At 41.1% G+C, this 487,587-nt stretch overlaps 4 protein-coding genes and 1 pseudogene across 8 annotated transcripts; 3 read left to right on the forward strand and 2 right to left on the reverse strand.

Annotated features, from left to right (window-relative positions):
- Positions 1-1,758: 1,758 nt before the first annotated feature.
- On the reverse strand, positions 1,759-11,952 carry LOC116576722 (translation initiation factor IF-2-like). Its single transcript, XM_032319198.1, has 4 exons — positions 11,857-11,952; positions 10,609-10,938; positions 9,680-10,557; positions 1,759-1,823 (listed from the first exon to the last, which is right to left on the reverse strand). Exons 1-3 carry the CDS (start codon positions 11,950-11,952, stop codon positions 9,841-9,843), a joined length of 1,143 nt encoding a protein of 380 aa, XP_032175089.1. The 3' UTR covers positions 1,759-1,823; positions 9,680-9,840.
- A 116,095-nt stretch (positions 11,953-128,047) lies between these two features.
- On the forward strand, positions 128,048-367,952 carry XPR1 (xenotropic and polytropic retrovirus receptor 1). Of its 2 annotated transcripts, XM_032319240.1 has the most exons (15): positions 128,048-128,321; positions 158,033-158,084; positions 278,474-278,575; positions 290,326-290,549; positions 293,086-293,235; positions 293,491-293,574; positions 298,502-298,583; positions 314,685-314,875; positions 315,089-315,268; positions 320,881-321,052; positions 322,172-322,366; positions 352,852-353,018; positions 357,129-357,268; positions 362,274-362,495; positions 365,514-367,952. In XM_032319240.1, exons 1-15 carry the CDS (start codon positions 128,253-128,255, stop codon positions 365,572-365,574), a joined length of 2,091 nt encoding a protein of 696 aa, XP_032175131.1. In that variant the 5' UTR covers positions 128,048-128,252; the 3' UTR covers positions 365,575-367,952. The 2 variants fall into 2 exon arrangements, with proteins under 2 accessions (XP_032175131.1, XP_032175132.1); XM_032319241.1 differs by lacking the exons at positions 128,048-128,321; positions 158,033-158,084 and adding an exon at positions 235,407-236,547 and having other exon boundaries at positions 365,514-365,628.
- LOC116576745 lies at positions 225,680-229,675 on the forward strand (annotated as a pseudogene).
- Positions 367,953-380,235: 12,283 nt separating the features above from the next.
- Positions 380,236-428,311, forward strand: KIAA1614 (KIAA1614 ortholog). 4 transcript variants are annotated; one of them, XM_032317192.1, is made up of 10 exons: positions 380,236-380,315; positions 393,818-394,761; positions 395,501-395,564; positions 405,333-405,476; positions 411,893-413,433; positions 415,184-415,340; positions 416,762-417,020; positions 422,106-422,233; positions 422,875-423,059; positions 427,099-428,311. In XM_032317192.1, the coding sequence occupies exons 1-10, from the start codon at positions 380,251-380,253 to the stop codon at positions 427,290-427,292; spliced, it is 3,681 nt and encodes a 1,226-aa protein (XP_032173083.1). In that variant the 5' UTR covers positions 380,236-380,250; the 3' UTR covers positions 427,293-428,311. The 4 variants fall into 4 exon arrangements, with proteins under 4 accessions (XP_032173083.1, XP_032173087.1, XP_032173084.1 ...); XM_032317196.1 differs by lacking the exon at positions 380,236-380,315 and adding an exon at positions 389,901-390,045; XM_032317193.1 differs by lacking the exon at positions 380,236-380,315 and adding an exon at positions 392,127-392,194.
- A 10,832-nt stretch (positions 428,312-439,143) lies between these two features.
- STX6 (syntaxin 6) lies at positions 439,144-486,336 on the reverse strand. The gene is made up of 8 exons (XM_032317197.1): positions 486,033-486,336; positions 465,829-465,998; positions 462,998-463,092; positions 454,819-454,881; positions 450,873-450,998; positions 449,524-449,630; positions 445,085-445,179; positions 439,144-440,763 (listed from the first exon to the last, which is right to left on the reverse strand). Exons 1-8 carry the CDS (start codon positions 486,065-486,067, stop codon positions 440,687-440,689), a joined length of 768 nt encoding a protein of 255 aa, XP_032173088.1. The 5' UTR covers positions 486,068-486,336; the 3' UTR covers positions 439,144-440,686.
- Positions 486,337-487,587: the final 1,251 nt, after the last annotated feature.

The raw sequence follows: 487,587 nt of genomic DNA on the forward strand, positions 1-487,587 counted from the left end.
GGTTAAAGGTTTTGGCAAAAGCAATATACAAGTGAGGAAAAAAAAAAAAAGCAATATACAAGTGAGAAGTCCTTCACAATGTATCCCATTGGCAGCACAGGACATCACTTTGTCCCACCCATCACCAAAGATAAGATTAAGGACTTGGTAGAAGCAGTTTCTTCTGTCATCTTCCCTGTAATTAAAAAGTCAACTGAGGGTCAGATTGTGTATATGCTCCTCAGTAGTTTTTCATCTAATGGTTGTAGCATCCCCTGATGATTCCTGAATCATTCCTGAATTATTATATATTATATATTATATATATATTATATATTCCTGAATTATTATAGTGGTTGTAAAATCAAAACTTCAAAATTGCTAAGAAACAATGTTAAAACAGGCAAGCATAGTGGAAAAAGTAATGCTGAAGTTATGAAATTTCAGAAATTAAAACAAAACAAAACACAATAAAAGTTGCATCAGGTGTTCTCCACAACAGTAATAAAGTGTCAGAGACCTATTGGTTATCATCAGCAGAGAGCTCTGCCAGAACGGAACTCAAAGCACTGCTTCCTTCACCGAGAAGGTCCTACACACAAAAAAAGTCGGCTGAACTAAACATGGGCTTAATGACGTAACTGATTTACACTCAAGTTCAAGCTGTGCATCTCTTTTGCAGCTGGGTGGCAAACAGTTTGTAGACAGGCAACTTGTCAGGGGACTGCACCTTGAGTAGCACTGTTTTAGAATGTAAAGTTAGAATCCATTTTTGGCGCTCTTCTCTTCAACCATATTTCATTTTTTTTTAAACCCCACCCTTTATACTTTTAATTCAGGGTTGATGCTTGCAAAGTTCTTCCTCCTATAACTAAGGGTCTCTGTTATATGCATTTTCTTTTTTTCACTTAGGGTAAGAGTAAATAAGACCTCATATGATGACGAACCTCTGAATTCGGAGTAAAAAAACTGGGAAGGGGATAATCTTTTTATGGATTCAGGAAAGAAGCAGGACTCAGAATCTCCCCCCTCCCACCTTTCTTCCCAAGCAGTTATTATAAGCACTTCACTGTGGTGTGGGTGGGGCAAGGTACCGAAGAGCACAAGAAATAAGAAGATAAAATTGGGGCAGGGGAGAAGAATAATACTGGGTGGCTCAGTGGGTTAAGCCTCTGCCTTTGGCTCAGGTCATGATCTCAGGGTCCTGGGATCAAGCCCTGCATCAGGATCTCAGCTCGGCGGGGAGCCTGCTTCCCCCTCTCTCTCTGCCTGCCTCTCTGCCTACTTGTGATCTCTCTCTGTCAAGTAAATAAATAAAATCTTAAAATATATATACACCCACACATACGTACATATATGTATACACACAGAGACACAAAGAATAGTAACGGGATTGATCCTGTTCTTCTCTCTTCCCATCCTCCTATCCTTTCAAAGATTCCTCCGCAGGGCAGAAGTGGTGATCCATTAGGGGCTGAATGACAGGACAGGAAGATCTCAAGCAATAGCTCCTACCATCACTCTCTAAGAAGCTAGTCATATGGAAGGAGTGTATATCTGTCATGAACTATGTGTATACCAACATCATGGCATGAGAATCCTTTAGTAGACTTAGCTGAAAGCGGATTCTTTTAATCTCTCTCCCAACTGCACATTGTTAGCACAGTCTTCAGCAGAGAGATTAATATAAAAATAATTCTTTAATCTGCTCACTACTTTCTAATTCCTAAACACCTAAACCATTTCCCACAACCTCATTAGATTCCAAGAATTTCTTACCATTTTTGCTTTCCTTCAAAATCAAAGAAGCTTGGTTTAGGAGTATTGCAATTTCCAACTTTGACCTAATTGAAGGGAGGGGAAAAAATACATCAAGAACTTATTTTTCAAAGAACTGCCAGAGAAACTTTTTTTTTTTCAAATTTATTATGTATACTCAGTAACTACAGGTTAGAAAATATTTGCATCTATACAGAATAACAAAATTTAACATTCTTTGCAAAAGCAAACAAAAGAACAAACTTTAAATACAAGCTGCTTTGACTTACTGTATAAAATCACTGTTTCTAATTCTGTGATACATAAAAAACTATGAGTGAAAACACTTGCACTCCTAAACTAGCAGGCAAATTATATATAAAAGGCAAATTATAAATATAAATTATGTAATCCTTATTACCAATTATCATATAAAAGAATTTTCAAACATGCAACAAACAAGCTTTAAAGTAGTTTATCAGAATTCATAATATTGTTTATTTAGCCTCATTCTAATTACACTATCAGCATTTTACCTCTCCCAAATTCCAGGAAAATGCATACTCTTAGTAAAGTATCCTATTATGAAACTAATTGACATAAGTATTGATGCTGACAGCCTTGCAAAAAACTTTCAAGGGTTTTTCAACAATATAAATTCTATCTACTCCACAATAATCTTTTCTTGTTTGTCAATACTTATTTGTAACCCTCAAATAACATTTGTAGTGAAGCTATATATTTTCATTGTGAGTAAACATAAATGAAATTCACATAAGTGCAGAATTCACTATACAGCTTCCGATTCCCAATGCCAAAAATAATCTCTTTCTGATAAACTCTCACAGCATTTACTCCTATACCTCTGACAGCACTTTCCACTTTTACCGGGTGTTACAAGGTTTTTTGTAAAGTCTCTTCTTTCTATCAGAACACAGCCTCTAGGAAATCATTCTTAACTCACTCACTGCACCTTATATAGTGCCTATCCTACAGTAGAAATGTTTTTTGAATGTGGAATGAATATGTTAGGCATATGTTCAACCAAATACTTACTTTTCCTAATACCACAATCCAAGCCCCATCTACTTCTCAGAGACCCTCTCACCATCTACTCATTTCATACACTTGAATTTTGCTAAAATCAAACTGATGATCTACTTGCTAACTAGACTGATCTACACACTGCTTTAAGGATTTTCACCCTGAGTTTCACTTCTGTTACCCTCCTCGCCTGAAATGCCCTTTCCTCTTCCTTCAGCTTTTCACACCTTTCAGTCTCACTCAAGGTTCAGACTGTAAAAATCCTTTCAGTCTACAATGATCTCATCCATCTCTGAATTCGTTACAAGTATCATCTCCATCAATTGCTTAGCAATTAATCACATGGCCCTCTGATGAATATTAAAATGTTCACTTATACAGGAGCAGCCCTATTATAAGGGGACCAAGGGAAGAAACAGTGAGAGAGCAGAAATTGCATTTCTTGATCACCATAAACCAAAAGCTTCATATATGCTATGGCAAATGAGCCACACAACAATCCTGTTAGGTCTGCCATTCCAAACTTATTTTACAAATGAGTACAGAGAACCTGAGGAGGGTTGCCTGAGCTCACACATTAGCATATCCCGAAGTAAGAGTCAGGATGTGAATTTAGGACTGTCTGACTCCAAAGCCCAATATTCCTTTTCCATAGCACTGTTTTACATGCCACATTGAATCTAGGCTTCAGTTCTGGCATCTCCAAAACCACTTCAATTACTAGACTGCTAGAAACATGAGAGAAAGGGTGCCTGGGTGGCTGTCAGTTAAGCATCTGCCTTTGGCTCAGGTCATGATCTCAGGGTCCTGGGACTGAGCACCATGTTGGGTTCCCGGCTCATCAGGGAATCTGTTTCTCCCTCTGCCTCTCCCTGCCCCCTTGTGCTCTTGCTCTTTCTCTCTCAAATAAATAAAATCTTTAAAAAAAAGGAAAGGGGCGCCTGGGTGGCTCAGTGGGTTAAAGCATCTGCCCTCAGCTCAGGTCATGATCCCAGGGTTCTGGGATCGAGCTCTGAGTTGAGCTCTCTGCTCTGCGGGGAGCCTGCTTCCTCCCTTCTCTCTCTCTGCCTGCCTCTCTGCCTACTTGTGATCTTTCTCTCTCTGTCAAATAAATAAAATCTTTAAAAAAAATAAAATTAAAAAAATTAAAAAATAATAAAAAGAAAGATGAAACCATGATACATCATAAAAACAGCAGTCATTACTATTTTTGTTTTTTAACCAGACACCAGCCAGTGGCAGAAACAAATACCAATACCTATTCTCCATTTCTCCTACAGTAATGGAAGTCTCAGCGAGACACACGGTCCTCCAGCTAAACTTTATATGTGACTATGCAACTTCCGCCCAGGTTCAGGGGACTGGATATGTGTGAAGGTGGTATAAACATCTTCCTTAAAAAGAAAAGGGGAGCACGTGGGTGGCTTAGTTATGTGTCTGCCTTCAACTCAGGTCATGATCCCAGAGTCCCAGGATCAAACCCCACGTGGGGCTCCCTGCTCAGTGGGGAGTCTACTTCTCCCTCTGCCATTCACCCTGCTTGTGCTCTCTCTTGCTCTCATATTAATAAATAAAATCTTTTTTTTAAAAGGGGGAAGGATTGGGGGACTTGTATTTCCCTTTCCCTGAGCCCTGACTAGCACATGCATGCAGTGATGGTCAGCCATCCCTGGGCACGCAAAGAGGATCCAAAGGGAACAGTTCTCAAACTTTCTGGTCTCATGATCCCTTTACATTCTTAAAAAATGAGGACCCCCAAGGAGCTTTGTTTATGTGGATTATATCTATCAATATGTACCATATTAAAAATTAAAAGACATTTTAAAATATGTATTAACTCATTTAAAAATAATAAACTCGGGCAACCCTCTCAGTCCCCTCCCTCTTCTGGAGCTTTGTACTATCGCTCAATAAAGTTCACTACCGCTCAATAAAAAGTAAAATAAAAACAATAACTCATCAAGTTAATATAAGTAACAATTTTATAAAAATAAATGTATATTCTAAAGCACAAAAAACTTAGTGAGAAAAGTGACATTGTTGTACACTCTCCAGATCTCTTTAATGTCTGCCTTAACAGAAGGCAGTTATATTCTCATATCTACTTCTGTATTCAATCTATTGCAATATGTTGCTTTGGTTGAAGTATATGAAGAAAATGCTCACACAGACGTGCTATTACAAAAGAAAGAGGTATTTTAGTAGCCTTTTCAGATAACTGTGGATAGTCTTCTCTGATACCACAAGTAGCAGTTTAACACTGGATGCAATATGGACTCTGATGTCATATGAGTTTTTCCTACTGCTACACTAAAATCCATTGGTCTGACTTGCAATGTGAATGGCTCTTTTACTCAGACATAATCTGTAACATTCCACACAACATTTGGAAAATAGGGGTCACTGAGTTATGCATTCCTCCCAAATGCTGACACAAGAGCTGAAGTTTACAATCATTAAAATCACCACCAATCTCATCAAAAAAGTTCTTAAATATTAGGCAGCTGTCAGGTTCATGTGACAGACACAGATTTTCCAAACCTCTCATTTTCACTTGAAGGCTCAAATGTGACCACTGGAAACAAGTACTGTCAGCTGTTTCCTTAAAGGAAAGATCTCTTATATAGGCTCACTTCATTCACTTTGAGGAGACCATCTGCCAAATACTCAAATTTGAATAAGCATAGTTAATCTGTGAGTTGTTTTATTAAGGAAAAATGATGTTTCATGAAAAATGTGGATAGCTCAGTTTGCAACTCAAAAATTACACAAGTGCTTGTCCTCAGTAGAGCCAACATAAGTCAGTGTGGATAACGGCCTGGTGTGCACTCCCCATTTCATCACACACAATATTAAAAAGACGTGTACTCAAGAGTTAATATTTAGTAGAAATCAGTAATTTTTACCACTTTATAAAAGATATTTTTAAGTTAAATTGTTTTTTTTTTTTTACTCTGAGTATATGGTGGTGAAATATATGACGACTAGTAGTTTGCTTGCCGCTGTCTGGATTCAGGCTGATGCATCAGCAGTTTTATCAAAGAGAAAAAAGGCAAATACTGTCCCAGTATTATTATGTCTAGTATTATTATTTGATCTTATAGATCTCCTAAGGAAGTCTCAGGGATTCTTAGGGATCTCTAGACCACAGTTTGAGAACTGCTGCCTTTGGGGAATGGCCGAACTACAGGACAGAAAAAGACTGAGCCCCGGGATGATCTCATGAAGCAGAATCACTGGACCGGCCTTAGGTCACCTACCTCCAGACCATTATATGTGATGAAAATAAAAGCTCAGCAGCTGACCCTGTATTCTAACTGACACAGAAGCTTCTGCATTCCCAAATTCAAACAATAGTTCTGGATCAGCAAAGACTGGATAAATACAACTACAGGACTTTAGGACATGATGAGTAATAGTTTCCATATCATAAGCTATAAAGCAGAGTTCTAAAATGTGCCACTTTAACAAAACACTTAAACCCTGTTCTGATATATATATGATATAGCCAACGCCCTTCAAACAGAATGTTTTAGCAAAGGGGGCTAATGGCAAATGCCAGTGAATCATGTGTGGCCAGGTTAAAGTAGGAGAACATATTGAGTATCCTTGCTGTGCTGGTGCTGAAGGCTCCTGTAAAATGAAGCTAACAGGGGTTTGAAATGTTCACTGTCCTAGAGTTTTCACAGGTGTCAAATAGTTATCTTTTGCTGGGAAAGTGTAGGTTAATGCAGAGGACCAAAAAACTGTTCACGGGTGTAATGTTTTTGAAACCTCACTAAAAGATAATTTTGGAGCCATAGGCTTATCGGAGACTGAAAGAGCTATGATGTTAGGTAAATTTAGGGCTCTGCCTAAGAAAAGAAAGTCCACAGCTCACCTTATTTTTATTATCTTCCTGGGGACAACTTTATTTCATTCAGCCTCCAAAATACAGTGCTACTCTGAATACAAAATGTGATTGTTTCATGAGAAATTCTGGTCTACCATGCATCAATTATATTGGAATTTCAACCATATCATCCTATCAAAGATGCTATTTTTTAAAATTTTATTTATGTATTTGACAGAGAGAGAGAGAGAGAGAGCAAGAGAGAGCGCAAGTACAAGCAGGGGGAGCGGCAGAAGGAGAAGGAGAAGTAGGATCCCCACTAAGCAGGAAGCCTAATGCAGGACTCGATCCCAGGACCCTGGGATCATGACTCAAGCTGAAGGCAGATGTTTAATGGACTGAGCCACCCAGGTGCCCCAAAGACGCTATTTTTAACACTATCTCAGAATTCTTCTTCTTCTTTTTTTTTTTTTAAAAAGATTTTATTTATTTGTCAGAGAGAGAGAGGGAGCGAGAGCGAGCACAGGCAGACAGAGTGGCAGGCAGAGACAGAGGGAGAAGCAGGCTCCCTGCCGAGCAAGGAGCCCGATGTGGGACTCGAACCCAGGACGCTGGGCTCATGACCTGAGCTGAAGGCAGCTGCTTAACCAACTGAGCCACCCAGGCGTCCCTCAGAATTCTTCTAAAAATAAAATATTGAGGGGCACATGGGTGGCTCAATGGGTTAAGCCTCTGCCTTCGGCTTCGGTCATGATCTCAGGGTCCTGGGATCGAGCCCCATATCAGGCCCTGTGCTCGGCAGGGAGCCTGTTTCCCCCTCTCTCTGCCTGCCTCTCTGACTGCTTGTGATCTCTGCCAAATGAATAAATAAAATCTTTTTTAAAAAAATAAATAAATAAAATATTGAGGAGGGCCTGGATGGCTCAATCAGTTAAGTATCCAACTCAGTTTCAGCTCAGGTCATGATGGGGGTCAGCGAGACCATGAGATGGAGCCCCGCCTCAGGCTCCACACCGGGCATAGAGCCTGATTAGGATTCTCTCTCACTCAAAAAAAAAAGAAAAAAAAAAAAAAAAAAGAAAAAATTAGAAGAGATTGATAAAAATTGTGTCACAATATCTTATCTAAGTAAGCATAATCTTATTCTGTAACAACAAAGAATTTTATTTCCAGATACAGACTATTTCTAAATACCTTAACGAGTTCTTGAAAGGATGAGGGACATACCCCTTCCAGAATATCTGGATGAAGTGAGGCTTCATGAGACAGAATGGTTACCAGTTGACAGTGACTAGAGTTCACTGATAACTCAGAAATCAGATATTAATAATGATGACACTATTATCAGTAAGTAAAATTATGTCCTCGAAAGAAAAATAATGTTCTCGAGGGAATTTGGGAGACAAACGGTCTAGCGCTGCCCAGAGAATTATTACTCAGACATGTTAAAGGTCCTAGCACAATGTTCAATAAACTCTTGTTAAATAACTGAAAGTTTCATTTTAATGTTATGGGGACAGGATAAATAACCAAAGAGAAAAAAAGATATCCAGAACTTCTGCAAGAAAGAAAATTCCAAGGCCAATTTAGGGGCAGTGTTCATTCAACACTGTAATTTGTACCCTATATATCTATAGCTACGTCTCTCAAGTCACTTTAACCAGTATTCATAACTGAAATTCATCAGTCTTCAAAAGAAGGTTCATCTCTATTCAGTATATTCAGTTGAAGAATACAGAGGGACCCTACAACTTTTTTTTTTTTTTTTAAAGAATTCAGGAGGAGGGGTGCCTGGGTGGCTCAGTGGGTCAAGCATCTGCCTTCAGCTCAGGTAGTGATCCCAGGATCCTGGGATCGAGCCCCGCATCAGGCTCTCTGCTCGGAGGGGAGCCTCTTCCCCCACCCCACCCCCCCGCCTCTCTGCCTACCTGTGATCTCTCTCTGTCAAATAAATAAAATCTTAAAAAAAAAAAGAATACAGGAGGAAACAGATACCAAGAAGCAAAAGAAAGGTTAAAATTTTTTGGTAAAATAAAATGGGCTATTCCCCAGAACATCTTTGTTTCCAGTGTTCCAAAGAGCTGGAGTTTTCCTAAAATGTTATTTAACCCTTGTTAGCAATTTTTCACGTGTTTAAATCTAGACTCCTCAAGAAACTTTCCAAGACTCTCGAAGGCAAATACCGTGATGCTTTTTCTTCTTTCCACTCGCGGCAGGCGTAACACCCAAGTGTTTTGCACAGAAAAGATGTTAGACAATACTGGTATATTAAAATAAAGCAATTATTTCTCCTTCTGGTACCTTCGACTCTTTGAATGATAAATTAAACATGTCTTAAATGACATTACGATTATGAAATTCAGAGCTTTAGAATCAGGAGCTAAAATCTAGTTCCAGTTCTGACTTGATTTGTCTGTATGACCCTAGGAAGTTACCTGCTCTCTTTGGGTTTCCCTTTTCTTTCCAGCCAAGGAAGGGGATTATTTCTGGTGTTTACTAGCTCTAAACAGCATCTTTATAATAGCATCTAACAGTCAGAAGCCCATCCAATCAAAACATAAGTCTAACATATTTAGGATTTTAAAAATACAATGACAAAATTATAATACCTTATTTTGCATTGCATCACCTTTTTATTACGATCATATAATTCTCCCAGATCTCACAATTTTCTTTAACATTACTTCCATATGACCATATTACTTCCATAATTACCTCCATATGACCCTTCAGCAAGACTGAATGAAAAATCCTATTTTATCATCCTCATTTTGTAAAGGTTCTGAAGCTGGTAAAACCGTAAGTGCAAGGTCACTGTGCAAGTCAAAGAAGACATGGAAAGCTGTCATTCGGTGTCCAGCCAAATGTCACTTCCAGAGAGACAACAGGCCCTTTGCATATTCAGGATTTCTAATTCTTAGCAGAGATTACAACACACACACACACACACCACAGGCAAACTTCACTGCATCTAGCCATCACCAAGCACGGTAACTATTCCATTCTGGAGGACACAGAAGGTCTCCTGCCGCTCTCACCGCATCCACCCCTTCCCCAGGATTTTACCTGCTTGTCCTGGCATACAGGTACAGAGCTGCTCCCTGCTGGCCACACTGCACCAGGCCTTGGAGGTGCGCCGCAGCCTTCTAAAGAGCTCTGTCAGACTCCCGGACAGCCTCGTCTCGGACTCTGGAGGGATTCCACATCACCGGAGTCGTCCCCCGAGCTCAGCTCTCCGCCGCTGTCGCCCGTGGTAGCCCCCGCAGGCAGGAATGGCGAGGCCATGCGTCCTCGCTCGGCCCGTCCCTCTTGTGTCCGCTCAGTGCTCCTCGGAGCGAGGGTACCGCCGGCTCCCGGGCCTGGCCCACCAGTCTCGATCGGGAGCCCGACCTCGAGTCGGACCCAAGCTCACTTACTCCGCGCGGCCTCGCGTAACTGTGCCTCCCTCCCACCTCTCTCCGGGGCGCGCAGGGCACCCGCGGCGGCTCGCCCCCGGCCGAGCCGGTCTCCTCCGCCTGCCTCTGGCTAACAGAGCGCTCGGGCCCGACCCAGGTTCCTCCACCCGCGAGGCGGTGGGTCGGGGGTCGGTCCTCGGGGATGCGCAGCCGAGAGATCCGGAAGGGAGAGCGGCTGGCGGCGCTGGGGGCCGGGGCGGGACGGGGAGGGGGCGGTGTGCGCGCGGGGCGGGGCGGAGGCGGCGTGCTCGCGGGGCGGGGCAGGGCGGGGCGGGGCGAGGCGGCGTACGCGCCTGAGCACAGGTCCGAGCACGCGCACGAGGCGAGGCCGGGCGGAAGCTGCGCGGTGGGCGGGCGAGCGTGGGCGGCCGTACGTGGGGCGCCCTCCTCTAGGAGAACTCGCGGGGTAGCTTTACGGAGATGTCGCACGGAGAAACTGTACTCAGTCGTTGGGATGTCCACGAATCGTTTCGCTGGAATTACCAATCCCTAAGTCTGGAACTTGTTCTCGGAATAGGTCTTCGGGGCGGGAAAGGAGGCCGTGGGTTTGGTAGTGTAGCGATAGGAGCGGAGTCGCGGGAAACACCGAGCTGAGGACGAAGGTTCCGCCTGCGCCCCCTCCGCGGATGCTGTGTCCGCGGCGCCCCCAGACTGGCCCCGGATCCCTGCTTGAGAGCTTGGCTTTAACTTGAGAAATGGGTGAACGTTTGGGAGGTGGGGCCTGCACCGCCCGAGCCCTGTGATTGGTCGAGCCGCTTCAGTCCGGGTCTGGCTTTGGGCGCCTGTGGAGCCCCCACGTCCGGGCTGTGCTGGGCGGCCCCCGGGGCCCCCGGCCGTTAGCACGACTCTCCTCTGACAGGGCCGCTGCCACTGTGTGTTGAAGACACAAGTGAGGCCGAAAAGTCTGACACAGTTCTGCCCGAACGGAACTTACACAAAACTACCCGAGAGCTGCGGCGCGATTGTAACCATTAACTTTCACTTAGCGATGATTATGTCCCGCGTGGTGTAGACAAAATACACGGTGTTCATTTAGTACTCAAAGCAGAGTAACGAGCACCATCAGATGGGTGCAAAGAAAGTGTTCTCAGAAGCGGTTCCTGACCCTGTGGGGTTAGACCTGTCTACGGGTGGACAGGGGAGAGAAGAAAGGCGAGAAGGGTCAAAGTTTGGGTCAGGATTCAAGAAACCTTCCTTGAGATTCTAGGATGTCATGGGTCATGGGATGGAGCCCCGAGTTGGTCTCTCGGCTTAGCAGGCTCATCAGGGAGCCTGCGTCCCCCTTCCCCACCATGACCCTGCTTGTGCTTTCTCGCACTATCTCCCTTTCTCTCTCAAATTTTTTTTTAAAAATTATACTTTTCTGTATGTACATTATACTTGGATGAAAGGATTAAAAACAACACACGAAAAAGAAAAACAAGAAGAGCCCCCCGACATTGGGGAGCTGGCCTGGCACTCACAGCTAAGCCATATTATTGTCCCGTTAGAAATAATCTCAGGAAATCCCAACCTCGGACAAGGTCGTTGTAAAACCATGATAAAACAAGACAAGGCAAATCACTTCATGAATTTGTCTAAACACAGACAAAAACAAGATCACTCTGGCCTACAAAATACTAAACACCCTTTCTCTTGGCCAAAATGAATGGTTACTACTTCTTTACAAATTACAGCTTTATTCTCCTATTAGTCTTCTCTCCCTATAGATAAGATTTATTGAGATGCCCAGTCATGGAATTGCTCTGGCTTTCTGACTGCAACCAATTGAAAACAGATCCCTGCTACCTTAGACTCTCCCTCAAGCACCAAGCACCAACCACCAACCGAAGCCCAAATCCTGTAACAGGCCTCTCTGAACGCCTTCTTACTGAGGAAGCCCATAGCTCCATGTGGTATGTATTTTTCCTTGCTGCAACAAGAATTAAATACAACTGAGTTGACTACAGCTGACTTCTTGGAGGTCTCTAGCTGAAGGGGTTATACTTGAGAAGGGTTTGATTTCTCAAGATTCTTCAAAATTCCAAAACTACCAGGATATGGCAACTTTGAGAGAATAAATCTTTACAATGGGTGTTTCCGTTCAAGCATTTCTTGGGTACTGGTAGGGAACTGAATATGTTTTTTCTGAATCTCAAGAAAAAAAAATCAGCCAAGATATCAGGAAGAGAGGAGAAAATATTAGAATGAAAGTATAACATCAGTATTAAGATTAACAACGAATATGGAGAGGTTACTGATTCAAAGGGATACACTGACAAGTCAAAAGCAAGACTGGGAATGCAACACCTAGACTTCAAAGTGAGGCAGGGAAGGAGCAGTCAGGAGAAAATTGTTAAGAACTAATCAGTCTTGCTGGTGGTGGTTGCCTCGGTGTACATGTGCTCGTGGCCCCACCTGCTGCTAACCATGAATCATTCTTGCAAATAATAAATTGTAGGGGCACCTGGTGGCTCAGTGGGTTAAAAGCCTTTGCCTTCGGCTTGGTCATGAACCGACATCACATGTGGGCTCTCTGCTCCGCAGGGAGCCTGCTTCCTCCTCTCATCTCTGCCTGCCTCTCTGCCTACTTCTGATCTCTGTCTGTCAAATAAATAAAATATTTTTAAAAAAATAATAATAGTAATAAGATTATATGCATAGTACACTTTACACAATTCTACAAGTGATGTTCTGAGAAATAAGTTTTGGAGGCAGAGTAAGTCCTTGAACTGGCAATTTCTTTAAGTGATTCTAAGTAATGCTGCTGACTTTGCTAAGAGATCTGAAGGTTATGAGAATACTACCCCAACAGTATTTGCTGGTATTTTCAGTGTTTTATATTCACTGCAGGTTACAGTTCTTTGTAAGGATTTTAAGAAAAAATTGCAAAGAGAAGATTGTAATATACTGCAACACGACATCCTGAACAGACCTAAAATCTGAATTAATGAAAGTCATACCTGTTTCGACGACAAAGCTAAAGTTAGGACATGCAAAGAAAATATTTTGTTAAAAAAGTAACTGGATTGGGGTGCCTGAGTGGCTCAGTGGGTTAAAGCCTCTGCCTTCAGCTCGGGTCGTGATCCCAGGGTCCTGGGATCGAGCCCCAAGTCGGGCTCTCTGCTCAGCGGGGAGCCTGCTTCCCTTCCTCTCTCTGTCTGCCTCTCCGTCTACTTGTAATCTCTGTCTGTCAAATAAATAAATAAAATCTTTAAAAAAAAAAAAAGTAACTGGATTTAGCACAAATCAAGTTTCGTGAAATATTGGCCTTTTTTTTTACATTACCATCAAAATATTCATTAATTCATCAAAGATATGAAGTTCTGATATGTTCCAGACACAGGGATAAACCCTATGGATAAACAAGAATATCATTCCTCTACCTCTACTCCAGCCTTGTGGACCCCTTGCGGCTCTTCTTCCAACCCAGCAGCCTCCCACAAAGTACCTTTGTGCTTACTAGTCCTTCTTTCTGGAACACTCTATCCCCAGATTTCTATACGGTTTGCCCTTACCTCCTTTAGGTCTTTGCTCAATCACTGCATTAGCTGAACTTTCCTTGGCAGCCTTATTAAAAATTGCAATTTCATCCTCCCAACACTCTCTACCCCACTTCTTTTTTTTTTTTTTTTTTAAGATTTTATTTATTTATTTGACAGACAGAGATCACAAGCAGGCAGGGAGGCAGGCAGAGAGAGAGGAAGAAGCAGGCTCCCCACCAGGCAGAGAGCCTGATGTGGGGCTCGATCCCTTCCCACCAGGCAGAGATCCTGATGTAGGACCCTGGGACCATGATCTGAGCCAAAGGCAGAGGCTTTAACTCACTGAGCCACCCAGGCACCCCTCTACCCCACTTCTTTGGCACTTATTGCTAACTGGCAATATATTTTACTCATTTGTTATATCATTTCTATATAAGTCCCAGGAAAGCAGGGATTTTTGTGTGTGAATACTGCTGTATTCCCCAGAACTGGCTTGTAGTGAAATCTTTATTGAATAGATAAGTTAGTGAATGCATAAAAGACCCAGTCATTGTTCTTTAAGGCCTTAGGGAGTAAATGAATAAAGGCAATAATACATTACTGTGGATGAGTGATATGGAAAGGTCATGCTAGACAGAAGAAGTAGCATGAGTAAAGGCACAGGGGTATAAAAATAGCAAGCAATATTGCTTGTTTTCACTTGATAATAAGTAAGGTTCAGTAAACAAACAGCAGAGGGTAATTAGCTGTTTTTTCTCACCAACACAAGCTAAAAGTTGGAACATATGTTAACCCACTCCTGAATGGAATACCTTGCTTAACAAAGACTGCATTATTTTGCAAATATTTAAAAGAAGAGAGCTCTTATAGCTCAGCGGCTTATTTGTATGTCACTAATCAAATTGGTAGTATTTACCTAGGACATAATCTTCTAGGCAACCTATGGTCTTTAATCCAACTCCTTAAGCCCATTAGTGGGATCCTGACACATAAGCAGATAAGCATGTAGAGAGAGATATTAGACTATATTATCTAATTTGCATAATCTTGACGTTCATTTGCCCACCTTCAAATACAATAACTAGCAGAATTATACTGAACACACACACCAAAAGAAGGACAGAGAAATCAGAACCCTGACTTTGGAGTCTTTATGAAATCTATATAACGAATGAAATTTAATGGAAAAAAAGTCCCACATCCTCAAGTTCTTGAGAAGTTAGATATTTCCAACTAAAAATTAAGAAAGATGTGATTAATTTTGAGACACCTCCCACCACCCACCACTTTGTAGAGGCTGTTTGGATGGACTTAACTTTATCTAAGTAACAGATTTCTGGGGAAGTGTTTGTGGGTTTAGAAATTGATTTAATGGTAGAATCTTGTGTAATGCTGCTTATCATTATACGGATTCAAATACAAGGGCAAATCACATGCCATAAAGCAAAATAGGATTAAATAATTAAAGCCTAGTATACTCTTAGTTATTAGTCCTGAAGAGATTCCACTGTGCTTGATAAAATGAACCAAAGACCAGTATAAAAAATCAGCAGACTCAAGTAAGCAGGCAGTAATGGCTCACTTCTGCCCCACAGGTGAAACATTTTGGTTGTTGTTTTTGTTAATTTATTAGCAAATACATTAATGGTGCTGCAGATTATATATTATTAAATACGAAGAAGTTTTAAAATGTCATATTGTTATTTTGACTTGCTGAAAATTAATCAACAATGAACTATTAAATGCTGACTTATTAACATTTTAGGTCATGTAATACAATAAAAATTCCACGGGCCAGGGAGTCTGCTATCATTCTTACAATCAAATAATTTAAATTTTAGTTGGAGAAATAGGATTAGGACTCATGAGAAAAATTAGAAAATTAAATAACACAGGAAAATTAAGTACTAAATCTTGTGGTGCGCAATAACAATGGGATTTTTTTAGCTAGATATCCTTTCCATAAAAGTCTTCAGTTGAGCTCTGTTATTTTCCAGAAGGAGCCTTTTAAACACTGAATGACTTGTGTGAAACCTTGTATATTCAGGTGGGTGTCCAAGTGGCTCCATCACACAGGTCTCCCAATACGGATGTATGTATCACCTGTTTATTTTTATTAAGGTTTAGCTGACACACAGTGCTGTAGTCTGGGGCTTTTCTATCTACTAAAACACACAGCGCTCAGTATTCTTTTTTTTTTTTTTTTTTTTAAGATTTTATTTGTTTATTTGACAGAGAGAGACAGAGAGGTCACAAGTAGGCAGAGAGGCAGGTAGAGAGAGAGGGAGAAGCAGGCTCCCTGCCAAGGAGAGAGCCCGACATGGGGCTTGATCCCAGGACCCTGGGATCATGACCTGGGCTGAAGGCAGAGGCTTAACCCACTGAGCCACCCAGGCGCCACATAGCACTCAGTATTCTTTAAATGAAAAGGGAGCTATTAGTCAATTGGCAGAAACTAATTTGTACTATTTGAGTGAGATCGTTTTTTGGAAAGGATCCCTGAACTTGAAATTAAAAAACTGAAAATTTTCTTATTCATCTCCATAATCTTTTCCTGGGCACAGTTACCGGGTTGAAGAATAAAGGGTCCAGAAAGTAAAAACATAACTAACACATTGTGCCTTCATAGAATGTAACTTCTTTATATGAAAAATGAGGACTGGGGGACCTGGGGGCACAGTGGGTTAAACCTCTGACTCTTGATTTGGGCCTTAGCTCCTGTTCAGGGTCATGGGATGGAACCCAAGACGGTTTCCAAGCTCACTGCAAAGTCTGCTTAAGTTTCTCTCTCCTCGGGGCGCCTGGGTGGCTCAGTGGGTTAAGCCTCTGCCTTCAGCTCGGGTCATGATCTCAGGGTCCTGGGATCGAGCCCCGCGTCGGACTCTCTGCTCGGCGGGGAGCCTGCTTCCCCTTCTCTCTCTGCCTGCCTCTCTACTTGTGATCTCTCTCTCTCTTTAAAATAAATAAAATCTTTAAAAAAAAAAAAGTTTCTCTCTCCTCTCCCTCTGCTCCTCACCCGCCCCCATCATGATCTCTCTCTAAAATAAATAAATATATCAGAAAGAAAGAGAGGGAGGGAGGGAGGGGCAAGGAAGGAAAGAAGAAAGGAAAGAAGGAAATGGATGGATGGATGGATGGATGTGGCCTGTGGGTTTGAACTACTTAGACCAGTCCTTAGGTGGTGTAAGATTCCAGGTGGCAGTCATCTTGCAGGGCACCGGTGGAGTGGAGATGTAATATACACATTGACCACATGATGGCAATACAGAGCCAGGTTTCTTTACAGCCAGTGTGACAAATTTGCTGATTACCTTTGTCTTTTGGGTCTTCCTGTTTAGGAAAGACATGCATCTTGCACAAGGAATGAAACAACTGTTTATATAATTATATCTTTATTTTAAACAGAAGCTAAATCCTAATTTTGTTTCTTCTTTGAACTTAGAACTCAAGAACTGAGAGTGAAGAGGAAAACAGGCTTTGTTAAGATGTGCTTGGTTAGAAAAAATGTTCTAACAAGTACACTTCCTATTCTGAATGTCACAATAAGAAATAGAGGTTATAGAGTGTAGAGCAAGATAAATTTAGCTCTGAATCTATGTCATTACCCCGTCTTGATTGTTGTTGGTTGTTGTTATTGCTTTTGTTGAATTTTCTTTTCTTGAAGAAAAAATTTTTTGCACCTCACCCTGTTCTTCCAAATATTTGGAGGAAATTTAAGGTTAAAATTGACATTCTAGGGGCACGTGGGTGGCTCAGACAGTTCAGCATCAGACTCTTGATTTCAGCTCAGGTCATGAGCTCAGGATCCTGAGCTCGAACCCCTTGTTGGAGTCTGGCCTTGGAGCGGGCTTAAGAGTCTCACTCTCCCTCTCTCTCTGGCCGCTCCCTCCTGCTCTCTCTCTCTCTCTCTCTCTCTCTCTCAAAATTTAAAAAATAAAAAAGAGAGGCCAAACTCCTTTTAAAAATTGACATTCTATGGGGTGCCTGGGTGGCTCAGTGGGTTAAAGCCTCTGCCTTTGGCTCAGGTCATGATCTCAGGGTCCTGGATTGAGCCCTGAATCAGGCTCTCTGCTCAAGCGGGGAGCCTGCTTCCTCCTCTCTCTGCCTGCCGCTCTGCCTGCTTGTGATCTCTGTCAAATAAATAAGCTCTGTCTGCTTGTAATCTCTGTCAAATAAATAAATAAAACCTTTAAAAATTGACATTCTAAAAATCTTGGGGTGACTGGGTGGCTCAGTGGGTTAAAGCCTCTGCCTTCAGCTCAGGTCATGATACCAGGATCCTGGGATCGAGCCCCACATCAGGCTCTCTGCCCCGCAGGGAGTCTGCTTCTCTCTCTCTTTGCCTGCCTCTCTGCCTACTTGTGATCGATCTCTCTGTCAAATAAATAAATAAAATCTTTTTTAAAAAATTGACATTCTAAAATACACAATAAAAGATAAATATTTAGTATATGTTTATTACAGTTTAAAAGACTCAGGAAGTGAAAATGTACCAAAATCAGAATTTTCATACGCTACATTTTCTTTACATTTACATTTATCAATAGATCCCACTGTTGCTGATCTTAGTGTTCACAGCTGAGCATCACTCTGAAAGAAACTGTAACTTTGATGAATTCTATGCCATTTATGCTTGAAAGAGTTGGTAAGACGTTAGTAATCAAAAACCAAGAATGAGTTTCATCATCAAGAAAATCTGGTCAGGCAGACACAATCACATTAAACAGTTTTGTTTATATTACCTTAAAATAGAGAATAACATTCAAGTAGGTTCTCTTTTTTTCTTTTCTTTTACAATTTATTTATTTATTTGTGAGTGGTGGGAAGTCGGTGGGAAGGGACTAAGGAAGAGGGGGAATCTCAAGCAGACTCTGCTCTCTACCTTGACATTGATCCCACTACCCTGAGGTCATGGGTCTGAGCCAAAATTGAGTCAGATGCTTAACTGACAGAGCCGTCAGATGCTCCAAGATTGTAAGTTTTTAATTTCCAGCTCTTGAAATGTCAGATGACCGTGTATACCTTTAGGCCATTATTCTGACAATAGAATTAAACCTCTCTTCCTGATCCCCAAAATGAGTCAAGCAAATAACAATCTTTATTTATTTACTTTTAAGATTTTATGTATTTATTTGACAGAGATCACAAGTAGGCAGAGAGGCAGTCAGGGAAAGAGGAGGAAGCAGACTCCCTGCTGAGCAGAGAGCCCGATGCAGGACTCCTTCCCAGGACCCTGAGACCATGACCTAAGCCCAAGGCAGAGGCTTTAACCCATTGAGCCACCCAGGCGCCCCGCAATCTTTATTTATTAAAGTGCATCCGTGTTGCTCAGAAATAGCAGCACTGTAAACCTTACTAACAAGATTCCATCATACACTTGTGTATGTACAGACATGTCACTGGCGCTTATAATTGGTCTGAATATTGATGTTCCTGCTTCTGATTTTTTTTTCATGATGGCAAAAGTTTTTTAAATCAATTGTTTATTGATTGTTTAAATCAATTGTTTATTATTATTAATAATAATAATCATCATTATTATTAACATTTTGAAATGTACAGAAAATTGAAAGAATAGTAAATAATCACCGAACTTTCTATCCCCTGGATTCAACAATTATTAAAAGTTTTCCAAATTTGCTTTATCTATTTATGATCTATGATTTTTTGATGAACCATTTGAGAATAAGTCACAGACATTGTGGTACTTCAAAACCTAAGTACTATAGTATGAATCTTGTAAAAATAAGAAAATTCCAGTATAAAACCATAATGCCACTATCATAGTTAAGAAAATGAAGAAATATCAATAATCATGTAGTCCTTTGTATTCAAAATTTCCTATTTTTTTCCAAAAAGGCTTTAAACACACATATGCTCAAATTACTTAAAACTAAAACACCTGGGGCACCTGGGTGTCTCAGTCAGTTAAGCATTGGCCTTTAGCCCAGCTCATGATGCCAGGGTCCTGGGATTGAGTCCTACATCCGGCTCCTTGCTCAGCAGGGAGTCTGCTTCTCCCTCTCCCTCTGCCTCCCCCCACCACCCATGCTCTCTCTCTCAAATAAATAAATAAAATCTTTTTTAAAAAAGCTAAAATACATGGATATATATGTATTATACGTATATTAGCATATGAAATCCAGAGCTCAGGTCCGAAAGGTTCGGTCAAAAAAAATCAGAGCACTTTATAGTGAAGGTGAACAATCAGCAAGAATTTATGGACAACTGATCACATGCTAATTACCATTTCTGATTCTCTGAGTGTATGGGTATATAGAAGCATCAAAGGCGTTGAGCCTTTATTTGTGCTGAGTATAAGCAAAAGCATAACATATCAGCAGAAGTTTCCTGCAATTTTCTTTTTAATTGACAGGCTTTGTAAATGATTCAAAGAACCTCAATTTCATATAAAATATCAAGAAGGTAAAAATAAAGTCTATTTGTGATATTTTATCCTAAATATGTAATTTGTTCTTTTCTAACTTCTAAACCGTAAAATAGCTTTCATGTAATAGTTATCTTGCATAGACCATAATTTTTTTGCAAGGGCATATTATCAGTCATAAGTAAAGATAATATTCGAATTATTTTGGTTACATTAAGTTGTCATGCTCTTTTGCCTTTAATAATAAGGTCTGTTTCATTTTGTGTTTCTGTGCATGGTACAGGGTGAGTTGTTTATGGATAGACATAAGACAGAGAAAGAAGGGATGAGAGAGAGAGAAGTCTTGAGTTGCACACAACCCCAAACATGGACTGGAGGACAAGAAAGGTGCACACAAAAGAGAGGTGAACCATTATATAATCGAGCACTAAATAATATACTGAGGAATTCAGAAAAGAGAAAGGTCAGCAAAGACATCAGAAGCTGCCAGAGCTTCCTAAAGATGGGAGTTGAGCCTTAAGGGATGGTCAGATTTGAATAGGAAACAGCAAGCAAGAAGGGCTTTACTGGTGAGTGAAACCATGTGAGGAAAGCCATATGGCACACTTGGAAGACAGTGGTTTGGGTAAAGGAAATTGATTGAGAAGCAGGGAGGGAGAAAGAAAGTTAGGGGTGTGGTGCCTGGGTGGCTCGTGGGTTAAAGCTCTACCTTCAGCTCAGGTCATGATCCCAGGGTCCTGGGATCGAGCCCTGCATCTGCACCTTCGGGCTCTCTGCTCAGCAGGGAGCCTGCTTCCCCTCTTTCTCTCTCTGCCTGCCTCTCTGCCTGCTTGTGATCTCTGTCTGTCGAATAAATAAATAAAAATCTTTAAAAAAAAAAAAAAGAAGAAAAGAAAAAGAAAGTGAGGGGTAAAACAAACCTCATAGTTCCCTAGGGTAAAGGGTCTCTTCTTTGATTTGTACCCTGCTTTGTTCCAGAACTAATTTTAGGTAGATATGACAATCACTGTAGAAATGTAAGACTGGAATTCTGAATCAAAAATGGGTGGTTAGATTGGCTTAATGAAGGGAGTTGAGAGTAGAGAGAAATGGATGAAGTTGACATTAAGTCAATGGCTATAACCCGTTTATTGACGTGGCATTCTGCTGACCATGGTTTTCCCTCCTTTTCCTCTCTTTTCCTTTTGTTCATCATAATATTCTTGGGACTTCACGGCTGACTATTGACTAGGATAAAATCATATTAACCTAAAATATATTGAAGTATTTCATAGTTATCCAAAGCATCTATTACAACTGAGTAATTAAAATAAATGTATTTTAGTAGCTTCCTACGAAAGCCTTTACAATCTATCTGGAGCCCAATCTTGGCCTTCCTGACAGATCTACCCTGGCAGATGCACCCCCAAAAGAATTCCCCTTAGGGGGCACCATTCATCCATCAGAGAACTCTGCCCCATTAACACTAAAGGTGTTAGCTAGTCTGTTAGTAGGACTGGACATGGAGAACTTACTGCTGATATCAATTAGAACAGGATAGGTTATATGGCAGTACCAAAACCCCCTAAACTTCAATGACTTTATCCCATAAATCTGTGATTCTACCCACACTCTGTTTCTCTGCTCAGCAGAGTCATCAGAGACCCATTCTGACAGGACCCATTTTGACACCTTCTTCCACAATTTCTAAAGCAGCAATAAAGGAGAAAGTTACAAAATTGTGCCCTGGTTCTGAAAGATTTCACTCAGGAGTGACAAATCACTTCTAACCCATTTCATCAGCCAAAGTTACGTGGTCATAACCTAACTTCAAAGGGGGCAGAGGTACAATCCTACTATGTTCTTGGAAAGAGATGAATGCTAGACTATTCATGAACGTCCCAATGACTTTCACCACCTTACTCTTTTTTTTTTTCCTTTCTTCTTCCCTACCTTTTGTGACAACATATTATTTAATGAAAAACTCCCCGCTAGTGTAGGGTCACTCACTGAATAAGAGATTTGCTACCTCATGCACATTATACCTTTGAAAATACATTCTATGTAGTATTTTACAGTATTAGAATACAATTTCTGCAAATACTGCCCAATTCAGAGACCATCTGTAAGTTTATGGAAACTATTAGCTGTAGTGAACATAATTGCACTGAATCACATGTCTGCAGTATCTTCCTTTTTTCCATGGAAACCGGGAGACATTTTGCAATTTATCAACAAGTGTGTTGCCAGATTAGTACTGAAGGCTTGCTTCCAACTCATTGTGTTTGTCAAGGCATGGTCCAATTATCCCTAATGCATAGAAGAAATAGCTGTATATTTTCCACCATGCCTCTCAGACTTCAATAGTTGGCTAAGTATTGGTCAATGTGTTACACCATCACCATCCAGGAGGGTCAGTGGAAAGTTCTCTGTTTTCAGTGACAAGCATGCCTTAGCATTTTGGAAGAATTAGTTATCTGATACCTTAAAGTATGTTAAGGGCATTGGCCTTGGCGTAGAAAGAGCTTTGCACATGCTTGTTACCTATCTTAACTATGTTTACTTGTTTTCTATTTTTTAATTGATTTCCTATTTCGTTTTGCACTTTGCCGCCTGCCCATTTTTAATTTCTCTCCCTTGGAATTCCCTTGAAACATGATTACATGCTGATGGAAAAGTGTCATAGGGGAAGACTAGTAAGATCCCACTTTGAGTTGTTTTTCCAGATGAGCAAAAGTTAGGTTTGTCTTGGTGGCCACTGAATTCCCATTGCCTGGGATGGCTCCTGGCACATAATGTCCCCAAAATACTATTGGATTAATAAACAAGGTAATGACCAATAGATAGAGAAGACATTATTGGCTTACCTACATGGTAGTTCTCTATGATTCTTTTGACCAATGGCAAAAACTGTAAGGTGCTGGACTGGAATGAGAGATGGAGAAAACTTCTCTTATTAAATGAAACTAACAAGCCCTAGTTTTGCTCTCCAATGATTTTAGTGGCTAGGTTGTCTTCATCTCCCATCACTCCCTAATCAAGTCAACTTCTCAGCCAAACTGAACCACCGACTTTTTTCTAAATGGTCCTGCTCCTTGTTGAATTTTTGTCCCCTGCCCCAAAAGATATGTTGGGGTCCTAGCCCCCAGTATCTCAGAATGTAACCCAATTTAGAATTAGGGTCATGGCAGATATCATTGGTTAAGATGGGGTCATACTGGAGTAGGGCCGACCCTTACTCCAATATGACTGGTGTCCTTGTAAGATAGTCACATGGACACAGAGACACACAAATAGAATGTGGTGTGACAACGAAGGAAGGCAGAGAACTGGAGAGATGGGAGGGCTCCCCCAGGAATGCTGAATACGGCCTGCAAGCCAGCGCAAGCTGCAAGAGGCAAGGAAGATCCTCCCTTACAGTTTCAGAAAGAGAGCAGGGCCCTACTAAGTAGAGCCTGGACTTATAACCTCCAGGGCTGAGGCCATAAATTTCTGTTGTTTTCAGTCCCCCGGTCTGTGGCACTTTGTTACAGCAGTCCTAGGACACAAAGGTGCTCCTCGTGCCCAAATGTTTTATCTCTTCCATCTCATCTTCACCACGTGGTCCATCTCAAGACCTTCCTCAATACCTCTTCTTGGGTAAAATCTCGAAATTATCTCCAAAATATGAGATGGGCCGGCTCCTCTCACCTCCTGGAACAGCTGTGCCTATTGTGGAGTTGACAGTGAGGAACGACCAGAAGATTCTAAAGAGATAGTTCTGAGAGTATCAAGGTGAGGAGAAGTACAATGAGTGAAACAAAAGAGTACATTCAGGGGAAAGGATACTGGTGGTGGAGACCTGGGAGGAAAATGGCGGGGGCGGGGGAGGGGCAGGAATACAGAAAGCTTGTACACACAACATTTTGAAAGGCAGCGTGAAGGCCCCAGGAAAGGTGTCACTGTCTAGGTGCACAGACACCACTCCAGGTTCCCTGGCAAAGAGGCTTCCTCCTCACTAATGATACTTTGCTGACGAAACTGCTTGCAATTGAAATAAATACTGTGCAGAACCATATGTGGCCCAGGAGCTCCCCTCGACTCAGACAAGATCGGAGAAGCAGTTTGGGAAGGGTTGCGCCACAAAGAATGAGACCGTGAGGTAAGGACTTTGAGTTATAGATAAAGGGCAAACCCATTTTGAATGCATTTTGATAAAAAACAAAAAAGAAGGAAGGGAGGAAGGAAGGAAGACGCGGGATGGGAGGGAAGGGGGGGTCCTTCTGGATATGCTTGTTATTTCCCTCATGGCCTTTTGGTCAAGTCAATTAGATAATAAATTATGAATAATCATCTCTACTGGCATTAAAAAACACTCACAGTGAGAAATGAGGGACGCTCTGGTGACCCACGTCCATTTGCTTGGGGTCAGCACAACTGCCACAGCCTGTTGCGTAAATCCCTCTCCCTGTTCCTGTTGTCACCTCCTGGGCTTGGCTGCAGGAGGGAGTCACTGTCACAGAGAGTCTACTGTGGTGCTTATCACTGGCATTTCAGTCATCTTTGTTGAAAAAACAACAAAGTAACAATCATTTTCAGTGAAAATGAATTAAAGAGACAAAACAGATAGACACACTGGGACCGACGGGGAGGGGAGAGAAGAGGCTACTTTAGGGAGGGAAGAAGCTAGAAGCAAGGTATGGGGTGAGCCCACCAGCTGTGGGGTGGGAGTTGGGGGCAGGCCAGGGGACAGGTGCACTTCCCCATCAGGCAGAACCAGCCAATTAGGCCTCCAAAATATTCGGGCAGGAGAAGCCTATGACAGTTCAAAAAAGCCTTTTTAATAGTCCTCTAATTTGTCAGAGTTTATACTTATTTTATGGTTTATAATTCTAACATAGTTTATAAATTTTTCCACGGCTTAGAGTTTTCAAGGCTTTCGTGAAGCTGTAGGTTTTTGAGGTAGAGCAATGCTGCGCGGCCCCAGTCTGGGGCCGAGGAAGCTGGTAGAAAGGGTGTGTGGCCGCTGATAGGAAAGCTAAGAATAACAAATGAGTAGCAGAGGGAGCAAAAGGGGGGCTGGATGGTCTGGAGAAATTCTGGAAACTTACCGCAGAGGCTTGCAAAGGGCCGTCCACCACTTGTGTGGGTGAATAGGGTTTATTTAAAGAGATAGGAAATGATGGATGGCGGTGGTTCGGCTCTTGCCCCCAACAGGGCTGCTTACGTCAGGATGACGTCATGGGCAACGTGGGGAGGCTCCAGGGTAGTGGGAGAAGGAGTAAGAGCCTAAGAATAGCAGGAACCTGGCTCCTGCCTGAATGGAAGAGTGAGCGCCACTGGCTGTCCAAGGCGAAGGACACGTGTGCGTGCGTGCGTGCGTGCGTGCGTGTGTGTGTAAGGGCACTCACTGCCCCAGAGGCAGGTGGTGGTGACAGCTGTGGCCGCCCAGGGCTGGTGCATTGTCTGTGGGGCCCCCCACAATTATTTCACAATTATTCACCGGTGGGTGCGGGAGCAGCCCATCAGGTAGCTCGTCACTGCAGCCAGGGGCCCCAGAAATCCATCCCCATTTGGAGCCGAATCATTTCTCTGCTATGACTGATATGCCTCCTGTCTCTCCCTGAGGCCGGTGACCTGGGGAAACCTTCCTGTCACACAGAGCAGAAGAATGAGTGCCTGGAGTCACAAAGGACACTTAGAGATGCTGGCTTTGTAAACTCGGTGCCTACAGATTAATTAGAAGGTGCGAGAGTGACTCCAGGTGAGTCAGCTTGACCCGACTTAATCAGCACGTGATAAACAGCTGCTGGGCAGAGGGCCCAAGGAAGCCTTCCTATCAACTCTCGGCTCTAGTTCGGTTACCTCAATAGCCAGAGGTATTTCCCGATTCCTTCTAGTGACAGTTATGGGCATGTTAGCATAACCTGGATGTGACTAAGCCCACTTCCCTTCGGAGCAGGCCGGCCGCTCTTGCGTTTGACACTCGGTGCGGCCTGATCGCGCTCCTTCCAGCACCCACCGCCTCTGGCTCTGAAACCCGCTTCTTGCTCCGCCCTCGACGCTCTCCACCTTTCCCGCCGGAGGTACCCACAGCACAGACTTGACCTGTCTCCTTTCTGTTGCTAAACACCACTAACACAAAGCAGTTGCACATAACAGAGTTTCCCGAAGATGTTGTGGCTAATGAGGACAGACAGAGCTATTAGAGTCCGGAGCAGGAAATCATTTCAAAGTCCACATTAGACATCAGTGTTCCTAGAACCGCCTCAGCCATTCCCTCCACGAGGGATTTCTCTCCCTATCCCTCCTTGGCACGCTCAGCGTGCCCCAAAGCTGGAGTTGCTTAAAAAGAGATCAAGAGGGGCACCTGGTGGCTCATTTGGTTGAGCATCTGCCTTCGGCTCAGGTCATGATCTCGGGGTCCTGGGATTGCCCGGGTGTCTCCCTGCTCAGCGGGGAGTCTGCTTCTCCCTCTCCCTTTTCCCCTTCCCTTGCTTGTGTGCGTGTGCTCTCGCTCTGTCTCGTTCATTCTCTCTTGAATAAATAAATATTTTTTTAAAAAAGAGATCAAGAAATAACCCACCCTTCTGTTCCATCCTTTATATAGATGGAACTACCATTTATTAAATGCCAGGGACTTCACTGACAGCTTATATTATCTCATTTAATCCTCTCAACAACGCTGTGGTAGACATACTTACTTTACAGATGAAGAAACTGAAACTCAGAACCGATAACTTGGCCAGGGGCACAACCTGGCCGAGATCTGAACACAGCCCCGTCTCCCCCAAGCCCACACTCTTCACTGTTGCACCTGCGGCCTCCTGGCATAACCTGACTGTTCACATATCCTTGTGTCAGCAGAATTCAGGTTATTACTCACCCCTTAACTCAGTTAAGCTTTCTGTAGAGTCAGTTAAAAATGTCCCTAACATTTGTTTCATGCAATGAAATCCTTTCCCCCAAGAGCTCTCTCTCAAACACAACCCTCCCTCCGCTGAGAGGAATTTCATACCCACTCTGATCTCCACGCCACTGAGCTGTTCCTCCTCCCTGGCTCGCCCAGATAACTTTCTGCTGTCTCGGCTCCCCTCCTCCCAATGTCTCTGCTTTGTCAGCTCTTCTCCAGAAAAGCCTCATTTAACACCAGGAACAAGGATCCATTTGCCCCACTTCCTTCTTGCAACATGTGAATCCAGCCCCACGGAAAGGGCAACAAGAGGATCTTTAACTCTTACACAGAATCTCTCAGCTTTTTTCCCCTGGTGGCCGTGGGAGAGAAGGAGGCACTTTCCCTAACCTGAAGCTCTATTTTCTTCCTCTTATCTCCTGGGCCTTCTTGGAGCTGAGCTTGGCGCTCCATTAAGCCAGGACCCTCAGCTACCCCTGAATCTTCATAATTCCCAATGATGTCCTTGCCACAGGTTGGGATAACAGCCACAGAGAAGAGAGAGAGAGAGAGAGACAGACATAGCACACCTCCAGGGGAGTTCTCCTGTAAACACTGTGCACCCCGCCCCTGACCTTGCTCTGCAAGACTGTAACAACATGAGCCCACAGTCCAGAAGAGACCTTAAACCAGGGAATGGGGAGAAACAACAGCTCTGCCGCCCAAACTCATATACAGTCCTTCCCCAAGCACTCATGGGATTCATGAACCAACCAAAAGACGACGTTGAGGACCTATTTGGTATGAGGCGTGCTCGCAGGGAAATGTGTCTCCAAGAAAAGAAAGGAAGCATACCCCTCGCTGATGGAATTTACAGCCTATTTCCAGAGCTAGGAACTTAAAGAGAATCATCCCCATCAGAGAAGATGTGCTGCGTCTGTGTCGTGCAGACAGCGAGAGCTGCAGGAGCTCCGAGGAGGCAGAGAGCACGACCTACCCGGGCATGGCAGACAGGAGGCGAGGCCGGAGATGAGGCCTACGGGCACGTAGCCCTCCCTTGGCACGCCGGGAGGGGCAAGGGCATTGCGAGAAGGACATGAGCAAAGGTGCGGGGGCTGGGATACGCATGATGTGTTCAAGGGACAGTGAGTCATCCCCTCAGCTTTCTTTACAGCTGCCACATAATAGTGGGCACATAACAGGTTATTATTTCGTTTTCTTTTCTTTAAGAAAAGAACTGCAAAAAGAAAGTGAGACCCAAATTCTCAAGATAGAAAACATGCCCGTGATGCCAGTGCCGGGCGACCCTGAGGAGGTGAGAATTCCTGAGCCCCAAAGGAACCAGAACCCTGACAAAATTCTCACCCCTGTTTGCTGGAAACTCCATTTATTTAAGGCTGCGGTGCAGGAGTCTTTTCTTTGGAAATCCTGAAAATAACCTGGTCGGACTTACTAAGCACAGTGTCAGCAGTTAGGCTGGCTGTCAGAATTGATCACCAACTTTCCTGCTGTTTTAAAACCCTCTAAAGCTATTTGGAGCCAGGAAATGTCTCTGATGAAACTAATCCTGGTAACATTACCTACACGAATGTCTTTGTGATGTTACATCAGTAGTGGATGTGGGGGCGGGGGTGGTGGTGTTTTAAGGTGCATTTCCTGAGGATTAGAATGCTCTTTCGGATGAGTGTTGGAATTTCCGGGTGTGTATGAAGCGTGGTGGGCCAGTCCCCCACCAAGACATAAGCAGGAAGATGTTTTGCTTTTCTGGTATTTTCTGTTGAAGATGTTTTTGTTTTTCCAGTGTTTTCTACTGGAGAATATCAGCTGCTTCTAACTTGAAACTTATGGGAAGTTCTCCTTTATGTATCATCCTTTACAAAAATAGTGTGTAACCCACCTGCCTTTCCGAAACGGTTACTATACATTTCCAGTGTATTTAAAAGGGAAATTAATTGTCACTTCATGATTTGAGCAAAACAAATATTACCAGAGGCCCGAAGGAACAACCACTTGAGACATTGTGTTCTCTTAGTCATAGGCACATACTAGGAAAAATTCAACTAAGCCTCACCCGGGGGTATTAAAATAGCCCTTTTCCCAGCTCAGAATCACATTTCAAAGGGTGCCTAGGTGCAAAGCTAAGCCAAGTATAACCTAGCCAAGATAGTGCCAAGAGTAATGCGTTGTTTTGCATTTTGTTTTAAACAACAGAAGGCCACAGCACAGAGCTGGGAACGCCCGGAGAACGAGCAGGGAGCCTCCCTGAGCCCCAGGGAGCTGGGTGACCTTGAACAAGTCACCTAACCTGTCTGGGTATCTGCATTCAGAAAATAAGGGAGACTGCCCACTGTGCCATAACATGTATTGACCAAAATGAGAAGATATGAGCAAAAGCATTTTGTAAATGGCAGGGTTTTCCTCCAACACTGAAAGGAATCAGAGAGGTGGCTATTTGGGGAAAATGAGATATGTGCAAAGCTTCTTTTCAAAAATGATTTAGTATCTTCCATCTCAGGTGGTTTAAATGTAGCAATTACAGATTCATTAATTAATACCCTAAGAAAATACTGTTATACTATCACTCTGTCTTCTAAATGAACCATTTCTTTTTTTTTTTTTTTTCACTGTCATTTGTAATTTTCTTCTATTACCTGGAGGATAATGGAGTACGATTTCTCTAAGTGTCTTCGGTCCAGAGACAAAAGGCTTTTTCCGCTATTCTCAAGTACACCAGGTGAACCGTGATTTATTTGACAATATAATACATTTTTTTCAAATAAAGTAAGGAAATGGAGGGTGTTCCAGCAAGTCACATGGAGGGAGGTGTTGAGGGGAAAGTGTAAAAGAGGGAAGAGAAGAGAATATTGAAGGGACGTATCCGGATATCTCCAGCATTGAAATTCGTTAAACAAGACGACTCCTGAGTGAAGGGAGCAAGTCCCCATCTGCCTGTCAAGGTGTCTGGGCCTCAGCCGGCCCCTCCTGGCTTCCCCACTGCTCTGTTCCTTTCTGAAAGCTGATCAGCAAGTATGTGGCAGAGCACTTTGCTAAGAGCGCCGTGATCTGTTGTTTAAGGAAAGAGAGAACCCGTGCAGCCAAAGTCACACACCAATTCCCCAAAGCCTGATTTTGCTGCCTGAAGCCTGATCACTGTCCCCACCTGGATCTTATTCCCAAAGAGCTTAACTGCTCCCTCCCTTTTATTTGAGGCAAAATGATTAGGGGACGTGATCCTCATACACTGGCAAAGATCCCACCCTTACTAACGGTGCATCTTTCCTCAGAGATTTTCTACTATTACTTAATGTGGTGTCTGTCCAGTCGGGGCGGGGAAGGGCAGTGATCGGCTTGAAGCCGGTGGCCCGGGCATGGAAGGATTCCCCTCGGGCAGAACAAAGGACATAGAAGGTGATTGAATCCACTGCAGAACAAAGGACATAGAAGGTGATTGAATCCACTGCGAGGGAGCAGCGGGCTGAACAGCAGAGAGGCTGTCCACGGCCAGACAGGGGGTGGAGGCTGTTTTTAAAGGAGGAAGGTGAGGGGTGCCTGGTCAGTCAGTTGGGCATCTTGCTTTCAGCTCAGGTCACGATCCCTGGGTCCTGGTCCTGAGATCAAGCCCTGCATCGGGCTCCCTGCTCAATGGGGAGCCTGCTTCTCTCTCTCCCTCTACCCCGCAACTCGTCTCTTGCTGTCTCTTGCTCTCTCTCTCTCTCTTTCAAATAAAAAATAAACTCTTAAAAAAAATAGAGAGGGGAAGTAAGGAAGTATGGTAATATATGGAATTTCCTTTTTTCGGTATCTGGGCCTGGTCATAAGTATTGGTTAGTTAGGGCCTATGGGTATTTTGGGATGGGTCACCTCATGGGCGTGTCGTTGTCTAAAAGAGGCCTCTACACTGAACAGTTGCCTTGAACTGCCTGCAGGAAACGTAGTTTCAAGGAGGCCTCCCCACCGCCTCTGGGAGCCCTCAGTGCCTCCTCACAGAGGGGTGGGGACCCATTCTCTGCTGTCCTAATGGGCCTGGGTACTGTAATCCCAGGAATTCCCTCCCCACCCTGTTTTGTGAAGGAAATGCTATGTGGCAAGGGAGACCCAGGAAGGCAGTGTTTTACCCAAGCGCCACCTTCTCTACCCATCATCCTCCCTCATCTCTGGCCACTGGGGTCTCCTGTGCACCACACGTCCCCAGTCCTGGCTCTTCGTCACCACTAGTGACCACGGAAATAGCTGAGATGGATTCTTTCTATCAAGATGGGGGGGTGCCTGAGTGGCTCAGCGGGTTAAGCCTCTGCCTTTGGCTCAGGTCATGATCTTAGGGTCCTGGGATCGAGCCCCTGCAATGGACTCAAAGTACTGTCTATAAACCAGCAACATGGGTATCAGCTGGGGGTTTAGCAAAAATGCAGAATCTCAGGTCCTACCCCAGACCTACTGAATCTGCATTTTAACAAGGTCCCCAGGTGATTTGTCTGCACATTAACATCTAAAAAGGAGATCTTTCCACCAATCTCTGGGTCAAGTGGAAACTTCTCAGCTTGAGGTCACTTGAGACCTAGGTTCCCCAAACTATTCCTTCCCTCTTGAGGCCTCCTGCCATAAAGTACTATCTGTGGGCTTGTGGGGGTGGGGAGGCTTTTCAAATGGGCTCCCTAGGGGTTGTGTGGCCAACTTGAGAGTTGTTCCCTGGAGCCGAGAGCATAAAGAAATTCTCTGAGGGTGCCTGGGTGGCTCAGTGGGTTAAGCCTCTGCCTTCTGCTCTGGTCATGATCTCCGGGCTCTTTGCTCATCAGGAAGCCTGCTTCCCCCTCTCTGCCTGCCTCTCTGCCTACTTGTGATCTCTCTTTCTCTCTGTGTCAAATAAATAAATGAAATCTTAAAAAAAAAAAAAAAGTAGAGAAGGAAGTTCTTATGTGACTGGGATTTTGTCTAACAGTGAGATGTGAGTGAGATTATGACCCATTCCTGCATCTCGCTAATGTCAGCGGTCCCGGCATGTGACGAGCCAGCCTCCCTTAAAGCTCGAAGGGGAGGAAGGAGCTCATTGATGGTGCTTATTGAAAGTTCAAAGGTTGCTTCCTATAAATGTAACCTGAGCACGCTGACTGCCTCTTCCAAAATTAGTTTCTTAAACAAGTTAATTAATTCCTCTGCTCCCCAGGTCATCTGACCAAGACCACAATGGAAGGAACATGGGAAAATCTTACTGAGAAGAAAGCTTTTATGGTCAGATAAAATAAAAATATTAGTTCACTGATGTATTTAAGGTTTTAAACCTTTACACAGGCAATGTCTTTGACATTCCAGTTCCAATTCCTTGACTAGGCATTGTAATATCATGTCTCAAATAGCAAAGATGAAAAAATTTCTACTGTAGTTACTATTTACCGAGTGCTTACTCTGTGTCCGGCAGTGTGTTAAGAAACTTACATGTATGGTTGCATTTAGTCCTCGCAACTACCTTCTGAGATAGAAATTATTATTATTCCGGGGCGCCTGGGTGGCTCAGTGGGTTAAAGCCTCTGCCTTCAGCTCAGGTCATGATCTCAAGGTCCTGGGTTAGAGCCCCGCATCGGACTCTCTGCTCGGAGGGGAGCCTGCTTCTCTCTCTCTCTCTCTCTCTCTCTCTGCCTGCCTCTCTTCCTGTTTGTGATCTCTGTCCAATAAATAAATAAAATCTTTTAAAAAATTATTATTATTTCCAGTTTACAGATGAAGAAACTAAGACTGATTGAAAGAATAAGAGGCTACCTGGCTAGTTGGTGGAGGGACCAACATTTGAATCCTGCCAAGGTGGCTTCAAAACCTATACTCTTTATACCTACAAATACATTCTTACTTTCTACTTTGCAAGAGCTGGGAAGGCCCATCCTGGAATTCATTATTTGGTAAAATTGGGTTTGCTGGGTAGAGAATGCATATAGGTCTTGTTAAATAGAAGATTGTGGAATCTGATATGAATTACTTGGGATGTTGCTCTCAGGACTATTGCCCAAGCTCAGCAGCGAGTGCCAGAGCTGGAGGTTCAGACCAAGAGCTTGCCCCAGAGATTTCACACTTCCGCCAGTCACTGCAGGATGCCTCTCAGGGTGTCTGTCTTAGTCCTCATTCCTTGAGAGCATCAGGAGGGAAGAGGAGATGTTTTCTACTGTGATTCAGTCTGGTCCCCTGGTATCTCCATCACCAGCTGGCAAATATCCTTCTCAAGCTGAAGGCTTGCCCAGGGCCCCCCATGAATCTCACACCACTTCTAAGTGTTGAGAATGCTTATGTACCCACTTTTCCGCTCCCCCAAGTTCCAATCTTCTTCCCATCATTTATGTCACTTTACTGTTACAAATCCAGTCCACGTCCAAGAAGCTCAGAAACTGTACTATCTGGTGAGGCAGGGAAATTTGTTCTTGAGGATAAGGGTCAAGGTAAGAAAATAAAGATGTATAAAATCAGAAGCTAACACACACACACACACACACACACACACACACACACACACACACACACACATATATCCAAAGGAGGAAGTCCTAATGGTTTTCTGAATGCACAAATAATAGCTTGTGAGAAGCTTTTAAAGAGCTTTCCTGCTAACTCAAAAGGCCCAAGGTTGAGTTCTTTTTTTTTTCTTTTTTTTTTGAGGGTTCTTAATGGAATCTAAACACTTCATTGTGTTCACCAGAGCAGCGAATTGAATGTAATGTGGCCGCAGACCCTAAAAAGGAGGACTATGACTTGGAGTTTGCATGAAATACATTCTTTTTTTTCTTTTCTTCTTCTTCTTCTTCTTTTAATTTATGGTATTTATATGCTCCTATGAGAGATGAGGCTGACTTCTAGGACTGTTTTCCTTTTTCACCAGCGGTCCCACTGGAAGGGTCCGCCCCTCCCAACCGCCTCCCCTCACGCCCAAGTAGCCACGTGGGGGCGCTCTAACGCCTCCTTCCCTTCCCATGGCCATTGTCCGCCCCCCACTCCCACCCCCACAGCCTTCTCTCCACAGGGTTGACCCTATTTCTGGGGCCTCTTCTAACATAACGGTCATCACCAACCTCACTAGTTTCTTAAAAAGAAACAAAGGACCATATTCTTAATATATTGAAAAATAGCACATTATGTGGTTTTTCAAGGAGCATTTAGGAGGACTAGACTTCAAAAGAATCTCCTCAGATAATCAGGGGAGATATTATCTGTTCCTTTAGAACAGGCACGTTGGCTTTGCGGAGCTGGACTCTGTGTTAAACCTTGAGTGGTTCTGAAGCCTCAGGTTCTGCTTGGCCAGGGCTCCTTCCTGCAATCCTTCTGACCTGAGATCCAGCCTTATTTTGAAGGAAGATCATCTTTTCATGAAGACATCAAAACAATAAACAGCAATAAGAATAATACAATAGAAAACGAAAATCATAGAATCACATTTCCAGTATTTACTTGTAAGATGATTTCAATCTCAAGAAGGAAAAAAACAAATCTCAATCCCTTTTCAAAGTTGAATATGAATCCATTTAAACACGGAATAGACAGCTTGCCCAGATCCTTTCCCCACCCTTCCAGGCACACGAGTCAATTTAATTAATGGGCAAACAGCCCGATGGTGGATTTTTCTGAGAGTAGCGTGAACGATCCATCCTTGAACGGAGCTTGTTGGCACACCACTCTGGCCGCGTGACAGAAACAGAACAGAGTCGTATGGTTTCCTGGAAAGTAATTGCTTGGCAGGGCTCTAGCCTGGGCGGGTCCACATAGAAAAGTGCTCAGGTGGCCCTCTCTGGTGCCAGGGCCATGGTGGATGGCAGAGGGTGGGCGTTGACTGTGTGTGTGATGGTGCGAGGTCCAGAGGGGGTGGGGGAGGGGAGACAGAGCAAGGCAATAGAGAGAAACCCAAAGAACCAGGCTGTAAGTCATCCTTGCCTCTCTGTTCCTGTAATCCGTTCATTTAGCCATCCCACGTATACTCAGTATCTACCACTTGCTCAGCACTGAGTGAAGAGTTCTGCGGAAGGAGCATAAGAGCCCAACTTAGGTGCGCCTGGGTGGTTCAGGTCATGATCCCAGAGTCCTGGGATCGAGCCCCACATCGGGCTCCCTGCTCAGCCGGAAGCCTGCTTCTCCCTCTCCCACTTTCCCTAATTGTGTTTCCTCTCTGGCTGTGTCTCTCTCTGTCAAATAAATAAATAAAATCTTTAAAAAAAAAAAAAAAGATTCTGAGATTCAACAAACTTAAAAAAAAAAAGACCAATTTTAAAGAATATTAAAAAAAAAAAAAAAAAGTCCATGCCTTTGATAAACTCTCTGTTCAGATGCGGAAATAGCTTTTGAAGAAGTTATGTAATGAATATATTGAGTTCCTACTCTGTGCAGTAGGGGTATCTGACAGGCTTCAAGGCTCCAAATTGAAATATTGATACATTCCTATGTAAAGAACCAGCTTTTAGAGCCCATTTTATTGACATGGTCCATGTTATACAGAAGTGAGGAACAAGACTGCTTTTAGAATTACCCCAAGATTGTGACCATGTTAAAATTTGAATCAGCTAGAAAACATTTCAGAGAATTTGCTGGAAGCCTTTCCGGGACTTTTTTTTTTTTTTAATTTATTTATTTTCAGAAAAACAGTATTCATTATTTTTTCACCACACCCAGTGCTCCATGCAATCCGTGCCCTCTATAATACCCACCACCTGGTACCCCAACCTCCCACCACCCCCTTTCCGGGACTTTTTTAAAGGAGCTGGCAGAAGGGGCACACTCGCATCTCAGACTTTAGGCCAATAAGGCATCCGCCCTGTTCCCAGAACCAGCACTTGCTCGGAGAGGCCCTCCTCCACCTGCATTTCCATGTCTTTACAAATAAGAGCCTCAAACACAGTCGGCCTGGTGTGACCTGCTTCACAGAAACGATCTCAGCACTGTAGTTGTGGATTCCCTGGCCCTGTCCACCGTCAGCGAATGGTAGGAGAAACCCTTCGTGCACATTTTAAAAGGTCTTAGGATCTCCCTTCTATATAAAAATGTCTTTCGGAGACCGAGGGCTTATGCCAGTGATCTCACACTCCACACACACCAACAGTAGGACACCAGGAGCTGGGCAGGCCTTCAGGCCGTGTTTAACCTGTTCACCCCGTTCTTCTTGGTCCTCTGAGCTAGGAACTTGGGGTGCCGCACCAGCGCATGCTTCCCTGTTTTTTAGCCATCGTTTCTCGCTAAAGGAGGAAAAGGCAAGTGTCTCCAGAATGCCTTGCTAGCTTCAAGGCAACACCAGCATTGCTGGCACCCACTGGCCTTACGGCTTGTCACCAAAGCCTCCACAAAAGGTGTCTGCCAAAGAAAGGTCTGCACAGAGCAAAACACACCTTGCTTTCACCCTGTCCCTAGCTTTGATTTGGGGCAAGACTTGGTTTTCATATTTGCAAACCAAAAGAGGAAGACCCATGATTTCGAAGGTCCTTTCCAGCTTAAATTTCCATGTAAAAGTCAAAAGGGGAGGAAATACTAGGCAGGAGTCATTAAGATTCTCTGCCCTGTAGCTGAACCAAGAGAATCTGTATTAATATTTACTTAAAAATGCTTTTTGTAGAATTTATTTTAATTTTTATCTAGGAGTTTATAAAATTTATTTAAAATCAACAGTTTAATTGACAATTAGTTCAGGGCAGCATAACTGTTAGGGGTTGGTATACACACAAGAGCCCTGAACTCTGAGTGGAAAGACCTGAGTTCCAAGCCAGCAAAGAGGTACCGTGGTTTACCCAAGGGGAAAAAAATTGGGATTTGGGAGCTCAAATTCTAGCTCCATCACTTGCTAGCTGTGAAACTTTGTGCAAGTTACCTAAACTCTCAGAGTCTGTTACTTGATTAGTAAATGGGAATAAACAATATATCACCAGTAAATGTAGTTTAAGATATACGGACATAAAGTTTAAGGTTTTTTTAAAGTAATCTTTACACCCAATGTGGAACTCAAACTCACAACCCCAACTGAGCCAGCCAGGCGCCCCCATAAAGCTTAAGATTTATTAAGCTCTTGGCATAGGGTAGAAACTCAGTAAATATTAGTATATGTAAATGGCTGTTCTAAGATCTCTTAGGGAAGGAAAACTAACATATTTTGTGTTCCAGCTTTGTGCCAGAAACTTCCATGACTTCATCCTGTAATCCTGATGATGTGGTTCCTGTTGTCTGAATTTTAGCCTAAATTCACATTCCCCAGGTGTAATAGACATTCTATCTTTTTTTACCCAATCCGAAAAATAATTAGGAAGATTAAAATAATTCAATGTGAAAGAGATTTGCAAATTGTTGATATTTATATAAATGGGAATATCCTAGCTATTGATTTATTAGACACTCTATATAATAATGTTCAACCCCCCAACCTGCGTTTATTCAGATCCAATCATTTGGTCATTGATTCAGAACATGGTCTCTGTTCCCAGTGGCTTTATAACCAAGGACACCAAAAGAACACCCCAGGAACTAATGAGAATAGTCAGAAACAGCTGAGTTGCCACTGCAGGTGAAAGTAGTTAAAAGAAAATGATGTGACTTAAAAGATAATAAATTTAAGGTGAAGAGATTGAGAAAAGAAGGGACATTTTACATAAAGGAAATAGCATGAAAATAAGAAGCCTATGAAGAAATTAGGATCCTTGTCATTTATAGGAATATTAAGTATTAAATCATTAATGGAGCGAATACTTATGGAGCACCTATTATGTGCCAGGCACTATTCTAAGTGTTGGGGGGTACAGCAGCGAACAAATTAAAAGGTAACTCCCTTGAGGAGCTGATATTCTAGTGGGTAAGACAGAATAAGTAAAATAAGTGAATATATTATATAGAATGTTAACTGATGAGCATGACAGAAAAACCAGAGCAGAGCAGGGTGGGGGACCAAGAGTGACAGGGGTGAGGTTGTGGGCGGCAGTAGAAAATAGAGTGATCAGACTAGGGATCACAGAGAAGATAACACTTGAGCGCAGGCTTGAAGAAGGTGCAGTAAGTCAAGGACTTTCGCAGGGAAAGCTTCGGGCAGAAGGAACAGTTAATGGTTCTCAGAGCATGGTCCCCACCCAGGTCACAAATGTTAATATTATCTGGAAACTTACTAAAAACACACATTCGCAGGCAACATCAGTAACTGTGGTGCGGCCCAGCAATCCACCCTCCAGGGACCCTGAGATTCCCTAAAATTTGAGAGTCATTGAGCTGTATCATCAAGGTCTCGTGGGCTTATGCTAACTTCTGCCAGTCTTGTGCAAGAGAGAGTGAGAGAAACAGGAGGTGACATCTGGAGACAGAACAGCACGGTGAGGTGGGAGTCAGAACAGGAGAGATCCTGGGGTGCCTGGGTGGCTCAGTCGGTTAAGCAGCTACCTTTGGCTCAGATCATGATCTCAGAGTTTTGGGATCGAGGCTCCCTGCTCAATGGGGAGTCTCCTTCTCCCTCTCCTTCAGGCTCTCCCCACTTCTCCTGCTCTTTCTCTCTCTCAAATAAATGAATAAATGAAATCTAAAAAGAAAGAAAGAAAGAAAGAAAGAAAGAAAGAAAGAAAGAAAACAAGAGAGAGCCTGTGAAGTCATGTTAGCCATTGTAAGGACTTGGGTTTTTACTCTGAGTGAAATCTGAAGACATTTCAGGACTGTGACTATCCATGACACGACGTGTTTTGAAAATATCATTCTGGCTGCTGTTAAGAATAGATTGTATAGAGGGTGCCTGGGTCGTTAAGTGGCTGTCTTCTGTTCCGAACATGATCCCAGGATCCTGGGATTGAGTCCTGTGTCACGCTCCCTACTACTTCTTCCTTTCCCTCTGGCTGCTGCTTCCTCTACTTGGGCTCTCTCTCTCTGTGTCAAATAAGTAAATAAAGTCTTTAAAAAAAAAAAAAAAGATTGTAGGGGCCCCTGGGTGTCTCAGCTGTTAAATGTCTACTTCAGCTCAGGTAATGATCCTGGGTCCTGGAATCGAGCCCTTGCACTGGGCTCCCCATTCAGTGGGAGGCCTGCTTCTCCCTCTACCACTCCCCCTGCTTGTGTTCCCTCTCTCTGTTTCTCTCTCTCTCCCTCAAAAAAATAAATAAAACCTTAAAAAAATAGATGGTAGATGGGCAAATGTAGAAAATTGTTTTTCAGGAATGCAGGCAAAAAATAATAAATGGTGGCTTGGATTAAGAAGGTAGTAGTAAAGATGGAGAGAAGAAGGGGAGTCAGAACACATTTTGAAGGCAGAGTCAAGGGATCTCCTGACAGAGTAGCTGTAGGAATGAAAGACAAAGAAAGATATTGAAGATGGTTTTGGCCTGAGCCACTGGAAAGTTGAGTTGCCATCAGTGAGATGGGGAAGGTGCAGGTCAAGCAGGTGTGTGATGAGAGGAAGGGAGGCGGGGTGGAAGAGGAAATTCAGTTGGGGACATGTCTGCACTGTCCATTCAACCTCCACATGGAGATGTTGAGTGAGTAGTTGGCTGTGTGAGCCTGTATTGAATTGAATCAACTAGTCGTCATGCTGAGTTGAGAACAAATGTCACCAATACCATCAAGAACTGATTCTGCTCCTTTCGGATCCAGAGTGATGTCAGCATTCTTAGACTTTTTACTACTTATTTCTTTATAGTCCACATATCCAAAAGAGATATTTTTTCCCTCCACCAGCTAAAAGCTTTCCAGACTCAGTTCCAGAGACTTCCTCCACAGGAAGTTCCTGGGTTTAGAGAAATGGAGGCAGGCAGTGGGTTGCTTAGCTCTCTGGACTTTTGGTGAAAATCAATGGAATATCCTCATGCTAGATTTTGACTTTTTATCTGAAGTCCTACCTATGTGGTAATTTAGAGAGGTTCTCCCCCGACAAGGAAAAAAAAAATATATGGTAGCATTAGCTCAGGGTACATGACAAGAAGCTCCAATCATAGACTAGGAGAAAGTGTATGTTATAAAGGAGCCAAACATCTCACTATAATTAACTGTTTTATCAGCTGCTTTGAAAACATATCATTGAGAATTTCCAGAAGAAAAAGAGTTGGGTTTCCCAGCTGAGACTGTTTGGAACCTGGTCGCTGGGGTTTCCATAAACTAAACTATCATTAAACATTTTCACCACTGAAGGGGGTCATTAGGTGTGCAAGCCCGTTTGATTTAAATTCCTATTTATTTTGGTTGTGGATCTCTATATAGATTTGTGTCCCTAAGGCCGAAAATAAGATATTGACATTCATGGGTCTTAAACATAAATATTTTCTCAAAGGTTCACGTGGATAGAGTGACTAGGGCTACAATACACAGTGGGAATTACACCCAAATATTTTGCCAAAATGATTCCTTGTTTTATTTCTCTGTTCATAAAAATGACCAGGAAATGCCCAAGAGAAGCAACTTTACCCACCTGCTACAGAGCAATGTTCAACTCTGTGTGGACGCTTCCGGCAAGAGGTGGTAAGCTGGGAGAGGGCCAGGACTGTCTGCCCATGAGGCCGTCTGTCCTACGGGGAAAACACGAGATTCAGAGAGTGGTGCCTTGAATGGCAGACGTAGCCTGCTGTCGCGTTAGGTCCTTTGGTCTTCCACTGAGGACCAGATGGAAGAGAATTCTACTCAGAAGAATTATCCTAGGCTGATGGGTGCCACCCTGGTGTTAGGCCTTAATATCTGCCCCTTCATTCTCAAACAGACCCTGGGATTCTCATTTAAGCAGGGACCTGAGCTTGGATGGCCTCGTCTCTATTTTGGTTTCATGGACCAGATTCTAGCGTGCAGCTACATCTTTCTCTAGCACCAAACTTGGCCTCCCCTTGACTTCATCTTCGTGGTGCCCCTTGTGACTCCCTGACCCTGACTCACCTCAAGCACAGAGGTTTCTCTCTATTGAGACCCTCCCATGGTGCTTCTCTCTGGAGTTCTTAGGAGCAGCTCTGGCTACACCGTAGCCTCGTTTTTTCAAGGTCAGACTCTGGAGCTCCTTAAGTGCAGAAAGCAGTGTTTAACAACACAGGGCCCCCCAGGTTTTGCAATATGGCTTGTGGTCCCATTTCAGGAATAAGAACCAAAATTGTTATAGTCAATGAATACTAATCCCACTCACTCACAGGAGCATTGAGAAAGCCTCCCCAGGCTAAGTAATTCCAGCCAGCCTTCTGCCACCATGACTGGTGATGAGTCACTGAGCCTGCCGCCAGGGATGTGACATTTGGTGACCATGAGCCGTGACTTAAGACAGGGGATGGGGAAGGGAGAGAGGAAGAAATAGACCCACCCAGGACAAGGGATGATAGGGTCACTAGTAGTCTACTCGCTTCCTGAGACCCCCTAAGATGTCGGTGGCCACAGACATGTTCCCTTTGCGTGATTTTATATTTGGAGACGGAGAAGAATGTTCTGCCCATCTTCAGATCATTCTGCTCCCACCTCTGCTCCCTCACGTGACACATTCACAAGCTCCGTGATGCGCCGAGAAAACCTCCCCCCACCACACAGGGCAGAGCTCTCTCTCTCTGTGTCATCAGCACCTCAAAATCTCCCAACGCAGTTATCTTTTAGAAATGAGATCATTACACGCAAAGCGCTTCAACAGTGGCTGGCACTGAGGAGGCACTGACTATGTGCTCGCTCTAATTATTATTTTTGTCTCTGGTCTTCAGATACAGCCAGTGCCGTTTGCCTCTTTTTTTTTTTTCTTTTTTTAAAAGATTTTATTTATTTATTTGACAGACAGAGATCACAACTAGGCAGAAAGGCAGGCAGAGAGAGAGAGAGGAGGAAGCAGGCTCCATGCTGAGCAGAGAGTCCGATGCGGGGCTCGATCCCAGGACTCTGGGATCTACCTAAGTGGAAGGCGGAGGCTTTAACCCATTGAGTCACGCAGGCGCCCCACCGTTGGCCTCTTCTGACGCCGGTACCTAAACACCCCCGTCCCCTCAGCCCCCACCACACATCAGGCACAACCAGGTCTCATCTCCCTGAAAACAAAACAAAAAAAACCCAAACAACAATAACAACAAAAAACCCAACTCTAAGCATTATAATTAGACAGGCCAACGTGTGCTATTTTGGCAGCTTTTTAAAAAGAAGCTCAAAACAAAACTACTCAGGGACGTGGAAATTAATCTTAAATCCTGAAATGATAAGTAAATGTCATATGGAGACCTCATTTGGGTCCTGATTCAAATAAACCGGCTGCAAAATGACACTTTAGAGACAATAAGGGAAGCTTAATTATAGACTGGGTATGCTCGATACCAAAGTAGTGTTGTTAATTTTGGTAGGTGTGATAATGGCATTGTGGTTATGATTTTTTTTTTTAAGTCAATATTTTGAGAGATCCAGAGGTGAAATGATACGATGTCTGGTATTTGCTTTAAAGTACTTTGACAAACAGCGGCGCCTGGCTGGCTCAGTCAGTGGAGTGTGTGACTCTTGATCTTGGGGTCCTGAGTTTGAGCCCCATGTTTGGGTGTAGAGATTAATTAAAAATAACTAATTTAATGAAAAAGTACTTTGGCAAATAGCCACTGATCACACAGCTTATCATAATGGCTACAATGAGGGATGGTTGAAACCTGTACCAGAAGGGAAAGTCCTGGGGTCGGGGGTGGTCAGAGATTTGTGTGAGCTTGATTCTGGGCCCTGGGAGCCTTGGGAGAGAGCAGCACAGCAAGCTGAGACGTGCGCCATGGCGAGGACTGGGGACAGAAGAAAGAGTTCCACCAGGATGACTGCTGGGCCACCACCGCTGTGCAGTGGCTTCTAGGCCTGTTTGTCTTCAGCCCCTCCCTGGAAAAAGCCAACCTATTTCCAACACAGCTAGATGAGAGTGGTGCCTGGCTATTTTTTCTACTAGACGCAGAAAACTTGTGAGGAGCAAGAAAAAAAAAAATTACCACTTTCCCCAGCACCCACATGCCCCCAAATGTCAAAAATCTCTTCACAATCTTGCAGCAACAGACGCGCTATGATTCTGGGAGGCTGGGGAAGGACTATCTCTGTTTCCCTTTTCCTCAAATTCTATTTCAAAGGGGCAAGGTCTTTCATATTTGGAGTCAAGTCTGTAGCATTCACGTTCTTTGGATCCGACTGCAGCTCATTTACCGTCCTGCAAAAGGACCCTGGTCGCATCCTTCCCTCCCTTGCTGGTGAGAGCCAGCAGACCGCGGCAGCCCCGGGCACTGGCAGAATGAAGACAAACTTCCACTGCCTGCTTTACCATGTTGCTGGGCACCGTTTGCCTAAATCTCCCGGACAAACGGAACTGGACGGAGAGTGTGCGGCTGGGCCCGCTCTCAGAAAAACACCTCGAGGGAGGCTAAAGGAGACCGTGCAAGGGGATCCTGGTTTCCGTTCATGACGCAAGCATCTGTGATGTCCCTTCCCTCCCAGGCTCTGTTCAGAAAAGAGGTCAGATGCTGAGCACATCCCTAGCCACCAAGAACACTCCTTGCATCCCACCCTGGCCTGATCCCTTTTCTTTTCAAGTCTCAGTTCTTGACTTTCTGAAATGGAAAGACAGGGAGAGGGAGAGAGGATGCCATACTTCCGTATGTGCCTCTTCCCACCCTGAGGTTTGATAAGAATTAAAGACGTAGGCCTGCACCTGGCCCCCCAGAGACAGCTTTGTGCATGAGGGAATGTTGCCATTTTGTTCAGATATCTTTTCCATTCATTGTCTGATCAGAGGAATTTTGTGTCCTTTCTATTTTATTTCTATTATTTTCTGACACTGGACTATATTTTTAAAAGAGAGCTAGGCTGTATCCCCACCAGCAGTTTAAGAATGTTTCAAGTGGGTCGCAGTAAAATCATGTTAAACCTGGAGCTAGGGGAGGTGGGTCACCTCTTTGTCAGTCTTCCACTCCCTGCCAAAAGTAGGAATTTTGGAAAAACACTGGTCCTGTGTAGGTCATGAGAGAGGACTGGGGCGGGGGGGGGGGGGGGGAATAGAACTGCACCCAGAAATGGCCATTCTCCTTTTATCTTTATAACATACTTCTTCATTTTGGGGGGACTTATGCCTCCTTACCCTGTGAAGTCCTACTGAGGCTGTCCATCATGGCGCCCCCTCCCTCTTCCAGCTTCACAGGAGAATATGCCTACCCAAGTCGACCAGTCCAGGCACATCGTCATTCTAACTAACCATTGTCATTAACTCAGAAGTAGGCAAATAACCCAAGTGGGTCAAAGAGGGCTGCCAGCAGTGCAACAGAGCTGGTCTACTCTGCATGGAAGTCCTTCTAGTTTGGATCGATGGTACAGTGGATCCCTGGCTGTGGGGTCAGCTCACACTCTGGGTGCCCAGCCAGAGCAGCTACAAGAGGAGGGCCTTCCTGCCCGGGGTCGCAAGCTGACTAAAGCGTAGTCAAGGCACCAAGGCAATAGAAGCTCCTGTAGTGTGTGAAAGACATAGGCGATACTTTTGGAGCTGCTGAGGTAAAAGATAAACCAATTCACCTAGAGACACGGTGTCCCAAAAAGGGAAACTCACCGAAACAAAAGGAAGATTTGGGGCTGATGTTCTGGGCTCTGTGCCAAGACCTAAAGATCCTCAAAGTAAGGTAGCATCTTGATGGGCTTTGGCAGGTCACAAAAAGAACCAATTAATCCGGTCCCCCAATGTCATGGACGCCCGCACACAACTACAGCTAGCTACCTAGGCGGGAACCATGCAAGAAAGCCGAGGATGCTTCAGGGTGACCTGAGTTCACCTCTGGGCAGAGGATAAGCTGTCATCACCTTTTAAAGTACCTACCTCCAGTTCCACAGTGTTCATCGCTGCCATTTACCCCCGCATGCTTCAGAGAAGAAGAGTTTCTCCAGGAACCACCTGGCCCAGCGGTAGCTGGCACCAAAAATACTCTACACTCTTCTCGAGGGCAGACCAAGAAATAGGAATTCCAGATGAGTTAAGAATCAAGCGTCTTTTTTTTTTTTTTAAAGATTTTATTTATTTATTTGACAGAGATCACAAGTAGGCAGAGAGGCAGGCAGAGAGAGAGAGAGAGAGAGAGAGAGAGGGAAGCAGGCTCCCTGCAGAGCAGAGAGCCCGATGCGGGGCTCGATCCCAGGACCCTGAGATCATGACCCGAGCCGAAAGCAGTGGCCCAACCCACTGAGCCACCCAGGCGCCCCAAGAATCAAGCATCTTTTAAATGCAGTGATGGGAAGGGAGTGATGTGAGGGAAGAGTGCCATTTTATTTTCACTGGAAGACATGGTCTACTGAGCGGACGTGAGGCCACTTTGACATTTTACCAGTTATATGTGGAGTCTTGTGTCAAGCTTACTTGGCACAGCGTCTCTACTTTATTTTTGAAAGTACTCTTTAGAAGCTGGCACCTAAGGCAGCCGTCTGTCTGGCCTGACCCTCAATCCGGTTCTGAATCTTTGTGAGTCCTTCTCGGCACCTTCTGTGCTTCCCTGACCTTCTTTTTTTTTTTTTTTTTTTTTTAAATGTTTTATTTATTTGGCAGAGATCAGAAGTAGGCAGAGAGGCAGGCAGAGAGAGAGAGGGGGAAGCAGGCTCCCCACTGAGCAGAGAACCTGACGCGGGGCTCGATCCCAGGACCCTGGGATCATGACCTGAGCCAAAGGCAGAGGCTTTAACCCACTGAGCCACCCAGGCGCCCCTTTCCTGACCTTCTTTAAATAGGTCGTGCCAGCTCCCAGCGAGGGGCAGCAGGACATATTAGTAACACAGCTCAGCTCTTCTGCGGTTGTGACTCTTTGTTATAATTTGTTCGAGGCCTGCTTCCCCTCTGACCTGTCTCCTGAGGCCTCACTCCAGTAGGCCCCCCCGGTGGTTATACTGTGTCACTTAGAACTTTCTAGATTTTTAATCTTGTAATGCTAATGGACGCTTTATCTAATTTATGACATCCTACTAATAAAAATGTTGGCATGCATGGCCCTTACCCTCTTGGCCAGTGATGAAATAGTGTGTGATTCTAGCCGGGACTGATTTCGACTCAAGTATTCCTTAGCTAAGGTGAACTGTTCCTTTATATGTATCCCAGTGGCCCCCTGAATTGTACAAGTTTAGATATTCTCCTGTCAAAGAAAATATCCCGGGTAGAAAGTGTGACCTTTGTGTGTAGGGGGACAGAAAATGGTGTCCAAGTCAGATTACTTAGTTGTTTTTTTTTTTTTTTAAGATTTTATTTTTATTTATTTGAGAGGCAGAGAGAGAGAGAGAGAGCACGAGCATGGGGAGGGCAAAGGAAGAGGGAGAAGTAGACTCCCCTCCAAGCAGGGATCCTGACTGCGGAGCTCAATCCTAGGACCCTGGGATCATGACCTGAGTCGAAGGCAGAGGCTTAAACAAACAGAGCCACCCAGGTGCCCCCAGATTGTTTAATTTAAACATAAAATTATATTCTCTTGACTGAGTTTTGCTTTAAGCCATCTTTTGCACACACAACACCAGAAGCATTCCAGAGGTCAGCGGTAGTCATTTGAATTCCCTAAGCAGAGCAGCACAGAGCGATCAGCTAGTAAATACTATTTTAAGGGACTCTAATGTGAGAAGGAAGCAGAAACTCTGGGTTCAGGCTTTGCTTTCTGAAACACAGCAAGTACAACAGATTAGGATGAAAAAGAAATAGAACCGTATTCATTTACAATATGCGGATTGAAATGGCCAGTAATTTGCACCATGCACAGGCAGCACCATTCAATGGGACAGAGTCACCAACTGTCTTGGTTTGCTCACTGCTGTCCCAGTTTTAGCACTGAAAGTCCCATATCCCAGGAAACCTCTCCATCCCAGGCAGACTGCAACCTCTGGTCACCCTAAAGTGGACCCAGTCACAGACCACAGGTCATGGCCAAAATGCCGATGCACATATTTGTCTCAGTATCTTTGTGTCTTAGTCAAAGAAGAGTTAAAATCCTCAACCTCCCACTCAGCATTGTTAAAAGAAATTGCCTCAATTCATCGCTAGGCAATTTGCAAATGTGAGATGCTATGAAATTATAAATAATAGCTTGGGAGTGATTTTCATCCCGCTAGTAGACCTTACCTGGCAGACGCCAAGGTCTTTACTGAGTAACTATGAGAGCTTTTCCTATAGAGAAAAATCTAGCCCATTGTGAGTAATTTTACATTTCTTTCATTCCTGCTCGTGCTAGGCCACCTCTCAGGACAATGCAGAGCAACCTTGGCTCCGATTTTGTTTAACCCAGCTGGATGCAGCCAAATTATGGGCTGCTGGTTGGGTGGAGCATATTTTTGTGGGCTGCGGGAGACCTGTAATTTTTTTTTTTTTTTTAATGCAAAACCATTTATAGCTTTGGGTGATGTAAAACCCGCGGGGTGCCTGCAACAGTGTCATGTAACCAGAGGGCTTCCTCGCAGGATCCATCCCGGGGCCCAGCGGAGCCAGGGCCTCACCCAAGTCTCTGCCCACCCACTCTCCACATCTCCAGCACCCGCCCACCCTCAGGCAGGGCAGCGGGCTGCAGGAGCCTTTTACTTCTTTCTCGGCTTGTGGTGCAGAGGTTTCAATTACCAGTCAGATGTTCTTTTTATTGAGAGAGCTATTGTTTGATGCTGCACATTCATCCATCCATAAGTACCTCAAATCGCCTGACTTGCTGGCTTCACAACCATGGCAACGGTGTAGTTTTGGTGCAAGAGTCCCAGAGGAGAAAGCAAACCTCCTTTTTAGGTGAAGCTCTGCCCGAGTCTGGCTGAGATGTCCCAGGCCAGGGGCCCAACCTCTGGGACTTCCCGTTTCTCGGCTGTTCCATGAGACGGTTGGATTCAATTAACGTGGAGCCCTGCTGGCCTCTGAAGCTCCGTGATTGACTGCACGAGTGCTAAGTGGGGGTGGGATATAGGAAGGAGGGAAAAGGCAAAGTGCAGGCAGTACCGTGGAAGCCAGTGCCCTGGAGAGAAAAGGTGGCCAGGGCGAGAGCCTCATGCGAGGGGCAGACCAACCACCGTCAGAACATAAATAGTTGGGGGCACCTGGTGGCTCAGTCGCTTAAGTGTCTGCTTTTGGCTCATGTCATGATCCTAGGGTCCGGGTCCCCAGTCCGGTAAGGGGCTCCTTGCTCAGCAGGGAGCCGCTTCTGCCTCTGCCTGACCCTTCCCCAGCTTGTGTGCGTGCGCTCTCTCTCTGACAAATAAATACATAAAATCTTTAAAACAACAACCACAACAAAAACCAACCCACATATTATGCTTAGCGAAATAAGTCAATCGGTGAAGACAGCTATCATATGATCTCCCTGATATGAGGAAGTGGAGATGCTACGTGGGGGCTTGGGGGAGGGGGTAAGAAAAGAATAAGTGAAACAAGATGGGATTGGGAGGGAGACAAACCATAAAAGACTCTTTTTTTTTTTTTAAAGATTTTTATTTATTTGACAGACAGAGATCACAAGTAGGCAGAGAGGCAGGCAGAGAGAGAGAGAAGGAAGCAGGCTCCCTGCAGAGCAGAGAGTCCGATGTGGGGCTCGATCCCAGGACCCTGGGATCATGACCTGAGCCAAAGGCAGAGGCTTTAACCCACTGAGTCACCCAGTCGCCCCCCATAAGAGACTCTTAATCTCACAAAACAAACTGAGGGTTGCCAGGGGAGGGGGGAGGGAGAGGGTGGTGGATTATGGACACTGGGGAGGGTATGTGCTATGGTGAGTGCCGTGAAGTGTGTAAACCTGGCAATTCACAGACCTGTACCCCTAGGGCTAATAATATATGTTTATAAAAAAAATTATTAAAAAAACAAAACAAAAACAAAAACAACCCACAAATAGCTGCCATTCTGTCCAAAGGAGTTTGCTGGGCTATGATGGGATTTCACTTCTCTCCCATCATCACCCTCACTTTCAGTCAAAGTGATGCTAAACAGGGCGGGGGGTGGGGTGTGATAGGGAGCAGAGACTACCATGACATCATGAATGCAACGGAAAAAGGTAATTTTAAAAATCTGGTTCTAAAAAACAGCTCAGAAATCCAACAAACTGAACTCCATTTACAAAGAGCTCATTTTCTCAGCGCAAGGAAACAACGCACTTGCGCAAGTCTCAATGGGAAACCCTGAATGAGCGGACTGCCCTACACATGCAAGTTCATGGAGGTTAGGACGCGGGGCCGGGCTGTGAGGGGAGGAGAAACGGAAGCAGAAATCATCCCTGTCGCTTAGACGGGCCTCCACTTTGGGCTTGACAGCCCTGGGTCTATTGTTCTTCACTTTAGGGCTCCAAGAATACTACTTTACTGGGATCTGGTAGCCTCCGTGATGATCAAGGATCTGTTACTAGAAGTGGGCTCCAGAGGTGTTATCATTTTCCACCAGAACTCTTTAGTTCCTGATGTTATTTTATTGGTGGGCCTCAATTCTTGCTACTGCATTTACCTAAAGTCCTAAATGCTTGAGGACTTGAATTTGGGTACCCAAATTCTTGCTACTTCTTGGGAATAGCCCATAAAGGAAAATCAGAATATGTTATCTATCCTAGAGTCTTTCATTTCTGGGGTTCCCAGAATCCCAAGGGATAGGCATAATAGTAACAAAAATCTCAGAGCTACTTTTGTCATGTTGTTTTATTTTTTGAAGATTTATTTTTTATTATTTTTATTATTTTTTTTAAGATTTTATTTATTTATTTGACAGAGAGAGATCACAAGTAGGCAGAGAGGCAGGCAGAGAGAGAGAGAGGAGGAAGCAGGCTCCCTGCTGAGCAGAGAGCCCGATGTGGGACTGGATCCCAGGACCCTGAGATCATGACCTGAGCCGAAGGCAGCTGCTTAACCCACTGAGCCACCCAGGCGCCCAAAGATTTATTTTTTATTTTGGAGAAAGAGAGAGAGTGAGGAGAGAGGCAGAAGGAGAGAGAGAATCTCAAGCAGATTCTGTGCTGAGCACAGAGCTGGATGTGGGTCTCCATCTCACAATCCCAAGGTCATGACCTGAGCCCAAATCAAGAGGCCGGCACTTAACTGACCGAGCCACCCAGGTGCTCCTCTCCCCCTTTTTAAAGATTAGTTTTGTCATGTTAGAAGTTGTAGTGATTATGCATTTGCCTGACTCTGTTGCCTTCCTGAACCTTTGAATGTAGCTACCTTTATACTCACTGTACTTAAGTAGGCCCATTGAATGATGCCAGGAACTCACTCAGGTCCAATTTCCACTTACTGTTTCAGCCCACAATGGCCACCTTTATAACCTTGACCCTCTAATCCCTCCACATATGGACCCTTGACAATTGGCACTTGATCCCTATAATTTTTTTAACTTTTATTATAGAAAATTTAATATCGATAGATAGAGACAGAGAGACAGACAGGAAGAGACAAAGACAGAGAGGGGAATGGTATACTAAAACCCCATGTAGTCATCACTAAGTTTCATATTATCAACTCATTTGATGCCCAGAAGAGATCATTTTAAGCACCCAGCTCCTTTGAACAACAAAATTGCTTTTGATAATATTTATGAAATGAAACAAATAATAATAATACCAGAATAGAATTGCAGGCAGTGAATTTTCTTTTACTGAACCTCAGATACATAATCAAGGCAGTAGAAAGGATAAAATAAAAATAAAATAATAATACAGTACTAAGAAAAGGCATAATATTTGCTCCATAGTCTTTACATCTACCTAGCAGTCTGAGCTTCTATCCTTTGGATACAGTCTGATATAATAATATTTTATGTACATAACTGTCCAGTAACTAATAAGTAAATATTAACAAAATGGAAATGTTTATAAAAGGCTTCACTTAGGCAACTATTAAACCATAACACAAATGTAATATTGTATTTTCTCAATTCATTCTTCAGTTTCAAAATAATTAACAATCAAGGAAGGAAAATAAATTACAGTTTTAAAAATATTATTTGAATTCGGTAAGATGAAAAAAATCAATAAAATGGTTCACGCATGAACTAAAATTTCTACTTGCCAACAATAATATTACACATTGCAGTTCAGACTCTCTTTCACTATTTTCAATTTTCAGCATAAATAAACACTCCCAAAGTTCACACAGAATAATTGAATTGGGAGTAACTCGAGTTCTTTTTCTTTGACTTGCACAATGGCTACACTAATTTAGTTCATTTCAAATCTACTTTTTAAAGGCAGGAACATGGGGCGCCTGGGTGGCTCAGTGGGTTAAAGCCTCTGCCTTCGGCTTGGGTCATGATCCCAGGGTCCTGATCCCTGGGTCCTGGGATCGAGCCCTGCATCGGGCTTTCTGCTCAGTGGAGAACCTGCTTCCTCCTCTCTCTCTGCCTGCTTCTCTGCCTACTTGTCATCCCTGTCAAATAAATAAATAAATAAATAAAATCTTTTTAAAAAAATAAAATAAAGGCAGGAACTTGTAGTTCCACAGGGTTAAAAATGTGAACTTCAGCAGGAATGAGCTCCTGGTGCCCAACCAGTACAGATTTTATTAATGTTTTAAATTCTCTACAGACAATGCACCTCTTTCTTGTCTGCCCCTGAGGTGAGCTGCTTCCACCACCTTTCCATATATTTTAACACAGTCTGGACACTATGTTCTATAGTCACTCACGTCTATCAAGCAGTAGCTTGGGGATCGTGCTCTTCTCATTATTCTGGCCCCACCCAGGCCTTAGACTTACCACTCCTCTGTGCCTAGCATCCCTGACTTAGTTCCCATTAACTCTAGATTGGATCAGAAAATTGCATTTTTACGATTCTGCAAGGTATGTGATTTTTTGGCCTTTCAGAAAAGACTTCTATTTGGGGCACCAGGTGGCTCAAGTGGTTAAGTGTCTGCCTTCAGCTCAGGTCATGATCCCAGGGTTCTGGGATCGAGCCCTACATCGAGCTTTCTGCTCAGCATGGGAGTCTGCTTCTCCCTCTCCCCCTGTTCCTGCTCCTCTCTCTCTCTCTCTCAAGTAAATAAATAAAATCAAGAAAAAAAAAGAAAAAGAGCTTCTCTTTAATAAAGCTTTATTTCCCTTCCCTGTCTTTTTTTCAGATGGGGTAGGTAAAATAGAAAAAAAAAATTTTTTTAGTTTTAAGATATAGTTGGCATATAACACTGTGTAAGTTTATGATATACAATTCAGTAACTTGACATACAGGTATTGTAAATGATTAGCACAATAAGTTTTAGCTAACATCCATTACCTTATATAGTTAAAAAAATTTTTTTTTCCTTGTGATGAGAACTTTTAAGATCTACTCACTCAGTAAGTTTTAAATATACTGTATAGCATATCAGTGATACTCATCGTGGTGTACCTTACATCCCCAGTTCTTAATTCCCTTATAACTGGAAGTTTGTACCTTTTGACCACCTTCATCCAATTCCCTTACCCCCTACTCTGGTAACCACAAATCTGATCCTATGAGTTTTGTTTTTGTGGGTTTTTTTGTTTGTTTGTTTTTTGTTTTTTAGATTCCACACATAAGTGAAATCATACAGTATTCACCGTTCTCTGCCTGAATTTTGTCACTTAACAAATGCCTCAGTTTTCATCTGTGTTTTCAAAAGTGGTAGGGTTTACTTATTTCTTATGGTTGGCTAGTATTAGTATTAGTATTCAGTGTTTTATGGCTGAGTAGTATTCAATGGTATAGATAAAGAAGCTTGCTTCTTTTAAGACATTACTGAAAGCTTCAAGAAAGCCACCATAGCCTGGGATGCGTGGGTGGCTCAGTGGCCTCTGCCTTCTGCTCAGGTCATGATCCCAGGGTCCTGAGCTTGAGCACACATCAAGCCCCACATTGAGCCCCACATCAGACTCTCAGCTCAGCAGGGAGTCTGCTTCCCCCTCTCTATCTCTCTGCCTGCCTCTCTGCCTACTTGTGATCTCTCTCTGTGTCAAATAAATAAATCGATTAAAATCATAAAAAAAAAGAAGAAAGCCACCATATCCACAATCCCACTTGATATCTTTTTATAAAGTGCTCTAACCTTCTCATCTTTGTAGGCATATTGTCTGAGTCCCATAAGACAATGGGAAATAATTTAACCAAGTGCGTGATGACCTTTTTTTTTTTTTTTTAAAGATTTTATTTATTTATTTGACAGAGAGAGATCACAAGTAGATGGAGAGGCAGGCAGAGAGAGAGAGAGAGAGAGAGAGGGAAGCAGGCTCCCTGGTGAGCAGAGAGCCCGACGCGGAACTCGATTCCGGGACCCCAGGATCATGACCTGAGCCGAAGGCAACGGCTTAACCCACTGAGCCACCCAGGCGCCCCGCGTGATGACCTTCTGAAAGGGTTGCCACCTTCCCCTGGAAAAAAGGGGAAACTAGCAAATTCAATTCAGCCATTCCACATTTTAAGAGATGCAATTTTAAATTCTCTGAAAGTATTTATGAACTGGAAAAGACACCAAATGGAAAGAGATTAAATCAGAGGAGTTTGGGTCACCACTGAGACATGGAGAAGACTGTGTTGTGGACAAAGACAGATATAAAGGCAAATAGACCATAACATGTGGCTCGCTCAGGAAGTCTAGTAATCTGGCCCTTCTTCAAGCCAATACTATATAGGTATTTGTTCAATATTTCTTTAGTCGGATAGAAATATTGCACCATTTAGCCAATGTATTCTATTGATTTTTTTTTCTTTTACTGCTTACTTATTAATTGGTGCCCTGAGCATCTACTCAGCTGGCACACTTCTTAATCCAGATTTTGATCAGAATAAAAGAATAAGTAATTAGACGCTCAGGGTGGGAGAGTATGATAAAACCTGGTAGACTATGAGCTATTGCTTTATTTTCTGTTTCCATTGTTTTGCATTGCCTTTTGTCACTGTTTAACTATTATGCTCTCATTTTTTTTTTGACCATACCCTTTAAGTACTAAAATAACCAGTTATATGACCACTGTTAAGTCTACTGGAAAATTCTGCAACCTAATGTTAGTTTTTAAAAAAATTCCTTCAGGGAGGGGGCTTTAGATGTAGCCAGTAGTAATTTAGTGTTTGGTATACCCAGAATTAATTTGATATGCTCTATCAGCCAGTTCCTGTATCTAGTACAGCATTCATTTGCTATACTGACTTATACAGGGAAAAGGGAAAAACCTGTACTTTCATGAAATTACTGGATGCTGGCTCTGTAGTGGGTTGAATAATGACTCCCGAAATTCACATTCACCTGGAACATCAGAATGTGATCTTATTTGGAAAAAGTGTCTTTGCAGATATAATTATAGAGATCATACTAGACTTGAATGGGCTCTAAATCCAATTAAAATGATCTTACAAGAGAGGGAGACATGGGAAAGGAGGTCATGTGAAGATGGAGGCAGAGATAGGAGTTATGAGCCACAAGCCAAAGGATGTGCAGAGCCAGTGGAAGCCACCAAAAGCTGGAAGAGGCGAAGAAAGATTCTCCCCTAGAGCCTTCAGAGGGAAAGTAGCCTTGCCAACACCTTAATTCCTGACTTCTGGTCTCCAGAACTCTGACAGAATATGTTTCTGTGGGTTAAAACCTCCACATTTGGGTGTGCCTGGGCGGCTCAGTGGGTTAATGCCTCTGCCTTCTGCTCAGGTCGTGATCCCAGGGTCCTGGGATCGAGCCCCGCATCAGGCTCTGTGCTCAGCGGGGAGCCTGCTTCCTCCTCTCTCTCTGCCTACTTGTGATCTCTGTCTGTCAAATAAATAAATAAAAATCTTAAAAAAAAAAAAAAACCTCCACATTTGTAATTTATTATGGCACCTATAGGAAACCAATACAGCCTTCTAACTGGATGCCAATCCCTGAGAACCCCCAAACTCACTGTAGTCCACCAGTCCACCAGGGGTATAGAGAGGACAGGAAATATGACGGTTTTGCCCCAAGTCCACTCCATCGTGAGCCCAACAGTTCTGTGGACCCATTACACGGCTATTTGCCAAGTGCCCGAGTGTGCAGTTGGAATAGGCATACTAGGCAACAGACACAACCACTCCATTGCCTTCAGGACTCGTAGAGGGAAGACCCTTACAGCAGGAATAGGTAAGTAGAGCACCCTGGGGCTTCCTGTCCTAATGAGAAAGTAAATGAAAACCAATATTGCATCCTCAGGGGAACTGTCAACTCTAGTGACACTAGCACAGACTTGAAAGATCCCAAGGCAGTGATTCCTTTCACGCTGTCATTTAACACACCTTTTTGGAAAGTGAGGAAGGTGGGTAAACTTGGGACAATGATTGTAGATTATCATTAAGCAGTCAGGAACTTTCTGAAGTCATTTTTCCAATTTGGTATATATATTGGAGCAAATCAGCTCAGAGCCCAACTCTAATCTATAGCCATCAATCCCTTGAAAGCTTTTCTCTCTGTATCAATATATAAGACCCACCAGCAGCCGTTCACTTTCAGCTGGCAAGGGTTTGCCTCAGGGCTACATCAACTTTCCTGTTCTCTGCAATAATCTAGGCTAAAGAGATCTGAGGTCATCTTAGCAAGTCACGTGAATTGCGATGCTCCGTTAATTGATGGCATGCTAATTGGACCCGAGGAGCAGAAAGCGGCAAGCACCAAGGATACGTGACTTGCACACACGCATGCCACAGAGCAGGAGAGAAATCGCATGGAAATGCAGGGGCTTTTTTTGGTTTTAGAAGCAATAGGCACCAATTCTGATGCATGACTACAGCCCATCTACCGAATAACCCAAAGGCTGCCGGTTGTGAATAACACCCAGAGTAAGAGAAATTTCTACAACAATTTTGGGCTGTATCACCCAACAGATCCAGCTGTATTCAAAGGATCAGTGGCAAAGGGGGATGCTTTTTTCTGGCAAGTTCTAGTAGGAGAATCACAATGCAGATCCCTAGGGTTTGGGGACAAAGTTACGCTCTCTCCTTGAGATAATAAACTTTTTTTTTTTTTTTTTTTTTTTAAACAAGGCTACAGGGCCTTGACAGAGACATTTGGGACATCAAATGACAATACAAATCGAGGTGCTCATGATGAACCAGGTGATATCTGGTCCGGCAACTTACAAGTCAAGAGTATACTCACCAGCAAATGATCATCAAGTAAAAATACTACGTAAGACCTAAGACTCAGGGACGCCTGGGTGGCTCAGTTGGTTAAGCAGCTGCCTTCGGCTCAGGTCATGATCCCAGCGTCCTGGGATCGAGTCCCGCATCGGGCTCCTTGCTCCGCGGGGAGCCTGCTTCTCCCTCTGACTCTGCCTTCCACTCTGTCTGCCTATGCTCGCTCTCACTCGCTCTCTCTCTGACAAATTAAAAAAAAAAAAAAAAAAAAAAAAGACCTAAGACTCAGCCATGGGTTGAACCCATGGCCATATGAGAGATCCCATTCAAGAAGATTCTAAAGACACAAGTAAGTTGCCTAAGCAGCGCCTTAGACTCCCACAGCACCTAGTCCAGTCCCGCCTCTTTCTCAGTATATACCTGTGATGTCAGCTAGAGTTCCTTATGATCAGCCGACTGAGGGGGGACAAGTCGGGTCAGGTTTACAAGTGGTTCCACGTGGTATTAACCAGAGGCGAGCTACAGCATAATAACCTAAGTCAGATGCATGTTAAGACAGTAGTGAAGGGAAATCCTTCCAATGGGCAAAATGAAAGAAATACATTGGATTATGCACTCTGTCAGGAGTGAAAATAGGCACTGATTAATGGATAGTGGATGGATGGTCAGGGAATTAGAAAGGACAAGAAGGGAAAATTGGTGACAAGAGGACTGGAAGTGGTATAAAGATGGATGTCTTACAGTGGGCACATAGTAAAGATGTGTGTTTTGCTTGTATATGCTCACTGGATAGAAAGCTATCAAAAACTCAAGATGACAAGTTGACCTAGTCTGTGGATCTCAGCCAGACACTCCAGTGCTTAATGAATTCATATCCAAAGTAGTCATGGCAACCGGGATAGAAGCAACTCATGGGATCAACAATATAGACTTCCTCCCACTGAGGTTGATGTGGCTACTGCCACTGTTGAGAGCCTAACCTGCCAATAGTGGAAACCTACACAGAGTTCCTGGTTGGGATGTAGGGTATCCACCAGCCACCTGGACCTTCCAGCCACTGGGCCCATCTGGTAGCAGATTCATTACATTGGACCTTTTCCCTTATGGAGGAAGCAGGAAAAGAAGAGTTAAAGTCAATGAAATTAAAGTAAAAGACAAATTGCTGCATCTTGCATCCCCTGCCAAAAAAAAGGAAGCAGGACTTTTGATTCTGCCCCTTGGGATTCTGGAGGCAATATATTTCACACCTAGAAATGTTACTCCAGCTAATATACTAGGTGACACCAAAGGCTTCCAGTTTCTTAATCGATCCCAGAACAGGAAAGAGCTCTGCAGCAAATCTAAGCCATTTAGCAATCAGCCACGTGATTCATCAGATCTTATGTCATGGGTGGCACTGGTGGGTTTTCCCCAGTGCAGTAAGGGGTTGATGGCAAGGTCCAGAAAAAAATCACAATGCAGATCTCTAAGACACAGGAGTAGATTCATGCTACATCAGAGAATTATGTGTCCTTTGCGAAACAGCTCTCGGTGTGTAGCCCACATTCCTAGTAGGAATGGGACACTTGATGCTGAGGCATGTGGCATGAAGTGACCATGATTTTGGAGCTGCTAATGAACTGGATTTTGTCACATTCGCCAAGTCATAAAGTCAGGTTGACCCAGCAAAATTTATCATAAATTGACCATGGACTATCCAGAACAAAGCCCATGCAGGACTTGAAGGCATAAGGCAGCTGTGTGCCTGAATAGCCTAGATCCCATATCACCCCCCAGATAGTTGCTCTGGGTTGAACCCATGGCCATATGAGAGATCCCACATGACAAGCTGGAAGACCTGTCCTAGCTTGGTTTATGAATGGATTAGTTTGGTCTGTGGATATTTGAAAGACAGCGGAAAGGGAAAATCTTCACAATGAGTGGTGCAGTGAGCAGTATACCTGGCCATCCAGTTCATATGGAAGGAGGAGCACCCAGGGTGAAAATATATTCGGATTCCTAGGCAGTGGTGTCTGGTCAAGAGCCTAGAAGGAAAAGAACTGAACGATCAGAGACAAAGGGGTCTGCAATAAAGGCATAAAGGCACAGAGATGGATGCAGGTATGTGCACAAAGTGTGTGGATTTTTGAACCACACATTAATGTCCACACTGAGAGTGAGGGCCTCCTTGATGTGCACCCATGGGCACCTCTCTTGGTTCACTGTAGTCTCCACCCTGCTCACAGATCACGATGCTCTATCGTTGAAGCCTGTGCAGATTCAAGTAAAAGGGACCGGTGGGAAAGTAGCAGAATGTACTATGTTTTAAGACTGCCACAGAGACCCTGAGCTTAACATGGATACTTAGATGGTCAATGTCAGTATTTTGCCTGGAAGTGGCCTATGAAGAGGCTTCCATTCTATTCCACAATGAATAAATGGACTCTGAAAGTATGTTAGTTTCCAAAAGAAATTTTTGTGATGCCCAGACCCAAGTCATTATAAGGTTTCTCCCACTTACCATGAAGGGTTATAGAATGCATACTTCTCTGCAGTTCCATGGGTTATTATTCAGATTTAAATTTCATAAGTGAAATGAACATAACTGCCCATAAAACTGTTTCAGGGGCACCTGGGTGGCTCAATTAAGTGTCCAACATTTGATTTTGACTCAGGTCATGATCTCAGGGTTGTGAGATCGAGCCCTGTGTTGGGTGCAGAGCATGCTTAAGATTCTTTCCCTCTGCCCCTCCCTCCATCCCTCTCTTACAAAGAAAGAAAGAAAGGAAAGTGTTTCAATGCATCCATTTTGAGAATGTCTTAGATGATATTGTTGGTAAGATCAAGGTTAGATCATCTGGAGCTTGACACTTACGATAAAAAGTTCTCAAAATGTGTTTCTTTTTCTTTCTTTCTTTCTTTCTTTCTTTTTTTTTTAAGGTTCTGTTTCTTTAAGTAATTTCTACACCCAACATGGGACTTGAACTCACAACCCCAAGAGCAAGAACTTGCATGCTCTTCTGACTGAGCTAACCATGCACCCCTCAAAATTGCTTCTTGCTTTAATAAAATTTGGCATTTGTGATAAAAAGGTGATTTTGTTAGACTTCCCTCTACTTTTTCCTTTCACATGTAGATGAGAACTCACAAGAACATATCCTGGTTGCTCCTGTAACTATAAGGAATCATGTGTCTGGCCTCACCTACAAAGATAAGACAGGGTATAAAAAGGTGTGGCAGTTGCTCGGTTGCCCTGGAAGGATTCCGTCAAAGCAATCCATGAATGTGTCAAGCCAAACAAAAAAGATGTAATGAGTGGCTGAGACCATGGCCATTCCATGAAAGTTAAATGTAATAAGAATAATTAACATTTATTGAATTCTTGGGGCATCTGGGTGGCTCAGTCATTAAGCGTCTGCCTTCAGCTCGGGTCATGGTCCCAGTGTCCCGGGGTCGAGCCCGCATCAGGATCTCTGCTTGGGAGGAAGCCTGCTTCTCCCCCTTCTCTGCTGTATTCCCTCTCTCTTTCTGTCAAATAAATAAATAAAATCCTTAAAAAAATGTTATTGAATTCTTACTATGTGCCAGGCACTTTTCTAAGCACTTTCCATGCTTTGTCTCCTTTGAACTTCATAGTAACCATATCAGAAAGTTCATTATAATTTTACAGATGAGAAATGCAAGGCTAGGGTCGAGCAAGTTGCCAAGAATTAGTAAGTAGAAGACTTGGAATCCCAATGCTGTTTTGTCTTTCCAAGAGATGAGCTGAAGGAGCAAAACAGTAATATAAGGGCAGCCAGGATAGACGTAAAACAGACTAAAAGAATGGGATGGGGTAGAGGGATGAAGCAGGTGACTCAGGAAATGGAGTTCTCAAGACTAGACAGGTAAGAGCCATAGGAGTCTTACCAAGTCAGGAGCAGTTCCTGGCAAACACTGTGCAGAACAGGAGCTAAGGTAGGATCTAAAGTCACAGGTCACAGAACCCGTCCGTATTAGACAAGTCCAGAGTGCACTGGAACTGTATGGCTCATGTGAGAAGACGTTCCTCCTAGGGTGTCTTAATAACAAAAGACACACTAAAAGTTACATTTAGAGAAACCTGGCATTTGGGGCTACATCTTAGAGTTCCCTAAAAAGTATAGAAATGTTTCTTCTTGGTCCAACATCTACTGAGCTGTTTTATTTTACAGTTCTACATGGTCGGTATACATCAGAAATGACTTTTTATAACCTATGCCTTTGCTGGCTAAGTTAGCACAGAGAACATTTGTGTGGCTAAGTGCTCAGCATTTACTTACTTTACAAGAATTGCGAGGGAGGCCTGGATGGTGCCGTCGGTTAGGTGTCCAGCTCTTGGTTTTGGCTCAGGTCATCTTAGGGTCGTGAGATGGAGCCCCGAGCCAGGCTCCACGCTGGATATGGAATCTGCTTAGTTTTCTCCCTCCCTCTCTTTTCCCCCCTCCTCCCTGCATTCTCTCTCTCTCTTTCTCTGTCTCAAATAAATAAATAAATAAATATTTAAATAAAAATGTTGTAAGTTGTCCCTCCAACAAGTTAGATAATATGCAGCCTTACACAGAAGTCAAACTCTTCTTAAAAAGTGTATAAATTAAAGTTTTGGGTAAATTAAATTATGTCTTAAATATCGGCTTAATCCAACTGATTGATTCTTTAGGAATATCAAAGAACACGATGCTTCAATTCGTTTAAGGCTTCATATTACAAGTCATCTTAGGGTGGGGAAACATCTGTATTGGCCTTTCTATTTTCGGTTCCACCATGGGGTTTGAGTCCCATGTTCCAGCCCCAGTGAATTAAAGATATGGGGGAAAAGCACAGAAAGATTATCAGGAAGCTGGGTTATCTCATCTATTTACTCTGCCCTCCCCTGGCCCCTTTCAGTGGTTGCTCTTGGCTGAGCAGTCTCCTCTTTCCCATCTGCCTTTTTTTTACCCGCCTCCCCGCCCCCCACATATGCTCTTGGCGTAAAGGCATTTGGCTGGCGGTTATTTGGAAAGGCCAACCCTAAACCACAGTGGTGACCGGGTGCTTATTGGCGGCCAAGCTACGTGCATGGAAAGAAGTAGGGCCAAGCAGGGCAATCTCCATGACCACAGAGGATGAGGTGGGCACAGGGAACCGGGCATTGGCTGTCAGGACAACCTGGCTTGGCTAACAGGCGGCGTTGTGGAGGCGGATGGAGTGCACAGCAGGGATTTGGGGAACATGAGATCCACGGATTGGAGACAGGCGGATCGCTCTCAGCAACTGGGTCGTCTGGCAGCCCGGAGCAGCTGCCTTGCATGGGCCATAGGAAAGAGCTGGGGACTCAGCCTGGACTGGGGTCTGTCTGGGAGGACCTTCCCTGTCATTGTCCGTCCTGATCTGTGAGAAACTGTAGGTGCCCTGACAGCTCAGTGGGAGGTAATAACACATCACTTTGGTTCAGCAGGTCAAAGATCAGCAACAAGGTAGACTCATGACAATTAAAATGATCTTTTAAGTCAGGGTTCTTTTTTCCCCTTTGGCCATCTGAGCCTGCCCAGATGTCTGCAGGGAGAGCAGCCATCCATGTTAGCCACCGCGGCAAGGCTGTCTGAGCTGTCTACAGTTCAGTGGGTGTGGAGGTTGGCTTGCAACGACTCATCAGAATCCTTCTTTCTTTCCAGGAGGCTTCTTCTCTAAGGAGGTTAATGCATGCAGCTGGAAAGCAACCCGGCGTTCTTGGCAGTATTTGGGGAGAGGTAGAGGAAGTGGAGAAAGATATAGCTGGTTGCTATTCCAGGTGGGAAGAAATGACTGTGTGTGTGGCCACCCTAGGCTGGTGAGGTCTGTGACATAGAGTGGGAGTCTGTGCTGTGAATGCTGTCACCCAGACAGGTAGGGAATAGGTTATTGAGGGACTCAGGTGTAATCTCCCGAGGAGTCCCATGAGACCAAAGATGGAAGATGTGTCTCTTACGCACCCCCCCCCCCACTTTGTTTTGAGCGAGAGAAGAGAGAGAAGCAGGGAAGGGGAAGAGGGACCTGGAGAAAGAGAATCCTAAGCAGGCTCCACTTTCTTCACGGGGCTCCACGCAGGGCTCGATCTCAAGACCCTGAGGTCAGGACTCAAGCTGAAATCGAGTCAGATGCTTAACCGACTGAGCCACCCAGACACCCCCATATCTTCCAGCGTTTAGAGTGCTGTAACTCAGGGGTCTGTAAAGCCCTAAGTCAAGCAGGTGGGCAGGTGGAGGGAGGGGCAGGTCTGATAAATCCAAGAGGGGAGTTTGGTGATCAAAGCCAGGAGGCAGAGCTGAGGTTAACCGCCGGTCCTAGGGGTGAAGCCGAGGCGTTCCGGGCTCCCGTGCTGGTCAGTAATGGATGGGGGTGCGCACACAGAGAGGCAGGCTGACAAGTGTCTGAGTCAGGGCCATGGCCCAGGGCTGGTTGTGCGGAGCTGCCTGAAGCGTGATGTCAGGTCAGGCCACTATAGTTAGAGGGACACAGACGGAGGCACAGAACAGAACAAACAGCAGTCAGTTCAGTGCTGTTTTCATCCAGTTAAAGACCAATTTCCTAGTTCCACAGGTGGACTTGAGAACGTGTTCTTTCTCCTCCAGACAAGTGGTTTCTAAAGACAGATAAAGACACCAATTACAGGTAAATACAAAAGCAGTTTTACGGCTATCGAGGCCTACACGTACTCAGCACATGCACAGTAAGTCCCAGTCCTTTCAATTTTACTGTTAAAGGCTAGTCATGTTCTTGACGTCAAACATAACATTAGGGTTTAAAGTGGAATTGTTCGAGGCGCCTGGGTGGCTCAGCCTGTTAAGTGGCTGCCTTCAGCTCAGGTCATGATCCTGGTGTCACGGAATCAAACCCCATGTCAGGCTCCCTGCTCAGCAGGAGTCTGCATCTCCCTCTGACCCTCCAACATTTCTCTCACTCTTTCTCAAATAAATGAATAAAAATCTTCAAAAAAAAATAAATAAAGTGGAATTGCCAGGTAAAAATACAAGTTGCCCTGTTAAATTTAAATTTCTGATAAGCACGGTTTTTAAAAATTATAAATATACTTCCAAACGTTGTATGATGCATACTTATCCTAAAACCATTCATTGTTTATTTGAAATTAAATTGGGTGTTCTGTATTTTTATTTGCTACTGCAACCCCAGTCTAAAGTTAAACCACTATATTACATGCTAATTCCACAGTACTGCTTACATTCAAAGTCAACCCCTGGTTGCCAAAAGAAGAAAGTAGAGGGTATCATCCCAGTTAGTCAATGACCTGAACTAATGCAATCAGCTTCCTTCCATTTCCCCGGACCAGGAATAGGCTGGGACGAGGTCGAGTTCCCTGGGGTGAGCTGGGCCAGCAGGTAGGGTGTTCAGCTGGGGGACAAGAAGCTGAAGGGATAAGCACGTTCTCCCTGCTTTCTGTTCAGTGTTGCTTGATCTAGTCTCATGTACATTAGAATCACCTTGAGAGCTTTAGAAACCCATTAATGTTTGGGTCCCACTTCTGACCATGTCCCCATCTCTAGGTGTGGGGTCCGGCTTCCATGGACTTCAAAAGCTCCCCAGGTGATTTTAATATTCTAACGAGGACCATTGTCCTATGACCTCACTCTGAATCCTGTGGCCCCCAGTTTTCACCAAAACTGGATTACCCTCCTTTGAATGCTGTCTTGGTAGTATGGGTCATTTTGGAGGCCAGAAGACGTGACTAGAACCCGTGTTCCATGTCAGAGTGGTGGCACAGGTGGGATTGAGCAGAAGGGTTTCTTGTCCCTGCAGGACACTGTCTCGGGCTGACTTCTGGGTCTGTTCAGGCCTCTTGCCTGCTCCTGCCTCTCTTCAGCTTTGGCGCCCACTGTCTCATTCTCTGCTCACGACACATCAGTTCCCAGGTTGCAGCTGGTCTCCCCTTCTCCGGCCTAGCCAATGGCTGGCCTCTTTGGCTTGGACTAAGACCCCCCTCTGGAGGCCCCCGGCAGGCCATGATGAGAGCAGTGGAGGGAGGGGCAGGTCTGATAAACCCAAGAGGGGAGTTTGGGGATCGAAGCCAGGAGGCAGAGCTGAGAGAGAGAGTTCAGGATTCCGCCCCTCCCTGATTCTGCCTCCTGGGGTGGGGCGCGGTAGAAACCCTCTAACTTCAGACATAGAGAAAATCTGGACTGCGCATTCCAGAACAGGGACTGGTGGACCCTGCGAGGGTGAGGTGTCAAAGCGCCAATTTCCTTCTGACAAGCTGGCCAGGTAAGCAGTGGTTTGCTTTCCAAACAATAGCAGGAAGGGCCTGGCAGTGCATTCTGCCGGGGCATCACTGAAAATCGACTCTCCTGTTCACTTTGGAATTTGACCCAATGAAGTCAAATGAGCTTTGGGCAGTGACTGGCCCAGAGTCCTGAGCAGGATATAGCAGGAGCTCTGGATTATTTATTGAGTACCTGCTGTATGCCAAATACTCCGCTATATGCCAAATGTATACTGGTGAATAAAATCAATATGGTCCCCGAAGCCTATGACTCTCACCGTCTAGTTACAAATACTTAAAGTCTGAAGAACACGGAGGAAAACTAGGATGGAAATAGTGGAGCAGAAAGACGGTGACACAGTCACAGTGCTCTTTCAATGTGGCCCCTCCCACAGGGGAAAACTGGCCGGCCCTGACCTTTTTGGGGGTGCGAGGCCACGCACTCAAATTCCTTAATCAAACAATAGGCAAATACGAATGGAGCCGTTTCTTAGATCCAACTGTTTACACAGCAACTGCAAATTTGTGCAGCAAAAATCCCCAACATTCACAACTGTCTCCTCAACAGATGCTCAAAAACCTTCGTGTCTCACCGCCAGCGTTTCAGTCAAGAGGAGGGAGCAGGTCTGAATGGCTGCCGCTCCTTGAACTTGACGTGCTCCGTCTACCTCTGTGCCCAGAGGCTGCTGCTTCTCTCCCCAGCTCCCTTCTGAGAAACAATAATGATTTTAGAGGCATAATAAGGAGGGTTGGCAATGAATTATTAAAGAATGGGCATCGCATCAAAGATGTGTTTTCTTTGACCTCCTTACTTCTGGCTTTTTTTTTACCAGGCAGGGTTTTCTGGTACCGAGGTGCAGATATCTGTAACACGGAAGCCAATTATGTTCTCATTTTATGATATTTTCCATACTTATTTAAAAATCCTTGCATTGTTTTTTGAAGATTTTGTTTATTTATTTGACAGACAGAGATCACAAGTAAACAGAGAGGCAGGCAGAGAGAGAGGAGGAAGCAGGCTCCCCACTGAGCAGAAAGCCCGATGTGAGGCTTGATCCCAGGACCCTGGGATCATGACCTGAGCCGAAGGCAGAGGCTTTAACCCACCGAGCCACCCAGGCACCCCCTTGCATTTTATTTTTATTTTATTTTTAAATTTTATTTGTTTATTTGATGGAGAGAGAGAGAGCACAAGCAGAGGGAGCAGCAGCAGGCAGAGGGAGAGGGAGAAGCAGGCTTCTCGCCTAGCAGTGAGCTCTATGCAGGGCTCGATCCCAATACCCTGGGATCATGACCTGAGCCAAAGGCAGATGCTTAGCGACTGAGCCACCCAGATGCCCCCAAACCCTTCCATTTTAAAACCCCTTTTGATAAACTTTAAAACATCACATGCCCTCCTTTCATTATCTGAAATTCGACATAAATCTCAAGGGGAACAAAAGCACTAGAACAAAGCACTGCTTTGTTTCCAAACCAAGCCCCCTCCAGATTCGGGTGGGCAGCACGTGGGAGTCTTAACTCCCTCCTCCTCCCTACCGTGCCGAAGACTCATTGTTCTAAATGGTAATATAACATTTGCCGTCTTCATTTGAGGGGAACGTCCCATTACCATGTTCTGTTGTACACTTTCTCTGTGACACAAAATAGGAGATGTCACTGATAAAATAATGAGACAGGCTTTAAACAAGTAAATGGGAATGTATACACCCCAATGAACATTGTGCTTTTGAAATAGCCACTTTGGAGGTCAATGTGTTTCTAGAGCTAATGCCATTGTTCCGAAGAACTGTAGGGTGCTCATTTGGGTGTAGCATGGGGCAGAAAGCAGGAGCTTTGGAGGCAGGTGACTTGGCAGCAAATCAAGTTCTGCCACTTTTGAACCATGACCTTGATCTAGTTGCTTAACCTCTCTCTAAGTCTCAGTCTCCTCCCTGGTAGGATGAGAAAAAGAGTGCAAAAAATGTATGTAGCCCAGTAAGTAGTTATTAATATCATAATTATCACTAATGACATGTTCTTTTGAATTGCATTAAAAGATCCTTCGCGGTGATTTTCTGGAAAATTCCTAGTCTTTAAAGTCAAATTAGAAGAATAAAAGAGTAATAAATGGCTGGAAATTCTAGTTTTGGTGGGAAAAACATTTTTGCTATTATAGTCAGGAGTCTAAAATTTTATGTTGCTCATTAAGTGGCTCGGAAGTCAACTCCCAGAGATGTTTCCAAAATGTTTGGCAAGACCATATATTCTCCTTAGAATTGTGCGCAGTCCCTCTGGGTGGTTGTTTTGAAGCAGATACAACTCTTTTGAAAGTCTGACTAAGTTACACGGTGTTAAAGAAATTCTCTTTGCTTTATAGTCACACCACATATCTAGACCCTGTAAAAAAGCCTTAATTATTGCAAATCTGCATTGTCATTTCCTGTATGTCCTGACATACGTCTTCCTTTTTTTTTGAACTGGGGTATGTAGTAACCAGAGCCCGCCCCGCCCCCCGCTTTTAAAATGTTCTCCCTTTAATTTCTGAAGCTTTGTAACTGCAAAGGAAAATTAGACCCAAGCAGGACTGTCACTCCACAGTTTCAGGAGGCTTTCAGGTTTCCATTTTCCTTGTCTCACCCCAGATGCCTGGCATACGGGATAGCAGAAAAAACAAAATCTGTTGCATTTTTGGAATGTTATTAATGCATAAGCAGCCCAGGGATTGAGACAACTAAAATAGTCACACACGCTTGCACACACATGCACACGTACGCATGCACTTTCTTTCTTTCTTTTTCTCTAAACCCAGAGAGCAAAGAGCAAAATTGTGCCTGAAGAAATTTGGAAGAATCATCCAAATGCATTCTGATTGCCACCCACTACCACCCAATTTCTATTTCCTGATAGGAAAGCCTCTCTAGGTGTTAGACAATGATATTACACAATAGAACTGTAAATCCGATGTTTGTGTGGAATTGAAATGGCCCTGCTGAACACCACCCTTCCTCCCATTAACAACATCAGAAAGGGAGTTAGTGAGGGGCAAAATCATCTGTTAGTGTCTCTGAGTGGATTTTAAAATGGTTTTCCCCAGGGTCTTCTAGGGTTTTTGAAACATGAAGGTGTTCATCCAACTGAAAAAAAAAAAAAATTATGTCTGTAAGCAATTTAAGATTCAGCATGTCTGGCAATTCGCATTTTCTTTTAAAGGATGAGAAAATGCAGAACAAAATGTGAATATGTATGCTGTGTCGGGGAACTTCTGAACCCCTCACTGTCAGCTGGAAGCTTGTGGGATGGAGCTCTAGAGGGTGTTAGATTGTAAAAATCATTCTCTCGTTTCTGGAACTTGAGGACATCTCTCTGAGCGTAACAAATGCAAGGTCACAAATAAAGGTGCTTTGACCCCAGTGGGAGATTTATCTTTGACACAGACAATCCCACTTCTCTTGCCTCTTCTCATTAGAGGGTCCTAGCTCCCCATCCCTTTCTCTAGGGCTGACGGGATTCATCCTCCAGAGTCCGTGAGGTCAGCAGCAACAGGGCTGTGGCCGTGTCGCTGGCATGGTCAGGAGACTGGTTACAGGGGAACTGGGCCAATAAGTCAGCACATTGAAGATAGCGGGAGCCTGGTCTCTTCACCATTGGACAGCTGAGGGTCTGGTGACAAATACAGAAAGGAAGAAGGCTAGAGTAAACTCTGTTGTGCTGGATTGAAACTGCAGGTATCTGTGTGAACTCCTTGTTTTTCATTTAAATAAATAATTAGATTTATGTGTATTTATGTGTGTGTATATGCAGAGAAATACCTTTCTAGGCATACACATATACAGGCATACATCCCCACTTATCATTCTATTCGAGTCTATTCTTTTTTTTTTCTTTTTCTTTCTTTCTTTTTTTTTTTTTTTTTTTGTCTGTGTGATTTCCCAGCTCCCTCTGCACAGTGTCTGGAAATAAAACATCCAAGTAGTTGGGTGGCTCAGTTGGTTAAGCATCTGCCTTCTTCTCATATCATGATCCTAGGGCTCTGGGATCCAGCCCCGCACCGGGCTCCCTGCTCAGTGGGGAGCCTGTTTCTCCCTCTCCTTGTGCCGCTCTCCCTGCTTATGGTCTCTCTCTCTCTGTGTCAAATAAATAAATAAAATCCTTAAAAACAAATTCAAGTAGACATGAGCATACCCAGCACCCACGTCTTGGCTTCTAAATATCTCTAGAAAATACCAGATCTGTTCAAAGGAACCAGCACATCTTCAAGAAATGACAGATTCTAGGGCACGGTAGCCTAAAAAAATTGTCCACCAAGTACTACCCATTCGTATCCTAATTCCTGGAGCCTGTAAATGTTATCTTATTTGGAAAAAGGATCTTTGCCGGTGCAATTGTGTTTCTCCTCAAAATGAAGAGATTATCCTGGACGGGCCCAAAATGCCAATACAAGTGTCCTTGTGAGAGAGAGGCAGAAAGAACTTACAGGCAGAAGAGGAGGAGACAATGTCATCAAAGAGGTAGAGACTGGAGTGACTGGCCAGCCACTGAAAGTTATGGAGGAGACAAGGGATGGGTTCTTTCAGAAAGCCTCTGAGGGAGCATGGGCCTGCTGATGCTTAGATCTTAACCCAGTGATACTGATTTCAGACTTCCAGCTTCCAAACTTGTGAGAGAACAAATTCCTATTGTTTTAAGCCCTAATTTTTTTTTTAAGGATTTTTATTTATTTACTTGACAGAGAGAGAAGGGGAGGGAGAGAGAAGAAGAGAGAGGGAGAAAGAAAGTGAAAGGGAGAAAGGGGGAATGACAGGTAGGGGAGATGGAGGATCCCCATTCAGCAAGGAGCCCAGTGAGGGGCTCAATCCTAGGACGCTGGGATCATGACCTGAGCCAAAGGCAGTGGCTTAACTGACTGAGCCACCCAAGGGTCCTTAAGCCCTAATTTGTGATAGATAATTTGTGTAACAAATATGTGTATAACAGCAGCCGCAGGAACTAATATGGGGGCTAAGACGGTAAATGTAGGAGATGAACGAGACACCATTTTGTGCTGGAAAGTGAGGTAACGCTCAGGAACGGTGAGGACCTATCAACCAGGACCCGGTTGGAAGGGTCTCGCATTGACCAAATCGAGGATGACTATGAATCAAAATAAATCAAAATTAAGAATAAAAATAAATATCAAGACAAACATATCCATCCATTATAAACCGCATAGGAGTCTGTGAGTCTAAAATTATGTACATAAATAAGAGAAAGAAAACTGTACCTCACAGTGCAACGCCAATTAATAAATATAGAAAGAATGATGGAATTAGAAAATCATCGTTTGGCAACCATCATAATAAAAATTGATGTAGGCACCAGTGGATACTAAAAGAAGTGGATGAAAAAAGCTAAAAAAATAAAACTAGTGAATGAAAATTTGATGAGAAAGAGAATATTTACATCATCTCATAGGATCTTCCAATGAAATATTTATTAATCCCTTGCTAGTAAGTACAAAATGCTTATTTTTTTTTGAGAAAACGTTTTAAAATTGAAGCATAATTAATGCACTATTATATTAGTTTCGGGTGTACAATATAGTGATTTAACAATTCTGTGCATTAGTCTCTGTTCATCTTGGTAAGTGTATTCTTAATCCCCCTCACCTCTCTCATCAACCCCCAGCAACCACCGGTTTGTTCTCTGTATTTAAGAGTCTGTTATAGGGGGTGCCCGGGTAGCTCAGTCGTCAAGCATCTGCCTTAGCATGGCTTAGGTCATGATCCCCAGACCTGCATCGAGTCCTGCATCGGGCTCTCTGGTCAGCGGGAGGCCTGCTTCTCCAGCTCCCCCAGTTTGTGTTCCCTCTCTCGCTGTCTCTCTGTCTTTCTGCCATAATAAATAAACGAAATCTTTAAAAAAAAAAAAAAAAGAGTCTGTTTTAGTGCAAAATACTTATTAATTAACTTTACCATGGAGAAATTTGGCAATAACCAGCTTAACAAACTGACCAAATTTAACTGCGCCAGTAGTGGGGTAAGCAGACACCACGTACACCAAAGAGAACAAAGCACTACTGTGCGGTAGCTCTGCCAAGGGAGCATGACCTCACGTTAATCAGGAGAAAATATCAGACAAAATCAAATTGGCAACAGGCTAAAAAATAACCGGCTGTACTCTGCAAATGTCAACGACATGCAGGACAAGGGAAGGCTGAGGAATTAGTCCAAATTAAAGGAGACCAGAGAGATCTGACAAAGAAATGCAACACATAATCCTCCATTGGATTTGAGACCCATAAATGGTATCATTGGGACAGATGGTAAAATTTGATAGATATTTGAGGATTAGATGGTAGCAATGTATCAGTATTTGCACTGTGGTTATGTCCGAGCATGCCCTTGCTTTTAGGAAATGCATAACAAGGTATTAAGGGATGTTGGGGCATAAGGTCTGCAACTTCTTCTGAAATCGTTCAGAAAAAATAGAGCCTATAAACAGGCAGAGAGAATGAAAGACACATGTGGGAAATGTTAGCAACGGAAGAATCTGGGTGAAGGGCAAGTGGGAATTCTTTGTGGTATTCTTACAACATTTTTTTCTAAGTTTGAAATGATTTCTAGAGAAAAGAAAGGTCATTATTCTTTCAAGGTACGTTATCACTCGATTCAGAGTCGCTACGGAATGCTTACCGCATTTTCCAGAAAAGTGAAAAGGCCTTGGCTGGAAAGCAGAAGACCTGGTTCTGCCACTGTCTGTGTCACCTGCGCGGGTTAACAACCTCTCTGCCCCTCCGTGTCCCTGGCGTTATCATTCTCTGCCTGTCTCTGCCTGAGGCATTGCTTTCACCACGTGGCTTGTGTCAGGTTTAAAGGGGACCACCGCGGACACAGTTAGCAATCACGGCCATGGAATGGGGAACAGCTGCTAATGGATACCTCGTCCATTTCTTTCTGTGGCAGACAAACATCCTAAAATTAAATGGTGGTGATGGCTGACTAACCCTGTGAAAATAGTACAAAACCATCCAACTGTACACTTTAAATGGCTGAATTGTGTGGGATGTAAATTATATCTCAATAAAGCTGTTACAATCAGGCCGCTGCTTTTCTCGCGCCACGTGGCTGGAGCAGGACACCTGTGACAGAAGGGTGCCGGGTGAATAGAGAAGGCACGTGCTCGTCCTGGAGGCAGGGGGAGGGAAAAGAATAAACAGTGAAAGAAAGCGTGTAAGGGATGCCTCAAGCTCTTGCCTTCCAGGCTTTATGGTTGTCTCCTGTTCCTCACTCCATACACAATTCCCCCTGGTGACTGGGTCCGTATCTGTGGCTTCAACTCTCTCCCACGGATTGGTGACCCCTTGTGGGATTTAGGATTAGATTTTTCAGCAACTGAGGGAAAACGAAAATACTGCTAGTTTCAACACTTGAACGGAAGAGAAGTTCTGGTTTTTTTCCTTCTCGCATAAAAGTATGAGTAAATAGTCCAGAGCTGTTATGAAGCTCCATGATTCGGGGATCCAGGCTCCAGGGCTCCATTTGCACAGGCTGTGCACTGTGCAACTCCAGAAAAGTATTATTCGCACATACAGTGTGAATGATCTCTTACAGAGTAGTGTGAGGTGATGGGTCCACCCAGAATCCTCCTCTCTTGTTCTCTTTTAAGGGGTCACAACCTTATTGTCCAGGGTGGCAACATTCATCTTCTGGGCAGGAAAAATGAAGAAGGGACAAGTGCAAAAGAAGGGGCACAGGGTATATATGGGTGGACTCTACGGTTTTCAGAACTTCTCACATGACATTTCACTTACATTTCTTCGTCAAGATCTTAGTCTTATGACCATACCAAGTTGCGAAAGAAGCTGTGAAATGTAGCTTTTATTTTAGGTGTCCACCTACTCAGCCAAAAGGGAGGAGGGGAGGGAATTCTAGGACCAAAGAATAAGACGCAATAAATATCGGAGAACAACTAGTAGTCTTGGTCATTCTTTCCAATCCATACTTAAAATCCCGATCCATATACTCAAGTGTCTCCTGAATGTCTCTACTGAGATGAATCACAAACAATGTAAGATTTGACATATCCTACACGAAAGGCATCATGTTTACCCACTCAGCTCCATTTACAGTCTGCATCTTCTCCTGTGTTCTCCATCCCAATGAAAGGCAATGTCATTTACCTAGTTGGATGGGAATCATCTTAGAATGTTTCATTTCCTTTACTGCCTACCCTCTACTCCCACCCTACAAGCTCTACCCCCTAAATGGCTCTAAGATCTCCCTCCTCTCCCTCCTCATTCTATTACTTTCGCTTAGACGCTCATTTTTCTCTGGTCTGGATTACTATAGGGATCTCAGATGGAACCCACTGCCTTCAGGCTGTGTCTCTACGAGTCTTCCCTCACATTATACCCAGAGTGCTCTTTCTAAAAACAAACCTAGTTTTTGATTCACTTCTCCATAAAATTTTGCTACGGTTGACCGTATTTTCGGTGGCAAAGTTCACTCTCCTTAAGCATGACACCCACGGCTCTTTGTGATCCGGACTCGGCCCGCCTCTCTTACCCCATCTGCTGCCTCCCCCCACCCCACCCCCTTTGCCCTAGTTGTACTGAACTATCTGTAGTTCTCTAAACTTTCAGGAGTTTCATGGCACTCGGCTCTTGCAAACGCTACCCACTCAGTGTGGAATGACCTTCTCATTTTTGTCTGTGTACCTCCTACTTCTTGAAAACTCAGCTGTAGCACTGCCGCCCCAGGAGGTGTTCCTACATTCCCTGATCTGATTTAGACATTCTTCTTGCTCCCACAGTGCACCATCCGTCATGATCTCAACACTTGTTTATTTGTTTATCTTGCCCACAAGACTAAAAGCTCTTCAAGGGAAGAGATCTTTTTTGCCTGTGTGTTCCTAGTGCCTGGCACACAAATATTTGTTGAGTGAATAAATATGCCAGACTCAATCTTCCACATGTTTATGTGTAGTATTTGATTCCCATAGACCCTCACGAGCTATATCCATTTTATAAATAGGGAAACTGAGGCTTAGGAGAACTGTATGACATGTCAAAGGCCACCGTGTTAGTTAGAAGTGCAGATGGAAATAAAATCCAACATTGTGCCTCCCTGTTCACTGCTGATCAGACAAACAGCATTTGTGGCTGTTATGAAGTAAAACATGCACCCACTCTGGGGTTGGTTAACCTCTATCCTGAGCCCACCATCAGAAACGTGTACTTCTCTCTCCTTGCACTCCCAGGTCCCTACACACGATTCTAGGATACTTACAAAACACAGGCTAGGTGCTTTGTTTCTTTTGTCTTCTCCTGGGGAAATGCCTTTCTAAAGCTTTGATCTCTAGCAATGGAGTCTGTGTTTCTTCACTCATCCCCTCCTTCGATGAATATTTATTAAACGCCAACTCTGTGTTGATGCTAGACGAACATGCAGAAACAAAGACGTTTCAGTTATTATCAGAATCTTTCCATCTCTTTGTTGGGAGGCTCCGAGATTCAGCCTTATCTAAGGATACAGTTACAAATGAAGAACAAGCAGCAGGGCAGCACTCCATGTTCAAGGTTACTCGTTATTATTGTTCCTCCTTAACCAAGGCTTGTAAGATCCTTGTATTGGAAACAGGTTTCAGGCACAATAAACAATGTGCTCCCTTATCTCGGAAGCATTAAGGCGGTTCAGCGAGTTGTTTACCAGGCAGGTACTCCTTATTCAGCGGTTTCAGACAATAATGATACCTTAAAATTCCCTAATGCTTGACCCTTCCGAAAGGTAATAAGAAATCGAAACTGTGTGCCACTTAAATGAATTCATTTAGTGCGGAGAACAAAGCCATTTTTACATACTCCTGCAAGGTCCATTTGACTAGAAGCCAGAACATTTCACACAAGCAGGAAAAATCCATCTCCTGAAATTGATTTAGGTTTTGTCTGATGAGGGCAGGGTTAAAGAAAAAGAAAGGCGCGTGCTTCTAATTGCAGTTGGAACCGGTCCCAATCCCAAGAGCAGTTCTTTAAAGTTGTTCGTTTGGATTCACCTTAAATTATCTTAATGGAGCAGTAAACTTTCCTAGGAACAAAGGAACGCGAGGAAAGCTGGGAGTTTTTATTTATTAACAACTAATATTGAGCACCCGTCACCTGAGGACCTGCAGAAACATGAAGATTACTCACACGGAAGTTCTGCCTTCAAGGAGAGTGCACTATGGCAGGCGAGTTACGAGAATGCACAAACACGTACGCAAGCACGCACACATGCACACGCGCACGCACACGCGCACTTACGCGTGCACGCACACACGCATGCGCAAACTGGATTAGCCTCACTATTCAAACTTTTTTTTTTTTGGAACTTTTGCTACCCAAATTCAGAAACTTAATAGATTCAGATACGCTTTTAAATAAACTCACCCCATCCAAACTTTTACTACTCACTTACCCAAACTCAAGAGCCTCAGGTCATCGGTATCTGAAATCAGCATCCAGACCGTCCGTCTCCAGACTCAGAAGCCTGATGGAGGTGGCTGGCAGAAGACTTATCACTGTGTAAACAAGATAAGGACTCCAGGAATGGCCCTGGATGCCATGAAGCTTGGACGAGTGTGAGATACCTTCCAAGGGGCACAATTTCATGGAGAACATATTTTAACCCAGCCTTGTGGGATGGGTAGGACTGTTTCTTTCCAACTTCAGTGCCATCTGGCAATCTTATATTTGTCCTTATATGGCCCCCAGTGCCCCTAGCAGTCCTTCCAAAGCTTTTACCACTCTTCTCAAGTCCCCTACTCCTCTCCCTCACTCATCCCTTCTCAGCAAAGGGCCTCACTTCTTAGTTCATACAGTAAGAAAGAGAAAGAGAGAATGAGTAAGCTCTCTCCTCTTTTCCTATGTGGTTACTATCACCATCATAAGGACCTACCCTCAGGAGCCCGTCTCCACTTAATCACCTCTCAAAGGCCCCATCTCTAAATACTATCACATTGGAGTTCAGGGCTTGGTGCGGGAGGCGTTCAAATAGTCAAACCATGACAGTAGTCCAGCTTTGTATTTCCTGCCATTGTTTGCCTCTGCTTAGCCTTTTTTTCAGGTGGGCTCAAAAGAGGGACTGACAGATATGTCTTTATTTTCCTGACCACATTTCCCTCTCCCCAGTAAAAACCACACACCTTTTCTACATTCATCCACACCTTCATTTCCATCTGTCGCAAAGGAAGGAATCCCCTGGCGGAATGACTGCTTCATTTGTCTTATGAATTCTATCCACTCCCAAGTATGTGAGTCTATGATAACCATCATCCGTGGTGTTTTTCTGTCTGCCCTGCATTCCTTCCTTCTCTAACTCCCCTTCTCTTTCCATGTGCCTTAGACTGTCAATAAGGGGACTCTGGCTTTCCCTAGCACAAGGTGGGCTCGTGACCCCAATAAGGCTTTTGGAGTCTGTTTCAAGGTTTGATAGGGGCCCTGGAGGAGAGTTAGTTGCATTCTTTATCCTGGGATTGCCCATTATAAGACCGGCTTAAGCCTGGCCATGCTGAAGAACAAGGCTGAGGACAGGCAAAAGTGGCCAAGAAATACAGAACTTGCTTACTGTTATGGACTGAATGTTTGTGTCACCACCCCCACCCCCAAATTCATACGTTGAAAGCCTAACCCCTATGTGATGATAGTAATTGGAGGTGGGACATGAGGGAGGTCATTAAGTTGAGATGAGCTCTTGAAGGCAAAGGTCTTCGTGATGGGATTAATGTCTTGTAAGAAGAGACCAGAGAGCCTGCTCTCTGTCCCTGCGGTGTAAGGGACCATCTGCAAGCCAGGAAGAGAGTTCTCACCAGAGCGTGACCAGGCTGGTATCTCGATTTCAAACTTCTCAGCCTCCAGAACAGTGAGAACTAAGTGTCTGTTGTTTAAACCACCCAGATTATGGTATTTTGTTATAGCAGCCTAAGCTAAGATAAGTACTGGCAATATTGTTTTAAAAATTTTTGGATTTTTTTCAGTTATGTGAGCCAAATCTTTTCCTTTTGCTTAAGGTTGTTTGAATTGGGTTGCTGTTTTTTTGCCATTAAGAATTCGGATTAGTCTTCTTACTCCATCCATCAGCTTGCTCCCCTCTCCAGTAACTTTGGTCTCTCCTCTCAAAGCTAACTCTTTCCCTCAACCTATATACATGCTCCAAATGTTTAGAAAAACTCTTTTTTGATTCCATAGCCATTGCCTGCTGTCCCTGCTTCCCTTCATATCCACGGGTCAGTGTTGGTGGGTGCCCGAGTTTTCACTTGTTGGTGGCAAAGCAAACAAAAACAGTAGTGACAGTAAGAATAATTCAGTGAGGGTTTGTGTTGTTAGGTTTACGGAGGTATGATTTTAAAGATTTATTCGTTTTAGAGAGAGCAAGAGAGAGAACGCAGAATACAAGCAGGGGAAGGGGCAGAGGCAGAGGGAGAAGCAGACTCCCCTCCGAGCAGGGAGCTTAACTTGGGGCTCAATCCCAGGACTCTGGGATCATGACCTGAGCCAAAGTCAAGAGTCACCACTTAGCAAACTGAGCCACCTATGAGCCTCTTGAGGTAAAACTTAATACAGCAAAATTCACCCTTTTCACATACACTGTTCTACGAATATTGAGTAATATAAATAGTTGTGAAGCTACCACGATTGTCAAAACACAGTATTTATTTATCAACCCCAGAACTTCCCCCTAGTACTTGGCAAACACTGATCTAACTTCTATCTCTGTGATTTTCTTTTCCAGAATATTATATAAATGGAATCACACATATGTAGATTTTTGTGTCTGTCTTCTTTCACTTAGTGAATTATTTTGTAGATTATTTTGAGATTTATACTGTATTTTGAGGGGTAATTATTTTTGAGTATTCATTCATGTTATTGTGTGTTTAATTATTTTGAGTACAATTATTTTGAGATTCATTCGTGTTATTGTGTGTTTCATCAGATCATCCTTTTTTTTTTTTTTAAAGATTTTATTTATTTATTTGACAGAGAGAGATCACAAGTAGGCAGAGAGGCAGGCAGAGAGAGAGGAGGAAGCAGGCTCCCTGCTGAGCAGAGAGCCCGATGCGGGACTCGGTCCCAGGACTCTGAGATCATGACCTGAGCTGAAGGCAGCGGCTTAACCCACTGAGCCACCCAGGCGCCCCAGATCATCCTTTTAATAGCTGAATAGTATGCCATTAAATGGTGGCACTATAATTTGTTTACCCATTTCTCAGTTGATAGGTACAGAGATTGTTTTCCATTTTTCATAATTAGAAATAAGCTGCTATAAACATCTGTATACAGGTCTTTGTGGGAACATGTGTTTTTATTTTTCTTGGGTAGGTATCTAGGAATAGGATTGCTGGGTCATATGGTAAATGTATGTTTAACTTGATGAAAAACTGCCACACTGTTTTCCAAAAAGGCTACACCATTTTGCATTCTTACCAACAAGGGATGAGAGTTCAAGTTACTCAACGTTCTTGTCTGTACCTAGTATTATTAGGGTTTGTTTCTTCGTTTGTTTGTTTGTTTGCTCCTGCCATTCTAATGGGGGTATAGTGATATTTCACTGTGGTTTTACTTTACATTTTCCTGATAATGATGCTGAGTATCTTTTCATGGGCTTATTTGCCATCTCTCTCTCTCTCTTTTTTAATGAAGGGAGATTTTGCTCATATTAAAAATTGAGTTGTTTGTGCTCTATTGCTTTGGGAGAGTTTCTGGAAATAAGTCCTTTACAGATATGTTTTTGGCAAATATTTTCTCCTAATCTGTTCGTGTCTTTTAGTGGCATGTAAAGAGTGGAGTTTTCAAATTTTGGTGAAGTCTAATCCTCTGATTTTTTTTCTTTTATGGTTCATGCTTTTTGTGTCCTAAGAAATCTTTGTCTGACTAGGGGTTTTGTTTCTTAATTAAACTGAACTTAACTTAATTCAAAACATTTTTAATTCTGAGGTTGTGCTTCTTTCTTTGTTGGAATTAAATTATCTTTTTTTTTTTAAAGATTTTATTTATTTATTTGACAGAGAGAGATCACAAGTAGGCAGAGAGGCAGGCAGAGAGAGAGAGAGGAGGAAGCAGGCTCCCTGCCGAGCAGAGAGCCCGATCCGGGACGCGAGATCATGGCCTGAGCCGAAGGCAGCGGCTTAACCCACTGAGCCACCCAGGTGCCCCCAATTATCTTTTTAAAAAGAATAAAATGATAGTGATGAGAATAAATAGAAGAGTGTGTGTGTGTGTGTGTGTGTGTGTGTGTGTGTGTGTTCATGTCTTTGCCCAGAAAAATAGAGTTGATTGATGATTCTTTGTTGGTGTCCAGGTCAGGTTCCCCAGGGAAAAGTCAGAAATGTGCATGTGTAGACTGTCTCCTTGACCAAACTCTAGTCAGTCTCCTAAGGCTTCTTCTGGACTAGGCTTTAACGTTGGCCTTCAGTGTCTGTCCTTGTCAAGACTGCATCCCCCAGTTTTAGCAAAAATCCTAAGCCAGTTTACAGAGGATTCCCCATCCTGGATAGCTGATCTCCCTCTACACCCAGGGAAATCCTTCATTCCCTAGCATAACCCAGGAGTACTGACCCCCGTGGGCTGCCACCAGCAAGAATCTTGCCAAGATGTTTTCGTCAGAATCCTCCCTTGCCCCTGATGTTTCCTCTTGGTGATTTTCCATCCACTGACCCCCAGCCCGGCTCCTTAGCTATAAATCCCCACTGCTTGTCCTTGTTGAATTTGGAATCAAGCCCAGCTCTATACTGAAACCTCTTTTCTTCTATGGCAATAGTTCTTGAATGAAATGTTTTTACTGCTTTACCTAGTGTCCAGTTCTGATTTTTCTTTGGCAGGTGGAGGAGTTTTATTGGGCCGTGCTGCCGGGAACAATCCCTCTAAGAGGGGGTATGAAACAGGATTGGCAGGGAGAGATGTTGAATTACGATGCAGTTGTGACAGAGGCTTCCTACTGATCCTGTGGTGGGGGTGGGGGTCCGGAGCAGCCAAGGCCTTTACAGAATCGCCCTGAATAGAGGGAAGGGTCTGCACCTTGTGTTTCTCAACCCTTTCATCCTATCCGATGAGAAAAGGGTACAGGAGGGTATAGGAGCGAGAAAGATGAAGTGTTGAAACTGTACTAAGTCCTGGTGAGCCTGAATCAACCCTTCTACAAGGAGAAATAAAACAAAACTAATTAGACACTTGTGAAACCCTTTCCTTGGTTCTGTGACCTCTGCAACCCAGCAGCCACGTATCCCAGCAACAGTCCCCGGGCTTTATCCTAGGTTTGCATCATCCCCTCCCCCCATCCCCTGGGAGGCAAAGGCATCTTTGTTACCTGTTCCCTTGTCTCTGGCCCTCCTGAAAAAAGAGCAGCTGTTTTTTTCTGATTCCAAATGGTTGCTCTCTGCAGCTGGCAGATCTGCAGAGGTGAAAGATCTCCGTGCCCAGTAGTGAATCCTAGCGGGTGTGGACAATCCTAGGGAGAGAGGACAAGGCTTTATATGGGAAGTTTAATAAAGGATACGTCTTGAGAGCATGTGAGAATTGATATTTTGCTGGTTTTCCTTTGCATGCTTGGACATCTCCCCTGCATCATGATATTCTCTGCCCCCCTCCTCCGATTGCTGCCAATCTAAGCCAAAAAGGTGGAGAAAACTCAAAGTCGCCTGCCATCCACTATAACACAAACAAACCTGAGGATCCGGTGGAGGGAGAAGGGATCTTCCTTCCCCAGGGTGGTCTTCCTGGCCCCTTTTAGCCTCCCAGCAAAAAGTGCTCCTGGGAGTTGGAACTGTCAGGAGAGATGACATCGATGTGCTATCATATTTTTCATCTGACCCTCTTGAAATAAGAGAAAACGAGCCTAGGCTCCTTCGGCTAGCTTGTGGCAAAGCCAGAATTATAGTCAGATGTCCTGTCTCTCAAGTCAAACGAGCCAGAAACCCTGAGCTATCCATGATTCTCCTGTCTTCCCCACCTCCTACGTCCACTTAGTCATTAAGTTATTCTGACTTAAAAATAGCTCTCAGACGTCTCCCCCTCTCCCCAGTTTTCGGTCCTTCTTCTTTGGCTGAGGTTCCACCTACTCTCCTGGGCAGTTGCAGGAGATTCACAACTGATCTGTCTGCCGTGCTTTCTTCCATTAACAGCGCATTCTGCACACGGGAGCTGGTGTCACGGTTTTCAAGCACAAATTTGGCAACTCTTTGCTCTGTATACGCCTTCCCACTGCTCCCATTCCTTTTCATGATCAAGGTCTAAACTCCTTAACCGTACATATAAATGTCATTTTTGGCATCGACAACATCATGACAAATTGGACTGGAAGCCAGATTAACAGTGGCGTTAGCCATAGGATATTCCTAAAATAGGCAGTCTTACAATTGGTTTGATGACTCTGTGATGTTGGAGACCCCAAAACTTTCTGTCCTTTCTCTTCCATCCTCACTGGATGGCTTTCATCCTCAGGGTCACTAGATGGCTGTCACAACTCTAGACATCACACCCTCATATGACAACATCTAAATTGCAAAGGGAAGAAGGGAGGAGAGAGGGAACTCCTGGCATACAGTTCTTTTTTTTTTCTTTGATCAAAGTTGAAACGCTTTCCTCAATGTCATCCCTCCACGAGACTCCTATGTTTCTAGCCAGACCGAGTGCAGTACCCAGCCCTAGACCAAGCATCTTCATCAAAGATAAAGGAGATTGTCTAGATTTGGCTTCAGCCAGTCGTGATCTATGGACACGTGACCCTGGACACTTTACCACCTGAACGAAATCAAAGTTCTGTTCGTAAGAAGGAGAAATGGCTCATGCAATAGCAACCTACAGTGTGTACTGCAGTCTACAAGGCCACTGAGCTAGCCTCTACCTACCCCTGTACATTTCCTCCTTTCCAGTGACCTTTTATTCCGTATGGAACCACTCACTCTTCCCAGAATGGTCCTCTTCCCCCTGCCTGAAGTAACCTTTTTCCCTTGATAATCTTATGAATACTCATTCTTGGAAAACGCAACTGAAGTTTCACTGGCTTTGTAAAAACCTTTCCTGATGCTCCAAAGCAGAATCGGTCACCGTTGGCCTTTCCTGGTCCAGAGGATGCCTCATACATTGTAGTTGCTCAATAAATATTTGTCGAGAATCTTTGCATCTTGCAAGTGTGCTGCTATTTTGAGCTGTCAGATTATCACACTGCTTACATCTCAATTAATATCGGTACTTTCATCATAGAGCCACGTGATGGTTAATTTTAGGTACCACTTGATGAGGACACAGGATGCCCAAATAGTTGGTTAAGCGCTATTTCTGGATGTTTCTGGATGAGATTAATATTTGCATTAGCAGGCTGAGCAAATCAGATCGCCCTCCTCAGTGTCGGTGGGCTTGATCCAATCTGTTGAGTACTTAACCGGAAAAAACTGCAGAGGAGGGACGCCTGGGTGGCTCACTCAATTAAGCTGCTGCCTTGGGCTCAGGTCCTGATCCCAGCCTCCTGGGATCAAGTCCCGAATTGGGCTCTTTGCTCAGCAGGGAGCCTGCTTCCCTCTCCGCCCTGCCTGCCACTCTGCCTGCTTGTGCATTCTTTCTCTCTCTCTCTCAATCCCTGACAAATAAATAAATAAATAAAATCTTAAAAAAAAAAAAAAAGAAAAGAAAAAACTGCAGAGGAAAGAAGAATCCACCCTTAGCCTGACTGATCTGGAGCATTGACCCTCTCCTGCACTTGGACCGAGACTTACATCATCAACTTCCCGGGTTCTCAGGCCTTCAGGTTTGAAATAGAACTACACACCAGTTTTCCTGAGTCTCCAGTTTATAGACAGCAGATGGTGGGACTTCTCAACCTCCAGAATCATGGGAGCCAATTCCTTGTTTGTTGATCTATCTGTCTATCTGTCTATCTATTCTGTGTCTCTGGAGAACTCTGTCTAATAGAAGACAGCTTATAAATTCTGTAGTATAGAAAAATGTTTCTAAATGGTGGGATCAAGTTGCTGATAGGGGAATGTGATTTTGAGGGAGCTAGATTACCCTAACTAGAAGCTTAGTCTTCTATTATTCATAATATGAGACGATTATCATTCATCGTATGCTATTTAATGGTGTTTATGATAAAGAATTCTCTTTCAGTCCTGTGTATCTTGCATACTTCCTTTTGCATGTCATGCCGAGATAGGGACACAGAAGTGCTCATTTGTATTGGGGCTAATACTAGCTGCGGAAGGGTTGTGCAGAAAAATTACTGAAATACACCAATGAGATAAAGGGTGAAATGATGAATGAAAATGAAGTAGAAAGTGATAAAATGTTAGAGTGTAATTTAGCCCAGAGTGTGGGGAACAAATTCACGAGAATGTCAGGTGGTATAGGTACTCAACCTTAAATGCCACGAATGTACAAGAGCCTTAATTCCCTTTGTAATTCTCTCTCCATTCTTGTAAGGGGTGTATCCACCTTCTTGGGAGCTCTGTGCTCTGACCCACGGGACGGTGGCTTAAGGACCATCCCAGCAAAGCAGGGACAAATCTCTGGCATTCTGTTGCTGTCAGGTGTCAGCTAGCGAATAAAGAGAAGCCAGGAATGTCCTTGCAGTCACGGAATGAGATTTTGAGGAGGAAACCACTCATACCAACAGAATGAGACTTTGGGGAGGGTATACATGCTTAAAAGAAGGAAAATCAAGGGCTCTGAGTTAAAGACTAGAAGCAAAGAGGAAAACAAGGAGATGGAAAGAAGGGTAAAACCCAAAGGGAAGGAAGGAAGGTGGGGTTGAAGCCTTGAAGTCTAAAGAGGACATCTGAAGTTGGTTGGACTATGGCTTCTAGGAATTTCTGCCTAATTTCTTTGAACTATGACTCTGGTCCTTACCCAGGGGCATGTCTGTCCTTGTTCTGACAGAACTTTAAACTGTTGACCTGGGACTCAGCCCAGGTGGCTTCTCCCTTCTCTGTATCTAGTTCTCTCCTTCGCGGGCAAGAATCAGGGATCCCCTGCCTAGTGCACCTGTGACGGGAGCAGAGTTCTGATTCTCTGGTCACTGTGGTTGTTCCTCAGCCCCTGCCCGACACTCAGGCTACTTCCACTGTCTTTTAGTCACCACTGTCTTAGTCCTTGGTCCCCTTGGATCATCTGTAGCTGAGGGCAGGATTGGGGTGGGGGACAGAGGAGTGGATGGATGGGAGCAGCTGTGTGTACTGACGAGGAGGACGGGGTTACTTGCAGTGCTTGCTGTTTAACAAGGGTGTGTCTGGCCATTTCAGCCAAATATCCTTCTTTACATTCAGAGAAAGTACATGCCTGCTAAGATTGGACCTTCTTGGGGGTGGCTACCGAGGACAGCTTGGGCACTTGCCTTGGAGGAAGATGGCTGGATGCTCAGTCCCACAGTCTCCTTTGGGTGCGGCCATGTTCCTCTTGCTCCCCCCCGCCCCCGCCCCTCACCCCCGGCCGGGCATCCAGTGGCCTCCACTGTCTCCACGGGCCGCAGTCATAAAATCCTCCCTCGCTACAGAACGAATGAACTCATTCACACAGTCGCTATGGCTAAATAACAAATTTCTCCCTAAAGGTCTTAAAACAAAGGGATTAATGACCCTTTTTGACATCTAGAGCTCTCAGTATCAAGGAAAAACAGATGTTTCAGAGGATAGGAAAGCCTTCTTGATACCTCTATTCTACTTCATGGGATTTAACCTCTCATTAAGTCTGGCTCTTGACCATGTCCGGCAAAATGTGCTTGATATTCAAAGGAAGTATGAAGTCTCCTCTTCTCTGAGCCAAACTTCATATGAAGCACAATCAAGCTAAGCTTTACTGAACCCTTGCCATGACCAGGTATTTTGCTAAGCACTTTATAATATGCGTTTCCCCTTCTATCTGAAAGTTTACTTTATGCCACTTCACTTTGGCAAAGACCCACATCAGTACCTCTTCTTGATAAAAGAGAGAAATTCAGGGCACCTGGGTGGCTCAGTCGGCCTTCGGCTCAGGTCATGATCTCAGGGTCCTGGGATAGAGACCCGCATCAGGCTCCCCGCTCAGCAGAAAGTCTGCTTCTCCCTCTTCCTTTGCCCTCTCCCTGCTTGTGTTCTCTCTCTCTCAAATAAGTAAATAAAGTCTTCCTCAAAGAGAATTTTTGCTTTTACGAAGTGGTAATTGCTTCTTTGCTTCAGGTCATTTCAGCTTACGAAAGTTTTCCTAGGAATGCTCTACTTTCAGCCTGTACATTATTTTCTTCTCAAATTTAGGTCGTATCATGTCAGATCCTCTTGATTTACCTGAACGAATCAGGTATAAGTACAAAGGGCATTTACAGACTCAGGAGACAGGCATAGGGCTGACTTCAGACAGAACTGGATTCTAACGATGTTATCTGAACCTTGTCTCCCTCTATCTCCTGGACTGGCTCCACCTTTCTTTGCCTTTTACCTTTGTTCTCAGGTTGTACGTGGGGGCAGGTGACTGGAGCTTCCCCAGCCAGATGGTCTTCTGGTGTTTATTCTCAGTGGGAAATCGAGAGCTTCCTCCGAGTGCTCAGAGGCACTCTAATTAGATGAGGTCACGTGCTCATCCCTGAACTGGTCTCATGGCCAGGGGCCTCACAGAGTCTCCTGGATTGTGTTCTGCATTCCTGGAGCGAGGTGGTGGAGCCCCCAGCCAGGCCAGAGGGATGCAGAGTAGGAAAGGAGGACCCCCAAATAGATATTGGGGGAATAGGATACTCAGTAGGCACCAAGAAATCTTCAAAAACCCTTGTGAGTGTTAGAATTCCAGTTTAATAGATGAAGAAACTGAGGCTTGGGGGCTTTAAGTCACTGGCCCAAGGTCACTGCTAAGTAATTGGTAGGGCAGAGACTTGAATCCTGTTGTATTTAACAAGCCATACTTGCTGTTCCATTTATTCAGAGGAAACGTTTGCTCTCTGAATAAATAAAAACAAGACTGTATAACTAGAGTAAAAAGATTAATGTCAAATTTTCCAAGATTAAAATTATCACTAACCTGCCCTGCAAATGTGTCCTAGAGGACGGCCTAGAAGTTCTCTAAGGAGGCACAACTCTCTTTCCAATATGGCACTGGCCACCTTCTGCTGCCAAGGGAAAGTCAGGGAGTATGGCTATTTATTAAATAGACTTGTTTCTGACACCATCATCAGAACTATTTGAACCAAAAACTGCAGGCTTTAAGAAAATCAACATGTTAAGGGAATTCCTGATATAATTTTTATTTTCCTAGACACTTCAGATGGGCCCAACTACATCCTGGAAGGATTTTGAAATAGTCACCCAGGAGGCACGGTCATTATTGATTTTGTTCTGAACTCTTAACCACAAGTGGCCACAATGTCAGTTATTATTGGCCTTATCATATTGACACAGGGCCATGAACTAACCAAGATAGAGAAAACCGTGTGTACGCTCCAGGACGGAACACTCAATTGAGAGTTAGCAGGAGTCCTGGTTCCGGCACCAATTAACTCTATAATCTCCGACAAATCACCTAAACTTGCTGGTGGTCAGTTTCTTCATCTGTAAGATCTCTAAAATGTTGAGAACACTTTCTTTGTAGGTTTTTATGAAATGCTGATGATATAATGTATTTAAAAATTCTGGAATATCTGCAAACCTGTAAGCATTTCGTAAACGTGCAGTATTATAATCTTTCCAGTCCAAGGATCTGAAAACTCTGTGGCTTCTTAGTCCTATTAACAACCGAGAGAACCAAGAGGGGGAAGAGCCCCACTCAAGTTAGAAATAAAGCCTGCAACTTCAGCAGATGATTCTGGACTAAGTAATGGACTGCTTAATAACAAGTTATTTGCTTGCTGCAAAACAAAACAAAACAAAACAAAGCAAAATCAAAAACACAAATATGTTTCATTAGCTTGAAATGCAAAAGGACTTGGCCCAAACCTCAGCAAGATCCAACTTTCTTAGCACATGTGACCTCTAGAGCTTTTACTCTCCTTCAGAAGTTTCCACGTGAACCTCAGCACCCCAGGCGTGACACCCCACATATCATCAAATCCCCTTAGCAGGGAACAAGGCTCAGGAGAAAGACCCACAGGTCAGAAACATCAAGAGTAATTTCACCAAGACTAAATTAGAACAAAGCCACAAGCTACACCAAGGACAAGGCCTTCCAGATGTCAAGGTCTAGTGGAGGTAAAAGTAGTCACTTTTTGGCCAGTGGATGGCCAGACCTGCAGGGGGGCAGAGGAGAAACTCCATCAACACGAGGAAGTCATCTTCTTCCAAGAACCTTCCCTGGTATTCCCTGCCTCGCTTCAGCAAGGCGTCGAGAACTTAACTCCAGTGGTCATCTTCAGGAAGACTCTGCTTCTTAGCCTTTCCTGACTTTGCTCACTGAACATGGACTGAATACCACCCATTGTTGGTATGCGCTGGAAGGTTTGTTCATAGGACTGGAAACAGAGTGCCTGCCGGTTACCTGGTCACAAGCCCTGGCCATACCAACTGGACAGCCCAATCTCTGGCCGAAAGAAACTTTTCAACTGAGGCTTTTTTAGGTTGCAGGGGTGGTACTGGAGCTGACGGCGGGGATGAGAGCCAATGCTTCAGATAAGAGCCAGGGTGAGGGATATTCTAGGCCAAAAGAGCAACATGAGCTGAGGAGAGACACAGGACACCATGATGCATTTAGAATCTTTATGTCTAGGGGCGCCTGGCTGGCTCAGCTGGGAGAGCATGTGGCTCTCGATCTCAGGGTTGTGAGTTCAAGCCCCATGCTGGGCAAAGAGCCTACTTAAAAGAGATTTTAATCAATTTAAAATAAATAAGTAATAGACAAATAAAATCTTCATGTCTCTGTGGCTAGACTACAGGCTGTATGTGGCTGACAGGAGGCCAGGAGAGGAGGCTAGCGAGACAGGCAGGGGCCAGATCATGAAAAGCCTTATAAGCCATGTTTAAAAATTAACCTTTACCATGAGGACCATGCAAAGATGTTGAAGGTTTTTAAGCACAGAAATGAAATGATTCGGTGTGCATTAAAATAACAGCAAGCCATATGTGTGCCAAGTAAAATTTGGAAAAAAAAAACCTGTAATAGATTTATTGACTGTACTGGACACAGTACACACTAGCTCTAGGAAGAAACAACTTTTTATTCTTCTCCTGCTGCTCTAGAAAAGTCATTCTAGAAGGAAATCCTTAGTTTTTCTGATCCTGTTCCATCACAAGAGCGCTCTCGGCAGAGTGCTGTAAAAATCGGGTCTAGTCCAGTGCTAAACCTGCAGTCCCATGTCCATATGGAAACATCTCTCAGCCCTCTAGACGGGTGTCCATCAGTCCTGGAAGCGGAAGTGCAGGAGGAATACACGCAAGGGAGACTTCTCTTCCTTTTCTAGCCACCAAGCTGCTCTTTCCTGAGGTCTTTGAGGAAGGATTAGGGGCTAACAGTTCCCACTTGTGTGAGGGACACAGCTGTGACCCAGCATGACATTTGTACCTTGGAGGTCCTTCCAGTAGGGACTGCTGGCTATAGTGCCCTTCAGCCATGTCTCTCCACACTTCAGGTGGTTCTCGTGGGTGGCATCCCTCACGCCGTTCACAGGTGGCCCCCAAATGAGTTCCCCCTCCATTCCATGGCCCACCTGTCAGCAGACGTGCAGCGTCTTGTCAATGACTCTTTTTCTTCATTCTGTTATAGGGCAGACCCCATCAGCCAGATTTTCACCTTTAGGCTTCTTGTGGTGAAAGTCAGTCACCAGTGCCCATATCCCTCAAATTCCCGAAGATGCAAGTCAAGGTCTCCAAATAATTCTTGTGAAGCCCTCTCACTTTGTTTCAGGAGAGAGCAAATTTCCCATGGCAGAATGGAGATGGGGTAGATCGTGGACCACAGCACTCTGACCACCCTCTACAAAGAAACCCTTGCTCTGGCCTCTTAAACCTCCTAAAGAATGTTGTGGCCTGTCTTCCATAGCCTGAAGGTGGGTAGTGGGCTGATACTAGCAGAGTCATTTCACAATATCTTTGCATGCTCTACATAGTGAGGGGGCATAGCACTTCCTTTTAGAATATCCCAGTGTAGGACCCACCCTAGTATTCTTAGCTTTGCAGGCTTAAGGTAATAGAGGAAACAACTTACTGTACAAAGTAAAATTTGCCTGTAATCCCACTAGCTTTTTCCTCCTTTGGAAGGGTAAAGAAGTCTCCTTCCTGCCTCTTGTCTTTACAATTTGGTGTGTATCTTTTTTTTTTTTTTAAGATTTTTAAAATTTATTTGAGAGAGAGAGAGAGCACATGTGTGTGCGAGCAAGCATGGGCAAGGGAAGTAGTGGGGGGAGAAGGAGAGAGAGAATCTGAAGCAGACTCGGCACTTGGCACAGAGCCCATTGTGGGGCTCAGTCTCACAACCCTGAGATCATGACCTGAGCTGAAATCAAGAGTCAGACACTTAATCCACTGAGCTACCCAGGCGGCTCTGGTGTGTATCTTTTTAAATTGTCTTTTATGTTTATGCGAATACAGAAGATTGATGGATAGAGAGAGAGAGATGATTTTAAAAACATAGCTACAAATTTTTGACATTGCTCTCACCTTAAGGTGGAATTTATGTTCCCTTCCCTTGAGTTGAGGGGTAGTTGTGACTGCTTGGACCAATGGAATACAGTAGAAAAGCAGCTGTGTGACTTCTGAGGCTAGGCCATGAAGGGCCATGAGGCCTCCACCTCGATCCCCGGAGACAGAAGCACTTGAAAGACTGAGCCACCGTGGAAGGAATCTGATACCCCAAGGCTGTGATATGGAGGAGGCCCACATGGGTTCTCTGGTCAGGAGGCGCAGCTGAACCTGTCGTTCATCATTACAGCCCAGAGCCAGACAAGCAAGGAAAGAAGCATCTTAGAGTCACGCCCTCCACCTCCAGCTGCTGCAGTCTTAGCCACACAAGTCAGTCCAGCTCTAGGTATCGCCGGGCAGAGAAAAACCAATCCTGCCCTGGTCTGTCTGAATTCCTGCCCCGCAGAATCTACGAGCATAATAAAATGGTGGCTGTTCTGGAACATTGTGTTTGGGGATGACTGGTGACACAGTGATAGGAAACAGGAACAGACAGAGATAGTCATGTTACCTGGGATAGTCATGTTATCGTGCTAAGGATGGAGTAGAAAGGAGCAAGATTAGCGGCAAGACAAGGTATCATAAGGCTTGTGCAGTGGTCCACATGAGAAATAAGGGCTAAATTAAGAAGTGGTAGGAGGAAGGAGAGGCAGGGCCCAGTTGAGAAATAGTCAGGCTCAACCCTTCTGCCCCACTGGCCAGTGTCAAAAGTATAAAGCATACAAGACAGGAGAAGAAGGTGTAGGGCACACTCGTATGTACGACGAATGCGTGTCTCCTTCGGCAGATCTCAGCTTTTTCCTGTGTGTGCAGAGTCGGCTTTCTTACCCCAGGCTGTGATTACATGGTTGAGTTCCACAAACGGGAGGCCCTGAATGTTAGACTGTAGATTACATTAATCAATCCATTTTGTTTTATCTTACATGCTTACTTAAAAGCCTCTTCTACTTAGAAAGGAAATATATGCAAAGTAATGTACAAATCAGCAGAGCCTGCCATCCTTTTCAGCCGAGCTCTCAGACCCGGTCAGTGAACAAAGAGGCCCCCGGCTGAGCAGGGTCAGTCCACAGCAATCAGTCTCCGTGGGATCACCCTCCCCGCCATCAGGGAGGTGGCTGGGAAGGACGCCGCATCCAGAACAACAGAAAGATAAAGAAAAAATGTTCAGAGCCACCTCGCTAACATGTTTCACGATACCCCAGGCCCAGACTGTTGGACAATATGTGCAGTAAGGTGTAGTTTACATTCTAAAAAAGATATGCATCCATGAATATGTGCAGAAACAAAACACCAGAAGCATACGAGCCGAAAATGGTAAGGTTGTTATATCTGGGCATGGACATACTCGTTTTTTAAAAAAGATTTTTATTTTATTCGTTTCGAGAGAGAAGGGGGAGGGAGAAGAGGGACAGGGAGACTCTTAAGCAGGTTTCCTGCTGAGCACAGAGGGCGACACGAGTCTCCACCCCACGACCCTGAGATCGTGACCGGAGCCAAAAGTTGAACGCTTTATCGACTGAGCCACCCTGATGCTCAGGAATTAGTTGTTTTCATTGGTTTGTTTGTTGGGTCTTTTCTGCTTTCTTATGTGTTTCAAGTTTCCTGCATCCATATTTCTTCTGAAAATTGAAATTAAAAATGTTATGTTAGAAATCACGGCGCTGTCACAATTTGCCCATACTTACCAGCACTAGTATTTCCTGCAGGTTCCACCATAGATCAACCTACTGTTCTTCATCTTACTAGACGAGGGGATCACGAATACAGTAAGGAACTCTTATCCGCACATTTAGGGACCCTCTTCGTCTCTCTTCCAGAATTCTTGTCCTAACCTTCCCTAACCCTCACCCCATTTCCCAGGGGCTTGGATCAGTCTCTGGGTCCTCTCTAATCCTCTTCAACATGCCAAGGTCCTTGGTCTTTAGTAACTGATGTCTATGCTTCCAAATAACTTCCCTCTCTCTAGCACCTGCTGTATTCTCCCACTCCCCACCCTCCACCAAGTACCTGCTTCCCAGGTAGATCTCCGTGAGATGTTAGTAACAGTCAATACATATTCAACGAATTCACATTTCCATAACTAATGGCTTCAGAGTCACTGGGAGTTAAAAGAGGTTGTCCAGTGAGTGTCCCTACATCTCTAATTGGTGATACTAAAGCTTCAGTTAAATGCAGATTTTCACGCTTCCATTAAACCTGTGTGCAAGCAGGTCACAACCTCTTTTAGCCAAGCAGGAAGGTTTCCTGCAGCCAGGCGCCATCGCCATTCCCATCAGAGAGCAGGAACTAATTCAGTCATGCTGATGGATGCCGAGATGGTGCCCAGACTCATCTACGGTTGGAACGACAGGGCTAGAGGGCAAGAAACTAATTTCCTCATGGTCTGAAGTGCTCCAGGTCACCCCTGGTTACAGGGAAAATGACACAAGTCATGCATCTCCGGAGTCAGCTCATCCGGAGTGCTGTGCACAGTGAAGCCCCCAATATCGGTTGGTGTAAGCAGAATGCATGCTGTCTCACCCCATTAGTTCCAAGGTTTGAACTCTGATATCCCAGAAAGAAGGTTAGGGAAACTGCAAAATGCGGAGGTTTCAAAAAGCACTTCAAACCAATACCCACTGGAGGAAGAAATGCAGACAAGCTTCTGAACTCTAGCCAGTGGGCTGATTCAAAACAAAGCTCTCCGTGCCCAAGAGAATTCCTTCCCTGTGGCAGCTTTTCAGTGGTTTGAAGGGGTTTCTACAGCTTCTTTCTGTGGAGGAGAGGTGGGAATCTTGTTTTGTTTTGTTTTTGTGTTTAGGTTTCATTTATTAAACAAATACCTGTTACTACCTACTATGTGCCGAGTATTGTGCTCTGCACTGATGATTCCATTATGAATATGGCTCAGTCCGTGGTCTGAAAGAGAGCAGGAACTAATCAGTCATGCTGATGGATGCCAAGGTGGTGCCCAGACTCATCTACGGTTGGAATGACAGGGAGAGAGGGCAAGAAACTAATTTCCTCTAGTTGAGGAGTGGCAGTGGGGATTGGTGCAAATGATGAAACAAATGGAAATAAAATAAATGAAGCCTTCTAGGAGGGTATAGGAGAACAGAGACCAGGAAATGCTTAGTCCTGCCACAAGAGAGACCTAGGTGGGAATGGGGGTTGGAGGGTGGGAGGGAGGCTGAGAGGCAGGGAGGAGCCTGGAGAAAAGTCTTCACTCCAAGGATAACTGGTCAACCAGGTGGATGAGTGCGGTCCCAGAGAGACAGAGAGCTAAAAGACATGAGAGAACCTGTTCACGTTCGAAAGACAGTTCCAACCAGAGATTTTTTTTAGCAGTGTATTTTTCCTTTGTTTCTTGTTTAACTCTAAAATTAAAACTAAGTGGAAACATTCTGTAACCCTTGCAAATTGAAAGGGTACAATCTGATCTGTTCGTGTCACACAGTTAAACTCCTTCAATTCTTCCTTTCTCTGCTGTGAGCTTTTTGGATTCATACTCATCCTAGAAGATAGATCAGAGAAATAAAAATAGAAAGAAAAAAAAGAAAGAAAGAAAAAGTGAACGTCCATCCTTTTAAGTAGTTGGTTTATGTTTTATAATCTATTCCCGAAGACATTCAAGAGGAAGCAACAAATGCTTCTGTTTAACTGATCCAGTTAAAATGATTGAGAAAAAGTTGGAAACAAAAAGCAACATTTCGACTTGATTTCCTCAATTACCTGATAATTGGGAGATAACTACAGAATATGCCACATCCACTCCAAAGTATATTTACAGGAAAAATACCAGAGGTCTGGCTCCCTATTCTTTCTCTCTAAATAAAGTGTGCCCAGATACTCTAGATAAACCTAAAATATATGTATTTATATGGCAAACTGACTAAATATGTTTTCTTTTTAAACTAGTTTTTTAAATTATAAGCACTACATGCTTATGGGTTAAAAGTACAGAAAGGAAGAACAGTCTCTCGTCAGAAGTAATTCTGGCAATAGCTTTGGGTGTATGTGTATTACAGAGACAGGATTATGTTATAGATAATGGCATCTCCAGAATTTCTCTGTTAGAGAGGCTTAGGACGGGGCCATCTGTTTGGATGCAGAGGCTAGGAGAGAAGCTGTGTTTGCAGAGTCAGGAGTTAACACTTGGGTTGATGTTGATTTGCCGTGGTTTGTGAGGTCGCTGCTGGAGGAGGTTATGGGAGGCCCTAAAGTCTCCTCTGAGCCAGCCACGGCAAACTGCACAGGTACATATTCCCACAACTTGCTTTTTTTCTTGAAAAATATTTCTTGGGGGTGCCCAGGTGGCTCAGTCGGTTGGGCGTCCAGCTCTTGATTTCAGCTCAGGTCATGATCTCAGAGCCATAAGATTGAGCCCCGTGTTGGGCCCTGTGCTGGGTGTGGAGCCTGCTTGACATTCTTTTTTGGGGGGGATCTTATTTATTTATTTGTCAGAGAGAGAGCACAAGCAGGGAGAGCAGCAGGCAGAGCAGGCAGAAGAAGCAGGCTCCCTGCTGAGCAGGGAGTCTGATGCGGGACTTGATTCCAGGACCCTGGGATCATGACCTGAACGGAAGGCAGATGCTTAACCCACTGAGCCCCACAGTCATCTCTCCTGCTTGACATTCTTTCTCTCTCTCCTTCTGCCCCTCTCCCTGCTCCCATGCTCTTTCTCCCTCTAAAAAATAAATAAATAAAAATATGCCTTGAACATTTCACCACATCATCAACACATACAGAACCACCTTCTCTTATAACAGCTAATAGGACTGCATTCTCTCTAACTAGACTATTGATAAACATTTAGACTTTTTATTTTTATTTATTTATTTATTTTTACATTTAGACTTTTAAACCTCTCAATAAGCATTCTCTTATGCTTGTGTGTATATATGTGTGTATATATTTGTGTATATGTATATTAAAATCTGCTCATAGGGTGAGAATTTCTATAGAATAGATTCATAGAAAGGAACTTCCTAGGATGAAAGATATGTACACTTAAAATTTTGACAGAAAACTATCATCATCTAATATACAGTTAATATATAGTTCAGTAAACAGTTGTTATATGGCCCTACTACCATTGTGATGGCAGAATACATATATGATTAATAGAGTGACCATATAATCTGGTGTCCAAGACAGAACACTTTTGAAAGAGGAGGTAGATGCTATTAATTATTATACTAGGACCACTAGAATTAACCAGAACAATCATGGGGAAGCTAAGATATTTGGTCACCTTAATAATTATTAACATAAACATTAGTAATGAGAATCACAGTGCTGACAATTTAAGAAACCTCTAAAAATGACTTTAAAAACTTCAATTACCCTTTTCTCCTTCCTAAACCTATATTCTCACTCACACAGCATTACACTGAGTGACTATACAAAAATTCCAGCAACCTACTTATCGGATCTTGTCTTAATGACAGCAAACTAAAAATTTAGGGAAAATGAGGAAGAATTTACTTCTAGATAAGTGACTCTGTCAAACTTTTCATTTAAAAAAGGGAATCATTGTTGGATATCAGCATATCTTGTGGAAAAAAGAAATAATATGGAAAGAAGAAGATGATGTTTTGAAAAATAATAATAACACATTATGACAAATTTGCTTCCTGTGAATCTAGCCTCAGCATCGCCTGATAAGCCCCGAAGGTATGGAAAAGCAGGGAGAAGAACAATATTTTGGGTTTTCTAAGGCCTATGACGTGGGTCTCAGCAGGCTACATCTCAGGTAATCTCTGAACTAATGTTGATTTTTATGGCTCAGCCTGAGAATATATATTCTCTTTGATGTCCTGTAAAATGCCAGTGGGGCCTGGCCTACTTTTTTGGTTCTTTATGGACAGTCCATGCCCTGGGGTACCAGACACGGGGCCATTGCCTGTATAACTTCTCCTTTCCAAGACAGCTGGGAGAAAAACTTATCTTGCTCCCAGGCAGGATCAATCTATGGTGAAAATCTATGTAAGTTCAAGAGAGGACTTGTTCCAGATGGAGGAGGAGAGCCCGTCACATGCCTTGTATGTGTGTGTTCCCGGCTCCAGCCCCGCCCTTGGTTTTTCATTAAGGATTACATTCCTTTTGCTGCCTGTTATCCAGGCTCAGGAAGAAAGCCCTTGATGGGTTAACGAATGGCCCAGCACACTGAATCATCTGTCTTGTGTTTCTCACCAAATGAGAGGCTTTAACAGATCTGTGCTGAGGTGTTGAGAAGTCTGTTTCTAGCTAATGGCAAGCTGTCGAAAATACCTCAGAGCCTTACAATCCGCCACCTGAAGCCAACTCGACCAGAGGGGATTTTCCCAAACATTCCTCATTTCACCTTTTGTCCATTGGTTGCTAATTCAAAAGTGGAGGTAATGGCCCAATTTTTTTTTTTTTAAAGCCGAGGTATTAACAATAACATAATGCTTAGTACAAGCAACACTGAGCCTACTTTGATTTTTTTTTTTTTTTCAATATACAGCACTATTCCCACCTTCTCACATGGACTTTGTTTGGATTAAGGCCTGCATTGGCAAAACATTCGAAATCCATTTTGTTTCTGTGAAACTGATGTTTGCCTTTGTCAAAAGCTATCTGAAAGCTGAGATCAATCTATAGATACTGACAAAGATAGCTGAGATGTTTGTTTGTCAAAAACAAACAAAAATTGCCAAACAGTATGTACACCAGATCTCATTTATGTAAAAATATGTATAAATATAATATGTGTTAGTATACGGATAGAGGAAATTTCAAAGACCAAAATGTGTACCACCTTATTAATAGCTGTTACATCTAGGGGTGGGATTGCCAGAGCTTTTTACTTCCTAAGACATCTGGATGATTTGCTTTTTATACAATAAGCATCTGTTACTTTTCCAACCCGAAAGAGGAAGGAGATGCCAAAATAAAGTTACTAGGAAGGATTAAACTGATTTCTTAGTCTTACAATCAAATGGGCCGAGCAAACCAAAAGCAAGCATAAAGAGCTTCACAGCGAACGAACCAATGGTCTGTGACAGAGAAGGCAGCAGTATTCTATATTAATAAATATTACAGATACATTTCTCAGGGCAGGGGACAAGGACAGGTGTGAAAAAGACAGAATTTCCTACAGGTATTACTCATGAAAAATAAACTAGTTTTAAAAATAAAGTCGTTTTTTAATCCGCTTAGAGAACTTTTTCAAACTCACAGAATTATTTTAGAAAAGTATCATTTTGGTTACATAATCTTAACTCTCAGTTTAGGAAAATGTTCAGCTAGAATATGTCAGATGTTAGGTAGAAGTGCCTGATGGCAAATTATTGATACATCGTTCAATTATATCAGCTCAACCCTACTATTTTGAGTCATCCGGCGGGGGGTGGGGTGTGCGGTGTAGGGGAAATTACATAGGTTTTAGAGATTCAACCTGGATTCAACTCTCCCCTCACTGACTACACTTGCAAATTGATCTTGAATAAGTTACTTAACCTCACAGAGCCTCAGCTTTCTAAATTAAGTGCATTTTGCAACAATACTGCATAAGGTGTTATAAAGCTTAAAAAATACCTGTAAAATGCATTTTATAACCTGTTAAATCCTCTAGTGTACAGTAGGTACTGAATAGTGACTGAATGAATGACAGCTTATTATTCTAGAGTTTGCTACGTGTCCATACTGAAATGAAAGGGAGACAAACCGGTAGAGGAAGAGATGGGGAAAGGGAGGGGGAGAGGGAGAGAGAGAGAGAGAGAGAGAGAGAGAGAGAGAGAGAGAGAGGAGAAAGAAAGAGCTTCAATTTTAGTTTCTTCAAGTGTGGAATTTTTAAAGAATGAAAGTGACCGCTAAGATTTAGAAAAAGAAAAATGCAGGAATAGTTGAACAAAGGCTCTAGACTTAGAATAATACAGCAAAATTCTGAAAATGCCACTCACACATTACATACAGCACCTGTTGTCCTTTGATGCTATCTCAAATGTCACTGTCTTTGGGAAGCCTTTCCTGATTTCCCAGGCAAAGGTAAGAACACCCTCCCAATGAAGGCCGGGCGCGAAAAGATTCACTGTGCCAATGAGGTGCCCTTTCAGAGGAGTTAAAGCCAATAGAATCAAAAGAACTTGCCAGTTGGAGAGAAGAGGCCCCTTACATGTGTGACTTCCCTTCGCAGTAGTGCCCAAAGTGACAGCTCAATCACCTGAGTCTACTCTTGAGTCTACAGTTGGGCAAGAGGTAAAGTCAAACATATGCTCAAGGATGTTTTAACTTACTATCCACCACAGGTAGTTTGGGAGTATGGAAGCACCTCAGAAAGACGTTTAAAATCCTTATTCTTTTAGAAAGAACTTGATCTGACGGCTTGTGGTTAGCTGGCCCGCCATTACTCTCTCATTCCGCAGCCCTCGCCTCGGCCACATGACACTCCTGCCCAGCGATGGAGACACGAGTAACATTTCAGGGACTTCAGAGCCAAACATTTCAGAGGTGACTCCGATGGCTGGGACAGAGAAAGGAGCCAGAGTTCTAAATTTGGCGTTAACAGCCAAACTGTTGACTTAAAATCCACTAGAGGAGGGGAAAATGCCTGATGATGGTGAGTGTGGTTAGAAGCGCTTAAAGCAAAGCTGGTAGATAGCCATGCTTTGCAGTAGGCAGTGGAGGAAGGGGAGAGGAACTCAGGAAGAAGTATGCAGGGACAGGACCAATGCCAAGGTCATTGGTCATCTTTTGCAAAGAGGTTTTGTGGGAATGTGCAGACGAATTCAGACAACAGTGGATTTTAAAATGAAGCTGGACTAGGGAGGTAGAGCGAGGATTACTGACGATCCTTGTAAGGAGAATGGCACAGAAGGAGAAGTGTCCACACAGGCTTGGCATCCTTAATTGCTCCCTCCCCACCCATGGGCAAGGTTATAGGCATCCTGTCAATGGAGACTAGATTCTGGATATCTACACTTCGAGAAATCTCCCTACTCTGGTTCCCATCCAGTTTCCCGAAACTTTTGGCTCTATCTTCCTATCTCCAGCTATAGATCCTTTAACTCCCATTCAGTTCCCCCTCTCTGCCCCCTATGTTTTGGATTAATACCACTTACGACTGTCTCTTTGTTTCTCACTCTGTGTCACCTGCAGTGCTGCCCTCAGCCCCTTTGTGCTCCCCATCCTAGGGCTCTGCTTCAGCAGCTTCTCAGCTGGGCACCCAGACCCCGATTCCTGGCCTTCCTCAGCCTCCCACCTTGCCCAGTTTGGAACAGAACTGGTTCAGAAGGAGGGAGATAGGCACACGGGATGGAGGAGGATAGAATCAAGGAAGGAAGTGACAGTTGGCTTCACTCTGAGAGGGACTGGATAAAGGGAAGGAATCGGTAGAGAAGGTGATGGGGGCAAGTTTCCTGAGTCAGTGGGAAAGTGTTAAGGGCACAGGTGGAGGCCTTGACAAGAGGAGGGGACACCTCAGCCTCTGAGATAAGATAGAAGGAGATAACAATGAAGATGGGCACAGTGGAATTTGTAGGCGGTGAGGATTATGCTGGGAGTGAGGGCTGCAGAGGTTGGGCAGGAGTTTTGAGCTTCTAAAAGTTTGAATGGTCAGTCACGGGAAAGGGAGAGTGAACTAACCAAGAAACAGCATTTTGAGTAACCCTGTGAGACTAGTAGAAGCTGGAGACCCAGGACTTGTAAGTCATTTTCTCCCGAAGTGCTTTAGCCCATGAAGACCATCTCTTGTGAGCCAGGCTGACCATAAATCCTGGTGATTAAGGCCAGCACACAAGTCTTGATTTAGCTCAAGGGTCAGATGCATTGTCCTTAGGACCCTGGAGGAATCAGAATAGAAGAAACTTAATGTCCCTTCAACTCATCTCTTGGCTCTATGAAAGGAAGTGAATGCCCTCTGGGCCACAAACACTGATTCGCCAGGAGAGTAGTAGACCACATGGAGAAATTACCATTTTCCATGATCAAAGCCAATGTCTCACTTGCTGCACCCTGGCCCTGCCCTGATTGAGCCCTGATGTCAACCCAGCCTGTTTGCCAGATTTTCTGCTGCAATTGGAAATTCTCATGACCCTCACTGCCCATTTTCTAGTAGAAGATGAGCAAGTGGCTTTCCTGGTCTCTTTGCCACATCGGACAGGAGAGTATCCTGGGAGAAAACCATGAAAGATTCTGAGGGAGGTCAAGCTTCGTGTATGAAGTTGGATCCAGATGGGCCATTTGCAAACTCCAACAGTGTCGCCATCTTGCCAACTACTTTGCCAGGGCTCTGGATCCTGGCCCATGACCTGCCTGGGATGTTAGTTCCAACAGCCTGGCTGGACCCTCCATGATGAACTGTCTGAGAATGTTCAGGGCTTAAAAACACAGCTGCTGTTGTTCTCTGGAATGAACCACTCTGCACAAGGGTGCCCAAGGAACCCAAACTCTACCATCGGGATATGATATGTTCCCTTAGCTGGCAAGGAAGACATCCAGGACTGAAGGGATTTCCCCTCCTTTCCTTGCCAGTCCATCTACCTTCCTGAGAATGTTCTGGCGCCCCTGTGGTTATGGGGATCCAAAGCTTCCTTGTTGCCCAGGCCCTTATAATCACAGTCCTAGGATTCCAAACGCAAAGGATAAACAAATAAGTGCCAGGCCCCACACATTCCAAAACAAAATGCTGGACCACCTTTGTAGAGACTGCCAGTCTAGCCATCACCTGTTTCTACACTATAAAGGAGTAAAGGGAAAGTAGCTGGTGAAGGATTGACTCAGAGACTGTGCACCCCACTTCATCCACAGGGAATGGGGGGTAGAGGTTTCCTTCTTACTTCAGGCCAAAGGCAAAGGCTTCAGGGAAAACTTAGTGAGTTTGACGTACCCTCAGGGTTAGCTCCCTAATTTGTGGGGCCCAGGGCAAAATGCAAATGTGGAGCCCCTTGTTTAAAAAGGAGGAAATGGAACTATAAGTACTACTTTTTTTTTTTTTTTTTTTTAAGTGGGGCTCTACTATTGCTCTAAGAAACAACTCCTCTTGAAGGCTGTAAGATCTGCTTTAGGCAAAACTCAAGGCCTGGGTCTTTTAGGAATTAAGAGGTGAAAAACCATATGCTTTTCATGAATTGCTTACTGTGTGCCCTGTCTTCTTGTTTTACCCTCATGACAATCCTGTCATTTTTTACAGGTCACCCAAGTGACCCATGGTCACCCAGACAGTCGGGGGCAGGGATAGGATGCAGACCCAGGGTTTACTAGCTCCAAAGTCCACGTTCTTTCTATTGTACTTTAATGTCTCCCATGGAAGGTGGGAAAGGGTAGACTGCTGGGGTTTTCTGAACATCTACTCTTGCTTTCACGGTGCTTGGTGGAATTGGTCCAGCTCTTTGAGGATGAGCTTTCGCTTCTGGGGGACTTTCTTCCAGCCCCCACCCAACATGCGCATAATCTCCACTATTCCCTGCAGCTCTCTGGCCACACACAGAGTTGCTGAGCTGCTGGTGGAGAAGGGAACAAAAATGTCTCCCATCCTCTTATACATTCATTTGTTCATTCACAACGGTAACTGACCCTTCTTCCTTTGACCTGTGAGTTCCCCGCACAATTGCACCACTTCGTCCTCCTTTCAGCCTTCTCTTTGTCTAGGGCCGGAAAATTTAATGAAAAGACAACTGAGAGGTTATGTCCGTGATGAAAGGAAAAGAAATTATTTCAGAGTAGCATGCTTTCTGAAATGAGATTTCAATGTATTAAACAAACAAACCCAAAATGACCTGTCTGGCCAATTATCTTGTTCATCCAAGAATTATTTTATTACTTGATTCAGCCGTTGGCCCATGTAACTAACTGCTATCAAATAAAACAAAAAGGGTCATAATTAACCAGAAGCCGGGCAATGAGGCTGATGATCTTTTCCCTTGAGGTTGCCGTCTTGGGTTATATGTAAATTCATGGCTGTATTTGATGCCTTGTCTAAAACATGGTCCAAAAGGCCAGAGCTGCAAGTAACCTTGACAAAGCAAGAAGGGAGAAGGGCCCAGTGTGGAATCCAAAGATCCCAGAGCTGGAAGTGTCATGGTGGCCACTGAGTCCAGGCCCTGTGTCTGACGTGTGAGGAGACCGAGGTTCAGAGATGCTGGATGAACTTTCTGAAGACGCCCACATAATTAAGGCAGGGTTGGGCCAGGAACCTTTGGCGCCTGACTGTAAGTTCAGGGCTTTCCCTGTACACACTGTTATTTTTCCCCTGGTTTTTTTCTGGAGGTTATTTTTGTTTACTTGTTTTTGGAGGCCCCTGAGTGGCTCAGTCAGTTGGATGTCCGACTCTTGGTTTCCACTCCGGTCATGATCTCAGGAGCGTGGAATCGAGCCCCCTGTCGGGCTCCACGCTCAGTGTGGAGTCTGGTTGTCCCTCTCCTTCTCCTTTACCCCTCCCTTAATTGTGCTCTCTCTGTCTCAAATAAATACATAAAATCTTAAAAAAAAAAAAAGTTATGCCAGCAGAAATGAGAATACCTATTTCTCCATACTTCTGCCAATTCTAGAAATTCTTAAGCTTTTTGAGTTTTCAGTTTTAATTTCGTGTTTCTCATATGTAAGAATGGCATATTGTTGCTCTCATGTACATTTCCCTAATTACAAGTGAGGCTAAGTATCCTTTAATATGTTTATTGGCTACTTACATTTCCCCTACTGTAAAATGCCTGTTTATATCTGAGGCACACTTTTCTATTGATTTGTAAACTCTCTTTGTATACGGTTACTGTCCTTTTGTTATATATTTTGAAAGTATTTTCTCTTAGTTTGGTTCTTGTATTTTAATTTCATTAATGATGTCTTTTGTCATAATAAAGTTCTTAATTTTTATAAAGCCTAATGTATCAATACTATCCTCTGAAAACTCTGTAGACAATTGAAAGATCAACCCGGAAATGACAGATGACTTGCACTTACAACACATGAGCAACTGGTCACATCGCCCCATGGAAGGGACCAGGAGTATAAGCCCATGCCCTGAAGGTGAAAAACTGGAAATATTCAGTGAGCGGCTTGAATAACGACCACAATGGTCTAAATCAGAAAGAGACCAACAGAAGCAAGGAAAGAACAATAGAGTGGTAAAGAAAGGGTTAACATGTCTCCAGGTATTAGCCGAGAAAACTGTTATCAAGTGATAGAAAATGAATTCCAGTCAAGTTAAGAAGATGAGACTTCATATGAAGTAAACCTGGCATATGATTCTAAGATGGACACATTTTCTCAAGAAGCTGAGAAGGTAAAGCCTTTAGCATTCAAAGAGTAAGCATGGGAATACTGTGTTAGCTTATTAGCCATCGACTTAATCCTGATGCGAGGGGCTTGTATAGATCATCCAAATATCAAGTCACCAAGCCAGAGGGTATTTTTTTTACTGCATCTGGGGGCGTGGCAGAGCTGTCTGTTCTTGAATAAATACCTGCCCAGCCCCCATCCTCTGTGAGCTCTCTTAGTATGTGTGTGTGCACTTCCGTGAGCGGAAAATCAATACCTTCTTGGACAGATGGAAATTGAGCTATGTCAAGGCATACATGCATTGTCTGATAGCATCTTTCTGCCAGGAATCTAATATATTGATCAAATTTCCCTAGCAGAGCATCCGTGTAATATACAACGGAAACGAGAGGCTAATGGTAGGAATGTTGGCTCTACGTTTTGGGGAAATGTCTCCTTTCACCGAAAAATCAAAGCTTGAGACCTTCATGCAGGGCACTGCCTCTCCTGATGAGTGCCCTAAGCTGGCAATTTCTGGCAGGATCACAAACAACGGGCTCTCCTATCTGCTCCCGTGTTTCACCTGCTTCTTACTGAGGGTGAGAAATGATTTTCACAGTTGGAACACTCCTGTCAAACACAGGGTTCTGCCTCCTCCTCTCCTTCGCCTCGACCCTCTCCTCCCCCTTCTTTGAGCCCAAGCAGCATTCCCCTTTTTTCTCCGGTAACAGCAGCAAATGTGTGGGTGGCCATTTGGCTGAGGCTCTATAGAGCTGCAGAAGTTGTACCTTTGTATTGTGCACATGCTGTTTTGATTGTTGTTAATAACGTTTGTTATTAGTGTTGCTGTTCTTGTGAAAAGGTCAGGGTGATGACAGGGAGGAGATGGACGGGCTCTCTGCCTGACTCTTCCAGACGTGCTCATTCCCAGCTCCGGATAATGACACACTAGCACAAGGGTTACTGGCTGACCCTCTGTTCATTGTTGATGAGCCTGCCTTCAGCTGTGAAAGAGGAAGGGACACACAGAAGCAGAGAGGAGGATGTGTCTGTATTTTTAAATAAACTGCCTTGTGATGCAGAAGGCCTATGAAACATTTCAGATATTGAACCTTAGATACATGGAAAATTACACACATGGTTTTATATTTTTCCATTTAATGACTCTAGTAATCCAAAGGGAAATTATTCCAGTTAAATGACTCATCTAAAGCACGTTTTTCAACAGTATCTTGGGCAAGGAAGAATCTATTCAGAGATAACAATTTATTATTTAACATTTCGACAGGTCCACAGAAGTACAAGTCAATTGAGTCCAAATAAAGAAACGCGCTATTTTTAACAACTTCTACATGTTCTTGGCAGAACCTAGGCTGCACTTTGTAAGAGGAAAGAACGGGTTTGTGATCTCTTTCCTTCAGGTTTTCAATTAAAATGTGATAAAAAACAATATTAAAAGAAAAGCAAAGAGATTGCCTCAAAAATTTTTATCAAGATACGATGAAACGATTAGCAAGGACAAAAGAAAGAAAGAAGAATGCAGAAACAAAGTGTGCCCGGGAACTAGAAATAGATGCTCCTGAAATAGAGAAATTGTACTATTTCTATTATTTCATTCCTATTAGTGAATAGATTGTTAGAGGAGATTTTGTACATTATTTCCCTATATAAGAGGTAACTTATTCTTCATAGATGAAAAAATATCGTCCTATTGGAACTCTATCATTCAAATGTGCAACAAGTCTAATACGGGATTTTTATATTTTCACAATGTTTTCAAACATTTCATATATGTTACTTTATATAAGAAGCATGCATTGTTGGGACTCCTGGCTGGCTCAGTCAGTCCACTGGCTATTGATCTTGGGGTTGTGAATTTGGGCACCATGCTGGGTGTAGAGATTGTTTAAAAATAAAATCTTGGGGACATCTGGGTGGCTCAGTCTGTTAAGTGTCTGCCTTCCAGCTCAGGTCATGATCCCAGAATCCTGGGATCAGATCGAGAGTCAGGCTTCCTGTTCAGCTGGGAGTCTGCTTCTCCCACTCTCTCTGCCCCTCACAGGCCCCTCTCCCTTTCATGCCCTCTCTCTCTCTCTCTCAAATAAATAAGTAAAATATTTTTAAAAAAAAAAAAAAAAGAAGAAGAAGGGGCGCCTAGGTGGCTCAGTGGGTTAAGCCCCTGCCTTCGGCTCAGATCATGATCCCAGGGTCCTGGGATCAAGTCCCGAATCGGGCTCTCTGCTCAGCAGGGGGCCTGCATCCCTCTCTCTCTCTCTGTCTGCCTCTCTGCCTACTTGTGATCTCTCTCTCTCTGTCAAATAAATAAATAAAATCTTTAAAAAAAAAAAAAAGAAGTATCCATTGTTGTCAGATACGTAGGGCAGGCATTATTATCCCTGTTTTATTGATGAGGCAATGATGACCAAGGTCATACAGCAAAATAATGATAAAGTTGGAACACATTTCTTCAACATCAAATCTGTTACAACATATTGCCTTCTTAGACCAAAAACTTGCCATATTTTTGGACATGTACACCTTTCTTTTCTTTCTTTTTCCTAGGACTGAGTTTGAGCCCGTAAGTCCTTGAACAGCTTTGTCTAATTTGTAACATTTTAATCTTTCTTCTGAGGGAATGACAAACTAGGATTTTATTCCCTTTGCTGTGAAAATGGAAATTATGTTGTACTCTGAGGGCCCAAAGAGGGAAAATTGGCCCAATTTACCACCTTCTATTACCTTCCCTTGGAGTGACTTATACTGACTGTGTTAATTGCATTAACAATGGAGAAATTAACATAGGTATGTCATGATAATTGGATATAGACATTCGTAAATCCAAAATAAGAGTTTGAGTAATCATAGCATTATGTAACCATCTGATTTCTATCTCTTACTTTTCTGTGCAGGTTAGCTCTTTACTGTCATGTGTTTAGTGTTTAAGTCTGGTTTTACCAACATGTTAATAAATTGAATGTAGGATTTCTCATTTCCTTTGTAACCCTACAGGTAAAATCTGTCATCTTGAAAACACTTTTGAAGGCTTCATCACTTAAAAACATTTCATGCTCCAAGGGCACCTGGGTGGCTCAGCTGGTTGAGTGACCAGCTTTCGATTTTGGCTCAGGTTACGATCTCGGGGTCATGGGATTGAGCCCCACATCTGGCTCCGTGCTCAGTGTGGATTCTGCTTGTTCCTCTCCCTCTACGACTGCCCCCGCTTGCTCTCCCCGCCACCCCTCAAATAAATAAATAAATATTTAAAAAATATATTTCATGCCCCATTTTTGCTGAATACTACATATTTATTTCCTGCTTCCCATGCTGAATTTATGATGTCCTACAAATAATCATGCTAATTGATTCCTTCATCAATTCATTTATATATCCAATTATATATATAATTGATTTATATTATATATAAAAGCTAATATGTATTGTACTCCCACATTTACCACATTATGTTGTAATTATCTGTTTCTCCTAGAGTTGAACTGTCTGAGGGCAAACTCTGTGTTCGTAATCTTCTCATTTCGGGAGGCAGCTGGTACATAGTAGGAGTACAGTAGGTATTTGGATGAATGATACCAATGAAAATGCCACCTACTCGGCAGATAATATGACCAAACGCTATCTTGAGGTGAAGACAACACTGATTTCTCTTGCTTTACTTAAATCACTTTTCTTACAAATGAGAGGCTTGAAATATTTGAAAGAATAAGACTGTCTTTCGAGAGGAATTTAAAATTGCATTACCATGCAATTTAGATCAAATAAACAACCTATTTGGGGGGTGGTTGGATACTGAATGCCCCTGAAACTATTAAATATTTTATCAATATGCATCTTTTTTTCAGTAGGTTGATATATGCATGCTATAATCACAAGAAACCTTAGGTGGGCATCAAAATACACTATATTTTATCGGCATTGATGGTATAGCAGTGAGCATAGCTGCCTTCCAAAATACACTGTATTTTAAATCCTGGTAGAACAAATAAGAAATAATAAAAAAAATATTTATTTCGTTGTTCCTTTGAAATTTTGCCTCTGGTTAAACCGAGCAGCCTTTCCAGAATCCCTGGAACTGTAATAACACGCCACTAAATGCTTTTGCTTGTTCAATTTTTCATTTGCAAAGGTAATCCACACTTTAAAACCTGGAAACCTCTGAAATATGCATCAGGCAGGAGGCTGGTGTAGAGATTGCCTTGAGGTCAAGGCTTTCAGTTTTTGGTTGCTGAGTCGGAGGTTTTTGCCGAAGGCCACGAAATATCCCTTCATTAACTGGTTCTTGGCGGCAAATATAATTAAGAGAGAGCCACACACCAGAATGTTGTAAAAGGATAGACATCTCCTGTGGTATGAAAACAGAGCCAAAGACGCTGATCTTGGGAGTGTCCTAAGAGTCCTGTACAATCACTACCCTGTAGTTGGTGGGGATGTGATTGAACAAAATGGTCTGGAATAAAGCGGCTTTGTAACGCTGGTGGTTTCTGACAGATGGGGCCATTTTTGTGGGGCTGGCATGCGCAGAGCACACAGGCCTGACTCCACATGTTGGCGATCCCTCTGGTTTACCAAAGCCCTTCCCCGAGGACTCTCATGTCAGGCCAGTTCGATGCGTGTTTGTACAGGTGGTGGATCAGCTGTTTTCCCTGGAAGTCATCCCCCTCTCCTTCCTTTCCCCATTGAGGGTCACTCAGGGGTGACAAGAAGTTCACTGCTCCTTGAAGGCTAAGCCTGCTGTTGCCGTGGCTGCCAAGACACAGCCTCCAGGAGACAGCGATTTGAACCTGGCTCGATGACTGCTGTCTCCAGACTCACTGGCACCACTCAGTTTGGGGAAGAAAAAAAAAAATACACCTGGTAACATTCAAGTCCAGAACTGTAATGAAGTTAGGGTGACCAGATGTATCCTTTTAAAGGGATTAACCCAGTGTTCCAGGAAGCCTTTTGAGGATAATAAATTATTTATTTTGTCCAAAGGAGATCGGAATAGGAAGTCTTCAATTGTGCTCCTTGAGATCAGAATTTTCGTCAGACCTTGACTCCCAGCAGCGGGGAGGTGGCTATCTGTGTTACACAGAACACGGCCACAGTGGATCATTGTTTTCACCTGGGTCATCAGTGCACGCTGCTGATCGTGTGTGCCAAGGGCTCCTGAGCGCACCAATTCCACTCTGCTGAAGTCAGCTGTGAGAAAGCTGGATGATGTGGTTAAGTGGAGAACCCGAAACTATTTTGGGCTGGGAAGGAGGGATTTTGACAGGCTAATCTCTGCCTTTGCAAGATTATATACTGTGGATGACCCCTTTCATCATGCATTTTTCTTCTCCCTGCTTTACTAAACAGACTTGAACCATCTGCCAAAACCTCTCTTCACACCTTTGACACTCCTCAAACCAGACACTTTGCAATTTCCTGGACACAATATCAAATACTTGTCAAGTCCGTGCTATGTGTCAGGTACTGTGTTATGTCTTCTACCTACACAAAAGCCCTTCAAGGTGGGTAGTAATTGTCTATTCTTTTATCCAATCAAGAGAAACCCAGTGAGCATCTACTATATGGCAGGCATATGCTAAGCAATAAAAATATGGCTGTGAGGGGCGCCTGGGTGGCTCAGTGGGTTGAGTCTGCCTTTGGCTCAGGTCATGATCTCAGGGTCCTGGGATCGAGCCCCGCGCCGGGCTCTCTGCTCGGCGGGAAGCCTGCTTCCTCCTCTCTCTCTCTCTGCCTGCCTCTCTGCCTACTTGTGATCTCTCTGTGTCAAATGAATAAATAAAATCTTAAAAAAAAAAAATATGGCTGTGAATGAAGCAGCCTTCCTAGCACTAAAAGCCTAGCAAAGGAGACGGATGTCAAGTAATGGCTGTCAGACAAGGATAGAAGACATGGGGACATGGAGCGAGGAGGTCTGATGTTGAGGTGAGGATGCTTACCCTGAGGCAGCAGCTGAGGAAAGAGTCTGAGGGAACGAGAACAAGTCAGAGAATGGCGAGTAGAACAGTGGTGTGGACAGCACAGCAGATATTTTTGGTCCAAATCCTGGCTTACCACTGACTTTACCTGTGACTTTGGGCAAGTCACTCACCTTCTGTCCCTCTATTTGCTCATTTCCGAACGGGGATAGTAAAAATACTAAGTTGGTGGGTTTTCTGTCTTGACAAATGAGTTACTATGAACATAGTAACCATAGTTACCAGAACATAGTAAGCGCTATAAAAGTGTTAGTTATTTTAATAAGGAAGTGAAGGTATTCTGAGTTACTCTGTAGCCCAGAGCATAGAATGTAAGAAATACAGAGAAAGAAAAGAGGTGAGGTTAGAAAAACCGATTGTTAGGATTAAGGGGGTTGGCGGGGGCAGGGGTAGGTCCTGCAAGCATGTGAAGGACTTTCCTGATCTGGAGAACAGTAGGAAGTCACCGCAGGGATTTAAGCCCGGATATGACACAATCGGCTGCTCTGAGCCAGCTGGGGGCTGTGGAGATGAACCAAAGTGACTAGATTGGCGAGATATCTAGGAGGTAGAATTAAAAACGCTGGATTGAAAGTATGAATCAGAAAGAGGGAAGAATGAAGAGCGACTACTTGGAGTAGAAAGAAGCCAGGTTATCCCTTATGTTTAAACAGCAGGGGGAGGTTCAGGGTATCTGGGGACGAACACGGGCTGGTACGTGTGGTGGAGATAGTTGAGGAGAAATGGACGGTGGTGGAGGTTTGAGGAAGTATGACTTGATTTTTTTTTTTTTTTTTTTATTTGTCATAGAAAGAGAAGCGAGAGCAAGCACAGGCAGACAGAGTGGAAGGCAGAGTCAGAGGGAGAAGCAGGCTCCCTGCGGAGCAAGGAGCCCGATGTGGGACTCGATCCCAGGACGCTGGGATCATGACCTGAGCCGAAGGCAGCTGCTTAACCAACTGAGCCACCCAGGCGTCCCAGACTTGAAATACAGTTTGTGGAGAATGGGAGAGAGAATTCACTAGGGAAGCCAAGGCAGGGTAGGGGACCCAGGTGAGTTTGTGATGTTTGATGTCTATTTTTTTTTTTTTAAGATTTTATTCATGTATTTGACAAAGAGAGAGAGAGAGAAAGTGAGAGCAGGAACACAAGCAAGGGGAATGGGAGAGGGAGAAGCAGGGAGCCTGACGTGGGGCTTGATCTCAAGATCTTTGGATCATGACCTGAGCCAAAGGCAGATGCTTAACGACTAGGCCACCCAGGGGACCCGATATTTGATTTCTAGTGGGACCTGACTGCTTTGGTGTAAGGTTTTCTCAGCAGCTCTGGGATGTGGAGACGTGAGCAGCTGAGAGCTCCAGGATAAGGGTAGTCAGACAATGGTAATTACGATCCAATCCAACATTTGTGAAGGTTTGCCAGATGCCTGGTGCTGTGGTAAGAGCTTTTCATATATTATCTCATTCGATTCGATGCAGGCAGGTCTTAAAGTTGCAGGAAAGATACCAGAGAGCACATGAACTGACTAAATTCCAGCCAGCAAATAAAAGCTTAGCTGTTTGGCACGTTAGTCATATGATTGTTACATAGAAATTGTGTTTCTCTGGCCTCACAAATTTATGGGAAAAATTAGGGTCCAAACAACAGTAATGAAACAATGTCTCTTTGGCCTTGTCCTATTTACTTTGAAAAACCCCTTCCTCAAGTTCTATTTAGTTTCCTCAGGCCGCTGTAACAAAATAATCACAAACGGAGTGGCATCAGACAACAGAAATTTGTTGTCTTACATTCCTAGAGGCTAGAGTGCCCTGAAGCCTGTAGGAGAGAATCCTTCTTTGTCTTTTCCTGGTTTCTTGTGGTGGGGGAGCTGCCAGGCCTTGGTCTTTCTTGGCCTGCAGTCTCTACTTCGGTCATCACTTGGCCTTCTACTGGTGTGTCTCTGTCTTCACATAGCATTTTCCCTTTCTCCTAAGTACACCAGGCATTGGATTTAGCCCACCCTAAGGACCATATCTTAATTTGTTTGCATCTGCAATGATCTATTTCCTATATGGTCATATTCTGAGGTACAAGGGTTAGTAATCCAACATATTTTTCTGGTAGATACAATTCAACCCATAACGAATTCCTTCCAATAGTCCTGGAAGTGCCTTGGAGTATCCCTAAGTGGGCATGATCTAGTACTCTTCTTTTCCTACACACTTTCCTCTTCTCCTGTTTTAGTTTGATAACCATGGTACTTCTCACAGCGCATCAGGATCAACATACTGCTGCGAATGCTCCCAAACTTCAAAGAAGAACCAGAGGGACAAGGGTCACTGAAGGGGCCATCATCTCCATGATGCCACTGCCACCTGGGGTCCCCTTCTTTGCCTTCTCTGTATCCATCAAGGCCTCACATGTCCCACAGGTGACCTGACCCTGTGTGTATACACCCCCCACACGCATGGGTTGTAGACTATCCTACCTTATGCTTTGTTTTTGTCCACTCCTCTGTAGGTCCTGCTCCCTAAGCACAGCTGGGCTGAGATAATCAGTGACCGATGTCGTTCGGGACTTATTCATCTCTGTCACTGACACTGACCTTGAACCAGAATCCTTGAACCAAACTTATGAGCCTTGCTTCTCTTTTCCCCTGGTCTGATGGCTGTTATGGTCCTCCTTAGAACAAACTAAACCTCTGTTATACTCGAACATGCTTCGAAATAGCATGCTAGAAATAGCAACAGGAATCCTAGGATGAATGCCACATAGCTCTCAAGCCATGATTAGGACTTTCTATGATGTATGTTTAATTTTATACAAACAATTCATCTGCAGTGTATGCTTATCATCAAGAAGGGGTAGGTTGAGGGGGGCGCCTGGGTGGTTCAGTCTATTAAGCATCAGACTCTTAGTTTTGGCTCAAGGAGTGACTTCAGGGTTGTGAGATCAGCCCCATGTCAGGCTCTAACTGGGTCTGCTTGAGATTCTCTCTCCTTCTCCTTCTGCCTCTCATGTTTGTGCTCTGTCTCTTTCTCAAATAAATAAATAAACATTTTTTTAATCATCTTTTGCCATATTAGAAAGGGCATTTTTCCATGTACTTCTTCCCATTTTGTTTCTGTTCTCCTCCCCTTTCTGAGCCTACTGACCCCAGTGAGGTGTTTAAGTCCACAGCCCCTTCGAACCAGCCATAGTCCCTTACTGCAGATAGCACAGTCACACCCGGTAACATTCAGCTAGAGTATACCTTGATTTCTTGTAAGAGGCTCTATCATTAAAGTAATTATAAATGTTTGTACCTCATCCCCCCACTAGGATAGTTTTCACTTTCCCCATAGTAGGGAAAAGGTTGACTGTAATCATACCTGGGTGTCTTTGATGTGTCTGACTCCAGGTGTGATACCTTTCTTCCAATCAAAATATCAATCTAAAGTTAGTTAATCAAGCAACAAGTATTGGTTGAGAGTTTCTTACATGCCCTGCATTAGTGGAAAACAGACACAAGAAAATTACCTTTTTGGTCATTGTTATTTTATCCTCTTTAAATTGTCTATTCAAGGCATAGTACTGAGACCTACTATGTGTCAGGCACTGTGCCAGGCATTAGAGGATACAGCAGAAGCAGAGCAGACACACTCTCTCTCTTCTTAGACTACACCATCTATTGGGGGACCTGGACCTTAACAGTCTCACAGACAAATGCATATTCACAAATGCAAGATCTGTGAAAGAAATGTAAGGGTGCTATGTACGAGAGGGAGAGCCTATGTTAGATGGAGCATGGAGGATCCGTGATATGTAAGCTGACTTTCAAAGGGCCGGTGAGAAAGGAGGAGTAGAATAGCTCATACATGAGAACAAGGCATGGAAAGGCTCTGAAAGTGGTGCCGCCAAGAGACTGAAAAAAGACTAGTGGAGCTGGCGCACGGGAGGTTAGGAGGAAGATGAGACCAGACGAAGGAGAGGAAGGGCAGGACAGATGCTGTACGGCCATGTTAAGGATTCCAAATTCGACCATATGTGCCGTGGGAGGCACTGAAAGATTTCAAGCAAGAGAAAGGTTTGATGGGACTTAGGTTTCAAAAGATTGCTGCTCTTGTGTGGATACTGGAGTAGAACCAGAGAGGGGAAACCAGCTCGGAAGCTATTATTACAGTTCAGGTGAGAGAATATGGTGACTGGTGCTTTGGAGACAGGAAGAAATGAACAGATTCAAGAGATAATTTGGAGTTAGAGTCCACCAGTTTCTTTCTAAGGGAGTATGGAAAGAAAGCATCAACCGATATCGATCACTGAATTATTTCAGCTCCAAGCCAAATAATCTGGACGTTAATCCCCTGCTTAGCACTGGGGTCACTACTGAAAGCCTGTCCCAGTGCATTTCTGGGGATATAAGATTGAGCAAGACCCAATCCTCCAATTCAAGTGCAGAGAGAAAAACTGACTTTCGTTTTTGAGCATGCTTTGCCTGGGGCTTTGTGGTCCATCTCAGGATTTCAGGAAATGAACAAATAAACTTTTTTTTTTTTTTTAAGGCTGTCATCAGAAACCAGCTTTCAGAGATATACAGAGAGCAGGAGCAGGAAATGATGAATGATTTTCTTAATTAAGTAGACAATCTCCTGCCTACCAAGTCTCCTCCCCCATTCTTTGCTTTTTCTGTGACATTCACCAGCGAGAGCCCGTGGGAATTATCTTTGAAATACACCTGCCCAATACACCCAATCTGCATTCCTCACACCCTACCAGTCACACGGGCATACTCCATTTTCTACCGGCACACCCTTCTCCTTATCTCCCCAGATCTAATTGGTTCCTCTCCTAGCCCTCTTCCCCTCCTTCTGCCCAGATGCTGGCTCTCAGAAGACAGCTGGGAGGACGTGAGGTGGCACGTACTGTAACCTGGTGGGACGGACATGCTGGGCTTCCCTAACTGGTTTTTCTTAGTATCAGTCTGTCACGCAAAAAGAGGAACTCCTTCCCTCAGTCAAGACAAAACATCTCTTTGTTGTAACGGCCAAGTCAGAGGATTCCGGTAGCTCGTGGAGGTGTCTGATGAAGAGGGGCATTTTGCTTTAGAGACCCGTTGCCTGACGTCAGGAACACTAACGAAGCACAGAAGAGCGATATGTTTCTGCTCCAAACTCTCCCTTTCTCCAACCTCTCAAGGGTTAACTTAAAATGACAAAAGTGGGGCGCCTGACTGACGCAGTCGGTTGAGTGTCTACCTTCAGCTTGGATTGTGATCCCAGAGTCCTGGGATTGAGCCTTGCATCAGGCTGCCTGCCGGGTCAGGAGTCTGCTTGTCCCTCTCCCTCTGCCCTGCTTATGCTCTCTCTCTCAAAAAAAAAAAAAAAAAAAAAAAAAAAAGGAAGAAAAATAATATGCTCAATATGTTGATATGTTGATGATAGTAAGTTTCTCTTAGGTGATGAGATGGGGGAGGGTGTCTATTTTTCTACCTCCTTACACTTTTCTGTGCTTTCTAAATTCCCTACAATTAATGTCTATTAATTCTATCATTAAGAAAAAAACCCTAAAATTAAAATTGAACTTCCTTAAGGTTGGGAATGTTTTGGTTGGATGTACTTGCAACTGAACAGAATATCAAAAAGCTCTTACACACCCCAGTAGGACTTTAGCCACACTTGATAACAGGACCCCCATTCCCCAAATGCTTCAGATTTCTCAATTTTCTGGATAGACTGTATTACCCCTTGCTTGTGAGTGTGTCACTCTGGCTTAAGTTTCCAGCCGTCCCAGGTGTTGGAGAAAGAGCTTAGATTCTAACAACATTTTTTTTTTTAAGATTTTATTTATTTATTTGACAGAGAAAGAGAGAGCACAAGCAGGGGGAGAAGCAGGCTAGAGAGGGAGAAGTAGGTTGGAGAGAGAGAAGTGGGGTCCTGCCACGCAGGGAGCCAGACGCGGGGCTCGATCCCAGGACCCTGAGATCATGACCCGAACCAAAGACAGACACTCAACGGACTGAGCCACCCAGGTGCCTCTAACAACATGTTTTACTAACAAGAATGGATCCGCATGGATCTAAAAACAGTCATGCTTTTTACTCCTGGGGACGCTAAAAATCATATATTAAAGAACCTATTTATATTACTATGTGGAATCTACTCTGTTAAGTGCTGTTAAGAGTGAGTAGGATAGGGATGGTTCCTCTCCCTAAGGAGCTAGCTGCAATCTGGGAAAGGTTATTTCTCCAACTTTAAAGATGTTAAGTGTTTGCAGAAAACAGCGATTGTCCTTCTTTGATCAAGACATCTGTGAGACTTAAAAAAGACAAAGCCATGTCAAAGTGAGCTACGTAATGGCCTACAGCAATTTTTATAGCCTGAATAATAAGCAAAAACTCTTTTAAGTAATGAAAACGGATCATCTGAACCACTCCTCGGTAACCATTTTGATTCAGGAACAAAATAAACATATTTATTTTTTTTTATTCTTTGTAGTGCTGTCTTTGTTTTGCTTTTTGGTCAGGGCTTAAGTACAGATAACAGAAAGCCACTGTAGCAATTTTAAGCAGGAAGGACTGACTACAGGGAACGAGGTGCTCATACCACATTGAAAGGACCGGAGGAGTAGGCTGCTGTCTGCGGCAGCAAGAGGAAATCCTGGCTCCATGGGGATGTTCATCTCCCTTCAGGTTCGGTCACGAGGCCACCTTCATTGCCTGTAACCCAGGGTCTGACTTATGAAGTGCACCACCTCCATAAAATGAAATACTAGAGAGAAAGGAAAGGGTAAGCAAAGGAAATTTGTTTCTATTTGCATAACAAAGCAAGGAAGAAAAGAAGGTAGCTAGGACAGACCTTATTTCTGCATTTGGTTCCAAAGGCCCATAATTGGTGTTTTTAACTTTCTTCCACTCCCATTTCCTGGTTTTGTTTTGTTTTGTTTTGTTTTTACCTTCAGCCAGCACATCAGCTAATCACACTACTTTAACTGATGGGGTAATTTGAATTTTCATTGGAAGGGGTGGGAACTTTTGGTGATCCTGCCTGTACTGGCCTGGGTCATCTTCAGTTAACTTTTCACTGCTGGGCAGGGGAGCACAGGGAGTGCCCTGGAGGTTCCCCTTGGTTTTAGGTCTACTCTTCCCCATCCATTTCATTTGTAGTGGAAATTCCGTTTTGCCTTGAAAATCAGAACAGATCATTCCAATAACACAAAAACCCCCTTTTACTTGTTGATTTAACATCACAGAAAGCCCAGATTGCCCAATGGCTTCTCAGCTTCCTCTTTAATGGAACCATTGTTGAGTCTTCCGATGGAAGTGATCTTTCCATGGATTTTAAGCCTTCTAATCCAGCAGAGAGCCCAGCATTACAAGTAGCAGATATAAAAACTTCATGATAGCATTTTTTTTTAAGTCGGTCTGCTTTTTTTTTTTTTTTAAGCTTTTATTTATTTACTTGACAGAGAGAGAGAGAGATCACAAGTAGGCAGAGAGGCAGGCAGAGAGAGAGGGGGAAGCAGGCTCCCTGCTGCGCGGGCCTCAATCCCAGGACCCTGGGATCATGACCTGAGTTAAAGGCAGAGGCTTAACCTACTGAGCCACCCAGGGGCCCCATGGTAGCATTCTTATATATAGGGAGAGGTGATACTACCATTCTACTCTCTGGCTTCTAGACTCATGTCATCTGACAGGGAGATGAAACATCATGTCTTGGCTATTGGTTAAAGCATTGGTCCATTCTACAGCCAGCCCTCCAACTACTCAGAGTGGTGTCCCTTAGCTGATACATAACTGAGTCTTCTGTAGTGAAAAGTCCCCCAATAATGGGTCTGTGATTAAAGGAGCGAGACTGATACAAAGCGAAGGTCAAGCAAAGCTTTATTTTGCGCCAAGCATCGAGAATTAAACGGACTGTTCAGGGCCGCCTCTTACAGAGAGGGCGACCCCTTCCTGCCTTACAGACTAACTTTTATAGAGCAAAGGCCACGTGATTGGGCCGGGCCACACATAGGTGGCCAATGAGATTGTAACACACAGAGAAAGCTGCACAGTCATGCTAGGTCACACACGGGTGGCCAATTGAATTACAATTCACCCCACAGTAGCTATTTGAACTAGCCTATCACCTTGGTCAGAATTGGCAACCAAAAGGTGGGGCCCACACTCCTTTTTGCTTTTATGTGCGCTCTACTGATTGGATGTCTCCACCTGCCCTGCCCTGCCCTTGTATGTGGGGTTTGTTACCTGGGACTGGTTTCCCGGACTTGCTTTTAAGTAAGTTCCCCTGGTGGGGGGAGGGGATGCAGGGTCAATTTAAGTTTTACTGCATAAACAACAAAATGGCTGTTGAACTGAGGTGGGGCTGCTCGGGCTCAATAGGCCCTTACAGTAGGTTGTAATGCCATCCTGTAAAGGCATACACTTATAGATGATGGGATACATGGTGAGACCAGTGAAATCCATAGACATCTTCCCTTTCTTTCAGTTCTTTGGTAGGAACAATATTAAATGGGGCACTGTAATGGCAAATAAAGATGTTCACAGATGGCACTGCTGGCAAAAAGTAGTTGGCAAAAAAGGCAAATTCCTATCTAGAATAATTACCCATTCCAGTGAGGATGAGTTACTTCCTCCCTTCTCAGCTCCTATGATGGAAAGAGATCAATGTACATGACTTCCCACCAGGTATCTGACTAGTCTACCCCCACTCCAAATATGGTCTTATATTATTAGGGACTCAGCATTGGTCTCTGCTGGCAGGTTAAAAAATCAGCAGTTGGCAGATCATGCTTGTGGGGAGGGGGGAAGGCAATTGTTTTGAGCCCTTGTAGATCTTGTATCTCTGCTACTGCAACCATTGGATCCATGAGCCTATCGACCAAGCCCCAAGGTGGTAGGGAAGAGAGGCTGACTGACATTCATAGAAATCATTATGCATGTCTGATTATCGGGTACCCCTTGACAACAACTGTAGGCACATTTATAATCTCTATGATGCATTCAGATTTCTTGGCTCTAAGAAAAAGCCGTCTCTTGTTAACTTAAAGAGAAATAGATTTGATTGTATGTCTTTGGGTTGCTTGCAGTATTAATGTGAAAGCTGGTGAACTAATCTAAGAAAAAGACAGAAATCAAGAAAAGTTTACAGCCAAAAACAGAGCAGAGGTCATGCCAGAGAACGATCAGGTTATACACTGCCTTTGGCAGTCCGACTTTGGACGCTCTCTGCCATTTTCACTGCTGGATTCTTAAAAGTGCTTCCGCCTCAGAATATGCTCTCCTATTGCCGCATCTTTGAGGACTTCCACATGAGACAAAATTCCTGGCAGGAGCATCATACTGGTCAATTCTGGGCCCTCATGCTTCCTGCCAAGGAGCTGGCATAGGGATTATCTGTCCATTTTAGGCCTACTAGGAGCTGAGGTCTCACTTCCCATCAAGATCTAAGTGATGAGGGTACCTTGTCATCTAGAAAGATAGCTCCCCAAACCCGGCAAACAACTACCAGAGCCTCCAGGCGTTTTTTCTCCTCTGTATAACAGAAATATCCTCTTCTTCCTCCTCTTCTTCTTCTTCTTTCTTTCTTTCTTTCTTTCTTTTTTTTTTTTTTAAGGATTCCATTTATTTATTTGACAGAGAGACAGATTGAACAAGCAGGAGGGAGGGAGAAGCAGGCTTGCCACTGAGCTGGGAGCCTGACGTGGGACTTGATCCCAGGACCCTGGGATCATGACCTGGGATCATGACCCTGGGATCACTTAGCCCACTGAGACACCTAGGCACCCTAGAAACATCCCTTTTCTTTTTTCTTTTTTTTTTTTTTAAAGATTTCACTCATTTATTTGAGAGAGAGACAGTGAGAGAGAACATGAGCGAGGAGAAGGTCAGAGGGAGAAGCAGACTCCCCATGGAGCTGGGAGCCTGATGTGGGACTCGATCCCGGGACTCCAGGATCATGACCTGAGCCGAAGGCAGCCGTCCAACCAACTGAGCCACCCAGGCGCCCCTCCCTTTTCTTTTTTAAATTGTTATCCTTTGTTATGATATTTTAACATAATATACTTTTTTAATCCTTTTCTACTGCTATGAAGATTAAATTAAATAATGTATGTGGGGGCGCCTGGGTGGCTCAGTGGGTTAAAACCTCTGCCTTCGGCTCAGGTCATGATCCCAGGGTCCTGGGATCGAGCCCAGCATCGGGCTCTCTGCTTAGCGGGGAGCCTGCTTCCTCTCTCTCTGCCTACCTGTGATCTCTATCTGTCAAATAAATAAATAAAATCTATAAAAATAAATAAATAAATAAATAAATAAATACTGTATGTGAAATACAGTAAATCTTGGTTGTTATAATTTGGTTTCCATTAGTATCTCAGTGTCTTTTTCTCAATTGTCCTGAGGCAATTTCTGCAATTCCTCACCTTGGATCAATTCACCTATTCTTTCCTTCAACTCCTGCTCCTAGACTGCTGTGTACTGCTGGGAAAATGGATAAAACCTTACCAGTTGATTCTATCACAAGTAAATAGTTTCCAAACGCAAGGAAGCCTCAGTGCTAGTTGCATCCTTCTTGCAATACCTCTTGCGTACCAACTTTGCTCCCATTTTCCCAAGCAAATGGATGAACTTGTCTCCTTTACAGAAGGAAAAGGGACCTCCTTTCTATCTGCAAACTTTTGTTTGCCTGTCCCAATCATGACTAACACCCCCAACCCCAAGTCTCAAATGATATTAAGTCTCTCCTCCCTGTAAGGGCTAATTGTCAGTAAGCATTCTTCTTTCTTCTCTGGGTCCTTGCTTGAGCTTCTGTTCCCTGGATTTTCTGAATCACTTTACCAACTGGTTTCTTCCCGAAGGCTTGCAGTATCAAATGCTGCAGAGACAGCTTTTCGCACTCATTGGAATCACTGGTTTTGGGATCATCTAAATAGAACACTTAATTGTTCTTATACATAATCGTTTTGCTGATAAATGTACTTTGTTCTAATTGAAAGCAACACCGAAAAATACAAGGAATAAAAATCCCTTGAAATCTCTAGCCCAGAGATAACCATTCTGAATGTCCTTCTTGGTCCTGTCTCACTATCCAAACATAGGTGTATTTTATGTCTAGTTTTATACAGAGAAAATTTATGTCCCCTTCCTTTCCTGTATAATCAATTTTTCTTTCTATACTGAATCATTTACACCAGAATATATACATATGGCTATTTCTCCAATCTTAAAAGAAAAACCTTCTATTATCACGTTCCAATGTAACTATTACCTCTTTACTCCTTCCTCTTTACGGATATATTTCCTGAAAAAATGATCATTTCTTACTATATTGGCTTCCTCCCATTCTAATCTCTTCCTTTTGGTCTTCTTTGTGGATTCTTCCTCATCTTCCAAACCTTTAAGCACTGGAGTAGCCCTCGGATTTGTCTTCACACCTCTTCTTTTTTCTATCTACACTCACTTCCAGAGAGTCCATGGAATCTCATGGCTTTAAATATCATCTTCATTCTATTGACTCACAAATTTATATCTCCATCCAGTTCCTCTCTGATGACCTCCAAACTCTAAATTGCCTATTGAACATTTCCACCTGCATATTTGGCAGGCATCTTCAACATAATACACCCAAATTGAACTTTTGAGTTTCACCTGCACCTCAAACTTGCTCCTTCTGAACATTCCCCAATCTCATTCTTCTAATTAATTGGGCAAAAGACCTCAGAGTCATCCTTGATGCCTCTCTTTTGCTCACATCCCACATCTAATTCCCCAGTGAAGCCTATTGACTCTGTCTTCACATAGAAGACTATTTCCAATTTTTCCAGTCCAAACCACCATCATTTCTCTCTTGGATTATTCCAATACTGTCTTTACTAGTGTTCTTATCTTGTGGGATAGCTTATGTTCCTCCAAAAAAAAAAAAAATGGATATGTTAAAATTGTAGCCCCCATTACATGTGAATGTGATTTTATTTGGAAAACAGGTCTTTGCAGATGTGATCAAGTTATGATGAGGTCATTACACTCGATTAGAGTGAACTGTAATCCAATAGGACTGTTGTCCTTATAAGAGAAAACAGAAACAAAGCAGGGGGAACAGCCCTGCAAAGATTCAGTGATATATAGAATGAACATCATTTAATGATGGAGGCAGAGATTAGGGTCATGTAGCTGCAAGTCAAGGAATGCCAAGGATTGCCAACCACAATAGAAGTCAAGAGAAAGGCATGGAACAGGTCTTCTGCTGGAGACTTTGAAAGAATATAAACCTGCTGAAACTTTGATTTTGAACTTCTAGTCTCCAAAACTGTGAGAGAATACATTTCTGTTGTGTAAGCCACCCAGTTTGTGGTTATTTGTTATGACAGTGCTGGGAAACTAATTCACCTTGCTTTTTCTTTATCCCCTCTGAAGACTACTTGCCACACTGGGGGTGGAGGGGAAATATATATATGATTTATATGACTGATGATGTCACTCAAAAACCTTCATTTCCTCAAAAAGTTAAATACAGAATTGCCATATGACCTAGCAATTCCACTGCTACATACGTGCCCCAAAGAATTTAAGGCTGAGAATCAGATACTTGTACACCAATGCTCGTTGCAGCATTATTCATAATAGTCAAACAGTGGAAACAACCCAAATGTCCATCAACAGATGAATGGATAAACAAAATGCAGTATATTTTGTTTATCACTAACAAATGGCATTAATGATTATTGTTCACCGCTAACAAATGGTATATTTGTTTCTAACAAATGGTAACAATGGAATATTATTCAGATTTAGAAAGGAAATGCTGACACATACTACGACATGGATAAACTTGAAAAGATTATGCTAAGTGAAATAAACCAAACATAGAAGAACAAATATTATATGATTCCACATATATGAGGAATCTAGAATAAACAAATTCATGAAGACAGGAAGTAGAACAGAGGTTATCAGGGCTGGGGGGGAGGGAAGAATGGGAAGTTATTTTTTAATGGAATAATATTTAATTTTATTTAATGGAATAATATTAATTATTTAATAGAATTTCTTTTTTTCTCTTTAGATTTATTTATTTATTTATTTATTTATTTGACAGACAGAGATCACAAGTAGGCAGAGAGGCAGGCAGAGAGAGAGGGGGAAGCAGGCTCCCCACTGAGCAGAGAGCCTGATGCTGGGCTCGATCCCAGGAACCCGGGATCATGACCCAAGCCGAAGGGAGAGGCTTTAAACCACTGAGCCACCCAAGTGCCCCAGGTATAGAATTTCTATTTAAGATTATAAAAAGTTCTGGTCATAGTGGTGATGGTTGTATAACACTGTGAATGTACTTAATGCCACTGAATTGTACCCTTTAAATATAGCTAATATAAAAATTTTATGTTCTCTATATTTTATTACAATTGTTAGAAATGTAGAGGGGAAAAGTGGTTATTACTGCATGTGAAGGAAAAAGATAACTCCAAAAAAACTGAAAAATACAAAATCTCCAAAGTTTCATTTCACTCAGAGTCCAAGTCTTTACCTTTTCCTAAAAAGCCCTCAGCAATCGATTTGGCTTCCAGTTACCTGTCTGATCTGATCTTGCTCCCTGAAACATTCCTTCACCATACCAGCATCCTTCCTGTTTCTCCAATACACCAAGCATATTCTAGTCTCAGGGCCTTTGAACCTGCTGAACGCTCCGCATTACTCCCTGACCTGACTTCCAACTTCAACTCATATCCACATAGTTTTCTCCTTCCCATCCTTCAGATATCTGACTAAAAATTATCTTATTAGGTGCCTCCTTAGCGCAGTAGGCAGTGTGTCAGTCTCATAAAAATTATATTATTAGTAAGATGATTACTATTGGGAACTGGAATACTTCCTGACTACCCTATGGAAAACCATACAACAATCTTTCTAGCCCTTAATCTATTTTATTTTTCTCCATATATTTGTCCTCATCTAACCTATTGCATACTGGTTGATTTGTTTGTTTATTGTCTTCCCATTTGACAGCAAATTCCCAGGACTTTGTTTTATTCACTGCTCTATTTGGAACAGTGCCTAGAACAATGCCTAGTAAGTAGTAACTGCTCAATAAATATTTGTTGAATGAATTTTTATTTTTTAAGATTTCATTAATTTATTTGACAGAGAGAGAGACCATGAGCAGGGAGAGGAGCTAAAGGAGAGAGACAAGCAGGCTCCCTGCTGAGCAGGGACTCAAATGTGGGGCTCCATCCTGGGACTGTGATCATGACCTGAGCCAAAGTCAGATGCTTAACCGACTAAGCCACCCAGGAGCCCCTGAATGAAAACTTTATTATTTATTTATTTTTGAGTGAATACTTTATTTTTAAAATTTTAAAATTTTTAAAAATATTTTATTAATTTACTGGACAGAGAGAGACACAGTGAGAGAGGGAACACAAGCAGGGGGAGTGGGAGAAGCAGGCTTCCTGAGGAGTAGGGAGCCTAATGTGGCGCTTGATCCCAGGACCCTGGGATTGTGACCTGAGCCAAAGTCAGATGCTTAACCCACTGAGCCACCCAGGAGCCTATGAATGAATACTTTAAACGCTCTTTTATTACTTGTAAAATACCTTCCTTGCTCCTTAAAAAAATACTCCAGGCATATATAATCAAAAATTGTGTCTAAATAAAGGTATTTCTAGAAATTACTGAATCGAATCATTTGAAACTTCATTTGTAAATTCTTTTTTTTTTTTTAAGATTTTTATTTATTTATTTGACAGAGAGAGCGAAAGAGCACAAGCAGGCAGACCAGCAGGCAGTGGGAGAGGGAGAAGCAGGCTCCCCACTGAGCAGGGAGCCTGATGGGGGGCTCCATCCCCGGACCCTGGGATCATACCCTGAGCCAAAGGTAGTCACCCAACCAACTAAGCCCTGTAATTCTTTATATTACAACTATGCCCTGTAAATTCTTTATATTAGTTCTTTTGTTTGGGGGGATTTTGTTTTTTTAGCTTCTTAAGAGGGACATTTAGTGCCTCGGTGCTGTTGTTCTAAATATTTTTTGGTTGTGGGAACCTTTGGGAAACCGTACGGACCCTTTCTCCGGAAACATATACAAATAACATGTAAAATTTTCCATGTGATTTTATGGGGGTCATGAACCATCTCAAGTCCATCTATTGAACCCCTAGTTGGTCTAGGAGTCTACCATATTTTAAATCTGCAGTGGGCCGCATGTAATTCAGAGTCCGGGTTGTATGGAGAACACGGCCTTTGCTCCTGTGAAACCCTGACTCGCTCAGCTTCAATGGGAGGTGTAGTTCAAGATTTGATCCCTCCTCAGGTCTTTACCCTTCAGCTTGATCACCAGTCTCATTTGCTCAAGCAACAGTTTGACTTTATGTTTATCACACATAATTCTAAGTTTTAGAACAGTTACTTTGTGGTAAGTATACCTGTTCCCAAACTTAGAATTAGATGTGATAAATATAAAGTGTCCAGACTCAGCACTTATGAATTTCAAGATAAATTGCTGAGCACGCTATTAAGTTCTCACTCTTTGTTATTCTACAACAGGTATACGGAAGAAATGCAACTTCAGATATATGAAAATAAGACGCCGTTCACTGCTCAGACTTCTGCAGCCCTTCATGTCTTCAAAGCCACTTTCTCTGAGCTTACCAGTGACTCTTTAATTGCTAAGACCAATAGCCTAGAGGTCATTCTACTCAACGTCTCTGTAACATCTGACATCGTGGGTCACTGCTTCCGTTATGAAACTTTCATCTTTTTAATGGCTTCTTTTACACGGCTGTCTCCTAAATGTGTTGCTGCTCCCTCTGGCTATACCCAGCCTCCTTCCTTGTCTCATCTTTTTTTTTTTTTTTTTTTTTTTTAAGATTTTATTTATTTGTTTGAGAGAGAAAGAGAGAGAACATGAGCAGTGGGGAAAGGCAGAGGGAGAGAGAGAAGCAGGTTTTTTGCTAAGCAGGAAGCCCGATGTGGTGCTCTATCCCAGGACCCCAAGACTATGAATTGAGCCAAAGGCAGATGCTTAACCGACTGAGCCACCCAGTTGCTCCCTTGTCTCATCTTCTTTATCATACTCACACCAGGATGCTCCTTCAGACCCCTTACCATTTTAGTGTATGCTCCCTCCCTAGGCTGATTCATCAGGACTTCCTCATCACTTAAATATGAATGGCTCCCTAGTGTTCAGTTCTTCTGTCTCTTTCCAGAGCCCTAGATTGTATTGCCAGTTGGAGTACTGCACATCTCATGGATTCCTAATGATTTAACACTCCTAGACAGGCCTCAAACCTGCCTTCCACTTATATTCCTTATCTCAGTTCACGGCAATATTATCTACTTAGTAACTAGAGTTAGACCGACATGTTACACCTCCTTTTGTCCATCGCTATGACTGGCATCAATAGTGAGCATAAGGTAGTGGGCAAGAACTAGGACTCTGGAGCTGGACTGCCAGGGTTCAAACCCAGCTCTATGCTTTATTAGTAGATTTTGAGCAAGATTCTTTTTTTTTTTTTTTTTTTAGATTATATTTATTTATTTGACAGACAGAGACCACAAGTAGGCAGAGAGGCAGTCAGAGATAGGAGGAAGCAGGCTCCCTGCTGAGCAGAGAGCCCGAAGTGGGGCTCAATCCCAGGACCCTGGGATCATGACCTGAGCCGAAGGCAGAGGCTTTAACCCACTGAGCCACCCAGGTGCCCCAAGATTCTTTGTTTAATAAAAAATTTTTTAAAAAAAGATTTTATTTATTTATATGACAGAGAAAGAGAGAGCACAAGCAGAGGGAGCTGCAGGCAAAGGCTGAGGGAGAAGCTTGCTTCCTGAGCAGGGAGCCCATCTTAGGGCTGTATCCCAGCACCTTAGGGATCATGACCTGATCTGAAGGCAGATGCTTATCTGACTGAGCCACCCAGGTGCCCTTGAGCAAGATTCTTAAGTACTCTGTCTTAGTTTACTCATCTGTAAAATGAGAATAATGACGGTAGCTATCTCCTGGGGTCCTTGCAAGGATTAAATACGTTTGTATTTACAAAGCACTTAGAACAGCATCTGGCACAGAGTGAGTGCTGTACAGGTGTTTGCTAATAAACTGGTCCTCCTTCTAGTCCCTATTCCAAACTGCTTACAGATATTTTCAAGGGGCTGCTAATTATTGAGTGGTCAACTGGTCATTGTGCTAAGTGCTTTATAAGCAGAATCTCAAATAATCCTCATAACAACCCGCTGGGGAGGTGTTATTATCATCCCCTTTTGAGGGATGAGGAAACTGAGGCATTAAAAACTAGTGTACTTTGGGGTGCCTGAGTGGCTGTGTCGGTTAAGTGTCCGACTCTTGGTTTTGACTCAGGTCATGATCTCAGGGTTGTGAGATGGAGCCTCATGTCAGGCTCCACGTTCAGTGCAGAGTCTGCCTGGGATTCTTGCCCTCTTCCTCTCCCTTCCCCTCTGCTCCTTCCCCTGCTCATGCTCTTTCTTTAAATAAACAAATAAAATATTTTTAAAAAGAGCTAATCTACTTTGCCCAAGTCACACAGAGTCAAAATGCCAGACCTGGGATTTTGATTCAGGTCTATTCCCTGAGCCAGTGTTCAAAACCAGGAATCTTTGCTATACTGTTTTCCCAAAACTGAGCTAGTCACTTAACTGCTTAACCGTTTTCAAAGACCCTATACCGTCCATGCTGTCATGATGTATTTCTTCATAGTCCTGTTCCAGTTTAACTCCATGTCCTGTAACTTTCCTCCATGCAGATGCCCCTTTCCTTCCTCTCCACCCCCCTCCCTTCTTACCTTCCTTCTTTCTTTTCTTTGTTTTCCAACATTTATTGAATCCTTGGATGCCAGGCACCATGCTAAGTTGGAGAAAACAAGAGAAATGAATACTTTATCTTCAGAGAGTTCATAGCGTGACAGAAATTACCCTTGACATACAGTGAGGGGATTGTACCAGGATGATGTGGGAGCCAGACCGAGGAAAGGAGGGAAAGGACTAGGAAGAGTTTCTCTGCCAAGGGGACATCTAGCTGTTTAAAAGGACATTCCAGTCAGACAACTTCTTGCCGTCTTTAACACACCCAACTTTTCCTTGCTTTTTGCCTTTGAGATCTTGGAGATGTCTTTCTCTCTGTCAGATTGTTGTTTAAGACTGTATTTCAAAGTCGCTTTGTCTGGAATATCATCTTTTCCTTCCCAGTCAGTTGGATATTTGTTTCCTTGTACATACACAAATTCAGCATAGATCCCACTGTAGTCTAGCTATTGGTCTATCTGCCTCTCTCTCTGACTAGACTGTGATGTCCTCGGGGGGAGAAAAAAAAAGAGTCTTATTTTTTTTTAAAGATTTTATTTATTAATTTGACAGAGAGAAATCACAAGCAGATGGGGAGGCAGCCAGAGAGAGAGAGATAGGGAAGCAGGCTCCCTATCTGAGAGAGAGCTCAATGCGGGACTCGATCCCAGGACCCTGAGATCAGGACCCGAGCAGAAGGCAGCGGCTTAACCCACTGAGCCACCCAGACGCCCCCAAAGTCTTATTTTTGAACTGTACTTCATTCCCAAGGTGGCATGACCAGCATATCATAATACTCAGTATAATTTTGTTAAATGAAGAGTTATTTGTTTATTTACAAAAGAAGGTGTAAGGCAAGGGGCCCTTCTGATATAAAGCTATTCAAACTATTACTTATAGCCTCTAGAATAGTGCTCTGCAGAAAGTAGTTGTTCAATAAATACTAAGTATTTGATAGTTTTGTCAGTGAAATATCTGAATATCTGAAGTTATGTTAGGAATAAGGAAACATTAAATCTACTTCTTCAGATAAATTAAGATTTTCATGTCTAATTGAGCGTCAGAGCTCTGGATCAGGCATGAGAAAAATTAAGAATTGTTGGTTATAGAGCTAGGATTGGGGATTTCCTTTCTTCCCTGGGTCAGGGCCTGTATCCAGTTTTGTGAGCAGCTAAGACAGCAAAGTATGGCTGTTGGGAGCAGGATGTGAGGTCACCAGGGGTTGCTGCCAAGAATGTAGCATCCTGGTCCATACTCCACTAAAGGCCCAGCAATCTCTTTTGCATCTGCTCCTGGTTCCATCATCCTAGGTGCACCATTCAGTCATTTCCCTCTCTGTGGTTGTGTCTCCTTACTGGGAGCATAGTCTTCTCTTTCACCCATTTATTTCTCCTAGGAACATTTACTTTCACTAGAGGGGGGATTGTTATGGTGGGGAGAGGAGAATGGTGTTGAGATGAGAGGAGACCTCATTGCTATTCTAATCCTTGTTCTCGTTCTTACGACGATTCCCCTTTCAACAGTGGTTGAAACTTATGTATAAGAAAGACTCATAGCCTCTGCCTATTTTCCATCATGCCTCATCCCTCTCCAGAGGAAATGATTGCAGAACCCCTACTAGCATGAATTAAGAGGAAAGGAAAGGGGAAAAATACAGGGAGGGAAAAAAAAAGTCAACAGCAAAGACTGATACCTCAGAATACTGTCCTGGTCACAGTGGTCCCCTGGTCTCTTTGGGTGTCACCAAAACTGTGAGAATTAAAGGACAAAGTCCATGGAAGGGGTTTAGAATTGCATTTGGAATGTACACAATAAGTGTTTAATAAGTGTTAGTTGTTATTATCCAGTGCTCCTTTACTCAGAATAGAACCTGGATTTCTGTTCCATATCAGGTCATCTAGGACAATCACTCCCACACTCAAAAGAAGCTCTAACTGTATGAGTTATCTATTTCCTATGCTTCCCTAGGACAGTTCAGCCTGGACACCAGATGCATTTCTGGTCTCCCTGGGGGTCGGGGTTGTCACGGTACCCTTAGGGGATTTTCTTTCCTTCCAATATTAGTTTTCGTCTCAACTTCACCCCAAACCCCAGGAAGCTCAGTCACAGGTCCAGTTGGTAACTTTCCCCCAGTATGCCCCCTCCCAGTACTGGTTTGGCTGCAGGTTATGTTACTGAGCTTTCTGGTAGCTCTGGGACTAGACAATTACATCGAAATTCAAAAACAGCAAACAATTTTTGGCACTGTAATCTTTAATTAAATCCAACAAGCATTTATTGAGCGCCTAAAGCGTGTACAATACAGTTCCTTTAAATACGTTTGATTCTTAACTATTTAATCTGTTTTACTCACTCACTTTGGATTAATGTTGATCCATCCTTAAGAGTTGTATGAAGAACAAATACTAAAATGAAAAACTGTTTGCACAACTCTTTGCAAATACAAACGTCTTGTGTGGCTTATTCTTGCTACAGTATTAACATTAATTGCAATAACAACACGGCCGCTTTCCAAGCAGGCGGTAGAGTACAGCCGTAAGGCCAACGGGAGTCAGACGGAAGAGGTCAGGGGAGGTGCCTCCCGCACGTTCGGCCCAGAAGGGGCGGAGCCTCGAGGAAAGTACCCAAACCCAGCCCCTTACCCTGCCCCTTTCGTCGGTGCGGCGTAGGCGGTTACCATGGGGATGACGTCTAGAGGGCGGGGAGGGGCGGGGCTATGGAGAGGAGGAGGAAGATGGCGGGAGGGCGGCTCTGAGGAGACCTCGGCGGCGGCGGAGGAGGAGAGAAGCGCAGCGCCGTGCCGCGCCGGGGCCCATGTGGGGAGGAGTCGGAGTCGCTGTTGCCGCCGCCGCCGCCGCCGCCTGTAACTGCTGGACCCGAGTGGGAGTGAGGGGGAAACGGCAGGATGAAGTTCGCCGAGCACCTCTCCGCGCACATCACTCCCGAGTGGAGGAAGCAATACATCCAGTATGAGGTACCGGCGGCCGCCGGGGTGTGGGAGGACTCGGAGGGGCCACCATCTCGCCGTCCCGACCTCCGCTGCCTCCTTCCGCTCCCGCTGCTTCCCCCGCGCCTGGGCGGACTTTGACCCGGTGCGGCGGGGAGCCACTGCGGCATCCCCGCCGCGGCCGGCCCCCTCTGGGCCCCGCTGACCTTCCCCTCCCCCGCAGCCCCGCTGCCACCGGGGTAACGGATATGCAGGCGGCGGGCCGAGAGGGAGGGCACCGCTCGGCCCGGGCTGGGGAATAGTGGTGGGAGGGCGAGCCGCAGGTTGGGGAGTCGGGGCGGGAGGGCAGCCCGGGGTCGCGGCGGTTCCGCGCTGATCCCCTCCTCCCCGCTCACTCTGTCTGACCTCTCGTCCCCACCCTGGGCGAGCGCCCCCTCGCCAAGGTTAGGTTTTGTTTCTCTCTGCTCACCTCTTACCGAGGAATCCTTCTCTTCCGAGATAAGCCCCTTTGGTGATTTTCTTCATTCCACAGAGCCCTTCCGCTTTTCCCCACTTGCCCACTGTTGACAAAGGCTTTGTAACAGGGTTGAAACTAGATTTAAATGTATATCATATATGTAGTGGTTACTGTATGCAAACGTATTGTAATCGTCTATTCTGTTTTGATAAGACGGTGACTGGTCTTTTTACCGATTGCCTGAAGTATACAAAGTAATCACATCTCTGATTTTGACTCTCCTGTTTTGGAACGGAGTGAAGGGAAAGGGGAAGAAGGGAAGAGAAGAAAATAATTAAAATTTTCAGGTTTTCTCTTCTAAGATTTTTGTTAGCTAGGGAGAAAACTACTGTATTGTAAACAATGTACTTTTAAAACATACCTGTGTATTACAGATACCATGCCCGCCCCCCATTTCTGTGATAACAGCTCCTTGAGAGTATTCCGTAGGTACTGATAAGAAACCATACATTAATATATTAATATAGGGAAAAGTAAAGATAATGAGCCCATTCATATATTCAGAAGGCAAGGTACCTGAAGAGCTTTAAGCACTGCAATAGGTTTTTCTCAGTAGCTGGCAATTCAGCGCCTGGATAGAGAAAGAAAGACTTATCTGTAACCTCCAGGAATTCACATCTATGAATGTGCAGGAACAAAGAGTATAAAATCAATATGAACACAAATATGTTAGCTACATTTTATGAATTAAAATATTTTAGTTCTCTACTTAATTTCTGTTCAAGTTCATTGATAGTATGTTTAGGCAATAGCACAAAGTTTATTTTTCATATAGCAGATGTAATAATTGAAGAAGACAGGGAAACCTAGAAGATTGTAAAATAAATTCCCCTTGTAAAATACAGTGTTTGATTATTGCCAGAAATGAAACACCCAGAATTATTAATGCTTTCTTGTCACTTAATTTTCTTATAGTGTTTTGTGGCTACATTTTGTAAGAATGAAATAAGGCACTAGCTTTTCAGCCTGTGGAGTTCTTGATTTATTGTTTCTAATAACATTTGGTCAGTTTTAAAACCTTGGCTAGGGTCCAGATGATGGTTTTTATTGAAAGGAGGGTATTGGTCTTTCATCTTGTAGTAGTAATTTTCAGCACCACTGCCAGTTCTTCATAGAGGCAGAGAACACAGCATGCCGAAGCAGCATCTTACACTTGTTAGGTAGTATGGAATGCTTAATTTGGACAAAAGTAATAGTGGCTGGTTGTATGCTGTGATTCGTTTTAAGTATTACAGTACTTAACTGTCTCCTAGAATTGTATTAATTTGGAATATCTGGGACTGGAAAGGGAGCCATAAGACTTAGTTTGAAAATTCAATTACCTCTTGATTTGTAATGTCAGCTTTGTGGCTGGAGTAACCACAGTAATTCTGAGACTTCCCATTCACATACTCCGTTTAGACACTAACACTAATTGGTTAGGTTGGTTACAGAGGGAGTGTGACTGCATTATCTTTCCTGGGGCAATTATAAATTATTTTAAAAAATTCATTTATTATGGATAATTGAAATTTTGTTCTGCAAGAGTCCCTATTACATGACTCCTGTCCCAGATAAACTCATTGTTTTGTAGGTAAAATTAAATAAAGGGGACTTTGTGAATTGGAGCCTTGAAAGACATTTTTTTTCTTTTTTTTTTTTTTAAATAGGGTTGAGGTCTGTGTTGTATATTGTTTCTCAAGAGCTGATGCTATTTCTTTAAAAATACTTAAAGAGGCATAGATAGGAGTTTTCAGAGTCCAGGCATTTTGGCAACTTAAAAACTTTGGGGGAAAAAATGATATCCTAAAAGAGAGTAGCTGTTGCCAGAGAAAAGAACTTTCTTATAAAGCAGTAACATGCAGTTTCTCATATATGAAGATTGTGCCCCGAAACACTGTTAGTAGAACAGACACCTGAGTTTGTTTTTCGAGCACTGGTGGTGAAATTTTGGGGTATTACCCCTGATGTGTAGCTAGGGTGCTTTCTAGTGCTGTGAACCACAATGAACTGTTCAGCTTCTTTGGTTTTTATGTCATTTCACTACATTAAATTTTATTTGAAATAGGCAGAGCATTAGAAACTGAAAATTTTGTTTTAATGTCTATAATTATTTGTATTATGTGTATACATGGTCAACAGTAAAGGCAGTTCTTATATATGTTAGCCATGAGACCCTAGGGACAATCTTTTTGCCTTTTCAGAGCTCTTTCCTTTTCCATAAGATAAGAATATAGGGCTGGAGCTTTTCAAGTTCCATTATGGTTCATAGGTTTTTGGTTTAATTTTTAATGCTTTTTGGTTTTTGGAATGTTAAAAGTTATCAATATTAGTGACTCATCAATACCCTAATAATTACTAGAGTTTCTGATTTAAATAAATTGTAGCGTTCATAACTCAATCTTCAGAGGGAGAATAATAAAGCATAAAAGAGAACAACAAGAAGAAACCATATAAAGAAAATCTATTTGATCCATTTGTGAATAGTTTTTACAGAGAATAAACACAAATGAGCAGAGACCATCCCTTTTCCAGTCATCTATTTGAGTGTAAATCTTGGCGTAGAAAATAGAACATCAATAAATCTTTATGAGAACACTTTAAAAAAAATTAAGAATCAGTGATTGCAATTTTAGAGCTCTGTAATTGATTAATCAAAATTAACAGACCAGTTTCAGCCACATAGACTACTAGTATGATGGTGTTAATATTTTACAGCATATTCGCAAAAGAAGCAAATATATTTGGTGCCTTAGGCTGCTGACTTGTGTTTTCATCCCTAGGGTCCTGTGCTGCTTTGGTTTCTCAGGAAATAGGAAGGGTTTTTTTCAGCATATACTGTAGTTTTGTAAGATACCAAAATAATGAGGTATCTAAATTTCAGGATTTTAAAGGGAATTTAAACACTATTTACTTCTTGTTTTTTCAGACAGGGAAACTCAAGTCCAGGGAGGTTAAGTTGTTTGTTGGGGATCATTTATAGATAGCTCATCTCTTGAGCATAGAAGTGTAAGCATTGGGAGTCAGGCTACCCTAGCTGTGTGACCCTGATGAAATTACTTCCTCTTTCTGGGTTTTAGGTTCTTCATTTGTAAAGTGAGAGAACTGGATTTGATGGTTTCTAAACTCACAGGATTATATATATTTCCTAAGGACCCATCTAGCTTTAAATGTCTGTGTTTTATGATTTAATTATGTTTGTTATATGAAGAAGACAAAACTTAAATTTAGGACTGTCATTTACAAATTTTTAAATTTCAATTCAATTTAATTAACATGTGGTAGTATTAATTTTAGAGGTAGAATTCAGTTATTCACCAGTTGCATACAACACCCAGTGCTCATTACTTTTAAGTGCCCTCGTTAATGCCCATCACCTAGTTACCCCATCCCCTACCCACCTGCCCTCCAGCAACCCTCCATTTGTTCCCTATTGTTAAGAGTCCCTTATGGTTTGCCTCCCTCTCTGTTATCTAGGACTATTATTAATAGTATTTTTGTATATTAAAGTTCTTTTAGAAAAATTTTGAAGAGATTTTAGTCTGTGAATGGAAAGCTGACCCAGTGAAACTTTTATTTAATTTAAATAAGAAGTGATAATCCTGGATTGATTTTTGTTGTTGTTGTAGGATTTGGAAAAGAGAGATTCTGTGTAAACTGTACATCCTTTATTTTTCAAGTGTAAGGACATATTGCCATGACATTATTGTGATTTTCATTTATAGAACTATCCCATGAGAACACTTGTGTTGCAGGCTTCAATTTCCCATAGGTATTATGTTGATTCATTAAGGTTAACTTGTCTTGCTGGAACTTGTTTGAAATTTCCAGTTTGGCCACCCGATGGGGCACAAACCACTTTTACTTTCAGGCACTTCTGCAAGTATAAGTACCGTATGGCATATTTAAGGTAACACTTGTAAATAAGATGCCTGGCACTTACCAATGTTTCTTAAATGAATAAATGAATGTTATATAAAAGAGGAACCTATTACTATTCTTTATTATATTTGTATAATGAAGTATGTTAGGGTGAGTATCCTGGAAAGATTATACTTGTCCATCTATCCCTGAAGGTTGGTTTTGGATCAGCTTTTGGGTGAAGGCCCAGATCATAAGAACATAAGAATCTTATTTGACCTGTGGTGACCATGGAAAATTAGTCCTGGCTTCAAATCCAGTCATAATCTGGAAAGCATTTGAGAGACTGATTGAGTTGTGCTCGTAGGTGTTTTAAGTATATCTCTATCATAGTTCCCAAAGGAGAGTACCCCAAACTCTCGTGGAGTAAGAGAAGATAATACTAGAACTGTTTTTTATATGCATTTTTATGAATAAGACAAGAAAGAAATAAAATTTTACCTATATTTAATAAATGGACCAATTTGATGACCTCGTTAGGTATTCTGAGAAAACGAAAAGGATTGCTAATAGTTTTCTTACTTGTTTGTTCACTTTCAGCAAATATCAATTCATCTAGTTTATAGGTATGTAGAATTTATGGATATGTTTTGATTAAACTTAACTCTTACAAAATGAATGTGACTTAGACTTAAAAAGACTTGTGTAAAGAAGCCTCAACAATAATACCACTAAAGCAAGCATGTGTGAACAAAAAAAAAAATGGCAGAGCTGACAATTCTACTTCTAGTTCTACTTTTCGGTCAGCCAAATTACAGATAAAAACAATGATACTTTAATAGATTGGATAAGAAGTTTGCCAAAAAAATTTCAAAATAATTAAGATAATTCTTTGAAATAAGATTTTACATCCACTGTCATCGACAATGAACTTCACACTAAGCGTATATTTAGTATTTCAAGTGTCCTGCCTTTGTCAGGTCTGTTTTTCATTTTATAACCATTATAATTAAACTTCCCAGTCAACTAATTCCTGAAGTTTGAACTAGACCTTTGAAATACTGAATCACAAAATGTTAAACTCAGGTTTTAAAAATAAAGCTTTTAAAAATGAAGCTTTTCAGTAGTTTTCTGAAAGTATTGCTATTGAAAATTTCTTAGATTAAAAATATTTTTGTACTATTTATAAGTGAAAGATAAAAATTGTTTATTTTATCATTGTCTCAGCTTTTAGAAACTATTTAAAAATTCTGTTTTAGAGGTGCCTGGGTGGCTCAGTTGGTTCAGTGTCCAGCTCTGATTTTCGGTTCAGGTCATGATCTCAGGGTCCTGGAACTGAGCCCTGTGTTGGGCTCCGCCCTGAGAGTGGAGTCTGAGATTCTCTCTCTCCCTCTGCTCTGCACTCTGTCTTTGCTCTTGTACTCTCTCTCAAAATAAATTTAAAATCTTAAAAAAAAAACAAAAAACAGTTGTGGAGGATATAATTCATCAATAAATATACACATACCAGAAGTACATAGTAAGCTTTTGTTTTTGTATTTGATTAGGGAAATCATATAAAAAAAGATTTAGAAGACTTTGCTCAAGTTGTGCAGCTTAACTCAAGCTGGTTTGTGGGGTTGCCTGGTATTGAGCTGGCCTTTGGGATTGAGAGTGTCAGAGTTCACTAGGATTGTCATTTGCTTTTTCCCATATTCCTGTTACCTAGTAAATGCTGAAAGAAGCCAAGCTGACAAATCTCATGAATAAATGCCCTAAATTATTTATTCACTGCGACAAATATTTGTAGGGGTTCTATTATTTGCTGTGGGCTGATCGATTGTTGCTAAAATTCTAGCTCTTTTATTATCTTAAAAATAGAAAAAACAATAATATTTTTTGTTTTGTTTTTGGTTTTATGTTTCAGTCAATGCAGTGTTTTCAGAATTAAAAATGGTGTGGAAAGGGATGATTGCAGATTGAGGACTTTGGAACACTTATAAATTTGGGTCCCTTTGTAAATAATGTGGAAGACTTTTTCCTTAGCTTTTTAAACTTTTTATGTTATACACCTTCAAATCTAATTTGTTTTTATTTTTATATGTATTTATTTATTTAAAAAATGTTTTTGAAGATTTTATTTATTTATTTGACAGAAAGAGATCACAAGTAGTCAGAGAGGCAGGCAGAGAGAGAGGGGAAAACAGGCTCCCTGCTGAGCACAGAGTCTGATTGGGGACTCAATCCCAGGACCTGGGATCATCACCAGAGCCGAAGACAGAGGCTTTAACCCACTGAGCCACCCAGGCACCCCTAATTTGTTTTTATTTTTTTTTAATTATTTATTTTTGGAGAAGGGGGGAGGAGCATAGGGAGAAAAATCTCAAGCTGACTCCCTGCTGAGCACCGAGTTCAACACTGGGCTGGCCTGATCTTATAACTCTGAGATCATGACCTGAGCAGAAATCAAGTCCTACGCTTAGGGGACTGAGCTACCCAGATGCCCCTAAATCTAATTTGTTTTTAGGAGCAGATTTAGTTACCTCTTTCTTCCTATCACTATACAGGTGTGGTATAGCTATAGGGATTGATTAGAAAATTCTCAAAGAGTTGTTTATTTATTAGAGGTCAGAGGAAAGTATAATTAACCTGCTATAAGCATAACTTAACACCTGTAACATTTTCTGTAAGAAGAGGACAATATGTTGATTGAGGGGACATAGTCTTATTTGTTGAGGATGACCTACAATATTTAGAAAGATTGTAACTAGGAATGAAGAGATATAAGGCCTTAGATCTAGTTCTGTTACTGACTATTCATAAAGAATTAGTGAACTAGTGATTTTTTTGAAGATTGAAGGGCTGAAATGTAATCATTCAGGAAAGTGGGAAGTTTTTAGATAATTGTGTGACTTATTTAGGGTAAATTGGTAAAGTTGTAATTTAGAGTAATCCATGTGCTTTCGAGGCTTTTTTGTATCTTAGAGCAATGGTTCTTAAACTTTTTGGTTTGGGGACCACTTGAAGCTCTTGACAATTATTGAGTATTCCAGTGTCTACTGATATATGCTGTATTGGAAATTAAAACTGAGAAATGCTTGAAGCAGAGGAGTATATAAGCCTATCTACTGGAGACATGCTCTCACACTTCAGGCAGCCTCTGGAAAACACCATTTACTTGTCAAAGAATGAGGCTGAAAAACCAAATGAAGTTTTGTATTATTATTTAAAAAAAGAGTTTGGATCTTTTGGGATTCCTGAAAGGGTTTCTGGTTTTTGTTTTTTGTTTTTAAGTTTATTGAAGTAATCTCTACATCTAATGTGGGGCTTGATCTCACGACCCCAAGATCAAGAATTGCATGTTCTTAAAATTTTCCCAGTCTGGGGAGTGGAACCAGCGTTCCTGTCCTGGTTGTAGAAAGAACACCCCCCAAGATCAACGAACTAGAAAGACCTTGAGGCATTCGATTTTGATACTGACGAGTCATAATTTTAGACAAAAGCTTTTGAGAGCAGCTAGGGCTAAGAGATTCCTTATGTACAGAGAAGGTCCATCAGAATAACATCAGACCTTTCCACAGAAACCTGGCAAGCCAGAAAGGGCTGGCAAGACATATTCAGGGCACTAAATGAGAAGAACATGCAGCCAAGAATACTTTTTCCAGCAAGGTTGACATTCAAAATGGATGGAGAGATAAAGAGCTTCCAAGACCAGCAAGGTTTAAAAGAGTATGTGACCACCAAGCTGCCACTACAAGAAATATTAAGGGGGGAGTTCTATAAAAAATTAAGAAATATTAAGGGGGGTTCTATAAAAGGAGAAAGAACTTAAGAGTGACATAGAACAGAAATTTATAGAGACCATCTATAGAAACAAGGACTTCACAGGCAACATGATGTCAATAAAAATGTATCTTTCAATAATCACTTCCAGCATGAATGGCCTAAAAGTTCCCATTAAACAGCACAGGGTTGCAGATTGAATAAAGCGACAGGACCCATCCATATGTTGTCTACAAGAGACCCATTTGGAACCTAAGGATATATCCAGACTGGAAGTGAAGGGATGGAGAAGCATCTTTCTTGCCAGTGGGCTTCAAAAGAAAGCTGGGGTAGTGATTCTCATATCAGATAAATTAGATTTTAAACTAAAGACTATAATCAGAGATAAAGAAGGACACTACATCATTCTTAAAGGGTCTGTTCACCAAGAAGATCTAACAGTTGTAAATATTTATGCCCCTAATATGGGAGCAGCCAACTACATAAGACAACTGTTAATCAACATAAAGAGTCATATTGATATGAATACATTCATAGTAGGGGATCTTAAGACGCCATTCCCAGTAATAGATCATTCAAGCAGAAAATCAATAAAGAAATAAGAGCATTGAATGACACATTGGACCAGATGGACCTCATAGATATATACAGAACATTCCACCCTAAAACAACAGAATACTCATTCTTCTCGAGCACACATGGAACTTTCTCCAGAATAGACCACATACTGGGTCAGAAATCAGGGCTGAACTGATACCAAGAAACTGAGATTATTTCCTGCATATTCTCGGACCACAACGCTTTGAAACTGGAACTCAACCACAAGAACGTTTGGAAGGAATTCAAACATTTGGAAGCTAAAGACCACCCTGCTTAAGAATGTTTGGATCAACCAGGAAATCAAAGAAGAATTTAAACAATTCATGGAAACCAAAGAGAATGAAGACACTTTAGTCTAAAACCTTTGGGATTCGGCAAAGGTGGTCCTAAGGGAGAAATACATAGCCATCCCAGCTTCCCTCAAAAAAACTGAAAAATCCAGAATACATTAGCTCTTTTTACACCTTAAAGAACTGAAGAATCAACAACAAATTAAGCCAGCCTGAAACACAACAAGGGAAATAACCAAGATCAGAGCAGAGATCAATGAGATAGAAACTAGAGATGCAGTAGAACACATCAATGAAACTAGAAGCTGGTTTTTTGATGGAGTCAAAAAGATCAATAAACCATTGGCCAAACTTATCCAAAAGAAAAGAGAGAGGACCCAAATTAATACAATTAGGAATGAAAAGGGAGAGAGATCATGACTAACACCAAGGAAATAGAAACAATCAGAAATTATTACCAGCAGTTATATGCCAATAAGTTAAGCAACCTAGATGAAATGGATGCATTCCTGGAAACCTATAAACTTCCAAAACGGAATCAGGAAGAAATTGACAACCTGAATAGACCAATATCTAGTAATGAGAATGAAGCAGTGATCAAAAACCTCCCCAAAGTAAGAGCCCAGGACCTGACGGATTCCCTGGAGAATTCTACAAAACATACAAAGAAGAAATAATACCTATTTTCCTGATGCTGTTTCAAAGAGTAGAAACAGAAGGAAAACTTCCAGACTCTTTTTTTGAAGCCAGCATTACCGTTATCCCCAAACCAGGCAAAGACCCCACCAAAAAGGAGAATTTCAGACCAATATCCCTGATGAACATGGATGACAAGATTCTCAACAAGATCCTAGCTAATAGGATCCAACAGTATATTAAAAAGATTATTCACCATGACCAGGTGGGATGATTTATCCATGGGACGCAAGGGTGGTTCAACATTCACAAATCAATGTGATCGAACAGATCAGTAAGAGAAGAGAGAAAAACCACGTGGTCCTTTCAATTGATGCAGAAAAAGCATTCGATAAGGTACAGCATCTGTTCTTGATTAAAAGGATTCAAAGTATAAGGATAGAAGGAACATTCCTCAACTTCATAAAATCTATGAAAAACCATGACGAATATTGTCCTCAGTGGGGAAAAGCTGACAGCCTTCCCTTTGAGATCGGAAACAACAAAGATGTCCACTCTTGCCACTGTTGTTCAACATAGTACTAGAAGTCCTAGCAACAGCAATCAGATAACAAAAAGAAATAAAAGGTATTCAAATTGGCAATGAAAAAGTTAAACTCTCTCTCTTCGCAGATAACATGATACTTTATATGGGAAACCCAAAAGACTCCACCCCCAAACTACTAGAACTCATTCAGCAATTCAGTAATGTGGCAGGATACAAAATCTGCACAGAAATCAGTTGCCTTCTTATACACTAACAATGGAAATATAGAAAGGGAAATCAAGAGAGTTGATTCCATTTGCTACAGCACCAAGAGCCAGAAGTTACCTGGGAATAAACCTAACCAAAGAGGTAAAGGATCTATACTTGAAGAACTACAGAACACTCATGAAAAAATTGAAGAAGACACAAAAAGATGGAAGAACATTCCATGCTCATGGATCAAAAGAATAAACATTGTTAAAATGTCTATACTGCCTACAGCAATGTCTACTTTCAATGCCATCCCGATCAAAATTCCACCAGCATTTTTCAACTGGAACAAACAATCCTAAAATTTGTATGGAGCCAGAAGAGACCCCGAATTGCTAAGGAAATGGTGAAAAAGAAAAGCAAAACTGGGGTATCATGTTGCCTGATTTCAAGCTTTGCTACAAAGCTGTGATCACAAAGACAACATGGTACTGGTATGAAAACAGACACATAGACCAGTGGAACAGAGTAGAGAGCCCAGATATGGACCCTTAACTCTATGGCCAGATAATCTTCGACAACGCAGGAAAAAATATGCATTGGAAAAAATACAGTCTCTTCAATAAGTGGTGCTGGAAAAATTGGACAGCTATGTATAGAAGAATGAAACTCGACCATTTTCTTACCCCATACACAAAGATAAACTCAAAATGGATAAAAGACCTCAACGTGAGGCAGGAATTTATCACAATCCTAGAGGAGAACATAGGCAGTAACCTCTTTGACATCAGCCACAGCAGCTTCTTCCAAGATATGTCTCCAAAAGCAAAGGAAACAAAAGCGAAAATGAACTTTTGGGACTTCATCAAGATCAAAAGCTTCTGCACAGCAAAGGAAACATCAAAACAAAGAGGCAACCCATGGAATGGGAGAAGATGTTCACAAATGACACTACAGACAAAGGGCTAATATCCAAGATCTGTAAGAATTTCTCAAACTCAACACACACAAAATAGATAATCATGTCAAAAAAGAGGCAGAAGACATGAACAGACACTTCTCTGAAGAAGACATACACTGTATTTTTTTTTTAATTGGGTGAAATTCACATGTGTATTAAGTATGACCAAGTAGCTTGAATGAGTTGAGTTTTTAGTTATTTTCAGTTTTCTGATGAAAATTTAATTTCTAATACTAGAATTGGTTTTAGAGTTGAGAAAGACCTTTCAACTCCTCTGTTTTATAGATCAATAAATTGAGGGTAGAGAAGCCAAGATGATGTAGTCAGTCTTAAAACTACCTGATAGTAGAGCCAGAAATAAGAATACTGGCTTCCTGCTCACTGCTGTACCTTGCTGAGGCTTGTCACTGCTGTATAAATGTATGTATGTTGTTTTTGCTTTTAAATTTTAAGAATGTATTTTCTAAGAGTATGAATTTAAATGTTCTAATGATTATTCAGATACTCTGCATTAATACATTTATCTGAATCTAATTCATTAGATCACATTATCAACCTAAAATCATTCTTGTGTGTGTCAGTTAAAAGACTGAATAAATTAAGGGACCCAAACCTTAAAAATACTACTGTTTACTCACAGAAAATTAGCCATTGCCCTGTCTAGGTAGAAACTTGCCTTGGTTGAGAAGACAGGACTGAGGAATTATGGTAAAGCTTGAGGGGTTAGGTGAGAATGAACAAGGCTTAGGAAAGTTGAAAAATCATTTGGCCATTTCTCTGTAATATATCTGTGTTTCAGGGTTAACTCAGGTTATATCTGTATATTAGGGACAACCCTCCCTCTCCACTAAGACCTCTTTTGACATGTTGCCAAACCAAATCAGGACGTATATGACTAGAGAAGATCAGAATGTGTGTTAAATCAATTCACGAAGTATTTGTGAATGACTGCCTCTTTTTTTTTTTTTTTTTAAATGATGAAGGGATGACGATAATACTACCAGCTAATGTTTATTGATTGTTTATGTGCCAGGCATTTTACATATAATCCTTATCCTCTAAGGCAGGTTTTGCTATCCTTGTTTTAAGAAGACACTGAATCAGATAAAAAAAAAGAAAAGAAAAAGACACTGAATCTTAGATTGAGTAAGTTGCCCAAGGTCACATAGCTAGTGAGTGGTAAAAGCCAGAATTCAAACATAGGTGTGTTTTATTTCAGAGCCTGGATTTTTAATATGGTATTACACTCAGGATTATGTAAGAGTCTAGAGATCTGAAGATAAGTGCCTGTCCTGGAGGAGCTCAGAGCTTGGGTGGTTTCCTCATCATAGTGTACTGTGATTGTGTTACAGAAGAATGCCAGTTGATTTTGCTCTGGAAATCAGAAGTATTTATCTTGGAAATTTTCACAGAGGTGGCATTTGAACTGGGTACCAGAGATTGAGTAGGGTTTGATCAGATGGTGAAGAGGATAAAGGGTCAATCTGGGCAGATAGTGTAACATTGAACAAAGGATAAATAGTTGAAAGCATATTAATGAACTCTAGTTCATTAATATTAAGCATATTAGTGAACTCCGGTTTAGTAGATAGGTTGGAGAACTGAAGGGGTGAGGTTGGAAGGGGGAACTAGGAGGGATGAAGAGGTGAGAGGTGAAGGGATGAGTACCTTGCTGAATTTATACACTTCTGGGTGTGACCCATCAAGGATTTTAAAGAAGAAGTTAGTGGGGAGGGATCATTACAAAGTGAGATGTTTAATTTAGATCTTGGAGGATGCATTGGAGACAACAAGATCAAAGACAGGAGAACAAGACATATGTATAGACAAAAGTATTGAGAGCTTGAATCAGTAGCTTATTTAATCAATTTTAGTATGTATTTTTCCTATATTTTAACATTGAAATCAGAATATATCTTATAATTAATGCTGTGTCATAGATTAATTGGCAGACATGTTTTTCATTTTTAGAAACACAAAAAATAATGGTGTATGTTATTAGTGACGTCTTAGATTTGATTAAATTTGATGGTAATAGTATGTTTTACTTAATGCTTGCTGTGTGTGTGTCAGGTAGAGTGTGTATGTCAGCATCCAATATCTGGCAATGTCTGCCATATTTAGCAACTTTTTTCTTTTTTTTTTTTTTAAAGTAACAGAAGTTACTGAAACACCATGAGATCTACCTAGGATGTCATGAAGGGTTGAGTAAGTGATTCTTAAGAGCATGGTTGAAGAATGAATGGAGAAAGTAAGAAAAGTTCATCTTTGTCTCCACAGAGTGTGGCTGGAGCTCTAGAAATAAATTACTTTGGTATCAATTTAGAGTTTTCTTACATTGTTTAGTCAGCGCATGCAGATTTAGCCCTTTTATGTAATAAACTCAAATGCAGCCAGTGATAATGAAATTGAGATGTTGTCTTTCCAGTGTTTTTCAAATGTTTTTATAATAGCAGGTAACAAAGGTGTTGATGAGCAAGTGAGGCACCACTTCTTATCAGAGTTCATCATCTTAACAATAAACTTTTTTGAGTCAAATATTCTTGTTTGAAAAATGAGTATTGAAATATAAATATCTCAGATTATACTGCCATTAGATATTTGCTAGAGAGGGCTACAAAATGTTTCCTCTAGAATTTGTTTGCTTAGTATGATGGACTTTGAAAAGTTCAGTTCTTGATAGATGGAAAAAGTAGACATTACATTGATTTAGAGACCAATGAAATTGAAATTATAATAACCCTCTGAGCCTGGGCATTTCATTTAGCCTTTCTCTGTTAAAATTTTCTCATCCTTAAACTGGGTATAATAATAATGTCTACTTTAGAGGATAGTGTGAAATGAAGTGAATTGATAATTAGAAAGCACGTAAGATAGTCCGTATGTATAGGAAGTAATAATACTGCGTGTAGTAAGTGTTGTATATATTAACCATTATTATGTATCTATCCCTAGTGATTTGAAGCCAAGCTGAGCAAGGTTCATTTATTTATTGTTGAGACAACTTGGGGAAGGGAGTCAGTGAAACTCTAACTAGGAAGAAAACAGCTTAGACACTATTCATGGACAAGTGGAAGCTGAAAGAATTTTACCTTTTTTAAAAGTCTGGTATTTCACAGAACATTAAGTTTATGTTACTACTTGATGGCTATTGATGAAATAAAAATACTAATTTATACATTTTTGAAAGTTTCTTTCATTTTTGAGGTAGATGAAAAACTGGGAAGAAAATTGGCAACTTTTTCCTTTTTTCTTCCACAGTTTTCTTGTGAAGTCTTATTAGAATTGATTGATAAGCATACAGTATTAGAGAAAAAAATGTTTTAGGAAAAGAAATCATCAAATGCCATATTTTAAAATTCCCTCTTGACCTTTCTTTCATTTTAAAGACAATATAACATGGTGCATTTTATGTAGGAAACACTTAATAAACCACTATATATTTACAACTTTAATTATAATGATTTAAAATTTTCAACAATGTATCAATAATTATTAATAATTTAATGTGTATTTTGTGAATCTGCCCTGTTAAACAGAATATTCTATTAAAGTTAACATCGGGATGCTGGATGGCTCGGTTGTTGGGCCTGGCTTTGGCTCAGGTCATGATCCCAGGGTCCTGGGATCGAGCCCCGCATATTGGGCTCCCAGCTCAGCAGGAAGTCTGCTTCTCCATCTACCCACTCCTCCTGCTTGTGTTCCCTCTCTCTCTGTCTGTCAAATAAATGAATAAAATCTTTTTTAAAAAAAGATTCATTCACAAGTAGGCAGAGAGAGAGGGGGAAGCAGGCTCCCCGCTGAGCAGAGAGCCCGGATTCGGATTCGGGGCTCAATCCCAGGACCCTGAGGTCACGACCTGAGCTGAAGGCAGAGGCTTTAACCCACTGAGCCACCCAGGTGCTCCTAAATATTTTTAAAATAAAGTTAACATCTTCTTTCCAAATGTTGTAATATGCAACCATACGGAATATTGTAGTAATTGGATCATTTTATTACCACTAATATTTGAAATTAAATAAAAATATCATTGGTAAAAGATAAAGTAATAGTATTAAATCTTTTCTTTTTTTTTTAAGAGAGGAAGGGGACAAGGGTAGAGGGAGAGAGAAAATCCCAAGCAAGCTCCACAGCTCAGTGCAGGGCTCGATCTCACAACCCTGAGATCATGACCCGAATTGAAATCAAGAGTTGGACATTTACCTGACTGAGCCATCCAAGTGCCCCTATTAAACATTTTTTAATGCATCACTTTCTAGTGTTCAGTGTTTGTGCATTTTTTAGGGAGTGAAGGAGGGAAGAATTCACTACAAAGGTTTAAACCTGGGGAAACTGGTCGAGAATAGCTACTTTTAAGGATGTTAACTCATGAAATTAGATCTTAAATATGCTGATTTCGTGTGCAAAATGTTTATATGGAGAGAAGGAGCTAGAATTTGAAAAATTGTATCAACAGATTATCATAATTGAGATAGTAGTTAAAGAATTCACTAAGGGAAAGTATGTAAGGCAGAAAAGTAGAGATCCAAATAGAGGATGTTTTGGGAAATATATTGTCACAAGAGTCAAGAGTTGTAAAGATAAATGGATTATTAGCAGTGAAAAGCTGTGTAGACAGGTCAGTGAGAACGAGAATTAAGGATAAGCCTTGGATATGACAAAAGGAGCTTATTGGTGGATTCTGAACATAAATTTGTCTTTTGCAGACCGACTTCCAGGTCTTAAGAGGTTAAAGTCATTGATACAACACATGTGTAATTTTCATTTGAGAAATGTGGCTACTAATAGGGTGAGGAAAATAGGAACATGTAGGATAAAGCTTTAAAAGTTTCTTTGAGGGTATATGAGATATATATATGAAGACAGTAGAGAAAATATCTTTAATTTTATCTAAGTTTTTGGCTTTAATTGCATTTCCCTTATTTATTGGCTGTGAGATATTCACAACGTTATTTCTCTGAAACTCAGTTTTCCTGTGTGTAAAAGGAGGTACTATTTACCTTTCAAGCTTATTGTCAGAATTAGATTTAATAATATAAGAAAGTGTCAGCAAGGGCCTGACCTATGGAAGATACTCCTCAGTAAAGTATAGCTGTTAATTTCTGTCATTATTAAAGATAAGCCAGGGGAGTAACTTTTATTCATTTATTCAACTGACATTTTATTTTAGGGTGTTAGTGCTTAATCCAATAAGACTCTTTCAATGTCATGAAATTTCTTGGAAAGCAAATGATGGTAGCTAGACTTTTAGAATCCATTCTTTGAGAAACTACCTTCTGACAAATGGAATTACTGTATTTCATAGATCCTAAGATGCACATTCTCCTCTTCCAACACCTTTGAGATTGGGATTCATCTCACAGATAGTTTAATTGGTGATATTTTTCTTTCTTAATGATTCATAAAATAATGGTGTGCCTTGACAGTTGATGATGTCTTCGATTTAATGAAATATGGTAGTATTTTTTAAAGTACAAATATCTTCATGTATTTTGACAAGTAGTATTTTTGTGGGAACAGTGGGAACTACAGAGAATAGTTTGTTAAGGTTAATAGTTTATTAAGGTTTTGCTGTGTTGAAATTGGAGCTGTGAAGTGATCTGACACCCATCAATTAGAAATGGGGCAGATGACTGGCTCAGTTGGAAGAGCATGTAACTCTTGATGTCAGGGTTGTGAGGTCAAGCCCCAAGTTGTATGTAGAGATTTCTTTAAAAAAACAAAAAAGAAAGAAGAAACTATTTGTATATTCATACAGGAAACAGCATTGCAGAGCTTTTGGATTCCTTTTTGTTTTTGTTCAGATAAACTGGCAAACTGTTACTAAGAGCAAAAGTGAGAACTTTATGTTGTGATAACTATTATTTTTGGGTTAAATCCAATGTGTTTTACCAACCTGTATAAAACTTAACATGTTAAAGAGAGCTGGAAGCCAAAAGCATTAAGAGCTTTTCTTGTGACTGGTAAATGAAAATGGTTGGAGTTTTGTGTACAAATAAAAGATAATGAAAATTGGGAAAAATAAGAAAGGATTTTGCATTTTGATATTTCATGAAACTGGAACTGCTATAAAAGAATTTGATAAGGGCGCCTGGGTGGCTCAGTGGGTTAAGCCGCTGCCTTCGGCTCAGGTCATGATCTCGGAGTCCTGGAATCGAGTCCCGCATCGGGCTCTCTGCTCAGCAGGGAGCCTGCTTCCCTCTCTCTCTCTCTCTGCCTGCCTCTCTGTCTACTTGTGATCTCTCTCTGTCAAATAAATAAATAAAATCTTAAAAAAAAGAATTTGATAAAAATAATAATAGCTAACACTTGAAAAAATAAACCAGTGTGCTGATTTTGGACACTTAGGTTTTGTGTTACCAAGTCTGTGAAGTTTACTAATATATTTTTAAAAAAGATTTTATTTATTTATTTGAGAGAGAGAAAGAATGAGAAGAGAGCATGAAACGGGGAAAGTCAGAGGGAGAAGCAGACCTCCTGCTGAGCAGGGAGCCAGATGCAGGACTTGATGCTGGGACTTCAGGGTCATGACCTGAACTGAAGGCAGTCACTCAACCAACTGAGCCATCCAGGCACATTTTCAATTTGTACTGTGCTAAACGCTATGGCCTATAAAAATTAAAGTGAGATTGCTCTCTGCCCTCAGAATTTACACCTGTTATCACAATAAATATAAGAATGAGCCATATAGATTTAATTAGTTAGGAGAGAGTATTTGTTATCAGCTTTATTTTATCATCAGAACAGTACTCTTAGACAAGGAGGATGCTGATTTATTCTGTCAGACCTGCTCCAGCCTAGAAGTGCGGCTGCATGACTTCCCAAGGGCATTCAATGTAAGTGAAATTACAGTGTTGGTGGCTTTGACATATGGGAATGCAATTTTGCTTATAATTGCTAAATAAATCATTTCAAATTGTCATAATTTTCCTTTATATAATTTTGTATACTTATAGGAATAAGAATCTTAGCTCCTTTGATCAAGATGAGTAGATATTGGTTATTATCTAATAACATGTACATTTTGTGACATAAAGGTATTTTTCAAATCTACCTCATATATTAATTATCTATTGCTATATAACAAGTTACCCCCAAACTTAGTAGCTTAAAACAATAATAAACATTTATCTCAGGCTGTTGCTGTGTGTTAAGAATTTGGAAGCAGTTTCACTGGGTGTTCTGGCTCAGAGTATTTTTGTGTGTGGTTGCAGTTAAGATATTACCTGGGACTGCAGTCATCTCAAGGCTTGACTAGGACTGGAGGATCTAATTCTAAGATAGCTCACTCAGATGGTATGCAAATTTGTGTTGTATTTTGTTTTGTTTTTCAGGAGGTCTCAGTTCTTTACCACTCAGAACTCTCTATAGCGCTGCTTCTGTTTTTTTTAGTGGCTGGCTTCTCCCAGAATAGGTGATCCAAGAGAGAGCAAAATGAAAACTACAGTGTCTTTTATGACCTAGCCTTGGAAGCAGCACTCTGTTTTTATGCAATAATCTATTGTTTATAGAGGTCAGCTCTGTTTGGTTTGGGAGGGGTTGCACAAGAGCGTTATCATCAGGAAGCAGGAATCTTTGGGAGTCATCTTAGACTTAGGGGCTATTTGGTCCACCTGGTATAAAAATCTAATGGTTAAGAAAAGTTTTAGAAATAAAGGGAAGAATATCAGAAATAGAGGTAAATCTTAGAAAATAGGGTTTCATTTGAAATAGTGGGTTATGTGTCTTTTTCTCAAGCATGGCTTATAGAATTTGCAGTGCTTGGGCAAGATACTTTAGTCACCTGAGTCTCAAATCTTCAGTGGTAAAATGAGAAATGCCTTTGCATTAAAGAGTTAAAGCTCTGTTTTTTTAGAGTTAATGCGTTAAAAAATTAAAGCAGTGTATTCAGAATACTCAAAATGATACCGGACGGTAGGTATTTAGTAAATGTAATAACTATAATTGCTTTTATTGTTGATCAGTAATTGTGGCCATTTCCTGAGCTCTCATGTATACCCAACCCAATCTAATCTAAGCCTGATCACTCTTCTGAAACCATTTATTGATAGTTATAGGTGAGCTCCTAATCCTCAGATCTAATAATATCCTCTTAGTCTCTTTCTTTTTGATCTCTAAGCAGTGTTTTATTTTTCTTTCCTTTAACTTATGGTCATATTTTTTTAAATCTTACATATGGATAGTTTAAGTTACAGGCTCTAAAGTAGAGAGTCAGAGTGTAGGCATTCTAATGTTAGCTGCTTTTCTTTATAATTCAGTTGTAGCATTCCAATTAGATAGAGAGATAGCATTCCATTTGGATAGAATAGACATCTATATTCACCATCCAGCTCAAGAGACAGAAGAATTATTAGTATAATGAACCCTTTCTCAATTGTTGTTTACTTAACTCAGATGTTTTCAGTTTTCTTTTTAAATTATTTTTCCAGTTTTATTGAGATATAATTGACACATAACACTATATAAATGTAAGGTATACAACATATTGATTTAATTAATTTATTATAAAGTGATTACTACTACCATAGTCTCAGGTAACACCTCCATCCCATCACATAATGACCATTTCTTTTTTGTGGTGAGAACATTTAAGATCTGCTCTCTTCACAACTTTCAAATATATAATACCGGTTTATTGGGTATAATCACCATGCTGTACATTAGATTCTCAGAACTTCTTAATCTTATAACTGGGAGGTTTTTTTTTTTTTTTAAAGATTTTATTTGTTTATTTGACAGACAGAGATCACAAGTAGGCAGAGAGGCAGGCAGAGAGAGAGAGAGAGGGAAGCAGGCTCCCTGCTGAGCAGAGAGCCCGATGCGGGACTCGATCCCAGGACCCTGAGATCATGACCTGAGCCAAAGGCAGCGGCTTAACCCACTGAGCCACCCAGGTGCCCATAACTGGCAGTTTTTATCCTTTAATGACTATTCCTCCCCCCCCCCCCAACAACAGTACCCCAACACATAGGCATTGTAACCACCACTGTATTCTGAGCTTGGCTTTTTTAGATTTCTCTGAGCTTGGCTTTTTTAGATTCCACATGTAAGTGCTATCATACAGTATTTTTCTCTGACTTATTTCACTTAGATTAATGCCCTCAGCAGTTGTCCAAATTGTTGCAAATGACAGAATTTCCTTCTTTCTCATGGCTGAATGATATTCCATTATATATGATATACCACATCTTCTTTATCCCTTTATCTTTTAACACTTAGGTTGTTTCCGTGTCTTGGATATTCTGAATAAATGCTGCACTGAACATGAAGGTGCAGGTACCTCTTCTCTAAGCAGCTTTTGATAGTTATTAAAGCTCTTCTTTCTTTTTTCAGTGTTAACATTAGTTTCAGGTATATAACATGGTAAGAATTAGATGTAATAATATAAAAACGTGCCATAGCTCTACACACTATGCTCTGCTTACCACATGTGCATCTATGATCTGTTACCATACAGACACTTTTACAATACCATTGATTAATATCTCTTCTTTCCTGAAATGCTCCTTTAATTTTTGTGGCCCTGTGTATATATATCTGATTTTCTCCTCGGTGTCTTCTCTGATGGTTTGTATTCCAAAAGTTTATGTGTTGGGACCACTTCTCACTTTCTGAGAAATTGCTTTTACCTAGAGCTTAGGCAGTTTCAAATCATCTTTATGTAAGATTTCCAACTCTTAACCACTAGCTCTGACGTATCTTTTAAACTGTAGATCTCTATTTTCATCTGTCTACTATCTCAGTTATCCTATAGATACCCAAAATGGTTTGTCATCCAAATGCCTATCTTCTTTTTTTTTTTCCTCAAGTTTTTTCTTTTGTGTTTTTTCAGGTCAGTTAGTAGTATCAGGAACCATCCTTCTTTTTACCTGGGCTCAAAATCTGGGAGATCTTTAGATCCCTTAGTTCATGTTTCATTGTTTGTCTAGTCTTTCTTCTTTGCTTCTTGGTTTTTGCTTCTTGGTATCCCTCTCTTTCCCATATTTCACCTGCTTTTTTCTTCCATTGCTACTGCCTTAGACTTTCAATATGCTGTGTTTATTTTTTTTAAAGTATTTAGCATATTGTGTTCTACTTTACCTAGTGACTTCTTGTTTGAGTCATCATTTCTTCAGAGCCTGGCATAGTGTACAGAGCAGAAATCCAGTGATGTTCATTGAATGAATAAAGCTTGGTAACTTCCTTAATGATGATATTAATACTCTAGAAATATTTATGGTGTGCCTCTTTTATACAGTTATAAGCAAGGTGGCTAAAACCCTGACTTTACATTCATATGGGGAACAAGTGACACAGATAACTAAAACATAAGGTAGAAATATTAAGTGCTATAAATGGTTTCATATAGAGTACTGTAGGATTTTAGAGGAGGGAGTGATAATTTCTACCTGGAGAAACCAGGACAAAGCATAAAAGAGGTTAGGTTTGATCTAGACCTTGAAGAATAGTTAAGATTTGGAAATTAGATTTTAAAGGTGTGGCTAGGGTGGGGGATTCTAGTAGAGGCAATAGTTATAAACAAAGGCAAAAGATGAAAGAAATATTGAGGTCCCCCAAATGAGTGATTATAATAATAAATAATTCATTCTGGCTTTGAAAGTCAGATGAAAGTGAAAGTGATTTTCTTCAGTTTGGAAGATAAGCCTAAAAGATAGTTTGGACCATTCTGCGTACCTTAGAGACCAGCAGAGGATTATGAGCTTTATTTTGTGGCTGTTGGGAAATCTTTGTAAATTTTTAAGCTGGAGAATCAGATTGATGCTTTGCGAAGATTGATAGGGCAGCAGTTTGTAAGATATTTTAGAGAGATGAAAACTTATAGATTGGTAAACCAGTGAAGAGTTCACTGAAATAGTGTAGGTAAAAAGATAGGAGAGAATGAATGTAAATGAGGTTGTGATAGTGGCATTGATTGAATCAGATCACTAAACTGATGGGTAGAAAGGAGAATGTAAGAATGTTAACTCTGGGGGCGCCTGGGTGGCTCAGTGGGTTAAAGCCTCTGCCTTCAGCTCAGGTCATGATCCCAGGGTCCTGGGATCAAGCCCCACATGGGGCTCTCTGCTCTGCAGGGAGCCTGCTTCCTCCTCTCTCTCTCTCTCTCTGCCTACTTGTGATCTCTGTCAAATAAATAAAATCTTTAAAAAAAAAAAAAAGAATGTTAACTCTGCTAGGACAGGGATTTTTATTTTCCTCATGACACCTCATTCCAGGTGTCTAGAGCAGTGCCTGGCACATAGTAGATACCCAGTGAATATTTGTTGAGTGAGTGATAACTGAGATGGTAAATCTGTGCGATTTGGCTACTGGCAATGGCATTAAAAGAAGTGTAAAATGTGAGGACAGCAGGCTTTGGGAAGAAATGAATTTTGGACATTCTGATTTTGTGTTAGGAGACATGTGGCTGACAATATAGTTTTGGGAGATATCCACATGGAAATAATAAAAGCCACGTCAGTGAATGTGAGAATATATTAGTGCAGTAATTTATAAATGTGAATATAACATGACATGTTCCAAATTAGATCTTCCTATTTTATATGTTTTATACATTTAATAATTTCAATTATAATTTATGTTGTAACAATTTTTGCATATTAAATTGCCTTTTGCTGATGGGGTGCTTTTGAATTCTATGAAAATTGGCCCATGCATAATCAAAATAGGGTTTTGTATTAAGTTTGTACAAGGGTACATTAATTTTGAACTTTAATATATTAAATTATAAGAAGTTGTGTAAGAGTTTTTATTGACTTTATAGCTTATTTCTGTCATCAAAAACAGAGCTAGGTTGGTTTATTTCTATATGGGGCTAGAAATGAGCATTAATTAGATGGTGACTCTTTGTATAGGACACATGAGAATGCTAGCTGCCCTCTTGAGGTTTATAATTTGATTTGCAGAACTGCCCTGAACACTTCAGTATCATGAAAACAAGCCTGATTTCTAAATAATGAGACAAAAACCAGGTCACAGGTAATGACCTGTACATTATTCACAGAATACTCAGTATTTCTGGTGAAAAAATTAAAAAGGTAATGCATAAAGAGGAAGTAGAAACTGAAAAAGAAATAATTGAAAAAGAAATAAGTTTCTGGCGTACTGTAGATAAGCTCATGATGTACATATTTTGGAAAATATTTCAAAATTCTGTTATTCACAAGTTCCATTTAGAAAAGTTTTCAGATTAAAAAAAGCTGGTGATGTAAACTTTATCTAATTATTAAACACTTTTAATAGAGATTATGATTTTTTTCAAAGATTTTGTTTATTCATTTGACAGAGACAGACACAGGGAGAGAGGGAGCACAGTGGGGGGAGTGGGAGAGGGAGAAGCAGGCTTCTTGTGGAGCAAAGAGCCTGATGTGGGGCTGTATTCCAGGACTCTGGCATCATGACCTGAGCCAAATGCAGACACTTAATGACTGAGCCACCTAGGCACCCCAAGATTATGATTGTTTTGAAGGTTTATGATAAATATTCCTTTCCCTTCCTCTTTAAATGCCTGTTTGTTTCATTGCTTATTAATCAATAATTAGATTCCAGTGTGCTGACTTTGAATATTGAAGTCAATGAGGACAACATGGGTTAGATATTTTATTGATGGAGGTATTAATATTTATAGTATGATATATATGAGGCTAATGGCGATTTGATAGGAGGTATGAGTTTTTTTCTCCATTTTTTCAAAATTTTATTTAAATTCTAGTTAATATACAGTGCAGTGTTGGTTTTAGGAGTGGAATTCAGTGACTTACAGACAATACCCAGTTCTCATCATATCAAGTGCCTTCCTTATACCCATCACTCATCTAGCCCATCTGCCACCCTTTCTATCCATCACTTCTCAGTTTGTTCTTTATCTTTAAGAGTCTCTTGTGGTTTGTTTCTCACTTTTTTTTTTTCTTTTTTTCCCCCCTCTCCCATATGTTCATCTATTTTGTTTCTCAGATTCCACATATGAGTGAAATCCTATGGTATTTGTCTTTCTCTGACTTTTTTCGCTTAGCATAATACACTCTAGCCCTATCCATGTTGTTGTAAATGGCAAGATTTCATTCTTTTTGAGGGGTGAGTAATATTCCATTGTGTATATATACCACCCGGAAGCAGGAATTTTTTTTAGCTTCTGATTTGAGTTTGTGAAAAGGCCTGTGAAATGGCTTGTGCTTTGCAAGGGGGATTAATGATGATGTACTATGTGTTATTAAAAATTAACAACATAAGAAATTTGAAATGGCAGTATTATTGAACATACATGTTAGGTTTGAGCTATACCCTATATCATACAACAGATATATATTTGTGTGTGTGTGTGTGTGTGTGTGTGTGTATGTGTGTATGTGTGTGTATAGTAGAAAGTTTAATATAATTAGGAGACCTTGTTAAAAAAGCATATGCAAACTGGGATTTGCATTATTTTCTTAGGAGTCTGTCGATTTCCCATGAGAATTAAAAATAGAGTATGTTCATGACAGGGATTTTCTGAAAATGTCATAGCATATTCTAGATCATCTAGATGACTGTCTTATAAACTAGTAAATGCCAGGAGATTGCAGTAACCATGTTTATACTTGTTTGGTCATGTTGGCTCTAAGTAGTATTGTACTACCTTATGAAGAGTTAATTGGAACTGAGGTATATCTAATGCATAAATGATTTATTTATGTCCAAATAGTAGATCGCCAAATGATGCCACAACCCAGTGTATGATCTAAGTTTTGTGGTATTTCACATTAATTAGCTAACATTCTTTGAGTATCTTTAATGTTCTAAATACTCTTCATGTATAACCACGAGTTATCATTATTATAAGGATTTGTGTTTTAAGAGGTTTTAATTCTTGAAATAGACCTGTGAGATATGTGTGATCACTTCTGTTGTACAGATGAGGACATTGTTATACAGAGAAGTTAATTTTCCCAAGCTTACATAGCTATTATAGTAGGGTTGGTCTTTATACACATTGTCCAATTCCATAACTCCTACCCACTGTACTATGCTACCTCATAGTAGGGAGAGGTAGTAAGAGGATTATATCACATCTAATAGTCATACAGGCATTCCAAATTTAGAAGAGCAGATACAATGACAGCATTGTATTCGTGTTGGCAGTTGAGATTTTGTTTCAGCAAACCTTTCTATCCTGCATGTTAATGTTGGTTGAATAGTATTGGTTTTGTGCTTGTGTTCGGATTTAATTTGGAAGATTTTACTGTTATATGAGTTGTTATAAGCACTAAAGGAGTTTTGTCTTAGTACATATATTTCAATAACATGACAGAAACAATTTAACACTCAGATTACAGTAGAGATGTTGAGATAAAAGATTGCTTTGAATCCTTTGAAAATCCAAGAAATTTATTGTTGGGTGTGTGGGAGGCTCTGTCAGTTGAGTGTCTGGCTCTTGATACCAACTCAGATCGTGATCTCAGGGTTGTGACACTGAGCCCAGCTTCGGTGTCTGCCCTTTAAGGGGAACCTGCTTAGGATCTGCTCATCCACCCCCGCCACACCATGCTCTCTCTCAAAGTAAATAAATAGATCTTTTAAAAAAATCTAATCTATGTAATGCACATGAATGTATATTGATTTTTATTATACAAATTCAGAGGTGTTTTTATTTTGTTTATTTTAGGCAGGGAGAGGGAGAGAGAATCCTCAGCAGGCTCCATGCCCAGTGCAGAGCCCAACACCGGGCTGGATCACAACGCTGAGACTGTGACCTGACCCAAAATCAGTGTCAAATGCATAACAGACTAAGGCCACCCAGGTGCCTGCAAATTCAGAGTTTTATATAAAGTAATGGATATCCTTAAAGGAAAATAGCATAAATTGAGGAACCTCTTTGAATGTGTTTTTTTATGTATTTGGATTTACTATTCCTAACCCAGGCAAGTGCTTTCATATTATAAATACATAGATACTAATGTAGACATTACTTTGTAGGGTTTTTTCCCCTTCTTAGTTCCTAATTGGGGGCTATTCTCATGTCACAAGAAAAGAATGGTATCTATCCTGTTTATGGAGTTTTGTAGACAATATAGTAAAAAACTTAGAGGTTTCTATTCAGAGGAAAACCGAAGTAGTATGAAGCAGAAAGAATTGTCCCAGATTTTACTGAGAGTTGTGTTGATTGAAATGAAATTATGATTCAGTTTTACAATAAAAATGAAGGCTATCATTTTTCTTTTTATAGAATTTTAATCATCTTTTAAAAACTTAATTTAGTAAGCTTCCCTTTTGCAAATTTAATTCATTTTCGTAATATGTCAGTAAGTTACTGCTTAGTATCCTTTTGCAGTGTGCTTTGTTCATTTTTAAAATAATTTTCTTTGAGGAAGAAAGGCTTTTGAATTCAAGAACTATTTATTGAGCTTCTATTATGTAGAAGTCATCCTGCTTGTCATTAATGGTTTATTTCGTTCTTGATAGCATTATTTAATTTTGGTACACATGCCTGTTATACTCCAGAAGTAGAACTTTATTCAGATATTTGAGTCTTCGATATTACCTGTTCCCATAATAGATTTATTTTTGTAAACATTCTCTGCCTGGGTTTATGTGTTTCTTCTTATATTTTTCTATCTAGAGATTTACTTTCCTCTAAGTAATCTATTCATTTACTCTCTTGAAATATTTTATGGAAGACTCTAACATAACCACCACTCTATACTTGTGTAGGATTTTTAATATGAAATTCTAGTCCAAACTGACAACTTTCAGATGTTTGATAAAATCTTCTGGACTAGCTTCTTTTTTTAGACCAGAGGTTAGTGGTCCTTGAGACATCTGAAATTGTAAAGAAAATAGTGAATGTATATACTTTGATCTTCAAAGAAGTTCCATACCTTTGTCATATATACTTAGGGCTTTTGTACATAAATAAGTTTAAGAATTAGTGGTCAGTAAACACTAGGCTGAGCTTCAAAGGTAATCTTAGAAAAGTTGTGATCCAATAATGAAGGTTCTGTAAAAAAAAAAAAAAAAAAAAGATTTCTGTTTGTGTGTTTTTAGATACCTCTTCTGACCAGTTCTTCTTCTTCTTCTTCTTCTTTTTTTTTTTTTAAAGATTTTATTTATTTATTTGACAGACAGAGACCACAAGTAGGCAGAGGTAGGCAGAGAGAGAGAGAGAGAGAGGGAAGCAGGTTCCCCGCCGAGCAGAGAGCCCGATGTGGGACTCGATCCCAGGACCCTGAGATCATGACCTGAGCTGAAGGCAGAGGCTTTAACCCACTGAGCCCCCCAGGCGCCCCCAGTTCTTTTTTCTGATGCTGATAACCATTTCTCTGACACCAATTGGGTGTCTAGTAATTCACTTTAATTCTGATACAAACTATCCAGAGTTAGCACAGACCCCATGGATAAGGGCTTAGTCCCCCAAGACTGCCCTCACTTGAGATGCCAGCTATAAATGGGGTACCCAGGATACCCATACTTCTGCCTGGGTGACTACAAATCTTTGGCCACTGGTGATTGAATTCAGTCCCCAGCCATTCCCTCTTTCTCAGAGATCTGGGGGTGGGGCTGAAAGTTTTAACCCTCTAATCACATTAATCAGGTGGTCAGTTTTTCTGGGGACCAACCACCACCCTGAAGCTATTTCGCACCCCCACCCCCCACTACCCACCATGAACTGTCTCAGTGTATAAAAGAGAGTAGATTCTAAAGGTTTCAGAAATTTGTGCCAGGAACCTGAAACAAAGAGCAAATATTTTTTTATTATACCACAATTGCATTACTGTAGTGTCTCAAATTTTATATAAATAGTGAATCTTACTGAATGTTAAGGTTTTAAGCATGTGCACTCTTAAAATATTTAATTATACATAGTTTTCCTATGAAGATGTTTTTTAAAAAAAGGGTTAAAATGAACAAAAATGTATTGATTAAAAATTTTAATTTTGTTTCATTGGGAAACTTTTTTACATATGTTGTCAAGCTTGGTTAGTCAGAGAACTAACAGATTGGTCACTGGTCTAAAGCAAATGATAAATTCACTTGGGAAGAATATAATTTACTAGATTTGAATATAGACGGGTTACCCAGAATGTTTATTTCCTTTTTTTGGGTGGGGGGTTAAGCTTGAAAGACTCTAGGGCAGTGGTTCTGGGTGTGGGGGTGCTGTGTTGATTTTGACCCTCATGGGACATTTGGCAGTATATGGAGATATTTTTGGTTGTTACAGTTTTGGTGGAGGTGTTGCTACTGGTATCTAGATGAGCCTAGTGAGTCTCTTGATGCCAGGGATGATACTAAAAATCCTATTATGCACAGAGCAGCCCCTCAGCCTCCCCCCAGACAAAGAATTATCTGACTCCAAATGTCAGTTGGTGAGGGAGGTTGGAGGCCACTTTGGGAATCACCAAGTGTTAGGTGGTATTTGAAGTTTCGAAGCTTTGGGACTGGATATAGCCACCTGTTTAGGACCAGCTCTTCAGCATTGGAGCCTTATCCACTCAGTTGATTCTACTATATTGATAGGTGTGGGGAAATGATTTTCATTACTGCTCCCAAACCACTTACTGGGAGACCAAACTGCAGCCATCCAAATTACCTAAATATTATTGGTAGTTAATTCACTGGTTTGGAAGAAAAACAATCTATAAATATATTTATAGTCCTGCACTCTTATGGAGGACATTCCACACCTTCATTGAAGACTGTATCCAAGATAAAAAGAATTCCGGAGATTGTCTACGTAGCATGTGCGTGTACTTGACACTACTGAATTGTTAATGTGAAAATGGTTAAGATGGTAAATTTTATGTTACTACAAAAAGAAAAAAGTTGTATCCATTGTTTCATGTTTTCTTTTTTTTTTTTTTTTAAAGATTTTATTTATTTATTTGACAGAGAGAAATCACAAGTAGTCGGAGAGGCAGGCAGAGAGAGAGAGAGAGGGAAGCAGGCTCCCTGCTGAGCAGAGAGCCCGATGCGGGACTCGATCCCAGGACCCTGAGATCATGACCTGAGCCGAAGGCAGCGGCTTAACCCACTGAGCCACCCAGGCGCCCTGTTTCATGTTTTCTTAAGCACTGTTCCATATATACCTTTTGGACCATTGTTCTCAGTTTCTCTCGCTATTTTTTTTTTTAGTCAAGAGAGTTTATGATCTCTCAGGAGAGTTTTCATTCTGTTCCCAATGCCCTTTAATTTTTAAAGTGTACATATTAGTCATTTTCTTAAAGATTGGACAATACTGGGTTGATATGAAAGTATAGTATTTGGGTTTCAGCTTACTAAAGTTAATTGAAGTATATTACTAAATTCTCAATTTAGTAGTCTGGATTGTGTAGTTTGGATATTAAAAAAGAAGTAATTGTTTAGCATCAAATGCTGTTAGTTTAAAGATTACTCATTATTTCATGCACTTTTTTTTTCTTTTAATAGGCTTTCAAGGATATGCTGTATTCAGCTCAGGATCAGGCACCTTCTGTGGAAGGTAAGATGTACTAATCCCTAATTTAGTCACATAAAATCCCTTTTTAAGGGAAGATATTTTAAACTGCGTAGTAGAAAACTAATAAATCCTGCCCTGTTATACAGATCTTTTATGCTTTTGAAAATATATGTTATGATTACTTCATATTTCAGTCAGCTTTTTGTTTGTTAAGCTCACATTTACCTAAAATAGATCCCTTACAATGTCCTTGAATCACCTTAGCATTGTGAATCACAGATACTGGTTTAGAGTCAAAGTTCTTATCTGTATCATCTCCCTTCCCCCCAGTATATTTTTATATCTGTCTCTCTATCCATCCATCGGTTCATCCATCCATCCTTTAGTAAATCCTTAGTCCATAATTAGTCTGGGCAATTTAGTTTTTCCTTTCTATTTATGCCATGTTTTTTTAGATTGGGATTAGTAAACAAAACAATGAAGCGTATTTACTGTGTATATGTGTGTAGGTGATATAAACATGTATCTAAATGCATGTGCACACTTCGGCAGTCAAAAAATTGCTGATCTAAGGGCAGTAGTTGTCTCTCCAGTTACCTTTATTGAGCTTTTCTGTTATCTCAGCTTCTGCTCACTAGCTCATTCCTTATGGGTTTAACCTTTGGTAGGTTTGGACAGCTATAATTTAAAGTTGTAAGAGTTCTTATGTCATTAAATAATGGAGCTAATTCAACAGTTATTTCTTGAGAGAGTATTTCCTCCGATGCTGGGTAATCTTTTAAAATTTCATATCACCTTTTTCTCAGGAAGGATGAATGTGAAAAAGTATATACCAAGAATAATCTAGATCGTGTGTATAGATTAATATATTTATAAGACACCAAACTGGAATTCTGTGAAGTCATTCTAGTGACAGGCTTTTGGAGGCTTATTTTTATGGCATGTAACAGATGCTTAAGTTGTTTAATATAAAAGTATAGGTCTATAATTAAAAATCTCATTTCTTTGCCGAATCACTGAATTCTACTCCCGAAGCAAAAAAAAAAAAAACAAAACAAAAAAACCACAACTCATTTTTTAAAATTACATAGAATTCTACATCTTTCATCTGCATTCAAAATGTGCTTCCTTTAACATCTTGAAATCCTTACCAGGGTATTAGCACTTGGGTATTAGTTTTATAATATGTCATTGAATTTTGGATTATAATAATATTTAATTTATTATTAAAATATATTTAATTTTCTAATGTTTAACAGAAAGTACTTATTTATCAAAATGTTCTTTATGTCTTAAAGAGTACCTCTCAAAATATTTTAAAAATAATTTTCTTAAAATTTCATTTTAAGAGAAATAAAATTACATGGAAGTTTAACTGGTTCCCTCATCCTGTGTAATTTTTTATTATTGGTTCTTTTAATTTTATTATCAAGGTTGGGCTACTTATCTTTAGTTTTTCTTGTACGTTTTATCACCCAGTTTGTAACCAACTTACTTTGACATGTTCTGGTGATCCTCATTCATCCCTTCATGCCGGCTCATGTTGCTAGTGATTTTCATACACTTTTAACTGTTATTAGAGAGAAACTGAATTCTGTGATAATATGTTAAAATGCTTATAATTAAGAACTTTTTTTATCTCATTGCTCAGAGATGTTAACTTTGGGCCCTGTTGTAAAGAGAGTATTGTGGCTGATCATACAGATGTATATGCTGCTTTCATAAGGGAAATATTCTGCGCTTGTTTGTTCTTTCTAATCTCAGATTGGAGCCATGTAACTATATCTTCTTAAATGAATTCTTCTCTTTTGAGGTACTTAAGAATCGAAGGTATTGGAAAGTGGTTTACAGAAACACTATTCTGTGTAGTATTGAGGTTAGAAGATGTTATTGACTATAATTTTGTCTCATTTGATTGTGATACTATATTAATTTACTTTCTTTCTGTGGTGTTAAATTTGAATGATAATTTTTTTTTTTTAAAGATTTTATTTACTTATTTGACACAGTGAGAGAGAGATCCCAAGTAGGCAGAGAGGCAGGCAGAGAGAGAGGGGGAAGCAGGCTCCCTGCTGAGCAGAGAGAGCCCGATGTGGGGCTCGATCCCAGGACCCTGGAATCATGACCTGAGCCGAAGGCAGAGGCTTTAACCCACTGAGCCACCCAGGTGCCCCAACTTTAACATTTTTTAAAGGCAAAATGTTTGCTAGGCCTTGATTTTGTTTTAAAATAATGCTTTTTTCTCTTTTTCTTCACCTTTTTTTTTTTTTCCCCTACACCTTAAGTTTTTAGTAGACTTAAAACTTTTGGTGCCAGTGAGCAAGTTTTTTCTGTCTTACAACTGAAGTATATCCTAAGTTGATAGTTCTCAATTGTGCTGTATGTTTAATTCAGTTTACCTGTGTTTGTTTTGTTTGTTTTATACAAATACTGATACTTTGTTCCCATCTCGAACCAATTAAAGTAGGATCTGGGAGTGAAGCTCAGGCATTGATAGTTCTACACTCTCCTAGGTGATTCTAATAAATAGCCAAAGTCTAGAACCCCTGCCATAAATCTTAAATAATTTTAGATCAATATGATTAATGCTAACTTCTTTTAGATAGTAATTAGCCAGTAGGTTTACAAGATTCTTAAGTTCATTGATAATTAGATTAATCTATTAGAATACAGGAGCATTTGTTTTTTATAGCATCCAGAGGACGTTTATATTTTTCAAAATGTTTATTGTATTGAATCAAATCTAAGTAATTAAGAGCTGTACTGAATAATTACATGTGTTGAATGGTTATAAGGTACATCATTATTCAAGTTAAAAAACATTTTTGCTGGGGTGCCTTGGTGGCTCAGTCAGTTAAGCATCTGCTTTCGGCTCATGTCGTGATTGCAGGGTCCTGGGGTTTAGCCCCACATCAGGCCCCCCGCTCAAGTGGGGAGTCTGTTCCTCTTGATGCCCTCCCCCTGCTCACTCTTTCTGTCTCTCAAATAAATAAAATCTTATAAAAACAGAAAAATTTTGCTAACTTATTACTTTAGATGAGTTATAGTAAAATAAATAGCTTTCTCGTTCAAGGTGACTTGAAATGGGTTCTGTAAGAGTGAAGTGGTTTATTTGATAAAAGGAATAGTATATGAAACTTTGTTGATAAGAAGTTGACCACAGACACAATTTTTTATACCAGTGAGTCATTTTCTCGCAACTGTGTAGGACATTTCAAGATAGTGCCTTTACCCTTTGTTAATAAAGTGGGCTTTTTCCTCACTTAAAAAAACCCCACCAAACAAAATAATTTCAGTGCATTAAGAAATTAAGACATTTTCACCTGAAGTTGCTTTTTTTACTCAAATAAATAAGCATTCAGATTTATGGTATTTTGCTGCATTCATCTTTCAGAGTAAATTTCACGTGTCATTCATTTATATATTGATTCATGAAAAATAAAGGGTCTCTTTTTATTTAAAGTAGATGTCTTATAATTGTAATTAAGAAGTGCTCATATTCCAAAACAATATACATAAGAAAGCTTAAGGACTTATTCTTAGGCATTCTTTATCAATTTATTTTTAATCTCTTTTGATATATATCATTACTTACTCTTCTGGATAATCTGTTTTTTTGTTAACTATTTACATTTGGAAATATTCTGTGACTTAGAAGATGACTTAAATTCCATGTTAAAGCTCATAGGATTTATTGATTTTTTAAATAATGGCATTAATAATTAAACATTTTAGTATTTAAATTGGCATTTTTTTTTTCCTGCAGAAAGACTTGTAGAGCAGCATACCATGACAGTAGAATGAGAATATTAAAGTGACTAGAATTGTGGATCTTTTTTAAAATTTTTATTTTTTTTAATACACATGTTTTTAATAAATAAATGAAAAAAAAAAATATATATATATAATTTTTTTATCCCCAGGGGTACAGGTCTGTGAATCGCCAGGTTTACACACTTCACAGCACTCACCATAGCACATACCCTTTCCAATGTCCATAACCCCACCCCCCTCTCCCCACCCTCCTCCCCTCAGCAACCCTCAGTTTGTTTTGTGAGACTGAGAGTCACTTATGGTTTGTCTCCCTCCCAATCCCATCTTGTTTCATTTATTCTTCTCGTACCCCCTTAACCCCCCATGTTGCATCTCCACTTCCTTATATCAGGGAGATCATATGATAGTTGTCTTTCTCCGATTGACTTATTTCACTAAGCATGATACCCTCTAATTCCATGTGGATCTTTTTTTAATGTCAAGATCAGGTATACACTTAGAATCTGTGGAGTCAGTCTTTTGTAGAATAGTGTTTCAAGGAATTTTTGGAAAGTGACATGAAAAACTGTTAAACTCTATTGTGTTTTTACAATTCCTGCTGCTAGTGAGGTACTGGGTATTTGGGACAGGTTAATTGAAGCTGCTAGCTAATGGTTCTCAGCAGAAAATCAGTGACACCTTAACAGGATTATTTTGAGACAAAACAGTTTAGTATAGATGTGAAAAGAGACCACTTAATTGCAATACCCATTTGACGTAGTCAAATTTTCAATAATAGAGAACTAGTGGTAAATATAAAATGATGAATTAATTTTTTTTTTTTTTTACCTTTTCTTTCATGCTTTTTGTCTTTCCCCATTTGGTATCTCAGCCACTTTATGAAATTAATCTACTTGGGTAAATAGTCACAACTTTTTTGGGGGGGAATTTCCCCCTTTCCCACGGTACTTTTGATTTACATAGTTTATATAGATATAAATTTATATACTAATATTATTTATATACTATATTAATCAATTTTTGTTTTTCTCTGATTTAATTTCAAGTAAAGCTTCAGGCTTTGACATTCTCTTTTTAAAATATACTTTCTTTTGTTTAGAAGCATTACTGTTTTCTGCTCTTTACTTGTGACAGCAAAATAGCATCTGACAGTCAACCTAGGTCACAGAATTAAGAGATCATTGACATTTCTAACTGAAAGGGACTTCATAAGATCATTTTGCCTCACCCTCATTTTAGATTTGTGTGATCTGAGACCACATTAATGTTGCATGGCTCAATAAGGACAATCAGGATCATTAATGTTGTATGTACCTAAAAAAGAGAGAATTCCAGAGGAAAAAACCAATATTGAAACATAAAAGTGACTTTTTTATATTGACTTTGCATTTTTATCCAAATGATATATTTGAATGCAATTTTTAATTGGGTGTGTGTGTGTGTGCACGCGTGCGTGTGTGTGTGTGTGTGTGTGCGCGTAAAAAAGATTATTTATTTATTTATTTAGTCGTCAGAGACCGAGAGAAAGGCAGAGGGAGAAGCAGGCTCCCCACTGAGCAGGAATCCTAATGCGGGACATGATCCCAGGACCCCAGAATCATGACTTGAACTGAAGGCAGATACTTAACCATCTGAGCCACCCAGGTGCCCCGTAATTGAATATTTTTTTTTGAGTCTCTGTATTTTTAAAAGATTTATGAAGTGTTAATAGTGAATAATACTGAACTGTATGACTTGCTGGGGAAAAGCTGATTTTATCTTTTAAGAACTCTCTCTCTGCTCATTTTTGTTGTTGTTGTTATTCCGCGTGGTTCCCAGAAGTATTGGGGGCAGTTTATAGAATTAAAATTATTGGGTGATACGAGTTACAGGGGTTAGAATAAGGGAGAAATTAAGATATAATAATACTATAAAGCTCCAGTAAATTTAGTATGTAGACTTAGATATTTTAAAGATCTTAGAACAGAAAAAGAACATCAGGTAAAAATTAAGGAAATCTAAGTATATTATAGACGTGAGTTTATAATAATGTTTCAGTTTTGGTTCATTAATTGGGACAAATTACCAAGACGTTAATGATAGTGGAAACTTGTGGGGGGTATATGCGAACTCTGGACTATCTTTGTAACTTTTTTGTAAATCTTAAACTATTCTGAAAGAAAACATTTATTTAAAAAATATAGATGCCTTAAGGTTTTATACAATTGCTAGAAGCTAATTGTAAATTCAGCTCTGAATTTTCTGGGGTTAAGGAGATAGATGAGAGAATGATTAACATCACATAAGGTAGATTTATATCAGTTTCTCAGAAAGAGTTCAACTGGGGCACCTGGGTGGCTTAGTCCTTAAACATCTCACTTCAGCTCAGGTCATGATCCTTCAGGCTCCCTGTGTAGCAGGAAGCCCGCTTTTCCCTCTCCCACTCCCCCTGCTAGTGTTTCTCACCCCTCACCCCCCGCTGCTATTGTCTGTCAAATAAATAAATAAAATCTTAAAAAAAGAAAAAATAAAATCTTAAAAAAATAAATAAAATCTTAAAAAAAGAAAGAAAGAAAAAGTTCTTCTGTTAATGACCATGAGATTTAAGAGAAATTCTTCCTTTGGACCTTCATGAAGAGTATTAGGTGTGGTGATTAGTATCCCCAACAGCAGTTTTACAAAAAGCATGACAGTGGAGTTTCATAAGGCTCCTTTTTACAGTCCAAGGGTATAATGTAGAAATTTATTACTCTGACCAAAGGACCCCAAATAATCTGGTCCTGGGGTCATGACCTTACCTTTTACCATTTTCTCCCTTGGTTACTAGGCTCTAGTCATTTTGCTTTTCTTTCTAAACCTAAATTAGGTCTAGTTTACTCTTAGAACAAGGCTTTTTAGCTCTCTACCTGAGGAGAATCATTTAATTCTTGTGGCTATGTCCTTCAAAGGGCATTGTGAATATCCAATCTTATATAGCCACTCAGTCACTATAAATTTTATCATGCCATTTTATTTATTTCTTGGCATATTATTTGTCACTTTCTGGTATCTTATGTATTTATTTTTCTCATTGATTTATTGGTTTTCTTTTCTTTTTTTTTTTAAATATATTTGCTTTTTATTTTTTAAAGATTTTATTTATTTATTTTACAGACAGAGATCACAAGTAGGCAGAGAGGCAGGCAGAGAGAGAGGAGGAAGCAGGCTCCCCACTGAGCAGAGAGCCCGATGTGGGGCTCGATCCCAGGACCCTGGGATCATGACCTGAACTGAAGGCAGAGGCTTTAACCCACTGAGCCACCCAGGCGCCCCAGATTTATTAGTTTTCTTGAGACCAATATAAGTCCCTTTAGACCAGAGATTTTTGTCTTTTTTTGTTTGATACCTTGTATCTGAAATACCTTACGTATTTATTGAGCACATCAATGAGTAGGAATAAAATGAATCCTTTCCCTCAATCTTCTTTGAAGCCAAAGTACTATTTGTGGTGGAAAAAAAAGGAGTAGATTGGCCTAGCTTGCTTCTTGTTTTTATTTTTGTTTTTTGATTTTTAACTTAATCTTGAGATGCAGAATTTTGCCTTCTGGTTAGATGGCTAAGCATATTATTCGTTGTTGTTTTATAATGCTAATGCTGTAATTTCATAAGGTATAGTCTGAGATGACACATGTAGCATTTCTTTAAAACCAGTAGAAAAGCAGATGAGATCTTCATTTAAAGATTTTGTGTTTTTGTGGCATTGTGTTATCTTGATGCCAAGCGTTGAATTTCATTTGACTGCTGAGAAATCATTATTTTATAAGCTGTTGAGTGACTATTTTTGGTAAGACAACCGGCTTATTTTTGTGGGGTTTTTTTTGTGTGTGTGTTTGATATGCTTTCTTTTGAAAATAATGAAATAAGCATAAATCTGAAAAATCATGTATGAATTATTAGAATTTTTTAATATATTTCAGCAGAATATTTATTCAGTGGAATATATTTTTTAGATTATTTGTTAAAATGGAAAGATTTACTGATGCTTTGTTTTCCTTTCACACTCTGCCTCTCCTTATATTCTTTTTGATGGGGAGTTTATATAGCTAATATTAGCCTAGTACAGCTCTCTGACTCAGTTGGCTTAATATAACTGTCTGATTTTCTGAAGCGGAATGAATAGATACAGTTAAGGACATAAGTCAGTGACCACAACTACACCAGTCTCTGCTATTCTGCCATGTCTTTTGTTTTCCTGTGCCCTCCCCAGTCTTGTAAACAGGTTTTGTTGGATCATTTTTGCTTAGGTTTCCTCTGCTTATTCAGCTTGGTTAGCAGATGTGTTACAGTCTCCCTAAGCTCCTTAGAATTCAGCTCTTAGTGGCATTGATGATGAAAGTATGCTTGTAAATTATTCATTACGATTATATGCTTGAATGGACAGAGTCCACTTCAGGCATCTTCTTCTACCTCACCTCTGTCCCCAGGTCTTTGTTGTTTTAACAGATGTGAGCTTGCTTTTTAGTTTTAGAGAATGGAAGACTGAATTGCATTTCTAAAATTCATGAAGTAGTTTTTGCATGTGTGTGATTACTGTCAAATCTATGCATTCATAATATATTACTTTTCTCATATTTATAATCTTGTATCTCCCCTTCCTCCCAGTTTTCCATTTTGTGTATCATTATCATCCTTAAAAATTATTTATATGACTCTTCTGAACTGGAAATAAAACTATTTTATATTTATAATAGGGAGAGCTCTGTCTAATTTGCTATATTTTCAGATTGTCTTTTCCACTTGTCTGTTAGTACTGTTTAGTCATTTATTATTGATTTTCAAAAATATTTCTGCTTGTAATGGGTTAATATTACATGAGAAGACTATATACCAGCGACTAGTAGAGAGTTTAACTGAAAAAATGAAATACTGATTCATTTGTAGTCGTTGCAACCTTGTTTTTAGAGCCATTGAGAAATACAGATGGCTAAGAGTGAAAGTTGAGACAAGAGCCAAGCCAACAAGATAATTATCATCTCTATATCAATGATATACTTTTTAATCCTCTCATTAACTTCTTTAAGAAAGGATAAGATCTGATTGATATTCAAACCATGTAATAAAGTTTTCGTTCTTTTTTTCTTCCTTCTTTCCTTCCTTCCTTTCTTGTTTCCTTCCTTCCTTCCTCCCTCCCTCCCTCCCTCCCTCCCCTCCTTCCTTTTTCTTTCCTCTTTTGGATTTAAAAAAAATCGAAGTACAGTTGACACACACTACATTAGTTTCAGGTGTATACTGAAGTTATTTCTGAAGAGTATTATTTCATATTTAAGTGCAGTAGAATTACATATTCATGTATATTGCAGAAATGGCCACTTCTAGATAGTATTATTACCTGCAAAAATAATCTGTGTGTTCCATAAAGGTGCTACTAACCTCAGGCTAGTTCACTAATACGAAAGACGTGCTTCTGAATAGTAAATAGTACTGCTCTTCAAGTTGACGAAATGCCTTCTTTTTTACTAAAAGAGAATTAAATATAATTGGATGGTCATTGCTAAAACACAAGATAATGATGTAAGTATGGCGTAAAATGATGTGACAAAAATGATTATCAAGTCTGAGTAGCATATAGGTAACAAGCTAGAAGAAAGGAAGAAACACTTGGGACACAGGTTTATAATCCTTTCTTTGCATACCACAAAAGTAAAGTGTTTTCAGTGTTTCAATTTTTCCTTCCCTTCTAAAAATCAATAACATATAAAAATACTGTATCACACAGTGCCTTTTTTTAAAAATTGTAAGTTTGAGGGACAGAGGTCATGAAGTAGAGGGAATAATTATAAAACATTAAATCATGAAACAAAAAAGCTTTGGGAATTATTGGTATATACTCTGTGTGGTAGAGGAAAAGATAATATATCAAATGAATGAACTTGATGATTTCAGATAGAGTTTCCTTAATTAGCTATTGGACATCTGGAACAATTGTTAAAGCTTCAAGATGGCAGACTTTAAAGTAAGATAAGTTATTCTTTATGCTCTTTGTTTTCTTTGGGCAGGACCACTATAGCTGTTTAATGAAAGAATGCCACTGAAGAAGGTGGAAAGAAACATAAAAAGTTATGATCAGTGAGTAGCTTCCAGCAGTAGATGTACATCATTGAATAAAAGAAACAAAAATTCCTGCCTTCAAAATGGAAAAGATGCTCAAAAAATTAGAGCCACAATAGCTTCTAATTATTGAGCCAATATGAGGAAGGAATATTTGAAAGAGTAGTTAATTCCTTGTATTAGTTTTCTGTGGCTGTTTTAACAATTTACCACAAACTTAGTGCCTTAAAATGAGAAAAATTTATTCTCTCACAGTTTTGGAGGCCAGAGTCTGAAATCCAGCTGCACTTGTGGAGTGTTGGAAGAGAACTTGCTGCTTCCAGCCTTTAGTGGTTGCCTGTTTGCTTGGCTTGTGACCACTTTTTCTCCAATCTCTGCTTCTTCATTTTGCCTTCTACTTTGTTTATTCTCCTCTGTGTATCTAAGGACATTTGTCATTGGATTTAAGGCTACCTAGATAATTCAGGATGATTTCTTCTCAGGGTCATTAATTACATCTTAAAAACCCTTTCCCTAAATAAGATAACATCACAAGTTCCAGGGATTTGACATGGATGTCTTTTGGCTGGGGTGGTGATGGTAGTGTTTTTTTGTCCTACCACATCTCTAAATCTAAATTGAAAGAAAGTACATTGTAATGCTCTTACTTCAAATTGTAAAACACATCATCTACAGGTCCACATGAAGCATTTGGTTTTACATTCTAATCTAACCACTTTGAAAGGAACCGTCAAATGATGTCAAAGAAAAATTCAGTTATGACACCCAAAAAGTAAACAGCTGCTCAATAGACAGTCAGGCTTGAGTGTATAAAATAAAGGACAGTTTGGGGACCTGGGTGGCTCAGTTGATTAATGGTCTGACTCTTGATTTCAGCTCAGGTCATGATCTCAGGGTTACGGGATGGAGCTCCGTGTTGTGCTCCTCACTGGTCAAGGAATTTGCTTGAGATTCTCTCCCTTTCCCTCTACCTCTCTCTCTGCCCCTTTCCCCACTCACATGTACTTGCATGCTCTCTTTCTCAAATAAATAAATAAAATCTTTAATAAAATTAAAAAATAAAGGACAGTTTATTAGCATGTAACCAGAGTTAACCTGTAAAGTATCTAAACCATCCCTCCTAAGAATTTCTTTTATATTTCTAGTATCTACTCTCCTTCCTGGGGGAAACAAAAGCAAACCTCTTCCTAGAATACAAGTTAAGTGTCCCCTCTTCCCTCCAAAATTTCTACTATGGGAATTTTCAGAGATATACAAATATAGAGAATGTATCCAGGATCCCATTTACCCATCACGCAGCTTCAGTCATTATCAGTACAATGCCTATTCTTCTTTCATTCCATCCCCCAATTAGTTTGAAGCAAATTCAAACTATATTATAGTTTGAATTTATATTACAGATTGAAATTATATATCTGCAACTACTTTTAAAGGATAATCTCTGGCCCCATTACCAAAGTAGAGTTGATACACATAAAAATACTTTTTTAAAAAAGATTTTATTTATTTATTTGACAGAGAGAGATCACAAGTAGGCAGAGAGGCAGGCTGAGAGGAGGAAGCAGGCTCCCTGCCGGGCAGAGAGCTTGATTCCGGGCTTGATCCCAGGACCCTGGGATTATGACGTGAGTTAAAGGCAGAGGCTTTAACCCACTGAGCCACCCAAGTGCCCCTACACATAAAAATATTAATACTAATTTCTTAATATTAAATATCTGACAGGATTCACATTTTCCTAAGTGTTTTCTACTCTTAAAAAAAAAAGATTTGTTTGAATAGGGACCCAAATAAGATCCATCTTTTGATAAATTGCAGATTGATTAATAAGTCTAATTCTCCATTGACTTATAATGGCACCATCCAATACAGTAGTAGTATATAGCTATTTAAATTAATTAAAATTAAAATGGAATATTCTGATCCTTAATCATCAAGTGCACAGTAGCCACATGAGGTTAAAGGCAACCTTATTGGATAGCACAGAATATTTCTCTCTTTGAAAAAAGGTGTCTTGGGGCACCTGGGTGGCTCAGTGGGTTAAAGCCTCTGCCTTCAGCTCAGGTCATGATCTCTGGGTCCTGGGATCGAGCCCCGCATCTGGCTCTCTGCTCCACGGGGAGCCGGCTTCCTCCTCCTTCTCTCTCTCTGCCTGCCTCTCTGTCTACTTGTGATCTCTGTCTGTCAAATAAATAAATAAAATCTTAAAAAAAATTATTGAAAAAAGGTGTCTTGGTCAGAGTTGATCTATAGTTTCCCCTCCAACTCTTCTGTTTATTTTGCATTTTCTGTTTTTCTTTTTTAAAATACTATTGTTATTTGGTAGAACAAACTGACTAGTTTGGTTTTCTTTGTCTCCAAGAGTCTGGATTTTACTGATTACATTCATGTGGTATACCTTAATATGATTTCTATTCTTGGTATCTCCTGTAAATTTATAGTTAAATCTAGAGGCTTGATCTAATTCAAATTAAATGTTATGCATATGTTTTTTTTTTCTAAGAACATTTTATACATGTGGATGTATACTTCTATTAAGAGGGATATGTAATATCAGATTGTTTCTGTTTTTGTAATGTTACTAGCTATTGATGATCAGTGCCTAGCCCTAGATCCATGACTTTACTGAGATCACAAAATGGTAATATTCCAGCATTCCTGTGTTTATTAGCCAGAATTTTATAAAAGAAACTTCCTTTCATAAACTGGTTATTTTTAGCTATGGTTTTAGAAAAGGTAGAGTAGTTGCCTACTTTTTACCCTTTATTTTCTACTTTTCAAAATAATATTGATTCTCTAACATTTTCTGAAGATGAGTGGTGAAATTTTTTTTAAGTGTATTAATGAATTAATATGTTTAAACATACTTAGAATGTTTTGGTCCAGTATAGTTTTATCCTTATTATTGATGAAATTTTTAATTTTGGACCAGTAGGAGCCTCTTCAGGTGATTTCCTCACTTGTTTTGATATGACTGTCATAACCTTTGATAGCTTCTTTTCTATCTGATATGATAGATTTTTTCCACACTCATGTATTTCCACGGGTGGCATCTGGGATTAGCTATTTTGCAAAGGAGGCTAATTTCTTTTAGTGATAACCAATGAATCTTAATATCTTTAGAAGCCATACTGGGCACTTCTTTCAAAGTATCAGTAATACTGAATTATTCATTGTTTTAGATTTTCCTTTCTAGCAGAAAGAAATACCTATACATATATACTTACACCTGCCTCCGTGAGTCTACACACATACACACACACTTAACGTAAAATAAAATTATATATACATACATGTGTGTTTGTTCGCATGCGTATTTAAAAGAGATAAAATACCTGTTCTTTTTATTTTTTAATAATTTTTTAAAAAAGATTTTATTTATTTATCAGAGAGAGAGGGAGAGAGAGTGAGCACAGGCAGACAGAATGGCAGGCAGAGGCAGAGGGAGAAGCAGGCTCCCCGCTGAGCAAGGAGCCCGATGTGGGACTCGATCCCAGGACACTGGGATCATGACCTGAGCCGAAGGCAGCTGCTTAACCAACTGAGCCACCCAGGCATCCCAAAATACCTGTTCTTTAAAGCTTAGATTCTTAGTATACTTTCGACTTGAAAGTATCTACTCTAACTGAAAAAGTGAAATGCGATGAATTTTAAGATTGAGTAACATTTTTAGCATAACTACATGTACGGCTTTTTGGGATTAGAGTGTTGGGGGTAGGGAATCTACCTGTCCTGATTAAATTTTCATTTTCTTTATTGAAGGTTGAGCGGTGAAACATAGTTTATCACCTGTGAGATGGAGTGCCAATTTGTGGTTCTTGATGAGAATTTGATCAGTTATGTGCTTGTTACAAGAGGTGCAATCAGTGAGGTTAGAAAGGGAAATTGAATTTATATTGGTGTGTTATCACATGCGATTAATTTTGCATATATACCTGAGGCACATGAATCTTAAAGTTTGAAATATCTACACTTTGAATCAGGCATTGCAAATCTAGTGTGATTAAATATATTTAAGAGTTCTATTGTTCGACAGTTGCTGTGCAGTTCCAAAGTATGTTCTGATTAGGCTGTTCACAAAGGAATCTTTTAGTACTATAATGAGAAGGTAAAATAACTAAATTTATGTATTTCTTTTAGAAAGAATGGAACAGAATAAGGTGATTTATGTTGTAAGATGTATTATTTTTATACTCTTATTTTCCCTGACTGGGATGCCCCTCATCTTAGTAGAAGGATGGATTGCTGTTATCTTTTTAAAAGACTACAACCATGGGGTGCCTGAGTGGCTCAGTCAATTGGGTGTCTGCCTTTGGCCCAGGTCATGATCCCAGGGTCCTCAGATCGAGCCCTGTATTAGGCTCCCTGCTTGGTGGCGAGTCTGCTTCTCCCTCTAGCTCTATGCCTCCCCCTGTTTGTGTTCTCTCCCTTTCTCCTGTCAAGTAAATAAGTAATATCTTTAAAAAGACTATAACAACTAGTCTTTCTATTTAAGGAAAAACATGATATAGTCCACCAATGACACAGTAAATAAATTAGGGTATTTACAGCAGATATTCTCAGGAGCAGTTTATCCACAATAGCCATTAAAGAATTTCCATAAATAAAGTAGTAAGAAAATGATAAATGGAAGAGGTGAGATTTGCATTGGGTCTTAAAGTGTAGAAGAGGGCCTTCCAGGAAGAGAGAAACAACAGGGCAAAACCAAAGAGGTGCAGGACATTCAAGGGAGATTTAGTAGAGCACTGTAAGTAGAGGGTTATTACAGGTGAATAGTGAGCTGTAAGGAAGAGGCCAAATTTCCAAGGGGCTTAAATTTTTTTTAAAGTTGGACTTTATTTGGTTGACCAGTATACTGCAACATTTGGGCTGTTAGTCTAATGCAGGTCAGCATTAAGAGATCATCGTGAGTTCTTTGTTCTACTTCAGCAGTATCCAGAAAGAGTCTTGGTGCTGTTTTGAATGGATTTCACAATTAGAAGTCCAGAGGAATGCTGACTTTATTTAGTTATGGTATCATCCAATCTCCAGTTCCACAATTTTTGTGTTTTTTTATAGTTGTATCCTTTTTCGTGTTGGGAGTCCCCTAGCTGTCTGCCATTAACAATTAGGGCCATATGCTTGCTTCTTCAAGAGTATTGGAAAAAGCAGATTCATAATTTTTAGCTTGCTATATGACCCAAAATATGCACAGAAATCTTTTTTGTGTGTGTGAGATTAATATAACTTAAAATTAATGATCTTATTTTTTAAAGATTTTATTTATTTATTTGAGAGAAAGAGAAGCACAAGCCAGGGAGAGGGAGAAGCAGAGTCCCCTCTTAGCAGGGAGCCTGCTACGGAGCTCAGTCTCAGAACCCTGGGATCATGACCTGAGCCAAAGGCAGATGCTTAACTGAGCCACACCCCAAAATTAATGATTTAAAGTGTACTGAGATTCCTGGCATTTTTAGTGCATTCAGTTTTGTGCGACCGTTATTTTTATCAAGACACTGGGCAGTCTTTTTTTTCCTCTCCCTTCCAAAGTTTTGTTTTGTTTTGTTTTTCCAGTAATCTCTACTCCAGGTATGGGGCTTGAACTCAAAACCCTGAGACTGAAAGTCTCATACTCTTCCAACTCAGCCAGCCAGGTGTTCCCAGACACAGAGCATTCTTAAATGGAATTTACTTAAACAGAAAACAAGGCTTATTTTAAAGTAATTTTGGGCATGATTTTGCTTGCTGATTTCTCAGTTTGTGTCACTTGTAGAATTTATTTTTTTTTTGAAGCTTCCTTGCATTCATATTTAAGCTTATAATTTTGGGGAATTAAAAAAAAACAGCTGGTAGAATGAATTTTTTGTTTTGTTTTGGTAATAGTTGAAAAAATAAGCAACAAGGTGAAAACCTGATTTTTTTTTTGATTCACTTTTGAATAGAGTGGAGTAGTTTATTGTTTTTCAAATTAGAACTCTCCATCGGGCATTTGGATTTGGATTCTAACTTTTTAGTATGTCTGCACAGCACTATTTGAAGAGGGCTGTGGATTATAGGAGGACCTCATTCTCTTCTACTTTTATTATAGGTTGTGTGTTATGGACCTAGAAGAGTGAAGGTTATGCTTTCTGATTTTAGTTTTCTTTTTCTTGTTTTTACCCCATCTCTCCAAAAAAATCTACACAATGTTTATTTGTAGTAACCCAGTAGAAGCAAAGTGTTGATTGTTGTAAACATAAATTCTGGGCATTTGTGCAAAATATTTTTGAAGGATTTTAGCTTTTATTTCTTAGTAAGAAGAGATTTTAGGGGGTTCTGATGTTGCTTGTAGATATCTTCAATCTATATACTAATTTTTTCTCATAATCTCTTTGTTCTCTATGGAGGTGTTGACGTTGGTGCTGAAGTAATAACATAAAGATGGCATTGGTATTTCCAATTAGCATTTATTATTCAGGTCCTTAAGAACCCCTAGTGAGAAATTAGAAAAAAACAATTAGGTCAAATTAATTAAAAAAGCTAAGAAGACTATTTAAGGTCACTATATTCAATCAGCATGATACTGTTTTTAGATTAATAAGTAAAAATGCAGTGTAACAGAACATATATTACAAATATAAATTTGTGAATTATCAGATGGATTTAATCACTAGCCAGTAATTTCTGCCTATTGTTCTTGTGTACTTTCATATCATCTATGATTTACAAGACTGATTCTAAAAAAGTACCCTTAATTTCTTGCTGTTTTTTCATTTAATAAACATTTTGTCATCTGCTGTAGTAGCATATGCATTTGAGGTAATGAAAAAGTTTGGCAGTAGTGGTAGTGGTTGTACCACATTGTGAGTGTGTTTAATATCACTACATTTAAAAATGGTTAAAATGGTGGGGGCCTGGGTGGCTCAGTGGGTTAAAGCCTCTGCCTTTGGCTCAGGTCATGATCTCAGGGTCCTAGGATCGAGCCCCACATCGGGCTCTCTGCTCAGCAGGGAGCCTGCTTTCCCCTCTTTCTCTCTCTGCCTGCCTCTCTGCCTACTTGTGATATCTGTCTGTCAAATAAATAAGTAAAATATTAAAAAATTTTACTACAATAAAAAGAGAAGAAATATCTTATGAGTAATTGTGTATTTCTGGAATGATTTCTTTGTAGCTATGGAATTTTTTTTAGATTTTATTACAGGATTTATTACTAGCGTAACTGGCTTCTACTTTTAGCCCTAAGTATTCAGAAGAACAGGAAAATGGAATCTGGTTATGAATTTTCTTAAGTGTTTTTGTAAATGTATTCTTCATGTGGTTAAAAATTATAAACTTTCATAAAGATATTTAATTTTCTATGTTGTAAAATGAAGCATTTTGTTTTTATAAAAAAATTTCCCCCCAAATGAAATGAAGTCTGCTTCTCATTTTTAAAAAGATAATCCTTGAATACCTTAATCTAACAAGCTTATAAGTGACAAGAAGAAAAGCCATTTTCTTTTTCCTGGTTAATATATATTTTTATCATCTTAATTGAGGTATGACTGATTTAAGATACTATACATACTTAAAATATGGAATTTGATATTATGGCATTTGTATACATTGATGAAAGCATTGGTATAATTAAGACCGGGAATATCGCCATCACTGCCAAAACTTCCTCAGACTTTTTTGTAATTCCTCTTTTCCACCCCATCTTATTTTACCCCTTCTTAGTTAACCACTGATCTTTCTTTCACTGTTGAATCAGTTGGTACTTCCTAATGTTTTATACAGTGTCTACTCTTATTTATTGGGCTTCTTTCAATCAGCTGATTTTTTTTGAGATCCAAAGTGGTCATTCTATTTTACATTCCCACTTACCCAGTTTTTCCATATTCTTTCCATTGCTTGGTATTTTCAGTCTATTTAATGTTTAATCATTTTAGTAGCAATATAGTGGTATCTCATTGTAGTTTTAATTTGCATTTCTCTAATTACTGATGATAATTGAGCATTTTCTTTGTGCTTATTTATCATTTATATATTCTTCAGTGAAACGTCTTTTCAAATCTTAAGCCCATTTAAAAAATTAGTTTCTTTATTTTTTCTTATTCCTGAGTTTTGGGAGGTTTTTTATATTCTGGATACCAGATCTTTATTAGATGTAGACTTTGCAAAGGTTTTCTCCCACTTTGTAGCTTTTAAAAGCTCTTTTCAAGAATGAAAGTTTAAAAAAATTTTTTTTAAAGATTTTATTTATTTAACAGACAGAGATCACAAGTAGATGGAGAGACAGGCAGAGAGAGAGGAGGAAGCAGACTCCCTGCTGAGAAGAGAGCCCGATGCGAGGCTCGATCCCAGGACCCTGGGATCACAACCTGAGCCGAAGGCAGAGGCTTAACCCACTGAGCCACCCAGGTGCCCCAAGAATGGAAGTTTTAAAATTTCAGTATGCTTTCATTTATCAGTTTGTTCCTTTATGATCATGCTTTTGGTCAACTCTAAGAATTCTTTGTTTAATTCATGGTGCTATGGAATGAATATTTGTATTCCCCCCAGAATCATAGGTTGAATGGAATCAGCACCCTTATAAGAGAAAACATGAGACTGCTTGCTTCCTTTCTTTGTACTCTGCTGTGTGAAATGTGTGAAGAAACATAAGAGGGCACCTAACTACAAGCCAGAAAGAGGGTCTCATCAAAACCTGAACACAGTGGTACACTGATGTTGGACTTCCCAGGTCCCAGAACTATGACAAATAAGTTTCTGTAGTGTAAACCACCTAGACTGTGGTAATTTGTTGTAGCTGTGTGAACTAAGACACAGGGTCACAAAAAATTTCTTTCACGTTTTCATCTAAAGCATTATAGATTTAGGTTTTGCATTCAGGTCTATAGTCCATTTTGAGTTAATTTTTTGTGTTCAATGTGATGTGTGGATGAAAATTCCCTTTTTAACAACAGATATCGTTTCAACAGCATTTGTTGAAAAGACTGTCCTTTTCTTCACTGCATTGTCTCTGCATATTTGTAAAAAGTCAGTTGTCTGTATATGTCTGGGTCTATTTCTTGAATACTGTAGCTTTAGTAAGTTTGATATTAGGTAGTGTTAGTTCTTTAGCTTTGTTCTTCTTTGGCTTTTTGTTTGGCTCTTGTAGGTCTTTTGCATTTCTATATGAATTTTAGAATAAGAGTCTACTGAGATTTTGATTAGGATTGTGTTGAATCTTTAGATTATTTTGGTGTCAATTGACATCTATATGATATCAACTCTCTTTAATTTTCCAACCTATAAATAAGATCCCTTCACTTAGGTATTCTTTTATTTCTTTTGACAACCTTTTGTAGTTTTAAGTGTACAAGTTTCTCACATCTTGGTCAGATTTATTCCTAAGCACTTAACATTTTTTGATGCTATTATAGTGTTGTCTTTTCATTTCAATTTCCAGTTATTCACTGTTAGTGTATAGGAGTAGAGTTGATTTTTGTATATAGATCTTTGCTCTGCAACTTTGTTAAACTCACTCATTAGTTCTGGCAGCTTTACATACCATCATGTCATCACTTTTTTTTTTTTTTTTAAGATTCATGAGAGAGAGAGTGACAGCACAGTGGGCAAGGGGCAGAGGGAAAGGGAGCATCTCAAGCAGACTGCACTGGGTGTGGAACCCAGTGCAGGGTTTGATCTCACGACACTGAGACTACCACCCAACCCAAAGCCAATAGTCGGATGCTCAACTGACTGCACCACCCAAGCACCCCCATTATGTTATCTTCTAAATAATACAGTTTTACCTTTACCTTTCCAATCTAGTTGTCTTTTATTTTTCTTGCCTGATCACACTGGACAGAATTTCTAATAGAATGTTGGATAGAAGCATAAAAGTGGACATTCCTTCTGTTCTTAATTTCTTAAGAGTTTTTTTTTTTCCCTATGAGTTTTTTTCCTTTTTCTTTTTTTTTAATTTTTTTAAATTTTTTATAAACATATAATAAATTTTTATCCCCAGGGGTACAGGTCTGTGAATCGCCAGGTTTACACATTTCACAGCACTCACCATAGCACATACCCTCCCCAATGTACATAACCCCCCCCCCCTTCTCCCAACCCCCCCTCCCTCCCCATGAGTTTTTATCAGGAGTAAGCAGTGTTGGACTTTGCTGAGTGCTTCCTCCCCTTCTGTTGAGATGATCATATTGTTTTACTCTTTTTACTTTGTTAATATGGTGAATTACATTGATTTTTAAATGAAAAACCAACTGTATTTCTAAGATAAACACCATTTCTTAGTTTGGGCTGATCTGCCAATATACTATAAACTGAGTGGCTTATAAGCGATAGATATTTATTTCTCACAGTTCTGGAGACGGAAGGTTAACGTCAGGGAACTGGTGTATTTGGTGTCTGTTGATGGCTCACCTCTGCTAATAGCCATCTTGTCACTATAATCTTACATGGTGGGAAGAATGAGGGGATGTCTGTAGGGTCTCTTTTGTAATCTCATTCAGGAGGGGTCAACTCTCAGAACCTAAGCAACCTCCCAAAGGTGCCATCTTTTAATACCATTGCATTGGGCATAAATATTCATATCAATTTTGGGAGGATACCCACACTCAGTATATAGCAGTCTACTTTGTCATTGCATACCTTTTAAAAATATCGCTGAATTAGATTTGCTAAAGTTTCATTAATATTCTTAACATCTGTATTTGTCTACAGGTGTCTTTTCTGGTAATGTCTTTGTCTTGTTTTGGCATCACAGTAGTGTTGGCCTCATAAAATGAGTTTGGGAGAAATTCTTACCTCTTTTTTCTGGAAGAGTTTGTATTGCATTGGTATTGTTCTTCCTTAAGAATCTGATAGACTTCATCAATGAAAGCTTTTTCTGTGGGAAGGTTTAAATAGGAGTATTTAGATTATCCATTTCTTCTTTAGTAAACTTTGGTAGCTGATGTCTTTCAAGTGGTTAGTACCCTTAATCTAAATTGTTGAATTTATTGACCTAAAGTTGCTCATACTATTCCTGTATTATTCTTTTACTAGCTGTAGCTATGTTACCACATTCATTACTGATACTCACAGTTCTGTCTTCATTTTGTTTCCTGATCAGTCTTGCCTAGAAGTTTATCTATTTTATTGTTCTCAAAGAACCAGCTTTTGGTTTCATTGATTTTTCTCTCCTTTTACTTTCTATTTTCTATTTCATTGATTTCCTCTTTGACTTTTATTATTTCCTCTTTTTCTGCTTACTTGGAGTTAATTGCTCTTTTTCTAGCTTTTGGGGTATAAGCTTTATTTTCAGTGTTACCCTTTTCTGTTGATCATCCATTTTTTTTTTTTAAAGATTTTATTCGTTTATTTGACAGAGAGAGAGAGAGTGAGAGAGTACAAGCAGGGGGAGTGGGAAAGGAAGAGGGAGAAGCAGGCTCCCCACCAAGCAGGGAGCTCAATGTGTGGCTCTATCCCAGGACCCTGGGATTCTGACCTGAGTTAAGGCAGATGCTTAATTTGCTGAGCCACCCAGGTGCCCTGGTCATCCATTTTAATTGGCATCTTAATCCGTGTCTTTGTTGAGAATGCTGTTGGTATCAGCAATCAGAATCAACTACTTCATAAGTTGGAAAGAATATTCTGGGGTATCAATTCAAATCAAAAGGCTAAGATTGTGACCTAAACATATCAAGATGCAGGCTAATTAAAAAGAATCTAAAATATTATACTCAGTACCAGAAAATCAGTTTGGGAAGTATGGGATAAGGGAGAGCAACTTTAGTGCAGTATTGGTTAAGATTTGTTAGTAGGATTCACAGTGCCTGGATCCCAGGTATGTAATGTCCAGGATCCCAGGATGTAATGTCGCCTCAGAAAATCCAATTTGATCCAAGTCTTTATTAATGTAGATACAGTGTTTAGAAAAAGGATCATAGGGGCACCTGGGTGGCTCAGTGGTTTGGGCTGCTGCCTTCGGCTCGGGTCATGATCTCAGGGTCCTGGGATCGAGCCCCGCATTGGGCTCCCTGCTCCGCAGGAAGCCTGCTTCCCTCTCTCTCTCTCTCTCTCTCTGCCTGCCTCTCTGCCTACTTGTGATCTCTGTCTGTCAAATAAATAAATAAAATCTTAAAAAAATAAAAGGATCATAATAATTCCACTCTTCCTTACTGAATAGACCATTTCTAAAATCTCCTATTGAATTCTGAGCACCACATTAAGGGGTTTAGACATGCTAGAACTCTTAGCCAGAGTAAACAGATTTGTAGTGGATAAACCATGCATAGTAAATCTTGGAATTAGAGGATGTTAGAATGTTTATGGATTTTAGAGATTACCTTGTTTTTCAATTTAGGAAACAAAAGCCAGAAGCTATTGACTGTTTATTCAGTGTTAGCCATATAATCAGTGGCAAGTGTTGAAGAATGGATTTTCAGTTTCTGAAGATCATTTCAGCATTCTTTCCACTGAACCATCTTGTCTTCAAACACTGGTTCAAAAAAGGTACGTGAGAGGTCTTGAAATCATCTGTGTGAGAAAAAAGTCAGTAACCAACAAGAAAGTGTTAAAGTGAGATTGTTTTTATCTTAATAAAAGATTGAGCTATCCATGTGGTTCCCAGTTCCTGGAGGTAGTCAGTGAGACAGTGGATTGAATAATCTCTTTGGAATGTTGTAGATAGATTCATGTATCAGATAAACTTTGGGCTCTATCAGCTCTAGAATCCTTTCTGAGTCTGTTTCTTCTTTTGGTGGCTGCCACAGTCTCTCCTTTACGAGTATTCATGCTGCTCAAATTTCCGAAATACTAAGTATTACTGCTACCAGCTTAGAATTCCCAGGGGTGACTTGTAAAAGGCACTCTTCTTGATTCCAAGGCAGAAATATCTCTTCCTGTCTACATTATGACCATTTTCTTCTCCATCTCCCCATCCCCCCCCCCCCCCCCCGGATGTCAGGCAGGATCTTTGGGAAGATTCCTTACTTCTAGTTTTATAAGAAGAAATGGGTTTTTCTTTACTTTTGTTTAGAAGATGACTTCTTTCTTCTAGAACAATTCTTCTACCCCAGTCCTGTTTCCAAAGTTGAAGCCAGAATTTCATTGTTTTTAATACATATTTGTGTGCTAAAATGAATACTTTCTAATGGTAACATGTCTAGTGGCATGTCTGAAAAATATTAACTTAGACTCATAGATAGAAGTAATAAGAGATTTCAGAGATTATCTGGTCCATGTTTCATAAAGGGTGTTCTCTGGTTTGTTGAACAATTTATGAACAAGTGTTCTATGGCCAAATAAGTTCGGGAAAAATTTATAAAAAGAATAGGCTTTTCTACTATTGTTTATTAGTGTTAGTATTATTATTATTTTTAATTCTGGCACATTTCAGGGCCTTTCCTACTTAATATTTATTATATGTTGTGAATATAAAAGAAAAGGAGATTCATTATTTAATGTTTCCCAAATATATTTGACTATGGAACCCTTTTTTCTTCTTAGGAACAAAAGTTCTGTGAATCACTTTGGGAAAATCTGACCTTGTCCACTTCCCTTAATTTAGAAGATGAGGTAACTGAGACCTAGGGAGGTGAGCCACATTCCAAGGGTCACTAGTTACTGATTGAGTAGAAATCACAGTTCTTATCAGTTTTGGCTCTCTTACAACAATAAAAAGTTAATATCCTTTCTACTTATATTTTATATTCATTTACTCTTTTTCCTTACCTCTTACCCACTCTTTTTCTCTTCCCAACTTTTTTGCTCTCTTGTCAGTCCTGTCGTTTCTTCACAAGGTTAAGATATTTGAAATTATGGTTTTATATGAGTTCTCAAATTATTTTTTCCTCTTAGAATTAAGAGTTTGTTTTTGTTGGTTGAAACCTAAATATATTATGTTTTTCAAAAGCAGACTCCATTGTGCAATTTTTAAAAAATGTCCTGTGAATTGTAGAAGTCTTCAAATGGGTGAGAATAATTATTATTTTCTTTAGCTTCTAACAATAGAAATTGTGACTCTAAGGTTGCTTTCATTCTGACATCTAATGTAGGGCTAACTATGGAAGTTTTGGTTTGTTGCTAAGGTCAGTAGGAATATGAAGAATTAGGGAACATAGATTGTTTTAGGTAGTTAAAGTTTGGAGTGGAGAGTTGACCTTATTGACGTGAATGTAGCCCTGCTTAAAGTTAGTGACCTTGGGAGGCTATTTTTTCTCCTTGCCATTTCCAATAGAAAGATGAAGTGAAATGTACTTTGCTTTGCTAAGATACTAATACTGACGTATGTAGAAATATTGTCAGTATGAATTATTGAAATAATTTTTATTTTTTGGGGTATTCTTAATTTCACTTGTTCTGTTTTAACTTTATGGTGAAATATAAGGTTATCTCCTTGAGACAGTTCCAACCTTTTAAGTGTGTAACGTGGAATATGTTCAAATGCTTATTGTAGTTACTTTTTAATGTAATTAAGTCTTTGACAAGTAAATAAAATTTGGGGTGTATTGGATGTTGCTCTGTAATAGTTGTTTGTTGGTATCTTTGTCTTATAAGCACTGTATGACTTGGTTTGTGTCAGAAACACCATGAGTTAGGTGTTTCAGTGAAGAGTATCAAACTCAGGATATTTTTTGAATAGTGAGCCTGTGTTTGGAATAAAATGAGTTAACATTAATTTAGATTCTGAGGCAGTGCTTTTTTTTTTTTAATATTTCATCAATTTGTTAGACAGAGATCACAGGTGGCAGAGAGGTAAGTGGGGGAGGGGGAGCAGGCTCCCTGGATGTGGAACTCCATCGCAGGTCCCTGAGATCATGACCTGAGCTGAAGGCAGAGGCTTAACCCAGTGAGCCACCAGGCGCCCCTCTGAGGCAGTATTGTTAGTGCTATTAATGGGTTAACTATTAAAGAGTAAAACACTTGCGGTGCCTGGGTGGCTCAGTTGAGCATCCAGTTGTTTTTGCTCCAGTTGTGTGATCTCAGGGTTGTGGGATCAAGCCATAAGTAGGGCTCCACACACAGGGTGGAATCTGCTTGTCCCTTGCCCTCTGCTCCTCCTCCCCATTTGTCCATGCTATCTTTAAAATAAATAAGTAAGTAAGTAAAACCTTCAAAAAAAAAAAAGTAAAACACTTTGTTCCATTGATCTGAATGAAAGTTCTCTATTGATAATGTTTATTAAGTGAATCTGCAGCTTTTTGCAGAACTTAGTTTGTTACTTTACTCATGAATGTCAGTTGTGCTTTTATTTTTTATTTTTTATTTTTTTTAAAGATTTTATTTATTTATTTGACAGACAGATATCACAAGCAGGTAGAGAGGCAGGCAGAGAGAGAGAGAGGAGGAGGCAGGCTCCCTGCTGAGCAGAGAGCCCGAAGTGGGACTTGATCCCACATGACCTGAGCCAAAGGCAGACACTTAATGACTGAGCCACCCAGGCACCCCTATCATTTGTCAGTTGATGGACACTTGGGTTGCTTCCATATCTTGGCTTTTGTAAATAATGCTTCAGTAAATATAGGTGCATATATCTTTTTGAATTGTTGTTGTTTTCTTTGGATAAATACCCAGTAATGGAATTACTGAATTATACGGTATTTCTATTTTCAGGTTTTTTTGAGGAAACTCCATTTTGTTTTCCACATTCACTGCATCACTTTACATTCCCCCCAACAGTGCACAAGGGTTCCCTTTTCTCCATATCCTCATCAACACTTTCTATTTCTTCTGTCTGATACTAGCCATTTTGACTCATGTGAGGTGATGTCTCATTGTGGTTTTGATTTGTTTTTCCCTGATGATGAATGATTCTGAGCATCTTTTCATTTGTCTGTTGGCATCTGTATGTCTTCTTTGGAAAAATGTCTAATCAGTTCTTCTGCCCATTTTTAATTGGATCATTAGTGCTTTTTTTTATTGTCTTATAGAAGTTATTTATATATTTTTCTTATTAACCCCTTATTGGATGTATCATTTACAAATATATTCTCCCATTCAGTATTCAGTAGATTACCTTTTCGTTTTGTTGATGGTTTTCTTTGCTATATAGAAGTTTTTTATTTTGGTGTAGTCCTAGTGGTTTATTTTTTATTTTGTTTCCCTTGCTTGAGGAGACATACCGTAAATTTGTTGCTAAGGTTGATGTCCAAGAGATTACTGCTTGTTTTGTTATCCATTTTAGGTTTTTTGTGTGTATGGTGGCAGAAAGTGGTCCAGTTTTAATCTTTTGTATGTAGCCCAGCACCATTTATTGAAGAGGCTGTCTTTTCCCTGTTGTGTGTTCTTGCCCCCTTTGTGTTAGATTAATTGATCCTGTAAGTGTGGATTTATTTCTGGGCTCTCTGTCTTGTTCTTTTGATCTCAGTGTCTTTTTGTGTCACTACCATACTGTTTTAATTACTGTATCTTTGTAGTGTATGTTGAAATCTGGGATTGTGATACCTCCAGCTTTGTTCTTTTCAAGATCGCTTTGGGTATTTGGGACCTTTTGTGGTTCCATGCAAATTTTGGGATTATTTGTTCTGTTTCTGTGAAAAATGCTGTTGGTATTTGGAGAGGGATTTCACTGAATTTGTAGATTGCTTTGAGTAGTATGGACATTTTACCAATATTAGTTCTTCCAATCCATGATCATGGAAATCTTCCCATTTGTTTTTGTTGTCTTCATTTTTTTCAGCAATGTTTATGGTTTTTCAAAATACAGGTCTTTCACCTTTTTGGTTAAGTTTATTCCTAAGAATTTTTTGTGTGTGTGCAATTATAAATGGGATTGTTTTCTTATTTCTCTTTCTGCTACTTTATGTTAGTGTATAGTAACAAATTTCTGTATATTAATTTTGTATATTGCAACTTGACTGAATTCACTTGTTAGCTGTAGAGGTTTTTTTGTGTGGATTCTTTAGGGTTTTCTATATATTATACCACATTATCTGCAAATAGTGATAGTTTTACTTCTTCCTTACCAATTTGGGTGCGTTTTATTTCTTTTTCTTGTCTTACTGCTTTTGCTAGGACTTCCAATAAAAGTGGCAAGAACGGATATCCTTATCTTGTTCCTAATAATTAGGAAAAAAGCTTCCCATTGATTAGGATGTTAGCTGTGGGTTTTTCACCAAAGTTCTTTATTATATTGAGGTATGTTCCTTCTCAAACCACTCTATTGAGAGTTTTGGATAGTAAATTTTGTCACATGCTTTTCTGCATCTGTTGTGATGATCAGTTGGTTTTTATCTTTCATTTTGTTAATGTGATGTATCATGCTGATTGATTTGTAGAAATCATCTTTGCATTCTTGGACTAAATCCTGGTTGATTGTGATGAATGATCCTTTTTAATATATTATTGAATTCAGTTTATTAATATTTTGTTGAGGGTCTTTGCATCTGTATTCATTAGGGATTTCTTTTCTTTTTTTTCTTTTGTAGTGTCTTTGTCTAATTGTGATATCAGGGTCATGCTGATCTTGTGTAATGAATTGGAGCTTTCCTTCCTCTTCTATTTCTTGAAATAGTTTATAAGAGAATAGGTATTAATTCCTTTTTAAATGTTTGGTAAATTTGTCTGTGAAGCTATCTGGTTCTGGATTTTCGTTTGTTGGAAGTTTTTTGATTACTGATTCAATTTCAGTATCTAGTAATTGGTCTGTACAGATTTTCTATTCCTGATTTAGTTTTAGAGGATTGTATGTTTCTAGGAATTTATCCATTTTTTCCAGGTTGTCCAATATAATTTTTTTTTACTTGAAGTTTTAATCATCCATGAATTTCCTTTAATAACATGACAAAACCTGGAGAACTGCAAATCATTACCTGAATTTTTGAATTAGATTATTTCAGAGAAAAATCCCGAGTAATATACTCACATGTATTTCCTTAAATATGGAGAGGAAGATGTGAGTGGTTAACCAGTGGTAGACTGACATTCTAGTGGAAGATACAGGGAGATTTGGGCAGATGTGAGTACATATAATTTATAAACATAACCAACATTATGGAAAACGGTAGAATAATAGTATGGAGAAAATTTGTAGACTGATAGATGAGAGAGTAGGAAAAGTAAAATAGCTGTATAATAATTGTGTCTAAAAAAATAGGAATCAAGAGAATGAGCCAGTTTTGGGAAATGCCAAATAATAAATTTGACTTTGTGGAACATGTATATAACTGATTACGTGAACTTTTCATCGTTCTTATTTTGTTGATTAAAGTTTAAAATAGGGTGCCTGGCTGGCACAGTTGGTGGAGCATGAGATTCTTGGTCTCAGAGTTGTGAGTTTAAACCCTTCTTTGGGTGTAGAGCTTACTTTAAAAACAAAAATTAAAATAGTTTAACATTTAAAAGTCTAATTTTTATTAATACGTTTTTCTCCCCAAAAAGATTGTTAGCTTATTGAGTCTGGTAGAAGTTCACCTTAAACCTCGTTATGTCTCCCTTTTTGGTTTAGGGATTTAATAAATATCAACTGATTAATTTTGTTGATGAGCAAAACCTTTGATGGGTTTAGAAGACTTTTCATTCAGAGGCTCATAATTTACTTTTGGTCTCCCAGAGTTTTTGTTAAGAGCAGAATCAGACTCAGTTTAGTCTCAAAAACTCAGAATATCTTTAAAAAGAGATGTAAGACAATAAGGAGCAAGAGAAGAAATGTATAACGAGACTTACCTGTCATTAGGTAACAAGCATGCTCCACAAGGAAGAGAAGGATGCAGTTTGCATAGAGCAGTACAATTCTAATTTATTGTTAGAGTTAGTACTATTGCTATTACTCCCATTTTTAGATATGTTGCATATTTTCTGAATATCACACTGAAGCAGTAATTTTTTTCAATAAAGTCTTAGAAGTGAGTATGGAGACACTGGTAGAATGGGTAGTTGTAGGTGTTTGTTGATAACTCAGTCACATTGAGAAAGTTGCCTCTTCTATTTCTGTTTTACTGAGATTTTTTATCAGCAATGACTGTTGGTGTTTGTCAAACGCTTTTTCTGCATATATTGAGATAATTGTGTATTTTTTCTTCATTATTTTGTTAAAGTTGTAAATTACATTGATTCAATTTTGAATGTTAAACCCAACCTTATATTCCTGAGATAAATCCTAGTTGGTCATGACATTATTATTATTACTATTGTTATTTTATATATACCTAAATTAGGTCTGCTAAAATTTAGGGAAGGGTTCTTGCGTCTTTGTTCATGAGGCATATCAGTAGTAGTTTTCCTTTTTTGTAATATCTTTGGTTTTGGAATGTAATGTTGGTCTCATAGAATGAGTTGAAACTAGTTTTCCCCTTTTTTGTGTTGTAGAAGAATTTGTAGGATTATTTTTTCTTGAATGTTTGATAAAATTTATCAGCAAAACTATCCAGCTCTATGGTTTTCTTTATGAGAAGATTTTTCTTTTTTTTAAAATTACAATTTCAATTTCTTGAATAGGTATCATAGATATACTTCTTGAGTGAGCTTTGGTAGTTTTCTTCTTTCAAGGAATTTGACCATTACCTCTAAATTGTCAGATTTTTTATAAAAGACATTCATGATATTCCCTTAATATCTTTTTGGTGTTTCCATTATCTGTAATATAACTTCTCTTTCATTTTGATATTGAAATTTGTTTATTTTTTTTCTGATTGGTATAAATAAAGGTTAATCAGCTTTATTGATCTCTTCAAAGCACCACATTTTGGTTTTATTATTTTTCCTTATTGTTTGCCTTGATTTGTATTTTATTGATTTCTACTTTTCAAAAAATTATTATTTCCTTCTTTTTCCCTTTGAGTTAACTTACTGCTTTTTTCCTTAGTTTCTTAAAATGTATGCTTTTGTCTCTGTTAAAAACGCTGTTGCTTTATTTGGCTTCCAGCTGCAGTCCTTTGCACCGGCAAAGTCCAGGTTTTTGGCTTCATGACAGAGCATCAAAGAAGCCAGTGTGCAAGCCTTGGCAAGCTACAGAAATTCGGCTCACCTCTCTGAGGTTCTTCCCTCTATGGAACCGAGTCACTTACCTCATGTTTCTGTTCTTTCAGCCCTATTTGCTACTTTAAAACAGATTTACTTACATATGTTATTCAGTATTCTAGTTGTATGACTAGATATGGGTGGTATGGACTGGGTACTAGTTAATAAGTGTATTAGTTTTGTGTGTTCAGCAATTTGCTCATCTAGGCGTGCGTATTCGTTCACAAAAGCAAGTTATGCTGCATTCACCTAATTTACTTTTGAAGTTGGTTTTCCTAATTGAGTAGGAGAATGTCATAGGCAAAAATTTCAGGAACACAGTTTTTTAACTTGTCATGCCGTGTTTGTGGACAGGATGAAAAAATGTGAGATGGATGATAATATAGTTAGGGGGATTTGTGGCTGATTAGACAACTTCTAACAAAGTATAGACAGATTGTGCTCGCTGAAAGGGAAGGTTTTATTTTAATTTTTTAGTAATTATTTTCATGAAAACAAGTCATGGTTTAAAATTGTTTTATGAAGCAGTTAAAAATTTGTTTTTCTTGACAGAAGACACATAAAAAGATCTTGATGCATTGAAACAATGGTTTTTTACCTGGGTGTGTCCCTCAGAACCACCTAGAAATGGTTAAAAATATACAAAATTGGATTCCAGTTTATATACACACTGCATCAGAATCTTCAAGGTAGGATGTTCTGGGGAACATATTTTCAAAATAGGATTCTAAAGATTGTGATGGAAATTTCTACCTAAGAATGATGAGTTATAATTAGTGGTATGCTGGAGCATCTCTTCCCAACCCTTTGTTTGGTGTTGGTAGTTTGAAATGACCATGATGGGAGTATTTACATTACAGATATTAGTAAAACCTGTAAGAATAGCACACTGGTATTAAATGTAAATAGGGATAAATGTGAACTTTAAAAAACCTATTGAGTGGGAGAATGGTGGCATGATTGCAGTTAATATAAAAAATATTTAGGAATTTACCTATTTCTTGGTATGAGTCATTAGTAAGATATAGTTTTCAGAAAAGTTAATGTTCTATATTAACTTGTAAGAGCAAGAAAGGTCTTCATACTACTATGTGAAGCACTAATCAGATGATCTTTTTCTGGAGTCATGTAAATGGTTATAGATACTCTGTTTTTAAAAGCATATTGAATCTTCAAACCTCTGATACTGAAGAAGACTAAGAATTATTTTATATGACTGTATAAGGTAAAATTTTAATTGGTGGGTATGGAACAGCAAATTTTGCTTGTTAGAACTTTCAAATAATTAAAATAGCCCTAAAGTCTCTTGAACAAAATTCACACAAATGAATTTGAAGATCTAATTGGTTTTATTAAAGAATGTATGAATTGGATAGTACTCTCTCTAGCAAGTAGAGAGGCTGTCTAAGGAATTGTATAAAATGGAAGGTTTTTATAGATGGAGGGTGGGAGCAAGAAAGTTATTAGCAAAAGAAAAGATTTTTCCAGGAGCCTCTGTTTGGTAGGGTAAAAAGGGTAATCATGCAGATTACCTCATCTTTCTTTGGGGGATGGAGAGGATTTAGGTGACAAGACTCATTGGCCCTGATGGAAAGAATAATTTTCTGACTAACCTTTTGAGGCCCCATTTCTAGTGTGGCTGGAACTACAATTAGATTGAGTATTAAGCCCTGGTTTGGGAACTTGGTCTAAGTGACACCGCTTTGGACCTGTGGTTTTCTTTTTTTTAACAGGTTGTACTGATTGAGATATAGTGAGTTTTGGAATTGGTTGTCAGGTGGCTAATACACACAGGGATATTGGAGGGATTTTTTTTTTTTTAAAGATTTATTTATTTGAGAGAGAGCGCTAGCACACGGGAGAGAGAAAATCCCAAGCAGACTCCCCGCTGAGCGCACAGCCAGCTATGCCTTGAGATCATGCATGACCTAAGCCAAAATCAAGAGACTTGACTTAACTGACTGAACCACCCAGGTGACCCTATACGGAATTTTTGCATTTGGTAGGTAGCTGGACTAGATCAGTGATTTTTAACCATGGTTGCGTTAGAATCATCTGAGGAACTTTCAAAACAAAAACAAAACCACCTCAGTGTACAGACTGCATCTAAACTGACTAAATCAGAATTTTGGAACATGGGCATCTGTATATTTTAAAGCCCTTTAGCTTATTATATTGTATAGCTGATAAGGAGAATCACTGGATACAATAAAGTATAATGTATTTTCCAGCTTAATTTTACAAATATAATCCTGATCATTGGATGGTAACAATTTGTTTTCCTGGAACAGATTTCGAATCATCTCCATTTGTAAAATACTTAGAAAACCTGGGATATATAGGTCCCAAGGAAATGCATAGGCCTTAATTTATTGAATCTAAGAACAGAGGTTGTAATTCTGGGAACCTGGATTAAAACATTTGTATGATAATTTTAATGATTAGTAAAATAATTGAAATTCAGTATGGTTAAAGTCAAAATGCATTTTAAAATTATGAAACAATATAAAGTTATGAGTAGGGGCGCCTGGGTGGCTTAGTGGGTTAATCCTCTGCCTTCGGCTCAGGTCATGATCTCAGGGTCCTGGCATCGAGCCCCACACTGGGCTCTCTGCTCGGTGAGGGGCCTGCTTCCTCCTCTCTGCCTGTGTCTCTGCCTACTTGTGATCCCTGTCTGTCAAATAAATAAATAAAATCTTTAAAAAAGAAAAAAAAAGTTATGAGTATATTTAGAATTTTATTTCTTATGTTTAAAATGTGATGATGATATTGAGAAAGTATTAATTGTTGATGCTGGGCACTGGGCATGTTGGGGCTTATTCTATCTACTTACTGCTTTATTAATTTTGCAATTTCAATAAATAGCTAAAAAAAAAGAAAACAGCTAAAGCTAGTCTATTAACACACTGAAAAACAATGTATTGCTGGTGTGTCCTGAAAACATAATGAATTAGGATGGAAAATTTTTCTCTTTTAAAGTTGGTTCTTTCTTTTATGTAGCTATAGTCTTTCTAGGAAAAACAAATTATTGGTAAATTATATTGAATGCTTGGAGCAGATAGCCTTGGATGCTCACAAAGCTCAATGAAATTCTGTCAATGAAGATATTAGTATCTGAAGTAAGAGAGTGTAGATTGTATTTACTGATAATATGCAGAATGAGACAGTTTCCCCTACGGCCAGAAAAACCCCTGGTGTTCAGAGCTAAGCATCATTAATAATGGTTGTGCTAATTTCTACTTCTTTTTCATACACTGTTTAACTGTAGGGATCATGCCTTTAAGTAATGGACTGATGGTAATGTAAGAAATGTTGGGGTTCAGAGCCGAGTTGACAGCCAAGAAGGAATTCTTGAGATGTCTTCTGTGCAAAAAGGTGGTCTTTTAAAGCACGGGGTCATGACCTGTGGGCAGAAAGAGCTGCACTGGGGTCATGAGAGTGGCTGATTATATATTTTCAAGCTGGGAGGGGATTGGGGATAGTTTCCAGGTTTCCAGGACCTTGAGGGGGCTTGCTGTTGTTAGGAAAAGGTCATTTATTACTGTCTAGTAAAACCCTAGTCATGAGACCCTTCAGATGTATCAGTGGGCCTTGTGCTTGGGGGATGATTGCTAACATGTATCTTGAGGGTTAGAGATAAAGGAATTTCCCAAAGGAATTTTTATATGTTAAAGTAAACTCAGCAGGATCCTGGGGGATTGGGATAATGTTGAGCTAAGATTGCCTTTTGCCCTTAGCAAAGTATTAACACTGAGGCAGCTGAGCTCCCAGAGGAAGGTCACTTTGTTTTAAGGACTTGTCAACAGACCGTAAGTAGTAAGGAAATTTAATTTTTTTCTTTTGCCTTTTTTTTCCCACCTCAGTACAGTCCGTTTTATACTGGGTAGAGGTGGTGTGAGAGGAAGCTTCTTTTTCCTTCCCTTCTGTTCTCCCTGAGTTCCTTTCTTTCTTCTTGCCTGCTTTCCTTTCTCTTATTCTCAGGAGTGCCCCATTGCCATCTGTCTTAATCTTCTTTCACTTGTCTCTTCCCTTTCCTGATAGCTATGTCTGTCCTTGCCTGTGTTTTTTTCCCTGACAGTTTCTCCTTCAGTCTCTGTCGCACAGTTTCCCCTTTTCTCTCTTCCTGTCTTTCTAATGGTATCTCACCCTTGTCAGCCTTTCTCCTGTGTCTCCTGCATTTGTTCATCTGCTTCTTTTTGTCTCTCTCTCTCCCCACTCTCCCTGTTCCTGACTGCCAGGCAGCCTGTTTCACCCCCTCTCTGCCTTCTGGTTTCTCTCTCTCTATCTGCTTATCTCCTTCTTCATTTTGTCTCTCCCTCTTGGTCTTTCTGTCTCTCTTGGTATGTCTATTTCTCCCTAACTATCTGTCTCTCGTCTCTTCCTGTCTTTGTCTTTTTCTTGTTTTCTAGGCTATGTTCTGTTAAAGCTCTTTGTTGCTCACTCTTGCTTTCCCATACCTTCTGTCTGTCCCCCACTCCCCTTTCTCTCCTCTGCTTATTATCTGTTATGTGTTCAGTCTCTGTTACTAATGTTTCACTCATTCTTTCACAGAACAGTCATTGATGCTATCTGAAGTACCCACACTGTCTGTGTACAGAGATGCTCTGGTGTACTCTAGGAATACCAACAGAATTTACATTTTTGAAAGAAATGTAATTGCTCAAACTACTAGTTCTAGGTAGTTCACAGTTTCGCTACATTCCTTTTGATGTTATGTATTTGTGAAGATGGATTTTCATTAGTTTTAAGGTAGCATGTATGTACTATTACATGAAAATCACTGAAATCACACATTGACCATGGTGGTGTCCAATGTGATTTCAGTGTTTGAGAAGTTACATGGTGCCCAACATGACCTAAATACTTAAGTTATTTAGATCTAAGTATTTAGTAAATGAAAATATTAGGTATTTTTTTTACCCTGGAGTCACCATGAAAAATCTACTAGGACAGATTGTGGTGTGATTCAGGTAGAGATTCTGAAACTATGTTCCCAAAGTGGATACAAATTGAGGGATATTGTGTGACCCATGGTTATGTTAGAGGTGAGAAGTATTCATTGTGTGAATGGAGGTCTTGGTCCTTGGATTTCTGACAAGATTCTCATGGGGATCTGTACTTAAACAGACAGGTATAAGGAAAGTAGCAGGCACAAAGAAGTTTATTTAAGTGAAAATACACTCTCAAGGAATAGAGTTCCTCAGGGTAAAACTGGCCCATACGTTGTTTTTGAATTAGATATTACTGGGTCTCTCCAGATTGGGAGGAACTGTGATATACAGTGAGATGGTGTCTAATGGAGGCTCCTTCCAGTCATTTGGGAAGCTCGTCCCACAGGCTGGGAGGGGGAATTTTTTTTTTTTTTTTTAACCAAAACTGTCTTGGCAGCCTTTGGGGGTGGGGGTGCATGTAATGCAAATGCATTATAATGAGTCTAGGGGTTACCCTAGGGCAGAGGTGGGAGAGGAGAGCTGCTTGTTCTTTACCTGTAGTTTGTGATCTGTGAGGCCCAAGGTTATGGAAGCTATATCAGGATGTTGAGCTCTAGGGCTTATAATACAGCTTTTTAAAAAAATCCTCATCCTTGCCTCTAGTTTAAGTGTCTATTAATCTTGCTCAAGGATTTGGGACTCTACCTCAGAGTGTTCCTTCCCTGATCATGTCTAGCTTCTACCTAAGAGTTATAATGGTGAACTTGGTAAAAGCATAACTTCCTTTTGCAGAGAGCACTTCAAGTTAGAGGTGTGTATAATTTCTGAATATAGTTCCAGGGTAAGGAAAATTCACTTCTCCTGTATGTCTCTCCTTTATTACTCACATCAAACACTTCATTTCTGACTCTCTGGCAACCAAATATGTAAAGTTTCTTTCCTCACCAAGCAGTTGTCTGTGACACCACTGGTGTCCCATAATTCCATTTTTAAAAGATTTTATTTATTTGACCGAGGAGAGACACAGTGAGAAAGGGAACACAAGCAGGGGGAGAGGGAGAAGCAGGCTTCCCGCTGAGCAGGGAGCCTGTTGTGGAGCTCCATCCCAGGACCCTGGGATCATGACCTGAGCTGAAGGCAGATGACTGAGCCACTCAACAGCAACCCCGTACCCCATAATTCCATTCAATTCTGACACTCTTTATTTGGAGTTAGTATTAGATCCCACAAGTTAGTGGCTCAGGTTCCCACCTCAGATGCCAGTCACAAGTCCCAGGTTGTCATCTGTACTTCTGACTGACTGGCTATAAATCAGGGTTCTCATGGCCTGTTTCTTGGGGTTCAGTAATTTGCTATAATGGCTGATGGAATTCAGGGAAATGCTTACCTAATGTTTAATGATTTATTATTAAAGAAATGATAACGGATACAGATGACAATCCAAATGGAAGATATACACAGGACAAAGTATGTGGGAAGGGCTGTAGAGCTTCCATGCTCTCACTGGGCACATTATTCTCTCAGCTACCCAGAAGCTCTCTGAACCTTGTACCTTGGGATTTTTATGGAAGCTTCATCACATAGACGTGATTGATCATTAACTCAGTTTCTGGTCCTTTGCCTCTTCCTGAACTGTAGGGGATGGGGCTGAAAGTTATGAGTTTCAAATCATGGGTTGGTCTTTTTGGTGACCAGCCACCAATCTAAGAAGCCCACTAAACATTTCCTTATTAGCACAAAAGATGCTTCTATCACCCAGGAGACTCTGTGGGATTTAGTAACTGTGTCAAGAACAAGGTCAAAGACTGAACAATAGAACAAAAGATCCTCCTAGTGCTCTTATTACTTAGGAGATTACTGGGTTTTAGGAAAACCTTAAAAGAGCTTTGTGCCAGGAACTAGGGACGGACACTGAAACATGTACTTTTTCCTATTATTTCACAGTTCCTGAAATGTATCATCTTAAAATTTTCCTATTGACTTAGAGAACTTTAATAAGTCTATGACTCTAATCACACTTGGTTTAGTGTACATGTTTGGTGTTGTATGTGTGATTTATTACATTCTATGTTCACAGATTTGCAGCCACTTTTCCCTAGTAAATGTCCTGATATATAAACCATCAGGTTTCTCCTTGGATCATCTCTAATCAGACCCAAATTTAGGGATTCCCAGTGCCTGTGTGGATGTGGAATAAGTATGTCTTAACATCTTCTATCTTCTTGATTATATTATTAGACTGTCTTTCTTCCGGTGATTCTGCCAATTTATGTACTTTCCCTTTATGGCTGTCAGCCTGAGAATATCTGTGTTGTATTTATAGCTGCTTTTTAAGCTTTATACCTGAAGTATTTCTATGAGGATAAAAGATTTCTAGGGGAATTCTACTCTGTCACTCTTTTTAGTTTTTGCAATATCATTTATTTGACTTTAATATTATATTAAATTACATTATATATTATATATTATGTGTCATAATTAACAAATTATATATTTTCCAGTTATATAATTTATGGTTTATAATGGTGGATGTTTAACACTTGCATTTTCCTAGAAACTGATAAATGTTAAATTTTTTAATACTGAAGATTACAAAATGTGTTCTTGAATTATTAAATATAAATTATTGCTTTTATCACTTCAGTAGAACTTTAGAACTTTTAACTTCATCTTTTGTTCTCTACTTTTTATATATGGTTGTTGCATATTTTAGTACTGCATATTACATATATTTTAAATTCTGCAGAGCATTACAGGTTTTGTTTTTTACAGTTAAAGGTCATTTATCCCATATTTATTTACTCTGTATTTGCCCTTTCTAGTATTCTCATTCTTTTCTGCTTTTCCATTTTTCCACTTGAGATCATTTTCCTTTTCTAAAGAACTGCCTTTAGTATTTCTTTTACTGCATATCTATTGGCAGAAAATTTTGCCAGGCTTTGTTTGTCAAAAAAACTTCCTTTCACCATCCTTTTTCAAGGATGTTTTCAATGGGATTATAATCCCAGGTAGACAGTTTTTCTTTCAGCACATTAAAGATTCCATTCCGTTGCTTTCTGGCTTTAGTATTTTCTGATGGAAAGGCAGCTGCCTGTCTTACTGTTGCTTTTTGAATGTAATATACCTCTTTTTCTTTATTTCCCCCTCTCTTCTTGATTTCCAGTAGTTTTACTGCAGTGAGCCTAGATGTGGTTTTCTATGTGTTTATTCAGCTTGGAATTTGCTGAGCTTATTAAATTTGTGGATTTTTTTTTTTTTAAAGTTTGGGAAGCTTCCTCAGCCATTATCTCTTCAAGTATTGTTTTATCCCATTCTTTCCATCTTCTCCTTCAGAGACTCTTGACTAAATGTACGCTAGCCCATGTGCATCTTCGCATATCTCTAATACTCTTCTGTATTTCCCATTCTCTCTTCTTAACATGCTTTGATGTTATAAATTGAACTGTCTTTCAGTATACCTATTTTAGATTCCATCATTTCTAGTCTGCTATTAATTCCATCTACTGAATTCTTAATTTCGTATATTGTATTTTTCAGTTGTATAATATCTATTTCATTTGTTTCAATGTATTTTGTTTTTCTGATGATTTTATCTTTTCATCTGTTATGTCCATTTCTCCCAATATTTTCTTGAAATATTAATCATAGATATTTTAAAGGCCTTGACTTCTTAAAAAATTTTTATTTTTTTAGAGAGAAAGAGAGCATGAGCAGGTTGGGGAGAGGCAGACTGAGAGGGAGGGAGAGAATCTTAAGCAGGTTCCACACTCAGTTTGATCTCAGGACTCTGAAATCCTGACCTGAGCCTAAAACAAGAGTCAGATGCTTCACCAACTGAGCCACCCAGACACCCCGAAAGTCTTTGACTTTTAAATCCAATATCTGAATGATTTATGAGTCTCCTCTATTGTCTGGCTTTTCTGCTCTTGGTTATCATGTTTTCTGGCCTATTTTCATTATTTGTAGAATACCATATGTAAAAGAAGCTTAGAGTTTTCAGATGAATAACATTTTTTTTAAAGATTTTATTTATTTTATTTGATAGGCAGAGAGGCAGGCAGAGAGAGAGGGGAGGAAGCAGGCTCCCTGCTGAGCAAAGAGCCCGATGCGGGGCTCGATCCCAGGACCCTGGGATCATGACCTGAGCTGAAGGCAGAGGCTTTAACCCACTGAACCACCCAGGCGCCCCATGAATAACATTCTTGACTAGAGATGATTCCCTTTTCTGTTAGGCTGATATGTCAGTGGCTGAGTACTTCTTTCCACTCAGAGATTGAGCTGGGTTTAGGCTTTTGTACAGTTTTAGTAGTTTCATTAAAATTCTGGCTGCCCTTGTTCCTAAGTCCTGTCTTTCAGGTGCTTTGGGTAAGAGCCTGGCAGATCTGTCTCCTCAGTCCTGAAATGTAACAGGAATTCAGCTCTGCTTTTCAGTGGTTCTCAGCCTACTCACCACTCTCTAGCCTCCAGCACCAGGTACCTTCAAAACCTGGTAAATCTCTTGAGGAGCAAGCATGTTGATTAGTTGTATACTTGAGGCAAGGCCTCTTTCTGCCAGGTTTTTGTGTATGCTCAAATTTGTGACCCCATACAAGCACTAAAAATGCTAGTGGGTTCCCTCTCCACTCCCCTACCCCCCCCTCAGCCCCCACCACCACCATCAGAGATTCCCTATCTAGGTTAAGCCCAGTCCTTAGCTCATGTTCTATATCAGAAATTGACTCACTGGGGGGCGCCTGGGTGGCTCAGTGGGTTAAAGCCTCTGCCTTCCGCTCAGATCACGATCTCAGGGTCCTGGGATCAAGCCCGCATTGGGCTCTCTGCTCAGCAGGGAGCCTGCTTCCTCCTCTCTCTCTGCCTGCCTCTCTGCCTACTTGTGACCTCTGTCTGTCAAATAAATAAATAAAATCTTTAAAAAATAAAAATAAAAAAAGAAATTGACTCACTCTGGAAACAAAGAAGCAACTGGTGATAAGTAGTTCTACCCTGAATAGTTCTCTAAGTCTTCATGGCTCCCATAGCAATCTGATACTTCTACAAGTAAGATTTAAAAAATGGTCCAGGCTTTTCTAGTTGTTGCAGTATGTTTGCTTTAATCTACTTCATTCTTCTTGAAAGTAGAAGTCTGTAAGCATTTTTTTTTTAATTAAAAGGATGCACTTATAAGAGCCATTTAATAAAATACAAACTTATTTCCCCATATATAATATGATTTAGCTAAACCACTTCTCCTTACAAGGGATATTTTTGAGCTTTACTTTGAAAATATCAGTCACTTTTATTCCTCCAGATGCAGAATACATTTTGAAGGAAATTTCCTTTGTTTACTGATAGCATAGGTAACCTAGGTAGAAAAAGCAGCAGAAGTAACAGAAGACATTTTACAAAAGAGCTGTTGGACATATAGGATGAGAGAAGACAAGTAAAAGGGAGTTTGAAGATTGTGGTCACTGTAAAGTAAATAATTTTGAAGATTTTTGAAGTCAAAATACTCTGGAGGATCAGAAGTTCCCAGCAAGGCACAGTTGTCTTTCAGATGTTTATATTCTAATTGGGAGATTTAAGATTATAAAAGTTATTTTAGGTATTCTAGATCTAGTCTCCAAATCTCTTATCATTTTCCTCATTTTCTGTATCATATTTTTTGCTCTGTGCTTAGAGATATTTCTTCTGTTTCTTCCAGGCTATAAATTTGGATTTGAGGGGTGAATATCTGCTGAATCATTAATCAAGGAATTGTGTTATTTAGAAATTGAAAAAATTCCTTGTTCCATGTTCAAATTTACTTTAGTTGTCTGATTACATTATTCCATGTTTCATCTCTCTCCTTCAGTATTTTATTTCATTGACTCTTCTGATTACTTTGTGTTCTCTTATTCTGTACTCTGATTATTCTACTTGATATTTGCTCTATTGAGTCCCCTTGTCTTTGTAATGCCTTTTGAATTTAGGTCTGGTGGTTGGACCATATGGATTTGTGGGCATCTTGTGGATGGTTGAAAGCCAAAGAGTTCCTACCCCCATGGATCTGAAGTGGTAAAGATAGGCAAATTGTTGTCAGTTTCCTTATGGGGCAAGTAGGGGAATCCTTCTGTTTGCTATTTGCTCTGTTCTCTCCATAAGGAGACTCAGCCCACCCATTCTTTTCTCAGGATCCCGTAGTGTTCTGTATTGACAGCCTCCCAGAGTGACCTAGTTTTTTTTCCTCTTCCTAAGCCCACGTGCTCTTCTACAATTGCTTGTCCAGTGAGTATCACTTCAAGAAAAACAACTGACAGTATTTGATTCTTAAATTTTTATTTTTTATAAACATAAATTTTTATCCACAGGGGTACAGGTCTGGGAATCGCCAGGTTTACACACTTCACAGCACTCACCAAAGCACATACCCTCCCCAATGTCCATAACCCCACCCCCCTTCTCTCAAACCCCCTCCTCCCAACAACCCTCAGTTTGTATTGTGAGATTTAGAGTCACTTATGGTTTGTCTCCCTCCCAATCCCATCTTGTTTCATTGATTCTTCTCCTACCCACTTAAGCCCCCATGTTGCATCACCACTTCCTCATATCAGGGAGATCATATGATAGTTGTCTTTCTCTGCTTGACTTATTTTGCTAAGCATGATACGCTCTAGTTCCATCCATGTTGTCGCAAATGGCAAGATTTCATTTCTTTTGATGGCTGCATAGTATTCCATTGTTTATATTACCACATCTTCTTTATCCATTCATCTGTTGATGGACATCTAGGTTCTTTCCATAGTTTGGCTATTGTGGACATTGCTGCTATAAACATTCGGGTGCACGTGCCCCTTTGGATCACTACGTTTGTATCTTTAGGGTAAATACCTAATAGTGCAATTGCTGTGTCATAGGGCAGTTCTATTTTCAACATTTTGAGGAACCTCCATGCTGTTTTCCAGAGTGGCTGCATCAGCTTGCATTCCCACCAACAGTGTAGGAGGGTTCCCCTTTCTCCGCATCCTCGCCAGCATCTGTCATTTCCTGACTTGTTGATTTTAGCCATTCTGACTGGTGTGAGGTGATATCTCATTGTGGTTTTGATTTGTATTTCCCTGATGCCAAGTGATATGGAGCACTTTTTCATGTGTCTGTTGGCCATCTGGATGTCTTCTTTGCAGAAATGTCTGTTCATGTCCTCTGCCCATTTCTTGATTGGATTATTTGTTCTTTGGGTGTTGAGTTTGCTAAGTTCTTTATAGATTTTGGACACTAGTCCTTTATCTGATATGTCGTTTGCAAATACAACTGACAGTATTTGTTCCCAGTAAGAAACTTGTGATTTTAAATGAAAATTAGAGTTTTGAAAACCTTCATCTGCCACTGTAAGCTTGACAGCTTCCTATACTTAACATTTCTTTTGAGACTAGTAGTAGTATTAAGTAGTGCTGTTTTATAATGATATGTATCAACTTTTGGAATATCTGTATAAGCAGTGAACTAATATTTTCCAAATGCCCAGTGCCTGATTTTACAAGGTAATGAATGGATGCAAGATCCATTCAAAGTATAGGATAGACCAAGGGGCTTTAATGTTAAGAAAAGATATGCATTGCAACTAACCTTTGAGAAGCTACCACTTGTTGAGTTTTGGTGTAGTGTCAAAAAAGAATATCTACAATTATCTGTAAAGGATACTAAGATGCATTCCCTTTTCTAGTTTTGTATGTGTATGGCTTTATTTTCTTTAATCACAACATACTGAAACAGACTTCATGCAGAAGCAGATAGGAACATCCAGTGGTCTCCTGTTAAGCCAGGCTTTGAAGAGATGTGAAAAAATGAAGAAGGGTGCTAATCCCCTCACTACATTTCTTCTGTTTTGGAAAGTGTAATTATTTCTTTTAAAACATGTTACTTATATAAACACATTAATGGGATTTATTATTTTTTCCTTTTTTTAATTGAGATATAATTGACATGTTATAATTGACATGTAACTTTTTATTAGTTTTAGGGATACAGTATAATGATTTGATATTTGTATATGCTGTGGAATGATTACCATATTAAATTTAATTAAAGCTATCACCATTTTAAAGTGAATTAGTAACTAAATAATGTAAGTGTCTGTGTTAACTTTTATATGGTTTATATCCATAGATAAAATCCATATAAAAAGCACTTTGGATCATCAATAATTTGGGGTCTCAGACCAGATTGTTTAACAGTCACTGGCTTGGGCGATGTAATGTAGGATCCTAATTGAATTTTCTAATTCTACCATATTATGCTTCCAAAATCTAATCTTGTTACTTTCTTGCTCAAAACTTTTTATTGTCTATCAGATAACACTTAATACTTGTTTACTTGGCTTGCAGATGAGTTTATCTCAGATTAACTTTCTAGCATACTTCTCAGTATTTTCTAAAGTTAAACTTGATTAGTTGCTGTTTCTTGAAAACTCAGTATTTTTTTAGTGAGTTGACTTTTGCTTATGTTACATCTTCTTAGAAGAAATGCAACTGTCTTCTGATATATAACAATAGGAATTTTGCCAAGTTTATAGATTCATTTAATGTCACCTTTCCCTAAAACCTTCTGTAATGCTCTTAGAAGAATATTTTCCTAATACTCCTAGCTGTTTCTTTTCCCATTATGGCACTGACCAAATTTTAATTTGTATTGTAGTTATCTGTCTACATGTTTTTAAAGGAAGAATAGGTTTGTACCTCTTCTTCCCAATGCATTCTGCTTATATACATTATGTGCCCAACAAACATTTATTTTATGAAGTATAAAAGGGTCTTTCTCAAAATTTGAGAAATAATTTCAACATTTATTTTATGAAGTATAAAAGGGTCTTTCTCAAAATTTGAGAAATAATTTCAAGGCTTGTATGTTGTTTATTCTTTTTTTCTTGTTTTTAGCCTCTTAAATCGTGAGTTTAACATTACATGTCTAGGTAAGTGGTTTTCCTGTCACATAGTCTAATTTATGTTTTAGAGTAGTGTCTCCTAAAATGTAATACATTTGTAATAAAAATGTATCCAACAGATAGGATTATTTTAAGTTGTACAGTTACTAAACATTTTCTCTTTTAATCTTTCTATTATTTTGATGTGTAGTAGAAAAAATTAATATTAGCACATCATGATTTCACCAAGAGCTGTATTTTTTTTTAAATATGTTCCAGAAGTTATTAGTAGTTTTAATCTGGTTTATCCTCTTTTGACATAATGAGGCTAAAATTATGGCACAGAAATAAGCGTTTTATGATTATCATATTTCCTTAGCTAACAACATCAGACACTTTGAAAGGCTAAATGCATTGACGAAATAACGCAAGCAAGAAGCAACTATTATCCTTTGTTTTCAGATGCTTATTTATCATTATTATCCCTTTTTATAGAGCAGAGAAACTGAAAGGATATTATGTGTAAGAAGGAAAAAAAACATGGTGTATTTCTCATGGAGTTTTACTCTTTTTCATATCGAGCATTTTGGTCTTTTGACTCACTGCAACTTTTACTAAGAATCGAATAGGACAGACTTTCTTCCCCAGGTCAGTGACTGTAATGCTTTCCTCATGGTGCCTAGTATATTCAGTGACATCAGGGATTGTTTCTTTGGTTTCTTTAGTTTTTTTTTTGTAATGTAATTTAGTCATCACTTTTTCCTCTTTTAGTTACACTCAGTGTTAATAAATGGACTAAGGAGAACAGCTTAACCATGTATCAGAAATGAATGTATTAACAGAAATGAACATATTAATCTGAGGATGTAGTTCGTCAGTGGATGGTAATACTTAATAAGTTTCCTGAATACATTCTGAATTTTCTCAACAATAGTAATGTAATGATTTTCACTAAAAATTTTAACTGTATTAAGTAACTATTAATGTGATAGATTGTGCGGAGAAAAGGTTTGGGGAGATGATGGCCATTTTGAGAGATGCTCTACATATTTAATAGAGTTTTATGGTTTCCTAGTGGGATGATCTTAATTTCTTTACCTTCAGAAAGGCATGTTTTTGTCTGGAACATTTTATCTTGGTAATATCAGTTATAAAACCAGGAAGCCAGTAAAACTGAGGACAGTCCCCCCAAAAAGAGTCAGAAAACTATGGGAAACATTTTTTTTTTTCAGTCATTTAAAGGCTAGGTGTGCTTAATGAGTAGAAAGTAACACTGGTCAAAATAATTTGATCTTAAAGTGAGATCCTCTGTTAGGAAATCTTACTGGTATCCTTGCTGATATTTATAAATCTTAAATACTATTTTAATTTGTAACTAACTCCATGTGGTTGGTACACTTAAAATTATTTTCCCTTTGAGGGCAGTTTTTTTTTCTTTAACTAAGAAATTAAATGATTTTGATTGTTTGAATCAGAATACACAATCAGAGTTGTTCCTACTTCATTTTTTGGTTGTGTGTGTGTGTGTGTGTGCGCACGTGCGTGCGCCCAACATAGGTTTCAAGATAGTGGTACTGGGATGACTGTTAGTGACTATTAAAATATTCTTACTGTTACTTTAATTTTGGATCAGGACAGTATAGTGGAACATGATGACACAGGTATTATGGCTTAAAAATTAACAGTTGTTCCCTACTAAAGGAATCAACCTTTTCTGGTCACAGTATTAGTTGTTTTTCTCACTTTTTATTTGAAAATTTACTTTGCTTAGGTCTTAGAAATAAAGAACCCTTATGTGGGGATTCAGATAATAGTGTAGTTCTGCTTCCAATTTGAATAAAATATTATAAGTGCTGTAATAATAAATACTATGTAAGAAATAATTTTCAAATACATTTTAAGTGTCAAGCTGTATCTCCTTCTTCGTTTTGCTGTACAGTGTGTTATAATAGTGAATATGGTAATGTTGATTTATGAGTGAAAAGGCTATTACTACTTTAAGACTGTACTTCAGGCAACGTACAGTTAAGTTAAATCTCTGGGAAATTGTGGGGGGAAAAAGGATTTCTTTCATTTATTGAACTTTATTGACCATATTGTTATCAGTAGTCCCAGTTTTTTAACAGATCAATCCAAGTTTCTGTGGCTTAACTTAATGAAGGTTTAACTCTCATTCACACAAGACACAGTGTGGATATGCCTGATCAGGTCATTCTCCTAGATATGTTCCTTCCAAAAAGTGATTTAAGGATTCTGCCTTCTTCTGTCATGTAGTTCTGTCATTCAACCTGTGACCTTGAAGGTCATCACAGAAATGGAAAGAGGGTAGGATATTGTGTGGGAGATTTTAATTGCCCCAGTTTAGAAGTGGAATATATCACTCCCATCTGCATTCTGCTGGCCAGAACTCTGTTATGTGGCCCCACCTAATTGCAGAGGAACTGGAAAGTATTGTTTATTTGTGTGCCAAGCAGAAGAGGAGTTACAATTATATTGGTAAGCACTAACATTCTTTTCCACACTGATATTTAGTAAACTTGTTTATTTGTCAAGTTGTGGTATTTAGTAAGCATTTATTACATGCTGTCTTATATGGAACAATTTTCTTTAAATGAAGGAATTTAAAAAAAATCAAAGAACATCACAGATCTCCGAACATTAAAATACACAGTGAATGACTAATAAAAGCAGTTTTTAAAGGTACAAAACAGTATAGTTAAAATGTAATATATGTTAGCAGATAAAAAATTATTGGCAGGAATTGAATGCAATCAAGGAACAGTGAGTTAATACCTGGTTCAACCTGATTTTAAGTGTGATATTAATTGAGAGAGGAGCGCATGGAGCTTTTCACTTGAGAAGAAAGAACTCTAATGGAAAGTTAGCAGATAGACTTAAAAGGGATCATGTAAGAGAATTTGAAAGATAAGATTGGAGAGGTTTTTTAGGGTTCTCTCTGCTGGATCAAGATGTTTGATTTGATATTTAATAAATATTGATGTGTTTAAGCATATTTCTAACATTTTATTTCTTAGAGATAAGTAGAGCTAAAGTGGTTTATGAAAAGACAAATGTTTCTGGCAGAAAACAACAGAGCAGAGAGTGCTAGGAGATAAGAGAGGAGCTGCCTTTTGTTTTTTTAAAAATATGATAATGCTTATTAAATTATCTTTCAGGAAATAGTAAAAGGCAAAGTTAGTTATCTAAACCAAACCTAAGTACCGTGTCTTAGAGAATAAATTTCATTAATGAGGAATGGCAAATATAATTATATAGTGACATAGGATAGAATTTCGGAAGACTTTCAAGTTCCACTGTCTTAAACAGTAGGTGATGTGACAGCCTCTTTCAGAACCTTTTTTGTGTGTGTGGATACAGCATAAAAGACTGGAGCAAATAGATTATGATAATTATCTATCATCCAGTAAGAGAAATTTGAAAACTGTTAGCATAAAGTAACATTTATAAATTGGTGGGTTAGAGAAAGTTTTTGGTGGGGGGTGGGGGCGCCTGTGTGGCTCAGTCAGTTGAGCATCAGACTCTTGGTTTCTGCTCAGGTCATGATTTCAGGGTCTAAGACCTGAGCCCTATGGGGCTCTGTGCTGAACAGGCAGTCTGCTGGAGATTCTTTTTCCCTCTGTCCCTCCCCTTGCTCATACCTGTGTGCGTGCGCTCTCTCTCTCTCTCTCTCTTTTTCTCCCTCAAAATAAATAAATAAATTTTAGCTATCTAAGTTTTTGGACCTCGCCTCAGACATACTAAATCAAGGGATGGGCTTGGTCAGCTGTGTTTTAACAAACTCTTCAAGGGATTCTAAAGTTTAAAAAACCACAGATTTAGAATGTTATTATTTTTCCTTTCTGTACCAGCCAGTAAAATTAAGGAGTTATGTCCTTAATAGGGTGCCTTAATCAGTTATACTATCCATATCAGTATGTTTAAAAGGTAGAATTTATCAGAGAGTAAAATCAGAGCATGTGGAGGTTAGATGTCATTAGAATTTACAAGGAAATTCCTCCATTCTTTGCTGACACTAGAGAAAATCCAGGTTAAAAGATTTCAGAGTTTAGGTAAATTTGTGTTCCCATTTTTCCTTTTTGGTATCATTTGTTGACATTTATCCAACAAGTCTTAGAGTGTTGAGTTTGACAGACTGACAGTAGACTTAGGTAGTTGTTAGTAATTGGTTTCCAGTGCCCCTTGATACAGTATGAAAATAGGTCTTTGAGAGAGGTAAGGAAAGAAGTTGTGCCTGTCTTGGGTTTGAGCAGGGATTGGAAGTGTCATTTTGCCACTGGGTCATAGTTTGAAAGTCATTGTCCCAATGTAGGTAAAATGTCTTTCTAAGACACATTGTTAGAGGTTAGATTTTTGTTATACATAATGAGCATTTAAACAGAAATGTGTAAAGGAGAGAGTTAGACCTTAAATTAAAATGTTACTTTAAATTAATTTGTATATTCAGTTATACATTTTAATTTTGTGTAGCATTCTCATTAAGAAAGGACTAAAGGAAACTGAAGAAATTAGTTGACAGATTGGCCTGTGGTATAAAATGATCTGATGTATAATGTAACCTAGTTGAACAAAAATGTAGTTTTACTTTGTTTTTAGTTGATAAGTTAATTTATGGTTATTAACCTGTGATTTGACTATTCTTTCGAAAAAATCCTGCCTAAGAAAGTTAAATGCTTGACTATCAGAACAGTGGTCCCAAAATAGAGTTCAGACTGTTTTTCAACCTGACACAGTTGTCTCTCTTGCTTTGCTTTCCTCCTGAAATGATGTTTCCATTTTGGGGATGCGAAGAGCCATGATTATTTATAGACTAGTGTGTTTTGGACAGGTGGTGTGTTTACACAGGTCAGTGGAATTATCAAATGTCCCCTAAGACCTCTAATGTGAACACATTTCATTTTATCATCACTCTTCATATTTTAAAAAACAAACTAATTATGTTAGGTAGATGGAGAACATTCTCTTTAATTTTATATTTTAGTGCAGCAGGTATCCTCTAATATTAAGTTTTCCACAGTTTTGGAATGATAGAGTTACTGTTAAAACATATAGCTTTATCACTGAAAAATTTTAAAGACTTTTTTTGGTATCTTCTTAAAGAGCTTACGAGTTATAAACATCTCTCCCCTTTTTTAGTTTCTGTTTTACATTTAACAGGAGATTTTAGGGAGTCAGATCCTATAAGTACCTAAAGCATTCGTAAATTGTTGAGGCTTTTAATATTTATAATTCCAGAATGGTAATAAAGTCATAAAGTAACTGTTGGTAATACTACATAACAAAAACTTTACAACTTAAAAAAACTAGTTTTCTTAAGCATGTACACATATTTTTCAGCTCTAAAATCATTGCTTTATTAGTTATGTAAGTAACCTGAGAGTGAATACTCCAATTATTATACTGTCATTCTGCCACAAGGACACTGAATTCTTTAAGTCAACCTGTATGTGTTAGTTGCCTTCTCTAGTAAGAAGACAGATAGCTGTCTTCTCTGTCTTATCTACTAGGAATAGTAGTTAGCTTGCCTTGAGACATTCAGCTGTTTCATCTTTTAAAACAATTTTTTTATTTTTTACTAACATATAATGTATTATTAGCCCCAGGGGTACAGGTCTGTGAATTGCCAGGTTTACACACTTAACAGCACTCACCATAGTGGCTATTTCATCTTAAATCATATAAGGAATTGCTTTTACTTATATGTAGTAGGCAGGAACTACTTTCATTTTATTCCTTTTTTTAAATTTATTTTTTATTTATTTTCAGCATAACAGTATTCATTATTTTTGCAGCACACCCAGTGCTCCATGCAATCCGTGCCCTCTATAATACCCACCACCTGGTACCCCGACCTCCCACCCCCCGCCCCTTCAAAACCCTCAGATTGTTTTTCAGAGTCCATAGTCTCTCATGGTTCACCTCCCCTTCCAATTTCCCCCAACTCCCTTCTCCTCTCTACCTCCCCATTTTATTCCTTTTTAAGACCTCCTGCTTCTTCAGAACCTACTCCTCTCTGTTTAGAGACTGGATGATATAATATAGTCCTATTCAGAAAGATGTTAATAGTAAAATGGTCTCCTTCTTCTACTTACCTGTCTTCAGCTCCTTCTGGAATCTTCTCTTTGTTCTATGTCCATTAAGCCCCAGTTATCCAAAGCCATCTTCAGTTTTCTATATTCTTCATTTACCGAATTAACAGCTCTTTGTAGGATCATCCTGATGCTTTATCTACTAGGAGTGGTAATTAGCTTGCCTTGAGACATTTGGCTATTTCATGATCTTATATCACATGGTTTAAAACCCTTTTTCTATCTGGATATTTTGTGTAACCATTTGTATTGATCAGTCTTTACTGTTCTGACAGTTCCTATTTTACCCTTCCTTCTACAAAGATAGAAAGAAGAATGTGTTCTCCTCCTGAATACATATAGCAGTAAAAAACCAGAATCATGTGTCAAATCCTAGAGGTGAGAGGTGGTCCCCAAAATAAACAAATAAATAAGTAAACCATAGTCCTTACAAGGAGGAAGATTCTTAATCATCTAATGCAGTGAGATAAACATTACAAGGAAAAAGAGAAGCAAGAGCTGTGAGAGTAAGAAGGTGACATTTGGCCTTGAGAAGATTTAGTAAGAGATCAATGAATATCGTAGAGGGTTAACATTTTAGCAGGGTCTTGAAGCAGGGCTAACTTATCCATTAGGAACAGTCACAGATTCACTTTAAGAAACTTAAATAAATACGGTTTCTCTTACACATCCTGTTGCTAGTTGAAGTGCCATGATGACTAGAGAAACACTACTTAGCTAAAATAAACACCATTTGAATAAAGATGCCATTGATTAGTGAATGTAATGATCATTACGCTGAAAGGCAATATGTGCTTTAATATTTCTTCAGTTGTCAATTTAATGTCAGGTTTTCAGGAAAAAATGATATGTATACTTCACTGGTAATAGAAATGTTATTAAAACATGGTGGTGTAAGAAATACATTTTACATTCTAGAAGCACTATAATTTTTTGGTTCTACAAACCCATTGCCTTACAACTCACATCTTAGCATAGAAGAAATCTCCATGGTGAAATAAGGATTGACCATTTCAGACCTTGATTTTATTCAGCATTATAAGCTACAACCTGTGTAAGTTACTTATTTCTATTTTATAGATGAGAGAAACAGTCAAAGAAAGATTTGGAGTATCTTTTTCTGGTCTGACATTTAATAAGGAAGAAGTGGGGTCAGGATTTTAAGCTGGGTAATCTTGATTCCAGAGATTTTACTCCTTAATCAGTATACTTCCAAGTTGCTAAATTCAATTTTGGAGTAGTTGAAAATAAGGTGTCTTTGGGACAGCTAATAGATGTTCTGCATGGTATATAAGTCTAGATTTCAGTAAGTGGTGACATGGGCCAGAGATAAAGATTTTGATATCTTCCATAACAGGTGGTAGACTTTAGTTGGAAGAACCAACCCTGGAGATTAGTATCTTGGAAACCATGATGAGAGATAGGGTGTCAAGAAATGTGAATGGTCAGTATTGTGAAATGCAGCAGAGGGATCTCAGAAGATACGGATGGAAAAGGGTCTGTTTGTCTTAGCAACAATAAGGATGTCATTGATGACTTGCAAAAAGAAGTATTTAATCAGTACTGCCTCTGTAATATAGAGGAGAAGTTGAAGCACAAAGAGATTAATCTTAGAATGTGACCTTTATTGGAAATTTTTAACTTTTATTTATTTATTTGGTCTTAGCAGATGTAATTAGTAAAGGATTGTGAGATCCTTGTCTGTAATGAGTCAGTGAGGAATGAGAGAGATGCAATTTAGTTCTCTTTACTAGTTATAAGGGAGATTTGACCTTTAATATTTTTTTAATGTGACTTCATTGAATAATGCCTGTCGAATTGCAAAAACCCCCTTGAATTCAGAAATACATATTGTCAGACAGAATGTGTCTGTTCTGTGTTTGATAGTCCAAGTCTATTTGAAAACTGATCAAATATTGTCTTTAAGTGATTTTAAACAGATCTGGGTATTACATTATGGCTCTCTCTAAACATGTAACTTGTTTAGACTTAAGAAAAATTGATTTCCAATTAACACCAGATTTCATAAGAAGGAAAATATTAGCTAAATAATTAATTCTGTGAGATGATATGTATTCCAAACAAAAACAGGCAACATCTGTTCATTCAGTTGGGAGGACAAGATTGAGCTTGGTCCTCTAAATTTTTAAATATTGTTCAGGATTTTTATTTCAAACATCTTTTAGGTACATTTATACTAATACTATGTCTCACTAGAATGTGAAGTCTTTGATTTATATAGCCATTAAATATTTTTATTGATTGATCAAAGGGTGAGAGTACATCATCTGACATTCTCTTAACTCGAACTCCCTCCTAATGATTTCCTTCATCTACAGTATAATGAATTACATTAATTTATATTAAATCTTCGCTCTTAATAACTGAGGCTCTAGTTTTCAAAATTGACTTATAAATAAGATAGTAAGAAATAAATTATGTTCAGAATAACTCTAGTGTGTGTTCCATTGTATTCTAATTATGTGAAATTTTGTAATTCGTACCATATTAAGGTGTTTCAGAGGATTTTGAAGGTCTTCTAGTTTCAGCTCCCCATCTGTTGCATGAATCCCTTTTACATTATTACTGAGCTGATTCTTCTTTTCACACCATCAGGGATAGAGAGATCATGACTTCTCAAGGTATACAGCCTCTGGTCAGTCTTATGTGACTGTCATATACTAGACAGGCAGTGAACAAAATAGACACTTGCCCTGTCCTCATGGAGTCTGTAACCCAGGGGTGATTTCAAGTAATTAAAATAATGTAAGCATTCTGAAGAGAAATATATAGTGCTATAGAATAATATGACAAGGAAATTTAACATGATCTGGGAGGGTCAAAGAATGTTGTGTCAAGGTATTAATGTTTTAACTAACATTTGGACGATGAATGGTTTAAGAAATATGTTGGGGAAGTTTTTCAAGTTTGGAACAGAGCATATGCCAGAATCTAGAGTTAAGCTTAGTACGTTTAAGAAACCTGAAAGAGGGCATTCTTCTCATCTCCATAGGAAATCTAGCATGTCTCTTACATATTGAGAACTAAAGGAACCTTAAAAGGATTTGCAGATTTGGAAGGTCAGCATTAGCAATATTGAAGTAGTTCCCTTAAGTGACTTTGTAAGAATTGGACATCAACAAAATAGGGAGAAGATGTGAAGAATATAAGAATACCTCTCACAAATAACTGGGTGGGGGTCGGGGAGTGGAGACAAAAGATGAAATGAGATATTATGCAAGTAAGGGCAACAGGTTGTAAACATTGGAGTTAGTACTAGTATACCTAGAGGCTGGTAAGATAAGAAAATTCAGGTTATATATTACCTGAAATGGCATTTTTTAAAACAAATGATTTGGCAAAAATTATTTTCTTCCTTTTTGTTTCATGTCTCTCCTTGCTGGGAAATGGCCTTTTGCAGTAGTGATAATATAAATTGATATGGTTGTTTGATTGCTTGACATTTTTTTAAAGTTTTGGTTTTTTTTTAAATTTATTTGTCAGAAAGAGAGTACATATAAGCAAGGAGAGTGGCAGGCAAAGGGAAGAACAAGGAGCCCGATGCAGGACTCTGTCTCCGGACGCTGGGATCATGACCTGAGCCAGAGGCAGTCACTTAACCAACTAAGCCACTAAGGTGTCTCTACTGACATTTTAAATTTTATTTTTTAAGTTAACATAGAGTAAGGTTTACTTTTTTGGGATGTACAGTTTTATGAATTTTAACATATGTGGTGGTGTAGTCACCACCACAGTCAGGGTACAGAATAGTTTTTTCACCCCAAAATCCTTGAGCTATCCCTGTGTAGTAACACTCTTCTCCTACACATAACCTTCATTTCCCATCACTATAGTTTTGCCTTTTTGAGAATGTCATATAAGTAGGATAATATGTATGTAACTTTTAGATACTGGCTTTTTCATACAGAGAAAGTCCTTTGAGATTCATGCAAATTGTTACTTGTATCAATAATCCATTCCTTTTATTACAGGTTTTTGTGTGAATATAAGTTTTTTATTTCTCTAGATACTCAGGAATGGGATTGCTGGGTCATTTGGTAAGTCTGTGTTTAACTTTATAAGAAACTGCCAAAGTGTTTTCCTGAGTGGCTGTTTCATTTTGCATTCCCATTGGCAACATAAGAATTCCAGTTGTTCTGTATCCTTGTCAACACTTGATACAGTATTTTTTATTTTAGCCATTCTAATATGTGTGTAAATGGTATTTCATTGTAGTTCTTTTTTTAGAGTCTTTCTTATAATTAATTAATTTATTTATTTAATTTGACAGACAGAGAGATCACAAGTAGGCAGAGAGGCAGGCAGAGAGAGAGAGAGAGGAGGAAGCAGGCTCCCCGCAGAGCAGAGAGCCCGATGTGGGGCTCGATCCCAGCACCCTGGGATCATGACCTGAGCCAAAGGCAGAGGCTTTAACCCACTGAGCCACCCAGGTGCCCCGAGTCTTTCTTATAATTTAAATAACATAAAATTACTCATTTAAAGTATACAATTTAGATGTTTTTAGTATATTCAGAATAGTGCAAGCATCACCACAGTCTTAAGTTTAGAACATTTTCATTACTGTGGTTGTCTTTTGCATTTCTCTAGTGGCTAATGGTGTTGAGTGTCTTTTCACTTGCCATCTCTGTTTCCTAGTCTTTTGTCCATTTTTTATTTGTATCGTCCATATTCTTCCTGTTGAGTGTTGAAAGTTCCTTATGTATTCTGGATATAAGTCCTTTGTTGATTATGTGTACTGCAAATATTTTCTCCCAGTCTATAGCTTGTCTATTCATTCTTTTATTTTTTATTTTATTTTAAAAAAAGATTTTATTTATTTATTTGTGTGTGAGAGAGAGGGAGCTTAAGTAGGGGTAGGAGCAGAGGGAGAAAAAGAAGAAGACTCTCTTCTGAGCAGGGAAGCTGATGCGGGGCTCAGTTCCAGGACTCTGGAATGATTACTGGAGCTGAAGGCAGACACTTAACTGACTGAACCACCCAGATGCCCCATCTTTTCATTTTTTAACAGTGTCCTTTGTACAGCAAAAGTTTTTAATTTTGATGAAGTCCCATTTTTATCATTTTGGTGTCATCCCTGTGATCTCTTTGCCTAACCTCTGGTCACAAAGATTTTCTCCTTTATTTTCTTCTAAAAGTTTTACAGTTTTACATTTAGTCTTGTCATCTCATTTGAGTAATTTTTATGGAAGGTATGAGGTTTAGGACAGTTCATTTTCTTACATATGGTTGTTTACTTGTTCTAATATGATTTGCTGGGAAGACTCTTCTTTCTCTTTTGAATTGTGTTTGCACCTTTGTCGAAAATTAATTTGCCAAATTTTGTGGGGTCTATTTCTGGACTATGTTCTTTTTCATTGTTCTCTGTTTCTGTCCATCCTTATGCCAGTGTTGTAATATGAACATTTTCTTGGTTATGTCTTAAATTTAGATACTGTGATTTCTCTATCTTGTTATTCTTCAGAAATTTAATGATTTTCCTAGTTCTTTTGCCTTTCAATATGAATTTTAGACTCAGTTTATCTATATATACAAAAAATCCTCCTGGCGTAGTGATTGGAAGTATGTTAAATCTGTGAATCAGTTTAGGAAGAGTTGACTTCTTTACTGTTTAGTCTTTAGTCCGTGACCTGTGGTAAGTCTCCTTTTGTTAGAGTATTATAAATGGTGCTGTTTGTTTGTTTGTTTGTTTTTTTAAGATTTATTTATTTATTTTACAGAGAGAGAGAGAGAGAGTGAGTGCATGAGAGGGAGAAGGGGAGAAAGAGAATCTCAAGCAGAATCCTGGTTAAGCGTGGAGCCTGACATGGGGCTCAGTCTTATGACCCTGAGATCATGGTACTAGCTGAAAACAAGAGTCCAGCACTCAACCTGCTAAGCCACCCACATGCCCCTGGTGTTGGTTTTTAAATTTAATTTGCCAGTTCATAGCTGATATATAAAAATATGATTGATTTTTTTTTTTTTTTAATGTGTTGACCTTGTGTCCTGTCACTAAAACCTCAGTTGAGTTTTAGGGGTTCTTCATAGATTGCTTGGGATTGTCTTTGTAAACAGTTATATTTTCTGAGAATAGAGGGAGTTTTATGGCTTCCTTTCCAATCTGTATGCCTTTTCTTTCTTTTTCTTAAATTATTGCACTGACCAACACTTCCAGTACAATGTTATATAGGTGTGTTGAGAGTAGCTATCTTTTTGTCTTATTCCCATCTTAGTCTTCACTGTTAAGTATATTGTTAGCTGATATTTTGCCCCCAGAAATGCCTTTTTATCAATTGTGGAAATTTCCTTCTCTTTAGTTTGCTAAATGATTTTACGTTGAAGTACATAGAGTTTTATCAGATGCTTTTTCTGCATCAAATGATATGATCACATGGTTTACTTTTATACTGTTAATAGGGTGGATGGCATGGCTTGATTTTCAAAGATTGAGCTATTTTTGCATTCCTGGGATCTACCACACTTAGTCGTGGTGTATTATTGTTTCTGTATATTGCTGGATTAAATTATCTAATAGTTTGTTGAGGATTTTAAAAATTTATATTCCAGAATGATATTAGTCTATAGTTACCTTCACCTGTGCCGTGTTCGTCTAGTTTTGGTATCAGGTTAACATCATTATCCTAAAATGAATTGGGAAGTATTCTCTTCTTTTGTTTTGGAAGAGATCTGATAGTTTGGTATTCTTCATTAAACATTTTGTAGAATCCACCATTGAGACCATCTGGGTTTAGGGGTTTTGTTTTTGGAAGAGAATTGTTTCTGTGATTATCCAATTTCTTTAGCAGTTATAGACTCCTTAGGTTATCTATTTCATCTGGTGTGAATTTTGGCATTTTGTGGTTTTGCAGGAATTGGTCCAGTTCATCTAAGATGTGGAATTTATGTGCATAGACTTGTTTGTACTATTTATTATTACCTTTTTAATGCCTGGGTTCTGTAGTTATATCCCCTATTTCATATTAAATGTTGGTAATTTGTATCTTCTTTTTTTATCTGTTTTGCTTGGCTTTTTTTAAAGCCAATTTTTAAAAGATTTTATTTATTTATTTGACAGACAGAGATCACAAGCAGGCAGAGAAAGAGAGAGAGAGGAAGGGAAGCAGGCTCCCTGCTGAGCAGAGAGCCCAATGCAGGGCTCGATCTCAGGACTCTGAGACCAGGACCTGAGCTGAAGGCAGAGTAAAACCAATTTTTAAATAAAATAGCTTATTTTATTTATTTGACAGACAGAGATCACAAGTAGGTAGAGAGGCAGGCGGGGCAGGGAGCAAAGCAGAGAGCCCAATGTGGGGTCAATCCCAGGACCCTGAGATCATGACCTGAGCCGAAGACAGAGGCTTGACCCTCTGAGCCACCCAGGTGCCCCTTAAGTCAATTTTTTTAATTTATAAAGAGCTAGCTTTTGATTTCACTGAGCGATTTTCTGTTATTTTCTTTTTTCCTTTATTTTGATTGCATTGAATTTATTTTATTCCTTTTTTTTTTTAGTTTCTTAATGTGGAAGTTTAGCTTATTGATTTGAGACCTTTCTTCTTTTCCCATATAAACATTTTATACCATAAGTTTCCCTCTAGATACTCCTTTGCTGTATTTCTCCAATTTTGATATGTTGTATTTTCATTTTTCTTCAGTTCCTTGATTCCTTTACACCTGTGGGTTATCTAGAAGTGAGCTTAATTTCCATGTGTTTGGAGATTTTGTTGCTATCTTTTTATTGTTAATTTCGAATTCTTTTATGGTTTAGAGGGATGTACTTTATATAATTACAGTTTTTCTAAATTTGGTAATGCTTATTTTATGACAAAGGATAGGGTCTATCTTGGTGAATGTTCCATATGTACATTTTGAAAAGAATAAAATGATGTTTTTTGGTGGAGTGTTTATAAATGCCAGATCCGGTTGGTTGATGCTTTTGTTCAGGTCCTGTATGTTCTTGTTAATTTTCTATCTGCTCATTTTACAGATTACTGAAGGAGATGAGTTGAAGCCATCAGCAATAATTGTGGATTTGTCTATTTCTCCTTTTAGTTTTGTAAATTTTGGCTTCATGTTTTGAAACTCTTATTATTAGGTACATACACATTTAGCAATTTGTGAATTCATGATGAATTGGCTTGTTTCATTATGTGATGAATTTCATACGTGGTAATTTTCATGGGTCTGAAGTCTACTTTGATGTTAATATAGCCACTTAATCTTCCTTTTAATTAGTGTTTGCATGGTATGTATTTTTTCTATCCTTTTACTTTAAAACTATTTATATCATTATGTGTAAGGTGAGTTTCTTATAGACACAGAATACAGTTGGATAATTTTTTGAAACTCACTGTAACAATTTTTTTTTTTAAGATTTTATTTATTTGACACAGAGAGAGAAATCACAAGTAGGCAGAGAGGCAGGCAGAGAGAGAGAGGGGAGGAAGCAGGCTCCCTGCGGAGCAGAGAGCCCCATGCGGGGCTCGATCCCAGGATCCTGGGATCATGACCTGAGCCGAAGACAGAGGCTTAACCCACCGAGCCACCCAGGCATCCCAACCATCTGTCTTTTAATTGGTGTTTTAGATAGGTCATTTATATTTAATGTGATCATTGTTACATTTGGAATTAGATCTATCTCTTTATTATTTGATTTTTATTTATTTTTAATTTTTTTTAAAAGATTTTATTTACTTGACAGACAGAGATCACAAGTAGGCAGAGAAGCAGAGAGAGAGGAGGAAGCAGGCTCGCCACTGAGCAGAGAGCCTAATGCGGGGCTTGATTCCTGGACCCTGGGATCATGACCCGAGCCGAAGGCAGAGGCTTTAACCCACTGAGCCACCCACGCGCCCTATTATTTGATTTTTAAATTTTTCTCCATGTTTTTCATCCCTTTTTCTCTTTTGAGGAGGGAAGTTGTTTGAATATATTTAGAATTCTGTTTTTTTTATTTTTTATTTTTTTATAAACATGTATTTTTATCCCCAGGGGTACAGGTCTGTGAATCGCCAGGTTTACACACTTCACAGCACTCACCATAGCACATACCCTCCCCAATGTCCATAACCCCACCCCCCTCTCCCCACCCTCCTCCCCCCAGCAACCCTCAGTTTGTTTTTTCTAGCTTCAGAGCATTGTGGTCTGAAAATATGCAGGGAATGATGCCAATCTTTTGATACCGGTTGAGTCCTGATTTAGGACCGAGGATGTGATCTATTCTGGAGAATGTTCCATGTGCACTAGAGAAGAATGTGTATTCTGTTGCTTTGGGATGAAATGTTCTGAATATATCTGTGATATCCATCTGGTCCAGTGTGTCGTTTAAGGCCTTTATTTCCTTGCTGATCTTTTGCTTGGATGATCTGTCCATTTCAGTGAGGGGAGTGTTAAAGTCCCCTACTATTACTGTATTATTGTTGATGTGTTTCTTTGATTTTGTTATTAATTGGTTTATATAGTTGGCTGCTCCCACGTTGGGGGCATAGATATTTAAAATTGTTAGATCTTCTTGTTGGACAGACCCTTTGAGTATGATATAGTGTCCTTCCTCATCTCTTATTATAGTCTTTGGCTTAAAATCTAATTGATCTGATATAAGGATTGCCACTCCTGCTTTCTTCTGATGTCCATTAGCATGGTAAATTCTTTTCCACCCCCTCACTTTAAATCTGGAGGTGTCTTCGGGCTTAAAATGAGTTTCTTGTAGGCAACATATAGTGGGTTTTGGGTTTTTATCCATTCTGATACCCTGTGTCTTTTGATTGGGGCATTTAGCCCATTAACATTCAGGGTAACTATTGAGAGATATGAATTTAGTGCCATTGTATTGCCTGTAAGGTGACTGTTACTGTATATTGTCTCTGTTCCTTACTGATCTACCACTTGTAGGCTCTCTCTTTGCTTAGAGGACCCCTTTCAATATTTCCTGTAGAGCTGGTTTGGTGTTTGCAAATTCTTTCAGTTTTTGTTTGTCCTGGAAGCTTTTAATCTCTCCTTCTATTTTCAATGATAGCCTAGCTGGATATAGTATTCTTGGCTGCATGTTTTTCTCGTTTAGTGCTCTGAAAATATCATGCCAGCTCTTTCTGGCCTGCCAGGTCTCTGTGGATAAGTCTGCTGCCAATCTAATATTCTTACCATTGTATGTTACAGACCTCTTTTCCCGGGCTGCTTTCAGGATTTTCTCTTTGTCACTAAGACTTGTAAATTTTACTATAAGGTGATGGGGTGTGGGCCTATTCTTATTGATTTTGAGGGGCGTTCTCTGAACCTCCTGAATTTTGATGCTCGTTCCCTTTGCCATATTGGGAAATTCTCCCCAATAATTCTCTCCAATATACCTTCTGCTCCCCTCTCTCTTTCTTCTTCTGGAATCCCAATTATTCTAATGTTGTTTCGTCTTATGGTGTCACTTATCTCTCGAATTCTCCACTCGTGGTCCAGTAGCTGTTTGTCCCTCTTTTGCTCAGCTTCTTTATTCTCTGTCATTTGGTCTTCTATATCACTAATTTTTTCTTCTGCCTCATTTATCCTAGCAGTGAGAGCCTACATTTTTGATTGCACCTCATTAATTGCTTTTTTTAATTTCAACTTGGTTAGATTTTAGTTCTTTTATTTCTCCAGAAAGGGCTTTTATATCTCCCGAGAGGGTTTCTCTAATATCTTCCATGCCTTTTTCGAGCCCGGCTAGAACCTTGAGAATTGTCATTCTGAACTCTAGATCTGACATATTACCAATGTCTGTATTGATTAGGTCTCTAGCCTTCGGTACTGCCTCTTGTTCTTTTTTTTGTGGTGAATTTTTCCGCCTTGTCATTTTGTCCAGATAAGAGTATATGAAAGAGCAAGTAAAATACTAAAAGTGTAGCAACAACCCCAAGAAAATATGGTTTAACCAAATCAGAAGAGATCCCAAATCGTGAGGGGGGAGAAAGGGGATAAAAAGAGGTTCAAAAAGAAAGAAAGAAAAAAAAAAGAAAAGAATTTAAAAAAGGAAAACAAATAAAGAAAAATATAAAAAGGAAAAAATAGATATATTAGATAAACTAGTTAAAAAACGTTAAAAAAGAAAAAGGTAAAAGTTTAAAAAATTTTTAGCAGAAGAAGAGAAAAAAATGAAAAAGAAAAAAATTAAATTAACTGCAAGACTAAAAAAAATCACAGGGAAAAATAAAAAAGAAAAGAAAAGAAAAGAAAAAAAAATCACAGGGAGAAAGCCATGAGTTCCGTGCTTTGCTTTCTCCTCCTCTGGAATTCTGCTGCTCTCCTTGGTATTGAAACCACACCCCTTGGTAGGTGAACTTGGTCTTGGCTGGATTTCTTGTTGATCTTCTGGGGGAAGGACCTGGTGTAGTGATTCTCAAGTGTCTTTGCCCCAGGCGGAATTGCCCCGCCCTTACCAGGGGCCAGGCTGAGTAATCCGCTCCGGTTTGCTTTCAGGAGCTTTTGTTCCCTGAGCGCTTTCCGTAGAGTTCCGGAGGACGGGAATACAAATGGCGGCCTCCTGGTCTCCGGCCTGGAGGAGCCGAGAGCCCAGGGCCCCACTCCTCAGTGTGCCCTCAGAGAACAGCGCCCAGTTACTCCCGTCTGCCTGACCTCCGGCTGCGCGCTCCGAGCTCACCGAGCCTGCAACTGGTTCAAGGTAACCCCGAGCTGCGAGCTTACTGTCGGCTCTGTCTCTGTAGCCGGCTTTCCCGTTCCAATACCGGCAAGCTCTGCGACACTCAGACACCCCCAATCCTTCTGTGACCCTGCGGGACCTGAGGCCACGCTGACCCCGCGTGGGCTTCGCCCCGGTTTAGCCTCTGGTGCGATGTCCAGCGGAACAGACTTTTAAAAGTCCTAATTTTGTGCTCCATTGCTCCGCCGCTTGCCGGGAGCCGGCCCCTCCTCCCGGGGTCTATCTTCCCGTCGCTTTGGATTCACCTCTCCGCCGGTCCTACCTTTCAGAAAGTGGTTGTTTTTCTGTTTCCAGAATTGCTGTTCTTCTTCTCTTCGATCTGCCGATGGATTTGCAGGTGTTTGCAATCTTTAGATAAGCTATCTAGCTGATATCTGGCTAGCTGAAGTAGTCTCAGCCTGCTACTTCTCCGCCATCTTGACTCCTCCCCTAGAATTCTGTCTTAATTACCTTTATTTTTTTAACCATTTCTATTTCTGTAGTTTTGGTGTTTAAAAATGGTTGCTCTAGGGATTACAATATATATATTTTACCTTTCACAGTTTACTTTAAGTCAGGATTTTACAATTTTATTTGGAGTGTAGAAACCTTAACACCAAATAGGTCTCTTTTTCTTTTCCCCTTTATGCTGTAGTTGTTGTATGTATTATATCAGCATACATTAAAAACCCTGTTAGAAAAGGTTACAATTTTTTTTCGACTGTCAAACATTTTAAAGAACTTAGCAGGAGAATACTTCATTACATGTACCTAAATATTGATCCCTTCTGTTGCTTTTTCTTCATTGCTGAGGTTCTTGGTTTTTATTGGCATTATTTCTCTTACATCTGAAAAAATTTTATTAATTTTTAAAAGATTATTTATTTATTTATTTGACAGAGAGAGAGAGAGACAGACAGAGAGGGAGGGAACACAAGCAGGGGGAATGGGAGAGGGAGAGGAAGGCCTCCTGTCAAGCAGGGAGCCAGATGTGGGCCTTGATCCAAATACGCTGGGATCATGACCTGAGCAAAAGGCAGATGCTTAATGACTGAGCCACCCAGGTGCCCAGCAATTTTTTTTTTTTTTTTAAAGTTGTATACTGGCAACAAATTCTCTTGGATTTTCTTCCATTTCTCTTTGTTTCACCTTCATTCCTGAAGAATATATTCACTGGGCTTTGTATTCTGTGTCAACAGTTCTTTTATTGGTGTTCTTGAAAAATATGATTTCATCACCACAATTGGCCTCCTTGATTTCTGATAAGAAATCCAGTTATTCAAATTGTTGTTCTATAATAACTAATGAGTTGTTTTTCTCTGGTTACTTTCAAGAATTTGGTTTAAAAAAAAAAAAGAATTTGGTTTTAGTTTTAGTTTTTTGCAATTTGATTATGGTATGTTTGGGCATGTATTGCTTTAGATCTCATTTGAGGTTAAAAGAAAATACTTTGTTCAGAGCATTTCTGACATTAAATGGGTTGGTTTTCCACACCGAGCAATTCTCTAATTCTCTGCGGTTACCAACTGGTTTTCTACAATTTAATGCACTTCTGATGCTACCTAGAGTTAGCACAAAACCCATAGGTTAAGGTCTTACAAGACAGTAGCAAATACAGATGCCAATAGCAAGTAGTGGGTGCCCAGATTACCTGTTCTTCTGTCTGACTTGGCTACAAATTAGGGTCCCACAACCTCCTCCTCAGGTTCAGTAATATGCTATAACAGCTCACAAAACTTGGGAAAATACTGTATTTTCCTAAGTTGTTCATTGTTCCAGATGAACAGTTGTTCCAGATGAACAATGAACAGCCAGATGAAGAGGTACAAAGAGCAAGGTCTGGAAGCATCCCAAGCACAGGAGCTTCTGTTACCATGGAGTTGGAGTGCACTGCCTTCCTGGCATATGGATGTGGTCACCAACCTGAAGCTCTTGGAACCCCTTAATTTGGGATTTTTATGGAGGTTCCTTTATGAAGGCATGGTTGATTAAACCATTGGCACTCCTCAGCCTCTCCCCTCCATGGAGGTCAAAGGTAGAAAGCTCTTTCATCCTTCTTCCTATTTTATTTTACTCTGTGGTTCAGATTGGAGAATTTCTTTTGATTTATCTTTAGGTATATTGACTTTTCCTCTGTCATCTCTATTTTTTTGTTGGACCCCTTCAGCGAATTTTTATTTCCATTGCTGTTTTTCACTTCTAAACTTTTTTTTTTTTTTTAAGATTTTATTTATTTATTTGACAGAGAGAAATTACAAGTACACTGAGAGGCAGGCAGAGAGAGAGAGAAGAAAGCAGGCTCCCTGCTGAGCAGAGAGCCTGATGCGGGGCTCGATCCCAGGACCCTGAGATCATGACCTGAGCCGAAGGCAGCGGCTTAACCCACTGAGCCACCCAGGCGCCCCTCACTTCTAAACTTTTGATTTGGTTCTTCTTTTTATCTTTTATTTGTTTGTTTGCTGGAGCTTTCTGTCTTTCCTTTCCTCTCAAGAAAATATTCTTATTCGATGAAGCATTTTTTTCATAGTTTTTGCAACGTAATTCCAACATCTGCATTATCGTGGAAGTTGGTGTCTGCTGTCTTTTCTACACGTGTTGAGATTTTCCTGGGTATTTATATGCCAGGGAATTTTGGGTTGTGTCTTGGACATTTTGAATATTATGTTATGAGATCTAAGGTCTTGCTTATATCCTGTGTAGGGTGTTTTTTTTTTTTTCTGTTTGTTTTTTGTTTTGTTTTTGAAGATTTGCTTTAAAAAAGACTGATTGGTTCAGTTTGACACAAGTATGAACTTCATCTTCTGTGGTTTGTGATTTTTTACATTAGTGCCTTTTTCAAAGCCTTTGTTTTGCTTCTCAGATATGTCCTGTGTGTATTGTCAACCAGTGGCAGCCTGGGATCTGTACACTTCTCAAAATTTGTGGTAAGATGTTTAGGCTCATTTTTCACATATGCAGCTTGCAGGTGATCTCAGGAGTTCATAAATAACTTTATGGGCTTACTTTCCCAAGGTCTTTTCTCTGTGCATTGTCCTTGGTACTTTCTAGTTCTTTGGAGTTCCACTTTTTGGTCCTCTCGTCAGATAATTAAGGCTTTTTTTATCCCATATTGCTAAGCAATTCCTCTGATTTTGCCAGTGTCTTAGGCCAAGCACTGCAGGGCAGAAAGAGAAATGGGTCCGTCCCTCTTCTAGTATTTTAGTTTCTGCAGGTCCCTATTGTCACCATTGTTACTGCCTCCACTATCAAGGAATTTCTTGGGTTGTGGGGTGCAAAAAAATGGATAAAAGAAAAGAAAAGCAGGGATTCCCTCTACTGAATGTTAAGAGATCACTTTTCTTTTCCTCAAGTCAGATTTACAAGATATCTGGCACTCTGTCTACTTGGGTGCCCACTTTGTGTTTCAGGACTGCATTGAGGCCAGGCCAATGGATATCAAAAAGGAAAAATAATCGCTATCCCTGTGACTGCTTTGCTTGTACTTCATATTCTCATCTTTGTCCCCAAACTATTTGCTCTTACTTACTTTTCAGAGCCCTCAAATAACTGTTGCATGCATTATATTTAGGTTTTATAGATGAATTCAGTGGGAGAGAAAGATGGCGTGTGCTTACTACATCTTACTCAAAACCGAAACCTTGATTGCTTGTTTTCTTTTTTTTTTTTTTAATAGGTCATTTAAAAAAACTCCTCTTCCTCTCTAAACAAACAAACAAACAAACAAAAAACCAGATTCTTTAATACATTTCCTTGGGTAATCTTCATAAACCTATGAATAGGGAGTTTTTTGGGGTGTTTAGTAGGGAACATGAATATAGGAATCACTTAAAAATTTGCTGCTTTGTTAAATAAAATGCCTATCTAACTGATTTAAAATTACATTTATGTAGCATGATCAAAATCACCTTCATGATTTTTACAGTTCACTTTTCAAATTGAAATCTACTACTTGTGTTGTTTTTATTATAAGTTTTCTTTTGTTCTTAATTATGAGTAATCATTATATTGTTATTTAATATTTGCAACAGCTGTGTCTTTACTCACAACCTCTTTAGTGGATCTAATCAAAGACTCTAATTTCATTGCCTGAATCCAAAACTTAGAAATTGGTATACTTTTTTTTCTTTTTAAGTTTCCTGGTCATCATAACAATTCAGCCTCAGTGGCTTATTGTAGCTGCCTATAAACAACTTTTATCTTAGTTTTTATCTTCCCTGGCTATCAGGATAGGCACTGTTTTCAGAAGATGTTAAAAGTACGGGATAAAAATGTACTTATTTTTCAAAGCTCTTATTCATTCACTTGGGAATGAATTGTTTAATTGTACTTTTTAGCCCATAGAGATTCACGGATCAATCTGTAATTTGTAATTTGTCTTGTTAGGTTTTAGTGTTCTTAACCTTAGGGATCATTTGTTGTTTCTTTAGTATTTACTGTCATTCAATACACAGTGAATAAATTATCTGAAATTTGGATAGTGAAGTCTTTTTTTATTAATAAGCTAAAAGGGAAGGGTTTGTCACTGGTTACATATGAGGCATTGCAGAAATGTTATTCTGACTTTAATTGAAATCTGCAAGGCAGGGACGCCTGGGTGGCTCAGTTGGTTGGACGACTGCCTTCGGCTCAGGTCATGATCCCGGAGTCCCGGGATCGAGTCCCGCATCGGGCTCCCAGCTCCATGGGGAGTCTGCTTCTCTCTCTGACCTTCTCCTCGCTCATGTTCTCTCTCACTGTCTCTCTCTCAAATAAATAAATAAAATCTAAAAAAAAAAAAAAAAAAAGAAATCTGCAAGGCAGAAACAATGAGATAATATAGATAAATATAAGGAGTAAACACATATACACAGAAAAATAGAGATTTTTTTTAGTCATAAGAGATAAGAAGGCTGGCCATTCCCTCAGTTTTGATGGCTTTCCACTTCCCAGAAAGCATACCTCAGATTTCTGTGGGTAGGTCCCTAGTTTTCCAACCCAAACTCTATGTCCATGTAGCTGACTCTCCCTTATTTAAAGTGATTAGAGTGTCTGTTCTTTGAAATCAGAAGGATAACAAAAATAGGTATACAGGGGCACCTGGGTGGCTCAGTCGGTTAAGCGTCTGCCTTCAGCTCAAGTCACGATCTCAGGGTCCTGGGATTGAGCCCTGCATGGGGCTGCCTGCTCAGCACAAGTCTTCTCCTCCCTCTCTATCTGCCCCTCCCCCTTTGCTCCTGCACTCTCATTTTCCTTTTTAAAAAAGGGAAAAAAGCTGGTATACTCAAGTATTTGCAAAGAAAAACATCCTTATGTGACTTTTAATATTAAATTTTCATATAAATTATATCTTTGATAACCTGGTATGATCCAGCACAGATTTAGAGTTTGTTATACCTCAGCTTGAATCACAGTGTTACCATTTACCAACTGTGTGATCCTAAATAAATCACTGCTGAGTTTTAGTTCCCTTCTGTGTGGTGAAATATCATACAACAATGTGCTATTGCGTATCTCTTCCCAGCTCTGTGTTCAGTGTGTTTTCAACAGTAGCTTGAAATGTGTTATGATTTATTCATACCACAGAAATTGGTAAATAGCACTAACCAGAGCTTGATTTATTGTTTTGTTGGATGTCTAGATTTAAGAAAGTGATGGAAAAAATAGCAGTAAAGCAGATTAAACTTAAAAGTTTGTTGTGTCTTGGGGGACCTGGATCTCACAATTGGTTAAGCCTCTGACTCTTGGTTTTAGCTCAGGTTGTGATCTCAGGGTCACGGGATTGAGCCCCACCTCAGGCTTCCTGTTTAGGGTGGAGTCTGCTTGGGATTCTCTATCCCTCTCCCCCATCCCTCCTTACATGCACACACATGTGTCTCATTCTCTTTCCCTCTCTCTCTCTCACTCTCTCAAAATATTTTTTAAAAAAAGTTTTTTGTGTCCATTGCCTCCTCAAAAATTGAGGAGATACTCTAAACTATAGGCTTACTTCATTTTATTGCATTTTACTTTATTGAGCTTCACAGATACTGCATTGTTTACAGATTGAAGGTTTGTGGCAATCCTGCATTAAGCAAGTTTACTGGCACTATTTTTTGCAACAGCATTCACTCACTTTATATCTTTGTGTCATATTTTGATTCTTGAGATATTTGAAACATTTTCATTATTATTATTTGAATTGCTTCAATTTCATGATAAAACTTTATTGGATGAGGAGTTACTTCCTATGGATGAGCAAAGATAACAGTATCTTGAGATGGAATCTACTCCTGGTGAAGATGCTGTGAAGATTGTTGAAATGACAACAAAAGATTTTGAATATTATATAAACATAGTTGATAAAACAGTGGCAGGGTTTGGGAGCATCGACTCCAATTTTTAAAGACGTTCTCCTGCCGGTAAAATCCTATCATATGGTGTCATGTACTACAGAGAAATCATTTGTGAAAGGAAGAGTCAGTCAGTATGGCAAACTGCCATACTGCCGTTCTTATTTTAAGAATTGCCTGAGCTGTTGAGCAGCGGGAGTTGGGTGGCCAGTTGGTGGGGTTGGGGCAGTCTCCCACTGCTTCCTGGCTGCAGCCATGACTGACAAGACCCCCAGGAAGGCCAGCCACTCAGTGCTTGTTAGGCATAGCCATGGCCTCACCACATCCGTGTCCCTCACAGTGGCCACCATCACCTCCAAACCTGGGCATAGCAGTGGCTCCAAGAAACTAGTGATCAAGAATTCTGAGACAGGTCTAAATTGCCTCATAAGTAATGTTCAGGACACGTGGCAGAAGCTTCTTGAGGCAGAAAAAGCCATACAAGTGGTATCTCCATCAGATAGAACTTGGAAAAACTACTAAGCTGTTGAAAATCTGTTCTCACAAAGTTTCCTCAACACTACAAACAGCTGTGCCAGGTCTGTGAAGATCATGTCCAAGCAAAGATCATTGGGTTTAGAGAAGACTCACCAGACAGTGTTTTAGTTTTAAAGAAGATTAGCACATGCTGGCAAGATCATTGCAGACAAATGATCATGATCATAAGTATTGTCCTGTTTTTTGCTTTGTACTTGCTTTGTACTTTGCTATGTACTTCAGAATTCCATGCTTCCTTCTGTTTGGGACATAGGATTGGAACTTTTTAGAAAACATATGGTTAGTAATAAAATGGCTCAGAGTAAAGTATTGGTGGAATTCTGCTATTAACAAGAAAGAAGCAGCAAAGCAGTGGCTAGAAGTTTATGAAAAGTCTGCTGAGTATGCTTCCTGACCTTCAGGTATATAAACATTCATTTGACCTGAAATTTTTGGAAGAAATGAATTATTTATATGCTGCAGAATATCCTAACCATGTAAGTTAGCGTTTAGAGGAAGAAGGAGATTGAGTAATCACATATTTAGACTGTAGCACACAGAAACCACTGATTGCTTACATTGAGAAACAGCTTTTCAGAGAACATTGAACAGCAGTTCTGTAGAAAGGGCTTGACCACCTCCTTGATGAGACCAGGGTGCCAACCTCACTCAGATATACCAGCCATTCAGCTGTTTGTAGCATGGGCAGCAGTTTCTGCTGTGCATTGGAGTGACTACATCAAGACTTTGGGGACAACAATTGTTACCAGTCCTGAAAAAGAACTATGGTACAGGACCTGCTAGATTTTAAGGATCATGTGGACCGTGTGATAGAAGTGTGCTTTTCGAGGAACGAGAAGTTCGTCGCCTTGATGAAGGAATCCTTTGAAACATGTATCAACAAAAAGCCAAATAAACCCTCTGAACTGATAGCAAAGCACATTGATTCAAAATCAGGAGCAAGTAATAAGCAACAGATGAAAAGCTGGAGAGGATTCTTGACAAGGTAATGATAATATTCAGGTTCATTCACAGTAAAGATTTCTTTGAAGCCTTTTATAAAAAAGATTTAGCAAAATGATTCCTCAGTGGAAAAAGTGCCTCAGTAGATGGTGAAGAATCTGTCGAGTTTAGTCGTCAAAACTAGAGCATGAATGTGGTGCTGCTTTCACTAGCAAGCTGGAAGGCATGTTCAAGGACATGGAACTCTCCAGGGACATCATGATTCATTTCAAGCAGTATATGCAGAATCAGAGTGACCCATGCTCTATAGATCTAACAGTGAATAGAATTATGATGGCATACTGACCAGCATACACACCTATGGAAGTGCATTTAACTCTAGAAATGGTTAAATTTTAGAAAGCATTTAAGACATTTTATCTCAAATTAGAAATTAGTTCAGAAAGCACAGTGGTAGAAGTCTTCAGTGGCAAACTACATTGGGGAATGCTGTTTTAAAAGCAAATTTAAGGAAGGAAAGAAGTTCCAGGTGTCCATCTTCTGGATACTGGTGCTTCTCATGTTCAGTGAAGGGGGTAGGTTTAGCTTTGAAGAAATCAAAAGGGCCATGAGAATAGAGGACAGTGAGCCGCGAAGAACATTACAGTCCCTGGTGTGTGGCAAAGCACGAGTTCTGGTTAAAGTCTCCGAAGGAAGGAAATGGAAGATGGGGACACATTCATGTTCAGTAGGGAATTCAAATACAAGTTGCTTTGAATAGCCAGATTGGGATGAAGGAAACCATTGAAGAATAAGTCAGTATCATTGATAGGGTTTCAGGAAAGACAGTATCAGATTGACTGTACTGTTGTCAGAATAATGTAGATGAGAAAGACTCTTCATCATAATCTTCTAGTTTCTGAATTGTATAATCAGTGAAATTTCCAGTAAAGCCTAGAGATTTAAAAAAGAATTGAATTTCTTATAGACAGACTATATGGAGAGCGATGATCACCACTACATGGCCTGATTTGGCCAGCTGCTTTCTGTCATAGAGACACTAGAATGTATCTTCAGAGCAGTGAAGCATTTCTGTCCTATTTCCAAGACTTCTGAGATTGACCCAGCAGAAAGACTTTTGGATTAGAAAGAAAAGATGGTTGGTTCTTGGATTACCCTTCACAAGCTTAAGGGTTTGCAAACGGGCATGTGTGTCTTTCCCTCCAGTTCTCCCTCTTAACTGTTTTGCTGCTTAAATTGCTTTTGTTGCTTTGTGCAGAATGACTTTGAGATTGGACAAGAAGATACTGGTTAAAAGAGGTTCCTTTTTAAGATATTTCTCTTGTGGAAAGCTGCAAGTTTGGTTTGGTGTCTGTGTGTGCTCATGAAGCATAGTTAAAAAGACCCTCTGTGCTGCGTTCACAGGCTACAGAGATGACTGGTATACTCCTGAAGGAGTACTCTGCTCTCTTAGTTTTTGGACACTTAGTTTAGAAACAAGAGTCCTTTGTTGGCAGACATTGGGAAGAAACAATGTCAAAAGCTGGCTAATCAATTTTGCAACATAAATATTGGCATCTGTTTGTTTCTTTTATGTTCCATACATTTTAAACTATGATGACTGACGTTTTGGAGCAAGGTTTCTCCGTGAGACCTCTGGTGTGTTGAGACAACACTGGGTCAGGTCTTCTTGCTGTGGTTAACCCATGAGCATCTTTGTTCTACTTTCGTTGAGCTGTTTTGTGCGTTTTCCGTTTAGGAGTTTGGGAGATAGTGTGTTTGTGTTTACACGTTTCTGAGACTGAGTCTAGCAGGCCCCCTGTTTTTTGCACTGGGGTAACTGCTGTTTGATTCTTTTCATTGCGTTGTTTGTACGATTGCTTTAGTAAAGTTTGTTTTAAGAGTTATGCTGTTCTTCTTTGTGCTATAACCACTGTAAAAAGTGTTATAGGAGACTTAAAGTCTTGATACTGTGAAGTAAAAGTTATTTTGTTAAAAGATTAAAAAGATTTTGTTGGCACTGGTTTCATGTTTTGTGTATATATAGGTGCCATAACTGTAACAAAAATACTTTTCTAGTAGCATTTAAGAGTAATTACACAAAAGTATATTCCATTTTGATTCAAAGGTACCAAAGGAATTTTGATCATGGTATAAATGTTTAAAGCAATATTTTCTGGAATATACCAAGTTTATATAATTGGGTTTTGTGCTAAATTATTAAAAAGTTTCTCCCTTTTAGAAACTTGCATGTTTAAAATATGACACGTTATGGGTTTCCTTGTGAAAATCCTCATAATTTAAGTAGTCATTATTTCTGTATTTGTAAATTTTCATTTGTGAGTTCTATAGTATGTGGTCTATAAAAGACCAAACAGATTTTTATTTTTTAAGTTCTATGTTCATTGTCTCTAGAGATTGTTAATATTGTAATTTAATGTAAAATTACTCTGAACAAAATTAGTTTAATTGGCCTTAAAAAAAAAAATAAAAGAATTGCCTGAGCCACCCTAACCTTCAGCAACTACCATCCTGATCAGTCAGCAGCCATCAACACTGAGGTAAGATCTTCCACCAGCAAAAAGATACAACTTGCTGAAAGCTTATTTTTTAGATATAAAGTATTTTAATTAAGGTATGTACATTGATTTTTTTTAAGGCATAACGCTATCGCACATTTAAATAGACTACAGTATAGTATAAACATAATTTTTATATGCACTGGGGAACTAAAACATTTATTTGACTTGCTCTTTTGCAATATTAATTTTATTGGCAGTAGTCTGGAACCAAACCCTCCAAGGTGTACACGTATCATCTAATTCAGCAAAGAGGTTGCTTATATCATTGAGAAATGAGTGAGGTTATGACATATATCATTGTTTCACTTTCCCTTTATTATTTAATGTAAATGAACATATCGAATAACATTAAGATTGGCATTATATTCATTTATCGGTTGCAATCCTAAGTTGGCTTCTCAGGAGTTTGGCAAAATCAGTAGAGCATTCTGTGAGAATTAGTTGGCTCTAAGAAATTCACAATAAAGAGTATTGTATATTTTATTATAATTTCAAAATTGTGTCCTACAGCCTTCAAAATTTATAACAAACACACATTTCATACACACACCCCTGAGGGCTGATTGTTAAACATTTATCAGCACACCACTGTGTCTTGCACAGAACAAGCATTCATTAAATGTTGCTTTCTCTTATCCTTTACTCCCCTTTGGCCTTTTCAAATAGAATCAAAATATCTGCCATACTTTGTGTAATCAGGGTTGGTGAAAATAAAAATAGCACAATAGCACTGACTTTAACTTCATGGCTATTATATTCCTTAGTATTATCACTTTCACCAGTATTAAAACATATCTTACTTAGAAAGACAAATGAAAATTTGAGGGAGTATGGTTTTCTTTCGAATTCTGTTGCTGGGAGCTTTAGGTAAAAAAGCCAATACCCAATTATATTTCAAAGAGGGACATTAGAAGCATAAGGAATATAGTATGTATTGAATATTGAAAAGCAACTATGAATCGTAGCACTTGTCAACATTTTCTTAAAAATGTTACCTATGAGTAATTAAAATTTTTGCTTTTATTTTAAAACTTTTTGTTCTTTTTCTCCCTTCTGTCCCTCTTCCACTTCAGTAAGGAAATGATTTTATTTAAAAAAAAAAAAAATTTAACACTGGTTACAGTCACAGACTGATTTTCTTTCACTCCAAAGGTGAATTATGGATTCTTTGACAACCTTTTATTTTCTGTCATTATGATGATTTTTGTTCCCATTTTTAGTCTGGAATAACACATTTTTTAAAGCTCCTGTTTGACAGGTTCTTGGTTTTTTGTTCTTTATTTCCTTACATATTTAGAGTATATTGTAGAGGTCATATAGTTACTCTTCTCACTTCCCCTACCTTTGTCTATTTTAAATAAAAGAAAACCAGCTGTATTTCTGTAGTGCATAGCTGATTGCTTTCAAACCTCCCAAAGGAGACAAACTAATTGCTAAACATAGAGAAGATGAAATGTTGAGATACCATTCTGTGTGGATTTAATAGTTACTAATCACAGAAGAGTAAGCCTTTACACGTTTTAATCCTATTACTTCCAGAAGAATAACATAGAGTAATAGTGTTTCCTCCTCACGTATGTTTGCAAATATATACGGGAAGCATTGAATTATGTTGGCATCTTTGTAGAAAACTAAGTGACCATATGTATGTGGGTCTCTTTCTGAGTGCTCTTGTTCTATTCCACAGGGCTTATGTTCTGCCAGTATAGCACTTGTCTTTATTACTATAGCTTCATAGTAAGTCTTGAAATCAATCAGTATATATCTTTCAGCTTTTTTCCTTCATTTTCAAAATTGTTTGGCTATTCTAGGCTTATTGCATTTTTAAATAAATTTTAAAATTTTGTCAAGTCTTGTAAAGAAAAAAAACCTGCTGGGATTTTCATTGTGATTGCATTGAATCTGTAAATCATTTTGGTGAGAACTGACATATTAACAGTGTTGAACTTGTAATCCATGAACATGATGTATTTCTGCACTTATTTAAGTCTTGTTTACTTTGTCTTTGCAACGGTTTTAGTTTTCCCAGTAGTTTTAGTCCTCTACACTTTTTTTCCTCCACACTTTTATATACAGATCTTGCATATATTTTGCCCAGTCTATCCCTAAGTATTTCATATTTATTTTTAAAGATTTTGTTTATTTATTTGACAGAGATCACAAGTAGGCAGAGAGAGAGGAGGAAGCAGGCCCCCTGTTGAGCAGAGAGCCTGATGTGGGGCTTGATCCCAGGACCCTAGGATCATGACCTGAGCCGAAGGCAGAGGCTTTAACCCACCGAGTCACCCAGGCGCCACAGTATTTCATATTTTTGATGTTATCATAGATGATACTATTTTTAAATTTTATTTTCTAATCATTTGTTGATAGAATATAGAAACACAGTGGAATTTCCTGGTTAAGTTCACTGTGTTTATAGATTTCTAAAGATATGATACATATACATTATGTTGTTTGTGAATAAAAACAGTATTAGATTTTTTCATTTCTGATCCATGTTCCTCTTTTTATTTTTTTTATAATTGTTAACCTGCAAGCTACAAGGCATTTCTTATTCATTTATGTATTTTTGTCTAATCATTAGTAACTTTTAAATTTGAGATCATAATTACCAATTTCTTAGTAAATAGAGGAACTCTTTGGTATAGCTTTTTAAATAAGGCCAGTCATTCAAAACATGCCTTTCATATCAGTACTTAGTAAATAAAACTTGGAATGAAGATATTAGAAAATGTAAGTTTCTGATTTTTTACAGAAAACTGAAGCTATTTCTTCGAAGCTTCTTTCAAGCTACATCTTTTATCTGCTACTATTTAAAAATTTAAGACATATTTAATATTAGTAGATTTATTTTCTGAGCCAAGTAAGATTTACTTATAGAACAGCCAAATCCGCTGATAGCATTTTAAAATTTTGAGTGTTCTTACATAATATAGTTGTCAGGATGCATTACAGTTTTATACATTTCCTGGAAATTAAAGGTCGGTCACTTTCAGAGGTAGAATAGTTTAAGTGAACTAATAGTTCACTTTGCAGTGTCAGACCCTCTTTCCTGTAAAATTGAAAGAGCAGATAGCAATAATCATTGAAATAAATCTCATCAGTATGTCTACAATTTTAAATGTGTAAGGGATGTTGAGCTCATCTTTCGTATAGACTGTTGAAATTTGTTTCCATCAAGGAGGAAGGAGAAAGGAAGAGTTATGTCTAAAGGGAATAAATGTCGTCCATAAGTCTGGGGATATGAGCTTGGACTCTTATAAATATAGAAAGCAATGTAATGATAGTATCATCTATGACACTTAGTAATGGAAAAAGAGGAAGGAGGTAGTATGAGAGAAAATAAGATTGAGGCTTCAAGTGAAAGTTGAATGTTTATTGTATTAATAATTATCATTTACTTGCAGACTTGAATGCTAACCTTGGCTGGCAGAAGTGGCAATGGGATAGGAAAGGAATTTAGGTTATAAATAAGAACTGAAGAAATATGACAAAATAAAGGATAGTAGTTAGCTTAGATGACTAAATTTTTTAAAGTATTATTCTCTCTCTTTTAAATTATATGGCTAAATTTCTTGGTTCTTTTGGTGTCATTTCATCATAGAAGTTAAAATGATATGGATATGGAAGTTTACCAAAAAACATTAGACAATAATGGTGTGTCCCTATTCTTTATGTTTTCTGAGAGCTTTAGCAATAGAAACTTTTTACCAAAAGGCATATGAAACTTACTGGATTTTCAACTTCAATATGGAATACTATTGAAATACTATTCCATGCTATGGAAATATGATAAGAATACTATTCCTATCATATTTCTTTGGAAATTTTTAGGAATTTCCTCATTGCTCTACCATACACCTTGGTTAAATAACTTGATTGTTGTGAAGAAGTTTGATTGACTATAATTTTAATTGAGGATTAACAGATCCTAGAGTCCAAACTCTTTCATAGACTGTGCCTCTGGAAGGTCTTGATTGTGTAGTAAAATTGAGCAATCTGTTATATTTTTTTAAAAAATACAGCAATTTCCAAATCATAGATCTTCTGGCTTGTCACTAATTCTGATCACAAACATTATCAATGTACTTTTAAAGAATACTCAAAAAAAAAATGAAGGTAAGGTTACTGATAATGATTTTAGATAGACAGTGAATGGTAGAACTAAAAAATATTCTCCAATTTGATATTAAAACATTAAGCCTTAGAAACTGATACAAGTACCATGTAGTAAAGAAGTATCAGGTAAAAGTTCCTTTTAATGATGTAAAAAAACAAAAGCCCAAGATAGTTGTGTAGAAAAAGCATTGTGTTAGCAGTGGAATCTGAATTTGAATTCTGACTCTGCCACTTAGTTGGCTTTTGGCAAATCACTTGGAGCCTGACTTTGCTCTGTAAAAATGGTAATTGGTATTCTGACATTTCAAGATTCATGTGTGCAAGCCCTAGCACAGGACTCTAGCATAATGTAGATACTCAACAAATAATAATTGCATCTCTTTAAAAAACAAAATAAAACAATTAGTACTTGATAAAGTAATCATGTTTAAAAAGGCAGTACTGAAAATATTAAAACTGTCACTTCAGTTGCATTGCTAATAAATAATCTAAGAGGAAGAGCAATTTTCCTCTTTTTGGTAGTAATATCATTTGTATTGTTATCAATATGACTTATGTCTATATTTTTCTAAAAAGATCTTATTTATTTATGTATTTGAGAAAGAGCATGAGCCAGGGTGAGGGGCAGAGGGAGAAGGGGAGCCTGATGTGGGTCTTAATCCCAGGAGTCTGGGATCATGACCTGAGCTAAAGGCAGACTGCATAACCGACCAAACCACCTAGGCACCCTTGACATATAGCTATATAATCAACCTACTGTATTTTGGCTGAGAGAAGGAAATGTCTTCCACTTCTAGTGTAGTCCTAGCACAGTGCTAACCATGCATTCCTATATATGGTTATCAAATGGGTGAGTATGTATTTTAAGTTGCACTTTTATTTCTTCAACTGTCACACAACTGTTGTTCTTATAGTTCTTCTACAATATTGTTTCCTACCACTAAAACCCATCTGTCCTCAGACATGTCAAGCTTTTGTTAGAGTGTTTGTATCTTCTATTCCTTTGTCCTCACATTTTTGCCAGGCTAGCTTCTTCCTTCTGGTTATTTAAGTCTCAATTCAAATGCCTCCTCTTAACAGAGATGTTCTCTGACTACCCATTCTCAAGTCATTCTCTGTGCACTTGTTACAGTATCAGATTACCTGGTTTCATTTTCTTCATAGCCATTAAAGCAATCTGATAGTGCCGTAGTTTATTTAATTACTTGCTGATCGTTCCTTTAGAATATGAGTTCCATAAGAGGAGGGCCAAGGGCCCTGGGCCCTAGTGTGTCTTATACTGTATAAATGGCCCCTTGTGGAAAAGTTAACATCATTTATTTTGATTAATAGTGTCTTTGCCTGTGTCTAAACGGTTTATTTCTGCTAATTGACCCATATATGAGAGCTTATTTCTGTTCTCTCTAGTTTTCTGTTTGGAATTTTCCACAGTCTAATGTTTTAGAAAAGGAAAATATAATAATAGAACTCATTATTACAAAAAAGTGCTTAATGGTATGGAACCCAAATTTACCCTGTTTTCTTCTTTTTATATTTTAAAGTAACTTTGTAACAGTGGGCTCTTCTCCCTCAAAATTTTTCATGCCCCCTTTTTTGTTTTCTCTTCCTCTCCCCTCTCCCCATTACTCCCTTACACCCAATAATTTACTTCAAAAGCCAAGTGCACAATATTAGAACCTGAATGGAATGAGGAGGGCACCTACGTGGTAGGGAGTAGGTCACTGCAACCATGAAATACTGGTAACACACCGAGGATTGATCAAATAAGTAAATACGTTGAAGGTGATAGTAGCTAGGTTTCTTTTAGGGAAGGAAATCACAGATATGGAGAACGGTAAAACTAGAATGAACCCTATGGTGTTGGGCTGGCATTGGAGATAATACGACGAGCTCATGATTTTCAGCATACATAGGTAGACGTGGTATGTGGGTATGTATACGTATGTCATTAACTCTGTGTCCTAAGAGGGATTGGCAATCAGGACTGCAATAACAGTAAACACACTGAGCATTCAGGTGTTAGTTTCTAAATATAATTAGTCCCACTCTAACACATGTTTTGAAAACATGAGTCTGCTGCAATACAATTACTGGATTAGGGGAAAGGTAGAACACAGCATGAATTTTGTGTTTAATTATATGTGGTTTCACCCTTAAGAAATACAAGGTGAACTCAGGTGAACCAAACTCTGTAGAAAGACATAAAATGCACACATGTGCACACCTTAACATTTAGCATTTACCTTATTTTACTGCTTATGTTATGTGCCATACCCATCCACATTTGGTATAAACTTCCCCTAATTTGATATAGCTAGCCTTCTTCATAGCACAGTGATTCACAAACTTCAGCCCTTCACACAGCCATTTCCATAAGCAACCTTTAGATCTCTTTGAGGGTAAAGTGCCATGTTTACTGTGGCATTTGTGTATTTCCTAGCTATTTACCATATGTAAAAGTGTGTTGCTTTTTCTGTTAGGTTCTTTTTTTAAAATGCCCTGATGAATGTTTCGAGTTTGTGCTTCTAACCCCTTTAACCATAAGCCCTATGGTTTTTACTAAGTGACTTTATATAGTTGCAGTGATTTTAAGGAACATGTATGTCACCCTATAGAATTGACTGAACCTTTCTTCACTAAGCAAACCAGAATTCTTTGGAGAAGTGCCTGTTGCAGGACCAGGAAAGGTAGCATACAAGATGAGCCTGGAATACATTTTTGTGCCACAAAGTAAGGAAGTGCTTGAAGATGGTGGGGACACATTAAAAGGGATAGAGAAGCCTTGAGAGGTTTTGGCTTCTACTGGCCAAATCTAGGATATTTTAAGCATCAAAGTAAATAATGATGGTAACAAATGGAGATCTGTAAGTCTATACCCACATAAATTTAAAAATGAATACATTTAATTCTGAGGAGGAGTAGAATATTTGCATGGCTTTGTACTATGTCTCCACAAAATACTTACTAATTACCAAAGGGGAAATGAAAATAAACGAGTAAATTTAAAACTTGGTTGGGAATAGAATATGGTCTTAAAATACCTGCTTCACAAAATGCTTATTAATTACAAAGAGGGAAAAGAATTCATAATGGAGAAGCTGCCACTTTACGGTACTACCTTAATCAAATAATGAGTTAAAATTATCATTAAGTGGACAAGTGAGAAATCGTGCCATTTGGTCAAATGCAGTAAGAACACAGCATCACTTCTGTGAAATTCCTGCCAAACATGCATAACTTGAATTTAATCATGAGCAATTTTCAGACAAACCCAACTTGAGGGACAGTTTATAAAATAATTGCCTGTTATCTTCTAAAGTATAAAGGTCATAAAGTTTAGGAAAGAACTAAAGATTCAGGAAAGGAAAAATAGAAGACTCTAAGAAGACATGACCGCTAAATGTGACAGGTAATTCTGGACTGAATCTTTTTAGTATAAAGCATACGATTGTAACTTTTGGAGAAACTTGAATGGGGTCTGAAGATTAAATGGTATATGTATCAGTATTTATTTTCTGGGTTTTTTTTTTTGTTGTTGTTGTTGTTGTTGCATTGTAATTATGGAGGAAATGGCATTGTTTATAGAAATATAGTCTAAATTATTTGAGGGTGATAACAGTTTGCAATTTGTAGATGTTTTAGGAAAATGAAAGACTTATTTTTACTTACCTGGTTTTTCTCTAATGTGTCATTTTTCCATATTGACAGTCAATTCTCTGACTCCAGGTGGGTGTCCAGTAATTTAGTTATATTCTGGTATTACGTACCTAGAATTAGCCATCAGATCACATAAGCTTGAGGGTCAGTCCTATGGGACCTTAGCTGCTAGCTGCAAGTAGAGTCCCCAGGCACCCATACTACTGCCTGACCAATTGAAATTCTGGGGATTCCCATAACCCACTTCCTCTCCACGTTCAGTAATTCAATAGAATGAGTTGCAGAATTCAGGAAAGTGCTCTACTTAATATGCTGGTTTATTATGAAGGATATACTCTGAAACAGCGAAATAAAAGAAATGCATAGAGCAAGATATTGAGGGGTGGGGTGGTTGATGCCGAGCTTCCATGCCCTCTCTAGGCTCACACATTAATATATTCACCAACCCAGAAACTGTCTAAACCCAATTGCCTAGGGGTTTTTATGGAGGCTTCATTATATAGGTTTAATTGATTAAAATACTGGCCGTAAAAAATAATAATAAAATAAAATAAGGTAAAATAAAATACTGACCGTGGGTGATTGAACTTAGACTCTAGCCCCTTTCTCCTCACTGAAGATTGGGAGTGGGAAAGGGGGGAGTTCTAACCCTGAAATCACTGACTTGATTATTCTGGTGACCAACCCTCATCTTGAAGTTATCTAGGGGGCCTGCCTACCTTTCATCACCTCATTAGCATAAACTCAGCTAAGACCTGATGGGGCTTATTTTTGAATAACTAAAGACACTTGGCTTACACAGGAAATAACAACAGTTTTTTGAACTCCTGCTAGGAACCAGGGAAGACTACATGTTTATTTTTAATTATACCATACTACTAGCACCTGTCTGTCACTTGAGATTGTTTCAAAAGAGAAAGTTTTATTTATTTATTTATTTATGATTTGATTTACTTATTTGAGAGGGAGAGAGAGAGAATGAAGAGGTGCAGAGGGAGAGAGAAAGAGAGAAGCACACTCCCTGCTGAGCAGGAAGCCCCACTGGGGCTAGATCCTAGGACCTGGAGATCACTGAGCCACCCAGGTGCCCTGAGAAAGTTTTTTTTTAAATAAAGGTATTCTGTCTCCCAAAATTTAAAAATGAAGCAAAATTTTGCCTAGCAAAATCTAGGCAAAAAAGGGAATTCCCATGTTCCTGTTCACAAATGAGCTTACTATTAAAATTGGAAACTAAGATATAAACATCTGGATAAATAACATTGATTTAAAAAAAGAATTTGAGTGTAATACTCAAAAGAATTGTGCTAAGGGAGTAAATGAATAGCTGCTGAATTATTATCTGTAATTATATAGCCTGTATTGCTAAGCTTTTTAGGAGATTGAGTACCCAATCAGTAAAAAGATTTCTTGTGTACAGGTAGTTTTAAGAAACCATTTATTTATTCCTGCTAATATAAATACTATCTTCATTACAAAGTATACAAAAACAAGAATTTTAAGATAAAGATGAAAGGCGGACCGAGAAAGAGGGAGAAAGAATCCTAAAGAGGCTCCATGTCCAGCATGGAGCTTGACATGGGGCTCAGTCTCACAATCCTGAGATTATGACCTGAGCTGAAATCAAGAGTCAGTCTTAATCGACCAAGCCACCCAGGTGCCCCTTCAGTATATTTTTAAATATTTTATGTTAATTATTCTAAATGAGTTATTTTTTTAAAAAAAGATTTTATTTATTTATTTGACAGAGACAGAGATCACAAGCAGGCAGAGACGCAGGCAGAGAGAGGGGGGGAAGCAGGCTCCCTGCTGAGCAGAGAGCCCGATGATGCAGGGCTTGATCCCAGGACTTGACCCCAGGACGCTGGGATCATGACCTGAGCTGAAGGCAGAGGCTTTAACCCACTGAGCCACGCAGGGCCCCCCCTTTTTAAGTATGTTAATTATTAACACTATCGTGAAATGATAAAAATAATGCAATTTATTAACAAGTTTGATGTCCTTCATTCAAGGAAAAATCCATGGATTAGAGGGGTACAGTGGCTCACAAGCGGTGGGGCACTCTTCTTGAGGGATTTTGGAAAAGAGCAGACTTTGTAGAGCCTTAAAAGGGGCAACTCCAAAACAGTGTATGATTGGCTAGAAGGTTGAGGATTTCCTGATAAAGCTACCAGGTCTTCTTTTCTAGGGTAAGATAAGCTACCTAAAACTGAGTTGGAGGATGGTTTTTGGCTTATGTTAGATTTCACTGATAGGTGTTTCCCGTAAGTGCGGGCTGACTTAGGTTTAGATTGGTGATGTGGGCAGGACTACTGGATCGGCCTCCCTTTTGGGTCCCAGCGTATTAAATAACTTTATCAGTACAAAACCATTTTTTAAAAATCAGAACAATGTGATGGAATAGGCTTAATTTTTTCAATTGATATTTAATTCACAGACCATACAGTTCACCTATTTAAAGTATATAGTTCAGTGCTTTTTAGAATCTTCATGGAGTTATATAGCCAGCACCACAGTCAATTTTGGAACATTTTCATTACCACCCCCCACTCCCCCTGCCATTTCTGTACCCATTAGCGGTTACTTTTTTCTCCTCTTTATGTCCTGCGGTTGTAGACAACCACTAATCTGCTTTCCATCTCTATGGATTTACCTATTCTGGATGTTTAAAACTATAAATGCAGTCATATAATATGTGGTCTTTTGTGACTAGCTTCTTTCACTTAACAAAATGTTTTCATAGTTCATTCATGTTGTAACAGATATCAGTTTTCATTCCTTTTAATTGCCAGATGATATTCTATTATATGAATATCCATATTTTATTTAGCTGTGTATCAGCTGATGGACATTTGGGTCACTACCACCTTTTGGCCATTATAAATAATGCTGATAGAAATATTTATGTACAAGTTTTTATGTACCCTTATGTTTACTGTTCTCTTGGGTATATAGCTAGATGTGAATTCCGGGTCACATGGTAACCGTATTTAACCAACTGTACTAATTTACTTTCCCATCAGCCATGCATGAGGGTTCTACTTTCTCTATCCTTACCACTTATTATTTTTAGATTATAGCCATCATAGCAGTATGAAATAGTATGCCATTGTGGTTTTAATTTGCATCTTATATCTTCTGAACCTCTTTTCATGTACTTACTAGTCATTTATATCTTTTTTAAAGGAAGATTTATTTATTTGAGAGAGAGAGAGAATGTGAGCCAGCAGGGGTGGGGGGCTGCTGGGAGGGACAGAGGAAGAGGGAGAGAAAGAATCTCAAGCAGATTCCCTGCTGAGAGGGAAGCCTGATGAAGCCTGATGCTGGGCTCAGTCTCAGCACTCTAAGATCATGACTACAGCTGAAATCAAGAGTAAGGATGCTTAACTGACTGAGCCACCCAGGCACCCCACCATTTATATCTTTTGGGAGGTAATGTCTATGAGATCCTTTGCCAGTTTTAAATTTGGTTGCCTTTTTATTATTATTTTTAAAGATTTAATTTTATTTTTGCGAGAGAGAGAGAGAAAGAGAACAGGAGCTGATGGGGAGGGGCAAAGGAGAAAGAAGCAGGCTCCCCACTGGGCAGGGAGCCCTATGTGGGACTCAGTTATGACCTGAGCTGAAGGCAGATGCCACGCAGGCACCCCTGGTTGTCTTTTTATTATTGAGATTTAGAGTTCTTTATGTATTCTGGATACAGATCCCTTGTTAGTTATAGAATTTGCTTATATTTTCTCCTTTTTTGTGGTTGTCTTTTCTTTTTCTTTCTTTCTTTCTTTTTTGATGTCCTTTGAATCACAAAAGTTTTAATTTTAATGACGTCTAATTTATCTATTTTTTCCTTTCATTGCTTGTGCTTTCAGTGTCATATTTAGGAGGACTCTCCCCAATCCATGGTCACAAAGATTTTTCTGTTTCTTTCTAAGAGCAGTGTACTATTATCTATGACACTTAGTAGAGTGGAATGGAACACTGGCAAAAAAAAGAAGGTCCTTAGTCCATTTTGAGTTAAATTTTGTATACGATATAATATAGGACTCCCACACCATTCTTTTGCATGTGGATAATCAGTTGCCCCTTCACCATTTGTTTAAAAGACTTCTTTTTCCTCATTGAATTGTCTTGGCACCTTTATTGAAAATCAATTAGCCATTAATGTAAGGCTGTCAGTTATATTCCATCGCATCTGTATGTGTATTGTTCTTCAGTATTCTATATCTTTAATTATTGTAGTTTTATAATAAGTTTAAAAATCAGGAGTGTAAGTTCTTCAACTTTACTCTTCTTTTTCAGGATTGTTTTAGATATTCTATGTTCCTTGTATTTCTGTAAGAATTTTAGGATCAGCTTGTCTATTTTGGTAAGGAAACTGGCTGGGATTTTGATAAGGATTATTTTGAATCTGCAGATCAATTTGGGAAGTATTTCCATACAATATTAAGTCTTTGATCCGTGAACATGGGATGTCTTCCCATTTATTTAAACATTTTAATTTCTTTCAAGCAATGTTTTATAGTTTATAGAGTATAAGTTTTACACTTCTTTTGTTAAATTTATTCCTAAGTATTTTATTCTTTTGGATGCTTTTGTTAGTGGAATTGACTTATTAATTTCATTTGAAATATTTTTACTTTTTAATATCAATTTTGAAAGTTCTTTTCCTAAGTTGAGCTTGTTTTGATGTTTTGTTTTTCTGGTCATCATATTTGGAAAGATACCTCACAAAGAAAAGTAGGTCCAGATGCAAGTAGTTGTAAGTCTGTAAAATTGTTCACCAATTTTTTAGTGTGCAGACAGGAGCGTGTATGTGTGTGTTTTTCAGGAATAACAATAAAAAAAAATCAAATCTCATTTCCAAATGTTGTTTTTCAAAAAGCTGTCTTCATTATTACAGACCACTTTTGAAAAGCACATGCTTTCTTACTGATTGTTGAAACGTTACCCTTACTTTAGAAGGACAGATTGAATTTTTTTTTGTTTTTAGATTTGGGTATGTGTTATACTACTGACAGTCACTTGTTACAGAAAAGGTCAGCAAATATGGAACTTCTTTCTAGTTTTAAGCTCAACAGCTTTTTAATTAAAAGTACTGTGACATGAGATAACCCACCCTCTTTTGTGTTCAACAGATGATTTTTTTTTAAGGTTTATTTATTTTAGAGAGAACGAGAGAAAGAGGGCATGAGCAGGGGGGAGAGGATGAAGGAGAGAAAGAAAGTAGGCTCCAAGCCCGAAGCACAGGGCCTGATACAGGGTTCGATCCCATAACCCTGAGATCATGACCTGAGCTGAATCAAGAGACACTTAACCGACTGAGCCACCCAGGTGCCTCTACAAATGATTTTTATTGTTAGCCTATCTTATTACAAACTACTATAAGGATTTCATTACATTTTCTCATACTACATTTTAAAGGTATTGCTTTATTAAAATAATTAATGACTTCAATGAGTTTGTGCAGCCCTTGAGTTCTTCTTTCTTAAATAAATTTATTGCAATAACTTGTTGTGAATGATACAATGGAATATTTTTACAAATTCTGTTCTTCCTCTTTTGCTCACCTTAATCTTGTAATTCTTTTTATTTTAATTATAAAGAAGTTGATTCACCTCTTTATAAATGTTTTTTCATTAAACATTGCTTTTATTAAAGAGGTTATTTGCTATTAAGAGTATATGTTCTGCAATACATTTTTCCTTAGTGTATCACCAAAAAATTGTTCTTGTACTTCACCATTAAAATAAAATATGGCAATTTCATAAGCTGAGACATAATAGAAAATCTGAAAATAGAAAATTTTTTATTCAACCACATAGGCAACATTGTATAATTTATTCTTTCTTTTTCTTCAAGCCATCAGGCAGTTTTTAATGTATTTTTCAGTAGTGTATAATGAAAAGCAAATGTGTTTCTGTTTCCATATATTTTCTGTGCAGTGCTTTAGCATTTTTCTTTCCATGGCAGGAGGAATCCATTTCCTCAGTGGTATGTGGCTCTTTGTAACTGTGAAAAAGTTGCAGAAGTGGTTTCTAAACATTTTTTTATTGTGCTATCTAAAATTTTATCAAATACTTTTAATATCTTGTGACTTTAAGTCATTGCTGACAAATTCATGAAGTTTTATCTCCATGTTTATATACTTAGTTGTTAAATGCCTGTATATCTTGATAGAGCACATGAGTGTTGGGAGGAAGATAAGGGGTATAGGAGAGAGAGAGAGAGGCAAATGGATTCTGTGCTAAGCCCAGAGCCTGACTTGGGGTTGAGACCCACGACCCTGAGATGATAACCTGAGCCAAAATCAAGACTAGGACGCTCTACCAGCTGAGCCATCTAAGAACCCCTAGCTTCATACTTGCATTAGCTAGAAAGCACACACTACAGTAAATACCTAGGACAAAGTTTATTGTTGATAACAATGGATATAAACCCATATTTCAGATAGCCTTACTGCTATTTTTGAATTTCATTAGTCAAATTTGTCAGGTCTGAATTAGATCATTTCTAATTTTGCTTCGAAGTGTGACTAATTTTGATATATTGAGAATGGAAGTGTTGGCTCCCCTCTTTTTATGTTGTTTGCTCATGCTTATGTTATTAAGGTATTCTATCCATGGCTTTGCTTTATTTATTTATTTATTTATGCAGTACTTTTTAAATATTTCAGTTCGGGTTTTCAGTAGACAATTTATATAGGCTGTATGATCATTTTAAAAAAAGATTTTATTTATGTATTTGAGAAAGAGAGAATGAGAGATGGCAGAAGCAGAGGGCGGGGCAGAGGGAGAAGCAGGCTTCCGCTTAGGCAGGGACGGGACTCGATCCCAGGACCTTGGGACCATGACCTGAGCCAAAGGCAGATGCTTGACTGTCTGAGCCACCCAGGTGCCCTATATAGGTTGTATAAAAATGCAAAAAACACTGTACACAGTGAGAGTAAGTTTTCCTTTCAGTCCTTTTCCCTAACTACATGGTTCTCCCCATAGCATCCCTACTATAAATTTCTTACAATTTCTCTTTTATTTTACATCTTATTTTTTCCTTTTTAATATATTTTGGAGATTATTCTGTAGTATACAAACAAATACCTTGTTAAAAATGTTACATGATATTGCACTGTAAGAGTTTCTTGTTTGGGTGCCTGGGTGGTTCAGTGGGTTAAGCCTCTGCCTTCAGCTCAGGTCATGGTCTCAGGGTCCTGGGATCGAGGCCCACATCAGGCTCTCTGCTCAGCAGGGAGCCTACTTCCCCATGTTTCTCTGTCTGTCTTTCTCCCTACCTGTGATTTCCCTCTCTGTCAAATAAGTAAATAAATAGATCTTAAAAAAAAAAAAAAAAAGTTTCCTGTTTATGTAATGTTATTCTTATGGGCTTTTAGGTTCTTTTCAGTCTTTTGATATTACAAACAATGCTGTAATGACTATTTTACATATGTTGTTTTATATTTGTATATCTGTAGGATAATTGCTAGAAATGAAAATTGCTAATAAATTGCCATCTATACAAGTTGTGTTTTTAAAGACTGATTTATTTGAGAGTGAGTGTGGGAGGTGAGGAGGGACAGAGGAAGAGAGAGAGAATAAGCATCTCCCCAATGAGTGTGGAGCTGCACACAGAGTTTGATCCTAGGACCCTGAGATTATGACCTGAGCTGAATCCGAGTTGGATGCTCAACTGACTGAGCCACGCAGGTGCCCCCATAGAAGTCATTTTTCATGATCTTATCAGGGATGTATGGGTGCTGTTTTCCTTCACACCTTCATTAACACATTATATTATCGGATTTATTTTTACTTAATAGATACATACAAAAAACCTGGGTCACTCTGTTTTAATTTGCTTTCTCTTACCTTGAGTGAAACTGAACTTTAATAGCTGTGCACATTTTTTTTTTTAAATTCTGAATTGCCTTTCTATAACTACTACCCAGTTTTTTTCTCTTGGGTTGTTGCTTTTTAAAAAATTATCAGAGACACTCTTCATCTATTAAGGGAGTTAGGCCTTTGTTACATGATTTGCATATACTTTTTACCTATTTTGTGGTTGAGGTTTTGACTTGTGATGATTCTTTTGTCATTCAGAAAATGATTCTATTTTTAAGCAAATGAATTTATAAAACTTTTCTCTTATGATTTGAGACAGTTAAAAATTCTTTTGTATTTCCTTCTAGTGCTTTTGTAGTTTCACTATTTATGGTTACTCTTTGATTTATTTAGAATTTTTTCGTTGTAAGGTATGAGAGAGATCCAACTTATTTTTTCTTTCCCATATGGTAACTTACCTTATTTGATTGAAATGCTAGCAGTAATGTTTTTAATTTGCTTATGCATTTTGTGAGAGTAATTTGACATTTTTTTAAAAAAAGATTTTATTTATTTATTTATTTGTCAGAGAGAGAGAGAGAGAGCGAGAGCGCGAGTGAGCGCACAAGCAGGAAGAGTGGCAGGCAGAGGTGGAGAGAGAAGCAGGCTCCCTGACGAGCAAGGAGCCCGATGCAGGACTTGATCACAGGGCCCTAGGATCATGACCTGATCCGAAGGCAGGGGCTTAACCCACTGAGCCACCCAAGCATCCCTGACATTTTATAATATGGTCCACAGACCCACTTACTAAGGCACCTGTTAACCTTAGTGTTGACTTGAATGAATGAGCCAGGGTTTTGTGTGTTTTTTGTTTGTTTGTTTGTTTTTGCTTCTGTTTTGTCTTATCCTCTGTGTTGTAGAATTCCCATTTTTCTCATAGGATATCTCAAATATTAAAGGTAAACATGGCCATGAAACAGACTATGGACCAAGTAAGGGTATTAACTTTTTATCTTTATTATACATATTAGTAAAGCTGACTTTTTGTTTGAATAAAATGTACAAATGGATAATCTAATATGTTCTTGCCCATCCCATGTGATTCAGTTTCAGTCACCCCACTCTGGAGACCACTTATCTCCACTATGACTATTATAAGTTCCAAAGAGGGATATTTAGTATAAATGTACTTTTTAAAAAAATAAATATACCTTTTGAATGACTCTTTATATTAAGTGGTATAATGGCAATCAAGTAGCATAAGCATGACATTGGTTGTGTTTCTATTCTAGATTTTTAGCGTATGCATCTCTAAAATGAGTTTCATATCTGGGAATAGCTCAGGTGTTTTGAACTCTAAAATTATTTCAGTTTGTAGAGAAAGCTTTGTAGAGAAAGCTTTCAAGATGGCTATATTTTAACTAGTGAAAGGATGTGCAGAAAGTTATATGCATATAACTGGATGCCAGACATACTCAGGATAATTGAGAAGTAGATCCACCGCATTGGTACAGTCCTTTGTCTTTCTATTGCTGTATTGCTTCTGTTTAGGAATAATGGAAAGAATTAGACCTTGTACAAGCACTTAGTTGGTAAGTGGCAGAGCTAGGATTTAAACCTAGGCAGTCTGGCCTCCAGAACCATTTTTTTCCCCCAATAAGTAGCATAGTCCATCAAATTCTAAATGATCTTTACATTTCCATTAGCTCCAGCTAGTTTAATCTCCCTACATACACTGCGCTGATTTCAGTACTCAGTTCCAGGACCTTATGTAAACTATTTCCCTTATTTGTTTACATCGCTTCTGTTCTCTCTGACTTCTAGATTTTTCCTTACCTTCAAAAATCCAGATCAAGTTCCATCTGATACTACTTTCAAATATATGCCCCCTTTTCTGAACTTCTAATGTATTAATAGTATGTGGGTTTTACCATTACATCAATCTTGTTTTCTTTATGGCATTAACTTATAGTTTTCAAGGAGATGATAAAACCTTGAAATCTAAAAAAAGTAGAAAAAAAGGGAAAAAAACACAGAAAACAGAAGACCGCTGAGATAGAGTTTAACTCACTGTGGTTATATAACATTACCATTAAAAGAATTAAGAGTAGAACTTAAAATTTTCTGTTTGCTGGTCCACAGTCCTTTTCATCATGCCATTCTGCTTCCCAATATTTAGTAGGTTACAACTTAATACTTGTTACCTCAATAGCTAGGAAGATTGCATTTGTTGGTGCTATAGCCATATCCTAATGCTATGAGTTCAATAAGGCAAAAATGACTTTCCAAAAACCATTATATAGGTACATAACAGATGTTTTCTATGCAACTTGGTGATAATGGAAAGGAATGAAATTAAAATTAGGAAGAATGAGGATAGATTTGATAAATCTTATTACTTTTCTGATGTACACATCATAGTGTGATATCATAAGGAGAGGAATGATGAATCTGGTGCATAATGCAACATGCCGTAGGCATTTATTGGGTATTTTAATTACCAAATATAATTCTATATAAGAGATAAACTTTAATGTTTCGGCCTCAGGTTTGAGATGTAAACCTAAAAGAATAGGATATAATTTCAGAAAATTTTTAAAGAAATTGTCATTACTATTAAGTATTTCTAGCAGTTTTTTAAAAAACATTTTAGTGAAACTGTAATTTTAAAATAAATTATAGTAAATAAGGCTTACAGTGGCTTAAAACTAAAAGAGGGAAGAGGTGATTTCAGGGGGAAAAATCATCAATAAGTTTTCACTTTATATCCTACATTAACATGTTTATATCTTTTGCCCTTTATTTCTTATTTTGGGGTGAAAAAAATGAAGCAGTATGCAATGAATTACAAATTTATTGTTTTATAACTCCCTTTAACAGAAGTTTTATTCATAACCCTGTTTAATATGTTTTATCTGTTATCAAATAAATTTGCCCCCAGAAATGGTGACAAAAGAGTCATGATGCTGTGTATAGTTTCTGACGCTGAAGCTACAAATGCTCAACTCAAAAGGGGAAAAAAGCAAATTTTAAAGAACTTTCTCTTGTTCCTTTTCTCTTAAGTCCTTCCGTTCTTGATTTGACCAAATTCTTGTTAGAACCTACAAATCAGGTGCTCCTAGATAACTCTGTTACTTAAGTGTCCAACTCTTGATTTCTGGTCAGGTCATGATGCCAAGGTTGTAAGATCCAGCCGTGCATCAGGCTGTGGGCTCAGAGGGGAGTCTGCTTGAGATTCTCGCTCTCTCCCTTTACCTTTCCCCCTGCTCACATTCTCCTTCTCTGTCTCAAATAAATAAATATTTAAAATATATATATATATATAAATCAGTTTTTGGATTTAAGAGGAAGAAGGAAGTCTTAGTAAGTTCCAAACACAATTTCTCTTTTTTCAAAAAGAAAGAAGTTTTTGTATCTTTGTAATAACCTTTGAAATACAGCATTAAAAAAAAAATTGAATTGCTGACAGTTTTAAAGCAGTATAAGTAGAAGAGCTTTAATAATAAGAAAAAGCTCCCACCTCCCACTCCTATTCAAATTCAGTAGGAAATTGAATTTAGATATCATAGGGATGACTGGTCTAGAAAATAACTGAAATCTTATTCATTAAAAGGTAAAGGAAATTAATTGTAGTTTTCAAGGCACAATGAACTGTTAAAAGATGGATATATTTAGTCATTTTGATAGTGTAAGAATTGTAAAAATATGTAAAATCGTAATTTTCAGTGCATTTCTCTTTGTTGCAGATTCCTATAGAATATTAACTAGGTAAAAGTTGCCTGTGGCTTCTCATTGTATATATTATTTTTTAAAAAGTATTTGTTGGTCTTTTAATGTAATAATTTCCAAATAGTTGTAGGAGATAGGGAGTTAGAAAAACTGGCATGGGTCTGGCATAGTTAATATTTCTCCACTTCTTTCCAGATTATAAGCATTTGGGTCATGATAAAACTTTACTTGGCGGCACATGGGTGGCTCAGTCTTTAAGTGTCTGCCTTCAGCTCAGGTCATGATCCAGGGCTCCTGGGATGGAGCCACACATTCAGCTTCCTGCTCAGTGGGAAGTCTGCCACTCCCTCTCTCACTCCCCCTGCTTGTGTTTCCTCTTTCACTGTGTCTCTCTCTGTCAAGTAAATAAAATCTTTAAAAAAAAACACACACACAAAAAAAACCCTTTGAGTTAATTCCTTAGTTTTTAATGGTACTTTTAAATTCATCAACTCATTGAGAACACTGAGAAACAGGGTATTGTAGCAGGTAAGTTTGGCCCCAAGACCTGGACTGTAATCCTACTTATGCCACTAATTTGTGTCCTTGTGTCCATGGACAACTTTCCTAACTTCTTTAGGCTTATTTCTCCATTTTAAAACTGGGAATAAAAATATTACCTGCCCTCTGGTTGTAAATGTTAAGAGAGGTAATCCACACAATTTATTATAGAACATAGTAAGTATTCAATAATTGCTAGCTACAATTCTATTCTCTTTTAAACATTTTTTAAAGTTTCCATTTTAAAACTGGAAGTATTCCCATATTCTTGGACTTTCTTTTAAGAGTTAGTGTTATGGGAGCACCTGGGTGGCTCAGTTGGTTGAGCATCTGCTTTCTGCTCAGGTCCTGATCCCGGGGTCCTCAGATGGAGCCCTGCATCTGTCTCCCTGCTTAGCGGGGGAATCTGCTATCACCCCCTTCTTCCCGCTCGTGCTCTCTCTCACTATCTCTTGCCTCTCTCAAACAAATAACTTTTTTTTTTTTTTAAAGAGTTAGATTTATGAGGGACACCTGGTTGGCTCAGTTAAGTAAGCATCTTCTTTTGGCTTGGGTCCTGATAGGCCCACCTATGGCTCCCTGCTGAGCAGGGAGCCTGCTGCTCTCTCTCCCTCTGCCCATGCCCCTTGTGTTCTCTCTCTCACTCTGCTCTCTGTCTCAAATAAATAAAATTTTAAAAGTCTTTAAAAAATACTTATGAACAAAAAATGCAAGGGCAAAATTGTTCTAGCATGGTTTAAAGTAGCAAAATTAAAAAAAAAATAATGTAAATTCCAAATGGAAACAAACTCCAGAACATTCCCTTGAGAGAGCACTATCAAGCTATTAAAATCATGATGTTAAAAGGGTATATAATAACATAGGGAAGTACTCTTTTTTTTTTTTAAGATTTTATTTATTTATTTGACAGAGAGAAAGATCACAAGTAGGCAGAGAGGCAGGCGGGGAGAGAGCCTGAGCAGAGAGCCTGATGCAGGGCTCGATCCCAGGACCCTGAGATCATGACCTGAGCCAAAGGCAGAGATTTAACCCACTGAGCCACCCAGGCGCCCCCATAGGGAAGTACTCTTAACATAACGTTACATAAAAATATGTAAACTAAACACATTGATAGTAATCCCAATTCTGTACAGTCCACCATACATATAAGTTCATGGAGGTAATATGACAAAACAGCGACTGAGATAGTCATGAATGGTAGGAGTAATTGATGAGTATTTATAACAAAGGCTAATGACTCTTAACCACGATAAACTTAAAAAAATTTTTTTATTTAAAGTTAGTGAGTAGAGGTTTGGTCTAAAACTAAGTTTTGCTATGGTGTTTATTTAGTTTGAGTGCTGTGTAAACATTGGATACTGTGTATTATTATGTCCTATTCATAGCTTTCTAGGAGGATTCGCTTCATTCATAGAAAATTCATAGGTCTGCTTCTGGACTTTTTGTGCCGGAAATAAATGGTTCATATTGATGCTTCTGTATGAAACTCTCAAGTCCCATAATTCTGTTAAACCTTCTTTTGGGGAATGTACCTGAATTAAGATTAAAGATGATTAAGATTGCAATTATGAAAAAAATTTTTTTAAAAAGATTGCAATTATGCAATTCTTTATGACTCTGAGAAGGATGGAACATGCAGAGGGTTTTGTACAATGAAATTATAATCATTATGTGTTTTACTCTGCAGGATATATGCGTACTACCGTTTAACAAAGTTAAATAGAAAATACAAAATGTGAATCTGAGGAGCACAGAGACTTTGGTATAAGAGTTAAAGGTTTCTTATTCCACTGGATGTATTCCAGCCTATTTAGATATTTCAGGTTTCTTTCCTTAGTAACTAGAGCCATTTCTCAATGTCTTTAAGGCCCTAAGCTGTTGTTTATAATGTTTCTCACAATCTTGCCCAAATAAAAGGACTTCACTTCTATGTGAATAAAAATTGTACCACTAAAAATTTCACTAAGTTCAGAAAAAAGCATTGCTTTTCATTGGCTAACATTCAGTAAGTTCAGTCAGCTGCAGTCTGCTCGCACTAATTTGTTCCAGGCATCTTGGAACAGGAAAAACTTGCTGTTGTGTCCCCTTCTCTTCAGAAATTTTAGCATTCTGAAGCAGTAGGTCTTAATTTTCTGTAAGGGAAGGAAATCACTTTAAGTATTTTAAGAAAAATACAGATATCTCCTAAGATTTTATATCTAGTTTCAGAAGGAATTCCTTACAATTGATCTGTGAACTTCTTGTTATGAATGCCAGTTTAAGAGCGTCTTTGATTTTCTTTTCTACTTTTATGTTTTGGGAACTCCTTAAATAGTGTTTGTCCTTTTCTAAAGGAGAATTCCCACCCTGTTGCTTCCTAGGTATATTATTTATGTTTTAATACTTACTTTCCTTAATTTGATGTTTTTTAATGTTAAAACTAAGGTCTGATTTTCTTGTGAAGGAGTCATGAGGTACTAATACATGTCCAGAGTTAAACACAGAAGATGTGGAGTTTGCAACCTGTAACACAGAGCCTATCCTCCTGTTTAATAAAGGAGCACATCATTATTTTGAAGTTGACAAAGTAAAGGGAGGATTAAATACCTTACTATCACATTAAGTGAAATCTTTATTGGAATAATTATGATCTCTCCCAGTATTTATTAAGAAATATGTTGCCTACATCAGCCCCCTGGGAGAAATATAGGAACCAAGGGTTGTACAAAGTTTAGTGACCCTGACATAAGACACGAAAGAGAGCTGAGGTGGCTCAGATGGCTAATCATCTGCATTTGGCTCAGGTCATGATCTCAGAGTCCTGGGATCAAGCCCTGTCTCAGGCTCCACACTCAGCAGAGTCTGTTTCTCCCTCTCCCTCTGCCACTACCCCTCCCCTGCCACCCTCACTCATGCTTTCCCTCTCTCTCAAATGAGTTAATAAAATCTTAAAAGAGACCTGTGGGGTACCTGGGTGTCTCAGTGGGTTAAAGCCTCTGCCTTCGGCTCAGGTCATGATCTCGGGGTCCTGAGATCAAGCCCCGCTTCGGGCTCTCTGCTCAGCAGGGAGCCTGCTTCCCTTCCTCTCTTCTGCCTGCCTCTCTGCCTACTTGTGATCTCTGTCAAATAAATAAATCTTAAAAAAAAGAGAGAGCTGAAAGATACTTAGATGAATCAAGTTCGTAATAGTTAAGTCACCTGAAGAGAATTGCACTTATTACTAAGGAGTGTATACATTTGTTTTAAGATTTAAATTGTATAATAAAGTTGCCTATATGTGGAATTTAAGCTCATACTGTCTTGACTCCCCTAAATATGTGCTATGCTTCACCTGGTGGTAGATATCCTAATTATAGGCAGAAATTATTCACCTCCAAGGATCTGTGATGTGTTCTAAGTGCAGAAATGATCATCAAGTTGAGTTCTTTCATTGCAAGCAATTGAAGTTGATAAATCAATGAAATGGGGATTTATTTTACTTTTTAAAGAGATTTTATTTATTTATTATTTGAGAGAAAGAGAGCTCAGAAGCTTCGGGGCAGGGGTAAGCAGAGGGAGAGGACAAGTGCACCCTGCACAGAGTGCGGAGTCTGATGCAGGGCTCAATCCCACAACCCTGAGATCATGACCTGAGCCGAAACCAAGAGTTGGAGGCGTAAGCAACTGAGCCACCCAGGCGTCCCTAAAATAAGGATTTATTAAAGGATATTATGATAGCTCATAGAATTGAAATAACAATAAAATCAGATCGACTGCAAAGAAAAAACCTGGTAAACTTCGGTGCTCCCTGCAGTAGGGCCTGTGCGCTTAAACTTTTAGAAAAGGTCTATCAAATTATCTGTGACAAAGGACATCTGTAGCTGTTTTTTAAATTCAGTATTCCTTCCTTTTTTTTTTTTTTAAGATTTTATTTATTTATTTGGCAGAGAAAGAGCAGGAGCATACAAGTAGGGGGAGCAGCAGAGGGCGGGGGAGAAGCAGACTCCCCGCTGAGCAGGGAGGCTGATGTGGGACTGGATCCCAGGACTCTGGGATCATGACCTGAGCCGAAGGCAGTTGCTTAACTGACTGAGCCACCCAGGCACCCCTCCATAGTATTTCTTTTAAATAATTATCTTGGTTTTGTGAACTTACTACTATGTTTACATGTAAATACTGTTTAATTTTCATAGTTTATTACTTAATTAGCCAGCATATGTTTGCACATGTTCTTGGTGTTTGGTTCAGTGCTCAATTCTTTCTTGGATTTGTGTTTTTTAGGTTTTTGGCTTCTTAAAGTGCTTCTTTTTTCTAAGCTATGCATTTAGAGAGATGGTTTTTCAGTTTTATCCAGCATTTTTAGGTGTTCTGTTCCATGAAGTTTTCTCAGCATATCTAATCTGCTTTATTTCCAGAAATGGATGTTTTAGTCTCTTCATCATCAACTCAAAATAATCTTGGTAAAAGTGCATCAGATCAAATAATCCTCTGGTTACTATCTTTTACAAATCTTACATTGTCCCTTTATCTACCCCCTGCCTCTCTTTAGCTTCATTTTAGATTACTTTCATTTTGTGTGGGTCCAGCAGTCCTAGCTACTTTTCTCAAAGAAGCCATGTTCTCAACACTCACATACTTCTTCCTGCCCCAGTTCTTTCTGTCCTCAGTTCTTTCTTGATATCTTGGTTGTGTCATTTCATCAGGAAGACTTGCTTGACCACCTTTACACTGGCTTAGTTCTATTGTCATGCTCCCTTAGCATCCTTTGCTTTCTTTTTTATTACCTACATTGCTTCTTAACAATTACTTTTTCATAATCTGTTTTCTCTCAAAGGGCAGTGACTCTTAGCATTCTTGATCACTGCATTCCTAGTCAATAAACAGCACAGTGCCCGGCACATAGTAAACATTTAAAAAACGTTTGCTTTGACTATGTAACACTGATATTTAAGATTTGTTATTAGAATTCCCATAAATTAAGTAGCATGGGGAATGATGTTACAATTAACTCATTCTCTTGTCTGTGTTTGAATTATTTCTTATTTTTTAATTTGTTTGCCTTTCAAACCCTAAATAATTTAATCTTTTTATTTTGAAATCATTTTAAATTTAAAAGTTGCAAGAATGGGGTGCCTGGGTGACTCATTCAGTTATGTGTCTGACTTCATCTGAGGTTATGGTCCTGAGCTCAAGCCCTATGTTAGGGTCCATGCTGAGTGGGGAGTCTGGTTGTCCCTCTCACTCTCCTGCCCCTCCTGCACCCCTTCTGCTGCTCCTGAGTGCTCTCTTCCCCCCTCAAATAAATAAATAAGATCTTAAAAAAAAAAGTTGAAGAATAGTACAGTGTATGTATACTCTTCACCCAGTTTTCCCCAGTGTTGACAGCTTGCTTAACCATGGTACAGTTATCAGAACCAGGAACTTAACGTGTTGGTACAATACTATTCCCTAAACCATAGACCCAATTAGAATTTTACCAGATTTTCTACTTGTGTCTTTTTCTGTACAGGGATCCAGTATAGGATCCCACAGTGCATTGAGTTATTATTTATTCTTCTTCAGTCTGTGACAGCTCCTTAGTTATGACTTTGATACTTTGATGAATACTAAACTTCGATGAGTTATTTTGTATAATATCTCTACACTTATTTTTGTCTGATGTTTTTTCATTAGTAGATTCATGTTATGCCTTTTGTCAAGAATACCAAAGAAATGATGTGCCCTTCAGAATACATTGTTTCAGGGGGTATATAATGTATATAATTTTGATATGTCTTTTTTTTTGTTATGTTTACCTTGATTACTTGTTTAAATAAGGGTGTCTGCTTAGATTCTGTAACAGTGAATTACTATTTTCCCTTTTGTATTGATAAATATCTTACTGCTCCTCAAGCTTTTGCCAACTGATTTAAGCATCCATAGGTTTATCTTACCTGCATCAGTTTAATACTGTGGTAGTTTGCCTCATGGTGATTTTGCTTTTCTCTCATTCCTTCTACTTTTATTAATTAGAGTTCTTCTGTAAGGGAGAGCTGTTCTTTTCCCCACACTTATTTACTCAATTATTTATATCAATATAGACCTATGGATGGGTTTTTGTTCCTGTGGATTATAATACAGTACTATCATTTTATTTTCTTGCTTTGAACTTTTGGAGCTTCTTCAGGCTGGCTCTTGTGTCCTTTTTTGAGAATTTATTTTCTGGTATCATAAGATATTCCAGGCTCACTTTGTATTTTCCCTGCACCAGCCCCGGAATCAGTCTTTTTTCTGAAGAGCCCTGACTCCTTTTATCGAAGCATGGTATTTGGAAAACAGGATCTAAGGACTAGCTGTGCTTATTGTTAGAATATCATTTTTCCTACATTCTGACAGTAGAAAGAGCCAGGAGAGAGAGAGAGAGAGAGAGAGAGAGAGAGAGAGTGTGTGTGTGTATACCCTTGCATATACACATATCTGTTTCTGTTTATTTGCATACATTTAACAACTGTGAATTCACACTGGTATCTGATTCCACTCCCAACACATAAAGTTCTTTTTCTTTGTTTTTAGCTCCCCAAGTCCTAGTTCCCTAGTACTCCTTCTTCTGTTCTGTGCCTGAATTCACCTGATACTCCTTTTCCCAAGAGATATAGACTACGTATAGTCAATCATTTAATGTGTTAGGTATGCTCAGAGCTGTTATGGTGAGTAATGTTTCTGAAAAGAGTTATTTAAGAGGGTAAATGTCAGAGAACAAGGGAGATAATGTGAATATGAATGTTGGGGTTCGGGGAAGAGATGATTTTGGCGTACTTAGGAAGGAAATGTTCAGGCAGAAGGCCAGCTGGTCTTAAGGTTCAGAGGTGAGAAAAGTACGATTGATTCAGGGAAGTGAATATAGTTCAGGATGGCTATACAGGTTGAGACATAGAGTTTGTAGTTTCATACCATTGTGGTTGGAAAAGATGCTTGATATGATTTCAGCCTTCTTAAACTTACCCAGACTTGTTTATTGATCTAACATATGATCTATCCTGGAGAATGTTCCCTGTATGCCTGAGAAGAATGTATGTTCTGCTCTTGGTAGACTGAATGTTCTGTAAATGCCTTTTAGGTTCATCTGGTCTAATTTACAGTTTAAGCCCAGTGTTTGCTTACTGTTATTGTGTCTAGATTATCTGTGCAGTGTTGAAACTGGTTACTAAAAAAAAAAAAAAAAGAAACTGGTTACTGAAGTCCCCCACTGTTACTCTGTTTCTGCTTCTCCTTAGAGGTGAGAATCAACCCCCCCTCTACTCTGGGAGAAGCTGGGAGTTGGGAGTTCCCTTCTGATTGTCTGGCACTTTGCTAAGGGGCTTATGGCAAGAACATATCCCAGTCTTTCCTGATCATTTCAGTAGGGATGATGTGGACATTTTCTCATTCGCCTGCTCTGTCAAAGACACTGAGCTAGTTTCTGGATTTTTTTTTTGCAGAGGGAAATTATTCTGTAAGTAGCTGTACATTCAGCGTACCTGTGGGAAGAGGTGAATTCAGGAGCCTCCTAAGTCACTGTCTTGGACTAAACCTTCAATGCATGTTTTGTTTTAAGAGAGATGCAGCTAGAAAGAAGGCTTTAGTTGCTTGGGATAAGAAATTAGATAAGGTTTTGTTTTGTTTTGTTTTTGATTCAGTTGACTGTGTTCTTTTTTCTTCAAGAAAATAGGAACTTTACCACTTGTCCAAATCTTCTATTTAAATATTTAAATAAAATCACTGTTTTTAAAATTGCATTTTAGTAGCCAATTGTTCATTTCCTTATGTTCATTGTTTTATATACTTTTCCTTTGCTCTTTCTCAGTACGATTCTGGGATGCATTTTGTTAATTTTTTGTTAATCATTTTAAGAGTCTTTTTGTTGGTGGTGACTTTTCTGCCCTAATTTGAAGAATACTGAATAGTCTCAGAATATAGAGTAAGAAGGAAGCATATAAAACCCTGGCTTTGAGGGAATTTGAGTTAAGAATTTAATTTTTTTTTAAGTTGGTATGTTTCTATGAAATCAATAAAATTAGGAATACTGGGGAAATTTTTCAACAAAGATGTAGTTTATGGATCTTAAGGAATTAGCAAAGAGTAAAAACACCTTAATTTTTCAATACTTATTTTGTTAGAAAACTGTGGTTCCTCTCTTTTTATATCCCATATTGGAATATTGGAATATTGGAATATTGATGCTATATTCATCCTAAATGTATTCTATCTTTAGCTAGGTGCCTTGCACTTTAGAAAGAAACGAGGTAGTTGCATAACTGTAGTTCTTTGAAAGCTGTATTTCTGGAATAAGTAACCCGAGCGGTTTTACTTCTTACGGTTCATTCTTGTACTCATGTTTGCAAAAAAACAATAAAAAAACCCTGAAAATGCAGTTAAGCTACTATTCTTAATCTTGGGTAGTCAGATATTTTCTTTATGCTTGCTTATAATAACTCCAGTCTTTTTTTCTTTTTAAAGATGTTATTTATTTATTTGAGAGAGAGAGAGAGAGAGACAGCATGAGCAGGGGGAAGGGGAAAAACAGACTTCCCTGCCTAGCAGAGAGCCAGGCTCGATCCCAGGACTCCTGGGTCCTGACCTTAGCTGAAGGCAGTCCCTTAACCTACTAAGCCACCCAGGTGCCCCTAATAACTCCAGTATTAATAGTATATATGACCTGTTGCTTTGCAGAAATGAAAAAGAACTGTGGTAAGTAATAATTCAGCTAAAGGTGGATTTAGATAAATTTAAGTAAGTGGCTTTAAATAATGGCATTCACTTTCCAATTATATGAAGTGATTAATTAGGCTATCAGAATTAGCAAATGGAAATCCTTCAGTAAAGACTAGATAATTCTCTTGAAATATCATCTGTATACAAATTAGTATTTTGTCATATTGATTAAGTAAAGAACAGTGCTGGAAAAAAGTCCTTTATTTATTGTCCATTAAGGAAATCCATTTCCAGTTCTTCAATTTATAGTAAATCCTGAAATTGATTTGCTTTAGTAATTGCCAGCAGTCATGCAGGTCGTTTCAAATAGACTTTCCCCGATTTTACAAAAGAAAGCTTGGTCTTTTGCCAAATCTGATTTTTGTTACAGTGCTTTACCTGCATAACCCGCAAAGGGATAGTCTGAAATACTCAAATTGTTGGCGTGGACACTGAGAAAGTAAGTTTAATTAACAGGATAACAAATCCTTTTGAAGTCAAATTGTTTTCATTATTATTTTCAATGAATTGAAGGAAGAGTTGTGAGCTTATATATATTAAAACTAATTTTAAACAACAGATCCATATGCAGTTTTGGGAAACACATAGAAGGAATTCAGAAAATTGATTTTACTACAACAGACTTTCATTCTGATCTATTTATTTATGTGAAAAGAAATTCTCAGCACTTACATCTATAGGATAAAAATAGTGATATCAGTGCTTCTTCATTGTCTTCATTGTCATAATATTCTACCAAATGTGATGCCCATCTTTCCAGCAATAATATAACATTTATCAGTGGGTATATGAGCTAACTGGGAGAAAAAAAAATCCATCTATTTAAATTTAAAAATTAAATTTATGGGGCGCTTGGGTGGCTTAGTTGTTAAGTGTCTACCTTCAGCTCTAGTCATGATCCTAGGTGAGATCAGCCCTCATCCAGGTCCCTGCTCAGCAGGAAGGCTGTTTCTCCTTCTCCCACTCCCTCTGCTTATATTCTCTCTCTCCCTGTCTCTCTCTCTGTCAAATAAATAACTAAAATCTTTTAAAAATAAATAAAATAAAATATTTAAAAAATAAAAAATTAAAATTAAATTTATTTTCAAGTTCGAAATGGCATTTTACTTTTATGTTTAATATTTATCAAACTATTACATATTTATGATGTGTTAATATATTGTATTTCAGTAACTGAAATGATAATCCAATGTAGAAGAAATTTTAAATATTTACAACTTTATGGTAAGGAGAGTTTTTGTATTTAAATTTTAACATATTCATTAAATGGCTAGGAAGTATGATAGGAAAACCCATTATTGATGTTCAAACCTAAAAATATATTAGAATAAATTCTGTAATATAAGTAGAGTGGAAATACAAATTCAGGAAAACAAAGTAGAAGAAAAAACCCAAAATGATATAAAATTTCCAACCATTAGAAAACTGTTAGTTTGTATGTTCACTAATGAATGATAGTGGCTGTCATATTGCTATGGCATTTAATAGCCACATTTAGAACAATGTTATTTTATTTGAAAAAATAATTACAAAGTAACAGAAATTACATTTATTATTTTTTTAATTAACATACAATATATTACTGGTTTCTGAGGTACAGGTCTGTGATTCATTAGTTGTATATAATACCCAGTACTTCTTATATCATGTGCCCTCCTTAATGCTCATTACCCAGTTACCTCATCCTTGACCTCCTCCCCTCTAGCAGACTTCACTTTGTTTCCCATGATTAAGAGTCTCCTGTGCTTTGTCTCCCTCTCAGGCTTCATCTTGTTTTATTTTTTCCTCCTTCCCCGATGATCCTGTGTTTTTTTTTTCTTAAATTCCACATATGAGTGAGATCATATGATAATTATCTTTCTATGATTGACTTATTTCACTTAGCATAATACCCTCTAGTTCCATCCACATTGTTGCAAATGTTACCATTTCATATTTTTTTTCCAGTGGCTGAGTAGTTTCCCATTGTATATATACCACATCTTCTTTATCAATTCAGCTGTCGATGGACATCTAGTCTCTTTCCATAGTTTGGCTGTGGTGGACATTACTGCTCTAGACATTGGGATGCAGGTGCTTCCTTAGATCACAACATTAGTATCTGTTCAGGGTAGATACCTCATAGTGTATTTGCTGGGTCATAGCTCCATTTTCAACTTTTAACTTTTTGGAGAACCTCCATATTGTTTTCCAGAGTGGCTACACCAGCTTGCATTCCCACCAGGAGTACAAGAGGTTTCCCTTTCTCCACATTCTTACCAGCATCGGTCCTTCCTGACTTGATAATTTTAGCCATTCTGACCAGTGTGAGATGTATCTCATTGTGTTTTTGATTTGTATTTCCCTGATGCTGAGCAATACTGAACATTTTTTCATGTGTCCTTTGGCCGTTTGTGTGTCTTCTTTGGAGACACATATCTGCTCACCCATTTCTTGATCGGATTATTTGTTCCTTGGATATTGAGTTTGGTGAGCTCTTTATAGATTTTGGATACTAGCCCTTTATCTGATACATGTCTCATCCTGTCAGTTGTCTTTTGGTTTTGTCGCCTATTTCCTTTGCTGTGCAAAAGCTTTTTTTTTTTTTTTAAAGATTTTATTTATTTATTTGACAGAGAGAGATCACAAGTAGATGGAGAGGCAGGCAGAGAGAGAGAGAGAGAGAGAGAGAGAGAGAGGGAACCAGGCTCCCTGCCGAGCAGAGAGCCCAATGTGGGACTCGATCCCAGGACCCTGAGATCATGACCTGAGCCGAATGCAGCGGCTTAACCCACTGAGCCACCTAGGCGCCCCTGTGCAAAAGCTTTTTATCTTGATGAAGTCCCATGAGTTCATTCTTGCCTTTGGAGATGTGTCTAGCAAGAAGTTGCTGAAACCGAGGTTGAAGTGGTTGCTGCCTGTGTTCTCCTCCAGGATTTTGATGGATTCCAGACTTGCATGTAGGTCTTTCATCCATTTTGGGTCTGCCTTTGTGTATAGTGTAAACAAATGGTCCACTTTCATTCTTCTGTATGTGGCTGTCCAATTTTCCCAACACCGTTTATAGAAGAGACTGTTCTTTTCTTTCCTGCGTTGTTGAGGATTAGTTGAATGTAGAGTTGAAGGTCTATTTCTGGGTTCTCTATTCTGTTCCATTGATCTGTGTCTGTTTTTGTGCAAGTCCCATACTATGTTGACAATTAGAGTTTTTTTTAATTAAAGATTTTATTTATTTATTTGACAGAGAGAGATCACAAGTAGGCAGAGAGGCAGGCGGGGGGTGGGGGAGAAGCAGGCTCCCGGATGAGCAGAGAGTCCAATGCGGGGCTCAATCCCAGGACCCCAGAATCATGACCTGAGCCAAAGGCAGAAGGCAAACCCTCTGAGCCACCCAGGTGCCTCGATAATTAGAACTTTGAAATAGAGTTTGAAGTCTGGAATTGTAATGCCACCAGTTTTGGTTTTCTTTTTCAACATTCCTTTGGGTATTCAGGGTCTTTTCCAGTCCCGTACAAATTTTAGAATTATTTGTTCCAACTCTGTGAAAAAAAGTTGGTGGTATTTTGATAGGGATTGCATCAAATATGTGTAGCTTGCTCTAGGTAGCCTAGAAATTTTTTTTTTTTTCAAAATTTTATTTGTTTGACAGACAGATTACAAGTAGGCACAGAGGCAGGCAGAGAGAAAGAGGAGGAAGCAGGCTCCCTGCTGAGCTGGGAGCCCAATGCGGGGCTCGATCCCAGGACCCTGGGACCATGACCTGAGCTGAAGTTAGAGGCTTTAACCCACTGAGCCACCCAGGTGCCCCTAGCCTAGAAATTTTTAAGAATATTTGTTCTTCCAGTCCATGAGCATGGAATATTTTTCCATTTCTTTGTGTCTTCCTCAATTTCTTCTGTGAGTGTTCTGTAGTTTTCTGAGGACAGATCCTTTGCATCTTTGGGGCATAACAGGAATAATAAATAAACAGGGTTATTATAAATAAATAAATAATAAACAGGGTTTATTCCTAGGTATCTTTTGGTTTTGGGTGCAAGTGTAAATGGGATTGACTCCTTAATTTCTTTTTCTTCTATCGCATTGTTAGTATACAGATATGCAGTTAACTGTGCATTGATTTTTAAACCCTGCCACTATGCTGAATTCGTGTATGAATTCTAGCAATTTTTGGGTGGAGTCTTCTGGGTTTTCCACATAGAGTATCATGTCATGTGTGAAGAGTGAGCGTTTGACTTCTTGCCAATTTGGATGCCTTTTATTTCTTTTTTGTTGTCTGATTGCTGAGGCTAGGACTTCCAGTGCTATGTTGAACAGCAGTGGTGATAGTTGACACCCCTACCATGTTCCTGACCTTAGGGGAAAAGCTCTCAGTTTATACCCATGGAGAATGATATTCGCTGTGGGCTGTCAATGGCTTTTATGGAACTGAAGTATGTTCCCTCTGTCCCTCCACTGTGAAAAGTGTTCATCGAGAAAGGATGCTGTACTTTGTCAAATGCTTTTCCCATGTGTATTGATAGAATCAGATGGTTCTTATCCTTTTCTTTCATTAGCGTCGTGTATCACATTGATTGATTTGCGAAGGTTGAACTACCCTTGCTGCCCAGGAATAAATCCCACTTGTTTGTGTTGAATAATCCTTTTAAAGTACTGTTGGTTTCATGGTGGTAATTTTTGCATCCATGTTCATCAAGAATATTGATCTGTAGTTCTCCTGGTTGGCGGGATCCTTGTCTAGTTTTAGGATCAAGATAATGCGGACTTCATAGGGTTTGGAAGTTTTCCTTTCATTTCTATTTTTTGAAAGAGCTTCAGAGAAATAGGTATTAATTCTTTAAATGTTCGGTAGAATTCCCCTAGGAAGCCATCCAGCCCTGGGCTCTTGTTTGTGGGGAGATTTTTGATTACTGCTTCAATTTCCTTCCTGGCTATGGGTCTGTCCTGGTTTCCTCTTTCTTCCTGGTTCAATTTTGGCAGTTTATACGTCTCTAGGAATACATCCATTTCTTCCAGATTGCATAATCTGTTGGCATATTATATAGTTGCTCATAATATGTTCTTATCATTGTTTATATTTCTTTGTTGTTGGTTGTGATTTTTTGTCTTTCACTTGTGATGTTTCTTATTTGGGTCCTTTCCCTTTTCCTTCTTGATAATCTGGCCAGGGTTTATCGATCTTATTGATACTTTCAGAGAACCAGCTCCTGGTGTTCATCTGTTCGCCTGTTCTTTTGGTTTCTATTTCATTGATTTCTGCTCTAATCTTTATTAATTCTCTTCTCCTGCTTGGCTTAGACTTTATTTGCCGTTCTTTCTCCAGCTCCTTTAGGTGTAAGGTTAGATTGTGTATTTGAGACCTTTCCTGTTTCTTGGGAAAGGCTTGTGTTGCTATATACTTCCCTCTTAGGACCGCCTTTGCTGCATCCCAGAGGTTTTGATAAGTTGTGTTTTCATTTTCATTTGTTTCCATGAAATTTTGAAAATTCTTCTTTAAGTTCCTGGTTGACCCATTCATTCTTTAGTAGGATGCTTTTTAGCCTCCTTGTATTTGAGTTCTTTCCAAATTTCCTGTTGTGACTGAGTTCAAGTTTAAAAACACCAGTCTTTTGGTACCAGTTGAGGCCTGATTTGTGTGTGCTAGTATGTGCTCTATTCTGGAGAAGTGTTCCTGTTATGCCCCAGTAATGGGTCCATGATTAAAGGAGCGAGACTGATACAAAGTGAAGGTCAAGCAACGCTTTATTTCGCGCCAAGCATCAAGAATCTAACCAAACGTTCGGGGCCGCACCTCTTCCAAGAGAGGGCAACACTTCTCTGTTTCACAGGCTAGCTTTTAAGGGCAAAGGCCATGCGGTCGGGCCTGGCCACGCACAGGTGACCAATGAGATTGTAACACACGCAGGAAACTCCACAGTGATGCTAGGTGACCAGTTGAGTTACAATTTACCCTGTAGATATTTCAACCAGCCTATTACACTTTGATTGGGATAGGCGCCAAAAAGAGCTCCCAAAGAGCGGGGCCCATACTCCTTGGTAACCAGGGAGACAGTATGCAGGCCCCCCACTGATCGGATGTCTCCACCTGGTCTGTCCCACCTTTTTATCTGGGCTTTGTTACCTGTATATCCCCTGGGAGAAGGGGAGCAGGGACAGTTTCTAAATAGGTCCTTACAGTTCCATGTTCACTCGAGAAGAATGTGTATTCTGTTGCTTTAGGATGCAGTGTTCTAAATATATCTGTGAAGTCCATCTGGTCCAGTGTGCCATTTGAAGCCCATATTTCCTTGTTGATCTTTGGCTAACGTGATCTGTCTGTTGCAGTGAGGGGAGTGTTAATGTCCCCCCCATAACTATATTAATTATCAATGTGTTTCTTTAATTTTGTTATTAACTGGCTTATATAATTGGCTGCTCCCAAGTTAGGGACATAAATATTTACAATTGCTAGATCTTCTTGTTGGATAGACCCTTTAATTATAATACACTGTCCTTCCTCATCTCTTATTAATCTTTGGTTTAAAATCTAATTTGTCCAATATAAGGAATGTTACCCCAGCTTTCTTTTGATGTCCATTAGCGTGATTCATGGTTTTCTATCCCTTCCCTTTCAATCTGCAGTTGTCTTTGGGTCTAAAATGAGTCTCTTGCAGACAGCATATCAATGAGTCTTGCTTTTTTATTCAATCTGATACCCTGTGTCTTTTGATTGGGGCATTGGCCCATTTACATTCAGAGTAACTACTGAAAGATTTGAATTTAGTGCCATTGTCTTACCTGTCAAGTGACTGTTACTGTCTTTTGTCTCTGTTCCTTTCTGGTCTGTTACTTGTGGGCTCTCCCTTTGCCTAAAGAACCCCTTTTATATTTCTTGCAGGGTTGTTTGATGATCATAAAATCTTTTATAATAGATGAATGAGAGAACCAAATACTACAATGGCAGTAATAATAATATGGAAATATACAATAAACAAATAGAAGAGACCCAAAACCAATAAGGAAAAATTTAACGGAAGGAAAAAGAGAATATAAAAGTACAAATGAACAGAACAGAGCAATACACTGGATTATGTGTGTATTTTGGTCTGGTTTTGTTTTTTGAAAACTAGATCCCAGTATTGTAAGGGACAAAAAACACATATGAACAGAAATAAAATTAAATACAATAAAAGGATAGAATGTAACTGTAAAAATGTAAATTACACAAAAGGAGGAAACAAAAGAAAAAAACCCCAACATCAAAAGAAAGCAGAGTTATAAGCAGACTGTGAACACAATAGAGCAGTACACCCTCTCCCAGGTATATTTTAGTCATTTTGTTAAAAGAAACTACGTCTGAAAATTTTAAAGAAAGAAAAAGTTACATATGCAAAAATAAAATTAAATACGTTGAAAGGGTAGAATGTAACTGTAAGGATAAAAATTAAAAAAAAAAAAAAAACTTTAGAAGACCAAACATCAATACAAACAAAAAAAAAGGTAAAAAAAAAAAAAAAAAAAAGGAACAAAAAGAGAATTTTATCAAACTGGTGAATAGAACAGGGCTGTACACTAGATTTCGGGTGTATTTTGGTCTGTTGGAAGAAACTGCATCCCAAGACTGTTAAGAAAAATATATATATATACAGAAAGAAGATTAAATATGACTGTAGACAGTGTGTCAAACTGAAAATTCAAAAAGATTTTTTAAATAGTTTATAAGAATTGATGAAAGAAGAAAAAAATTTAAATTAAAGGAAAGACTAAAAAATCATGGGGAAAAAGCTATGAATTTTATGTGCTCTATTCCTCTATCAGTGGAGTTTTGCAGTTGTCACTGTTGGGTAAACTTGGTCTTGGCTGGATGTTCTTGCTGATCTTCTGGGGGAGGGACCTGTTACCATTGATTCTCAATTGTATTTGCCTGAGGCAGAATTGTACAGCCCTTGCCAAGGGGCCAGGGTATGGAATCTGCTCCCATTTGGTCTATGTGTCCTTTGTTCCCTGAAGGCTTTCCGCACAGCTTTAGAGGATGAGAATGAAAATGGCGCCCTCTCAGTCCTTGGAGGAAAATTGAAAGCTTAGGGCCCTACTCCTCAGTGAGCCCTCAGAGAAAAGCAGTCAGTCATTCCTGTCTCCCTGGTCTCTGGCTGCCGTTGATGGTCATCCGGCCGGTGACTGGGTGTTTCTGTCTCAGGCACATAACCCCGTTTGGAATCTCCAAACCCTGTAATCTCCTGTGGCACACTCTTGTGCCGCTCCTCCCAGCAGGGGGCAGGGGTGGGTGTCTCATTTTTGCCACTTTCTGGGCCCCTGCTCCAAGAGCCGTGGCTTGACTGTGCCATGGTTCGTTGTTTATGGCAACCCCGATTTGAGAGCCCACTCTTGGGCTCACTGTTTGCAGCTGGCTTCCCAACTGTGTTACCTGGGAGGTCTCTGCACTCAGGTACCCCACATCTCCTGTGACCTGGAGGATCCTGAGAGCACAATGTCCCAGCTAGTGTTCCACCCCTGCTTAGCCACCTGAGTGATGGCCTTCACTGAAGTAGAGTTCTAAATGTTATGATTTTGCACTCCAGTGCTGTATCATTTGCTTATACTGGCTTATTGAGGCTCCCTACCTCCATTGTTTATTTTCCCATATAGTGCCTTGGAATCACTTCTCTGCACCTTCTATCTTAAAGAGAGAAAGTGGTCGCTTATCTATTTGTAGAGTTGTAACTATTCTTTTCCTTGATCTCTGGTTGAGTTCACAGGTGTTCAGAATGACTTGATAGCTATCTAGCTGAATTCCTGGGATCAGACGAAATTAATGTCTCCTATTCCTCTAGCGTCTTGGACTCCCAGAAAATACAGTTAAACTACTTAAATGTATACAGAATCTTTTGTCATAACAAATATATGCAAAATCGTTTTCCAGAATTTTTTTAGAGGTTACAAGAGCAAAAAACATTTGAAAACACTGGTATGTACTTGCTTTACTACTGAATTATGCTCAGGATAGAATTATTTATCATTACTTCATTTATTGGTGTTTTTTGCCTAGCGGATATTAGGTAAATATTCATTGGGGTCATAGTCTTGTTATCAGAGTTAGTGCCACTGAGTTTAGTTTCATCTCAGTTATGTGTCACTGTGTAAACTAAAAGAATTTTTTGTTGTTTTACCACAAGTATTTTAAAAGCACATTTAGTGAAACCTCAAGACAGATCAGAAAATTCTGTTTAGGACCACTTTAACCTAGTTGGATTTTGTAGAAATTAGCAGCTTTAATTATGGAATAGGAAATTTGGAGCTGCCAGAGCTTTAGAGTGATGTGCTGTCATTTGTCAAAGTGATGTCATTTGGCCAGTGATGCACTGTCATTTGTCAAAGAGAAAACCAGAGCCAGAGGGGCACTTACTCAAGCTAATACAGGTAATTGACAATAGAACCATAACCTGGTGATTTTACCTCTAGACTGTTTCTTGAATTTCCCTGCTTATCTCTAGTGTCTTCACTCTAGTTAAGGCTGTCATGATCTCTCATTTGACATCTACTATAGTACATATGAGTGGTCTCCCCACATCCCTTCATTTACAAAGCATATCTGATCACAGTTTTCCTCCTCTTAAAATTCTTCAACATATAAACTTGGTTATAGGAAGAAGACTAGTCCTTTATCCTGGAAAGCTGTAACTGATCAGACCCCTGATTGTCTGTTTGGCTTTAACCACCATCTTTGTCCGCCTTCCCTCCTGGATTCCAGTCACACAGACCTCTTCAGTTTCTCAAATGTACATGCATGCCCGTTTCTGTAGCATCTATATGCCATTCTTGCAAATGTGCTTAGAGCTCTTTCAGTCTATCCAGATGCCTACTTATCCTCCAGATTTCATCTTAGATGACACTTAAGAAGATCCCACACCTCCCTTCCTCTGAGTGTGTGCAGACTAAATAAGTGCTGTTGCTATTTTTTCTCATCTGTACATTTTCTAAAAGATCTATATTACATTTGTATATTTATGTGATTATTTGATTAAAGTCTGTTTTCTCAGGTAGAGTGTAATCTCTGAGGGTGGAGTTTACATGGATTTTGTTTATCATTGTATCCCTAGTGTTTGCCCCATTGCGTGATATATAGAAGGCACTTAATTCTTGTTGAATGAATGACTCTTAGTTCTATTTCTACTACACCAATGATTTTAGAGTAACATTTTTATTTTTGGAATCTTCTTAGCCATATGCTTTATATAATTCACCCATCTGTTGATGAAGTAGCATTTGAGAAAAAATAGAATTTCAAGTTATTTATTCCTAATTTGTAAATCACACTTTTAAAAAAAAACACCTTTTTTTCTTAAAAATGTGAAATCAGTAGTGCTAAATATTCTTCCTATGTTTGATAGAACCCGGTCACATGTTAATTTTTATTCATCAACTCTTTCATTTATGAGTAGTTTTTGAGAAGCTAAGAAGTCATAGAATATATTGGATATGGAATATAAAAATGCAAAGAGTTGGTGGCGATATTAAAATTAGTGCCTTTCAAACAGTGTTCCACAAAATAATGTTCTTGGAAATTTTACTAGATACTCTCCGCTCCCTTTTCCATCTTTCCCCTGTCATTCCCCCTCTACCCCAAGGAAATACTGGGAACATAATATACCTATCTCTTTTTCATTGAATAATAACAGTGTATTTTAGCAAAATAAAGCTTCTTTTGCCTTTAAGCAGAGTTTTTCAGTTTTGGCACTGTTGACATTTTGGACTGTTAGATCATTCTCTATTGAGAGGCAGGAAGAGAGAGGATGATGTTTCCAGCCTTGTAGGATGTGTAGCAGCATCCCTGTCCTCTATCCATTAAATGCCAGTAACACCTTTCCTGTTATGACAACAAAAAATGTCTCCAGACACTGCCAATAACCCTGGGAGGCAAGATCATTCCCAGTTGAGAACTACTACCTTTTTTTAAAAAATTATTATTTATTTATTAGAGAGAGAGCAAGAGAGAGCAGACACATACAAGTTGGGGTGGAGGGGCAGAGAAACAGGTAGACTCCCCACTGAGTGTGGAGACTGCATTGGAGGCTCCAGGACCGTGAGATCATGACCTGAGCTGAAGTCAGACACTTAACCCACTGAGTCATCCAGGCACCCTGAGGACTGGTACCTTAAAGAGACCTGTATTTATACTCCTATTTCCGAAACTTATTTAAACTCCTTGGAATTCTTCTCCTCATTCTTCTCTTCCTCTACATACCTAATGTCCTGGGAAATGTTATTTTAAATGATCATTTAGTGAAAGTAAACTAATTCTACTTTTTATTTTTCAGCTTTTTAGACTCCTGCCTAAAACCCTTCAATATTTTTCATTGCACTTAGAATAAAATTCAGACTCTCTAACATGGTCTTTGTCTACCTCCCTAATCTTAGCTCCAGTTACTCACTACCTGTTCTTAGTTCATTGTAACCTGCCTTTCGGTCCTCAAGCACCCAGTTCCTTTCCCAATATGTTATTCCCATTCTGTGTGTGTGTGTGTGTGTGTGTGTGTGTGTGCGTGCATGCACACACACACACACACACCTTAAAACAATAGAAATTTATCCTCTTAGAGTTTTGGAGGATAGAAGTCTGGAAGCAAGATGTCAGCAGGGCCATGCTCCTTCTGAAAAGTCTAGAGTAGCTGGCCATCAATCCTGTGCATTCATTCCTTGGCTAGCAGCTGTAATATTCCAATCTCTGCTTCTGTCTTCATAGGACATTATCCCTATGCAGCTGTGTATCTCTTCTCTTTTTTTTTGAAAAATTTTTTAATTTAAATTCAGTTAGCCAAGGTATAGTACATCATTGCTTTTTGATATATTGCTCAATGACTCATTAGTTGCATATAACACCCACTGCTCATCATACCTTGTACCCTCTTTAGTGTCCATCACCCACTTACCCCATTCCCCTACTACCTCCCTTTCCACAACCCTTGATTTGTTTCCTGGAGTCAGAGTATCATATGGTTTGTCTCCCTCTCTGATTTCTTCTTAACATATAATGTATTATTTGTTTCAGGGGTACAGGTCTGTGATTCATCGGTCTTACACAATTCACAGCACTCACCATAGCACAACCCTCCCCAGTGCCCATCACCCAGCCACCCTCTCCTTCCCACTGCCCTCCCCTCTAGCAATTCTCAGTTTGTTTCCTGAGAGTAGAGTCTTATATGGTTTGTCTCCCTCTCTGGTTTCATCGTTTCATTTTTCCCTCCCTTCCCCTATGATTCTCTGTCTTGTTTCTCAACTTCCTCATATCAGTGAGATCATATGATAATTGTCTTTTTCTGATTGACTTACTTTGCTTAACATAATACCCTCTAGTTCCATCCGCGTTGTTGCAAATGACAAGATTTTGGGGGTTTTTGATGCTGTTATTCCCATTCTTGAGAATAATCATTTTGCCCTTCCTCTTTCTCATCCTTTAGGTTTCAGATTAAATGTCATCTCCTATGAAGAAGTCTTTTCTGACCATTTCTTACCCTACCAAAAGGATAGCTGTCCATCCCAGTACCTGCCTTCCATCTCATACCCTGTTACCCTCCCAATACTTTTCAATTTTTAATTCATTGTTTATTTGTGTGGGTTTCTTTCTGCCTCATCACTTAGAATGCAAACTCTATAAGGGACAGGAGCCACACCTGTCTTGTTTATCATTATGTATATATCCCCATCATTTAGCACAGAGTCTAGCATCTAATAGGCACAATAATTATTTGTTGAATAAATAAATGAATATGTTTTAATTTATCAGTATGTTTCTGTTATAGGATTAAACTTGGAGCTAAAATTTATTTTACTGAGATATAATTCACATACTATAAAATTTACCCTTTAAAGGTAATTTAAGAGTTTCTCATACATTCACCAATTTCTACAACTATCCCCCCTACCTGATTCCACAACATTTTCATCACTCCTCATTCCCTGCTCCCCCAGCTCCTGCTAACTACTAATCGACTTTCTACCTCTTATGAATTTGTCTGTTTTGGACATTTCATATAAATGGAATGTGTAGTTTTTAGTGCCTGGCTTCTTTCCCTTTATGTAATGTTTTCAACATTTATCCATGCTATAGCATGTAGTGGTACTTCATTCTTACGGCTGAACAATAATCCATTATATGGACAGGCCATATTTTGTTTATCCATTCATCTGTTGATAGCCACTTGGATTTTTTACTTTTTAGCTGTTAAGAATTATGCTGCTATAGACATTTGTGTATAAGTTTTTGTATAAATATGTTTTCATTTCTCTTGGGTATATACCTGGAAGTGGAATTGGTAAATCACATGGTAACTATATTTAATTTTTTGAGGAACTGCCAAACTGTTTTTCCAACATGCTTGTACCATTTTTACATTCCCACTAGCAATGTCTGAGAATTCCAGTTTCTCCTCATTCATGGCAACACTTGTTATTGTCTGTCTCTTTTTTAATCATAGCCATCCTAGTGGGTCTGAAGTGGAATTGTGGTTTTGATTTGGATTTCCCTAATGATTAGTGATGTTGAAATGTTTAAATTTGCCATTGGCCATGTGTGTGTGTGTATGTGTGTGTGTGTTTAGAAATGTTTATTCAGATCCTTTGCCTGTTTTTTAATTGGGCTATGTCTTTTTATTTGTCCTTTATATATTCTGGATACTAGACCTTATCTGATATATGGTTTGTAAATGTTTAACCCATTCTGTGGTTTTTCTTCTTCATAGCACTCATTTAAACATAAATTTTTAAATTTTGATGATGTCCAATTTATCAAAACTTATTCTTTCATCCCTTCTGCTTTTTGCGTCATATCTAAGACACCATTGCCTCATCTAAGATTATGAAGATTTATGCCTGTTTTCTTTTGAGAGTTTTACAGTTTTAGCTTTTACATTTAGGTATTTGATCCATTTAGGTAAATTTCATTTATGGTGTGGGGTTGGGTACAACTTAATTCCTTTGTGCATGAATATCCAATTGTTGAAGTTTCATTTTAAAAAAAAATTTATTAATACATCATAATTTTTCACAAAAATTAACACTGTTTCAACATTTGCCATTAAAAAAATAATGTCTGAGGGTGCCTGGGTGGCTCAGTGTGTTAAAGCCTCTTCCTTCAGCTTGGGTCACGATCCCAGGGTTCTGGGATCGAGCCCCACATCAGGCTCTCTGCTCGGTAGGGAGCTTGCTTCCTACCCTGCCTGCCTCTCTGCCTACTTGTGATATCTCTCTCTCTCTCTCTGTCAAATAAATAAATAAATAAATAAAAATAAAATCTTTATAAAATAAATAAATAAATAAAATCTTTAAAAATAAAATAATGTCTGAAGCACATCCTGTCTACCATACATTATGTTGTGCATAGGATTTTTAAAGATTTTTAAAATCCCTGTCTTCAGTGTCTTACAGATCTGGAAATTAAGAACATCAAAAGTTGTAATAAAAAGTTGAATAGAACATATAAGTAAGGTATTTGAAGAAATTAATAATGGTTTTAAGGACTTGGTTTTTGAGAGAATACATATGAAAGATGACACTTCTGCTATAAAAATAAAAATATTCCCAGGGCAGCTGGGTGGCTCAGTTGGTTGAGCATCCAGCTCTTGGTTTCTGTTCAAGTCATGATCTCAGGGTGGTGATCGAGACCCGCATTGGGCTTTGCATTCAGCAGGGAGTCTGCTTTAGTTTCTCTTTCCTTCTCCCACTTCCCTTGCTCATGTGTGTGTGTACACTCTCTCTCTCTCTCTTTCAGTCAAATAAATAAATCTTTTTTTTTTAAAGATTTTATTTATTTATTTGACAGAGATCACAAGTAGGCAGAGAAGCAGGCAGAGAGAGAGAGGAGGAAGCAGGCTCCCTGCTAAGCAGAGAGCCCGATGCTGGGCTCGATCCCAGGACCCTGGGATCATGACCTGAGCCAAAGGCAGAGGCTTTAACCCACTGAGCCACTCACGCGCCCCTAAATAAATCTTTTTAAAAATATAAAAATAGAAATATTTCTGGCAATTGCTGTAAAAAAGCATTTGGTGGTGGTTTCTGTGCAGTAGGAATGTTAACTCACTAATGGTGGGGAGGGATGAAAAAGAAATTTTCTGTCATCTATAAATTTGAGGTAAAATTTTGACCATAATAGAGGTGACAAAGAAATCTCTTCCCTCTCTCTCTCTCTCTCTCTCTCTCTCTCTTTCTCCCTGTCTCTGTTTCATAAACTGACTGAATTAGTATTTATTTAGCTCACAGCAAAGGGTTCTCTACGGAAATGTTCTCTGAGTCATTCTTCACCAATTCTGGTGAATTTTTTTTCACCCCTTTGTCTGCCTTTTTTTTTTTTCTGCTGATGCTAACCTTATAATTGTTGATACATCTTGCTAAGATTTGCAGTTATATATGCTACCTTTTTAAAAAGTAGCCTTAGTCTTTGAGACTTATTATTGAATTCAGAACATGTTAAATTCATTGTATTAGGGAATGTGGGCTCCCATTACAGAATACCATAGATGTTTGTCTTAATTAAGTAGGACTTTTTGTTTTCACAGTTCTGGAGGACTGAAATGCAAGGTCAGGTGCAGGCTTTTCTGGTAACCCATTCTGTGGTTTTTCTTCTTCATAGCATAAGGCCCCTCTTTTCAGGCTTGCAGAGGCCCTTCTGGCCTCTGGTTTGATAAGCTCGTTAAAGATTTTGGATACTAGCCCTTTATCTGATATGTCGTTTGCAAATATCTTCTCCCATTCTGTCAGTTGTCTTTTGGTTTTGTTAACTGTATCTTTTGCTGTGCAGAAGCTTTTGATCTTGATGAAGTCCCAATAGTTCATTTTTGCCCTTGCTTCCCTTTCCTTTGGCGACATTCCTAGAAGAAGTTGCTGGGGCTGAGGTCGAAGAGGTTGCTGCCTGTGTTCTCCTCAAGGATTTTGAGGGATTCCTTTCTCACATTGCGGTCCTTCATCCATTTTGAGTCTGTTTTTATGTGTGGTGTAAGGAAATGGTCCAGTTTCATTTTTCTGCATGCGACTAACCAATTTTCCCAATGCTATTTGTTGAAGAGGCTGTCTTTTTCTCATCGGACATGCTTTGCTGAAGATTAGTTGACCATAGAGTTGAGGGTCTATTTCTGGGCTTTCTATTCTGTTCCATTGATCTGTGTGTCTGTTTTGTGCCAGTACCATACAGTCTTGATGACAGATTTGTAATACAGCTTGAAGTCTGGAATTGTGATGCCACCAACTTTGGCTTTCTTTTTCAATATTCCTCTGGCTATTCGAGGTCTTTTCTGGTTCATATAAATTTTAGGATAATTTGTTCCATTTCTTTGAAAAAAATGGATGGTATTTTGATAGGGATTGCATTAAATGTGTGGATTGCTTTAGGGAGCATAGACATTTTCACGATATTTGTTCTTCCTATCCATGAGCATGGATTGACTTACTTTTCTTTTTGTCTTACTTACATTTCTTTGTGTCTTCCTCAATTTCTTTCATGAGTACTTTGTAGTTTTCTGAGTATAGATTCTTTTCCTCTTTGGTTAGGTTTATAACTAGATATCTTATGGTTTGGGGTGCAATTATAAATGGGATTGACTCCTTAATTTCTCTTTCTTCTGTCTTATTGTTGGTGTAAAGAAATGCAACTGATTTCTGTGCATTGATTTTATATCCTGACACTTTACTGAATTCCTGTACAAGTACTAGCAGATTTGGAGTGGAGTCTTTTCGGTTTTCCACATGTAGTATCATTATCATCTGCAAAGAGTGATAGTTTGACTTCTTCTTTGCTGATTTGGATGCCTTTAATTTCTTTTGGTTGTCCAATTGCACTAACATTTTGATGCTTACTCTCTGATTGCCTTCCTAAATGGCTTTATACATTTATAATTCTCACCAGCAAGGAGTGAAAGTTCATTTACCTTTACCATTGCTGAAATAATATTTTAAAATTTATTTCAATCTGATGGTTTAAAAGTCATATTTCATTATTTTGAAATCACATATAACTGATATCTAGAATGTTAAGGATCCTTTCTTTGTTGGCCATTTGTATTTTTCTATGAATTGCTCTAATTGACCCATTTTTCTTGTGGAGTATCTCTCTAATACTAATTTGTAAGGAAGTTTTGAAGTCTATTTTGCATTTATTTTAAATGTTGCAGATATGTTTTCCCTGTCTGTTGCTTGTCTTTTAAGTTTGTTTATGGTATCTTGTGGAATGGAGATTTTTCATATTGTGAGAATGTCAGTCATTCCCTTTATGGCCTGTTTTGTGCAGTGTTAGGAAAACTTTCCCCATCAGAGTTGTTTAATTTTTTTCTAGTATTTTATAACATTGTTTCTTTAATTCCATTTGAAGTTTATTTAAATGAATGGGTCAACCCTGTTTTTAATATGGTCCATTATTTTCTCATTGATTTGAAGCATGGTTTATCTTATTCTTAAATCTCTATGAACCGTTTCTCCTGAAGTAGACTGTTCCTGTGAAACCTTGTGTAAGCCAAAATGATGTGAAGACGCAGTTACCATTAATTTATATAGAAACATTTTTTAGTGCTCCCAGAACCAAAAAATATCCTTTCTTAGGCTCTTCTTAGGACATACTTTGCTAACAGATGCACAAAATAAATGAAATAAAGCGCAGATGCTCACAGACATAGTTCAAAGTTGTGATGGCTTGTTCGTGAGATGCTGAGTGCAGTTCCCAGGGAAGGAGCTTGGTGGTGCCACTCTTACTACCCAGGCTGCTTGCTGCCTTTGTAATGGCTTGCTACAAAACAAATGCTGAAAACTTTTTTTTTTTTTAAACAAAAATCCTCTACAGATTTCTTTTCAGTTAGCAAAAACCAGTACTCATATTATGCCTTCTGTAAAAACAAAGTAGTGTAACTTGAACTTTCAAAAATGGGGGGTACTTGTATATGCAGATCTATTTTCATATACACTTCTTTCCTCTTTTCTCTGTTTTTGCCATTACTTTTTAGTGTTGCTTTAATCTTATTCTACTCTCTTCTGATTTGTGGCTATTAAGTTATATGTGAACCAGAAATCTACATAAAGGACTACTGGTATTTTAGGTAAAACATGAGTAGAATTGTTCATGCTTTAAAAATACACAAAATTGGGGCACCTGGGTAGCTTAGTCGTTAAGCATCTGCCTTTCGCTCAGGTCATGATCCCAGGGTCCTGGGATTGAGCACCATGTCGGGCTCCCCCCTGAGTGGGGAGCCTGCTTCTCCTCCTTCCACTCTGCCTATTTGTGTTCCCTTTCTCGCTATGTCTCTCCAAAAAAATAAGTAAATAAAATATTAAAAAAATACATACAATTTATTATATGTTTTCATTTCTGAGGGGCTTATTTAGATTTTTGTTGTTGTTGTTTCTAGCCCTTAGTAATATTTCACTTTATTTTGAAGATTTTGTTTATTTATTTGAGGTAGAGAGAGCATATGAGCAAAAGTGGGGTGGGGGGGGTCAGAGGGAAAGAGAGATCATGACCTGAGCCAAAGGTAGATGCTTAACCAACTGGGCCACCCAGACATCCCTCTTAGTAATATTTTAAATAGTTGATGTTGTTTAATATGTGACCTCTATATAAATATTAATATGTTAAAATTACTTTTTAAAATAGCAGCTATGTTTAGATTGCTTTAGTGAAAAACTTTGTTCCTTTAAGAGAGAAACAAAGTAAATATGACCAAGCCTATATTTTGCTTTTGGGTTTTCTTTCCTAACAATACAATAAAGAATAAAATAAAAATGAAAAAAAAAAGGGTTATAAAGTAGAATGAGATATCACTCTGACATTAAATCAGCTGCAGCTAAATGCTATCAAGAGCAGCATCTGTTACTATGGATCATCTCTAATTCAGGGTCACCTTAAAAGGAAGCTTTGACTTGCTTTATGATTTCTAAAAATAATTCATAGTCGCCTTGGGTAGCTATAGCCTTTACTGTACCTAAATTACAGAGCTTACATGAGGAACTTAAAGTGGCCACCCTTTCTGTACTGCAAAATCAGTAGAATCCTGCATTGTGTGTTAAGTTCTAAAGCATAAGTAATAGAGAAGTAGATGTATAAATAAGTCAAGGATTTGTGTAGTGATAATTTTTCTTTACATTTGTGTTATTCAAATTAGATGAATAGTTTTGACATGCTTTTTAGAACTTCATTTTAAGTTTTTTCTTTAAAGTATCTCTGGTACAAAGAATTAGTATGTACATGTGTGTTGCATATTACTCAGGGAAATTCTGTTTCTCTTATTTCTCAATAGATGAATTGTTTAAGGGTTTTTGGGATAGCACTAAGATTTGAAACAGCTGGGGAACATAAAAGGACCTATACTTTTTCTACACATTTGAAGCTTATATTGCCCCCAGAGATCTAGAAATAGGATAGTTCTAAATTATGATTGGCATCTGGATTCTAGGCAGATCTCACTTGGAAGAGAAGCATACCTTTTTAGGCTTGGGGGTTCCTAAAGCCACATCTATCTGTACTTAGGGTATTCAGTAAATTGACAGCTATGTAACAGTACTCACAAAGTGGATCCAGCCTGCAGAGGCATGTATTGATTGGACTACACTGTGTTTTAAAATATCTAGATTTGTGGCTTGTCCTGCAAATGGGAAGATGTGACAACTTTAACCCATCACCACAGGGCAGCAACTAACTAGATGGACATGTGCTCTCACTTGACAGAATCTATACCACTCCTTAACCTGAAGGTGTCAGTTGCCATTTATCACCGTACTTGTACAATCTCCCATTTGCTCAACTCACTTGTGTTCCTACTCTGCAACTATAGGCTTAAAATACATAATTTATAATCATTAGTCTACATTTTTTTTCTGTATCTGGTGCAGCTAAGTGAAAATGAGTAACAGTTTAATATAGTAGAAACAACTCATTTTTTTCCAAGAACATATATATTTATGTCTTCATTTTCTGTTCCTTTTTTTATTCCCTGAAATATTTACTCTTACGAAATTCTACTCATTTCAACACCCAACACCTTGAATCTTTTGGTCACATCTGTCCAGAGTAGTGTCTTCTTCTCCTGAAGTTTTAGAATATTTATTTTTTTTCACCACTATAACTTTATTATAGTAGAAACGTAGAGAGTCTCACTCAGTTAAAAAATGACTGTGTTCCTATGAAGAGCCCTTTCATTAGTCTTTGCTTAATGTAGTTCACAGTTCATTGTTGTCATTTGGAAGAATAAGGAAGTAGTACCTTTCAACTTTATTTCCCTAGTTTTCTTAATTCGCCTTTGGACATCATATTTCAATACTGTTTTCCTTGCTTTCAGTTACAGATGAGGACACGGTAAAGAGGTATTTTGCCAAGTTTGAAGAAAAATTTTTCCAAACCTGTGAAAAGGAACTTGCCAAAATCAACACATTTTATTCAGGTGAGTAGTTTTTTGGTACAACATGCAGGGAACAATTTCTGCTGCTGAGGAAAGAAAAATTCTCCCATATCAGTATTTAACCTTCTGATTGTAATTTTTAAATTGGGGCTTGTTTTTCCTCCTATATTGTACTTAGGGATATTTTCTTTAGCTGGGGTAGGAACGCATCTAGTACCTCAATAATTTAAACCTAATACAGTCATTGCCTAGTTTCTTTTGCAGTTGCAAGGATTTGGGAACCTCATTGTGAACTAGTACTTTGATAGAGCTTCACTGAAGACCAGTCTGAAGCTTCAGAAGAGTCAGAAATTTGATTTTATTATTTCAGAGCTAAATTAGACAGTTCCTGCTTATTAATTACATTACTTGGCCTATCCATTGTATGGAATATTCCTTTCTGTCTCTCTAGAGCATTGTCTCCAGAGTGACATCTACAAGATGCTATTGGAGTTAAGAAGGAACTACTAGAACTTCCATTTATTTATATCTGGCCCTTTAAAATTCTGTTTTATATATATATATATATATATATATATATATATATATATATGTATATATTTATTTAATATCCTACTCCTTTAGTATCTTTTTTTTCATCCCACAAAGCTCAGGTTTCTTGACTCCTTCATCTATTCCAATTGTCAAGGCCCCCCCCCCACCAGAATTATTTCCCTCTTCATCAGTTATCTTAACCACTTTGTCCCTTGTGCTTTTTAATCTCCTCACCCTCATTACCTTGTAATGCTTCTGCCCAGTGAAACTCCCAACTGCAGACCAGCCTTTTACCTTCTTTATGCCTACCCACATGCTGCTTAGGATAGCCAGGTGAAAAAAAATCACAGCAGAACAAATTTAAACCAGTATTAAATTCACTGTTAGATTCTTAACTATGTCGTTAAAGCTTCCCATGGGTCCTAATATATTTCCATGCTCCAAAGTGGGTTCGTTTTATTTTATTTGCTTTTTTAGTAGGCTTCATACCCAGCATGGGGCCCAACACAGGGCTCAAACTCATGAACCCACAACCCTGAGATCAAGACTGGAGCTGAGATCAAGAGTCAGATGCTCAACGAACTGAGCTACCCAGGTTCCCCTCCAAAGTGTTTTTCTAAACCCAACACCATTCTCTTGAATTCTCTCACCACCACCACCACCAATTTCTCCGTTACGCTCATTATACCTCCTTCTTTACAAAAAAATAGAAGGGACTTCAGGGGCGCTTGGGTGGTGCAGTGGTTAAGCATGGAACTCTTGGTGTTGGCTCAGGTCCTGATCTCAGGGTCATGGGATCAAGCCCTGCATCAGACTCTGAACTCAGCACAGAGTCTGCTTGAGTTTCTTTCTCCCTCTCCCCCTGCACACACACACTCTCTCTCTAAAATAAATAAATAAGTCTTCAAAAAAAAATTTTTTTTTAAACTAAAGAACTTCAGCTCCTATTGGTGTATAATATGTATGCATATCTATGCCACTCCTCCCCTAAGTACTTGTTGTCAGGTTTACCCTTAACTTTTTTCCCTCCAGTCTTTTTAGAAAAGATACCCTTCTTAGTCTCTGGCAAATCTCTACAACTGCTGACCAAATTTTAGCTCCTCGAGACCTTGCTCCAGTAATTATTTCTTCTAAGAATTAGTAAATAAATGCATCACTGACCTCTCTCTTTACTGTTTAGTCTCCTTAGCAAGTCACTTCCTTCTAGCAAAAAAGAACAAGAAAGGAAACAAATACCTTAATTCTGTGTCCTTCTCATCTTTTGCTTATGACTGGACTTCCTAGGCAAAGAGAGCAATTTATGCAGAGGCATAGAGCCGTGAAAGGACACGGTATATATGCATGTCCTTTACACTACTTTGTAAGCACCTAGAATGCAGAGACAAAATAGAAATATTATTTGAAACTGCAATGCATAGATTTTTAGCAAGAGAAAAATGTACAGAGAAATTGCAGTGTGCAAGAACAAAGATAATTTCTGGTTAGGAGGTAGGAGGAGGAGAGGAACCAGCAGTGTAGATGGAGAAGGAGAGGGCAGCCATGAAGAATGAGAAGAGGAAGCTAAAAGAGGAAGGCATGTGCAGGGGAAAGAGTGTTTAGACTGAGAAAGGCCTATAGTATATGACCTAAGGCTGTAAATGCAAAATGTAAAAGGTCAAGTTAATTAGCATTTTTCTTTTGCTATGGTTTTTTAGGGAAGGATCTCTGAGCCCAACTCTGGATAATTTAGATCAGAAAGAGTACCTAATGCTTCTTGGTATACAAAGCAGAAGAAATATTTATTCTTAACAATAGATACATATTTTTAATATGTTGAGTTATAACAAAAACTGTATACGAATTGTAACCCATTGCATCTGATCAGATATGTGTGTTTTATGTATGTTTGTATGCATCTATATGTGTGTGTATATGCAATATATTTAAACAATTAACATTTTTTCATGGAATTATTATTCCTTACCATGTGCAATATATTCTGTTTTCTATATTTATTTCTGTTTGACTTATAAAATGCTGATTTATGATCCACATAATTGCTTTTATTACCCCATATTGGGTTACAACCCCAGTCTCAAAAATGGTATCTTAGATTTTATCGCTTTTCAAAAATAATCTTAGGGTTTCTACTATCAAAAATTGGCTATGATTATAAATGACTTTTTCCTGTTAGTATTGGCAGGGCCAGTTGGGCTTGTCTCTTGATGTCACCACAGAGTAAGTACAAATTGATAATCTTCAGACTAACTTTTTGCCACATCAGGAAGTGATAGGTAATATGAAGACATGATTGACAGAAACAGAATTTGGCACTTGTCCTAGACAGTATCATTTTCCCCCTTATTTAGCCACCTTCTCCATGGGAGATTGTCTTATAGACTGCAATTCTCATACACTAGGGCACAGAAAAACCATAAATAATACAGGGGTGAGTTCAGCTTATAAACGTACCTCTGCCCACTTGTGGAGATATCTCACAAATTATTCAATGGTCAGCTAAAAATGGTCACTTTAAAATGAGATATAGTCTTGATTGAAACTTCTAAATACCCCAAACAAAATGCTATACAAGCTAAACAAAACAGAATGAATACTACTAAAATATAGATACTAATTTTCATATCAGTTCTTTTACCTACCAGTTATATTTTGGAGTTTTGAACCTTACTGTTTTTTTTAGAAGAAGTTTACCATTTAACTTTTCTAGACCTCCATGTCCTTGCTTGTAAAATGGACAAATTGATTCCCAGCCCTCTTGGGTTCCACCTGTAAGGAGTCAGAACCTATTGTCAGTATTTCACAAAACCTGATATAAGTAATTTTATTGGTTTTTGTTTTATTACATATTTTTGGTTAATAAGATAAGCATTTATATTAATGAAATAATTTCTTTACATTAAAAAAATTGTTTATTTTAGAGAGGGGGGACAGAGAGTGCATGTGTCAGGAGAGAGGGAGAGAATCCGCAAGCAGAAACAACCCCCCCCAACACCCAATGAGCACAGAGCCTGGCACAGGGCTTGATCCCAGGACCCATGAATCACCAGCTGAGCTGAAACAAAGAGTCCGGATGCTTAACTGACTGAGCCACACAAGTGCCGCAGTAGATTTAATATTTGAAGACCATGGAAGGAAAGGGAAGTGTTTTAAAGGAAGGCTCTCTTTTGATGATAGCATTACTAATCACTGAAGTCTCCTAGGTCTCTTCTAAAATGGCATCAATCCTGAAAGCTATAGTGCTAGAAATCTTTTTTGTGGTCATCAGTAATGTTTTTTTCCATTGGTGATATTAATCACTGTGTTACAACATCCTTCTCTTTGCTAGAACCAGTTTGCTTTCTCTCTCCATTCAAAATACTTTGCTTCTAAGCAGTGTTTGTATGTGCCTACGTAAAAACAAAATCTTAGAATATATCTGTTGCTTTTAATATTTCACAATTTAAACAGACAAGGCCTTTTTTTCTTTTTTCTTTCTTTCTTTCTTTCCCCCCACCCCCATTGGAATGTTTTAAATAGCTAGGGGCTTTTTCCTTCATTTCTAAACAATCTCGGGTTTTGTTTTTTGTTTTTTGTTTTTTTTTTAACCTGTCCTAATTTTTGGCTTCAGTTATTGTGACTTCACAGCAGTGTTATGATCTTTTCCTTTCTTTACCAAAATAGAGAGAGAGAAGAAAAGAAGGAAAGAAAATTGCAGTAGTGTTATTTATAAGTATATGAATTATGGCAATAGAAACAAATTTCTTGGCTATAAAATATTTTCAGGCTTTATATATATTGAAGACCAATCGGATAATAGTTACTCAGAACTATTCCTGTTATAGTTATTCCTATAATCCTGTTATGTGTTTTTCTTTATTCTAACTAAATTTCAGGGATTGTATATTATACCACTGAGTGTGTGTAATAAAACATAAGCATCTTTTTCAATGAAATACTAAATATCATTGTACAAGTGATTATATGAATCTAGTACTCACATAGCTAAATTATGACTTAATGACTGGTTTAGCTCTTTGTTTGTATGTGCATAAAGACATGGATTAAGTATATATTAATTAGGGTGATCATAGGTCTGTAGTATTGTTTAAAATTCCCATTGTCTTATTATTTTTTCCTACGTCATGATTCTCTTGAGTTTATTACAACAGAATCCATTACTTAAAAGCTGTTGAAGAATGGGGTTTGGGAGGTTGGTTAGGAGAGCACTAAGGGACATGAATTAAAGCAACCAGACTGGGTTGCTTTCTTGTTAACATATCTGATGAAAATTAAAATTACAATTATTTATCTACTATCCACAAGGGAGGATTTTTTAAAGGAAGGTTCCTTTTTTGGTGGTAACGTTACTAATCCCCAAAGTCTCCTAGTTTTTATCTTTTTTATTTTTTTTATTTTTAGTAGTCTTTTTTTTTTTTTTTTAATAAACATATATTTTTATCCCCAGGGGTACAGGTCTGTGAATCCTAGTTCTTTTTAAGACTGATAAGATTTTTTTTTCTTTCTAAGACTGATAAGATGGGGTATGTCCCTGGTCATGGTATAACATAGTTGTGGGATGGCATCTTCATTTAAAAAAAAAGCTATCATCTAAATTAATATTTTTTTAAACTATAAGTTATGACCCAATACATGGGTTAGGAAATTAAAATACCTGGGGTCATTGGGGCACCTGGGTGGCTCACCTCTGCCTTCGGCTCAGGTCATGATCTCAGGGTCCTGGGATCGAGCCCCCATTGGGCTCACTGCTCAGAAGGGGAGCCTGCTTACCCCTCCCCCTCTGCCTGCCTCTCTGCCTACTTTTGATCTCTCTCTCTCTCTCTGTCAAATAAATAAAAATTAAAAAAAAATATCTGGGGTCATCATGAGCATTTAAAAATAATATGAATAGAATATAGTAGAATAGAAAATACCAGACTATATCTAAAATGTTTATTTACCAATTGTATCTATAATTTATGTACAATAAATTGTTTATGTACAACGTGATACTTGGTATTTTAGAATTTTGCCAAGTACTATGGAAACTGACATGAAGAAGCATTGATTTTACTTGGAGGAAAAGAAAGGGATTGTGGAAAAGCCACCAGAAGAAGTAAAATTTAAATTGGATCTTTGAAAATGTGGGGCATTTCCACATGCTCTTGGAGGAGCATTTTGGGGATAACAGTGGTAGAGGACTTGGAGTACAGTATTCCAAGGAAACACCTATCCATATGCATCGTGACATCAAATTACATGACATATTGGGGGTGAGGAGGATTATAGTCTGCTGAGCTGGACTTAGGGAGTAAGGATTCAGTTATTATTATAGAAAAAAATTGAAGAATATTATGTTTTATTCATATGTGGAGATTTTAGACTTCAGTATTAGAGGTATAACAATTTCAGGTAATAAGAATTCCAGATAAAAGCAGAACAAAAAAATTCATGTAATATAACAAAATTAACTATCCTGAGTCACTTAGGGTTGGTCAGTTTTCTTACAAACTTACTTTGTATTTCAAATAACACTGAGGTCCATAATTTGAATTAGCAAGCTTGTGACATTGCAAGATAAGTATACAAAAAATAAATGTATTCTGAAACACTGACTTTATCAAGAATTATTCTTCAGTCCCATAACAATGTAATAGCTTTGTTATTCTGAAGATAGCTTATAGTTCTGAAATAACTTTTCTAAAAGTAAAAAATATATGTATAAATGAAATATATATATGAAAACTAAGAAAAGTTTTGTTAACCCTATAGCTGTTTGAGGGACATAGGTGCTTTGAAAATTTTTGAGTAGTTACTGGAAATTTTTATCAAATATTTTATTTTCTGAGAACTTATGGCATTAAACATATAATATTAAAGTAATAATTTGTTCTCATTCAGACCCACTTGATTTATTGGCATGAATAGAAATTGAAATTTATTGTCAAAATAGGTTTTCATCAGCATTTATAAAATTACCTAGAAATGTTCATTTGTATTTTTTATAAGTATATTTGTAGACTTTAGTTCATAGGCCAAAGTACATTCTTATGTATACACATTTACCTTTTTCCAGGTTCCGTGCTGTCCCCATATGTTTGAGATTTTTGGATATCTGACTCTAGAAAACTGAGCTGTCGTTGAAACATAGTTTGGACCCTTGGTGTCAAAAGCAGTGTTTCTCAGTGTTTCTTTTTAAACTTGTTGATAAGTATTAAATGCTTTTGCTAAGTATAAAAATCTCACACCATAAGTTTTGGAATATTGAATTTTTTTTTCCCCCAAATTACATGCTTTTACTCCCCTCCTACCAACCAGGGATTTTTCCTCACATGCTCTTCTAGATAGCCTTGTCCTTAAGGAAGAAGATAGTTCCAAAAAAAATAACTGACTACCCCTGGTAATGATTTCTCCTCTATTTCTGTATGGGAACTTGGATTACTGGAGAAGTTTTTCCTACATATTCATTAAGTCAGTCAGTCATTCAGGAAACATGGGTTGAGCCTACCGTATACAAGTTCTTGTAACTACAAAAATGGTGATGATAATCCACACAAAAGTTTATAGGTGAATGTTAATAGCATAATTTATATAGTGCAAAAATTAGAAACAATTCAGATGTCTGTCAGCTCATGAATATTTAAACAAAATGTGTATCCACCCAACAAAGTATAATTCAGCAATAAAAGGACCAACTACCGATACGTGATACATAGTGGATGAACCTCAAAATCATGCTAAGAAGGCAGGCGGATGCAAAAGACCGCATACTGTATGACTCCTTTATAAGAGTGTTCAGAAAAGGCAAATGTGTAGAAACAAGAGAGCAGATCATTGGTTCCCTGGGGCTGCGAGGTGGGAGTGAGGATTGACAGCCAGTGGCCCTGACAGAAGTGTATGGGATGTTGGAAATGTTCTAAAATTGGAGGATGCTGATGAGTGTACAACTCTACAAATTTACTAAAAATTAACAAACTATGCTTACCATGGGTGAACGCTATGCTAAGTATACCTGAAAAAGCTATTAAAAATTTTTTCACCATTAAAAAATGAAGATTTTTTTGCCCTCAGAGAGAAGTATTGGTTCAGAGAGCTCTCAACAGTCAATGAAACAAACATATAGACAAAGAATTACATTCAGTGTGCTTTGTATGTGTGTTTGTGACCTCATGAGTGTCCAATGAAGGGAGTTTCAAGGTGTGGCTGAGTTTTTAGGCTAGAAAGACTTTACATAGAAAACGATATTTGAGATTAGCTTTGTAAAAGGAGTTTGCCCGATGGGGAGGTATTTGTTTCCTGACTTACTGCTGTCATGTAGGAAGTAGTGGTTCTTTCTTTCCGTTTTTTGGACTTCTTTCATTTTTAATATCCATAAAAATAGTTACAAAATATACGTATTGACAACTGGCTAAGGAAGGTAAACAAATAGCAAATTCATATATTAGATCAATAAAAGTTGATCATTCATATTATTTTCTAGCTTTTGTGTCTTGCTAATTACCTAAGGTTTCTAATTAGCAAAGTAATTTCTAGTTGACCTTGGATAAATTATCACATTCTTTCATTAAATACATGTTTGTATTTGTGTATATTATTTTTTCAAATGGCTTTTAAGTAGTCAGACATAAATAGTCAAGTTGTTAACAGAGCAGAAGTGTTAAATATATCTTTTGGTCTAGGAGCATCATGAAAAAATTACACAATCACTAAGTGCACCGTGAACTAAGAAAGAACCAAAAAGTTCTACATTGTTTTTGATCAGAAGGACAGTAAAATGAACAATTTTGCAATAGAATTGCTTAACTTCTATAAAAAGAACATCCAAGGGGGGCCTGGGTGGCTCAGTGGGTTAAAGCCTCTGCCTTTGTCTCAGGTCATGATCCCAGGGTCCTGGGATCGAGCCCCACATCGGGCTTCCTGCTCAGCGGTGAGCCTGCTTCCCCCTGTCACTCTCTGCCTGCCTCTTTGCCTACTTGTGATCTCTCTCTGTCAAATAAATAAATAAAATCTTTAAAAAAAAAAAAAAAACTTCCAAGATTCATTTTGCCTTTTCAGTGTTAGATTTGAAAATAGGTGAATTGTTCTCTTTCTTATAATATGGAAGACTAGGAAGAAATTCTGAATACCTCTCACTATAAAACAGTAAAATGCTACCTAAAATATGCAGAATTATTAGATACAAAATAAAATACATGGTTAAGATAGCTAAAGACCTGAAAAAAGTATCAAAACTATGCACAAAAAAGAAACTATCAAAATTGACTTTTTGAAATAACCAATTAGGGGGACATCTGGGTGACGTAGTGGGTTAAATGTCTGCTCAGGTCATGGTCTCAGGGTCCTGGGATCAGCTGGCGCCATGCTCCCTGCTCAGAGGAGGGAGTCCACTTCTCCCTCTTCCCCCACTTGTGCTCTCTCACTTGGTCTCTCAAATAAATAAAATCTTAAAAATAGCCAACTAGAACTTTTCAAATGAAAATATAATCACTGAAATTAATATCTTAACTACTTAAACCTGAGAATTAGGTAGAGATTAAGAGAAAGTTTATACACTTGAACATAGAGCTGGAGTAGTTACCCAGAATGCAACAAAAAGAGAAAGAGAGGAAATATAAGCTATGAAAAGAGCAACAAGTTTAAGTGGCCATAGTTGGTGTCTGTGATTTGCTTTTTCCACTAGCTGTTTCCTATTTCCTTTGCCCTCAGCTGGAAGCCCAACTGGCTGGGGTTCTTTACTAGATGGGATGACCCAAACTTTAATTACTGAAGAGTCTGAATCCTTAATAATTCTTTTCTTTGATTTTTAGAGTTTTCCATTAACTTTCATTACTTGTCATGGAAAAACTAGGTTGTGTTCCAGAGAGTGTCCTGGGTTATGGACACAGTCCTCCTTACTCCTGCTGTGTATCAAAAACTCACTTTCCCCTTGGTAATTAAGATCAATAACTAACCAGTAAGTAACTTTTTTGCCTAGTAGTTCAGTGGTATGATGAGTACAAAATGGCATGACTGCCAGATGGCAGTCTCATGTTCCAGTGCAGTAGAATCATTGTTGTATTCCTCTGAAAGAAGCATTTTCCACTAAGAACTAAACAATAGGCAGAGTTCAAGTTGCAAATTGGAAAGCAAGAATTAAGTGAGTGTTTTTTGGTTATAGTAGGGAGAGGAGCCACTCCCACTTTGATCCCTTGAATAGACTCTGTATTTGGCTATGTTTGTAAAAGCACCAATAAATATAATGGTCTTAATTCTGCATCCTATAAAACAGAACCCAGTTCTTACGAAGTGTTGTCTCCCAACACACTTTGTTAAGTCTCTCTTTAGGCCAGCAATTTCTGGATAGGTGGTAAGATCTTATTATTCCATGGATATCCTTATTGCTTTACAACCTTTCCTGGGAAATGAGTTTCCTGATCAGAAACAAAGCTGTGTAGAATACCATGAAAATGAATAAGGCTTCCAGTCGATAGTGGTGCTAGCCAGGAACATTATGAGCAGGGAATGTACAACCATATCAAGAATACATTTATTCCAAAGAGGACAGATGTCTGCCCCCTGCATAAAAGAAGACATCTCATGGATTCACCCTGCCACTAGGTGGCTGACCAGCGTTAGTAGGGAACGGTGCCATTTCTGGGGCTCAGAGACCATGCAGGTGTCTGTTGCCAGATGAGAAGCTGCATTATTAGTTACATAGCTGCAAAGCAGGTGCTACAGACTCTGTTATTTGTTCCAGTGGTGATACCGCATCTAGAAAAATAGCTGCCATCAGAGTGACCACTATGCTATAAATTCACTACTATTAAATTTACTGTAAATCTACTATTAAATTTAAATTTACTATAATCCACAGTCATTTTTCAAGATCCATCTAATTTCTGCACAGACTAATCAGATAAATTAAATGGGGATGTGATAGATATCAACATCCCTGAATCTTTCAAGTCTCTGGTGATGGCACTAACCTCTGGAGTTCCCCTAGGGATGTGCTTTTGCTTCTTGGTTATTATCTTGATAGGGAGAAGTTCTAGAAACTTCCATTAGTCCTTCTTAAAATAATAGCTCATACATCTGGGTCACAGTCAATGTGGAGATTTCTACAAGTGATCTGGTGTCTCTACTCCAATTATACATTCTGGAACAGAGAAAGCAATCATAATGTGAGTCTGGGGACCAACTAGGCTAATATTTCATCTGTCACCTGAACACTATAGACCTCCATTTGACTGCTGAACCAAGTGGCATTTGGAGTCTTCAGAAGTTTGAATCAGTTCAGAAGTACACAGAAGGGATAATTCTGGTGGATTCCAAGAACCCTTCCTCCATAGTGTGTTCTCTGCCTTCTCCCAGTTACTCAAACATCTACCTAGGTGTTGTTATGAAGGGATTTTTGCAGCTGTAAGGTCCCAAATCAGTTGACTTTAAGAATGAGAGATTATCCCAGGTGAGCCTGATCTACTCACATGAGCCCTGAACTATTCCGGAGGAGAGATTCAAATCATGAATATTAACAAGGTTGTACAACCATCACCATTATATAATTCTAGAACATTTCCATCACCTCCAGAAGACTCCATACCCCTTAGCAGTCACTCCCCATTCTTAGTGCCTCCTAGACCCTGGCAACCACTAATCTTTCTGTCTCTGGATTTCCCTGTTCTGGACATTTCATATAAATGGAATAATAATAAGACAATATGCAGCATTTTGTGTCCGGCTTCTTTCACTTACCATGATTTCTTTAAGATTCATTCATGTTATAGTATGTACCAGTACTTCATTCTTTTTTATGAATTTAGGTTGTATCTTTTTTATGAATTTAGATTGTATTCCACTATTGTGATTACAAATTCATGAATATGTACAAGTTTTTCCGTGAACATATATACCTAAGAGTCAAATTGCTGGATCTTACTGTAACTAACTCTGTGGTTAACTTTTTGAGAATTGACAAACTGTTTTCCAAATTATAATGTGGTTGTACCATTTTGCATTCTCACTTTTGTGGCTTTTTAGATTCTCTGTCTTCATCTGTAAAAACAAAGGGTAAACTTGAGGTTTTGCAGGGAGGGAAATGTGGGAGAGAAAGGTAGAATGAAATGGTATACTAAAACATTTTTTTCCTATCCAGTACTAAATATTGTATGTAACATGTAACATTTTTTTTCCTAGAAATTTTAGGGAAACAGACCAGAATAAACAGTAAGTAATCAAAAGTCAGTGAGAACTTTACCAGTTTTTTTTTATCTTGATGATTTGAAATTGTTTTTTTGTTTTTATAGAAAAGCTTGCAGAGGCTCAGCGCAGGTTTGCTACACTTCAGAATGAGCTTCAGTCATCACTGGATGCACAGAAAGAGAGCACTGGCGTTACTACACTGCGACAGCGCAGGAAGCCAGTCTTCCATTTGTCCCATGAGGAACGTGTCCAACATAGGAATATTAAAGACCTTAAACTGGCCTTCAGCGAGTTCTACCTCAGTCTTATCCTGCTGCAGAACTATCAGGTACTTAGAGTCTTATCCTGGAGAATGGAACCTTCAAATAATTGAGAAGTTTGGAATTAACCTTGAACGATACTAATGGGCCAATCTAAAAAGGAAAATCTCTAGCATGTCGTTATTTTTTAGGTTCTTAATATGATGTCAGATGTTCTTACTGGCTAAAAACTACATATCAAAGGTAGCAAAATAGTGTTACTAAGACTTCTGTTGTTGAAGATCAGTTTTCTAAAACCTTTTTTACAGTATGCACGAGTAACCCTTGATTCATGGTTTACTTCCTATTTTTAGAGGCATCTCTAGCAGTACGTAGAAATAAGAAATTAAGTATGTCCATCCAGCCACTGCTGTCTATGTAAGAGGTTTACATTCCTCCAAGCCTATAACAAAATTTCCACAAAGACAATTAGTTAATTTTCCTGAAACTAACACTAATAATATAAAAGATACTAACTTTACAGCTTTGCCACTGAGAATCCTTCCATTGTATAATCCACATACTATAATATAACTTTATTAAAATCTGTATGGAATTACTGGGTCTCTCTATTTTATACATGAGACTAATATAACACTGTATATTAACTACATTAGAATGAAAATAAAATTTTTTAAGAAAGTAAAAAAAAATGTCTTCTGAAAGAAATGAGGTCACAACAAGCATGTATATTAAATTATGGAAACAGAAGGCATTTCTAATTCATTTCTAATTCTTTACATATTTGTTTACATATTTAAATCTACGATGAATTTATTGAAAAACAGGTTATTTGTTCAGTAATAAACTTTTAAATAGGCAGAAGCATCTGATCTCTAAAGAGACCTTATATACTATTCTTTTTCCATTTTATTATTGTGATTAGTACTGCTAATCAGTGGTTATATAAAACATATAAAAAATAAAAGGTTATACAATGAAAGTATTCTAAGGGTAAATATTGGAGTTTTAAAATAAGTCATTATAATCTCATATCTGCAGTAATCTAAGTTGTTAATGCATGTACTTATTTCCCTTTCTTTCCCTGTCATAATTCTACCTTCTTTGGTAATTTAATATATTATCATTCAAAGAAGAATCCTGTTGGAAAATAATTTTAGAAGAATAGTAAAGTATACAATGAGAAATTCCTTTCCTTTGAAATTTATCTGTAGCTTTACAATTTATATTTAAAAAGAAGTAAAAATACATTTCTTCTTTCTTATAATGCTATAAAACATTAACATTTCATATTTCATTGATTATGCTTGTGTGTTTCAGAGAAATACCCTTGTTAAATTTTTTTTATTAACTTTCCCAGAAGCGTTTGCTTGGGGTCACTATAACAAGCTCCTTGGGAAAACAAAAATAATTGTTAATTATAAAGGTTCTTTTCTATTCTCTATTCTTTAAGGCTGGCTGTTTTGTAAGAATATGTATTGAGAGTGAAGAGAATGGAAAATTAATTGAAAGTAGTCTCTAAATCACAGTGTATGCACCCCTAGGAGAATTTAATATGATTTCTTAAATTATGATAAACAAATTAGCAAGCAAGCAAAGTCTAATTTGGAGTAAATGCTTAATTTGTTTACTGATAGGGATATGTGATCAATAAATTTGGGAGGTCTCTGGTTTAAAGAACTATACAAATCTACAGTTTCTTGCTTTTTTGCATGTATCAAAGAATAACAGTTTGAGAATGTAGAAAAGTATAGTATTTTGATATCGTAGAAATGGAGGAAGAGTGCAAGCTCCTATCCATTATCAGCCAAACCTTGTATGTATGATAAGTGTTACTCTTTTTGCACTCCCATCTCCAAACTGAGAATGGATGGAAGCAAAATGAAATTAAAAGAAACAGATGATCTTCCATTTTCTATGCTGGTTCATACATGCTTACATAATGGGGGGAAATACATAGCAATACCAGTCCTTCAAAAAACAAAGAACTATAAATATATTTAGTGTATGATAAATCCAAAATATTTTTCTGATTGTATCCTTTTGATCATGAAGCAAAATAATATTAATTAACCTTTTTGAGAATAATTGAAAGACTTTTCCATAAGAAAATGGAAATAAAAATGTTTTGATTTTAAGACTTCCATTAATTTACTTGAAGTAGAAATCATAGGGTTCATAATTTAGGGTTTCTTTTATTACTGATGGCATACTACCTTGAAATAAATAGATAGGATAAGAAGAATCTTTTTTTTTTTTTTTTTTTTTTTTTGAGAGAGAGAGAGAATGTGGTAGGGAAGGGCAGTAGGAGAAGGAGAGAGTCTCAAGCAGACTCCTCACTGGGCCTGGAGCCTGATGTGGGGCTCGGTCTCACTACCCTGAGATCAATACCTGAGCTGAAACCAAGAATCAGTTGCTTAACCAACCGACCCAAGGAAGAAGAGTCTTATCCTTTTGGTAGTAAATGCTTATATGAAAGCATTTACCATTTGCCATTTCCCTTAGTACTCAGTCATCAGTCAGCTCATCAATGCATAGTGCTTATTATTTTTCTTCATTTATGATGGTGGAAATTATAGTGGTTTTTCTCATTTCTTTCTGTAGAATCTGAATTTTACAGGGTTTCGAAAAATCCTCAAAAAGCATGACAAAATCCTGGAAACTTCTCGTGGAGCAGATTGGCGAGTGGCTCATGTTGAAGTGGCCCCATTTTACACGTGCAAGAAAATCAACCAGCTCATCTCTGAAACTGAGGTATAGTAATCTCACTTATGTACTACCTATTTTCAATAGCATTAATGTCTTATTTTTAATGAAATAATTCTTCATCTGTAGTCTCCTTTTGTAATTTGTTGCTAGCTTTGAATACTATGTTCTTTACTCATGAGTTTTGTCTTTTGCTTTGTCAGTGTACATTCACCAAGAAGTTATCAGAATACCATGTATATAAATGGTTCAGAATTATTTATGTATTACTCAAGATTAGTATAATTGAATGTGTCTTTCTAGGCTGTAGTGACTAATGAACTTGAAGATGGTGACCGACAAAAAGCTATGAAGCGTTTACGTGTCCCTCCTTTGGGAGCTGCTCAGGTTAGTATTTCTTTCAGTTGTTTGGTTTTGCCTATTTAATCAACACAATCTGTTTAGTTGATAAAACATACTAGTTTCATTACTTTCAAAAATATGTCAGGGGCACCTGGGTGGTTTGTTTAGTTAAGCGTCCAGCTCATGATTTTGACTTAGGTCATGATCTCAGGGTTGTGAGATTGAGCCCCATATCCCGCTTTGTTCTGGGTGTGGAGTGTGCTTAAGATTCTCTCTCTCCCTCTCCCTTTGCCTTCCAACCCTGCTCTCTCTCCTTAAAAAAAATAAAAAGAAAAGAAACAGCCAAATTTTAAAAGTAGTTATTACTATTGTTATTTTGTTTTTAAAAAATTCCATGCCAGGTCTTACTTCATGATGAATTGTAGTGTCTTCCCACCTTTCTCATCTTACGCTATATTCCTTCTCTTGTGACATGCTAACTTCTTGGCCTCCCCAAATTATAAAGATGAGATACTTAATTCATGTTATAGTCACCAAATGATTGTGATTAGGTATTTAATGATATGGGGTGGGAAGATTCAAGTATGCTGGGCTACTTACAAAACTTCATCCAAAATGCCACAGTTACATCAAAAAACAAACAAACAAAAAACTATTTAGTGACATCCACACAGTAATTATACTAGAAACATTAAGGTGACATATTTTGTTTCATAAAATAAGTCTCAGTAAACTTAAAAGGATTTAAATCATAGAATAAGTTCTCTGAGCACAGTGGAATGGAAATCAATAACAAAAAGAGCTTCCTTATTCTAATAAAAGGCATTTATGAAAAAACCTATAACTAATATCAGACTTAATAGCGAAACTCTGAATACCTTCTCCCTAACTAGGGACGAAAGAAGGATATTCCTTCTAACCACTTTTATTCAACATTGTACCACAGATTCTAGCCAGTGCATTAGGGTAGGAAAAAGAAATAAAAGGTATTCAGGTTAGAAACAAAGAACTAAAACTCTGGTGGAGGTTTTGCTGATGACATGCTAACTTATATAGAAAATCCAGTGAATTATTAGAATAGCTGCTAGAACTAATAAGTGAGTTTAACATGGTTGCAGACTATAACGCCATAAATAAAGTAAACTGCATTTCTATGTGCCATTCAGAACAATTAAAAAAAAAAAGAAGGGTGTCTAGGTGGCTCAGGTCATGATTCTGGAGTCCCAGGATTGAGTCCCACATCAGGCTCCCTGCTCAGCAGGTAGTCTGCTTCTCCCTCTGCGCTTTACCCTGCTTGTGCTCTGTATTGCTCTCTCTCCCTCTCTCAAATAAATTAAAAAAAAATTTTTTTTAATATTTTTAATTTCTTTTTTTTTTAGGGATTTTATTTATTTACTTTGACAGAGAGAGAGCACAAGCCGGGGGAGCAGCAGAGGAAGGGAGAGAAGCAGGCTTCCTGCTGACCAGGGAGCCTGGTGCAGGACTCAGTCCCAGGACCCTGGGATCATGACCTGAGCCAAAGGCAAACACCTAATCAACTGAGCCACTCAGGCACCCCAGAATAAAACATTTTTAAATGCTATTTATAATTGAAATATGTAGGGATAGATCTGACAAAATATGTATAAGATTTTTACATTGAAAACTATAAAATATTGCTGAGAGAAATTAAAAGAGACAGATGCATGAGAGATATATCATATTCATGAATTAGAAAACCCAGTACTTCAAAATTATCATTTCTTCCTAAATTGATCCATAGATAGAATACAGTCCAGCTCAAAATCTCAACAGGCTTTATATTTATTATACATGTTTATAACTTGTTAGCAAATTAAAAAATTTTGTATAGAGTTAAAAAGGACCAAGAAAAAACAAAAAAACTTCACAACAACATAGTTGAAAGATTGACACTACCTTGTATCAAACTTACTAAAACTACCGTAATCAAGACAGTGTGGTATTAATGTCAAGAAAAGTAATAGGTGAGTGAAGCAGAATAAAAAGTCCAAAAGTAGACCAATAAATATATGGTCAATTAATTTAATGTAAAGACAGTTCAGGGAAAAGGGTAGTCTTTCCAACAAATGGTGCTGGAGCAATTGACTTCCATGTGCGAAGAAAAGAAAACAACTTCCACACATCTTTCACATCATACAGAAAGTTAATTTTAGGTATACCATAGACTTAAGTGAAAACCTAAAAGTACACATTTTTGAAGAAAATACAGGAAAAAGTCCATCATGATGACTGGTTTATGCAAAGATTTCTAAGAAATAAAACCAGAAACTCCTCATCAAAATTTAGAACTTCTGCTCTTCAGAAGACAATAGTAAGAGGGTGAAAAGAAAAGCAACAGACTAGGAAAGAAATAGAACAGATAAAATATATAAATACAAGAACTTCAGTACTCAAAAATAAGAAAACAACCAGCTTAAAAGTGGGCAAGAGATCTAAACAATCAAAGAGGTATGTGTAGCAAGTAAACATGTGAATAGATGTTCAGTATCTTTAGTCATAGGGAAATGCAAATTAAAACCACAGTGAGATAACGTATACCTATTAGAATGACTAAAAACATAGACACTAAATGTTGGAGGAGCAAAACTCTGATATCTCATATGCTGCTAGTGGAAAGTAAAATCATACAACCATATTGTAAAACAGTTTAGCAGTTTCTTATAAATTAAACTTTCACCTACCATATTACAGGTATTAACCCAAGACAAATGCAAGCGTGTTTTCATATAAAGATGTGTACACAGGGGGCACCTGTCTGGCTCAGGCAGTAGAGCATTCAGTTCTTGTTCTCAGGGTCATGAGTTTGAGCCCCATACTGGACATAGAGCTTTCTTTAAAATAAATAAATTGATAAATAAAGTCCTTTAAAAAAATGTTTCATGAAATGTTTTAAAGCAGCTTTATTCATAATAGCCTAAACCAGGAAACAGATCATATCTATCAGTAGGTGAATGGGAAAACAGTAATGGTATATGCATACAATGGCATAATACTCGGCAATAAAAAGGAATAAGTATTGATACATGGGGGGCACCTGGGTGGCTCAGTGGATTAAGCCTCTGCCTTCAGATCAGGTCATGATCTCAGGTTCCTGGGATCAAGCCCTGCCTCAGGCTCTCTGCTCAGCAGGGAGCCTGCTTTCGCTCCCTCTCTGCCTGCCTCTGCCTACTTGTGATCTCTGTCTGTCAAATAAATAAATAAAATCTTTAAAAAACAATAACAAAAACATGGATGTATGGAACAATATGGGTACATCTTAAAATAATTACACTGAGGGAAAGAAACCAGACCAAAAGAGTATATGATGCTGTTTACCTAAAACTCTGGAAAATGCAAACTGTGTAATGAGAGTAGATCCATGGTTTTCTGGGAGGTGGAATAGGGTGTGGTGAGCAGTAAAGTGTTACAGAAGGGCGTAAGGACTCTCTTGTGGGGGGCAATAGATAAGTTCATTCTCTTGATTATGGTAATAATTTCCTAAGTGTTTAACATATATCAAAACATCAAATTGTATGCTCTAAATATGTGCAGTTTAGTGTGAGTTATATTTAGTAAAACTATTAAAAAGTAAGAAAGTCTTGAAAAATTAAAGTATTTGTAAATGCAAAAAGAACTGGTGAAGCTGAGAAAACATGGAAATGGTTATCCTTGGTGAGGAGGAAAGGTTTATGGATCTGGAATGGATAGGAACTTCAAAGATAATAGAAATGTTCTGTTTCTGATGATGGGTGATAGGTGTAGGAACACTTTATTATTCAGTTCCTAATAGTTCAAATACATTATATGTATTCTTTTATATGTGATAAATTGCACAATTTTTTAAACTAGAAAAAATTTTTTTGAAAATACAAATAACTTTCTTCCATCTGGATGCATTCAATCTTTTAACAATTCAGATACCTGTTACTGGATAATTTGTAGGTCACAGAGATTCTCAAGGCTTTTTTTCATTTAAAGGTTTTAGGAAAACATTTAAACTATCTTAAATGTAGCATTTAAGATATTACACCTTTAACAACAATAGAAGTTCTTTATAATATTCATAGCAAATATTTAATCCCACAATATTTTCTCTCTCCTGTTTCTCATACCTTTATGTTTAAAATATCAGAACACTTTCTTTTATATTAGAAAACAGTTTACTTCCTTTTATCATTTTCTAAATAAAAACCTACCAGTGCCTTCTTAGCGCAGTAGGCAGCGCGTCAGTCTCATAAATAAAAACCTACCATAAAGTAGAGAAAAATACTTTTTGAACCTACATGCTCTGGATATTCTGATATTCCAGTTCTCTGGAGAATGTCTATTGTATCTCAAAAATTCACTTTAGGGACACCTGGGTGGCTCAGTGGATTAAGTGTCTGCCTTTAGTTTAGGTCATAATCCCAGGGCCCGGGGACTGAGCCCCATGTTGGGCTTTCTGCTCAGCGGGGAGCCTACTTCTACCTCTCTCTGCCTGCTGCCCCACTTGCTTGTGCTCTCTCTCAAATAAAAAAATGAAATCTTTTAAAAAAAATTCACTTTGTTACCCCAGTGTTAATAGTGTAAGTAATATAGAAAACAAGTGTTCTTAATTTTGCCATTGTCTCAATACCAAATATGTGAATTCCGAGTAATAGTGACCTACAAAATTTAAAGAGATATATCTTGTGAAAATGAAATTGCACTTAGATTTCTCCTACAAGAAAAACTCAGTATATATATAATTCAGTGTTTAAGATTAAATTCTTGGTTACTTAGTAACTCAGATTTTTGTAAAGGAATTCAAATAACTATATTACAAGAGAATTAAGGATGTTTCTCTGGTTCTGATTTATAAAAAATTCAGTTCTTAAAATATTTTTGTTTTCATGGTAGAGCTTTGGGACTCATACTACTAATTTATTACAGCATATACTAAATGTATGCAGTGTTTTGCCCTTTGATTAGCATGCTGTTTTTCTGTCTACAGCCCGCACCAGCATGGACTACTTTTAGAGTTGGCCTATTTTGTGGAATATTCATTGTACTGAATATTACCCTTGTGCTTGCCGGTAAGTTGTTTAAATTTTGAATTAAATTATCCTTAGGAATATGCCTATGTTATATTCTATTTCTCTGTCAAAACTACCACCAAACTAACAGAGCTGCTACCGAAAGAGAAATTTGCCAGGGCTAAGTTTTGGTTGTTACATATGATTTGAAAGGATGGGGTGGTATTTGGTCATTTGTTCATTTTTTTTAAATTTTGGGTATAGTTATCCTTTAAAACATTGCTAGATTATGACTTTTATTCTCCATCGTTTTCTTATTTTTATGTATAATTTCTTCATACTTGTTCAAAGTTCAGTTATCAGGAACCTCAGCTTCCTTGATCACAGTTGAGAGTAATTAAGGATGCAAAATTGACGTACTAAAGTTCATTCACTTTGCTTATTGGAGTCTCTCTCACGTCATTTCCAGATTGTATTTGCAATTCCTTTGTGTAATTTCCTATTCTAAAGAAGTTAAGAATTAGAAAGAAATTGGAGGAATTGCTGAAGCAAGGGAATTCCCAGCATCAAGAAATGATATAACAGCAAGAGAGACATTATCTTACTAAACTTCCCAACAGAATTTGACATACTCCTCAGCAGCATTTGACATTGTGGATCATTCCTTCTTAAAACCCTTTCTTTACTTGGTTTTCCTGGGAAACTGTATTCTGCTGGTAGTTCTTTCCAATCTCCTTTGCTAACTATTCTTTTCTTTGTGACATCTAAATGTTGGACAGTATGGCTGGGCTGAATCCTCAAATCTCTTTCTCTGTCAACTTTCATTTCCTACCTAGGCAATCTTATTCAAGCCTGTGTCTATAAACATTATCTGTATGCTAATGACTCTCAAGTATGTCTGCTCTCTCCTCTGAATGATAATCTAATTGACTATTTGGATTTGTAGTAGGCATTTCAAACTTAGGAGGACAAATTTTTTTTTTTAGCCCCAAATACTCTTTCTTTTCCATAAATCATCACTTTTTGTCAGGGTATCGGGCCACAAACCTGTAGCCTCTCTTTTCTCTCATACCTTATCTCCAGTTGGTCAGCAGATCCTTGCTTTCTCTTTAAAATGTGGTTTGTTTGTTTTTGGCTCTGCATTCAGCATGAGGTCTGCTTGAGATTCCCTCTCCCTCTGCCCTTCCCCCTGCTCATGTGCACTCTCTCTGTAAAACAAAATAAAATCTTTTTTAAAAATTAAAATGTTTTTTTTTTTTAAGTATAGCTGACACACAATGTTACATTGATTTCAAGTGTACAACATAGTGATTCAACAACTCTGCATTATGGTATGTTCGTGACAAGTGTAGGTACCATCTGTCACCATACAACACTATTATAATGCGATTGTCTATATTCCCTTTCTGGTATCTTTCATCCCCTGACTTATCCCTTCCATAACTAGAAGCCTTTATCTTCCACTCTCCTTCGCCCATTTTGAATCTGACCACCTCAACCAGTGCCATCCTTGTCTAAGCAACTGTTTTTTGCTTGGTATACTGCAGTAGCCTTCTGAACTTGTCTCACTAGGCCACTTTTGCCTCCTTTTAGCCACCAACGTCTTTTTTTTTTTTTTAAATGTAAGTTAGATCGTATCACTGCCCTCCTCAATATCTCTTTATGGCTTCTCTTACAATCAAGTTGAAACTTCTTACTATGGCCTAGAAGACCCTATAGGGTCTTGCCGTATGGGTCTTTCTAACTTTATATCCTGTCATACTCTCCATACTCAGTTTCACTCTGTTTCCAAGTACATTTGTGGTGGTACTATTCCTTGAACTCACCAAGCTCATCCCATAAATGATCCCTTGCAATTGCCTAAATGTTTCTAACACGGTGCTACACATATAGTAGATGTTTAAGAAAAAACTTATTGAACTTGCTTTTCCTGATTAACATTCTTCTTAAGATTGTCAATTATAAATTATGAAATTATAACCCAAGTTGTAATGACTCCTAGCAAGCGTATGAACTTAACCTGTTGACAGTGTATTTTCATTTGTGTTTTTAGACTTCTCCCTCCTACCAATTACTAAAAATTATATCTAATAAAATCATGAGTAAGCTCATGATTTAATATTGGCATAATTTATGATCATATTTTAATTTAGTTCTATTTCTTTAAATGAATGCAGTCTATTTATATAGACTACATAGAAATATTGCAATAAAAACCCAGCCCTTGATTTTTGAGCCACTGTTAGGAAAGAAACACTGACTTGTCTTAAAAAACCCTTGCCTGGGTTTCAGTCTCAGATCCACTGTTTGTTAATTGTTTTGGCTTTAAGGATATCATTTAACTTCTCTGAAATAACTTCCTTATTAGGTGAGCTTACTACCCTAAATTTACAAGGTTGTTTTAGAATTCATTCATTCAACAGGTAAATTTTACGTATTTCATGATTATGCTTGATATTATGAGTCTTAAATAAGAGAATCCCTTTCCTTATGAAGTTTATTATGTCAGAGAGATTAAAACAGTAATAATACACTACAAGACAGAAAATCTTAAATGTTCTAAGCAGGTCAAAGGAACAAAGTGATTACTTTAAATGAAAGCATCAGTGAAGACTTTATGGAGGAAATGGCATTTTTGCTGGACACTGATGGAGGGAAAGGCATTCTAAGAGGAAACAGATAAGCAGAGATTTAGTTGGTAGGGGACCAGGGTAGGGCATAGGAGGAGGGAGTGGGTTACAAAGGGGAGAAAGGATAAATCACCTAGTGTGAAGGAGAGTATTAGATAATAAGAGTGGAAGATACTTAAGATCACTTCATGGAGATCAACTAAGAAGTATAAGTAATACATAGGTCGCCTGGGTGTCTCAGTCGGTTAAGGATCTGACTCTTGATTTTGGCACAAGTTGTGATCTCAGGGTCTTGGGATTGAATCCCATGTCACCTGTTGGGCTCTGTGCTCAGCAGGGAGTCCACTAGAAATTCTCTCTGCATGTCCCTCTCCCTGCACTCCTCCCTCCAGTCACATGCACACATGTGCACACACTGTCTCCCTGTTTCTCAAATAAACAAATCTTACAAAAAAAAAAAAAAAGTAGTACAAAACATGTTTATAGTTGTAAAGTACCAGATCAGTATAAATTATAAGGTGTATGTGATGGGAGTTGTTCTTTCTAAGAAAAACCTCAATCATTTGTGTGAGAAGTTTTTTTTTTTTTTTTATTTTCAAGATGAGTATGGTTATAATTATCATCATTATCAAATAATAAGAAAAAAATAAACTTCATTCTTTTTATGTGAGTGCATTGAAAAGTTTTTTTTTAATTCAGGGACAAATTAAGGTTTTGTTTTCTTTTGTAAATACAGGCTTTTGTGAGACACTCTAATTTTTTGTTTTTAACTTATGTGGTTTATGCATTTAGGGTGGTGCATTATGTTCTCTCACCTCAGAACACTTCTTTGTTTGATCTTTATGTTGGGCCAAAAGGAGGAGGCAGAGCAAATATAAAGCCAGCTGTCTATCCTTACTTATCTCCCAGGGTACTAAAAGATAACAGTGTTGAGAGATGAGAGAGAAACACAGCAGTAGTAATGCATGTACAAGCACGATTCTTTTTTTCATTCACATCAAAAAATAATGTGCATAATCACTGTAGTTTCTCAAGGGGATATGACCTGATATTTAATAATTTGTCTGAAATTCACATACTTCAGATAGTTTGATGAAGATGAAAAGTTACCTTAGATTTTTTAAAACTTGTTCTCTTATAAATTTCTAGTAATCTTTATTTAATTTGATACAATAACAGTATACCATATTTCATTTTTTGGTTTCATAAAGATATGAGTTTGGCTATTTAAAACACATAAAACTGTGAAATAACAAGCACTCATACCCTAATAGTAAGAGTAGTGATTGTTTCGATCTCTTTGGAGGATAATTTCACAGTATATGTAAAATTTTAAATGCAGTCACTTTGGTCTAGCAGTTTTATTCCTAGAAATTTATCTTACAAACGTATGTGGGTATAAGGACATAAGGACATACATGAGATGTATGTATTCACTACCATTTCATTTATAGTTGCAAAATCCTAGAAACCACTGAAATGTCCATCAGTTAGGAATTGTTTATAAAACTAAATGATATTACCTCTGTACAATGAAATGTCATGAAGGTATTAAAGTGAATGAATGAAAATGGGTATAGCACTTTGGAGAACTGTTTGGCAGTCTCTACCAAAACTGAACATACACTATACTGGGTTGTTTCTATCCCCCAGTTAATGTGTATTGTGCTGCTGTGAACACGCATATTCATGGATTTGTTTGGGTACCTGGTTTCAGTTCTTTTGGATATATGTCTAGGAGTGGAGTCATTCAGTTATGTGCTAATCTATGTTTAATCTTCTGAGGTGCCACCAAATTGTCTTCCATAGAGGCTACACCATTTTTCCTTTTCACCAGCAATTTATGAGGGTTCCATGTTCTTTACATGCTTACCAACTTAATCATTTTCCTTTTTATTTAGTTAGTTAGTTAGTTATAGCCATCCTAGAGGGTGTGAAGTGATATCTTGTTAATGTTTTGATTTGTATTTCCCTGATGACTAATGGTATTGAGCATTGTTTCATATGCTCAGTGCTCAGACTTGTTGGCTATTTGTTTATTTTCTTTGGAAAAATGTCTAAGTCCTTTGCTCATTTTTTAATTGAGTTGTCTTCTTCTTAAGTTACAAGATTTCTTTATATGTCCTGGGTAATAGACCCTTACCAAGACACAAGATTTGCAAATATTTTCTCCCATTGTATAGACTGTTTTTCACTTTCTTCATTATATCCTTTGATGCACAAAAGTTTTTAATTTTGATAAAGCCTAATTTATCTATACTTTTCTTTCTTTGAACTAATTTTTGTACATGATGAGAGATAGGGGTTCAACTTCATTCTTTTGCTTATGGATATCTAGTTGTCCCAGCACCATTTGCTGAAGAAAATATTCTTTTCCACTGAATGGTCTTGGCACTCTTGTTGAAAACTAATTTATTCATGAACTCCCAGTTCCATTCCATTTGTCTGAATGTTTGTTTTTATGCAAGTACCACACTGTTTTATAGTAAATTTTGAAACCACAAAAGATGAGTCCTCTAACTTTGATCTTTTTCAACAATGTTTTGGCTATCCATGGCCTCTAGTAATTTCATATGACGTTAAGGATCAAGTTTTCCATTTCTGCAAAAAAAGACCATTGTAATTTTGATAGGGATTATAATAAATCTGCAGAACACTTGAGCATTGCCATCTTAACAGTATCAAGTCTTGTAAATCCATGAACATGGAATTCCTTACGGCAATGTTTTGTAGTTTTTTAACGTACACATCTTACACCTTAAGTAAATTAATTCCTACATGTTTTATTCTTTTGGGTGCTATTGTAATTGGAATTGTTTTCTTAATTCCGTTTCAGAGTATTTGTTGCTGATATATACAAAAACAACTAACCTAAATAGTAAGACTTGGTTCCAGGTCAGATCCTGATCTTGGGGTCATGGGATCAAGCCCTGCATTGGGCTCCACTCTCAGCACAGAGTCTGCTTCAGATTGTTTGTCCCTCTGTCTCTCCCCACACCTCTCTCTAAAATAAATAATTAAAGCATTTTTAAAAGAAAGATACCCTAATATAGCACCTAATAATACCATTCTTCATTTCCTTTCCTTACTTTTTTTTTTCTTTTAAAACCCTTATCACTATCTGACATTTTACAGAATAGTTTCTGGAAGACAGATATTTTTTCTGTCGTTTATTACTGAAATTCCAGCTCTTTGAATGCTTTTAGGTATAAATATTTGTCAAATTAATGAAAAAAAAAAATGAGGCTTCCTCAAGCAAAAGGAAAAAGAAACTGATGTATACTGAATACTTGTCATTGTTTTAGGCATGTAATATATGTTTATCACATTTGATCTTTTTTTAAAGTATAATTTCATCTTTATTGATATTTTTAAAATTTATATTCAATTAATTAATGTTGTATTATTAGTTTCAGAGGTAAAGTTCAGTGATTCATCAGTCTTACATAACACCTGGTGCTCATTACATCATGAGCTTTCCTAATGCTCATTACCCAGTTACCCTATCTACCCCCCCACCTCCCTCCCTCCAACAACCCTTGGTTTTTTCCTATAGTAAAGACCCTCTTATGGTTTATCTCCCTCTCTGGCTTTATCTTGTTTTATTTTTCCCTCCCTTCCTGATAATCCCCTATTTTGTTTCTTAAGTTCCACATATGAGTGAGATCATATGATAATTATCTTTCTCTGATTGACTTATTTCGCTTAGCATAATACCCTCTAGTTGCTTTCACATCATTGCAAATGGCCATATTTCCAATGGCTGAGTAGTTTTCAATTGTATATATACCACATCTTTATCCATTCAGCTGTCAATGGACATCTAGTCTCTTTCCATAGTTTGGCTATGGTGGACACTGCTGCTCTAGACATTGGGAAGCAAGTGCTCCCTCAGATCACTACATTGGAATCTTTAGGGTAGATACCTCGTAGTGCAGTTGCTGGGTCATAGCTATATTTTCAACTTTTTGGAGAACCTCTATACTGTTTTCCAGAGTCGCTGCATGAGCTTGCATACCCACCAACAGTGCAAGAGGGTTCCCTTTTTCCACATTCTTACCGGCATCTGTCATTTCCTGACTTGATAATTTTAGCCATTCTGACTGGTGTGAGATGGTATCTCACTGTGTTTTTTATTTGTATTTCCCTGATGCTGAGCAATACTGAACATTTTTTCATGTGTCTGTTGGCCGTTTTTGTGTCTTCTTTGGAGACACATGTCTGCTCATGTCTTCTGCCCATTTCTTGATCGAATTATTTGTTCCTTGGATATTGAGTTTGGTGAGTTCTTTATAGATTTTGTATACTAGCCCTTTATCTGATACATGTCTCATCCTATCAGTTGTCTTTTGGTTTTGTCGACTATTTCCTTTGCTGTGCAAAAGCTTTTTATCTTGATGAAGTCCCAGGAGTTCATTCTTGCCTTTAGAGATGTGTCTAGCAAGAAGTTGCTGAGACCAAGGTTGAAGTGGTTGCTGCCTGTGTTCTCCTCCAGGATTTTGATGGACTCCGGACTCGCATTTAGGTCTTTCATCCGTTTTGAGTCTGCCTTTGTGCATAGTGTAAGCAAATGGTCCACTTTCATTCTTCTGTGTGTGACTGTCCAATTTTCCCAACACCGTTTGTTGAAGAGACTGTCCTTTTTCCATTGGATTTTCTTTCCTGCTTTGTTCAGGATTAGTTGAGTGTACAGTTCAAAGTCTATTTCTGGGTTTTCTATTCTGTTCCATTGATCTGTGTCTGTTTTTGTACCAGTACCATACTATCTTGATAATCAGAGCTTTGAAGTAGAGTTTGAAGTCTGGAATTGTGATGCCACCAATTTTGGTTTTCTTTTTCTACGTTCCTTTGGGTATTTGGGGTCTTTTCTGGTCCCATGTAAGTTTTAGGATTATTTGTTGAACTCTGTGAAAAAAAGTTGGTGGTACTTTGATAGGGATTGCATTGAAAACGAGTGGTTTGCTCTAGGTAGCCTAGACATTTTAAGAATGTTTGTTCTTCCAGTCCATGAGCATGGAACGTTTTTTCCATTTCTTTGTGTCTTCCTCAATTTCTTCTATGAGTGTTCTGTAGTTTTCTGAGGACAGATCCTTTGCATCTTTGGTTGGGTTTATTCCTAGGTATTTTTTGGTTTTGGGTGCAAGTGTAAATGGGATCGACTCCTTAATTTCTCTTTCTTCTATCGCATTGTTAGTGTACAGAAATGTGGTTAACTGTGCATTGATTTTATATCCTGCCACTTTGCTGAATTCGTGTATGAATTCTAGCAATTTTTGGGTAGAGTCTTCTGGGTTTTCCACATAGAGTATCGTGTCATGTGTGAAGAGTGAGCGTTTGACTTCTTGCCAATTTGGATGCCTTTTATTTCTTTTTTGTTGTCTGATTGCTGAGGCTAGGACTTCCAGTGCTATGTTGAACAGCAGTGGTGATAGTGGACATCCCTGCCATGTTTCTGACCTTAGGGGGAAAGCTCTCAGTTTATCCTCATGGAGAATGATATTTGCTGTGGGCTTTCTGTCAATGGCTTTTGAAGTATGTTCCCTCTGTCCCTCCACTGTGAAAAGTTTTCATCAAGAAAGAATACTGTATTTTGTCAAATGCTTTTCCCATGTGTATTGATAGAATCATATGGTTCTTGTCCTTTTCTTTCATTAGCGTCATGTATTGCATTGATTGATTTGCGAATGTTGAACTACCCTTGCTGCCCAGGAATAAATCCCACTTGTTTGTGTTGAATAATCCTTTTAAAATACTGTTGGCTTCATGATGATAATTCTTGCATCCATGTTCATCAGGGATATTGATCTGTAGTTCTCCTGGTTGGCGGGATCCTTGTCTGGTTTTAGGATCAAGGTAATGCTGTCCTCATAGAAAGGGTTTGGAATTTTTTTCTTCCATTTCTATTTTTTGAAACAGCTTCAGAGAAACAGGTATTAATTCTTCTTTAAAGATTTTTTCTTTATTTATCTGACAGAGATCACAAGTAGGCAGAGAGGCAGGCAGAGAGAGAGGAGGAAGCAGGCTACCTGCAGAGCAGAAAGCCCGATGTGGGGCTCGATCCCAGGACCCTGGGATCATGACCTGAGCTGAAGGCAGAGGCCTAATCCACTGAGCCACCCACGTGCCCCGATTAATTCTTCTTTAAATGTTCAGTAGAATTCCCCTGGGAAGCCATCCAGCCCTGGGCTCTTGTTTGTGGGGAGATTTTTGATTACTGCTTCAATTTCCTTCCTGGTTATGGGTCTGTTCTGGTTTCCTCTTTCTTCCTGGTTCAATTTTGGCAGTTTATACGTCTCTAGGAATACATCCATTTCTTCCAGATTGTGTAATCTGTTGGCATATATATAGTTGCTCATAATATGTCCTTATCATTGTTTATATTTCTTTGTTGTTGGTTGTGATTTCTCATCTTTCTCTTGTGATGTTAGTTATTTGGGTCCTTTCCTTTTTCCTTCTTGATAATCTGGCCAGGGTTTATCGATCTTATTGGTTCTTTCAGAGAACCAGCTCCTGGTGTTCATCTGTTCGCCTGTTCTTTTGGTTTCTATTTCATTGATTTCTGCTCTAATCTTTATTAATTCTCTTCTCCTGCTTGGCTTAGGCTTTATTTGCCTTTCTTTCTCTAGCTACTTTAGGTGTAAGGTTAGATTGTGTATTTGAGACCTTTCCTGTTTCTTGGGAAAGGCTTGTGTCACTATATTCTTCCCGGTTAGGACCACCTTTGCTGCATCCCAAAGGTTTTGAAAAGTTGTGTTTTCATTTTCATTTGTTTCCATGAAATTTTGAAAATTCTTCTTTAAGTTCCTGGTTGACCCATTCATTATTTAGTAGGATGCTTTTTAGCCCCCTTGTATTTGAATTCTTTCCAAATTTCCTGCTGTGACTGAGTTCAAGTTTCAAAACATAGTGGTCTGAAAGTATGCTAGGAATAATCCCAATCTTTTGGTACCAGTTGAGGCCTGATTTGTGTGTGCTAGTATGTGCTCTATTCGGGAGAGTGTTCCATGTTCACTCGAGAAGAATGTGTATTCTGTTGCTTTAGGATGCAATGTTCTGAATATATCTGTGAAGTCCCTCTGGTCCAGGTGCCGTTCAAAGTCCGTATTTCATTGTTGATCTTCGGCTAAGGTGATCTCTCTGTTGCAGTGAGGGGAGTGTTAAAGTCCCCTCCCATAACTGTATTCTTATCAAAATGTTTCTTTAATTTTGTTATTAACTGGCTTATATAATTGGCTGCTCCCAAGTTAGGGGTATAAAAATTTACAGCTAGATCTTCTTGTTGGATAGACCCTTTAATTATGATACACAGTCCTTCCTCATCTCTTATTAGTCCTTGGTTTAAAATCTAATTTGTCCAATATAAGGAATGTTACCACAGCTTTCTTTTGATGTCCATTAGTGTGATTCATGGTTTTCCACCCCTTGTCTTTGGGTCTAAAATGAGTCTCTTGCAGACAGCATATCGATGACTCTTGCTTTTTTATCCAATCTGATACCCTGTGTCTTTTGATTGGGGCATTGGCCCATTTACATTCAGAGTAACTACTGAAAGATTTGAATTTAGTGCCATTGTCTTACCTGTCAAGTGACTGTTACTGTCTATTGTCTCTGTTCCTTTCTGGTCTGTTACTTGTGGGCTCTCCCTTTGCCTAAAGAACCCCTTTTATATTTCTTGCAGGGTTGTTTGATGATCATAAAATCTTTTAGTTTCTGTTTGTCCTGGAAGGTTTTTAACACTCCTTCTATTTTGAATGACTTCCTAGCTGGATAAAGAATTCTTGGCTGCCTAATTATCTCATTTAGCACCATGAATATATCCTGCCAGTCCTTTCTGGCCTTCCAGATCTCTGTGGAAAGGTCTGCTGCCAATCTAATCTTTGTACCATTGTAGGTTACAGACCTCTTGTCCTGAACTACTTTTGGATTTTAGCTTTATCTCTGAGACTTGCAAGTGTCATTATTATATGTTGGGGTGTTGACTCATTTTTATAGATTTTGAAGAGTGTTTTCTGTGTCTTCTGTATTTTGATGCCTGTTTCCTCCCCAAATTAGGGAAATTCTCCATTATAATTTGCTTCAGTGTACCTTCTGCCCCCCCCCCCTCTCTTTCTTCTTCTGGGATTGTCGCTCTCGCCAGCAAGAACGACCCGCAAACGTGATGAGGAGCAAACTTCTTTATTAGGGTTTCTTTGTTCTCTCTTTGTTCTCACTTCTCTACAAGCAAGTTCTGGCAATATATACATGTAGGCGGTCCAGCCTGACTATCCAATCACTGTCCTGTGCACGCGGTCTCCTCGTGGACCCTTACGTAACCGCGCAGGGCTCTATTGTTCTCAAGAAGTAATCATGCGTTTCTCTCTTGGCTCCTGGTGCTGTTCATGTATCAGCCACGAGCGCACCCAAACCCTACCTAGCCAATCATTCTCACTTCCTCAACCTTCAGGCATTTCCGTCTACGTGACTCCTTGCATCTGCTGGATGGCTCTCCACAGCTCCCCCTTTTTTATTTGTTTATATGGCAGGGATCGTGCCTGTCTTAGGTTGCCAATCCTCAGCACACATGCTTACCCGTCATCGGGTACTCCCCCTGGTCGAGGAGCCCCTGTCTTAGGTTGCTATGGTGAGGGATCAGTCTTACCCATCTTTGGCTACCGATCCAGCATACTAAGCCATATCTGGGGGAGGTATCAGCCTCCAGAGCCATCATGGCTTAGATTAAAGCCCGTTGCCATAGCCGCTGTTGTCGCGCAATTCTACAGATGCATTTTAGAAGGAGTACTTGAGCCAGAATCATCAACATAATCAGGGCTCCTATGCCTGTCCAGTTTTTGAGGAATGAGACTGATTGTTATGACATACTAACCCAATCGCTGACGGAGCCAAGAGATACTTGAGTGGCATTCAAGGTGGTACTTTGAGCCTATTGCGAGTGATTAACTGGTGGTTACGTACAATAGCTTTTACCTTATAAATTTCTGCGAATATAATTTTAAGTGTACAAGGCAAGAGGCACATGAAAAGAGCAATCACCACTAGTACTCCTATAATTGTTCCTACAATATACCATGCGTGCGTCAGGGAAGGGAAGTGAGACAGGAAGAGGGCTCATAAAGCTTTTAGCAAGCTTGCATTAAAATAAGCGTTAGTAACAAACATGAGTTAGGGTGAGAAGATTGCACTCTATGCTGAGCCATTTGAAGAAGGGCTTGAAGCTGGGCAGTCTCTTGTCTCGACCACAGTTGAACTGGCTCCGCCTTCATGGGAACAGGCTGCAGGACAGTCATCGTCGCTATCATCACCATCACCAGCACCCTCCACAGGTTCCACGGCCACCAGCCTGGTGAGGTGTTCCGGCACCCAGAGTGGAGCAGGCGCATCCTGTGGGAAAACACAAAGGGAACCTCGGTGCCACCCAAGCACCGGGTCGGGTTTGGATAATTGGCCTTGCAAGTCTCCTGCCCCTCTCAGAGTCTTCCAAGCCCTGAGGGCCGCCGTGGCTATCTGTTGATACACCGCAGGGGGGTATGTACTCTGCATTTGGGCCCCGAGGTATGGCCCTGTGCCTGTCAGCATTTCCAAATTCTATTGCGGGTTACCCGCGGCTGCATTTTTCCGTGCTGTGTCCAGACAATTGTCCTGATTTTGGATTTTCCATTCTAGATATTGTCCTCCATTTAATATCGCCCTGGTCAAGTTGGCCCAATCCTCGGGAGCGAGGTAGAGTGCTCCCAGCGACTCCACAAGGGAGACCGTAAAGACTGCCTGGGGCCCATAGCTGCTAACTGCCTCCTTCAGCTGCTTTACCAACTTAAAATCTAGTGGCTGGTGGTACCTCTGCTGATTCTGATCTTCTAACACTGGAAAAAAGCCTTTTCCCGGGCCAAGGACCTCTCTCCAATTTTCCGCGGCGCAGCCCGAACAATAGCACGTCTTGGTGCAGCTGGGCTTATAAGGCGGGGGCCACTCATGGGGTGGCGCTGTGGAGCTAGAATGCGGAAGCGGCGTAACTTTCGTTTTTAATTTCGATTGCGCCACAACTGCGGCTTCCGCTCCTGCTCTCAGCTGCGCCATTACTTCTCCCTGCACCCTTAACTCTCCTAATACCTTTTGCAATTCCGCCTCTTTATCCTCAAATCGTTGCCTCATGGCTTCCAAGTCTGTCTGGAGACCGGGAGATTCCTCCTTCTTGTTGTTTGCCTCTATCTTTCCTAGCTCCTGCAATTCGCTTTCTGACATCCCTTCTGAGCTTTCGCTTTCGGAGTCAGGGTCTCGGGAGGAGCCCTTACGGGATTCTTCTTTCACTTGCAAAAAAACTTCCCCTCCCTGTAGTACTGCTCGCTGCAGGGGCTCTCGGGGGGAATGCAAACATACTTTCACCAGGGACCACACGGCGAGAGTCCCCGGGGATGTAGAGGGGCAGAGTTTTAAGTCCTCGCCCAGGTGTTCCCATTGTGGCACATTTAGGAGCCCTTCTTCTATAAACCAGGGGGCAATCTCTGCTACTTCTTTTAAAAAGGCCTTGGCTGTTTTTGCCTTTAAGGGGGTACCGTTCATCTTGAGAACGTCTTTTAGGGGATCTTCCATTCTACGTCTACTAAGATCGTTCCCCATCCCGAGGAAACCTTTACTTGTATCGTCCCTGGCCGCGGGAACCTTTACTCGTATCGTCCCTGCCGAGGGAACCTTTACTTGTATCGTCCCTGCCGAGGGAACTTTTACTTGTATCGTCCCTGCCGAGGGAACTTTTACTTGTATCGTCCCTGCCGAGGGAACTTTTACTTGTATCGTCCTAATCCTAGGAACTTCCCCTGTCACTCACTAGACAGAAATAGGTGCACTCCTTACCTTATCGTTGCTCTATCTCAATCTCCGTTTTGCGATGCGGACAGTTTCCCGGGTTTCGGCACCAGTTGTCGCTCTCGCCAGCAAGAACGGCCCGCAAACGTGATGAGGAGCAAACTTCTTTATTAGGGTTTCTTTGTTCTCTCTTTGTTCTCACTTCTCTACAAGCAAGTTCTGGCAATATATACATGTAGGCGGTCCAGCCCGACTATCCAATCACTGTCCTGTGCACGCGGTCTCCTCGTGGACCCTTACGTAACCGCGCAGGGCTCTATTGTTCTCAAGCAGTAATCATGCGTTTCTCTCTTGGCTCCTGGTGCTGTTCATGTATCAGCCACGAGCGCACCCAAACCCTACCTAGCCAATCATTCTCACTTCCTCAACCTTCAGGCATTTCCATCTACGTGACTCCTTGCATCTGCTGGATGGCTCTCCACATGGGATCCCAACTGTTCTAATATTTTTTCACTTTATGTATCATTATCTCTCGATTCCTCCCCTTGTGATCCAGTAGTTGTTTATCTCTCTTTTTTCAGTTTGTTTATTCTCCATCATTTTGTCTTTTATATCACTAATTCTGTCTTCTGCCTCATTTATCCTAGCAGTTAGAGCTTCCCTTTTTTTGTCACATGTCACTAATAGCCTTTTCAATTTTGATGTGATTAGATTTTAGTTCTTTTATTTCTCTAGAAAGGGATTCTCTAGTGTATTCTATGCTTTTTGAAGCCCCACTAGTACCTTTATAATCATTATTCTGATCTCTAGTTCTGACTTCTTACTTATATCAGTACTGATTAGGTACAGTAGTACCTAATTAATATAAATCAGGAAGTCAGTACTGCCTCTTATTCTCTTTTGTCAGGTGAGTTTTTCCTTGTCATTCTCGGAGAAATGATCATTTTTCTATTTGTAGAATTGCAGCAGTTCTTTTCTTACGTCTCTTATTGAGTTTGCAGGTGTTTAGAATGATTTCAGAGCTATCTCAGTGAATTTCTGGGACCAAACAAAACTATGGTCTCCTCCTCTGCCATCTTTGAGTCTTTGGTCATATTAATCTTCTTGATAAACTCATGAGAATTGATATTATCACCACTGACCAATAAGGAAACGGAGATATGAAAAAATAAAATAATTTTACCTCGAGTAGCTATGATTTAAATTCTGGTCTACAATATTTGACTCCAAAGCAAAGGCTTTTTCTACCCTGTTATTTTTAAATTATTAAATATGCTATGTACTATAGAGAATATAAAGTTAAGAAGTAAATAGTTATTTAAATTAAGGATAAGATAGTATATCATCAAATTTCAAATGAGTCTAATATTAATTATTAATTAATAAATTATTAATTTTGTGGTTATATAGAAAACCAAGAAATCTTTAGCCAAATTCAAATATTTGGCACATAGTGGGTTCAAAATGAAACAATGATTCAATAAATTTTTGAATAGGTAAGGATTTAGCTTTTAATATTAAGTAGAATGTGAATTGGTGGAGAGAAGGTGCAAGGTCATTTTAGGTATGGGGGCAACATAAGCCAATATGAAAAAGTAAATTTGTGAAAGACTAATAAAATTCACCAGGAGATAAAAATTAATGTTTAAAAAAGAGCACTGTGGTTTAAAGAAGAGTGAGTTGAAGACCAGTTTGTGGTGAAGAACTTGAATTACAAGGCTAAGGTGTTTGAACATTGTAGCTATTAGAGTACTACCGAGTAACAGTGGTACTGAACATTTTTATGGGCATACGGACAATAGAATGTAATGGTTAAGACTGTGGGGTTTGGGGTACCTGGGTGGCTCAGTTGGTAAAGGGACTGCCTTCAGCTCAGGTCATGATCTTGGAGTACCAGATTTGAGTCCCGCATCAGGCTCCGTGCTCTGCAAGGAGTCTGCTTCTCCCTTTAAACCTACCCCTCTCTCGTGCTCTCTCTCTCATATAATAAATAAATAAAATATTTAAAAAAAAAAAAAAAAGACCCTGTGGGGTTTGGAGCAGAACTGTCTGAGTTAAAATCCTGGTTCTGCCCTCTACTTGATTGGTAATCCTGAGCAAATTACTCAGCCTCTCTGTGCTGTAATTTCCTCACCAGTGAAAGGGGAAGAATAGTTTTTAACTCATAGAACCAGTGGGAGGATTAAATGAATTTTTACATGTAAAAATAGAGAACAATCCTTAGCACATAGTAAGTATTCTATAAATACTGTTACCATTAATATGACATTACCTTGTTCACTTGCTTTTATTTTCAGTTGCTTTCATGCATACTACGTCTTAATTTTCACAGCAACTCTATGAGATAAGTATTACTATAATCAGTTTAATAAGAGAGAGAGCAAAGCCAGAGAAGTTATATCATGCCAGAAATACTTAGCTGACAGAACTGATCTTTTGGTTTTAAACAATTTTGCTCTTATTCTCTATAATCTAAGAAACTAATGGAACAATGGACTAACATGCCAAATGTGAAGTTTTAGGAAAATTATTCTGGTGAAATTTTGCAGAGTGAAATAAAAAAGGGAAAGAATGTGGAAGCAAGTTTCTCATGCTCTTGAGATGATCTAGGCTTAGGTTTTATTTGTAACAAGCTTTTTATGCCAAAGACTGTGTCATTGAGTATTAAGAAAAAAGATAACTAGAGGAGACATTATGAATTTTCTAACTCACCAATTAATTGATTTTTTTTCAGCTGTATTTAAACTTGAAACAGATAGAAGTATATGGCCCTTGATAAGAATCTATCGAGGTGGCTTTCTCTTGATTGAATTCCTTTTTCTACTGGGCATCAACACATATGGTTGGAGACAGGCTGGAGTGAATCATGTGCTCATCTTTGAACTTAATCCAAGAAGCAATTTGTCTCATCAGCATCTTTTTGAGGTAATCAAAGCAAGATACAAAGTCTCATGAATTTATTTCACATTAGCTATATATAGCTGTTTTCATGGATACTGAAATCCACCTTCTACTTGAAGAAGATTATTGACATAATATCTAAACTTTGATCCTACCTTTGTTTTATTAAAGATGTATCTGAGTAATGGTAAAAATAAAAATAACAATTTTCTCTTTGTCTTTCCCATCCTTCATCAGATTGCTGGATTCCTTGGGATATTGTGGTGCCTGAGCCTTCTGGCATGCTTCTTTGCTCCAATTAGTGTCATCCCCACATATGTGTATCCACTTGTCCTTTACGGATTTATGGTTTTCTTTCTTATCAACCCCACCAAAACTTTCTATTACAAGTCCCGGTTTTGGCTGCTTAAACTGCTGGTAAGTCCAGAAATTTGTCTACCATTTTTAGAGTGGCATATTGGTCATTGGCTTCCTCCAGGTGGAAACCCAGTCTGCTGTATTGTGCAACTCCAGAAGGCATGGTTCACTTCATAGTCTATGTGAGTGGTGCTCTAGAGCCAGGGGCGTAGAATATAGTGTAATTGGTACACCTTATATTGTACTGTGCAGTGGCCCTGGGAAAAATACTCGTGCGTTTTTTTTCCTCCTAAAAAAGAGGATGAAGTGTCCAGATATGAAATGATTTTGCAAATTAATAATAATTAATTCATGATCAATTTAAGTACTTTTAAATATAAATTATTTAACCAGCTGTGATAATATGTAGAACTCTTTGAATTTCTTTTTTTTAGAAGTGGTGAAGCTATTATTTTCCTGTAAATTGATAGTAGTAGTGAACCATTTTTATTTTATAAAAGATTAGTTCTCTAAAATCAGTAAGAGTATCTTATCAGATTGACATCTTTAATTTGAGAAATTGATTTTGATTATTGTTTATAATAAATTGCATTTCTTTTTCCACTTTACCTACTTCTTAATGATCTCAAAATCATACAGTGTTAGCAATAGTATATAGAATTTCTTGCAAAAATACCTCCTGTTATTTTTTGTGATAGTGTAAATATAGCTTGGGGAAGGACTTTTGCTTGCTCCTGAGTTAAACCAGCTCTATTTTCAAAAGTAATCAGGAATGCTCTCCTGTACTTGTTTCTTAGGTTGTGAATGACAACTAACAGTAAAGTGAAGATTAGTGATTAAACTAACTAGACTGTACACATACTTTCAGAATTCTTATAGTTATTGTCTTACTTTTTTTTCTACCTTAGAAAGTATACTGCCTTGAAAATTGTAGTTTTAACTTCTTTTCCCTTTTATATGACCATTAAGTTTAGCAGAGGTTTTTTTTTGTTCTTACCGGTACATTTCCTATATCTAGCATTAAATTTTTTTAAATCTGAAGACATAAATTATGGCTTTCCTATTAAAAAACATAGTAAGCACACAAGTAAAGAGCTAGTTATGTTATAGTACAGGTTAAGTATGTATAGCAATCAGGAAAAGAAAATGGCCCAGATCTCCTTGATTTATTTTCCCCCTAAGTTGATTATTATTTATTTATATTTCTTATTTCTTCCAGTAGCATTTTTATCACAAATTGAGAATATCCCTCTTTTCCTCCAGTTTCAGTAAATATAATAAATAAAAGAGCAAATCATTCCTATTAAGTATAGCACCACTAGGCCTAACTTTGGGTCTAAGTGTGGAACTTAGATATACAAGGTATTTTGAAAAGTGTGAAATCACCTTGCATACATTTGGTCATCATTTAGAAAACATGCTTTTAAAGGACTTTTTTTTATGACAAAAATTTGAACCAGTTTTTTTGAAATTTATATTAAAAATAAATCATGTCCAGTTAGTACCATATTAGATTACCTTTTTATTTTGAGAGCATTTGTCATTTTATTGCTAGATTTTGTAGAATTGTAAAACTTAGTTGCAGAAATATGTAGTATTCTTCTGGTTAGAAGGAAATAACTTTAAGATTATAAATACCTATTATCTTCTGCTTCAACTATTGTGAAATCTCTTTATAGTTATTTGAAATGAGGTCTGAAAGACTCAGAAAACTCAGACGTTAATATGGTTTGCATTATTGCATTAACAGAATAATACCATTGTGTACATTGTGTGTAAATGAGCAATCCCCCAGTGCATCCTTCTCTATTTAAATAATAAGCTATGATTCATGCATGACCAGTTAGTCTTATTAGCAGAACGATTCCCCATTGAGTAGACATTTATCGATGCATCTGCTGTGTGCTAATAAATGAGGACTTATTGATGGAATAAGTTGGCAGTGATAATATAATAAGGAATAACAGAATAGTAAAATGCACCATCAGAAGCAGTGAAATGACAAAGAAGCACTATGGTTTGTTATATTTGTAATAATAATTGTATACAGGAAAAATGTTTATAGAGCGTCTTAATACTAATTGACCTATTAACTTATTTTAATTCAGATCTTACTGAGAAAACTTAACCTGAGACTTATATCTAGTGAATTAACAAAAATATTTCCACCCTAGTTATATTTCTCTTTTTTAAAAGCCTCATCGTAAAGTAAAAGTGTATTTCCTTCTTTTTTTTTCCTTTAATTTTCAGTGGAAAAGAATATATATCACTTAGCCATAGTGGTAGGCACTTGATGTCATTTATAATCATATTTAAATCTGAATCTATGGAATTTATATGCTATAAATCTCCACCAAAAAGCTAAAGAAATTTTATTAGAAATTCATTTATTTTGATACTTACATGTCAAATTAGTAGCTTATTTGCATTAATTAGGTCATAAATCTCTGCAGATCTATATTTATCCTAATTGGAAATCCAACTGGGAAACATAAGCAATGGCTCACATTTTCTTTAAAAAAAAAAAAAAATTAATTCTAAAAGGCTACTTAACGTATTTTTTTTTTTAAGATTTATTGATTTATTTTAGAGAAAGAGGAAGAGAGTTTGGGGGAAAGGGGCAGAAGGAGAGAGTCCTAAGCAGAATCTACACTGAGCATAGAGCCAAATGTGGAGCTCCATCCTAGGATCCCAAGATCATGACCTGACCCCAAACCAAGAGTCAGATACTAAACCAACTGAGTCACCCAGGCATCTCAAAGCTACTTAAAGTTTTTAAATTAAAGTCCTTTCCTATATAATTTGGAAATTGATTTTTCCAATAATTTCTTTTGTTCTATAGTAAAGTACGCATGTCTCTACTGTGAGAATAGAGAGGTATTCTCATTAAATAGTGCACTTTTCTGGACATTTTAATGTGCTAATTTATTTCATCCTTTAAAAACCATGAGGTTGGTTCTATCAATCAACATTTTATAAATGAGGAAACCCAGTTTCAAAGGAGTTAAATGCATAGCCAGTAAGTAGTGGAGATGGAACTGAGCCTAGGCAGTCTGGTTCTACAATCCGTACTCTTAACCACTGCCATTTAACAGTGAGACCTGATAGTGACCTTACCTAAGGTGTTTAACTTTGATCTAGTGGTTCAAATTAAAGAATATAAAAATCAAAGAGTATGACTATTCACAAACCTCTAAAAGTAGAAATTAAACTTCATTTTTTTAACTATCTGCATTAACTTAGAAAATGATGTTAGCATATATCCTTTGTAATACCTTATTAGGGGCTTTTTGTGTATGTGGGTGAAACACCAGATTTTTTTGAATTGTTGCTAGCTTTCTTAATACTGTTACCCAGTGAATCATTATCATTTTAATCAAAATCACAATGTAGAAGTTGGAAGCCCTTAGCCAGAATTAGAACGGAAAGAGGAGAATTCTCCTTACTCAAAAAAGGGAATTCAGATAAATATAAGAAGAATCTGACTATGTGTAAATGTCAGGAGTTCAGTATGATCTGTTTATTTTCTACCCCCCTCACCTCTACCCTATCTCTGACAGAGCTACTTGCTCTCCCTTCTTTGTATTTCTAGGATATTTTGTGTATCTATCTGTAATAGCACTTATTACACAGTGCTGTCATTATGTCTTTAGGTACCTATTTACCCAACCAGACTTTGGTTCCTTGAGAGTAGAAACTATGTTTTATTTATCTCTGTACTTCCACAATGGCTGACATTTGGTAATAATTAATCTTTGTTAAATGTTGTATGTCTATAATTATATTGATTCCTTCCTTAGTTGTATTATACCAACATTTACTATCCCCTCCTTTTTTCCTTTTTTCATTTTCTCTCTTCTGTAAATTTTCCCCTCCAGTTTCCATTTTCATGGCATTCCCTTTCTTTTGTAATCCCATTTCCCTGTCTCTTAGTGCATTCTCCTCTTCTGCTCTTAAGGAGGTTTTCCTTTATTAGCTAGCTTTTGAGGCTGGATTTGGCAGATTATGAGAGGGATGATAGCCTGTCTCATGTCCACAAGAAATTTGCTCTACGCTATCGTTTTCACAAAAGTCCATGACTAGGGATTGAGTTAGATTTCCTGATCCTTTTGATGTTATATCTTGAATTATCCTCTTGTTCTCTCTCTTTGAATCTTTAAAGTCTGCTCTGCACCCCAGAGTTTCTTAAAATACTATATAAACTGGTACCAGAACCTCTTCATGCCTAGTTAACTACGATCTCAACCACTAAGCCCCCACCTCTTACCCCACCCACCGAAAAACTTTATGGTTGCAAATGATAAAGCTTCTCTCTCTGGGTTATTGTACAACTTATTAAAAGAGCAAGAGAATGATCAAGAAATTGAGGCATGGACTCAAAATATATCAGCTCCAGAAAATATTGCAAAGCCTGTACTATGCCCTGCAGAGATCTGGACTAATTTCCAAAGACCCAGTCCAATACCTTTCATAGATAGTTGGTGTCCAGGATGGATTCATAATATAGCCATTTATCTCCATCAAATAATAAAGAGAATTGTTTACAAAACAAATAGAAAGAACCTGCCTAGTGTGAGGGGAAAGAGCCATTAGTCTCCCATGCTTAATATGTCTACTAAATGAATATAGCTAGATGGTAAGAGAGCTGTAATTTTAATTTCTCAAAACTGCTGCTCTGTGAGAATTCCTTGTATTAGGAGTTCATTTTTACCTGTTTGAGATAGAAAGGGTCTGACAGGTTGAGGGTAAAAGCTGCCTTCATCCCATCTTCACTTTCCTTAGGGCCTCTCAAGGCATTCTGCACAATTGGAGCCTGTTTCTAATGGTTACATTAGTATCTAAGTCTTCCTCTCTCTGCAATGCCAGATTTCCCTTTGCATTGCTAAACAGTCTTCCACAGAATAGGTCAGGATGAGTTTGTTCAAGGTCATCTGTAAAAGGGGGATATGAATAGTATCAGGCTCATAGAATTGCTTTAGTTAATGGATTATGAAAAATACATTATGAGAAAAATACATAGCATGGATTAGTACACAGTAAATTTAATCTGAATTCATTTGACATTGTTTTATAACAGTGGGGATATGATTTGATGATTTTCATGGCATAATTTCAAGATAAATACCATTATTAACAAGGCATTAGTGAATTAAAAGTGACTTTGATTTAGAGAATAGGCAGGCATGCTTCAGGTGATGTACCATTCTTCCTTTCCTCTCCCTTGTAGGCAAAGAAGAGCTTTGTATTCAGTTAGCTAAGCTCTCATTGCAGCTAAGATGGGAGGATATTCCAGAAATTATCATAGCACATGGGTCCCTAGCAAAATTTACCCTATAGCCTAACACTAGACATACTCTCTGTGCTTCCATCTTCTGCCACCCTCTGCTTTCAGCTTCAACTCTTCCCACCCTCTCTGCTTTCTAACTATAGCTATTTCTGCCTTCTCTATCCTACTTTAATTTCCTTTCTTGGTTATCGATTCAACTCATTCCCTTCACTACTAATGCTCAACCTAGCCACTGTTGCCAGGTCCCTCCCTGTGTTAGTGATTGGTTCATTGGTTTCCATTTTATCAGCTAAAGTAATCATGCTGCATGGTCAGACAAAAATTAGAGAAATTGAATATGAATTTTCTTGTTTCTGTGTTTTTAAATTTTTTTTCATTCCCCCAGTTTCGAGTATTTACAGCCCCCTTCCATAAAGTAGGCTTTGCTGATTTCTGGCTGGCCGATCAGCTGAACAGCCTGTCAGTGATATTGATGGACCTGGAATATATGATCTGCTTCTACAGTTTTGAGCTCAAATGGGATGAAAGTGGGGGCCTGTTGCCAAATAATTCAGAAGGTAGGGTATGAATGTGCGTCCATACCTCTAAACTGCCAACGTAAATCAAGAAATATTGGGAATGAGAAATTTAAGATCATGGTGAAAACTCATCCAATAATATTACAAACTTAATTAAATGTATTTGGCACTTTTTTAGCAATCTCTTTATCTGATACAATTTGGCTCTTTAATTATGTTATGATTTTAGCCATCCATTTGCCAAGAGATTTGCAACTTACACTTAAAAGAATTTAAAACCAGAAAAAAAAAAAAATTCTAGTACATTGGTAGTTATATCATGAATGCTTTAATGCCAACAGTTTCCATTACAGTATTGCTGTATTATGCGCAAAAATACTGATTATTTAGAGAAGGATCACATGCTTTGAGAAAGTCATTATGGATTGTTTTTTAATTCTTACTGGGGATCTTGTTTTTTCTTCTGGCTCTTTTCCCCATGCTTGGTATATTATTAAGGAATTTTGCCTTAATGTCAAAGACCAAATTTAGACACATTATGTAACATCTAATAAAAGTTAATAAAACCAGTGGCAACACGTTTTCATTGATTGCCAGCAGACCATAACTCTGTTGCAGCTTGATCACACTATAATGCATCCTCAGAATTTGAAGAAAATTTGGTTTACCAACTCCATTCTTCTCATTTAAAAATATAAACTCTGCTCTTCATTAAAAAAGGGTGGAGTAGAGTGTGTATAACCCATTGCCATAAATTATGGCACTTTGGAGTTCATGAAATTAACTAGAGTCATCAGGGATATTTGTATGTTTTCCAGATGTATTAAATTATGGAACTAACATTTTTCCTTTAATTAGTGTACTCATCTTCTAATTTTCCTATAGTTTTATCACATTGCAAAGAAAGCGATTCAGAACAGGTAGTCTGAAATATGAGAGGGCAGATTTTCCCTGTCGGTTCACCCTATGGAGTTACCTTCTTTCCTTGGCTTATCTATCACTAAAAAGTTTGAGAACGTAGTTGTTGCAAAAAAGAGATTCTGAAACACAGGATTCTTGCTTTTATGGACTTTTGATAGTGGTTATAATATATAGTGAAATGATCTGAACAGGTTATTCTCTTAAATTACAATTTTTTCTCTTTTGAAATCTTCACAGAACCCGAAATTTGCCACAAATACTCATATGGCGTGCGGGCCATTGTTCAGTGCGTTCCCGCGTGGCTTCGTTTCATCCAGTGCCTGCGCCGGTATCGGGACACAAAGAGGGCCTTCCCTCACTTGGTCAATGCTGGGAAGTACTCCACAACTTTCTTCACGGTCACGTTTGCAGCCCTGTACAGCACTCACAAAGGTATTCTGTGACTGCGAAGAGATCTTTTAAAACCCGAAGATTTTTCACTACTTATATCTGTTTCTTACTTTGGTTGCTCTTCCATTTGTCGTGCTCTTTTTTCCATTGAAGTTGGAATCCCCTCACTTATACTACTTTGTTCTTGAACACAATTTTAGTCTCATTCCAGGACTTACTAACATGTACCGCCAAAAAGAGTCAAAGTCATCCAGAAGAGGAAGGATTTGTGATAATGTGTAAAATCCTGATTATGTTTAATGTGCTCTATCTTAGACACCTTGGGCTTTCATTTGGTTTTTTAGACCCTTGTTCATTAATGAGGTTGGGAAATGCTAGGTGAAAAAGATTCCCTCTGGCAATCATGTATATTTTTAATCGCATTCCTTCACCAAGTAGTAAGGATTGTTTCCAGCCCATTTAACTGCAAATTAAGTTCTCTGATCTCTCTAGTTTCTTATCTCCATAGCAACCAGTTATTACTTGAGACTGCTCTTCTGTTGGGAGGAGAAAAAAGCTTTTAGGTTCTGAGCCACATGCAGTCAGTCCTTTTGAATTTTTAACCTTTTTCCAAGAAATGTCAATCAAACCTCTTGCTTGCTTTTACTAAAATGCATTCTGTCTTTGTCTATTTAAATCAGCTATCAGCCCACCCCTTTGAGGCTGCACCCTCATCTGTGGGTGGTAAAGAAGTGTTACTTATTGAAATTATTATAATTATTTTTTAATACTTAAGTAATTTTTTTTCAGTGACTTTTTTGAATTGAAATACTGTATTTTAGGAGCCTTAACTAGTAGCTCCTAGCTACTTAGCTGAAGTATGTCTGATGGTCTTGAAAGCCTGGGGTACTGGTGTTTTCGTGAGGCTTGCAGTTTGGTCTAGTAGAACACTTTTTAGCATACTTCCACTTTTTACAGTAGATTCTGCAGTTACAGTAATATTGATAATGCAGCCAATAATTTTATCATTATGTAGGCATTCTGATGAAACGATATAATTTAACTAAGTGCTTCCATGAGAGAAACACATCCTGAAAGCTCCCATAATTTTAACTCTTGCTAAGGAATGCTATTCTTTAGTCTGGGCAAGCATCATGATTCACAAGGTTGTTACTAGACAATTTATAAGTCAGACAACTGATTTGATACATGGTACCTTCTGCCTTAAGAGCCCTTTAGTTTTCTCCCATGCTGGGTAACAAAGAGGTTTTGGTTGAATATTTTAGGATGTAAGTTATCTTTAACTAAACTGATACTATTCAGGATGAAGCAGAAAATCTTAATTCCTCAAATCTGTGCCAGCTTCACATTTAATAACCTAAAGCTAGAAGCATGGTTTGGATTGTATTGTGATCTTCAGACTTTTTTTTGTGCTCACATATTCCTTCAAAGAATTTTTAAAACGATATTATTATCATTTTTACTTTATTAAACCATTATTTAAACTATATTCTCTGACATTTTTAAATTTACGGCTGAAATTTTTATCTTAAGTTTATTTTTTTTTAAGATTTTATTTATTTATTTGACAGAGAGAGAGATCCAAGTAGGCAGAGGGGCAGGCAGAGGGAAAGGGGGAAGCAGGCTCCCCTCTGAGCAGAGAGCCCAATGTGGGGCTCGATTCCAAGGCCCTGAGATCATGACCTGAGCCAAAGGCAGAGGCTTAACTCACTGAGCCACCCAGGCGCCCCTCATCTTAAGTTTAAATAATTTCCTAAAATGTAGTTTACATTATATTTTAATTATTCAAAAACAATTTTTTAATTTTTTTTAAAGATATATTTATTTGACAGGGGAGGGGGAGGGCAGAAACAGTATGTCTCGAGCGGACTGCACTGAGCACAGAGCTGGACAAGGTTCGATCTTACAACCCTGAGATCATGACCTGAACCAAAACTGAACTGAACACTTAACTGACTGAGCCACCCAGGTGCCCCTTAAATATTCACATTTTATTTTATTTTATTTTTAAAGATTTTATTTGTTTATTTGACACAGAGAGGGAGAGCACAAGCAGGGTGAGAGGCAGGCTGAGGGAGAGGGAGAAACAGGCTCCCTGCTGAGTAGGGAGCCCGTTGTGCGGCTCAATCCCAGAACCCTGGGATCATGACATGATCTGAAGGCTGATACAACTGACTGAGCCACCCAGGTGCCCAAATATTCACATTTTAAAATAAAACGGCTAACCATTTTTATTAAGTGTATCCAGGTAGTCTAAATATAAAAGCATAATACTTACCATGGTTTATTGTTTTAAAAATAAAGCAACTTGGGGCGCCTGGGTGGTTCACTCAGTTTAGCATCTAACTCTTGATTTCAGCTAAGTTCCTGATCCCAGGGTCACAGGATCGAGCCCCAGCATCATGCTCTGCACTCAACACGGAGTCTGCTTGTTCTTCTCCCTCTGATCTTCTTCCTGCTCCCCCCACTCCCACTCTCTGGCTCTCAAATAAATGAATAAATAAAATCTTTTAAAAACATGGAGCAACGCTGACACAAATTTTACATCTCTTTTCCTTGAACTTTATTTTAATGTTATGTATTTTATGTTTTAATGACTTTTGTTTGATATATATATGTAAATTAAAATTAAGTTATTGATTTCCTGTTACTAGAAGATACTGAGAGATTTTTCTTCCTGTGTTGTAGTCATCATTACCCTGATTATTATTTATAGCTGGTCAAAGTAACATTACAAATGTATTATAAATTTTAATAATTATCACATAAACATTTCTTATTGAGAAAAATTTATGTTACTATTTCATTTTTCAGTTTTTATAGAAGTAAACTCTGAGAAGCCTTGTTAAATAGCCATATATGTGAGAATGCAAGTTTTATTGTTGCAGTGTCACTCAATATTTAGATAAATCGTCAGTTATACACAAAAGTTGCGTTGTGGTCCATCATCATTAATTATTTTTATTGTTTTATCAAGTTTTCTTACCGAAAGCAAAAAGTTGAAAATAAACTGAGGAAAGTAAAGAATTAAACATAAACTAAACGGAAAAACGATTTGTTGATTACTAGAATCATTCACTTTCTTTGTTTACAGTGCGTATACCAAGAAGCTTGAGTAGAGTAGGACTATAGGATGTTTAATTTCAGATGTTCCTTGGTTAGCTCAGCATGCTCGAGAAATAATTAGGAAAATTGTTTTTTCTTGTGAGGATTAAATAAGGTATAGTGTACATGGAATCACCTTATAAACTCTAACTTGCTATACAAATGGAATTTATCATTAAATGAAATAGAATTTTCTTTGCTGTCTAGAGCTGGTATAGGTATGACTTCCATAAGGAGAATCTTTTTAGGGGAAGCCCTGATGATCCCTTGGGTGAGGGCGTGGTACTGGACAAGTATCAGTTAGGAATGTGTTTGGCTTTTTGTTCATGTAACACAGATATTTACTCACTAAACTTGATTCATATTTCACAGTCAAATTTTTTAAAAGCAAGCATTTTTTAGAGGGACCATTGGTTATATATCTTAATTGGTTATATATCTATAAAATATTAAAAAAAAAAACCTTTTATTGTAGACACAGTAAATATTTCTGAAACTTTTTTTTCCCCCAAAGAAGCATAAAACAGAGAGGAAAAAATTGGAAAGACAAGTCAGGGACAGTTGAGTGATGGTCAAAAGTAGAATTTGATTTCTGTTGTTTTATTGGATAGTGTTCCAAGAGAAAAGGTATCAGAAAACATACACATTAGAAATAATCCTTGAGCCGGAAAAATAGGTTCTGTATAGTTAATGGGGTAGATATTTTTCTATCGAATTTGTAATCGAATGATGATAAATTTTATGAGGAGAGGAAAGCATAGAAGATGGTGAGGTAACCTTGTTCAGATTCAGGAGTCTGAGTCGTTTCAGAGAACTAACCTACAAGAGTTACCATAGTAACTGCATTATTGGGGGCATTTCTGAGGTTGTTTCAAAGGTTGTCTATGCTGCACGATTTGTAAAACTGGAAGCACAAGGGTTACCTCTGTACCTAGAATCATTTTTTTTAACAGCGAAGGAGGGGCTTAGACCCATTTTAGAGAAACTAATTATAATATTTCTGCTAGCCCTTGCTTGTTATAGTAAGGAGACACATTTTAAAAATTCCGTATATTTTACTTTCCATCATTAATTTTAGACACAAAAGAATTCAGCTAGCAGCCAATCTCCATATCTTAAGAATTCACATGTCATTATAAGCCTAAATTTGAAGCCAACTCCTACGAGTTTTTTTGTTGGAATTAGGATTGGAGGAGACAGGAAAGTGTTTTGAATGTTTTTTGTGTGTCCTTGAGGTTCCTTGGCTTTGTCAAGAAAAAGCCTGTGGGAGGTACAATAATAGAAAAAGCCATTGTGTTATTTCTGACCCGTTGATGGGGGACCCAAAGAGCACTTCATTAGACTTTCTGTTTTTCATTTATAGTTTCCAACATTCTAAAATATTCATAAATTCTCAGTGGATTTTGCTCTTTGTTTTTCTCTAAATCTATAGAAAAAACCTTATTTTAAAAATACTGAATATTTTACTTTAAACTTTTTTATTAGCATTTGCTAACAAACATTTGCTATTAGACTTTAAAAAATACTTGGAAAATCAGAGATATTCTCTGCTCATTTAAAAGCTGAGTTCATTTATGTTTGTTTGCTTGGTTGTTTTCCAGTGCCCCGAGCCCTTCTAGATCCCTTCTTGTTTAACAGTCTGTAGGGGTGTTGTACCCCCTAATGAGGATTCCTCAGCAGTAGTGCAGTGCCTTCAGTGCAAATAGTCATTTCATTGTTTTGAGTGAGTACACATAGTCCCAAAGTGCTTCCTCTCTGGGGAATGGTCAGTATGTACCTCTGTTTCTATGCTGAATAATAAGCTGTTATGCCAGAATTTCCAAATTTTAGACTTGTTATATTATAATAGAAACACTAATTTTTTTCTAATTCTCTAGGGAAACTTTTGTTTCATTAGCTTTTTTTTTAAACATACACACAAAAATTTTTAAAATGACTCATTTGGATAAATGCTTTCACTTTTGGCATATTATTAAAAGTAGCTCAAATCTTTAACCCTTTTGAAATTTGATATATTCTGCTGTAATTTCTTTAGCCTAACTAATCCAGACAAGAAATAGACTTTTTTAAAAAAAAATTCATTATTTGCCAATATTGGTTTAAATTCTGCTGATGGTAAAATCAATCAAATGTGAGATACTGATTATTAATTTCACTTTTATACATATTTCTCAAGAAGCTTTATCTACTTGGCATTATACTAATTTTAAATGGTTTTATAAATATAAACCAACAATCCCATTTGTACTTCATCTTAAATTGCTTTAAAAATACTAATTATAGCTTTGAATAAATTAAATTTCCTTTGAAATCTTGTCATGTTAAAAAAAAACTTTAAAAAAACCACCACATATCCTTATGCCCTGATATCATTTTTGTTGTCTTTTCTGTAGTCATCTTTGTTTTCTCAGTTGCTTATACAACTGATCCATGTAGTTTGGTAGCATTTCTATATAAATCATGTTGCTTTAAAGAATTCATTTACAAAGTGTAAAGTTTAAAAATAATCTGTGTATTGCTTAGAAACTGAGAAAGAGGCTCTGTGATGTTTAAAATAAGTTGAACATTATGAATTCAACTTATGGAACAATTTTATTTAATTGGAAAGGAATTTAAAGACAATTGCTTGCAAACAGAATTTTTAACTTTTATTTCAGTTATATGTAATTTTACATGAGAACATTGGTGGCAAGTGTAAAAATCAATGAAAACTACTGTGTCTAGATATTCTCATCAGAAAAAAAAGAGGCAAATGTATTATTAGATATGAATTCTAGCTTTTATTTGAATAGCAGATTATTTATGAGTCTATTTCCTTCAGTTTTATAGTATAATACAATAATTTTACTAATCAGCTATTACTACATAATAAGTCACCCCAATACTGAGTAACTTAAAACAGCAGTAATTTATTCTCAATTATGCATCTGTGGGTCAGCTGGGAATGGATGGAACTAGGCTAGACTCAGCTGGACAGCTCTGTTTTAGGCCACTGTTCCTGCTGGGCTTTTGGCTCTTCCCTGCAGGTTTGGTTTGGGTCTGTCCTATGTGTTTCAACTTGGGGTCCCAACTAAAGAGGCAGTAGTTACCCCCAAGGAAAACTCCTCACGTGGTACTAGCAGAAACAATTCGTATTACATAAACATTGTAAGCCTCTGCTTGCTTCGTATCTGCTAACCTCCTACTGGCTGAATCAGCAAGTCATATCTTCAGGCCCAAAGGCTCATTCTGCTCATTCTGAAGCCAAAGCAAATTATTAAACACAACATCAATGGGGTAAGACATGAGAGAGGGGTATTGGGAGTGGGGATGGGGAGGTGGTGAATATTTTTAAACTGTAATCAATCCACTACAACATAAATCAATTTTAATTGGAAAAGGATATAAATAGTTCTAAGAGTAATTAAACATGGCTAATAAATAAATGGAAGGTGTTCTACTTCACTGATAGCAAAAGAAATGCAAGGTGAAATATTTAATCAACGAAGTGATGATGCTTATTGCTAGCAAGAATGTAGAGATGAACACTCATTCTGTTCATAGAGTATAAATGGGTAAGCAATTTGGTAATTCTACCAAGTCTTAAAATCATTCATACCTTTTGACCTAGTAACACCCTTTCTGTAACTTTTTCCTGACAAAGTAATAAAGAGACGTGGGTAGAAATGAACTTACATTTACAATATTATATAGTAAACTGAATCTAATAAGTGTCCAGCAATAGGAAAATAATATGGCACATGGAATATTACATTGTGGCTTGTCAAAGGTAATACAAAGCACCTACAAAGAGTAGATGAAGAGGGGCACCTGGGTGGCTCAGTGGGTTAAAGCTTCTGCCTTCAGCTCAGGTCATAGTCCCAGGGTCCTGGGATCAAGCCCCGAATCAGGCTCTCTGCCCAGCAGAGAGCCTGCCTCCCCCTCTCTCTCTGCCTGCCTCTCTGGCTACCTGTGATCTCTGTCAAATAAAATAAATAAAATCTTTAAAAAAAAAAAAAGTAGATGAAGAATAATCATATTATAAGAAGCTAATGTTTATTGAATATTTCTATGGGTCAAACACTCTTTTAAGCACTTAACATGCATTGACTCTTTTTATCTTCACAGCAGCCTTATGAGGTATTAGCATCAGAGGTGAACAGTATTTAAGAGTGCAAACATTTTATTTAGGAACTATTGAGGATAGAAGAAAAGAGATCTCATTAGAGAACTAGGCTCGATTATGAGTATAGGAACAAACAAATGAGGATTTATAACCAAGGAGAAAGGTAGGGGTCAGTGGATGAAAAATTACTAAAAGGAAACATCAGGGGTGAGGGAGGATTCTGGTTAAATTAACTTGATGGGATTCGTGCTAAGGGAAGACCAGAATGATTAGATGAGGGGTGGAGGATAAAGAATCTGATATATTGGATGATCAGATATTGAGGGCAAGGTTTCCTCTCAAAACTGACTAAGATTCTTGCTACAACTGGGTGATATAGGTAGGCTTGACAAGAATAGACACCAAGTTTGGGGCCTAGAGAGCACTAGAGGTAGGTTAAGGAGAGAGTCTTTATCAGAGGTGAGCACTTGATCATCGTTTTACAGAGGAGGGCATTGAAAACAAAGAGGTTAAGTTACTTGCCAAAGTCATACACTTTTAAAGTGGAAGAAGCTAGGTTATGAATCTGAATACAAACAGTGTAGCTCCAAAACCAAGTAGCTGTTAGGTGGCAAAGATAGGATTCATACCCAGGTCTTGTGAGGATTTTTTATTCTACCATACTGCCTTCTAAGTTTATAGAATACTCTGAGCTCTTCCCAAAGATTAAATGTTAAATGTTAAACTCATGGTAGACAAGGGCAGAAAGATCAGATAGAGCAGTGTGCTATTCCTACATGTGCCAAATAAATTTATGTTTGAGAAAGCATAAAGGTATGTTGTGGTAGAATAATTCAAACAATTCTTTTAAGAGGGTACATTTTCTGATCCTTTGGTCCTAATGACCACACTCATGGAAAGCCAAAGACGTTGCCACGCACTGCTATTTCACATTAACAGTCACAGGCTTTTCTTAGTAGGAGCAATGTGGAGTCAGCCCAAATACGTAAATAATTTTCTCAAAAATTGAAAATCATTCTTGAATTAGAGGGAAGCAAGCACTAACATATTAATGTTATTTGGATTTACGGAAAAATAGTTTGACATGAATAATTTACTTAGAATTGTATTCTTTGTTCAGGTCTTAAAATTCACTTCTTAAACAATACCTGAGGTAATTAGGTATTTGTTGAAGCTCACTCACCATTTTCTTAATATATATGGTTAATAAACAAGGAATGTTGCCAGCATGCTTCTTAGAATGTAGTGAGCAAAATATGAAAAGATAGCCTCGTGAGCTTATACTTGGTTTCATTGGTGCTTTGAATAAGGTATAAGATACGGTTTTCATGGAAATTTTTAAAGGAATTTTTCTTACATTAAAAGCAGTATTTTCTTCACATATTAAAAAAAATAGTGCTGCTACTTAATAGCATGGAAAATAAAGCATCTACCTACTGTTTAAATATTACATGGATGTGTTGCATTTCTTTGTTTCTGGTCATGTGGGATTCTCAGAGCTGCCTATAAATATTTTTTAGTTGCTTCAGAATAATAACCTCAGGCATAATTTTCTTTAAAGGCAGAATTGTACTGCTTGCAACTATTTTATCCCTACTCTCCTTAAAGGAAATGAACATCCACCAAACAAAGTGGAATACTAAAGACTACCCAATTTCACAGCTGGTGTGGAAAAGACTGAATTCCTGAGGAAAGATGAACTGAAAGTCTAGGGTCTGTTGTATAATCTTCCTCTTCCTTTTCAGTTATGAATACACAAACAGTCCCTGACTTACCAATGTTCAACCTAATGATTTTTCAACTTTTTGATGATGTGAAACCAGTACTCATTCAGTAGAAACCATACTTCACGTTCTAAATTTTGATCTTTTCGTAGGCTAGCGATATGCAGTAAGATACAGTCATGATGCTGGGCAGTAGCAGCAGCCACAACTCCCAGTCAGCCACGCAATCACATGGGTAATTGACCAACACACTTAGAATCATTGTTTGTCACTTTCAGTGTAGTGTTCACTTACGTGACATATCCAGCACTGTATTATAAAACAGGCTTTGTGTTAGATGATTTTGCCTAACTGTAGGCTAATACAAGTGTTCTGAGCACATTAGATTAAGGTGTATTGAATTCATTCTCAACTCATCATGTTTTCTTACCATAGGTTTATTGGGGTATAACCCCATCATAAATCGAGGAAGATCTGTATGACTAAGTATATTTCCTTCCTCAAGAACTGAAAAAAAAAAAAAAATGATTTCAACAGATACTTAAAAGTCAGTTTTTTAAAATCTTTCCTTAAACCATCTGTTGGAGAAAGTAAACCTCCTTGAGAGAGACATCCATCTCTGCTCAATTTCATGAAGTCCTCTGCCAGTAAGGATTTCAAAAGCACCATCTTAGTGAAAGGCGCTATTTTGTCTGAGAGAGACATGGGTTTGGAGCTAGATACAGTAAGACTAGGTTAACTTAGCCACTTATTAATTATGTTACCCTGAGAAAGTGACTCCACTTCTTTGAGTTGGAGGTTAGTAAAATTGAGATAATTCCTACCTCATAAATTTATTATGAGAATTAAATTGTATAAGTATACTATAACTGGTGGTAAGTGGTTACTATTGGTATCCTTTCCATGATCTATAATGAAGTGTGAAAAAACTCTCCTGCAAAATATTAGGAAAAGGGTTTTAACTGCAGACCTGGAAGAATTAAAAATAATTCTGAGTAGGTATCTGAATAAAATGGACAGTTTATTTTTATGAAATTGTAAATTAGCAACCCTAATCAAAAATTAGGGTCTGCCTTTGGCTCAAGTCATGGTCCCAGACTCCTGGGATCAAGTCCCACATCCCTGCATGGGCTCTCTGCTTAGCAGGGAGCCTGCTCCTCCCTCTCCCTCTGCCTGCTGCTCCCCCTACTTGTGCTCACTCTCTCTCTGTGTCAAATAAATAAAGAAAATATTGTTTTTTAATAAAAGCGTAATTCAGAGAAAGATACTCCTCAGTAAAACTGTAACCCAGTCTTACATATGAATATACCAGAAAAATTCCTAATAACATTAGGAGCTAGAACCCACCAGAATGTTAAAAGAATAATACACTATGACTAAGATATTTTAGGGATAATTTACCATATCACTTATGCTGGAGGAGAAGCCATGTGATCATCTCAGTAAATGCCAGACACGTTGACTAATTTAAAAAAAGATACATTTATATGTAAGGTTACATCCTAAATACAGCGAGTACTATATTTTTTATACACACATACACACATACCTATCATGAGCAAAGGTGAAATATTAGAGACATTCTCATTAAAATCTGGACTAACATAGGGTATCTGCCGTCATCACTATTATTTACATTTAACATTTATCAGACCATTACCCTTACGTAAAAAAGTGAAAAAAGTAAGAATATTTTTTAAAAAAATTTTTTAAAGATTTTATTTATTTATTTGACAAACACATATCACAAGTAGGCAGAGAGAGGAAAGCAGGCTCCCGCTGAGCAGAGAACCCTATGCGGAGCTCAATCCCAGGACCCAGAGATCACGACCTGAGCTGAAGGCAGAGGCTTAACCCACTGAGCCACCCAGACGCCCCTATTAAAAATGTTTAAAGCATGAATAAAAATATATCAATATTTTTAAATATGTTAAGTGATCTCATTTTATTTGCCTTTTTAGGAAATTTTTATGATAAATGTGCAATTTTTTATAAACAGGAAAACCGTTGTTTTCATTTAAAAATTAAAAGGGTGTTGGACTTGACCATATTTCTTAATGTGGTCTTTTTTTTTTGCTTCTTGTATTTTATTCTAATAGAGCTATTTGCCACTATGTAGCTTCTTGGCACTCATGATTTTGTTTTGAATCTGAATCTGAATCTGAATCAGATGGATTGATTGATTTATAAATATGTCAGGAAAAGGTTATTTTGCCTGCTGCAGGTCACATGGCAGTAAGTAGCAAAACCAGAATTCTTAGTCTCTGGATCCATTTCTTTTTACACTCTGAAAAGTTTTATTTCCAACAAGGCAGCAAAATGTAATGCTCTGATTCTCAAGCTTTGGTACGTATATGAATCACCATGAATTATTACTTAAAAATACTTAATTCTTGGGCCCACTTTCAGTCTAATTCAGTAGGATTAGGGTGATGACCCCAAAGTTTGCCTTTTTAATGTGTGTCTCATGATGCTTCTACTGAACACACTTAAGTAAATATTGAAATAGAAAGAATAGAGATTTCAAATGGATATGGTGTTACACAAATATGTAAACTATTAAGTTTTAGTACTGCTTCCTTCTACTGTACTACTTGTAAGATCTTAGACAGCCAAGCAATGAATGGTAGGGAAGCATAGAACATACTGAATGAGAGCATGGGCTTTACATTATAGCACCTTGAACATGTGCCTGATGATAACAGTCCCTACTTCATACGAAGGTTCTAAGAGAAATTCCTTAAGGAGAAAAAAGAATGCAGGGTAGAGACAGACTAAACTTGTTAGTCTAACAGAAGTTTCAACAACACACTCAAGAAAAAAGTACCAAGGGTTCTTTATTGACAAAAAGATTTTGTTTTCCCATCAGCTTTTATTCTGCTTCAAGTCATTAGAGACTACTTAAACTTTTTATCTTTAAATCTCAAAGTGTATTGATGACTCCAATTGATGAGATAGTTCCTGAATTAAATATTTGAATAGATGTTTCAGAAATACTGGTAAAGTTTGAAATAATACAGGCTATACTCCTAATTTGAAAGAAAAGGTATCAAATGAAAATTTCTATAAAAAGGCATTACAATCTTGGACTGTTTCATGCTGAGACTAAGAATTGTTTCAGATGGCATTTTTAGATCTGGTATGTTAAACCAGTATAGAATGTTGGCAACTTGTGTGAAAATGGTGGAAAAGATTTTGGCATTCCCTCTCCATGCATGCCTCCTATTATATATATCCTCATGTTTTTTTAGATCTGTTAATTAACCATAATGTGGAATATATATTACTATTTTTTACATTTCTAGGTTCATTTTTGTGATCTATATTTATTTTTTATCCAGCTCTAATTACTGTACACATCTATTATGGCTGCTGAAATCTTACCCAATCTTACTTCCATTTATGTATATATGTATTTATTTATTTACTTATTTATTTAGGCTTTGAAACTTTAATAAGAAAAAGAAATATATGGAGCTCAAGAACACTGTGTTTCATGTGTCTCTAGGTCAAGGTTTGAGGATACATGACAGACCTAGCGAACAGGACATACATAAACAGAAACAGTCATGGTTACAGACTTAAAAACTAGTGCCTGGCACAGTTAAATCTCCGTTTCCTCATCACTCAGCGGCATGTTAGGGATTCCCCAACTGATGGGGAACAGACCTCTAGATTCTGAACACTTCAAGGTGCCCTCCAGCACTTCCACCTCCAGCAGAACTTGGTGCATCTCCCTCAGGAATTTCTCATCGTGTTCATACCCTTCAGTCAGCCCCTTGGGCACCTCCACCAGATGTAAGGTATCCGCCGCCTCCAGAAGCAACGCCCATTCTACCTCGGGTATCATACATGCCAGAAAGTCTGGGTTGAACTCCATGGGGTTGATGGAGACCTCTGTGGCCTGCCAGGCCAGCGGGGTTTTGTTAGGGACAGGAGCTTGGTTTCCCTATTCCGCCCAGGAGACGGATGTGAGACTTTTATTTCTATTTTTAATAGACTGTAATTTTAGCTTGTGTTTACGACTTAATTTTTTTCAGTTCAATTAAGAAAAAAGTTCCTGGGCGCCTGGATGGCTCAGTGGTTAAGCCTCTGCCTTCGGCTTGGGTCATGATCCCAGGGTCCTGGGATCGAGCCCCAAGTCAGGCTCTTTTCTCAGCGGGGAGCCTGCTTCCCGCTCTCTCTGCCTGCCTCTCTGCCTACTTGTTATCTGTCAAATAAATAAATAAAATCTTTAAAAAAAAAAAAGAAAAAGAAAAGAAAAAAGTTCCTGCCCATGTGAATGTACTACCTGAAGCTTTCTTACAGCTTCAGGAAACAAGCACCTGAGATATTGTCAAAAATTTACAGAATCCTTCTTTTCTTTGTAAAGTGATTATGGTAGATAGATAGATTCCATTTAGTTAAATCATGTCTCTTTGCAGGAGAAAAGGCAGAAATACATAATTAAAGTTATTTTTTAATTCAATTTAATTAATATTTACTGTATTATTATTAGTTTAAGAGAGGTGGAATTTAGTGATTCATCAGTTGCGTACAACACCCAGTGCTCATGACTCCAAGAGCCCTCCTTAATGTCCGTCGGCCATTTACCTTATCCATCCCCACCTCCCCTCCAGCAACCTTCAGTTTGTTTCCAGTAGTTGAGTCTCTTGTAAGAGTTTGCCTCCTTTTCTGCTTTCATATTTTATTTTTCCTTCCATTCCCCTATGTTTGTCTGTTTTGTTTCTTAAGTTCCTCATCTAAGTAAAATCAGGTATTTGTCTTTCTCTGACTGACTTATTTTTCTTAGCATAATACCTTCTGGTTCCATCAAGGGCATTGCAAATGGCACAATTTCATTCTTTTTGATGGCTGAGTAATATTCCATGAAGCACATAATTTTACCCACTCCAGAATTATCATTATTTGGTGGAATTACTAAAGGATTTGGGAAAGGCAGCAAGCAATCTTTAATAATCACTGAAGAAATCATTTATTATTATTTTATCACTGACAATCATTACTATCTTCTCCATTTAATAATTTTGTCATTTCAGGAATGTTACATAAATGGGATCATATAGTCCTGTAACCTTTTGAGGTCTGCTTTTTTCATTTAGCATAATTCTCTGGAGATTCATTCAGGTTGTTGAATGAATTAAATTTGTGCCTTTTTATTGCTAAGTAGTATTCCATGGTATGAATGGAGGTACTTTAGTTTAACCATTCACCCACTGAATGACATTTGTGTTGTTTCCAAATTCAGACTGTTATGAAGATAGCTGCTATAAACATTCATATGCAGATTTTTTTTAAAGATTTTATTTATTTATTTGACAGAGATCACAAGTAGGCAGAGAGGCAGGCAGAAAGAGAGAGGGGGAAGCCGGCTCCCCCGTGGGCAAGGAGCCCGATCCCAGGACCCTGGAATCATGACCTGAGCCAAAGGCAGAAGCTTTAAATAAATAAGAATTTTACAGGGGTGCCTATGTGGCTCAGTTGGGTAAGCATCTGCCTTCAGCTCAGATCATGATCCCAGGGTCCTAGGATCAAGCCCTGCATTGGGCTCACTCCTTGTCAGGGACCCTGCTTCCCCCTCTCCCTCTGCTGCTTGCCCTGCTTGTGCTTGCTCTCTCTCTCAACTAAATAAACAAGATCCTTAAAAAATAATTTACAAATAGTAAATTGAATATAAATACAATTTAGTAATTGAATTGCCTTCTTCTGTCATATCTATTTTATTCAACACTTACAAAACACCTAGAGAGTGTTAGTCTGTGTTTGGTGCTAGAAAGGTGTAGATGAACACAATATATCTTGCCTTTAAGACATTCTCCTTTTTTTTCTCTTGGAGCTCCCAGTTTAATAAGCTAGAACAATAAAATAGAACATTAGAAGTGTAGTAATTCTGTATTTATCAGTCTTGTGTAAAGTACTGAGGTGGTTCAGAAGAGGGAGTAGTTAACTCAGGGTTTTGAGGAACAGCCAATTTTTATTTTTTTAATTAAACTTTTAATTTTGAGATAATTATGGATTTGCAGTTGTTAGAAATAATGGGGGTCCTGTATACCCTTCACACAGGTTCTCTAATGATAACATATTACACAAGTATAGTACAATATCACAGCCAGGATATTGACATTGGTACAGTCTAGTATAGAAGGTTTCCATCACCATAAGGATCCCTCATGTAAGTTACCTTTGTATATCCCACTGTCTTCCCTCCTGCCCCCACTTTCTCTCTAGCCTCTGACAATCATTACTATCTTCTCCATTTAATAATTTTGTCATTTCAGGAATGTTACATAAATGGGATCATATAGTCCTGTAACCTTTTGAGGTCTGCTTTTTTCATTTAGCATAATTCTCTGGAGATTCATTCAGGTTGTTGAATGAATTAAATTTGTGCCTTTTTATTGCTAAGTAGTATTCCATGGTATGAATGGAGGTACTTTAGTTTAACCATTCACCCACTGAATGACATTTGTGTTGTTTCCAAATTCAGACTGTTATGAAGATAGCTGCTATAAACATTCATATGCAGATTTTTTTTAAAGATTTTATTTATTTATTTGACAGACAGAGATCACAAGTAGGCAGAGAGGCAGGCAGAAAGAGAGAGGGGGAAGCCGGCTCCCCCGTGGGCAAGGAGCCCGATCCCAGGACCCTGGAATCATGACCTGAGCCAAAGGCAGAAGCTTTAACCCACTGAGCCACCCAGACACCCCTCATATACAGATTTTTGATGGATATAAATTATCATAGCTCTGCCATAAATCCCCAAGAGTGCAATTGCTGGTTGGTGTGGTAGCTGCATGTTTAGTTTTTTTATTTTTTGTTTTTTTGTGGGTTTTTTTGTTTGTTTTTTGTTTTTTTTGTTTTTTAAATTCAGACAGAGATCACAAGTAGGCTGAGAGGCAGGCAGAGAAAGAGGAGGAAGCAGGCTTCCTGCCAAGCAGAGAGCCCAATGCGGGGCTCAATCCCAGGACCCTGGGATCATGACCCAAGCTGAAAGCAGAAGCTTTAACCCACTGAGCCACCCAGGCGCCCTGCATGTTTAGTTTTTTAATAAAAACTGCCAAACTATTTTCAGTGGTTGTACCATTTTCCATTCTTACCAGCAGTGTATGAGTGGTCTGGTTTCTCCTTGCCAGCTTTGATGATGTCACTTTTTAAATTTTAGCCATTCTGATATGTATGTAGTGAATATCTAACTGGTTTTAATTCTGTTGAACATCTTTTCATGTGCTTATTTGCCTTCTGTATATCCTCTTCAGTAAAATGTCTTTTCATGTCTTTTGCCCATTTTTGAATTGGATTGTCTGGTTCTTTATTGAATTATTGTTTTTTAAAATATATTTTAGATATAAGCACTTTGTTGGATAATGTTTATAAGTATTATCTCCCAGCCTCCAGTTTTCTTTTTTCTTATTTTTAGTGATTAATGGACTTGAGATTTTAGTATAGTTTTAGATTTGTTGAGTAATGGAGCAGATAGTACCTAGAGTTCCCTATACCTGCCCTACCCATCCCACCTCACTCTCAAAGTTACCCCTTTTATTAACATCTTGCATTAGTGTGGCATATTTGTTACAATTAATGAGCCAGTATTGATAAATTATTACTGATAGTATTCTGTAGCTTACATTAAGATTCATTTGTTTGTGTTTTAGAGTTCTGTGGGTTTTGACAAATGCTTAATACCACATATCCACCATAACAGTTTCATATGGGATAGTTCCATTATCCTAAACATTTCCTATGCTTCACCTATTCATTGCTCTCTTTCCTCTTTACTCCCCCTGAGCAGCTACTGATCTTACTATTTCTATAGATGTGCCTTTTCCAGAATGTAGAGTCCAGTAATTCACCAGTTGCATATAACACCCAGTCCTCATCACATCACGTGCTCTCCTTAATGTCCTTCACCCAGTTACCCCCTCCCCCATCTACCTCCCTTCCAGCAACCCTCAGTTTGTTTCCTATAGTTAAGACTCTCTCATGGTTTGCCTCCTTCTCTGATTTCTTTCCATTCTCTTTTCCCTCCCATCACCTACGATCCTCTGCACTGTTTCTTGTATATGTGTACCCTTTTCAGACTGATTCCTTTCACTTAGCAATAGGCCTTTAAGGTTCTTTAGGTTTCTTTTCACGTTTTGATAGCACATTTCTTTTTATTGCTAAATAATGTTCCATTGTATGAATGTACCACTTTTGTTCATCCATTTACCTCCTGAGGAGAATCTTAGTAGCTTCCAGTTTTTCATAGTTATGAATAAATCTTCTGTAAGCATGCTGGTTTTGTTTGGTCATAACTTTTCATCTTGATGTAGGAGTACAATTATGGTAAGACTATATTTAGCTTTGTAAGAAACTGCCAAACTGTCTCCCAAACTGGTTGGACCATATTACATTCCGACCAGCAGTGAATGAGAATTCTTGTTTTATCCCATCCTTCTCAACATTTGGTAGTCAGTTTGGGGGGGGGGGTAGCCACTCTTATTAGGTGCATAGCGGTATCTCATTGCTGTTCTACTTCGTAATTTTCTAATGACAGTATGATGTTGAGCATCTTTTCAGATACTTATTTGCCATCTGTGTATCTTCTTTGGTAAGGTATCTGTTCAGATCCCACAACCATTTTTTAATTGGGTTATTTGTTTTATAATTGTTGAATTTCAAGTGTTCTTTGTATATTTTGAGTACAAGTCACTGGATAATATTTGCAGATATTTTTCTCCCAGTCTGCAGCTTGTCTTTTCATTTATACAGTCTTTTTATTTATACAAATCAAAAGTTTTTAAGGTAAAATTAAATTTAAAAATTAAACTTGTAAATTTAAAGTTAAGTTTATTGGTTTTTTCCTTTTATGGATCATGCCTTCAGTTTTAAATCCAAGAACTCTTTGCTCAGCCTTAAATCCTGTAGGTTTTCTGTGTTTTTCTTTTCCTAAGAGTTTTATGTCTTATATTCAAATTCATGATCCATTTTGAGTAAATTTTTATATAAGGTATGTGACAGATTGAGGTTCATATTTTTGCCTATGAATGTCTCTTCATAATTGCCCCAGCACCTTTTGCTCAAAAGGATATCTTTCCTATATTAAATTGCTTGTGTGCCTTTGTCAAAAATCAGTTGGGCATATTTCTGTGAGTCTGTTCCTGAGCTCTCTGTTCTGTTCTGTTGATCTATATATCTGTCCCTCATTAGTCTTTTTTTTTTTAACTTTGATTTTTTTATGGAATAAATTTGATGTATGACATTTTGCAGGTTTAAGGTATATACTTTGATATGTGTTGGCATATGATTGCTGATGTAGCATTATTTATCACATTACATAATTATAGCATGATGTAATTGTTTATTGTCACTTCATTGGTTAAATTTATTTATAAGTATTTTATTGTTTTAACTCTATTGTAGATGGGTTGGTTTTCCTTATTTCTTTTCACATTCTTTATCATTAGTGTTAAAGAATGCCACTGATTTTTGTATATTGATTTTGTATCTCGCTACTTTACTGAAATTTATAATAAATTCCAACACTTTTTTGACTGATTCTTTGGGATTTTCTACGTATCGGTCAGCAAATAATGACTTCTTCCTTTCTGATTTGGATGCCTTTTATTTCTTTGTCTTTCTAATTGCTCTAGCTAAGTAAGACTTAGAGTACTATATTGAACAGAAGTGGTTTGAGTGGGCATCTTTGCCTTGTTCCCGAATTTAGGAGACACACTTTGAGTTTTTCTCCATTGATACCTGTAGGTTTGTTGTATATGACCATTACACGTTGAAGTATGTAACCTGCCATACCTAGTCTGTTAAGAGTTTTTGTCATAAGGGACTCCTGAGTGGCTCAGTCAGTTAAATGTCTGCCTTCAGCCCAGGTCATGATTCCAGGGTCCTGGGATAGAGTCCCATACCGGGCTCCTTGCTCAGCAGGGAGTCTGCTTCTCCCTCTGCCTGCTTCTCCCCATGCTGTGTGTGCTCCCCACCTCTCTCTCTGACAAATAAATAAATAAAATCTTTGTTTAAAGAAGAGTTTCTTGTCATTAAAGATGTTGTATTTTGCTTTTTCTGCATCTATTTGAGATGATCATGTGATTTTTATCTTTCATTTATTGATTTGTATATTACATTAATGATTTGTATATATTGAGCCATCCTTATTACATTGCAGGGATTAATCCCACTTAGTCATGATGTATAATCCTTTTAATGTGTTTGTGAATTCAGTTTGCTAATATTTTGTTGAGGATTTTTATATCTATTATTCGTCAAGAACATTGGTCTATAGTTTTCTTGTGGTGCCCTTACCTGTTTCTGGTATCAGAGTAATGCTGGCTTCATAGAGTGTGAACTCACTTCATGAGTGTGGAAGTATTTCCTCCTCCTGGCTATATTGGAAGTTTGAGGAGCATTCGTGTTAATTCTTCTTTGAATGTTTGGTAGAATTCTCCAGTGAAACTATCTTATCCTGGAAATAGTTGTCTGTGTTGGGAATTTTTTGATTACTCATTCAATCTGTTTATCTGCTATTAGTCTATTCAGATTTTCTATTTCTTCCAAATTTCATTTGGCAAGTTATAGGTTTCTAAACATATGTCCATTTCTTCTGGGTTATATAATTTATTGGCATAAAATTGTTCATAGAAGTCTCTTACAATTCTTTTTTTTTTTTGTAGTACCTATTGTAATGTCTCCTCTTTCATTTCTAATTTATCTAAGTCTTCTCTTTTTCTCTTAGTGTACCTAAAGCCTTATAAATTTTATTTTTTTAAAAGACAGGTTTTAGTTTTATTGATCCTTTCTATTATTTTTCTGGTCTTTATTTCATTTATTTCTGCTCTTACTATTCTCTTTCTTTGAACTAACTTTGGGGTTAATTTGCTCTTCTTTTTCTGGTTCCTTAGGTGTTACTTTCAGATTGTTTATTTGAGTTTTTTCTAATTTCTTAATTTATGCATATTATAAATTCTCCTCCCCAAACTGCTTTTTGCTTTATCCTGCAATATTTGATAGGTTGTTTTCATTTTCATTTTTTTAAGATAATTTTTTATTTCCCTTTTGATTTGTTTTTTGACCCAATGGTTGTTTAAAGTGTGTTACGTAGTTTCTACATACTTGTAGATCTTCTCCCTAACCTCTTGTTGATTTCTAGTTTCATACCATTGAGGTTAGAGAAGAAAATTGGCATGATTTCAGTCTTCTTAAATTTTATATAATTTGGGAAAAAAATTTTTTTTTACTATGATTTGTTTTATTGCCTATCATGGTTTGTCCTGGGGCATATTCTATATGTACTTGAGAAGAATGTATATTTTGGTCTTGGTTGCATGTTCTGTATATGTCTATTAAGTCCATTTTTCTAAAGTGTGGTTTAATTCCAGTTAAGCCAATTTGTTCATTGCAGATAGCCATGTATTGAAGTCCGCAACAATTATTGTAATGTTGTCTATTTCTTCCTTAATGTGTCAGGATTTCCTCTGCCATTTTATCTTTGCCTTCTGGTTATTTTGTTTCTCCATTGTTTCTTTTTCCCTTTTTGTGTCTACCTTTATAAGTTAGTTTTCCAAGGTGATTTGCTCAATCCACTCCTTTTGTTTGTTTGTTTCCTGTTTCTGCTGTAAAATTTTGCTTTGAGGTATGCATGTAACGTCTCATAGATAAAATAATCCTTTCTCTGGGGATAGCAATTTATCTTCATTTACCTTTAAAGTTTTCAACCTTTTACTCTTCCCCTTTGATATTTTTAATATCACATGTTAACTCTTCTTATGCTGTGATTTTGATACCAAATTATAGTGGCTATAGTTATTTTTAATGTTCTTTTAATTGTTGTGCTATAGTTAAGAGCTTAATATACTGTTCTAAAAAAGAGTTGGGGCACCTGGGTGGCTCAGTGGGTTAAAGCCTCTACCTTCAGCTCAGGTCATGATCCAGGGTCCTGGGGTTGAGGCCCGCATCAGGCTCTCTGCTCAGCAGGGAGCCTGCTTCCTCCTCTCTCTGCCTGCTTCTCTGCCTACTTGTGATCTCTTTCTGTCAAATGAATAAAATCTTTTTTTAAAAAGGTTAAAAAAAAAAAAGAGCTACAGTATTGTATGACTGTCATCTTAATTAATTTTGTGTACTTCTGTTTTAGCTTCAAGAGTTCCTTTTAAAATTTCTTGTAAGGCAGGTCTAGTGGTGAACATCATCAGCTTTTATTTATCCGAGAGAGGCTGTATTTCTGCTTCATATCTGAAGGATAATTTTGTCAGAGTAGTGTTCCTGGATGGCAATTTTATATTTCATTTATTTTGAATATGTCATTCCATGGTCTCCTTGCCCATAGTTTCTGCTGGGAAATCTGCTGATAAACAAGTGGAGATAACTTTGTAGCTACTGTCTTTTTCTCTCTGACAATCTTCAAAATTCTTTATCATTGACTTTTGACTTTTTTTTTTAATTTTTAATTTTTTTTATTAACATATATGTATTATTAGCCCCAGGGGTACAGATTTACATAGTTCACAGCACTCACCATAGCACATCTCTTCCCCAGTGTCCATAGACTTTTGACAGTTGTAATGTAATAGTCTTGGAGAAGGTCTTTTAGTGTTGAGATGATAAATATTGTATTAGCTTCAAGGACCTGAATATCCAATTCATTCTCTGGGTTTGGGAGTTTCTCAACTATTATTTTTTGGTTTTTATTTTTATTTTTCTCATCTTTTCAAAATTTTATCTTATTGATTGATTGCTGGAATATAGAAGTAAAATTGGTTTTGGATAGTGATCTATCCAGTAACCTTGATAAATTCATGTATCAATTCTGATAGATAATGTATAGATTTTACATTTTCTATATACACAAGCACATTGCCAGCAAAGTCCATTTTATGTCCTCTCTTCAGATATTTTATTTTTCTTACTTATTGCACCAAGTATGACTTCCAGTAAAATGTTGCTTAAAAAATAGAATTATTAGCATCCTTGTTTCATTTACAAATCACAAGGGGAAAATCTTTAATAGTTTACCAGTAAGTATAAAATTTACTGGAGATTTTTTTGGTACCCTTATCAGAATAATGATGTTCCCTTCTATTCTTCCCTTTGAAAAGAGATTTTTAATCACAGACTATCATTGAGTTTTATCAACTGCTTTTTTTGCATCCATTGGTATTGAGATTTTTCTCCTTTATTCTTTAAATGAAGAATATTATGTCACTTTTTTATTACTAACAGCTATTATTTTTTAAATGTATTCTCTGTTCCCTTCTCCCTCTTTTCTCCATCTGGGATTCCCCTTATTCTAATAGTAGCTTTTTTTTTCCTAATGGTAGCTTTTCCAATGGATTCAGATAACTGTCTTACAGTTTCTTCATTTTTAAAAAATGTTTCTTTCCTCTTCTACCTGAATTATTTCTATATTTCTGTTGTCAAGCTTGCTAATTATCTTGTCCCATATGATCTGTTATATTCCCAATGAATTGTTCATTTCATTCATTGAACTCTTCAGATCCAGAATTTGTTCAGTACTTGTTTTTAGATTTTCAGTCTCTTCTGTAAAATATTCCTGTTCATTAATTTTATTCCTGAGATCACTGAATTATTTTTTTGAGTTTTATTGTAGCTCTACCCCTCTCCTTGCTTACCACGCTCTTTCTCTCTCAAAATAAATAAATAAATCTTAAAGGAAAAAAAAAGATTGTATCTAAAGGACAAGGAAGATATAAGGAGTTTATTTTTAGCTCTTATGAAACAAATTCCTCATAAATGTGTATGTCTGTTATTTAACTTTTTCATAGTCAGCTTTTTTTTTTTCTTTTTTGGGGGTGGGCAGAGGGAAAAGGACAGAGAGAATCCTAAGCGGGTTCCACACCCAGCATAGAGCCCAACGCCAGCTTAATCCCACAACCCCGAGATCATGACCTGGGCCGAAATTGAGTCAGATGCTTAATAGACTGAGCCATCCAGGTGCCCTTATATTCAGCTTCTTACAAGTTTTCAGAGATTCACTGTATATGAAGTATGCCCAGAAATCATGTTACCTTCCCCAAATCTGTTGGAAGGTAAGGTATTGTGTAGAAAATTAAAAAGTAAAACACAGGCATTGCCCTCAGTTTAATTTAGCAGATATTGATTGTTCTTATCACATAGAGTATAGTGCATAGGTCCTAGAAAAATGCTGTCATGATACCTTTCCTAAAAGACATTATAGTTTAATGGAAAAGACAATTTGGTACATGCACACACACACAATTCACTCCAGTGTAAAGTAAAATTCCTTTTTAAATGCTAGATAGGATAGCCTTACAGGAAAGAGAAAAGAGATGTATATGTAATAATGAAAATATAAGCACAAACAAAATGTTTTATGAAAAGAATACCATAGGAAGGGGGAGATTGCCTTTTCTAAACTTACAGGTGTTTTGTTCTTTGCTTTTTTTTTTTTAACTTTTTTTTTTTAAGATTTTATTTATTTGACAGACAGAGATCACAAGTAGGCAGAGAGGCAGGCAGAGAGAGAGGGGGAAGCATGCTCCCTGAGGAGCAGAGAGCCTGATGCGGAGCTCGATCCCAGGACCCTGGGAATCATGACATAAGCCGAAGGCAGAGGCTTTAACCCACTGAGCCACCCAGGTGCCCCTGTTCTTTGCTTTTATTATTAAATTTATTCATCTCAGAAATGTTAACTTTGGAAAAAAGGGGGGGTTCATGATAACTCTTACTGCTTTTCTAAAGTCTTCAATTCAGTTTTTTTTTTTTTTTTTTTTTAAAGATTTTATTTATTTATTTGACAGAGAGAAATCCCAAGTAGATGGAGAGGCAGGCAGAGAGAGAGAGAGGGAAGCAGGCTCTCTGCTGAGCAGAGAGCCCGATGCGGGCCTCGATCCCAGGACCCTGAGATCATGACCTGAGCCGAAGGCAGCGGCTTAACCCACTGAGCCACCCAGGCGCCCTTCAATTCAGTTTTTACACTCTTTACATTTATAGACCACCATGTCTCCTACTAACAAGAAAGTTGAGCCTATCAGGAGTCATTTCCCTTCACCCACCTTCTACTGATGTACTTACTTAATCCAAACCCATCGCTCACTACATACTTTTTCCCAGTCTTGGGTAACTGTGTTTCCCTCCTAAAGGCCCTGACCTCAATTTCTTTCTGTCTCTTTCAGGATCTCGCTCAGGCAGTCATTCTTTTTCTTTTCCAAGTCTTCAATCTCTTCATCATTACTAGCTCCTTTCCTGCAGCCTATGTACATGCTCAAGAGTCTCTGACCCTAAAAAGACTTCCCTTTTTTTGTTAAGCCATCTAGAATACTCTTTTCTTTTCTCATTCTTACATCTCAAAACAGTAGTCTGCCTGTCCTCACTGTCTCTATTCCTACAGCCACAATAACTTTGTATAATCATGTAAATATATTTTAAGATCTTGAAATATAGAAACATTAGAATTTATATTTTGAAGGAATATAAAATATAGAATCTATATTTTAAAATATAGAAACATTAGAATTTATATTTTGAAAGAGATAAGGAGAAACTGTAATGTTTGAAAGAGCTCTCATTTCTTTGGATCTTTGGTGTAAAGAAACAGGATAAATACAACCAAATTTAGTCAAATGCAGTGTAAATGGACAACTTCTATTTCTGATTGCCTTACCCTTTTCATAGAAGGTATTTATTTTGGTGGTTCCAAAATGGGTTCAACCACTGTCTTATATATGACTCCCAAATCTGTATTTTAGGTTCTTATTTCTGTTTCTGTTTGTGTCCTGAACATTTTCCATCTCAGTGTCTCATAGGACCCTAAAGCCAGCATGTTCAAAATTAACTCTTTTTTTCTCCCTTACCCTTCTTCAGGCCCATGTTATTTTCTATCTTACTGGTTCATGGCCCTTTGCTGCCCAGCTACCCAGGTTAAACTATGAGTTGTCCTTGACTCTACCCTTTATCTCACCTCAAAATTCACCAATTCCTGCCAGTAGTAGTTCCTTTTTTTTTTTACCTGACCTCCCTATACCTTGTACTTCTACCCAATTTTAGTCCTCATCATTTCTCACCAGGCTACTACAACAGCCTCCTTATTTATTAGTACACCACTTACAGTCTTTATCCCTCCAACTCTTCTGCTCTCCAAGCACTGCACTACTTAGTAATATAGTTACTAGGAGCTACTAGGTACATATAACTACTGAGCACTTGAAATGTACCTAGGCAAAACTGAGATGGACTGCAAAATACAAAATGGATTTTGGAGACTTATGAGAAAAAGAATGTAAAAGCTCTCAATAATTTTATATTATTAAAATAACACTTTAGGTATATTAGTTTAAATAAAATATAGTATTAATTTTAGGGGCTTCTGGGTGGCTCAATTGGTTAAGCATTTGACTCGATTTCAGCTCAGATCATGGTATCGGGGTCGTGCGATTGAGCCCCACATTGGGCTCCATGCTGGGTGTGGAGCCTGCTTAGGATTCTCTCTCTCCCTCTCCTGCCCCCCCTCACCACTCGTGTATGCTCTCTCTCACTCTTTTAAAAAAAAAAATGAATTTTACATGTTTCTCTTTACCTTTTTTTTTTTTAAGATTTTATTTTATTTGAAAGAGAGAGAACACGAGCAGAGAGGAGGGGTAGAGGGAAAGAGAGAAGCAGACTCTCCACTGAGCAGGGATCCCTATTCAGGACTTGATCCCAGGACATGAGCCAAAGGCAGACACTTAACTGACTGAGCCATCCAGGTGCCCCACTCTTTACCTTTTTAAATGTGGTTACTAGAAACCGTAATTAAAATCACATATGGAACTCTTACTCCAGTTTTTCTTGTGACTGGCTCCTTCTCATCACTCAGGTATCAACTTACAGGTCTTCTCTGTCTGAATATTATCTAAAGGAATTCTACCAGTCTCAGCCGTATTACCATGTTCTTTTTTCTTCATGTCACTTTTCACTGTGTAAAATTACCTTGTTTATTGGTATATCTGATCATTGTCTGCCCCTACTAAGTAGTAAGCTTCACAGGGACAGGAAAGTTGCTCATTAGTAAATAAGATTTACTTCCTTGTGCTTAGTACCTAGAACATCTGACCTATAGTAGGTACTTATTCATTGCATGGGTGGATGGCTTCTACACTGTTCAATGTGGCTCAAGACTCAGCTTAAGTAGTACCTCCTTCAGGAAGTCTTTCCTGGCTGCTATCCCTCCTGAAAGCCTGGTTTATTGATCCCTCTGTTATGCACAGTTCTACAGTTGTACTTATACATTATCTTTTTGTTTACTTCATATCTCTTCTTTTACCCTTAGCCCTTAGTATTTCTTCAGTATATCCATCCCCATTCTCTAAAATATGCCGGTTACCTAATAGGCATTCACCATGTTTGTGGAATATAGAAATAAAATTTTTCTTTTGAGTTAATCTTAAATATTATAACCATATGGTAAACAATGCAGCTTATAATAGACAGTAAATATCTGTTGCATGAATAAGTGAATTCCTGTGTAGTATTTTCTTATTATGAAAACAATATAGCAGGGCTGCCTAGATGGCTCAGTTAGTTAAGCATCTGCCTTTGGCTCAAGTCATGATCACAGGGTCCTGGGAAAATATCACTACCCTAATAGCAACTATTTTCTTTAGCCTACTTTTCCTTTTAATTATACAAGTAAAACATGGATGTGTATATATCACTATAAAAATAAAATTCAAATAATACAGAAATACCTAAAGTTTTAAAAGTGAGTCCCTTTAATAATCTTAACTTCCTTCATCAGGCATCCTTCATTAAGTACCTCTGTCTTTTTCTGTAAACATAAATTTTATATATCATATGAAGTAATATATGTATAGTATTTAAATTATTTTTCACATACCTTAGAAATATTTTTTAATGTTTCTTCATAGTTTTGTGGACTGTCTTTTCATTTTAGAATTGAGACAGATATAGAAAAATAAAGCTGTCTAGTACAAAAAAGTTCGTTGGATAAAGATTCCCATTTCTAATTTCTTCATTTATCTTTAGGCCTAATGATTTCTATTTTTGTCTCAATCATTTTAAATTATGAATTTTCTATAATTACGAAGTTGGAAAGAGGCAGAGTCTGGATTCAGACCCAGATCTTCCTACTTCAAATCCAGTTATCTTTTCACTTACTGTCTCTCTGAACTTAAGCTTTCTTAACTATAAAATGGGAATAATAATGTCTTTCTTGCCTGTTCTTAGGATAAATATGATAATCACCTGAGGACATATAATACATGTGACCAACCTCACATTTTAACTAAAACACCCTAAAGATCAGGGGAATATCTATATCCATTTTTAGATAACCATATTAATCTTGTTATTCAGTGTTTTGATGCTTTTTAGGTCATGGGAATAGAACTAAGATTTGCTAGATAACACACTCATTCATAACTTAGCTTACCTGTATAGGTTTGGGCTTTGAAAACCGTGTCTAGTCCATTTTATTTTTTTAATTTAATTTCAGATTAGAAACTAGTAAACTGTTATCAGAGTAGAAAGGTTTTGTTTGAAAAGGGAACCATTCACTTTCTCTTTATACAATGCCACTATTTTCATTTTAAAAATATCTTCCCCAAAATGTGGTTATAGATGATCTTCATATGTAATCTTTCTGGTTTCTCTCTTAGCACTTTTCCTAATACATTATTTTGCTTTATCCCTCCTATGGTAACCATGGGTACAAAACTTTAAGAAGCTTATTTCTATTTGTTTTACATTCAGCAGATACCATTACCATAAATACTTCTTTTATGAATTATGCTTCTTACATGACAGGTGTGTAATAGAAGCTTAGGGTGGAATAGCAATGACTTGATTTTCTCTGATTCTGAACATCACTAAAGTGGGCTACCAGAGGTAGCCAAGAGAGAATTAGATGTAATTGCTTGCCTAAAGTGATAATATCTTTCCAGTACATCCCCTGAATCCCAATAAAGGCAGATGATTTCAGGGAGAAGCTCTCCTCATTTGGGAGATGGGAAAGATCAAGTAAGGCTAATAATTAAAAAGAGACCAAAATGTAACACATGTAAACTGGGTATACACTAATCATTATTTGAAAAAGTAAGATAAAGCACTATTTATTCCAAAATATTCTGTTGAAATACTTGTTTTTTGAAGTCAGTGAAGGCCTGTATGTGTTTCATAGAAATTTCATGGAAATAATACGAGCTTAGAAAGGAGGAAGGCAGGTGACTCACTGTACCATTTTAAGAATTCTACTCTAAGAATAGAACTTGTATTAAAATCTAGAACACATTAAAGAAAACAAGCATATTGATTTTTGTTTCCTGGTTAATTCTTTCTTTTGAACTCCACCCCCCACAATCTCCTTTTAATAATAATTTGAACTTGATGATTTCTTTAGTAATTAGAAAAGGATATACTCAACCCAATTTACTTTTGGTGAAGAAGTTTTTATGAAAATAGTTCAAACCTGAAAATGTGTTTATATCTAAACTTGACTGTTCACTTGTATCACATCACTTGTGGACCACTGAAAAAATATTGGTTTCTATGTCCAACCGCTGACTTTCCAGAAGAAGCTGAACAGTGATGGGCTAACATGTTTAACAAACCAGCTCTTAGGTAGGAGGAGGGCTAGGAGATACTGATCTGCAGTGTCTGTTGACTTCCATGGTGTAAATAATTCTATAAGTTACTAAGATAATATTGAATGTTGGGAAAAGATGTACAGTAGCACAGCATTATATAATAATTCTATCATACAGATACCAAAAAACATACATAACCTTAAAAGGGTAATAGCAAAATTTAGTAAATTAATTTGTAGTAAAATGTAGTAAATGTAGTAAAATGTAGTAAAATTTAAAGTAAATGTAAATTAAAGTAAATTTTTTAAAAAGTGAATTAAAGTAAAATGTAGTAAAATTAATTTGTAGTAAAATGTAGTAAATGTAGTAAAATGTAGTAAAATAATTAGAGTTTTTATTACCTTTGTTTAATTGTAAGTTTATATAATTAAATTTTAATAATTGTGTTTAACCGTCAGCTTAGTTCTGAAAATGTAACAGTTCTTAAGAGCTTGTATGAACTGATTAATACTAGAAACTATAACGTACCCATATTTTTTTAAATCAGCTAAGTAATTCTGATGCAAGCAACCTGCCAGCTTAATTATTTTTTCTAAAATACAGATAAGATCCTGAGTACCAAGAGTCATTCCATAGTCAGACCCAAAATGTCCTTTCCAGACTCATTTTAAATCACACCCATTCTCTTATATCCTCCATATGGCACCCAAACTAGATTTGGATTGTTTGCAGCTCCTTAGACACACCTTGTACTCTCCCAACCACCTTCCTTTGCATTATCTTCCTTCAGCTTTGAATGTCCTTGCCTCATCTGCCTGACTTCTGCAACACTGTTTATTCATCCTTCTACAAGTAACTCAAATGCTACTTCCTTTTATTTCCTGCTGTTGGAAACATTCCCATTCTTCTTGATGTTCCCATAGTGATTTGTTTATACTTCATTTTGAGCTCAAATTTATCATCAGTAACAAATGGCTATTTCCACTTAACTATATTATAAATTTCTAAAGGGTGCCTTTGAATCATACAGTACTTAACACTTTTAATACCTAAAAATGATTAATAAACACTTGTTTTAATAGGAAGGACTTTAACTTATTTTAATAGGAAGTATGTGGATAAGGCATGATACATCCTTTATTTTCTATGCCTTTGGGAAACTAACCAAAATTTAAACTTTTTTGAATTAGATGTTTCAAACCTTTTTCTTGTTAATTGAGGACCACATTAATACCTATATCCTGCACAATAACAGGGAATACAAAAATGATGACTCAAGCTTACTAAAGAAGAATTTCACTAGAGAATATATGAAGGACTTAAGAGTAAAAAATACTAAATTATATAACTACATATACAAATTATTTTTATTATTCAGATTTAGTATACTTTATAGTGTTCCCAGCATTTGTATCTATAAACAAGCTGTAAAAAAAGCAAAAATACTATGCTTTGCTTTGTGATTTGAGAGAAATTTGCTTTCATATATGTCCTTAAGGATAATCATTCTGTTGCTTTCTGGCATTTAATCTGGAATTAAAAGTATATGCCTTCACAATAAGTATAGACAAGATCTAAGTATAAAGGAAGTGTTTTAAAGTAAAAACAATCCAAGAATTTCTTGAAACAAATGTAGCACATTTCTTATTAGTGGTATTTCATAATTTTTTTTTCATCTTTGACCCTAATCTGCCACCTGATGGCAAAAATTAAAATGACATCTTTTGTAATACTCAAAACTTCACTGCAGTTATTTGGGTTTTTATGTATTCATTTTTATGGAGCCTCCAAAACTCCAAATACACATTTGTACAAATTTTATGTATTTGGTAAATGTTTGAGGATTACTTTGTATTTCAGGAGAATTGGAGGTACTATTTAACTTCTGTTAGACAGTGTTTCTACTAGGGAAGTTTGTTTAAAATCTTAGTTCCTTTATAGAGCTGTATACAGAGTCTGTTTTTTTAAATTAGTTTTGTTTAATGAGGAATTTTATTTAAATCTCTCAATTTTCTCTTTTACCTTTCCCGTTTCTTTCTTCAGAACGAGGTCACTCAGACACCATGGTATTCTTTTACCTTTGGATTGTGTTTTGTATCATCAGTTCCTGCTATACCCTCATCTGGGATCTGAAGATGGACTGGGGTCTCTTTGATAAGAATGCTGGAGAAAACACCTTTCTCCGGGAAGAGATTGTATACCCCCAAAAAGTATGTACAAAGCATGCTTATTATTTGTTTTAAAAACAACTCCTGTATATCACCAGCCAACTCCTGTTATGATGCATACCTAATCCCAACCCAATACATTGAGAAAAAGCAACTAATCACCAAAAAATACTAATTCATTCAGTCAGCAAAAATAATCAGGTTTTTACTATATGCTGGGCACTATAGAAAATAAAAACAAAGTTGTAGTTCTCAAAGAGGCCATAAACTATATAAAACAGGTAAGCCAGCAAATTATAATACAATGCAATAAAGTCTAGAGTAGAGGAATAAATAACTTGCTATAATTTATGACCTAATTTTGAACATGCAATTCACTGTCTCACATTCCCTCTATTCTTTGCCTGCTTTGCAAACTCCTGTTCCTTCTTTTTTATTTTAATTCTTTATTTATTTTTAATTGAAGTATAGTTGAGGCATGAGTGTTACATTAGTTTCAGGTGTACAGCATAATACTTCAGCACTCTGTGTTATGTTGCACTCACAAGTGTAACTACCATCTGTCAGCATGCAGCACTGTTTCAGTACCATCGACTATATATTCCCTGTGCTGTACTTTTCATCTGAGTAACTTAATTCATAACTGGAAGCCTGTATCCTTCCACCCCCCTTTACCCATTTTGCCCATTTCTTTACCCCCCACCCCTCTGGCAACCATCAGTTTGTTCTGTGTATTTGTGGGTCTGTTTCTACTTTTTGTTTCTTAATTTGCTTTTTAGATTCCACATATAAATGAAATCATGTGGTATTTGTCTTTATCTTCTGATTTATTTCACTTAGCATTGTGCCTTCTAGGTCCATCCATGTTGTTGCAAATGACAGCATCTCATCCTTTTTTATAGCTGAGTAATAGTCCATTGTGTGTGTAAATATATATACATCTTCTTTAGTCATTTGTCTATCAGTGAACACTTCGATTGCTTCCATACCTTGGCTGTTGTAAATAATGCTACAGTAAAACAAAGGAGTACAGATATCTTTTCGAATTACTGTTTTAATTTTCTTTGGGTAAATACCAAGTGGAATTACTGGATCATATGGTCTTTCTATTTCTTTTTTTTCATACTGTTTTCCACAGTTGACTACACCAATTGCATTCCCACCAGCAGTGCATGAGGGTTCCTTTTTCTCCACATCCTCTCCAGTTCCTCCTCTTAAAAAGTCAGTTCAAGGATTACATTCTCTAAAAAGCCTTTCTTTTTCTAAGCATATTTAGCCATTTGTCCTAATTCCATTTTAGCCTCTACAAACTTCTGTTATAGCAGTTATCACATTGTTTTATAATTAACTGTTTAGGTATCCATATCCCTCACTACCCAGCATAGTTCCTAGCATATAGTAGACTTAATATTTGTGGAATGACTAAATTAACACTTGACTGAGTCAGCAGTGCTATGAAAGCACAAAGGAAAGGAAGTGCCTGAATCTTTGGTACGTCAAGAAGGTGTCCCTTTTCATTTATTTCAGCCAATTTTTGTTAAAGTAAAGTGCCAAGCTGAAAATGTATGGATAATTCCTTATGAATTATTTATATATGAATAAAAGGATAAAAGAGTCTAAATTAAAAAGAGGACAAAAGTGCCAATCTGAAGATATATGGATAATTCCTTAGGAATTATTTATATATGAATAAAAGGATAAGAGAGCCTAAATTAAAAAGAGACCAAAAGTATCATTACTCAGATAATAAAAGAAATTTAACAATCAACTAGGAATCCTGGTAAGTGGATTTTGATCTCAGGTGTCTCACTAAATTAGCTACATAACTTTAGGTAACTTTACTATAGTATATTCTCTTCTACCAGATAATCTCTTGATCCTTTCCCAGTTCTGAAATTCTGTGATGAGGAGGGATATATAGATTGGGTCACTAATAATTCATACTATGACAGAATGTCCCCAGTACCTCAAAACTACACTTTGAAAAGTGTGTGAATACGTAATATTCAGTTGATGAATAGTGAAAGCTGTTTTAATAAAGTGAGGACTAAAGTAGGAGAGTCATACAAAGAATGATATGTCGGGTAACTTTAGATAAGCAAATGAAGACAGAAAGAAGGGTATTAATTTATACTGATCATTTGTTACATAAGCTATAGCAATAATCCCAATGTGCAGATTTAGAACATATGACCAACAACAGACTAGAACATATCTTTATAAATCTCATCTGAAAAGAAAATCAGGGAGCATCTCAGTTGTTAGAGCATGCCACTCTTGATCTCAGGGTTGTAGGTTCAAGCTTCATTGGGTATAGAAATTACTTTACGAAAAACTTTTTTTTTTAAAGAAAGTAAGAAAATCGGTAATGTCAAGTACAAGTCAGAGAGCAGACATGAGTTCAGGTAAACTATGGTCCTTTTGTGCGCACCAGAATGTTATGCCTTATTGCTCCTTACATTGTTCTTGCCTTACTGAACAATGTAATACATTTACTTCTCATGCTGATTGCTTAGATAAACTGTTCATATTTTCATATAAATGTTAATCCATGCCTCCTTTTAAATAGTTCTAACATATTGGCTTCTGTGTAATTAAATTAGTGGATAGTTTTTCATTCAGTTTCCTTATTGCATATTTTCATGACCCTAGGAAATACAGTATATGGTTTCCTACATTATAATTTGCAGATTTATAAGAAAAATGTTCTGCTGGATCGCCACATCCCTTTTAATCTTAGAAAGAAAAATACTGGAATAAAATTCATTTACACAAAAAGGGAAGGAAAGCTATTGGTGGAGTCCAGTGAAGCTTCATTTAAAAATTAAGAACACAGTGAAATCCCAGTTCCTAGGGATTAATAGTATGTATTTCTGAGTACCACATCCTGGTCCAGGGAGTATTTTTGTTATCTCCATATTAAAACTTCATTTTTCTATGTCTCTGGACCTCACGTTAAGTGTATTCCTCCCAAGACTTTCACATTTTTGGTAACATCAGCTCCTGCATAGTCAACTGTGGATCATGTTAAGACTGACTTAAAGTAACAAGAAATTGCAGTTCTTCACTGATGAGTTCACTGGATATGAATTTATCCAAAAACTGCATTATCACTGTATTGGATGGATGGGGGAAAAAACAGGGAGGGTATGTAAGTATGTTAAAATCTTCATAAAAATTCATCCTAATCAGCAGTGGATAACATCTCCAATTGATTAATCAAGATATGCCAATATACACACATTATTTAGAAATATGGAGCATAAATACTAGGAGAGATAGCTACAAATCCTGAAATTGTTTGTGCCTAGAGAATGAGAAGAGAAGTGGGCAAGGGGACTGCTCTTTTTTGTTGTTGTTTATAGCCTTCTAACATGACTAATACTGCTTTGTTATTAAAAAAAAAAAAATGCAATGGTATAAATACATGGCAGTTCTAGTTTCCATAAGATCTCACAACCTTTAAATACATATATTTAAAGAGCTAATTATCCAGAGATTAATAAGAAACAAATCCATGAATTATAGTTCTAGTCTGCTGGCAATTTGTATACTTGAAACTTTTGTGTAGCTAAAACTGGACTCCTAAATAGTGGATACTAGTACCTATAAGAATTTGAATGCTGTCTTTCCCACGTAAAAATAGTACATTCCTTAAATTCAACCCATGTTTGTGATATCCAAGCGTCATTTTATTTAACAACCTTGAAAAAAAAGGTAAAACTCCTTCAAATGCAGAGTAAGGTAATATGAAAATAAAAGTGCAAATAACACAGTTAATCTGCTAATCGTTTTGCTCTTGAGTCTTTATTAGCATATGTTGTACATATTAATATATAATCTCAATCAGATCAAGGATCTCATCTGGTTTATATTTCTGGAGTTTAGAAGAGAGCCTGGCATACAGTATGAGAATAAAATATAGTAGTTAAGTAATTAATGAAATTCAATAAAACTTCATTTTGTTATTGTACTTATTTAAGAATATAAATTAGTGAGATTTTTCTAAAATAGAAAATAAAATAAAAATCATTTTTCCTCTTTAACCTGTGCTTATTGGTGGGACATACGTGACTCTTGTTGCTGTGATAGATGTGCTTATTGGTGAGAAACATAATGGGAAGTATACTCACTTTGCTTATTATTCCTTAGGCCTATTACTACTGTGCCATCATAGAGGATGTGATTCTGCGCTTTGCTTGGACTGTCCAAATCTCAATTACCTCCATGACATTGTTGCCTCATTCTGGGGACATCATTGCTACTGTCTTTGCTCCCCTTGAGGTTTTCCGGTAAGCAAACTACCAGAAAGTCTATCAAAGTTTCTTTCCCCTAGAAGACACCCAATACTTATAAATTAGAATTTATTAAAACAGTATTTATACTTGAAAGGCTTAAATTTTCCAGCTTTTCTCAAACTTCTCATTAGCCTCAGAGTTGGAAAATCCTACTTGAAGGTCTAAGAGGTTAATTCTTAACAAAGTTAAAAATACTACTAATGGTGGCTTATAAGCTTTTTTTAGAATTGGGCTCCATTAGCAGGGTCATGAGTGGAAATTGGGAAATAAAAAGTTTTGGAACAGAAATTAAAATAAAAATCTTTTGAGAATTATTATTTGCAATTTGACATTTTGGGTTATTCAGGCAGCTTTTTCACTAGAAACAAAGGAAATGCCAGAGGAATTGTCTTTTAAACCTTCCTAAAGATATCAGCAATCTAATAATATAGCCTAAAATGTAAGTAAAAGCAGGTACCCCAAGGTAAGCAAAGCATTAAAGCTAATTTTGCACGAAAGAAATTTGCCATATCTAGAGCAAAAAAGGCACAAATTACAAATAAAAAAATCCTCAAGACATATATATATATTTTTAAAGTAAGATGAGGGACACCTGGGCGGCTCAGTCAGTTAAGTGTCTGACTCTTGATTTCTGCTCAGGTTATGATCTTGGGCTTGTGAGATCGAGCCCTGCGTCTGGCTCCATGCTGATCATGGAGCTTGCTTAAGATTCTCTCTGTCTCCTTTTTTCTCTACCCCTTCCTCACTCCCCTTCTCTTAAAAAAAAGTAAAAAAGTAAGATGATATTATGAGCAGCTTTATGCCAATAAAGTAAAAACTTTGGAATGAACAAATTCCTTGAAAAGCACTTGATATAATGAGCACTGGATATTATATAAGACCGGTGAATCACTGAACTGTACCTCTGAAACTGATAATGCCCTATATGTTAACTGAATTTAAATAAATAAAGTCAAGAAAGAAATAGAATATCCGATAGGTTTATATGTATTAAAGAAATCATATTCATATTAAAATCTTTCTCACAAGGGGGATGTCTGGGTGGCTCAGTAAGTTAAGCACCCAGCTTGATTTCAGCTCAGGGTCATAATCTCAGGATCATGAGATGGAGCCTGTATCAGCTCTACGTTCAGCAGGGAGTCTGCTGGAGATTCTCTCCCTCTCTTTCTCTCTAAAATAAATAAATCTTAAAAAAAAAAACTGTAGGCCCAGGGAATTCCTCCAAATATATGGAGATTGAGGAGGAATTATCAGTGTATATAAAACTCTGGCAGAGGAAAGATGCAATAAAAGGAACACTTCTGGGGCACCCGGGTGGCTCAGTGGATTAAAGCCTCTGCCTTCAGCTCAGGTCATGGTCTCGGGGTCCTGCAATCTAGCCCCAAGTCGGGCTCTCTGCTTAGCGGGGAGCCTGCTTCCTCCCTCTCTCTCTGCCTACCTCTCTGCCTACTTGTGATCTCTGTCTGTCAAACAAATTAAAAAAAAAAAAAAAAAAAAGGAACACTTCCCAGTTTATTTTGTGCAACCAGCATGACTTTGATATCTAAACCTACGAGGACATTCCAGGAAAGACCAACCAGTCTGTTTCATGTAGAGTAATGCAAAACTCCTGAAGAAGATATTAGCTAATGAGTCCAACAACATATAAAAAGCATAATACATCACAACCAAGTTAGTTTCATTTTAGGAATGTGAGTTTTAATATTAAAAATCATTTAACATTTAAAAATTAATCTGTGCTAACTCACCACATTAATAGAATAAAGGGGGGACATCCTTCATGTGTGTAGAAAACACCATTGAGAAAAGTCAGTACCTGTTCATGAATAATTCAAAGATTATCTACAAAAAACATAAATAAGATCATATTTAGTGGTAAAACACTGTAAGCTCTCCCTTGAGATCAGGAGTGAGATTATTATGCATGTTGTCTCTTCATTTTAACATCAGACTGCAAGTATAGCTAGTGTAGTGTAGGATGGGGAGGAGACATAGTGAGAATTAGAAAGGAGGGGCACCTTGGTGGCGCCGTCTGTTAGGTATCCAACTCCTGGTTTCAGTTCAGGTTTGATCTCAGAGTTGTGAGCTCAAGCCCTGTGCTAGACTACATCAACAATCTGCTTGAGATTCTTTCTCCCTCTCCTTGTGCCCCTCCCCCCCACTGCCTCGCATGCGTGCCCTCTCTCTCAAATAAATAAATCTTAAAAAGTGGGGGGGGGGCACCTGGATGGCTCAGTGGGTTAAAGCACCTCCCTTTGACTCAGGTCATGATCCCAGGGTCCTGGGATCGAGCCCCACATCAGGCTCTCTGCTCAGTGGGGAGCCTGCTTCCTCCTCTCTCTCTGCCTGCCTCTCTGCGCTTGTGATCTCTGTCTGTCAAATAAATAAATAAAATCTTTAAAAAAAAAAAAAAAGAAGAATTAGAAAGGAAAAAATAAAACTAATTATTCATCCATTGACATGGTTGCATATGCAGAAAATTCAAAAGAATTTACAAATAAGCTATTAGAATATATGCATTCCTGCATTCCTGAATACAAGGTCAGTATAAATAAAAATTTAATGTTCTAAAAAACAATCCCAAATAATTAGAAAATAAAATTTTAAAAAACACCATTTTGAATAGCATCAGAATAGATCATATATCTAGGAATAAATTTAATGAATGATTATGTGTGCAAAAATTGACAAGCCAGTTCTATAATTTATATGGAAACAGGACAAAGAACAGCTAAGACTAGAGGTGCCTGGGTGGCCAGTCAGTTGAGCGTCCAACTCTTGGTTTTGGTGCAGGTCTGATCTTACGGTTGTGAGATCGAAACCGGCCTCAGGCTTTGTGCTCAGTGTGGAGTTCCTTGGGTTTCTCTCACCCTCTCCTCTGTCCCCCAGCCCCTGCTTGCTTTCTCTGTCTCTAAAAACAAGTGAATTTAAAAAAAAAAAAAATAGTCTAGAATAGCCAAGACTATGCTGAAAAGAAAAAAGTTTTAAAGAACTTATCCTCTCAAATATCAAGACTTACTATATAGCTACAGTAATTAAGACAGTGTCTGGTATTAGTGAAAGAATAGATAAATTGTACACTGGAACAGAATAGGGAGTCCAGAAACAGATCCACAAATACATTGACACTACCTGATTTCTGACAAAAGTAGTTAAATAATGGTGTGGAAAAAGAGGTTCTTCAATAAATGATAGTAAGTCAACTGGATATCCATACGGGGGGGGGAAATGAATCTTGACTCTTACTGTATACTGTATACAAAATCAATTCCAGGTGGACTACAGAACTACATATGGAAGGTAAATCAATAAACTCTCTAGAACATAGGAAAGTGCTGTAAATGCAGCTTTGGGTGTATAATATTATACTTTTTATTTCTGAGTGGTAATTACACAAGGTGATCACTTTACAGTAATCAAGTTGCACACTTAGTGATTTGTAAAATTTTGTAGATTCTATGTAATACTTCAATTTAAATGCTTATTTTAAAGAAAGCAGCCTAAAAGAAAGGATTATCATCAAAGTGGCAGTTAGGTTGACTGCTGACTTCTCAACAGTAACAATGAAAATCAGAAGTCATTAAAATGATACTTTCAGTGTGCTGAAAGAAAATGACGGTCTACCTAGAGCTCTTCCTCCATGGAAAATATCTTTCACAAAGGAAAATAAAGGTATTTTCAGACATGTTTATAGCATTCCTCTGAGTCAGGATGACCACATCTATCACAATACTCTGATAAAATAAGATTAAACCTGAGAGATAAATATTGAATCTGGAAACAGTATACTTGTTGCTGTTAGTGCTCCTTCTCAATCGTGTGTCATCCCTCGTCTTCACTTCCCCAAATTTCTAGGTCTAGGACCTGAGACTCTCCATCACTCTAAGACCGACTCCCCTCCCACTTCTTCCTCTATAGGATGCTGCTTTATGAATTTTTAAAAAATGTTTTTCTAGTAAAGAAAAAAAAAGCTCACTTTTTAAATTCTTGATTATTTCACTTCTTTAAAAATTATTTGCTTAAAAGTAGAATCAGATATCCTGTCACCCATGAAAACAAACGCAAAAAACTTCCTTTGAATCTACTTTCCTCCTCCAACTCTTGCCCGTTTCTGTCTCCTCTACAGCAGAACTCTTCAAAAGATGTCTGTACTTGGTATCTCCGCTATCTCACACCTCCCCATTCTCCCTTTAATTCAACTCAAGTCTTTTTTCCCCAATACTCAAACCAAATTGCTTTTGTTAATAATCTACAGTAATAACAGTAATAGCAGCAAACACTCATGTATTGCCCACCGTATGCCTGGCACTGTTATGAGCATTTTGTGTGTATTAACTGATGAATCCTCACAACAATCTTCGGGTAGACACTGTTACTATCCCATTGTGCTGATGACACTGAGGCGTAAGTTAAGTAACTCATCCCAGGTCATTATACTTAGTAAATGGTGGAGTCATGAGTTGAATCTAGACCGTCTTTCAGAAATCTGTGCTCTTGTATCACACTGCCTCCCTGTTTGCTAAATCCAGCATTCAGTTCTCTGTACCTACCTTACTTTACCTCTCAGCAAGGCACTGTTTTCACTTCATTTCTCAGAGGCCTACGTCTTCCTAACAATTCCTTCTCAACTCCTTTAGCGGTTCTTGTTCCTCTTCCCAAATTGTTAATGTTGGAATGTTCCAGGGTTTAGTCCTCTGCCCACTTCTTTCCTCCATTTATATTATTCTTAATCCCATGACTTGTGCAGTTCTCCAGTCCCAGACTCTCCCTAGAACTGCAGACACATATCCTTCTAGCCACTGGAATTTCCCCCTTTGCCTCAACCTTTCTAGTTCCCTCCCCACCCGCCCCCACACCATCTTTTCCTGTTCTATTATCCTAATCCTTCATTCCTTGTTTTTATTTCGTTGAGTGGAAACTTGGTAATACTGGGAGGGTTACAGGTTATGATAGCTCAGATTTTATAAATAATTTGCTTACTTACCCCATTTTTGCTAAGGCGATTTGTGTGGAACTTCTTCCGCCTGGAGAATGAACATCTGAATAACTGTGGTGAGTTCCGTGCCGTGCGGGACATCTCTGTGGCCCCTCTGAATGCAGATGACCAGACACTCCTAGAACAGATGATGGATCAGGATGACGGCGTACGAAACCGCCAGAAGAACCGGCCATGGAAGTACAGCCAGAGCATATCCTTGCGCCGGCCTCGCCTCGCTTCTCAGTATGTATGGATTCTGCTTTTCAGAGACCAGTTTCCTTTAGGTGTTGACCCTGGTTAACATTTAAGCCAAAGAGGTATCAGGTTGAACCACATGGAAATCCTGGCATTCAACCATTTTTCACCTACCAAAAACAGCAAGAGCAGCAATTTCATATAATCCAATCTATAGAATGTTTTAACACAGAGAGTAAAATGTCATTAATACATTAATTAATACATTAATGCTACGAATTTGACATTAAAAGTACACTGGGGAAAATTTGATGGAAAATAATTTACTTGACTCTTCAGTATGTTTTGTATACAAATAATTTTCAAGTTACAAACTTTAGGAATCCTGGCTCTGCAACTTGACCTCTATGTAACCTTGACCAAATTACCTAATTTCTCTATATTGCCCTTCCTCTGAAAATTGAAATTAATCTGATCCCTGCTTATAGAGTGGTTATGACATGGGATTTAGACCAGTTTCCTCACAGAAAAAGTTCTTATATATAAATAGCTTGTATTTATTATTTTTATTTTCTTACCAAAATACCCAAATAGTATTTTTATAAGCCATTAACTTTGTATGATCCTAAAAGGAGCAATAAATGTAGACTATATTGTGGCTGCACTTGGAATTTAGAAACAGATTTCACAGTGGATTGGAATGACGGGGGAGACTTAAGTTGAGCGTGGGCAGTTGTCTAAAGGATAAGAGAATACTTGACTAAGCCAGAGGCACAGTAAAGACAATTAAGGGCAGAAGGGAAGCTATGTGACTAGAACTATAGTAAAACAAAACAAAACAAAACTGTAGCTGAGTAGATGAAAAATGATTATAAAAGGCTGAAAAATACAAACTTGATCATATAGGCAGGAAGGATTCAAAGATTGTTTTTCTTTTTCTTTTTTTTTTTTTGGAGAATGTTTTTCATGATAGAATGACGTGAAAGTAGTATTTTCAGAAGCTTTAATGCCACTGTGGAAGATACGTTGGGAAATGGAACCCTAAAGTCCAGAAAACCAACTGGAAGGCCACCATGGTATTCTGAAGTATCAGACATGGAGGACTTGGGTTAGAATGCTTTACAGTAGGACTAAAAATAATATAAGGAGATGTTTTAAAGGACCTAAAAAAATTAGGAGGTAGTAATAGTAACCCATAGATATAGAAGAGCAGAGGAGAAATTGCCCAAGCTTCAGATAGAATTTGGAAGTTCTCTGAAGAGGACAGGTAGAGAAAAGAAAAGCCGGGAGCTAAGCCTGAGGAAACACAGAGAAAAGGAAAAAAGGAATAAACAAAAGGAGCAAGAAAGGAAGGACCAGCGAGGTCATTGGGAAGAACATCAAAACAAAGCACGAGACTGTTGTAGTAAGGTCACAGAGTTTGAAGAAGCAGGAGGAGGGTCTGGGAGGGATGGTGGGGTGAACAAGTAAGTGCAGCGGGTGAGAGGAGGTAGTTGTGTCATTGAGCATTATCCTTGTCAGTCACCAGCAGAGGGCAGTCTAAACATACACTATTTCTGCTTCAGAACCAGGGAAGCTTTTGGGCACTAAACTATTATGTTCAATTCCAGGAGTGAAGTGGAAAAACACTGAGATAGTAGACTGCAACCAGAAGAAGATGTTTAGAACAATGGAACAGGTTATGTGCAATGGAGAGAGCAGGAAATCTAAAATAAGAAGTTTGGAATTTGAGTACTCACTCTGTGACTCCCGCAGCCTTTAGCACATCCTTTACCTTGCTAAATGTCAGTTTCTACCTCTGTCAAGTGGAAATAATGACACCTAATTCACAAAGGACCACTTGTACCTCATAGGGCTTATGAAATGCAGATTATTTTAATATTATCAAATCCTATTTCTCATCTAGTACAGGAGTGTCTCCCATTGCCTCCTGATTAGATGGCCATCTTATGCTGACTGGAAATTGTCGGTGATAATGAAGTTTATAACTAGATGGGGCACCTAGTTTTATTGTTGGATGGTCATTATGGTGGCTAACTTACGTTAGGCTGAAACGTGCTTCTCTGTAACTTTAACCAGTTGCTCCTAGTTGGGCTACCATGTCTTAGTCTCCTCCCTCTTCTGCATCATACCCTGTCAACTTTTGAAGACAACTGTCCTGCCTCTCCTTAGGTCTTATCTTCTGCTGGTTTACTCACCTAGTTTCATGTGCATCTCAAATGGAAGTATTTCTATCAGTGCTCATCATAATTCCTCATATTTATCTCATACTTAGGCTTTTTATATCCATTTTCTCACTTGATATTGATACTGTCTCCATGAGGTAAGAGTACTGTTATGTGAAATGGGTATTATTATTCCTGCCTTATAGAGATGAAAATAATAACAGTCAAAAAGTTACATCATACAATTAGTACTCAAACTCAGATCTTCTTTTTTTACTCAAGTAAATTAACATACAGTGTTTTATTAGTTTTAGGTATACAATATGATTCACTATTTCTGCATATTACAGAGCATTCATCACAATAAGTGTACTCTTATTTCCCCCCATCTTCCCACCCGTGTCCCCTCTGGCAATCAGTAGCTTATTCTGTGTATGTAAGAGTCTGAGTTTTTTGTTTCTTTTTTTCCTCCTTTTTTTGTTCACTTGTTTTGTTTCTTAAATTCCACATGTGAGTAGGATCATATGATATTTGTCTTTCTCTGACTTACTTCACTTAGCATTTTACTCTCAAGGTCTATCCATATTGTTGCAAATGGCAAGATTTCATTATGCTTTATGGCTGATCAAACTCAGTTCTTCTAGATTGCTTCTTTCTCTGCTATGCATGTCTGGCCATTTTTCTTGTCACCTTCTTGTGGTTGCAGTCTAGTTTCTTAATGTTTTTCCAGTAATACCCAAAATTGAGTATGAACCTCCAGGAATAGTCCATCTGGTGCAATATATAATTCCCATTTATGATGTATTTTTAATGGTGATAAGATGGGATATGTACCTAATACCATGAACATGTTTGTATTTTAATAATGGACTAAGTTCTTTTTTCCCCCTTATTCCACTAGATCCAAGGCTCGTGACACTAAGGTATTGATAGAAGACACAGATGATGAAGCTAACACTTGAATCCTCTGAAGTCTAGATTAACATCTTTGGTTTTCCTACTCTACAATTCTTTCCTCGACCAACGCAACCTCTAGTACCTTTCCAGCCGAAAACAGGAGAAGACACATAACACATTTCCGAGCTCTTCCCGATCGGATCCTATGGACTCCAGACAAGCTCACTGTGTTTCTTTTCTTTTCTTCTGGTTTAATTTTCATTTTCTATTTTTAAAACAAATATTTACTTCATTTTGCCAATCAGAGGACATTTTAAGGAACAAAAACATAGTATCTTATGGATTGTTTACAATCACAAGGACACAGATACCTATCAGGATGGAAGAACAGGCATTGCAAGGACCCTCTGATAGGACGGTACCGAGATACCTCGGCTTCCGCTGGGCCCGGTTTTGACTGGTTGAAACCGGACATTGATTTTTAAATTTTTTGTCAGTTTATGTGGAGAATTCTTTCCTTTCCTTCATACCCAGCGCAAATGCACTGGCCGCACTTGCAGGGAAAGTGCAACTTAGAGCAGTACCTTCATTCATGAAGCTACTTTTTAATTTGATGTAACTTTTCTTATTTTGGGGTGGGTTGCTGGGTGGGCGGGAAATATGATGTATTTGTTGCATATAGTTTTCTCATTATTTATGAAACTTAACCATAAAAGAATGCTATAACTCCTGTGCAATGAAGGTGGTAACAGTGAAAGACGACAGGGGAAACTAATGTTGGACAGCATGTGAGGGTTTAGTCCACAATACCTCTTTCATGAGACGACTCGCACCAGTTTGACTTTTTCTTTTCTTTTCTTTTTTAATTTTAAGCCAAAGTTTTATTACTGATTTTTTAAGTTGCTGCTGCTTTAGAATCCTGAGCATGTCTTTCATAACAAAGCATCTATATACTTCTACGTAACCGGTTGAAATTTTTTAAAAGATCTGATACTTTTTTTTTTAAGGAACAAATGTGGAATATATTTGCCCATACTCCAACCATAACAAATGAAGTTATGCCTTATTAAGTTTCAGCATTTAGGGTAATGGAAGTATAAACTTTACTGACTCTGAATGAGAAGATAAGCTATTTCAGAGACTCCCTACACCTTATTGGATAGTTTTTCTTTTGGATTCACTTGCTTTAGCCAGAATTTGGTCAAATTAAAAGTCTGTTTTGGGGAAACCATATTTTTGAGAGCAAAGAACAAATTATCCTTCTACTGTCACATTACGTGAATAAAACAGACCTTGGCAGCCATTTCTCCCAGCAGTTTTAAAGAATGAACATTGGATTTCATTCCCTCCTATGAGACAAAAAACAACCTGCTTTTAAGATTTTGGGGGTCTAAACTTGGTGTAAACAAAAGGTATATTTCTTAGACCTTATCAGACTCTCATGGTCTGTGCACACTGCCCATTTTTACTTCTTTGTCTAATTTCTTTCCTACGTTCCTAAGTCATCCAAATAAGCCCCCAAACCTTAAAGGATTTTGCTTCCTTGAATGTGGTTGGCATTAAATTGAGCATTTCATTATCTAACAAAATTAATATAAATACCAGAAAAAGTGAAATATGTTTTAATCCACCCATCCCCCCGCAGTCCAGATGAAGATTCCAACATCAACATCAGTAGATTCATGAAAGTAAATTACTTCTGCCGTTTTCAGCTTAATCTTAGGCAAAGAGACAAATGAGTGGAAGGGCAGCTGTTATTATCACTTACTTAGTCTTGAAAACACATGGTCACTTGCCCCTTACAATACTCCCATGGTCAGTAGCTCTTCTACCATGTATTGCCAAGTCTTCCTTACACCTGTTGTGATTCTAGTAGATTATATTAAAGTTACTGTTACTACCAAAATTCTATCAATTAACTGACAAATAGTTCATTTTTAAAGGAGTTTATTCCATTTTTATTCTGACAAGCTTCCAAAGTTTTTTCCATTTCCAAATTGCGAAATTTTTTTTTTCTGAAAAATCATACAAATTTTTGGCTTTTGTTGTTTTTTATGTTTTGCCAAGCATGTTCTTTGGCCCAAAACTAAAGAGGAAAAGTTTAATTACTTTTTTTTAGTTTAATCATTTATAATAATCAGTGGTAATAATTTAGTGACCTTTAATAGATTAAAGGTTTCATTACTTATACTTGGGATTTTTTTTTTCTAACTATTTTGTTTTTGTACTTTAAAACTATGGGGGAAATATCACTGGTCTGTCAAGAAGTAACAGTAATTATTACTGAGTTGGATAAGTCCAGTGGACCAGCCATTTCTTGTACAAATAAAACTGGTGGTACTAATGTGTATCCAGAGCAATCTGAATTGTCAACTTCATTTTCTGTTAGTGGCACTATATAATGACACACATAAAATCTTATAGTTGACTTCTGGTATTTGAACTCCCCAGTGTTTTTCTTTCAGTGTATCCTATGGCCAATTTGATCTTTCCTCAACTGTTATGATTCTAAACCCTAATCAGTATTATTTTTTTCATAGATAATACAATGTTAGAGTTTGTTCCTTTTCTGATGTGTTTATCCTTTTAGCATAGTCTGTTCAAGAATGAGAAGACTTATGTAACATTCAGCTTACCAGGACAGATGCTCAAATAAGTATTTAAATACACAGCTTTATGTGCCTTGTGAAGCTGTAGAGAGAAAAGCAGATTTTTCCTCATCAAGAGGAAGCAGTTTGGGAGACAGAGTATACATTTAAATTTTCTTCCTTGAAAAAAAGGCAATGTGCATTTTTCTCTTCTAAGTTTTAAATGCCCTACCAGTTGCCAATGCTGTGTCCTACCTAATGCTTTATTGGAGATGTCTGTACACTGAAACTCTCAGAACTTTTAGGAAATTAATATCACAGAGTCATTTTAAAGGAGTAGCATTCTAACCAAAGGTAAAACTTCATCTGATTTTAGGTTTAGAAATTCTAGTTTTATTTTATTTGAGAATCAGTTTAAATACTCTTCAAAGGAATAAAAAGGAAGTATTAAATGAATAAAGTTCATTGATATGTATAGAGAAATCAGAAGACAAAGAAAAATGGCTTATTTTCTACTCACAAACATGCACCTATGCTTAAGGCTGCCTATACCATTAAAATGGAATCATTGATGATTTCATGCCATACAGAGAGACAATAAAATGATAAAATTAAGTCATCATTAACTAGGTTATAATGGTAATTTTATGGAAAATGGAAAGAAGTTGAAAACCCATATGCAACTTTCTTTTCCAGTGTCTCTCATTTTTCTACTTAAGAAAGCTGCTCAGCTTCAGAGTCAGAAGCAATGCTGTGAGAGTATGCCAGTCTCCTCATCAGTCTCCTGTATGGCCTCTTAAGGAAAATGAGGCCTAGCCCCCAGGATCTGCAACTCCCCAAAGTTTTCAGCATGAGAGTTTTAAGATTTTAATAGATTTTACCAGAAGTAAGTTGTTGATATAGGGTATCCTTCCACCATAGTCTGACCAAAGTACATTCATAACTACAGAAAGCAGTGCATCCTTTCTTAAGAGGTGAACTAAGGCGAGTTAAAAATAAAAAGTAACCTATTACTGATTTTTACTGGCATCAGATTAACAGACATTTAGGTGAAGAAATTAAAATGATTGTGGAGATAGCAGAGAAGAGTGGGAAGGTGTTGGATTGTGGCAGCAAGAAACAGGGCAGTTAAAAAGGGTGTGAAATCAGTGGCATCAGTCTTGCCTCTCTGTCTCTCCATTAGTGGTTATGCTGGTAGAGCCCTGCCTTTATGTTCCCATCATTTTCTTTTATTCCTTTGCATTATTTAGGAAATAATGCCCAAATGCAATTTCCTAAGTAATGACTAGGAAAACTTCTTAACCTAAGGAAACTAATTTAGGAAATAACCCTATCCATGGCATTATTTTATTCAAAAACTTAAGATTCTCTAAAGTGATTGCACTGTTTGGTAAACAAATTTCAGAATACAGTTCTCCTTAATTTGCATGAAATTTTCCTTTCTCAGAAAATAAGTACTTCTTGCTATATAACATATTTAAATTTTTTTAATTAAGATTGCTTCTCAGATTAAAAAAAATCATGTTGAATCTATGGCTTTTTCAACTACAAAATTGCCACACTTTTCTCAAATCTAATAAAGCCAGCATCATTACATATAAAATCCGTAGTTTCTAGGTAAAGACAATACAAGTTATGGTAGCACTTCAGAAAAAGGTAAAGAAGAATAAATCAGATTTATCAGCTTATTTCATTTTATAATGCATCTAAATGTTATTTCTTATGATGATTAGGAGAGTTAAAATGAGATTTTGCAAATTACTTAAATACGTTTCTACATTTCAGGAATCAGTCTTGATAGTAAATCTTAAAAGCAAACTTTCTGCATTATACTTGCAATCTATACAATGTCAGAGCACAGTGATAATGTGGGATAGAATTGATTATATTAGACCCTAAGAAGCTTGTAATGGTCAGTGCTACAGACCAGTAATTTAACTGGCATTAAACCACACTCTACTCACCACACTTGAAAAAGTAAAATTTCATTAGATTGGAAAGAGCTTAATTTAAGCAATATGAGTAGTTTTCCTGGGAATGGAGATGAGCCTCCTGATTGGTACACTTCATAATGGCCGTTCTTGTATGAAACTGGCAAAACTCTGATACTGAGTTGCCCCATAAAAACAACCTCCCATCATATATTTGCTTACTTACAGTGGAAGAGGAAGTAAGAGGGACAAGATGAGTGTTTCCCCTGAAGTGAAAAGAATCATTATACTTATTTTCATCTAAAATATGTTTCCTTGTAGCAGACCTTTGGTTTATTTTATTAGTATATCGAAGCCACCTTCAGTTTGTTTATGGTGCCATCAACCTAAGGAGGACAATCAAATAACCAATTGTTTGCCTTGGATTCAGTGTGTCTGCTAATTACAGTCTCATCTTGTATACCTTCAAAACCAGTTACTTGACTAAACTTCTACCACATTACCTTAGTTCTTCCTATGCCCTTTCCTCTGGACCACCCAAATCAGAGGGAAGACTTACTATCAGAAAGGTGTGGACTTAAAAGAAAGAGCAAGGATTCCATCTCACTACCCAAACTTCCTGAAGTTCCTACCCCAATTTCCCTGATTGTCCTGTAACAACACCAGCATGGTGGGAATAGGGAGAAAGATCATGGGGAATCCTGAAAGAATGCTGTAATTGTCATGGCATTGTTATTCTTTTGAAGTGTAAAGTAAAATTGTGATCCACTCACATTTGCAAAAAGAGCAGAATTCAAGCTTTATCACATTAAGATTAATTTCTTGCTATATTCTGGATTAGCACAGAAGCTTGTATCAATGAAGACTATTTAGGAGGGGAATAGGGTGTAAAATGTATCTGTCTTTTCAAATCCTCTCCCTCTACTCATGTTTCCTTCACCCCCCTACCACATTGTGTTGGTCAAATGATACTATTCTATGAAACCCTGAGCTATAGTTGTCAAAAGTAACTATGGAATGTGATTAGTCCTCTGTGGGTGCTTCTTTCCCTCTTTTTTTCTCCCTTGCTTTCTTTCTTACTCTCTCCACTCTGGTAAATGGAAAAGGTGACGTCAAAGAATTGATGCTTGCTTGGACTCATGTTGTATCTGTGACTATGCTATTAGCTGTCTCCTTTTTCCTTCTTATATGGGTAGAATTCTTACGATGTGTGGAGTTCCCTTCTTGATAAGTAGGTTAAATGCACAACGTGGTACTGTTTTATAGTTTCTAGATGGTTGTATAAAGCAAAAAGTTAATGTGGTTATGTGTTTTTAAAAGAAAATAAGTGATTGGTTACAAACTCTGTCCTTTTTTCATTATTACAAGCTCTGTTTTCCAACAGTTTGCTGACTCCTTTGTCATTGGCGAATGGCTTGTGTGATTGCATGTTTTTCTGTCTGGGTTTCTTGGGATTCCTGAACATGATTCTTCTTAAGACTAACGTGTGTAAGAGTTTAGGACAAACATATTTCAAGGATGAAACATTTTTTTAACTTTTTCACTAAACTGAAAAATAATCTTAAATGGCCTTTTGTCTTTAGGAGTCTTAGGCATCTAATGGAATGATATAACAGCTCATTTTTTTCCTACTCATACAGAAATGCAGTTATTAGATGAAATGATAAGTTTAATTGTGTTTTGGAGAGTTGGACTCTGTTTTCACTGACATATCCATGTAGAGAGGAGACAGTAGCTATAGGACGATAAGATTGGATGGCTTTTCTAAGTGTCACTGATGCCTACAGAAGGCTAATGAACCACTGAGGGCAAGTATCAGGTAATTGAAAGCCAGATGTGAAACGGCCTTTTTAGTTGCATACAGCATTCTCATTTCCTACAGCAGGAATCAAAGGGAGAAAGGAGAGAAAGAAGACCAAGCCAGGACTTAATAGAGTAGCAGAATTTCAAAGACAGACGACCAAGACAGATCTGTTATGCAAGGTCAGGGTCCTTATCAGGAAAATTGGACACATCAGATACAACATCTAATTGGATCCCCTTCCAAAAGATTTTAATTCCACAAGCTCCTGGGAAAAGTCCGAGTCTATAGACCTATTTCCCCATAATCCTCATTAACTCCCCAATCCTACTCCATGATAGGAGACAGTAAAGAGACTTCTCTTCTGCAAGACAATACATCCACACTCAGGATCCTCATAACTCAGCTGGGACCACACTGGCCTAGCTAAGGGAAGATAGAGACTACACTAAAGGGACCATAAAATAGTACAGGTACTGATAGGAGTTGGAGGAGATCCTGAGGATGCCTGAAGAAAGGAGCCAGAATATAAGATTGAATAGAGAAGAGTTGTTGACTTGGAAGTACACCCCCAAGATACAGAATTTAATTCCATAGTAAAGATTCCAGGAATTAGTGCAAACTTGCTACTAGCATGGCTACCAGAAGCATGGAAAAAGTGATGGTCCACGTGAGTTAAAAAATGGCCCAGTTGAGTAGAGTTAAAATCCAGAACTGCCTTTGCAGACAGTGAAGGATGGAGCTAAAAGTCTCAGGGAAGCAGTCATGCTGGATATACTATGGCTGGAAGGGCAAGAGGAAACACCATGGACAAAGGTCCTGAGGTTCATAGGTTCCTTAGCATCACCAAAAATTCAGAGGTGACTCTTTATAAAGATGCCTCTACCGAACAATGTCGGCTGATAGCAGCAACAGGGGTGATAGAACTCAAACAACAGAGCCAGGTGGCAACCTAAAACCATCCAAAGCCAAGAAGTCACGATTACTCTCCTGATGGCAAGGTCAGAGTGGCAGCCAAGAGGGCCAGAACCACAGAGAGGTATGAGATAATTCCTATAACAGTGTCCCTAGAGACAAAATAGATGGGCAGTCACCCAGCTTGTACTACTTAGCTTATACTAGCAGAAGTCAATGATGGGCAACTTCAAAGCTGAGGGCAGTTGCCCCAGTAAAAAGTCATAATCCCTTGCCCGATTTCTTAACCTGAGCAAGCCAGTTTTCAGACCCAGAACTGCTGTCAAAAGAGATGACTGGGTCCATAGGAGGGAAAACACTGCAATATCATGGCAAGTATACATAATAGTGATTAGGTAACTACCCATTAGGAAAAAGGGAATGCCCAGACATTTGAGAACAGTTGGACATAGGTCATGAGTTGTCATTAATGGCCCAAGACCTGAATCTTCATGGCCCCCATGTTAGAGTGGGTCCTATGAGGGCCAGATAATAAATGTAGTCCTGACCAATGTCCAGTTTACAGAGATCCTCAGCATCCATGGCCTCACTCAAATAGGAATGACCTATTTGGTGGTTGGCCCAACCCCCACTTGCATCCTTGGTCTGCAAAATAAGAGCTATCATATTGGAAAGGGCCAAGTGGAATTCTCTCAAATTAACTTCCGTCACGTATAAATAAACGTAAAGTCATATTGTGGGGAGAAGAGAATAGAGATTTATTGCCATATTCTATTTACCTCCTCCTCTCAGTCCTTATTAGTTTGACCAGTCTGGTCCCTAAAGAAACCACATGGAGTAGGAAGGGTAACTAAACTAATACAATCTCAAGTATAATAACGCCAGTTGCCGGCACAGTGCCAGATGTGGCATCTTCATTAGACCAGATCAATACCACCTCAAGAGTATAGTATACAGCCATTGATTGGGTGAAGGCATTCTTTTTTCTTTAAGTCAAAACAAAAGATCAGAAACAATTCACATTTCCATGGAAATAATAGACATTAATAGTTTTGCTCCAATGCCATGCTAAGTTCAAACATACCCATGCCAGCTGGACATCCACAGAACAACACATTCATCTATTTCATCAGTGACATATTGAGTCAGATAACCAAGAGATGACTGGCTTGCTGGAGACCTTTATAAGACACGTGTGTTCCAGAGGGCTGGAGCTAAACCCTGCAACAATTCAGGTACCTGCACAACTCTAACATTTGCAGAAGGCCAGGAGTCAGGTCCAGCAACCAGGACATCTGCAAAACAAAGACAAATTATTGCATCTTTTACCTCACTATGAAGAAGGAAACAGGCCTGGTCAGCCTCTTCAAGTTCTCGAGTCAGCATATTCGATACCTAGAGATATCGTTGACTCATGCACCTCGTGACAGAGAAGGCAGCCAACTTTAAGTGAATCCCGGAGCAGAAAAGACCACTCTGCAGCCAGCACAGGCTACCAGGCAGGGAGTCCAGATCCATACGATCTGACAGGCCTCCTGGGATTAGAGGTATCCTTGGGGAGGAAAGGCACCATGTGGATTTTGTAGCAAGTTCCCGTGAGAGAATCACAAGGCAAGCCCCAGGGCTCTGCAGCAAGGCCATGCCATCTGCAGTGAGGAATTGTAGGTTGTTGGAAAACAACCCCTAACCTGCTAGGAGGCCCTGGTAGAGAGAATCACCAAGTACTTTGTAACCAAAATTGCCCATTAAATGCAGGGTCTTCTAAGACCCAGTGAGACGAGCCCAGCAACAACCCATCATAAAGTGGAAGTGGGACCTCCAACAGGAGGAGAGGGTACAAGCAGCCTGCATGAACAGGTAACCCAGACCCCCGGTCACCTACCATGATTTCCCAGAGGTTCCTCTTCCTGGGCACACCTATGGCAGGATGAGGGATCCTGTAAGTCCAACTGGAAGAGGTGGGGAAAAACCCGAGTTGTTGCATGGATGGGCTGACTCCATACGTGAGAGCCAGCTGAAGTTGGAGAGCCTCCTACGGGGTGAAGGGCGGTGGGGAGGGGCCTTAAAAGATAGTAATAAGAGAAAATCCTCACAATATTCAGAGCTTTGAGTAGTGTCCTTGGTGCAGAAAAAAGAAGTGTCCCAAGGTTAGAATATATTGGCAAATCGCCCAGCTAGCTGATGAGGAAAAACAGGAAAATTAGGGATAAAGGGTCTGGGATGAAGGTGTGTGGATGGACTTATAGGAGAGGACTCAAAGGAGGAAAATCTTTGTATTATATGTTCAAGTCCCCAGAGAGCATCCACCATTGATGAAGAACTAAATCAAGTAGACAGATGACTCAGTCCACTGGCCTCAGCCAACCTCTATCACCAGCCACTCCAGCGTTGGCACAACAGAAACATGAGCAAAATGTGGAAGCAGTGATGAAGGCTATTCATGGGCCAACGGCAAAGACTCTCACTTACCAAAGATAATTTGACTACTGCTGCCACTAAAGTTATCCTGCCTATAGCAGCACCAACAACGAGTCCCCAGTAGAGCACCATATTGATTGGTCTTCCTCAAGAGACAAACCGACCACTTGGTAGCAGTTTGACTACCTTGGGCTCTTCCTGCTCTGGAAAGTTCAGATATCTGTTCCTTGTTCTCAGAAGAATAGATATATATATACAGGTCATGGGTCAGCACAGTCTCAACCAGCACCACCATATGGTTTGTGGAGTGTTCAATCCACTGGCATGGGATTCCATATCCTATCACCTCAAACCAGAGGACCAACTTTACAGCATAGAGGTTCCATGAAAGAGCTCGTGAACGTGGAGTTCACTCTATCATAGCATAGAACCCATCTCTCAGCTGCCAGCCTGGAAGAGCACCGAAATGGTATAGTGAAGACACAGAGTGCCACATCAGAGGCAACACGTGGAGTATGGGTGTCATCCTCCAAGGTTCGGTACATGCATTGAAACAAAAACCTGTATATGGTGGTACTGTGCCCACAAAAAGGACACAAGGGTCTGAGTACCAAGGAGCAGAAGCAGGAGTAGCTCCACTTAACACTGTGTCTGTTAATCCACTTTCTGCTTTCTGTCCCCCTAACTCAGCTCTGCAGGACTGGTAATCCCACTGAATTATGAGCTCAGGAATTGGGGGCTTCCTGTGTCCAAGCACCAGCAGGCAGGAAGAGGAATCACCTTCCTGATAGTGTCATTGACCCTGATCACCAGGAAGCAGAAGGGCTGCTATTACACACTGAGGGCAGGGAAGATTATGTTTGGCACCCGAGGGTAGAAAAAATGTTTGTGTTTCCGCAGACACTAGGTATCATTTATATCATCATTTATATCATCATTTATATCACATGTTTCCAGGTTATCAGAATCTGGTCGTGTTCCTTGTTTTCAAGTAATTTTTTAACTTTTTGTAAATTGTAGGTAATTATATGTAAATTTTGTCTCTTCTGGGAGTGATTTTAATTGATGTATTTCACACTGCATTAAAAAATTTTGTCCCTACTTGCAATTCATCCCAATATCCCTTAGTGCCAAATATACCTGTGCTCTTTTGACCTTCTTGAATTTTCTATGTATACACTTATCTCATCCCTCTTTGTATCTGTTTGAGGGTCCTGACTTTTTTTTTTTTTCCTGAAAAGAAAACTATCTTTTAATACAGGTGACTCGGCACCTTTTGTACTCTCTTGCCCAGTAGTGACGGTAAATGGAAAACTATAAGAACCTCCGCTTACAAAGGGGCTCAGGTCCCCTGGAGAGGAGGTCTGGGTCATATCAGACCAGCCTCTGAAGCCAGAGGAATGGTAAGTGATGAAGAGAGAACCCAACTCCACCACCGGGGGGTGCCTCATCCTAACTCCCCTTTCAGAGTTTCTCCTCAGGAAGAAGCATTCACCGTAATCCTGGAAGAGACGCTGTCTGAACATGTATGGAAAAGCAAACTGAATGGAACAAGGAGTGAACTGTAGGGGACCCGGAATTGCAACGAGCACCCCTCTCTCCAAGGAAGGACTTGGGGCCCAGGTGTGGGGCCCAGGTGTGGGGGCTGAGGGTCTGACAGCTCCTTCAGGGTCTGCCTCAGGGGCAGAAAGCTGCCTCACCCAAAACCTGCCCTTCCTAACTAGACAAATGCCCACAGAGTGACTGTACTTTATTCTGGGGACACGAAGGCCCAGCCATCTTGTCCCCACACACAACACTCAGAGGTACAATATTCACCCCAGAGTTCCATGCTGGGTTGGCCCCGGTTTGGTCAGGCCTGCCCTGCGGTGCAGCGTCTCCCTGCCTCAGCCGGCTTCTCCCCCTTACTTTCACAGCTCGTCCACCCCAAACTCCCAGTCACTGCCTTCTTTTGGAAAACCTGCCCCGAAATGCTAGTGCCCTTGCTTCTAATCCTTCTTCCCTTATAGTCTGGAATGTCATTTGATTTTATATTGTTTTTTTTTAAACACCCGTGCAACCATGTCATTTCATCAGTAACTCTAAATCATCAGTGACTTATCGGACCAGGTTATTGGCTCCCCTATGTATGTCAGGAGACTGAGAAGTCAAAAACTGTGCTCTCAGGGTGCCTGGGTGGCTCAGTCAGGTAAACGTCTGCCTTTGGCTCAGGTCATGATCCCACGTCAGGCTCCCTTTGCAGCGGGGACCCTGCTTCTCCCTCTGCCTCCTCCTCCCCCTGCTTGTGCGCTCGCTCTCTCTCTCTCTGACAAACAAATAAATAAAATCTTAAAATAAACAAATGAAACTGTACACTATTCCGTCATTTTAGACCTTACCCACAATCAGTTCTGTACATTAGAGGACACAAGGCCCTTTGGAATTTGACCCATCTGCTAGTCCTCATCTCTGTCCTCAAAATGGAGGCACCAAGAAGGTTCCAGCATGAGGCTGATACTCCGGAGAATTCTCCCCTCTTGCTCTTCACCTGGGCAGGTGGTGCCAAGAAGCATTACTTCCTTGCTCCTTCAAGAAGACCCAGACTAAGGCCACCAGTAACCCCCTCCACCTTTAGAGTTCTCCTTATCTTTCTTTTCTTCCTTTTTTAAATTGAAGTTTAGTCAACACACAACGTTGCATTAGTTTCAAGTGCGTAACACAGTGATTCAGCAACTCTACACGTTATGCGAGGCTCCCCACCAGTGCAGCTGCCATCTGTCACCATACAACGTCATCACGTTACCATTGGCTACAGGCCTTATCTGCACCTTTCATCCCTATGACTCACTGAGGCCAGAACTGGAAGACTGTAGCTCCCATCTCCTCCCCCATTTTGCCCATCTCCCTACCCCATCTTCTCTGGCAACCATCCATTTGTTCTCTGTATGTATGGGTCTGCTTCTACTTTTTTGTTTCTTCATTTTTTGTGTGTGTTTTATATTCCACACAGGAGTAAAGTCATGGTATTTTTTCTTTCTCTGACTTATTCCACTTAGTCTAATACCTTCTGGGTCCAACCGTGTTGTTGCAAATGGCAAGATCTCAACCTTTTTTAAATTGCTGAGCAATAGAGCACTCCTTATCTTTACTGAATCTGGTCACTTGTCAGTCTACCCACCGCTTCTAATCCCCCACACTAGCTTGTTCTCAAGGACTAGCATGTTGTCTATTTTTCTACCTTGGGTGTCCAACCATAATGTCTGGTTTACATTAAGAAATATTAATTGGACAAATTCATCAAAAGATCATTTTTTGTATATTCCTAACTGCCAAAAACAGAAAACAAGAAACTATCCACCAATAAGTAAATGGATGAACAAATTGGGTATACAGTCTTAGTCTGGTAAGTTTACCATAAAAAAATAGTACACACTATGTAGCTTAAACCACAGAAATTTATTCTTCCTTGTTCTGGAAGCTGGAAGTCCAGGATTAAAGTGTCAGCAGATTTGGTGTCTGCAGAGGCCTTTCTCCTTGGCTTGCTGATGACTATCTTCTCACTCTCTCTTCACATGGCCCTTTCTCTGTGGATGTGTCAAAAGATAATTTTTAAAAGAGGGCATGATCGTGCCTCTCATGTAGTTGTAATAGCTGTAAGAGGAACACATGTCAGAGATGTGATTTAAGTCATTAATGAAGGAGAGAACCAGTACCATGGTACCACCTAGGCAAAAGAGAATCCAAAACACAAATATACAGACATCTGGAAAGCTGAGAAACATTTACAAATAAATGCAAAATCAGCAATATTTTGCTAGTCAGTATCCATGGGAATATCCACTAAATACAACAGGCTTTTCTGAGGATAAAAGTCATTCGCATGACTCTCCATTTTTCTACAACTTAAAGAATTATAAAATAGCTTAGACAATCTGGAAGGATGCAGTAGACAGTGCCCCCAGTGATCCTCTTAGTCCAATGTCTTTCCCGTTTTCTCCTACAGTTTAATTAATGTCTAACTCTTCCTCGCCAAATTATGCATTTAACATAATTTTTTTTTTTAAAAAACCACACAGCAAAATGCTTTGTTCTCAGATACGCTAGAGAACAATCCTTTCCGGCTTTAGCCAGTTAGCTAAAGCCAGCAGTCTGGTTTGGATCCTGAGGAAGATGGAATCCCCCTGTCCGCTGTCCTCCCGTTTCCTCTAAATTTTCACAGATATGGCCCAATTCTTAGCAAGAGGTATTATTAACAATATCAATATTAGCAAGGGAAAGACTTTGTTGTCTTAGCTTCTCTGAAGAGTTAGAAAAAGCTAACTGTCTTTCTGGTGATGTGTAGGGCTCTACCAACAGTGATTTTCACCATGGCTTTCCTTGGGGGAGAGAGAAAAGACTCGTGGGCCCAGCTCCCAAGGCAGGTACAGAAATGGAGCTGGATGCTAGGGCAGAAAGGTTGGGGGAAGGAGCCCCATGGGGAGAAAGGAGAACAGGAGTCTAGTGAGGCTGTTCCGAGTGAACGGCATCTAGGAGGGAAGGTTAACAGCCGTGAACCACACGGACTGTGTCTCTAGACGTAGCAGCTTGTGAAGAGGTGACTCAGGCGGCTCAAAGGGCAGGACTTTGCCTGTGTTCAGTCAGAACTTTCAAGTGCTTGAAAACCCTCAGACACTGGCGCTGGCAGAAGGCCTTCTAAGAAGCAGCATAGAGCCTACGTTGGCCAGACCCCTGAGCCCACCTGAATGGGCTCTGCTCCCTCTGCTCAGTGCTCCACGCCCTGTCTCGGCCCTCGGAGACCTCTCCCAGGATGCCCTGAAAAGCCACTGTGGACAGGCATGTCACACCCTCGACACGCGCTCCCGAACACAACCCTGGGTCTCCCCCAGGGACTCCCTGGGGACGCTCTAACCTCCTCTGGGTGCCCCCCACCACTTTGCTCTCCTCCATAGCGCTTTTAAACCTGTCGGGGGCCCACCCTCTTGAGTCAGGAGCTCTTTACCTTTTCTTACCAGCTGACCTGTTTATTACTTTCAAGACACTAAGTTTGTTAAAGAAAAAAAAATTGCCTAACAAACCAACCATTTCTATTGCATAATAATCCTTGTCCCCATGACAACCGATGCTGCCATTCTGAGTCGATACAATATCAGTCAAAAGCAAAGACACGTCTCACGGTAAATGTATAATTTCCATTCAGCTTCTTTAAATATTAGATATAGCTTCTGCTTTTCTCCCCATTTGGTGTCTGGGGACCCCAGGTTGGGAACTTCTGAGGGCTAGTGTTGAGCGGGTGCCAATCAAGCTGCCCTAGTTCTCCCTTTTCACAGATGGGCAAACGGAGGCTGTTAATTTTAAGGTGAATTGGCATAATCAAATTGGCAAAGAATCAGAGTATAAACTGAGATTTTTTTTTTTTTAAGTCTCCCTTTTTTGGTCTCTGACTCCTAGCACTAGGTTTTCTTTTCTTTTCTTTTCTTTTCTTTTTAAAAGATTTTATTTATTTGACAGACACAAGTAGGCAGAGAGGCAGGCAGAGAGAGAGGAGGAAGCAGGCTCCCTGCTGAGCAGGAGCCTGATGCAGGGCTTGATCCCAGGACCCTGGGATCATGACCTGAGCCGAAGGCAGAGGCTTTAACCCACTGAACCACCCAGGTGCCCCAGCATGAGGTTTTCTTAAAAACAAAACAAAACGAAAAACATAAAACGGAGCTGGGAGAGACTGCCACTTGCCCCCAAGGGAGCCTTTTCTGCAGATGGACCTCTCTGTGGGATCTTGGATTTTCTGTACAGCTGCTGCCTGCTCCTTCCCTGAGGTGGAGAGGCCTCGCCTACCCCGGGAACAAGGAACCTGAGACATTATCTGGTTGGGTCATCCCAAGTGGGTGTCCAGGATGTTGACTCTTATTTTGAGGGAAAGGGCTTCTGGGGTCAGTTACTTTTGAGAAAGGCAGGGTTAGACAAATGTAAGCGGGTTTAGTTGAGTTGAGTTTTCACTGTGGGACTTCCTTCGAAATGCTTCTGGGCCTAATGACCTGGCAAGAGAATGACATAGCATATATTATCACCCAAACCTACAGGACCTGAATTCTCTTTTTCATAGGAGACCTATTAATACCTTATGGAACTCTGGGGTTCTGGGGAACATTAGTTTGGGACCTGTGAGCCCCGTCCACCATTTCCTGAAGAAGAAACTGAACTCCATGGAGTGACCAGGCCAACCTGCTCTCCTGTTGCCAGAGTCCAATTCTGTACTTTTCAAATCTGGGTCCATACCTCACCCACCATGTCCCTTAATTTAACGCCAGAAAAAACTTAGCAGGAGATCACAGACACGGAATTCTGCTCAGAGAGAAGCTGCTTCTGAGGCTCATGTGTGTCCTCAGCAAAATCGCCCAGGCTGGTGGGGGCAGGAGGGACCTGGGAAACAGGGACCCCACAGGACCACAGGTCGAGCAATTGCATGGCCAGGGCGGGGGGGGGGGGGTCTGGAAAGGGCTTCCCTCTGGAGGCCCCAGATGATCCTAGTTCTAAGGCAGCCCCCCCGCAGCACAGAGGGAGGCCCCAAAGGCACCTTCCAGTCGGGAAGCACAGGCGTCCCCGGGCCCCCGCAGACAGGCCCCTCCCTGGAGTGCCCCTGCAAGCCCGCATCTCCCGGCCAGGGTGGGAGAGCCCCGGGCCAGGGACCCCCAGGGGCCGCTGTGAAGGTGTCTCCGGGAGGAAGAGAGGAATCCACGGCCAGGAGTAAGGGGCTCCGAGGGGCTCTAGGCCGACTTGCCCGCTTGCTGGAGGCCGTGTTCCAGGGGCTGCAGACACCAAGATAAACGGGCACTGGGCCCCTTTCGGGAACAGCCTCGGGCACTCGCTCCAGACACCGGAGGCCACAACGAGCGATGACGAGCTGCAGCTTTCTGGGGGGCGGTGGTGCTGCCATGGCTCAGATGTCCCAAAGCAGCTTCTGAGATTCGGGGAGCCCTCTCCCACCCAACACCTGAGCCACTCTGCTTGGCCAGGTTAGACCTCCATGGGCCAAGCCAGGTCCTCCTCCCTCCCTGCCTGCCCCTCAGAGTGTGGCAAGGGCGCACTGAGCAGCTGTCCTCATGCCTAGGTGACCACCCCCATGGAGCCCCGGGGACGGGACTCTGATTCGAGAGGAAAGCATTCTTGGGACGCGCTGATCTGAGAACAGCAGTCTAGTGGGGTCTGGGTGGGACTCTCTCTGATACGTGACGCAGCCATGGGTGGTTTCCAAGCCTGGCTGGGGCTGGGGCGGGGTCGCTCACCAGCCTTGTTAACTGTGGGCAAATTCCTAGGCCTCCTTGGGTCTTGGCATCCTCCTCTGCAAGATCAGATTTGGGAGGCTTGTTGGGGGGTGACTTACAGGCCACGCAGTGCTGCCCCAGTGCACTTGCAGGCATCTGCCTTCCACAAGAGGAGGGCGGAGGTGAAGGACAGTGTTTAACCCACATCCCTGTGGACGTGGGAGGGGCGATGTGGGGAGCGGCGCCCACAGACCAAGACCCGAGCCCATCAGCCCTGAGAACCTCCTTAGAAAGTCTCTTCAACAAGTACATGGATTTCCACCATCCTCATTGCCTGCATCGGGCTCTCTGCTTGGCTGGGAGCCTGCTTCCTCCTCTCTCTCTGCCTGCCTCTCTGCCTACTTGTGATCTCTATCAAATAAATCAAATCTTGAAAGAAAGAAAGATAGAAAGAAAGAAAAGAAAGGAGTGAGGATAACCAAGAAAGTCATGGAAGCTGAAGGAAGAGACAGATCCAAAAGGGACCGAGCCACAGTCTCCTAAATCCCGCAGCTCTGGGCCCCAGCACTTGGGAGCAGGGCACGATCACTACGCAGTTGCAAAGATGACGGCTGTTTTCACGTGAAGGGAAGACTCATTCGGAGCTAGAATAAGCAACATTTCCTCCTTTTTAAGAGTTTTCGTGAATAAACCTCCACAGAATTAAAGTTTTTAACCACAAGGCCGCGCGTGCAAGGCGCAGGTGGTTGCGCAGTCGTCTTCTGGACATTCAGGAACGCAGCAGAGAAAAGTGGTGCAGATGTGGTCAGCGACTCAGCTTGGTCTCCTCCATTCACTCACTTCGGGTCTGAATCCTGACTCTGCCACCTACTGTCCCGCGGGATACTTGACTTTTCTACACCTCATGGCTTTGCCTAGAAAAGTGGGTTCTTCCTGATGAGCATTGCTGAGAAGATTCTGTTAAAAGACACATATGAAGCACTTAGCGTGGTCTTTGCACATTAGCGTTTAAGAAATGTTAACTGTGGGACTCCTTCATGGTTCAGTCCCTTAAGCATCTGCCTTCGGCTCAGGTCATGATCTCAGGGTCCTGGGATGGAGCCCAGCTCAGTGGGGAGCCTGCTTTTCCCTCTTAGCCCCTCACTCCCACCTCCTGGCTTGTGCTTCGTGCTCTCCGTCTCTATTGAAATAGCATCTTTTTAAAAAAATGTTGATTACAAAAATAACATAATAATAATTATTTTTAATCTGGTCAACAAATATTTATTGAGTGTCTACTATGTGCCAGGCAATATGCTAGGACAGAGCTGTCCAGCAGAAATACAATGCAAGTCCTAATGGTTATTAGCTGTTTGTACTTCCTCTTCTCCTGTAAACTCTTTACGTGCTTTGCTCATGTTTCCTCTGTTCTTTAATGTAGCGGCATCACATCATGACTTAAATTTGTACTAGTCTAGTGACAAGTGATTTCGAACACCTAGTCACATGTTTGTTTGATCATTTGGATATTTTTTGGGAAAGGCCTACTCAAGTCTTTTGTCCATTTTTAAACTTCATTTCTGTCTTCTCATGATTTTAAGAATTTCAGGTATCTGTTTGGCAGACAGATATTGCAAACATCTTCTCCAAGTCTGTGATTTGCCTTCTCACTATCTTAAAGGTGTTTTCTGATAAACAGAGATTCCTAATTCTAACGAAGCCCAGTTTATCATTTCTGTCTTTTAAAGTCGGTACTTTTTGTCCCTCTTTAGGAAAGATTTCCCTAACCCAACATCATAAAGATCTTCTCTTGTTTTCTCCTAGGAGCTTGACTGGCTTTCATATTTTGTTCTATGATCAATCTCTCATTAGTTCTTGTGAATGGTAAGAGGTAGGGGTCAAGGGGTCAAGATTTACTTCCTTTCCAGGATGGATATACAATTGACCCAGCACTGGTTATTAAACCAGCAGCACTGGTTACTGCGCTGCTGTGGAGCTTTGGTTGTAAATCGGGAGCTTGTACATGTGCGAGTCTGTTTCTGGACATTCTAGTCTATTCTATTTGTCTATACTTTTACTACTGCCACATTGTCTAAATTAGAGTCACTTTATTGTAAGTTTTGGTATTTACTAGCATAAGTCCTCCAGCACTGTTCTTTTTGAAAGTTGTCTTAACTATTCTATATCCTTTACACGTCCATATAAACTTTAGAACCAGCTCATCAATTGCTCCCAGAAAGAAAAACTGTTGTAATATAGATCAGAATGCATTGAATACTGTTATGGGTTGAGCTATGCCCCCCCACAAAAACCTCATATGTTGGAAGTTCTAACCCTCAGTACCTCAGAATGTGACCTTGTTTGGAAATGAGATTGTTGCAGATGTAATTAGTTAAGATGAGGTCATACTAGAGTAGAGTGAGTCCCTAATCCAATATGACTGATGTCCTTATAAGAAGAGGAAACTTGGACACAGACATGCACAGAGTGAGAACGCCACATGAAGACTGTAGTTGAATTGCCACAAGCCAACTACCAGAGCTGGAAGAGAGGCGTGAAACATCCTTCCCTAGAACCTTCAGAGGGAACATGGCCCTGCTGAGACCTCGATTTTGGACTTCTGGCCTCCAGAACCGTGAGATAATACATTTTTGTTGTGTCAGCCCCCCATTTGTGGTACTTCATTACCACAGCTCCATAGAACTGAAACAAATACATTGAACAATTCAGGAGAAATTGACATCTTAACGATAATTTTTCTGATCTATGTACATGGTATATTCCTCCGCTTATTCACATGATCTTTAATTTCAGTAATGTTTTACAGTTTTCTTTTTTTTTTTAAGATTTATTTACTTATTTTAGAGAAAGAAAGAGAGTATGTGAGCAAGGGGAGGGACAGAGGGAAAGGGAGACAAGCAGACTCCTCACTGAGCAGGGAGCCTGATGTGGGGCTTGATCTCATGATCCTGAGTTCATGAACGGAGCTGAAATCAAGAGTCAGACACTTAACTGACTGAGCCACCCAGACATTCCTGTTTTGTAGTTTTCAATGCAAAAGTCTTGCATTGATCTTTGTCAGATTTTATTCCTAGGCAAGTGATGTTTTTTGATGCCTTTCTTTATGGTACTTTTTATAAATCTCACTTTCAACTCGTTCATTGCTAAGTATATAGAAATGCAATAGATTTTTATATATTGATATTGTAGCCAGAAGCCTTGTTAAATTTACTTCTTAATTTAAAGAGTTTGTAGTTTCGTTGGATTTTTCTATAATAATAGAATATGCAAATAATTTTGTTTCATGATTTATGCTTTTTTTTCTTTTTCTAGTTGTATCATACTATTTTATTACAACACTGAATAGGATAGAATAGTCTATTGTACTGGATAGACTTTCCTTGTTTCTAAACTCGGGAAAAATGTCCCATATTTCACTACTGAGCATCATATTAGTTATATATATATTTTTGTAAATGTCCTTTATTAGTGAAAGAAAATGTAGGATCCATTTTTATACTATGTGTATATAATATGTATAGTAGGTACATATACTAACATGTACTATATATATACTATATTCATTATGTTACATTACTCTGTTTATTTTGGCATCAGTTCCTCTCTGTTTGAATTATTATAAACTTATAATACAATTCCGTATTTTGTAGAATAAACCTCCTCTCCTCCTTTTCTTCTTTCCTTTCTTTTATAATTTTTTTCTTAAATATTCTTTAAATATAGAGTCTTGACTGAACTCACACTTGAATCTTTAAATTCAATGAAAATTGTCATCTTTATAATACACAGTAAATGTTGTGAGTACTAAGTATTTCTCCATTCACCCAGATCTTCTTTGATATATATAGTAAAATGGGTTTTTTTAATGTAGTTTCTATATTTTTAAAAATTATGAAATATGTTTATGTACATTATATATATATGATATATTACACACATTCTACATATGATATGTGTATACATATAATGTACATTGTATATATACCACATATTACACACATTCTACATATGATGTTATCTGTATACATATAATGTACATTGTAAAGAATAATAAACATCCATATATTCACGGCCCAATTCAATAAAGCATTACTCTGCCTCTGAAACTCTTCTCCCCAATTGTCATCCACCATTCTGTTCCCACACCGAGGAGGCCATTATAGAATCATCTGTGTTAATAATTCTCTTGCTCCCCATTAGTGTGACCCCATAGGCATGGCATGTGTCCCTACAGAATGTATGGTTTAGTTTCATCTGTTTCTTTTCCTTGCTCTGTTTGCTCTACAACCCGTAAGAATCGGCCACGTCATTCTGTGTAGTTACCATTTTTCGATATCGTTGATCTCTAATGTTCCATTTTACAAATACACTAAATCATCCCTTCTCCTATCGATAAACATGTGGATTATGTTCAGTTACCTTGTATTGTGAACAATGTTGCCATCATTGGGTTATTGCTTTTCTGGATTCTACTTCTATATTTCTTCATAGCCTCTCATATGTCTTAAGCAAAGCACTACTCTATTTCTGAGCACTTTTCTCTTTTCTCAAGATGGAAAACTGTCACAAACATGACTTCAGGTCTCAGTCATGCTCCGGCACCTTTCTCCCTGAATCTGCTTTCATTCTGTAGGTGAGAAAAGTGACTCGGCCCAGATGGTAGTGATCACTGACAGGCAGGCGAAAGCCAGGTGTCTGTCCTCTCCTTGTGCTGATGCCGCCCCCCGCAGAGCAGGCGCCGTAGAATAAGAGGGAGGGCATTCAAATAGTTTCCTAATCCCAGTCACTTCCCTGTGATTAGGATTATGAAATGAAAAGTCATGGTTTGGACTTGGGCATGGGAACAGATGCCTGGCAGAGTGAGGGCAGAGATGGGGTGACGGGGCATCAAAGGCAGGGAAGTCTGAAGTCCTTATCTCCAGAGGAGGTCCCTGTCCCATCATCCTGGGGGACGCCCTGTCCAGCCGCCTGGGGGAGGGGTTCAGGCTGACGCCGGCGAGGTAAGAACCATGCTTCTCTTCTCCTTGGGACTTGGACAATTCAGGCAGGTGGGACATAGGAGAGCGTGTGTGCGTGTGTGTGCACCACGTGCATGTGCAAGCCCGTGTGCTGGAGTGTGCAGAGACACATAGCAAGGTGGCTGCTCCCTGGAGGTGTCCTGCTGTCCTGTTGTCTGAATAGGTGAGCCTCGCCCACCCTGCGTGCGCTAGTGCCTCATTGTCTGCTCTCTCCTCCCCCATCCGTTTCTTCCTCTGAGAACCATGTGATCTCCCGATTTCCAGGCTCAGAATGGAAGCTTAATGCCCCTTCCACTGTCTGTGATGCTTGAGCACTGCGGGAGGCAGGAGGAAGGGCAGGGCAAGCAGGCCTGGGCGTCAGGGGAAACCAGAAGCAGTTAGGAAGCCTGCGTGCTGGGCCTGGCCCTGCCAGGGACCGACTCTCTCACAGACCCTGAGGTAGGACTGGCCATGTCGAGCGAATGAACCAGATCCTTCAGAAATGACCTTGATCCTTGTAGCAAGCAGTGGCCCCTCTTCTCCTGTCAGGCAGCCTTACTTGATAGGGACTTTTTCTTTCTTTCTTTGAGCTGCTTGGCATTTAGTCAATGCCTTTCACGCGGCAGGCACGTGGTAGGGGCCGGGGACACAGATCCAGATCAGGAAGTGCTCTGTGTCCATCAGTGTGACAAACGGTCTGGCCGCAGCGGTTAGGAGGCCTGTGGAAGGAACTGGGGAGGACGTCCCTGAGGGGGGCCATTTGAGCTGTGCGGAAGGTCTCCTCGGAGACAGCCAAACTGCATGTGAGGGGAAGCAGCGTGTTTCAGGCTGAAGGAAAGCCCGGGAAAGACAAGGAGATCGGAATCAGCAAGGCCGGTCGGGGGAGCTGGAAGCAGTTCTGTGTGGCAGGCGTGTGGGACGGGCTGTCGGGCTGGGAGCTGAAGCCGGAGGTCCATAGGCCTTACGAAGGGGCTGGAGTCTGAACACAGGACCCTTCTCCAACCTGACTGGGCCTGAAAGCACTTGGGCTGCTAGAAGGCTGACTCCGGGTCTTACTCCAGCCGAGAGAGTCAGAATCTCCATGAGCTAACCCTTGGACTCAGCCTCTCACCAGTGTCCCAGGAGCGTCCACACAGGCCCAGGCCACACCAGCCCTTGGCAAGTGGCAGGAGAGTTCTAAGCAGGGGAGAGGCGGGCAGGGAAGAGACAGGTCCCAAGGCTCTCTTGAGCCTCTGCAGGAAGGAAAAGGGAAGAGCCTGAGGGCAGACCCTGGAGCTATGAACAGCATCCCCAGGAGCCCTCAGTGGCCTCTGCGTGCTCCTCAGATCACGTGCCCCATGTCCAAGACAGGGGTGACCAGCTCCTCCAGGCGGTACAGTGGAGGGATGGCAGAGGCGCCCTCCCACCTCATCCCCCCCCCACCTCTAAGGGTGTGACCTGAAGGACCATCTCTCACCCCTCCCTTTATCCTAAGTGAAACCTGATTTCCACATCCAACATGGCTCCTCGCTCAAAGCTGTGTGTCCAGAGCCTGTCGAGGGAAGGCGGGCAGGAGGCGTGAGAGGCTGTGTTTCCATCCAGGCTACGTGGAGGGAGGCTTCTTGGGATGGTGGGTTTCCCTCATTGTTCAAATGGAGGAAAAAGGCTATGTGATTGCTGCTTACCCCGTATTTTGTTCTTCCAAGACATGGTAATGAAGGATTCTGATACACAGGACATAGGGGCCATGCTCGAGGTAGCCCACCTTCCAGGGACGGCCACTTCACAAGACAGTGTCCAAGCCCCTCACCCGGACCCCAGATGCCCTCCAGCAGGCCACGTCACCCCTGCTTTGCAGAGCCAGCCCTGCCCTTGCCTTCTCCAGTGTAACTTTGACACGTAGTAACAGGGGAACCAGGCAGTTTCACACCTGCTGCCTGCATTTATGCTAATTCTCCCCTGCCCCCAGCCCCGTCTGGCTGGCACCTGCTCTTTGTCCAAGACCCTGTGCTCCGTGATACCCCTCCTACCCAACACACCCCTCAGTCACACACCTCAGCTGTTCCTGTCTGCCGACCTTCACCACCACCCTGTGCTAGCCTGACTGGGGACAGCTCACATGGGAAGTTTCTCTTTCCCTCCCCTGCCCAGCTTGACCAGAAATTCCTCAAGGACAGGGCCTGTGGGTATTATATTTTGTCTTTCCTGTGCCTGGCGTGTAGTAGAAACTCAATGCATGTTTGCTGAACCAAACAGAATCCAGATGAATGAGAAATACCTTCCCAAGTGTGAATGTTGTGGTAATTCAATAGCTTCTGAGGATAGGCTTCTTGGTACATGTAGATGGCTTTTAAAACCTCTGTAGGGTTTAAAAACCATCCCCCTATATTAAGTGTAAAGTAACAAATGTAATGAGTAAACTGAAGGTGATTATTTGCATCTCAAAAGGGGGGGCAGGTTTCCTTTAAACATTAAGCTTTTGCTGGAACTTTCAGAAACTTGCCTTACAGATCATTAACTTCCGGGGGTGGGGAATAGGAGTCCTGAAGTTACTTACCTCTTGGAGTCTGGGCTCTGAGATGCCTCTGAAAAAAGGAAGGAAGGCAGAAGATCTGGGAGCCCCACAGGACTGGATTCAGATTCTGAGTAGACTAGCCGTGTGGTCTCAGGCAAGTTCTTTCACCTCTCTATAGCCCGATTCCCTTATTTCTTAAGAAATACACTATACTCACTTGGTGGGATTATTGTAAAGATCTAAGGGATCCTATATGGAGTCTCTTAGCTCATAGAAGTTCCCCAATAACAGTAAGAGTATTGTTGTTTGGTTTGGAATTGCCAATGGATGCGAGGAAGAGGTCTTAGCAGGTTTCCAGAACTTTACCTTGGATAGCAGGAGTAAGGAAGGCAGAAAGTATCTAGACCGGAAGGGCTAGACCAGGGCGGCAAGCGTGTTTTTGCTCTCACAGCACTTGACAATGTTTTGATTTTTCAGGCTGACTCTTTCCATGCTCAACTCGCACAGGCACAGTGCCGGCCACACTCTGTGGCGTGGTTGAGCTGAAGGTCTTGAACGCTAGAAAGCCTACCACTTATGAGCTCTGTGATCTTGGGAAGATCACTAAACTCAGTTTCATAATCTGTAGAAAAGAGACAATAACAGTACCCATCTTTTACGGTTACCCTATGAGATAAAGAACGTAAAGTGCTTAGCCCAATGCCAGATGCACGGTGCCTCCATAAATCTCCATAAATGGCACATGACTGTGTTACGCAGGGATCCGTACTAACAAATGGCGGTAAGTGCCCTGCTGGAAGAACAGCTTGGTCTGGGAATATGGAAGGAAGTAGGGATTCACTTGCAAGATCGCTGACCCCAGACTTTGGAGACCACCCACAGGAGAGCTGTGTGACCTTGGGCCTGTTCTGTAACATAGAGGATTTGCCCTAGATAATCTCGCAGGTTCCTAAGTCAGCCCAAGGGCAATATAGCCATCTCCCCAGATAGCTGCTCTCCACTCTGGGGCAGCGGTGGGGGGGCTCGCGCCTTGCCCAGATGCCCCCACCTACGCCAGAGTAAGGTCTCCTCACTCAATAGCCAGGCCTCGCCTGGAAGCCATCCATCCCTCCACCCCGGTTCAGGCACTCAGCCCATTGTGTGGTCTTGCTGTGCCTGTCATCTAGAGGGTGACAGGACCACACAAGCACAAAGGAGCGCAATCCATACTTGAGCGAGAAGCTTGTCTGGCTGAAGGAACCATGAACGAGCGCTTTTCCCTTTGCAAAGATTTCTGGAATCTCCTGGGTCCTAACTCTCTTACTATTTCCTGTCCTTTGTTGACAAATGTTTGGAAACAGGTGAGATTCGTTACCTCCCTCTGGGTGGAAAGAGAAAGAAAGCTCCGTTGGCAGGTGAAGCCCTTTAAGGCTACTTCCTCCCAGGTGTGGAGAAAGTGGCAAAGTCCCTTCAGGAGTCCCCAGGGCTCTGAGAACCCGTCCCTATCTCTGGGGCTGGCAAGGCAGGTACCAGGCTCTCCCGCTGGCCGGGCAGGATGAGGGAACCCGCCACCACTCCGGGTACCCTCGAGCCTCTGAAAGGCAGAAACGAATGACCTTGACCTCCGAGACAAGGGCACCTCGGAGAGAAGGGCCCGAGTTCTCTGGAAAAGTTGTCTAAACAAAGGGCATTCCTTAGCTTCCACCCGGACAGCCGAGCCTCCTCCCCAGCGCCGGGGGCAGAGTTCCACGCACTCCCGCGGAGCCGGCAGGAACGCCGCGTTTCCCAGCCTTGGCTCGCCGGCAGCCGGGTCCCACGCCGCGCGCGCCCCGAAGCCTCGCCGGGCCGGCCCCGCGCGAAGGGGGTCGGTCCCGCGGGGTCCTCCGAGCGCCCCGCGCCCCCTCGGTCCCCGCGCCCGCGCCCCGGCCCCGCTCGTCCTCCTTTCCCCGGGACGGGGGAGCCCGCGGCCGCCCCGCGCCGAGAGCAGGAGGGAGCGGAGGGCGGCGGAGGCCGGGGTGGGGGCCCGGCCCCGCTCCTCCAGCCCCTTCCGCTGCTCCGCCTTTCTGCCCTCCGCGCTCCCTCTCTCCGCTCCCGGCCCGGGGCGCGCCGGGCTCGGCCTCTCCCGGCGCTGGCAGAGCCCATGCCGCTGCCTGCCAGCCCGGGCCGCGCCCGCTTCCCCCCGCGGACCCGCAGGCGGCCGGCGGCCCGCACCCCACCGCGCGGCCGGAGCGCAGGCCGCAGGGCCGGAGGAGGGCCGCGCCGCGCGGCGGGATGGAGGTGGCGCCCGAGGCGGCGGCGGCCCGGCCCGCGGGCGGCGGCCCCCAGTGAGTACGCGGGAGCGAGGCGCCGGGCCGGCCGGGGCGGCGGGGGATGGGGGGGACCTCGGGGAGCGGAGGGGAGGCGGGGAGCGGGAGCCCGGCCTCGGAGCGGGCCGGGGCTCGGGGACGCCGCCCTGCGCGTCCTTCCCGCGTCAGCCTGTGGGCGTCGGAGGCGACCCCGGGCTCGGCCGGCTGCCCGGGAGGCTCGGTGCCCCGGGGAGCCCCGCGCAAGCCTCGCGGGCTCCGGCGGTGCGCGTCCAGGGCCGGCCCGTCAGGAAGTTCTTTTCCTCTCACTGGCATCGCCCCGAATCCCCTGCTTTCGGAACCGAACTTGAGAGAAGAGGATTCGGGGGCTGCAAAGAGAAAGTTGGTAAATTCTAGACCAGCTGGTAGAGGAAACCATCTCGCCCTCCTGAAGAGACTCCTTACACTTCGCAGGCTTAAGGCTGATGTGACATTTGCGCTATGTGCGTATTGTGCCTTTTGAACCACGTACATTCCAGAAACACGTGTACATCGAATTGTAGTGCACGACGGTGGAGGGACCTGACATGTCAGAGAATCCTGTGGTGAACTTTAGTTTCTATCCGAAGTGAAAAATTCACTTCTAATTTGTAATTCATGTAAATATGAATTTTTATTCATGCGGTTTACTTCAAGGGAGACCTATCTAAATGTACGGTGTTTAAGGAGCATTTTTTCGGCGAGTGGGGTAAATATTGTTGCACTGAACCACTTGGTGAGTAAAATCCTGTGCTCACTTTCACTCTCTGTGAATACACTGACTTCTGCTCTGCCACCAAGGAGCCGTGCAATTCTGGCGAGTCACTTAACCTCTCCCGACTGGATATTCTCATCGACAGAATAAGGGGGGCTGGGGGGAGGGTTAATAATCACCCCATCGCTGAGTGCTTTAAAGAGCCCTGGCCTTAGAAGGAAATTGGCTTTCCAAATCCAGCCTCCTTTCAGCCCGTGTGACCAGATCTTTGTGTGCCTCAGTTTCTCTGTCTGTGAAAGTGAGGAAGATAATCCCCTTCTGGCAGAGTGTGTGAGGATCATTTGAGAGAGGGTGTTGGAAAGCTCTGGCAGGCCTGCCTGGCACAAAGCAGATGTGGCTAGGAGCTAGTGACCGGTCGTGGCCACCCTCGGAGCACAGCCCCATGCTACTGTCCTGTGGCTTATACACAGGGAGGCACCTTCGACCAAGGGGTCAGATCCTGTGTGGTATCTTCCTGAAGTCCCTCATCCCTTCTGGTTCCCCTTAAAAAGGGAGGTGCCTGTTAGCTTTTAGCAGATCTGACATTCTCCCCTGAGACCGCCTGTCAGCAGAGATGGGGGCCAGGGAGCCCCCCTGTTGTCACTCTGGTCCACATTTGGCTGTTGTTTGAAGCTTCATTGTGCCCTATCTGTAAAATGGGAATAGAAAAACTAGAACGCTGCTCAGAATTGGCAGAAAAATCCCAATAACTTATTTGTGCCATCTAGTGATTTGCACTTTTCAAAGTTCTGTCCCCGGGTTGTTCGCATCTGCACAGGGCTCGATCCCAAGGCACTTTGGGGACCCAGAGGGTTGTTAGAGCTACTGGCCACATGCTGGGTCTCAGGAGCTTTGTCTGTTTTCTCCTCCAGAGGGACCCAAATAGGGAGCAGAACAGCCAGCTCCATGGAGATGACCTCAGCTGTGGAGAGAAGTGGCCGTGAGCCACAGCTGCATAATGGACACCTTCCAAGACCCTGGTCCTGCTCTTTGGAAGACAGAACCCCCAGCCTGATGGCCCCCCAGCATGGCAGGGCATGGGGCATGCAGCTCCAAGGCCCCTCTGTGCTGGAGTCCAAAGTGAGGGCCTTGAAGGAAAAAATGTCCACAGGCAAACAGGGGGTGAGCCCCTGCCTCACTTCTCATGAGCGGCCGTCCAAGAAACCCAAATTCAGGCGAGTCAAGGGGGGCGCACCTGAGATTCTGTCAGAGCAGTCTTCCTTGCCCGATGCGGAGGAGGTCCTCCCTACTCAGAATCCACCCGATGGGCAGCTGGACAGCGGTATCAACAAGGAGGAACCTGCCCAGAACGGGGGTCCCAGACCTCCCAGGCCACCTTCTAATGGGCTGGAGTGCTGGAACAGGAGGAGCCCGTGGCCTCCAGAAGCCGTACAGGCCTTGCCGGACAATGAGGGGAGTCTGCCGCCACGGCCCGGCTCTTTGCAAGAGAACTTTGTTCACGGAGTCACCCCGGGCCGGCCCGGGGGCCCTGGGCCTTGTGACAAGGTCGCCCACGTGCCCAACCTGAGGAAAGGAAAGTCATACACCCTTCAGGATGGTCTAGGTTCAGGCAGAGACCTGGACAGCTTGTCTCTGACCTGCGAGGAGGACTTTGCTTCCAGGCCAGCCCTACTGGGGGGGCTCTGGCGAGCTGCAGAGCTGGGGGCTCTGGGCACCGGGGGCAGTGCCTTATCCCTGTCTGACCAGGTGGAGATGAACCGCCTTCTGCTGCAAGAGATGTTAAATGTTGGGGGTCAAGTCCCGCCCAGGGTGGGAATCTCAGCCTGGACTCCATCCTGGGACAGACGCCCACCAGGTGAGGCTCAGTCTGTAGGCCTGGGTGGCGGGGGCAAAAGGAGGGAGTCCGGGAGGAGACAAGGGGCCAGAGGGTACATGTGGAGGGGTGCGGCAGGAAAGGGAGAAGAGCACAGCCGCTGGCCACCTCGTTCCACAAGATGTCCTGTTATTCTGGGCTTTGACACAGACTCCTTACCACCTCCCAGCTAGCCTGCCTGCTGAAGACCCTCATGAGCCCCCAGACCAGCTGGAGGCTACCGTCTGAGCTTGGGGTGGAGGCGACCATGATTTCTTCCCTGTGGCTTACAGCCCTTTCCGAAGAGGCTTCCTGGACCTTCCTCAGATGACTTGCCCCCAGCCCCAGTGGACCTCATCGCCTCCTGATGGAGACCCCCCCCACACACACACACACACAGAAAACGCAGGCATTTTCTCAGGCGGCTGCTCTGCTGGGAAGTGCAACTGTGCAGGCCAGGGAGAGCCTTCTTACACGTCCTTTCTGCCACTCCAACAAAAGTCCATTCCTCACCCACACCTGAGAGGACCCACACGGTCCCCTTGGCCCATGGCAGTGCTCACCAGCGGTCACCGTGACAGACTGTGCCTCTGCTTCCTCGGCTGAGACCCAGAGTAGAGTAGAGTTTATCTCGGGAGTAAGCCACTCCTGGAGAAAACTTTCTTCTCCGTGTGCATGAAGTGGCAGCTGAGAGCCCGGTTTCTGGCTCCGCCCTGATCTCTGCTTCTGTTCTGTGTCCTAGAGCGGCCAGCAGGGGACGTGGACTGGGACTCAGGTGTCTCCCTCCAGGACTCCGACCAGAGCAGGTGAGAGCCCAGGATGCACGCGTCCTCTCCCTCCAGCCTCGCTGGGCTCCCCCTCGCTTGCCCAGCACCAGGAGAGTGGGAGGGCTCCGGAAAGCCAGGGGCAGGCAGGACCCCACACCAGCAGACCGGTGACAGTGGGCCACTGTGGATCCTCATATCTGAGACCCCATAGAAGTGGTCTGTCCCCCCCGAGTCCCCATGGCTGCCTGGCTACTATTCGAGCAAAATCACTGGGCACAGGACGCAGTGTCAGAGCATTACCAATGACCCACTTTACGTCCCTGGGCGTCCTTTCTCGGCCCTGGGCTCGGTCTCTTGATCTTTAAGTTGGCCCACGTAGCATCTGTCTAGCTTCCTTCCCAGGACTGTGGTGGGGCCATCAGGAGACAATGGTTGTGAAAATCCTTAGGGCAAGTCCACAGATTGCAAAGCTTGTCCCCCACAGCTCCTTCCCCAGCCAGAGAGCTGCTGGTTCTGTAAAGAGGTTTGCCTCCTCCGACCTCACCTGTGACATCCCACAGGCGTGCTGCAACCCTGCCACCAGCGTTCCCAAGCAACTGTGCTCTGGGTGGTCAGGATAGGGGGCCACACTCCCAAGTGTCGTGTCCTGGCAGGATGTGGGCTCAGTGGTGCTGAGTGGCCACCCCTGCTGTCTGCTCAGAGGTTGGCCTCCGTCTTCAGTGAGCTCCTAGCTCTGCGCTCACGGGGCTCTGTGTCTCCGGCTGCACAGTGACATCTCTTGGTGAGGGTCTCCCAGCTTCTGTGGAGGGCAGAGGTCAGCATTGTTGCTGCTTCATTCCCAGGCCACTCCCTACATAAATTCCACTTCCGATGACCTGCCTTCCAGAAAATGTGGAAGAGCCCCACACACACACACAAATCGAGGCTGCCCCCGTTCAGGCGATCCAGCTTTTGCTTGGTGACTGGCCTTTGCTGTGGCCTTGGCCAAGGGCCGGGTGGAGGGGAGCCTTTCTGATGCCTTCGCTGCTCATTAGTTATGACTTGGAAGCATCATTGACTCCCCACTGCCAGGTCCCCACGTAGCCGAGCCACCGTATGGAGGCGTGTGGCTGCAGAAAGGACCGGTCCTCAGGGACCCGCTGTCCTCCCCAGCCCCTCCTCCTTCCCTGGGGAGCCCCAGAGGAGGCAGCTGGGGCAGACGAACCTTGAGTCCTGCGAGTTGGGGCCTTCTCCTCCTGTACCTGCTCCGGCGTGCCACTTCTCACACGCCCCTCCCCCCGTAGGGTGTCTCCCCTGGGGGTTTTGTCCAGGGCTCGCTGTTGAAAGGAGGACGTGGATAGTAAGTACTAAGAATATCCGCTTTAGAGGGGGAGAAACTCAACTATGGGGAAGGAAGGGACACCGCCCCAGTCCTGTGCAGCGATCGTGTTTGTGTGGAACCCTTGGGATGGGGATTTCTGGACAGTTGCTTCAACCGCCAGGCCACCTGCAGCATTTGAGGGTTCAGGTCGGGTGTAGGTGTGCCGGGGTAAGGTGTGTAGGTGTGTGCAGATGTGTGTGTATGTGTGATGGGCGTGTGTGTGTAGAAAGAAGCTGTCTTAGTGAGCTCTAGGACTGTGCCCAGCGTATATCTGGGCATGGAGTTGGCCTGGGGAAAACTTTGGCCTCTGGGGTGCCTCACCGACCTGGGGTGCCTCACCGACCTGCGGTGCACAGCCAGGCCCCTCCTGAGTAGACACCCAGGCCCAAGGGCCAAGGAACATGCCTAGTTCAGGGATGAGAGGAACATCGGCCTTGTCTAGAAGCCCCCTTGGACAGAGCTCCTCATTGGTTCTATTCCTGAGTCTCCTGGGCAGAAATTGAAGTTGTCCCTAAGACGCTGCAGGCTCCCTCTGTTCCCTCAGGGGGATAGATTTATTGGCACCTTTTCCTTAGAGCTGAACTTCCCCTGAGATCTTGGAAGTAAGGTCTGCTTCTCTGCACTCTGTAGTCCAGCAGTGCCAATGGGACCAGCATCCTGGGGACTTAGTGTCTGTATGGAGGGGCCTAGGGCTCTGGGCAGGGGTGTGTTCTGCGGCAGTGGCCGTGCTTCTCGGTGGCCATCCTTCAGGGGGTCAGAACAGACTCTGGCAGATCAGATTCCTCTGATCTCCTCTGCAGGTGGGACACAGAGAAGGTCCAGCCTCGCATTCCAGTCCGGCATCAGTGTCTTTGAGAATTGCAATCAAACACCCATTGACCACATTAATCCAACCTTTACTTAATTATAATTGTCTATAGTTGTTATCGCTTTGCATGGCGATCAGAAACGATGGTCACTGCAGAGCCTGAGACAGTCATCACGGTGTGCACGGGATGCAGGCTGGCCTGTTAGGGGGGCAGTCTCCGAGACAGTTGACCTTGCAGGTGGGACACCTGAGATGCTGTGGGAACACTAGAAGTGCTCCGGGACCCTGAAGGCTAAGAGCCAAATGCACAGGAGACCTCCATCCCCTGACCTCAGGGCAGCCCCCTCTACTGGGAAGGTTGAATCCTAGAGAGCTGGAATGTGGCGGTGCCTGTCCTTCCCTCTGGAAGACCATGCCAGCCCCGCCCTCTCCCAGCCCCTGTTGTGTGCCGGGCTTGTGCCAACTCTCTGCCCACATCCTCACTTTATCCTAATAACTAACTGTGGCAGTTGTTCCTGGTCCCTGACAAAGAGGCCCCTCGGGGGAGAGGTTAAGTGACTTGCCCAGGGTCATACAGCTAGTAAGTGTGGGAACCAGGGTTTGCTGGCAGAGCTGCCTGGTGCCACAGTCTGGGCGCTCACCCACACGCCACACTGCACCAGCTGTCCTCTGGGCCCCACAGGCCGCTCCTCGAGTTAGGGATCTGGGGGTCTTCTGCCTCCCCCAGTGCCGGCGAGGTGTTCTGAGGGAAGGGCAAAGAAGGGAAGGTGCCAGGCTCCATGGGTTAATCTTGTTTCTCACCCAAGCACTGTTGAGATGATTTGGGGAGTGGGGTTCTTGTTTGGGGAGAGGAGGACGTGGCAGGCAAGCACTTCAGAGAGGGCAGATGGGGGCCAGGGCTGTCGGCCACCTGTTCGCGGGCTGAGGGAGATCTGGTCGGTCCGAGACAGGCACAGGGAGGAGAGTGAGGTGGGCGCTCTGCTCAGGGCTGGCCCTGCCCTCGTCCATGCTTAGCAGCCCGTGGGCATCCCACCCTCACTGATAAAATGGCCTGGACCAGCTCGGCCTCTTCCCTATCTGGAGGCACTGAGAGAGCAGATCAGGATTACAGATTGCCTTGGGATCCCAAGTTAACCCGGCTTGGGCAAAACATCCGTGAAGCCAGGGGAGCAGTGTAGTCAAGGCAATCCGCATCTCAGGGCTGGTCTGAGCTGAAAGCAACGGGCCTTGGGCCGCGGCAGGTGCCAGCGCGCCCCCTTGAGGCCGACTCCGGCTCCATCAGGACCTTCCGCAGGGGATCCGTGCCCTGCAGGGCTGTAGTGATTGTTCAGTCTTGGGGAAAATGGAGAGAAGAGGGTCTTTGGGGCTGTGTCTTATTTGTGCTCTAATGATGAAGGAGACTCAGAGGATTCCCAGGTTGTTGACTTCCCCCATCCCTGTGGCAGAATCGTGCCCGCATTTCAGAAGCTGAGGCCCGAGGGAAGCCCAGCCCCCCCCACACCTCTTCATAAGAAGAGAAGGCAGAGGGCCAGCCTGCAGCGGCCCATACCCTAGTGGGTTCCAGTTTTCCGGCCCCTGCTGGGTCAAAACTCCCTGCCCCAAAGCAGCTCATAGACCCCAGTGCAAAGGGAGGCAGGCAGGGATCCCCCAAGGATTTCAGAGGCCTGGCCTGTGGCTCAAGGGGTCAGGCCCACAGCTGCTAGTCTCCGGCTTTTTAAAAATTAACATATTAACTAGCATTTTCAGAGAGCATCCTGTGAACCAACCTCTGTGTATGATTTCAGAGGGAACTGCCCATTTTTGCGCTCACTGCTGTCTTCACCTGTATCAGCTTTAGCCATAGATGCTGCTGCTGGGTCTCCTCCTGGAGCTCCTTGGGGGCAAAAACTGTGCCGATCTCATCTCCAGCGCCCTGTGCCTGCCATGTAGCGGCACGGAACAGGCCCTCAGAAAATGTATGGCAGAGGCTCAGAGGCAGGAGCGTAGGTGGGCTTGGTAGGAGTGGGATGGACACAGGACAGGACGCCCCGTGTGCGTAGGGCCTGCAGGAAGGCTTTCGAGAAGGCTGAAGCGGGATGCGTGGATACTACAGGATACAAGACGGGAAGGCCGGCTCTCCATTTACGGAGAGGCATGGAACTGAGATTTCAAGTAGGGCAGTGAGAGCGGACTGACATTCTGTCTTCCTCCTGCCGCACCCACTGCCGCTCGTTGTCCCACAACTGTGTCTTTACTTTTTTAAAAGGTTTTATTTATTTATTTGACAGACAGAGATCACAAGTAGGCAGAGAGGCAGGCAGAGAGAGAGGGGAAAGCAGGCTCCCTGCTGAGCAGAGGCCTGATGCGGGACTTGATCCCAGGACCCCGGGATCTTGACCTGAGCTGAAGGCAGCGGCTTTAACCCACTGAGCCACCCAGGTGCCCCCAGTGACCGTGTCTTTAGACTGCAGGGCTGTTGTCGTGGCCTGTGGCCTGGCACCCGTGCTCCACAGCTGGTGAGAGGGTTTGGAGATCATTCTGGCTGACTGGTCAGGTTCTGGATCTTCTGAGCCCCGAGGATTAGGGAGCATGATGAGTCCTGGGGGTGAGCATGGGAGAAGAGGCGTTCTAGCACATTCCCAGGATTCTCCCGGCTGTAGGGGTACCAAGGCAAGGGAGTGGGGAAGGATGGCAGAGCCACAGCCTGTCCTTCGTATCCCCAGCCACCCCCCATCCTGCCCGCAGACTCAGATATACAGACGCAAAGGAAAACTGGAGGACAGCCCCCTTGGCACTCCCAAGCCCACAAGAGCACACCTAAAAAGAACTCACCAGCGTTCCGATACTGTGCTCTGGATTATGTAGGGTTCTAAGTGCTGGGTGGAGAAGGAGGAACCCTAACGCTTGAAGCCTTGACGCACAGCTCGTGCCTCCTGGAGCACGCATGCCACCGTGTGACCACACTCGCCCACGCGCCACACATGGAAACCTCATGACGGTCCCAGTCTCTGTGAATACAGAGGCTGCAGAAAGCTGCTTTACTCTAGACCACTTGTGGGCTTGGGCTGACATTCAAGAAGAGTCCATTCAAACTCCCGTCCTGGCCTCCGGAGTTGAGCTGGCCACTCTCCCTCCTATGGGGGGGGAGTCTTGGGCACCTGGCTCTGCACAGGGAGGCCAGGCGGTGCTGCCCAGAGGGGCCACCCCCTAGGGAATTTGTTAGCCTTCAAGATGGCAAGAACAAAGCCAGCCGCCCTACTCTCCCCAAGTAAGTTGGCGTCTTAAGGAAGCTCTGTTAGCCTCGCCCCAGATCCTTTCCAAGGTGTTCAGTGAGACAGCAACCATTCGTAAGGGCGCCCGCTCCTCCTCCTCTGGTCAGAAGTTGCCTGTTAATTCTCTGGGCAGCAGCTGCCCTCCGCTACCAGTCTCCTCTGGCTCCCCATTCGACGGGCATCGCCTTCTTGGTAAGCCCTGTCAAGAGTGGTCCAGAGCAAAACCACCAAGCCTTCTTGAGTTTCAGAACAGGTTCCCTTCCAAACATACCTTCCCCTTGCAGACGAGGACAATGTCATCTCTTTGGGATTTCAGTTCACGGTTAGGGGGTCCATCCTTTGTTCCTAAGAAGAGAGTAACTTAAAATAAATAACCCCAATAATATCAGCAGTAGGAGTAGTGAATGCTAACCTGATTGAAACATACCCAGTAGCCTGCTCCTTTTAAAAGGATCTCAGTCTCTCTTCTCAGCTGAGCCCTTCGTTAGCAGATGAGGAAACTGAGGCTTAACCCCAGAGTAACCTGCCAGGGTGACCCGCTTGTAAGGGGCAGCCCAGAATTAGGACCGGGTTAGGCTGCTCCAGAGCCACACTTGGAACCCGTGCTCTGCTCCAGCCTGGCGTGTATTGCCGCCCGCGAGGGGGAAGGCGCCAGTGATAACATCCCCAGGATAGCATCCCACTGTCAGGCCACACGGAGTCAGGACTCAATTTCAGGCCCGCCTTTTCTCTTCCCCTCACTCAGGGAAACTGCACACAGTGGGACAGAAGGAGGGCTTGGCCCTCGGTCATCTAAAAGCTTTATCAAATACAAAGATGGAACAAATGCAAGACAAGAAGGTTTATATATGTCCTGTATGTGATACATTTCCCCTTTGCCCATGGATCCTGGAATCTATGAAATGTCAGATCTCTTTATAGTCCAAATTATTTCCCTAATTCGAGTTCCTGGAATCAAAGGGTGAGACCGGGACTTGCTGGAGCTTATTATTTTAATCCAGGATTATAATGGCTGTGGAAAGAGTCTACTCTGTCCTGTTGACCTCCCTCCTTGGCTAGGAGAGGCGAGGTAGCTGTCCTGGTGATCTCCACCTGTCTGGCCATTAGGGGAGCTGAGGTTAAAGCTAAGCCTGTCTCTCCACCAGGAAACTGGCTTAGAGGGAGAGACCAGACGGGGGGCACAGGCCACCCTTGTCCTTGCAATCAGCTTGGCACACTGGTGGTTGGAGGGACAGAGGAAACGGCCAGAGTACTCCTGTGGTACTCTAGCTGTCCCCAACAATTAGTTCCTTTAAAAGAAAAAAAGAAAGAAAGAAAGAAAGATGATTTTATTTATTTATTTGAGAGAGAGAGAGAACATGGGCAGAGTGGGGGATGGTGATGCAGAGGGAGAGGGGGAAGCAGGCTCCTCACTGAGCAGGGAACCTGTCACAGGGCTCAACCCCATCATGATCTGAGCCAAAGGCAAATGCTTCACTGACTGAGCCGCGCAGGCGCCCCCAAAATTAGTTCCTTGTAGGTGTTGTTGCTCCTTGGTAACTAAAGCTCTGTGATGTGAACCCCCCAGGGAGAGGACCTCAAAATCCCCCACCCCAGCCCGTGGGGTCCACCAGACCACCTGGCCAAGACCTGGGCTCCCAGGGTAGCAGCGCGAGTCTCTGCAGCTGTCCAGCTCGCACTGTCTGCAGACGGCGGGGACTAAGGCCCAGGGAGGAACAGCGCTCAGCCTTGTTATCCCTGTGCCCTACCCGCTGAGCTGATGAGTCCCAGACGGCCAAAGCTTTCGGGAGAGGAGCAACATTGTCTGTTCTGAGATGGAATTGCCTAAGCGTAGCCATGCACTGACCGCCCCAACCCTTCCAGGAAATTTCCACAAATGTGGGAGCTGAGATGGCGGGGTATAGGCCGTGACGGGAAGGGGTTGGCTCTAGGGCTACATGCCCTGGGCAGAGGCCAGGGCCAGACTAGACAGGAAAGCCTCGCTCGGATGGAAGAGTCTGGACCTGTCAGGCTGGCAGGGCCAGCACCCCTGGGGCAGACAGGCAAGAGGCAGCAATGATTCCAGGGTGGGTAGTTGGGCTAGGAGAGGCTCAACATCCCCCGGCACTGCAGCCGTTGGCCCCCACCTCCCGTAAGAAGGAGCCCTTTCCCCCTCCATGGGGCTGGCCAGGGCCAGGAGTGCCTGCCCTGCTGACCTTGACTGCCATCTGTGAAGGGGGCTGCCACTCCCCACTCTGCTCAGCTTGTCACTGCACGGATGCCTTCAGGAGCCTAAAAAGCCTTACTTTTCCAATCAGTGGAGAAAGCAGCTTTGTTTGCCAGGAACCAAAGCAGGGCAGCTGATGGAAAAAAGAAAAAAAAAAAAAAAAGAATTAACAGCTCCAAGTCGAGGGAGCAGAAAGGAAGCAACAAAGCTGGAAAATGGCTTAAAAACCTGGGGGCAAGGCCGGTCCTGGCAGCATCTGGCCAGCTGCCTGGGGGCCCTCCTGCCTGCCCACCAGGTCTTGTGACAAATGCCCTGCGACAGCCGGGGAAGCACAGCTGTCACCGGAAGGCTCGGGGCGTGTGGGCGGGCAGCCAGCGGCCCGCGGCTGCAGGGGCGTCTCTCGGGCTGGTAACCTCATTATCTCTGCTGTCGGAGCAGGAGCCCCAGGGAGCACAGCTGCTCTCAGCAGCACATCGGAGGGGCCGCCTGCCTGGGAAGCCGTGCAGAGCAAGGTCTCCCCTGCCAAAGGAGGCTTCACGGGGCCGCAGGCCTGGAGATGCACTTTCACGTCCCTCCAGTAAACCCGCCTCGTTCCAAAACTGTGCCTGGGCCTTGCCAGGGTTCATATGCACAGATGGTGCCTTTATTCTAGCAGTTCTTTTTTTTTTTTTTTTTTTTTTTTCCCTTGGGCCCCAAAGCAAGGTTAGGTGCAAAGCATGAGCAACAAAGAAAGAGACAAAAGCAAGCAAGAAGAGAAAAGAATAGGCAAGAAAAGAGAAAAAGAAAGAACCACAGACTGCCCGAGCTTGTCCAAGGATGTCCCAGGGAGGCCCCAGAGTTATGCCGTTTCCCACTCACATCTGTCATCTGTCATCCAGGAAACTGCTTGCTGCCTTCCCCCAGTCAGGCCCCTTTCTTGGGGTCACCCATGCGGTGGGTGAGACACAGGATTTGGGGGGCTTTCATCTGAGATCTAAGCCTGGCTGAGCCTCTACCTGCTTGGGCTCTCTTTTAGTGGACCCTCCCTGGTGAGGACAGCCCAGCGGCTGTGACAGTGCGGACAGGGGCAGCCGCGGGGGATGCTGAAGTCACATCAAAGAGTGTGACTCCAGCCACGAGGCCTCTCAGGCTGCCCTGGGGATCCAGGGACGGGAGGAAGGAGGCGACAGAGGGTGTGGGAAGGAGACTGGAGGCGGGGGGCTGGCGATCGTCTGCTTTGCTCTCCACTGATGTTCGACCTTGAGCTGTGTGCCAAATGTTCGTGTCTGCTGCAGAACGTCCTCATCTGTCAAGCAGCGAGCACACCTGCCCTGGGCCAGCCTGGCTGGGGAGAGGGAGCTCGGCGGAGAGAAATGGCTTGTCAGTGGGAGGTTGTGGGGCTGCCTTATTCTGTACCCTGGTGTGGGCTGTAAGTCACTGTCGGCCAGACGGCTTTGAAAGAGGGCCACAGCTCTGGACTGTGGCTCTGGACCGGCCCGGGAGGCCACACATCTGGCAGGTGGGGAGGGCTGGCAGAGGACCTTTATTACGAAATTCGAGCCATTGGCTGACTTGGTGTGGGTCTAGCTTAACTTCTCTCAGCCCTGAGCTGATGCCTGATGGGTTTGGATGGGGACTGAGGCAAGCAAGCACCAAGATTTACAGAAATGTCATTCTCCGCAAGGAGCAGAATGCGACGGGCTGAGGCCTGACTCCTCGTGTCTGCGGTGGGGGCTTGCATGGGTACGTGTGGGTGCAAAGAGAGGCAGAAGGAGAGAGGGAGGTGATGTGTGTAAAGACCATCTGGCTGGGCACGGGCCCAGTCCGACAATGCCAGGCCCTTCCCCCGCCCTCCCGGATAACTCCCGTTGCCTGCCCAGGGAAGGAACAATAGAATAATCTGGAGATTTCCCTGCCCTTCTTAGATCCTCCTGGGATCTCTGCATCCGGTCGCTGAGCAGATGTCCAAGGCGGGCCAGCTCCCCGGCCATGTCCAGAGATACTCAGAGCCATCGCCCAGACCCTAGGCCCAGGACCCCAGGCCCCGGGCCGGCACCCTCTGTGCAGGAGCTGGACGAGGAAGGCTGCACATGCAGGGCGTTTTCTGGCACAGCCAAGCTCAATGCTGTAAAAGCCCTTCTAATCCGTGTTATTTTCTTCTAATCCCTCCCCCGCCTGCTCTGGCCCTTGTGTCACCCTGCAGGACCTTTGGTCCCAAGCCGGAGTCTGTGCTGAGCCCCAGGCATGAGGAAGCCAAGCATCTGCTGCAGCGAGCCCGCATGAAGGCCCGGACGCGGCCCCTCCGTGCCAGCCATGAGATCGTGCCCGCCGTTGCCCAGGGTGGCCGGTGAGTGGGGCCCCGGCCAGGCTGGCCGAGGAGGGCTGTGGCAGGGAGGAGAGGTAGGATCTGGCCGAAAGGCCGCCGCTCACTCCTTCCTCTGTCTGCGTACGTGGTTCCCATGTCAGGGCCTTGATCTGAATGATTTAGTCTCTCAACGCACCTTGACTGGGTGTCGAGGGAGGTGGAGGGAGTGGCTTGAAGGCCAGAGAGCTCAGTGGAAGCGCGCCGTGGAAGTCAAGTTGAACAGTGTGGAGGAAATCTCCAGGATCTGACGTAGGTAGAGAGCATGACCACACGTGCATCTTAGTTAAGCTGTTCTGGCTCCGATCCAGGGGCCCCGGGGCAGTGAGCGCGCTGTGCTGTGGTCCTGGTGAGATGGGACCGGGAGGAGGCTGCGGAGACAAGGCATTGCCAAGAGCCAGAAGCAGGCAGGTTTACTGAGGCAGCAGAGAAAGGAGACATGTTGAGACTCTGGAACCAGACCAGTGGGTTCATACCGGCTGTATGCCATTAGGGAAGCCTCCGTGCCTCAGTTTTGTCATCTGCACAGTGGGAATTGTTACAACGCCCATCCTACGGGGTTGTTGTGAGGGTTACATGAACTCCCACGTGTCAGGTGTTTAGAACTGAGCCCCGTGCAGAGTGGGCACTGTGTGGGTTAGTGACCCGTAGCCCTTGAGTTAACTGGACATGGGAAGTGTGAGGCAGGGAAGCATCCCGGGTGAAGCCCAGGGTCTGACTGGGTATCTGGAGGTTTGGTGGTGCCTCAGCCTGGGGGTGAAGTCTAGGTGCAGGGTCAGGCTTTGGAGGGGGCTGCCCGTGAACCTCGCCCTGGACTTGCCTATCGGGCAGTTGGATACGAGATCCGTAGAGGAGGAGAGAGGTCAGAATGGCCTAATTGGACATTACCCTGCTTTCACGATGTTAGAGTCGTGGGTGGGGGTGAGCCGACTGGACATGAACAAGTTCAAGGACATTCAGACCATCACTTCACCTAGGTGACCACTCCTTGGGTGACCTTGATCCTGTCACCACGCCGTTCCATGTGCTGTGTCCCTCCAGGAACCGTTGACACATGGAGTTCACACACCCTAGCCGGTGCATCTGGGTGGGCCTGACCCGGAGCTGCCAGCCGGTGCCACACCGGGCCAGCCCCAAAGCAGGATGTCTGCACTGTTGACAAAGCCTGTGATGGGCACGCTGGCTGTGCTGGTTTCCATCACGTGGTACTAGCGGGAGCGGGGATTCTCAGTGGAACTGGACCATATGCTCTCTGATGGGGAGCGCTGAGCCCACTCATGGAAGGTCATGGCTCCGCTGAGGTGACTCCAGCATGTGCAGAGGGCTGAGGCCTGCCTCTGGGTTCAGTGTCACGGTGACACCTAGGAGGGGCTCCAGAGATCCTAACCTGGCAAGCAAGCTCCCCTTTTATTTCTGCATCTGTGCCTTGTCTCAGTGTGCTTGGAGGACACTAGCTGGGAATGGGCATGGCTTCTTGGGAGCATCCAAACTCTTCTCTGCATATATGTGGCACCCAGAGCCATAGAGTTTCACAGAGCCCTCTGTTCCACTTTCTATAGATCCTTGGGCTGGGTTTTGTAGCCACAAAACAGTCAAGAGGATGATTTGCAAAGCAGACGTGACTGTATGGCGGTCCTGTTGGACACCTTCTGTTCCCCAGATCCCCCAAGCAGCTCATAACAATCCCAGTCACTGACCTTAAAGTACGTTCCCTTTCGTCAGGCTGTCCCCTGGCTATCGAAATGCTATGGAAATGCAAGGTGACCCACTTTAACAGCTGCCGTGTCCAGAAAAGAATTACTTCGACTTGGCAGCACTGGTGAATCCTCAGAGGGGGTAGCTGAAAAATCAACGCCAGATGGCTCGCTGCAGATGCTTCTAAAGGTTATGCTTGTCAGATCACCCTGGAGAGCCATGCTGAGTTCACATGGAGATGCCACACAGGCCCCAGGCCTGAGTCAGACGCACCAGCACCCCCGTACCCTCCCCCGCCCTCGGCCCAGAGGCATCCCTCCTTCCAAAGAGCAGTTCAGTGAAAGATGGATGGGAGAGAGGGGGCAGCCTCCAGAAAGCCTTCTCTGTCCTAGGTCTGGCTGGAGGTGGCTGGGGCAGGCCCAAACAGACAGGCTTTTCCCGCAGGTGAAGAGGTGGCAGTAGCTGCCTTTTCTGGAAGCAAATCAGTGTAGAAACCCAGTAGCTCCTGGAAACACAGACTTTTGCCATTTGGGGCACAGGCACACTGAGGTTGCTATTCCTAATACCAGGAGGGCAGAACATGCCAGAAAGATGCAGGGTCTGGGAGGGGGGTGCACCACGAGAGCTCTTGTCCTGTGTCAGGTCGTGGCTCCGTTAAGACTCTAGAGCATGTGTGGGTTGCATGGATCGTGTGGTTGGAAACGCACTGTTATAGGAAGTGAGCCTCCAGAAAGGGCTTCTGCTCGCCTCTTGTTCCAGGGGGATGGGGATGGGATGTGGATTCTCTGGCCAGAGCCTTCCCTTCCCGGCAAGAGGGCTCTGGAGAGCTGACCCAGAAACCCCCACATGGACAGCGACCCCTCAGATCCTGAGCAGTGGAAGAGACAGGTGCAAGGTGGGGTCTTCAAGGGCCAGTGCTCGGGGCTCCAGGGGATTCACAGGCACCAACAGAGAACGGTCCCCAGCTCAGGGATCCCAGGAACCTCCCTGGCCATGCAGAGACAGGCAGGGAGACCCTGAACCACCCAGGGGGCGATCCTAGCGAAGAACTTCACATCTCAGCTGCGAACCCCTCTCTGAAAGCAGACCCACATTATGACTTTTGGGGGTCCCGAGGCATTCTGGCCTTGTCTGCCTTCCTCCATAATAAAAGTTAAAAGTTACAGTTTACGACCATGCTGGTTTAAAGGTATCCCATATTAGAATGTTTTCTTAGACTTTAAAGTCTGTTTTCTTCTGATTTGAAAAGAAATTGAAACATTTTCATGGGTCCCTGGAAGTATCGTGGCCCGTAGGCGTTGCGACTGCTGTGCGCAGTGGGTAGATAGGGCCCGGCTGAGTGTGAGCTCCAGACAACAGGAGGACTGACAGCTCTGCAGAATTCCTCCAAGCAGAGCTTTTAAGCACAGGTTCCACTCAGGCCTCAAAGCAGGCAGACCCACGTGCTTGACAGTAGTTTAAAAAAAAAAAATTTCCTCCTGGAGCAGTGCTCATTGAAAGAAGATACTGGAGTCAGGATTAGCAGCCGGTGTGCAGGCCCCCAGGACCCAGTGCATCCCCGGGCAGGGAAATATTTAGCCAACACCTAGTCGCCGCCTCCAGGGAGGCCCCTGTGCTTGCCCTGTGGCACTTGAAGCTGCATGATTTAGGAAGTGTTCGCCCCCCACCCCCCTTAGTGTGGCAGGCAGGACCCTGGCTGTCACTTTCCTCTGCCCGCTCAGTATTCCCAGTTAGGTGCCCAGCAGGCCTGAGGGATCGGAGGCCTAGGCTCCAAGGTTTGAGCCTGTACTCTGCCTGACGAGGCCTGGGTGAGGGAGGGCCCTAAGCTCCCAGCCGTAGCTGGCTCCCGTGGAGCTTTGCAGAGACTCAGTCTTGAGCAATGTCTCTCTGACCTCACAGCCCACCCCCGATTCCCAAGGATGGTAGCCTTTATACACCGTATTGGACCCCCTCAGCCATCCAGACCATTCCAACCCATCAGGACTGGGAGGTCAGCCAGTGGCTTTGCTGTCAAGACACAGAGGCAGGGGTAGATAGGGATGGCCAGTGATACCCTCAGGGCACCAGTCACGTTCACGTGAGCCACAGAGGCAATGCCATTTATTCAGACAGAAAGGACAGCCGGGACGGACAGCCTGCCCAGTCCAGTGGATGCTGGGTCTGTGTCCGGGCCGCTGTCCCCACTGGCTGGCATGCTTTAACAGTAACCATTAAGCATGTATGGTTTCTTCCTGCTGCTGTCTGAACTCCTTTCCTTTTAATTGTGTATCGGAGTTGTCCTTCTGTTGGGTAGCCGTAAGCTTGGTGAAGGAGAAACTCACGTTAAGGCAGCCTTTTGGAAAGCATTGGCATGCTTCTTCCAGAGTCACTGGAGCATCGAGTTCGGGGAAGGATTAGTAAATCCACTAATCGCCCACAGACATTTCATTATAATAAGTTGCTGGCGTCTCCAGGCAGCTTGAGCCAGTTGTGCTCTGTACACAATGCTATTGGAGAAGAGTCTACTTCTCTGTTGGGGGAGGTGGGGGAAGGGGGGGCCAGAGGAAGGTAACATTAGGGAAAGCTTCGGAGACACTTTGAGGACTAAAAACAGTAACATAACACATGGACTACACCAGTATAGATGATTGCATATGTGGGCACATTTCTAAGCAATTGGAAAGAGGTAGCAGGTCTCCAAAATGCAGGCTCCTGTCTCCAGGCAGGACTAGACCACCAGCTCAGTCAGGGTCTAGTTCTATTTTTGTGGCCCTGTCTGAGGGAGAAAACATACCCATGGCTTGCCTTTGCAGCCGCTCAGGTGCCCGTCAGCCTGGGAGCTGGTCCTGTGTGGCCTCTCCTTTCTAGGAATGAGGTCGGACGATGTGGCCACGGAAGAGCCTTCCAGCACTAACATCCTGGAAGTCTGTGATGACACATGAGTGGCGCCGGTGGTGCAGGTGTTCAGAGGAGGAGATACGATCACGGTGCATTAGGTTTCTTCAGAGGAAAAACCAACAGGGGTGTGTGTGTGTGTGTGTGTGTGTGCGCATGTATGTGATTGTGAGAGAGAGAGAGTGTGTGTGTGTGTGTGTGTGTGTAGAGAGAGAGAGAGAGGGACTGAGATTTATTTTAAGAAATTGACTCATGTGATCATAGAGGCATGATAAGTCCAAAATCTGCAGGGTAGGCTGGCAGGCTTCAGACTCAGGGCAGAGTAGCAACTCCAATCTAAAGGCATTTAGTCTATTGGCAGAATTCCTTCTTGCTCCAGAAAGATCCGTATCTGTGCTGTTCAGGCCTCCAGTGGGTTGAATGAGGTCAGCCACATCGTGGATGGTAATCAACCTTATTCAAAGTCTGCCCACCTAAATTTAACCTTACCCAAAAAATGTCTCCACAAAAACATCCAGAAGACCGTTTTACCAAGTAGCTGGGCACCGTGGTACCCATCAAGTAGATGCACAAAAGTAACCATCACACGTGGGATGTCGATGCAGCAGGTAACATGTAACAGATAGGATTCTGATGCAGGCAGGTTAAGAAAAAAGACCCCACCCCCCCAAAAAATAGCCAGGAAATGGGGCAAGCAGGCTGCATGAGGGGGATGAGGTAGGAAGCCTGGGGGGCCCTTTAGAGTGGTTGGGGGGGGGCAGAGCTGGGGAGGAAAACATTGCAGAAGGTGGAGGCATGGTGTTTTTACCACAAAGACTGGGAGCTGAATCTTGTACCCCCTTGGGGGAGAGTGTGACAAGGCTGTGCTCCAGAAGGACCAGCAGACAGGAGGCAAGGAGTCTGGGTAAAAGGCAGGAGTCCAGTGTGAGTGATAGAGAAGTGATAAATGAGAAAGATGGTGTGAATGTCAAACACTGAGCAGTGCATTGACAGGGACGCCACTGCAGGGGAAAGGAGGGGGACATTTAGTCTTTCCTTAGGCAGCCTTTGATAGAAAATGCCTGGAAACTCAGGTCCCTGGCTCCGGGGGGCCCTGGTGTGAGATTTATGTACTGTTTTCTTGAGCGGAGCAGGACTTGACCACCAGCACAGTGTCTCCCGGAGCAAAGGCCAATGACAGGATGACTCTTCCTAGCACAGTCCTGTCCTCACAGCTTTTCAGAGCGTGGGGAAGGGGCTGAGGAGGGCAGGTAGGTGGGTGCTGGAACAGACGATGCAGAGCCCAAGGAGAAACATTGGTAGCATTCTGTCCAAATTTTGTCTGAGCAACATGGTTAGGAACCCTGAATGGGCACCCGTGGGAGCAAGAATGCTTAGAAACCCTGACTTCAGGTCACCACGTGCTCTGTAGAGACTTAAAATTCACTTTCCCATTAAACCTTTATCGCAAATACAGCATTGGGAGAGTTCATCCCTACCCAGTGCCCATGAATGACAGGCTCGCCTCCTAAGTGTGCATGCACACACACGCGCGCACACACGCACGCACACCCCACTACGAGGATTTTGCTGTCATCCTTCTGTACATCCCCTGTTCCTGTATAACGTTTCATCTTGAATCAGGCTGTGCCAGGCTACAGAAGGAAAGCCAAAAGTAAAGAAGCGCCTATCGATTTTGCGCAGTGCTGGGTCTCAGAATCGGGATGGGCTTGGAAGTTACTCGGAACCCACGTGGGGTAACTTTGGAATTGCGGTTATCACAGAGCTGTCCCCCGGGGTACCTTCCTCCGGGTCTCCTGCCTGTGACCTGTCTCCCCCTGTCTCCCCACCAGAGACGGCCGGAGAAGCCCAGCCCCGGACGCGAGGATGCCCTTTGCCTGCAGAGACACGCCGCAGAACGGGAACACAAGCGACTCCTCCAGCGGGGAGTCCAGCAGCGGGCAGTGGCCGAAGCGGGGCGCCTCCCCGTCCCGCGTGCGCTTCGAGGACGAGTCGGCCCGCGACGCCGAGTCCCGCTACCTGGAGCGGCTGCGGCAGCGTCCGGCGCGGGGCGGCGCGGGGCACTCGGCGGCGCAGGGCCCGCTGCGCTCCAAGCCCGAGCTCGCCCACTACGTCCGCGGGGGCTTCGCGCGCACGGACGCCGGCGAGGGCGCGCTCTGCCGGCTCGTGGGGCGGCTGGAGCAGAGGGGCTTCCCCGCGCCGCCCGCGCGGGGCAGCGACAGGAAGTGCCAGGCCTGCGGCAGCTGCCTCGATGACAGGCGCCCCGGCACGGACCCCAGGGCCCTCCGGGAGCGCGAGGGGGCGGGTGGCGGGCCGGGGGTGCGGGCGGAGCCCCTCAGTGCTCGGGGCCCGAGCCCCCCCTTCAGGCCCCTCCCTGCCGAGCCGGGGGGCCACACCGAGTGGATCCGGGAAACGCACATCGGAGACGTGGTGTGTCCCGGGGAGGCGGACTCGGCGCTGGACAGCACGGACACCTCCGACAGCTGCAGGACCGACAGCGAGGAGGCTGGGACCTCGCAGCCCAGCAGGGCTCGGGGCCCGGCCCGCAGCAACAGCCCCCGTCCGCGGAGCTCCAGGCCCCGAGGAGGCCCCAGGTGGTTCCGGAAGGTCGGATCGGAGCTGCCAGGGAGCCCTCAGGCCCCTCACTACCTGCCGGTGGTTGAGCACATGGAGGGCGTCGCGGAGGTGACAGAAGGCAGAGGACACCTGCCCGAGGGGACTCGGTTTCCCAGAGAAGATGCTTGCGCCAAGCCTCCTACCCTGGAATCCAAAAAAGCTTCCCTGGGCTCCCAGCAGCTGCCTGGACCAGGGCGGGGAAACCACTGGGTCCACGCTGTGGATTCCCGGGCTCTGAGCAGGACAGCCTATCCCCTGACCCCTTCCACGAAGCTGGGGTCCTCGGTGCCAGGCAGACAAGCCCTGGATGGAGGAAGCCATGAGTCTCTCCAGACCGTCTCTGCTTCCTCCCTGCAACAGAGTCCCGCAGAGCCCTCTGCCCTGCACCAGGCCCAGAAGCCGACTTCCTTCTCCACCGAAGGCTGGGTACCAACCCCTCCATCTTCAAGGAAAACCACTTCACCTGTGTCTCGCAGGAAGGCAGCCCTGGCTAGGCCCCGCAGGCAGGGAGAGCCTGTGGACCCGCCTCTGCCTCCTCCGAGAAGTGGAGTTCCCAGGACCTGTGAGCTCTCCCCTGCCCAGACCCAGCCCTGCAGCCCTCCAGTCAGGCATCCTCTGCTGGCCCTGTCCACCAACAACTGCAACAACAGCACGCCTCTGAGGCTGCAGGAGTTCCCTGGAGGGGCCGGCCTCGAGGGCAAGGTAGAGGAGGGCCCCTGCAGCCAGGAGCTGCCCCCAGAGAACAGCAGCAGCCACGGTAAGCAGAGACCCCAGGCCAGGTGCTCTGAGCCCTTCCTTACCTTACATCTGACTCGATGGCATAGCTGTGCATACTCCCGGCAGCCTCTTGGAGCCCTTCAGAGCAGTGGCAGGTGTTTCTAGAACCTGCGGGGTCTGTGGGTTGACTATAAGACTCGACATCAGCCTGGACACAAATTAGCCACCTCCTGGGTGGGTAGGGGGAGGCAGAAGTCAGGGAGGCAGGGGTGATTCCCTCCGACTGTGGGGGACCCTGAGGTGTGTACAGAAGCAGCAAACTCTGGCTGCTGGAGGCCTGGACTTTAAGGGAGTTTTACTACTAACAGAGCAGGAATGATGGAACAGCTCTAGGTTTACTGTTTGCTTAGAGCAGTTGGTGCCTACAATCGCATGGTTGAGGCGCTTTCCTTCAACATCTTCATTTCATTCATTCCCTCATTCATTCGTTCAGCACTGATGGAGCACCTGTTACATGCCAGGCATTGTAGCAGGCACTGTGGGGAGTACATAAGTGAATGAATTCAGCAGGAGTCCTGCCCTCGAGACCTTCTGTGGCCAGGCAGACATGCCCTCTAGTCACACAGCGGTCAGTAGGCAAAGCCTTCCCAGACCCGCAGCCCTCTTGGACAGGATCCTGGGTTTCAGCAGGAAGGGCTACAAAGGGGTGAGGGACATCACCACCGCCCTTGGAAGATGTCCTCATATTGTGGACCAATTCTGGGCATTACTGGTCATGGGTTCTGATCCCTGCTGCTGTGATCTGAGGGGAGCAACTCGGCCGTTTCACTCTTAGGCAGAGATAACAGATCTGGCCCCCACAGCCTTGCCTTCGCGTGCCCAGAACTGTGACAGCCCTGGGGTTGGGGTGGCTTGGGAGGGATCCAGGGCCTGGAAACACGGTGGAAGAGGACAGAGAGCTGGTAGACTGGGCTGACATTACTGAAGATGTGACGGCCAAGTGCCCTCCCCCGGGGGTGCTCGCCCCCCCCCTGCTGCACACGGGGACACAGACATTTTGCCTCTCCTTCCTCTGCTGATGGGAGCCTGTAGAAGGCAGGCACTCCCCTGAGCTGCCTGTTGCCCACCCCCTTCTAAGGTCTGGTTTCTTTGGTGGGGCGGGCTCTAGGCCAGCTGCTGGCTGCCCCCAGCCACTTCCTGAGAGGCTCTTGTCCTACAGACACTGGCCTTTCTGGACAGCTTGGCCTTCTCCGGCTCGGACTCCTCCTCTCATTAGCCAGGAGGTCCTGGCCAGGCCATGCTAGCCCTCCATGCTCCAGGCTCTTCCTCTGTAGCCTGGGGTCCTAGGAGAGCCTGTCTCCTGGGAACCCATGACGTCATCTCTGTAGAGGGTTTAATTCATTGCCGAGCACCTCAGACATGCTCCAGAAAGGTGCCTGTCATTACAGCTGTTAGACCTCCCAGCCAACAAGACTGTGGTTTGCGTCCCAGGAATGCAGAAGTTCCCCATTCCCAACCATGTCTCTTGTTATAGGAAGGGCATGACTTCTCACCAGCAGCCCCCTCATCGTACAGACATTTATTAATTACCAGCTGTGTGCCAGTTGCGGTGCTGGGGTGGGGTACCATAGCAGTAAACAGCCCCTCATTCCTGTCCTGCTGTGTGGGGGGCTCTCCACTGCCTCTGCTTCTCTCCTGGGGCTCCCGCCTCTCTTGTTGGGCATGTCCCCTCCCATGACCGTGACCTGCGGGGACGGCTCAGCGACACGGGAGGGCTGTGGTCGTTGCAGGAGGAGTGCAGGGCTTTCCCGACCCCGCAGCTGCTGGCACGGTCAGCTCCATGAGCATCACCCTCTCCCTGGCCTCGGAGGAGCCAGAGTCCAGCCAGGAGCAAGAGGGAGGTCTGCAGAGGCCAGAGATGAGTCCTGGAGGGCAGGTGTCATCCCGGTGAGTGACGGGAGCAAGGCCCTTGACTGTGGGACGTGGGGGGCTGGGTGGAGAAAGAGACCCCCGCTCCGTGGCATGACTGGCCTCACTACTCCGAAATCCTTAGAGGCTTCCTAGACTTCTTCTGGGCATGGCACCGTAAGACTCCTCTCCCCGCCACTCTGAGTGTGTTGCACACACTTGCTCCTACCCCAGGCCTCAAGCTCCTGGTACTGTGGTCGGCACACTTGAACAGACAGTCCCGACCCTCGGGGTGCTCCCCAGGCAGGGTGGCCAGAGAGCCACTCGTTTCTGACTCAGGGCTTGGAAACAAGCCTGGCGTTCACCTTTCCATTCATTCTCTCCTTCCACGCGGAGGGGCTGAGTCCTCGCCCCGAGTCCTCAGTCTCGGTGAGCCAGTGCTGTGGCCATGACGTTCTTTCCTCCACTACACCACATTCCTGGTGACACCGAGAGCCAGGGCGCCATCTCCGGCGCCGTGTGCTCTCCAGAACCCCAGCCCCCTACACTCGCTTTCCCCCGACTTCTCCACGAGGGTGTCTGAGAGGCCCCTGACCGAACCGCTTCCCCAGGCCTTCTTCCGGCAAACTCCCCATCCACACAGTGCTCATTCCCACTCGCCTCCTGCCGGCCTCTCTGAGCCCCTGGCATGCCCCTCCAGCTGCTTTCTCCCGGTCTGGGCTGCATGACTTCTTTCTGACAGCTCCAGCAGCTCCAGTGGCTCTTGCCTTCACGGTCGCTCCTACATTCCTTCTCGGCACAGCAGCCATTAAATAATGTCATTTTTCCTGCTGAAAACCCCCAGTGGTTTTTTCTCTGCCCCTTACCTTGGCTTCCGTGCTTGGTGGAATCCAGCCCACCTGCCTGCCTTGCCGGCTCCGACCCGGTGCTAGTGGCCTACATGGGGCCTCTTCCTGCCCGGGAGCTATGGCCTCCCCCTGCCCCGGGTTCTCGCCTGCGGCCTCGGCAAGACGGCTCCTCCTTACCGCTGGGCTCCCAGCCCAATGCCGCCATCTCAGAAAGAGCTGGCCACCCTCTCTCTCAGCTTGGCATTTCTCGATACTTGCTGTGGGTTTTTCTCCTTCATTTACTAGTCTAAGAGTAAGGACTTTGTCTGTGCCGTGTCACATACCCCTGTTGTTTCTAGAAAGCACAGAGGCTCTGAAGAAATGCTGAATGAATGGATGGAATGAATGGGTGGGTGAGCCCGTAGTTGGGGGTGAGGCGCAGGGTCTTGCCTGAGCTCTTGTCTGGAAAAGCTGCCCAAGCAGAGCATCCTGCGGATGTCCTCTCAGGCTTTCTGTAGCCACCTGTCACGTTGTCCACAAGGCTGTCCGTCCTGGGGCCCACAGGACCCCAAGGGACGGTCCGCCCTCCCCCCAGCCACCTGCCCCCACTTCACGTCCAACCTTGCATTGCAGAGCATCCCCGGGGGTGTGCGCGCGACCTGGGCCGCGCTCTGCCGCCCCTTCTGACGGGAGCAAGAAAAGCAGCACCAGCCTGGCCTCCACCCTGGGGCTGAAAAAGCTCTTCCAGGCCCTCGGCCACGGCACCAGGCCCAAGCTGGGCAAGGCCCGCAGCCATAGTGTGGAGCAGCTGCAGCCCCCCGCGCCGGGCCCGGCATCCCACACCAGCACCCCCAGAGTGAAGAAAGCCCCGTCGTTACAGTCCCTGCATCTGGTGAGTCTGAAGGGCCCAGCCAAGGGCTGAGTGGCATCAGTGCCACTGGAATGGAAGGTGACATGATGGGAAGGGCTGAGGATGCCCCCAGAAGAGCCCAGGTGGGGAAAGGGAAGCTACTGGCCTTCACACACTTGATCCACGAGACCCGGCTCCCCGCAGGGGTAGGCAGCACCCCGCGGTTCTGTTCTTCCACAGATGGGCTCATCCTAAGCTTCTCTTCCACAGATAGGTTCATCCTAAGCTTCTCTTCCTCCCTTTGTCTCTCCCTCAACTCTGCCACCTCTGCCAAGTCCTAGAGTCTACTGCCTGATCATTCTGGAACCGTCTTCATGACCACAGTGCCTCTGTTAGTCTGCCCAGCTCACTTCACACCCAGACTAGCGCGAGAGCCTCCCGACTGTCATCCCTGTGGTGTCTTTCTCCACCTGGTTTCCACAACCACTGTGGATCTGGTTATCTACCCCCTTGCCGAACATCCGCCATTGGCCCCTTAACACCGGCGGGGTAGAGTTCAGATCACCTGACATGGCCAGAGGGCTTCTGTGATCTGCTTTCATCTCTCATCACTCTCCTTCTAAACGTCCTCTCTGATCTCCTTGACCTTGCTGTTCTGTCATTAGGCCACACACTGACTTTGAACGTTCACCTGAAATGTTTCTCGCACCGTCTCTCCCTGCTAATGTCTGTGTTTATCTGTGTTCATCTGACAACTTCAGAAATTGCCTCCTCCATGAAGCCGCTTCCAATCCTTTCTTGGGCTGAGCTGGGCGGGGTTGGGGGGTGGGGGCTCTGCTCTGTGTTCCCGTCCTATCCTGTGCTTCTCTCTTTCGGGAACTTGCCATCCCTTCACTGGAGTGTGAATTCTTTGAGGAAACACCCCTTGATCTTTATATTCCTGATACAGGTTCCCCTCATGTCCAAAATTAGAGAGTTCCTACGAAAACGTCCACAAGCCAAAATGGTATAAATTGAAGAAGCAGTCACTGTTAATGAATATGGAAATTTTTTTAACACTCTCAGACCCCCAGAATAACCTCCCTCTGGCTTTTCTGAAACCCCAGGACACCCCTGGCTAGCGGATGCACACATAAACCAAGCTGGAGCCCAGACACTCACAGATGCAGTGGTATGGCGGCTTGATGTGAAAACACTGACAATTGCTGTATCTTCTTATTGGATTGTCCCCTTAATGATTATACAGTGTCCTTTGTCTCTTGTTACAGTCTTTGTTTTAAAGTATATTTTGTCCAGTATAGGTATGGCTACCCCGGCTTTTTTTTCATATCTTTTTACATAACAAATGTTTCTCCATCCTCTCACTTTCAACCTGCATGTGTCCTTAGGTCTGAAACGAATCTCTTGTAGGCAGCAGGTCTTGCTTTTTTCTCCATCCCAGCAGCTTGTGTCTTTTGATTGGAGCATTTAGTCCATTTATAGTCAAAGTAATTATTGATACACATGTACTTATTGCCATCGTGTTACTTGTTTTGTGGTTGTTTTTGTAGTTCTTTTCTGTTCCTTTCCTCTCTTGCTCTTTTCTCTCACAGTTCGTTGGCTTTCTTTAGTGATACACTTGGATTCCTTTCTCTTTGTTTTTTTGCATATCTATGACTGGCTCGTGATTTGTGGTTGAGTTTATAAATTACATCTTCTGCATATAACAGTCTACATTAAGTTGATGGTCACTTCAGATCAAACCCATTCTTTACTCCTCTCCTCCCCACCTCCCCACTCTACATTTTAAGTAAATGGTGTCCTACTTTACTTTTTTTTTTTTTTTTTAACTTTGTGAATCCTTTGACTCATTTTTATAGATGTACTTGACTTTACTGCCTTTCGGCTTCCTAATTTTGTTATCCTACTTCTGGTCTTTCCTTTCCACTCAAAAACTTCCCTTCAATATTTCTTGTATGGCTGGCTTAGTGGTCATGAAGTCCTTTAACTTTTGGCTCGGAAGCTCTTTATCTCTCCTATTCTGAATGACAGCCTTGCTGGAGAGAGTACTCTTGGCTGCAGGTTTTCTTCCTTTGGATGTATCATGCCCCTCCCTTATGGCCTACAAAGTTTTTGCTGAAAAATCAGCTGATGGCCTTATGGGGTTTCCCTTGTATGTAACTGTTCTCTTTTGCTGCTTTTAAAATTCTCTTTATCACTAGTTTTTACCTTTTTAGTTACTATATATCTTAGTGTGGACTTCCTTGGGTTGATTTTGTTCAGGGCTCATTATGCCTCCTGGCTCTGGATCTCTGTTTCCTTCCCCAGATTCAGAAAGTTTTCTGCCCCCTTTTCTCTCTCTTTTCCTTCTGGGATCCCTATAACAAGAACGTTTTTATGCTTGATGATGTCACTGAGTTCCTTAAGTCATTTTCATTTCTTCTTATTATTTTTATTTTTTTTTTTTAAAGATTTTATTTATTTATTTGACAGACAGAGATCACAAGTAGGCAGAGAAGCAGGCAGAGGGAGAGAGAGGAGGAAGCAGGCTCCCTGCTGAGCAGAGAGCCCGATGTGGGACTCGATCCCGGGACGCGAGATCATGACCTGAGCCGAAGGCAGAGGCTTAACCCACTGAGCCACCCAGGCGCCCTCTTCTTATTATTTTTCTTTCTGCTTTGCAGCTTGATTGCTGTCCAATACTCTATCTCCAGGTCACTGATCCATTTTTCTGCTTCCTCTAGTCTACTAGTTATTCCATCTAGTATATTATTTTTCATTTTAGTTATTGAGTTCTTTATCTCTGATTAGTTCTTTTTTATGCTTTCTATCTTTTTGGTAAGGGTCTCACTGGGGCCCTCCACTCTTTTTTCAAGTCCAGTGAACATCTTTATGACCATTATTTATATTATTATTATTATTACAGAGAGAGAGAGAAAGGGGGCAGGAGGGACAGAGGGAGAGGGAGAGAGAGAATCCAAAGTAGGCTCCATGCCCAAAGTGGAGCCTGACACGGGGCTTGATTTCACAACCTGGAGATCATGACCTGAGCTGAAATCAAGAGTCTGATGCTTAACCAGCTGAGACACCCAGGTGCCCCTGACCATTACTTTAAATTCTCTGTCAGGCACATTGCTTATCCCTATTTCATTTAGCTCTCTTGCTCTGATTTTGTCCTGTTCTTTCATTTGGGACATATTCCTCTGTCTTTTTGTCTAACTCTGTGTCTGTTTCTATGTGTTAGGGAAATCAGCTATGTCTCCTGCTCTTGAAAGTAGTGGCCTTATGAGCAAGAGCTCCTGCCATGCCCTATAGGGCAGTGTGCTCTGTTCCCCAGAACCTGGCGTTTGAGTGGTGTCCCCTATGTGTGTTGCACGTGCCCAGCTGTTGTGCCCTCAGTCTCGTCATCTGCAGTGGCTCTCTTTGCCATTTATGGGCAATGTTTGGTCCCTGTGGTGTTAATGGGCCACTGTTGGGCTCTCTTAGACTTGACTCAGACCAGGAGTTTGCCAGAGATGCAGTAGTGTTGAACTACAGGACATTTTCTCTGTGTTGCTCCCCGAGAAGTTTTTGTAGGTAGGCAGGGCCTGCAGTCAGACCGGATGTCTGCCCCCAGCCCACCACTGGGACCACAGTCTCAGACCGATGTGCATGGTTATCATTCCCTCTCTCCAGGGCAGGAATCACTGTTGGGGCTTCTTTGCGCACTAGCAGGCTGTGGCACCACTTTGAATGGGCTCTGGCCAAGGGCATATTGGAGGGGCCACGTGCACAAGAGAATGAGGGTATGGGCCATGCTGTTAGCAAGTTAGGTGATAAGTGTTGGTGCTTTACTTGTTCCCCAAGCTATCCATGTGTCTAGGCTGAGGGGCAGGGGAGGGAAATGGTGCCTACCAGCAACTTTGTTCCTAGAAAAGTCTCCCAAAGATCCCTGCCCTTCCAGCACAGGCTCTATTAGTAAACAAATCTCCCTCCCATATATCCCAGTTGTTTTTCATACTGCTGCTTCTCTCTGCTGTATCTCAATGGGGCTTTTTGCTGTGCCATCTCTTTAAGTGCAGGGATTCAGTTTCCAATCATCTTGCCAGGTCTCCCAGAGCCAAGGCCACTGATTTTTAAAGTTCCGGTGTTAAGCCCCACTGATTTTAAGAACTCCTGAAATGAAGCCTCTCTGGTTTTCTTTGTCTTTTTTAAAATTTCTTTTCTTTTCTTTTTTTTGTTTAAAAGACTTTATTTGTCAGATAGAGAGACAGTGAGAGAGCACACAAAGCAAGGGGATTGGCAGGCAGAGGGAGAAGCAGACTGCCAGCCAAGCAGGGAGTCTGATGCAGGACTGAATCCCAGGACCCTGGGATTATAACCTGAGACAAAGGCAGAGGCTTAACTGACTGAGCCACCCAGGCATCCCAGGCCTCTCTGGTTTTCAAAGCCAGATGTTATGAGGGTTCATCTTCCATATCAGGTTCCTCATGCCTGGTATGCCTGGCGTGAGGGTTTGGTCCTCTTCTCTCTCTGCACCCAGTGTCTCTCCCTCCCTCCGATGGTCCTGCAGGTCCAGTTAGCTCCCAGTTTCTGCCCCTCCTACCCTCTTCAGTGTGGACTCTTCTCTACGTTCAGGTGCAGAGAGTCTGTTCTGCCAGTCTTTTGGTTGTTTTATGGGTTACTTACACTGATATGCATGTTATCTAATTGTATCCATGGGATGAGGTGAGCTTAGGATTGTTGTATTCAGCCATCTTTCCTGGAAATCCTCAGATAAAAAATTTTTAATGTAAACAATCATAAAAGTGATACTAAAGAATCACAAAATCACAAAAACTCTAAAGCCATGTTTATTATTCTTCAATTAATTTGCTTTCCCTCTTATTTCTTAATGAGAAAATTAGATTTTCTTTATAAATGAAATTATTAGTATCCTAGCACTAAGATTTTTGGCCAAAATTAAAATTGACCTTCTGATCACCTGTATAGACCTATCTGCTTGAGTAAATTATGGTGATTCCAGATGGGCACTTTGAAGTAGTGACAAAAGCTTGTATCCCCACTTTCATAAAAAGCCCTCCACTGAGTTCACAGTTGGGGTCAGGTCTCTGCCAACCCCTGGCCCCTTGTCTTTTCTTACCTGCAATATTGGACTCTTACCACCAGGTGTCGCCATCCCACCAACATCGGAAAGCTGCCTCCTTTCAGAACCTCCATTCTCTGCTGAGTGGCAAGGGAGACCGGTCCAGCCTCTACATGGTAGGGGAGTCAGGGGACCACAGTGCAGCTGGCCGGTAAGAGTGGGCAAGTGGCATGGGGGGTAGACCCAGAGCGTCATCAGTAGAGGGGTAAGCTTAATTCGGTCCTTCATCAGGTGCCATGGGAGTCTTGGAGCCCACACCTCAGAGACTTGCCCTGTGCACCTGAGCTCTGAGAAGGTGTAGAGTTGGTAGAATGGGGGGAGTTGGAAGGTTTGATTCCTCCATCCCTCTGCTGTCTGATGACATGCTAAAATTAGAATGTTCAGAGAGCTTTCTGAACCAGGAAGATCTGATTAGAGATCCAGAGACAGGGTCCCCAAAGAGGCACCTGACTTGTGTCCCTGTCTAGAGGACTCCCACCCCCCCCCCCACAGGACCCTCTGGGGTAGCTGCTCTTCCCTGCGGCTCCATGGCGTCACCTCAAGTGGCCTGTTCCCTCCTGGAAAAGTTCTATAACATTATAGCTTTTGTTAGATTCTCAGAAAGGTCTGTGTACCACAAAGATCTAAAATTGTGTGGAGGAGGTGGGAAGAGGGGAAGTAGGGGGCCTGGGGTTCGCAGCGGGCTTTGCGAAGCCTCAGAGAGAAGAGGTGTCTGTCATCTTTAAGGAGGGGAGTGATTGGCCCCAGGGCCCAGCCCTCTCTGCACTCACTGAGTCTCTGGTCCCCTGGCAGAGCAGCCAAGGCCTCACCCCGGCGTGCCCTCAGTGTGGAGGACGTGAGCACCCCCAGCCAGGCGCGCACGGTGGGCCGCGTGGTGGAGGTGTTCCCAGATGGCACAACCCAGCTGCAGCTACAACGCTCCCCAGAGGGCTCTTTTGGCTTCTGCGTGGCCTCCGGGGATGGGCGCCGCGACACAGGTATGGCCCCTCCCCTCCTCTGGGCTCCACATCCCTGGGGCCTTAGGAAACCACTTTTGGCTGTGGGCATTTCCAGAATGTGGCTGAGACGCGGAGCTCCAGACTCAGACAGCCTCATAGCCAAAGAGCTGCAATTCTCCCTTCGGGGGCTCTTCGGGAAGAGTCAGGTGCGGGGCTGCTGGGTGGGTAGGGAGGGCGAGGCGGACTTTGCTGCCCTTGTACTGTGCGCTGACATCCTGAAACCGGAACCTTGAAGGCTTTTTGCTGGAGCGCCCAAGGGAGACGATGCTTGCTGGGTCTCGGGAGCCCTTTGATGTGGCTGATGTGTGTAATGGCTCCCTTCCTCCTGCGGCTGAGTGTGTCGGGGCATGTGGAGTGTGCCCGCCTGGCTGGGCATCTGAGCCCCTCCTGCAGCGCTGGCCCCAGAGGGCAACGTGCTCAGGGATCCTGCCCTGGCCACGCTCTGCTGAGTGATCGCCTAGGTCAAAGTCATGTCACCTAGAAAAAAAAAAAAAAAATCTGCCTGCTGCCAGGTTTGCACACTGCAGCGAGTTCTTACCTCTGTTCCATCCTTCATTGTTTCAACAAGTTTGCACTGAGCTCCGACCAGGTGTTCTAGATACAGGGTAGGGCAGGAGCGGTTTCTCTGAGGATGGTTTGTCCTCAAAAGCCCACGTTCCAGGGAGGGAGGCAGCTGTACCTACAAAAAAGTATACACGTTTATATATTCTCCAAATGAGGTGCCAGTTAGCAGAGAGTTCGAAGACACAAATCCAGGCAAAGCCGGGTAAGGGCTGGTGTGCGGGTGGGGCAGCCCGTCCCAGCGGAGGATGCTGGGGCAGACCCGGGGGAGGGAGGAGCGCGTTGTGTGCCCGCAGAGCTGATCTGCACGGAGCAGCAAGCGGGAGAGAGGCTGAGCCGGGAGGGCGTTGCCCGCCCCCCCCCCCGCCCCCCCACCGCACTGAGCTGGAAGGTGGTGGGACTTGGAGCCCCACCAACGTGCTCTGATTTGTGCCTGGAACCATGTCGCTGCCCCACGGCCGGACCTCAAACAGACGCTAGTGAGCCAAAAGTGGACCAGAGAGACCCTTTGTAAAGATCCTGTGGTGGAAAGACTTGACGGTGGGGGCTGGGGCTGGGGAGGCGGTGGGGATGTGGGAAGGGCTGGACTTGAAGGCGGTGTGACTCAGTTTGCTGATGGATCTTACCTGAGCATGAGAGGAAGAGGATGAGCTCCCCCCACGCTGGACCTCAGGGCGGGTACGGCATCGGTCCTCACAGGCAGATGGCATTTGTGAAGCTGGGCTGGTCTTCCCAAAGCGCTAGCAGGCTGGTAGGCACTCCGCCTCCCCTTTCCTCAGTGAGGGGCGGCAGGCCTTCCAGAGGGGCAGAGAGGTAGGTGACATGGCACGGTTTGTACTCCAGAGCCTCTGCTCTGCTGTGTGGCCCAGGCAGGTTACTTACCTTCTCTGAGCCTCAGTCCTCTCGTCTCTAACCTGCCTGGAAGAGTCAGGAGCTTCCCGTGAGGGCCCTGGGACAGTGCCTGGCACTTCTCTTCCCTTCCCTCTTCACAAAGAGCATTTGTATTTGGGAAGCAGAACTCCGCCAGGGACTTCCATGATCTGCCCCGTCTGTCCGTGTGAGGTCACACACACCCGGGCAGGATGCTCTGCCCTTCAGCGTCCCCCGGAGTCCTGCTGGGCCGCGTTGCAGGCGGTCACAGAGTTGATGTCTGCTGGGCAAGGGTTTCTGGTGACCAGGGCTCCTTGGGCTCTGCCCTGGCCCACCCCCCAGGGCACCCCTCACCTGGGTTGGTACGAGCTCTTCCCTGCCCTCCCAGGTGGTGCCCTGCTCCTGCTGCTGCTGTTGGCCTTTGGACATCTCTCAGAGACCCCCAGGCACGCGGGACGTGACTGGTGCTGGTGCCTGCGGGCCACAGACTGTCCTCTGACAGCCAGGGGTCGCTTCTGCTGGGCCTCAGGGGGGCCGTGAGCTGGGGCCGGTCTGCATTCCTCGCCAGAACATCAAGGTGCTGGGGTTAACTTGCTGGCTGTCACACCGGAGAGCCCGTGAGAACAGCAGGCTTGGCCTGCTTCTGAGTGCCACACAGAGATCAGACGTGCCTAACACAGGCCATTTCCAGCAAACAATAAATACCTACGACAGCCATTCTCTGTCCTATTTTTGTCATGACGTTCTGTGCTGAAGCCTCCCCCGGGGTCTCCCCAGAATGACTGGCACGACATGTCCAGCCCTGGCTACATGCTTTTGGAGTTTCTCATGGCTCCCCACATGCACCTCCTGCTTACAGCGGCCATTTCTGTAGGCCCACCCCTCCCCCTCCTGACCGGCCCTCTCTCTGTGCCCAACATGCAGACGGGGCAAGTAAGCAGTTAGAGCCTCCGGACGGAAGGGGACAGAGAGAGGCCTGGGGTTGAGAGAAAGGCCTTGAGCCCCTGAGATGGTTGGCATCCCTCATCAGGAGGGAGGCAGCCTGGCGGCCAAGGCTCTGCTTGGCTGAGAAGCCCCCGCGCTGGGAGAGAGTTCCACAAGTCAGACCCGGGACGGGCTGTGTCAGAGGCTGCTTTGGCTGGACTCTGAGCGACTGACCTTCAGGTGTCTTGAGGGAGAGTTCAGTGCTTCCAGACCCCCATTTCAGAGGGTGGCTCTGCAAGGCTTGCTGGAAGCTGGGCCGAACAAAGCTCTTGTGGGGCCAGTGGCGGAGGTGGGGGAGAGTAGAGGCAGGACATCCCACTACGGTTCAAGTGTTTTAAATGCCCTCAGGCCGGAGACGGAGCCACCAGAGAGGCCCCTGCAGGCCCTTTCTAAGGAAGTGGATTCTAGGACGCAGAAGTAGAGTGGAGTGTGCGGCCTGGGCTGGGGAGCTGCAAGGTCGTCTCAGGCAGCGCCGAGTGACCCCCCTGAATTCTGCACATCGTCCACAGCCTGGCCTTGTGCTCTCAGAGCACCCATGTTCGCTCAGTGTGTGAGGGGGTGCGGGCTGGTGCCCAGCTTTCCCCGGAAGACTCTTCACTCTCTTAACTGAAGGGGAGTCTGGAAGGTTTTCAGAGGAAGTTGAGGTGAAAGGGGTCCCTCAGCAGGACTGGCCTGCACTGTGCACCCAGGAGAGTCCCGGGGAGCTCAGGCTCACCAGCCTCAAGACCCCACAGAGTCTGCTCCTCTGGTGTGGGCTCCCCGAGTCGGACCTAGGGAAAGGGGAAGAAGTGGGTTCTGCCTAGACTCACTCTGCACCCAAGAGACCCGGGGACGGTCACACAGGCCAGGCAGGGCCTTCCGAGGGACAGTGTGAGGGACAAGATGTGTGTGAATAAGGGACAAATGAGCCAGCATGTTTTTTTTAAATAGGGGGTGGAATTTCTGTGTTTCCTGGGCTTTTGCCCGGATGCTTCCAAATCCCAGAGAGGAATCACTCTGAGGAAAACTGAGGCCAAGGCTGGTCCTAACAGGAATACGAAGCAAACCAGGTTTGGGTTGACCTCAGCCACGTTCCTCACTCCAGTGATACCTTCCCACGGCCCCACCTACCTGAAGGCAGCAACTGGATGGTATTTGTGAATCCCAACCAGTGGCGGGCGTGAAGTTGGTCTTTTTCTTAACTTTTAAACATCAGTTTCCTTCCTAGTCTACAATCAAAGCTCACCTCAGGAAAATGTAAGATTACCTCATTCACACTGGGGTATACACAAATAATAACAGCTTAGAGCATTATTAGCTGAAAGTGTTCTTTCATTAAAGCCTTATTTGTGCAGCTTTTTAAAAGAGAAAAATGAAATGTTAGCCTCAGGTATCATTTCACACTGTATCTATGTAGAAAGTCAGTTGTGGTTGTGAGGTAGACTAATGAGGGTGTGTACCCGTCTGTGTGTGTGTGCGCACGCGCGTGTACACGCATGGAGCAGTGCGCTGTATGAGCACCTGCACCCCCCACCGCCGCCTGGGACAACGCCCACCTGGTCAGGGTCCCAGAGAGCTGCCTCTTTGGATTTCATGTGCTCAGTTGTTCTGTTTTCCTTTGCAGGGTTCTACGTGCAGGAGATGGCTGATGCGAGCATGGCCAAGCTGTACTCGGGGCTGCTGGGGGTAGGGGATGAGATCCTCGAGGTGAATGGGGCCAAGGTTGCAGGGCTGGGCTTGGCTCACGTTAAGGAGCTCCTGGCCCACGCAGAGAGCTTGTCAGTCCGTGTGCTGAGGCAGAGACCTTTCCCTCGGTGACCCAGGGCTGCTCTTGGCCTCACTGTCACCCCCTCGGCTGCCCTGACCTGCCCCGGGAAGGATGGCTGGAAATGCACTGCATGAAGCTGCTTCGGGGACAGGAAACAGGTCATGGTGGCGTGTAGCCCCTTGGCTGTGGTGGAGCCGCTGGGATGGAGCACCTTCGGGGGAGGGCGGGATGGTGTGTTCTGTTTAAGGATGTTAATTGATGCTGAACTGGGGACAGAAAACATGGCTCTCCTTCCGAGCCGGGAGTGGTGTCAGTGTCCTTCTGTACCTTTGTTGGCAGGAGCAGGAGAGAGATTCAGGGGTACTTGGGTGAGCCCCCAATTGTCTCCTCACCCCCAAGTCTCATCCCACTCCCGAGCAGGGACTCCCCCAGCCTCCACACTCCAGAACCAAAGAAAGTGCTTGGCCCTATTGGCCATGAACCTGCCTTTAAAATCTCAAGTTCTCCATGTCCCATTTGACACTTTGCTCTTTTTCCAGAAATGGGTGAAGTGTCCTAATGTAATGGCCTTATAGCCATTGGCCATATATTCTAAACCCAAAATTGGAACATGTGGTCTGGCATGAGAGCTTATCTGGTAGCCAGAATATTAAGAATCTCTGGGAAATTTCTGTGATATATAAAGTTAAGGGGGAAGAAATGAACCAGAGATTAAGGTCAGGGAAGGGCAGCTGTGGCCAGTAGGTCTGGCCAGCCAGCCGCTCCCCCACAGCCCCCTGCCCTCTGCCTCTGCCCAGGGCGGGCGCTGGCGAGCAGGGCCTGCCTGCCTTCTCTGGTGGAGTGTGGACGCCAGCTGCAGCTGGGGCCAGGCTGTCCCCAGCCACATGCGCTCTGCCCAGATCCCCTGGTGGCCTTTGTGGGTGGGCCGGCAGGGAGTGCAATGACAGGGTTCCGGCAGGGGGATGGGCTCTCCACCTGGGTGCTTCCCAGCTCTCAGCCCAAAGGGTTGGGACTCTCTGGGAGTAGATGACTGTGTGTCAGTCTTAAATTATTAAAAAGCAAAGCTGAAGCTTCTCTTGCTCTGAGTCTCTCAGTTCTGGCCTGGATGCTCACTTGACCTTGAATGGCCTAGAATAGGGGTCTGGGGTGGGGGAAGAGGGAGGGAGAAGGTGGGCACAGCAGTGAGCTGTGTTGGGCTTGCCAGAGGGGAAGGCCGGTGTTGTCCCCTGGGGTTGGGGTGACAGTCAAGGTAGATGCAGAAGCTTCCAGAGACAGTCCTTCGGCTGGGAGAGGAGCCTTGGGCAAGGTACATTTCTGAGCAGAAGACGAAATGGAGCTAGGGGCTTTGGTAGGTGATACTGGGGGGTGGGGGGGGGCAGGGATTGCAGAGGGCAGCTTCAGGGCTGTTGGTAAAACACACAGCCTTTGCTAAAATGAGTGTCTGAGCAAGGTCACTGAAAGGCACTTGTGGCCTGAGGGAAAGGTGATGAGGGAGGAGGCGGACAAGCCTGTATAGAGATCTCGCTGCAGGCCTAACCTGCAAGAGCCAGTTAAAACCCCTCTTTACTGCCCCCTGGAGGCTAGGGGTTGAGGCCTGCTCCCAGGGCCCCTCCACACTATAGAATGGGGAGACTGAGCCAGGAGGGGGCGAGGCAGGTGTGTGGGAAGAATGGGGAGGCTCCAGCAGGGGAGCAGGGGAGCCAGCAGACAGGGGCACGGTGTGAAGAGGGTGCTGGGACAGCTCAGAGAGCAACCTGGCCCCAAAACTTGGAAATGGCCCCATGTCAGAAACTACAGTCATGGGGAAACACTGGCAGCTCCTGTACCCCAATTTCTGGCCTGGAGGTCATGAAGGTTCAGGTTGAATTAAAGCTTCTAGGGACAAAGGCACTTCTCTTTTTTCTGCACGGTGATCGCAGACAGCATGCCCTTCTGGCTCCAACTGGGAAGAAAGGGAAGAAGGGAGCTCCAGCTGGGTCGAGGCCCTGGAAGGTCTCTAAGGAATCCTGAGCTGCTGCTTCTATTACTTCCTGGGGTCAGGGCCAGGCTCTCAACACATCCTACTCAGTTCTTAAAAAACAGACCTGCCAGTATGCTCTGGGTCCTCGTCCTTTACACAGATGGAGATCCTTACACAGTGACGGGACATTCAGACCTGGGATCTCTGACGCAGGCCCACTCCTCCCGCTGCTACCCCTCCCACACACACCCCTACTCTGGTGTGTTTTATAACAGGAGTAGGAACTTACAGGGAGGATGAGGGAAAGGGCACAAAATAGACAGCACGTGCAAAGGAGTGGTCTATTCCTGTGTCTGACTTACGTCCCTGCTGCCGGCAGGTGACTGGTAATCTGTGTCCTGAGCTCGCTCCCCAGGAGGCAGCAGACGCTGGGACTACGCAGAACAGAAAGAGGCCCCAACTTCGGCCTCACACATGACAACATCCTTAGGGTGACATGTGGGGGTGGGGAGCAAGGGGAGAAGCCGAAGCCGCGGGGTGCGCTGGCCTGGGAGGGTAGCGCCGTCCTGGGCCGGCGGGCTCCCTCTGTGGCCTGTCACAGCGTTTCCTCTGGGCGCCTGTCCCGGTGGCCAAGGGGCCCGCGGGGGACGAGTGCACATCTCGCAGGGCACGGCCTGCGCCAGGAGCCCTGGGAGCGAGGACGGAACCGGTCGCTGGCGAGCGACCAGGAGGCCACTGTGCGCGGGCAACCGCTCCGCGCCCTCCCCGCCAGGGTTCTCTGCTCGGAGGTGCGTGTGACCTCCAAGCCCCGCGGGTCCCGACAGTTCGCAGGCGGTCGGCTCTCCGTCCGTGAGCCCTCCCTGCCACCCGGCCGCCCGGGAGGTGTCCTCCTTGCCCGCCTCCCGGCCTCTCTCGCGCGGCCGCTCTTCTGCCGTGGTCTCTGGTCCCCGTGCTGTCCCTCCTGGCCTCGGCGGGGGTCCGGGCGGGAGACGGGGCTCCGGGCGCAGTGCCCCGCCCGGCGCAGGCTCGCTTAGAGCCGCAGGGTGACTGCAGCTGGAAGTTTGCCAGAGGCTGGGGGCGTCTGTGTGTGTGTGTGTGTGTGTGTGTGTGTGTGTGTGTGTGTGTGTTGGGGGGGGTTACCCGCCCCCTGCCATCAACACACACAGGACACCTTACTGGGCACCGGAGGCCAGGTAGAGGCTGGTTCCCCCTTCGCCCTCGAGGGACGCAGGGCTGGAGGGGGTGGGGGAGGAGGGCAGAGGGCCCGGAGGACCCACCTGACCGCGCTTGGCTGGAGCTGGCCAGCGGAATGGGATGGGAAACCAGGTAACTCAGGCCCCGCAAGCTTGGCAGGGTCGCTGGAAGGGAGGGAGTAGGAATGGCGACTGGTGTGTGCAGTGTCCCCAGTCTCAGGCTGGACAGAGAAACCGCAGGCAAGGCTCCATTTTGGGAAGTCAAGGTTAATTCAAGGGCCTGCAGTCTCTACACCATCTCCCAGCCTGCTCTGTCTGCTTGACAAATACTCCAGAGCTCTGTTGGGGACATCAGGACTCAATTCTGAATCCTTCCAGCAGCTCTTCGAGGGAGGGAATACTTCTCTCTGGGTTACAAACTAGGGGCCTGAGATCCAGGTTAGATTACTTACCCAAGCTCACACGGCAAACTAATGGATGTTGGATTTGAACCCAGGCCTCTGCGACTCCCATCCTTCATGCATCCTCCCTCCTGGGACCCCGTGGGGCTCACGTTATCCGGAGGCCCTGCAGCACCCCTCCTGGCCCTCACAGACGGCCGCGGCACCTGGCTGGGCCCACCCCATTGCTGACCTTCACCAGGGCCGGGCTGAGGGGTTCGCTTCCGCTTTTCTTCAGGGAACTGGCATTGGCGCACCCACCTTTCCGCAGGGGAACAGATCGCTTTTCAGAACAGTGTTTCTGGATGCAGGTGTAACCCACTCATGGGTCACAAAATTGGTCGAGACCAACATTTAAAAGAACATCAGTGCTTTGCACAAACAAGTGTAGGTTTTGTTTGGGAACGGCCTCTGCCAGGGATGGGGGTGTCTTGAGTTGTAATTTAAAGGGTCCTTAAGACCCTGCTCCAGAGGACTCCAGAAACATGCCCTCAGGGCTAAGCCTGGGGAGGCTGCCTCTGCTCTCTGATACTCCAACCTCTTTGGGGGGCAGGCTGCCTCAAGAGGCTGCAGAAACATTCCCGGACTGAGTGCGCCTGGCCCCCCGGGAAAGAGGCATCCTTGATCCTACATTCTCGTCGCTGAGAGGCCCGTGTCCCAGGGGCACAGTATGATGATGTGACTGGACTTCCTGCTCCTCCAGACTGGCCTTGGTGCGGTGGGATTCGTCCCTAGGTATGTATCAGCAGGAGCTCAGGCTGTTGGTGCCCTGATCTGGCCACACCTGGACCCGCACACTCACCCACTTCAGGCTGCATATTCAAGTGCCCTTGTCCACGATGGACTCCTTGGCAGCCTTCAGAAACGTCAGAGGTGCCTATCCTGGGAGGCGCTCCAGGACACCTGCGTGCTGACTTGGGACCCCTTTCCTTAGCTCCCATATAATCAGGTACAAGCGCTCTTTATTGTGGCTCTTCTCAAATAGAATTTCTTGCTTATTCTCCACCAAACTCACCTGGCAACAACTGGACTTCCCTGGTCCGTCTCCTTAACCCACTTCCCACCCCAAGTCTGGTTCTGGAGCTATTCAGAAGGCCCTGCTGTCACCTGACCCCCTTCCTCCCCTCCCCCCTCCCTCCCCAGCATCCTCTCTGAAGTTTCCCTCCTTCCTATAGAGCCAGAGCACCTGCTTAGAAATGGCAATAGCCTTCCTTGGCAAGGAGCTCTGCCCAGCTTTCTCAGGCTGTGGGCTTGGCCAGGTCGGAGTCCTGGGCCCCGAGGAAGGGGCTGCCGGCATTGGCTCCGAGTCTCTACCCACTGAGCCAAGCTTCAACAGCTGCCCTGCCAGGCCTGGAGGACATCCGGGGCTCTCCTGTGGCTGCCCGGCTGCCCGCTGGGCCTGCCTTTGTCTTGTCCTTCTGCAATCTGGGCTCAGGCCCCGACTCACAGTGTGGGGCTGACGTTAGGGGTCTGGCTAGGTGCCAGGTGCTGGGGAGAGGCCTGCCCTGCCCTTGGGATGCCCATGTCCCCGGGGTGGAGACAGCCACAGCTGCAAAGAGACAAACCAGCGTGCCAAGGGCTACAATGGAAGCCCCAGGCAGGGGCCCCGCTCCACCTGGTAAGCAGAGAGGCTTCCCAGAAGAGCCTGCCGTGGGCTCACCGGCCTCCGTCTGAGCTGTGGTGTTACCTCAGGAGCAAGGAATGCTGGCAGCCACAGGCGCTCACAGCGGCGTTCAGATGCCACAACGCTGCTTCTCCCCCACGGGCGCCTTCGATCGCGTCTCCAGGCTTTTCTGAGTTCATTAACGAGTTTGGCTCACTTACTTTTTGCACATTTCCAGCCAGATAAGAGCTCTGAAACATTTTATCAGCAAGGCTAACCTGCTTGAGGTCCTTGACGAGTAGACTTTGTGGACTGCAGGGCGGGCGCATAGGGTCAGAGACATGGTCAAATCCAGGGTACCCGGTGTCCAGGTTTCAGCTCCGGTACTTCTAGTTCAGAGCATTAACCCAGCATGGACTCATACTACAGCTTTTCGGAGTCCTTGTCCTCGCCTCCACTTTACCTCCTCAGGTTAGAAAGACGCCTTCCCGAGATGCTTGCCTCCCCTCAGATCTGCATGGTGCCTTTTTTGTCTGAATGGTGGTTGACCTCATAAGGGTCCGGTCAGACCTGGGTTCTCATCCTGCCACTTCCTCATGGAACCCTGGGACAAATTCTTAATTGTTTCGTACCTTTTTTCAGGTATAAAATGGGCCTTGACAGGTTTTCCTTCGCGGGGTTGTGGGAATCAAATCAAAATCAAAAGACATAAATTTCACTCCTCACCGCATCCCAGATGCCTTGGCTAAAGACCTGCCAGCCCATCAGATTCTCATCAAATGTTGGTTAGAATTTCAGCTGCTAATTCAATATAAAATTTGAGAAACTTTTTTCTAGGAGTTGATGATCCCTTCCCAGAGGGTGACCAATCCTTGTGTGGACCTCTGTGAAAGCAGACAGGATGCGTCTGATGGTGTGGTGGGGAAAGGGAAAGCCATCACAGAGGTCAGAAAGGTTGGATCTGGATTTCTCCCATCCAAGCTTCTGGAACGCATCCCCTGCTGGGAGACAGATTTGTGGGGATATCTGTGCTCAGACCCTGCCTGCATCTGCACCAAACGGAGGGGTCAATAATATTCTGTCATCAGTGTCACTTGGGGAGGTGTTTCCAGACGAGGGAAACCTCAGAAATGCCACGGACCAAGGTTTATGGATCTGAACTATGTTCTCTTGGATGGTGCAACATGATGGCAGCATGGCCTTCCCGTCCTAGGAGTTTAATTTGTGCCTCATGTCTTATCTTGTATTTTCAGAATTTTACGTAAGATCTGTAGCCAGTGGGGACCTTTTGAAAGACAGCAAATCACTCTTTCGCTGCACAGCAGAGCCAACAGTGCAGTCAAGGTGCTGGTCGGTCCAGAGCCCTCAGCTTTGTGGAGGGGTGGGTTGCTTTTCACCTTGTCCACACCACAGTCCACATTTTGTCAGGCTGGGGTGGGGATGAGTTGCTTTCATCAGGGGCACACATAACCATGTCTTCCTCCTAGATCCCATCCTCCTCAACTATTAGCTAGAACTCTCAAAATAAGCCCTCGTCTCCCTAACAAGGCTGGTTATAGGTTGGTTTGCGTCAACCCTCCTCACTCTTACCTTTGGGGTAAGTCAAAAGACTCATGAAGCGCTGATGTCCCAATTTCTGTGCTCAGTGCTGGGGGCACGGTAAGCGGCTCTGCCTCTCATCAGCTGTGTGACCTTGAGAAATAATACTTGTGTTCCAGTTTCCGCACCTGAGATGGTTATTAGATGAGGAAACCTCACTATTTCATGCAGCCGTTTTAAGTCTCTGCAGACAGAGAATACCTAGAACAGTGCCAGGCGCACAGAAGGTGTTCGGTTAATAGGAGTGAGGATGATGATGACAGATGGAATGATGAAGGTCTGTGTCCTTAAGGCACTCATGTAGCCTCGTGACCTTGTCCCCACACAGAACTGAAGGCAGGTTCTTTCAACTGCCAACTGGGATGGCCCATGTTGTTGTTGGCCAACACTTCGGTGAGGGGGAAATAAGACTCAGTCTTGCTTCTCTACTCCCCACACACTCCTTGTCCCAACTGAAACTGTGCTGTATGATATTTTGAATATACAGTGTGCTTATTTGGGGGTTTCATCATTCATGTGACTTGCCCAACCAAGGAAATCACAATTTATAATTCAGACCTTCCAACAGCCACACACTTTCTCAACCCCAGGTGCATGCATATGTCCATGTTTATTAATGGGGGCAGAAGGGGGGCGCTGTGTGTAGGTATGAAAGGAAATAAAAACAGAGACAAAACCCAACAAAACAATGACAAGAACAAACAAAACAACAGCCCAAGACAAAGGTCATGGTCTTTCCATTTCTCTTTTAATACTGAACAGTAGTATTCTTTGTACAGCTGTAACATGATTTCAAGAGCAGAAGTAAGAAACATTACTGATAGACTCCAGGGTGTAAAAATACCACTTTGAAAGACGGCTAGTTGAGATTTTTCTTACACAGTATTTTTAAAAAGTTTTCAAGTGTGTAGTGTCATCAGTTTGTTTAATGTCAGAATTACACGCAAAGCTGCAGAAGAGGTTTTATTATGCAGGGATGGTTTACTGTAGCCTAAATTCCACGACGCAGTAGCAGTGCTTCTGAAACTAGACTGGGCGTCAGAACCCACTTGGAGGGTCTGTGAACGCCCCAGAGGCTGTGATACAGCAGGGCCGGTGAGGGGTGCCTGAGAACCTGCATTTCTAGCAAGCTCCTGGGCGATGGCTGCCTAGGCTGGTCCCACACCGCACTTGGAGACCCGGCCTGTAGAAAAAGCAAGACGCATCTACCTGTGGTGAGGAGTGTCGACTGGCACCAGGACCACCGGGCTCTTCTCATGGGGACTAGCAGGGGGATGGGGGGGCACCACCTGGAAGTCACCTGGGCATCTGCAATTCTAATCTTTTATCTCACTTCTTTAGTTTGTACCTTCTAGTTATTTAAAAATGAAACACTGTAGGTTATTTATCTTTCAAAAGAAGATTCCATGGTTTAATGTGGCTGAGTACTGCCAGGTATTACACATTTCATTTTTTCATTACACTAATTTCTGATTGCATATGAGCTAGTGAAAGCGTATTTTTCCACTTAAAAAAACGAATCCACAATCATTTACAGCTTGCTGTCTTTGGCCCTTTCCTGGTTTCCAGGCCACCCTCACCCAGGGCATTCTCCCAGCCTGGGTCAACCTAGGACGGAGGCACATCAAGCTTACAAGCAAGTTCCAGTAACTTATTCTACTGGGAGGCACCTGGCTGGCCTCTCCTCACCCCGCACGGATACTTTCTTTTCCCGAGGACTAGGACGTCTGCCTCTCCCAGGGCAGACTTCACCTACAGGGTTGCAATTTCCAGCCTGGAGCAGGGTCTCAGCTAAAACCCACTTTCTGCGGAGCAGAAAGAACAATGGTTAACGTGGTCTCAGCCCAGGGCTGACGGAAAGCCTGGACTGTGTGGCGCATTGGGCCGACACTGAGCTACACAAGGTCCAAGTGCTCAGCGAACAGTGAGGCTGGGGGTCTTATTTCTAACATCCCCTGGATAATCGAGTGGCTTCTGGGTTCAAGAACTCCTAACCTTAAAAAAAAAAGAAAGAAAGAAAGGAAAGAAAGAAAGGAAAGAAAGAAAGAGAGAGAGACAGAAAGAAAGAACGAAACACAGAAAGAAACAAAGAAAGAAAGAAAGAAAGAAAGAAAGAAAAGGGAGAAAGAAAAGGATAAAATACACTTTCTCACAGGTCCATGCCAAGCAGCCAGGCAGGTGACTGAGACATTCACTGTCTCAGCAGAGTTTCGGTCTACACAGACTTGGGGAAGGGCATTTCTGGACAAAGGTCACATGGGAAGGAAAACAGCACCAACACATTAGCTTATGTCGCAGGGAAACCAAGTTCTTTCTTCCCCGCCTTGCCACACCCCTGTATCGTAAAGAGACCAGAACATGACGAACTCCCGCCTACAGGTAGACGGCATCAACAGGGCCGGCCCGCCGGAGCTTTCGAAGCTTCAGTGTTTATCCAAAAGCAAAAAACATCAGATGGTTGGGGTGAGGGATGCGCACGACAGGTCACTACCGGCCTAACTTGATATGTCACCGAGGTCACTTGTCCCAAGCTGTGCACGAGCTCCCTGGGGCCCAAGTCCAGAACGCAGTGCAACAAACGATCCCCGTGTCTGTGCGGGGAACCGTGCTGGGCTCGTCCTAAAACAAGAGGATTGAGCTGAGTGGTCCGAGCCCTTCCAATGGCGCTGTCGGCGACGCTGACCCCAGAAGCCAGAAGCCAGCCAGTCCGGGGTTCAGCCCTGCCATGAGGGACCGGGCCCTGAGCCTTAAGAGCGGGAGCCTCGGAGGTTCACTGCACGGCTCTCCCAGTCTGTCTGAACGGCTGTTCTACGCAGAATTCTCTTGATTTTCTGGACCTGACACCTGAGGGCAGCTTCTGAGTGTCACAGCAAGGGACCTCGGCGAGGCCGGTGTCCATACTGCGGGCCTTGCAAGAGTAAGACCTTCTCCCTTGAAGCGCAAGCATGTCTGTGAAGGCGGGGTGGGGAGGGGGACGGTAAGGACAGGACACGCTCGCCTGGTGACGCAGCTGTCCCCGCTCAGACCCTGGGAGAAGCCCGTGGCTGTGCCCCCGCTGGGCCGCTCACGGGGGCGCCATATTCCCGCCCGGACTGGTCGGCGACAGCGCCGCTGTCGGAGGTCTGCGAACCCTCTGGTTTCACCTCTCTCTGCTCTTGGTGGAAAAAACACGCATTTCAAAAATGTTATTCTTAAAAAAACAAAAAACAAAAAAAAACCTGGCAGGGAAAGAAATGCCCGCGAGAGAAAGACAAAGGGGCGGGTCGCGCACGCCGCCGCGGCCAACTTCCGCTCTCGGGCCGGCCCGCGGCTGTTCCGCTTCCGAGTTCGTCCCGCGGCCTGAGGTGAAGCCACGCGCGGGAGCCCGCCGCGCTTCAGGACCGTTCCCGCGCGTCACGCCGGTCCCAGATCCTCAAACGCGACGAATTCTCTAGAAAGGTAACGGTCGCACTTTATAGCCGGGGAAATTACCAAGAGAGAGATCTTGGCTCTGCCACCGTCGCTTACAGAAGGTACCGCACTTCGCAGAGACAGATTTCTGTTGCAGTCAGACTAGATTTCTCTTCACAGCCCCGAATCTCACGAGGTGAGAAGGAGTGGGAGTTGCCAAGCGGTTGGCTACCAGACCCATCAGTCTGTTTAACTCTGGCTAGAAGCGGGGGATAATGGGCAAGCTCCCAAGTTTCCTCCCTTGGGCTCTGGCGTGAGGATCCTCGTGCGGCTCACGCGGCTGCGACTCCCAGCGGCCCCCGGCAGCGGGCGCCACGGAGCGCCGGGGCGCGCAGTCCGCACAAAGGCGAGATGGAAACTCGGGACTGAAAACGAAAGGTGTTTCGGTTTTCCAGCTGGATCCCTACTCTGGCAAACTCTCTCGGTGCTTCATTCCCCCCACCTGTCCCCCCAAATCAGCTGATTAGAAAAACCTTCCAATAAACCGATAAATGTAAGCCGAGCTCTTGTATCCACCACATCCCGCCAGTTCCTTAGAAATGACATGTGTCGGGGCGCCGAGGCTGCGGGGAGAAGCCCGCGCGCTACAGCATGTGCCTCTGAGCAGGGCAGAGGGTCATTGGGGTCTATTCTCCCCATTTTACAGGCAGGGGGACCACGCAGGGACCCCCCAAAGCCCGGCAGTGTTAGGATCGCTGATGAAGAAACATATGTCCTCAAAATCAACCTAAGCCCCTGGCTTGTTCCCTCGGGCTGCCCCGTTTGCATTCTGAGCTGAGCGGAGACGTCTGCGGCGATGCCCAGTTCGGGCACAACAGGGTCAGACCCAGGATCTTGCTGGCGGGGCCGGAAACTGTGCTGGGGGCAGAGCTAACGCGGACGATCAGCTAAGAGGCCGCCCGTCCAAGAGCGGTTCCTGAGAGGCGCAGAGATGGGGCACCCGCGGGGAACGCAGGCACTGCCCGAATCTTGAAGTAAACTTTCTCCTCCTAAGGAATTCCCCGGCCAGGTTCAGTGGGAGTCTGGTCTACAACAGCCACTGCTTAGCAAACATCTGAAATTAAGTGAGGTCCTCGCGCCAATTCCAAATCTCTCCCGACATTTAGTAATTACCCGGGTCACAACACTTGGCCCGCCGACCTCAGGAAGTATCTTACCCATTAATGACCAGGCACGCTCCCAGCAGGCCCCAAGGACACCCATGACAGTGGTGCAGGGCACAGTAAACCTGGTAACAGCAGGAGAAGAGCACAGCTTTTGGATGGCGTGATCATACAGGTCCTTAGGCTGCTGGCCGCCTCTTGTACCGCGGAGTGTGGATTACAGTACTGAGACGAGGTCCCCATGTACGGTAGACAAAGACCTGTTCATTTTAATGCAAATCTAAGTACCATCCCTGTTCTAAGTTTAGAGAAAACTATTTGAATGAGTCTCAAAACTTGTAAAACAAATAATCTAGTAGCCTACGTCTGAAGCCCTTTGTAGTAATCTTGTGGATTTTTTTGCTAATTTGAAAAAAATAACTTATTTATATATCAAATAGAGTGTAAACGTGGATGTCAGCCACCCTTTTAGTTTTATAAATCTGCTTTTAGCTTTCAGCAAGAGGCAGATTTCCTTACCTACTGTGATCCTAACCATGAGAAAATACCCTTCTTTAAAAAACTGTTACAAATATTTATTAAAAAGTGCAATTCATAAGTCAGCTGGGCAAGTACATCATTGCAAATCACAAAAAAGGGGGGAAAAGCCCAAAGCAAATAAGCAAAAAAACCCCCAAGAAATACAGACAAAACATGAAAAAAGGGAAAAAGGAAAAAAAAGAGAGAGAGAGACTGTGCCGAGGAATGGGCCCCAATAAAATGAGGAAACAGGAAGTCAAAGCTAGAGCTCTATCCAGACGTTGCCGTGCTTTCCAAGTGCAGAAGGTGGTGGGGAGAGCGTGGCCTCTGCCACCGGGCTCCGGGTCGGCTGATGCTCTACACCAGTGACGGCATCGGGGAGGTGATAAAAATATCCTACAGACTCCAGGACGCTGGAGGCATCATCGGAAGCTTAAAGTTTAGCATCTCAGCATTTCAGCTACTAAAACTCAATTAAAGCATCCGTTCTTCAAATCTGAATTGGCTCAGTTATTTGAATGGGTAATAAAAAAAACTGAGTTGTCATCTCAGTGGGAAAAAAACCCACCCAAGTTCACCTACAGCCATTCTTGCCATTCCTCCCAGGTTAAGAGAAATCTGGTCCAGAACTAGCCTTTTTGGTCATTACGGTTTCTGAGTGAGTGTCGCTGTACCTGCCAGTGTACTAACCGCCCCTCCCCCCATGCAGAGTGCCACAGCAACGACCTGACCGGCTGCCAGACCGGCCCTGGGTCCAGACCGTCCAAACAAGTGGCTGAGCTGCGCAGCAGCCGTACAGGTAAGGAGCGTCCTAGAAACACAAGCAGCCCCAGGGTAGCGACCTGAATCTGGCGAGGCTCTGGCCTCCAGCAACCTCGTCCACCCTCCCCTCAGCTATGCAAACTCTGGGTCATGCTGCCCCCTCCTCCCTTCAGTTCAGGCCACCAGCTGTGGGCACCCCCAAAGCCTTGTGCTTTCCTTATTTTCCATTAGTTGTTTCTACCACAGAATAATGAGCCTGGAAAAGCAATTTTATCCCAGCACTTATCCCTGAAAAATGGACCACTGCATTTTCTGTCACAAACTGCTTCTGGGCCTTATATCCCCAATAGCAACCAGCTCTGGGGGGGCATTGGGCCGTGGGGCCGCTGCCGCCACGGGAGAGGAGACCCGCCCGGGAGCCGGTGCGGCCAGCGCGGTCCCGGAGGGCACAGGCGTGCTGTCTGGGCAGGGGAAAGAGCAGCCAGAGAAGGATGGAATGAGCAACAGCAAGCACTAGTTGAGTCGCGAACTTTCCTGGATTCCTCAGAGGCTGTCCTGGGGGCCCGGGCCCCGGAGGCAAAGCAGCGGAGAGCCGTCCTCAGGACAGGCGGTGCGGGGCACGCACAGTCGTCCGCCTCCTCTTCCCAGCGGCCCTGCCAGCGCCGGGGCAGCGCCGCTGTCTCCGCGGCGGGGTCGCGAGGAGGGAGGTCAGTGCAGGCTGCGTTTTCCAGACAGGAGTGTGAGGAGACGGCAACGCCGGGCGCTGCTGCCCGCCTCCCCTGGGGTCCGTGCGCAGGAGCCGCGCGGGGCCGCCGTCACAGCACTAAGAAGAAGACCAGCACGACCAGCAGGACCATGAAGAGGACGGCGATGGCACACCATTGGCGCCGATCTGGAAGGCAGGACAGGAGGATTAGTGCTCGCGACGCTGCACTCCCCAAGGTACAGCCACAGGCAAGGCCCCGAGGCAGAGCGGGGACAGAAAGCACATGGGTGGGCGCACAGATGCTCCGGAGCCTGCCTGGGGGGCCTGCCCCACGTATGCGTCCACGGCTCGGCCCGTCTCCTGAAAACGGGCCTCTAAGTGCGTGCTTCGTGTCTTAAGCCGTGAGTTAGACTCTGGCTCTCGGTTTGCTGCTGCTCGGGGGCACCGTGTCCGTGGAAGGCGGCTGGCATCGGCCGTACAGACCAAAGCCCGTCTGCTTTCATCTCCCACCGAAGTGAAATCATTTCATTCAACAGGAATCATGTTCTTTGCTCAATGAGCACTAGGGAGGGTGGACAGAGGACAGAAGCGCCTGCTGGTCACTTCAGGAAATGAGGAGCTGAGAAAGCAAACTCTGGGATCAAGAGTACGATCCACATTGCCCCACAGCTGGTCAGGAAAGGAGTAAGATCACTTCAACAATCGGCACAGCCTGCCTGACAATGAAAGTGGAATGTCTTCCCTGAAACATTCTGCCCTATCGACGCCTAAGGACAAGCACCGGAAGCTAAGTGGCTAGAGTCCAACTAAATGGTGAGAGCAAGGAGGCTCGAGGGGCAGGAGGGGGCAGGAGAGCCACGGGGAAGCCCCAGCTGCACCCACAACCCTGGGTGCGGGGCCCTCACACTGCACAGCAGCTGCCTGGCCGGGCTTTGTGAGTGTGAACACCAACAGCCTCACACACTCTGGGCCGGGCCGGGCGTGGGGCCCAAGATGCTGTCATTGCCAGGATGCCTTGTTCACTTGTGCAGGTGTATAAAGAACACACAGTCTTTCTGCAGCCGAGTCCTGCATTTTCCACGAAGGGTCAGACTGAGAGAACAGGATTTCATGGGCCTATGAAAATGCAATTCAACAGCTAGAAAAGATCACTCGGTTTAAACAGAAACATAAAGTCATACTGATTCATCAGAAGGTTATTGGAGAGCCTGCAGACTGTGGCATACCATAGTTATCAAGAATCACATTATACAAAGGTCTGAATCTAGGAAAACAAATTGCCAAACTTGCTACAGAGCATTGCTAAGTCCACAGACCAAGCACTTAAATTATTTAAATGTCATGGAGAGCAGAATCTTAGAACCGGCCAACAGCCAGCCACCAAGTAGCAGTAAGCAAAGTAAGTATCATCTCAGTGCCAACCACCTTGTTCTACTTCAGACGTGCTACAAACTCACTAGTGTGATCAGGGCAAAGACCCCAAGTCTGTCGGTTACTTACCTGACAAGGGCTAGCTGAATGGGCATGGGAGGCAGAATCAGCCTACTCAGAAAATATTTTTAATCTGTTTATCACTTCACTGGCCAAGAAAACTTCAGTATCTAGCATTTTTTCATCTATTTAAAAATGTTTATGATGTTTTAAAAACCCTCTCATTAAAATGATTAGTCAGTATTCCTCCGGCACAAAACAGTCAAAGTAACTGCTTCCTCACCACCCCTACCCCCCAGCCTCATACAGATCCCCGTCCCGCTCCCCAACCTGCCATCTCAAACCCAGATTCCCGATACTGAACCAGTTTTCCACTTTCTGGCTTTCCGCCAGCCTCTGCCCAATCCCCTCCCACCCTCAGTCACTTTCTCTTCCACAACTGCATTGAACTGGGGGTTTTCATCAAGAAGTTGGGTCACACGAGCAGCACAACCCAGAACTCTGTTCCAAGCCACCTTCCTCTGTAGTGGAAAGCTGCTGCTGGGTTCGCTGGAACCAGGAAAGCTCTGGGAGCCGTTACTCCAGCTGACTTCTCCCCAGAAGGGGTTGAGTCCTAACCACAAAGGCTTCTGTGCTTTCAAGTGAAAAGCCTAACCAGCTTGGTAAGTTTAAGACCTGCCTCAAAAAGTCAGAGAGGAACAAAGAGAACTCCAACGGCAGGGTCCCCCCCCCCCCAAGAATATTTTCCTTCCCTAAAGAGAAAAGATAACGGAATTTTGGAATGTGAGGGGAAGAAAACCTCCGTATCTACTCAAAAGAATAGACTTTCCTTGGGTCACTTGGAAAGGCAGGTGCATCTTGGCTGTCCTTGGCCATGGAGCAGCCAGCCATGGGGAGGGCAGCTGCCCTGTGAGTGCTCAGTGACCGCCTCGTCGAAAGTCCGTGTGTCTTACTACACTTCAAGGACAGATGAAAAGGTAGTCAACCTGCCCCAAAGTTTTGGAGAACAGAGACAAATACAAACTGCCTTGTTGTCAAACTGAAGCCAGCACCACTGTGCAGGAGGTCCCTGAGCAAGCTTTCTTTTGGGAGCAAGCAAAGATTAAAATGAAAACCCCAGGCGAGCTGTCCAAACTGAAGGGCCTTTCAGGCTGAATGCTCTTTCTCTTAGACAAACATAATTGAAGTCCCCACTTTGCTCCCCAAACTTTTCTTATAGGATAAAGTAGAATAAAGCATAAACAAGGCTCAGTGCTATTTATACACACTGAACGGCTTATCACAATGCAAGTACTTTTCTAAATTATTCATACCCGGAATGCTGTGAAACAAAGACACAGTGCATCTTTGTTCTTTGCTCTTCCCCAAACAAAACTGGTGCTGAAGTAGCTACTTGACTTTGTGACTAATACATACACTAGTGAGAGGTCTGGTGTTGCAACTGGTTATATAATAGTTCATTAACTTTTTTTTTTTTTTAAGTAGAGGGGTGAAGGTGGGAGAGGAGAGAACACAGAGCAGTAAGGAAGGCGGCTTTGCTAACCTTTCTCTGAAGAGTGTGAATGATGAACTAAGGGGGCGTGTGCTTCCGGCAATGACTTGCTAGAAGCATAAAGGTATTTGTCCCTGGAGAGGAAGAAGGAAGCCTGGCCACCAGCTTCCCTCTGTTTTGGATCTAACAGGTCTTTTGCCCTGCAGGGCCATATTCCGCCTGTCTAGGTATTTTTTAAAAACAAACATTTGGTAAGTACTAATACACGGGAGACACTGTTAAACACTTGCAGATTAACTACTGTTACTTCATTTAATCTTCACAGTGATCTTGAGACCAAGGCATCAACCTATTATTTTACAGATAAGAAGCTGAGCCCCAGACGACTGTTCTATAACCTGACTATGAGCTGAAGTGCTGGAAAGCAAATATGCATTTGTATTTAAGTCTCAGCTCAAAAGTCCGAACTATCAGACCCCATAGCACAGACCTGAGGGGAGGAAACCCAAAGAAAGACATGTCAAGAAAGAGGGGGGGATCTTGGTCGGGGAGCTGGGAGCTCTGGTTCAAAAACAGCTACATCAGCTCAAGGAGCAGCTCAGGTCCCCCCTTCACCAGGCCACTCCAGCCAACTAAAGAAAAAAGGAGATACTGGATTTTCTTTAATTTAAAATACACTATTTCTGGGATGCCTGGGTGGCTCAGTTGGTTTAGCATCTGCCTTCGGCTCAGGGCATGATGCTGGGGTCCTGGAATGGAGCCCCACGTTGGGCTCCCTGCTCAGCGGGGAGTCTGCTTCTCCCTCTGCCTCTCCCCCCTGCTCATGCTCTCTGTCTCGTTCCCTTGCTTTCTTTCAAATACATAAAATCTTTAAAAAAGAATAAATAAAACACATTATTTCTAATGTACTAGGGGAAGCAAGGGTTGTTAAAATAAAAAAAAAAATACGGAGAGCCTGCTTCCTCCTCTCTCTCTGCCTGCCTCTCTGCCTACTTGTGATCTGTCTGTCAAATAAATAAATAAAATCTTAAAAAAAAAATAGAGTCATTGGAACATATTTTCCTACACAGTGACTGATTTGAAAACTGTTAATTCTTCACCCCATCCTGCTGCAAACCCAATGGAGTATTTCACTATGGATTTAAATGAAAACCATTAAATTGGATCTGTAAGGCCACCTTATTCTGAAATGGTAGGAGTTTCTCAATGAAAGAAAATAAGTCCAGAAGAAAACAGTAACTGGCTTAATTACTTATAAGAGTAATTTTATAATAAGTTCCCTATTTTTGGCAACGAAATAGAAAAAATAAAATTAAGTAAGAAAGGATTTTCTAAAGAGAGTTGGTCTGCCAGGAGAAGAGCCACCCAACACCACCAGCCTTGTGCAGTGGGGGTGTGCAAAGACCACTTCTCAAGCCACAAGCAGCAGACAAGGCCTGTGCAAACTAGTCTTCCTTCTCCGACCAAAGAACAGGACCAAAAATGTCCCACAGGAGAGATCCGAAGGGGCATGCCTACGAGAACCCTACAGACGGTGTTTCTAGATTTCAATAGGAATTCTTAAGCTTTAAATACCATACATACCACTGGTCATATGAGATACTTTTGCAAGTTTCTTCATCACATTGTCCAGCCGAGACTGAGTGCTCTCCAACTCATGAGAAAAGTCATCCAGCATACTAGAAAGAGAAGCAGACCCAGAAGGGTAGCTGATCAGCATAAAGGCTTGGCAATGCATTGGCCACAGAATTAAAACAGGATCTATGCCTCCGTTTTGGCAAACCTAAAACCAGTAATTTGGGGATTCAAACCCCCAATCGATTACCCAAAATCCTTAGCACAAGATAGGTTTTTTAATTTGGGGGAATTAAAAAAAAAAGGTACTAAGTTGCACGTGCTGTGTATTAGCCAACAACCTCAAGCAGAGTCGGGGGCAGACCTCGTCATCAAACACAGTAATATCGCCTCAGAGCAAACCATGAGGGATCATAGCTGCAGTCAGTTCAGGTCAGGTTCTTCATAGTAGGAACTTGCTGAAAACCTCTTTAAAAAGACTTCTTTTTTTTTTTTTTTTAAAGATTTTATTTATTTATTTGACAGAGATCACAAGCAGGCAGAGAGGCAGAGGATGAAGCAGGCTCCCTGCTGAGCAGAGAGTCCGACGCGGGGCTCGATCCCAGGACCCTGAGATCACGACCTGAGCCGAAGGCAGCAGCTTAACCCACTGAGCCACCCAGGTGTCCCAAAAAGACTTCTTTTTTTAGCACTCTCTCAACTTCATGATCGGAGATCAGGCAGTACGAACCGGACCATACAGTAACACAAACTCAGGGGCAGGGCAGCGTACGCGGAGGAGGCTAAGCAAAGCCCAACAAGCAGGCTTCGCCACTTGCTTACCTCACTGCCCTGACAAGGCACCCCACTCTGGGACTGTTTTCACATCCGTAAAATGGGACAGCTTCCCTGCCAGGGTCTTGTGGGGACCAGGGCGTAACACAAAGCACTTTATGGCAATGAGTTAAACATGCTTTAACCACATAATAATCTTCCTAACCGTGCTCTGTGCTTTGTCACAGAGCTGGGAGGCCCTGGGACTGACACTCCTGCAGGTGTGCCCTCCTCCTCTATACCCACAGAGGAGTCAGTGTTTGCCTGCTAAGAGAAGTGGCTCCAGGAAGCAAACACTATTGGCTGTCCAAGCTGCAGCTGGGAAAGAAAACACCAAAATACTCTAACTCCAGCGGTGTTTCATAAATGACAAAACATTCCAGACTTTTCCAATTGGAGAAAGACAACTATCATTGATCTCCCTGATATGAGGAAGTGGAGATGCCACGTGGGGGGTTTGGGGAGTAGGAAAAGAATAAATGAAACAAGATGGGATCGGGGGGGGGGGGGGGGGGAGACAAACCATAGGAGACTCTTAATCTCACAAAACAAACTGAGGGTTGCCGGGGGGAGGGGGGGAGGGAGAGGGTAGTGGGGTTATGGACATTGGGGAGGGTATGTGCTATGGTGAGTGCTGTGAAGTGTGTAAACCTGGCAATTCACAGACCTGTACCCCTGGGGCTAATAATACATTATATGTTAATTAAAAAAAAATTCCAGACTTTTCAACTTGCGGTGAACATATGATTATTCCGAGTATGGAACCTAACACACCAATTAGTAGCAGAGGTCTTATTAAAAAGGCCTTATTACCCTAGGAGCATCAGTGGCAGCTAGAAATGACTGGGCTTGGTCTGTGCCCACAAGAGGCACCTGACTACCCGCAGGATTCGGGACAACCAACTCCTCATTAAGTCAATTATTAAATAAACTCCACGTTGACAACTAAATAAACAGATCTTTGTCCCTTACCTGAAATTTCAAATTAACACACTATTAGCTCATCTAAGATCCTGGTAGCATCTTGGCCTGCAGCTGCAGACCTACCCAGGCAGGGCCAAATACTGAAAAACAAGAGCCACCCTTGTATGCTGGGCATGACTTTTCCTACTGAGGACAAAAAGGCCAGTCACCCAACCTCCAGCCCAAGGACACCCACTAAACTAGGTTTCTAGCCCAGATCTGACTCGGTGCTGTCCAAAAGAAACAGACTGTAAGTCCGATATGCTATTTAATATTTGCTAGTAGCCACATTTGAAACAAAGAGATGAAATTAATTTTAATAATCTGGGGTTTTGGCTCATATATCCCAAATATTATCATTCCAACATGTAATTAAGAAAAATCAATCACAAGCTATGCTACTTTTTTTTCCACAGGAAGTTTTCAAAACTTGATGTGCCTTTATACTCAGGGCACAACTGTGTTCAGACTGGCCACATTTTATGTCCTTACGGGCCACAGCTGCCAGTGGCCACTGTGCTGGAGGACACAGGTCAAAATCCAAGACTCAGGGACTTTCCTTTTATTTTCACCAGAAATATTATTTTTTAACCAAAAAAAATTACCAATCTTTTTAAATTTTTACCAAAATTTTTACCAATATTATTATTTTACCAAAAATATTATTTTTACTTATTATTTTTACCAAAGTGAGACATAGTTTAACGAGCTAAGTAGCATATTCAGGCTTTTTAGTAAAAAAACATGGATGTTTCCTGTCCCCTTGGACAACTGCTACCAACCCCTCCCACTATCCCCTGGGTGCTTCTCCATGAGTTCAAGTAACACACTCACACCAGAATCCTGTCCTACCGACTCGACTCTAGAAAAGCTAGGGCTTGGCCCTGCGTCCACCTCCTTCCTCATCTCTGCATCCATCCCACCACTCATCCCCCTTCCTTCCAGTAGGACCGTGTCACCACGTGATGAGCGCGCCCTTCCCAGCTCACACTGCCAAGAGGCAGGAACGGCATCTGCTCCTTGGCGCCCCCTGTGGCTGGCGGAGGATTCAGCTTTCTCTGGTCTGTTGAGTCAAAAGCCATTCATTTTCCTACTTTCCAGGACCTAAAATGTTATGGTTACTGCTTCTTATTTCATGCCCTATGTCCCCACAGGTCTTATGACAGTTTTTTAAAAAGCTCCCTCTGCTAGTGCCTTAGTGGGCTGTCGGGAAGGAGCGACATCAAGGGTGTGTTTGGTGTGTTCAAGTCACCTCTTTAACTGATGTCTGCCAGGCTTCTCTACCATCTACTGAACCTTGAGGAGGAGTCAGGCAACTAGTCCTTCTCCACCCACAAACTGAAATTTTGGGGGAAAAATGCATTTTAGAAATTCAACACACATGCCTAGACTCCCACTCTTACAGCTTCCCTCTAGTCTCCCTGCCTCCAGTCTGGCTCCGCTGCCGTCTGTCATCCAAACCACAGCCAGATGGGTCTGCCCCAAATGTAAACCTGTCCATGGCATTAGTCCCAACATAACCTTCCTGGTTTCCCATCACCCTCAGGAGAGAGAGTTCTAACCTAACCCCGTAATGGGGCTTCAAAGGCCTCCCTGCTCTGTGCTCAGCCTCCCTGTCTTGACTTCTGCAACCCCCCCTTTGTCTACACACACCAGACCTTTCCATCCCATGCACTCTCTCACTCTAACCCCCAGGTGACCCCCTCCCTCCCCCAGCCACCTTCCACTCATCCTTCAGGTTCTAGTTCCAAACATTTTCTCCAGGACCTGGGCTAAGTCAGGTCCGCAGCTTGAGCTGAGAGAGGGCTCGTACGGCACCACACCCTTCCCCCTTCTGTCTCTGCGCCTCTTAATGACCTGCACCGTCTGCAGAATGTCTGTTCTGTGCAGTAACTGGTCAACTCTGACGGAAGACAGTCTGTTCTGTTCCCTCCTCTGTGGGTACCCAGGACCTCCCAGCAGAACAGATACCAGTCTGAATTTCTGAAGAATGAACGTGTAAGGCTGAATTCAAGACTGTGATAGGAGAGGTTCTGCAATATCCTCGTAGATGGTCTTATTTTTTCAGAAAGAAATCTGTGGAATGAAAGCATTTAAGGATGCTTTTGGTGTCCTACTTCTGAGCACAGAAGGGGACTGTGCTGAAGGAAAAAACAAAGAAACTCAGCTATGTTTTCATCGGCTTTGTTTTTACTTTTTATTTTTGAGAGGGAATTTTTTTTATTAATCAAAGTTAAATTTAAAAACTTTTCTTCGTTAAGTTAAAGTTTAAGATGTTTGACGGAGGAGAGTCACAGGATGACAGAGGGAAGTCAGCTCCTGTCCTATCCCCTTCAGGACCCAAATCTCCAGGGAGGTTACACAGCCATATCTGTCTCATGTTTCCATCCGTCACAACACTCTGCGAATCCGCTCAGAGGAAGCTGTATCTGCTTTTGCAGGGTGTAAAAATAATCATGAAAATAATTTTGCCCAAACCCTGCTGAAAATTTTATCTGATAAATGTGCTTCTTTGGGGGAGGCTAGTCTGGAAGACAGAGTAAAGATGCAGCTAGATAATTAAAACAGCTTTTGGGTTTACTAGCCATGTAACTGTCAGGCTTTTTAGGGGTCTCCCAAGACGGCTCTGCCCCTCCATTTCACTGCAGCGAGAGGGGGTGTGTCACACTCACACGGCCTGCTCCTCCAGCTCCCCTCCAATGCGCTGGGACATGTTCTTCAGCACCCCGATGCTGCCAGAGACCAGCTCCAACTGCTCATCCTGCTGTTCCACGATCAACTGGTGCCAGAGAAATAGGAAATAAGCAATTAAAATCCATCTTACCTGGTTCCAAGCCCAGTACTCTAGCAGCTGCTAGCTTCTTTGCCAACTTGGGACAATTCTCATTCAGAAGCAAAGCCCAGAAATCGAAGGACCAGACCATCGCCTCTGAGAACACACTGCTCAAAAGGCTGGGTTGTCAAGCTACTGATATTTCCTGCTGATCCAACTTGTGAGCAGTCAGCAGGCCCGGAAACCACCAAGAGCGAGTTACTCTGGTTGGCTCAAGTCCAATGCAGGAATAAGCCAGGGTCAGAAGCACCTGTGCAGTGACCACTGAGACATGGGATGCTGAGGAGAGGAAGCCCACTGCCAGGGTCAAGGTCTCAACCACAACAGACTGCCTCAGCCTGACTACAAGAGAGAGGCCAGCTAATCTGCGAATGCAGGAGAACTGTATGCACAGTCCTTTCCCTCCTCCACAAGGACAAACTAGGGAAGCCCCGTGGCAGTAAGCTGCATCAAGGACAACTACTGAGTGATAAATAATTACTTTTAATTGTGGTGTAGCCTCCTCATTTTTTATTAAAAAAAATCTGCTTGATTAATAGCAGTTTAAGTAGACAACTGGTTACACAGACACACTAAAGGAAAAAGAACACACAAATGTAGGTGTATACGTAAAATGTAATATTGAAGAACCAGTAGCTTCAATGGATAATCCTCAAATCCCCAGATACATTATTATCAGCTTCCTTTTTAAACCACAACACAAATCAAAAGCCACGATGTAAACATAATCAACCTTCCTTTCCTTCTACCCTATAACCTCCACCAACGCAATCTATTTCTACATATAATGGAACCAACAATAATTTGCAATGAAAAAACAAGGACTCAGTTTTTCTGAAAGTGCCTTTGTTGAGATGAACAAAAAACTGAGCATACAAGTGGAGGCGGGGGAAGAGGCTGCTGGGGTGCTTTCTGTGTTCTTGTTTTTGTTTTTAAGTCAATGGCCTTGTCTGTAGGTTTTGGATGTCTGGTCTGCCTTTCCTAAGAGATCTAATCAAGCTTGGTTCTCTTGAAAAGGTCGTGCTCTGAAGAAGGTTTTAAAAACCCTTCATCTACAAAACCGCTGTGCACGTGGACACAGGCAGCTGCAGGGCGAGTGCGGTCCCCCTGGCTGGCACTGGTCACAAAGCCCCCAGGCTGGGGGGACGGAGGGGAGTGCCCCGCCCCCGCCCTCGGCTTCTTGGGTACCTGTTGCTGCGCCTGCTGCTCCTCGATGAAATGGGAGTTGGCTAACTGGAGCTCGCGGTCGAGGCGCCCGTATTTGTCTGTCGTTCCCGTGCTCCAGTTCTGGCCACCACTGTCCCCGAGGAGTGCCTGTGAGAGCGGAGCAGGGGGCAGCCGGGGCCGGGGAAACAAGCCATTACTTTCTGAACCAACGCTCTGGCACAGGGGCTCGATGAGTTCACACGCTGCTCACGGTGCACTTTCCGCTGGGTCAGCCCTTGTGCAGTGGTGTGGGCTGCTGCCTGCGTGGCACAATCTCAGGAATGCCAGGAAGGGCACCCGCTGCCTCCCAGCTCTCCCAGGGCGACTCAGAAATGGGCTTTGTCCCATGCAAACACGGATAAAGGTCAACGTAAAATCAACAAACGCCCATCTGTATACCGCTTTACGATCTAAAAGCACTTGGTCTCTTCAGGCCAGCTCTAAATTTTTTTTTAAGATTTTATTTTTTATTTGACAGGCAGATCACAAGTAGGCAGAGAGGGAGGCAGAGAAAAAGGAAGGGAAGCAGGTTTCCTGCTGAGCAGAGAGCCCGACCTCAGGACTCGATCCCAGGACCCTGGGATCATGACCTGAGCCGAAGGCAGAGGCTTAACCCACTGAGCCACCCAGGCGCCCCCAGACCAGCTCTCCTAGCACCCTCGGAGGTTCATCAGAGACCCAGAGGTTCTAATCTGACTCCACAGATCAGGAGCCCTTTTCATTCAAGTATGAGCCGGGAAAGTTTCTTTGGAAGGAGGTGGGAAGAGCTCCCTGGGATGACGAGCCCAGTCACAGCCCCTCACGTACAGAAGATACCAGAACCACCAATGTCTGTTCACCCTAACCCATGAGTCAATCCCCGTGCCCACTGGCTGGACTAAAAGGCTGCAGGCGTCCCAGACAGGAGCCGGGGCTGCTTCGGAGGCAGGCGGGGCCGCAAACCAGCACCTGGCCCTCACGACCCAAGCAAGCGCGGGTTCCCATGTCAGAGCTCTTCCCCAGCGTCAGGTTTCCCACTATGAATTCAAGGAAGTTTGCAGCCAGAACAGGATAAGTCTGGAAAAAGGATAAGTCTCCCTTACATGAAGAGGCCGGCCAGGAGTGTGAGAGCTCATTCTCGGTAGCGGGCTCTGACCGGGAGCCCCTCGAGCCCGTCTGACCAGGTGGTCAATGTCAGCGCTCCCGTCAGCCCTGCACAGAGAACCAGAGATGCTGATGCTACAACACTTCTTCCTTGTGGAGGCACCGGATCTTCTTAGCAGGTACTTCTAATCCCTGGAACTGTCAAAGGCCTCACGGGTTACTCTGTTTTCTGTCTGCAAAGCTTTTCAACAGTCCCTCGATACTGACATGGACCTCCTGGTCTGACATTCAGAGGTGACTTCAGTCAAATAGCCACGCAGGGTCGGGTTCGGCAAAGCTCAGGATGCAGAGCCCAAGTTCTGAGGGAGTTCGGAGAGCTGCCAGCAGCCCAGGACCTCAGTCCAGCCAAGAAGCTGGATGGGGACTGTCTCTGGCATAAAGCAGACCCGAGGCCTTTTGTAGATGGCTCTGCCCAACCTGATCATCAGGCTGTCAAGTTTAAAAGATCCTGCTCATTCCGTGGCAGAGACTCTAAGAATCTCTGCGGAGGACACGGAGGCCTAGTGACCATGTTTTCAAGGTCACAAAGTCTATGTACAGTGCATCACGAGGCTACCCACAGAGAACTGGGGGCTCTACCAGCCTTGTGCACTCCTGGGGTCATAGTCAGGGCTCTTCTTTCTAGTCTATCTGTGGCCTGCACTTAGGCAGACATAGGTCATGCCGGTAAGAGCTATCTATGCTTTACTGTGAAACAGACTAGATGTCACCAGTCTGACCTCGGGGATCTATCTTCATAGAAGGAGGAGAGAGAGGGCCTGGGTGCAGATGCCGGAGCGGAAGGTCCTGGCGAAGCAGAGGCCAGAGCACAGTGCCTCGTCCTGGCACGGGGTAGCGAGGCCGACTTGGCCTGCTTGCATGTGACACAGAAAACTGGCCCTGCCATTCCGTGGGAATCTGTCCTTTCACTCCATGCCAAAAACAAAATCCCAAGCCATACTCAGAGAGACAGGGTGTAAGTACATATTTTATTTATGATAGTTCAACTTTCACTATCTGGAGAATAAAACAACTCAAGTTCAGCGTGACGGAGGCCTGGTGTTCCCCATGTCACTGTCACAACTGCTTTGAGAGTAGACACGAGAAGGGAGCTGCCGGCCGTGGCCATGCCCTAGCTCCTTTCAAGAGTTAATGCCCAAGGGACACCTGGGTGGCTTAGTGGGTTAAGCCTCTGCCTTCGGCTCAGGTCATGATCTCTGGATCCTAGGCTCAAGCCCCACATCGGGCTCTCCACTAGGCAGGGAGCCTGCTTTCCCCTCTCTCTGCCTGCCTCTCTGCCTACTTGTGATCTCTGTCTGTCAAATAAATAAATAAAATCTTTAAAAAAGAAAAAAAAAAAGTTTGTGCCCGAAATGCTGGGTTTCCCCTGCTGCAATGCTGAGAGGAAGGGAGGGAGACAGGAAGGAAAAACCCCAACAGTGACTTGAAGAATGAAATGCAGGGAAAGGAAACAGGAAAACTAAGTAGGTGATATCCTGAGAGCCCCTCCCTTTCTTTGATCTCTTACTTGTTTTCGGATTCAATGGGTCAACACCTGCAGGTCTGAATTAAGGATGTACTGATTCCTCGTTAAGGACAATGAGCTGTTTCTTAATAGTCTATTAAAAGGGTTATCAGTAACTTGATGGAGTCTGAACAGACCTGAAGTTAAATCTAAATTTTAGGCAACTGTTGTATTTTTTTTTTTTTAAAGGATTTTTATCAGTCAGAAGGGAATTTCTATCCAAAGTGTCTAATTTTAAAAAGATACTTAAGGGACGCCTAGGTGGCTCACTCAGTTAAGCATCTGACTCTTGGTTTCGGCTCAGGTCAAAATCTCAGAGTCCTGGGATCGAGCCCCACATCAGGCTCCCTACTCAGCAGGGAGTCTGCTCTTCCCTCTGCCTCTGTCTCTCCACCCTACTCACATTCTCTCTCTCTCTAAAATAAATAAAATCTTTTAAAAAAAAATTTTAAAAGACACTTAAATTCAAGGACTGGTCTCCTGTAGCTTTTTTTTTTTTTTAAGATTTTATTTATTTGACACAGAGAGAGAGATCACAAGTAGGCAGAGAGGCAGGCAAAGAGAGAGAGAGGGGAGGAAGCAGGCTCCCTGCGGAGCAGAGAGCCGGATCCTGGGATCCTGGGATCATGACCTGAGCCGAAGGCAGAGGCTTTAACCCAGTGAGCCACCCAGGCGCCCCTGGTCTCCTGTAGCTTTTATTTTTGATATGACATTATCTGCCCTGGGGTTTTAAAATCAGGTTTCATAATTTATCTGTAATAACTAACAAAAACTGGACCTCACCTTTAAAAAGTACTTAAAACAATGAAAGGTTTCATTTAACACAAATTAAAGGTGCCGCCAATGTCTTTACATAAAATTTCACTTGGTAGACGTTTAGTAAGTTCTACGGGCAATGGAATAGCAGCTAGAGATTTAAAAACAGCTCATGACATAACTGCCCCTCACTGCTTGGGGTCCAGCAGAGAAAAAAGAGAAAACAAGCAATCAGAGCACTTTCCAGAGAGAACGGCTGTGTGCAAGGCCTATGGGGATAAGCAGAGGGAGCTACAGGGGCCCAGACGGGAGAAGCAGAGGGTGTGCGGGAGCGAGGGAAACAGCACCGTGGCACTGGGGCCCGCTGACCAGACTTGTACAGCACCTGCCAGCCTCCCGCCAGACGCAGCACGTACAGGTCTTCTGGGTGAACACACGGTACACAGACGTCAGCATTTTTCAATTCCAAACATCTAACCATGCGACTTTCTTTGGTTGATACTGTGTGTTCAGAAGTTCACTCACCTGTCTATTTTTTCGTTCCGCTAATGCCTGCACAGATGAAGCCGACATCTGATCCTTCATGTCCTAATGAGACGAGGAGAAGACCAGAAAACGAGTGAAAATAAAATCACGGTTCATGTTTTATAGGCTAACAAAATACACATAGATTATTATGAATTTTTTTAAACAAAAAGACAACATCCTTTAGCTTCTAAGTCTCAGAAACAAAGGAAATAGAGACACTCACATTCCTGGACACTGAACTCAAACAGCAAGAAAGAGGAAGGGAACTCGTATTTCCTGAGTACCTGCCAGGGGCTGCAACACCGTTGTACACTTACACACGTTGTCACTGAATTTTCACAATGACCCTGTGAAGCTGCTATTATTTCCATTTTACAGGTAAGAAGACTTAGATCTAAAAAGGCTAAGGTATTTTCTTAAGGTCACTCAGTCAGTAAATGGCAATCCTGGGGCACAAACACAGAAGTCTGTGTTCAAGGACTAGCCTCTTCACAAACAGAATACATGTGAAAACCACACACTTTAGGATCAAGTCTTTTTGCCATTAAACATCAGAGGACACTTTCTAGTATTCTTCTTTTATTTATTTCTGAGTGAGACTCATGTGCAGTACAGACTCCCCTTCCTCCCTCCCTTCTTTCCTCCCATAATCTCTGCACCCAAGGCTCATACTCACAATCCCAAGAATAAAAGTCGTATGCTTTACAGACTGGGGCAGCCAGGCATCCCCAGTATTGACGATTTCTAACACAAGAGTGGATTTCTAGAGCAGTACCAAAAATAATCTTGTATGGAAAGAAAAATGAATGGACCCATTACTTAATCTGAAGCAAAACACTTTATTAAATATGAACCCTTTTCCTTATATTTAACCCCAACCCAATATACTTTAAAATGATTAGAACTGAATACATGATCACTGTAATACAAATTTTCTTTGGAAAAAAAAAAAAGAAAGGCTGCCAAAACACTTTATAATTTTCTGTTGGCAAGTAGGCTATTTTATAGATGCAAATGTTGAGATATTAGGCTCTTAGAAACTTCTTCCAAGCCCCGTGACAAGTGAACAGCAGATCGAACAGGGCCAGTTTTCGTGATTCCTACTGTGGGGAGTCTGAATCACGACCACCTTGCTTCAGCTTTCCAAGCGCCCATTTCTATGTCTGGCAAATGCTCACTAAAGCCTACTACGCACCCATATGGTACCATGAGCAAGGGAAGGCGTCTGCCCGCGCAGGGCAGGTACCGTGGTGGACAAGGGGCGAACAGTAATTCCACAGACACGTCAACAAGGTGCTGGGAAGGAGGGGAGAGACAAGGGCTGAATTACATGAGTGATGGACACCACTTTAGAAGGTTGGGGGTTACGCTGGAATGGAGAGCTGAAGGGCAAGAATGAGCCAGCAACAGAAAGAGCTAAAGGCCGAGAATTCCAGGCAAAGGGAACAGCAAGTACAAAAGCCCAGAGGCAAGAAAAAGCTCAATGCCTCTAGCTCTGGAGAAGGCAGGCCAGAAAGGCTGAAGGAGCCAACTGTGGTTCAGGGGTGGGGGAAGAAGGGAAGGTTGGCCAAACATGGGGGGGGCGGTGGGAGGGGGGCATCAGGCGGCTTAGATTTTATCCTGAGGCAGGGGCTGGCAAGCTTTATTTGTAAAGGAGGAGATATTAAGTGTTCAGTCCCTGTCATATACTCTGTTGTGTATTCTCTAATCACCCTTTAACAAATGTAGAACTGTTATTGTATGGATCGTAGGCCCTGTGCGAAGGCAATGGGAAGGCCTTGAGGCATTTTAAGCAGGGCCATGGAGTATTCTGGTTCGTGTTTTTAGAAGCTCACTTTGGTGTTTCTGTAGAAAAAATGTTAATCAAGCAGAGCAAAGGTAGGGCGATCATTTTCCTATAACCTGTCTCGAAGTACCAATGCTGCCCCAGGTGAGAAAGGCTGCTTGCAGAAGGAGCGAGCTCCCTGCCGTTGGGGGCCTTCAACAAGAGGGTGCCCGAGCCCTTGGAAATGACCCTGGGTGGGCAGCGCATCTGAGGGTTGCTCTGTCTAAGGTCCAACTGACCCAGAAATAGGATTCTCTCCTTATTTCATTCATTCAAACTTCAAAAGATAAAAAATAGAAGCCCATCCACAGATACCGAGAAAAATATACTTAGTAAAAGAAAGTATTCACCGTAAAAACAAAGAAATAGATACTGGTATATATTTTTTAATATATATATTTTTTAATTTATTTATTTGACAGAGATCACAAAGGCAGAGAGGCAGGCGGGGGGGGGGGGGTGCCACGCGGGGAGCAGGCCCCAGGCTGAGCAGAGAGCCCAATGCGGGGCTCAATCCCAGTACCCTGAGATCATGACCTGAGCTGAAGGCAGAGGCTTAACCCACTGAGCCACTCAGGTGCCCTAGATACTGGTATATTTAAAACAGAGGGGATTCAGTTATACAAGCCAGAGTTCTTAAATGTGTGAGATTTGCTTGATTCAGTCACAGGAGGCAAAACGCAGGTCTCTTGGATGCCTGGGTGGCCCAGCTGGTTAAGTGTCGGACTCGGTTTCAGCTCAGGTCATGATCTCAGGGTCGTGACATTGAGCCCAAGGGCTCTACGTTCAGAGTCTGCTTGAGATTCTTTCCCTTCTTCTCCCTCTGCCTCCCCCAACCCCCTTGCGCCGGCACTGTCTCTCAAATAAATAAAATCTTTTTTTTTTTTTTTTAAAGATTTTATTTATTTTATTTATTTGTCAGAGAGAGAGAGAATGAGAGCGAACACAGGCAGACAGAGTGGCAGGCAGGGTCAGAGGGAGAAGCAGGCTCCTGCCAAGCAAGGAGCCCGATGTGGGACTCGATCCCAGGATGCTGGGATCATGACCTGAGCCGAAGGCAGCTGCTCAACCAAATGAGCCACCCAGGTGTCCCGACAAATAAATAAAATCTTAAAAAAAAAAAGAAAAAAATGCAGGTCCCTGGAACCCACCCAGATCTATTCAGGCAGACTCTAGGGTCAGCTAACAAGTCCCTGTGTGAGTCTTACGAAGTCTGAGCTGCTCTGGTCTAGATTCTAGAAGCCTGGAAGTGAGCCTGTCACCTAATAAGTATCTCCTAGACTGCATGATGCTCCCAATAACCAACTAGAGTTTAAGATGACATTTTGAATTAGTCCAATAATAACAACACTACAATCCTATATGTATTACTAACTATGCAGAGCAAATATCTGAAATGTTTATTGGCTTGGATAATAGATGCTTTAAAAATGCACTTAAGGGGCACCTGGGTGGCTCAGTGGGTTAAAACCTCTGCCTTCAGCTCAGGTCATGATCCAGGGTCCCCACATTGAGCTCTCTGCTCAGCGGGGAGTCTGCTTCCCTTCCTCTCTCTCTCTCTCTCTGCTTGCCTCCCTGCCTACTTGTGATCTCTCTGTCAAATAAATAAATAAAATCTTTTAAAAAATAAAATAATAAAAATAAATAAAAATGCACTTAATACATTTTATAAGCCTTTTTTCAAAACAATGAACATTATTTGCATAATGAAAATATCAACACATGTGTATGGAAAAAGTAACCAAAGTTCAAGTACTTTGAACTTCAGCTGTAGAATGTGTTTTTGCTGTTAGAAGTTGGGACAATGAGCAGGAATAAAAGATTGTAAAGGGGCAAAAGGAAGCTTCCAGGGGGTGCCGGGACTGCTCTGGAATGCTTCGAGGTGCTATTTCCACGGCTGGGGTCAGTTTATAAACTCTTCACGCTGTGTACTTGGGATACATGTACTTTTTTCTCCATTGTTATACTTTAATAAAAATGGAAAACAAAACAAAACACTACTGTTCTTCAACAATGGCTGGAAGGTAAACTGGACTCTGAGAAAACTTGACATTTTGTATCAAGAGCTATGATATTTGTATTAAATATTCATGACCTTGACCTAGCAATTCCACTACTAGGATTTATTTTAAGAAAACAATATAAAGGGGGTGCTTGGCTGGCTGAGTTGGTAGAACATGCAACTCTTGATCTCAGGGTTGTGAGTTAGAAGCCCACATTGGGTGTGGAGATTACTTAAAAATAAAATCTTAAAAAAAAAAAAGTAAAATATAAACCAAAAAAAAGAAAAGAAAAAAAAAAAGGAAAGATGTACACAGCAGTGTTATTTATAATATGAAAGAAAAACAGAAATAAGCAGCAGGTCCAAACCAGAGAGTAGAAACTTAGAGTAAACCCAGAATAATATGTCATTACTTTTAAGAGTCTATTTCAGGATCATATAATGGCTACAGACAATACATGAAACTGTTAACAGTGATTATTCCTAGGAAGTGGAATTACAGAATGGGCAGGGGGCATTTTCACCTTTCTCATACAGCAAAATGACTTGCATTTTTAAAACAGCAAGTATGAATTACCTTTAATTTTTAAAAGTAAAATTTAAAAAATGCTTATGATTGCTTAACAGTATGATCAGAATTATGTAAAACACAACTGCCATGTGTTAAGAAAATGACTATGAGAAAACATAACAAAGTTTTGTGTTTATTATTTTGAGCTTAGGTTTCTTTTTCTATTTTTTCTCTTATTAACATTTTTCTAATTTTCTTTAATGAACATACATTACTTTAATAAAATATATGTTGGGGGGAGGGGCGGTTAGCCCCATGGCCGTGACTTCTCCAAAAGCTGTGTGGCGTGCACCCTGTGTGTGGCCATGGCAGCAGGTAAAGCACTAGGCTTTCACTTCTAGGATGACATTGTTTCTACAGATGCTAAAAGTTGTGAGATACCATGCAGCAGATTATGTTCTTATTAGGATTATGTTTCTACGGATGCTAAAAGTTGTGAGACACCATGCAACAGATTATGTTCTGGTATGATTAATTAGGATTTAAGAATTTTAAGCTTAGTCACTAAACAGTTTTAAGCATTCTGTAATAACCCATCAGGCCAAAAACATACTCAGTCGTCTTTCTAACACATGAAGTTTAAAACCAGCAGTCAAGAAGCAGTACCAATATGATTTGGTTCATCTGCCAAAAGACCAGTACAAGTCCTGGTTATTTACACTCCTGTTCCCATGTCATGGTATCTTCCAGACTATCCCAGTGCTTCCCACTAAGAGGTCTCATATCCCAATGTCCTCTGTGCCCACCCTGCACACCTCATCGTTGTTGGTTAACCATGTCTGTCTTGACTTAGAATGAAAAGTGAACAATTCTTGGGTTGGAACAAGTTGGGTTCCTTTCCCCACTGGGATGTACGGTTCTCATTCCTTTGAAAGTTAACATTAGAAAATGTCTAAGAGGGGGTGCCTGGGTGGCTCAGTGGGTTAAAGCCTCTGCCTTCAGTTCAGGTCACGATCCCAGGGTCCTGGGATCAAGCCCTGCATCGGGCTCTCTGCTCAGCAGGAGCCTGCTTCCTCCTCTCTCTGCCTGCCTCTCTGCCTACTTGTGATCTCTGTCTGTCAAATAAATAAATAAAATCTTAAAAAAAAAAAAAAGAAAGAAAGAAAATGTCTAAGAGGATAATTTAATTGATAAAGAAAACACAGAGCCAAAGAAGCTAACTGACTTGCCACGATGAAAATTTATTAAGGTCACAGATGAGCCTAGAACTCCATTCTCCTAACAGCTCCTTCCCTGAGTTCCTCTGCCACACACTGCAAAACCTTCTGCTACGAGGTGAAAATGTGGTCACTCCTGGAACAGATTTCCACAACAGAAAAATTCCCCATGCAAAATCACTGATGTGGCGATAACCCCACAAATGTACAAATGATTACTTCAACATTATCAAAGGCTATTTATGCACACAAAAGAATATTTTGCTTTCTTCAGTAAAAACTGCCAGCAAACTGTACAACCTTAACAGACACTTGGGAAAACAAGACGCCTAAAACAAGGAAGGCTTCTAAAAGCAAAACCAATGGACATTAAGTGAAAAGAAAAAAAAAGAAAGATGTGATTCTTCAGAGAGAACAACCACAGACACAAATGTACAGTGTATCACTGACTCTCCCCCCTGAGAAGGAGAAAGCACTACGGGCATCAGCTGCGGATACAAACGTATTCCTTTCACAGCAACTAAATGAAAACCTACTGATAATGGTTAACAGAGGAGTTTACATGAGCTTGTGAAAGACAAATCCCAAACTGAAGCGTGGTCATAGGTCTCCTTTCCCAAATCGGCGAACTCTCTGACTCCACTCCGTCTCCTCCAATTAGAACCCAGAGATCTCTGTCTACAAATGCTGCTTAACTAAATGCAATAATGTTCAGTCAACACAAGGTGCTTAAAAAAAAAAAAATCCAAGTTAGCACCATGACTATCTCCTTCTCTTCTTACAGGACTTCAGTTAGAATTTATCGAAATTAGATCAGCAAAAGCTCAGTTAGGTACTACTAGCCTACAACTAGTAAACAGTAACAGTAACAGCTTCCCCATTTTGGGTCATAACTAAAATAAGAATGATTAGAAACTCTAAAATACTCAGTTGGATTATATAGTTAAGTATGATTCAGACCTCAACTCTAGAAGGACTGCATCACTACATGTGAAATGTGGACGTGGTTTAGAATATGTCTTTCTGGGGCACCAGGGTGGCTCAGTGGGTTAAGCAGCTGCCTTTGGCTTAGGTCATGATCCTGGAGTCCCGGGATCGAGCCCCAAGTCAGGGTGCCCAATCAGCCGGGAGTCTGCTTCTCCTTCTGACCCTCGTCTCATGCTCTCTCTCACTCTCTCTAATAAATACAATTTAAGAAAAAAAAAAAAAAAGAATACTTCTTTCAAAGAGTATAATTTAAAAACCTTTTTCAAGTATTAGAAAATGAACTTCAGTTTCTACTTGCAATTATACCAACTAACTTCACTTTCAATATATTCACCTCTGAATCTCAATGTGCAGAATTTACAAGTACTATCTTGCGAAAAGAACAAACACAACGACCGAGTTCAGGAATTTGTGTTTCACTGCCTGGGGCCACTTAAATACCAGCCTCTACAGAAGTGTCATTCAGAAAATCTACTACAAAAAATAAAAAAGCAAACTATATTTATAAAATAAATAATTGGGGACTTACCTTATCGGAAAAAGGGGCTTTCTTATCAGAACAGAATTCTAAATTGGCTAGAAATTAGGACTAATACAAATGCTCAGTGTATATCAATGATGTACCCACGTCCCAAAAGGTTACTGGCCCATTAAACTATGGGCTTATTTAACAATAATTTATACACACACACACAGAAAGGCAACTACTGAATAAAAGAAGACACAAGAATTAGTTAAAGTTCAGTGATAACCTACGATTTGAAATAATTTCAAAAGGAAATCACATGACATAAAGTCTTTGGCAAACACATAGCAAGGTTCCTGCCTGAGATGACTCCTAAAAAGCCATATGTTAGCACTGGTATGATCCCAAGTTTCTTTATTCAAGGAAGCTGCTTTCTAGTACATATGTTAAAGACAGCTGGTTCTCTTACATCTAGTTATGCTAATCAAATGGCTTAGCCATATAGTTTCAAAATACAAACATATCTCAAGAAGACAAGATTTGACTTAAATGGTATTTTCTCCTTGTTTTTCTTTTCTTTTTTTTTAAACAATAGGTTATTAGCTCTATAATTTGAGGCCAGAGACTTCTTCACTTGGATTGGTGTTTTTCACTCTAATGGTGCTTGCTCTGGACAGCTCCTGGAAGGCTGTCAAGCCGTTTTATATGGAAATGTCAGTAACATGGGTTGCAAAAGTTCCAGAAGCAACTCAGATGGTGGAAGAGGCCGCTATCCAAACCTAGTAAGAGTCATTCTTCACAATGCAAAGTGATTATCAATCAATCAAGAAACCAAATGGTTTCTACAATAGTAGTTCTTCCTTTTGTCCAAAAATACCATATACCGAGAAATTAAGAGGCAAAAAGATAATTGGTTTGGAGAAACGGGAGCTATGGACAAGTAACCTCCAAAGCCAGTTACCTACTCTCATTTTTGCTCCAAGAAAATAAACCAGATAATACTAAAATAAATTTCTTTATTTGAATCATAGAAATCAGGAGGGACACTGACATTTAATTCATACTAAAAAGTCATTTTAGAGCTGACCTATTAGTTTACAATTAAGAAAAAGAGTTTTGAGAAGTGGGGCTATTTCTTGCACAAATAACATGGTAAGATATTCCTTACCCTGACAACTTGCCGAGTACTTGTGATGAAGGTTTTTCTTATACTCAATTCAGTTGCATCGAGGTTGAATTTTCTAGGATTTGCTTCAACTATGCGTGGGTCAAAAAGTTAAGGGAAAGCAATTTCATCATTAAAAACCTAACAAACATGTTAAACCACACAATCTCTCACAGGTAAGCAATAAAATCTGTCTCAGTGTTTCTTAAAACACTGTCAACTTGACATACATAATTCTCGAACCTTCTCTTCCCACAGCTGTGAGGGTCTCTGTGCCTTGGAGTGGAGAAGAGCCACCCAGGTGAAGAAACAACAGCCCTTGCTGAGTTCGTTACAAATCCATGGTGAGACCATGGCTGAGCCCGGCTCTCCCAGATGCCTGCCAGCACTCTTTGTTGACTCTTTTCTGACTCCAGACCAGCTTTCCCAAGACCACTTTGCAAGCCTTTTTCACCTGCTGTTCCAGACTATCTCATTTATGTCAGGAAGCTAACCCTGCTTATTCCTCTAGAGGTCAAGGCTTCTTCAGTGAAGCTTCCCCTAATCATCTCGTTCCCAGCCTGGTCCCGCTGCCCCGTGTCAGACGCTCACATGGCTCTCTGGTCTTTTCTCTTACTGCCTGCAAATACACAGTGCTGTTATTTGATTAACGTCTGTTCCCCTGTCCCCTGAGCCCTTCACAAACCCCTACCATGAATTCCACGAGGGCTGGTATACTGTTGTTTTATCACTCCAATCTCAGTAACTAACAAAATACCCAGCTCATGGTACACTCAACGATTATTTGCCGAAGGAATGATGAAAACACAGGCATACCTCGTTTTATTGTGCCTTGTTTTACTGCACTTAGCAGACACTGTGTGTTTTACAAATGGAAGGCTTCTGGCAACCCTGTGTCGAGCAAGTCTATGGGCGCCATTTTCCAAGAGCATTTGCTCACTTTATGTCTCTGTCACATTTTGGTAATTCTTACAATATTTCAAGCTTTCTTATTATTATATTTGTTATAATGATCTGTGATTGTGACTCACTGAAAGCTTAGATGATGATTAGACTTTTTTTGCAATAAAGTTTTTTTTTTAATTTTTTTTTTTTAAGATTTTATTTATTTATTTGACAGACAGAGATCACAAGTAGGCAGAGAGGCAGGCAGAGAGAGAGAAGGAAGCAGGCTCCCTACTGAGCAGAGAGCCCGATGCGGGGCTCGATTCCAGGACCCTGAGATCATGACCTGAGCCGAAGGCAGAGGCTTAACCCACTGAGCCACCCAGGCACCCCACAATAAAGTATTTTTTAAAAGACTTTTTTTTTTTTTAAGTAATCTCTACACCCAACAGGGGGTTGGAACTTAAAATCCTGAGTTCCAGAGTCACATGCTCTACTGCCTGAGCCAGCCAGGTGCCAGCAATAAAGTACTTTTAATTAAGGTATATACATTGTTTTTAGACAAAATACTGTCGTGCACTGAACAGACTATAGTATAGTGTCAACATAACTTTTATATGCACCAGGAAACCCTAAAAATTCACTTGTGTCCCTCTACTGCGACCACGATACTCACCTTACTGTGGTGGTCTGGAACGAACCCACAGTATCTCCAACGTGTACGTGCACCTGTTAACACTTCTGTCCTCTTTTTCTCACAATGTCTCGGTCTCATCAATCTTCTTCTCTTCCCTCTATCTCAGGGTATCTCCCTGTACCTGTGTTTTTGATCCCACCATCTCAAGTTTTGTTCCACTAATTTTTAATATACTTTTTAAAATAATTTAAAAGGTACCCAGGGTCATATGATAAATAGAAATATGAACAGATAATGCCCTCCACTTATTAACTGCATATGAACCTGAAAAGCTGGTTTCCTAGATCACACAGAGAGAACAAGAGAGAAGTGAGAACATGCAACTGGCATATCTTCAAAATTTTTGATTAACTGGAATTTTTCTAGCTGAAAAAAGGCCATCATTCTCTGGTTTGTCAGTCAGGTCAGTGGACTTCCCAACAACAGCATGACTTAATAGATCCGCTTTTACTAAATGCAGTCTCATGGCACAAAATGCCTCTCTTGGACACTAGCACTGTAACACCTCACTTCTTGAACAGGAAAAAGTCCACAAAAGGATTTTCTTTTGGTTTCTAATTAACAGTGTAGGACACTGGTCTGTATACAGCTCTACGGAATAATGACTAATACTCCCAGAAGCTCACTGCGTGGCAGGCCCCCCACTTATTTGCTCAGCTTACACCACCTCTATGAGATAGGTACCACTGTTACCCGAACTTTCTACTGAAGAGGAAACTGAAGCAGAGAGCAAGGCGCCTAAAGTCACATGGCTGGTAACTGGTGTGGCCAGGACTTGAACACACGGTCTGTATTGAGGGACCAAGCTCTGAACCACTGCACCACACTGTCTCCACGTGGCCAGATTTATCACACAATGTAGAAGAAGGTGACCCTACACCTTGGCTTACTGGGCAATTATTTCAAGTGTGTCAAGGTACAAATAAGAGTACTATCGGGGCGCCTGGGTGGCTCAGTGGGTTTAGCCTCTGCCTTTGGCTCAGGTCATGATCTCAGGGTCCTAGGATCGAGCCCCGCATCTGGCTCTCTGCTCGGCAGGGAGCCTGCTTCCTCCTCTCTCTCTGCCTGCCGTTCTGCCTACTTGTGATCTCTCTCTGTCAAATAAATAAATAAAATCTTTAAAAAAAAAAAAAAAGAGTGCTATCAATCGATTATAAAGAAAGATTCTAATCAATGTACTTGAGACATCAGGATAAAAACATGTTCACTTTTCTGTTGACCCCAAAGGCACAGACACCATGGAAAAGGATATTGATGGTCTCGTCAAGGTCCTCGAGATCCCACTCTATGCTCCGGAGGTTGTTCCTCAGCTCATTGGTGGTCCAGTCGATTTCTTCCCTTGTTGCCGTAGAGGGGTCCTGGAGGAGCTCCGTCCATCTCTGAAATAATCCCTGGGCGGTGTTGACGGCTTTCTGTACCTCTCTGCAATCAAGGTGAAAGGAAAGGACAGAAATCACAGACGCGTTCCATGAACAAGTTAACTACTGCCTGATCTAGTTAACACCATGATCACATACCATCTTCAGCGACTACCATCCCCAAAAGTGTTTTAGACCTGTACGGAAGGATCTTGACAAACAAATACCAAAATTCAAACCTTTAAGAATAACAGTATTACGTTCTCAGCTGATTTTGGAATAAAATGGTCATTATTTAAATAGCTATATCAGGTTTATTTGAGAAGGACAATTTTTTGAGAATTATTTGAGAAGGCAAGTTTTTCTCTGAAGAGCTTATACTTAAAAGCCATGTAAGAAACAATCCTACAAATTAACTAAAGTGCCATTAACATTCACACACACAGCCATTTCGTGTGCTAGTAATCTGTATTCACAAAAACAAGTCCTAACAAAGCTTTCCTTTTCTTGGGGGGTGGGGGTAGTGGGAGGTGAGGGAAAAAAGGGTCAAGGAAGGGTTATATTCATGCAACTAGCCTTTTAGAAGGGAAATACTTTAATCTGAGACTTAAAAAAAATTGTTTTAATTCCAGTATTGTTAACATACAGTGTTAGGTGCGTTTCAGATATACAATACAGCGATTCAGTAATTTCATACACTGCTCAGTGCTAATCATGGTACGTGTACTCTTAATTCTCTTTACCTATTTCCCCCAGCCCCCCCACCCCATACCCTCTGATAATCATCAGTTTGTTCTCTATAGTTAAGAGTCTGTTTCTTGGTTTTCTTTTTTTTTAAATTTTGCTCATTTGTTTTATTTCTTAAATTCCACATGAGTGAAATCATATGATATTTGTCTTTCTCTGACTTACTTCATCTAGCATTATACCCTCTAACTCCATCCATATTGTTCCACATGGCAAGATTTAATTTCTTTTTATGGTTACATTAATATTCCATTGTTTATATATATATACCTCATCTTCCTTATCCATTCATCTATCAATGGCCACTCGGGCTGCTTTCATATTCTGGTTATTGTAAATAATGCTGCTATAAACATAGGGGTGCGTGTATCCCTTTAAATTAGTGTATTTGTATTTTGGGGGTAAATACCCAGTAGTATGTTTCCTGGATCATAGGGTAGCTCTATTTTTAACTTTTTGAAGGACCTCTCTACTGTTTCCCACAGTGGTTGCACCAATTTGCACTCCCACCAACACTGCACGGGAGAGTTCTTATTTCTTTGCATCCTCGCCAACACTTGTCGTTTCTTACATTTTTGGTTTTAGACATTCTTGACAGGTGTGAAGCGATAACTCATTGTAGTTTTGATTTGGATTTCCCTGAGGATGAGTGATGTTAAATATCTTTTCATGTGTCTGTTGGCCATCCATATGTCTTCTTTGGAGAAATGCCTACTCCTGTCTTCTGCCCATTTTTAAATTGGATTATTTGTTTTTCAGGTGTTGAGCTGTATCCGTTCTTTTTATATTTTGGATACTAACCCTTTTATCAGAGTTGTCATCTGGAAATATCTTTTCCCATTCAGTAGCTTGTCTTTAATCTGAGACATTTTAAAATCCAAAATCTCATTAGAAGATTTCCTAGTATTATTAGCTTTAAATATAAATATATATTGTTATTTAAATATGTATTACACATACACGTAGCAGACAAGTGTGTTTCTTGTTTAGAGAGTGAACCTAGGCCATAAAGTGCTATGATTTAGAATGCTTTCAAATTAGATAAAGTCACAAAGTTGTAAAAATTTTCCCACTTCCATTCTCATGGATTGGAAGAACAAATATTGTTAAAATGTCTATACTACCCAAAGCAATCTACACATTTAATGCAACCTTATCAAAATACCAACAGCATTTTTTAGAGCTAGAACAATCCTAAAATGTATCTGGAACCACAAAAGACCCCATAAGCAAAAGCAATCTTGAAAAAGAAAAAGCAAAGCTGCAGGCCTCACAATTTCGGACTTTATAACAAAGTTGTCATCATCAAAACAGTATGGCACTGACACAAAAACAGACACAAAGATCAACGGAACACAACAGAAAACCCAGAACAGACCCACAAGCATAAGGCCAACTAATCTTTGACAACACAAGAAAGAAAATCCAATGGAAAAAAGTCTCTTCAACAAATGGTGTTGGGAAAACTGGACATCCACATGCAGAAGAATGCAACTGGACCACTTTCTTACACTACACACAAAAATAAATCCAAAATGGATGAAAGACCTCAATTTGAAGTAGGAAGCCATCAAAATCCTAGAGGAGAACACAAGCAGCAACCTCTTTGACACTGGCCATAGCAACTTTTTACTAGACGTGTCTCCTAAGGCAAGACAAGCAAAAGCAAAAATAAACTACTGGGACTTTATCAAAATAAAAAAAGTTTCTGCACAGCAAAGGAAACAATCAACGGAACTAACAGGTAGCCTCCTTCCTGGAAAGAGATATTCACAAGAGATCTATCTGATAAAGGGTTAAAAAAAATAAAAAAAAAGACCAACCACTTTTGAGGCAGCATTCTATATTAGTGTAGAGAGAATGACACTGTAACTTTTCGGATATGCAAATAAAGATAAGAGAAAAGAAAAACAACAATAAAGTTTAGCCACCTAAAAATGGGCCAATATCCACAATTTAAATGTTATAACTGAACATTATTGCATATAAAAGCCAAAAAGGAATCATTTTATAATTAATTATATGGTCTCTTATATCAAATATTATAATCTCCACACACCTAAACTAAGAGATCTGTTTTGATCCTTCAATGATTCTTAACTGGTACTTCTGGGGGTTCACTCAGGGTGTTTGCTTCCTATAGCTTTAAGACAGAAACTGCAGTTTCTGTCTAGAAACCCTAGTCCCTCTGACAGTTTAATCCGAAGATAAAGCACTAGCAAAATGAAGAAAGGTACCTTACAATAATATTTCGGTTTGAGAATACTCATGAGAGCTAAAAAGAGTCTTAAAACAGAGAATAGAGCTATGGGGCCAGGCTGAATACATCACTGAGCTGTATGGCCAACAGAGACGTCTCCCCAGGTCTGTTCAACACGCAGTTTAAGGTTAGCAGGGTCCTCTCATTGTTCCTCCCACATCAGCCTTATACTTTCTGTGTTGAGAAACTCTATTTAACATAGAGTTAGGAGAAGGAAGGGACTAAGCATGCGTTTTTTACTTTTTCCTATGGTTTCTGTCTGGTTTGATGGAGAAAGAGGTACACATCTTCCCATAATACTGGGTACCTGGGTTTATTTTTAGGTGTTGAATATCACCTATGGTACTAGAAGACAGAGTTAAAGAGGCATCGATCATGACATCTCATTTTAAAGAATATAAAAATGAGCAATTCTGTAAAGTACATATAAATTCCTTTTTGAGAACTAAGAAGCCTTAAAACAAAGAAGCCTGAGGCCAGGGCATACCACACTCTCCATCCCCACAACATGATTATATGCTCAAATTAAATTCTCTATGGTAGCAATCCATACACTTTTTCTTTTTAAGGTTTTATTTATTTGAAAGAGAGAAACAGACAGAGATAGTGAGAGAGAGCACAAGCAGGGAGAAGAGGAAGAAGCCGGCTTCTTACTGGGCAGGGAGACGGACAGGGGATTCGATCCCAGGACCCTGGAATCATGACCTAAACCAAGGCAGACGCTTAACCAACTGAGCCACCCAGACATCCCTCCATACACTTTTTAAATCTCAGGGATCCTTTGCACTCTTCAGAATTACTGAAGACCCCAAAGAACTTGGATTGTACAATGGAATATTACCCAGGCATCAGAAAGGATGAATACCCAACTTTTGCTTCAACATGGACAGAACTGGAGATTATGCTAAATGAAATAAGTCAAGCAGAGAAAGTCAATTATCATATGGTTTCACTTACTTGTGGAACATAAGGCACAGCATTGAGGACATTAGGAGAAGGAAGGGAAAAATGAAGAGGGGGAGGGAAACAGAGTGGGAGTGAACCATGAGAGACTATGGACTCCGGGAAACAAACTGAAGCTTTTAGAGGGGAGGGGGGTGGGAGGATGGGTGAGCCAAGTGAGGGGTATTAAGGAGGGCATGGACTGCATGGAGCACGGGGTGTCATATGCAAACAGTGAATGGTATTAGTCACTGTATGGTGACTAACGTGAACAATAAAAAAAAAAAAGAACTTAGATTGGTGTGGGTTATTTATCTATTGCCATTCACCATATTAGAATTTCAAACAGATGTTTAAGAAGTATTTATCAAGTAATCAAATAAACTTGCTACATGTTAATATAATGTTTTTTGCAAAATAAAACTTCTAAAAAACAAACAAAAAAAATTACCCTGTTTCACATGTTTGCAGATCTCTTTAATATCTAGTTTAACAGAAGACAGCTGGATTCTCATATCTCCTTCTACATTCAGTCTGTTGACATGTTTTGTTGAAGTATAGAGGAAAATGCAGCCTCATATAGATAGACAGATGGAAAAGGGAGGAGTATTTTAATAGCCTGTTTAATTGTGGATATTCTTTTTTGACCCCATACCAAAACTTAACAAAGCGGCAGTTTCTTAAAGGTTAGTTGCAATGTGGAACCTGAAACTGTATCAAACACTTTTTCAACTCTTCATGTATTACCATCCATTGTATTTTGAATGGATCCTTTACCTGCCCATGTTTGATTTTATCACATATACTGGTCATCTGGAAAGTATTAGTTTGCTGAGTACCACAGGTCTTGAAAATGCTGACTCTTTTCATTAAACAATATCCCAAATCATATAACACCACCACCAATCTCATCAGAAAAAATTAACTACTGGGAACCTGTAAGATAATAGGAGTCAATAGAAACTTTCCAAAATTCTGTGTTGTTTTTGTTTTTTTTTATAAAAAAAGGCTCTAATTTTATCATCTGCAATAAAACCTGTCAATTGTCTATTAAGTGACAGGTTCACTTCTTCATTTTTGAGAAAATATCTCAAGTACTTTTTAGGTAATTTTCAAGTTTGAGAACATATGCAAGTCTTAATAGCCAGTTTGCCAGGCATACTTTCAAGTAAAAACGAGAGTCTGTGGAGGAAAAAAAAAAAACAAAAAAACAAAAAAAAAACCCCGAGCTATTTCAGCTAGCAACTCAATCACAAATTGCTTTTCAGAGACAACCATCTTATACCATAATATAGCAAAAGTGCTTTGCCATACTCTCAGTTCGTCACATAGAATAGTAAAATGTGTACAAAGGCTGGGGAAAAACATTTATGTGACATAACTGATCAATGTCTTTTTATCTAGAATATAATTTTTTAAAAATTCTCAAAACTGGGGTGCCTGGGTGGCTCAGGGGGTTGAGCCTCTGCCTTCGGCTCAGGTCATGATCTCAGGGTCCTGGGATCGAGCCCCGCATCAGGCTCTCTGCTCAGCAGGGAGCCTGCTTTCCCCTCCCTCTCTGCCTGCCTCTCTGTCTATTTGTGATCTCTGCCAAATAAATAAATAAAATCTTAAAAAAAAATTCTCAAAACTTAGCAAAAAAAACAAACCTAATTAAGAAATGGGGGGTGTGGTAGGAAATGAGCAAAAGATGTGAATAGTCACTTCACCAAAGACGACATATGGATGATAGTTAAGCACACAAGATGTCCAATACCATTAGTTATTAGAAAAATGCAAATTAAATCCACAATGAGATACCATTACTAACTGAGAATGGTTTAAAATAAATGACTGACAACACCAAAGGGCTGACCAGGTAGTAGAGTAACTGGAACTCCTGTGCATTTCTAGTAGGAATACAAAATGGTACAACCACTTTGGAAAATAACATGCCTTTCTTAAATTAAACAGGTTTATGGGGCGCCTGGTAAACAAAGGTAGTTAAGCCTCTGCCTTTGGCTCAGATCATGATCCCAGAGTCCTGGGATCGAGCCCCCATCAGGCTCCCTGCTCGGTGGGAGGCCTGCTTTTTCCTCTCCCACTACCCTTGCTTGTGTTCCTTCTCTCTGTCAAATAAATAAATAAAATCTTAAAAAGCAAACAAACAAACATGTTTATCATATGACCCAACAACCTCACTTCTAGGTGACATGAAAACGTACATTCACACAACCACCTGGAAATTCTTACAGTAGAGCTTTAATCATAATTGTCAAAAATTGAAAACCACCACCCCTCAAGCAATAGCAACTGACCTGACAAGACCTCCAGCCAGCCCAGACCACCCAGACCAGTTTGACTGTAAGCCCCAACTCAAGCCTGCGCAGACATATCATGGAGTGACTTCTAGAATGACCAACAACTACCTTTATCGCATTATAATATTAAATTCTCCACCCAAAGAGGAGCATAGGCCTCACTTACCTACCATACAATGTACACACAGGCATGTTTCCTGAAGGCACATGTGCGACCTTCCACCCACTCTACATATGACAGACAAGCTTCCCCTTTTTAAATAATCATCCTAATCCAAAATGAAAGGAACCCATCTACACTTGCTCAGGGAATCACAGCTTTGAAAGTTATTCCCCGTGATCTCCTTATTTGCTGCAAATAAAGTTTCCTTTGTGCAACAAGCCACCTGGCACAGTATTTTTTAATTTTATTTTATTTAAATTCAAGTAATTAACATACAGTGTATTATTAGTTTCAGAGGTAGAGTTCAGTGATTCATCAGTTGCATAGAACACCCAGTGCTCGTTACACAGTTTTATCTGTGACTCACCAACAAGCAAACTCACATTAGTTCAGCTACAATGGGACACAGAGAAACCTTTGGGGGGGATGGGTCTGTCCTATATCTTATTTGTGGAGGTGGTGATTGCGCACAACTGTATCCATTTGTCAAATTGTGAAGAAATGTACACTAAAAATTAAGATCAATTTTACGGTAGACAAATTAGAACTTTAAAATCTGGATGGCTCAGTTGTTAAGCACCTGCCTTCAGCTCAGGTCAAGATTCCAGGGTCCTGGGATGGAGCCCCACATTAGGCTTCCTGCTCAGTGAAGAAGCCTGCTTCTCCCTCTCCCACTCCCCCTGCTTGTGTTTCTGCTCTTCCTATCTCTTTCTCTGTCAAATAAATAAATAAAATCTTTAAAAAAAAAACAAAACAGGAAGTGTCTTTAAGGATCAAGATTTGATACAATTAATAATTTTTAATTTTTCAATGAAGAACATTTTTAAGGGAATATGCCTTTTTTTCTTTTTCACTACAAGGGAGGGCAGGCTAAGGCGGGGCAGTTTTACCCGCCACAGCTTTTTGCACCATTGGTGTAAATGTTAGTACAATGGAAAAAGCAAATGACATCTGAGTTATTATGAAAAGTGTTTTAGGTTAAGGGAGTCTTCCATGAAAGGGTCAAGAACCCCTTGAGATCCAAGGACCACACTTTCGTAACTGCAACTCCTAAGACACTGATAGTCGGACTTGATGGGGAGGAGGGGGCACACAGATGGATTCAATTCTAGTAGCACAGAGTGAAATCAAGGAGTCCTTAAGCATGTTCTGAAGAAGACATCAAAGAAATGGCAGGAATCAGAAAAATGCCACAAAGCAATCCCAGGATAACATTCAACACCCACAGGCCTGCCCAGTGACCTGGCTTATTCCACTCTCAATCTCTTATTTTTTCAAGAGGTTTTCAGTTAGTGGCACAGACACAAGAAAGGGAAAGTGGTGATTATTTTGCAGTTCTAAGACAAATGTTTCAAGGAATTACAAAGGTGAAAACTATCAATTGTTCAAGTCTTGAAGAGCCGGAACCTGTAATGTGTCATGGAATCCTATTTTAACAGCAGCTTGTGGGGTCCCTCAAAGTTTAAAACACCTCCCAATTTCATTTCAGTTTAGTGCTAGCCTGAAAAAAGGCGGCATGAAAGGAGAGGAGAAAACATTGTGTGTCACAAACAAATCCTTTTTTTAAGCCAGATATTTATGGTAACCAGAATTTTCAAGAGAACTTGGGATTTCTGGTCAGTTTCAAGAGCCCCAAGCCACACCTAATAATGTGTGAGACTCTAGCGAGACAACTCATTCAATTAGGAACCATTTGTAAATATCTGGAACTAAATATTTACAATCACTAGGCATTCCAAGGAAATCAATCAGGACAGAGGAAAACAACAACAAAAAGACAGGAGTATATGATAGCGTGATCTGTTTGAGATTTGTGAGGGTTTTAACAAGGGAAGAAGAGCCCACGGAGTTTTCTTCACACGACTCTCTCAGGAAGGGCAACGGAGTCGTTTCTGTAAGAAGTGGCGGGTTAGGCAGCCCCACCTCTTCCCGCCCACATACATGCCCAGCATAGGCGGCTCTGCACAGCCCACGTGAGCCCAGCACCCTGACCAGACAGCAGCAGTGGCTGACTCCTTGGGCAACAGAGATCCAATTTTGTGTAGTCTCCAGAAAGGTTAAAATCACAAAACACTGCTTTCCTTTTTCTGTTAAGTGCAGTTTACTTATTTGAGCTTTTCCTTTCAACTATGTGAAGGGAATGACTGGTGAAGTCTGATGCCCAGAACTTTCCATGAGGGGCCAGGTATACCATGACTTTTTGGATCTCTTTGGCTAAGCAGACTTCTAGGTTAACCATCTGCTCACCAACAGCTCTGGGAATCCTGTCTGGCACCATGTCACCAAAAACTTGCTGACTGCTTTCCTAGAAGTACAGAGTTAGCACCTGACCCAGAGAAGGTGCCCACAACAGTCAAACAGATTTTCTGCTGCTACATCTGTTACAGATGTTTCCAAAGTCATTTCTGTCTTACCCAGTTCATGGGCAACAGAAGTCACAGTGTTGGAAAATGCCAGGGACGAAGACCTTCCACCTTGCTGTCTACCAAATGGTCTATCAAAATCAAGGGACCTGTCATATCCTCATGGGCTAAACTCCATGAACACCAGAATGAAGGTCCCTCACTGTGGTCCACATCAATGCCCAGAGAGCTACTGCCAGGCAACTGTCAAAAGTGAAAACACAGTCCACATCTTTGAAGAATCTTTTGGACCAAAATGAAGTCATCAAAGCTTTCAAAACCAGATTCTTCCACTCATTACACATAAAAAGTTGACACTGTCAGAACTAACCTAGTTTGTTTCCAAAGCCAAACACTAACCCTCTGTCATTGCTAGCTGAGCCTCTCCCATACAACATTCTAGTCTGTTCTACCATGGGGAAGGGCCCAATATCCCAACCAACCTCTAGGACTAAAGGCAATACATCTAGATGTCCATTAAAATCACCAAGTTTTCTTCTCTAGATCTTGCCAAGTTTCTCAGAAAAGTTGGAGGAAGGAGTATCTCAGCCATTAGGGAGCTTTGATTTTGCAGAATCTGCCATTCAGCTATGCCAACAAGTTGCAGAGTAATTGTAGCTGCAACCTCCGTCAGCCTTCTAATTTCTCCTTTTTTCTTTCACCATTCTGACAGACTCCAAATTGGCATCTGTTCCAGCTCCTGTGGCTATATAACAACCATCCCAAAACTTAGTGGGAGTAAAACAAGCATTTATTATGCTCATGGATTCTGCAGGTCAGGAAACCAGATGGCTGGTCCCTGCTCCACAATGTCTCGGGCTGCAAAAACATGGGCTCCCCAGTGGGGTCTCTGTGTCTCTGCACATGATCTCCCTAGCAGAGCAGCTGCAGTATAGCTGGACTTCTCACATGTTAGCTCCGGACACCCCTGCCTTCCGTCCCAAGTCAGGAAGAAGCAGGTGGAAGCTGTATGGGCTTGGCTATCTTTTAGGACTTAAGCTTCGGGAGTCAAGCAGTGTCATCTCTGCCTCATTCTGTCAGGGGAGGCAATCAGGTCCCAGGGAAAGGAACTAGGATCTCAGCCTGGTAGGTGAATGTCAGCTTCACAACTTCAGAAAAGCAAAGGGGGCAGGATAGATACTGGGGTGGCCACCTGTAGAAAAAGACAATCGGCCACAAGACCAGTATCTGGGGCAGGCAGCGCTTGTTCTGCACAACTCTACTGAGAGGTTCCTGTTTCATCAATATACTGCGAGGCTAGGAAAGGCAGACGGTGTTCATTCCAGTAATGAAATCTGAAAAACGCAGGCTCTGCGAGCCTCTGTAACCATATCCCCCTCCCGCCCATAGCCTCCCAACCTCCTTCCACCACCAGTCCCTCGTGCTACGTAAGGGAGGAGCTCTGGTTGCTGCTTGGCTTCTGTACTCACATCTTCTGTATTTGAGGGGAAAACCACACACACTCCTTTCACTTGACCTCACTGTCATTTCTGAATTCAACTGTACTGTGATACCTTTTGCAATTACTCTTGTGGGGGAAAAACTGACTCTACTTATTTACCTACAGTTATATACAATTTTGACCTCAATTTGCTGCTGCTTCCACAACCCCCCTGGGATAGTACCACTACTACCAATGACACCGCAGGTCAGAGTCATGACTGGCTTGAACTCGTCTTCACTTTCACTGTACTTGCCACTACAGCCTTCATAGCTGTTTTCTTGAAACTCTCACTTCCTTTGTTTTTGTGACATTGTGCTTTTTAGTTTCTAGCAGTTTTCTCTTTCCTTTTCTTCCACTTGGTCCTAGTGTTTCTCAGCACTTTTTAGAACTTCTAGGTGCTCATCAATACTCAGAGGTTCAAATGATCCCTTTTAGCTGAAAACTCCACTCCCCAACAGCATTACCAACCCTAGTCACTCACCCAGGATTAATTCCTGGATTTTTGGCTGCCTGCAGGACCATTCCATTTGCCTAAAACCAAACTGATCTTATCCTGCCTACAAGTAAATAAATAAAAAGCAAGGATTCAAACAAACAGATAAAGCAGAAATAAAGTCTGCTTCCTTCTCTAACTTCCCCTTTTCAGTCAACAGTGCCTCTATCTTCCAATATTTCAAACTTGTCTAGACACTCTTCCTCTTCTCACCTTGCACAACTTCTACTTAAGTTCAATCACTGGATTTTAGATCTGGAAGAAACTTTCAAGGTAACTAGTCTGCACTCGTTAAACACACAGAACTGGGCCCAGGCATCTTGGCTGTTTGCATCATACGCTTCTGACCCTGACTATGAGGTGCCTTCCAGTACCAAGACTACTCAATCCCATCTTTGCTAAGCCTTCGGACAAATCTATTTTCTTTGTGGAATCAGAAGACCTGGGTCTGAACCCTTAACAGCTGTTTGACCATAGGCAAGTAAACAGTAACTGCTAGTTAAAACTGCCTCTTAACTGCTAGTTAAGAACTCACAATAGGAAACAGGGGCGCCTGGGTGGCTCAGTGGGTTAAGCCTCTGCCTTCAGCTCAGGTCATGATCTTAGGGTCCTGGGATCGAGCCCCACATTGGGCTCTCTGCTCAGCAGGGAGCCTGCTTCTTTCTCTCTCTCTCTCTCTGCCTGCCTCTCTGCCTGCTTGTGATCTGTCTGTTAAATAAATAAATAAATAAATCTTTAAAAAAAAAAAAAAAAAAAAAAAAAGAACTTACAATAGGAAACAGATTAAATTTAAACTCCTCAGCAGGGTATTCCACATCTTCCTCCCCCAAACTGGCCGACTTTAATATCCAACCTAATTTTTTCCACTAAAACAAAATCTGTGTCAGTTGGCAGGGCTCCTTCCCATCCTCCCCTTTCTCATTTCTGGCTCTAGACCTCTGCTGGCTGCTTCCCCAGCAAAGAAAGAGTCCCTACATCTCTGCAAATGAAAAGCAGACATTTCCTTTAAGGGCTAGAATGAGACCCTATACTTGCTTCACTAAAATGTCCTTGACCAACAGTCCTACTGCAGTCTTTCCTTTTTTCAGTCTCCATAACATCTCAATTCTACTCTGAAATCTTACACACAATGCACATTGTCTTTTGCCTACACTCTGCATATCTGCATAGTGTTGTCCAACTAGACTACAATTTCAGCCAAATATAGTATTAGGCATTCAATAAACTTAAAACAAATGTGTGCAAAGTCTTTATGGTGAAACATCTGATTCTGATTTTAAAACGCAGAATGTGAGATCTCACTTACATTCATTTCATTACACTAAGATTTCCTTGCAAGCAATTGATTTCTTTTTCAGTGATTATATCAATAAATAGTTCTCTCAACAACGTGAATAAAATGCACAATGCTCGCCTTCAAGAAACTCACAATCTAGAGATTGTGACAAATGCCAATTAAAGAATATAACGTAAGAGGGGTGTCTGGATGGCTCAGTGGGTTAAAGCCTCTGCCTTCGGCCCAGGTCACGATCCCAGGGTCCTGGGATTGAGCCCCACTTTGGGCTCTCTGCTGAGGAGGGAGCCTGCTTCCTCCTCTCTCTCTGCCTGCTCTCTGCCTGCTTGCGATCTCTGTCTGTCAAATAAATAAATAAAATCTTAAAAAAAAAAAAAAAGAATACAACATAACATACACCATATTGCTCATCTGCTTACTCAGGCCATTATTTCAACATTGATCCACAGCCAAGAACCTGGAAATGATCCTTACTCAGGCACACAAAGCCTCCAAAACAAAATACTAAAGAGCCACAACATTCATGCCTTTTACCTACAGGAGAGGCTCACTTGGTACCAACAGACTCTCATTGCTCAATTTTGTGGTTTTCTAAGTTAGTTCAATTAGAAGTTGCAAATTCTAAAAAGTTGCCAACTAGACAGGGAAAAATACAGAACCCAAAACTCAAAATGTATGCACTCATCAAACAAGTACCACATAAGTCCCTAACAAAATACAAAGATGAAAACAACACGATTCAAACATGGCGTTTTTTTTCTCTTCGCAAATGAGTAATGATTTCTTAAAATGAGAATCCCAGGACTCTTAAGAGATCAGGGGAAATGAATGGGGGTTGGAGAGAGAGTGGAGACAGGGTATATTCTGGAGGGCAATCTGGTAATACGCATCGGAAACTTTGAAAACGTGCTTACTCTTTGAATTAGCAATTCTGCCGCAGGAATACAGGCTCTGGAAATAATCAGAAGCAGCAATAAAGACCTGTCAGGCATTCATTCTCCTTGCCACTACTCTATTTGTAATAGTGAAAAACTAGAAACATCCTGTCATCCTCGGTAATCAATTATATTACATTTATATGGCAAAATACAACGTAGTCATCAAAAGCCCCCCCCACTGAAGACATTTTGAGGATATAAAAAAATACAGCTGGCCCTCCAGTCCCCTTTCTGCCATCTTTCAGTGCCGCCACAACGTGCACATGAATGTCCTGGCAGAGTCTCTCAAGAGCATTAGCCACGCTGAGGAGGCAAACGCCAGGTTCTTCCTCGGCCATGCTCCAAAGTCCTCGTCCCGTCTCTACCTGTGAGGACGAAGCAGGGTTACACTGGCGAACGTGAAGTCACGGCAGATCAGAGCGCCGGGAAAATTGCTGTGAACCCCACAGGCAGGTTAAACATGTGTGGAGCGATCAGCCCCAGATGTGATGTACTCAAAGATCTAGAAAAATGGCAGAATAACCTGCTCCCGTACCACTATCTTGGTTTCATCATATGGACAATCTCTGGGATCAATCAACCTCTCACGAGTGGCCTCATGGACCATGAAGAAGATGAAAACACACAGGAGGGAAAATCCCGGGATCCTTCTTCTAGGGATATAATACATATGTGTAAATAAGGTGCCTCAAAAGAAAAAATATTCAGATGAAAAGATTATAATACAGTTTGATCCCAATTTCTAAAACAATTATTCAATAATAATAATATACACATATATAAGTCCTGGCCTTTCTGCTTATAAGTGTATAAGCCTGAAGTTTGTTTTGTTTTGTTTTGTTTTAACTAAGTTTCATTTTCTTCATTTGTAAAATGATAATAATAGTACGAGTACTTACTTTGTAAGGACTAAAAAGATAACTACTGTTAGGTTCTTAGCACAGTGCCTAATACATAGTAAGAGATCAAAAACTGGTGAAAAATATTGCCTATAACTATTTTTTTAAGGATTTTATTTATTTATTTGACAGGCAGAGATTACAAGTAGGCAGAGAGGCAGGCAGAGAGAGAGGAGGAAGCAGGCTCCCTGCCAAGCAGAAAGCCCAATGTGGGGCTCGATCCCAGGACCCTGGGACCATGACCTGAGCCGAAGGCAGAGACTTGAACCCACTGAGCTATCCAGGCGCCCCCTGCCTATAACTATTAATAGAAGTTAAGATCAAAAACACACAAAAATTTTAACAAATTATTTCTGGATGGTGGCATTTCAAGAAATTTTTATTCTTTTTATATTTTTGTTTCTTAGATTTTCTAAAATAAGCATATATTGGTTTAACATTAGTTTGAATGTTACTCAAAAACCAGTAAGACGTGGTCTTTCCTCTCAGAAAGGGCACCTTATTTGGCTGGAAACACAGAAACAGACCTTTTTTTTTTTTTAAAGATTTTATTTATTTATTTGACAGAGAGAGAGGAAGAGATCACAAGTAGGCAGAGAGGTAGGCAGGGAGAGAGAGTGGGAAGAAGGCTCCCTGCTGAACAGAGAGAGCCTGATGCAGGGATTGATCCCAGGACCCTGAGACCCAGAGCTGAGCTGAAGGCAGAGGCTTAACCCACAGAACCACCCCGGCACCCCAGAAACAGTTAAAAGAGAATGTTTACTGGGCATTTAACATGTGCCCCCAACTGCTAGGCCATTTACACGTATTAATTCACTTTATCCTTATAACCAATAAGGCAGGTATTGTTAAGTCAATTTTGTACAGTGCTAAGCCACTTTGTAAAAACAGGTTCAAAGAGGAGAATTCAATAGCCAAAGTTACACCAAGTAATTGAAAGGTTATGATCCCAACATTGGGTCGGCTTGATTACCATAAAACAGTTCTTTCACCAAACTTCACTGCCTCCTGAAGTCAGATAAAAAGAAAAATTACACCCAGAATCCACTTTCCTTTCTCTTAACCCCCCCTTTACTCTTACAGAACTTATCATCACCTGACATACCACGTTAGTGATCTGTTTCCTGTCCCTAGAATGTAGTCTCCGTAAAAATGGGATTTTGTTTGCTCTCTGCTGTACCCTGAGCTCCTAGCACACAAAAACAGACACTCCATAAGGGTGTTAGAATAAAGGATTCTGATAGAGAAGTGACCTAATCGTGTCTCTGTGGACACATCTGGTAGCAATGCAAAGCTTGCTGAAGAAGTTGCTTGCAGACATCCAGGTGGGAGAGAACAAGGACAAGCACTACAGTAGAAGAACCATAAATAGGGAGGGAGAAGAGATTCCAGAAGTATCCAAGGGATGGCCCTGATAGGACATGATGACCAAGTAGACGTGGGACTGAAGGAGAATGGGGAGTCAGGAGTGGAGAGCTAAAAGGAGGAAGATCTGGTCAGGCATCTGTAGGGAGGGAAGAGAGTGGGACCAGAGTGACCAGATGTGCTCAGATACATGGGCAACACCTGATGCAGGGGAATAACGAAGCTGCCCCAGTGACAGCACATGGACAGGATCCACCCAAGAGGCTATGAGCAAAGGGCAGGAGGAGGTGATTCAGGAGACCCTGGAGTTTCAGACACTGAGTTCTGGTGTTATAAGTTATAAACACCACTGGGAATGAGGCCAGGTTGGGTCCCCACATGCCCTGAGAGCTCAGCTGCCCCACTGTGGTGGTTTTCTCCTCTGTGTCCTGGGATTCTGCTCTGAATGGGACACTGATCGTGTCAAACCCTCACAAACCTAGCCCAAACATCTGGGCATTAAGAACTGCATATTTTGGGGCACCTGGGTGGCTCAGTGGGTTAAAGCCTCTGCCTTCAGCTCAGGTCATGATCCCACGGTCCTGGGATCGAGCCCCACATCGGGCTCTCTGCTCAGCGGGGAGCCTGCTTCCTCCTCTCTCTCACTGCCTGCCTCTCTGCCTACTTGTGATCTCTGTCTGTCAAAAAAATAAATAAAATCTTTAAAATAAAAAAAAATAAATAAATTAAAAAAAAAAAAAAAAGAACTGCATATTTTGGGGCACCTGGGTGGCTCAGTGGGTTAAAGCCTCTGCCTTTCGCTCAGGTCATGATCTCAGGGTCCTGGGATCGAGCTCCGCATCAGACTCTCTGCTCGGCGGGGATCCTGCTTCCCCCTCTCTCTCTGCCTGCCTCTCTGCCTACTTGTGATCTCTGTCTGTCAAACAGATAAACAAACAAACAAAAAACAGAATCCCTACTGAACTTTAAAAAAAAAAAAAGAACTGCATATTTCAATTAACACAGCTTTCTAACTGGTCCCCTTTTAAATCTTTCCTCACATGGATGTCTCCAACAGTACTACCAGATCAATATTCCCCAAAACCCTCATTTTATTCCATTTCCCAGATTGAAAAATCTCCAATGGCTTCAAAATGAGACTCTCCTTGACCCTATTCTATCTATACTGTGAAGTTTTAGCAGTGTGAGTAGAACCAGGCAGTTAGAATTTGAATCTTGGGTCTACCATTTCTTAGCTGTGTGACCCAGGCAAATAACCCCTCTGGGCTCCCCTGGTTCCTCATCTCTAAATGTGGGTGGTACCCACATCACAGAGCTGTTCCTATCAAGTGAAAATGTTTATAAAGTCCTTACTTAGCTCAAAACGCCTGAACAGGAGCTGTATCCTTTAAATGTTAGCTATTATTATTACTTCCCTAAATAAACTTCCTATAGTACCCGGGACACACTCCTTGATCATTTCTAATACACAATGCCCATCTCAGGGCATCTGTTGGCGGTGTTCCCACCCAGGAACCACTAATCCTCAACCACCACCACCACCACCACGAGTATTTATTTAACATTTACACCGTATATTCAAGGTGCTGGGCTGGAAATACAGGAAAAATAAATAGCCCCAAACCCTCAGAGCTCATAGTCTAATAATGAAAGACAGCCAGAGGAAGAGGTGTAATAACGTGTTACAAGTGCCAAGGGAAGCACTTCCTGGAGGCAATGCAGTTGCTTACACTGATCTTCAAAGCTTAGTGGGTGAACCAGGCAGAGTGGGTACACGCGGAGTAAGAGCAGCCAGGACTGTGGTCGTAATCACTAAGCCTGACCTTGCTGGAGCTCTGAGCTGAGAACAGGCAGACGGGCCAGAGGGTAAAGGACGGCGGCATCACGGTGGTCATGGAGAGTCTGGACTTTAAACAGGCAGCCACGAAATGATGTGAAGTGCAGAACCCCTGCTTGGGTTCTAGAAGAGCTACACGTCTTCTACCCACCATGGGCTCCACACATGACTATGGAATGCCTGCAATGCACTGGTTGTGACTGAGGAACTAATTTTTTAATTTCAATTAACTTACATTTAAAAGCTGATATGCAACTCAGTTACTGGAAAATTTTTGAGTATGTCTGGGATGTTTGGGTATGTGAATCTACTCTTTCAACTGTAAATTCAATATACTCTAAATACAGAGCAAATATTCCTGATGAAAATTTAGTGTCCAAATTGAAATGTTCTGTATGTGTAAAATATACTCCAAATTTGAAAACTTAGTACAGAAAAAGTAAAATATCCTATTAGAATCTTCATATCAGCCATCTGTTGAAATATTTTGAATACATTAAGGATGAAATTAAAATTAATTTCACTAGTTTCTTTTTACTCCTCCCCCTTCTTTTTTTTTTGAAGTGAGCTCTACACCCATTGTGGGGCTTGAACTCATGCCATGGAGATCAAGAGTGACATGCTCCACCAACTAAGCCAGCCAAATGCCCCTCTTTTTACTTTTTAAGATGGCTACTAGGGCATGCCTGGGTGGCTCAGCGGGTTAAGCCTCTGCCTTCAGCTCAGGTCATGATCTCAGGGTCCTGAGATCAAACCCCACATCGGGCTCTCTGCTCCACAGGAAGCCTGTTTCCGCCTACCTCTCTGTCTACTTGTGATCTCTGCCTGTCAAATAAATAAATAAATAAATAAGATGGCTACTAGGAAAATGGCATATATGGCTCACATTATATTTTAGATAGCACTAACCCAAAAGAACCAAAGGCAGATGACTAGAAGCAGGCAAACCAAATAAGAGACTCTTTAAAAAGAGTCCAGATGAGACACAGCCCTGAATTATCTCAATTCTACCCATCTTCATAACCTAATTCAAGACCTACTACTACTTCTAAAAGCTTTTCCAATCATAACCAATTTTAATGAGTTGCTTTTCTCAGAACTACTGGGGCAGTTAATCTTCTGTAACATTTGTTTTAGCACTCAATTTATCCCCTGTCATTTCTACTTAATTTTGGGGTGAGTTGTTTCTCAGAACCATCAGCTGCTAGGCTAAGGGCCAAAACGTAGGCATCTAATTTTCCACGTTGTGTGATGCATTTTCAATACTTCCAATAAACAGAGGTACACAGTTCCCCAAATATCCTGTCACAATCTGGAGACACCCTTGTGGCTAACTTTACCTTCTATGGCAGAAGATATCACCAATCTCTTCCTTCAGACACCTTAAGGACACAAGCTAAAATGATAAAAAAAAAAGTCAACCAAGAATCCAGGCCAATGTTCCGATACAGAAGTGATATCTCATCAGTGAGCAAGCACTGGTAGACTCTATAGGATACTATCAGGGGAAAAAAAGGCCAAGATGGTGCCGCAATTTAGCATTTTCAGATTCCATTAAAAATCAAACAAACAAAAAACTTCTGATTATCCCTAGTTTCCACCGCCAGAGATGATAACCTTTGCAACCTGAGCATCAAGAACTTTCATTTGAGGGAAAGACACATGGCTTTAACATTTAAAAATTAACCTCTAAACTAATCCTTCTAACAAATAACAAATTTTCCAGGTAGAGAGCCACATATTACTAATCAAACTGCAACTCAGTTTTCCCATCTACCTTTAAGTAGGATGAAGAAAGAGAACTTTACGGAAAATGTTAAGAAATACATATTTTACTGCATCATGGATAACAAAGTACTTCACCTAAAGTACCATGTAAATTTTCTTAGAAGAATCCTTAAAAAACACAAACACTCAAGCAACTGGTCAGCATTAAAAAGAAACTTAGCAGCAACTAGTTGGAAGCAAAGGGACACTTTGTGGTTATTAGCCCTGATCTGGGAACTATGGAGTTGTCAGATTTTTTTTATGTCTGACATTTAAAACATAAAGCTGACAAGTTACAACAGCATGAAAACCGACCCCCCCCCCTTTATTTGTTTAATGGTTACAAAGATAATCTAACAAAGTGCAAATAAAGTTTCTATCTCCAAACAATCGAGCAATCAAAGATGGAGTCAGGACAGCTCCTAGGGAAAAAATAAGTTAAGGCAGTTCTGTTCTGAAAGGCTGGATAAGAATGGGGGAAACCTGTCAAAGAGCCTGGATGAAATCAGGGAGTTAAAAAGAAAGCACTCACTTCCTTTAGCACTGTGGGAAAATCCCAGTTGCTAATAGAAAGCTGAGGAAAGTTTAGTTTGGCTGATTTCATTTTGTTTTCCTTCCAACATCACCGCCGAGTTCGAACGACTGCTTTCCTCCCCTCACATTACTCAGTAAAAACGCCCCCACTGAATTGAGTTGTCTTCCGGAGCCCTGCTCCCCCGCAGCCCAGCCTGCAAACGTGCTCAGACGCCTCTGGGCGTGTTGTGGTCTCACCACTCTGCGGGCCGGCGCTCCAAACTCAATGGACAATGGGAGCTCACCCCCATCAACGCCAACTACAAAGCTCAGGAGGGCCATTTCCCTTTTCCTGCCCAGATGCTGTTTTCCCTCCTTCGAAGTAGGGCCCGGTGCTCCACTAGAGCCCCGGTGTGGGCTGGGACGCGTGTTGCCCTCCCCACCTGCAGAGCTGCTGATCCCCTGGCACCCCAAGTAAGTTGTATCTCCGCGCACAGCCCAAAAGGGATCCCCTTCCCCAGGGGCTTGGTTGGGGGTACGGTTTTCACAGTCCAGGTAGGACGGAGAGGGGAGGTCTCTGGACGCTTGGTCATGGCCCTGCAAGCTAAGCCGTCCTCACTGTCCCCTCCCTAGCCTCCACTTGTCTCCCCTCCCCCTCCAGAGAGAAGAGCGGGGAGGTGCGGGCTGGCAGCACGGCCACCTCCTCCTCCAGTGGAGCCCACCGGGACACTCACCCTTTCACCACAAAGAAGGGGTCCTCCATGGACATGGCGTCCCGGAGCCCGGCTGCCTCACGCCCGCTCCGCGCACAGGGCGCCCGCGCCCTCCGAGCCTCCTCCGGCCCACCCCACCGGTCTGCCGCAGCCGCCGGGGCCTCGGCCCGAGGAACCCAGAGCAGCTGGCGCGCTCAGGCCGAGGCGCACGAGACCGCCGCCGGTCCAGCACTCGATCGCCCCGCAGACCGAACCTCCGACTCTGACGCCGGCCCCCGCGCCCGCCTCCTCCGCCGGCTCCTCCCGGCGCGTCTGGCCGGCTTGACCCCGCCCCCGAGCCCCGAGGCCGCGGCCAACCACAGACGCGGCCCGCTGCACCACTTCCGTACCCGCTCTCACGTGACCAAGGCCAGCCCCGCCCCCCGTCGGCGGGGTTTGGGCGCTACGTCACTCAACCCTGGAGGCGGGGCTCGGAGGCTGGTGGGCGAGGGCTACAGTTACTCCCTTGGCGACTCAGGTTTGCCCCGTCCCGGAGGGCAATACCCCAGTACCTGATCTTTATGATTTTTTTACCTTTCCTGTACTTTTAACACTTAATTTTGATGACAAGATTTGTAAGTTCATCTTGTCCAGGCAATAAAGCACGCTCATATACATTATCTGACTATGATAACGTTGCACAACCCCTTTATGTAGTTCTTACTATGTGTCCCGCAATGCCCTCAAGGCTGAATGTACATTATCGCAATTTTCCTGGGGGTAAGGTATTATTTCCAATTTGTAAATGACAGAAGTTCAGAGGTTTCAAGACTGCCTGTGGTCACACACCCTGGACCTGGCAGAGTCACAGATTCTATGCGCTCTCCGCTAAACTGGGTGTATTTTCTATTGCCGTGCACCCTGCAAGTGAGCAGTAAAGTAATTTTTCTCATACAGCATACCGGGCTTCCCTAGAGAGAGCTCCTTTAAGAGACTAAGAAGGGACCAGTTATGGCAATTTCTTCCCCGCTGTAGTTCAAAAGCCCTTCCAGATAGCATTTTGGTCAAAACAATTAGCCAGCTCTGGTGCTATGTATGCTATAGGCTTTGTGAACTTTAACTGCTGATGATTACTGAGCACTTAACTGTGTGTCAGGCACTGTACCGTTATCTCAGTTGCTCTCATAATGAGATAATTGCCATTATTATCCCCATTTTAAGAATGAGAAATCTGAGATTCTTGGAGGTTAAGTGACTTGCTCAAGGTCACCAGTCCTTTTGGAGATGGAAGAGTCCTCAGAGCCAGACAAAACCCATGTGAACCTGGATTCTATTATTTGGTTTCTCATCTCAAAACATGAATAACAATATTTAGCCTGTGGATTATCGTGAAGGTTAAATAATAATACATGTAAACCCCAAGGCCCCCAAACAATGGGGCAGCAATTGCAAAGGTGCAACTAAACCAACATGAGTTTGCTCTTCTGTGAGTCAGAAACTGAACCAGGTTGAGTCGTCACACAAAGAAAACTTTTATTTTCAGCAAATAAGGAGAGTCTTGGGAGTCTTGACTTCCCAAGAGAGGGTGGATGGGTTC

The sequence above is a fragment of the Mustela erminea genome, chromosome 17 (assembly GCF_009829155.1).
Source record: "Mustela erminea isolate mMusErm1 chromosome 17, mMusErm1.Pri, whole genome shotgun sequence".
Lineage (NCBI taxonomy): Eukaryota > Metazoa > Chordata > Mammalia > Carnivora > Mustelidae > Mustela > Mustela erminea.

What these genes read in the sequence shown, in the direction of transcription:
- XPR1 (XM_032319240.1), top strand. Translation starts at nt 128,253, where the DNA reads ATGAAGTTCGCCGAGCACCTCTCCGCGCACATCACTCCCGAGTGGAGG. An exon ending in CCTGTACAGCACTCACAAAG is followed by an intron (nt 322,367 to 352,851) that starts GTATTCTGTGAC and finishes TTCTTTCTTCAG; the next exon opens with AACGAGGTCACTCAGACACC. An exon ending in GCTCCCCTTGAGGTTTTCCG is followed by an intron (nt 357,269 to 362,273) that starts GTAAGCAAACTA and finishes ATTTTTGCTAAG; the next exon opens with GCGATTTGTGTGGAACTTCT.
- STX6 (XM_032317197.1), bottom strand. Translation starts at nt 486,067, where the DNA reads ATGTCCATGGAGGACCCCTTCTTTGTGGTGAAAGG. An exon ending in GGACCTTGACGAGACCATCA is followed by an intron (nt 463,093 to 465,828) that starts ATATCCTTTTCC and finishes TTTTTGACCCAC; the next exon opens with GCATAGTTGAAGCAAATCCT. An exon ending in GTACTCGGCAAGTTGTCAGG is followed by an intron (nt 454,882 to 462,997) that starts GTAAGGAATATC and finishes TCGTCTCATTAG; the next exon opens with GACATGAAGGATCAGATGTC.
- KIAA1614 (XM_032317192.1), top strand. Translation starts at nt 380,251, where the DNA reads ATGACAACCGATGCTGCCATTCTGAGTCGATACAATATCAGTCAAAAG. An exon ending in AAGCAAAGACACGTCTCACG is followed by an intron (nt 380,316 to 393,817) that starts GTAAATGTATAA and finishes TTTCTCCTCCAG; the next exon opens with AGGGACCCAAATAGGGAGCA. An exon ending in GACCACAGTGCAGCTGGCCG is followed by an intron (nt 422,234 to 422,874) that starts GTAAGAGTGGGC and finishes GTCCCCTGGCAG; the next exon opens with AGCAGCCAAGGCCTCACCCC.
- LOC116576722 (XM_032319198.1), bottom strand. Translation starts at nt 11,952, where the DNA reads ATGGGCTTCCTCAGTAAGAAGGCGTTCAGAGAGGCCTGTTACAGGATT. An exon ending in TGCTTGAGGGAGAGTCTAAG is followed by an intron (nt 10,939 to 11,856) that starts GTAGCAGGGATC and finishes TTCAACACACAG; the next exon opens with TGGCAGCGGCCCTGTCAGAG. An exon ending in GCTACACTACCAAACCCACG is followed by an intron (nt 10,558 to 10,608) that starts GCCTCCTTTCCC and finishes TTCCAGACTTAG; the next exon opens with GGATTGGTAATTCCAGCGAA.